Source organism: Pogona vitticeps, chromosome 3 (assembly GCF_051106095.1).
Source record: "Pogona vitticeps strain Pit_001003342236 chromosome 3, PviZW2.1, whole genome shotgun sequence".
Lineage (NCBI taxonomy): Eukaryota > Metazoa > Chordata > Lepidosauria > Squamata > Agamidae > Pogona > Pogona vitticeps.
Genome location: NC_135785.1, coordinates 179,945,591 through 180,522,306, shown reverse-complemented (window position 1 = coordinate 180,522,306; position 576,716 = coordinate 179,945,591). Strand labels below are relative to the sequence as shown.

The window sequence follows — 576,716 nt, the reverse complement described above, 5'->3', positions numbered from 1 at the left end:
CTGGAAAAAGATATATCTCAGTTCCAAAACTGATGTCTGTTTCTTCAAAAAGATCCTCTAAACAGGGTTTGCACCAGGGCAATTCTACTGATTTGGTCAGAATCTCTCCATCTTCTACTGCAAAATTGGCCAGATACTGGGATACTGCTGGGGACATGGTGGCGCTGTGGGCTAAACCACAGAAGCCTGTGCTGCAGGGTCAGAAGACCAGCAGTCGTAAGATCGAATCCACGCAACGGAGTGAGCGCCCGTCGCTTGTCCCAGCTCCCGCCAACCTAGCGGTTCGAAAGCATGCAAATGCAAGTAGATCAATAGGGACCACCTTGGTGGGAAGGTAACAGCGTTCCGTGTCTAAGTCGCACTGGCCATGTGACCACAGAAGATTGTATTCGGACAAAAACGCTGGCTCTATGGCTTGGAAACGGGGATGAGCACCGCCCCCCAGAGTCGGACACGACTGGACAAAAATTGTCAAGGGGAACCTTTACCTTTACCTTGAATAGGATTATTGTTAGAATTCCGAGGAGAAGATATTGCACTTCTGCTGTTGGTGGTGGTGGTGATGATGATAAATTTGCTGCTGCTGGTGGTGAAGGTGATGAAGCTAATAAATTTGGTGAGAAATATAATTTTTTTTTCTTTTAACTACATCAATTAATGGTGGTGCATAAATTATACAAGAAATGTTACCAATGCTGTTCATTGCTACTGGTTACATCCAGATAGTACTATCCAGTACATATTTTATACATGTTCTGATTCTGATTGGAAGGGTTTTTATATTTAATTTAGTACCAAATATATTGAATATTTCACATACTGAATGTTTTAAATTTATATTTTTAACTGAAATAAATGTTTTTAATAATAGCTCAACAATTCATCCCTTCCCATATTCATAGTCTTGTAATATGGTTCATCATTTAAAGTCTCAGATTTTGTTCATATGATTCCAACCATTTTTGTGCCTTCAAAATAGCTGCTTGGATTATTTTGCTGAATAACTTTTAAAAATAAATAACTTGCTAAACAGAAGAGGAAGATCCTTGAAGTCATCATCACCATTCTATGTTTTTAATATATTTTAAATATAATTTTTCTATGTATTGAAGATTCTTTTGATGTTCCAATCGCTCCAATCTTTGTTCTTTATTCTCACCAGACTTGTTAATAAAATGTGTTACAAAAGCATGTAATCTTTTTTACAAGCACTAAGAATAGACTGTAGAATGTATGTTCTCCTTTGTTTCAAGGCATTTAGCATTCCTAGGTGATCCTGTTTTTGTAAAAAAAAATGCATTAACAATTTTAAAAAATCTCACCATGTTATTTTAAAAATCTTTGCACAGCATAAAGTTGTATAGACTATTCTACATCTAGAAAACCCTGGAAGGGCCACCATAGGTCAGAATTGACTTGATGGCACATATTCATTATATATATTCACATTTTATGCCACACAAGTTTTGTAAAGGAGACTGTGTCCTGAATTACTAGCTTTTGTCAGTAGTTCACTGACATAGTCATCCTAGCCCAGTTGCTAATATGCAGCAAGAGGTTCCTTCATGTAAATTGCCTTCAACAGAACAATCAGGAGCTGAGCAGGTGGGAGGAAAAGAATCATAAAGGAAAACAAAACCCCACATTAAGCACCTATAAAATTACCCTTTTAAGAAGGAATCAAAGACGAATGTGCCCAATGCCCTTTTAAAGTTCCTAATTCACTCCCGTCCCAGCATGTGACTCAAGAAGCCAATCAAGACCTTTTTTTGGTGGTAGGGGGAAAAAAGAAAAAAAAAAGAATAAAACAGAGTCCCAAATCTGCCAGCTGCTGCTGGTGTCCTTCTGTCCCATCTGCACCTTCTTGTCTATTCCCTGGCCTTGCCATTTTCCTTTCTCCATTTGCAGGAATGGAGCCTTCACAGAAAACAAAGAAATTCAGTAGTACCAGCTTGGACCCAGACAAGATTCTGGTCACAGTGTCCTCAAAAGAGCACATGGCAGGTGTGCCTCAATCTTTGAGCCCTTCATTCAGGCACAAAGCAGACTCAGCACATCTCTAATTGACCACATCTGTGGAGAAGACTTACCAAATGTGCTCTACTAATTTTGATGAATCATATAATCTACTTATTTGGTTACCATCTGTATGCACATGCACACACAAATACACAGGGGTATGCATAGTACCTGAAAGTTGGCAAAGATAGGTCTTTGCTGCATGCAAATCTTAGCACCACCATTTCCCCAAAACTATTTTTTTAAAATTGCTACAGTAAGTCTCCTTGTGGTCAGGAGGGACCTGTGCCCTCAAGAATGTGTGTGTGTGTGGGAACCCTGTGCCCTTTTGGGAGGGGGAAATTGGCCACCAGAGGAAGGGAGTGAGTGAGCAACTTCAAAAAGGCAATGGGCATATTCATCTTAGATCCCTTCTTAAACAAGAAATGCACAAAGTCTAATTTTCTATACTTTTCATCCTTTCTCTTTCTCCCACCCCTCCTGTTCCTTGGACCTGAAATTAGTGATCTCAGTTCATAGGTCTTTCATGTTTGGTTGGTAAATTGCTGCCTGCTTAGTCAATAATTTGACTATAAGGATGTGGCCTGTGTGAAGAAACTACCAGATTTCGTTCAAGCATTTCTAGATAAGACAGTTGTTGTCAAGTAGAGACAATACCTATCAATGTCTTGGCTCAAGATGCCATCAAACATCTTTCAAATTGGATTGTTGTGCTCTGTTGCTTTTAAAAGTGTTTATAGTGTCAATTTTATTTACCATTTTAATATGATACTTGTTTAATTCTTTTTTAATATTTGTATACTTTTTCACTTTTGAATATTGTCCTTTTAATGTTGTAAGCTGGCTTGGGTCCTTTTAAGGAAAAAGGCAGGTAAAATATTTGAAATAAATAAATACATAATAATTGACACAGTGAGTCATACCCCGTGGAGAGTTACTGTGTTAGTACTAGAGGATAAGAAAAGTTAAAGTAGCCCTGTCCTTCGGTCCCAGATATTTGGGATTAAACTAGTGCTCATAGATTTTAGAGTGCTTTCTAACTGGATTACTCTGTGGTTTTGTATCTGCTCAGCCTCTGTGGTAATCTAAAACTGTAACTGAAACAAAAAACAGGCTAGATTTAATAATTAAAAGGATCAAACCTCATTCCCCTCAACACCAGAGAAAAAAAGCAAAGATTTTATCAAGGGGGAAACCACAATCTCGTGAGTTATTCATGAAAGAATATGTAAAATGAATGTCACACTATGGCCAAACAGCATTGATCTAGCTATCTCAGTGGTAGCAATGATTTTGCTCCTGGGAACTTTCAGAGCATTGCTTTGCTCAGAAATAACATCGTAATAAAAATCAGCAAAAATTCAGAAAGACTTGGGACATTATAGGGCCATAAAAATGCAGCAACGTTCTTGAGAGCAAACACAAACAGACTAATTCCATTAGCGGTTGTAAATTGTGTAATACTGCTGATATAAAATGTACTGCTATGGTAACAGTAGAAGACAAAAGACAGAGAACCAAAAATAATGTAGTAACATTACTGTGAATATATTTTATTACTCTGACTAAACCCAAACAAATGAAAGTAATGATTCTATTAGTTTTTTAAAATGGCAACAATATTGTTGACAACCCCATTTCTCACTGCTTCAGCATATCCTTGATGATATCTGCATCCCTGTCTGTGCACCCTGATCTAATCCAAGCCGCTGAGGATGGAGGAAATCCATGATCACTGCTAGGGTTGCCAGGTCAGCTGCATCCTATTCCCTGCAATTTCGGGACCCTAAGATCCCAAGATCCCAGAACCTAAGACCAGGAGGTAGGTGGGCTCTTGTGATGTCCCAGGTGGCTCCCTGATGTTGTACTGCAGACAGTGCCAGGACAGGCAAGAGTTGGAGGTGAAAGCCACAATTTCCTCTGAAACAGCTGATTTTAGAAATTGGCATGTGGATGTAGCGAGTACCCCAGTCAGCACCTGCCTATCACCAGGGAACCTTGGCAGGAGAGCCAATGAGAAGGACAGAAGGCGGGAGCAGGAGAGAAGAGGGGGGTACAAAAGGAGGAGTCTGAATGGGAGAAAGCAGATTTGAGTTTTTGGTGGCATGTGAGATAGATAGGAGGAGTGTGAGAGAGTGGAGGAGTGTGAGACAGTGAGAGTAGAGTGAGAGGACAAATATAAAGACTGAGATCAGAGGTTCAAAGGGGATTGAGGTAGATTGAAATCAGAGATTGATAGACAAACTTAATGTGTTTGTTAAATGATGTGTCCTTAAATTGATTGATGTTTAAAAGAAAACATCTGGTGGCAGTGTGAGGAAGATAGATACAGCTTGCATCTTTGTGAGGAACCAGAACATAATAAAGGTCTCAGAGATGGAGTTGTGTCACAGTGGGGAATCTGGGTAAATGAGCTCAGATCTGAGGTAACCAGAGTACAAGGAAAGAAATCTGGGTTTGTTTTTTTGCCATCTGGCCTGGTGACAAAACATGTCCAGCAGCTGCAGCAGTTGCTGCATTATCCAGCAAGCTCTTGTATCCTATCCTGCTTTACCTGCTATGCATATGATATGTATGTGGTGGTGTTGTGGATGGTCATCACCATCCCATGGGGAGTTTTCTCCTGGGGCTCCACCATTGCTGTCAAGGTTTAGGCAACCTGAAGGCACCCCCATGGCGATGCTGGCATGCCCTTCTGTCTTGTTCCAGACAGGGAGGCATGTGCACCCAAGCTTGAAATGCCACTATGCCTGGACAGATCAATCTCCCTTCTTCTGTAGAAGTACCTGCTCTGATATTTGTCTCCCTGTCTGGAAATTCAGGGAGGCCCAGCAATTCTAGGAGACTCCAGGTGGCATTCAGAGAGCTAGCAACCAGAATTACTGCAGTTTTGGTGGAATCTTTAAAAAAAAAACCTATTGCTTAACTGGGGGCAAAAATTCTTGGAAACTATTCATTTATTTATTTAGAATATTTTTACCTGCCTTTCTCCTTTAAAAATACCAAAGGTGGCTTACATCATTAAAAGATTTTAGGCAGCTTACATCATTATATTAGAAACGGTAAATAAAAGCAATACTAAAAACACACTTAAAAGCAACAAGGCACGACAGTCCATTTAAAGACCCCTCTCAGACAATCAGTCATTAAGGGAAAGCCTGCCTGAAGAGAAAGATCTTTGAATAACCTGCTGCACTTTTGTATTGCAGGTTACATTTACATTGATCTTCCCCACAATCACAATAATGCAGAAAACTATGACTTTTAATCCAAACGTCCTGTGTAATGAGAACCCCAGAAAGGAGGTTCAGAGGCTGTGACTCTGTGATTGTACAGGGAATTAGCCAGGCTGTAACATCTTTTCCTATTTTGTTTCAAATGTCAATCAGGTAAGGTAGACCAAAAATTCCTATCCAGCCCTGAAGCAACCACATAAACCACACTGTACCCAAGGTGGATGGGTGGGTTGCTGCATTCGAAAGAGGACTGGCTGGGGGTGGGTGAGCCTTATAATATGGCTCAGCTAGTCTCACCCCCAACACAACAATGTGGAAGATGTCTGTGGGCATCCCTGCCTGCCCATCTCTGTCTGACAGGAGCGGGCAAATAGTCCTTGCCAGTGTATGGATTCACACCGGCAGAGGTAAGCTCTGCATTAAATGCATCCATGCATTAAAGTGTGTTTTAAAGGAAATATTAATAAAAATGCATATTGCATGGGGGAAATGCTTAAAAATCATGTGCTGCTTTATATATATAATTTTTATATACAGTGGTGCCTCGCTTAACGAGCGCACCGCATAACGACGAAATTGCATAGCGATCCGTTTTTTCGGATCGCTAATGCGATCGCTTAATGTTTTTTAAATAGGGCTAAATTCGCTTTGCGAAGACCGGTAAGCGTTTCGCTTACCAATCTTCGCAAAATGAAGCCCGATGATCAGCTGTTCGGCAGCCAAAATGGCTGCCGGAAGCCTGGAAATGGCCCAAAATGGCCGCGCACAGTGTTTTCGTGCCCTCGTTAAGTGAGGCGAGGGCGCGAAAATGGCTGCCGGCCATTAAGAAGCTTTGCTGAACGGTGAGTATTTGGCCCATTTGGAACGCATTAAACCATGTTTAATGTGTTCCAATGGAAATCCCTGCCCCGTTCAATGATGCTTCAGCATAGCGAAGGTTAATCCGGAACGGATTAACCTCGCTATGCGAGGCACCACTGTATATGCTAAATTGCAGCTTAATGTAAAAATGTAATAGAACAGATTTGTAAATAAATGCAAGGAACACAGAGATAGATGAGAAATACACTGATCCATCCATTTCTGTCAGTTTAAACACCTGAGTGATACATATAAGAGTGTATACAGTGGTGCCTCGCTTAACTATGTTAATTGGTTCCAAAAAACATCGCTATGGGAAAACATTGTTAAGCGAAACGCGTTTTCCCATAGAGATGCATTGAAAACCGGTTAATCCGTTCCAATAGGCACGGATTGCCGTCCTTAAGCGAAAAAACCCATAGGAAACATTGTTAAACGATACAATGTTTCCTCCATTGGAATGCATTGAAGCCTATTCAATGCATTTCAATGGTTTTGCAATGTCCATTTTTGCAAATTTAAGTGTGTCTTAAAAGGTTCAAAAACTGTTTTAAATGCTTGGAATTGTTAGTGCACCTTCTAAAACGGGTGCAAACTTAATTTGGCTTTGATCTGACTTTTCGTTAATTTTTGCTGATTTTCCCCCCCACCAAATGTTGACAGCTATCAAAATTTGACAGCTGCATGCTTTCCTATGGGGGAGAAATAAATTCACAAAAAATTAAGTTTGCACAGGTTTTGCAAGGTGCTCTAATGAATCCAAGCATTTAAAACAGTTTCTGGGTCTTCGTTAATTTATTATGAATTTTTTTCTCCCGCATAGGAAACAATGGAGCTGTCAAAAGTTGGGCTCCATTGTTTCCTATGGGCGAGGAAAAAATTCACAAAACATTAACGAAAAGTCAGCAACTGTTATAAATGCTTGGGTTCGTTAGAGCACCTTCTAAATCATGTGCAACCTTAGTTTGGCTTTGTTCTCAGTCTTCGTTAATTTCTTGTGAATTTTTTTCTCCCCCATAGGATACAATGGAGCCCAACTTTTGACAGCTCCATTGTTTCCTATGGGGGAGAAAAAAATTCACCAAAAATTAACGAAAAGTCAGATCAAAGCCAAATTAAGTTTGCACACGTTTTAGAAGGTGCACTAACGATTCCAAGCATTTAAAATATTTTTGAACATTTTAAGACACTTTTAAAATGGAAAAAACGTTAAGCGAAACAGGGGACCTAAAAAATGCATTTGCTATGCGAAGCATGGTCCCGAAATCGCTAAGCGAAAATCGCCCATAGGAAACATCGTTAAATGATGCATAGAATTCTTTTTAAAAAAACATCGTTAAGCGAAAACATCGCTAAATGAGGCAATCGTTAAGCGAGGCACCACTGTATATGAGTCTTCTGTGTTTTAAGGATACCTCAATGTTGCATACAAATGTCTCCTTTTAAGGAAGCTAATGTGTGTGTTCTATCTCTGCTCCTCAATGTGTTAATCTTTCTGATCCTGAACTGTTTCTTGATTGGCACTTGTTTTCCACCAACATTGCCAGCAAGGCTTCCATTTCCCTTGATTTGAAAAGTTTCGCCTCAGTGCTATCATCTGGTGCTTTAAAATCAGGTTCATATGCTGAGCATCTTCCACAGTCCCTTCAACCAATATTGCAAGTTGCTTAGCAAAAAGCCCACTCATTGTAAAGATTCTGCCAAGAGCCGGCAGTTTTGCAATCCCCGGGGTGGACTTGCAAAAGGAACCCTTCGAGCTGGAACTTGGATTGTGTGAACCTGCTTTCTTTTCCCTGGCTTTTCAGTGCTGTCAATCAGCACAGAGTTCATGTGGTGCCTGACTAGGTCAGAAAACTGTACACAGTAATTCAAGTGAAAAATACTCCCAAGATTACTTTAACAAATGGTGTCTTTTATCTTCAGAGTGCCACCTAACCCAAGGGCTCCATTCTAAACTTCCTGTTGGCTGGGTGGAAGTAATTTATTTCTCTTCAGGGGCTCTTGTTTAGAGAAATGTTCAGCTGGGGATGCTTTGGTTTCAGGGGTGGGTTTCCAGGGTTTGATCACTGTACTAAACGGATATGCTGTAATTTAAACCAAAGAGAGAGAGAGAGAGAAAACCCTGTTCCATCTGTTCGTTCCCAGTTGTTGTACCAGCATCAATTATGCATTGATTGATTGGAGAGGCTTCAATTGTTTTGTAGTCGGTTTCATCCTAACACATCCCTGAGGCTGCTTGATGCTTTACTGGAAGGAAAACAGCAGCCGCAGCAGCAGCATGTTATTATCTGTAATTGGACTGCAATAGTGTGACATTGTCAGACTATCTCAAGGAAATGTTTCCAGAAACGCATAACATCATAGAGCTCTGAGCCTGTCTGGTCTGTTTTAAAACAGAATGTCAATTCTGCAGCAAGGTCATCAGTAAAGTTTGCAAGTAACCGTTCTTAGCCACAGCAACAGAGATGTTTCACAAGAGATTGCATCCCCACCAGGAGTGGATCTTTTGAAAATTAGAGGGCCCTTAATTGTCAAGGCCAGACCAGGTCAAAATACTTGCCATTACAAAAGGGGATAACTCAAAGCAATATACTATTACTGGGAGAACTTATGATGAAGAGTGTGGCTAAGCTCAGAGGGTACAGGAAAGTTTACATGAAGTGGCAGAAGACGGTGCTAGTTTATCAAAAAGTCCTGGGACTTTACCTCCATGGCTTCTGGCGCCACTGTAGCCACCTTAAAAAACAACTACATCCAGAATATTCCTTCTTGTATATTATTTCTTGATTAATTATACTTATGAGTTGCCCATACTGGCTGGCAGATGCTTTTGGATCACAGCTTCAAAGATGTATTTCCTTTTTAAAAAGTGTTCCTCCGGAAGGAAGGAAGGAAGGAAGGAAGGAAGGAAGGAAGGAAGGAAGGAAGGAAGGAAGGAAGGAAGGAAGGAAGGAAGGAAGGAAGGAAACTAATTTCCAATTTCTGATATCATCATATTTTCAGCACCAAGACCAAAAAAATAAAAAAATCTTTATCACCATCAAGCTCATTAGGTTGATAATTTTGGCAACTGCCAATGTCAAATGCTGTATTGAAGACTCATGTAGTAAATCTTTTTAAAAATCTCTGTTTTATGAATGTGGTATTTATGTCTTCTGTATCTATGATGCAGAAAATGCCAGGAAATGGCCTGACATTGCTTCACAATATCCTGCCCACATTGCCAGCTGGAAAAGAGTGTCAGACTTTGCACAGCAATGGACAACCTGAATATTGACGATACAAATGTCAATGTTAAGAAATTTATTTTCAGTCATGCTTATGCCCAGCTATGCTTCATGTAAGTAGTACCATTTTGTATTAGCTCACCGTGTTAGACACTAAGAAAGGTATAAGTATCAAGCCCTGCTTTTACTAACATAAGGAAAGGAATCTATTGAATGTGTTGTTAAAAGAATTAAGGAAAACAAGAATGGCATGACACAGCAAAGGTTATAGATGAGACAACAACGAGAGAGAAACCTAAACATTAGAAAGAGGCCAGAAGTTAGCTATATCTTCTATACTAACCAGATGAGGAATGCAGATATGTGACTGGTAGGGTATATAAATGCTAGCACACATCTGTAAACTCTGAGATGTATGTGAACTTCTTCATTCTGCAGAGTAAATAAATACGTAAATCCTTTCAAAGTGAGTGTTCTCTTCCCCCTCCCCTTTGTAGGTAATTGGAAATTGGCCTACCAAGGTGTTTGAACTGTTAATTTTGCAAGCTCAACAGTCAGGATAGTCTACACACAGCCATTCTCAACATTGTTTTGGCCAGGACCATAAACACAACATGAAAGAAATATAAGCTGAATCAAGATTGTATAAGTTGTATAACAAACCTTAAAAAGTGGTGTGTGAAGAACTGCATACTCTGCATTTTAATTATGCACAAGACAGGAGTGGGGACCTCCATTTGGAGTGCAACCACAACATACAAGGGAGGAAGTTTAAACCTTCCTGCTATCTGCTTCCTTACCAGATGTCGCTCCCTTGATAAGGGGAATTTAAAAATGACTTCATTGGTGTCAAAAGCAGCCTTTCCCCCTCTTTAAAAATTGCTACGGGGTGGTGGAGAGAATGGCAGGAAGCTCATACATAATGATCCTTGTGTAGATCTGCGCACCACATTCTAACTTGTGAGCTGCCTGCTACACCTTTAACATCAAATATAATTTGGCCTTAACTAGCTGATTAAACATAGAAGCACCAGCATTGTGTGCACATGTAATAATTCTATTTCCATTGAAAAGTCTGAAAGCAAGATGTTTTATAGGGATGGCTGGATGGGGCAAAATTCTGAATGCTATACAGATTTTATTCAATTATGTTATGCTGTATTTCTTCAACTTCTTCCATTTCCTCATGGACATTAATTTGTGCTACCTCTGTGCTTAGCTGCCAGCCTGCAGCATACCAAGTTGATGTTTTCAATTGGCTTTTCACAGCAAGAATAAGGATGCATTCCCAAGTGGTTACAGCTCATTTAGGGCTGATAAAGCATCTGTACTTTTAGTTGTGTGTGTGTATGTCTGTATCAGTGTCTGCCTGTTAGTCGAATCGTGCCACAAAAGCATGAGGCCTAAAGGTAGAGAGTGCTTTGCGAGAGCTTGCAGTTCCCTAATATGATCACACATTTCAGTCCTGACCGAAGGGGCTGGGGGAACGGGGAATAAAACAAAACATTACCCTGAAAATCCTAATAGTGCTGGGATCACTCTTGCATCTGGGAACGGAAGTTCACATTATAGTAACAGAGGGTCTTCTTAAAATAGCATACCACTTTGGCTGACTAAAAAGGGAACTGTAGCTGAGGAAAACGATTCTGTGCAAAGCTGGAGGAGTATAGAGGCAAAGCTCCTCGAGAGGTTAAAAAAGGAATGAGAAACAAATGCTGCCCATTTTCAAACCCCCCAGGCTTCACCATCAACCTCTAACCTCTTCCTGATTCACAGATTTCAGGAGGATTCCATTAACTACCAATGACCTAATTTCAAATGATCTCATTTTGAGGAAACCACCAATTTTAACAAGCGTTCCACAAGAGCAATGAAATCAGACATTGGAATGGTTAGGTGCTGGCAATTGTGTGAAAATGTGCTTGGGCTCTGCTGTCTTGGTTTTAGTGTGGCTGGAATTATGAATGACATCGGCCCTATTCAGGCATTACAGCCTGAAAGTGGGCAGACATCTAACTGTGGTTGAGACATGGGGAAGTACATAAGACCTGCCCCAAAACTCTTCTCCACCCTGAAGTGAATCAGACCTTCACACATTCACTGAAGAGGTGCTTGTTGGTGTGTTCAGCTGAATGCAATTGCAGTTCAGCCATGATAAGGCAGGGTGCCCGATTATACATATGATATAAGCATTTACAACTGAACACACTTAACAGGCTTTCTGCAGGCATTTACACTGGGCAGAGGAAGGTTGGTCTGATTTCCAAATGAGGATGTGGCAGTGGATGTCCTGGTCCTGTCCCCCCCCCCCAGCCCATTACAGCCTGCCACTATTTCTGGCACAATTCCTGAATATGGCTATAGACACATTAAAAAGCAGAACCACATATGTAGTCCTGGGTGCATCAGAGATCACTATTGAACAGCTTGGAAGCCAGTCTATTGTATTGGTATAAGTGCAGTTTTCCACTTATTGTCATCACTCCATATTGTGATAATATATTCCACAGTCTGGTTGTGAGTTATTTGAGTAAGTGCTTCCTTCTCTCTGTCCAGAATATCCCAGAATCAGCTTTGGCACTGCTGATGAATGTGGCTCTAGTGCTAAAAATAGAAAGGAAAATACTTCATTTTCAACCTTCCCCATACCATACTGTGAGGGAGTGCAGGCGTACACCCCCAGCAAGCTGTCTGGCCCCAGCACACAGGTAGCAGGTGGCCAGAAGGAAGGTGAGTTGCTTCAGGATCTGGTCAGCTGGAGGGTGTCCCTGAAGCTATAAGAGAGAGCTAGAAGATCAAGATCAAGGAGAATAAAAGAGCAGAACGAGGAAGTCAAAAGTCACCGCCTATCTTAGAAGAAGAGGATGTGTGGGAGGATGCCAGAAGCTGTTTACCCTCAGCAGGTTTATTGACTGGCAACAGAACCAGGCACCAGAGAGAGCTCTGGAGAGGTAACTGAAGGGGAGAGATTAGCTGCAGAGACTGAGTTCTTGTGCTCGTTTATACAAACGTATAAAAGAGATGACTTCTGGACTATGTTGTTTCCTGTCGTCCAGAACCTGGTCTCTGGGAGAATTCAAATGAAACTAGCTGGGCCTGCAAAGCTGACAAGTTTAGAGACTGTAATTTGACCCTATGAGACTGTGTGGGAAAAGGCAGAGGGAACTGCTGCTGTAATTCCAATAAAAACTGTTTATGAGAGCCTGATTGTATAGTGGTGCATCGACTTACGAACATCCCAACATACGACCATTTCGAGTTACAACCAACTCCAGCCGCTAAATTTTGTTTCGACTTGTGGCCAGAGCTTCCAGTAACAAACAGAAAAAGGCGGGGAATTCAAATTGCTAACCGTTGGTAGGCGAAGAGGCTGCTTCTTTGTACCTCTTTCAGCCCAGCGGTTAGAAAGTGTGCAATCAGAGGAGGATTTGGACTGCCTGGTAAGGTGCTGCTTTCTACTTTTTAAAAATTGTTCTGGGTGGGTTTTGCAGTGTGGGTTTGGGCTGGGTGGTGGGATTATGTTTCTATGCTGTGATGGGTCTTGCAGGGTTTGTTTTTTTGGGTTCCCCCCCATTTCCAGTGGGTCTTGCGGGGTTTGTTTGCTTTTAGGTTACCCCCCCCCCATTTCTGATGGGTCTTGCATAGTTTATTTGCTTTCTGCTTTGCTTTTTTTTTCATTTCCGAAGGGTCTTGCACGATTTGTTTGCTTTTCTTCCCCCCCTTTAGTCGGAATGGATTAATCACATTTCTGATGGGTCTTGCAGTGCTTTTTTGTATGTGTGCCTTTTTTTTTCCAGCCAGAATGGATTAATTGCATTTCAATGCATTCCTATGGGAAATGGTGCTTCGACGTACGACCATTTCAAGTTATGACCGGAGTTCCTGAACCAATTAAGTTTGTAAGTCGTGGCACCACTGTACTAGGAAAAAGAACCATACTTAAATCGAGTTCAGCATGTTTTAAATCATTTTTTTAAAAGATGATTATATGATGCACAGGGAAATGTGGATTTTTTTTCAACAGGGAATCATGTTACTTTGAGTGGCAATGAGGGAAAATACTTTTCTGTGTGAGAATTGTTTACTTTAACTTGCATGCGAAATCGAGTTTTGAATTGCTTTGGCATATGTGAATACCTCTGTCTGTGTAAATTCTGTCATTCTCCACCCATCCCTGTGCACATCTGTGTGTGTACATGTCTCCTTCCTTTGCAAGCCAGCAGCCAGTGTGAGGGGGAATCACAAACCTCCCTTCCTTTGAAGCCTTCCCTTGAAGGAAGATGAGGAGGGGAAAAGAGAAAGTGTTGGCACAAAGTAAAAAGAAGAAGATGGAGAAGGGGAGGGAAAGGAGAAGGCTGTGGTTGCTCCTGCTGCTATGAGAGACAGAGGTGCAAGAAATGGTCCCCACTGCACGGCAGCTGCTGCTTATTCTGACAAGGAGGTGCAAGGTGTCCTGAGGAAGGAGCCCCATCATTGCCTTCCCTTCTCTGGCCAAGAGAATGAAAACAAGTGGGGCTGCAGCTGGATTTTTCCCATTCCACATGGGCTTCAAGTCGGAAACTGCTTTTCCTTCCCTCTCCTTCTCACAAAGTAAAGACTTCTCTGTGTCAAACATTTGTACTAGGAAGGCTCAAAGGATCATGTGTAGAGGGATCAATTTATTCCCCCCACCCACCCTGCATGGCTTTTATTGATTGAGTTACTGAGTGATGGCTGAGTTTTCTGGCTGACTTTTTTTCCCCTCTTGTGTCCTCACAAGCATGTTTCAACCTTCACCACCATCTCATCTCTGCCTGTTTGTTTTCATCGGCAGCCAGTGGGAGGGAGTCTGTCCCTCCCTTGCAAGTCTAAAAGGTGCTGGGCTTTGTGGAGTGTGGCAGGCAGACACAGGACAAAGACTCAATTGCAATGATTCTTTAAAAAGTTCATGTCTCCCCTCAACCAATATGCAACATAGCGTAAAAACGGATTTAGTTTTCCCAAGAGGATGCACACACCGGCCCAAATACCATGTGACTACTATGTGACTTCAACCCAATTTCATAAACCCGAATCTAGCTATCAATTCATTTTCAGTGTAACCTCTCTCTGAATCAAAAAGCTGAGCTGGAGCCCATGGAGTTATTAATAGGGAATCCCAGTTCTACTGGTGAGGGGGCTGGCAGCATGCACACATACATAACCCTATAGGGGTGAACATCATGTGACCCATAGGCCAGAAGACTCCATAAAGTTTTTTTAAGCCACAGAAAATCAACAATGTCATTTCCCAATGAAAATCAGCACCAGTGTAGTTGCTTTCTTGGCCTACCTGTGGCTATTTCAGATTTATCTCCCCTTGTTTTAACTTTTCCAGAGACAAATGTTTATAGCATTTATTCTTGTTTAATGCTGTATTTTTGTATCGTTAAGTGCCATAATTTAATAAGGATGTATTCACTCCACACTTCAGAGGTATTTACATCCTGGTTTCTGATCACTCCACCAACTTGGATGGAAGCCAGGAAGTACTTAATTCTCATGTACTTATTCCTCACACAGTTAAGGCAATTAAGCTCAGGAACCATAACTTTAAACACCCTAAGCAATGTTATACCCTTTGGGGCCCTTCACTGGAAGACATGTGGCACGGAAGTGAAATAAATAATAATCCAAACATATTAAAAGAGATTGACATGACAATGAAATAGCTTCAGAATACTGGTAAACTGCTTGGAAGCCATTCCACAGGTCTGTGGCAGCTTTTTGTATGTGCATGGAGTAGGGGGGGGGGGGTCCTGGGGCTCTGGGCAAATTGAATACTGGCTCTCATTCTAGCCAAGGTAACCCTACCTCTGCTTTACAGGAGGAGGTGTATTTCTAAATTAAAGCTCAGAACTTAAATGTGAGTGAAGTAAGCAAGCCCAGGGGCTCCAGCAAGACAAGACCAAGAATTCCCAAATAAGAGGTCGCTTTTCTGCTTTTCTGTGACTAAGACCAAAGTCCATGCCTACCTCCTCCTCACTCCCCGAATTATCAGTGGAACAAATTCCTGCTCTAGCATTACCTCTGTGACAACAGCATCTTATATGAAAAGGAAGGGCATGAGCCAATTGAGCTGCCGTTGTGGCGAATGGGTGTCTCTTCTCTCATTTAATGTTTTAGAGGACAGGTTTTGTCTGACATTTAAAGGTCCTCTCTTTTGCCACCCAAATCCTTGCCTCATTCTCTTGGGATTTTAATGTCGCAGGGGTACCACCAACTGTTATTTTCTGTTGTCGTTTTTCTCTTTAAAATGACAGTTTCTGTGGCCATGCCAGCCACAATACTCCATGATGTGACAGAACATTTTCTTCTTTGACTGTCAATGACAGGGGTGAAACAAGGAATGAAACTGCATTTAAAAGAAAACAAACAATGCCACTTCATGGGGTGGTTAGAAAAGAACCTAATTTAATATCAGCACACAAGAAGAGAGCAACAATAAAAAGTACTTGTATATTTTGGGGAAATAAACATTGAGGAATCTGTTTTTTTTAAAATGTGCCATCAGGTCAATTCTGACTTACAGTGACCCCTTTCAGGTTTTTACAGGTTGAGAGTACTCAGAAGTGGTTTACCCTTCCCTTCTTCTAGCGGTACCCTGGTGCAGCTTGCCCAAGGACACACATACTGGTTGTATTTACAGAAGGCACAGTGTGGAATTGAACACCCAGCCTCTGGCTCTGCACTGAGCTCTCCAACCAACTTGAGGAATCTATAGGTGCCATTATATCATTGCTTAGAATCATGACAATAAAGGAATGTGAGGGGGAGAAATTAGTTCAGTTCCCTGAGTGCAAAAAGAGCAGCCAGGCACACCGCAGAGACCTAATTTGCTCCAGGTGATGAAAACACCCAAGCTGGTCCAGACGCTAAAAAGAAACATCTGTCTTTGATAAAAGTATATTGAAGTTGTCTTCTGATAACAGTAGAGTTCTGTCCTCAAAGCACTAAGCCAGTGCACAGTTTCCCAAAAGACAACTCTCTCTGTGGCCAAGAAGAAATGGCACCATGCTTTGTTTTGGAGAGGAGGGGACCATGATAGAGGGTCAAATATTGTCATCTTCCCAGTGTTTTAGCCCACAACTATTTTGGTTCCTGGCAGCTGTGGGGAGAATTGGAGCTCATGTAGAGTTCTACACACATCAACCCATTGCAGCTTGGTGAAGCGTGTGCCATTCACCTTCAATTAAATCTAGCCGTTGACAAGCCAATGCTAAGTAACAGGCTGACTCTCTACATGAGGCGGCTTTTTCCAGCAACAACCAGTTCTCAAATGAGCTGATGAGCAAGCCATTCATTGACTTGAAAAGAAATGTTAAACCATGCTGTTTGGCATGCCTGCTTGCTGATAGAATCACTTCTAATAATTTCTTGCTTCAACCCAGGTGTCTCACATACCCATCCAACCATGCTCTTATGGACACATTGTGGCTCTTCAAATACCAAGGAAGCTTTTAGTCTGGTTATTGCTGACAGACACGGATGCATCATTCATACTGGGGGCTAGATCCAATGTGGCAGATTGTTATTTTGCAGAAGCCCTGAGAAGTGTTAAATAGACCTAAGGAAGACCGGCCAGACTTCCCAGATTTTTTCCTAAAGCAAAATCTCAGTAGACGCAAAGCTAAGGTGGCAGCTCGGGTCCTCAGGCAAAGACTGGAACACAACAGCCCTCTTATAAAGTCTGCAAAATAACCAATCCATGGATGTCTAGATGGGCACACAAAATCATCTGATACACATAGTGTGGCAGTGTGTGCACGCTGCCGCAGTAGACCTTATTCAACAAATGTATTCACTACTTATAGCTTTATGCTATTGGTTGCCTGGAGAGAAGTTATTTCAATTATCCGAAATGCATACTATGAAAAAATAGGAGTTGTCCTTTTTGCCAGAGCACCCATATGTTTGAACTGTGCTGTCACCAAACCAGGATTTGCAAGGCCAAAGTCCTGGGACTTTGATGGCAGACCCCACTTCCTTCTGAAAAGACCTGCAGTCTTCAACCATTGGCAAACTGGTTTTCCTAGTGACCATATACTGTTGAGATCAGGCCTGATATTATTCAATTAACCAGAGAGAAAAAGAGATTCACAGACAAACTGTTATTATGCAAAGCATTTTAGGCGGGGGTGGTGGTAAATAAAGACCCACTCACAAGAATGGCAGTAATTAATTCTTTTGTGTGTTTGCCCCTGCACTTCTGGAACGAAGACTCAAGATAGAAACTTGGAAGAAAATCACATCTTTATTTGCTAATTCACAGTACCGTTAACCAAGCTGTCTCCAAAACAGGGCAACACAAGCCTGACTCCCAGCACTGACTTGAAGGGTGTTCTAAGCCAACCCTCTTGTCACCTACTCAAGATACAAGTGAGATGGGATAGGGCCCTACCTGCCCCTCATGTCCCACTAGAAACAGGAGTGCCAAGAACTACAAAGAAGCCCTCTGGATCATCAAGTCCAGTCCCTCTCAAGAGGACCAAGTGGGGAATCCAATTCCCAACCTCTGGTTCTGCAGCCAGATACCTAACTGAGCTATTCAGCATTGGATAGCTTCACAAACAGTACAGGATACTAGATGGTTATACCAGTGTAAATTCCAGTGTAGTAAACCCCATCTTAGATTGGGCCTTAGAACTGACTAGCTGTTTCTGAATTCCTAAACACATGAAAGAGGATGTAAGAATTAAGCCAAGTTAATACTCAGTGAATGTTTCACAAAACTGAGCAGATGGAGATCTTTAAAAATGAGTTTATGGCACAGTCTAAAGCAGTCATAGTGAATGTTCCTCGACTTATTTACATTGTAGAAGAACTACACTTCTGCAAAACAGAACTCTTTTATAACATAGATACTATCTTCACTAATCTTTTTCTTTATGTGGGGATCGAAGGTTAAACCGAAAGTAGATAATAAAAATGCAAATTTCTCTTAAGGACAGTGATTCTAATTTTCCCAGTTTAAGAGTTTACCATCTCATATTTTTTTTATTAGCGGATGTTAAGCCCAGGACTTCAGGCAACTCTCCATTTTTTTTCTGGAAAGGTAAACTTGGAATTAAAAACCTTATTTTTGTTTTACAGATGGGAAGCATTAGCTTCCTGCCTCTTAAGCTACCCAAATAAGCATAACGCTACCATAAAAGCTCTAACGATGACTAACTTTGGTTGCCCTTCCTCCTTCATGTTGTAGCAAACTACAAGACATGGATTTGATTTTTATTGGTAATATGCAAATGTAATTGAAGCCAACTACCACAAAAGCAGTCCAAGCTCTTACACATTTTCATTGTGTCCAAAGCAAGTTTTATACATAAAGGAGACATGTCTCTGCTCTCTGCTTTTCTGTCAGCCAGAGCTGTAAAGAAGGGATGGGCAAAGTGTGGTACTCCAAGGGAGTAATCCAGCATGACCTCCACAGCTACATTCTTTACACTTCAAGGGGAGCACCTAGGTCCTCCACCTCTCTCTTGTTACTTTCCACATGAGGAGAGTGATGTGGTTGCAGAGAAGACACCTTTGCTGCTTGTTTAAGCTTTAGACATGAGCATGATCCCATGAACACTGGGGAGTTGCTTGCCTATAGAGCCTACACATGGGTAAGAACATCTCTGCTCCAGGTACATTGCTTTCCATGTACAGCTAATGAGGGGAGAAGCTAGGCCTTCCCCTTGAAGTGTGGATTCTGTATCCAGGAAAGTAACTCCTGAATACTCCTATTGATGGTCAGCAGCTCCCCTCAGTCCCGAGACAGCAAATGGGGAATATGATGGGAGCTGTGGTCTGACACCACTTGGAGGACCATACTTTGCCTACCCTTGGTGTAAAGGATCCACTCCCTGTCTTGAGGGTCCAAAACCCATCTGTGCTAGATGAATTGCCACAGTTAATCATCCTCAAGCATGCAGCTAAGGCTGTTGAGAATGAGACTCTGCATTTGTATTTTTTAAAAGAGAGGATTATGCAATTATTGCAACTGAGGGAGTCTGAAGAAATTGAAAACTCATATATTGTTGGAGGGACTGATCTGTCTTAGTGATTCCTGTAATCATAAATAACCTACCTTTTATTGGGTCTACCTATTATTGGAACTTGTTCCTTACCAAATGTTTTATATCATTCAGCAGAAAACCCATCCAAGTCTGGAGCTATTTCTGTTGTCATTAATTTTATTGCATTCCTTTTTTTTAGAAGCTGTAGGAAGTGAGGCATTGAAGATTTTTTCATTGCTACTGCGCACCTGGTCTTGGGAACCGAGTAGCATCCAAGAAGATGCCTATATCCTTTTCTTCGTATTCCCTTCTTTGCAGTATAGTTCTGAGTCTTTTCTTCCTCAATACTACATTGAACTGACTTGCGTTACTTGCAGTGATTTTGCAGCTTCTAAGATACCCTGCATGACATTTCTATGTCTTAGTCATCCCAAACTGAATTCAAAAAGTTCCCCTACCTTTCCCCTGAGGTCCAGAAGAATTGTTATAATTTTTTAGGGACAGGGTGATTTGACTTAAGATTCCAGGAACTACTTTAATTCATGTGCTACTTCAGTAACCTCATCCCCCCCCCCCAAAATGGATAAGCTTATGATTTTTGGGTTGTATCTTTCAGAACTTCTCAGCCAGCATAGCCATTGCTCACTCACAATGATTTTCCAGCTTCTCACCTCTTCACAATCTTTTCTTTATTTAATTTTTTCCCCTGCCTTTTTTCTTAAAAGGACCCAAAGTGGCTTACATCATTAAAAGACAATATTTAAAATTTAAAACAGTTAAGTATACAATTATTTTAAAAGGAATTAAACAAGTATTAAAACTGTAGATAAAATCAAAACTAAAATCACATTTAAAAACAGCAAGACACAACAATCCACTTCTAAAACAACAACAACAACTCTCTCAGGCCACCAGTCACTGAGGGAAAGCTTGCCTGAAGAGATATGTCTTTGTTTATGGAAGGACAGCAAAGCTGCGGCTAGCCTAGTTTCCTGTGGGAGGGAGTTCCACAGTCTGAGAGCAGCAACAGAGAAAGGCCTCTCCCATGTCTCCACCAAGCATAGCTGTGAAAAACCATGTGCTAGGCCAAGTTCATTTGTATATGCTTTCAAATTATCCCATATCTAGGCAAATTTCACATCTCCAGTGAAATTATATTTCAGGATGTTCCTTCTCTCATGGTTAGCAAGAAGATTGGCTCCTTTAACAGTGCTGTGTTTCAGTACCGGGTTGAGGAGGGTGAGAAGGTGAAAAAAGTGTTACTGGAACAGGGTATGACATAGGTTTGAAAACTGAAATAAATTCACAAAAAGTATTAAAGACATCTAAAGTATACATGAGTGTTCAGTGTGATTTCTATGCAAAGTTGAAGACCCCCTTCCATTTGTGAACTCTCAGTTTCCATATTCACATAGATGTTTATTTAATTATTCATCACATACTGTCTTGCATTCATGAATTCATAATTTCCTGCTTTGTATTCATGAATTGTGATTTGCCATTGCATCAGTTCCAACTTATGAAATGTGTTGATGTAGCTTGTGGTGAATTAACTGTGTGTCATGTCCAGTGCCTCACTGGTGGAAACTAAATGTTTCCTGTGATCTTAGTCAGAGTTTTCAAAGCAAATTAAATGAAGTGAAATTGTCACAGCAAATTAAAAGAAGTCAAACTTCTTTCAAGGTGCAAATATATGTAATGGAGTCACACTGAATATATGCATTCAGTGCTTATATTTGTGGAGGTTAGAAATTGGCCCTACTTGGAATGAAATAGGCACATGTCATTGGAACATTACGTGCATAGAATAAACTAGAGGTGTCAGGAAGCCATGTGAGTCACTTTGTATCTCAGTAAAGGTCATATAGGTCAGAGCGTCCTGTCCTATACCTTTTAGGAGAAATTAGATTTTGAGGGCACATGGGTAGTCACTGCCTTTACTCCCATCCCACCAGCATATGACTCTTTAAAATAGAACCTAGATGTGTAAAACTTTTAGATCCACTTACAGTACTACCAATCTTATGGGTGGTGTATATGCTGGGGCAGAGTGTGATACAACATGCCATTTGGGTAAGTAGATCTTTCTGTATGAAGAGCCAATGGGGCATGAGAGGGAATCTGGAATGGTGTGTTACTGGATCAGGTCAGACAGAAGCACTATGATAGATAAAGACATTTCCTGAAGAGAAAAAAATTCCCTCGTAGTTACATACTTACATTTTGACGAGTTTTCCAACTTTGTGAGTCATCAAAAGTTGATGACTCACAAAGCATGAAGTTGCCCCCACGAAGCAATGAATAATGAATATATTCGTTGATTTGTGCGGGGGTTATTTTTTTAAATAACCTGCCATCCCCTGCCACCTCAACAGCCCCACTGACCCCCCTTCCTATTAAAAAACAACAACACCATTCTGCCTACCAGCCGCCGATCAACTGATCAGTGGCAGAAAGGCAGCCGCCACCACCCTGCAGCCACCAGGCCCTACAGCCTAGCCCCACCCCTTCCTTTCCCTACCTTAGCCCTCCCCCACCCCCACCAACACCCCCTTACCTTAATCGCAGCTGCCAAGGTCTCCTTCTGGCCTCCCAGCCATGCATGTAAAAAGGGAGACTGGCTGCTCTTTACAGAGATGGTGGCTGCAGCTTCATTTAGGGTAGGGAAGCTGCAGCTACCATCTTTGCAAAGGACAGCCTGGTAGGCAGAATGGTGTTCTTTGGTTTTTTTAAAATAGGAAGGAGGTGTGGGGTGGGGGAGGGCTAAGGTAGGGAAAAGAAGGGGGTGAGGGGTAGGCTGTGGGGGGTCGGTGGCTGTGGGGGTGGTGGCTGCCTTTCTGCTGCCAATCAGCTGATCAGCGGCCGGTAGACAGAATGGTTGTTGTTATTTTAAATACAAAGGACGAATAAAAACTGGTCAATATTCATCCCTTCGTATTCGTGCAGGTCTCTGGAACCCACAAATATGAAGGGATGAATATTTAATGAATCGGCTATTTTTGCTGAAAAAGCTGATCTATTTTTATATTCGTCCTCATCTCTATTACATACTGTTGTGTATATACTATACATTCCTGTTGACATTCAGTTTGTACTTTGGAAAATTTAATTTAGAAGCATAAAAAAGAGTCACCACTTAATTTTTGGTGCGAAACTCTTTACACATTAACTCTATGTGTTTTGATGTCTCTCCTAATTTTGAATGTAATAAACTGTATGGATGAGTTAGTAAGATTCACTCTGTGTTCTGTTTTGCAACCCCCCCAGCCAGCCAACAGGGGCAATTCCTCCCTTAGAGGAGTCCCTTGGTTTATTTGTCACAAGCTTTCATGTACTGCTATGTGTGCCTTTTAATCCAGCTGTATTTGAACTGGACCAGTATAAACTGAAATTTTTAAAGGGTTGCAGTGGTTGAGTGATTCCACCCTCCCAAAAAAAGCAAACACCACACAGTCTGTTATGTATATGGATGCAATTTATAATCCCAGATTTTCTCATTCTCAATTAAAAACAGCATCTTAAGATGCTGAGACACTGCACTGAAAAACGATCAGCTGCTGCAAGGTTTTCAGTCTGCCCAAGACCAAAAAGACCAGCACATTTTTAACAGCAACAACAGCATTAAATACAATGATTGTGGGTGTGTGGATGTTTCTTTGCAAAAGAAAAAAAACTCTTTTCTATTAGAAAAGTAATATTCCACAGACGCATTGCCCAAAAAAGTGCTAAAATGAGGGAAATGCACAAAAACTCTCAGAAACCCACTCACCACACAGAAACATTTGCCATTTTTCATTCTCATCTGCAAGAATGAACTAAGCAAATCTGTGTTGTGTGTGCTTCCTATAAAGAAGCCCTTTGGCAAAGTTATTCACCTGTTTATTGTGTTTGGGTGCTGCAGACAGACACAATAGTACTCTCACGCAAGCTAAATGGAAACATGGCATGTAGCATTTACTGAACTGTACAAACGAATTACAATCAGTATCTCAATGAGACAGCAATTAAAGCAGTCTGAGACAATGAAAATAGGAATAGCAATTCTCCACTAAAGGAGGGTGCAAGGCATGTTGACTCTATGGTTATTGGGATAATGACTTCCCTCCCCCAGAACTGGCAATAAACTTCAAGTCAAATAATGGAAGAAACACATGAAGGAGTGGACTTCCTGATGGATTCCATCGGTCTAAATTTAGTCTCCCCCATGCACTGAAATTAATGGGGACGTGGTGGCACTGCGGATTAAACCGCAGAAGCCTCTGTGCTGCGAGGTCAGAAGACCAGCAGTCATAAGATCAAATCCACGTGACGGAGTGAGCTCCCCTCACTTGTCCCAGAGTTTGAAAGCATGTAAAAATGCGAGTAGATAAATAGGTACCACCTTGGTGGGAAGGTAACGGTGTTCCATGTCTAGTTGCGCTGGCCACGTGACCACGGAAACGGTCTTCAGACAAACGCTGGCTCTACAGCTTGGAAACAAGGATGAGTTCCACACCCTAGAGTTGGACCTGACTGGATTAAATGTCAAGGGGAACCTTTACCTTTACCTATGCACTGAAATTATCTATCCAATCCACTCGAGGAATAAAAATGTTTAACAGCAACTTCTATGCCAATTGGCAGAATTTTGACAGGGGTGTATGCTATGGCTCTTTTTGCCTTTGTCTGAAGAACTGTGTTTTATATAACAGCTCAGGTGACACACACACACCAAGAGAATTTGTCATGATTTTGCCAAGATGGCTGGCAAAACTGGAGATATGGAAGATCAGGATTCGAGCCAGCATCATATAGAATCATAGAATAATGAAGTTGGAAGGTGCCTATAAGGCCATCAAGTCAAACCCCATGCTCACTTCAGGAATCCAGATCAAAATATATCTGACAAATGGTTTCTGTTGAATGTCTCCAGCACTGGAGTGCTAATCTTCTCCTGAGGTAACTGGTTCCATTGCTGTACTGTCTCTTTTCCATAGTGCTTCCTCCACTAAGTTTGTTATCTCCTCAGAATTCTCCTCCTCTGCTTTGTCTTGCTGTTCTTCTATCTCTACTTGCCTCCCTTGGTGGAAGATGGTCAAGAGTTCTGTCTCTTTGTCTTCTCTTACAGCCTTAATTGTTGTCACTCACTGCTCCAGTTCTTTCATTTTTTTTCTTCCAACAATGCTTCCAGTCTGCACTTGCTGCATGTGTATGCTATGTTGTTCTTAGGCACAGAGACAAATACAGTGGACCCTTGACTTACAGAATTAATCCGTATTGGAACAGTGGCTGCAGGTCAAAAAGTCTGTAGGTCAAGTCTCCATTGACCTACAATGCATTGAAAACCGATTAATCCCGTAACAGGCCGTTTTGGGTTTTTTTTGGTCTGTAAGTCAATTCTCAGGCTGCAAGTCAAACCTAAATTTTGCGGCCAGAGAAGTCTGTAACTCAAAAAGTCTGTAAGTCAAGCTGTCTGTAAGTCAAGGGTCCACTGTACTGTATTGCACTTTGCAGGTCATCACCATAGAAATATCTTCCCCCTCCATAATCCCAGTTACCTTTTTAAATTTCATCTGTTTCTCTATGAGTGCCCTTTCCTTTGTCTTGTCTGTCTTGAAGGATGCTCTCTGCCTTTATTTTCTTGATCTTCCCTTTTCTTTTGTCTCTTCCTGCACTAGACCCTTTCCTTACTACTTTTCCTTACTACCTCTCCCTTGTCAAACTCCTTGTTAGCTCTCTCTGTTTGCTCGCTGCGTGAAATCTGTTTCAGTTTTAATCCTCTGCTGTGCTCTGCTAGGAGTCAGCAAAGAGAAAGGTGATCAGAGTGTAACACCAGAATTTTAGGAATACAGGATCTAACTTCCGAATAGTGTGTTGGTGAAATGTTTCAACAGTTTAGTGTAGGGTAAAAGTGGCGACCATTTTCCCCTCCAGAAATGTAGAACCTAAACTTCCAGACATCCTGATGGACATGGTTATGGGAGTAGCCCAAAACATTTGGAAGATCAGAACTTACCCACCTGGTAGAGGCTTTCATGGAACTCATGACTACAACTAAATGACTACCACAGAGTTCAAGGATCAGTGTTACTTGTATTATGAATACATGAAGTGAAAAATATGATCAACAAGAAAGCGGTTTCTTAAAAGACTAGAACATGTTGGTACATTTCCATGTAGTTTTATTTTCCGGGTGAATTGAATGAAAGAATCTAACTTGAGCACCCATATGTTATGTAAAAATTTACACTGAAATATCCTGCTGGGAAAGGATGTGACATTTTTACAAAGAGTTACATCTTCAGTCGTTTAAACTAGTTTTACATAGTTTGATTTATAACTCTGAATTACTATAGCTCTGTGAGCTAAGAAAAGTATTAGATGTATCATGCAATTGCTTTTTATGTTCAGCCATTTGTAATGTCAGCTTTGATGGAAAGACTACAGAATGCTCGGGAAGAAAGGTATTACTGTGGCTTTCTTTATGCTCAGAGAGGAAAGATAAGTCAAGAATGCACTCTGATAGATGAAAATCTACAGAAGCTAACAGCTGGCATAAATGTCACTGGTTCATTTCGTGGAGCTAACCCAATTGCACAAATGGCTACATCTTGATTCTGTTTTGCCTTTTCACAATTGCTGACAATCACATGAATCAAACACAGAGCTCCAATGACAACAGGCTATCCTTCACCCTGTATTATTGGAGGATAAAGCTACTGTGCTACCATAATGCAATGTAACCCATCATTCTTGGCTGTTATAGGTAACTCTTGCCAAACTGTTGTTTAGCACAGAACTGTGAACAGGTTGTAGAAAGCAAGATCAAATTTCATAGCTGTGGATGCTGCAATGTGATAGCATATTTGAATGTTTATATCTGTTCATATTACACATCCCATGAAGAAACTGATTGGTGGAATAAGGCTGAATACCTAGCAAAAATACAGGTCTTGAGAAGTTTCGCCTTAGATATCACATTACATTTTCTGTCACATCTTTCCTTCTCTGTTCTTGAAAAGGGCCGAGATGCTCAAGCAGATGTTTCAACAGTAACTTCTATCCCAGTATATCTCAGTGCTGAAACGACATAATCAAATGACAGTATTTCACATTTTTTTCCTTTGGCCTCTTTGAAGATAGGTGTTGGGAGTCACCTGCTATTTTGACTCACGTGTCTATTCAGAAGCAAGTCAAGAAGAAATGCAGAAGTCCTTGGCTACAGGAAGCTCTGCCGACTTCAAGGACATCTACCACTTGATTTCTAACAGGAGAAATGCTGCAGGGGTAACGTGATGGAAGGATGGTCTACAGAATGCTTGTTTTGATAAAATGAAAGGAATGGTACTTTGCACATGGTCAAAGTCATTCTCTTCATAATACTTCCCACATTTCTAGGCTGAGCTCTATAAAAAGAGAAGGCAAAGACAGATTTATGTGATTGTACTTAAAAAAAAACACACCACTCTCTTCTTTCTGTGAGAATGCCTGTCAAAGAACTAAACAGGCAGTGAAAAGCACAATTGAACTAATTTGGTTGGTGAGCCATTTTGTCAATACATGTTGTTACATTTTACTTGCTGGCTAGATAGAAAGTGTAAATCCGTCTTCCTTACTCTGATGCCCAATGGTCATATGCAGGCTGGGGATAACAGTTCATGCTCAATGGCTGTGCTAGCTGAGGACCAGGAGAACGGTAGTCTGGCACTTCTGTAGATTGGAGAAAGTTTTTGTTAATCATTCCAAGTTCAATTACAGAAAGAAACTCGGAACAGCTAGGATGAAGGCTTGCCGAATCTTGGATCCAATCAAAATTTTAACTATGAACTGGGAACCTTCATCAGTGGCCGTGCTGGCCAGCACTGAGATGGAATCCAACTACACTGAGAGAGGCAAAGGTTCCTTGACCTTGTATTAAAAGGTCCCCATCAGTTTCTACTTGCAATAACTTCTGCAAGAAGAAGGCCGAACTCCTAATTCACAGCTCTGCTTGTGAATTTTATTTATTTATTTATTTATTTGATTTTTACCCCGCCTATCTGGACTACCAGTCCACTCTAGGTGGCTTCATTACTTATTACAAACAAATTGTTGCTGATTAAAGGTAGTTTCTGGGCACATGTAACTCACACACAACATGAAAAATCAGATGTATTCTGAAATCACCATGGGAAGCCTTTATTTTGCTTAATTTGCTGCTGCTGCTGACATCAGTACTGTTGCGGACATGAAGTCATGCAACAGGGTTTCAGCCAATGAATAGTTTCCTATAGTAGTTGGGAAATTATACTGTATTTATCCTTCTATTTATCCTTTATTATATGCTTAGTGAAGAGAAGGGGAACAGTGGTTATTGATTTTTCCTCCCCTTGTCACTTAGGAACTTTCTTTGGATGTACCTTAGAAACTGACCTTTACAATGCATGTAACATCTACTATCATGAAAGTTGTGAATGCTTTTCTTGACCTTCAGCTTCAAAGTATCTTCTGACAACCATCAGAAACAAAATTTCAGAGGGCCATGGAACACGGCCTGACATTTTCAAAAGACATGGCTTAACGCCGACAAACAAGAGATGGGCCTAGATGAAGAGTTAATTTATTTCAAGCTAATTACCCACAGTTAGCATTAAATCACTGTTCTTCCTCCTGTCTGAGGAAGGAATAGCTTGCCTTGCACATGTTACAAGAAGGAAATTCAAAAAAGTCGATAGAAGAGTAAATTAGAGTGTTGCCCTTAATTGCAATGTAAGCAAATCATGTTTTCAAGAGTTCTGAAACCTGGAATGAGGAAAACCCTGCTCTCAGTTTTGCATTGGGTGTTCTAAAGAATTCGGAAGTGCCACAGGCCTGGAGAGACCTGGCCTTACTCTTTAAAAGTAACTGTTCCATAAATAAGCTGTGAGGAATTTGAGAGTGAGAGAAAACTAAGTTTATAGCAGAAAAGTTAGAAGTTGGAAGATATCTTTCACTGGGAGATAGCATTCTTCTTGAGAAAGAAGGTTTGTTATTCTGAGCACCAGGGCCTGAAACAGGAATGTAGGAGGTACTGGCTGTTCATAGTACAAGAAGCAGCCAACTGATACTTCAGTACCAAGAAATTCCATTAAGATAGGACTGGTGAAGGTTTATCCTTCCAGTTTGTTGATGGACTTCTACTGTTGCTGATGTATCCACTGCAGTTGTTGATGGGCTACTACCATTCATAGATTACAACTCCCATTATATGTCATCACTGGCTAGGCTGGGCATGCATGATGGAACGTGGAGCTCAACAACATCTCAATGAAAATAAACTTCCCAGCTGAACTTGCAGAAAACGTTCAATGACCACTGTTGAATTCATTGATGTACTCAACAAACAAAAATAAAATCCAGCACATTTCCAGAGGACTTGTTTTAAAAATAATTGGTTCATAAAGGATCTGCAGGGATATGTGCATCATATTGACTATTAAATACTGGAGGAGAGCTTTGCCCCCCACCCTGGAATAAAGAGGCAAGACACAATAGCTGGATTAACTAGGGCCACACTTTATTAAACATGTAACATTAACTCCTGCTGTTCCCAAGCAGAGGGTGGCCTGCTGTAGTGCGGAATCAGGTTTGAGTCTGAAGGTCTCACAGGACCCTGTCCCCAACCACATTCGGGTGAGTCCTAGACCCCGTTGTTGTGTGGTCCCTTGGATAGCGCAACTCTGGACAGCACTTGATGCGGCCCCTCCTGGGCCTATAAACTCCCTCTTGTTGGTGACACTCAGCCTGGGAAGGGCCCCAGCATGTCCTCCCCCACTGGCACTGTAACCTCACGATCCACAGCGCCGTGAGGTCAGATGGGCTTTCACCTCCCTTGTACTCTTTGGGCACTCAGTGATTGATTGTTGTTCTTTCCACACTACCCACCAGTGTGAATGTATGGATAGCCCACTAACCTCAAAACTACAAACATACCAGTGTGGGATAGGCAAAAAAAACCCCTGCTAACCAAATACCAATCTAGGTAGCAAGGGGGAAAAAAATCCTATCCGGCCCCCAAAATGGCAACCCAAAATTCACACTGGATTTATGGGTGGGTGGAAAGAAAGTCTCGAAAGAGGCTGAGAAGGAGGGGGAGGACATCTATATCCTACCCTCTCCCAAACCCCACCCCATGGATGACGCAAGGTGAGATTCTTGTCTTTTCCCATGCCAGGGGAAGGAGGCAAAGAAACTCTGGGCGACGCTGCATGTGCCTGCGGAGCCACCATTGTGAATACTATGGACCACCAGAAACACAACTGAATTGGTGCTAGATTAAAACAAGACTGAACCTAAGCAAAAACGATGAACTCAACTACTTAGCTACTTTTACCTCTCTTATACATTGAGCATATCATGAGAAGACAAGATTTGATGAAAAACACAATAATGTCAAGAAAAGTTGAATGCAGCAGGAAAAGAGGAAGAACAAATGTGAGCTAGATTGACTCAATAAAGGAACCACAGTCTTCAGTTTGCAAGAGCTGAGAAGGGTTGTTAATGATAGGACATTTTGGAGGTGACTGATTCATAGGGTTGCCATAAGTCGGCATGGACTTGATAACACATAGCAACAACTACAACTACTGGAACCCAACCAACAAAGTCAAGCCATGTTTCCCCCTCTGTTAAAAGGAAAAGAGTGGTGCCTTTCCTTGCAGGGAAAACAATATTCTACTCCTATAAAAACATTCCAGAAAATGTGTGCGGGCTAAAAGTAGGATATGGGTTGTACATGCTAGCCTTGATCCTGACATTTCTTAGAGTGGCAGTTCTTTCACCATTCTCCAACTTCTCTGCATTGATCAAAGAGATCTGAATGGAGGTTACACTCACATCAAATTGTGAAATGTTCTATTCATATTCAACGGACCATTCACAGCACACTGCAGGTTAAGAAAATAAAGGAGAGAGGCTGCCACACACAAATATATAAGGTGAGTGGGGCCTGCAGGCATGGACCCGTATGCACTCCTACATTGAGCCCTTATGCATTCTTTGGAATTCTTGTCCAGGATCAGCAACTTGTAAATGGTTACAGATTTCATTTGCCAACTCAGCATCCAAGCCTGTCTCAACACTTCAAAGAGCAGATTGGGTGGGTAGGTGGGTAGAAATGCGTAAAGGAAACATTCACATGGCAGGGACCCCAGCATTCCCACCTGCTAATGATTATTTGAACATCTGAGTGAGCAACCTCAGCAGAGTCAAGGGGTGTTTTTCAGTTTGTCTGGTTACTCAAGAAGCATGGCTGAAGTGGGAAAGGGCATGTTCAAAGTAGCTAATAAATACTTTCCTTTTTTGTTTTGTTTTTTGGTTCCTTAATTTAAATATATATATTTCAACACAATCTGTACACAGAACATATCGCACAGAAAGCCAGACTAGATTCAGATGAAGGAGGAGAGAGAATTGATGGAAGAAGCATCAATAATATATGCAGATAACATGGTCTTACTGGCAGAAAGCAGCAATGATTTGAAATTAGTGTTATTGAAAGTGAAAGAAGAAAGTACCAAAGAAGGAATTCAGTGGAACTTTACGAAGGCAAAAATTATGATTATAGAGGAACTGCACAACATTAATATTGGCAATGAAGAAACTGAAATTCTTAAAAAATTATGTATAACTTGGTTCAATCATCGACCCAACAGCCATTTGTCTCACTCTATGAAGGAGGTGAAGCATCTTCCCTTCATCCTCCACGTATCTTGAAAGATGAGGAATTTTGCATTTTGGAAGCATTTTTCACATCCCTACCCAGGGAGTTGTACTTCACACATATTTAACAACCAGTTGAACAGATCCACAGTAAACAAACAACTGACTCCAACAGATGAAAGAGGGAAAAGATACTCAGCAGAAAGGTAGGGCTCTGTTTTAAATCAAAGGCTGGAAGGAACAATTGATTCATGCTGGATAGACAGATAATCAGACCAGCCCAGAAAAGTTCCTCCCAGTCACACATTCTACAGAAAGCATGTGAAGTTCCAAAATAATATACATCACAGGTGGGTGGAGAGAATGTATGTACCTCATGTCAAGAATGGGAAAAACGCCAAATGGGAAAAATTGGGAAAAATGCCAGATCGATTTGTGGTTTGCTTTCCTGGTTCATGCCTGGCGGGAGGGGGAACCTAATGACTTGACCCCCTTTTTGTTTCCCCCCTTGGCTACCTTCTTTTGTCCTGCTCTTTCCTCCTCTTCTTTCGTCACCACCACCATCTTCATAGATAGCAGCCCAGCTTCCCTTCCAGGGACCAGGCCAATTTGTGCATGTGCACACAGATCCACAGCAATCAGCTGGTAGGTGCACGCATGTGCAGAGACGGCAGCTGGGCTCCCAGAAGGGAAGGCGGGCCTGCTGTCCCTAAAGATGGCTAAGGTATGTAAGAAGCGGTGGCAGCAGGACCAGGTAGGGGGGCGACGGGGCAATGGGAAGTGCTATCCATTTTGCCGAAATGAAGCTCAGGGGAAAAAATAATAATCAGCACTTCAGTTTGTTTCAGCAAAATGGAATGCACAAACTGAAGTACAAAGCAACCTGGTTCAGGTTTTTTGGCTCATATTTCGGTTCAGGCCCATCTCTACCCATGTGTTTTTTGACCCTTAGTCCTTGCTGGCTTATGTCACAATGTCAAGTTGCCTGAGCCCTCTTCTTAAAAGGGACTTTGCTCAGCTTGGGATATGCCACCCCTCCAGTTGCCCAAGCCTACAAAGTAGCCTGCCCCCAGCAATCTCTGTCTAAAGCCTTATCCCATTTCCAATCGCCTGTTTAATTGTCTTTGATCTGCTCATCTGCTCATCATAGTAGCTGCTCTAAACTGTCTAAAGGGAAAAGGTAATAGATACAGCAACAAAGATTGTTAATCCAAGCCCTCTAGCATCCTCACCCTGCTTCCTAAGCAATGTAGCACCGGCTTCTTTAGAATGAGTTCGATGGAAAGCCTGGTTTTTAATTTTTTTTCTTTTCTTTTCCTTTTGAAGCTACTGGTACACAGTGTCTATGGCAATGCCCATGTGATTTAAAGAGGCTGTGTATCCACCCTAAGGATATTTTTCTTAACCAGGGATTTCAAAGCACTTGATGAATTCTACATTACTCCAGAGGACTGGAAAAGATGGACATGATAAAGGACAAAAATGGTAGGGACCTAACAGAAGCAGAAGACATCAAGAAGAGGTGGCAAGAATACACAGAGGAATTATACCAGAAAGATTTGGATATCCCGGACAACCCAGATAATGTGGTTGCTGACCTTGAGCCAAACATCCTGGAGAGTGAAGTCAAGTGGGCCTTAGAAAGCTTGTCTAACAACAAGGCCAGTGGAGGTGATGGCATTCCAGTTGAACTATTTAAAATCTTAAAAGATGACGCTGTTAAGGTGCTACATTCAATATGCCAGCATGTTTGGAAAACTCAACAGTGGCCAGAGGACTGGAAAAGATCAGTCTACATCCCAATCCGTAAGAAGGGCAGTGCCAAAGAATGCTCCAACCACTGTACAATTGCATTCATTTCACACGCTAGCAAGGTTATGCTCAAAATCCTACAAGGTAGGCTTCAGCAGTATGTGGACCGAGAACTCCCAGAAGTACAAGCTGGATTCCAAAGGGGGAGAGGAACCAGAGACCAAATTGCTAACATGCACTGGATTATGGAGAAAGCCAGAGAGTTCCAGAAAAACATCGACTTTTGCTTCATTGACTATGCAAAAGCCTTTGCTGTGTGGACCACAGCAAACTATGGCAAGAAATGGGAGTGCCTCACCACCTTATATATCTCCTGAGAAACCTATATGTGGGACAAGAAGCAAGAGTTAGAACTGGATATGGAACAACTGATTGGTTCAAAATTGGGAAAGGAGTACGACAAGGCTGTATATTGTCTCCCTGCTTATTTAACTTATATGCGGAATAGATCATGCGAAAGGCTGGACTGGAGGAATCCCAAGGCGGAATTAAGATTGCCGGAAGAAATATCAACAACCTCCGATATGCAGATGATATCACTCTGATGGCAGAAATTGAGGAGGAATTAAGGAACCCTGTAATGAGGGTGAAAGAGGAGAGTGCAAAAAAGGATCTGAAGCTCAACATCAAAAAAACTAAGATCATGGCCACTGGCCCCATCACCTCCTGGGAAATACGTAGAAGGGGAAGATATGGAGGCAGTGACAAATTTTACTTTCTTGGGCTCCATGCTCACGGTAGATGGAGACAGCATCCTAAAAAGCAGAGACATCACCTTGCCAACAAAAGTACACATAGTCAAAGCTATTGTTTTTCCTGTAGTGACGTATGGAAGTGAGAGTTGGACCATAACAAAAGCAGACCGCCGAAGAATTGATGCTTTTGAAATGTGGTGCTGGAGGAGGATCTTGAGAGTCCCCTGGACTGCAAGGAGAACAAACCTATCAATTCTAAAGGAAATCAACCCTGAGTGCTCACTGGAAGGACAGATCCTGAAGCTGAGGCTCCAATACTTTAGCCATCTCATGAGAAGGGAAGAATCCTTGGAAAAGACCCTGATGTTGGGAAAGTGTGATGGCAAGAGGAGAAGGGGACAACAGAGGATGAGATGGTTGGACAGTGTCATCAAAGCAACCAATATGAATTTGACCCAACTCCGGGAGGCAGTGGAAAATAGGAGGTCCTGGCATGCTCTGGTCCATGGGGTCACGAAGAGTCGGACACGACTGAATGACTAAACGAACGATATTACTCCATATACCCCTCTACACACATGTAGTCACATGCAAACATACATGAGATCAAGGAAAAAGCAGGTACTTAACAATGAACAGAGAGTGACCCTTTGTGATGATATTTTAAAATACTTGTCTGAATGAAAATTGCAGGTGAGCTTGGAAATGTTTCACTGGAATACAGAGAAGGTTGTCATCTCAACTGTTGCAAACACTAGTGCATGAACTTCAATTGCTGGTATGTGTGTGTGTACCTCATCTCTATCAAGCTTGAAAGATTGAACATGAAAGATGAAACACGAAGGTGATTTCAACAAAGTCATAGTGGTACAGTCTGTGATTGTCTGGTCATTTTCCATTTATTTGATAAGTCTAGCGGCTATTCTTAAAAGCAGGACAGATCAGACATTCCTGGCAGCTCTGGCAAATTCTTTAAACAGAGACACTTTTGATTTAGAAAGTGGAAGTCTTCTCCAAAAGGTTCTTGACGGGCACCTGGCTCAGCAGCCTCAGATACAGACTGTCAATCCAACCATTCCTGTAACACAACATCCTGATCTTCTTGTTACAAGTCCTGTGCTGCTTAAGCATTTTATTCTGCTTTAAAAAAATAAATAAAACCAAAGCAAATATAAAGACATAAAAGAATTGTAAAGAGCTTTTTTCTTACAACTTGTCAGTGCAAATTCTTTGATATAGAATTCATTCAGTGGTTTTGTGTTTTTCATGGCTGTTTATGTTCTTTCGGGGGTGAGAGGTGAAAAAAAGGAAGAAAAGACTGAATAAATCTCATGGTGGTGGTGCTGAGATCAATAATTGTGAAACTTGGTTCCAGGAATAAGAACAAGATTAACGGTATAAAGTTTATGCTTGAGGGGAATTAACAAGTTGAATGAACCTTGTGTCAGGATTTGTTCCTTTAAGTGAACAAGGGGTTAAATTTAATATTGTAGTGAGAATGCAAAGTCATGCCTGTAAACGTCAAGCCAATGGATGACTGATAGCATACAGATGGGACAAGCTTAGGTAATCCTTGTCAACCACATCCAGCTGCTATGTTGGCAGTGATAGGCTGCTCTCACTATTTAAGCAAGAGTGTGAGAACAGCACTTCGCCACTCAGTTGTGAGTTTGGTGGTCATTACTTTACTTGAATATGAATGTTATGTCGGTCTGAGATATCTATGCCAATGTATATATTGCCATGTATTTATATATGTCTGACCAAGTCTAATATATTGTGCTATAAGTATTATTAGAATTCAGTGCCTTTTTTCTAAGTCTTTACTCTGTTTATTAAGGGGAGTATTTGAGGCTACCAGATAAGAGACTCTGTGTAGCTTGTTATCTTGGTCTCCAAGGTTTGTTTTTCCTAACAGAGTCCTCTTGAAAGCCTCACTGTCCAAATCTGACGCCAAGCTTCAGGAGAGGCAAACACCACATCAAGCCTTTAGAGTGGGCCCCACACCAACACCTTGTTCATGCCACAAAGAGGTAACACAAACCTACCTATTGGTCAGTCCATTCTGAAGGCGTAATGTACTCTTAAAGTGAGGGCCAAGGGAAATGTATCTTTCGCTATTTGAAATGTCTCTGACAAAAAATTCTCTCCTGGCTCTGCAGTTGCATAATCTCATGGTTGACTCCACTGACTCATTAAGGCAAATTCTTTCATAAGAAATGACAGCTGTCAGGGTATTATTATTATTTTTACAGCAGAAGAGATATTTATTGACCAGCAGAGATAAAGCAAATGACTACTCAAGACTGATAGCAATTGTAACAGGCTGTACTACCAGAGTGATTATCTTAACATCAGCTCTCAACCTTCCCTCCCTGACGTTCTGTCTTGCCTTCCTTTTGTTTCCTCAGGAGGTTGATTCTATCTTCTTTTCACAAAAGATATATCCTACTTGTAATTGGCGTTGGAGCTCTGGAAGACACAGTTCCCAGCTTTCTGATTTACTGTGAGGGCGACAATGGCAGCTCTGCTTTATTCCTTTAAAATGGCTACCTGTTGCTGCATGTATTAACTTTCTGCTCTTGATCCTTATATTTAAGACTCCTACTTCTCTACTTTATTTGACTTGCCAGCCAGCCAGCCAAAATAATGCAGCAGAAGTGTGGCTGTTTCTTAACTAACCGTCAAATCCAGTGACTTTTCCTCAAAGGAGCATTTATGTTTTAGACAATTACACTCGCCCAGCAGTCAAACTGCAATAAAGCCTTATTTGGAAAATGGGATCCTCTCTCAAGGCAGAAGAGCCTTTGGCTGTATCTACATGCTCTATGAATGTGTATATACCAGGGAGTTAGTTCAGAGATGGTAAGATACTTGACAGTATAAGAGAAAATGTGCCCTTTCACATTCTCTCCACCCACCCATGCACCAAGCTGGGTAAAAAGGTCATCAATACCACCAACATCCACTGATAAAATTACAATCTGTGTGGGTCATGTTTGCCTCCATTATTTTTTCGCCCATTTCTACCACTCCTTGTTGAGCCTACAGGATAGAATAGTGGTGGCCACATTATGGACATTACTTCAGCAACACCTCTTTCTGTCCACAATTTATGTCCACATGTAGTTGAACAGGTAATACCAGGTGTGAGAAGCTGTGTGCTGGCTTGGACCATTAGATATTTGCCCAGTTCGTTCCTTTAAAATGTTACAACATTGTTTTGCATATTAAATGTATATGTTCCGTTGCATCATATTGACCACCAGCTTCTCTGGGAAGAGGTACAAATGCAGACCAGAAGTAGAGCTGAGGCATTTTTGTTGGAAACAGAAAAGAAGGAAAGGGGGAAAAAGATATATGAGATATGATGATGTTGGTCATGATCACATCCAATTGCACTTCTCACTTGTTGTTGAATACTGAACAAGATGCAATGGGGGGGATCTAGACATCTGATTTCAAAAGTGGTAGCTAAACCACAGGCAGTCACAATACTTATGGCTAATAACAGACACATGGAGCTCAAAAAGGAAGGGAACTAACTCCCCAGAGAGAACAGGTATACAACCCCTGTGTGGTTGCCCTGACTGTTATTAGCACAGTCTTCCCTGGGTTGGCTTGTGGCAGTGTGCCAGGAGAAGTTGAACCTTGGTCAGTCATTTTGTGTTGAGTTATTTTTCTGCTCTGTAGTTCTCATGTTTTGCCTGATGAGATGTGCCTCTCCCCACAGAATGCACTCAGGATACAGTGGCCACAGCAGTGTATCTCTGGTCTTCATCTAATGTGAGCATATGTTTCCTCAGTGCAAGCTTCAAATATCCCATTTATTAGCATTTTCCAAAAAAAAAAAAAGTATATATTTAAATAGCCTTTCTTCAGAGGAAGATAGCATTTGAATACTAACATTGGGCCATTCAGGATGGTTGCTTTTATTTAAAAGCAACAAAGATTCTTGTAATGGTTGTTGTGGGTTTTTCGGGCTTCTTGGCCATGTTCTGAAGGTGGTTTTTCCTAACGTTTCATCAGTCTCTGTGGCCGGCATCTTCATCTCTGAAGATGCCGGCCACAGAGACTGGCGAAACGTTAGGAAAAACCACCTTCAGAACATGGCCAAGAAGCCCGAAAAACCCAAAACAACCATTAGATCCCGGCTGTGAAAGCCTTCACGAATACATTCTTGTAATGCCTGAAGTACATGTTTTATTTAGCACAGGCTTTTCTAGACTGCTGCCCAGCATCTGAAGAAATTGGCCACAATCAACAAAACCTGGTGCCAAACAAAACTCTCTGAAACTTCATAAGGTGTCACAGGTCTATTATGTTTTGCTAGAACAGAGTAACAGGGCTACCCTTTTACGACTTTTTTAAAAAATAAGTTAAAAGCTTACTTTGTAGAGCCTCTTAATCAATAGCAGATTGCTTTCAGCCTCACTCTCCTATCCTAAAATCCTTTAAAGTTTTCATTAAGGTTCATTATACTTGAGTTATAAATAAATTCCAGGAACCATCACAATTAAAATGCATTGCTTAATCAGTCTAGGTCTGTTTACCACTTTAAATTTAAAGTTTGTGTTCATGGTGGCTCGTCATGAAGCCTAAAAAGTATAAATTTAACTACAGCTGGCCTTAAGGCTTGTGGCTGATAGACAAATGATGAGAATACCTAGAATGCTATTTATTGCTCTACACTGAAGCCGAGGGTTCTAGAGTGCCACCAAGGTTTTTTAATGTATGCAATCCAACACACAGGCATATTCAGTTCTGTCTGCACACTACTTCCATGGTATAAGAAGAACCATGCAGTAACAGACTGAAGGTCCTATCTAGTCCAGCATTCTGTTTGCAGATTTGTCCATGGGAAACTTTCCAGCAAGACATGAAGGCAACTGCATCCTGTCCCTCCTATTCTGCTTCAACTATGTAAAGAGGCCTACTAAACTTCTGAATGTATGATTACTTCAGAATGTATTATTACTCAAACAAATTTATATTTTCCCATGTAAACAAATTTTGAACCAGGGTATTAAATCTATACAAGATATTGTTATTGATCTAACTTCTTACTCCTCTGCCTGACACTTGACTTGTCCATGATTTAATAGAGGCTATTCACTTGTTAGTGGGATGTGGTGGCGCTGTGGGCTAAACCACAGAAGCCTCTGCTGCAGGGTCAGAAGACTAGCAGTCGTAAGATCGAATCCATGTGACGGAGTGAGCTCCCGTCGCTTTGTCCCAGCTCCTCGCCAATCTAGCAGTTCGAAAGCATGCAAATGCGAGTAGATAAATAGGTACCACCTCGGTGGGAAGGAAAAATGGCGTTCCCTAGTCACGCTGGCCATGTGACAACGGAAACTGTCTTTGGACAAGCACTGACTCTACAGCTTGAAAATGGGATGAGCACCGCTCCCTAGAGTTGGACACGACTGGACTGAAAAATGTCAAGGGGAACCTTTACTTTTATTCACTTGTTACTCAGACATCCCAACCATACAGAACCCTTGCACATATGGAGGTGTCCTTTGAAAACAACTACATTCAATATGGAGAAGGTGATGTAATGCCAGGGATGGGTTTAAAAGAATGACTTAAAACACTGTTCAGTATGCACTGTTCAGTACAGTATGGCTCCCTTATGGGTTATGTGTGAATGGGATGATAGATAACAAGCTCTCTGATTCTGTTCCCTTCTATAAGGTATTAATTACACACTTCAATATTGGCAGCAGAGGTGAGAAACAGGCAACCCCCAGCTACAAGTCAGGCCATTCGTGTACCCCACTAAGACCCTTTTCTTCTGCCAAGAAATTTTTCCCTACTGAACAAATTCCAGTGATACAGCTGGGAAGCATGGCATGCCAGAACAGCACACCTTGTTCCCAAGCAAAATGGCACTCTGGAGGACTGTCTAGAATGTGGTTTCTGATGAGAAACAAAGCATCTTATCTTTGGGTGCCCTGTTTTCAAGTAGAATTGCCAGGATTTCTGTGGTGATGACAGGAGAAACTATTTCCCTCCAATAGGATCTGGGGTGGGCAATCCAGCCTTCACAACCACTAGAAATTACATATCCTTGATTTACAGGGTATGTAGAGTAGTAACCCACCCCAATTTACCTGTGCGGAACTACCAGGGGAAACAATAGTATTAATTGAATGATAGAGTGGAAAGAGGTTTGCACACTGGAAATCCCATGCTGCTAGTCATCTGTACTTCAGGGTTCCTTGAATAGTTACTTCTAAGGGACTAGTCTCCTAGAAACTCCAAGTACCCATGGCAAGCATGAGTGAGGATGCTATGGATGGTATTCTTCAGTGGGATTAGTTAAGCTGTCACTTTGCAGATCCTGCTGACTAGGCTGTTGACATAGCCATGCTTGAGACTTTTCTTGAACAAGCAGGCAGATGGCCTTTTACTTCAGCCTGTGACCAGGTACTTTAGCAGCTGTTGCCATTGCAATTATGGCCTTGAGAAGTGGTCATGTCCCCCTCATTAGGGCCAATAAAGCATTTATATCCATGTTAGTTCTTACCTATCAGTCAGAAGCTTATGGTAGCAAAGGCTTCAACTCTTCCTTCGCCAAAGTTTCTACTGGAACATGTTAATACTGAAGCAACAAAGGAAAATATATCAATGTAGACATTTGTTTAAATAGGATATGGGGGCATGTCTTTAGGCAACCTTTAAGAGGTTTGGCTGGGAGGGACCTTTCTGAACTGGGGTGACTGTCAGTCAATCCAGAAGTAACCCACTGTTCCCTCTCTACCACTGATTTTGAAGGGAACCATGCCTGTCTGCTTGAGAGTATTTTCCCTTCCTTTTTCAGCCTTCTGTTAGTCATGTAGTTACAAGTCAGTTAAGATTTGTTCCTGTAACAAGTCATTTTTGCTACACTACGCTCTTTTTAATTTTTTCCAGAACTGTGAGTAAATGAAACCTTTTTATTCTTTCTCTTACCAATGACTCAAAGTAAGTTATTGAGACTGTAAATGCTAGTTGATGAGAACCAAAAGGGCTGGTCTGCTCCGGGGAAACTGGAAGCTAATTCTGCTCTAAAGGTCCCTGCTCTATCTGCTGCAAAGTTAAGAGGTTTCTAGCCAAACGTTTTTACACCCTGTCAAGATTTTCTTCCCAGGGTTGATTCCATATGGAGTTGGAAACCATTCTCATGGCCTTCCTTACAGAAATGTGTATATAAGTCTACATGTATTTTCACAATGTATGAATTTTAATATACATAATTGTTGAAGTTTCCATTGATAAAAGCTTATGTGCATTGTATATACTGTCTTTTTACTTGTGTGACTTTTTCCCAATAAATTGCGGCAGCACAAGACTTTGTCCACCATTTCCCCCTTCCAACATGTACTGCATTCTTCACAAATGCCCAGCTATCCTAGATGGTTCATGTCCTATCCTGTTGCAAGTCTTTCTCAAGTGTTTGTCTACAGAAATGAACACTAACGAATAAAGAGTTGTACACATCCATGGAGTTCATGGCTGCCAACGGCTACTAGTCATGAGAGCTCTAAACCACCTCCCGTATCACATAAAGCATATCTCTGATGTCCATTTGCTTCAGAAAAGCAGCAAGGGAAGACTATTAACCGAATATCTTATTTATGGTCTGCCCCTAAGCATCTGATTGTCTCCAGTGGTAAAATGACGCAGAAGGTGATAGCCCTTTGGACTGATCCAGCAGAGATCTTCTTATGGTATTAATATATGAGAAAAAACAGGTATATCCCGAAGATAGCAAGCCTGTCTTGAAGTAAACAAATAAAATAAACAAATCTTCATGTCTACTATTCCCAGCCATCCAATAGAACTCACAGTACTGTACAATACCCATTCTCAAGGCCACTGTAACACAGTGAACTGAACAAACAGTAAATGGAGGTAATAGGGCTCTGTGGGAAGGAAGCAGAGAGAGAAACAGAAATTTGAAAGCTGAAGCTGAATTTGAAGAAAGGAGGAGCCAATTTAAAAAGAGGGCAGTGGAAAGATAAAAAGAAAATTATAACAGCTGCAATATTCAGTTGGTAGAATAAAGTACTGTACATGATATGAAAGGCAAGTGTGCTAGAGAGCACCCGAGAGCCAGTTTTATCAAACATCCAGCTACTTTGAAGTGAACAAAACAGACGATGTGCACATTTTAGAAATAAATATTTTTTTAATGTGGTTATGCTGCCTGGATAGCTCGGTGGTTTACGTCGGTATCAGACTGCAGAGCCAGATGCTGGAGGTTTGATTCCTCCCTGTGTCTCCTGTGAACAGAGTCAGCCTGTGGACAAGTTGCACGGTCACAGGGCACCTCCAGAAGAAATGAATGGTAAACCACTTCTGGGTATTCTGCACCTAGAAAACTCTGAAAAAGGGTCGCTACAAGTCAGAATTGACTTGATAGCACATTATTATTTGTTATTTTAATAATGCGGTCTTACTTGTTCAATGAGAGTGTTTCCATGGTTACCCCAAGCCTAATCTATGAAAAATGTTTTACTATGCTGTGGTAGGCTATCCTCAATACATATCCCATTTTTATTTAAGCACATCCACTGAAGACCTTTGAAGATATTTGGAAGAAATCACAAGTAGCATTTAGATGGCTGTTTCACAGAACTGACATGGAAAAAAAAGTCAGGTATCTCTGGGTCTGTTTTTATCAATTATTTGGAAGAGAGACATTGAAATCATTGCTTACAAAGTCTGCAGGTAAACATTTCAGTCCCTTCCAATTTATTTATTAAGCGTTCCCATCCCTTCCTTTCCCTTCCTTTTTTCCCCCTCCCCCTGGTCAAAAATGTGTCATACATCAATCTGTCCCCCCCCCCCCTTTTGCTGGTTCCCTCCACACACAGGTGTAGGATATCTGCTGAACTTTCTCTGTCACCATCATACGTACAGGGTGACTTCATGGTCAATTACAACAGGATTTGCTCTGCTTATAAAAAACGTGAAATCATTTCTTTTCTTACTATCTGCATGACATACAAGGCTATTTTGAATTGGTCCAGCCTATTTAAAGCCCAACCAACTTTTTTTTTCTCTGCCTCCAGAGGGCTAATATTTTTTTCTTGATGGGAGGATTTGATTGGGCTTTCCCCCCTGCAGACATTGTTGTAAAGATGGGGAGAGGGTGGTGTCTGTAGTGCCAGCATTCAGCTCTCTCCAAATATTAAAACAATAAATGAGAATTAATAACATTATATTAAAAGTGTTAGGTAAAATTATTACTAAAACCAGATTTAGAAGCAACAAAATACAAAGCATCCTATTTATTGTCTTCTACACAGTCAGTGACTAAGTAAAAGCCTGCCCGAAGAGAAGGGTCCTTGTCCATTTGAGGCAGAACAGCAATGATGAGGTCAAGCAGGCCTCCCATGGGAGGAAATTCCAAATTCTGGGTGCAATGACAGAGAAAGTTTAATTTCATGTCCCCACCAGGCACCTGTGAGGTATTAACACTCAGGCAGGCTTATAAAGAGAGATGTGGTCCTTGAGATATCTTGGGCCCAAGCTGTTTAGGCCTTTATAGTTAAAACCAGCATTTTTAATTGTGCCTGGAAATGGATCGGCAACCAGTAGAGGTGCAGTAACAGGGGAGTTGTATGTTCCGTGTAACCAGCCCTAGTTAATAATCCGACTGCAGTGCTTTGAACCTGTTGAAGTTTCTGAACACTTTCCAAAGGCAGGCCCACATAGAGCATATTATAGTAATCTGGCCTGGAAGTAACTAGGGCATGTGTCACAGCAGGCAGATTACATCTCTCAAAAAACGGCTGTAGCTGGCACACTAGTTTTAATTGTACAAAGGCACTCCTGGCCATCACTGAAACCTGGGCTTCCAGGCTCAGAGACGAATCCAGAAGCACCCCCAAACTGCACACCTGCTTTTTGGGGGAGTGTAACCCGTTCAACACCGACTGCATCCCTACTCCTTGATCTGCCTTTGAGCTGATAAGGAGCACCTCCGATTTGTTTGGATTCAGTTTATTTGCCCTCATCCAGTCCATTGTTGACACCAGACAAAGATCTAGAGCTGAAAGAAGCTTCCTTGGGTTTTGATGGAAATAAGAGACAGAGATGATTCCTGTGACTGGAGGTACAAATAACACAGAGAGCCCTATGTAAATGTTCAAAGAAAATGTGACTCTACAAAATGTGCAGTGCCTGTGGAAATGCATACGTGTTTCAACATTTTCAGTCCCTAAGACCTCAGACCTGGGACTGTGAAGGACTTTACACAGGGACATTCAACTAAACTCAATTAGGCCCCCCTTCAGACCTCTTTTTTCAAGATAGGAGTTGGATTGGAACCAGCATACTTAATATAGCTGGTGGTATTGGGGGGTGGCAGCCACACACCCACACCCATACACCATGTTTTATGCCCACACATTCTGTGATTACCTAACAAATGCTATAATTAAGTTTCTGCCCTGTGCAGGTTAACCTCCAAATCTCTTTCATCTCATCACATCTGATCACACTAGACTTCATTTCCGCATATAATAAAGATGTGAAATGCTGCCAGTCTGGTTTGTAATGGCGTTTCTCAAAATCTCACTAGCATTCCCATCTAGTAGCATATCAGCCTGCATTATTTTTATTCCTGTCCCCTGCTGAAATTTGTGCATCCTTTTCCAAAAGGTACAAAGTTGTCTATATATTTGTCTAACATACACTGTTTGTACCCCTTTTCCCTGTTGGCTAAATAATGGTTGTGGGCACGTTGAGAAGAGATACGTTTTTCCAAGTATATTCATAGTTTTCAGCATGTTGGTTCTTTGGAATTACATCACAGTCCTTGCATGTTTTCTCAACACAAGATGTATTTGGTCCTGTTGTTAGTCTCCGGAGGTGTGAAATGGGTACTTTTGTAGGGAAATGAGAACCAAACAAAGTATTTCCCATCCATATGCAGAAATCCCCTTGAGGAATAAAGATGTTATGGCAAATGTGTATTTTCTCACTTTAATACACTTTCCTTTCACTCACCAGTTTCATCAGAGTCATGTGCCTCAGTAATTAAGAACTGCAAGAGAAACTTCTGTTTAGTTTCTAGTCAAGGCTGGCCCTACTGTTTACTGCAGAAGGAGCCCAGCTCCATTCATACCATGAACCAGCAAAAACCAGCCTCTCAAGGTTGGCAATTTTAGTTCCAAAAATAGTTATTTACACTCCAAGGTACTAAGCCTTCAGGTAAAATATATATATTTTGTACCCCTTTTCCTGTAATACATTAGAGAGGAATCTGCAGGATGCTGGGATTAAAATATATTTTACAAGGCTATCAGCAGAAGGAAATCACCCTTAACATTTTCCCACATAATTATTAGCAGATTTGGCACCACATACTTTTTTTGTAATTCCTCTTGCTCTACATTATTTTCTTCCTTCTTCTTTTCCCTCTGCAGAGGAAAATGTATTAGTTTATTTCTCACAAGGCAGATTATAGTCACAATTACATTTTGGAGGCCAGATGTGCTAGCAGATTGGTCATCTGAGGGAACTGTGTATCTCAAAGATGCACACATGACTTCATGGGCAACAGAGAGAGAGAGAGAGAGAGAGAGAGAGAGAATCTTATCATTCATCCATTGCCAGGGTTCTTCACCACAATGTTCAAAAATTAGAACACATTCAACATTTCTCCCATCTACAAATGGGGGTACAATGGGAACATTTCTTGAATTCCATTCCCTTTCTGCACAGACTGAATCATTAGCATTTTTAACTTTATAAAATATGTCCATGAATCTCTTCATTTTAGAGGTAGTATCTTACCTCTTCAAAGCAGCCATTCTCAATCTTTTTTTGGCCACGACCAAGAAATCTAGGCTGAAGCAGGATTTTGTAAGTTGCATAACAAACCTTACAGGGTGGTGTGTGAAGAATTGTTTCCAGTCTATGCATAGCAAGCAATGAGAAATCTGAAGAGGGGGTGCTTCCTGCTCACAGGTAGACTCCACATGTGAAAATCTGAGTTCTTGCTCACGTATAGAGCACACATGTGAGGAGTTATCATCCTCTATGTGGCTGAGTTTTCTTTGGAAGATGAGGGCCAGGGGAACCTAGCACAGGAGTAGGTAACCCAAAGGACTAATGGGCCCAACTGGCAACCACATATCAAAGGCCTGGGAAGTTGAGGCATAGCCTAGGCCTCCTACAGAGGACCCAGTTCCTCTAGGACAGTGGTGCCTGACCTTGGGTCCCCAGGGGTACAAAATCCTGGCCAGCACAACTGGTAGTAGAGGAGGCTTCTGGTGTTCGTCCAAGAACACCTGGGGACCCAAGGTTGGGAAACACTGCTATAGGAGACAAATGATAGCTTGACAGATGACACCTCCTCTGATTGACAGAACTGCCAACTGAGGGAGAAGGGAATACTCTGGAAAGAAAATGGCAACCATCTGCAGTATATGTATTACCTGTCCTCCAGGGGGACAGGATTTCAGGGGATTCTGAGGTAACAACAAGCAAGCTCCAGGTTTACTTAGAAGAAGACTAGTTCATTGAGTAATTTACACAGGCACTCAATAGCTGGAATGGATGACAGTGTGGTTCACAAATCACAGCAAGAAGTCTAAATGCCCACTGAGTGAAAATAAAACAATCTTTATACATTTTTGCTGTTTGTACAAATAAGTTGCAGCTGGGTAATACAGTATGAGTTCACACACTTTGAAGAGTGCTACAGGCATGTGAACCACTTATTCTCTATTCAGTTTCCTACCATGATAAGCTCAGGTATGCATAAACAAGCTCATTAGGAGTGTTTGATAAGCACATCTGCTCTCACCGGCTCCCTTCATTTCCCCAAACATCATTAATGCAGCTTGACCATCTTCGTTCCATCTTGAAACGGTGGGAACACTGCTTAATCAGACAAAATGGAAGACAGGAGATTAAAATGGAAGGCAGACAGGTTTTCTAACTACAGGACCCAATAGTAGGTTATTAAGTGGAGCCAGTGAGAGAAGAGAGGGCTCCCACAATGAAGGACAATAAACACAATTAGGCCAGTGAGCAAAAACTGTCGGGGAAAATGAGCACATCTGGCTTTGATGCCTACTGCAGGATCCTTTGCCTTGAGTCTGCCAGAACCCCTTCTGAACAACTGAACTTGCTTATGGCCATGCCTCTGTCTACTCCCTGTTTGACCTGATGCCTTTGAATGAGAGTTATTTACAGGTTTACTGTTTGGCACTGGACTCTGACAGTTATTTCAGGCCTCATGAAACTTTGCTTATGACTGTTCTGTGCTTTGACATAGACTGACTTGCTTCCAAAATTCCTGCCTCCTGAGACTTGCTGTTTTAAGTCACAACAGCCGAAACAGACTTGGTGCTGCAAAAGCAATGGAAAGGGTGACACAAGATGCTCCTCTCTAAGTGTGTTCATGAACTCCAAGGTTATAACACCTCAGTAGAACTTCTGTGTTAAGAGAGAGAGACTGAGAAACTTCAATTAGAGTCTGAGAATGAGACAGTCTAAATGAGAGGAGAGAGAGAGAGAGACTGAGGATGAAAATCAGATGCTATATCTAGCGGGTCATTAAAAGGAAACATACCAGTGTTTCAGCTACGCAGTCCTCTCCCAGAACAGTGGCTAATACCCAGTTTCTTTTTATGGAGTGTGAGAGCTTTGTGAGCACAGCACACCAGTCAAGTTTCGGCTACTCCTACTTATATTCATACAAACTGCAAATCTCCCCACTGCTTTAGATGGGATTCTGCTCATGCAAAGGGTCTCTGGATTCCCCTGTGTGAGCAGCAGCAAAGAAGGAACTGTGCCCAGAAAAGACTGTTCTTCAGTACTTTTGCAGGCAACAGGATATTAGCCAATGGTTGACATCCTACTGCACAGCTCCTGCAGATCATAGAGATGATGTCATTATCAGTGACAAATCATTGCTGATGAAGGGCAAATCACTGCCAGTTAAAGATAACTTTGAAGTGGGCACAACCCATTCATCATACAATGAAGTTGCATGTACCCCCAAATCACCAAAGGAAGTCATGAATCAATGGTGATTTGCTACTGCTGCTGATATCTTAACCATTGGACAGATGAAAGAGTGTGACGGAATTTCAGTCTCTCTCTGACCAATCAGAATAAATGAAGAACTGTGTCAGAGTTTATCTCTTGATGACCAGTCATAAGGGAGATCCAAAAGCTTGCAGAATAAGAACCAGATGGCTTGTAACTCTGAAGATACTCCTGCTTCTTACAACTGAGAGAGTGTTCAGTTTGGGCTTTGCAAGCTAACACTACCCTGAGTTCTGGCTTTCTATTCCTGGAGATCTGCAACAAGAACAATAACTTCAAATTACTTCCGAAGCATTTAAGCACTATATCTCTCTACTTTTTCAAAGTCACAGGCAGCAGCACAAAAGGAAGCCAGGAGATACATGGGGGCTTGTGGAAGGATGCCGAGCACCTTCTGGCAATAGGTGAGAGGCAATAGTTGAGAGCAATATTGCTTCTCAGCAATAGTTGAGAGGTATCATTTCATATTTTCCCCTTCCCAGTTATGAACAAGCCAGAGAGGTTGTGACCTGACTGGGAAATGTAAAGATCTCTGCAGGGCATTGGCCATCTGTCAAGAATGCATTAGCAGTGGACGTCCTATGTTGAATGAGGGTTGCATGAAATGGATGCCTTAGAGTGCCTTCCAGCACTACGTTGTTCTCTTTCTGTGATTCTGATTTATCCATATCATGCTTCCCAAACATCCACAAGTCAGTGGTTACTGTTCATGTCACATTTTTAAAGTAATTCATTAGGTTACCTCTCGTTACTTACTTGCTTTCAAAAAATAGTTAATATTTCAAAAGAGTGTGGGACACTTTAAAATGACCCCACCAAAGCATTTTACTCCTCACCAAAGTAATGGGCGGAAAGTGTACATGTTACTCATTACACACACAAATGTGCATGCACCACACACAGAGAGAGTAAGGATACGACATGCAGGCAGGGCTCTTAAAAGGGATTGTTGCTGTGTCCTCTGTCCCCCCCCCCCAAAGCATTACTAGCAAAGTGTTGCTTCCAAGATTTGTGCTCAGCCCAGTTCATAAATAAACTGAAAGAATATAAAATACTGAAAGAAGATTGCAATTACCACCTTCCAAAGGAAACCAAACATGGCTAAGCAACAGACACACACTGTGACTTATCACCTTTCAGAGTAACTGGGCAAGCACAAGGCTTCTTTCTTCCAGATAACATGTCAGAGCCTGTGGGTTCCTTTTATTTAAGCCTCCCCTGGCTTTGATGATCTTCTGAGGCCAATCTCTGAGGATTCTGTGTGCCCAACAGTGCCTGATGCTGGATACCATATACATCTGAAATTCAAAGTCATCAAAACAGCAGAATACTGCAGCATCCTTCCTTATCCTGGGTTGCCCGTTATTGAACACCAGTTGTTTCAGATGAATGTTGTTGATATACAAAAATAAATAAATAAATAAAAATATAAAATAGCATGAAGTAAAGCTGTAAACCGGAGACACAAGTAGTACATAAATTAAACATAGCATAGACACAATTTCCTATGGTTGTCCATTCCCCAGAGCAATGGTGGAGAACCTATGGCCCTCCAGATGTTGGTGGACTCCAACTCCCATCAGCCTAGCATGCATGGCTCATAGTTAGAGATGATGGGATATAGCAAATTAACAACAGCCCATGTGACCTCTCTTCCTCCCTCTGACTGGTCAGAGAAGCAATGATTGAGTACACAGAAAAACGCATTCCATTGCTCTGAAAAAGCAGTGAATTAAAGCCATGTTCACTACAGGCCCCACATTATATTACTCTGAAAAGAAATACATTATCAAAGCAGTGCATTACCTGCAAGCCCTGGAAGGCTGCCGTAGTTGTCTATTTCTGATTTAAGAATCATGCCAGCACAGAACTCGACATGTTCAAATCCAACAGACTGCTTGGTTGTTATGGATTCTTGGTGCAGACAGCAATTGTACAGAAGACCACAACTTCACTCCTTTTGCTGCTGCCTGGCATACTACAGGAAAGCTCCCTTAGGACATAAATAAGATCAACCTCCATAAGTAGCTCCTGTTGAATATGTGATTCTACATCATCAAAACATGATCCAAAGTTCAATCATGAAAACACAACATCACTTACAGCTACACAAAATATAGTACAGTACAAGGTTTTGCTCAAATTACAGCTATAACTGTTTTCTTTATTGGTACTAAATATTAACCTCTATTGAAACTACTGACTTGATGAAATGTACTTTCAAATTACTAATCTTTGATACCTCAGTGAGCATTGATATTGTGAGCCTGCACATTTCTTGTTGAATGTACTAGGAATACGAGATAGTAGCACAAGAGTACAATTTCAGAAATACTTCATCAGTTTACTGCCCAATCAACCGCAGAACACATAGAGATTATACAGTTTTGTCACACACACACACATTCATTCACACACACACACACACACACACACACACACACACACACACACACACACACACACACACACACACACAGAGAGATCACATGGATCTTTAAGCAGTAGCAGGAGAGATTTGGGTTTATAGTGGTCAATGTAATTGACACTTGATGGTGCTGTAGCTCTATGTACTTTCCTTTTAGCCCTCTCTTCCCAGGTTACCATATTTAGAAACAGGTTGTAAATCTTCTCTGACAAAAATGGATCTTAAAAGCCCAGGCCAGTGCATCAAGAGTCTGTGCCCCTGGCATAGAATCAGCAACAGAGAGACAAATTTTTTAGATGCTGAAAGATCAATGAGCTGGTGGTTTTAGGAAGGCTCTTTTGGAACCCTTTGCTTTTTTCCCCTTAAGAGTTACTCATATAAAGCATGATATTTAGGAGATTCAGAAGACACTCAAGAAATCCAGGATTCACAGATATTATAAATATTTGGATAAGATATGGAAATTTGTAAGCTGGCAAAACTGGCAAAAAAACTACCACATACCCTCCCCCTCACATTATGGATCAGGTTATTGTATTTATTTTTTCTTAACTAGAACAGTCAACCCTCCTCTTGGAATCAGTGGGTAAATTTGAATATATAGATATTTGGGCTGGGTGGGAGGAACCCAGCATTTCATTTCATGTTATGTGCATGTTTCTTGTGGAATTTGTATCATAAATATTGCCTTCCCAATTTAAAGTGGAGCAAAGTTGGGTGCAGCTGCTGCCAGCTACCCATTCTTGCTTTAAATTCAGGGGTAGTTTATGGCTCAGGCAGGTGGGGTGCTCATCCAGACATTTCAGGGATGAGTTGCTCCCTCCCCTATTTGGGCCATGTATTTGCATAGGTCTCATCTACATTTATTCTAGCTCATTTAATTTTCTGAGATGATGCTTTAAAGCTCACTGTATGTTCTCCTCAGACATACAGACCTTCTGGCCCTCACAACCTTTCCCTCTAAAAAAAACACATTCCCCCAGTTAGCTACCATTGAGTATTATGTTTGAACTCTAAGCTTGCCTGGAAAAGAATCAGCTGTAAACAATTGATTTTGTGGGAAAGCTTTAGACAAGGGGAAGATTTAGCATGAGCTGTATTTTAAATTGCCCACAAGCTATGCTTTACTAGATAATGGTGACTACTATTGATATATTTTTCCCCTCTTAAATCAGATTCCTGGATATTCCTGCTGGGGACAAGCCTCCAGATATATCATATGTGATTTGCACAGTGTCATAAAAATGCTTGTGTTTAGATCATGTCAATTGGGTCAGACTGAGACTTAATCATACTTAGAACCCATCTATTGGAGTCTATGAGACGTGGCACCCCAAAGACTAACTGCTACATTTTATTGTGAGCTTTTCTGGACAAGTCCACTTCCTCAGACAAAAGAGGTTCACATTAGAATATAGCAGTTAGTCCTTAAGATGCCATATTCTTTCTTTCTTCTTTATTTTGGTTTTTTTCCTGATACTGTTAGTAGACCGACAGACATAATACATTTAACATGCTCAGAGGCTACCTAAATGTATTCCTGCATATCATGTAATGCTAAAGAATCCTCTGTATTGCCTTTTACTAATATGTATGTAATGCTAAAGAATCCTCTGTACTGCCTTTTACTGATATGTATGTAATGCCAACTTTTTGATGCATGTACCTTGTAAGCAATGTAATACTTTACTTCTGATCATTGCAACAGATATGTAATATTTTATTCTTGAAATGCATATCCTGAGGATTGGCCAGAGAAACGAACAGAATAGACAGGGAGAAGGGGATAGTTTACACTTCAACAGCTACAACATGCTTCACTTGTGAGATAAGCCAGACTACAAGAGGAAACAATATAAGAGTAATATAAGGAGATATCCTCAGCTATCTTCCTCCCCAAAAGAACAACAAAGGGGCCATCTGACTCAGGGGCAGAGTCATCAAGGACATTTATGAAGACAAATACCCTAGATAGTTGACCCTAATGTGCGAGGAGAAGAAAACAAAAACGCCACAAATCTAGCAACTTGGGTTATTTTACATATACAAAGAAAGTAACATCAACATGGGGAAGGGAGATAAAAGTAATTCAGATGCACTCCTTGCAGACATCCTGACTCCTCAAGAGAACATCTCAATCCTAGGTCAACTGGACACGAGGGCATAACATGGACATTGTAGTCCGACCAATTAGAATAACCTCTGGAACTTCTTTGGCCAATAATCAGGAAGATCCTATGTCAAAGACCCAAAGAACCAATCAGGTCAAAACCCCTATATCCCCAACGCTGTATCTCAAAACCTATATAATGTTTATGCTCCTATTGTTCAGGGTCCATCTCTGCCTTTAAGAGGTTGGGCCCTGGCTGTGTATTTTAATAAATTGGCATAATAGACAGTCGGTTTTTGCATCTTGGTCTGTGTTCTTCGCCGGAGATAAAGAACCCATTTTCAGGGGTAACAATACAGTAACATTGCTGCCTCTTCTAATACTACATCTACTGGATTTACATTACTCAGTGTACTCATTAACATAATGCTCATTGATTTCAATGGCTCATGACTGATACTGGATCAAATCTATTAAGTCTCAACTATGTAGATGCTTGCTGACTTATTTAAAATCAGGTTCTAAAAGATGCACTTAAATTAACTCCCAGTATGTGTATCTATGTACTCCTATACCCACTGACCTGGTAATTTAGTCTTACAGAACCTTTTCAGTCTTCAAAATATGTTGCATTTTGTCATAAGGTCTGAGGTTCTTCCCCATTTCTATATCTCTCAGAAAGTGGCAATATTAATGAGGCTGTATTAAAATAGACAGAGATACATTCATACACACACAGACACACAGAGACACACACAGACACACACACACACAGACACACACACACACACACACACACACACACACACACACACACACACACACACACATACATACATACATACATACATAACCTGGCGGAATAACTAAAAATTAAATTTCTAAAGAGGGAATATTGATAAATATATGTATATATAAGCACAAAGCTTTTTGTTGTTGTTGCTTAGCCGTTTAGTCGTGTCTGACTCTTCGTGACCCCCATGGACCAGAGCATGCCAGGCCCTCCTGTATTCCACTGCCTCCTGGGGTTTGGTCAAATTCATGTTGGTAGCTTCGATGACACTGTCCAACCATCTCGCCCTCTGTCCCCTTCTCCTCTTGCCTTCACACTTTCCTAACATCAGCGTCTTTTCCAGGGAGTCTTCTCATGAGATGGCCAAAGTATTAGAGCCTCAGCTCCAGGAATGTTTTATAGAGCTCCTAGAATATTGTCAGAAGCTTTCCTTGCCTTGGGGGATACATAAGTTATAGTTCTCAGAGTCCTGGTAATAATAATGTTAATTGGAATTATCTGTCCCATTGCTCCCAACAACCCTGTACCATGTGTGGAAACTCAGACAACCATCTGAAGCTGCATACGAACTTCATTTATTTATTGACTTGCTTTATATTCAGTCATTCTCCAACAGGCAGCTCACAAGATGATTAAGAAATAATACAAATGAAAACACAGAGAAGCTGTATTACTGAAACCCAGTTGAAGTTATCATCTTAAAATTCAAGTGAATAAAAAGCAACTTAAGGGAGACACTTGAATCATAAATTAGTCTCCTAATCACGAGCTATACAAAATCATTTGTTTGCTTGGCACTTGCAAGGTTTGGTGCCATTCTGATCAAGCAAAAACTGGGAATATAAGAAATGGGATGATTTAGGGAAAAGGCACACCTGAAAAAGCAGGTCAGTGCAGCTTGTTGGAATGCCTTACAGGTCAAAGAAGGTGAAGATTACATAATGGTATAGCTAGCAAGGTAGTTCCTCTTCCCCAGATATAAAGAAGTTTCATCTTAGGATAAATCGTACTCCTAACAGTACTCTGGAAGCCACTGCTGAACTCATAGGGAGAAATCCTCTTGAGTAGCCACCCAAATGGTGTAACTGGGAGATAAATTGTCCTGAGTTAAGAAATCGCTGTGGACCTTTTAAGTTGCATGCTGAGTAACACAGCTCAGTAGCAATGGTGTGGTGGTTTCTTAACTCAGAGGAATTCAATTCCAAAGTTATGCTGTTTGCTTTATCTCAGTATAACTAGGCAACAGGCCACAAATTCTAAATAATAATGTGTGCCATCAAGTCCATTCTGATTTATGATGACCTTTTCCAGGGTTTTCCAGGTAAAGAGTACTCAGAAGTGGTTTCCCATTCCATTATTCTGGGGGCACCTTGGGACTGTGCAGCTTGCCCAAGGCCACACAGGCTGGCTCTACTTGGAGGAGGCACAGTGGAGAACTGACCTCTCAACCTCTGGCTCCAGATACATATACCACTGAGGTATCCAGCCAGCTGACAGTTTCTAAAATGCTCTTTAAAAATTTAGGCTTTGGCTGCAGTCTGAAAAATTCAAACCAAGTGAAGCCAAGAAAACAGATAGCCACATCGTAACAGTATTTATGCCTAATCAATTCTATTGAACCATGGACAATATTTCATAAGACGGCTTTCTTCTATAACAATGAGGTGTTATCTCTGAGAAAATTGCATTGAGGAGCTGACATGTAAATTCCTAAACTCTCAAGTGAGAAGAAGATACTATGACAAATTCAAATGATTGTGTTGTAAGCCGCCTAGAGTGGTTGCAATGACCAGATAGGCGGGATATAAATAAATAAATAAATAAATAAATAAATAAATAAATAAATAAATAAATAAATAAATAAATAAATAAATAGAGGCATTATGGGATTGCTATTTGATTTACATAAGAAAATAATTAGAACCCTGCTGGATCAGGCCAAGGGCCCATCTAGTCCAGGTTCCTGTGTCTCACAGTGGCCCCACCAGATGCCTCTTGGAGCACACGAGACAACTCGATAACTGTCTCCTGATACTCTTCCCCTGCATCTGGCATTTTCAGGTACCTTCCTTTTAAACCTGGAGATTATACATCCCCATCATGGCTTGTAACCTGCAATGGACTTTTCCTCCAGAAATCAGTCCAATCCCCTTTTAAAGGCATCTAGGCCAGATGCCATCACCACATCCTGTGGCAAGGAGTTCCACAGATTAATATGCTGAGTAAAGAAATATTTTCTTTTGTCTGTTCTCACTCTCCCAACAATCAATTTTGAGTGAATGTCCCCTAGTTCTGGTATTAAATGAGAAGGGAGACTCCCTATATCCACTTTATCCACCCCCTGCATAATTTTATATGTCTCAATCATGTCCCCCCTCAGGTACGTTTTCTCTAGACTAAAGACCCCCAAATTCTGTAGGCTTTCCTCATAAGGGAGGTGCCCCAGCCCAGTCATCATTTTAGTCACTCTCTTCTGCACCTTTTCCAGTTCCACTTGTTATTCCCCATTCCTTTGACACATAGCACTCAGGTCCAAATGCTGATGATTATATAGACCCATGACAGCTAAAGGAACAGATAGACAGGATTGTCAGCAGATTCTAATTCCCTGAGATTTTAGGGTTTTGAAGACAAGGGATGGACACCTGTGATGGCAGAGTAGGCAGGCCCTCATGTAACAATGGCAAAATTCTGTATGTGTTCGTGTGTATGCACATATATGCATATGCAAGATAGAGTGAGATGGAAAATGTGGACTTTCTGCATCAGCACCAGCACAAATATTTTTTCTGCAACCCAGATGCAAAAACCTCTGTGCTGAGGTTGTGAGTGCTGGTGCCTGTTTAGAGTACAGAGGAGATGGGTGTGCAGACATTAAGGCTACTACATACAACATTTTTTGTCCTCCTCTAGCACCAGCCAGCCAGAGATTTATCTCTCTGCTCCAAAAAAGCAAAGCAGTCCCCTCCAACTTCTGTTGATGGTCTAAGAGCTGTCCATTGCATCCTTGATGGATTTCTTTTTACAGTAGGACCCCTGTATCAATGGGATCAGTATCCAGTTTCAGACTTATCCACAGTCTGAAAATATTTAAAATATTAAAAGAAAAATCATAGAAATATATATTTCCAAAAAATGAGAATTGGCCACTAGAAGGACATGGTAAAGGATTGTGGGAGTGATACATCAAAACATGTTCTCACATTCATCAAAAAAACAAAAAAAAAAATAGGGGTGAGGGAAAACTACCATATCTCAAACCTTTGGATAGGGTAGAGCTAGTCTTTGACAGCATTCTAAACTGACCCAGAACTTTACCAACCGGTTGCTACGGCACCCAGTTCGAACATTCATCGCCTCCTCTCTTTCAGACCAGGAGCATATCTGACGGAGAGTGGATGATCTTCAGGTCTTCTCTTCTTCATAAGCAAGAAGACATCTGAAAGAAACGTACATTATTGCTTGGTTGAAGGGTTATGCAACCCTTCATAAATATTTTTTTTTACTCACACTTTATTCGTTGTGTACAAACTGAAAAATTTCAACACATCTTCCCATTATTCAGTCAAGCTGGGGTATGAGGCCATTTCCACTGTTGGTTCAAACCATAGGGATCCTTATGCACTGGAAGGTATATGTGAGCATATTTCCATAAATACATGCTGCCTTGTCTTATTTCTTTTCAGAGAAACTGCGGTTGCTGAAATGGCCAGCTGTTTCCCAAAGATATCACTGTTACAGGATGAAAACTCCCTGTTGCTCTCAACATGGCTGGCTCGTTTCTCCTCTCAACTATATGGCATCTTATTTGCTGTTCTAGGATGGGTGCTTTCCATTATTTCAACTATGAGTGAACAGTGGAGGATCTGTGATGATGTCAACCTCCAAGGCATCATCTCAAGGAGAATGCATATTGGTATTTGGAGAGTGTGTTTTACACTACAGGAAACCAGTGGAGAGGGCTTGGACTGGGACTGCCACCATTATACGTATGACCACAGTTCTATCCCTATATCAATTTTAATAGCTCAGGACTTGATGGCATTAGCATGCCTATTACAATCTTGCGCTATTCTCTTAATGTATTTTCCTTTGCGGGTTATGTACAACAATGAAAAAATGAGTAAATTGTTTTTAGACTCTTTCAATACCGGAGTCATTCTAAATTTAAGCAGTGCCATCTGTGTCCTGATTTCCATATCATGGAACACCTATTCCATCCTACAAAAGGAGGAAATTCAGTTCCCTGAAAATCTTAAATTGCCCCAGCTTCTCAATACACAGCGGATTGGTTTCGCCATCTATGTAGGGTATGCTGCCGCTGTTTGTCAGCTCTTGAACTCACTAGTTCACCTTCACAACAAATTTAAAAGATGGAAAAAAACCGACCCCATTTATTTTCATGACTGTTGATCTCCCACCAACTTGCTTCCAAGTCTGTCCACAATGCTGCTCATGTACTGATCTTTCTTATCCAGATGTATGTAAGATGTGAACTATCTATATTTAAGGCATCTGGATGTATTATGTAGTTTAGTGGCTGTGTTTCAAAATAGGGGATTCGGCAGGTTCATAATGTCATAATGCAATCTATTATCTTTATGCTTTCCCTTTTAATTGCATTTTTTTTTCCATTAAAGATTATAATGGTGTCTTTGAATACATCTCTCTAGTTGCTCCTTCATTGTAGGGAAGGTGTGGCAAGCAACTTCATTCTATGCCTAGGAATACTTACTTGTGGCACACAGGTCATGAGTTATTCATTTGCTGGCAGCTTTTCTGTTGTATTGCTTGTGATGTCAGGGACCTTTGTGCCTTGACTAAATCACAGAGAATTGCAGAGAGCAGTGGCCATGATCTGGGATAAGGATCCAGAATTAGGTTACCCTTGTCATATTTAATGAGCTAAGAGGTTAGCCAAGGTCATTGTGCCTGATCTGCAGCTGCAATATACATCAAGATCCCCTGAAGTGTTCACCCTAAGTTATGTGTGGTGTTATGCATTATTCATGTTATATGTTCATGTGGTTAAAGAGGCGGGGCCTAAAGAGATGTTAAAAGGCGGAGCCTGAGAGGAGTGAGGGGGTTAGAGAGTCAGAGAGAGTCTGAGTCTGGAACCAGAGAGAGAAAAGTTTGGGGGCCTGAGGAGTGATTAGCTAGAGTGTAACTTGTGATAATTAATAGAGAAGGTTAATATTGATGATTGAGGAATCTGAAGAACGTGCTTATGAATTATTCCAGAAACCACCTGTAATGAATTAACCTGTTTTTGTTGAAAAGTCAGTACTGGATAGACCTTCGTCTTTGCTAAATAAAATAGGTTGATCAAAGAGATCAACTGGTGGCAGAGTATCAGAGGGTGTGCTGAGGTACCTTGTGAGCTCTGTGTTTGGGGAAACAAGCAGGGGCCACAAGGTCAAATGCCACACCCCCTTATTTGCAGGATCAGTATCTACAGATTCACTTATCCACAGTCTGAAAATATTGAAAATATTAAAGGATAAATCCTAGAAATGCATATTTCTAAAGATAGTTACATACTAGAACTAGCTACTAGAGGAAGCCATAGACCAGTACAGCGTTCAATATTAAAATAGTATTTGTTATAAGCCACCTTTTTCAGCATTCATGGGAGGCTTGGAAACAATCCCCCATGGATATAGGGGTCCTACTCTCTCTGTGTGTTTGTGTTTCTGTAAAACTTTGCTTACTATAGATTCTCCAATTGAAACAATGGTAAATTATATGGGCAAGTGGTCTTCAACAGCTTACCTAGCACCAGGGAGTACCAAATGAGGTAACAGTACTGGGAAATGGAGCTTCTAGTCATAGGGATGCACTGGAGGTCCAAATCTTTCATGAGGTTTTGGTAACCCTGATATTCTATTTCACACACTTTTCATTATGTTATTGGGCTGCTCTGGCCCACACACTGGGTGGGGAAAATATGTTGGTATTTTCTAACCCCACTCAGTAATCTGGCCGCCATGTTCTGGATCTGCTGCAGTCTCCATACCAGTCCCAAGGGCAGCCTCTTATAGAGGGCACTGTGGTAATCTAATCTTGAGACTACCAGCGCATGAACCAGTGTGGTGAGGGACATGGTGCTGAGGTAGGGACGCAGCTGGGCAATCTGCTTTAGGTGGAAATAAGTGGACTGGACCACAGGTGTTACCTGTGATGCCATTGATAGCACTGGGTCCAGAGGTATGTCCAAGCTTCACAACTCATCCTTTGTGGAAAGAGTGACACCCCTCAAAAGACAAAAGAAAAGGTGCAGGGGTGTACTATTATAATTAATGCCCACAGAAGCCAAAACCTATTCCAGAAGGTTTCCTACTTGGGAACTGCAAGATGGAGCAAGAACACTCATTTGGGTCAAAATAAGATGTTGAGGAGAAGTACACCCTGGAAGTACACATGTTTACCCAGTAATGAACACTTCTGAATGGACTTAAACCGCAGTTGCTGTTTTATAACGAAAGTGCTGTGAAATCTAGAATAGTGCTACTTGGGCATTTTTATGCATCCATGTGTTGAAGCAACTAGATCTAGCTGACACTACATAGGTCAGAACCCAGCTATTTTCTAATTTTCAATCTCCAAATGTTGTGAAGCAGTTCTTGGGTCAGGAGGCCTGCTAATGTGTTAAGGCAGGAAACTGTGTTTAGATTACGTGTGCCAACTTACATGGGATCTGATCAGATGAGTTCCCAAAATCTTGTTGCAAATTAAAATATGTTAGTGTTCAAGTCTTCAGGTGCCAAATCAGTTCATTTACTGAATAAATTTACTTTAAAGTTAGTTTATTGCACCTCGGAAGTGCAAGATCACAGTAGCCAGTTATCACCATAAGCAAAAAAAAAAAAAAAAAAGATATGTTCTCACAAGTTGCTGATACAGATTTTATAGACAGAAATATATATATTAAAATGAAAGACAGCACATCTCATAATTGCAGGAAAGCCTGCCTAGCTGACGTCATGCCATTTGTAGAGGATGCCAATAAGCAGAGAACTGTTTTTTGATGTTCCTGCTAAGAGGCCAGTTTGCCACTGGTGGATAATCTATTATAAGCGAATACAGCATACAGACAGCAAAGAAATGTGTGTGGTGCTGGTGGTGACAATATTGTGTTCAGGCAGCCTTGTGAGATCCGAAGCACACATGAGATACCTTTTTTTTTCAGTTGTGAAATGCTAGGGGGAAAAAATAGATTTCACACAATCTGAGACAGTCACAGAATTATATTTGGAGCCAAGCTTTAGAGATTTTTATTTGGACCAGTTCCACGAATACCCAGAATCTGCTCTATTTATTAGCAAATATTTATTTATTCGTTGTTGCTCTTCATATAATTAATTGAAGGTGGTTCACAAGCCATGCCAGATAACATTAGCAATCAATTGACATTAAAGATTGAATTAATACAGCTAAAAACTAGCAGGGTGAGCAATGTCCTGCTGAAGCACAGCAACCTTGAAAAATTAATAGGCACTTTTAGAAGAGAAAAGTCTTCATCATAAGGTGGAATGGTGGACATCATTAGAGAAGGTGCGAAACAGGCTTCTCATGGCGGAGAATTCCAGAGCCTCAGGATATAAAGATTACAACATCCAGAATGCATTGTGATTTGAGCAGTATAAAGATGCATTAAAACATTTCATGCTTTTAATTTATTTTTTATTTATATTTATTTATTTATTTAACTAAACAAACAGCACTAACAGCTGGCCTATGGAAGGTGAGTAGATTTTAAACAGAAAACTCAGGAAATACACATGACAGTAGAATAGAAAGAATATCTCTGTCTCTGTCTCTGTCATTCTCTCTCTCTCTCCCTCCCTCCCTCCCCTTCCCATCATTATTTGATTATTTGCTATGATCTCCCAAGAATCCATTCATGAAGCAACAGCACACCCTGGTTTGATGCTTTATCATGGATCCAGGTGGTCAAGCCAGAAGAGATGCTGAATTTGAACTGCAGATATAACTAGAAAAGCTTTTTTAAAAAGGAAAGAAAAGAAAAGAAAAAAGCACCATTTATGCCTACATTAAAGGATATATATACAGTATATCCTTTGATACATATAAAACGTAGAGCAACAGCTTTTCACAAGCTGTTCCTCTCTAGCTATTGTCAGTTTGATGAATCATGACATTTTTGTCATGCCTGATGACATTTGCTGAATGGCAGAATGTTTATGTATGTGTGCGTAAGGAAGCAGGTTAGCTTCTGTTATGTGGCTGCTCACTGGATTTTGGCAGCAGGACTCAAGCCCACCAAACATGTGCTGTCAAGAAAGGAATCTGCAGGAATTATCCAACTCAGCTACCAAATTGTTCCAAGGAATAAGAACATAAGGTCATTCTAATGTTGTGGGTATGACAAGTGCTTTTTAAAAACCTAAATAACAGCAGGAGGGAGGAACACACTGTACATTATATTTTTGTCTTCCTTTGAATCCTTCCTGTGCTTGATCATATTCTTGTCATCATTGCACAATTGGAATCCTTGGTCCGGGACTCTATAAAACATCGCACAAAACACTACAACTACAACAGCCCTATGTTTTTAAACATTTCCTCTCTTAATGGGAAATTATGTTCTCAATATATATTCTGTTATGTCTATATTCTTATCAAAGTGACAGACACCACTGACACTCAAAAACAGTTTTGTAAGTGGAATCTAGTGGATTCCTAATCTTCTAATATACAGTGAGCCACAATTTTGGTCCAAGAAAGAGTAGCATTTTCATTATGCCATGTCGGATATCTGCAATACCTTTATTGGACCACTGAAAATCACAAACAGATGCTAGTCCCCCCCCCCCGTAGTAGTCTTGGTTATGCGGGGCACAACATAACTAGATGGTGCAGAAAAAACATACAAGTCACTGAAATAATGGCCAGATGTGCACACCAGGTTCTTGTGTTAAAAGTGACTTTCAAAATGTGATATCATTTGGAATGTCTCTCACAGTCCTGTTAGACAAAGGGTTCCCAGTCATTCAGCATCATCCCCCTGAAACACAAGGTTCCAATAAGGCTGGGCCACTCACTGTCGTTAGATACAGTGATGGTGGAGGAGAAAATACACAGACTTGGTCCTCTGTGGTGAATCAAACTCTTCAACCTCTGGGTGCCCAGCCAGGACCCAATTCAGGGTGCAATTGGACAGCTGCAAATGTGTATGCCTGATCACACTGGAAAGGCTTGCTTTAAAACAACCCATCCATCTGCTGGGGAATCACTCCAGTTCAGTCCAGCCCAGCCCAGGGCCATCCTCAAAAGTAGAAGCACTACAGCTGTCCCCAAAAGCTCCAGCGTGGGTACAGATCTGGGTAGGGCTGGAGATCATGCACAGGGAAATAGATCACACCAGACTTCTCCACAAGCAGTCCAAATTGTGACATCCTGTATTTCCCTGGGCGATCATATCCTCACTGAGCTATCCCACCATAGTTTTAAAACTGACTGATAAATGTTGAGTAACTGATCATCAATGTCATGTGCCATCAAATAATTTTGACTCATGGCACCTCTTTTCAGGGTTTTCTAAATAAAGAATATTCAGAAGGGGTTTGCCATTCCCTTTTCCTAGGGGGGCACCCCGGGACTGTGCAGCTTGCCCAAGGCCACACAGGCTGGCTCTACTCACAGCAAGGACAGTGGGCAATCGAACTCCTAGCTTCTGGCTACGCATTCAGATATACCTAGACTAACTTATAAAGCTAAGGATATATTGAGCAAGGTATGAAGAATTGCAGATATATCCTCTGGCATTTTATGCGGATCATTTTTTTATCCTGTTACTTCAAAGAAAGTATTCATCAATTATTTGGAAGAAAAGGTATTCAGCCAGTGGTATCTGGAAAAATAGTGAGCCTGCTTAAATGTGTGTAGCCAGTGGGGCTGAATGGCACAATTAAGAATGGAAAGCCAATGATTTCACTATAACTTACTCCTGTTGCTCCCCCCTTCCCTTTTGTTCATAGCTTATAAATCAAGCATGCATATGAGACAAAGACTGGTTAAATGTTAAGGGTGGAAGAGTTTATCTTTGCTGTAGGAGAAACAAGATATATTCAGTATAGTATTCAGTACATTCTGAGTAATTTACCATATTTTTCTGCTTATAAGACAACCCAGTGTATAAGACGACCACCCCACTTTTCTAACCCCCAAATTAGAAAATTTGCACAGTCGCACTCCTTTGGTCCTGAAGCCCTTTCATGGCTGCTTCAGGATCAAAGGGGTGCGATCCTGCCGCCCTTTCATGGCTATGTTACCCTGTGGCTTTGCAAAAGGCAGGGAAAGTGGCTGCCTTCTGCGTATAAAACAACCCTCAATTTTTTGTCTACTTATTTAATTAAAAAGTGTCATTTTACATACAGAAAAATATGGTAACTTTTCTGTATTCTATTAATCAGCTTGCAGAATAGCTTAGTGCGTTGGAACAACTCATTGCAGAGCCTGGAGTTGGGAATTCAGTTCTCCACTGTGCCTCCCCAGGAGAAGAACCAGCTGTGTAACCTGGGGCAAGCTGCACGGTTAAAGAACACCACCAGAAGGGAAGCAGATGAAGCATGTCTGAGTAGTTTATACACAGAAAACCTGGGAAGGGTTGCCATAATTCAGAAGCAACTTGATACAGATTGATTAATCATACTTCTCAGTATGGTTATGAAACTATGACAACCGGCTCCACCATTAGGCCAATGAGGGTAGCTGCCTCTGGAAGCCAGATTCTGGGAGATCAGGAAAGGGAGAAACAAGGCCACGTGTTGGATTGACTGGGCTGTTTCTGCCATACAGATTGCCTTGCACTGTCTAAACTTGCCTGCTGCTTGCAAGGAGACACCCTTCCATTATCAGTGCTAAAGCAAGGTTCACCTGCCTTTTTGATCACCTCCTCTGTGTGATGGTGGGTCAGCACTGTCTTATTCTTTATGTCAGGAAAGAAAAAAGGTATCTTGGAGCAATCGTGATAATACTGCTAAGCACCAAAGTCCAATAAACAGATTATCAGCAAGTAAAAGCAACAGGGGGTAGTTCCCACCCCAACAGATTAGTTCCATACCAAAAAGTAGGAAACACATGCTGTGTTTCAAGTCTCTTTTTGAAGGCTTCCCCCTTTTCCTGCCCCCAAGTCCAGTCTGTGCTATTTGTGTTTGGAAATCACTCTCTCCCTCTCTCTCAGATGTACACATTTTAAGAAGTAGATATTTCGCTCCATAAAACGCACCTCTCCATAAGACGCACCAAATTTTTAGGAGAAGAAAACAGGAAAAATAATCTGTTTTCTTCGCTCCATAAGACGCACAGACTTTCCACCCCCGTTTTGTGGAAAAAAAGTGCGTCTTATAGTGCGAAAAATACGGTATCTTCTGTGCACTTTTTAAAATGGATGCACTAATGGCAACATGTCCCCAACAAATTATGGTTGTGTACATTTTAGAAATATACACAACTACTTTGTATATATGTACATTTTCCCAAAATATGTGTATCTTATTAAACACATTTCTTTTCTTCTCTCACTTTGCACAGCATGTCTATAGACTTCAGACCACCAATGGCACCAGTCTGAAAATTAATGTTTTTACACAAACACACACACACACACAGAGAGAGAGAGAGAGAGAGAGAGAGAACAACAAAAACTACAAGAACAATAACACCTTCCTTTAAAAAGTTTAGGAGACAGCAGTGACTTGCAGATAAGACTGTGGCAACAAAAAGATAGATGGGTAATAATTAGCTATGAAATGGGCATTGACATTCTATTTCTGATAACAGTCAGCACACTGTGATCCATAATGTGCCTAAGGTGGGGGAAATCAAAGATAACTTTATTAAGCCAAAGGTGACCCCCTTTTATGGGGCACAATGGATTCTTTTCTGAATCTCATTGTCCTAAAACACATCACAGCCTTTTAAAGTTGGAGAGAGAATCATAGACATTAGAAACCCAAATACATAAATACTTCCATTTTTCAGTGCAAACTCTTCATGTTATCACTATGAATGTTCTTCCTTCCTTCTTTTGAGGGTGCTTTCTTTCTTTCTTTCTTTCTTTCTTTCTTTCTTTCTTTCTTTCTTTCTTTCTTTCTTTCTTTCTTTCTTTCTTTCTTTCTTTCTTTCTTTCCTTCCTTCCTTCCTTCCTTCCTTCCTTCCTTCCTTCCTTCCTTCCTTCCTTCCTTCCTTCCTTCCTTCCTTCCTTCCTTCCTTCCTTCCTTCCTTCCTTCCTTCCTTCCTTCCTTCCTTCCTTCCTTCCTTCCTTCCTTCCTTCCTTCCTTCCTTCCTTCCTTCCTTCCTTCCTTCCTTCCTTCCTTCCTTCCTTCCTTCCTTCCTTCCTTCCTTCCTTCCTTCCTTCCTTCCTTCCTTCCTTCCTTCCTTCCTTCTTTTGAGAGTGCTCAGGAAACATCCACAATATGTACCGGAGTGGAGGAGAGTCTGACAATTCTCATCACACTAATGTGAGCCAGCCTAGTTCCTAAAGACATGCCTACCTGCTTTGTTCTCTTATATTCAGAGCCTGAAAAAATTACAGTGCAGGATATTTGGCATGTTGTCTGGAGGTTTCATGAAAATTGTAGTCCACTTCTGTGATATACTGTAAGAATTAGACATTTTATCTACTAATCGTAAGAGCCAGAGAGGAGAAAAGTGAGTCGGTGAAAAGAAAGGGAAGCCACATGTAGCTTACGGTAGATAAAGCTCCCTTGCCCTGAAATTAAGCACATTTGCCCTGCTGTTACTAGACCAGTTCAATAGGGTTCTCAGTACTGATGCAGCTGCTCTAAACACTCTTAAAAGAGCTTGTCCTGATAAAGATGACACCAGGAAATTTATCTCCCATGTTGCCACCATATTCCTTCTCTCTGTCTTTTCTTGCAAACAAACTTTTGAAGTAGGCAGGAGAAATATAATGAAATTCTTTCTTTTCATAAGTGCCCCAGCTTAACTGCATTTCAGGGCTTAATTAAAGGCTCATAAGTGGCGAAGCATATGTTAATTAAGAATATTTACTAATGGAATAAAGTAAGTTGAGCATGATCTTGTGATTAAGCACAACAGTGTTTTCCTTTAAAGGTAATTGCCTATGGAAGGTGGATGTGTATTTTGTAAGGATTGATGTTTTTCAGTTGCTGCTTTCCTTGGCTTTGATTTACTGCTCATTTTTGAAACCAGGCAACTCCATTTTGAGAGAAGGGCGCCTTGTGAACAATGATCAAAGTGTAAATGTATGCAAATGCAATGCTTCACCTTAATTACCTTGATAGCGCTTGTCAGCAGCCTTTTCCATGGTTTCTCTGATTAGCAAGCTATCACAAATAATTATTATTTCATCTGCAATTAAAATGATGCTGCAAGCTGGCTTGGTGCCTAGCCACTGCATGGCATCTTCACCCCTCTGCTGGATCCTCCGGAGTTCCAAGCGACACGGCACATCATAAATCAGCAATCTGACTCCATTCCATCATTCTCTGTAAATCCCTGAACTTGATTATCCTGTACACCAGGGTCCTCTTTCTCACTGTCTTGAGACAGGACTACGGCATAAAACATGTTCAATAGAGAGACCGATGGAGGACTACATGTTGTTTTTCTGCCCCTGGGTCCTCCTTGCTCCCAGAAGAAGACTTTTACTTCCACTTCTCTATGCGGTTTTATTCTGCAGCATGAACACATCCTTGACCAGCAGGTACAATAAATCTGTAATGCATGCAAATGTTAAATGTTAGGAACAAGAACAGGATTTTAAATGCCAATTCAGGAATAAATTTCATTTGAGGTGGAAATGCAAAAATGTTAGAGAAGGGATACAAAACAATCAGCTCTTCAAATTCTTTGACTACAATGCCTATGATCCTTTCATCGTTTAGTCGTTCAGTCGTGTCCGACTCTTCGTGACCCCATGGACCAGAGCATGCCAGGCCCTCCTATCTTCCACTGCCTCCCAGAGTTGGGTCAAATTCATGTTGGTTGCTTCGCAGACACTGTCCAGCCATCTCATCCTCCGTCGTCCCCTTCTCCTCTTGCCTTCACACTTTCCTAACATCAATGTCTTTTCCAAGGTGTCTTCTCTTCTCGTGAGATGGCCAAAGTATTGGAGCCTCAGCTTCAGGATCTGTCCTTCCAGTGAGCACTCAAGGTTGATTTCCTTTAGAATTGATAGGTTTGTTCTCCTTGCAGTCCAGGGGACTCTCAAGATCCTCCTCCAGCACCACAGTTCAAAAGCATCAATTCTTCAGCAGTCAACTTTCTTTATGGTCCAACTCTCACTTCCATACGTCACTACAGGAATCCTTTACTACGCGATCCTTTACTACATGCCAAGCTAGCTGGGGCTTCTAGGAGGTGCAGTCCAAAACATTCAGAATGACCAAGGTTCACTATTCTTCACAGAGACTTTTTGGCCATTAGAGAGGAAATCCTTCTGGCCTCCCCTGCTGCCGACTGCCAACTCATCATTAGTGAGTGCCCGTACCATTCTATATTGCATGTTTAAAATGCCAGCTTATGTGGAAGCACTTCCTGTTCTGGTCTCCTCCAGCTGCATTGGACTACAGTTCCCATCATTCTAGACATCCCATTCAATGGCATACTAATAAGACTGGTGAGACATCTAAAAAGCCCCCAGTTTGATGGAAGGCTACTTTCTACTGTAAGAAGTTGTGTGAAAGCTTCTTCTTCTTCTTCTTCTTCTTCTTCTTCTTCTTCTTCTTCTTCTTCTTCTTCTTCTTCTTCTTCTTCTTCTTCTTCTTCTTCTTCTTCTTATTATTATTATTATTATTATTATTATTATTATTCTTATTCTTATTCTTATTCTTATTCTTATTCTTATTATTCTTATTATTCTTATTATTCTTATTCTTATTCTTATTCTTATTCTTATTATTATTATTATTATTATTATTATTATTATTTCTTTTTCCTCTTAATCTTATTTAGAAAAAGAGGCTGGTCCAGACAAAGTTTTTGTCCCTCAGAATCTTGGGAGATGAGATTGTGATGTAATAATAATAATTACACACCATCAACTCAATTCGGACTGTTTCCAAGGCTTTCTAGGTATATATTACTCAGAAGTGGCTTACCATTCTCTTCCTCTGTGATTGTTATAGGTCTGTGGAGCCTGTACAAGTCTACACAGGCTGGATGTTCTGCTACAAGGCACTTGGTGGGGAATTGAACCCCAAGCCCTTGGCTCTACAACCAAGCATTCCATTTCACTTATCTATCCAGATAGCAGTTATTGCTTAAAAGAGGATTAGGCATAGTCTTGAAGGGGAAAAAATCTATCAATGGTCACCAGCTGTAATGGATATAAGCACAAGAACATAGGAAACTGTTTTACACTGAGTTAGATTGCTTGTGTATCTAGCCCAGTATTGTCAACTTTAACTGAAGGTAGCTCTTGAGGGCATCTTGAGGGCAAGATTCCTTCTAGCTCTACTTGATAATTCATTGTATTATCTGGGCTAGTATCTTATTACTAGTTCTAGCTAAGAACAGACCCACTGAATCAATTGCTGAACTGTATGTCATCACTGAAATGAATCCCAGTCAGTCAATTCATCTACTCTAGTTGGAATTAAAAGTAACATACTTGCCTCGCTCATCTCCCACCCAAATACAAACCAGGCCCAACTCTGTGTTGCTTCCAATATTATACATAATTAGACATGGGAGTATTCGTATATGAATATGAATATCCCCCACACAGGTGGCATTAATGAGGGTCCAACCTCATGGGACCAGGCGGTCCACTCACCAATCTGCCACAGATGTGGACTGCACGATTCTACCAATGGCTCTACAGTGAGCAATCCGCTCATCACTCCTGGCAGGAAGTAGGTGGACAAGCCTTGCTGCAAGGTCAAAGACTGGCGAGCAAATCACGCACAGCGGAGCCATTGGTAGAATTGCGCCATCTGCGTTTGCGGTGGATTGGTGAGTGGACCATCCAGCCCCATAGGCCTGGACCCTCATTAACGCCATCTGTGCAGGAAAATTCATATACAAATGCCCCCTATCTATACATAATCCGGATGTTCAGGGTGATATGGTGTCATAGTAAGCCATCTCTGGATTTCACAGGCTGTATGCCTCTCATTGATATGCAGTGTGGTGTAGTGGATAGAGTGATGGACTAGGATTCAAGAGATCTGTTCCAACTCCTGCTCACTCATGGAAACTCATTGATAACATGGGCAGGGGTGGCAGGTAGAACTGGTATTCCATAAATATCTGACCTTGAAATACCAATTAAGATTGCTATAAATTGGTTCTGACTTTCCAACACATAACACACAAACATCATCTTATGCCATCGTCTGGGGGGGGAGGGGACAGTGAGAGGGATCTGTGGTCTTCTTGGCTTTCTTGTGGGCATCCCAGATGTATCTGCTTCACAGACTTTGGGAAATACTTTGCCCTCTCGCTAATTTTATTTGTATCTCTTTCTCTCCATTGCCTCTTGTCATCCTTTTAAAGTTTTTGTTTGCAATTAGTTTTTCCTCAGTGCAACATCGTGTGGGTGATGATTTCCAGCTGCATTGCCAGAATAATTAATTTATCCCTATTTTTATGTCTCTCTATTGTCATATTTATTCATTAACTTAACAAGCTTTCTAACAACACTAGTCTTAGGCTACACATACAGTCTTATCCAATTATTATCCAAGAAAATGGCATCTGGACAGCTTGCTATGCTCCCCCAATGAGTTATTTGACAGTAAACACAAGAATAATGTAAGTGTACAATGAATGCATTAAGATTCAGCAACAGAAGATAGAATTTGAACTCAGATATTCAGAAACAGTGATCTGTTACAAGCAACACTTTGTAACAACTGTGAAGTTGGTTTGCCCTAAATTTCTTCCCAGAGAATTAATACTATGTTTGTGATAAATAAGTGTTCCCTCCAGTAATATGAATGAAATTAATGCAATCTGACCTACACATGTCTGAGGGTACTTTGAACCCTTGACATGGTGCATTTTAGCAGATTTGAACTGGTAGGCAAGTGTCTTGTCACCCTCATCAGATACAGTATCCTTTCACCAAGACACAGCCAAAACAAGATTAGGTAGTTAGATCTGGGTGTGAAAGGATTCTTAGATAGACCAGGCAAGGAAATGGGCAATTGTTGAGCTGGGATAAACAAGAAATGTGGATTTCTCCACTGAAATCAAGGGAAGATATTGTGTTCCTTTAGCGCTACCTGTACCAGCTTTGGGGAATCTTTGCCAGCTGTAGAGTGCCTTGGCAGTACAGCACTCTTTAGCTGTTCGGTGTCCTTGTTGGTAATCAAAGTGTTCTTGAACTGCAACTCCCAGAAATCCAGTATAGCACAGCTAGTGGCAAAGGTTTCTGGGAGCTGCAGTCCAAGAACACCTGGGAACCTCTTTACTACTTGGTCAGACCTATTGGCTGATTTACGGTCCGCCGGTATGTCTTCTGTTACCAGGAACTACTTTTTAATGCTCATTATATTAGAATTAGAGTTACATTTCAGGTCCCTCATTTTATGCTTTCTTAGCCTACAGGCTCTGATGCTCACTGCATATGAGGCTCATACCTGCTGTACTCGGTTTTCCTGAGCTCTTCTCTTTGCATATGGCAGTGCTACTAACAGCCTGTTGAAACTTGAGACTACACAAGCAAGCAAAGAAGCAACTGCTGTGAGGGCCAATCTGACTCACTCAAGCCCCACATGAGTTTTATGTTTTGAGATACCAAGTTGTTCAGTCGATACCGTTAGTGAGATTTTCATTATACATGATTAAGAAGTTAAAACCTATTTCTTAAGAGAAAATGTAGCTACTCACAATGTTCATAACCACATTTTTACATGGCTTAGACTGATGACACTTCTATAACAAGGATGTATAGTTACTATTCTTCGTAAATAGTTTGTCATGAACTTTAAAACAAAAACAAAAGCAGTACCTGGTGCACATGATGCATCACCCTTGTAAATTGAATCTGAATGTAGGTAGGTTAAAGTGTGCTTCCTGGACCATTTGGACCTTTTTCAAGCAAAGCTTGAAATCCACAAGCACCAGCAGAACTTCTACAAGAAAAGAGGAAAGTGTGAAGCTCAACAAAACTTGGCTCCCAGCTCTCAAAAATACAGCGTTCAAAAGGTCAACGAACTCTACCCAGCCACAAGGACAGGGGATCACTACACACAAAAGACCAGCTAATGACACCCATCAACCACAGGGACAGATAATCTCTTCTCCTTAACACAACAATACACCCACAACAAGACACACTAATCACCCATCTAGAGAAAAAAAGACAAAAGCCGATCTCACAGCCATAAATACTGCACTCCCAAGCCAACTACACCAGAGCACAGAGTGCTGTCCTCCGAAGATGCCGGCCACAAAGACTGGTGAAACGTTAGGAAGAACAACCTTCAGAACATGGCCAAAGAGCTCGAAAACCCACAACAACCATTAGATCCCGGCTGTGAAAGTCTACACGAATACAAATCTTGAGAAACTTACATTTTTGGACAATAGTTCTCCAAATCTCCCGGCCTCATGCTTCTGCAGTGATTATTTCACCTTTACAATTTTTTTAAAAGTTCCCAACTGAACCTAGTCTCAAGAGCATTTAGCAGGATATGGAAAGAAGAGAAGAAACCAGATTTTGTGCGGGTGTTCACTAACTTCAGTCTTTCTGACATCTACAATCACCAGCAGAGGGGAGAGATTAGACCTGCCTGCTGTCTTGTCTCTTGCTCTCATTAGCAGCAGTGAGGCTACACACAAGCAAGACTGAAATCTGGATTCTTGCTTGCATGTAGAACCTGCATGCAAGTAGGACCCTTCTTCTCTTCAGACCCATTGGTGCTCCCATTTGAAAAGGGAGCTGTGAGGCTAGCCTGTGCCCTATAGCACAATTATGATTGAGCGGGACTTTGGTTAGCTGTAAATGGACTATCCCACTTTCTCTACAATAACATCAAATAATCATTGGGAAGCAGCAGTATAATAACACTATTCAGAGTTATGGCACCCAAATGCAAAATAGTCATGATGATGTCCAATTTCCAAAGGAGAGAAGTGAGAAGAAAAACAAACACTTGTCAGTGGCTACAAGTCATTACAGTGATGACAAACCTAGACAGCATCTTAAAAATAAATAAATAAATAAATAAATAAATAAATAAATAAATAAATAAATAAATAAATAAATAAATAAATAAATAAATAAATAAATAAAAAGCAGAGACATCACCTTGCTGACAAAGGTCCGCATAGTCAAAACTATGATTTTTCCAGTAGCGATGTATGGAAGTGAGAGCTGGACCATAAAGAAGGCTGACTGCTGAAGAATTGATGCTTTAGAATTGTGGTGCTGGAGGAGACTCTTGAGAGTCCCCAGGACTGCAAAGAGAACAAACCTATCCATTTTGTAGGAAATCAACCCTGAGTGCTCACTGGAAGGACAGATACTGAAGCTGAGGCTCTAATACTTTGGCCATCTCACAAGAAGAGAAGACTGGAAAAGACCCTGATGTTAGGAAAATGTGAAGGCAAGAGGAGAAGGGGACGACAGAGAACAAGATGTTTGGACAGTGTCAACAAAGCTACCAATGTGAATTTGACCCAACTCCGGGAGGCAGTGGAAGACAGGAGGGCCTGGCGTGTTCTGGTCCATGGGGTCACGAAGAGTCGGACACAACTTAATGACTAAACAACAAGACATTATGACTCTGTGCTACAACAGTGGTTCCTAATCTTGGGTAACACGGGTGTTCACAGCTGGTGGTGAAGGCTTCTGGGAATTGCCCTCCCAACTCCAAAATAAAGACACAGGACAGTGATATGGGTTAAGTACGGGCCACACTTTATTAATATAAATTCAGGTTCAATATTTTGCCAACCTTTGGCAAAAGCTTGGGGGGCCTGCTGTAGTGCAGAAAAAGGTAAATGGCAGGGGTATCCAAATACCCCTTGATCAACAAATGAGCGAGTCCCTGGCCCCAGGTTCCAGTGGTCTTAAAGACAGCAGGAACCTGGCCGGCCACTAATAAATATAAGTAAATACAATTAAATAATTACAATACAATGAAATAATTAAATCACAAAAAAAACCCAGTAAAACAAATCAACGACAGAACAACTCAACCCTGGGAGGGAGCCAATGCTGCCCTCCCATCCTCACAATGCTCGCGCACCCAATGACGCAGCTAATAAAAGCAAAGCCACTCAGCGCACAAATTCCTTCTCTCTCAATTGCCCGAAAAAGAAAAGGGCAGTGTGAGGGGGGAAAGCCCCTTAAGTACCCTGGCTTTCCCTCCTTCTCCTTGCAAGTCTTGAGAGACTGAGGCAGTCTCGTTCTATCCCAAGTGGAGGGCAGAGAGCCAGTCACACTGCCCAAAGTCCGGGGACTTGGCAGCGACCGCAGCAATGCAATCCAAGAACACTTGGGTTACCCAAGGTTGGGAACCCCTGTGCTACATCCTACTTCAGAAGTTGCCTCTAAATTGCCAGATGCCATGGCAGTCAGCAAGAAAGAGCTATTGGTTTCCTTATCTCCCCAAAGCAGGGGGAGGTGATCCTTTGGTACTCCAGATGTTTTGCACTTGCACTCCCAGAATTCCCAGCCTGTATTGCCCATGATAAAGGACTGTGAGTGTTGTAGTCTTTGACATCTGGAATGCCAAAGGTCCCCCACCCCTGTCCTAATGGTATACTGGGATACTTGACTAGATAACCTTTTATTCAGAGCCAGTAGCTTGTAGCACCTGGAGTTCTCAGATGTTGAAAGGCAGTCATGGACCACTGGTTGCCTGGCTCCTATTTTTTCCTCTTGTTGACACAATTAAGCTTCACAAAATTATGTCATATGCAAGTTGGGGAAGTTGACAGAACTGAATTGATTTCATCCTGGTATTAAAAAATTTGAAAGTGAAATGTCAGGTCTTACAGTACAAGCCTTGTCATTAAATATACTTGTATATCAATTAGCTGCCTCAGCAAGGGAACTTGATTGTGCATAAATTTAGGGCTTGCCAACCATTACAGCCATCATTAAAATATAAGGCATCTGCAGAGAATGTTTGTCAATAGGAGAAACCATAAAAGGGCCGTCTCAACAGTTTAACATTTGTGAAGTGATAATGAACAGCACATTACAGACTAGTAAATTCTGAAGATGGAATGCAAAGCTAAGACATAAAAATATTGTTAATATCAGCAACTCTGAAATACGAGTATGCAAAATAGATTAAAAACTTCATTTAGAAAAATTATTGAATGTGTACATAAAGTTAAGGCAGAGACAAATGGTAAGTTTAGCTTGATTCATATTTAAGTGAGCTGGCCTTGCAGAAAATATTAATACGAGTATAAATAGCCTCTCCAATGTCTTGATCACAGTGGGCATTAAATTTATCCTGCTTTAATGTTGCTGCCAATTCTAAGGAGAGCATTAGGACTCATTTGTTCCATTTAGATTTGAAAAGGCTATTCCATTTAGAGTACTATTAAATCCTGTAAATCAATTCCTTCCTATAGGATCCAGGGGGAAATTGGGCATACTTTTCATTAATGTCAGGAACAAGCCAAAGTTGAACAAGTTTCATGTACCATATATTTCAGCAGGAGAGTTAAAGATGTTTCTACATGCTTTCTGCAGAGCTTGGAAAAGTTATTTCTTTCACTACACTGACAGGGGATTTGGGGAGTTATGGTCCAAAAAAGTAACCTTTTTCAACTATTTGGGGTTTTCACCTTGAAACCAACTGGATTGTAAAGTCCTTTATTTTGGCTTCACTGTCCTTCACATCCTCGCATATTAATTACAGTCCAAGGTAACCACCCAGAGGCTTTTGAACCCATGAAGTAGTCTCTGAACCACAGATTAAGATTTCCAACTGGATCCCCTTTCCTGTTAGAAGAATGGCTAGTTCAGGTACATGTAGCACCTGTCTTTCTTGGAGGAAAAAAAAAGATCCATCTAGCATTTGAATCTGGGCCCAGGGAGAATTTGGTGTTGTCAGCCTACAGTGCTGGATGTTCGCACCACTCTTATGTACATTGATGAGATCTTTTTAAACACCCACAAAAACTACAAGTGAGTGAAGCCAACCACCTCAAGTGGAAGAGCTGCATGCCCACTACAAAAGTCCAAAGACTACTACAGAATTGTGTCATGGAGTCGTCTTCTGATTTCAGGGAAGAAGTAGAATCAAATATATTGAGAGGAACACTAGCATGATATTAACTTATTCTTTTAATAATCAGCATAGTTTAGAGGGGTGTTGATTTAATGTTTCTGGACTCCTGTTTCCAGAATCTGTATCCCTCTAGACTGGCTTGTTATGGATGCGTTCCCAAGGGGAGATATTTATCTAGCTATAAAGGACATCAGTGTCCAGAGTGCTTTAAACAGAAATAGAAGCAGTGAGCTTGAAAACTTTTGTTTTGAACTGCTATTTCTAAAGCTTCTAAAGCACTAAATGGCTTGGGTCCAAGCTATCTCAAGGACCTCATCTCCCTTAATGAGCATGTGTGGCTGTTAAGATTATCCAGGGAGGGCTTCCTCTTGGTCCCAACGATTCACAGGCACATTTGGTGGGGACACAGGGCAGGGCCTTCTCTTTGGCTGCTCCCAGAATTTGAAATTCCTTCCCACAGAAGGCTGGGCCATCTTTGCTTTCTCTCAGTGACTAGCTGCCTGAGTTGGTTTTTCTAATGGATTATTGTTATGCTCATTCCTTTCAATGTGTTTTAGATGTTGCTTTTATTTGCTATCTTTTAGTGTGGTATATGTTCCATCCTTTTTAGTATTTCTCTGCTTACTGTTTTTAGCTTTTAATACTGTCTTTTAATGATGTAAACCACCTTGGGGCCTTCTTAACGAGAAAGGCATTATTATTTTTAAATAAATAAATAAATAAACACACACACACACACATACACACAAACATACACACACACACACACACACACACACACACACACACACACATACATACATACATACATACATACATACATACATACATACATACATACATACATACATACATATTTCCAGAATCACCCATCCTGCTCCCAGACCTATCCCCCAAATTCCTCAGAAGCATATAGATCCTTTTTTTGTTGTTGTTTTTTAAAAAGTGACTTAGGCCAATTGGCAGGAAACAGTTAATTCAAGATTAAAACTGCATAGATTATTTTTTTAAGATGCTGCTGTGAAAGTTAGCAGATAACACAACAATTGTTCACTCCAATCCACCCTGTAAAATTATCAGCTACAAGGTATGCTTAGAGACATGGACGAAGGTGATACTTCACTTTTTAAAGGATTGGAGATTTGTAAATAAAAGTTCTGGTTATTTAAAGCATAATTTAATATCAGTAGAAAATGGACTGTTTATGCCTTAGCAACCAGGAATGTCATGTACTAATAACAGGAAAAAAAAGTGTGAATGATCTCTCTTGACCCACTCCTGCAGTTTCAAATACAGTGAATGGACAGGCTCATCCAAACCCAAACATTCAAGAAACACTTCACATTTGTAAATTATTTTGTGCAAAATATAGCAAAGACTAAAGCATATGCTGATAGTTCAATCCTATATGTCACTACTTCAAAGTAAACTTTGTTTAGTTCATTGAAATGTAACACATGATTGCAACTTGAGAGACGGTCCAATATGTAAAAACTGCGGTAAAAAACAACAGCCTTGAGATCCTGAAGTACTGTGGAATATAAATATTTGTGTAATACTTAATGCTGATTGAGGGACTGCGTGTTTGCTCCCCAAGCCCCGAAATGAAGACGCAAGACAACCATCATTGGATTTAAATATGGGCCACACTTTATTAACCAACTTTGTTCAATCAATTAACCAATACCAAACTTGAGGGGGCCTGCGGTAGTGCGGGGAAATAACACCAAATCCTTCCTTATTAGTCAATGGGCGAGTCCCAGACCCCAGGTTCCCACTGTCTAATGACAGGAGGAACCTATAAGGCCTTCACTAACCCCCCGGACCTCCAGCCATCGCATTTGATAACCTTTTGGTCCGTAAGTGGTCAAGCGTCTCAGTCACCTTTGGCCCTGTGACCGCACGATCCTCAGTGCCGTCAGGACTGGAGCGCTGTTTATTTTATGCAAATTACCAAAGGGAGACACCGTGACAATCAGTTATTCCCGCACTACCAGCCCGTGTGACCGATTACAAAAGACATCATTAAACATCCCCATAAAAAACACTATTTCAGTGTGGGATAGGCGAAAAATCCCCCCGTCCAACAGCCAATCAGGATGAGGGTCAAAAATTCCTATCCGGCCCCAAAATAGGCAACCCAAAAGCACACTAGAAATCGGGCGGGCGGGTGGGTGCCAAAAGCGAAAGGGCACTGCTTGAGCTCGTCGCTCCCTTAAATCAACTGGGTTCTCGCCCCAAACATCGCGAGGCCCCAGGTTGCCCACGTCATCACGGGAGCTGAGGGAGCAAACAACACGCGGGGCTCAATGGCGCAAAAGCGCCCTTCGCGCGCGCTAACCATTTCCTTTATAACTTGGCACTTGAGGAAACTTTGGATGGGAGCTACACAATATGACTTTGAAGAACATAAAAAACATAAAATTGAGCTACAACCATGAATGGGATTCTCATTGTGGTGTAGTGAATAGAATGATGGACTAGGACTCTGGCAAACTGGGTTCGAATCCTCACTCAGCCGTGGAAACCCACTGGGGGAGTGGAACTGGTATAACCACTTAAATATGTCACCTTGAAAACCCTATTAGGGTCATTATAATGCCAACTTGATGGCACAGAACACACACACACACACACACACACACACATGAATGAAGTCAAATATTTTCTCTGTGCACAGGGATAAAAATATGTGAGATAAAAAAGTTTATTACATTACAGGCAATTTGTGCACATAAAGCAGGTTTCTAAGGGAAAAAAACTAGTCCCTTTTATCAGTGTTTTTGATTTTTTACAATGTGTATCAAAATCAATAGTGGTTTCAAGGTCACTTTTAATATTTGCTTTATAAAATGAATAAACATTTGTACAAGTTTAGTTGCACAAACCCAGAACTTAAACACATATTGATGGTGCTTGTTATTTCTCAGAAGGAAGGAAACACAAATATTAAGGGACAAGCTAGATGTCAAGCACTTGACCCTTCAGTTAACACTGAGTCAGTTTCCAAATCTATGTCGTGTGTTTTAAGAGTGAGGGATTAAGTTGAAGAAACAGAACTTAATTTTTTTCCCATTTACATCCCCTCCTTCAACATATCTGTTCCAGAGCTGTGTTTATCTCCTGGCAGAGTTCTCAGGTAGGGAGCAATCAACCACAAAGCAAGGAAAGTGTAGATGAGGTGAGCGAGCATCCCATCTCCATTCTGCCCAACAATGTTGTGTTTCAGTTTCTCAACTTCCTCTGGTTCATACGTTTCAGAAGAACTCAGCAGTGTCTTCATATTCTTGTGGAGCACTTATCCTGTAACTGCCACTTTGCTTCCAAGTAACATCAGCAATATTGGGGGAAATAGCATGAGTCATGGAAATGCAATTGATTTCAGGAGTTCTAATGGAGGGAGATGACGAAAATTCAGTGAGTCTGAATTTTGTACGCATTTACCAGAATCAGATCCAATGAACACATAACTGAAGCACAGCGCATTTGTACATCAAAATCCACACTTCCAGAATATAATAAGTCCAGTTGACAACTAAAAAATGGTCTAGAATGTGTATATATAAGGCATCAATAAAAATGCATCATATTAAGGAGAAAAATACACTGAAAAAGTGCACCAGAACTACACACAAAACTGTGTCTGGCAAAAGTGGAATTGTCTGAGAAAGCTCCCATTAATATATAGCAGCTAGTTTTTAAGGTGCCACAATGTTGTTGTTGTTGTTGTTATTGTTTTGGTTTTGTCTGACACACAAAAATATGTATGCTAGAAAGAAGTTTATAAAATGTGTGCAAATTGATGTGTTTTTGTAAAAATTTTTACAGAATTTGTGGCATCCACTAACTGGTATGAAACTTGTCAGAAATTATGTCTTTTATGGCTTTAAGGTAATGGCCAAAATCCTGTTGAATAATTTTGCTGTCAAAGGGGAGATGATGTCACCTGGTAAAAGGAGTTGTTGGTAATTAAAAATGGCCTGCTTTACTCCCATGACTCACATGTCTTGTGCACAATCAGCCCTAGTGGCAAGGTCCCAAGGCGAGTGTGAAATGTCGTACCTATGAAAATACAACATAATTAAGACCCAGGAAAGGCACAACAGTGCCACAGTGTTACATTAGATCATATTCCAACAATGCATGTCTCAAGAATGCTTAAGGTAGAATTCCAGTCCACAGGATTTTAGGAAGCATATTTCTACATTCTCCCCATTGTCATTTTTATGGCAGGAAGGAAACATAGTAGCAAGAAAGCCATCATCTTTTCCATTGTAAACCCAGATCCTGAGCATGATCTACAAAGCTAAAAAGACACTGAGTTATCCAGCATTACCTGTCTGAGGATACCAACGGCCAAAAAGATTTGACTTAAACCTTCAGATTCCCCCCGCCCCTGGATTTAGAGGAGCGGAATGCTCAAGAAAAGAGAAGGAGAGGACATCCAGCGGCAAAAGCCGATGTCTGCTTGCCTGGGTGTAATCCACTGCAACACTGCCATTACTAAAACCTCACCAAGAAAACAATGATCTCACAAGGAAATAACTGTGACAATATGATCTGCTCCATAATTAATAATAATCATGTGCTATCAAGTTGATTCTGACTTATGGTGACCTTTTTAAGGTTTTGCTGGGTAGAAATTACTCAGAAGTGGTTTACCCTTCCCTTCTTCTGGGGGTGCCCACAGATTGTGTAGCCTGCCCAAGGCCACATAAGCTTGCTCTACTCACAGGAGGCCCAAAGGGGAATCAAACTCCTGATCTCCTAAACAACTGAGCTATACAGCCAACAATAATTAGTCTCTGTATATCAGCCCCTGTAGGGACGGGTTGGCGCTGCGGGTTAAACCGCACAAGCCTCTGTGCTGCAAGGTCGGAAGACCAGCAGTCGTAAGATCGAATCAATGCGATAGAGTGAGCGCCCGTCGCTTGTCCCAGCTCCTGCCAACCTAATGGTTCGAAAGCATGCAAATGCAAATAGATAAATAGGGACCACCTCGGTGGGAAGGTAACGGTGTTCTGTGTCTAAGTCGCACTGGCCATGTGACCATGGAAGATTGTCTTCGGACAAAAACGCTGGCTCTATGGCTTGGAAACGGGGATGAGCACTAACCCCTAGAGTCGAACACGACTGGACAAAAATTGTCAAGGGGAACCTTTACTTTTACCTATACCAGCCCACAAGTAATGTATGTTTCAACTAACTAAGTAAGTAAGTTCAGCTCACCAGTCATGCATTGAGACCTTCCAAGGCTCCACAAACCATGTAGCTTTCCAGCATACATTTTTTTTTTTTACTTTTTCCATCTGCAACCCCTGAATCCCCATGGCCAGTTGTGGCTGGAGGATTTGGGGAATTGTAGTCTAAAAAGCAGACTTTCAGGTTGTCAGCCTATTCGGAACAGCACAAATACAGACTGCCAAGCTTCCTTCCAGAGAGCCACAATATATGGCTGATGGGTAATGCTCATCTCCTTGAGTCACAAGGGAAGTTAGCCTGCTGTAACTGCAGCTGAGTAGTAAAAAAAGAAAAAAAAAAGAAAAAAAGAAAAAAACGCAAAGCGAAATGCATCTGCCTCTATTGGCACACTGCATATCTTGCTTCTGATTAAGTCACTTCCTCTTCCTTACAAGGCATCCTGATTAGTGATCAGGGTTTCAGAACCCTGCACAGCATTGCTATAGTCTGCCATACTGTATAATTAGATAATTTTTTAGAAAAATATTCTAAGATGTTGATATGACATCTTTCTTGCCCAGTAAAATTCACAAGAAAAGATAAAAGAAAGAGAGCAAAGGAGGAAAGAGGAAGCTGTGAGCGATTTAGATCTCCATGAAAAAAAAAAAAAACCCTGCATGATGAGACATCTTTGAACATTACCAAGGACAATGGTTATGTTAATTTATCTGTGCCAGAAAGTGGAGTTATTTATGGCCTTGGGCTACTGGCTTATGTTCATGTAGTTGCTTTTGGAGATTGCTTGACTGAGACAATCAAACAACTTCATAGAGCTGATAACAAGAAGATTTACACTGCTGCAGTGAAAACGTGAAGGAAAAAAGAGATTCAGTTTTGCTACGGAAAACATAAGACAAAATAGTAAGAAGGGAAAGGGACCAATATTAGATCTTACAGAAAAGTAATTGAACTTGCTTAATTAAGAATGAGGTTATTATCAATCACATTGAATTAACGGATGAGCATGGGTTGACTGAAGAGGTATCAGTGTATCTGTTTTGGGTTCTCACTCATACTTTGCTTTGAGACATTTGTGTATGAAAAAGAAAGAAGCAAGGAGGTTTTAAAACTCAACCTTGACCTTGAGCAATGCAAATGGATGAAGAGGCCGATGCATTATGGATTAAGTTTTGGCAAGAAGGAGATGAGAAGAAAACTAGCTTCGGTCATAGCAATTTCCACTTTCCCTCAGCCTCATAAGGTATTTTGTCTTCTTCAGCAGCCGCACATTGTCCTCATTTTTAGTTCTAACTATTAACATAAAGGTAGTATCTTGTAGAAAATGTCAATAAAGTAAGAGCGTTTATGGTGGTAATTTATAAGTTCCTGGGTGATTAAAGAAATGGGAATATGGAAAATGAGACAAGCTGATCAGCAAGAGAGATAGAGGACAGTCCACAGCTTGGAAAGCTTACTTTGATCAATTTGAAATGATCCCAGCTTTATCAGGAAAAAGTAGACATTAGATCAGCCTTAGCAAATACATTAGACATTAGATCATTTCAGTGTAAAGCTTAGGCATCATCACTGAGTTAACTGATGATGGTTGGGTGTTGTTTTTGAAATGACAATACTTCCATATGTTTTAAATGGTTTATGTACATTAGCAATGAGTTCTAAGTTGTGTAGCGCTTTCACAGTTGTACAGGACACACATCAATAGATTGACTTTATTGGAGGAGGGGAATGAGATCAGGTTGATGCTGCCTAACATGCTGTTTGTCCTGTTCTGAGGCTGCAAGTGCTGGCAAGAAAGGAGATAAGCTCCAAGGAAGTCGAAAGACAGTCTAAATCAGTGAGCCAAGAAGAACGTCACAAGAGTTCTAAAAATCAGGCAAACCCAGACACAGTTCATAAATCATTCACATGCCCTGACAACAACATTGACAGGGAGCTGGCAGAAACAGGGTTGTAAAACAGCCCAGGTCAAGTCGGCAGGAGGTCAGGCAGGCAGGAGAGCAAGGAGTGCTGAAGATTGGGAACTGAAGAAGATGAGAAAAGAGCATTGGTTCCAGAACATTACTAGGATGTTCTGTTCTATATTTGTCTGGTTGCAGCTTTGGGAAGTCTACATCTTGGTGGTCCTTGGTGGAACTTCCTTCCACCTGAATGGGATGGGTCCTCTATGGAGCAGCCTAGCTCTACTCTGAGAAGCTGCCTGCTGGACCCTCAAGGCCCTCCTCTGTCCATTCACCTCCAGTCAAGATATGCCATCTTGGCCATCTTCCAAGCAAGACCCTGCCCAATAGGGCATGGCAGCCTTGGTCATATGTTGGCGAATGTGCAAGCTGATTATATGAGTAGAATTTCACAAGAATGTAAACCACTGTGCCAAATTGGCATTTTTCTTTCAGTTGTTGTAAGGCACCTTTTCAGAACTATTCACCTCCTTGAGGATCATAAAAGAGTTGCCTAGTGCTTTCAATATGAGCATTTTTCTGCCCCCCCCCAATAAAAAACACTGGTTTCTTTTTACGGAATCTAAGGAAGCCTTGATATAACTTTGATATATACAAGAATTACATGGTATCCAGAAGGCTGCTTCATACATTTTTAATTTTTACTATTCCACCAGGACAGCTTGCAAGCATATGCTACAACTGCTCATAAAAACGCAAGTTTCCCTTTCCAAGATTAATATTAATGAGAGGTCAATGGAATACATTCTAGTATATGTTCAAATGGGAAAGAAGTCAGCTACTTCTCAATCATGGTTTAAAAAAAAATAGCTCAGCAGATAACAAAAATCTGATCAGTCTTTTTGACCTTATAATGTTAAATCAGAAGAAACATATTGCTACAACTATAAAAATATAAATTTTCTTAAAACAAAACAAAAACTTTCCCAACTCACAGAAAACTAAAGTTGAATTTAACGTTCTCCCAGTTTGCTCTTCACCACAAGAGTAGCAATAATGGCAACACCCATGATCTTCTTAGGGTACAATCAGATGGACATTTATCCTGTTGTTTGGTCCACTGTGGGGATGGATTGGATAGCTCTTTTTTCCTGTGATCACATGATGTAATCACTGGAGAAAAACAGATCGTCCCCAGAGCATTCCTACCCATACCTTTCTGAGCATCTTCTAATTTTTTGGCATGCGTAGGATCACTCTGATTTGGTCCATTTCCAGGGCATGTGATCATTGGGAATGGACCAAAAGTTACTCTTCTTGTTGCAGGGCTCCTTTCAGTTTGAATTTCTGATATCGTGAAGTGGCTTAATAAATGAGCCACTTTAGGATATTGGCAAATTGAAAAATTCCTCTACTCCTTTGTGGAGGGGCAGAGAAAGGGAATGTTCTCAGATTGCAGTAGACAATTGCTGGTGCACTGCCTCAGTTATAATTTTTTTTTTTTAAAAAAACACCTCATCTAGCCAGTCAAGATACTGCCCACAGCTTTATCCACGCTTGCCCACATGCCCGCTTGCCCTTGAGTCTGGAAAGGTGATTGAAGCCATCTTTATTATCCACCTTAGCACCTCCCTGCTGCTGCTCTGACTGCTGTTCACCCCACCCCCACACATTTGCAGGAGGGAGTTGTCCTGTCTGCTCAGGTCATGCATAGTTCTACACTGCTCCCTGAGCACTGGCACCAGTGTGGTCCTGCTTCAAACTCTCAGCCCTGCCTCGCAGGATTGGTACACTTTTCTTCCACCATGAGCTCACCCATCAGAGCCAGCCTACAGTGAGTTTCTTGCTGATAATTAACCATCAGCCGCCATCTCCGTTTCCTCCTTCTATTCCTTGGCTACCTGTGCCCCCTGCCCCCCCAGGTGCTCCACGTCTTTCCACCAACCCCTGTGGTTGCCAGCTGGGCTGGGAGGTGGAGAATAATGTGCTGAACTATGGTAGAGGAGAGACAGACATCTTTGTCCTGCTGCTCAAGGCATGTTACTTTATTTTTTTCTACACCTCTTGTTTCTGATCAGCTTGGGAGAGAGAGAGAGAGAGAGAGAGAGAGAGAGAGAGAGAGAGAGAGAGAGAGAGAGTTGCTTAGTTCAGAAGAGCTTAGCAGCACCTCCCTCTGTTTGGAACTCACATCCCTCATTCGTCAGCCAAATAGGATTGCTTGAGATCCATGTGCCATTTGGATGCAAAGATTGCCCCAAAGGGCACTTTGCACCTCCACCCTATTTAACCCACACCAGACTGCTCCATAAGAGCCCATCTGATCGCACCCTTAATTATACTGTTTGTGGCCTGTATTTTGGTGAGAAGCTTTCTGAGAAGCAACACCTGAATGCCATAACTTTATTGAGTGCCAGATCTATCGGGCAGCTGAAGAGGCATTTTTTAACGTCAGAGGAGGTCAGCTAATAAACACCGCTCTCAAGGTTTTTGTTGCTAAAATATCAGCTCAAATGTTTTAAGTTACATTCCCAAAATACTGGAGCTTTATACCCTATAAAAGCAAAGAATATATATTAAAATTCTTAAGAAGAAAAGTGTATAGGGTTAAAAGTATTATAACTTTCAGTAAAAGGCATGGATATGCATCTGAGCTTTTAAAAAGTAAAAACACACAAAACAAAACGCATTTCTTAGCCTCTAAGTATGTTAAAAACACATGCAGAAAAATATTTCTAAAGGAAATGTTAACAAGCCATGTTAAATCCAGGACAAGTCCATTGCCAATTTTCTAATGCTGCTGATGCTCTGCCCCATGACATCAGCATTGCTGGTATTCAGCATGTGTGGTGTAAACACAAAGCTATCTTGTTTTGAATGCACAGCCTGCCCTGTGTTTTTGTGTGTCCTACCTCCACATATTTATAAGTCTTCTCAATTGTTTTCATTTCCTGTTATCATCTTTTACTAACTTAGGACATTCAGTTGTATGAAATTCCATATGTTTAGCCAAATACACATCTTCATTCATGCTGTTCCTTTTCAGCTTCCTTAATTTACTCACCTTTTGTTTAGAAAACATCTTTGTTATTGCTGACATTTCTGATAATGCAGAGAACCCTAAACTTGGAATTCCCATCTAAGATTTCTCTTATACAGCAATTTGTAACAAAGCCAGGAAAAATCTAAAGTTCATATGTTTACATTTTCTAAACATTGGCACTCTTGTATTACAAATACTATGTCATTCAAGCCACAACATGACTTCACTTTGTTTACATTACTCATGAATACTGTGATGATCGCCCCACGGCACTCATGCTATTCATATTCATGAGCTGATTTGCATGAACCTATGAAAGGACTGGAGAGGCAGAGTCAGCAGCTACATGAGGTTTGGTGGGAGAAGGAGGAGTCAGATAGAATTGGCTAGAGAGAGAGAGAGAGAGAGGGAACAGATACTGAGAGATAAAGCTGGTTAAGAAAATAGGTAGAGAAGGTGGTAATGATATAGCTGGAGAAAATAAGTATGTACTGAGAGAACTGTTGATGATTTGCTTATGTATAATGTTTATCTGAGAAACTTCTGACATTATTCTATCTGCTTCACCTCAATACATAAGTTCTGTTTCTGTTCACAAGTCTGAATGTTCAGACAAATGTCATTTATATTGTGGATTGAGGTAATCCACCGGTGGCAGTGAGAGAAAAACATGACATGAGCTTTTGTGAGGGAAAGACAAGCAGAGGCCACAAGGGCGAATGCCACAAATACTATCACACAATGAATGAAATACTTTGAAACATATTGTGACATTTACCCCTGCTTGTTTTTCCCAAACCAAGGGCTCACACTATGTCTTCTCACCAGCAGATAACAATAGGGACATTCTCCCCCTTTTCTCACTGCCACCAGTGGATTTCCTTTATCCACAATATATAAAGAATTTTATTCAGACACTTGTCAGTTTGCTGCCAACAGAGCTGATTTACTGAAAGGTATTAATTTCAATCAGAATCACAGATGTTATTTATTCAATGCATATAATCAAATCATTCAAATATCATATATCTTGCCACCTTCACCACTTGCTCTATCTGTTTAACTTGACCAGCTTATTACTATTATTTCTTCTCACTATCTTTCCTGACTATCTCTCTCTCTCCTTCTTTCTCTGCTTCCCTCTGCTTATTCTATTTCTCCCTGCCTCCTTCTTATATTCTCCTGACTCAGCCCCTCCATTCCTCTCATAGGCTCATGCAAATGAGGACCAGACTGTGAGTGACAGGAGTGACGTGGGGTCACACATATCAGTAACCAACCTTGGTCACAGGTAGGCTCAAAACAGTGTGCTTGTTTTGAAAACAACGTAATTCATGCTGCACTATGAAAAGGAGTTTCACGTTCAAAGGTACTTTTTCCGTAAAACACCATAATCATTCCAGCAGCCTATAATCTCAATTTTTCAAATGTTCACACAAGTTCTACTCATATTTCTACTTTTATGAGTATGGTGGGAATTGAACCTGGGATCTTCTGCTTGAAAGGCAGGTGTTCTGCCACAAAGCTATTCCCCCTTTGGTTTTTTGGGCTGTGGTGTCTCTGGAAGATTTGCATAAGATAACTTCCACTCTACTTAACCAGTAGATGTCCATCATAGAATTATACCTTAGATTGTTTACAGACCACATGCTTAAGGGGAAGAAGTGGGAGATGACATTTGGTTTCATGAAGCAGTAAACCTTTTCAATGTTCAATTGTTTGCCTGCAGGCCTTTCCCCTTCCTTACAAATGATAAAATGACATGCTTCCATTCAACCAGGTTTGACTTCTGCAACATAACCTTTCAATGTAGAGAAAATATTTTTCTAGCCCACACTTAAAGAAAAATGTGCACAACAATCCTCTTCCCCTTCACACTGAAGGATCAAAGGGAAAGCTTCTGCAACAGCCAGATTGCTGTGCCTCCATGTTGGCATCTGATATTGTTGGCCCCAGCTGGTGCCACAACATAACAGTGAGGTGGTGTGACTTTCCAAGAATCACCCCTAAACCCTATCACCTTCATAGCAGGAGCTGTTGTTGCTTTGAAGATTTTATGGTGGCATATAATTTACCAAGCTCTAATGGCTCATATGACCCTATTTATAGAAAATGCATCAGGAGAGGGAAAGACAGCTTTGCATACATGACTTGCTATGTTTCCCCCTCACAGAGATATCATGGATAGGAGGCAATTTGTACTGTAGGAAATTTGTAGGAAATTTGATCAAAAACCATTTTGCCCAGTTAATGAGAATTCTCTCCACTGGAACACAGATCAAAGCAAAGGGCAAGCATATCATTTAAGCATTATTTTCTTGGACAGCTCTGTAAGAGGAGCCACATGTCTTCTCGATGCAGGTAGCTAATTGGTAGTCAAATGCCTCCCCACCCCTGCAGATATTTGTACACATTTCACTGCATGTCATTCAAAACAAGCATTTTGGAGGGGAGGGGGGAATGCCCTTTTCAAATGTGTACCCTGTTGCATGTATTCTTCCACTAAACCATGATTGGGTGCATTTCTCACACCTACTTCCACACTCACAGATGTGTTTGTGTGCCCTTTTCATGCTTTCTTTCATGCTCACTTTTTAAATACGTACATTCTTTTGAAGTTTGCACATTGTTTGCACTGGAGGCTCCAGAATGCAATGATTTCCAAGTGCCACATGTGTTCAGACCTGAGCCATCAGAGCTTGGTGTGTTCAGTCCTGAGTTCAGTTCTAGGAGGTGAAAATTAGGAAGTCTCATATTAAAATATTGCTCACCCATCTCTAGTTCCCAGAAGCAGAAGCACTGGAGGGGTGAGTACCTCAAGGTTCCTAAAAGAAACAGGATACTATGTGGATTAATACATTACTGTCTTCAGAAGTAGCAGTCATGACTACATAGCAATCATATAAATTGTAACTTGATATAAAGTTATCATTATATATTAGCAACAGATTTAATCCTCTGAGTAGCACTCCATATCTTGCTAACAGGATATCATGTGCATATGAAAAGCAAGTTAAGGGTAGGTTGTGGAGGAACTCTAAAGTTTGCAGATTAACAGCAACAACATAGCCCAGTGGGGGCTGAGCATGCTCAAGGGGTATGGGATGCTATCAGCCAAACTGAAGGAGAATGGAATGGAGTATCCCAGCAGAAGCCAGGGCTTCATTCTACACTGTAACATTTTGTTGCAGGTCCTACATCTTACAAGCTAAAATGTGTACCTTGCCATCATTTCACTGCTGCTGGGAAAATAGAAACAGTACTATAGATAATAAGCTTTTATGGATAAGAGGGTAGTAAAAGGAACTATAAATATTAAATATTAGGCTAAAGGTATACCACCATAATAAGGTAACTTATCAAGTGAGTCTTTACAGAAACAAATTTCTGCCATCTCAACAGCAATTTTTCCTTTGCAATTTTATCCCTTGAAATCTGCCCAATAAATGGTTAGTCCTATTTACACATTCAGTCCTATGGCCTTTTCATGAGGGCAGCTTTGTAGGAATGAGTAGCCTCCTGTTCAGGAGGTCAGAAGGTATATCATTGTTCTCTGCCAAGGTACAGTTGAAAGGCAGCTCTAATTTAGGAGGCAGTGTTGCTGAAGTGTCCATTTCAAAGGCTTTCTGGTGTCCCATTGTATGATATTCTACTTTTATCAGAATGCTGACAATACGCACATTGTGATTGATCTCACATAGCTTTTTTATCACCTTCTGGGGGGTTAGGGGAAAGCCACATAAATGATATGAGGTACCACTGTCTTCACAAATTCATAGAAGCTAAAAGCTGTTTTCAGGATTGGAAAGAACTAAGAAACATCAAGAGTAATAGGACAATATGGCTGGTAATTTATATGGAATTTTCAAGGCCTTTTAATAGTCTTGTTTCTCTTCTGAAATAAGCTACCTGTCTGATATTGGTATCTATCTATAAAAACCATTTCCCTGTCATTGTACTGAGCTCTAACACAGACACTCAAATTTTCTAACTCTAGGACCCATTGGGAGATTTGAAAGTGACAGAGGCCAAAGAGTCACAAAATGCCAAAGCCAGTCACAACAAGACAACATATGGAGAGGTTAGGCAGAGTCAGCTGACATTTACTGACAATTACTGTTGCTATTGAATCCTGCTCTGGAAATTACAAAAAAATAAAAATAAAAAAAAATTCTGTGATGATTTTCTTGTGGCAGGGATTTCCACAGTCCAGCTTTCCTCAAGCAAAGTGCAGACATTCACCTTCAGGATGCTCCAGCTGGAACATTTTTGAAAAAAATTAATGATCCAGAGTCTTCACTAATGAAGAAGGCACTTCCTTTTGTGTTCCCCTTGCAATCCATAGAATATATTCTTCCCAATCCTTTTAAAAATTAACTTTAGGTAAAGGTAAAGGTTCCCCTTGACATTTAGACCAGTCGTTTCTGACTCTAGGGCGTGGTGCTCATCCCCGTTTCTAAGCCATACAGCCAGCGTTTTTCTATAGACAGTTTCTGTAGTCATGTGGCCAGCATTACTTAGACGCAGAATGGCATTACCTTCCCACCGTGATGATACCTATTTATCTAATCACATATTTACATGCTTTTGAACTGCTAGGTTGGCAGGAGCTGGGACAAGCGACGGGAGCTCACTCCGTCACATGGATTCGATCTTACGACTGCTGGTCTTCCAACCCTGCAGCACAGAGGCTTCTGTGGTTTAACCCGCAGTGCCACCACATCCCTAAAATTTACTTTTATCTCATCATTTTGTTACTCCCCCCTGCTCCGCTTACATTCACTTCTTCCTATAATGACATCCTTTTCTTATCCCCTTCCTCTTTGTTCTATGAAGTTGAGGATGATGTTGATTAAAATATCACTCCAACTTCTGTCCCCTTTGGCCCCTTCCCCTCAAAAAAGTAATCTTTCCTTTCCTCATTTCCACCCCTCTCTCCGAACCTCTCCATCATCTGGCCATTTTGCCAGCTCTCTTCCCATTCTTTTTCCTCTGCCTCTCATACTCAGCCTGCCATTTTGTTTTCCCATTGTCTATTTCCTTTCCTTTTCCTCCCTCTTCTCCCTTCTATCTCTTCATACTCTAACCTTGCTCTAAGTTTGTTCCGTAACAAGCACAAGTATTAGGCCTTTGCTGTGGCTGGCACTGGCATTAGAGGAAGTTGAAAGGCAAGTAAGTTAAGAGGTACTGGGGATGTGGGCTTACCCAGGCCTGCACTTCAAGACATGCTGTTCAAGTATGACAAAGATTATTTGTGCCAGATGTAGTTGAAAGGATGGCAAGCCAGACTCTTAATCACAGACTGTGGTCACGAAGGACAGGAAAAACAGATGTAGCACTCACTCTATGTCTATTCCTGAGTCTATAGTACCTCACATATAAATAAATTGTTACATTTTGGCTGGCTTTTTAGCCAGGGGGGTTGGGTGGGATTCCACCCCTGACCCTCCAAGCCTATTTCAACTGAGACACAGATTATTTGGAATTTGAGCTGGATTCAAAATGATATCCCTGACCACAAACCTTCATCACTGCCCCCACCTCCTTCTCAAGCTTCCTGGGCAGCAGTGATATAGGATCTATACTGTGTTATGAGCAGATACAAGAACATATGTATTTATCAAGGACTATGGGAAATCCAATTGTCATGATTTATGACACCTCTACCTATATATTCCAATGACCTAAAGAAATTACTCCCACTCATAGTCCACTCTTTAAATATATCACTAACCTTGAAAGCCCTATTAGGGTCTATATAAGTCGGTTCTGACTTGATAGCACATAACTAAAATAAATCGTTTACTCTCATGCTTCCTGACAGAAAGTGATGTAATGGCAAATTTTGAAGCACAGGTATACATTGTGACAGCTTCCACAGCCACCCTCTCCATGAAGGATAAAAAACATAGGTACAAGAAGGAGATACAGTAGTGCCTTGCTTAGCAATTGCCTCATTTAACGATGTATTCGCTTAGCGATGAGGTTTTTGGAGCGATCTTGCGCTCCGTTTAGCGATGTTTCCAATGGGGGAATTTCACATAGCGATGTTCAGGACCTTGCTTCGCTTAGCGATGACAGTTTAGGTCCCCCTGTTTCGCTTAGTGATGTTTCCTATGGCGATTTTCGCTTAAGGACGGTAATCAGTTCCCATTGGAACAGATTATCCGGTTTTCAATGCATCTCCAAGGGAAAACATGTTTCACTTAGGGATGTTTTCCCATAGCGATGAATTTTTTAGAACCAATTAAAATCATTAAGCGAGGCACCACTGTAATGAGTTAATTGTCCATTCAAGCCATCCCAACCTTACATCATTACAACAGAGACACAATAATACATTTCTGCTGGGAAAATCCAAAATCCCCAGCTACTGTGAAGACTGAGCTAAGCTCAGAGAATACAGGGTTGTCTTTGAAGGTAGGTGGCAGATGGTACAATTTTCCTTGCTAATTAGATAGTTCAAGCACTGTGATCTCACAAGTTCTAGCTGGTCTGGTAGGAGCTCAGAAACTCACAGTGATGGGGATTATGGAGACAGACTAGTATTCCAGGTCCTAGAGTACTCCGGGTAATTTTTTTCACTCCATGCTTTAGCCTTTCGAGTAATGATGGACATGACCAAAGAAAATGAGATCTTGCTGACTGATGTCATAATTTCCTCTTGCTCAGCTCACCCTGCTCCAAATGCAGTCATGTTGAGCTATGCTGTGCTCAACAAACCCATTTCTTTCTCCCTCATTGAAGTCCATACTTATCCCATACTTAATCACACATGCATAGTGCATGCATTTATCATTCCTGACAAATACAATCAAGTCTTGTGGATGAATTGCTGCTTTCAAATTTCTCCACAACATTTCACCAAAGTTCACTAGAGGGAGAAGATCTTTGACAGTTTCTCAGGATGAGGCTCACCCATGTAGTGCACCTTTAGGCTCTTGCCTGACCCTTGCATCTGTTTCTGCAATTGGCAGTAACAACAACTACATATATTGGTTCCCTGGCCTTTGTTTTCTCATCCCCCACAGACCTCCAGATTTAGCAGCCACCATGAATAAATTAATAAATAGATATTGAAGAAGATTAGAAAAGAAAAACAAACCAATCCAGAAATGTTCTCAGAGGCATGTCTTTGGAGAATTTTGGCTCAGGCAAAAAGATAATGGAATGCTAAAGAATTTGTCCAGAACCTCCATGTGAAGTGAAGCAAAACACCAATGTTAATAAATGTAAAGGGAGAAACCATTTTTAATTGGATGATATTGGTGTATTTCGTGATGCCTGTGCACTGTATGATGCTATGCACAAACTGTGGCCACTGCAGAAGACAAAGGCATCTTGAACCTTCAATAGTTGTTCCAGACACCTGCAGAAAAAGGACTTATAGCAAGTGTTAATCATTAAACCAGGCTCTGCTGAAACACCTTCTTTTACATGTTAAAGGTGCATTGGTCTGTGTCCTCGTTTGCAGCTGACCACCCTACATTGTGAATTCTAATTCAGCTCTTCATGTATTATGAATTCACAGTTTCACCTTGTTACCATTCTGCTCGGTTGGATAATAGCCATAGAGAAAAGACATGGCATTACCAAGGCAACAAAGTCTAGTGATAGTTGGAAATGATAGCAGTTACTCTTTTGTTTTGTTTCATTTTGAAGAAGCATAGTTACCAGCTGTGATGGATGACCCCCTAACAGTAGTGTGAAAGATTTAGCTGGTGTTTGTACACAGAAAGAAAGTGGGGGGGGGGGAACACTGTATAATAGGGCCATGGAGAAAGACAGAGAGGAAAACTACTGGACTGTTAAAGAAGCTAACCTTCCCATTCTAAACATGTTTACCTGCTGATAAAATTCATTTATTTCACTGAGACATACATACAAGGACATATGTTTTAAATTGAAGCTTATGAAAAAGAAAACCAAGTTCAGGCAAAATGTCATTCTAAGAAATCACTGGTTTCATATAAAAAGATAGAACCAATCACCAAGAAATCAAAACAGGTCAATATTTTAATAAAAGAAAGGCCTTGTGGGATATTAAAAAGCAGATACAATATTTTGATGATATCAGTAAGTCCTTTTAAGACGCCAGTATAAAGCTGCTGGGAGATTGTTAAACATAGTATATTTAAATATACTGTATATTCTTAGGAAAACACCTGCTGTGCTCCCAATGTGATTGTGTTTGAAATATAATTGCATTTCATGATGGCAATTAATTATGGTAGTGCTGGAATTCCCTACATGTCACAATTAAATTCTTGGCAGTAACTTCCCCTCCCCTTCTTTTCAAGAGTAGGAGGAGCAATGAGTCAAGGGGTTGGGCTCAATGGCCTTATAGGCCCCTTCCAACTTCATTGTTCTATGAATAATATGGGAATTTTCCCATCACTGTCATCGCTACCATCTTTAAACAATGCTAGGTGCCTTGTAGTGGCAAAGGGGCTTGAGTAACTCAGAGAAGTTATGGGCTATGCCATGCAGGGACATCCAAGACAGACAGGTCATAGTGGAGAGTTCTGACTAAATGCAATCCACCTGGAGTAGGAATTGGCAAGCCACTCCAGTATCTTTGCCAAGAACGCCCCATGAACAGAAACAAAAAGCTAAAAGATATGACACTGGAAGATGAGCCCCTCAGGTCAGAAGGCATCCAACATGCTACTCAGGAAGAGTGGAAGACATGGACAAGTAGCTCCAGAGCTAATGAACTGGTTGGGCCAAAGCCGAAAGGATGCTCAGCTGTGGACATGCCTGGAAGTGAAAGGAAAGTCTGATGCTGCAAAGAAAAATACTGCATAGGAACATGGAATGTAAGATCTATGAACCTTGGAAAGCTGGATGTGGTCCAACAAGAGATGGCAAGAATAAACATTGACATCCTGGGCGTCAGTGAACTAAAATGGACAGGAATGGGTGAATTAAATTCAGACGATTATTATATCTCCTATTGTGGGCAAGAATCCCGTAGAAGGAATGGAGTAGCCCTCCTAGTCAACAAAAGAGTGGGGAAAGCTGTAATGGGATATAATCTCAAAAAGGATAGAATGATTTCAATATGAATCCAAAGGAGACCTTTCAATATCACAGTAATCCAAGTTTATGCACCAACCACCAATGCTGAGGAGACAGAAACTGACCAATTTTATGAAGAATAACAACACCTTCTAGAACTGACACCAAAGAAAGATGTTCTTCTCATTCTAGGGGATTGGAATGCTAAAGTAGGCAGTCAAGAGATAAAGGGAACAACAAGTAAGTTTGGCCTTGGAGTTCAAAACAAAGCAGGGCAAAGGCTAATAGAGTTTTGTCAAGAGAACAAGCTGGTCATCACAAACACTCTTTTCCAACAACAGAAGAGGCGACTCTACACATGGAAATCACCAGATGGGCAATACCAAAATCAGACTGATTATGTTCTCTGCAGCCAAAGATGGAGAAGCTCTATACAGTCAGCAAAAAAAGACCTGAAGCTGATTGTGGCTTTGATCATCAGCTTCTCATAGTAAAATTCAAGCTTAAACTGAAGAGAGTAGTCAGGTATAGTCAGGTACTGTATAATCTAAACCAAATCCCTTATGAATACACAGTGGAAGTGAAGAACAGATTTAAGGAACTCGATTTGGTGGGCAGAGTGCCTGAAGAACTTTGGATAGAGGCTCATAACATTGTACAGGAGGCAGCAACAAAAACCATCCCAAAGAAAAGGAAATGTAAGAATGCAAAGTGGCTGTCCAATGAGGCCTTACAAATAGCAGAGAAGAGAAGGGAAACAAAATGCAAGGGAGATAGGGAAAGTTACAGAAAATTGGAAGTAGACTTCCAAAGAATAGCAAGGAGAGACAGGAGGGCCTTCTTAAATGAACGATGCAAAGTAATAGAGGAAAATAATAGAAAAGGAAAAACCAGAGATCTGTTCAGGAAAATTGGAGATATTAAAGGAACCCTTTGTGCAAAGATGGACATGGTAAAGGACAAAAATGGTAGGGACCTAACAGGAGCAGAAGACATCAAGAATAGGTGGCAAGAATACACAGAGGAATTATACCAGAAAGATATGGATATCCCAGACAACCCAGATACAGTGGTTGCTGACCTTGAGCCAGACATCCTGGAGAGTGAAGTCAAGTGGGACTTAGAAAGCTTGTCTAACAACAAGGCCAGTGGAGGTGATGACATCTTGAAAGATGATGCTGTTAAGGTGCTACATTCAATATGCCAGCAAGTTTGGAAAACTCAACAGTGGCCAGAGAACTGGAAAAGATCAGTCTACATCCCAATACCAAAGAAGGGCAGTGCCAAAGAATGCTCCAACTACCTTACAATTGCACTCACTCCATACACTAGCAAGGTTATGCTCAAAATTCTGCAAGGTAGGTTTCAGCAGTATGTGGACCGAGAACTCCCAGAAGTACAAGCTGGATTTCGAAGGGGCAGAGGAAGTAGAGACCAAATTGCTAACATTAGCTGGATTATGGAGAAAGCCAGAGAGTTCCAGAAAAGCATCTACTTCTGCTTCATTATGCAAAAGCCTTTGACTGTGTGGACCACAGCAAACTATGGCAAGTCCTTAAAGAAATGGGAGTGCCTTATCTATCTCCTGAGAAACCTATATGTGGGACAGGTAGCAACAGTTAGAAGTGGATATGGAACAACTGATGGGTTCAAAATTGGGAAAGGAGTACAACAAGGCTATTTTCCCCCGGCTTATTTAATTTATATGCAGAATACATCAAGCAAAAGGCTGGACTGGAGGAATCTGAAGCTGGAATTAAGATTGCCGGAAGAAATATCAACAACCTCCTATATGCAGATGATACCACTCTGATGGCAGAAAGTGCAGAGGAATTAAAGAACCTCATAATGAGGGTGAAAGAGGAGAGTGCAAAAAACGGTCTGAAGCTCAACATCAACTTCCTGGCAAACAGAAGGCAAAGATATGGAGGCAGTGACAGATTTTACTTTCTTGGCCTCCATGATCACTGTAGATGGGGACAGCAGCCACCAAAATAAAAGACACCTGCTTCTTGGGAGGAAAGCGATGACAAACCTCAATATCATCTTAAAAAGCAGAGACATCACCTTGCCAACAAAAGTCCACATAGTCAAAGCTATGGTTTTTCCTGTAGTGATGCATGGAAGCGAGAGCTGGACCATAAAGTAAGCTGACCACTAAAGAATTGATGCTTTAGAATTGTGGTGCTGGAGGAGGCTCTTGAGAGTCCCGTAGACTGCAAGGAGATCAAACCTATCTTTTCTAAAGGAAATCAACCCTGAGTGCTCACTGGAAGGACAGATGTTGAAGCTGAGGCTCCAATACTTTGGCCATCTCATGAGAAGAGAAGACTCCTTGGAAAAGGGCCTCATGTTGGGAAAGTGTGAAGGCAAGAGGAGAAGGGGATGACAGAGGATGAGATAGTTGGACAGTGTCATTGAAGCTACCAACATGAATTTGACCCAACTCTGGGAGGCAGTGGAAGACAGGAGGGCCTGGTGTGCTCTGGTCCATTGGGTCACAAAGAGCCGGACATAACTAAACAACTAAACAACAACAAGGTGGGGTGGTCTTTCTGATATTATACACCACCACATGTGAACAAACTGTAAATCTGTAGTTTAAAAAAAATACTTAGTAGCTCTCCAGAAGATTCAAGGAACTATTTTTCATACTTTTTATTTTAAGCTAGCCTGCTGCCATTGCACCGGGGTAAATACTGATTAAATATACTGATTAGATTGGTATACAAAAACTAATGCAAGCAAGATTAATGACAACATATGAAGTCACAAGCAGGCATGATAGTAAATTTTCAGTCTTTTAGTGTATTATTATTCATCTCTTCAAATGCTCAAGGACTAGATATGAGGGTGATAATTACCTTTCCAATTGCAGGGAGAAGCTGATTTACATGCCTATTGAGGTGAGACAGAACGGCTGTAAATGGGAAACTGACACCCTCCTGCACAGTTATTTCAGTATGGGCAAGAATATTTTCTCCAGATCAATGGCACTGTCATGGGTACCTGCATGACCCCACAAATGCTAACATCTCATCGGCTGCTGTGGAAAAACATCTTCTCAACTCCTGTTCCTCAAAGACCCTAGTCTTTGTGAGATTCACTGATGACACATGTATTATATAGAGTGGCTCATGTAAAATGAAGTGACAAAGCTCCATCACTGTTTCATTAAATTCCATCCCCAGATGATCATGGTTGAGCCTAGAACAACCCCTCACAACAGATTATCTTGCTAGACACCACTGTGCAACTACTTAAAAGATAAAGTATCACCTTACTCAGGAAATCTACAGGTGGCAGCATGTATCATTCACATGTTTCATTTGCTTATACTTTATTGACATGATTCCAACTCCATCCAGAAACTACCACCAGATCCATTGTCGACAGCCAAGTCCTATGATGGTTGCTTAGGACTCCTAAGCAGGCACAGATGTTGAACTGGAGGATTTTAATCAAGAATTTCTCAGACTGCACTAATTGCCCAAATAAAGTGAAGTGGAAGGGGGAAAGACCAAGAAAGCCAGATGTACTGAAATCTTTTAACACAGGACAGATATGAATTTTCCACAGGACAAATCCAGATTGTTGCTTTCTGTCACCTACAGTTCTCATCTAAAACCACTTTAACATATTGGCACTTTAGAGCCCATCTTGGTGGCTATGCCTGTTATAAATAGGGACCACCTCGGTGGGAAGGTAACAGCGTTCCGTGTCTAAGTCGCCCCGGCCATGTGACCACGGAAGATTGTCTTCGGACAAAAATGCTGGCTCTATGGCTTGGAAACGGGGATGAGCACCGCCCCCCTAGAGTCAAACACGACTGGACAAAAATTGTCAAGGGGAACCTTTACCTTTACCTTTACCTTTGCATAGCAGAGCTCTTATATAATAAAACTTAAGTAACACTTCTGATAAAATTAATGTTCATATTAAAAACAGATGCAGATTACTCACCTCAATTTAACCATGAGTCAGAAAAACTGTGGACTGAAACCAAAGATACAATCAGGGAGGACTGCAAAAAAGATTATTCCTATAGTCAATAGAAGGGAAAAACCCAGAGGGATGACTGAGGAACTCTTAAAATTGTTAATGACTGGGTCCGAGCTATCTCAAAGACTCATCTCCCTTTATGAGCTTGCCTGGGGTATGGCTTTATGAGCCAGACCTTTCTCTCAGTCCCACCACCCTCACAGGTAGGTTTTTGTGTGGACATAGGAGAGGGCCTTCTCTCTGGCTCCTTCAAGAGTCTGGAACTCTTGCCCACAGGTTGGCCTCATCTTTTCTGTCCTTCTACAAGCAGGCAAAACCTTTCTCTTCAGGCAGGCTTTTATATTTAGTGGCTGCCTACCTTAGACGGGTTTTTTAAAATGACTGTTGTGTTTTTCTTGTTTTTAATGTGTTCTTAGAACTGTTTTTATCTACAAGCTTTGAAGTTAGAGTTGTATGATTTTTTTTTAATACTCTAATAATTTATTGTTCTTAATTTCTGTACAGTTTTTTTTTGGGGGGGGTCCATTTCAGGCAAGAGGTAGGGTATAAATATTTTAATTTAAATAAACATCATAGGAAAGGAAAGGAAAGGAAAGGAAAGGAAAGGAAAGCAAAGCAAAGCAAAGCAAAGCAAAGCAAAGCAAAGCAAAGCAAAGCAAAAAGCAAAGCAAAGGAAAGGAAAGGAAAGGAAAGGAAAGGAAAGGAAAGGAAAGGAAAATAATATTATGTTCCTTGTACCACTCATTCATAGAGAAGCTTAGCTTGCATAGTGCCTCAGAAGAATGTTGCAGGTTTCATCCTACTTGTGGGGGAAAGAAAATAGTGTGGAGAACAGGCTCTGACAGTTTTCTTACAAATGTTACTGACTCGCAATAATGTGCGTATGTTCCAGGGACAGGAAGTTCAAGTCATCTCAGACCTCGCAAATCTGATTGTCAGCATGACCAAAATAAGGCCAATGGGCAGGTATGGATGTCTTGCCAAATCAACAGGGACGTTGACCAGACAAGGTACAGAATTGGCTTGGTCACCCTTTACATGAATAATGACATGACTAATGAAATTTTAATAGCGCGTCAGAATAAATTATTCTCATCCAAACCGAGTAGCACTTTCAGGATTGATATAATAAGAGCCGTGCTGGATCAGAGCATATCCTATCTAGGCCAAAGTACATTCTGTTCCTGCCGTGGCAAACAAGATGCCTTTGTGAGGCATCTCCTGCCATTGTTACTCAGCAACAAATGTTAAGAAGCATACTGTTTCTCATAAGGACATTAGAACATAAGAAGAGCCCAACTGGATCAGGTCAAGGGCCCATCTAGTCCAGCTTCCTGTATCTCACAGTGGCCCCACCAGATGCCTTTGGGAGCACACGAGACAACTCAATAGCTGTCTCCTGATACCACTCCCCTGCATCTGGCATTTTGAGGTACCTTCCTTTTAAGCCTGGAGATAACACATCCTCATCATGGCTTATAACCTGCAATTGACTTTTCCTCCAGAAATCTGTTCAATCTCCTTTTAAAGGCATTCAGGCCAGATGCCATCACCACATCCTGTGGCAAGGAGTTCCACAGACTGATAACACGCTGGGTCAAGAAATATTTTCTTTTATCTGTTCTCACTCTCCCAACACTCAGTTTGAGTAGATATCCTCTGGTTCTGCCATTGCTTGAGAGAGAAAAGAGCTTCCCTCTACCCATTTTATCAATCCCCTGCATAATTTTATATGTCTCAGTCATTTCCCCCCTCAGGCGCCTTTTCTATAGACTAAAGAGCCCCAAATGTTGTAGCCTTTTCTCATAAGGGAGGTGCTCCAGGCCAGTCATCAGTCATTTTAGTCATTCTCTTCTGCACCTTTTCCAGTTCCGCTATGTCTTTTTTGAGGTGCGGCGTATGCAATACTCCAGGTGTGGCCTTATCAGTGTTTGTACCATGGCATTATATGTTGGCTGTTTTATTTTAAATCACCTTTTTAATGACCCCTAGCATGGAATTGGCCTTCTTCACTGCTGCCGCACACTAGGTTGACACTTTCATCAAGTTGTCCACCAGCACACCAAGATCTCTTTCCTGATCCATCATGGACAGCTCAGAAACCATCAGCTAATAAATAAAATTTCAATTTTTTTTGCCCCAATGTGCATTACTTTGCATTTTCTTATACTGAAACACATTTGCCATTTTGCTGCCCATTCTCCTAGTTTGGAGAGATCCTTCTGGAGCTCTTCACAATTCCTTCTGGTCTTCACCACCCAGAAAAGTTTTGAGTCATCTGCAGATTTGGCCACCTCACTGTTTATCCCTGTCACCAGGTCATTTATGAACAGGTTGAAAAGCACTGGTCCCAGGACAGATCTGTGGGGCACACCTACTCTCTGTTTCCTGGTTCTCAACAAATTCTCAATCCATAAGAGGATCTGCTGTCTCATCCCCTGACTATGGAATTTTCTCAGCAGCCTTTGGTGAGAGACCGCTTCATACTGCAAGTCCTGAAAACAGAATGTATTAACCACCAAAGCTGGAAGCCACTGGTAGCTTTTCTTCCATGAATTTATCACTGCATGTGCCACATTAAGTTCAAAATGGAACACTGGAATGTGCAAAACATGTTTTGCTGCTAGGACTACTCTCACATATTAGGCCATGACCCATTTCTTTCAGTAGTTATTTAGCCCTTGATTCTTCTTCTTCTTCTTCTTCTTCTTCTTCTTCTTCTTCTTCTTCTTCTTCTTCTTCTTCTTCTTCTTCTTCTTCTTCTTCTTCTTCTTCTTCTTCTTCTTCTTCTTCTTCTTCTTCTTCTTCTTCTTCTTCTTGCTACATGAGCATTGAGAGCCAGTATGGTATAGTGGGTGGGGCACTGGACTAGGATTCAGGAGAACTGGGTTCAAATCATTGATCAGCCTCTGAAACTCATGGGAGAGGTGGTTATGGTAAAGAACATCTCACATACTTCAAAAACTGTACAAGATTCTCTATGGCTCAAATACAGTTGCTTAGCATAGTAAGTCACAACTAGAGTAGGAGCACTGAATCAGTGGAACTTATAGAGAAGTTGCCTTACCAATTCTCCATTTATCCAATGGGCATACTCCAGTTGTGACTTACTACACTAAGCAACAGGATTTCAATTTATAAGCCAAAAGTAATTCGACAGCACTTAACATCAATATTGTAACTATAACTTCTGGCTCCTAATATTCCAATGTTTTAATGCTATGACAATGATTCATGGCCAGTATAAAAGAAGCCACAGTGAATCAGGTGTACTCACATGGCATCTTAGAACTGATTGACAAAATAATACAAAATGCTTTGTTGACCTTCCAATATTCTTGGCCATGGATGTAATATAGGAGATATAGGCCACTAATGATTTTTTATAAGTCCCTCTCTTCTGCTTCCAGTTGTCTTATCTGTAAGTACACTAAAGCCTCCATCATTTTAATAGGAATACTCCTGTTTGTTTTAACTCAGGTGTTACTGTAAACACTGTATATTGATTTTGAACAGAATACCATTCTGGATTGTTTTTTTTTTTGCCTGTTAGAAATGCCTGAGGAAGTACATTAACATCAAGGACCCAACTGTTAGAGTACCAGATGTTTCCTTCCTTTTGGGAACACTCCAGAAATAATATCTGAGTGCCAACAAATGAAGATTGTTGCCTGAGGTGTGATACACACAATTGTTAGTTTATTTGACTAAATGTTTGCATTAAAATGGTTTTGCCTTTTAATTGCAGGCATTTTATAGATCTAGGATAAGATGAGAGCAAAAGAGTAATCTTATTTTCTGATGCATTCAGTGTGGGACATGAACAAATAATTTCATTCCTTACTTTACAAAAGGGCTCAGGACACCTGGGCTGGAATCCCATACTTGGTCATGGAAACTCATGGGACATAGGTGGGTACTGACAGAACAACTCCTTAAAAGCTGTTATAAGCTGTTTCTGATTTGACAGCAGATAACATAACAACATTCATCCTAATAGTACTTTTCACTTGCTTTAAAGGTTTGTAGCACTTCAGGACTGCCGAGGATATTTGCTTGCCACTGTGTTCTGCTTAAAGTTATACATCATTAATAATAATTGTGTACTGTCAATTTTAACTTATGACAAACCTTTCCAGGGTTTACACTCCCTTCTTCAGGGTCCACTTTGGGACTATGCAGCTTATCCATGGCTACACAGGCTGGCTCTTCTCACAAGAGGCCCACTGCTGAATTGAACTCCCAACTCACTGAGCTATCCAGCCAGTGACGCATTGTCAGCCATATCTAAATACCTTTAAAATGTGGCTGAATTTCCTCTATCTGAGGAATTTAAAAGGAAGTGATGAGCAACAGAGCACAGACAGAGTTCTGAGTCCTATCCTCTGAAGATGCCGGCCACAGAAACTGGTGAAACATTAGGAAGAAAAACCTTTAGAACATGGCAAAACAGCCCGGAAAACCCACAACAACTATCAGATGAGCATTTAGTTACAGCTACTGAAATGTTTCTGGGCAGAACTCCTGCACATCCTCTGCTATCCAGTTTCCCTAGAAGCAATGTTTCAAAATAAATTCAGGGGGAGCAGCTTGGGGAAAAAAGATGAGGAATTCTGTAGGAGGTAAAAAGAATTTAAATGAAACTTGTGGCATTATCGAGAGAATCCTCCCATCAGATAGAGTTGGGTTGGCACTTTGGCTTCAAATCTCTACTCAGGGAGAATGATCTTTGGATGAATGTGGTTGTGACCTTTACCCACGTGGCCCCGGCTTGTTTCACTAGTCTGAGGCCCACAACATGTTCTCTTTTTCTGCTGCCACCAGTTGACCTTTGTCAACATCCTTTAATTAGAAAGATTGAGGTCCAAGCTGAGTATAAAGTGGAATAACACAGGTTTATTGATTACAGATTGCTTAAACAGGTTCTTCACAGACTTTAATGTATTCATTGGATTATTAATAACTTTTCACTCTTAACTCTTTTAGCTCTCTATAGGTTCCACACTCTTAACTCCTAACTTGGCTACCCTCTCTAACTACCATAAACTAACTCCTGCTTCAGAACTCTCATCTCTGACTATCACTGAATGACTTCCTAAACTCCTCTTCTCTCTGACTCACCCCTCCCTTCTGGTTTCTCTGGCTCCACCTCCCAACAGCTCCCATTGGTGCAGGCTATTACCATTACATATACAGTCATGCCCCGCTTAATGATTACCCCGTATAACAATGAATCCGCTTCACGATGATGTTTTTGCGATCGCAATTGCGATCACAAAATGATGTTTTAATTGGGTTTTTTTGCTTTGCGACGATCGGTTCCCTGCTTCGGGAACCAATTCTTTGCATTACTACAATCAAATTAGCTGATCATCGGGTTTTCAAAATGGCCACCCGCTGCTCAAAATGGCTCCCTGCTGTTTTTAGGAGGCATTTTTCACAAGACAGGCACCCGAAAATGGCTGCTGTATGGAGGATCTTCGCTGGACGATTAGGTATTTCACCCATTGGAACACATTAACCAATTTTTAATGCGTTTCAATGGGTTTTTTTATTTCGTTTGATGACATTTTCACTCTACAGCAATTTCGATGGAACGAATTAACATTGTCAAGTGAGGCACCACTGTATGGGAAGGCAGTGTGTCCACTACAGTGGTGTTTTTTAAAAATCCTAATCTACCTCAAAAGGTTGGGATAAAGCTAAAATAAAAAACATAACCCTGAATAAAGGATGGCATGAAGGAATAAACAAATGTGACCAAGACCCAAAGAGGCATATTGATAGTCAGTGCAAGTGGAGCCATCTGTGTTCCCTTCATTGCAGTCCCATGTGGTACCAAAACCAGCTCCATCCACAGTAGATTTTGAGAGTGCATTTGGAGAAAGGAGACTGCTGATTGAGGTGGAAACCACCAGAAATACACCCTTGGATCCTGTTTCTAATACTTGAAACGGGTCATACAAAAGAGTGCCAAACAATTTGTTACTTTGTGATCCTTCAGTCCTGTCCATTGAGTATTCTCAGGGAGATGCTGCTGTCAAAATGAATAATCAAGAAAGCTGAAATGTTATTATATCTACCATTTCTATCATTTTGTTGCAAAGTGGTAAATGTGGCTTGCACCTTGAGTAAACCTGCAAAGAGACTGATAGCCATATTAGACTTTCTCTGTGTGGTACCTCATTTGTCTGTGTTCTGACAGCCACATTTATCCATTTCTTTAACTTCTCTTCTATGCCCCTGTGAAAATATAGTACATCTTAATTTGTTAAACTGAGAGAATTAATGGGAGCTCAGATAAAGTTATTCAGCAGCCATAAAGAGTTGATTGACTGTTTCTGTTTTCAGCATATATCACATAGTCAAGAAAACACAGTTGCTTATATTTTACTTTTCTTCAGGATATTTATTTATTAAGTTATTCTTTTACTCTAACTTTCATGTCATATACAGTTTGGGCTTCATTCCTGGACTGTATTAGCCTTTGGCATAAGGTATCCTTTGGAAACCTACCTTGTTCTTTAGATTATTTAACATCTACATGAAACTCCTGGGAGAAGACATTTTGAAAATCTGGAGTAAGGTGCTGATCACACCTAATAAGACAGGTAACAATTGTGAAAATGTGCCAGATTCAAGAAATACCGTCCCCCCCCCCCCCACAAGCAGGAAAACCTTTTCCCCACTCTCCGTTTTCTCTTTCTTGAACAGTACTTATGCCTGCAGGAGAGGCAACAAGAAAAATAATATTGGTTTATTACATTTGTGTGTAGGCATCTGTGGCATTCACCCTTGTGGCACCTGCGTGTTGTGCCCTCACAAAGGCTCCCATTGTGTTTTCCCCTCACTGCCACCAGTGGATTACCTCAATCGACAATATAAATGACGTTTGTCAAAACACTTGTCTTGTGAATACAAACAGAACTTATTTATTGAAGTGAAGCAAATTTAATAATCACAGAAGTTCTTCAGATAAACATTGTACACAGGCAAATCATTAAGAGTTCTCTCAGTACATACTTTTCTCTTGCAATATAAGTACCACCTTCTCTACCTATTTTCTTAACCAGTCTTATCCCTCAGTATCTGTTCTTTCTCTCTCTGACTAACCAGCCCTTATCTCTCTCCGGATCTCATCCCAATCTCTATCTGTATCTCTATCTGATTCCTCCTTCTCCGGCCAAACCTTATATAGCTGCTGACTCCACCTCTCTAATTCTCTCATAGGCTCATGCAAATTAGGTCATGACTATGAATGGCATGAGTGACGTGGGGCGATCGTCACAGCATCCTTCAATCTCAAGAGACTATAGTAACATGCTCTGTATGGAGGACTTGGAACAGTGTGTAGTGTGGCTGAGAAGGCCAATTTGAGAGTGACAATCCCTTCCACACTAAAGACAAATATAATCTGTCCCCTGTCCAGCTCCCAGATTTGGCTGCTTTCAGGACTGCCTCCTTGCCTCGGCCTGCTGGACAAGAGTCTCTTCAAATTGGGAGAGGCCGTGATGCACCGCCTGCCTCCAGGCTGAATGGTCAGATGTCAAGGTTTCCCATCTATTGAAGTCCATTCCTAAGGCCTTCAGATCCCACTTGCAGATATTCTTGTATTGCAGCTGTGGTCTCCCTCTGGGGCAATTTCCCTGCACTAATTCTCCATACAAATCTTTTGGATCTTACATTTAATCCAGTGATAAACACAGGTGTAAACAAGCAGTTGCATTCTTTCAGTCATAATTTTCAGGATTCAGGATATAGTAAACCAACAGTTAAATTTGACCAGCTGTTTGAACAATGAATAAGAATAATTATGTACAATCAAGTTTTTTAAAAATGCTTCCAGCTTATAATGACCTCTTCAGGTGACCTTTTCTAGGCAGAGAGTACTCAGAAGTGATTTATCCTTCCCTTCTTCTGGGGGCATCCCGGGGCTGTGCAGCTTGCCCAAGGCCACACAGGTTGACTTTTCCCCAGAGAGAAACAGTGGGGAATTGCACTCTCAGCTCCCTGTCACTGAGTTATCCAGCCAGCTTTTGCATGATTAGAAAGTTCTTATTAGCGCAAGAAACAAATATTGTGACTATCAATGCTGCTATATTACCTTCTACTCTGTGCTGTTACAGTCACACAGCAATATATTTTAAGTACAACCTTCTTAAAATGATAAGTGTAATAGCTTGTCAGATGTGTCTCCCAATAGAATCTTTCTGGAGACCACCAAAGAAGCACAAGGCTGAAATTCTGATATTCAGCCAGGTCATTCAGATTTGTATCTCACATTTGTACTCACCACTAGGGAGAACAGCCAGAGTCCTATGGGTTAACTACGCTGGCATATGTGCAATGGTGTAAATTGCACAGTTAACCAGCTGTCCCTCAGCATATGCCAAGTTACATGACTGGCACACAACAAGAGATTCATGCGATAATTTGTCAACTCGCAGTAATTTGCTGCTGCAGTTTATGGTGTTGCACTTGCATTGGCCTTGCTAATCTATAATATTCTGTCCTACCGTCCTCTCTTTCATTTTCTCAACAAGAGCAGTGGGGGGAGAGGAGACGACCGTGCTTGTGTTTCTCTGTTGACTTTTAGTCTTAGGGTGTTCCATTTCTCCACTAATCTTATGGGCTGCCATCCATGAATACCTACACCATATAAAACGTGTTAGTGTTTAAGGCCCCACCACACTCTTCGTGGTTGTTGCACCCAGACTCTGCAATTGCTCCAATGTCACAAAGGGAGGATCCAGCAAGTTGATAGACAGCTGAGGCACTAATATATTGCCTACACTGAAAGACAGCCCATATATCAATCCTGTTCAATTTTCTCCTCAGTTGGAGCAGCCGGTATGATTTTATTTGTGCAAAGGAAAGTTTACAGGAGAATGTGGTGTTTTTTTTTCTGATTTTGTGTTGCAATTTTTTTCATTTCTTTCCTCATTTAGCAATGCAGGTTGTTTTTAAAAGCATCAGATATGATTTTGCTCACAACAGCTATTTGGGCGAGTAATTACTTTATTCTATTTTTGCTTTCATTTTAAACTATCTGTTATCTCCTCCATTTTGTCGCAGTCATTTTGAGCATTCAGAGAATAAACACCCAGTACACCGTGGACATTGCTACAAATCCATACATTTAAATGCCATTTTTAGTTGTCTATTTAAATTTCTGCCACAAGCTCTCAGTATGATACATTTTCACATGTATGTCTCTGTGTGTTTGAAAAGGCCGGCTACAATTGTTACTCTTTTCCAACAGTAGGCATCTTCCCCCCACCCCATGATTTTTCTAGAAGTACCACCACCCTCACATAACTTCACACCCCACAGTTTTACACCTCAAATTTGCTACCCCTCAATTATCTGTTCTGTTCTGTTCTGTATAGGCCTGAAGCTTGCAGATTCAAGTCCCATTAGGTGTAGAACTAGACTAGACATCAACTTTTTTATTACAAATGGATAAAATGTTTTCTCTACAAAGATGCCATCGTTCAAAGCATCTGGTAACCGAGCAGCCAACTTGCAGACAAATCTGGGGCTTATCTCCCAGAGACCATTCATCTAACAAAAGCAAGCTAACTTGCAACTTCCAAAGCTAAGAAGCTTTGTGATAAATAAACAAATTTAGCCTCTCAAAGGAGCTACTCTTTAATATATAGGACTATAATTTTGTTTTAACCCACAGGAAGCATAATCATGGCATGCCATTTACAACAGAAGTCAAGATTTTCAAAAACCTTAGTAATTGAACTGTGGAGCAATACTGATTCAACAGGAAGCTAAAGCCATCAGAAGCCTTATAAAGGAAGATAGCAGTTATCCTGTATTAGACCCAATCAGTGGTTTTTGGTAAAGGGTTTTTCCAAATCCTTCGTCTTCTGCAATGAACAAGAAAGGGTTTGGGACATTTTTGGCCTCCTGGATGTTTTGACCAACTAATTTGATGAAATTCCATGCATGGTGTGGAATTGAGTGTGCTGCAGGTAAAAATATCAAAAAGGATAAAGGTTACCCATGCCTGATTGGGAGAATGGGAGCTATGGAAGAAGGAATAGGAGGAACATAGGCTAAACTGCATTCTTATTGAATTCATTTTTAAGTATTGTGGGAATCCAAAGTCAGAAGCCAAGACACAATTAAGCTGTAAAGGATCACTAGAAAACTGTCATCTCCATGCAAACAAAGTCCCAGGTATCTGTCTAACCACTGTAGCAACTCTCTTGTAGAATATTCATCCTACCTTGGCAAACCAAATTTTTTGAATGTCATTTTTTTAAGGAGCACTTCATATGTTTCCCCTGTTGGCTCTTTTCCCCGCATGGTATAAGAGCTGATGAACCTCCCCTTTTCTACAATGCAAATAATGACTAAAATCCTACTGCCAATTCATGCTTGTGTAAGATAAATCATGCGAAGTACTTATTAATAAGGTGCTGGGTGAGTGTCTGGATGCTCAATTGGCATCACACACCTAGGAGTACAACCAGCACCTTATTAATGACTGGCAATTTGCTAGAAATACCACCCCCCATGTATTATTTTCTTCACACAAACATAAATAATATTATCAATCTGGCCAATACTTGATATGGGCACGCTGTGCAAATACCTGCATGGTGAAGGTCTCTCCTCTATACTGTTCCCAATTTTTGAGACAGAAGCATCACATGCATTAAACCTTCCTATGTATAGGGCTCCTCATGCATCACTTGCCTCATGCACATTCCATTATGCACATGAGCACTCTCATGCAAGAGCAAATATGAATGTGTATATACTCAAAGGAAGCAGGAAAAGCTGCTCATCATTTTAAGAAGAAGGAAAACTGAAGAAACCTGCCCTTGAACAGGTCTCTGTCTCAAGTGCCTTTCTCAGATGTCTTTTACTTTTACTTATTTTTTCCCTCCCCCAAGTGGTTGTACCACATGTATGGCTGTTAGAACTATTTTTAGATAGAGATTGCCTGTAGCATTGAGTAAATGATTCTGTCACATTGAAAGCCAGCAATTGCAGACATATAAGGGAGTGAATTCTAGGGCATTTTAGGGTATGTCCTTGCTGACTTTTTTTGGTTTAAATGTTGAGAAGACTGTGAGAACCTAGAATGGTCTGCCCTTCATCTTGTTCCTTATTATTGATTGTCCCGCCAACATTCTAGGTTGTTTGCATGAAATGTTAGACCAATTTTGCTGGGATTAGCTCCGATGATTAGCTTGTGCTAAATCTTGCAGTAGTAATTTGTAATTATCACCATAGAGACTGCCAGGGAACCCAGCTCTCTTAGCGTCTCCCCTTTTGTAGCCAAAACAGAGCAGGCTATACACAAGAGGGATGGGCCGGCAGGCTGGGAGAAGGTTTGCAGAATTACAAAACATTTCTCTCTCTCTCTCTCTCTCTCTCTCTCTCTCTCTCTCTCTCTCTGTGTGTGTGTGTGTGTGAGAGAGAGAGAGAGACAGAGACAGAGAGAGAGAGACAGAGAGAGAGAGAGACAGAGAGCCAGAGAGAGCCAGAGAGAGAGAAACAGGGAGAAGGGGAAATGTAATAAGATGTTCAATATTTTGAACTGAAGCACTCTAGGCTGCAACATTTTACTGCCATCTTGCTTGTAGGCACCAATAGTAGTCTTGTTGTGCCAGCCTTTGTTTAGTGAAAATGGCAGCAATCAGGCACAAGAAATCAGAGCATAATAATAATTCCTGCCCCACATTAATACTCTGGATTTTTCTTGGAAAAGACCTCAGAGTGCGCAATTTAAGAATAATAGTGCACAATGGGTAATTATTTTTCCAAAATTTTAGTTCCCAAGTCAACTGTGTCCCAGAGCATGGGAAATTTACTGTTGGGAATGACATGTCCTACAATTTGCTTGGGAAATACTGGAAAGTATAATGCAAAAGGTAATTTTTCCAAGCCCTGCTGTGCCTCACCAACCTCATGACCCTTTTACACTGATCTGAGTCACTGTAAGTAAGTTTCCAAATAAAAACACATAGTAGAGAGGACACATTTGAGACTTTTGTAGCTATGAGGAAGGATGGCATTTATCTTATCCAGAATCCCATTGAGTGTCTAGTTTAACGATAAAAAGAATTAATGATTCAGTCCAAGTACATCTAATTAGCTCCTTACATTGCTGCAGAGGCTCTAAATCAAAGGTGAGCAACATCTAGTCCTTCAGACCTCAACTGTGAAGGGACTGTGACTCCCATTTTCCCTTGTCACTGGCTATGCTGTCTGGGGCTGGTGGAGGTTGCAGCCTAACATCTGGAAGACCAGAACAAGTTGTCCCCCCGCCCTGTATAAAGGAATTGCTGCCATCCGGGGATTCTGGATTCTGGATCCTTATAATTAAGAAGAACCACAAGGTTCTGCTGCTTAATCATAAGTACCAAGGCTGGTACTGAGCTTGGAGAAAAATATTTTTACAGTACCAGCCTTGGTGGCTTCATGAATGAGTTACTGAGACAACATCTTGATTGGAACTGTTACTGGAGTTGACTTGGATTTAATTATGATAGGTTCATTTGCAAGGGCGAGATGTGGGCTGTATGAACCCTGGCTCCTATGAGGGGAACAAATTATACATGAAAACAAAGGCCCATCCGTAGGCCCTCTCCTCAGGCATGTAATGTACCATATATTTACTATTATGTGTTTGTTTAATTTATAGACTCCCTTTCTCCCAATAAGGGGGCCCAGGTAGTTAGCATGTCCACCATAAATTCTCTGTCTATATCTCTAATCACACCTCCTAGTATACACTTTTAAGCTCTTTGTTGTGTAATGATATTTGTTTAACACCCAATAAATACCATATTCTTTGTAGATCACAAAGGTGCTGTTAAACATGAGGGGGGTCTACCATATTCCCAAAGGTTCCATGTTCTTTGCCCCCTCATAACTTTTACAGGTAGCCACTCTTTAAAGGAAGACATGTTCTGTTAAAGGTAGACATTTATTGCACCATGCAAACACTCTGTTTCCTCAGTAAGTACTGTTGTGTATATGGGACTAGGTGTATTGCATAGCAATTGGTCAGATGGGGGAGGGGTTGTAGTTTAATGCATATTTTAAACTACTGTGAAGTTCTGTGATAGTGATCAGAGGAGACAAAAGGGAGGGCCTTTATGCTCTCGCCTCATTGCATTTTGGATTTCACAGAAAGGCTTTATAGGCACTTGCCGGGACCCTAATATTTTATGTTTTGCTCCTGGTATTGTGGTGCCTTACTGCTTAAAGGCTTCCTGGTCCAAACAGTGAGCCAGCTAATCCAGTTATATTTGTAGGAGATCACCACGGCGATGTCACGGATGATCTATTAGTTTTATTTGGAGCTTTGCAAAGTGGTATATTTGGGATCTAGCAACATGAATATTTAATTTCTAATATTCCTATTTTATGACAAAGTTATTTGAGTTTTGATATAACTGTAATATAGCTCAGCACTGTAATGGGGATATTTTAATTCAAGCTATTTTTACACATTAAATTTAGAGAACTCTAATAGCATTATAATGAAGGGACAGAAAAGAGAGAATTCTTTCTTCATGTGATTGGCCTTTTAGTTTCACGCAAATGGACCAAAGGCAGTTCTGTTTCAGCTTGCACCTGAGGAAACATGCACGTATATACATATTTATATATATATATACATGCTCACTCTGGAGAACATCGGCCGTGTTTCTTTGATTTATTGAAATGGGATGTTTAACCTCCAACCACCAAATCAGCAACCTCAGTTTGCTACAGATTAGCAAATGTAGCCAAATTGTTTAACACATATAGGGAGCAAGAGAGTGATATTCTATATATATTTATTTAGGAGTAAGATGACAGTGGGGTTTACTTCAGAGGAAGCATGCCAAGAATTGCAGCAGATATGCAACTGTGGCTGTTTGTTCAGGAGAAAAAAACCTGTTTCCCCTCCCAAACAAACATATTTAAGGGGGGAGGTCTGTAGCGTTCTCCATTTATTAGATCTATGGTTCATGTTATATTATGTAATGGTTTATGAATATTCATGTTGCTGAGAGGCGGAGCCGAGAGAGATGCTATAAGAGGCGGAGTCAGAGAGTCAGAGGGAAGATTAAGTAAGAGAAATGTAAGAGTCAGTGTGTAGAGAGTAAGAGAGAGAGTAAGAGATTGTGTAGTTTGGGAAATTCTGAGGAGTGATTAGCTACTGAAGATATCAATGAATCAATCTCTGTAATCAATAAACCAAAGTTTTATTTTAATGAACTTGAAGTGTGGACCTGAATCTTTCTGAAGTAATGGTGATTTAGATATCACTTGGTGGCAGCAAGTGTAAAAGAAGAGAGTGTTTGCCTTTGTGTGCTTTGAGGCTTGAAGGTCAAGCAAAGGGGCATGAGGGTGGACGTCACAAGCTATAATGTCTGCTTAGAAATATAATGCATATTTACATAATGAAATAAACTATGTATATTTAATCATCTCCAGCTGCTGGCTTGGGGTATCAATGGGCCAGGTGGTGGGTCTGCTCTTCTCTCAATGGGCCCTGACAGGGTTATCTCATGGTAGGAACAGTGTTCTATGAAGCACTGCATGGCTGGGTCTAGCCACCTTCTAAACTGTGCCGCTGAGCAATACTAGTCTTGTGACATTGGAATGTCAGAAATTAAAAGGATGGCTAGATCCATTTGCCTGACTCTACTCAGAGTGCCAGGCCACACAAAAGTGGCAGACTGGGAGAATTATTAGCAGCAGGCCCTGTCTTGGAATAATTGATAGTTGGGGCAGCTTATTCAGACAAGCGAGTCAAGAATGCGATATATGGAAATGTTCTTTGCATCTTCAGTTCTTAAAAAGCAGGTTTGAATCCCTCCAAATCTAATCATCTTCACAGTGCTGAGTGAAGGTTGCCACAACACATTTCCCCCCTTATAACTGCCTCATCTTTAACAGCTGCGTAGGAGGTGGGTACAATGTGTCACTGAGACAAGAGAAGTTTTACCTATTGAACCTGCCCAGTGTAGGTGGGTAAGAATTACATCCAGTTCATTTGTTCATAATTATAATCACCTGCCATCAGGTCATTCCTGATTTATGGAGACGCTTTGCAGTTTAAACAGAAGTTATAGTGTGTTCCAAAGTAATTTATCTTTCCATTCTTCTGGGGGCACCTTGGGAATGTGCAGCTTGTCCAAGGCCGCACAGGCTGGCTCTTCTTCCTGAAGGCACAGTTGGGGACTGAGCTTCTAAACACTGGCTCTGCACCCAGATACCCAAATCATTGAGCTATGCAGCCAGAAGAAAATACACAAAGCTGATAATCAACAGGACAGAGAAAATGGGGAAATTAATCAAGAAAATACGTGGTGGGGGGCGAGAGGGAAAAGGCAAAACAAACAGATCCGTCCATCCTTAATCTCAATTACACACCATTGATCCTAAATCAGACCTTAACTGAGAGTGGGCTTTAGGTGAAGAAGCAGGTTGTATCATAACACATCCTGAAGGTCAATGCCAAAGTGAAATGTAGCTTTATATTATGGGCATGCTGACTCTGATGATCAGTCTTCTATTAAAATTGTTCTGAACAGTTAGGTCTTTTGTTCCCTAGAAATTACCAGTGCCATAATTTGCTTTATATATATTTTTAATTTATCCAGTTACAGTATTAAGGATGAACACTGGAACTGAAGGATAACAAAGATGCATTTACTCTAATTTGTATGAACTAATCATTTAAAGCCACTTTGGGAGAGAGAGAAAAAAATCATCAACTGAAACTTACAGTCCACTGCATATATTAGCACTGGCTAGTTATTAATCTCATAACCTTTTCTAATTAACAGAGTAAACTCTAAAACGAATACAGATTGAATGTATCCAAAGACAAAATAAATACAGCTATTTAATGCCACTTAAAGTTTCTCATTTTTTTTCACTTGTAAGTAGGTAATAGTAAAAAAAATCAGAAATAACCATGCTGTTTAGAATGCATAGTGCCGAAGGCTTCAATTCTGCTCACACCTACTTGGGCGTGAGACCTATTGAATATAATGTAACTAACCTTTCAGCAAATAAGCCTGGGATTTTGCTGGAGGAATTGTTTTAAGGACTGCTAGTAAAGTTTTAAATTATCATAGAGATGAGCAAAGACAATTTAAGAAGTTTCCTTGGGAGGGCAGGAATTGTAGAATCACAGAATAGTGAAGTTGGGAAGGGCCTGTAAGGCCATCAAGCCCAACCCCCTGGTCAATGTGGAAATAGAAATCAAAGCGTATCTGCCAGGTGGATGTCTAAATTTATCTTGAATGCCTCTAGTGTTGGAGCACTTGTCACCTCTTGAGGTAATTGGTTGGTTCCATCATACTGCTCTAACAGTTAGGAAGTTTTCCTGATATTCAATCAAAATCGGGCTTCCTGTAACTTGAGCCCATTTTTCTATGACCTGCATTCTGGGATGATCAAGAACAAATCCATCCCCTCCTCTGTGTGACAAAGGAAAAAAGAAGACGTTGTTAATGAAGAAATATAATATCCTACTGTTGACTAAAACAAGGAACAAAAGGATATCCAACATTGATTGTTAATTTTAACATTCTTTTCCATATTCATAAATGGGAAAAGCCATTTTGGATTTTAAAGTGCTTGCCCATCCACTTGCATTGCTTCAAATTGTACACAATTCTGAAAAAAGCAAGAATAAAACCAGTACAATATGAACAATAATAATAAGTCTTCTTCTGCCTTAAAAATTACTGTAATAGGTTTTATTTGGTATAGTCTTTCATGGATTGCAGACCACTTTAGCCAATGAAACTGGCTGCCATCCATGAATGCTTATCCCAAATAATGCTAGTTAATATTTAAGTGCCCGAAGATTCTTCATTGTTCTTTGCTGTAATAGTTTCATGTAATTCCACCCCAGGAAAATTTTGAATCCTGGGATTCTGAAAGTGATACATACACAAACAACAAACCTCACAGATAGGACCATTCCATTAGGCATCAATGTTGTGCTTACTCAACTGGAATAAGTACCATTGAATTTAGGCCCAAGATAAATGGGTGAGTAAAAATTCACTGGGTATGCCGTATATTTCATTAATCCATCCATTCAGATTGTACCCTCCATGTGCTTTTAGTTGGCATGAAGAGGAAGATTCGGGATCACACCTGTTGATTCTTAACTTAGCTTCTTCAACATGCTTGCTTTTAGTCTGATGTCATAAAGGTGGAGCACACAACTATACACGTAGGATTCCCTTTCCAGCTATCAAAACATGTCACAGGTGGGCTCTAGTCTATTCCCTGTGATGATTCCAGTGGCTCCCTAAAGGTATTGAACATAAAAACAGAACTCACTGTCTGAATAGCACAGCAAAACTTTGTGTGTATTGAGTTGCCATAGCGACTTCAAGCAGCAAAATGTCTTGGGCTAGCACCAAGTATGACGACCCCCATTTCATACACACCCACACCATCTCTAGGTTAAATGCATGGAGGTGACTATATGAATGAAGCTTCAGCTGTTACAAAAATCTATTAAAGGAGACAGTTTCCATGGTGGAAGTTAACCCACCTTCCATGAGCTGTTCCAAGCCTTGATACAGGAATATACACATATATTTCATTGGATTCAGTCCTTCCTAATACCTTCCAATAAGTGACCAGCACTGAGAGTACTGAGGCTTTTTAAAAAAGACATTATACATTATTGGAACCTAAAATTGCATAGATAGCTCAGTGCTTTAGGTGTCTGGCTGTGGAGCCAGAGATTTCCCACTGTGCCTCCTTGACAGGGGCTGGACCTGTTGATCTATAGGGTTCCTTCCAGCTCTGCACTTCTAAGATGATGATTAGCATTCTGGATATGTGATTAGAAGAAAGCTGCAAGTCTCAGCCATCCTATTTGCAAACGAAGCCCGTGTGTACCTCAAAATGACCAGTCACAAACCAGTTCCTTCATAATTCATAATGTAAAATTAGATCCTTGGCCTGCCTGAGGTTATGTGAACAATCTGTGAGCCAGCACCAGAAACTACACATGAAGCCTGTCCTTTTGGGTATGTTGATCCACTGTAATAAGAAGAACCCATGTAACTGCACACATGATTCCTGATCCAACTCTAGATATGCCTCTGCAAGTATGCTTCTGTATGTATACATATCACACTTGCTGGCACAGGACTTGTTGGTGCTTGACTAAAGACAGCAGCTTGCAGTACATAAATAGTTTCTCTGAGGCCAGTTTTACATGCAAAATATTATGTCAACTCTAATTGATTAAAGAAAAAATGTTGTCCACTGGGGAAGAGGGTCACAGCTAATTCAACAGTGCACGGCTTTGCAAAACACATGCTTTCAATATAATAAGTCTCAGCTTCGGCACAGGCAGTAGATTAAATATAATTAGCTGATTTATATACTTTCAGTTATAAAAGATGATAATGAAAACAACCAAATGGTCAGTTATGCTAATTTCCAACCTCGCATTAGAGAGAAAGGGAAAGCCACATTTCCCGCAGCACTGTAGCTTCATCTTAAGCTAACTTTAAAGAAATAGCTGTATTTTATTGGAAAAGCAACACAGAATCTTATCCCCACCCCTTAAAGGGAAATGAGTACTAATTCCACATGATAATTCCAGACCAGCATACGTAGCTCTAGTCCTCATACCAGTGGCTTTGGGAAGGTTTCAAGATAAAATTAATAGAGGATATTGGTGTGGAACTCCACAAAATCCTGCAGCATTATATGACACTGTGCAATGTTTACATAAGGAACCATGTACCTAACAGTCTTTTACATCCCAACATTTCTCAAGGCATCAGGCTGATGCCATCAGTAATCGTATTTCCCCAGTAGAGATGGGCATAAACTGAACTGCAAACCAGAAAAACCAATGTCTGGGCTGGTATGCATCTTGGTTCATGACTTTGTTCGGGGATCCCATTTTGCTGAAGCAAAATGAAGCACCACACTTCCCTCCCCCCCTAAGCACTTTGTTTTGCTTCAGTAAAATAAGATGCCTACCCTCTTCTCAGTCACTAACATGTGCTAGATTATGGAGAAAGCCAGAGAGTTCCAGAAAAACATCTACTTCTTCTTCATTGACTACGCAAAAGCCTTTGACTGTGTAGACCACAGCAAACTATGGCAAGTTCTCAAAGAAATGGGAGTGATTGACCACCTTATCTATCTCCTGAGAAATCTATATATGGGACTGGAAGTGACAGTTAGAACTAGATATGGAACAACTGATTGGTTCAAAATTGAAAAAAGAGTACGACAAGGCTGTAGATTGTCTCCCTGCTTATTTAATTTATGTGCAGAATACATCATGCGAAAGGCAGGACTGGATGAATCCCAAGGCGGAATTAGGATTGCCAAAAGAAATATCAACAACCTCAGATATGCAGATGATACCACTCTGATGGCAGAAAGTGAGGAGGAATTAAAGAACCTCTTAATGAGGGTGAAAGAGGAGAGCGTAAAAAATAGTCTGAAGCTCAACATTAAAAAAACTAAAATCATGGCCACTGGTTCCATCACCTCCTGGCAAATAGAAGGAGATGATATGGAGGCAGTGACAGATTTTACTTTCTTGGGCTCCATGATCACTGCAGATGGTGACAACAGCCACAAAATTAAAAGACACCTGCTTCTTGGGAGGAAAGTGATGACAAACCTAGACAGCATCTTAGAAAGCAGAGACACCACCTTGCTGACAAAGGTCCGCATAGTCAAAGCTATGGTTTTTCCTGTAGCAATGTATAGAAGTGAGAGCTGGACCATAAAGAAGGCTGACTGCTGAAGAACTGATGCTTTTGAATTGTGGTGCTGGAGGAGGATCTTCAGAGTCCCCTGGACTGTAAAAAGAACAAAGCTATCCATTTTTAAGGAAATCAACTCTGAGTGCTCACTGGAAGGACAGATCCTGAAGCTGAGGCTCCAGTACTTTGGTCATCTCATAAGAAAAGAAGACTCCCTCAGAAAGACCCTGATGATGGAAAAGTGTGGAGGCAAGAGAAGGGGATGGCAGAGAATGAGATGGTTGGACAGTGTCATCGAAGCTACCAACATGAATTTGACCCAACTCTGGAAAGCAGTGGAAGATAGAAGAGCCTGGTGTGCTCTGGTCCATAGGGCCATAAAGAGTCGGACATGACTTAACAACTAAAGAACAACAACAACAATATTTGTGGCCAAAACCATTGTTTCTTGTAGTTTCTAGGAATGGTAGTAACCTTTCTAAATTTTTGCTTAAAGACTCCAAATTCCTAGTTTTTTCAAACTAGGAATAGACTTGTCTGTACTTCCACTTCATGTGTGTTGTTGCATTTTTGGCAGTCTGTGTAGACCTCAGAGGGTCCTAGGAGCAGAAAACTGGCCACCAGATGCATCAAAGTTGCCCACTGCTAGTTTGCCTGGACAGAATCTATTACTGCTACATATTTCAATGGGGCAAAGCTTGAGAAAATCCCATCAGTGAGGGAAATGGTCATCCTCCCTCCTTCATATTAATGTTTCAAGATATTACTTTAATATCTTTATTAACCAGTTATGAGGTGTTGGAAAAGTTCTCTATTTTAATTACAACCCCTAGAATCCTGCAGCTAGCTGGGGGATTTTGTGAGCTATAGTTCAAAGAGATAACTTTCTCAAGGTCTGACACTCACTGCAGAGTAAATTCTCAGAAGTATCTTATGCAACAGCCTCTTAAGAACTGAGCCACTTTGCAGCTCAGGTGGCAAGCAGTGTGACTTGCTCATTTCTACTATGAAACATTCCTGTTTATAGAAACCATGTCAGGGATCATGATAATAGTTTCCCATGCAAAGACAATTTATATTTTGCAACATTGGGCATTTAAACATGCAATCCTACATCTGCATTATGAAGCTGTCTAGGCTAAGAAGGAGGTGGTATGTGTTATTTCTAACTGTGCTGTAGGGCTCTTGAAAAATGGCAGTAAGATAGGTGTGCTTTCAACTATGGGGATGAAGGAAGCTTCTCATTCTGCTTTGGTCCTTACATCCATATTTTGTCATATCCGTTGTCCTTTCGTTCTAGATTCTATTCCTCCTCTCACATGGGTGGTCATAGTATTTCTGCAAAACTTTAGAAGCACAATATCAAGCTGTGGTACCAGCTGATAACGAGTGTTTTCTTTCCAGGTGTCAGTTCCTGATGCACTATCAGTAGCCAAAAAGGAGGGTAGTAGAGCCACACAGAGACATAAACAAGCCGGGAGAAGTGTTCAAGAGACCAAGGAAGAAAGCTATAAATTAGTGAACATTTTTTTTCAAGATATACAAGACAAAGGGAAGGGCACTCATAAACCCTGTCCACATTGGCATATAGATTGGTATATGGATCACTGTTGGCACAGTAAGGATGGAGCCAAATGATAGTGTCCAAATGTGTTTCTACTTAGATCAACATATCCTGCCCCTTTAAGAGCTGTTGCGCACCTTTCTGGCACAGCGGCAGGGCATGTATTCTTTTTGCCATGATTCATTGCAATACTAATTAGCTCTTTAGCCTGTATGGACCATTAGGCACGAAAGGAAGCACCATGGAAAAGAGTTAGGTGCAAAACTGAATTGGAAGGAGGGAGATGCCTTTATCAGAGGTAAAGATAAATGAAAGTTTATGTACAATAAGGGGAACAAAGCAAACTCAAATGTGGCTCAATTAATAATCTTTTTTGCTATCTTTTTATAGCTGGTATTCTCTGCCAACTGTTCAATCAAGGAGAAGATGCAGAGGAAACCTTTGAAAAACAAATTGTAAACATTTCAAAGAGACATTATGTAGAAGTAATAGGAAATTTCAGTTATCCTGATATCTGTTAGGAGGCAAATTCTGCCAAACATGGCCCTTCCAAGAATTCCTGGCTTGTGTAGCTGATCATTTTCAGGGGTACTCTGGGGGAAAGTGATCATGTTCTACTTGAGTTCTTGATTTCAAAGGAAACATAAACAGAATATATGCTGGATTTTAGGAAGACCAATTTTAATAAACTTGGAACCATGATAAGTGAGGTTTCATGGCAGGAGATCCTAACAGAAGTAAGTCAAAGATGGGTGGGAGTTTCTTAAAAAGGAAATTTTAAAGGCATAACTACAAACAAATCCAACAAGGATGAAACAAGGTGGAAGAAAGCAAAAAAGATCACTATAGCTTTACATAAAGCTCAGAGATAACCTCTGTTGTTTAGCCACAATCAGATTTCAGTGGAGTCAAGGTGTACCTGGAATATGAGGAGTCAGGATTCAAGGTATTGAATTATTTGTAAAACCTCATGCTTCTACTGGCAGCACTTTTAGACAGCTATTGCCAGCTCCCCACCAATACCATGGCACAGTACTCGCAGATGAGAGCCTGCTCGAAGCAGGCTTCCATCAGTGAACTTCCATACTTTTGAGGAGCCTCCTGATGCAGCTTTGATCTCTTTCTAGGCAGGGCCATTCTGCCTTTCCATTATTAGGGACTTCAGGGCAACTCTTCTTCATGGTCTACCACCAAGTCCTCTTGTTCTGGAGAAGATGGGTCTTCAAATGTTAGGAGCCTGAGCTTCTACTGTACTACATCCCAGGTGCCTCCGGTGTGGCTATTGTTTCTGAGGGCTGGCAATCCTTATCTGGTGATGGCTCTCCTACTGATCACGATAGACAAGTTGCAAAACCTAGACCAAATATTTGAAGGAAGTCTTTGTGTAAACCTTTTGATAATAAAACTTAGAATGGGTAAAATCTTTTCCCCCCTTTTTTTCTGTATCTTTTTTAGTTTTTAAAAATAAAATAAAATGTAAATAGAATGGATAAAATTGAGCAACAAATACATAGCATCTTCTGTGTATATGCAATATGTTCATGTGAGCTTCATGCTCCATTGCAAAGATAATTTTGTACAAATCTTGTTTGAGAATATTAGCCCACTCTAGAAATGCCATAATTACTATGAAGATTTATTAAAAGCAAAGGTCTCTATAGGCTAGGTAGATAAATGATTATATGTACATTGTAAATGACAGTGATGCTTCTCTGCACCTTGGCAGAGACTGTTTAAGAACTGCTGTAGAAAATGAGAATGTAAAGATTTATAGATTAAAAGCTTACAAATATTGACGTAAAAAAGAGAGATAGTTTAGAAATCCAGCTTGTTTTGTTTTTGAAGAGTAACTGGGAGAACTTTACTGACATAGAAGTTTCTTGGAAAAAACCCTCACATCAATATGCCAGAAACAAAATACGCAGGCAGCCTGATGTCCTTGGAATATGTTAGTTGCTAGTTTGCCCCTGGGGAAATGTATGCAGACCATTTTTATCTGAGTGTCATGGCAACTAGAGGTACAGGATCAAATATAGATTCAGTTCAAAGGAACGGATTGTCATGCAACATCTTTAGCAACGCTGAGATGGCTTCTCAGATTTAGCCATAGATGTTAAATGGAGGCTTTCGTCTTCTCCTGTTGGTGTTTCTGTTGGATGATATTCCAAAGGCAATGTGAAAAGAGAATGAGTACACACAGGTCTAGGCACACTAAAGTCTCTTCCTTTTTGGTGGAAGGCACTTCCATGATCTAAAGAGAGACTATAAATCAGAAAGCCAGGGTCATGTAGTGAGTAGAGTTTTGAGCTAGGATGTGGAAGATCCAGCTTCTAGTTTCCATTGAACATGAAATTCAGGGTTGAACTTGACCAAACGCTCTTTCTCTCTCAACCTGACATCACCACATAGGGTTGTTATATGAAGGCACAACAGTGGGAGAAGAGCCAGTTATGCACTGAGCTCTTTGGAGGAAAGATGGAAGATAAATATAACAAATATGTAAGTCAGTGATAATGTGTAATTTCTCTTATTATTTGGGTGTTTCACATGGAAAAATGCCTTTTTCTCTCCTACTCTATTATTTTTAGGCAAGATCCTTTTGGTTCTTTACATGAGGATACTGTCCATTTAAATGATTTTTTGCTTAGGCATGGGAGAGTTTTCTTTCTAATTATAAATTGGAAGCAATTGTGTGATTTCTTCCATGCAGGGGACACCCAGCCTTATTCTCATGCATGCAAATGATGTAATCAGCTATGCATGATTACTTTATCCAAATCATCAAGTGGCATGGAAGGCAAGCCACCAAAAAAAAAAACAAAAAACCCTGCCTTTCATGTTGGGGAATCCGGGGGGGGGGGAATGGATCTCCCTGCTTTCAGTAGACAGCAACAACTTTAGAGTGTATCTTCACTGCATAGTTAAATCAGTTTGATATAGGGCTGGGTATCACATTGGGAAAGCAGTGTGTTGCAATGGATAGAATGTCAGACTATGACTCAGAAGACCTGGATTCAAATCCCTGTTTGACCAAGGAAACTCACTGAGGGGTAAAACCACTCTTTCAATGTTTCAAATCCTGAGAAGACCCTATCAGGGTCAAGATATGTTAGATCTGACTTGACAGCCTTTAAAATGCACAACATATTTTGCCAGATTCAGAAATGCTAACTGAATTGGCTGCACTCAGCCTGGACTGTATGACATCTAGTTTGAAGCAGAATCACATATTAGATATTGGAGAAAAGGAAGTGAATTTAAATATTCATCATCCCCCCCCCCCCAGTATACTGCTAGAATTGGATGGGGCACAGGTTACTTGATCAATTTTTGTTTGTTTGTTTGTTTGTTTGGGGGGGAAAGCAAATTTAAAGGTCTATAGTGCACAAATGCCTGATACCAGCTGTCTGAAGTTTGGCACTCTTCGCCCCAATTTAGTGTCTATCATACTGATAAATTGCTTGTACTTCCATGCAAAAACAAAAGAACTTCAAGCTATTTTTGTTTCCCAATGGCAGTCAATGGGAGGCTCACAGATCAATTTGGATCTGGGCCACAAATCAATTTAGACAGGATACAAATAATTCTACACTGAATCTGGATACATTTTTTTAAAAAAACAGAGTTGGCTGCTAAATAGGATCAAGGGACCTGTGCATAGCCCTAGTTTGATACCATTTTAATGGCCATGGCTTTGTCCTACAGTGTCCTGGGATTAGTAATTTGGTGAGGGTCTTTTCTGCTATTCTCTGCTACAGAGTCCCAGTGCATTCCTCTAGAACAGTGCATTCCTCTAGAACAGTTCCTCGGCTGCAATTATCAAAAACCCCGGTCAGCATAGCTCGTGGTGATAACTTCTAGGAGTTGCAATCCAAGAACATCAGGGGTATCCAAGGTTGGGAACCACCGTCCTAGACTACAGCAGAGAATTCTAAGCTCATAATTAGGGGGAGGCTTTCTATGACATTTCACATTTTCTTTGCAACCTACATTTGAACTGTAAGCAAGTTCAAACATGTTTATGAGTAATCTGGCCTTTCTCACCAGATTATTTTTAAACATGTAAAAACCCACCCAGAAGATCAAACATAGGCTGCAGGAAAAAAAGGCATGTCATAGAAATCATTCCCCTACTCATTATAAAACTACAAACCTCAGGATTCCATGGGATGGTGCCAGGGCAATGATATCAAAGTGGTATTACTGTATAAAGGAATTACACTTTTAGCTAATCAGTAGTCACATGCCTTTCCTGATTTTGGAGGGATTCACATTCCTCTTTTATTCATAGGCAATGATTATCCTTCCCTTCCCCTGGCAATCCCAACAACCCCGCAAAATTCCATACATGAAAAACTCTGCTGCATGGGTTGGACTGTGGCATAAAGGAATCCCTTTCATTTGTCTACTTCAGTAGAGGTCTGGGTGGAAGAGCTGCCATCATCTGAAATGCAGGGATCATCCCTATCTTTTTTGCTGAACTAAAACCTAAACCACTCAGTTCAGTGTCCCAAATCTCTATGGAACAATTTCCTGGGCTCTGGGACCCAAGGTGTGCAGAAATGCATGGGAAATCCACTTTTTAAAGCCCAGTTTATGCACCTAAAAGTAGGTTCAACAATTGGAATTAATTTCAGTTGCACCCATTTAGGAGCATTGGTGGCTACAGATTATTTTTGTTTGATTTTATTTTCATTTTCCAATTTCTGCTGCAAAGATGCCCAAAAGATTATAATTTCACAAGAGAACATTTCAAGGGATATCCTTTTACAAAAATATAGAATTGCTCATTCCAATTTCTCTTTTTTTGGAGGGGGGAGTTGTACTGTTACAAAAAGAAATGCAATGATAATAGAATAGCAAAATAATAATATATTTTTAGAAAATCCTGGACTTGTATAGCATGTGAAAGGAGAGGTCTATTTATGCTATGCTTACCAGCCATTTCTTTTGTGAGAAAGACCTGCTTTCAGATACATTAATTCTGCAACTTTCCTGGTCAATCAAACTGACAATGACAAAAAGAACCTCTCATCTCAACCATGCAAAGTCATATCAATCAACTTCATTTTTTTTCATGGTTCTTTAAGAATTTGAATCCTGCCGACATGAACACAAAAGCTATTTCTCGGGTATTCCGATTACTGAGAACTCAGTGTTTTTGACATGCTGAGCACAAAGTTGGAAGAATAAATCCTCTGCAAATACTTGCTGGATCTTTTCAATCCATATGCATTTAAACATATTGAACAATGTATTGATGGCTCCATCAGGGTCGACAGTTCCTGGCAATAGTTCCAAATGTGGAGCAGCAGCCTATTTGATAAGCCTCTGCAGAAGGAGGACAAATTGAACCAAAACACACATCACTGCACAGGTCTGTCTGGAACTTGCTAGGATGCTAGACTCTTTGAATTATTACAGTTGTGGCAGAAACTCTTGCTCTGCACCCCACTAAGAATTTCTGCTACGTTTTACGAAATGGAGGCTGCTTTGAGGAGCTGGCCGCCAAAGGTAATTTTGGTCAGGAAATGCATCCTGATGCTGATGAAGCGACTGAGAACATTAATGGGTCTTCCCAGGCTGTGAAGAGGTATCAAATGTGGAAATTTCTTGGAAATCATAGAGCATTGGCTCGCTGCAACAGCCATGTTCCCAGCAATACAGAGTTTTAGTCCCTTCCTTTTTACTCTACAGAAGATACATACATTGTGAATCTGCTTCCTGAAAGCCTGCTAAAAGCAACCTTTTCTGGGTCAAAAGGAGGCTTGGCAAAGAAAGGGCCTACAAGTATTCGACTCACCTCTCATACCTCTGCCTTTCCAGTTAATTAATATTTTTCCACATTTGGGCAGTTTAATTAGAAAATCTCCAGAGAGTGCATGTGGAATGTAATAATGTGTCAGTTTTATAGGCCTTTCTTTCTCGAGGATCCCAGGGGCATTCTCATCCTGTCTGGTTCCATGTCAGTTTTTTTATTCCCAGTGTTTGTGCTTATTTTGGTACAAATCTTTCCTGAGTTTGAGTTTTGTAAGTATTTCCCCCAATTACCTGAAATCTGTTTGTGTGAGCATTTTTCAATTATGTATAATTTTTCATCTTGCAGGTTCCCCTGCCCCCAGATGGTTTGGGGGTCCTTTTTTTCTTGCAATGAAATGTATCACAAGCTTCAGAAATGTATAAATTAATGTTGTATAGAAATTCCTCCCATGATAAATTTTGACCATTCTCTTGCAATTTGATAGAAAAGAAATATCCTTCAGAGAAAAATTTGAAGGAGAACTTTTGGAGAACTTTCCATAGGTAAGCGGGAAGGGGCTGGGAGTAATCTGTACATGTACCTTATTTTTAACTGGACTATCTTCTCTGTGGCATTTGATAATCTGCCCCCTCACTCCATACTTCAACTCCTCACACTCCCTCCATTTTAAAGGCTCCTGAAAATCAAGTAGATCAATTGAAGCTTCTTTCATGGGGGATAATACTTCAGTGATACTGGATGACAAATTACATCACAACATGAACTTCAGCTTCTTCCTGGAGCTGGACATAACACCTAATGAAGCTTACAGGAAAAGTGCAGTATTTTAGGCAAAATGAATACATCCAATTATCTGTCCAAACATAATATTTGGAAGAAATGAGAAAAGGTCGGAATTTTGAAGAATTGAGTCAAAATTTTTCAGAAGACCATGTTTCTGGACGTTATGAGATATTTCTTCTTACTCTACTAAGACAGGAAGCTGCTTTGAATAATTATTTCCAATTTCCCCCATTTTTTCTGGAACTACTGTATCTGCCTTCCCACCATCAATACCACATGCTTCAAAATGATCCTGAGTAGAGAGAATTGTGGGAAAAACAAATGGTGACCAGGCTGACAATTCAATTGTTGTTTTGATATAACCATTTCCAATGGTGATGGGAAACTACTGGGGAATTTCTCCTCTTGGAGGAATTAGGTCTCTGTCCACAAACATGGTGGACAGATATTTACAATAGGGATACTTCTGAGGGAAATGTAAAGCCAATGGTGGATATTTGCAAGAATGTTTACTTATTGCATGAGGAGGGAAACGGTTTAATTCTATCCCATCCAGCACCACTCTGCTTGCCTGAGAATAGATAGATCTAAACCAGGATTTCCCAACCTTTTCCAAGTCACAACACCCTTTTAACACAGCCAAATAAACTGTAACCTCCTCCACATTCCTGCAAACCTCCCCCCCCCCCGGTCTTCTCATGGGTTAAGTTTTACTGAACTCAATAGGACAGATGCACAGAATCAGACTACTAATTGGCAGGGCTATGAGACCATGCTTACTTGAGCATTACTAATTCCCCTCCAGCTCCTACAGGACTTGCTTCTGAGGGAAAGAGTTTGGAGAGAGCATTGAGATTCTGCCACCAAGTTGAAAAGAGAGGAGGGGTATGTCTGTGTCTTCCCTGTGTGCCAACTTTGACTACACATTGCTGCACAATTCAAGATCCACAGGTTTCCCTCTTCCACCGCCGCTAACAAGGAGTGTGAGAGAAAGACACATGTATTCACAAGCACAAATTACTTCTCTGTGCATTTCAGATTTTAAACAAACTTGGGCTGAGGCAGGTGTTAGGAAACCAGAAGTGGGCAGGATCAGGGAAGAGGATGAAGCAGCTTGCTCCAAAGGCAGCATTGGGATAGAATCAAGGCAAAATTTCCCTGATGGATGCTGGTTGGCACCACAGTGTTCTCTTAGCCAATACCAAAGCTAGACAGTAGCCCAGGGAGCATGATAAAAGTTTCTACCTCCATGAAAAGAAAAAGGAAGTATGAAGAAGGTTCATCCTCTGGCTGGGAATGAACAGCATTGTACTCAAGGGGCTGTCATTCTACGTGGACATGCATGGGAATCAGTTCAAAATACAGTCGTGCCCCGCTTAACATTTACCTCGCATTACGACGAATCCGCTTTACAACAATATTTTTGCAATCGCAATTGCTATTGCAAAATGATGTTTTAAGTGGTTTTTTTTTTCACTTTGCGAAGATCGATTCCCTGCTTTGGGAACCGATTCTTCACATTATGACAATCAAAACAGCTGATCGTCGGGTTTTCAAAATGGCTGCCGGGTGCTCAAAATGGCTCCCCGCTGTGCTTAGGGACAGATTCCTCGCTATACAGGCACCGAAAATGGCCGCCGTATGGAGGATCTTTGCTGGACTGCGAGTTTTTAGCCCATTGAAACACATTAACTGAGTTTTAATGCGTTTCAATGGGTTTCTTATTTTTGCTTTATGACGTTTTCGCTCAACAGCGATTTCACTGGAACGAATTAACGTTGTTAAGCGAGGCACCACTGTAATTGGAACTAAAAACAACCATGACGACTCCCCAGAAAACCCTTCATGAACCCATTGGGGGAGAAGAGCCACAAGCTGGGAATCAGTGGTCTAAACAGTAGAGAGGCCTCTACCTCTGCCAGCTCTCCATGTGAGCCAGAACATGAGAAAATGAGGAAGTCTGCTTTCTGTGTAGTAGTGAATTTATTATCTTCAGACTCCTCACTTTTTATGCTAGCAAAGCCATGTACCTCTGTATTGGGTAAACATTTTAAAGAATGCCTGAATGGGGTTTATACTTATATCAAGATCTCTTCCTTTCCGTTCAAACAAAAACAAAGCAAAACATGACCATTATATGCCAAATATGACCATTAACATAACTCCCTTTCTTAAGTCACTGAATCAGGACCCCTCACTCACTTGTTCTCACATGGAAGAAAGAATTATTATAAACCAATGTGTTTAGTTGCCCCATTGAAATAAGTTTGGAATTTTAGCAAGACAGTCCTCATTAACAATTTATTGATCTTATGCGCCTTGTATAGATTCTGCGTGACAAAAAAAAGGGGGGGGGGAGAAAAAAGAACAATAGTGCTTGGCAGCCCTTGTGTCTATCTATAGTGGCTTGGCCCATCTGCTGCAATCAGAGTGCTGACAGTTTAATAGTTTAACACATTTACTAAAATTAATTTCAATTAGGAACAACAAATGTAAATGAACATTGAAATACAGTCAACATGTCCATGTGTTACATCTCTCATCATTAGATCTGATTTTCATTCAAAGCAATTAGAAGAACTTGTAGACAGTGAATTATCTCTTCCAAACAATCAGGGACATTGGGTAAGCTTCATAGTGTAGCAATATTTAAATAAATTAGTATACTGCTAGGCATTTTAATGAATCCTGACATACACATGTTATTTTTGTTAATATGATTACTAATGCATAAAAATTAGAATAGTTTCTGCAAATTGTTTTGTCTATGTTTTCTCCTTCAGAGCTTGGAAACAAAGGAACATGTAGATACCTCAACATTTCTATTATATATGTTTTCCATTTGGAATTACTATGTTTAGGATTGATTAGTGAGGAAAGTAGCTGGTTGATGTGGTTAATTGGGGCTAAATGGGCCTTCCAGCAATATTTATCTGGGTCAGGTTGCAACCTCAAAACAGCACTGCTATTCCTTGTTAAATTCACTGTCCTCTAATGAAAATAAGGCAGCTAGGGTTAAAAAAAATGACACATGATATTTTTGATCCTTTATGCCAGCATTTGGAATTCTGCTTGTTTTAATTCTCTGTTTGCCATACTTTATAAACCAAAACATCAGCTTAAAATGCAGATGGACTATGGATGCAATGGATGCTAGTAAGTACAGATATAAACAAAATTTCTCTGTAGCTTTGGTGGTGGTGGTGAAGCAGATCTTAACTCCTTTTCTTCAAGTGAAATACATAGAGGAATTTTTCAACAATTATTCAAAGTAAGGCCTCTTTGTTTAGTTCTGATATTCCATTGAAAGTGAAGATATTGTCATCCATAGCAATTATAATATGTTATAATACATGATGTTGTTGGTGATGATACAACCAGAATACTGCTTATTTATTTGTTTGCGTCATGGTTTCTACCCTGCTTTTATAACCTGTGTTAAAGCCCTTCCAAAGGAGCTTACAACATTTCCCCCTACAAAATTAAAAACATGTTATCAATAAAGCACAGGATGAGACCGCAATGTATTTGAGCTTAGCTTTAGGTAACAAATCCCATCATTAGTCCTTGAAGAGAAACTTTATGTTGACCTACTGTTAGTTTTTCCGTATACCCATTCCTAGTGCATGTTTAGACCTAGGTCTCCTCATCTGTTGCAATTTCTGCCTATGAATGACCACATATTCTTATGATAAGAAATCCAGAAGATCATCTGTAGTCACAGATTTATATTAGACACAGTTTTCTTCAGTAATAGCTTGAGAGGCAGTATGTGAAACTTCATTTTTAATTTTTTAATTAGTTGAAAGAATGAATCTGAAATTTGAACCTATATACTTGAAGAACTTATGAAGCAGACAATAAGTTCTGCCTTTCCAAGGCTCATTTAACACATTTAGCAGCCCAGTATAGGATATAGAGTAGTTTCTGCCAGCTAGCAGAAATAGGGCTGTGCATAGAGGGGAAGTGTTCTTGATCCCGGCTGTTAAGGGCTTTAGATATTGGTCCCTCAGTTCTGCGTACAGAGAACATTCTGTTAGAAAGTGTACCATGTCCTCTATTTTGGAGCATCCTGCTGGGCAATGTCTGCCTTTGTCATGTTAGTTCATGTAATGTCCCTGGATCTCTTTCAACTGTAAGGAGTTCAGTCTGCACCTAGTTAGCAGTTGACGATGTGAGCACAGCTATATTCAGCTGCTCTGCTGCTCTCTTTTACCCTGCCGACCTGAAGGCTTTCTAGAGACGCTTCACTTGCCAACCACAGATAAATTACTTAATTGCATGATCAAGCGCTAGATCCAGCTCCCATTCCCCCGTAAAACCTGTCAGACAGCTATGGATTGATGCCCTAATCTCTCAAATGGACCTGGTGAGTGGTACTTCTGTTATTCCGTGCTCAAATAGATATGAGGCTCTTGGGTTAGAATCAGAAACCCAAGGTCCAGCGGATGAACCTATATAGCATCACTAGCATGCCAATTTTTTTATCTGTGGAAGTGACTTGGAGAAGGCTAAATGAGAACCATCTCCCCTTTGTTTTACTAGTCAAATGAAAAGGAGGAAAAATGTTGTCTGCCGATTGAAGGGAAATAGTTTGGATCTTACTCTCCTCTGTATAACTATGTGTATAACTTTTATACACTGGCAACTCCTTTAAGAAATTTTACAACTTAAATGAAAAGAACATGGGGGACACCATTCTTGTTGCAGATATGAAAAGCAAGAGATAGATATATTTCTCTTTAAAAGAGTTTTATTTCTCCAAGCGCATCCCCTTCAGGGTATAAGGACTATATTGGAGGGATTAGCAGAATTACTGAAAAAAATAGAAATGGTTGTTGTGGGTTTTTCAGGCTCTTTGGCCGTGTTCTGAAGGTTGTTTTTCTTAATGTTTCGCCAGTCTCTGTGGCCGGCATCTTCAGAGGACAGCACTCTGTGCTCTGTGCTGCCCTCTGAAGATGCCGGCCACAGAGACCGGCGAAACGTTAGGAAAAACAACCTTCAGGACACGGCCAAAGAGCCCGAAAAACCCACAACAACTATTAGATCCCGGCCGTGAAAGCCTTTGTGAAAATATAAATGGCTTGGGCCCAAGCTATTTGAAAGACCATCTCTCCCTTTGTGAGTCTGTTGAGGTTGTAAGGTAATCAGGGGAGGACCTTCCCTTAGTCCCAGCATCCTCACAGGTGTGTTTGGTAGGGGTACTGACACTGGTCCAAGACTCTGGAACTCCTTCCCATGAGAGGCCAGCCTGTCCTTCTACCAGCAGGCAAAGACCTTTCTCCTCAGACAGGCTTTCTTTTAATGACTGGTTGACTAAGGGTTGGTGGGGGGGGGTCCTAAACGAGCTGTTGTATTCCTGTTGTTTTAAATACTTTCTAATATTGCTTTTATTGACATGCTTTTAACATATATTTTTGTTTCTAGCTTTCAGTATTGTTTCTTTAAATATTATAAGCCACCTTGGATCATTTTTAAGAAAAAAGGCCGTGTACAAATGTTTTAATAAATAAATAAACGTTGATGCAGGAATAAACTCAGTTTCCATAATATACCTATCTTCCCTTAACTAGATAAAATACACTTGGTTTAGAAACCCTGTTTCTAGGTGAAGGAACAGCTAGTTTTGTACCCATCTAGCGTCCATCTAAATTTAGCCAAATGATCAATAGAACCTATGGTTGCAAAAGCTGGCTGGAAACCTCCTCGCTGTGGAGCCAGAGGTTGAGATCTTGACTGCCCACCGTGCCTCTTTGGAAAGAGCCTGCCTCTGTAGACTCAGGGAAGCCTTGGACAAAGTGACACCAGAAGACGGTAAAACATATCTGAATATTCTGTATCTAGAAAACTTTGGAAAGGGTCACGGTATGTTGGAGTTGACTAACAGCACAAAATGGTTGTTGATGCTGCTGCTGCTGCTGCAATGGCCTTTGTTTGACAGAAAATATTGTCCTTTATACTGCTTGTTGAAGCAGGAAAAACAACACAATTTCTCCTGCTGATTCTGTCAGTTCATCTTGTGTGCTCCCAAAGAAGGAGAGGATATTAGCTCAGGATCCTTTCCCACAAAAATCCCTTCTTCCCTGCCACAATGGCTCAGAGATGCCATTTCAAAGCTTCTGGATTTCGAAATATCTGGCCTGCTTTTGAGGCAAGAAACGTATTATAATTGCTATCCTTTCGAGAAAAACATTGAAGCCCACTTCCAGTGTTTAGCTCCCATTTCCCTTCCTGTTTTGATCTAAGGAGAGCACCAGCTGCCCAGCTCATTGGTGTCCCCCTGTGCACCTCAAGCATCAATCCTCTGCCTCATCCTTCTATGCTGTGTCCCAAAGAGGGAGGAACCAATTACCCCATTGCCTCCCTGTCCTCTCACAGAATTTTACTAGGTAAAAAAATGTTCTCGGTGTATGAGTGTGTGTGCATAATTCCTGCTTTCCTTTAAAATGCAGCATGAGAAATGTTCACATGTTCTTTCTCATGCAGAACAGTAACATCCTGTTGTCTTGCCCTGTATGCCGGGTAGGTGGGGCTCATCAGCCATGGAAGGCAGCCAATCTAGGAGAAGGAAAACTCCGATTTCAAACCTCCACTGCCTTGTGGCTATATCCACTCATGGAAAAGGCTTCAGGAGTTAACCTAGTGGCAAAATCCGGAGCTGGAGTCCCGAAGGCAGTTCGTGTCGTTCTGCCAACTCCTGCGACGTTGCTCCTGCTACCAGTTGTATTGACTCTTGCCATTCCATTGGCCCATTTCAGCAACATGGAGAGGGGGGATCTGCTGCTTGGGTAACAGCCTATCCTCCATATTACTTTACCCAGACTTCATGCTCTGGAGAGGACACTCCTCTATTCAGAGCATGTTACCATAGTCTCTCGAGACTGAAGGATGCCTATGCAATGCCCTGTATGATTCCCTTGGAATGCATGGAAACAAAAATCTTAATTCTTTGCAGTTCTTCTGCTGTTTCACCTCACCATTTTCAGTCATATAGACTGGTATTATGAAGCATAATGGCTGAAATCCTGTCACGTAGGGTAGTAAGTTACAACAAGAGCATACCCACTGGAACAGTGAGAACTTGTTGAGTCAGCTCCTCCATATGTTCCATTGATTCAGTGGGCCCCTGCTCCAGTTGGGGCTTGTTGTGGTATGCAACAGGATTTCAACCAATGAATAACAAGGAAGAATTGAGATTGAGGAGGTTGGGGTCCGGCACAAAAAATGATGAAGAATTGGACCTGGCAGGTCACAATAGATAGTGACAAGACATAGTAGCTGCTTCCTCCTCCTCCTCCTGACCCCACCCTGCATTGCTTTTTCTATAAATCTATATAATCTTCTCAAAAAGAAGCACATATGGTGTGGCGTGCGTTGTATTCTATCACTTCTCATTTGCTTCTCTGCATTTTTATAGATATATGTTTTCTTTCTTGTTAGTTCAGTTCTTTGGTCATTTTTCCCCCTGGAAGGATATTTTTTATCTTCCTGATGCTGATGTGAAAGTTGATGCTTTTATCTGTTCACTGTAGAGTCAGATGTGCTTTATTTCTACAGAACAATGATTTATTCTGATGGTGGCAAATGCTCATCTTAGCAGGTTTCTGTGGGTTTAGTTTTGTTTTGGTTTTTTTAAAGAGAGAAAGTGTCTTTTCATTTTTCATTTCACCCTTTGTTTCCCTTCAGTGATGATTTCTTTAGGGGAAGCAGTGTTTTTTTCTAATTCTAATTTTGAAAGTGTGGTGTTTATTTCTGAAGGGAGAATGGCTGACCGTTGCCGCGTCTTGCTGTGTTTAGATGTATTTGTTTTCTGGAGGCTAGGTTTGTTCATTTGGCTAGTTGTTTGTTTAACCTGGTCTGTTTAACATCACAACTAGAGATGGGGACAAATATAAAAACGGATCAGTTTTTCTGACTAATATAGCCGATTTGTCATATATTCATCAATCCGTAATTGTAAAATTTTAAATCAGGATGAATATGGCTTGATGTATATTTCCTCGGTTTTATTTGTTGATCCGTTCATATTCATGTATATTTGTTGCCCCTTTTGGGGGCCTCTCTGAGCTTGCTGGTGCCAATTTGAAGCTCTGGCCAATCAGGACAGAGATCCTGGATTGGCATGTCCAGCAACCAATAGTGCTGCTGAAAGGTGTATCTACTTTTACAGACACTTCATATAAGCTTTTCCCCTCCGGCCATTCCCCACTTGTGTTCATGAGAACAGTTGTTGCTTGCTGGTTTGCTGGTGCTCTTGCAGTTTCACTTTTGCGGCAGCAAAGCAAAGACTTATATTTTTCTTTTTCATCATCATTCATCAATCATCATCAACTTAATTGGGAATTTGGGGAGGGATTTCAGGTAGCTTAGGCTACTTCTTCAGAAGGGTTTAATTTTATTTCAAATTAAAATCAATGAAAGCTTTTTTCCCTAGAGGCTTGTGTGTGTGTGTGTGTGTGTGTGTGTGTGTGTTTGTGTGTGTGTGTGTGTGTGTGTGTGTGTGTGTGTGTGTGTGTGTGTGAGAGAGAGAGAGAGAGAGAGAGAGAGAGAGAGAGAGAGACGGTATGTGTGTGTGCGTGTGTGGGAGGATTATTCAGTTTTCAGAAGTTGCTAATCCACTTGCTAATCCCCAACCAGGCCTGTCCCTGCCCCACCTATAGCCTGTCCATGTGTCCCTGTGCCAAGGGGGCTGGCCTGTCTAACACCCCCCCCCCAACCTCCAAGGGTTATATTTATCATATCCGGGCGGATACCTCAGCAGCCAGGTTGCAATCCCCAGCTTTCTAGTTCTAAATGAGTATCTTTGTTTCTTTGAAGGTTGTCAACAAGTCTAGTTAGATGGTAGACAGGTGAGTCTCCTAGGCCAGGCTCTGCCCCACCCAAAACCTGTCCGGGCATCCCCCGTGCCAACGAGGGCCTGTCTCAGCTCCACCCAAAGCCTATTCAGATGCCATCCCATCACCCCATCACCCGGCTTCAGACAGCAGAGCTTGTCTGGTTTTCAACCATGCTTGTCTAAGCCCCCCCCCCCCCAAAACCTCCAAGGCTTTTTATCATATCCGGGTGGTCTCAACAGCCAAATTGCAATCCCCAGCTTTCTAGTTCTAAATGAGCATCTTTGTTGCCCCATTGCCCTATTGCCTGGCTTCAGATTGCAGAGCTGATCTGTTTCCGACAGCCCAGTGGCCCCGTGGATTAACTACTGTTAGTAGCACCGACCCTGTTCATCTGATGGTGCTGCTCGTGCTGTTGGAAGTTACCTCCTGGGGGCAAAAATCTTTCCTTTGCTGCTGAAGAAGACCAGAGTCTGTTCTGCTGCCTTTTGCCTCAGTGCCCTGATGGGGCAAGACATGCCACTTTGCTGCTGCCTTTTCCCTCAGTGCCAGATGGGGCCAAAAGAGCTTGTTTTCCTGCTGCCAACCTCCTCAGTGCCTGACGGAGCCAAAAAGCCTGCTATGCTGCCAAATACCTCCTTGCCTCCAGTCCTCCTGAGGGCAAACTCTACTTCACTGGCAAATATAATGTTGTGCTGAGTGGACCAGAGAAAAGTATAACAGAGGGACTAACATGAAAGATTTTTTTTTCCTTCTAGGGGCTTCTTTGTGCAACTGGTTGTGCACTGATTGCCAGTCCCATACAAGGGGCAACATATGGGAAAGGAAAAAAACACTATATGATTGCTCTTTATATACATAGATTTTCTTCAAGAGCGTTCTGGCCAGAGAATCTAAGGATCCTTGTCTAGTCCATATAAAGGTCTGCTTTACTTTTGAGTGGGGTGGGGTGATGATGTGGAGGTGGGGCTCACCTTTATTCTGATCCTTACCCCAATTACAGTCCTTCATACTTTGAGGATTGACCCCTGAACAGAGCTTTTATCTATTTCTCCCTTTCTCCTCTAGCTCTCACTATACCTTGCGGAAGATCCAAGTGACTGTGTGACAAAAGCTAGCAAAAAAAAACGGGGAGGGGTGGTATTCTGACTTCAGATTTTGACATCTGAACCTGCTTTCTCTGTAATAGTCAATTCAGAACTTTTAAATCACAAGCTGTTCACTGGATTTCATTTCATTTGGATGATCCATTTAAAAGTAACTGAGGGTGAAAGTGTGTTTTAATGAAAAATCTGCTAAGTATTAATATTATCACCATGGAAGTTGGACAAGATAAGAAATGAATGAGCATGAAATGGCCAAGTATGTGTGAGAAGTTTTACTTTATGGTGGAGGTTATGAATGATAAGAGGTCCACAATGACACGTGTGGTTAATCATTTATGTTTGTTCTCTTTGAATACATGGCAAATCTCACAGTTCTCTACATCCAGTAATGATAAAATGAATTTTCACCCATGATATTTTAATTCCATTTAAATATTACTATTAAGAGCACTTGCCTCTTTGGCTTAAAATGAAGCACAAGTTCTATATTTCTTTTTACAAAGCAAGTTTTTAAACCTTTATTCTATAAAGTGCATTCAACAAGCAAAAAAAAAAAAAACCAGAAGGGGGAAAAAAAACCACACAAAATAGTTGATTGATTAATGATTGTTGATATTCTGGAGTAAGATAAAGAAAAAGTAGATTTGCTGTAAGTCAAATATTTGCTTCTTTCCTTGACATATCATGAATTCAATGCTGCAGACTTAACGGAAATATATGAGCTCAATTTAGTGAGACTGGAAAAGGAAAAACAATGTTAAATGCTGCCAAAGAAATCTTGTTGTACCGTGTCATGTGAAAACAATAGCACATTTATGTAATTCTGGCTGCATTTATATAGGTACAATCCTATAGTCACTAATTTCCATTGAAGTTGATGGGAATGATTTTTGCACGGTGTAGGAATGTATTGTTAATTGCTTGTTAACCACCAGTGAGGTTGATCTCTTAACAGGCATCCATCCACCTAACTTGGCCTAATCAGGTCTTCAAGTGTGATGGAGAACAGAAAACCCTAATCCGTGTTTAAGAAAAATCCAGTTCTCAGTTTAGCTGGCTTTGTACATGGAAGGTATTTATTCCTTGTCTCAGGCAGCAACATAGCTTGGGCCAGCCATGAGTTTAAGGTGGTTCTTCAGTGAACACAGAATGTGTCATCTAGTTGGGATATAGCCCTCATAACTGAGAAAAGACAGACCTGCAGAGAAATGCTGCCTCCGTACTCCTGCTGCTATGCAGCTGGGAAGGAGGGCAGCCTTTCTCCTCTCCAGTAATGAGGAGGCAGAGCATTGCATGATGTGACACAAATTCATCACAGCATGGGTGGCATTGAAGGAGGGAGGAGAAGCCTTAAAGGCTTGCCTGGCACAATGTCAGCCCTCTTTGCCTGATGCTGCTGGAGAGTCCACCCGCCTGCCAGTAAGCCAGAGTGTAATTTCTGGTTGATTATGGGAGCCAGAATGGAATCTGAGGCTTGGGTTCCCTGACTGGCTTATTGAACAAAAGAGTCCTGGGTGAATTTTGCTTATTCTGTTCTGATACACACAGGGTGCAATGTGGACATATAAGGTCACAATTTGGCAGGTAGTGCTGGGAGAGGGGTGGTAGCAGGGAGTCCCATAGGGCACCATTGGGTTACTGAGACCCCTGTTTGGATCTTGTGAATTGTGGGATTCAGGGACACAGGTAGGGATGGTCCTCTAAGGCAGCCTCAAGCTATGGTTAGCCTCAAATCGTGGGACTGGGCTCCTCAGGTGAGCCAGACGGGGCAATGGCCAGTCTGGGCTGAAGAACAGCCTGGATAGTCTATTTGCTCCTGTTTCAGGGTTCCATACATTGCCTTAGGCTCCATTACTGCTTAGGGGAGTTAATAATAAAATTTTGGCCCAAGTTAAAAGCCATCTCTTTATTTACTGGTTGGGCGGCGGAGCGGGGGGGGGGGGAGAATGCCGACTACTTGTAATTAGTCTAGATTTTCCATCCGTAGATATATTTCTGCAGAGGTAAAAACCTGAACAATCAGACCTGCATGTTAAGCCCACATTAAGGCTTCCAATCACAAAACCCAACTCATTGTTATGGAAGATGCAGAACTGCATGAAAGCACATGGTATGACAGATATCTTTTAATGTTTAAGGAAGTACTGCTTTTAACATATAAACTGCAGTATGTGATTTAACTCTCAGTAATCATAATAACAATAGTGTAAGGTGATGTAAAGCTGGGGAACTTTGGCATATGCCTCAGAAGATACTGCCTCTGCAGATGGCTGGTTAGACATGTAGAATTCTAGTTTCCTATTTCCCCCCCCCCAAAAAAAACCCCACAAGAAATAGGGGGGGAAGTAGTGGCTGCCTCTCCCTGTGTTGATCCTGTCCTCACCCCCCCCCCCCCGCACACCCGGATTAGACTACCATGCATAGGCATCAACACAGTGTGACATCCAATAGGTGTCAGTATTTATTGTGCTCATATTGCAAACAGGAGCTGCTCCTCAAGTGGTCGCCCAATCCCTTCTCATGCACATATACTATGTTTTAATCAGCAGAGGCACACTGAGATGGACACACCTCTGCCCTTAGTCCTAATTACTGAATTAGAATAATTTTGCCCAGCTGAGGCTGAATCACCTTAAGAACAAGCTGTGCTGTAAAAGGAAAGCAGATATGGAGACAACCATTTAAAATGGGGTGGAGGGGAGGAAATACGAAGAAAGGAACTACACTTGGGCTCTAGTAGAAACCATGTTTCAGGGGAAGCTTATTAAATAATACCACATTGGTCAACAACTACTTTTTAAAAAAATCATAAGCTTTGTTACCTCAAATAGAAATCTGAAATGAGCTCTTGAGTTTTCTTACTGTGGATCCATCAGTGGCTAAAAACATCAATCTCTGTTTCTGTCATAAGAATGAAACATTAAGACTAGCTGAAAAAAGAACAGCACGTCTGCTTGCATGGATGAATGGCATCCTCTAAAGAAAAGAGAAGCCACAACTCATGTTTATAATTAATGCTAACAGCTAATGTAAATTTGAAAAGATCTTAATTTACTACCAGCCTAACTCTCTTCTGTTTGAAATAACTCATCTTAGTGCCCCAATTAAAATGTTGGCATATGGAATTACCAGAATGACCTTAAAAACAAATTGTTTGACCTATATAATTGGAACCCGTCTTTAAAATTCTGTCGATATCTTCTATAATGATTTCAAGGGCATATGAGCTATTATAATTTGGATGCTTTGCAGGCTGTGAACAACACATTTACTGTAGGCCAGTGCTATTGAAGTTAATGACACTCTTTTAGAATATGTGGTTTCTATTTTCCCTCCCAACTGGTTGTCCGTTCTTCCCCGACATTCAGTCCATGTTGCATAGCTACTGGATATGGCTATTTTACATCAGAGTTCCTTGCCCCCTATGGATTTTTTCCCCTTCACTTTGATTTAGCTCTGGATGTCATCACACTGTCAGATTTGCTGGTCTATGTGGTGAAGGTAAGAATTGCTGACATTATCATGTAGCCACTTCTGATAGGCTGCAAGATAATTGGCTGTCATCACCTTGCTTATGTAAGGGGGGGGGGGAATGGATCAAGAACAAAAGCATCACATCACCTTTAAGACTAACACATTTATTTCTGTGAGAGCTTATGTGGATGACACGCCATTTCTTCCGATGTATTGCAATGGACAAAAGTTCACACAGAAATAATTTTTCTCCTCTTAAAGGTTCCAGGGTATGTTCACTTTTGTTTTTCTGTGGCTGAAACAGACCCACATGAGTTCCTCCCTTGAAAATCACACTACCTGTGGGATCTCTGATTGGGTGGATTGGGTAGATTGCACTAGGGAAAAAAATCCTTTATTTATAAACGGCACTCAAACAACAGATTAGGGAACGAATCCACTGTAAACCATTCACAAAAAATGTGCAGGGGGAAATAGTGATGGAGGAGAGCTGACAGAATATTTGAGACTGAACCCCTAATTTTTTATATATATCTACCATTATTGTTCAAGAAAATGTAGCACAGTCATACTTTGACCCTGTGCTCTCTGATTTCATATGTCCAATCTTTCACCAGTGTTTGTTTGTGGGAGAATCTGGGTTGCCCTACTTTGACAGAGATCTGTGTCTCTTACTGACTGTAACCTAAATGGCAACGGTCTCATCTTCTATGAATATTATGGTGCGGTATATAAGTTCAATTAATTAATTCATTGTTTCTCGCATGGAAGGTCTAAAGGAACCAAAGCTAATATCTGGCCTTCTCAAATACTTACTGTCATAGAAATATATATAAACAAACAAGAGTCATCATGTCACCGTTTACACTTTACTGGAATCAGTAAAGTGCTAATGGTTCTAAAGACAAGTACAAATATAGATAATTTGTCCTATGGTAACTCACCCAATCAGGGATTCCATAAGCAATGTAATAACAGCAGATGATCATGCAGCTCATCAAAACTGGCTCCATGATTATACCATAGAAGTAAAGATTAGCCGTGTGGTCTAAACAAAATAAAATCCAAATGCAAAAATAGATAATACCTTTATAGACTATTTTTAAAAAATCATACAATACACAAGCTTTTGAGGACTGAAACACTATTTCATCAGATTTGTACCAGTGTAAAGTCCAAAAGTTCTTGGCAAGATGGATTTCACCAGGCATGTCTCTTCTTAGTCAGGAGTCAAATTGCTGTCTTATGCTTACAGCGTAGGCAGCTGTGGATTGAGTGTAACAAACCAGTTTGGAGTTTAAGATCTTCATACTGGTACAAACCTGATGAAGTGGTGTTTTAATCAACAAAAGTTTGTGTATTGCATGATAATGCCAATAATATTTACTCTCACTCCATCTTTTCCACAATACCAGTTCTTTAAATATTTGAATGGAAAATGAGTATCATCCACCAGCTATTTACTCTGGTCTGTTAGGTACTTTATAGACTTTTTAATTTAGTCCCCTCCCTCCCTCCCTCCCTCCCTCCCTTCCTTCCTTCCTTCCTTCCACAAGCCACATGAAGATGCCTGATGTCGAACAAGGAAGATCATGCTGACCACTTCCAGAGCAGAGAAAGTATTTTAAATTTGGCTCATTGCATTTCATCCAGAGAATCTGCTAGCAATGCTGCCCATTGTTTTTCACCAGCATTGTATACCATCCCATAATGACACATCTCAAGCTTAGTGAGCAGTTTTGGGCTAATATAACATTGCACAAGCCCTTATAACTTTATTCTTCTATTATTCTTTGAATAACACATCTCAGTCATAGTGAAACACGACTTCACAGTGTTACAGAAACGGCAGTTGAACTGACACTGCATTTTTCAACGCAATTCTGTCATTGTTCGGTTAACATTTGGTACCTGTACAGAAAGAGCTACCAAGGTTATGTAAGATGCATGCAAGGTATATATTCTCCTTTATGCCAGCAATATTTAAAATTTCAGTAGGGTGGAATGTAATCTGCAGCTTGCACACTTCTGAAGAATACAGTGGCTCAGGCTTGGGGAAAACACTTCAGTCATTGTCATGAATTTTCAGAGAGGGACGAATGCCATCTAGCTTCCAGGGACACCCGCCCATGACAGCATCTCATTGAAAGATAATCAAAGAGGGTTGCCGTTCAGCCGCATAAATCTCTGCACTTCAGGAAGGATCACCATTCATTTTTAGCAATCATCCGAATGAAGACGGCTGGAACACCGAGATGGTCCTTCAGCGAAGTAATGTGTCTCTTAAAAGCCTGGTGAATGATGAGGTGGCAATGAAATGCTGCACTTTTCATATGTAGCTGACAGAGAGGCACTAAGGCCTGGATTTCCTATGCCTAACCATCTCTCTGGAGCGTAAATGCTTACATGGACAAAGGCATTAATCAAATGTTCTTAATGTGTTATCTAAGATCGACTCTTCCAGAGTTATTGTTGAATGGCAAGAGATGGTGTGGTCGTTTTCTTTTCTATGGTTAAAATGAAGAAGAAGAAATAGCATCTGGAGAGATAAATAAATATGTATACCAAGGAAATGCTTTGAAAAATAGTTTGATTAGTGCCAAGCTGGAACAACACTCTTAAAAAATTAACCAAACTTGGTTTAATTCCATCTTCAAACAGGAAAGGCACTAATAGTTTCCAGAGAGTTCACCATCTGACTAATCAATACTTCATCATTTCCTAGTTCAACCTTTTTAGGATAAATACATCCTTATAGTTTATACCGTGTTTCCCCAAAAATAAGACAGGGTCTTGTATTAATTTTTGCTCCAAAAATGCATTAGGCCTTATTTTCAGGGGATGTTTTATTTTACAGTCATGTCATCTTCTGGTTCCTGCACAATGGTGGAGGGTGGGGTTTCACTTAACTGGGGCTTATTTTTGGGGTAGGACTTATACTATGAGCATGCTGAAAAATCATACTAGGGCTTATTTTCAGTTTAGGTCTTATTTTCAGGGAAACAGGGTATCACAGGATCTTAAAAAATATTGATTCTTGTTTTCTGATCTTATGCTTGCATTTGTTTTAATATCTGTATGTTTGCAGTGCTTGCACCAGATTGGGATGAGGGTAGGGGGGTATTATTATTATTATTATTATTATTATTATTATTATTATTATTATTATTATTATTATTATTATTATTATTATTATTATTATTATTATTATTATTATTATTATTATTATTATTATTATTATTATTATTATTATTATTATTATTATTATTATTATTATTATTATTATATCTTTATTTTTATTTATTTATTTATTTATTTATTTATTTATTTATTTATATTTATATTTATATTTTTATTTTTATTTTTATTTTTATTTTTATTTTTATTTATTTATTTAATTTATACCCCGCCTATCTGGCCCACCGGACCACTCTAGGCGGCTTCCAAATATAAAATCAAATAATAAAACATAGACAAATACATAATAATCAAACAAGGACAGCAGCAAAAATAAAAAGGAAAAGTAAGAAAAAATCAAGAGTTGGCTGGAGGGAAGGCCTGAATAAACAGCCATGTTTTTAATTGGGTTTTAAAGGTGCCCAGCGTGGGGGCCGCGCGAATCGCCGGAGGGAGATTGTTCCAGAGGCGAAGAGCCACCGCCGAGAATGGAAGGGTTGCATTATTTGTTATGAATGGAAGATGAATTGTTTCAGTACAACTGTAATTTAAAAAATTATAACCTAAGTGTGTTGTATAACAAAATGAAAAGTATTTAACAATAAAAAGTAGAAATTGAGAATTCCTCTGAGCACTGGATACCCAGTGTGGTGCAGCGGATAGAGTGACAGACTAGGACTCAGGAGGCCTGGGTTTGAATTCCTGCTGTGTCACTGGGGTGGGAGAGGATGACACTGATAAAGGTAAAAGGTAAAGGTTCCCCTTGACATTTAGTCCAGTCGTGTCAGGCTCTAGGGGGCAGTGCTCATCCCTGTCTCCGAGCTGTAGAACCAGCATTTGTCCATAGACAGTTTCCGTGGTAACATGGCCAGCACGACCAGACACAGAATGCCGTTACCTTCCCACCATGGTGCTACCTATTTATCTACTTGCATTTTTACATGCTTTCGAACTGCTAGGTTGGCAGGAGCTGGGACAAGCGACAGGAGCTCACTCCGTTACGTGGATTCAATCTTATGACTGCTGGTCTTCTGACCTTGAAGCACAGAGGCTTCTGTGGTTTAACCCACATCCCTGATAATCGACACTGATAAAACCACTCCTTAAATATCTTACTTACCTTGAAAGCCCTATTAGGGTTGCTATGAGTTGGTTCCAACTTGACAGCACATAGCATAAGAGCATTATTCATGAAGAGCATTAAACTGACACCAATCTCAGTTCTCCAAATACCAGTTCTTACACAAATAGCAAACTGGCATTGTCCACATGGAAAAAGGGACTAGCTCCAAGGTTAAACAGATGATCTTAATCCATAAGAAAAAAGAGCAGATCAACAGACCTTGCCCCAGTTCTCTCTTTGGCTAATGTAGTTGTGCAATCCATCCAAGACAGAATGATGGAGAGGTATTTGAAAACATAGAATGAAAATGATCTGTCTCGCTGTCTGTCTGTTTGTCTATCTATCTGACTATCAATCATACAAGAATGTGTATTAAATAAATAAGACCAAGGAAAGCCAAGCTCATACCATACCATTTTACTTTTCTCAAAATGCCTTCATGTTTTATCAAAACTGGTTGTACCCTATGGAGAATACCATGTAGACCAGCAGGAAACTGCCTTCTCATCAGTTTCATGACGTACACCCAAGGTCTCCAGAGAAATACTGCTTTGTTGTTTACTTTTGTTGGATATAAGCACAAGAAAGGAAGAAGGAACACAATACAGCTTTAAATGCCAACTTCATCTATTCATAAATAGCAGCAGGAAATCACAATTCTCACATCAAGAGCAAACGAATATCTTGGGCACATATTCACTGTACCCTGTGATTGAATAAAGCATATAGGAAACCAAGCTGAATGACCTCCTATTTTTCAGTGACAATATAAATAGACCATATCAACTATTGTGGAATTGCACTGTGATTTCAAAGAAATTGTGATTGCCTGATATGCATGTTGTAACATTTGGAAAAATAATAATAAAACAAGGGCACAATATATGGAATTAGCTATGTTGGAGGAAGGCAGAGTAATTCATGGGGATTTTGAGGAGGAAAATGGTTCCTGTCTAAGGTGTTTACTAAAGATGATTGCCAACAATTTGGCTTATTTAAAATAAATGCCTCACTTTCTTGACCTCTTAGCTACACACAGTTTTCCTCTTTGGTCATTCTGTCTCATGGGTTGTTTATTTGTTTGTTCCACCACTCAAGTTCCACTTTCTGAGAGCTGAACATCTGGTTTATATCGAGAGGTTATGCATGCATCCTTCTCCACGCAAACAGGCAGGGATTAGTCTCTTTCTGATCTGACTGCCTGGGGTCTCTGTGCATCTGCAGGCAAGATCTGGGCCAAGAAGACAGAGCTGTGGTTGTCAATTGTGTTTCTATTCCTCTCTCCAGGTTCTACATCCCTCTGTCTGATGGATTTGGGTATCTGTACCTGAAGGTGGGTGTCCAGAGTAGAATAGGACTTCTGATGATGCAGTGCCCACCCTGCTAAACAACAGTCTCCCTTCCTAAGCTCACCAACCTGGTGTCAAGGATGGCACTGGAGTCACCTTGATATGTTGCACACTAGGACTTTAACATCCACACCAAGACAGACTTATCAAGAGCAGCCCAAGACCTGGTATCTTCTATGACAGCTATGGACCTGTCCCAAGTGATAACTGCCTTGCTCTTGATTTAGGACATACACTGGAACTGTCTTCTGTGTTGGGTGGGATGCTGGTGATCTGGGTGTGGAGGAACTTTCTGTAGTGGTTGTTGTAGGTTTTTCGGGCTCTTTGGCCGTGTTCTGAACATGGCCAAAGAGCCCGAAAAACCCACAACAACCATTAGATCCCGGCCGTGAAAGGCTTCACAAAAACTTTCTGTAGCTTTGTTTCATGGACAGATCATTACCTGGCAGAATTTAGATTCACTGGAACTTAGAGCCTTTGCAGGGGTGGAGGACTGATTGAGATGGTCATCCCCAGGAGGCTGATGGGTTCAGATGCTTCCAGATGGTGCTTTGGGAATTTATTGTTGTCTCAGCGGGTAATCCTGTCAAAGCCCTCGTTGACCACTGGAATGGGGAAATGGCCAGGGGCTATAAATAATCACTCTTAAACATTTGTTCCCACGGATTGAGCCAAATTTGTCCATACTGTAGGATATAGTGATGAAATTACTGAAACAGAGAGAAATTACTGGAACAGAGAGTGCTGATGGTGGAAAACGTGGAGCAGGTCTGCCCAAACACAGGCTAGAATCCAAAGGAAGGCCTCCTCCTTGGCAGTGGTGGTTGTGAAGTTCTTTTCCATCACTACTGTGTCTCCAAAAAGTTCTCCAGCAGGGCTGTTTTGAGTGGCCAAAGGCCTATTGCACTGGGACCCATAAGAAGAGAATGTGGACCACTCATCAGCCCTCTGTGAATAATTTGCTTGACCCTTTGCAGATAAAATTACTGAGAACTGCTATGGCTTGGAGGCTTTGACACGAGTCCTGAAGATGTTTCAATGAGGCTATGGCATCCCCCAAGACTCCATCAATTAGGATGCCACTTCCTAATCATACACTGAAATTCCAGTCCATGGATCTGGCAGTTTTAAACTCAAGCAGACACCCAGCGTGCTCCTTCACATTCCTATCTAAACAACTCAGGATCTTGGGACTCTTTCTTCACCCTCTATTTCACTCTGTGGAAGGATTTTAATTCAGTCTTCTGTTCGGACCCTAAAGGTTTCCATTTATACACTTGAAACTGGTGTTCTAGCTACTCGCCTTTGGAACAGTCTGCCCCCAGAGATCTGTCTGGCTCTCTCGCTGGGTGTTTTTAAGAGTAAACTTAGGCAGGCTTTACCTCCTGTCACTACTTGAATATTTTTCCCATCTTGAAATATATTACTACTGTTGTTTTTTATTTTATTATATTGTTTTTATTCCATTTTTTATTGTTAGCCATCCAGAGTAGACTTCGGTCTAGATGGGTGGGGTATACATTTAATAAATAAACAAATAAAGCACCTGGCGAGGACATGATCCTGCCAGAGGTGTATAAGAACAACCCGGAATGGTGGGCCCCAGTCCTAGCACAGCTCTTCTCCCACATTAATGCTACAGGAATTCTTCCCGATGGGTGGAGGCAGAGCATAATTTTCCCAATTTACAAAAAAGGTGATAAATCCATCCCCCAGAATTACCGCCCAATCAGCTTACTGGATATCAGCTCCAAGCTTTATACCCGCTTTCTTTCCCAGAAGCTGACTACACGGATGGAGGAAAATAACATCCTACACCAGGAACAAGCAGGCTTTAGGAAGGAACATAGCACAGTAGATCAAATCTACATGCTACATCATCTTGTGTGCAAATATACCACCAGGCCATTCAAATGGCTGTTCACGGCTTTTATTGACTTCTCCTCTGCATTCGACACAATCACTAGAAACCGCCTGTGGGATAAGCTCACAGAGACCAACATTGATAAGAGACTCCTAACTCTAATTCAAGAACTATACTCCAACACAACTTTGAGGGTAAGATTAGTACAGATGGAAGGCTGACAGAGGAAATTTATGCTAATAAAGGGGTAAAACAAGGATGTTTACTTGCACCCCTACTTTTTAACTTTTACATTAACAACATTGTAACAGCTTTAAACCATCCAGACCATTTCCCCCCTCAATTGGGAACTATAAGATTGCATGTCTCATATATGCTGATGACATTGTTCTATTATCCATGAACAAAAGGGACTGAAACGAAGCCTAAATAAGCTGCAAGGGTTCAGCCACCTAAAGCAACTAAAAATAAATTACACAAAATCCAAAGTGATGATTTTTGGAAAGCATCCCCCCAAGTTTAGCTGGACTATCAAAATAGAACAAGTCCAGACCTTCAAATGCCTGGGAGTATCTGGAAATCCCAGATACAGAGCATGAAAATATCAGTTCAGAAATCTAGCCATGCTCTGGTCAAATTTTTTTCATTCTAAAGGTGGCAAACTAGTAACCCCAGCTTTAAAAGTGTTTTCAGGGAGGGTCATCTCCCAAATGCTTTATGGAATTGAAATCTGGGGTATGAATCAGAACAACCTACACCATCTTGAAGTAGGACAGAATAAATTCCTGAGACACATCCTCGCGGCACCCCGGGGGACTCCAGCAGCTTATCTTAGAACTGAGACAGGCATGGTATCCATCAAAGCCAGGGCAACTTTAGCTATACTCTCTTATTACAAGAGTGTGATGGACATGCCCGACCACCGCCTACCCAAACGCTGTATGTTAGAGCAATGGAAGAGTGGCGGCTGGGCAACTTTAGCTCAAAACCTACTAAAATCTAAATCCCTCTCTACAGACATTTTCATCTTTTCTGGAGTTAAAAGAATGCTGAGATTGGCTCTATAAACTGGATAACGACCAGGACCTGGCCTTAATCCACTCTTCAGGTTTCTCCCACTGGTACCATCTGTTGAAAACAAACCACTCAAGGGTGCAATACTTACAGACACTTACTTTTGCCCCCTTGAGAACTGCTTTCACAGAACTCTGCTTCCAAACCATGCCAACCGCTGTCTTAGATGGCAGATACATGAGTGTCCCTAAACATCTAAGGCTGTGCATCTGCGGAGCAGGTGAAATAGAGGATGTTCTCCATTATTTACTCTATTGTCAGCTATATCAGAACCCCCTGAGAAAAGCTCCTGGGTAACATTTTGGCTGTTCTACAGGAGGAAAGCCCTCAGATAGTCTGGTTACTCTTGGACTGTGACCCTTATGTTACACATAGAACAGCGCTGTTCGCAAAGGCGGCCAGAAATAACCGAGCTAATTTTCTGAAAGCCATTGCTATCAATTGTGTGGGAGATTCCCAGATATGAAGGGTCTCTTATTATTTTACATGCCTTTGATTTTATCATGATTATACTTGACCATTTCTGTATTTAAAACAATTGCGACGGTTTTTATCATGTTTTTATCTGGCCATTTCTGTATTCAATAATTGTGAGGGCTTTTAGCTAATACAATAAACTTGATCTGAAGAACAAATAATAATAATAATTACTCATATCCATTGAAAGGTCTGATCTGGCCACAGTGACATTTGTCTTAGTTACACCCCGTTTGCACTACTGTAATGTGTTCTACCTGTCTCTTGGGTGGGTCAGTGAGTTGGTGGCTAAAATATTCTGTGCTACAGTCTGTTGCACAAATACATTGATACAATGACATCTAGGCCATAGAAAGCCACTTCTAGACAGTGCAAAAATCCCAATCTAGCTAGACCAAGACAACATCTTCCTATGTTCCTATTTTCACTCCCCTGTACAAATCCCTCTATCAACTTCTGTTTCTTGGGTTTTCCTGATTTCATGTTCAATTGCTTTCTATAGGTCTTGGCCTCATCCTTTTCCTAAACCTTTCTTCACTGCCCTTACCATAAATCAGAGCAGGGCTGATCACCCTGTTCTTCTGTAAAGTGCTAGGAGAGCTTAGATGTTCACTGCCAGAGATTTCATTATCACCTTGCGGACCACAAAATCTCTCAGTGCATTATGATATAGCAGTGAACTTTGAGTAATTAACAGTTGCATGCATAGACTTCATTAAAACTTACTTATTACTTTTTTTTCTTTATGTAAGAGTGAACAATAATAGTAATTACAGTTCAGTATATTGTATGTTCAACTAACCCTTTAATATTCTAAACATTGATAGTGGGATTGACATCTAAATGAGCTCAGGATTTGCTGTGTCCCAAAAACTTAATTGTTTTCCCCAAAACATCAGGCCTTGAAGTAGGATCCAATTGTTTGACTAATTTGGTTGTCATAGATAAGTAGCGAGCAAAAAAGTATGAGTTTTGACACTACATTAAAACTTGCACTTATCAAAATGCATCATGTCTCATGCTACAACATAAAGTACATCAGTATTGTTGCACCATTGTTCAAAGATGCCATGAATAATTAATACTATCAGCTGCTTGTCAATGAATGCAGTCATCTCATGAGATGCTATGCATCATATCCATATGTTGATATTTTCCCTTAGTTTTCCAAACTGAGAAAAGAAATCTCTCTCAGGCAAGACAGAGGAGATGAGAGATGTTGGCAAGGTGCTGGAAGACATAGGTATGAAGTGGATCCTGATTTGGATGGACTTTCCATACCTTCCTCACCACAACAACCTCTCCAGCTTTCTAAAAATAAGACAAGGCAGGCTAGTAGACAGTATAGAATGGGGTAAACCACTGTGCAGGAGGAAGGAGATATCCAAATAATGCAGAGCCCCTTCTGCCGATGGAAGGCAGATACTGGATCCAACCTACCTGTGTGCAGCACTCCCTGAAGCTAACCTGCTGATCTCAGGTGTTGTGAAGGAACTCTTTGTCATGATTTAACTGCCAGAGGATTCAGTTTCTATCCATGCAACTGGGAGGAGAGACATTTTTCAGTCTTAAAATGTTTGGGGCAGCCCAATGTACAATATGAGATGCTCTTGTGTGGCACCAACTTGATGAAAAGGAGATGGTGTGGTTGTAAAGATGGAAATCTAGATGACTTGGTGTGAGAAGGTCACCTCAAGTGCCCCAGTTGGCTGTCTGACCCTGTCCTACAACCCAAGGGGAGCCTAGGATAAAGCAAATCTCCCATTCCCTTAGTTGTCAGGGATGCACTGCAGGAGGTGGAGGAAGGGCTGCTGCCTAATGCAGGACAGCTGGAAAAAGGTGTGATTATGGAAATAAGATGGTGGAAGTTGCAGGGCTCATGGTTGTTGTCAACCACATCAGATAAAGGGGAGATGTGGGAGGAGGCAGTGCAGCTCTGGAATTTTTGGTGGGAATTTCAGGAGGAGGGTCTGGCAGGACTCATGCTTGCCTTTTATGATTATTTTAATATGCATTGCAGTTGAAAGAGTGTAAACCAAGGATGGTCCTACAGATGTGGTAGAATGTCAGCTCACAGTTAGGGATGAAAATGTGCATTTGCCCTTTCTTGCAAGGGTGAGGAAAATTATTTTCCTAATCCTGTTGGACAGAGAGGTATTTTTTAATGTTCTTGACAAAAGAAGAGAGTGAAGATAGGAATTTTATGTCTTAGTTTTGGCAAATTCTGCGAAACAGCAACAAGAAAGCTTTAAGCCAGATAATGCTTATGACAACTCATGCAAGGAACTAATATGGTGATGGCTGCTGCTTTGTTGCCTGGACTTTGTAAGGATTAGAAGACTCAGAGGGAATATTTGCATCCCCCCCCTTTTAAATAGGCCACAAGTTGTCCAGGGCTTGCCATACACGTGTCTTGTTTTTCAACAGAAAAGGACAGTAGCTTGCACAGAGAGCATTTGCACAAATGATGGACATATTGACATGAAAATGTAGGACACCTGTTATGTTAGGATTCTCCTGGGATGTTAAAATTTCATGTTCTGTCTTGTCAAGATAGGTTAACTGGATGAAAACAAAGAATTCGTTTATATAGAGTAGATTGTATATTTTACGACACTCTACTCTCAGCGTGGCTCTCCATTGGCTATGCTGGTTAGGGCTGTTGGGAACTGCCAGCCAACAAAATCTGGTGGGCACCAGTTTACCCACCCTGGCTGTAAGGGATATCTTTTTCCAACCTATTAGTCAGATCATGTTGATGCAGAACACATGCCATAAAGCCTGGAGTTGGACCTTATTTTACTGTCTTCCAGCATTTCTCTTGCAGAAAACTCACGTAAGCAACAATGTTGTTGAACATTTCTATGTATATAGCTATTATCTGTGGGACAAGATCTGCCAAAAAAGGATGTGCTTCAAAGATTGCTTTCAAAAAGTGTGTTCAAGGTAATACTCACACCTCTGAGTTCATGAAACACTTTTTTCTTCACTGTATTTCAGCAAAATGGCTACCAATGTTTCAGAAAGGTCATTTCTCCATATGGCCTCTATGAAATGTTTCTCGTTAAATTTTGATACTTTATCCTGTGTTGTTCTGTCTATCTATCCATTTGTGTGTGATTATAGATTAGTGATGCCATGCTTCCAGCAAATATCTGTCCTCTTATGTCTCATAATCACATTGGCATAACTTGAGGAAGGAAGAGCAACATGGTTGAAGCCACGGTTTCCATATAATATTGCCCAGGGAAAGCTGGTTGGGAACAGCAGGCAGTGACTTGGTATGGTTGTTCACTGCTTGCTGAATGACTTGAAGGATTTCATAGAAGTGACTCTCTGTTTCTGGAGTTAGTGGATTTTTTTCTTCTGGGTCTTTGGAGAGATCGAAAAGTAACGGTGGGTCATGATGCACAACAAAGCCTCCGTGACAAAAGCAGACATGAGAGTGAAAGCAACCATTGGACTCTTCAGGACTGAACCTCGGAGTGAAGAAAAAAGCCTTCCAAATCGATTCACCTGTAAATATGGACAAAACCACAGTTGAGAACATATTCAGAATTGTAAAAAAAAAAAAAACCAAAAGTGTATGTGCACCCATATGTTACGTGACTGTTTAAGCAGTTTATTACACATCCGCCAGAATCCCACTGGTGTTTGTGAAAGATCTGTGTCAATTTGCTATGGCTAACTGCAGCTAAGGTACTGGAGCACATTTCAGCTGTGCTGTCACATGTGTGCCCAGAACACAGCCGAGTGACACATCAGTAAGCTGTCATTACCACAACAAGGTAAGCAGATTTTATGCAAAAACCAGTACATTAGATTAACTACATAATTTCTATAGTTCGGAACATGAAGCAATGAAATGTTATTCTGGCAAACATCTAATTCTTGATACTAATTCTTGAGGATCTTGTGCTTCAAAAGATTCAACAGATGTGGCTGTACAGCAGCCTCTTGGTTTCCAGATGTATTGTTTAAAACAGTCCTTCCCAACCTTGGGTCCCCAGATGTTCTTTGACTACAACTCCCAGAAATTCCAGCCAGCACAGCTTTTGGGAGTTTTAGCCCATCAACATTTGTGGACTCAAGGTTGGAAACCACTGGTTTAAAAAAATTGACTCTGATTCTGCAAGAACATCTACTGAGCCTCGCTCCCAAGTCTTTCTGAATTTGCGCTCCTGAATAACACAGTTGGGAAAGTACAGAAGCATCTTTAGGGAAGGCCTCTCTTGAGACTGTTGACTCATGACACCTTCCAAGTGTATGCCATATATATGTAGAAAGTTTTCGTTTTTACTTAGCACTTTGGAGTGCACTGGCATGAGTTGCCAGGTGGTTAAACAAAGTCCTGTTCTGTACTCCGCATGTAATGTGACTACATGGAGTGAACAGAGTTAAACTGATGGTGCCAGTACTCATAATGGGAAAGTCAAATACAAAGCAAATCAATGTGTAAACCAAAATGAAGTTATCCTTGACTGCCAGGCTCTTCAGAATTTTCTGATGGATTCTATTCTCCAATCAAAAATGCTTCCACTGTGGAAAAATGGCCATAATGGCTAGGGGAGCTGTAGTTAAAAAAAGTAACTTTTCCAAGCTCTACTAGTGTTATGTGAAAAATGCCTAGCTTTGCTGAGAAGAGAATGAGATAACCATGTCCAAAGCAAAACATATCAAAATGCAGCAAAATGCATGAGGCATCTTCTGACATACAGTACATCTCGACTCACAGAATGAGACCAGGGAAAGTTATTCAGTGACAAACTGACAGAGCTTGGACATTTTTAGTTGACTTTCACTGCACTTACACTCAATAATCAAGGTCCTGTGGGGGTGAAAGAGCTTTAGGAGAGGAGGGGAACAAAACCCCTCAGGATGTAGCTTGAATCTCCAAAATGCAAAGAAACTCCTTGGCTGAATTGCCTGGACAGCCAATAAATCACACTTCCACTGTCCTAAGGGGACACTAACCATAACCACAGCTATCGACATATTTACAGGGTGCCTTGCTGGAACAAATGTAACTAGCATTTTCAACTCCTCTCCTTTTCTGAAAGAGTATGTTTAGTGTCAGGACGTTTTTCAAGACTTTTTTTGGTAAAGTGCTTTCTTTGGGAGAGGAGTTGCTTATTAACTCTTGCTACCCCCTTGGAGTCACCTGTCTGATACACAGCATTTACATTTTCTTCAAATTATAACGGAAATTTCAGTGACAGCCCTGCTTGTATACTATTTGTTTGCATCAACTTTAAACCAGCACAATGTTTGGAGGACAAATAAAACAGATACAAGAAAAATCTATCCATATATACCTTAGTTTAAATATCTTTCTTTTCCTCCAAATATCCTGTTAAAGAAAGATAGGGAGCCTTTGAAATTAGGGATGTGCATTTGGTGAATATTTCCAAATCTTCAGAATTCATCAAACAGTTTATAAATCTGAATATGAATTTAATAGTTCTGAATATGGGCACGCCATGGTTTGGCACTGGAGACTTCCACTGGTGTGGCTGCTCCTCTGGGCATAGAAGAGTAGGACATTGTGATTCAACTGGTATATGTCTTCCAAAGCTTTGAGGTCCCTTAGCTATCCTTAACCAGGTAATCTCAATGTTCCAGGACTTGGTTGGCATGATGGAGGGCATAATGAATGGACAGTCTGGGTGGACGGGGGATTCTATAGAGGGAGAACAGTCTGAAGTGGTGAACCTGGTGAGTAAGCTAAGGGACCTGCTCCACTACTGGTTTGCCTCCTTGGGGGAAAAGGAGTATGTTCTAGCAATTCTCTTGGGCTCTTGAATTAAACAGCAGGCAATGGATCTTAAGCAGCAGCAAGTAGGTGTGGGCAATGCCAACCAACTTTCCAGTACATGCAGTGAAGATGGCCCAGCTAGCACTGAGGAGTCATACATAGCAGGAAGAAATTAGTAATCTCCATAGCACCCACACAGCAGTACCAGCAGTTGTATTCTACTTTAGGGCTAATTCCAAGTTCCTCAGCCCTAAAACATCCAGACAAGCTTTCTGGGACATTGTCTTGACAAACACGGCAGGGGCCTGTCCTCCAGAGAGACTGCCCCAGAGGAAGGACATGGCAGAGGCAGAGGTAGAGGCATACACACAAGAGCCCTGCAAGCCAAAAGAGACCAATTCCTTGCTTTATTGGTCTGAGAAACGGTCTGTTTGGGAAGGTGGCAGTGGGACCACTCTCTTCTCCACCAGCTATTGCTCCCAGTATGAGAGTATTCTTTCAGGCGGATGGGATTGTCAGTCCACAGTGCTCATGTCTGGAGCCTGGATCTGTCGAAAAAAATCTAACTTTCCTTAAAGTCAGTCTACCGTGGCTGGACTTCCCTGAAGTCTCCTTTAATTAAGAGAGCATGGCACGGTCTGCACACTGTATTATCTAATTTTTCAGTCTGCTGCCCCCTCTCCTGTCTCTTTCATTCTTCTAACTGCTGCTCTGAGATTGTCCTCAGTCACTCAACTGTGCTGTGCCCCATGCTGTTGGCACAGTTTCCACCCACCCCAGGCTACCTGCTGCTCCAATCTTCCTGCCAGTGCTGCCCAGAGTATATGCCCATTTCCCCACACAACCTATTCTCTTCTTCCCCAATGCTGCTGCCATTTCCTGCTGGCATTTTCACTGTTCAGGGTTCAATTACTATGCCCGTTACAACCATTGCTTAATACCATTGCTGGCTTCTTTTTACTTTTTAAATACCGCCTTTCTCCTTAAAAGGACCCAAGGAAGCTGGTGTACACTTTTATTTTGGTATGGCAGAATCATTTGGAAGGTGTCACAGGATAAAGGGAAATCCTTTAAAAATGCTTTGCCTGTTTGTGATTTTTGAAAGGGGAAAACAATGGCTATATAGTATTCATACTGACTGTAACAGAATTCTGGATACCTAGAAATTCGAAATTTTTAGAATTCTGAATTCTGAATCCGAAGGGCTGTAATTCCAAATTCTGAATCTGAATGTTAATATTAGTGCATATCCCTGCCAGCCTGTGGATGTATGATGCCTCATGCTTTTACATCCTGCACCTGGCATTACCAGAGGTGGCAATTTTCAGTAATTAAAGGCTTTCTCTTCCCATCCCAGAGCGCCCACAAGTTTAAAACAAAGAAAGGGATTATAGTGGAGCTGTGAGAGCCATGGGAGAAAAGTGGGGAAAGATTTATTTCTGAAAAAATTCCTCCTGTTGATGACCTCATGGCCTTAGATGTGCACAGCGCATGCATAGCTGCATGTCAGCCATCGTGTACCAACATGCACATATTTAGAAAAAGCAAAGAAAGACACAAATCTTAACCAATTAAAAATCCAGATCCTCACCAATGAAAACTGGATGGAACTATCCATTGACTGGATATGGAGGCCGCAAAGGAAGAAGTCTATGGAAACTGACTTTATAGATGTGCACAACCATAATACGTATGTAGGTGTTGCATAGCTCAATAAGTATGTAAATTCCCTTTCGGAAAGTAACTGAAAGGGAACCTCACTAGAAGATCAAGAGTCTGCATCATTTTGTTGCTTGAGAAAGGTATGAGAGAAGGTCTGATATTTAACCTCTGTTTGCTCTATGTCATTCCATGGAGTAGCAATATTTATGGCTTTCTGTGCAGTATAACATTCCTTACTTGGATTATCTCTTCCCATTTATGTCTGAAGCTTCAGCATTAAGGAATGTAATGAATGCTTTTGAAAACAGTTCAGTAAGTTACTCTATTTAATGCTCAAAATCAGAGCTGGTGCCAATGGGAAACAATAAATCTCAAAAGTTGTCCCATTCTTTCTACACGCCCATTTCCCTAGCTCTTTCTCCTTTATGCTATCTCAGCCTGCTTCCCCCCGCCCCCCACAAGAAGATAGGCTGCATATGGCGCAAGTGTCATCACACTCATCAACTGAGTTACAGAGTTACTTAGGAGTTTCTTGAGAGTCAGGACACAGCAGCACCTGCCACTTCTTACTTTGTTAGCTGGCACAGTGTTTTCTAAAACTGTCACAACCTTTATCAAGACAGCTAATAATGCCAATGTACTGGGAAGCACTGCCTCATCAGATGAGTAGCGAATACCACTTCTTCCACATTCCGAGTGTTCTCTTCTTTGGATGTGCAGGAATAAAATCTAGAGACCTGAAAAGTAGAGTCGCAATGAATGCCTTTCAGTGAAGTGAAAGAAAACAGCAGGGAACCTATGAGGTTTTGTAAGGAAGTCCAGGAAGAAGACAGGGAGCAGGCTAACGATCCAGAGAAAATGGTTTGGAGCGTTGCTGAGACTAGTACTGTACAAGGTGAAATTGCATGTGGCTCAGACACTGAGTTTGAGGTAAAAAAATAAACTCTAGTTCCTTAGCAATGTCATAATGCTTCATTGCATTATGTGATTGTGGGACACTGCTGTGATGGTTGACAACGGCAACCGAGCATAACAGTCTTTCTAATAATTGTAGAAAAGCAAAATGCATTAGTTAGATGCTGCATTAGTAGAATGACCGATATAATACGCTGTCAGACACAAAAAGCTGTCAGAGATGTAATCTGTAAATTTGATGAACTGCTATAAGGCTAGCCATTATAAAGAAGACTGCTCCCTGTATATCTCTGAGCTGGTATATAATCTCCTTCTGTCAGAGGATCACTGCAAAAACTGAATTAATCTTTCAGCAATTAGTAATTCCTTTGTTCTGGTAAAGTCTTGTCAAACTGAAGCTTCATTAGATACTGGAATTGTTAAATGCCATCTTTTTAATGAAACCAGAAATCATAAAGGAAGAATAAGGGGGTTTTAACACCTAGATCACCATGCTATGTTGCAGACTGATAAAAGGAATTTTTTCTTCTCTCACTCTCTCTCTTTCTGTAGTAAAAGGCATCAGATACTCACTTATCCTTTTCTTTCAGTGGGCTCTTCTATAAGTGTCTAAAGCCACAATGACATCTTCCTTCACTCAAGGCGAAACACTTTGCAGAGATATAGCTATATGACAGAGCAGTAAACAAAGCAGAAGGAGGAGAAACAGGTACTGTATTTTTCTGTTCATAAGATGACCCAATGTATAAGATGACCCCCCCTTTTCTAACCCCCAAATTAGAAAATTTGCATGATCACACCCCTTTGGTCCAGAAGCCCTTTCATGGCTGCTTTACCCTGTGGCTTCGCAAAAAGGCAGGGAAAGCAGCTGCCTTCAGTGTTAAAACAATATGTATACAAAGCCAGCCACCTCTGTTGGATCTCCAGAATATAGGTTCACAGGGGATGATGGGGCACATTATTCCTCTCTGTCTGTTATGCTCTCATACAACCCAGAGAGGGATACTGTACCCTATTAGCCCATCTAGATCAGACAATGGTCTGGAGATCAATGTCATTGATTTAGTTAGTCAGTTATTAAGCTACTGTTCTATTTAAAATATTTACACCCCATTTTTCCCTGAAGAGGACCCAAGGTGGCTTGCAATGTGAAAAACAATTTCTTATGTCAGGCTAATATTTCCTTGGAGGAGACCTTTGTGAATGGACTTGGACTGCCAGAAAGGCAAGCAATCGGGTCCAAGATCTAATCAACCTGAATTATCTCAACCTGAATTATTTCTGAAGGCAAAACTGCTGAGACTGACACGATCTTACTTTGGGCATATCATGAAAAGGCAGGACTTTCTGGAAAAGATAATAATGCCGGGAAAGGTTGAAGGTGGTGGAAAAAGAAGACAACTGAACAAGAGAAAGACTGACACCCTAAAGGAAGTCACAGTTGTGAGTCTAGCAGAGCAGGGTGGTTGAGGACAGCGCATTTTGGAGATTGCTTATTCATAGGGTTGCCATGAGTCAGACATTCATGCTGACTTGATGGCATGAAAGAAGAAGAAGAATAAAAGAAGCCCACTGGTTCAGAAAAGTAAGTACCTGAAATCTTATTGCTCAAGTCCCTAGATCTAGTTTCATTGCCCAATATGAAGACATCTCACTAGTTTCTCACTTCTCACTGAAACAAGCCACTTGAGAGCAGATGACATGCTTCCTAGAGTTATCTAGACTCCATGAGAATTCTTGTCTCTAGTATGTGACTGAGAAAACAAGCACCTTTTTGTTGTGGTTTTCCATATTTTGTGCAAACTACAGCAACAGGGTAGAGGTGTGGCAACACACATGCTGCTAAGCCGCTCTGCTCTTATCTTTATTTAATTTACCTGTTTTATCATAATGCACTATTTTAAAGTTTTTAAAAAACCTTTAAGATTTCAAGGCTGACTTTTAATTCAGATTGGCAGTGCTTGAGAAGATTTCATAGGCATCCTTCAGTCTCAAGAGACAATGGTAACGTGCTCTGTATGGAGGACTTGGAAAAGCGTCTAGTGTTTTGACGCTCTACGTGAAGCTGGAGTGTCCTCTCCAGGGCACGAACCCTGGGTAAAATAATATGGAGGATAGGTTTTTACCCAACCAGCAAATCCCCCCTCTCCACATCACTGAAATAGTCTAATGGAAAGGCAAGTGCCAATACAACTGGTTCTAGCAACGTCGCAGGAGTTGACAGAATGACACAAACTGCCTCCGGGACTCCGGCTCTTGATTTTGCCTCGAGGTTAACTCCTGAAGCCTCTTCCATCAGTGGATATAGCCAAAAGGCAGTGGAGGTTTGGAATCAGAGTTTTCCTTCTCCTAAATGGCCTGCCTTCCAGGAGTGAATGAGTCCCACCTACCTGGTGCTTGAGAAGAATCTGCTACCTTATTTGCTGGCTGGAGGCATGCTTTCAGCTTTGTCAAAAGCAAACACAGAGATATTTTTTTTTCTCTCTCTCACTTATAGATCCTGTGTTTGCTACCCGGAGTGCTGTTGTTTATTAACTCACAGGGCTTATTATTACATGAGAGACTAGCTCAGTGGTCCCCAACCTTGGGCCTCCAGATGATCTTGGACTACAACTCCCAGAAGCTTTCACCACCACCTCTGCTGGCCAGGATTTATGGGAGTTGAAGTCCAAGAACATCTGGAGGCCCAAGGTTGGGGACTACTGGACTAGCTGATTAAAACAGGGAGTTGTCACATAGTTACATAATCAGCAAGGAACTGCTGCTTATCCAAATTGTGAGAACAAGTAAAAGAAGAAGGAAAGATAGTTTCATGCTGAATTATGTTGTTTACCAGGAAAACATACAGAGACCTGGGGATTGTGCCAAGCCTACATAATAACCTTCCTTCAAAGAAAAAAGCAAAACAAAATTTATTCTTGAAGGTTTTCACGGCCGGGATCTGATGACTGTTGTAGGTTTTTCGGGCTGTTTGGCCATGTGCCGGAGGTTTTTCTTCCTAATGTTTCGTCAGTCTCTATGGCCGGCATCTTCAAAGGACAGGACTTAGAACACAAAGTTCTAACTCCTGTCCTCTGAAGATGCCGGCCACAGAGATTGAAATGTTAGGAAGAAAAACTTCCAGAACATGGCCAAATAGCTTGAAAAAGCTACAACAGTCATCAAAACAAAATTACTCAGTGCTTTAGGAAGGACAATTTTCAGCTCTTAGAACAAGACAAACAAGATGAAACAGCACCACCTGTGAGTTTGGATTGGTCGACGGATCTTAAAGGGTCTGGTAAAGAGCTGATCAGTCAAGAGTTTCAATCATTATATTCATCATTGGATTCAACTTCATAGTTGATACAAACAGAATCCACAACTTCCTGGAAAGACCTACAGTATGTTGATAAGGTCTAGTCTCCAATTAAAAATAAAGATGAGACAATACTCGACCTTATGGACAAACAACTTACTGAATTAGTAAAGAGTGGAATATCTAAAGAGCTAACCCTCAATCTGTAGTCTAATCTCTAGTCTAACCCTCAATCTGTTGGCACATAGACAGATGAACATGTAGATGCTACAACCCTGAATCTCCAGGGATGCATGCTTTCAATGTATGGGGAACTAATGCTTGTTAAGGATCTCCTCTCTGAAAGTAATAGGCTGCTCAGAATACAGGCAGAGAACAACAAAACATCAGAGAGATCTCCTGGGTCAACAGGAATTAGAGATGATTCTGCACAAGCTCAAAGGACAAACATGAAACTGCCAACGTCCCCTACGTCTTTGCCTGAATATATAGCTAAGAGAAAGACATCTAAAACTGGGGATGGCAGACCTCCAAAGAAAAGCAAAAATACCAAGAACTTTAAAAAGAAAGCAAAAAGCATCATCAAAAAACCAGAACCAGAACGAAGTTTAAAATTTTTGGAAAAATAGTCCCTAATAAGTTTGAACCTAAAACTTGTAAGGAGGAAAAGAAAAGAAATAAGAAGAAAAAGGAGGATATTCCAATTAAAACTGAGCTCCAGCAGAAGGTGGGAATGGATGAACAAACTTTAGATCAGGTCCTTGGTATAGGAGAGTCACAGGACCCCTGGGAAAAAGTTCTACAATGGGTATACAATGGAATATTGCTCAGTTGGGAAAGGATATGATCCCCAGTTAGGGTGTGGTTTAAGTAAAAATGTTATCAGCTCTGGTTGGAACCTAGTTAGGATCCCCCACAAGTTAATTTTTCTTGACTACCCCAAATCTCTAGGTTTTCCTTCAAAATTTTCTCAGATAGCCTACTTTTTTGATATCTCAAAATATGTACGACCAGGCTTACTGAATCTAAATGACATTGAGCATGTAGAATATCTTAAAACGGATGGTAATAGAGCTTGAGCAGTGGTAACATTTAGAAATAGAGACATTACAAATACTATTTATAGAGCCAATGAGGCCTTTCTAAAATACGGACTGGTGATAGTGAGGTATTCTGAAAATCAAGCCCTTACAACATCTTTACTTAGCTCATGAGCCAAAAATATTAATGGCAAAGCTCTTACAAATTCATGCCGCACTGAAATCCCGATCAATTTAGATTGCCCCCAAGAGATGGAACCTCCTAATTCACAGCCAATAAGAACAAATTTAAATCTGATTGACCTAGACTGGACCCAAGATACTAGATCTCCTGGTGTACAGCCAGTGTCTTTAAATCCAAACTTAAATGACATAGTCACCATAGGCATTAAGCAGGATAGACTGCAAAATCCTCTGAAGAACTCAGAGGTATTCAACCCAGAGGAGAAAGCTCTATTGAGCTTATTCTGGTCAGGGCCTTCAATTATTCAAAAAGACATTTTGGAAAGACTCGATTTATTGAAAAACTGACTAGAACAGAAATATTCTTGTGCCCAAGTGGGCTCAACAGATTTAAAAGGGGTGTCTGTAACTGCAAGTCAGTTATCAATAGCCAAATCAGAACCAGATAATAAACTCTATCAACTAAGTGAGGGTTATCTGAAACCAGAATCCAGCAAACCCTAGGTTTCCTCAGTTGAGATAAATCCCCTAGCTCTTGGTACATCCTCTAATGATGATGAGAGAAATTTTATTACCTCAGCAAAAAATACAACAAAAGATATGGCAGCAAATTCGAATTGGGTTAAAATGAGGTTCCTGGAAGAAGAGGAACTGGGCTGTGCTCTATGTTAAACAACCCTAAAACATATTTAGACATTATTTTCTCTCTAAGGTCTAACATCTGCAAATTGAGCCCTATTAAGGATGAATTGGTTAGCCTGGAATCAGAATCAGAAGGCGAACAACACTGAATACAAATGGATAATATAATCAAAATAGATTAACAGAATGAAAGTAACTCGATACAAAATGAAGCACTACTAACACTTAAGATTCCTTTATAGCCTTCTGAACCTAGTAAACATCCATCAGTAATACTGAATTGCAATCTGCAACAACATATAACTCCAGTTAAATTAGTATTGTGGAATATAGCCAAGTGGAACACTTGTCCCCATTTTGGGTTGGGGGGGATTCTTATCAACCTTTGATTTGATTGCATTACAAGAAACTTGGCTATCAGACAAAGATAGGAATCTTTTACCTTGCTTTGGCCCAGCTCAAAAATTTTAAAATAAAGGGAGAGCAACAGGAAGAATGCTAATTGTAGTTAAGGGAGATCTGGAATGGGAAGGAGATAAAGGTTCCCCTTGATATTTAGTCCAGTCATGTCTGACTGGCAGTGCTCATCCCCGTTTCCAAGCCATAGAGCCAGCATTTGTCCGAAGACAGTTTCCATGGCCACTAGACAAGGAATGCCACTACCTTCTCACCATGGTGGTACCTATTTATCTACTAGCATTTACATGCTTTCAAACTGCTAGATTGGCAGGAGCTGGGACAAACGATGGGAGTTCACTCCATCGCATGGATGCAATATTATGACTGCTGGTTTTCTGACTGTGCAGCACAGAGGCTTCTGCAGTTTAACGTTCCCATTGGGACGTGGTGGCAGAACCACCACTCCCAATAGGAAGGAGAGTTGGTGACCAATAATAATATTCCTCCAAATTGCTCAGTGGGTAAACTATTTACACCAAACTCAAGTTTCATTTTTGGTTAACGTCTATATCCTGCCAGTAAATTCACAGTATTATTCCAAAGAGGTTTGGATATTTCTTGAACAACTACTTGAAGAGCTAAGTTTAACAACCCCAAATGTCCTAATTATGCAGATGGGTGATTTTAATGTATTCTCAAAACCTTAAGAACATAGCCAAACAGCCTGAAAATCCTACAACGGCCAGGTGATTTTAATGCTCGTTCGGAATCATCCCCTCAAAAATTTGTAGAGCTATGGGGCTTACAAGAGGAACTGCCTGAGGTGTTTTGCTGGTTTTCCATGGATAAGAAAATAAACAAAGCTGGAAAAAACTGCTGAAAATATTGTTAACGTTTGATTTACAGATTCTTGGCCCTTCTGATTGACAATTGCCTTATCCTTATACATATCTCAAGCAGTACACCGGTAGTGTTATTGACTATATTTGTGTATCTAGACAAAGTAGTCAGCTTTTTTCTGGCATTTCAGTACCTGTAAGAGAAGACAGTGACCACCAACCCATATCGTCATCCTTAACTCTTGAATTGGATTTAAGAAACAGGTTTCTTAACTGACAAACAGGTTACTCAACATCTGGGCAGAGTACAAGGGAAAAGACTAAGATGGCAGCAGGTAGATGTGAATTTCGTTGTATGGGTATACTGTGTATATACTTACAATGACAATAAATTATTATTATTATTAACTTATTTCCAAATTCAGAAATGGTTAATATGCTAGGAAGTAAGGTATGCTCCCCTTTGTCAAACATGAACCACATTCTGGATGCATTTCAAACTATTTGCTCTAGGGTTAAATATTTACTGACATCACAGGCTACATCAAACAACCATAAGAATAGAAAGGCCCCCTGGTTTGATGCTGAATGCCATAGACAGAGAAAACACTTGAGAAAATAAATGAGAGTAGTGCATACCCTTTCTGAAATTAAAGCCTGTTCATCTATGCTTAATGCCAGGAGAGAATATGAAAAATTAATTTCAGTTAAAAAAAAGTTATGCCATGAAAAGTTGGGCAGATTTAAAATCACAAGCAGGAAATAAGAACTAGATAGAGTTTTGGCAACTAGTATCTAGAAAGCTGGGAGAGTCCCGATATAATTTTGAGATTCCAATAGCTGAGCATGGGAAGTCTTCTATACTGACCTATTTAGGGAAAAGATAAAAAATAGATTTAAACATAAATTTAAAATTTGGGAATATTAATGTTCTCCCCAAATGGCAGCCAGTCATGAGTCAAGAAGTTTTATATATTATACAATCTTTAAAAAATAATAAAGTGCCAGGAGAAGATTTTATCCGAGCTGAACTTTTCAAGGATAGAATATCTGGTGGGCTACCTTACTGGTGGGTTTGTTCACCCATATTAACAACACAGGATGTATCCATGAAGGCTGGAAGTGTAGTATAGTGGTCCCATTGTTTTAAAAATGTGACCGAAAGGACCCCAGAAATTACAGACCAATAACTTTGATATTGTGGCAAAAATATATGCTAAATTCTTGTTACAGAAATTGGAGGATTGGACTGAGCAAAATTCTGTAATAGCATAAGATCAGGCAGGCTTTAAACAAGGAAAATCTACCATTGACAATTGTTTCACACTCTTGCATCTGACGATCAAATACACAACAAGAGGTGGATGACTATATACTGCATTCATTGATCTAAATTCAGCCTTTGATTCCATCAAGAGAAATTTATTATGGGGAAAATTTCGGATATAGACAAGAAAGTTCTTCTTATAAAAGCCTTGTATACAGACACAAGTCTTCAAGTGAGTAAATCATACCCTACCTCATGAGATCCCCATAGCTAAAGGAGTGTGACAGGGCTGTATTTTGGCCCCTTTCATTTCCAATTATTATATTAATGATATAGTCCCAACCATGCACAATCCTGATTTTCACATGGCCAAAATTTTGGACAGGCCGGTCAATACACTACTTATGCAGATGATGTGGTTTTACTTTCAACAACACAAGTGAGCATGTGGAGATTGCTTGAAAAGTTCCGTGCTTATTGCCAAGAAAACAACTTTGGTAATCAATTCCAGTAAATCAAAAATGGTATTGTTTGGTAAAAGAAGGGAATGACACAAGTGGTTTTTGAATTCAAAAGAAATAGAACAGGTAGGATTATATAACTACTTGGGCATAGCCTTTACGCCTACTGGATCATGCATCCCTCAGTTAAAGAAGACTGATATGAAAACAACAGCTTATGTGCAAATTTTGCATAAGTTACTGAATTATAGATATCCGGGTTTTTTACAGCAGATTATTTATTTATTTATTTATTTATTTATTTATTTATTTATTTATTTATTTATTTATTTGTTTGTTTGTTTGTTTGTTTGTTTGTTTGTTTATTATTTATTTATTTATTTATTTATTTATTTATTTATTTATTTATTTATTTATTTATTTATTTGATTTTTACCCCGCCCCTCTAGACAGCGTCTACCTATTAAGGTTTATAAGGAAAAGGTATTGCCCATGCTAACTTTTGGTCCTGAAATGTGGGGATTTGTTAAAAATAAGAAAATCAAAACAAAACAGAATACATTTTTACGTTTGATCCTGGGTGTGACAAGAACTTCTCCAGACCAAGAAGTTAGAGATGAATTTGGAATTTCATCAGTAACAGACATATGCCACCTTAGGATATTTAATTATTGGATTAAGTTAGCTCAAATGAATGACTCTAGGCACCCTAAGGCATTCCTTCTCAAAAATCCTAGTTCTCAAACTTTTCGAAATTACTCACTAACTATGTTTATAGTACTGAAGCTGTAAATGTTCTTAATTGGAATACAGCAGCAGAAAACAAGTGCTTATTCCCAAAGCAAACATGCACAAAAGGAAAAGCTGACCGATCAGAAAGATACGAGCTTTCCATCCAATGCTAACACAATTGCTAGTACATATAAAGATATAACATTCATGCAGATTTTTCAGAAATTAGCAAAAATAAGTCTTGCAAATGCCAAGATCTCAGGCTAACAAAATATATATATATTTTTGCAATCTTGTGGTAAGGAGACAAAAATACCACATTTTCTCATTTGCTGAGCAAAGGTGAGTCAGGATTTACACCTGTTTTAAGATGTTTTAAGAGCTGTGTGTCCCAATTCCCTGCATTCGTTCGTTCGTTCGTTCGTTCGTTCGTTCGTTCGTTCGTTCGTTCGTTCGTTCGTTCGTTCGTTCGTTCCTTCCTACCTACCTACCTACCTACCTACCTACCTACCTACCTACCTACCTACCTACCTACCTACCTACCTACCTACCTACCTACCTACCTACCTACCTACCTACCTACCTACCTACCTACCTACTAAAAGACAGCACTCAAGGTGGCTTACAAACTTTATTAAAGTGTAAAAATATACCACTCTAAGCTAAAAAATGATATAATAATAATAAACAATTATGTGCCATTGAGTCAGTTCTGACTCGTGGTGACCCCTTCCAGGGTTTTCTAGGTATAGAAGTGTTTTACCTTCTTTTGGGGGACATCCTGTAACTGTGCAGCTTTGCCCATGGTTACATAGGCTGCTGGTTCTTCCCCAGGAAGCACAGTGAGGAATCGAACTGCCAGCCTAAACCACTGAACTATCAAAGCTGATATAAATTCATCTCACTGTAAAGCAATTAAAATTAAGCAAACAACCTTAAAAATAAAAAAAGAGATATAGATTAAAAACAGGGCTTGTTAAGTATCATATGCCAGTCTACAAGACGGGCTTTTATTTCCTTCTTAAAATCAGTCTTTCAGTTTCATGACATTCTTCAGCACAAATGGTCAGAATGTACCATGATTCTTCTATGATGGGGTTGGGGAGCCTGTAGTCTTCCCAGCACTGGTGAATTTCACTTCCTATCAACATCAGCCAACATGACTACTAATTGGCATGACTGAAGTTGCTAAAGTCCAACAATATCCAGAGAGCCATAGGAGGATCTACCATGACTTCATTAGAAATAGCAGTCACGAATTCCTTCTGGAAAGTGCCAAGGAGGGTGTTGACTCATTTGCTTAGCTGATAATTTGTGGCTTCCTTGCTAACAGAGAAAGGCAACCAGCATTAGTGTGGAGAAAAATACATCTATTTGAGACCTATTACACAGATATCATTTTTAATGCAACTGGTATCCACATAATTAAAAGTACAATTTAATTATTTTCAGATGGACTGCATGGAAGATGTCCAGCAGTCAAATAAGGCCAAAATGCATCGAGATATTTGCATCAGGATTTATTTATAACTCTTGCTCAAGGCTCAACAATTGCAATGCCTCTGATAGCACAGACTGTAGCCAATAAACTATCATAAGATCATTCTTCATGCTTGTCAAGAGAAACACATTTTCATGGGGAAATAGTATGAGAAAGAAGTGTGGATCACTTGATTAAGGCAAAATTTTCTTGGACGCCATCTCAATGGCTTGACAATCTCTGCTTAAACTAGCAGCGTTCTGCTCCTCCTTGACAGTTATGCAATTTCACACTTATCGAGGAAAATGCTGAAAGTGGGTCACGCAAATGTGTCCACGGTTGCTTGACAATGGCTAGTAAAATGGTAAGATAAAAAGCATAATGAGCGAGTGGAGCTGAGCTGAACATAGCTACGCTGCTGTCTGCTATGCCTCCTCCAGCTGTGCTGGCAATGCATGTTGAAGGGACCAAGCTAAGACTGTCTCCTACTTGTGCTGCCTGTTGAGAAAATAAAACCGAGCTCGTACGGGAAGTCAAACAACTTACACTTTAAGGTAATTTTAAAAAGAGGATGGAATGTGATTGTAAGGAAAAGGAGTGAACAAACATGTTCATGGGAGTGGAACAAAATCACAGTGGAACTCGTTTATCTCGAACTAGCCTAGGGCACGCAGAGAACAAGAGACATCTATTTCCATAAAGCTGCATTTCTTCACAGGACATAATAACAAAGTCATCAAAAAAGGAAGAGGCTAATAGGGCCTCCAAGCCCAATGCCATCCTTCAGTCTCTAATTCTACAGCCCCTGCAAAGGGCTAGCTCCAGATGACTCAAGCGCTTGGACTCAGCAGTGCTACAAAGGGCAACGCAATGCCCCTTCACGCATGAGCAAAGCTTTTGTTTGAGAACATAAAGGAAGTAGTGGGCTAGCTACAGACCCCTCGGTAGTTTCCTTGCTCCTACAGAAAGCAACATGTCTGAAGTACAGATCCTTCTCTTCCCATGAGCAGGAACCCCGATTCTTCATGTGAGGACCCTTCATGGTAAGAGAAATTGTCCTCTCCAGGCACATGGCTTCTGGGTGAGCAAAGAAAACATGGGGAGAGTGGGGCTAGCCTGGATTGGGGGGGGGGAAGGGGAGGGCATGTTTAAACAGGATATTTTGCTCGTGGCTGGATAAGGCTACTCCTACCCCTTTTCACCCCTATACACTCAGTGCCAGGTTCAGAAACTGTTTCCAGTTTGATGCACACCATATGACAGCTTTGGTCACAAACCTTGTCCTGTTCAGCTAAACATCTACTCAAACAATCCATCATTTTGGTATAAGCCGAAGATTATAGTGTCATTTACATACTGCAACTATTAATGCTGTATTCAATAATTTCATATGAACACTATTTTTAATAGCCCTAAACTATCAGGATTATACTTTACAGTACAGTATGTGATTATCTGAAGCTTCCCTGTACAGAGCTGTATCTTTAGCCATCTAGCTGCGTGTTATGAGACCTGTGCCCCAAAAGTTGTTGGATTACAGTCCTAGCTATGCCTGACTTCTGCCCATGCTGACTGAGACTGCTGGCATTAGAGGTTTAAAGGTTCCCCGGTCATGCTCCAGCCTAATAATGTCTGTTTTGACTGACAGTTGCTCTCTACAACACCATGCAAATAATTTTTCATTCGGCCCTTACACTATCCTTTCCGTTGGAGAAGATCTTGGCACGGCATACTTACTTTAAGCACTAGAGCAGAGGAGTTACAAACTTGCACATACCCCCACTCCAGTTGGGCCTGTGTTTGTGTTGCTCTCTTCCTCCAAAGAGCTGCTGTAGCCTTGAAGCCAAGGCACAATGGGAACACTAACTAGAAAAATCACCCATGTTGCGATTCCTGTGGATTCTCCCATCATCCTTTGAATCTGAGAACTCTTTCCATTGTGCCTTGAACATCTTCTACATGCATCCACCAGGCCAACAAGACCACCACAGTCTTCTACTCATCATCTGCCACTATTCCCTTCAGATCTAGTTGCAAAGGATGGAGGAAATTGCTGCCTCTTCCTGCTCCTTGTGGGATGAGGTCACTGGATATTCTCATACTACCATATATGAAGCAAGTTCTATGATAAAGCAACACTCCCCCCCCCCGCTACAATGTCTGGCAGTGTCACTCCTTGATTCAAGTGGCGGAAGGGCTTTGTCACCTCTGAACGTGAGATAAAGGTAAAGGTAAAGGTTCCCCTTGACAATTTTTGTCCAGTCATGTTCGACTCTAGGGGGCGGTGCTCATCCCTGTTTCCAAGCCATAGAGCCAGCGTTTTGTCCAAAGACAATCTTCCGATGTCACATGGCCAGTGCGACTTACACATGGAACACTGTTACCTTCCCACCGAAGTGGTCCCTATTTATCTACTCGCATTTACATGCTTTCGAACCGCTAGGTTGGCGGGAGCTGGGACAAGCGACGGGAGCTCACTCCGTCGCGTGGATTCGATCTTACGATTGCTTGGTCTTCTGACCCTGCAGCACAGGCTTCTGCGGTTTAGCCTGCAGCGCCACCAGGTCCCTGAGATACTAAATAGTAAACGTGAGATACTAAATAGTAAACTCAGGACCTTTAAAAGGAAAAGGAAATGCTCCCTTTTACTGTTTTCTGATATTCAAATACTCTAACAGGGTGTAAGAATTGCCTGCTGTTAGTTTTTCCTCTGTTCCTTTTGCAGCACTTGCCTTGACTAGCAATTACTGTCTCCCTGCCATCTCCCTCCTACTGCCTGAAAACTTAAAATTTTGCATGACTCCAGCTTTTGGAAAGCCTTTCATTTTTATACTGTTATATTCTACTGGTTTATTAGACTATGCATGCACAAGAAGTAAGCTATGCATTAAAACATGACTACAGAAGTGGAATGAAATATTATTTCCTTGGTTAATCCACCTGCACCTCTTCCAGTGCATTGTCTAGCACTCAGCCTTGATGGATGGAGCCTTCTAATAAAGCTTTCAAGTTACTATATTTCATTTCCTTTTATTGTAGAAGACAGTGGTGCTTGCATTTTATTGGCAGAGTTCTTTCATTTCACTTTAATCTCATAAATGCTTGAAATGGCCTTCTTTGCCTCCCTGAATCCCTGCAGCCCATTTAGGAAAATGCACCCGGCTAGCTAATATGTTGGCTACAGGCCATATGGTTCATTTAGCATGTTGCATGTCCAGAGCTGCTTGAGTGGAACAATTGAGATCAAAACTATGCACTTTGGTTAAAAAAACATAAAATGTGTTATGGGCAGGCAGTAAATAAAGCCTAAACAGTTCTTGATGTGGATCAAATTTCCCATCTACTCCTTCTATGTAATAAATGCATTTTAAACTTTTCTTTTTCTCTGTTATTGCTTATGAGTCTGTGTTCAATTCAACAGAATTATGGAAGACCTGATGATTGTATCACCTCGTCAGAATTATCGAAGAAATATAACATGAATGATCCTCAATAAGAACACAAAACAGGGCATGTGTATATTCACAGCTCAACGTGAGATTGTGTAACTTTAACTAATGAAACATATATAGTAGAGAAATTAAGCAAAAATCATGAACTTTGTGTTAAAAATAAGAAGCTTGGCCACAAAGTCCTACCAAACAGTTCTGGTATGGATCTCAATAAGCAACTTTTGCCTGGGTAGGGAAGAGGAAAGTGAAAAATATATACTTCACTCTTAACTGTTTAAGCTTATTCCAAAATAGATATCTTAACTGCAATCTTATGCATGTCTGGTCTAAAGTAAGTTCCACTGAATTTAATGGGATTTACCCTTAGGTAAGCATGTATGCACTGCAGCTTGGAGAGGCACCCTTTCATAAGTGCAAGGCTAACTATCCAGTTCTCATTAATACTCCCCAAACACATTGCAGCTCCTTTTATGTCGTTCCCCTCCTAAAATTGCTTCTGAGGCTTGAGGCCTCATAGGCATCCTTCAGTTTCGAGAGACTATGGTAAAGTGCTCTGTATGGAGGACTTGGAACAGCGTCCAGTGTTTCAACGCTGTATGTGAAGCTGGAGTGTCCTCTCCAGGGCACAAAGCCTGGGTAAAATAATATGTATGGAGGACTTGGAACAGTGTCCAGTGTTTCGACGCTGTACGCAAACTCTCTAGAATACTATGAGATACAACAGGGAGGGAAAGATGGGGAAAATCACATATTCCATTTTGCACAAGCCAACATGAGATACAACTTTAAGGTGCAAGGTATAAAATGACCTCTGGATAAAAACCCCTTTGAGAAGAACCATAATTCAGTGGCAAATCAGATGTACTGTATGAAGGAAGACTTAGATTCAGGTAAACCTCAGAAATAATTCCGGAATAGATCAGAAAGCACAAAGAGCCGCTGACCAATCTCCTGATACCATGTAAAATGGTTTCCTTTTCCCTATGGGATGTTTAGTTTTCAAGTCTTTTGACCCCGGCTTTTATGGAAAAGCAATGGGCAGAGCTTCCAGTGAGGTTGACTTGTGTCATTCAGAGCCTGTCTTGGCTCATACTCACTGGGAGGGAGACAGAGAACAAAAGTTGGTCTGTGTTTCCTTTCTTCTTGCTCTTCTTCTTGGTTTCCTTTCTTCTTTGAATGATTTCTTTTCATTGCTTCTAGCGCGAAAGAAAGGATATATGACTGTTATCTATTCTACATGAGGGTGGAACTGGGATCCCATGGATTCCAATCATCTCCCAATCAACACCTCTCTCCCCCATTTTGCTTTTTCTAACACCGGAGATCAAATCTTGGAGAATCACGAGACTTACAGGTTTTCATATGGCTATGAGGGGGCACCCGAGTCTAGAGCTCTACCTCTTTCTTCCATTGCTTTCTAAGGATATGATTTGATCTATCCTATGATGAATGGGATGCTGTCCCATGCATCACAGGACTGCAACCAGCCATATCAATCTGCTGCATCAGGGATCAGGTCATTAATTACCCCTGTGCTTACTAATTTCTCAGTTAGTTTATAACGAACCTTTATGTTATTTTGCATTATATTCCCAAGAGGCTAATCTTCACTTCATAAGGCTGGATTTCCCCCCCTCTCCTTTTTTGAAAAACTGTCACAAGTGTATTTTACACTGTGACAGCCATGCTGATGTTTAAATAAAAATGAATTAGCCTCTTTAAAACATCTGTGTTGATATATGATAATTCAGACCTGTCAACATTTCTCTCCTCCCAGACATTACTAATTTAGCTCAGGATGGTTTTAATTCAAACAGATGCTGGGAGCAGTCTTTCCTGATGAAGAAAAGAGGGGAAAAACATCCCCCAACTCTGTTAAACTTTTAATCAATTGACTATGCTGTTTTAATCCAGAATGGATTTGGTTTAAAAAAGAAGAAGAAGAACTCAGTAATAAAGTGCATGGGGGAAGGGACCCACAGCTGAATGGTTCTCCATTCTTTGCTGAAGATTCTCATCATAACTTTGGGATATGAAGCACCACTGTTATTTCTGTATTTTCCTTTTTGAAACAGAATGGCATAATTTGAATGTTGATGTTGTTTAGTCGTTAAGTTGTGTCCGACTCTTTGTGACCCCATGGACCAGAGCATGCCAGGCTCTCCTGTCTTCCACTGCCTCCCGGAGTTGGGTCAAATTCATGTTGGTAGCTTTGGTGACACTGTCCAACCATCTCATCCTCTGTCATCCCCTTCTCCTCTTGCCTTCACACTTTTCCAGCATCAGGGTCTTTTCCAGGGAGTCTTCTCTTCTCATGAGATGGCCAAAGTATTGGAGCCTCAACCTCAAGTTCTGTCCTCCCCTGTAACGAGAAGAAAATCTTTCTTTGGTGTCAGTTCTAGAAGGTGTTGTAAGTCTTCATAGAATTGTTCAGTTTCAGTCTTTTCAGCATCTGTGGTTGGTGCATAAACTTGGATTACTGTGATGTTGAAAGGTCTGCCTTGGATTCGTATTGAAATCATTCTATCATTTTTGAGATTGTATCCCAGTACAGCTTTTCCCACTCTTTTGTTGACTATGAGGGCTACTCCGTTTCTTCTACAGGATTCTTGCCCACAATAGTAGATATGATAAATATTTGCTTGTACTTGTCCTCCGCTCTTCCTCAGTAGCATGTTGGATGCCTTCCGACCGGAGGGGCTCATCTTCCAGTGTCATATCTTTTAGCCTTTTGTTTCTGTCCATGGAGTTTTCCTGGCAAAGATACTGGAGTGGCTTGCCATTTTCTGTTCTGGTGGATCACGTTTAGTTAGAAGTCTCTGGTATGACCTGTCCATCTTGAGTGTCCCTGCACAGTATAGCCCATAGCTTATCTGAATTACTCAAGCCCCTTCGCCATGACAAGGCAGAAATCCATGAAGGGGATAATTTGAATGCCCTATGCCAATTACCATCCTGGCCATAATTCTAATAACTATGTGCTTCTGTCTTGGCTTATATCATTCTGAACAGTGATTGATAAGATGCTGGTTGGGTTGCTCAGGGACAGCTGTACTATCTGTTCAGGAAACCACTGTCATCTAGGAGCTCCTTCACACCCATCAGGATGGGTAGTTTTGAAGTGTGGCAGATGCAACAAAGCTCTCTATGGACCCTATTGGAAGTTTGGGACGACTTAGAGTGGCCCATACAGGCTGAAGTATCATAATAGAACCATCTGCATATCAGAGGGCTCCAATTTGTTGACTGCTTGTGTCTCCATAAAAAGGACAGTTACCTATTACTTCCATATGTTCTAATAAAGCTAGCCATCAGGAGTTACAGCCCAATTCATGTGTGCACACGCACATACATACATATGAATGAGCACACACAGATACCACTATAGACATTTACCACAATGACAATTAAAATACAAGGGATTTGCTATCCTATTAGGATATCCAGAGGTTAGTTTGGAAATCATTCATACTTGTTTTCTGCTGTTCAGTAAAGTCTGGCATCTGCTCAGGCCACATGTATTGCTGCCTTCTCATACATATAACAAATCCACTCACATTTAGAGATTCCTGTGTCTGCCATTCTGAGACAACACTTTGAGGGCCACCAGTTGCTCAGCCCTGGATTAGATTGTCATATGTAACTGGGCTAACGAAAAATTGTCTTCCCTCAAAGAGAACAGTTAAAGCTGAGGAGAAGGCAACATTCCCCCACAAGAGACCTTTTTTGCTGTTCACTTGCGTTGTGTAGTAATGTAAGCATAACAAATACATTTGACATTTCGCATATGAAGCTACTGTAGCATTAACATGTCAGATGACAGTGAGTACAATTGACAACTCTTAGACAAATCACAATTCCTTTTCACTCTTTCTGTCCGAAAAACACAAATCATACAAGCTGCTTTCATTATTTCTTGCCCTACCATTTGAAGGGTCAAATATTTTATGCAAAGTTGAGATTGGGTAAGATGTACTCTTGCCTCTTTCAAAAAGCCACTTTTTGAAGGACCAAATTGGTTGAGGCAGAATGGAAGAACGCAATTTTATGTGGGCAAAAAGGTAGACCTGAGGAGGCAGTCTTTGACACACATATCCAAACAGTTTGGGCCACGGCTTCCCTCAGTCCTATCCACTAGAGTCCAATGATAAAAAAGATAAAATGTGTTTCAGGCCAAAACATGCAGATAGCCAAAGACTCCCTGCCTGTGTCTAGATGTGTATGATGCCTTTCAGTAGATGGATGCTCAGTATCAGATCTTCCAACCAGTTTCACTTCTTGCTCACAGTGTCCTCAGATAAATTAGAGGTTAACTGTCAGTAGCTCACTGTCATGTAAAAATTTAACAGCCAGTATCTTGCTCTATAGCTCTGTTGGCATAGCAGGAATGATGCTACCAGCGACACAGATTACCACTAATTAATGGTTTCCTGCTTCTACTTCAGGTTGCATGCAGATTATGCACACTGAGGCAAAGTCACGCACAAACTAAAATGGAAGCTTGAACATTTGAATCAGTGGCACTATGTCACTGCACTGATGTCTCTCCTGCTTTCCTGGCAGAGCTACAGAACAGGAGGCTGGTCAGCATAGCTAGCTGTGTTCTAGGGATTCAATACATCTGGACCAAACAGAAAGGCACATAATTTTATTTGTAAAAACCACAAGGGTAAAGATCTTTTCTTCAACTCAAGAAACTGAGAAATCTGAAATAAAGACTGCTGGGTTGATGGATACATACCATAGGGACATGTCCTCTGACCCCAGGTTCAACCTAACCACCACCTCTGGACAGCTAAAGCCTTGTTCTGTTACTGTGTACCACTGTCTGCTACCAATAATCTAAGGCAGGGTGACTTCTGGACTGGAGGTGGAAAGAATACTTACAAAATTCCTCATTCTTGTTGATTTAAGTTGGAACAATTTGAAAGATAATTTGAAATACATTTGGAATTTCTTGCTTCAATCTGAGAGTGTGAGAAAGGGCTGTTTTTCCACCCTGAGGTGTCTATGTAATTCAGTGTGTTGTTTTTTAGAAGAAAGGTGCAGATACACACACACATCCACTCAGATGCTCACAGTGAGCACAGAAGGGCAGGTTGATTACTGAGACGGATGCAATCCACCTATCTCATGCTTCAGATTCTTCCATAAAACAGTTTTAGGCAATTTGCAAAATTTACACAATTGCATGAAATATGAAATTCCTTTTTCCCCCCAAAGCATTTTGCTCACTTACATGAGAACTCTATTTAAAGTATCAGGAAATTCTTTGCTGTCCTTAATGCTGATGAGGAGATTGCTGCAACTTTTGAACCTTGCACACAAGGACAAGATAAGGTATGATTTATATCCCTAGTTTGAATGCATGTGTAGCCCAGCCAGTTTTGATGAGAGAGGCTTTCAAAAGTTCAAGGGACTGATCTAAAAAAATCCACGATTTTTGTGAACAGCCTAACATGCATGACAATGTGCTGGGCTGTCTAACAAATATAATATTCAAGATACTGCCAACTATTTGAGTCCCTTGTATGTAAATCTGTAAGGTAAAAGGGTGCTCTGTTGAAGCTAATTGTTGGCAAGCAAGGTCATCAATATGTTAATACATGTACTCCAATGTAAAAACAAAATAAAAAAGAAAGCCAGGCTTCAAAAATTCATACAGCTTCAGTTACTATTGTTGATCAATCTATTGGGCAGAGGTATATCAAAAGTGTGGTGACAGCAGCTATAGTAACTGACTGTTGCTGCAGAAGATGAGCAGCAAAGCCCAGTTCATTTAAGGAGGAGGAAGGGACTGTGAGGGGGCTTCCTGCTTTGTAGACCCTGGACCTTGTAAGGCAGGTCACCTGCCACCTACGTTGGCTGCTGCCGCCAGCTATTCAAATAAACGGTTTAGGACCTCGATATTTGGCAGAACGCCTGCTTCCACCAAGGTCTACCTGGATCACCCGTGCGAGTCAGGAGGTAAGGCTGAGGAGCCTGATGCCGAGAGAGGCCCAGAAGGAGAAGACATGAAACCGGGCCTTCTCGGTGGTGGCTTCTCGACTCTGGAACAGTCTCCCTCCAGAGATTCGTGTGGCCCCTATGCTGGGCATCTTTAAAACCCAATTAAAAACATGATTGTTCATTCAGGCCTTCCCTCCAGCCAACTCTTATTTTTTTTCTTTTCTTTCTCTTCCTTTCCTATTTTTTATTATTATTTTATTGTAGCTGTTACTGAACCAGCATGCATTTATCTGTGTTTTATTGTCTGTTTTTGTATGGAAGCCACCTAGAGTGGACTGGTAGCCCAGATAGGCGGGGTATAAATAAATAAATAAATAAATAAATAAATAAATAAATAAATAAATAAATAAATAAATGGATGGATGGATGGATGGATGGATGGATGGATGGATGGATGGATGGATGGATGGATGGATGGATGGATGGATGGATGGATGATTGAATGATTGATTGATTGAATGATTGATTGATTGAATGAATGAATAATAGAAAGAAGGTGACTTGAATTCACTTGAAGAGGTAAAGAAGTACTTTACAAGAGCCAAGGTGAGTAGTGATCTACACTTTGGTTCTCCTGCTTGACACTGAACCTGCACCCTGGTTAGATGGCCTTACAGGCCCTTTCCAACTCAACTATTCTATGACTCTAGATTGGCCCTATTTCAACCTGCTACCATTTTGTCTGAGTTAACTGGTGACAGCGTGACAAGTTGAGAGGGAAGGTAGCTTCCATGGAGAGGACATTTGTTTGCATTTTGGACCGTGCAAAGGACACAACTGCTAAAGGAGGAGGAGGAGAACTGTGGCTCTCCTGGCTCAGGAACTCCTTCCCAGAACTTTGGGGAGGCTTGTTTTGCTGCTTGTATAATATTGGGGCACTTTTTTTGTGATAGAATCATAGAATAATGAAGTTGGAAGGGGCCTATAAGGCCATCAGGTCCAACCTCCTACTCAATGTAGGAATGCACCGATAGGGAATAGTACTGGATTTGGATGATTGTTCCTTGTTTCCTTTGTTTAATCAAACAGCAGATATTAGATTATATTTGAATTTGCAGTGCATGTGAGCCTTTCACCCTTTGAATCATAGAATCATAGAATCACAAATTTGGAAGGGACCTCAGGGGCCATCTAGTCCAATCCCCTGCCATGCAGGAACTCCATCAAAGCACTCCTGACAGATTGCCATCCAGCCTCTGCTTAAAAACTTCCAAAGAAGGAGACTCCACCACATTCTGAGGCAGCATATTCCACTGCCGACCAGCCCTTGAATTTTAATCCTGTCCTCTGGGGAATTAGCAGCCCCTCCCAATTTGATATCATCTGCAAATTTAATCAGTGTACTCTCTATTCCTTCATCCAAGTCATTGATAAAAAGGTAAAGGTTCCCCTTGACAATTTTTGTGCAGTCGTGTTCGACTCTAGGGGGCGGTGCTCATCCCCGTTTCCAAGCCATAGAGCCAGCGTTTGTCCAAAGACAATCTTCCGTGGTCACATGGCCAGTGAGACTTAGACACGGAACGCTGTTACCTTCCCACCGAGGTGGTCCCTATTTATCTACTTACATTTGCATGCTTTCAAACCGCTAGGTTGGCGGGAGCTGGGACAAGCGACGGGAGCTCACTCCATCGCGTGGATTTGATCTTACAACTGCTTGGTCTTCTGACCCTGCAGCACAGGCTTCTGTGGTTTAGCCCGCAGCGCCACCACGTCCCTAAGTCATTGATAAAGATATTGAATAGCACAGGGCCCAGAACAGAACCCTTAGGCACCCCACTAGTTACCTCTCTCCAGGATAAAGAGAAGTCATTGGTAAGCACCTTTTGGGTTCAGTCAGTCAACCAATTACAAATCCACCAAACAGTGGCACTGTCTAGCCCACATTTTACTAGCTTCCTTGCAAGAATATCATGGGGAATTTTGTCAAAGGCTTTAAGGAAATCAAGATATGCTACATCCACAGCGTTCCCTTCATTTATCAGTCCTGTAACTCTATCAAAAAAAGAGATCAAGAGATCAGATTAGTCTGGCATGACTTGTTTTTGAGAACCCCATGTTGACTTTTAGTGATGACAGCATTGCTTTCTAAGTAATAACAGTCTGCTTAATGATCTTCTCTAGAATTTTTCCAGGAATTGATGTCAGGCTGACTGGATGATAAGTATTTGGGTCTTCTCCCCCCCCCTTTTTTTAAAGATATGGACAACATTTGCCCTCCTCCAGTCTGTGGGGACGTCTCCTGTTTTCCAAGAATTCTCAAATATTATTGCCAATGGTTCTGAAATTACTTCTGCCAGTTCTTTTAATATCCTTGGATGTAATTCATTTGGCCCTGGAGACTTGAATTCATTTAGAGTAGCCAGGTGTTCCTGAACTACTTCTCTACCTATTCTGCGCTGCATTTCCCCCACTACATCACCTGCTCTTCACCCCTCAGGTTGAGCACTATTTTCCTTTTTGGAGAAAACTGAGGCAAAGAAGGTGCTGAGAAGTTCAGCCTTTTCCCTGTCCTCCAATAGCAGTTGGCCATCTTCCCCATGTAGCAACCCTATCATTTCCTTGTTTTTCCTTTTACTACGGGCATAACTTAAAAAACCCTTTTTATTGTTTTTAATCTGTCTGGCAAGTCTGAGTTCATTCTGCACTTTAGCTTTTCTTACCTTCCCCTTACATATACTCACTGTTTGCTTGTATTCCTCTTTGGTGTTTTGCTCATTTTTCCATTTCTTGTACAGTGGTGCCCCGCATAGCGACGATAATCCGTTCCGGAAAAATCGTCGCTATGTGGATTAATCGCTATGCGGAAGAAAAAAGTCCATAGGAATGCATTAAAATACATTTAATGTGTTCCTATGGGCAAAAAACTCACCGTTATGCAAAAATCCTCCATATGGCCGCCATTTGCACTGCCCGGTGAGGAATGGGCGCGAAAACACTGCAGGTGGCCATTTTTTTTACCTAGTGGCCATTTTGGAACCGCCGATCAGCTGTTCTAAAAACATCGCTATGTGAAAATCAGTAAGCGAAACAGCTTACTGATCATCGCAAAGCGATGTTTTACCATTTAAAACATTGCAATGTGATTGCAAAAACGATCGCAAAAAAATCATCGCTATGCAGATTCATCGTTAAACGGGGTGCCCGTTATGCGGGGCACCACTGTATATTTTTTTAACACTTAGCTCAGCTGAAAGTTCTTTAGTCAACCATTCTGGTTTCTTTAGACATCTTCCATTTTTCCTTTTTATTGGAACATACAAGGGTTACATGAGTTTTCATGAAAGACATCAACTTTACCAGGACATGTAAGGCTTTCTATCGAGAAATGTGAGAAAGGGGGAATTTATGTGTAGAAAATCATCAAAAGCAGCGTGATGGGTATTTTGAGTATTCATAGAATCTGTGAGGATGATTTTAATGTAATTGCCCTTAATCAAAGAACATTTGAAATGCAAACACTTTCTCCTTTCTTGGGAACCTCCTGACATTGCTGTGCTGCAGAAAGGTGGCACAGAGATGTTTTTAAATCACTTTGATCTATATAGTAGGACTATGGGTTTCTCCAGAAAAGATTTTTACAATGTCAGACTAGTGCTTTTGTTGGCTTCACACATGGGACACCACAAAGTTATTTTCCTAACCCCATACGAAGGTGAGATATTTTGTGACATTCTCAGTAAGTCATTTGTGTGTGTGCAGATGATGCAGGAACTGCATAAGTAAAGTAAATTGTGCAAATGGAAAATTTCCTCTGTTTTGTTGCATGCATTTTTAAGAAGTAGAAGCACTATAGGGGTTCTTTTTCTCTGGTTTTAGACAATGGTCCAGACATCCTTGGTTGTTCTGTGGCTTTGCTTCTCAAGAGGATGGGACACTTGCTTTGCTTCTCAAAAGGATAGGACAGTTTGCATAAATTATTAAGTCTTTGGTGAGAGAAAAATAGTGAACCATATCCCTGTCTTGCCTAGAAGCCAAGAATCTCATGGGGCTTGAAAATTTCCTGTTATGGTGTCAAGGGAGCCTAAAGCAATGAGAGTGAAGAATTTAGCAAGCATTTGTTACATGCTGTTTAACATCTATATGAGGCCGATGAGAGGGGACATCAGGTGGTGTGGGGCTTCATGCCATCAGTACACTGATGACACACAGCTTTACATCTCCTTTTCACCTGCCTCAGTGTATGCCGTTCTGTCCCTTCAATGCTGTCTGGAGGCTGTGCTGCAATGGATGCAGCTGAATGGGTTGAGATTGAACCCGGACAAGACGGAGGTCTTGAGGGTGGGCGGCCCCTCCATGGGTGGTTTGGGAAACTCCCTCTTTTTGGGGTGTGTGTGACTCTCACCGCAAAGAGTGTGGTGCGCAGCTTGGGGATACATCTGGACCCGGCGCTTACCATGGAAACCCAGGTGGCGTCTGTGGCCCGCTCCGCCTATTTCCTTCTGTGGTGGATTGCCCAGCTGCGACCCTATCTAGATGGGGGGGGGGTTTGCTTACCACTCTCGTCCATGCGCTTGTAATCTTGAGATTAGACTACTGTAATGCACTCTACATGGGGCTGCCTTTGAGATTGATGCAGAATCTTCAAATGGTGCAGAATGCAGCGGCCAGACTCCTTAGTTGGGTGAGTACACTGGCTGCCCATTCACTTCTGGATTGACTTCAAAGTGTTGTTGATGATGTATAAAGCCCTTAAACGGTTTAGGAACTCGATACCTGGCAGATCGCCTTCTCCCACCTAGATCTACCCAAATCACTTGCCATAGCCAGGCGGGACGGTTGAGAGGCCCAACACCGAGAGAGGCCCGGAAAGAAAGAACAAGAAACCGGGCCTTCTCAACAGTGGCCCCTTGGCTCTGGAATAACCTCCCATCAGTGATCCGTCTGGCTCCCTCGTTGGGTGTTTTAAAGACCCAATTAAAAACTTGGCTCTTTTGGTAGGCCTTCCCTCCTGTCAATACTCGACTTTATTTTTACTATAATTTTCTGTTTTCCCATCTTGAGCACTACTAAGCATTACTAATTACTATTGTTTAGAATTTTTTTTAATTGTTTTTAACTGTTTTAGCTTGTAATGTTTGATGGAACCCGCCCGGAGTAGACTTTGTCTAAAAGGCTGGGATAGAAATCAAATAAATAAATAAACATGTTTGAACTTGCTTATGGGTTCAAATGTAGGTTTCAAAAGAAAATGTGAAATGGAACAGAACTCCTCCCCCTAGAGAACACGAACTGCAAGAAATTACATCTATGGACAGAGCAACAGCTATACTAAGGCGACTTGGCTGCCAAGAAGCAATGAAAATACAACAAGTTCCTTTTACCATATAATTTATCAGGCTCTGCCACTGTCTCCTTTAGTGCTCTGCTGAAAGAAAACAACATTTTTCTGGGACTCCAACATAGATTTGAACCCACCATTACATAGTGTAAGGCAATCACTTTGGGAAACAGATGGTGGAGGGTTGGGGGTGGGATTTATTTATTATTTCAGTTTTATACCGCCCATCTGGCCAAAAACACTCTGGGCAGTTTACAATATATATGGGATGGGATGGTGGCTTCCTGGTTCTTCTTCCTATCTTGAATGACAGAGCTGGGAATACTCCACAATTAGTCTTGGGCCTTCCAAGCCTGTCTGCTGACTCAGACCTGGTGGGAAACCTGTCCTGTTCCCGTGGTTACAGGTAGAGTCAAGAACCAAACTAGTTCACTTCTATATGTGGTCTGGGGAGGGTGGCTATCTTGTTTGTTATGTAAGGCAGGAAAAAAATGTCTTGGGCGACTCCTGCACCAGCAGTAATCTTCAGGAGCTAAATTTGTTTCCGTTTCCATTCTGCTGGCATTTCTGTTGGCACCTGTGCCCTGGGGCATCGTGCTCCTGGTGAGCAATCATTTCTCCATTTCATTTATAGCCTGGTCCTCCTCATAGAAACTCATGGCAGTGCAAGTTCTCCCACATCCTTCTCTAACTCTTCCAGCATTTGTGAGAGCTAGGTTATGCTGAGAGATAAGGGATGCTCAAGACTAACCCGCTGAGAGGTATTAATGAGGCTGTATGGGTGAAACCTTTCTCTGCCGGACCCATGCACCATCTCCCCCGCTCCTCCTGATGAAGATAGATTTCATGCAGACACAGAGCTTGATCGGGCAGATTTCTATCCAGGTATGCAGGGATCCATGATTGTGAACCACAGTGGGTGTGCATGACAGCTAGCCCGTGCAGCCCTACAACCCTTTGCATGGTCACAGAACACAAAGAGTTGATTTGAACAGCCCTCTGCGACTGGCTGAAGGTCATACAAGGAGTGGAAGTTTGACCCCTGGACTCCACAACTACTCTAACCACTGTATGACACTGGCTCGTTCAACAGTTGCGTTCTTGGTGGTGTTTTTAGAAAACTAACCATCCACTATAAATGACAAGAAAAGAGATTTGGATTCTGGAAGATCTGTAATACAAAATCAGATACACTATTAATAGGTAAAAATCAATTGTCTTGCCATTTATCAGTAGTGTGATGATATTTTTATTAAGAGTGTTAAACTAATGTTAGACATATGGGATCTTCAAGTTATCACTGCTATTTCAAAGAACGTTTACAAGACACAAAGGAACTCATTATACAGGGTTATTTCGTATTCTTGTTTATTTATATTAACTTTATCTGCAACGAGAAGACAACAGATCTTAGAAGATGTGATTCGGCAACCATATACATTAGGACATAGACTATAGGCTCATTTGCTCCAATATGACTACAGCTCTATAAGTGGCCATTAAACGACCCCCTGAGCTTGACTGATGCAGACATCCCACGTAACCACAGATCTGCTCCTTATCGGATGACTGCTCTCCTTGTAATGAAGTTGTCAAAGCAATACATTTTTAATAACTCTGATTCATAGGCCAATAAAATCCCAGAGCCGTTGCTCACAGTATTTTAAAGCATTACTCCTTTATTTTAATATTTTCAGCCATAACTGAAAATGTGAATCTCAGAGCATGGAGATGCTGCACTAAACACAGACCCTCAAAAGATTCAGGGACAGGAAAAGGCCAAAAAGTTATGATACAGAACTTCACACATGCAGCTTCTCCTATCACTGTAGCCCTAGAATGTAAAAAAATATATATAGCCATATCTAGGCATAAGACTTTTGAGAAACGCCAGCACAGAGATATACTGCTCTGTCACCCAAGGGGCACTGTTCTATCACCAGATGGAGGACCCAAGGAGGAACCTCCCATTCCTCCATTATCTGTTGCCTGAGGTAATCTGATCAGTATAGCTGCTGAATGGGAGAATCAGTTCTGTTGGCAATTTCTAGATGCTCTGGTTGCAGTTGTAAAGCAAGCATGGTCAACTGTGGCCCTTTGGATATTTTCAGACAGAAGCATGCAACATCTTGCTGTGCAACTCAGATCGGGTACTGGAAATGTTTAACTGAAACTAATCAAGTGGAACAGTAAAGAAAACTGAAAGGGGAAAACATTGATTTGTTTGAAATGTGGCGCTGGAGGAGAACTTTGTTGGACTTCTTCCTGGACTGCCAGAAAGAAGAACAAGTGGGTCCTAGATCAAATCAAGCCTGAAGCATCTCTGGAGGCAAAAATGTTGACACTGAGGCTGTCCTACTTTGGGCTCATCATGAGAAGGCAGGATTCACCGGAAATGGCAATAATGCTAGAGAAGATGGACGGCATCAGGAAAAGAGGAAGACCAAATACAACACTGACTCCCTAAAGGAGTCAGACACAATCTTGAGTTTCGAAGAGCAGGGCAGTTGAGGACAGGACATTTTGGAGATAGTTTATTCATAGCGTCACCGTGAGTCAGAGGAGGAAGCACATAGTAACGACAATCAAAGACTTACTATTCCATTTTAGGTTCTGAGACTTCCTTGGGCTCTTTTTTGCCCTAGGGAAGTTTTTTGGAGCCTCTTTTTGGCACCTCTGTATGGAGTGGAAAGAGCCTTTAAATAGTTTTAAAAAATCATTGCCAGATTGTCCACTGACAGGACTGGGACTACTGTGGCCTGTCTGGCAGTGATTTTTGACTTTTAAAGGCCCCACTCTCAGTATTTCAAGGCTCCCAAAGGCCTCCCAAGGGCAGAAGGGAGGACAAGGGAGTGATGGAACCTAACAAGCAGGGGGATAGATTGTTGTTATACGTTGATTTGTGGTGAACCTACAGTATAACTGAGAGCCCTCTAAAATGTTCTGTCTTCAATAACCTTGTTCAGCTTTTGCTAACTCAGGTCTGTGGCTTCATTTATAAAGTCAATCCGTTTCATATTTAGACTTTCTCTTTTCCTAATCCCAAACCAAACCATTATTCTCCTAATGGAAATCCCAAATTCAGAGATAGATACCATTGAATAGCAGCTGCTGGGTAAACTGAAGGATTAGTTGTTTTGTTTTTTGTTTTTCATCATCTGGCCTAGCTACTCTTTTAGGCAGGTGGTGTCATGCAGGTCATGAAGGCTTAGGTGTTTTCGTCAAAATCCAAATGGCCCTTTCTTTTTGTTTGTTTAATTCACATCAATTCCATTCACTTTTAACGAGTTGGCTAACTGCGAATCACAAATCTCTTGACACTGAAGCCTAAGGGAAAAGGTAGCTCACCCGAAAAGTTCTGTATATCTTATACAGCAATTGTTAGTTACATTCTAAACATTAAGTCCATTCCATTCTAAACACACCTACCTGGAAGTAAATTTGCTGATCCCTGTGAAGAGAGATTTGATGTAAATCCTTTTAAGACTGAGAAGGTCAGACTAGATGTGACATTAAATGACTGAATACTAACAAAATAAACCAAAGTGCAACTGAATGGCCAATAACCTCTCCCTTTCAATATACCTAACGGAACATACTTGGGTTCTGAGAGATGGTGACAGAATTCAAAATTACTGGAATTGTGGTGCGGCAACATATATTTGATATACTGTATATGTTTAAAGTGTAAACCGCCCAGAGTGGCCTTGGCAGCCAGATAGACAGTATAAAAGTCAAACAAATAAATAAATGAACAAACATGGCTCAGTTAGAAAAGTGAGGGAGGAGCAAAATACATGCCTGCCTTTTTTTACAGTGGCTATAAGTCTGGCATCGCATCAACTACAGCTCTGAGGTATATATCTGTTTATATTCCATGTCTTTGCAAAAAAACAAAAAACAAAACCCTTACATGCAAGGAACTAGCTCTAGTTTTGTTCTGTAATTTTCCTATCACTTCCCAACAGCATGACTTACACAGCAGCTGAAAAACTGGAAAGGCAGATGACAATGAAACCGGCAGACAGTTCTTTCAGGGCCTGTAACCATTGCTGATAAAATCTACCGCACGTCAAAGTGAGAGAACTGGAGAAGAGCAGAGATATTTTCTTTGTATAACTGGAGCATGCAGGAAGAAGATAAGCCATATGAAGGACCTTCTGGTGCCTCAAGAATATTGTTTATGGCCGTTCTGCTATTGTGTCCAGAGAGAAAAGGTATTTGTCAAGATTAGTACTCGACAAGAGGCTAGTCAATCAAAGTCTCTCCCGAGGGTAGAATGGTATGAACAAAGTTTGCCTGTGCTCCCCATATAAAAGCAACACAGAAACTATCAGGACAAAGATCTGGCCAGCATCTGTCAGCTACAGAAAGTGAAACAGTCTAAGAGGAGCACACAACTACAATAAAGGATAGTGAACTCTACTTTTGGGAGCAAACTAAGGGAGATCTTCATTCTTCCAAAAGAAGTAGGAGGAAGCCAAGAAAAGGCTCTTTCCTCACCAATTCCCCAAGAACAAAGTGCAGTTCACTCTTCCATTTTTAAAGGCATATTGCTGAACTCAGAGAAATGGCTGAAAAATTATCTTCTCTCTCTGTGATATGTTACAACTGATCAAGTGTGAGAACATATGGGGAAATTGATTACAATTTGGACTACTTGTAGAGTGCTCTATGCAATATTTTTCCTAGGAATGATGTACAGTGGTGCCTCGCTTGACGATATTAATTTGTTCCAGCGAAATCGCTGCAGAGCGAAAACATCGTTAAATGAAATAAAAAAACCCCATTGAAACACATTGAAAACCGTTCAATGCGTTCCAATGGGCTGAATACCTGCTCGTCCAGCGAAGATCCTCCATACGGCGGCCATTTTTGGTGCCTGTAAAGCGAGGAATCTGTCCTAGAAAACAGCGGGGGGGGGCATTTTCTTCAGCCAGTGGCCATTTAGAAACCCGAATGATCAGCTGTTTGCTGATCATCGTAAAGCGAAAATCGGTTTCCGAAGCAGGGAACCGATCATCGTTAAATGAAAAAAAACCCATTTAAACCACCGTTTTGTGATCGCAAAAGTGATCGCAAAAACCTAATCGTACAATGATTTCCTCGTTAAGCGAGGCAATCGTTAAGCAAGACACCACTGTATGGGGAAATGCATTCAGGGTGACGCTCAATCAATGCCCAAGCTGGACCTTTTTTGGTCCAGTTATAGGGCCTCCAATTTTGGGGACCAAGTTGGAGTCTTCACAACCATTTGATCACAACCCTGAAACAGTGAAAACATTCAGAGGAGTCAAAAGAGGGAATGTGGAAAGCCTGAAGTCTGGTTTTTTGTTTTCATCTTTGTTGCATTTTCTAGGGGATGTCAAGAATACTTGCTAAATTCTTACTTCTTGTTGATTTAGTCCACCTGAATGTGGCATGGCTCAGTCAACAAGGAGGGGGCATTTAGCTAATATTCTTCACATCTCGATAGCAAACACAACAGATATGAAAACAAAAATCCAAACTTCAGGCATTTCCCTCCACTCTCCTTTCTGATTCTTCTCAGTGTTTTCATTGTGTAAGGCTGCCTTAACATGACAAGGGCTGGATAACTCTGTGATTTGGAGCACTGGACTGCGGAGTCAGGGGTCAGATGTTTGATTCCCTACTGTGCCTTCCAGAGAAAAGCCAGCCTGTGTAGCCTGGGGTGAGATACAAAGTCCCAGAGCACCAACAGAAGAAAGGAATGGGAAATCACTTCTGATGAAACCCTGGCAAGGGTCACTGTAAATCAGAAGTGATTTGACAAAGTAAAGCAAAAGTATGGTTGTAGTGGGTTTTCCGGGCTGTTTGGCCATGTTCTTAAGGTTTTTCTTCCTAACGTTTTGCCTGTCTCTGTGGCTGGCATCTTTAGAGGACAGGAGTCAGAACGCTGTCTGTACTCTGGTGCAGTTTGTTTGGATAGTTGAGTATTTATAGCTGTGGGACCACAACAACCATCAGATCCCAGCCGTGAAAGCCTTCGAGAATACAAAAGTGTATGCTTATATACTGTCCCATAGTGCTTAAATTTCTCTCTGGGCAGTTTACAATTTTAATTATGCAGGCTACACATCATCTGATTCTCAGATGAAAGGGACACACAACAGTTTCAAGTTCTTTTGTGTTTTCCTCTCTTAGTTGCTCTTTCCTTCATCCTTCATCTGTTAAATCACTTAGGAAATTGCCCAGGAAATTTTTCATCCAATGCATCGTAAGGGCTGCTGTCAGCAGCCAATCAGAACATTCATGTTACGAACTTGTTAAAGAGTCTGGGTTGATTGGATCCGAGTGAGGGAAATGCTTTGCCTCAGTGGTTCTTGTGGGAATCAATGTGCTAGCTCCTTCTTGTATTGTGCTACCAGTGCCTCCCTCTCTGCCTTGTCCCTCTGTTGCCATGTCCCTCTCTTTTTTGGAGTAGTCTTTTGTTTCTATAGCACTAATTGTTTTTAGTGTTCTTATTGCTTTTAGAAGGGTCTTCTTCCTTTATGCCTCCTGTTTTTTTCTTTGCTGTGGTGTTTTTAACTCATTGCAATTTAATGTTTTTAATTATGATGAGTTTTACCTATTTTTCTTTTCTTTTTCTTTTTTTTCCTGCTTACTTTTACTTTTGGGGGGCTTTAAACTTGAAGGGTAGTTAGCATCCAATATGATTGTTTTCCCTTGCCTTAATCTGTTTTATTGTTCAAAATTGGTTCAGATTATTTATCTTGCATATTTCATACTGCATTGGGAGTTCTCCTTCAGGGCTGAAAACTGTCTATAAATACCAAATGTATTTGCAGAAGAATGAGGGTTAAACTAGACAGTACAACTAATGTGTCAGGAGAAGAGCAAAACTGTCAAGTGCTGGGATGTCAATTATTACACATGAGGACCAGGAACTACAAAATTATTCTCCTTATGGAGGGAGGACACTTGTGGTGCTTTCAAGAAACAGGAGAAGATGAGAATGATAGAATTCTCTGGTTTTGGACACAAATAATCCTTCAGCACAAGTAATGGAAACTGCACACTTGAAAGGATGACTGCTGCTTTGTTGTGGGAAGTTTTGTAGATTAGATATGTAGGAAGATTGTTTTCATCTTTTTAAACAATCAGCCAGTCTTCTGTGTTTGCTGTGTGTGTCTATGGGCATGCATGTGCTCTTTGCTTCTCAAAATTAAAGGGCACTAGCTTGCTACAGAGATAGTTTGCACAAATGATGGCCATACTATAAGGGGGGAAAGCACTCTTTGAGAATGGTTACAATATGAAAATGAATTGGCAGCTGGATTCGTGGTTTTGAAATCAGGTTAAAGTCATGTGGTAATCACATGGTATTTGAGTCAGTGTGTGAGGTCTCTTTTTGAAAACTTTTAATCCATTGTATTTGTGAAGGCTTTCACGGCCAAGATCAAAGGGTTGTTGTGGGTTTTGCGGGCTCTTTGGCTGTGTTCTGAAGGTTGTTCTTCCTAACGTTTCGCCAGTCTCTGTGGCCGGCATCTTCAGAGGACAGCACTCTGTGCTCTGGTGTAGTTGGTTCTTGCCGCCCAGTAAAATACTTCGCTTTCTGACCAAGAACCATGCTTCCCGTGTAGTCATCTCTTAAAAACAATGTTTAAAACATGCTCAACCCAATTCAAATACTTTTTTTCCTCCACAGTGCATCCATGCTCTTTGTCTCAATTTCAACTAGAGGTGAAAATATCTCAAGGAGATTAAAAATTCTTCATTAAGGTACTATGTAAAGAATCAACAAGATTGAAGAATTTAGTGAGTATGCTTTACTTTCTTATGTGAAAGACACTTGATTGTTAACACAGGCACTTTTCACAGTTTCCATAGCTTGTGAATTACCTTACTTTGATCTATGATTGTTCACCATCATGCAAGTAAGTTTCCTCAGACATGAAAACTTACTGGAATCACTCCACTGGAACACCAACACTATTTCAGTTTCTAATGATATAGAATTTGTAACCCTGTTTCCCTGACAATAAAACCTAACCAGGAAATAAGCTCTAGTATGATTTTTCAGGATCCTGATAATATAAACCCTACCCCCAAAATAAGCCCCAATTAAGTAACCCCGCCCTCCACCATTGTGCAGTAACCAGAAGAAGATGACACGACTGTATTTGAATACGTGTAGATTGTTGTACATGAAAAAAATAAAACAGCCCCTGAAAATAAGCCCTAATGTGCTTTTTGGAGCAAAAATTAATATAAGACCCTGTCTTATTTTCGGGAAAACATGGTATATAGTAAGATAACTGGATGCTGAACTAATATGCTGCACTACCAACCATTCTCTTGTGGCAGCTGAGGGAAATCAACATTTTTAATGTTATGTGTGTGCCAAAAGTGCTATTGTGTGATAGACAAAAGTGCTATTTTCACCATTGTGCAGAGACAATAACAGCATGGAGAATTCAAAAGTAGTTCTATCCATTAAGTAACTGGAAGTAGTACAAATAAATTCCAGCATCTTGGCATTCCAATCCAGCATCTTGGCATTCCAATCCTCCTCACAACTACATCCTGACATGAGTTGAGACTAGAGATTTGGGTATTTGTATACGAATATGAATATCCCTGCACAGGTGGAAATAACGAGGGTCCACTCACGATTTCGCCACTGCCGCCGGCTCCGCAGATGCTTCCTATCATGCTGTTGACCACAATCGATTACCTAGTCCTGGTAGGAGGCGGATGACAAGCCTCTCTGCTAGGTCAGAGAGCGGCTAATCCATTGCAGAAAACAGCATTATAGGAAGCCTGCACAGAGCTGGCAGCAGCGGCAAAATCATGAGTGGACAGTCCAGCCCCACTGGGCTGGCCCCTCATTATTTCCACCTGTACAGGGGTATTTGTATTAATGTACAAATACCCCCATCTCTAGTTGAGACATGTAGTGCAATGATATATACAGTGGTGCCTCGCTTAACGATTGCCTCGCTAAACAATGAAACCACTTCATGGCTATGTTTTTGCAATCGCTTTTGCAATCGCAAAATGATGGTTTAAATAGGATTTTTTTTTTGCTTTGCAATGATCGGTTCCCTGCTTCAGGAACCAATTCTTTCCAAAACGATGTTTTTCTAACAGCCGATCAGCGGTTTCAAAATGGCCACCAGGTAATTAAAATGGCTCTCCGCTGTGTTTAGGGATGGATTCCCCACTTTACAGGCAGCAAAAATGGCCACACCTATGGAGGATCTTCGCTGCACTGTGAGTTTTCAGCCCGTTGGAACGCATTGAACTGGTTTCAATGCATTTCAATGGGCTTTTTCGTTTTGCAAGACAATGTTTTCGTAAGACAGCGATTTTTGCGGAACAAATTAACATTGTCTTGCGAGGCACCACTGTATATGTTTACTTGGAAGAACATCTGAGCGAACTCTTGTGAAACTGAATTCTCTAGTTTTAAAATTACAATCTTAATGGACTGTTCTGAAATTAAAGTCCCTTTCCCCTGAGTTTGTCAACAACCATCTCTACAGAGAAAAATAACAAGGAACCATGTGGCACCACAAAGACTAACACTTTTTTGTAGCCCACCTTGCCAGGTGCATGGAGGGCCACCTGAGTAGTTCTTCCAACTTTTCAATTAATACTATTTGTAGCTGGTCTAAAAATATGAGAGACAACCAACAAATTTCACCATAACCATCAACATATATATATCATTGTTGTTTATAACATCATCACTCATTTGCACTGGCCGACTTATGACTTGAGATTAGAAAAGGCAACTCTGCTTTGAGCAGATTGCTAGATAGACAACTATTCATCTCCTTTGTCATGCCATCAGGAAATGTGTCTCTTATCATTATAATAGCTAGTCCTTGGGGATCTTGAAATTGTTCCTGCACTTGGTTCCTTGAATACTTTAGCCCTGTTCAGATATGCCAGGCAAGATTAACCTTCTTCCCTCCTTCTCCCTCTCCATTTGTGGAACATGGTACTTGAAAAGTGCCTTCTGTGTGTGCAGCCTCTCCATGCCATGGAGAATCCTTGATGTTCAGGATTCCTGAGGATCTGAGGAGCCTCCATATAGCATAGCCTCTTCTCATTTTCCTCATAAGGAGAGGGTGGAATTCCATCTCCTCACATGGTTAACCCTGCCTTGAAGGTCTATATGGGCTTTTGTGTTTCTTAGCTTTGTACCTTTACTAGTACAAAAAAAAAAAAAACATAATGTAAGCTACAAACAACAAAGATTCTTGGACTGGATGAAGCAGTAGATCCACACCAGTACAAAATTAGCTTCATATGTCCTATTAGGCAACAACATTATAAAACTGCTGAAATCTGGCCTTGACACAAACACAGTGTGACTTCACAGACTCATCTGAAAGTTTTAAAATGTGTTCTGATACCAGAGACTTTAGCAGAGAGAAGATGTGGAACTTCATTCTGCAGCACCAAGTTAACTGTGTAATACTAAATTGTTTCTTTGATATTAACTGGCTTTTTTATGCTAAGATAAAAGAATAACAGAGATAAAAGGGGGGGAAATAAAAAGGGTTAGTTACTTCAAGCAATTTATTTGTAACGATAGCCCAAGGCCTCCCCCTCCCCTGATACTTTCAAGTTACAATAAAAATTACATAAAATATTTAAATTTGAACAGGCAATTTTACTTACTGTTTCTTGGATGCCAGCGCACTGCATTTAAATATGCATTACAGTAATGGAAGAGAAATTCATGCTTGGATTGAAGAGTTGTGCCTTGAAGCAAGGGCATCAGATCACGGCCATCAATAATTCTGAATAAGAAATCATTCCAGCATCAGAGAAAAGAACTGTATGTTGCAAGCAAGCCTGAAAAATCTCTCTTATTATGCATTGCTTTTTTAAAAATAAATGCCACAAAAACCATTGCTTCAGAAATACCAAGTTACTGAGGTCACTCTATGCATTGTATGGCAGCAAACTTTCACTGTTTCCTAAGCAGAGACATCAGCTGAGACTTCTATAATCAGATGTTAAAGTTGATGCCTTTTGGGTAGCAAACAACCATCTATCATACCATTCTTAAACAGTAGTTATAGCGATTTCTCTGCCCAGATATAAGCTCCAGTGAGTCCAAAACTGCAACACTATACCCACTTACTTGAGAGTATGCTCTTATTAAATTCACTAGGATTTGCTGGTCCAAATCTTGTTGCGGAGCCCAAGAGTGGGCCCATTGAATCAATGGGAATTTGATAAGTCAACTCCTCCATTAGTCAGATAGGCTTACTCTAATTTACTGTAGCCTAATAAGCTGCACTTAGAGTATGCCCATTTGAATCAGTAGAACCTATGCAGTAGTTGACTCACAAAATCTCCATTGTTGTTTTTTTTTAAATTTATTTTTTATTTTTAAAAACTAGGGATAAAGTAAGGAATACAAAAGGTAGAGGGGGATGTAGGGGAAAAAAGAGAGAGGAGGAAGGAGAACATAAAATGTACTGTCATCCAATGTTTGTTCACGTTGCAATATCCACTTTTTACCTTTTTACAACTTGATTACCCTCCAAGTTTCAACTTATAGTTACATCTTAGTTTAATTCTATGTTATTCAAGCTCTGTCTGGTGACTCAAGCCATTTATATAATAAATCCCATCGTTCAGTTGCCTTTTGTATTGGACAGTCTTTCAACACTTCTGATAGTATATCCATTTCTGCCGCTTCCCATATCTTCTCGATGTGTTCCTCTTGAACTCCCCATTGATTCAACAGGCCTACCTAAGTATGCTTTATTAAACTAAACAACAAGATTTTGGCCATTGTGCACAAAGAACAACAAACATAGCATTGTTTTGACCTTTTAAAATAGATGCTTTCAAAAAAATTGATATTTCCATTTAGTAAGAGAGAAGGTGGGAGTTGTTGTGATAAGCAAAACAGGTGTATTCCCATTAATTAAACCAGCAAATACCTCATATTTACTTATGGGGGTGGGAAATGAAGGTATGGTTTTGTCGTGGTGTGAATCACAACATCTACAAGTGTTTATAGAATATTAATTTGATCTAGTGCATATTTTGATTGACACTTATTTTATGTTAAGTCGGAAACAATGTTAAATCACTTTGGATGCAATCTTTCACACAGGGTTTCTCATTTATTGAAGCCAGAACCCAGTGAACATTTAATGCATTTTACATCAGTCCTAAATAGTACACATCCAATTAAGTCACTCTTTTTTGAGCAAGTTCAGCAGTACCTCGACTTGAGAACGTCCCTGCATAAGAATGGTTCAAGTTAAGAACGGCTCCATTCGCAAAAAGTTGCTTTGACTTGAGAACAGAGCCTCGACTTAAGAACCAAAAGAAGAAGAAAAAGAAACCCTTTCCTGCCCTTTTTTTGACCTAAGTTCACTTTAAGTCAAAAGAAGAAAAACTTTAAAAATCGCCCCCTAGTGGTAGATACAGATTAACCGGCTTTGCATTATTTCCTGTGGGAACTAATGCTTCGACTTAAGAACAGTGCTTCGACTTAAGAACGAAAACCAGCAGATACGGATTAAATTGTTTTCAATGCATTCCTATGGGAAATGGTGCTTCAGTTTAAGAACGCAGTCCCAATATGGATTAAGTTCTTAAGTCGAGGTACCACTGTATATAAAAAAATCAGTGATACGGGAAAAAGGTCAGACTTTGTGGATTGCATGCACCATTCAAATGCAACATATGTTGGTATCCATATAAGACCAAAACCATACTGAAGTGAAAAACAGAAGCCCTGTTCAGGCATCATTCAATCTGGTGCCATGATCCCACTTACAGAAAAGTATTTAGCCCCTCCACCTCCATTGTTGCATTCTTCACAGTCTCCTCCTTGAGAGAAGTGGTTCTTGCTCAGGTCTAGACTATGAGTTCAAGTAAAAATCCTAGAAAATCTGGGTTCTTGCTCATATGTAGAGCCTATAGATGAGCAGGACTGCACTTCTTTTGAGATCCAGTGCTGTAACTGTGAAGAACACAACAATGGGGTGAGTGGCTAACACACATTCCCATCTACACATATTCACAGTGTAGGTTGAAGAAGTTCTAAATAGTGCTAGAGTCTCCTTTAACTATAATAATTATTATATGCTGACTTATGGTGGCCCTTTTTAGGATTTTCCAGGTTGAGAGTGCTCAGAAATGTTTCTACAATTCCCTTCTTCTGGGGGCAACTCTGGGGCTGTGCAACTCACCAGAGGCACAGTGGGAAATAGAACATCCAACCTCTGGCTCTGTGGCCAGATACCTAAACCACTGAGCTATGCAGCACTCACTATTCTCCTGTAAACCCAGAAAGTAAATTTCCCTTAGAAAAGGCACACATGCCTTGTTTCTGACCTTGCTATCTCATCAGCATTTACAAAACAGTTCTCATCTATGTATATGCAAGTTTACAGAGATGCACATGAATTGTAACTCTAGCTGATCACAGCCTACATATTCCAGGAATGTTTTCCAGTATCATATAACCCTCCTGAATTCATGAAAAATGCAGGGAGACAAATTATGTCTCAACCTTGAAGCCAAACAAAAAGATGATGTGAAGTATTCTTCAGCTTTCCCCCCCCCCCAATTATCACTGTCATCAGTGCTACTCAAAGGGACACAAAGCAATACATTTCATTCTTGGCACAGGCATCATTGCTCAAGGGAAAGACAGAAATAACACAAAAGAAGTAACACTCTCTGGGAAGACATCAAGCAGACCTAAACAGGAACAGTAGGTTTAAAGATTCCTTTATCAATGAAAACTCAGAAGTGATGAACAATGAAAACCTCCCTTGACTACTTCTGTTTGAGCAAGACCCCATTTCATGCAAGCTGTCACAGTTCCCCAGTCAGGCCCTCCTCCTTACAGCTACTCACCCACACTGCTGTTGCTCATAGTGGAGTGGGAACATCAAGAAAGAGTCATATGTGATGACGCCTGATGGAGTTTGACTAGTCACCCCCCCCAACACCTGCCTAGTCTCCCAGACTTAGAGGTGTTCCAGGAAGTTGAGCACACAAACAACGAAAGAGATTCCCAAAGCTAGGCACTGAGAAAAAGCACACCAGCCTGGCCAGGCAGCTGCCACCAGCACCACACACAAACCCTGCCCCTCCCTCCAAAAAATTCCAGCAACTGGATGAGACTAGGGCTGCTCGTAAATCCTGACTATACCAGGGTCCTGGCCGAGCTCTACTCCGGAGAGGGCGTTTGGGTGCAATCGTGTCAACAGCCCTAGTGGCGGCGGAGAACCAACCATCAACCAGGACTTCAACAGGAGCGCCAGACAGTGCCGCTGGAATCCCTCTCATGGTATCCTGGAATCTCATGGGATCCAGTAACCTTTGAGGGCGGACCATCAAAATAGGTCCCTGCTCCCTGCGGGGGGGAAGCGCCATTGTGAGGTTACATTTTATCAGGTAATGGTCTGACCATGGCAAGGGGACTGACACAAGGTCAGTCACCATCAGTCCACGCTCACTACACTCGGTAGAAAAGACCAAATCAAGCATATGGCCACCCATGTGTGGGGGGCCATTGACATGTTGGGACAAGTTCAAGAAAGCCATGGTTTCCAAGAACTCAAGAGCTGGCCCGGATACCTCCGCCTCCGCATGGATGTTGAAGTCACCCAGGACCAAAAGTCTTGGGAACTCCAACAGTGCCGCGGAGACGAAGTCCGCCAGCTCCGGTAGGGAGGTGGCTGGGTTGCTGGGAGCGTGGTAACCCAGCAAGATCCCAATACCATCCCTGGCCCCAATCCACACATGGAGAGCCTCCAGACCCGGCCTCACAAGCGAGGAGCGCCTGGTAACTTCTAATGATTTTCTATAAACAATGGCAACTCCCCCCCGCCCCTCCAGTCTGCCCTGGTGCTGCACTGCATAACCCGGAGGGCAGGAAAGGGTCAAAGGGACCCCTCCTTCCCTACCCATCCAGGTCTCAGTTATGCATGCCAGGTCTGCATCCTCATCCAGAATAAGGTCTTGTATAAGCTGGGATTTATTGGATACAGACCTGGCGTTCAGAAACACCAACTTCAGAGTGGAGGCCCAGCTGGGCTGCCTACCTCAATTTTGGCAGTTGGTCACAGTGTCAGAACAGTGAACAGCCTTCAGACATCTGTTCACTGTTCTTCTGACACGAGTAGGCACTGTGCCAACACCTTTATACCTCCCTCTACCTGTTATCACACCAATATTAGACATCTCGCTGGGGAAACAGGCCCTCCTGTCCATGTCAAGAAGAGGGGGGGCGGAGAAGGAGGGGGATAGAGAAAAAGAAGAAAAAAGAACAAAGAAAAAGAATAATACAATAATTCAATAAACAATAATAACAAATTAACATATAATATCTAATAGTAACCTTAAAACATGAAATAAAAATATAATGTTAAATTAGACATAGATTAAACCACCCCACATTACTTCTCCAAATTATATCCAAATTAGAAGATTTAGTAAATTAGAAGATTCAATAAAATTCAAATTATACAATTTAAATAATTATAATATTGAAATTTAAAATATGCATTTGTTTTAAATGGATTAAACAATAAATAGAATGGGGCAAGCTAATGACAACAAACGGAATAATACAGAATACAGTAAAACAGAAAACAACAAAAATTAATATATTGAATAAGCAGAGAAAATAAACCCAAGCTTCTCCCTCCATATAATTAGTCCTGTCCTGCAGCACCCTAGGAGAAGGTCTTATTTTCCTCACAGTGGTCGTTGGATATGAGTTCAAGTTCATGGGGGCAAGAGCCCCCACCCAGACAGTCAGAGGCAAAGCCCGATAAAGCATTGAAAGGAGGAGAGCCACGGAGGACATGATACCTATGCTGGTTCTCTCGGCGTTAGAGAGTTGAAAGTGGAATTCCCCATTCAACCTTTCAGGGTCCACTGCTAAAAGCTGGGCTTCTCTAGCCATAAATAATAGCAAAGAGACACAGTTCCAATCTGGCCCTCCAAGAAGTTCTGAGAGAGAACACAGCCAGCCGGTATCAGATTTCACTCTCAGTCTCTCAGTTTCCTAAGCACAGGCTCACTCGACTTGTGGACTAATGTCCTTGTGGAGCTGTTTTGATATGTCCTCTGATAAGGGCAAGCATGGAAGCATCTGTTCCCTTGCACAGTCCTTCCTTTAAAGCATTCAATAGTAGGAGACGAGTTGAAGGTGTGAACTATGTTACCATACTGACCTCTACCTGTGAGGTCAGCTTCCTAGGTTTACAGAGGCATAGAAGAATCCGGTAACTGAATTTCATATTTCATACACCAAAATTCTCAGTCTTTTCACATAAACATAAACAAATTTTTATTGAGGAGTAGTAGTAGTAACTTTATTATGGTCAAAGACCAGTAAGATCAGAACAATATAAAATAAATACATACAACTGTAGTTTTGTAAAATAAGGCAGAATTATAAATTATCCATTAAAAACCTGATTTATTGGGTGTCTAGTCTTCATAATGCACTGTTTGTACAAAATATTAACCTAAATCAAAAAGAAAAATGAGGGTCAGGGAATCCTGAAAGGGTTGAGTATTCCACACTGATAACCCTCACCATGACAGGGAGACCATATTAAAGAGACTGGGGGATTGTGCAAATATTCTTCATGACCCGGGGGGGGGGAATTACTTGGCTATTTTTGGATGAGATGCAAAATTACTCCTACACTAGATAGAAACAACAAATCCTAGAGACTTCTGTGTATATGCCTTTTCCTAGAGGCCTCTGCTTCCTCTTTAGTGTCTGCAAGGAAACGCTTTAAGTTTGGAGATGGCTCTGTAATCAACATGCCATCAAATAGGCAAATACATAACAGGTGTCTCTCCGTTACCCCTTTCCAACCCATGGAAGTGTTAAGATCTCTGTGTGTTTTGGAGAGAAATTTTCAGAGTATTTTATACTGACTGACTTCAATAGGCCTATACTAGTAGCATAGCATTACAGTTCAAAGTGTGAGGTACTCAACTTTCACTTGCATCATGCTGAACCGTCATATTTAATCAGCTTAAGGCTAATTTGCTTTACTTCTAAACGCCATCAAATTCCCACAGTTTAACTATATACAGTAAGGATGGTAAATATGTTTGAAATATGCACCCTCATGTAGTAAAAGCTAATATTAATCATATCAGGGCAAGCCATTGACAACTTTTATTTGTTCTAACCCATCACACATTTTATCCTGGTGTTACGATTTGCACAGGAGATTGTTGACTAACGCAATCAACACATTGTGGTGACACAAATGTCTGTGCAAAAGAATTCCTCCATGTGGAATGAAAACTTTCTGAAATGTCTACATTTCACTAGTATTGGCATCTGGGACGCAATTCGTGATTTGGTTCATGTTTATGAGCTATCTGCAAAAATGTTTCTGATGGTGAATTTTTTTATTGTTGGTCCCAAATAGAATACTTAGCTTTCTGAGACTGACTTTTGTGTTTGCATAATAAACAGAATTTAAAAGCATGATGGTGGTTGCATTGGTTGCTGTTGTAGAGACTTTGAAATAAAAGTCGCAGCAGTAGGTAGATTGTTTGGATGAAGTGAGCAAGCATCCTTTCCTGTGGTGCTTGCTGTGTATCTACATACTCAGCTCCAGAAATGGAAAAAGGACACAGGGGGTGTTTTGGGCAAACTACAAGGGAGAAATTATTCATTCATTCATTCATTCATTCATTCATTCATTCATTCATTCATTCATTCATTCATTCCAATTGTATACCACCCATCTGACTACCAAGGCCACTCTTTGGCCTCTTAGACGAATGCTGGAAGTGAAATTTCTCATGAAGGCTTGTGAATTCTCAGCAGAGGGTCTCACTACATCAAGACAACTTGCTCTGGCCACAAATTAGACATTGTTCATATCCTTAATCTTCCAATGTTGACATAATTGGATCAATGAAGGCATGGCAAAGTTACTACTAGCTCTGGATACCCCAAGGCAAGGATGAATCTAATTTACATCATTTCCTCTCTTTGTTCTGCCTGTCCCTGCAACTACTTGATAGATCATCAGCAATACAGCAGTGTCTCTTGGCGGCAGTTCCACTGTAATTCTAGCTTGATCTATCACCTGGCCCCCTCCACCTCTTCTCCCATTTCTGCTATGTAACATTAAACATGACCATGCTTAAGGTGGGGCATGTGCAATAGCTTGTATCCTAGCAAAAAGTGATAGACCAAATCTTCTGCAAGCTAACTAGACTCAGGGGGGAAAAAACCCATATCTTATGAATGGTCACATAGACATTTTGTGACAGCTTTGGGAACATATATTCCTAGGGGCAAGGAGAATTCAACTTTGAGCATGGGAAGACTATGAAGAATGGGGTTTGAGAAACTGGGTTAAAGAAAAATTAATGCTGAAGATGGTAAACAATTGCACATCAGCACAGTCTTGTGCTGTATGGCATGCAGGTGCTTAAGCAGCAGCCAGAACTCCCTTTACGGCTCTACATGGTCTACATTAAGATTGTTAGTTGATTCAGTAAAGAGGCTGTTTTGAGAGAAGCAGCTGTGGGAAACAGTGGGCTCAGGTGGGAGGAAATGGAAAGGAAATTTGCTTAAAGACATCACCATCAGCAGGTGAGCAGGCACAGTCACCAACCCATTACATGTTTAGTCAGAAACAAAAAAAGATGAAAATTATGGATCTGCAAAAGGGATGGAGAATACAGATGGGAAGAATACATCCTAAATTCACAAAACAAAAAAAAGGTGATCCTTGAGCACAATCTGAAGGGTGGGTGATACCGTTATTAGACCACTAAAGAACCACAAACATAAGCTGCCTTTTGGCGCCAAAGGAATCTCCTTCAGGCAAAGCACTGCAGAGATAAAACTGTACAGAAGAAAACATAAAAGCTGCAAAAAATCATGGTCACATCTGTGTGCTTCTATTCAGAAGCCAGAAAGGAAATCTGCATTTTTTTATATAAAGTGATGGGAGGGGGGAGAGGATGCTGAATGACTCTTTCTGTAACAAGATGGGGGGGAAACACTCTAATCCACACTGCCAGAGATGAACTCCGACACCTGCACCTCAGACCTAAGCCTGAAAACCCCCTTTTTGAAACTTGCTTTTGATGAAAGAGGCTGACCTGCTCCTTTGGCCATGATTTTTAGAGCTGTATTTTCTGCACCACCCCAGGTCTGTGGTGCCTAACCTGATGAAGACCTGTATGGGTTGAAAGATAGTTTAGGATTGTGATTTTTTTTAATGGTCTCATAAAGGTATCACCCACCTTTGTCTTCCTAAATTCCTTGTTCTTGTTTCTATAGGCTGTTTTGACATGCTGAAAAACCTTTGAGGGGAATTTTAAAGCCCTGCAAGATCACTGATCTCTAGCCAAGACTGGGACAAAGAGGTTCTCTGTGCCATCTGTGTAGTTTGTGCAAAATGTCTCTTGCGTCTTCTCCTACTGTGAAGCCAAGCAAACAAAAACACATGCACACAAACACAGGGCAAGCAAAGAAGGACTGACTGAAACTTCAGAAGGGCCTCCCCGTGAGGTGCAGAGCTGCTGAGGCAGGGCTTCTTTGCCCACCCAGCTGGATTGAGATGATGCAGCATTACTTCTTCAATATGGGGTGAGGAAGCTGGGCTCAGGCAAGCCTTGAAGACGGCTGCCCAGGGCCTCCTTGTCCTCCCTTTCTGATCAGAACATCGGAGAGTCGGGTTACGCTGCTGTGGGTCCTGGTGGTTTTGCTTTTGGCCGCATGGACTGCGCAGTTTTTTTTTTTTTACTTCAGGATTGGGGCTGTGCATTGGCACAGCCCCCTGGTTAGGAGTTGTTGAGGGTGTGGGGTGAGAGCCTTTGCAGTTTCCATCTGTGTTGTATAATGTTGTATAATGTTTTTTTGAAAAAGCATATCAATTAATCTTAATAATATTATAATTTACTTTAGGGTAAAGGTGAAGGATTTAGTTGGGCTGGGGGCCCCCAGGGCTTGCCCCAGCCTAATAATTAGGGGGACCTATCTACAGCTTTCTATTCTATTCTATTCTATTCTATTCTTCTATTCTATTCTATTCTATTCTATATATAATTCAGAGAAGTAATTCAGAGAAGCTGATTTGAGGTGTGCTTTTTTAGACAGTTATTGCATTTTTTGGGGCACTCCAGATCAGTGAATTGGTGGCCTCATCCAAACATGACACCTCACTATCCTCTCTGCAGAGGAAGGATGTGGTGGTCGCAGAACATCAGATTGCCATTCACTTAAGGAAGTGAAAAACAGACCAGTTAGGGAAGGGACAGGTATTATTGTTAGGGCGATGCTCTGAAGTCGAGATCTGTCCAGTAAGGACTACACAGGAGTATCTGCGACTTAGAGGCGAGGAAGGAGGACATTTTTTGCAACATGAGGATAAGTGCCCCCTGACATTCCATTGGTTCATCTGGGAGGCAACAACTAAGCCCAAGGATCGGGCAAGTCACTGATCCTCATTGCGGACCTCAGAGCTTTTGTGGCATGGTGCCCCGAAACATACATTGTCTGGACAGCAATTATTCCACAGCTGGTGTGTAAAGGAGCTCATGACCCAAGATGACTGGATACAGTCCAGAAGGGAGTTGACAGAGAGGTTGGCAGGGCTGTTGGGCAAGGCCTGGGGTCTGTCGTGGCACATCCTCAGGTGACAGTTTCTTAGCAGGAACTGTATAGAGAGGATGGCATACACCTGTCAGATCTGGGGTTAGATATACTTCTAAAGGATTTACAAAGGGGTCTTAGGGCTTAAATTTTCAGCATGGTGGGGGGCATGAGACATAGCAATAGTCCCTATGCCGTGGTCGGTAGTGCTAAAGGTAAGGGTTAGTTCCAAATAAGGCACCCCCTCCTCTCAGAACGGCAGTAACAGAAAATTTAGCTGAGATGAGGGAAGCTGGGCATCCCGGGGGATGCCGAGCATTTAGAGTTTGGAGGTCATGATGGGCTGGATCTGGGGTACCACAGCTAGTGGAAACATGGAGGCATGCTGTATGGTGGACAGCACACCTTCGCTATAGGAACTTGATGGGCGGTCTGGACTGGAAGGTTAAGGTTGACACCCGTTACAGACCAGTTTGAGGCACTACTGTAGGCCCACTTGTAAAAGGGAAGGTCTAAGTTATAAACAAGTTAATAAAGTTGTGGCCCTAGTTATCCCATATACCTGTGTCTTGTTATTCTGGTCTGGGCGGGCAAAGACACACCCATCCACATCACCCCATCCCATTCAGTGCTTTAAATTCTTAAATAAAGGAAGAGTTATCCCATTTTGCTCCACTGCATCAGTGGTGTGATTCAAACAAAGATCTACACACCTTGCTGGAAATCTGTGGCCCTCCAGATGGAATGAGATTTCAACCTCCATCAGCCTCATGGCCTGTACCAGTGAATATGTGACATAAGAACACGTAAGAAGAACCATGCGGGACAAACAAAAGTCCTATCTAGTCTATCATTCTGCTTTTCAATGTCAACCAGTTCGCCGTTGGATGGCCACAAACAACATACAACTACAACAGCTTCCAGTTGTGCTATATCAACGTACCAGTGCATTCTATCTCAGGTACTAGAGGGCACATAAATATATCATGAGTAGCAACCACTAAGAGCCCTATCTTCTATGAATTTGTCCTGTCCCCTTTTAAAGCTGTCCAGGCTGGCACTCATCACTGAATCATGTGGTAGTGAATTCCATAGTTTAACTATGCAATCAGTGAAAACACTGGAGTCTAATAACATCTGAAGATCATCAGATTCCTTACCCCTGATCTAAAGAATGTCAGAGGAATTTACAGAACACCACTTTCTTATTCTTTCTTTTCTTCAAGTTGCTCCCAAGTGTCTCACTTATTTTAATAGAAGTGTATTGGAGCTAACTAGCTAAAGGAAAACATAGCACATGTCACACCTCTCTGGGGGAAAAATGCAACCTTTCTAGCAATACCCAATTTGTTCTACTAGAAACAAAGGTGTACAAGAACAAGAGAGAGAAAGAGAGTGGCGATTCTAAGGAATGTTCCTAGGGACAATAACATGTTGATAACCTTGACAGCATCATGCATCTTTCATTACCATGGGCTGTGATCTGGCATTCCTGAGAGGATTATGTTGCTAACTAACTCTGAAATATATCATGAGGGTATATGAGAGAGATGTTACAGTTATGTAAACATATACACTATATGAGCCAAAATTTAAGTAAAATTATTTTATAATCATAATTCACAACAAAAGTATGCTATATATTAGAAATGCAAGGGTCATCTTGTTCTTATTGGCTAATGGCAACATCCAGATTTCAGGTTGTTCCCATCAGCTGGAGGCAGAGGGATGCAGAGATTGGCTGATCATTAAAATGTTCAAAATGAAACAGCCTACACTGTATAACATCTAGAATGAGGATAGATGGAGGCCAAAATTGTTGTCTGAATGTGGAAGCATGATTTCATCCCCCCATCCTTACCAAGGCAGACAGGACATTTTATAATAATCCATATCACATTTTAGAAATAAAGGGATGCACAACCTGATTTTACACTTTTTTGTTGGGTGTTAGTCACTAAAATAAGTAATACTAAATAAGTCACTAAAATTATTTGCTTTTCTATTTCAGATATCAGCATGTCTTGAGCCAGACCTGCTTTCTGCCCAGAACCAGGAGTCTACAATTCCCCATAAAAGGAAGTCAGTCAGTCAGTTAGTTTGGACTGTCAGAATTCTATTGTGAGCTCAGACCCCTTGTCAAATGTTGCCTTGCTATGCGTCAGTAACTGAAGAAGTGACTAACTAGAAAATCTGTCTAGAGTAGCATATGGCAAGTCTATTCTGAAAAAGCTTGTTAGGTGGAGCAAGGAGTGGGAAGGATATCCTGAATTTAAATGGGGAAATCACTTTTAAATTTGCATGATATAAATGAACACGCCTCATCAGGATAGTATTACTTTAGATCTACAGGGAAAAAGTTCACAGCTGTTGATTTATTGACTGTATATGAGAAAGAACAGAATGAGGCGGGCGTCATGCCCACACATCTACAGCTTAATCAAAAGGAACATGGGAGGTATGTATAGGGCCATCTTCTTAAACCAAGGAGGAAAAAAGACAATTAAAACATGTCTATTGATATTATTATAGATTTGAAAGATCAAAGTCACTGAAGGATTTATTGGAAAGACCTAGAAGTCCTTCTACTTAGTGTGTTGTGGAATTGGCAAAGCCAAGAACATTATTGAAATAAATATATTTTGGTAATGACATATGGCTAAGTGATGGGCAAATATTAAACAGCATAGTTTCATTCCGCCATGCCGGAATACCTCAGCCAGCATAGCTACTGCTCACTATGATTGAGGAGTTCTGGGAGTTTTAGTTTCATTATTATTATTATTATTATTATTATTATTATTATTATTATTATTATTATTATTATTATTATTATTATTATTATTATTATTATTATTATTATTATTATTATTATTATCATCATCATCATCATCATCATCATCATCATCATCATCATCATCATCATCATATTTATTTATTTATTTATTTATTTATTTATTTATTTATTTATTTTCCTTATAAAGATAGGGTAGGGTTGGCGACAGCTGGGATAGGGATACCTTCGGAGGGAGTATATTTGAATGGACACATTACAAATCTATATTTTCCATTGTAATTGTATACATTCTCTTGTACTAACAGTTCCTCATTAAAAAATATAGACAGTGAGCAAGAAGGGGAAAAAAAATCTAATTCAGAAAAATATGCTGTTAATTTAATTATTGATTATGTAGCTGATAGTCTTTAACTATCATTTACTCGGTCTCTTCTGCAGCCATACACATTACTATGGATCAGTCAGCTATTGTATCTATTTTGTAACCATGTACAGTATATAGTTGTGACCAAATTTTCCGATGATCTTTTTTCTTTTTTGCATCTAGCCAATCTGATAATATGTCCATTTCTGCGATTTTGAGGATTTTGCCTATCACTTTATCTATTTGCGATATTCTAGGTTCCTTCCAATGTTTCACAAAAACTATTCTTGCTGCTGTTATAGTGCAAATAGTTAAATATGAGTTTTCAGAGTCTAGTATATCTGGCAAGATATTTAATAAAAATAGTTCTGGTGTCATCAGAATTGAAGTTCCTAATATCTCTTGTAGCATCTGATTCACTTTATTCCAATATCTTTGGGCATCTTTGCACATCCACCACATGTGAGAAAATGTTCCTTCCATCTGTTTACAAATTCCAACAAATATTTGAAGTCTGAGTGCTTATTTTAGCCAGTGTTCTGGGTGTCACGTACCATCTGTAGAACATTTTGTATATATTCCCTTTAAATACAACAGATTTAGTTAATTTTATGTTTGTTTTCCAAATTCATTCTCATCTGTGCCCATTTAATCATACCTGCTTTTACCACTTCATCTTGTTTTTCAAAATCTAACAGAAAATTATATACTTAATACATTTTCCCTCTGATTCTAGAAGGATTCTGTCAAAGGGGGTATTTTCTAAATAGAAACCCTATTGATTATCTTTAGCAAACCTTGATATTAACTGTGATCACACCCACCAATCCATTTTGAAGCCTTGATCTAGTAAGTCTTGTTGAGTTTTAATAAAACCATCAAGATTTAAAACCTCATTATATTTTACTGCTTTCCTATTTTCTCTCTATGGTAGAGCAAATGCTTCAATTGGTGTCACTCAATGTGGTATTTTAATATACCTTTGGTTTTTCACTTTATTCCACATCGACCGAATGGTTGTTAAATTGTTTGAAATCCTCAGTCCTGTTATACCATAAGAATGCACGCCAGTCCCATTTCAAATCATATCCTTCTAATTTCATGACCCTCATATTTTCCAATGTTATCCACTCCTTGATCCATACCAATGCAGATGCCCTATTGTACAAAATTCGGAAGCCCCATTCCTCCTCTTATTTTTATAATCAAGAGGTGCTTGATTTTAGTTCTGGTTTTTCCCCCTGCCAGATGAATTTAGAAATGCCTTTTTCAAGCTCCTTAAATATTATTTGTTTGAAAACAATTGGAATTGTTTCAAAAAGGAATATGAGTTTTGGTAGGATATTCATTTTGATTGTAGCAATTCTGCCCATAGTTGACAATTGTGGATTTGTCCAGCTAGAAATGTCTTTCTTAATTTCCTCTATCAGTTTCAAATAATTATCTTTCAGGAGAGTACTTGTTTTCTTTGTAAAAAAAAATATACCCAAGTATTTTACTTTCCTTCCTTCATGGAAGTTTGTAATTTGTAATAGTTCATCAGTCTCCTGTTTTTGAATGTTTTTAGCCATCATTTTTGTTTTCTTGTGATTTATTTTTAACGCTGTCATTTCACCAAACTCTTTTAATATCACCATTAGGTCTTCACACTTTTTAAAATTGCAGTTTGTATATTTTAACCACATAATATATTTTATGAACTGGTTGTACATTTTTAAACTGCATTTTGTATATTTTAAATGAATGCCATAAATGTTTTATGAGTTGGTCATCTGACCATAATAAATAAATTCTGATGCTGTTCACCATTAGTACTTCTATTGATTCCTTGGGGTTTTCAACTACTATAAGCAAATCATCTGCAAAGGCCTGAACTTTAAATGTTTCTCCTAATTTTATCTGATATTCATATTTGCTGCATTAGTACTTCAATTACAGTTAAAAAAAGTAGTGGTGATAATGGGCAGCCTTGTTGTGTTTCTTTTTGTATTTCTACTTCTTGTGTATATTCTCCATTGATTCTTATCTTTGCTGTCTGTTTGGAATAATCTTTATTATTTCAGTGAAATTCTGACCTGTCCCCATTTCTTCTAATTGTGATATCACAACGTTCCAGGGGTTGTAGTTTCTGAGGTCTGTTATGACAGTGGTCCCCAACCTTGGGCCTCCAAATGTTCTTGGACTACAGCTCCCAGCAGCCTTCACCACCACTTCTGCTGGGCAGGATTTCTGGGAGTTGAAGTCCAAGAATATCTGGAGGCCCAAGGTTGGGGACCACTGTGTTATGGTATATAAAGCCTTTTCCCGTTTTACTCCCTGTCCTCGTGATGTAAAGAACAGCTGTTTCTCAATGGAATACTGTACATTGCTTCAGTGTCTGAAAGGCTACTGCTTGACATAATGAGTCCCAACTAGACTAAGGCCCATTGAATTGAATACATACTGTAGCCGACTGAATTATTTGGGACTTAGTGAGTCAACTCCTCCATCATTTCTGTTGATTCTAGTTGCAACTTTTTACATTAAGCAAAGGATGGTAGACTCTTCTTTGTTAGAGATTTTTAAACACAGACTGGGTGGCTATACTTTTATTTTGAGTCTCCGGATTAATCATGCAGTTAGAGTGAGGCAGAGGATGTCCCCTTCCTCTTTTGCTATTTGCCACTGCCCTTGAATTCCAGGTCAAAAAGCTTCATAATGATGCTACAAAACAGAGGCTAGCTAGTGGAAGCAGGAAGAATAAAATAGGAATGTACAAATGGTGCTGCCTTGCTCCAGACCAATCCCATCCTTGGAACAGCAGAAGCATTTAGGGAAGTAGATCAATAATGGAACTGGAGCCAGCCTTAAAATAAACAACAGTAATTCAGAAATTGGGTTCTTCAATAGAGACAAAGCCTCCTGGGATGCAACTAAAGAACATACAAAACAGGGACTTGAAACACAAAGAAGTTCTCTTGTTTCCAACTAGTAAACTATAGACCAGTTCTGAAATACATTCAACAAGATCTCAGAAGGCAGTTTAAGGCTAATCTATCTTGTCTGGACAGCTGTTACAATCTCAATTATTCAAAAATTTCTTATTTTTAGTCTAGACACTTCTGATACATTTGTCAACATCACATCCTGTAACAAGTAATTGGGAGTGATCTGTTCATGGAGAAGAGAAATCAAGGTTGAGTGATACACTGCTACTGTATATGGAGATTCCTGAAAAAGAGGATTGGGAATGCCACACTTTTTTATTGCGAAACATTCCAGGTGAGCCATATCTCAGCAATGAGCAGGGAAATTATGGGTATCTGTGAAGTTATAGTTATAGTGCATTTCTCCCAGGGAAACTAAGAACATACCTAACCTTTTGCCCTAGCCCCCCTTTTCAATTTGGAAAGTTTAAATAAAAAATGTTGCACCTCCAATATCTCATTTAATTCCGTATTTTAGATCACTCATTCAGTGATAGGGAATAAAAACACTGTATGGATTCAAATACTTATGTTCAAAAGGCAAGTCATTTAGAGACATTCAATCAAAGGAGAAGCTGGGACACCATAACGTTAACTATCCCAACATAAACTAAGTTCGGCATTTCAATGTACAGTACATCCAGAAATCTATAAACAAGACCAACCACAATCTTTTGAGCTTGTCATAGTGAACTACAGTGGGACTGTGGGGTATCTACACAGGATTGGTTCAAAGCCCAACCCCCATGCTAAAAAAACACAATTTAAATCAATTCCTGTTCTACCATTTTTAATATCAGGTTCAAGTCAGGTTGTATATAAAGTGGCAACCACATTCACTTTTGACTGAAATTAAATCAATTTATTTCTGGTAATCAAAATCAGTTTGAGAGGCTACACTGAAATTGACTCATTTCCTTTCTGTTTTAAGAAAATGCTGTTCTTAAAGGTTTTTATTTTTTAAAGAGTAAATGATACATCGCTAAATAGAGTGTTTACGAGGGGCACCACCTGTTGTCATAATAGTCTCTAGAAATACCAGAGAGCTGACCCCATGTCATGAGTGCAGCTGAAGACCTGGAACCAGAAGGGTTAACTGAGGCTGAGGAGAATGCTGAGCAATCAGAAACACCTGAATGGCCTCCAGATTCTCCTTCCCCAGCAGACAAGCTTCGAGGAAGACTTACGGCAAAAAGGTCAGAGGAACGCTCAAAGGCTGTCCACAGAAACATCCGTTCAACTAGTCCTGAGTATTGACAGGATGGAAAGGTTTCCAGCAGCTCAAGGGGCTGTTTTACTATAAAAACAGCTCCTAGTCAGCTAGAATTTTGTGGAAGCAACAAGTCAAAACCTCTGACTTGCATCCACGCTCCTACAACCTTGAACCGTGTTTCCTGACTCTGGACTCGGACTTTGGACTATGTTGTGTGTTTGACTCTGGACTCTGACCTTGGACTACGTTCTGTGAGTTGGTTTGGTAATTGGATTTCGGCTTTTCATTCCTAGTATTCCTGACTTTGGACTGGCTTATCGGACCTTGGCTGTTGTAACCCCCGGGAACGTGACACCCCAGCTGAATAATGTTTTTTTAAAAAAAGGGAATTGGAGAGGAAAGGCTTCCAGTGGGTTCAACAAATAGGGTGCTGACACCGGAGTCAACAATGTCAGCTCACTTCCTGCTGAACCCACTGGAAGCCTTTCCATCATTATTTGGCTGGCATCAACTCTCTGGTGTTTCTAGTGACTCAGGATTTCTATAAGGTGGCACCTTGTAGAAACTCTATTTAGCAATGGAGCCTCAACCTCTGCGCTGCTGTCCTCATATTTTAAAAAGTACCTGTTGGCCAGGTTGGAAAAAAACTCACTTTGCAGCCCATATAAATTGATTTCACCTGAGCGTAATGTGCCCAGGAATTTATTCATTGCTTAAATCAATTTAAATGTGGTTCTTATTGCCAGTGGGACCACACAATCAGTGGGGATTTGGTGAATGAATCAACTCCTCTATATGTTCATTGATTTCAATGGGCCTCTTCTAGTCACAACTAGATATCCGCACTGATTCACTGAGCCTATCCTACTTGAATTTATGCACTACACTAAGCAACAGGGTTTTAGTCATTATTTAGCAGGCATTCCTCTCTCTCCACCATGAAATTTACTCAGCCTGTATAAGTTTCACTTGAACAAAAAATCAATGTGTTTCCTTCCTCAACACACAGTACTTTCTTCTCTTTCCTTCTGTTCTCTCTCATTTTCCTTACACCCCATTTCCACTACCCCATGTTTATCACGAACCAGGTTCCTCTTTCTCTAGGGCTGCAATACTGTATATTAGTTCCTCAAAATCCAGACATCCACTTTGAACTATTACACAAAATACTGGAATATTATGAGAACAACGGGTGAAAGGTGTGTGTGTAAAAGACAGCCTTGTTAGAATTGCTGCCTCGATGGTAAAGAGAAGGTTGGGGTTTCCTAAAAGTTTCTCATATAATGTAGGAGCACATAAATCGGAGCCTAAGGTGATTTGTGCACTTTCCATGACCTCATTTTCTTTGGCTACTTTCCACTTCAGAGATTTGAGCCTGTAGGAACTATAGATGCTGTTGATATTCAACAGATGCAGTTTTTCCAGGAATACCCACAGTTTGGATTCTGCCTGAGGTTTGTAAAATATCTACACATAATGCAAAATATCTATACATATGCTCGGCAGGGTTGCTTTGGGAATTACCAGAGATATTGGCAAGCCTTTGAGTCCAAGTCCCAAGTCCAAGTCTTTGGTACCCATCCCCAAGTCTGAATCTGAGTCTTTGGTCCCAAGTCCCAAGTCTGAGTCCCTATTAAAAACATGCTTTCCCCTCCCCCATGCCGCAGAAAAAAGAGAGGTATGGGTGGGTTTTGAGTCACAAATTGCGTCTGAGTCACTCAAAAAAAAACCCCGTCAAGTCTGACTTGAGTCACTAGTGCGACTTAAGTCCAACTTGAGTCTCATGACTCAAGTCCCCATCTCTGAGAATTACCAAGATAATAAAAGAAATATTTTGAGCTGGGACAAATCACTTTTTAGCCATAACTTCTAGATTCCCAGTGCCGGCATGGCTATGTATTTGAATGTGCAAGTACAATTTTGCTATTACTTGAAGAAAAGTAAAACATACTGCAGTTGTTGAAGATATAATAAATAGCATTAAGTACAAATCAGCCTTCCGAGGCTTGAAAGCGCCTTCAGAGCTACCAAAGATAGATTTTTTTTAAAAAAAAAGTTAGATTCTTTTACAGCAAAAGAAACCTTACCTGTCATTAGGCAGCTGTGCTCCAGCCAGTTTAACTACTGTGCTGAATATATCCATATTACTGGTTGGCTCATGGATTTGTACATCAGGCTGAACCACTCCAGGCCAATGGAAAAGACCAGGAACTCGAATCCCACCTTCCCAATTTGTAGCTTTTCCACCTGGAGGAGGGAAAACATTTAGAGAAACATATTCAAATTACCTTTTATTTAAATAGATCAAGACATCTGCTAAATAATAAAGCTGCAACATTTCATAGGCTAGATCTGTTAACTAATTGATCAATTAAAATATAGATCATATAAGTCATCTCTGAATTAACTGGCTAGACAGCTCAACTGACTGGGCTGAAGCAGGCTAAGCAGGGTCACTTAAAGTCACGTAAAGGTTCGGTATGCCATTTGGGGCTATCTCTGCAGTCACATGGCATACAGATCCCAAGCTGTCCCTATTTAGGACTCCTACATTTAAAGGGATGAAAAAGAAAGAAAACAAACAAACAAACAAAAAATTGGTTGTTGTGGGTTTTTCGGGCCCTTTGGCTGTGTTCTGAAGGTTGCTCTTCCTAACGTTTCACCAGTGCTGTCCTCTGAAGATGCCGGCCACAGAGACTGGCGAAATGTTAGGAAGAAACCTTCAGAACACAGCCAAAGAGCCCGAAAAACCCACAACAACCATTAGATCCTGGCCATGAAAGCCTTTGAAAATAAACAAAAAATTATCTTCAGCTATGCCTCTTCCTTTCTTCTCCAACTTCCAGGATGAAGCTTTCATTTTCCCCCCACCGAAAAGGTACACCAAATCAGTGACACCCTAATAGGCTTTTTTTAAAAAAAGAAAACTTTGCTTCCTTCCTCTTCTGCAAGCTCCAATATTAGAATCTGTAAGTCATAGCTTAACTATACCATCAAATTCAGTTTTAGTATTCATTTCTTTATTTGTTTTGTATCATTTGTAAGCTGCCTTTATCCCCACGAGGGGACCCACAGCAGCTCACAGTGTTGAAACAAGTAATATCAAAACTGCCATAAATTACAGATTTAAAAGCTATTAAATTACAATGGTAATTAAAACTCCATTAAGTAATGCAAACAATGAAAAATTTAAAAGTAAACAAGTCCTTGGAAACCTGTCTACAGCAAGCACGGTTTCAAAACCATGTTTCAGTATTTCTGGTATGTAAAATTGTCTTTATACGTATATTTTTTGTATTATCTTTTAATGTTGTTAGCCGCCTAGAGTGGTCCTGACATGACCAGATAGGTGGGATATAAAATAAATAAATAAATAAATAAATAAATAAATAAATAAATAAATAAATAAATAAATAAATAAATAAATAAATAAATAAATAAAAGAAGTACCTCTCCCCCACTGTTTTCCTATATGGAAAGCAATATGTGGCAGGGACTTTCAGAATTGTTACTTTTATTCATAAACAGTCGCAACCAATAGGTTAATCAACTAAGACTCATGTGATTTTGTCAATGTATAGACTAGAGCAATCCTCTGTTACCTAGAAGAGTGAATATAACACCATATGAGGCTGTGGTTTGCAGTAGAAAGTTCAACATCTGTTGTTATTCCAGGAATACGGTAATCCCAAAATATGATCAGGAGGCCATGGATGTTTAGTTGCTTATACCCTCTCCTAAGATTAGGCATCCTTCAGTCTCAAGTGACTATGGTAATGTGTTCTGAATAGAGGATTTGGAACAGCGTCTAGTGTGGCTGAGAAGGCCAATTCGAGAGTAACAATCCCTTCCACACTGAAGACAAATACGGTCTGTCCCCTGTCCAGCTCCCTGATTTTGCTGGTTTTGGGACTGCCTCTTTGTCTTGGCCTGCTGAACAAGGGTCTCTTCAAAATGGGAGAGGCCAAGATGCACCACCTGCCTCCAGGCTGAACGCTCAGATGTCAAGGTTTTCCATCTGTTGAGGTCCATTCCTAAGGCCTCTCTGGGGCGATTTCCTAGCACTAATTCTCCATACAGGAGATCTCCATAGAGGATATCTTTTTGAAACCGACCATCAGCCATTCTTATGACATGCCTGAGCCAATGTAGATGTCACTGTTTCAGTAATGTATACATGCTAAAAATTCCAGCTCATTCTAGGACTACTCTGTTTGGAACTTTGTCCTGTCAAGTGATACCAAAAATGCATTGGAGACAATGCATATGGAACGTGTTCAGCTTCCTCTCCTGCCATGCACAAAGGCTCCAGGACTCACTGCAGTACAGGAGTGTAGTCAGGACACAGGCTCTATAGACCTGGACCTTGGTATTTGCCCTCAGCTTCTTATTAAGCCATACTCTCTTTGTGAATCTGGAAAACATGGTAGATGCTTTTTCAATGCATTTATCCAGTTTGACATCTAGGGAGAGTGTGTCAGAGATCATTGAGCCAAAGTCATGAACAACCTCCAATTCTTGTGTGGAGATGGTAATAGCGGGAGGTGAGTCCACACCCTGGCCCATGACTTGTGTTTTCTTCAGACTTACAGTTAATCCAAAGTCTTGGCAGGCCTTGCTAAAACAATTCATGAGTTTAGTATTCATGAGTTTCACCCTCTCCTAAATACCCCAAATAAAGACTAGGAGCTACATTAGTGCTGGGTCTGGTATGGTTAATTGCCCTTCATGAATGCCAATGTAATGGAAACACTGAAAAAAGACCAGTCAAAGACCAAAAAGAACCAAAAACAAAATGAAACATAACATAAACCAACTTATATTCTGCTCCAGCATAAACTAGGAACTGATTCCTTTACACTGGACTATCTCACTCACTGCATTAGGATATCGTCTCCTGATTTTTAAAATCAGACCACAATTCTATTACAGTGGGACCTCAACTTACGAATGACTCCATTTGCAAAATTTGGCATCGACTTGCGAACGGAGCCTCGACCTATAAATGAAAAAAAGCAGGGGAAAAGGGTGGGAAATTTCCCACCCTTTCCCCCTGCCTTTTTGCCTTCGGAGGTCAAGGCTCCATTCACAAGTCAATGCCAATTTTTGCGAATTGAGTGAACGGTGCCTTTGGAGGTCTCCAAGGGCTTTCCCCCCCCACATCGGAGGAAGCCCTTTGAGACCTCTGAAGGCAAAAAGGCAGGGGGAAAGGGCTGGTATTTCAAATTTCCAGCAGTTTTCCCCTGCCTTTTTGCCTTTGGAGGTCTCAAAGGGCTTCCTCCGAAGTCGGGGGGAAAGCCCTTGAAGACCTCCAAAGGAACTGATCACGGTGGCGGGGACCCCTGGGGAGGACTCCCATGGTAGCAGGCAAGCCCTGGGGGTCCCTGCCATGGCAATCGGTGCCTTCGAAGGTTTCCAGGGCTTTGTCCCGACATTGGAGGAAGTCCTTTGAGACCTCCGAAGGCAAAAAGGCAGGGGGAAAGGGCGGGAAATTCAAATTTCCCACCCTCTTCCCCTGCCTTTTTGCCTTTGGAGACCTCAAAGGGCTTCCTCCGATGTCGGGGGGAAAGCCCTTGGAGACCTCCAGAGGCAAAAAGGCAGGGGAAAGGAGCAGGAAATTCAAATTTCCAGCCCCTTTTCCCTGCCTTTTTGACTTTTCCCGCGGAACACATTGATTGGTTTTCAATGCATTCCTATGGGAACATTTCGACTTAAAAACGCATTCCCAATATGGATTAAGTTCTTAAGTAGAGGTATCACTGTATATGTGCACTTCCTCTGAACGTAAACCATGTAAGTTTCACAATTTGCAATTGGATAAATGGAACACATACTACTCAGGGAAGCTTTGTTATCGCTGCACGAGAGTACAGTAAAATAGAGGAAAATCAACATTCTACAACACAATTCTGAAAATCGGGTCAGTCCAAATAAAAAATTATAACTTTACAACTGGACATCTCCTCTTACTCTGTGCCAAAGGTGGGGAGGTTTGGCCAAAGAGTTTTCAAATTATGGTTTTTTTTAAATACAACCCAAACCCCCTGGGGAGAAACAATGAACTTAAATGACCTTAACCAATGGCAGAAGTCAAGATGGTCTACAGGATACCCTCTTGTGTTTGCTGACATTCACACTTGTGGAAAAACAGCCATAAAAATTGCTTTGAGTTTGGGAGAGAAGTGGTTAACTGATGAAAAAAAGGAGGCAGATCCTGGGATTTTCCCTTGCTTGGTGTCACTTTGTAAACAGTAGTAGACACAAGAGGGTTTCCTGTAGATCATCTTGACTGCTGCCATTGGTGTTAACATTCAGCCTGCCCTTTGCTATCTAAACCTTGGCATCATTTTTCCTGGTGGCAACATGGGCATGATATTGTGCAGCACCACTGGATCATTTCCTTGTGTTTTGAATTGTGGATACAGAAGCACAATATTCCACAATACAAAATCAGAGGTTGTTTGAAGCATTAAAACCCTTTTCAGGGTGTTCCAGGTAGAAAATACTTAGAAGTACTGTATACCATTCCTTTCTTCTGGCAATACTGAAAGGAGGATCTAGGCACCTATGCAGAATATAATATTGCATGGCAGGCAGCATGTGCTTCTTATATGTACTTTACTGTCCCCCACCATCCTTTAAATCTATGTGCTTTTAGTCTTAGCAGTTTAATAAAGCTAGGGTTTCACACACATAAACAATAAGTCCCATGTCCTCAGTACTGGAAACAGAGGTGGTGAAGGGGGAAATTGCATATTTTATAATTGCCTTATATAAATCTATGGTTCAGCATTGTTTGGGATGCTATGTACAGTATTGGTTATTCTATGTTAAAATGACATCACAGACTGGGGAAATAACTAGGGGTAATAGAAACTTAAATGGAAGATTAAAGCAGTTATGTTTTTTGAGAAAGAAAATGATTGCGGGCAAGCCATTATTACAATATTATGAACAATGTGGAGATGATTACCCTCTCCTAAGCAAGCTTAAATATTTGTAAAGGAGTCTGAAAATATTATGGAGAATTATTTGTTTATGAGAAACTAATGCAATCTCTGTGTGCAGAAGCAGTGTACATCAGAACATTGTGTTGCTGATATTTTCCTATTTATAAATTTCTCAGAGACTTCTTGATACAATAAACAAAACAGTGGACTTTCTGAACTGTCCCAAGAAGGCACACCTTACAACTTCAGCTCTTGAATTAATATTTGACTCTCATTTGCCATGATGGAACATGGTATTCTCCTCAAGTCCTGTTTTTGGGAGTTGCGAAAGTATAAGATATATGAATTAATATCTTACTCTAACTGCAACAACCGCTGCAACTTTAAACCCTACTATGAACCTTCAATAAACTGGGATTGTCATGGAGTCAGAAAATACCCCACCTTTTATCCAATATAAGTTTGTCTAACAGAAAAGAAGAGAGTGCCAGCCCTTCCAGACAGGAAGGTGAAGGGAAAGGCGAAAGGGAGAAGAGAGAAAGAAAAGTAAAAAAACACTGCTTTATGAAAGAGAAAGAATAGCAACTAGAGATGGAGGTATTTGTAGATGAATATGAATATCCCCCCACAGGTGGTGTTAATAAGGGTCCAGCCTCATGGGGTCCACTCCCCAATCCACTGTGGATGTGGACGCCACGATTCTACAAATGGCTCTGCAGCACGCGATCTGCTCACCACACCTGGCGGGAGGCGGGAGGACAAGCCTCACGGCAAGGTTGAAGAGTGGTGAGTGAATCGTGCGCTGCGGAGCCATTGGTAGAATTGTGCCATCCAATCCCCATCCATGGTGGATCGGTGAGTGGACCATCTGGCCCCATGGGGCTGGGCCCTCTTTAACGCCACCTGTGTGAGGATATTCATATACGTACGAATACCCCCAATTCTAACAGGAAGTGTTCAGTTCTAAAGAAGACAACAAGCCCCCATGACAATGCAGTATGAACCTGGAATACACAATATTTTAAGAGCAGAAAACATTTGGTCTGTTTGGAAGGCATTAGCCATTGAAATCCCAACTGAATTTAGTGGAGGACAACTAAAGAAATGAATGAAACATCTATTATTTTTCAGAGCTGAAGATTATACATGACATATTTTTCTGGAAGCGATGACAGTAAGAACAGTTGTATCCTCTTGAAAGTACAATAGACTTTTTACACTTTGAATCAGTGGGGTAGTAGAGTTTTGTTTTGTTGCACCAGCAATACAATAAACTCCAATGACTGCAAATGTTAGATCAAGGACAGTCTTTTATTTCATAACATTGCAGCACTTATCATGGGCAGAAAAGCTGAAAACCTTAAGGGCTTAAATTACCTTTAAAAAAAAAAAAGGCAAAACAGTGCAAAAGGATCCTAGCACATACATGATGAAGGGATATTTAAAAGAATCATTTCTTGGCCAGCAACAGCCATAATTATTTGAACTGTGTTGACTTATTACTCTTTGGTCAAGGAGAAAAGGAAAACTTAAAAGCCTGTTTTGGCTTAGCTCTAGTGATCTGAAAGGACTCAATAAGCCTTTCACTGGGCCAATTCAAACAGAAATAACAACTTCAGTATAACCAGGATATTGTTTCTACTCAGCTAGGAAATCTCTAGATAATGACTAAAAGTCCTAATGTTGAGTGACCGGAGATACTGAAATCTTAGAGGAAAGCAGCTAAACGACCAAGAAGAAGATTAATGGTGAAGAATCATTGTCATCGTTATGATAATTATCAGCAGTGTACCTCATGTGTCTGTAAGTGCAGCTAGTATCCAATTATGTAGGAATGAGGTCCAATTGAATGCAATGGGGCTAACTTTTAAGTACAGCATAAACGTGAGACAAGAACCAAGGAACACACAGATTGATTGTCAGTCTATCTAGCACTAACCATTAGTTCTCAAAGAGAGCTCAGCCTCTGTGCTCTGTACTCTCCCTACTTAAGTCTGTTAAGGTGTGTTGCTGAAAGCAGTCACACATGTCAGTTTGCTGTGTTATCCGTTCACAACTATAAATAAAGAAGATTGTTTTTAATTTTTTTACTGCTAATGTCTCAGATTCAGTTACTGAGACTGTAAGTGCCAGTTAGTGAAAAAATGGGTGGCCTATTCTGGGGAACTTGAAGCTATTCTGTTCTGTGAATCCCTGCAACTCTGCAGTGCAAACAGAGGAATTTAACCAGAAATTCAAAATTTTGCGACATCAACACCACATAGAATAGAAATTCACTATGAAATTTTAAGCTATCCTGGTTTGGAAAGATTGCATTGATAAAAATGAAAATTCTACCAAAAATTAATTTTTATTTAGAATGCTACCAATGCAGTTAACAGAGGATGATTTGAAATTTTAGCAAGGAATAGTTAACAAGTATTGTAATGAAGGGAAGAAATCTAGAATAAATAAAAATATTGGTATAAAATAACAAAAAAGGTGGTATATGTTTACCAAATATAAGAAATTATTATTTGGCTAACCAATTGAGGTTTATCGGAGAAATTATATATAATCCAGAAAGGTTAATTTGGTGGCAAATGGAATCATCAGAATTACAAGGAGATATAGAAAAATATCTATTTGGTATAGTTAAGAAAGATAAAATAAGTGAAATTAATAACCCATTCTTAAAGACATTGTTAAACATATGGTATAAGTGTAAAAAGAATTTATGTTCATCATACTCTCCACTCGTATTAGTGACAGAAACAGAAAATTTTCCTACCAATATGAAAGTGTATGCAGATTTATTTAAAGAAAAAAAAGTGATTAGATTGAAAGATTGGTTGTATAAAATGAGCTTGATAGATCAAATGAAACAAATATTTCAGAATAAGAGTATTTCATGGTTGAATTATGTACAACTAGAAAGATGGACTAAGGAATGGGTAAATAAATACAATAAAGGTAGAGAATATACAAAGTATGAACAATTTCTATTGTCATATGAGGACATTCAGATGACTGACTCAGTAAAAGGTACAGTGAGTAAAATTTACTTACTTCTTAATTTAGAGGAAGAAGAAAGTGAGACAGAGGGATTGAAAATAGTGGGGGAACAAGACATTGGAAAAAGAATGAATGAAGAAGAATGGAGGAAGATATGGAAAATGAGGGTTTTAAGATTTATGTCGGTAAGAATAAGGGAAAAAAATTTAAAACTCAGTTTAAGATGGTATTTAACACCGTTAAAATTAAACAACATTAATGCCAATCATCCAAATGTCTGTTGGAAATGCGAGAAAGAAGTTGGTACATACTTTCATATGTGGTGGGAATGTGAAAAAGTGCAAAGATTTTGGAAAAAAAATTTCAAGGAATTAAGCTATGTGTGTGGAAAAGATATAGAATGTAATGCCGAGATTGCTTTGTTATCAATATATGAGAATGTGGAATATGACAAAATGACTAAAGAACTGATAACTAATTTATTAACAGCAGCTAGATTGATTATTGCTAGGCAATGGAAATTAAAAACTGAATTGCAAATTGAAGAATGGTACAAAGAAATATGGAATATAGCAACAAATGATAAATTAACTTGTAATTTAAAGATTAAGAAAGGAGAGTTGAAAACAAATAATTTTTACGAAATAAGGGGCAAATTTTTGGAATATGTGCTAATAAGGGGAAAAGGGAAAGCTCCAAATCAAGAATCTATGCAGTTTTGGAGAAGAAGAAGAAGAAGAAGAAGAAGAAGAAGAAGAAGAAGAAGAAGAAGAAGAAGAAGAAGAAGAAGAAGAAGATGGCAACATGGTGGTGGGGAACACAGTCATTGTATTTGAGTTTATATGTTATATGTATATGTTTTTGTTTATGTTATACTGTAGTTATAGTAAATAAAAATAGTTTTTTAAAAAAAGAAATTCACTATGAAAAACATGTAAGAAGTACCATAGGAACTTACATGTACCATAGGAATACACTCTAAAGTTTTTGGATTGCCAGGCAGTGGGCCTGAGTTAAATGTTTCTGCTGAGTACTGATTTTGGATTCAGAGTACTGGCTGCTATGTGTAATGCTTCAATTAATAGGGCATGCAACCTCTAGTTGCTTTGGACTGTGACTCAAACAAGCCTTAGCCAGTATGACCAGCAACTTCCGATTATGGAAGCTGTTGTACAAAACTTCTAGAGAGCACCTGATTGTTTTTGTTCTGCATTCTTAGATTTCACTGCATTATATTTTAATTGAGATTTTAACTGTAAGCTTGCTTGGAGCCCTTGTTCCAGGTGAAACGTAGTGCATAAATCATTTTGTAAATAAGCAAATTTAAGTGAAACCAAATTTACATAAACACTTGTTCCCTGCCCCTTCAAGTTCCAGGGTTTAATTTCTTAATTCCTTCCCTCCCATCTTTTATTAAGATTACCCCCACAATCCCCTGTCTACATTAGGGAAGCAGAACATATTCACAAAAATGTGTCATTCTCACCAATCTAGACTGTCTCAACAGAACATTCAATGACCAATTTCCAATCCCCATTAAATTCCTTGACTACAGCCAGGACTGGAGTCTATCTTTGCTTGTCAAGGTACCCAAAAGGTCTGCAGACTAGCTCTACACAAAAAATCAGTATCTTTTCCCTTTGAGAATCAAAACAGACACATGGAGACAGCACAACAGGACTGAATGATTGCTAAAAGAGATGCAAGCAATCCCTCCAATGCTTCTGTTCCTTAGAAATCCATGGCAGGAATTTTGTTTAAAATGCTCATGCAACAATTGTAATGCAAATAGCAACCTGCATGCACAAATTGGCTATTTTAAACATGGATCTCTGCTACCATAAGAGCAGCACTTGTGTAAACAGGACAGCCTGGGTATTTTACAATCATTCTACATTTCACTTCATACAGTGAATCAGCAGCCACCGTCAAGCAACACAGTTGGTGTTACAGTGTTATTTGCACAATTCTGCTTAATTTGTACAAAAAGATGTGCTTGTTCTCTTGCTGAGAGTGCTTTAAAATACTTTGCCTTCTAAAGAGACGAAAAGAATAATTTTGCAGTTCCTTGTTGTCCCCTGAGAATTTACACCCTTTAATGATACAAGCCGCCTTAGGGTCCCTTTTGGGAAGAAGGCGGGATGCAAGCAAGCGAGCGAGCAAGAGAGCAAACAAGCAAGCAAACACAACTGTTTTTCTTTCCCCAAAATACTGCAATTAAGATAGCTTCCAATAATCACTTTAGCTCAGAACCTCTCATGCATCTTTATGGGTTCCGATCTGGCAGTAAATGACTGCATTCCAATTGTGAAGATAGGTTGAGGGCTTCTGTATTAGGCTAGTGGCAATTACTGCTGAGGAGACTGCAGCATTTCAAATGAGAGGGTTAATTGGTTGGATTCATGTTCCCGTGTTCAAATACAGAAAATCCATTATTGAGAACCCTTATGAAAAACTACTTGAAAATCACACTATAATTTCTATTAATTTAAATAAATATATCTTCTCTGTGATGATATGCATACACATGGAAATGTAACACTTGATTATTTTGGTTTTTTGTTAGCCCTGAACAGAGATGGTTGATATTTAGCACTTTATGATCCCACTAAGGCTAATTTTGGAAGCATATTTATTTAGAAAAATGAGTAAACATGGGATAAGCATGTTTGATTAAACATTTAGCATACACATCTTTTTGAAATCAGTCTTGTAAACTAAACCTTCTAACTAAGAATCATATTGTACTTTGTTTTGTTTTCAACCAAATTGTAAAGAAAAGCACAGTCTCCCTATTTAAGCAGATATATATGGAGAGCAATCATTTTCAGCATCGCGGAATATTCTTCAAAGCAACTGAAGAATTTCCCAGTGTTTCCCAGCATGTAGTCATATTCTAGATATAGAAAGATAATGCGTAATGGGCCACTGCACTGGAAATCATGGGATTATACAGGTTCAATTTTTAATGCTTGGAGACATTTAAGTGTCACACAACTAAACCACAAAATTCTGCTGTCGCAGGCAGAGTGGAAAATACCACGTTTGTCTCCTCTTCTCTGGTAGTAAAATGACAATAATGACAAAACAAATAAATAACAGTGTGCTGCCCTTTCATCATACTGCAAAGCAGCCAAGGAGATTATTTTTTTCCCCACCCTGTGATTCTCCCCTACACCTGCCAAGGGTCAGGGGCGGGTGGGTGGGCAAAACCTCTTCAGACATTGTCTCCAGGGGCTCCAGACTGGGAAGGTGAGATAAAGTTGCTTTTATTAACTTGTGAGTGGTTAATATATCTTTGGAAACAGCAACCACCACCATCACTACCACTGCCCATCTCTCCATGGAGAGGCTGTATTCCAGTCAGCCTTCCCCTAGACAGTCTTTTGGCCTTGGGTCCACAAGGATGGCATGTATACAAAGTGAGGGGCTGCCAAGGGTCCCAGTAGTTCTCACTGCCAGCTTACACCCCTTAGGGAAGGCCTATACAGATGAGCCACCACTACCCCATGGAATTTGCCAACCCCCTCCGGGGCCTTGCTGATGCTCCTGCTGGAGCTGACACATCCCAGGCTTCTTTTGGTATGGGGTTGGTGGTCAAGTCACAGCAGCCTGTGGTGGTGGCAGTCATGAGGCCCAGTCAAAGCTCTGGCCATGATCCCTTCTTTGGGACAAGCAGAATTGCACACCACATAGGGTCTTGCACATAGGTGTACCTGTACACCTCCTCAGCAAAGAGGGTTGACTGTGTTGCCCCACATCCTTTCTTCCTCCAATTCTCTGGCATTTATACTTGGATCTTCCTTCTCTTTCACTACCCCTTCCTCCTAAACTGCTGCCTTCAACTCACCAAGGTTTATCTACCCTAAATGTTGGCAGATACCTGCACCACCTTCTCTCATCAATGAACTTCTCTTCTTCCATATTCTGGGCTGGCTCATGGCCTTAGCACCCTGAGGTTTGGCAGATGTCAGCTCCAATGGACTTCCCAGGGGGCATGGAATGAGAAAAGATGGCCTGCCACAGGCACTCCCCTCTCACACAGAGGTGCTCCCCAAGTAGGAAAACCATCCGATTGGCATAAGTGATTTTTCTCACTTCTGTCTCTTACATTTAGTATGGTTTGTTTTGTAATGGGCCACCGGCTACTAAACACAGGCAAATCTGATTGCTAAAGTGTAAATCTCTGAGGGAATCCCCATTTGGAAGGAAAAATTGGTTCATCGTGGGAAATACATATTTCCCTTAAGTCAAGTTTCAAGAGTGTGCAATCTTCAGTCTTCAAATTTCCATGTTCCTATATATTGTTTCAATTCTGGTCTCTGTTACTGATTTGTGAGGTACCTTGAGTTCTATCACTAGGGGGAAGGTGGCATAAAAGTTCAACAAATAATATAATATAATATAAATCTTTAGATTCTCCCAGGGAACCATTCTTATGTGAAACAGAAAGTGGGAAGTAAAGCCAGCTGTGGTCTATGGTCGGAGTGTACCCTGCACTAGTAGGGTAAGTTGGCTGCCCATCTTCAAACCTTGGGCTGCCCAGGAGGTAGCATTGGGTATAAAACATGCTTGCCATCTGTTACACAGAGTAGCCCACTTGCAATGTACACTCCAACCATAGGTCTGCAAACTACAAAATGCACAGAAACCCGCTGCTTCCTGCTGCAAGCCATACAATGTGCACATCTTCTTTCTGTTCACACCCTGATTCCCATAATGGGTGGATGGGTGGGGGATATTTCTGATGATTACGAAAGGCCCCTTCCCACAAATACTAGCTCTTTGTCTTTCTTCAGTAGGCTAACAGTGAGAGCCAACATCACAATATAAGACATAAGACATAAGAAATTTATTTGTCATTGCGCTCACAAGTGGGTGCAACGAAATGAGGTGCTCTTCCCCAAGGTAAAACTGGACAACACTACAAAAAAAAAGTTAAAATATACACAACTTTCACCATCCAAATATAGATAACCCGTTTTCTCTCAGCAATTAAAAAGTCCACCAAAAACTTATGGCCCCGCATTTAAACTCAATACTGCACTTGGGTAAAAACTGTTCTTGAATCTGCTTGTCCTTGCTTTCAATACCCTGAATCTCCTTCCTGATAGTAATAGTTTAAAGAGCTGATATCCCGGATGAGAGGAGTCTTTCAGTATGTTAGATATCTTCCTCTTACATCTGTTCTTATACAATTCTTCCAAAGAGGGGAGTGAACAGCCAATGATGTTTTGGGCCGTCTTGATCACCCCTTGAATTGCCTTTTTCTCTGCCACTGTGCAGCTCGTGAACCATACACAGAGACAGTAGGATAATATGCTCTCAATCGAACTCCGATAGAAGGTGATTAACAAACTCTCAGTCAATTGTTGCTTTCTAAGAATCCTTAGAAAATACAACCGTTGTTGTGCCTTCCTGATTAACGCAGCGGTGTTTGCACTCCAAGTCAGGTCATTTGTTATGATAGTCCCAAGAAACTTAAAGAGGGGAGGTGTTACATACAGCACTGATGTTACCTGTCTGTCATGGGTTTGGAGGGAAAGTTCCATCCTATGGGGAGTGGAAGGCGGGACATCAGGAGGAGGGGCTGTACTGTATATATATGGGGATCCTGTGTGGAGAAGTTGAGAAGAAGGAGCAGCTGAGAGAAGAAGCTGGTGTGGGAGTCTGTGTGTCAGACAGGGTACTACTGTGTGTCAGTCAGTACCTACCTGATAGGTTCAGGTGTCTGTATTGGTTAGCCAGAACTGATAGGTTCAGGGTCTGTGCTTTATTTAAAGGTGTTCTGTGTGAACCAAACTGGTGTATGTATGATTGAGACTAAGCCATGTTACTGCATCTTATTCACTTGATCATTTTATTTTCCCTGTGTGTTATTTAAATAAACCTTGTTCTTTTATTTGTTAAAAATCCATCCCTGGTCTGTGTGACTTCTTATAGGGAATGGTTGGTGGCAGCTTAGTGAAACTGTGGCATATCCCAGTAGGTCTGGGGTTGTCACATTGATATCTAACATTCTGTACCATTTTCTTTTGGCTGCTAGAAGAAGAAAGGTAACATAGAAAATAATCACATATTTCATGTGCTTCTGTAGAGATGTTATGGGAATATTGTGGGATTACATGCAGCTGTAGAGATAGAGAGAGCATGTCACTATGGCGACATACCAATCAGCACTCGGAGATGGGACCCTTTAGTTTTGTTTTGCTTTTTTCTTTCTAGTAGCAATTAGTTCTTTCATTTAAGAGTCTGGATTACATTTTCAGCATTTCCCTTTTAACAGCCTAATCATACAAACTTTAGACGATATCATAATATTCAGCCAGTCATTTGCTTAACCCCTCCACTTGACATTACTTTCCAAAAATACTCTATAAACAGACACAACCAGAATTTTGACATGACTGTCTAGTCTCTCTTGAACCCGGGAAGCTCATTAAACTAATCAGGTACTCAATTTCAGAAGATATAGTTCTTCTTCTTTGGATACAAAAACTCAAGGGTTACATTCATTTTGGAATTTAAAAGTATGAGATGCTACCATTAAATATGTAAGAAATCAAAATTACAGAAGCAGATGCACGTTCATGAATCGCTGTGATTTTGTGTATTTAAAAAAATATACTTGGGATCTGAAAGAAAGCAAAGTGGCTGGGGCCCTTTGGAACAGCAGCAAACAAAAGAGCTACCGTATTTTCCTGTGTATAAAATGACACTTTTCCCTAAAATAATTAGAGGGGAAATTGAGGGTTGTTTTATACATGGAAGGGGGCAGAAGCAAAGCAGCAGTTGCACACACTTGGGCACCTCTTGCTGCTGTTGCTGCTGCCACCCATTGCCTCCTCCAGTTCGACTGCCAGGGCTCACCTCCAGCTCACATCGCTGCCTTGTCCCTTCCGGTGATGTACGCAGCAGCAGGAGGCGGAGGTGGAGGCAAAGCTTCTCCTTTTTTCAAGTTGGAGAGATTTGAATCATGTTCTCCCTGTGTGGTCAGTAGTTGTATTTGTAGCGAACAGCCCTGCCCTCACCTGTCCGTCACAGCTGAGCAGTGGAGATGGAGCCAATGAGTGGATGGAAGGCGGTGCCAAGGGGGGGAGGGGGCTGGATATAAAAGGCTGGTGTATGGAGTAGGAGAGAGATTCTGTGAGATTCCGTGAGTGAGAGGGATTCTGTGAGTGAGAGAGATTCTGGTAGTGAGAGACCGTGTGAAACTTAAGAGTGAACTGAGAGTGAGATAGAGATCTGTGAGGACGCTGAATGGAACAGAGAGTTGATAAAGCTTTAAAGTTAAAGTAAAACTGATTCAGAATCAAGTGATTAGCAACCTGTGATTTACCTACTGTATATTAATCAGATGTTAACCTCCCTGATCAAATAAATAAGTTAAGTTTCAAAAGTACACATGTCTCCTTGAGTGAATGGTATTGAGGCAGCAATACCTGGTGGCAGCGAAGAAGGAAGAAGAGCGAGAACCTTGTGAAGGCCTGGGAGAATAGGGGCTTCAGAGGAGATCGCCACAGTATTCTCCAAAAGGATGGGAGGAGGGGGTATGACTTTGGGCAGTATTCTGCAGGGACGTTGGCAAGTCTTTGGTTCTCAGTCCCAAGTTCCAAATCCAAGTCCCTAATAAAAACACACTTTTTCCTCAGGTAAAAAGGAGTGGGGGGTGGTTTCCGAGTTGTGTTGAGTTTGAGTCATTGAAAAAAACAAACCTGAGCAAGTCAAGTTACTGGTATGACTTAAGTCTGACTCGATAGCAAGTCCTGCATCTTGAGCTCCCATTTCTGGTATTCTGGTGAAGTACCAAGTTGGCCATGATTTTTGGACAGCAGAAGCACCTACCCCTGTGTTCGTTCTCCCTTGTTGCCCCAAAGAACTTTGTTTTAAACAAACTACTGAATTTAGCAATAGACTCCTCCACTGATATATTAGTTCACCTCTGTATGGACAAAACAAAGAGATAAAGCTCAATATGAAATAGAAACAACTCCAACAAACTAAAACAATTACTTTGTTTCCATAGTATGCCTGTATGTGCTTACATGTGATGGAGAACACCAGAAAACTGTCCCTTTCCTCTAATGCTATACAATACTTTGAACAGCCTACCATCTTTACAATGAACTGTGAAACAAGAGCCAGCGATTGACTGAGAGTAGGATCAAAGAAGGTGTGGGTGGGATGTGGCATGGATCAAACCACATCGGATTGAGGGGCCAGGGTGGAGACTGACAATGAAACAATCCGTGGTCTCCATGTGTTCACCTCATCTCAAAAGAAGCATAAAACAGGCTGCAAATCAGGATGCAGCAAAGCTGAATCGGAGTGATACAGCTTGCAAGTGTAGTTGCAGATTGACTCAACTATTGTAGATGGGAACTCTAGAATGTCTTCCAAGGCTACTGATTAATCAGCTACACAGCTCCCTAAAATAACACTTTTGCCTGTGAAGGAAAACTCTTTTGTTTTTTCCCCCTCCTTCCTAGTAAAAAGTTAATTAGATTATATATTGAGTACATTTTTAGAAGAGGTGATCCATTAAGCTGAAATAGATGTTAGTCATACCATACGATTTGTATTATCAAACCATCTTATATTTAGTGTGCTTACATTGTATGATTAGAGTCGTTGGAAAGGAAACACAGTTTTAATTGACAAGTATGATTGCTGAGTGCTGGTTCCATTGTAAGGGGAAACAGGTTAATTGCAGGGAATACCCTTTCCTCTTAATAGGCAGCTCGACTCAAAGAGGCTAGCTGTCAAGGATGCTTTAGCTATGGATTTCCTGTTTTCGTAGGGATTGGATTCAATGATCCTTCCAGCTCTAAAGTTCTACAATTCAATGGACCTCAAATACATATGTCAGGGACAGGAAGTCCCAGCTGTGGGCTTCATCCTTCTCTCCACCAGGGATGCTTTGGGCAATTATTCTTAGGACTTTGGTTAAGTGTCCCTTAAACATCCATGTTCATTTTATTTTAAAAATAAAGGATTACTTCAAAACTCCTCTCTGGTCTCTGTTTTAATAAACTCATTAAAGTAGAAAAATGAATTTATCAGTTTTCCTTCCTAGCTCTAAGTTGGCTTCATCTATGCACTAAGACAGCTTGGTAGAAAACAGTAAAGGAATTTTCAAAGACCTCCGACAAAGAATCTTATTGTCTAGAAACATAACAGCTTCCATTGTTGTGTATCTAGGATACAGGAGATTATTATTGTGGTGTTGTCGTTTCTATGAAACAGACACAGCATATATTGCAGCTTTTTCAGACTTGCAAGGTTGGGAAAGAGAAGACGCCGTGCTGGGCCAGCATTTCTGGAAAGCTGTAGTCCAGAAGAATTACTTTTGAAAGCTCTGGCTGGGATTGCAGATATACTGGTGTACTACAGCATTTCCCATATATCTATTTTTATGCAATACAGAGCAAACTCCTGCGTGACCTTTCTCCTGTCTGAGATCTTCTGAACATCCAACACAGGAGGATGCTTTCATACTTAAGGGTGCAACTAGACAACCAAATTGGAGCAGGCTGGAGCAAGATAAATAGTGTTGCTTAAGGTCATCTACAGGTCATCTGGTGCAATCCTGGCACCCACATATAAGGACTGGGTAGTTTTTGGGTCCAGAAACCACACCACAAGTGACCCTATTTGGCTCATCTTCCTCTAAAAGCAAAATAAAAAAAGAGGAAAGAAAAAAATAACAATTAAAAAATATCAATGTTGCTCTACAAAGATTTTTTTTTAAAAAATGCTTTCTCTCTCAAGCTTTCAGTTTTCCAATAATTATTAAGTAGCTTAAAGCAGGCAATTTGAGCCATTTGCTTTGTTTTGATCCTAGTTCTGCCTTCTTTTGCTAAAACACACATACATCATACAACATACTCTAAATATGTGTTCTAAATATGTGCCCTAAATGCTTTGGAACTATTAGTAAAATGCAGGCTTAGCCCAATGCTCTTCTCCCCCTGGTATAAAGAACAAAATGATGCTCCTCCTTCCATGTGTCAAAACTAAGCATACTAGTAACTAAATCTTTCTGGAAAATTGACAATGAAAGAGCATAATCTATCATCTAGTAGTGCAGCTTTAGTTGGATAGCATATACAATGAAGTTCTTGGTCCCTTCACTGATTATGATCCACCAGCATCTGTCTATTATCCATCAGAATCTACTGCTTGAGCAACCACCTCATGTTGCCTAACGAAAGGGCCAACCCTGCTGATGGAACTCCTCACCACCATCATTCAGCCTAGAATGCATATTCACTTTTTTAAAAAATGAAACCTTCCATCAAAAATACCATTCTACAAATTTGTTTGTTTGTTTTCTTGTTTAATAATTTGCTACATGACACATACCTTTATATATTCCATTATAGCCACCGTTGACTTCTCCACTGCTTGACACTTCTTCAACATGGGCCCCTTGATCAGAAGTGAAATACACAAGAGTCTTTGCACTTAAGTTCCATTGATCTAGTGCCTGGAGAATTTGTCCTTAAAAATATAAAGAGATTTTTCAAAATGACTATAAAAATATATTCGGTATACAGTATACATCAATAAATTGTCCCAATTAAAAATTATTAGACTATACACTAACTTACTCTTTGCTGAGCTACTTTCATATAAAATGTGGCCCAAAGGATATCATAGATTTGTTTCCTGGTTTCTTTCTCAAGTAGAAAACAAAATATATGTATCATGAAAAAGGATTTCTGGATGGAGGAATTGTCTTTTTTAAGGATTATTTGTGATTGCTCATGATCCATTAATCAGCTGGCATGGATTTTCAAACAGGGCAATGAAAGATTTGTGAGAACTAAATCTGTTTTGATTGTAAAACGACACAGTGAACTGTGTGTCCAGGAGTGCTCTGTTGTTTAGAGATTATGCAAAATGTTAATCAAAAGTCATAAATGGGTGTCACTGGTAAATGATCCTTGATATCTCATGGCTGGAACCAAAAGCTCAAGGTGAGCCCTCACAACTTGCTGATTAGTTGCTATTAGCCATAGCAAGTTATGTACATCTTATGGAAAGACCAGTAGCATTCTGAGCACTGGATCCTATTGGAATAAAAAACTTTGAAGTTAAAGTTAGCATGGCAGATGTTAGGAAGATGTGAATGTAATTGTCAACTAAAAAAAAGAATGGCCAAAGACTGCAATTTATTTGAGGTAAACATGTGACTTCTACAGCTGAATAACGTATTAAATCTGGGTCCAAATCCACTTGATAGACTGCGCCACGAAGCTGGAAAAGGACATCATCAAGTTACATGAAACATTGTTACAGCCTTTTTACATGTATGCTAACACCAGTTTGTAATAGAACAGCCTTATGCACAGGGAGCAGGGTCAAAATGGTTTAACTTCTGAGATTCTCCTCTAAGCAAGCTTTAACAATGTTTTCTTTCCTTGTTTTTTTTTAAATCCACCCCCTTGCTCAACACCCAAATGTATATGAAAACAGGGTACTTCCCGTTTTGCTGCATTTGCTGTCCTGTTCCCAGCTTCCTTAAGCATCTCATTTAAAATAAAGAGCTTCCTCAGACTTGCCAGCATTCATCATGATGTTTTTCATTTGTACTGCATAACAAGCCAGTTCCCATTCATCTTCAGAGCCACCATTCATATTCACAGAAAGGTGCAGGCATGATAACTACTTTGCTTTTCCTTCTGATGGGCATTTCCTTATTACATAACCTTAGTACCTCTCCTTCTTTTTCTCCCTCTCTATAGAACATGGCATCTGTCCTAGAAGCTACTTTCTTTTATTGAGATATTATATGTAATATAACTTTCCTAGAATCCCTGGCTAAACTGACTCATCATTTCTAGGAGTTGTAATCCAAAACAAACAAACAAACAAACAAACAAACAAACAAACAAAACCCACAACCTTTCTAAGCTTTGGTCTTAATCCTACCACTGATTTTAAACTAAAAACAGACACCTCTGGATACTAAAGGAAATTTTTCACATTAAGACATTTTCATTTAGCAGACAAATCAGAAAAGTACCCAAAACATTAATGTTAAATATACCATAGCTGATTAGGACCCAAAGAAGAGAAAGGCAGGTCACAGAGATTCCCTAAGAAGAAGTGGGCTGCAGTCCATCAAAGCTTACATCAAATAAAATTTGTTAGCTTTTCCAGGGGCACAAGATGCTTTGCTTGTTTTGTTGCAACAGATGATACGATAACTTTGCTACTCCTCTGAAAATGCCACTAAAAATATTTTTCACTAACTTTAGCAGTAGAAAAATATGAAATGTTGGACAGCCTGCCTGCCAAAGAAAGGAAGAGAGCAGAGGACTGATTTAGAGAAAAGAGTGCCAGAAGTTTACAGTACAATCTTTGTATCCATGGGGGGAGGGTGGGTGGTTCCAGGCCCCCTGCGGATGTCAAAAATTGCAGATTTTGGTGAACGTTATTTTTATGCAGCATGGTTTCTGGCGCCTTCTAGTGGCCAGTTCTCATCATCATAGGCATCCTTCAGTCTCGAGAGACTATGGTAACGTACTCTGAATGGAGGACTTGGAACAGCGTCTAGTGTTTTGACGCTGTACACGAAGCTGGAGTTTCCTCTACTTCATATTTAGAAATATATATTTCTAGGATTTTTTCTATTAATATTTTATTATTTTCTAACCATGAATAAGTGAATCAGCAGATATTGATGCTGTGGATAAGGGGGTCATACTGCACTTCCTTGGTGGAAATATTCATCTGAGTAACATCCACCAATGTAGGCATAAGAAAAAGGTGAGGTTTCAGTGTGCTATAGATTGTTGTTACGTACTTTCAAATCACCTCCAACTTATAACTTTATGAAAGAGTGATTTTTAGAATTACCTATATCTGATATCCAGTATCTTGGAGTTTCTTTTCTCACTCCTTAACAGGACTGAATGCCTAACGCTCTTTTCTGTGATACATCTTATGCACTTGGCTGTGCTATCTTGCCTTTACATTATAGATAATTCTTGCTTGGTTTGCTCTAGGACCCATTTGTTTATCTTTCTGGCAGTCTAGGGTATCTGCAAACCTTGCCTCCAGTCCCACCTTTCAAACGAATCTATCTTTTGCTATGGATACGCAGAAGCCTAACATCAAAGTGGTCATAAGAAATAGTCACAATATTATTCTCTATGGATACGCAGAGGTATTGGAAATGCCATTCGAGATGCACATTGGCTATGCTACTAGGACCACAGCTCTATCACACTGGGGCCAGAGTGACATAGGATGAGAAGTGAATCTTGCCCTACTGACACCTGGTGATACAATGACAACACCGTAGACTGGAGTCCCGAAGGCAGCATGTGTCATTCTGCCAACTCCTGCGACATTGCTGGAACCAGTTGTATTGGCTCTTGCCTTTCCATTGGACCATTTCAGCAATGTGGAGAGGGGGGATCTGCTGCTTGGGTAACAGCCTATCCTCCATATTACCTTACCCGGGCTTCATGCTCTGGAGAGGACACTCCTCGATTCAGAGCATGTTACCATAGTCTCTCGAGACTGAAGGATGCCTATACATGGTTGCACATTTAATATGGCATTCAGCAGCCACTCTCCTGGTGGCACCCTTAAGGACCCAGCCAAGTCCTCCCTCCCTCTCCATTTGGCTGTGGCTACGGCAGCTTTACTTGGGTCTCTTTTACTCCAGAGCCAACAGAATCAGTGAATTCCTCCCTCTACCTTGAGGGACAGTGGCACCATTGGCAGGAAAGAAGCTGGATTAGCATTGCTGGTGGCACCTACCACTTTTTTTCTCCACAATGCCTCATGGAGAACTATTTCAATGGGGATTTTTGAGCCTCAGGGATGTGTGTGTGTGTGTGTGTGTGTGTGTGTGTGTGTGTGTGTGTGTGTGTGTGTGTGTGTGTGTGTGTGTGAGTGAGAGAGAGAGAGAGAGAGAGAGAGAGAGAGACAGAGACAGAGACAGAGACAGAGACAGAGACAGAGACAGAGACAGAGAGAGAAAGATTGGCTGGATTATGGTTCTGAACCGTGGTTTTAGACATGCATGAAACGAGATGTACAGATTTGCCTGAGGAATTTGTTTAACCAATCCATACTTACAATATGCAGGAGGCAAAGGTAGAACGCAGGAGGGTTAATAGAGGACAACAATACCTATGTTTCCAGAAAAATTCTATGGACTAAATCTGAATTATTAGACCCAAAGAGGATAGTCCTATCAAATCAAAGGCACTGGCCTTTCAATGTCCCTTTTATTTAGTGAGTCTACTCTATTTGGTACTAATAATTGGATCTAGCTTTATGAGTGAGGTGGGTCTAGGGGTTAGACAATAAAATCCTTGTCCAGAGACATCCCAGCTAAAGATTATTAAAATGGGCAGAGACAGAATGACAGTTTTGGTGTCATTCGGCTCAATCTGACCCTCAGCATAGTTTTACCACAAGCTGTAAAATGTCTTGTTCATGGGGAGAAAACACAAAACAATAGAAGAGACTATTTTTATTTCAGACTTTCTTTTCCTCCCTGTCAGTGGCAACACAGGAAAGAATAAAATAAAATGATTATGATGTAGCAGAGTGAAGAATAAAAAATAGTTAAAATAACGAGTTAAATTTAGAAGCAATCATTTCTCATCGGTATTTGACATGTGGCAACATTCAAAACTTCACATTTTTCTGCTCCTCGGAAATAGGTGTCACAAAAATAAGACATCTCCATTTCCTTCTTGCACATAGATGCTTGGATGGTTGAGTGATGTACAAATAAGTGAGGTGACATGTGCTCCTTTTGAGATAAAGTACATCTAATGGGTTTTATGATCCTACTACAGAATAAGGTTAGAAGTATTGGCTGATGGGTAGAATGAGCAAAACTCTAGAATATATATATTATGAAAGGTTCTGAAACAAAGGCATTCTTTAAATGTGCATGCTTGAAATCCTCATGTCCTTTAAGTCCTTTACAGTTGCTGTTAAAGTGCTTGTAGTAGTGATTTTCCTCTTGGAAGGAAAAAAATAGGACACAATGAAGAGCGTGAACTAGGCCCACAAGTTTATTAAACATTTGTAATAATCCTGTAATGGGGCTTCCTCTACTGTGGGAGCTATAATGGACCTCTTCATCTCCTCCTTTCTGTCTCAAGGGCACATTTCCCTGCTCTGGTGTATTCTCCATCCTGACACAAATGGGCACTTCACATGGAGAACCCTTCCTGGAACTATTGAGATAAAAATGGGGAGCCGTGTGACCATTACAAAATATAAATGTAGGAATAGGTGAGATCTTTATAGGCCACTAATAAAAAATAAAACATCATAACAATATGCACGCTTTTACGGGTACTTTTGATAGAGTGGTGCCTCGCTTAACAACGATAATCTGTTCCAGGAAAATCGCCGTTAAGCAAAAACATGGTAAAACGAAATTAAAAACCCCATTGAAACGCATTGAAACCCGTTCAATGTGTTCCAATGGGGTAAAAACTCACCGTCCAGCGAAGATCCTCCATACAGTGGCCATTTTCGCTGCCTGTATAGCGAGGAAATCGTCCCTAAACACAGCGGAGAGCCATTTTAAGCACCCGGTGGCCATTTTGAAAACCCGACAATCAGCTGTTTTTGATCGTCGTAAAGCGAAAATTGGTTCCCGAAGCAGGGAACTGATCAATGCTAAGTGAAATTCCCCCATTTAGACCATTGTTTTGCGATCACAATTGCGATCGCAAAAAGATCGTCGTAAAGTGGATTCGTTGTAATGCAGGGCAATCGTTAAGGGAGGCACCACTGTACTTGCTTTAAAGAAATGGGATTTACCCACGAAAGCTTGCATGCTGTATGCTTTTCTATTTTTTTTATTAGTGGCCTATAAAGGTATCACATCTTCACCATGTGCCTGGTGAAATTCATCTTGTCACGAACTTTACATCTACGACTAACCACCTGGCAAACCCCATCTTGCCACAAACACTTGGCCTTTTGGTACTTGCTTTGAAGAAGTGGGATTTACCTACAAAAGCTTCCTGGAGCTATTTCTTCTCCAAGTCTCATAGCTTTAAGAAGCTCATCTTCAGGGTCAAAAGCTGTCCCACAGCTACTCCTGAATTGCATGATCTGAGTTGCCAGACGTTGGGGGCCCGACATTGGGGGCCCAAGAACTCACCAACCCTACCTAGTTTTCTGCACTATGTGCCATCAGAGAGACCAACCTGCTTCACAAGTCTTTGATCTGCTCCGAAAACCATGAGGAAAATCAGTGCAGAACAAGGGGGGGAAATCACCAATTCTCTCTCTGATTTCTAGGGTTCTAAACTGTGTGCATTGATAAAGCTCTAGCAAGACCTTATCACACTTCTTGTGGAGGAGAAAGAGAATGGTGAAGGAGAGGACTGAGCTGCTCAACCTGTCTCCATCCCAACTCCTTGGATGAGGAGATCTCAAACACTCAGAAAACCTGAAGAGGGCTCCAGGGATGAACAGAGATTTCCAAGTGTGAAATGCCACATTGATTCATACAGTCTTCTGCTTGTGTCAACTGACAAAGTAGACTTGATCCACAAAAGATCACATTAAAATAGAGTAGTTAGTCTTTAAAGTACCACTTTTTTCATTTCTTCTGTGTGTGTGTGTTTTTTTTTTTTTTTTTTGCTTTTTTTTTTCGTCTGGTAGAAATCAACCTGTTTCTGGTCCTTTTCAGTTCCATGGATATCCATGCACAAATCCGCAAAAATATTTACCACAGTTTTCACAAGCAATTTCTCTCACTGGAAGACAATCATGCTGCTCAAAGTTGACTCTGTGTCTATTAATGGCAAAAGAGAGACAAGCAATTAAGGTTCCTTTGTATTTCCTCTTTATTTGGTCTGTTGCTGCTTCATATGAAGACTGATATTCTCAGGTTTGAGATCATTTCTTCCAACAAACCTCTTCCACTCCATTATGTAAATCAGTAGCCGTGGACCTCATAGTTCCTTTCTCCCAAGCATGTAGTTCACTACACTTCTAATATATACAGTTTGTACAGCAATCCCCAGAACTTGGCAAAATAACTTTTAAACGTCTCCACCTATTTTTTTTGGCCAGCAACAAAAAATAGGGAGGAAATTACATACTGGAATTGCAGTTCTAAAAAAGGTAACTTTTCAAAATCCATCTTCCCTGGCATAAATGTTTTTTTTTTTTCCTATGTAGCTTTCCTTTATATACACTTTTTCATATAAATTGACATTTCTATGAATTTTTTTGAGAGAACTTCATCAAAACAATTCAGAGAAATGCATAGACAGAATGATAACTATAGTCTGGTTGGCATTTTGGCCTGAAAAAGTGAAAAATGGATTAGTTTGCAGACAAATACAGATTGACAGAAAAAGGCTCACATCAAGCAGACTATGTGCTGACAGCTTGTGGTCAAAACAAGGACAGGGGCAGAAGGAAAATTGTGACATCTCATTTTTCTGCCAGCTGGGAAAAGAGAGTAAGAACCAAAGCCTGAAGTCCTTGCGTTCCATTAACGTAGAAGGCAGCACAAGCAGTGAGGTATCAGCAGACATTTCTCTGAGATTTTAACAATCTTTACATGAGAGAAAATGAAACGCACAGATTCAGCTATCCACACTTAGGGCATTGAGTGTTGAACTCTTAAAAAATCTGGAGATCAATCCATGTGTACTCAATCCTGTTGATGTTGAAATAGGATCCTTATTTCCTCCCTGGCAGAAAGGTTTCTCAGCAGGGACATCCTATGCATTGTCAGAGTTAGGGTTGTCAGTCTAGAGGCTCCAGCATGCTACAGGGCTTTCTACTTTTGTTTGTTTCTACTTTCTTCCCAGTGAGCAAAATGCCTTCCCGTTTCTTCCTGTGAAATCCTACGTGTAACTTCTTGCAATTCTGTGCAAAAATCCTCTCTGTGACTCCTTACCACCACTGCTTGTCAATTTCATCCTCTAATATTGACTAACATTGTGAAACTGACCGGGCTAAGAGGCTATAATTTAGGAGGTACACAAATCCTGGGAAGGATAATAGTAGTTCAGGACCAAGCAGGGCAAGACGGGTGGATTTAGTCTTAGTAGTAAACTGGAAGGTTGTCTGTGAGGTAGAGAAAACATTGCTTAATATTTCTCCCAGTTGCTGCTCCATGACATTTATCAGTCTCCATAAGGGGTCCTGGAGGGATTCCCCCATTGTGGCAAAATGTCATAGATTTCAGGGATCAAAAAAAATGTCAAGTACATTTTACATCCCTGTCAAGAACAGCTGCACCTTCTGAATTTAGACAGTGCAAGAGAGGATTTGATTTCAGTTTGTTCAGAAAGTCACATGTTAAGGATAGAAAAATGCAAAGTTTTTTTTTAAACTTAGCAATGGGGAAAGACAAAACTGACTTTCTCATTCTTATCAGCAACACAGCAGCAATGAAAAGTCCTTCACAGCTCTTTCCCAGATCATCTGCTTTCTCTGGACTCCTAGAATGACCACATAGCTAAATACAGTGCAATAATCTTGATAATTGTCACACTTCTTTCTGGAATATTTGTATTTGTATATGCCAGTGAGAGCTCTTTTCATTTGGTCTGTCCAATTATACTTAAGTTATTGCCTCTTCCCGTTAAAGGGCTTTTCATCATTTTTGAAATATGATATTCATACAACACAAGTCACTTCACACTTGGCAGTTGTGGTGCCTGGTGCACAAACTCTTTGGATTATGACTGAAATTAAATGTAAGCAAGCAGAATCTAGGCAAACATCACAGAGGATGGTGAGGAACTGCCTGTGTGAACACCTTTATCAAAGCCTGCAATTCTCTTTGAAAGCAAAGGAGGACAAGAGTTGAGATCCATAAACACACACAGGGGGAAAAAAGTGAAAAGGTTTATTTGATTTTGAGGGCCCTTCCTGGACTTCTCAAAGAGACACACTGGTGCTGATGATCAACAGACCAGCAGCCTGATCAAGTCATTGAGTTTCACAAGAGGTTAGGGAAGGGGCTTTCATTCCTACCTTGGACTTTAGATGGAGTGGCTGTAGTTCTGTTCTCTTAATTCAATACTAAATAGGACCCACATGGATATCATAGTGAAAAAAAGGGATGCAGATTAAAAACTGATATGAATAGTCTTCCACATTATGATCCTTCTTTCACCTGTATTGTTTCAAGTAAGAAACCAGACATCCTATGTAGTGAATTCATTCACAAACAGTGGATTGTTACGTAACCAAACCGAACACATCACTCATGCATAAGAAGATGTGAGCAGGCTGGGTAAGACAAATGAAAGAAAAAAGAAAGAGAGAGGGAAAATGAGGTGAGGGAGAGCAATGGAATGCAATGTCCTTAAAAAAATAACTTTGTTAGCTAACCCCACACAGCAAGAAGGTACCACTTGTCAACATCTATCTGTAAAAGTTGCTTTCACAGAAGTTACTCAAAGCTGTAAGATTAATGTTGCCTCAGAATCAGAAGGTTCCTAAACCATAGGAAAGGAAGTAATGATCTAACAGAATCTGACATTATTGCAGAACATCATCTCTGTGGTGGAGCTATCAAGAATAAACCTGATTTTTTTTTCCTGTTTGACCCTGATTGATATAGTTTTAAAAGAATACTTGAGTCTATAGAGTAAATTAACATATGTGCTTGCATCTATCTCCCTTCATCAAAACTTTGGTTTTATCTCTTTTTTTTCATTCAAATTAGTGTTTAAATGAACTGCAAACATAAATTAATAAATCCTAGATATGGCAGCTATGTTATTCCATTTATATCTACCATTTATCTTTCAAAAATCATTCTGAAAAGGAACAGGGAAATATATTTATTCCATACTTTCTCTCTGTGAACAAAAAAGTATATTCCTTGAATTCACTAAGTAAGCCACACATCATGAAATCGTTTTGATTGCTGTTGCCCTGGATCTAAATATCTTGGGGCCTATTCTATCCCAGAATGTCTCCTTAAGCCTCCCTCTTCTAATTAGGAGACATTGCTTAGATATTAGAAAGTTCCTTGACTTTGACGTCCCTGGTAGGACAAGGCGTTAGACTCCACCTATAACCCCTCCCAAAATCCTAAGGAAAAAATATAATTTCAACAGCCTCTTTAAATCCAACTTTATATGGGTTTAAAATATGACAAGTTGACAGATGCTATTTCATGAGAAGTCTTTTTTTTCACCTGGATGGCATTAATTTCTGAAAACACACTGGAATCTAGTTGTGTCATACATAACATATGCTGAAGTCATGGTACGGATGGGTGAATAGATGTAAAAATCCAGCTGTAGGTGGGGTAATCGATGATAGCAGAGTTTAATATCCTGCTATAAAGCTGCAGGAACCATCTCTATCAACTCCTCACAGATCAATCAATATGCAGTCTGAATTAGAGTTTGCTAGAACAGGAGAGCAGATGTAATGTTCAGAGTTGTCTGTGTATGTGTTTATGGTATGGTCTCTTTTTAATGTAAGATCGGTTTTGCTACTGCATGATCCATTATGTGAACTGCATGAACTGCATTCATGAACAAGGAAAAAAAACAATCACAGCAATGAGAATCTCAAACATGCAACAATAATCACCATCATCAAAATCCCTAAGACTCGTTTTCCATAAAGGAAATAAAGGAATAACATTTCAAGGAAAGTGGAGCCGTAAATTAGGGCACAGCATTAGTTTCACCTTTTTACTGGAAATGGATACAACACTGCCCTCCCTCTTACCCACTACAGACTTTATTGGAAAGAAGCTGCATTAGAGTAATTGGGGTAGAGTCCAAATGTTTCTACAATGGCCTCTCAGAAATGAAACATTTAGAAGCTGTGGGGAAGGTGCTGAAAATGACAACGCATCTGAGACAAACTGTCCCCAGATCTATTTTTCTGAGAAACATTTTGTAACATTTCTAGAAATAGAAAGCTAAATTGCAAAATTATTTCCAAAATTCTGCACTTTCCTTTCTTTTCACTCATGGCACAGTGGTTAAACTGTGGCACTGCAGTCAAAACTCATGACCTGAGTTCTATTCCAATGAAGTAGCCAGCTCGAGGTTGACTCATCCTTCCATCCTTCTTGGGTTGGTAAACCAAGTACCCAGCAGACTGGTGGTGGTGGTGGTGGTGGTGGTCAGTGTGTAGCCTGCATAAACTGTCCATAGAGTGCTTTAAGTGCTATGGGGTGGTATATAGGCAGCGCACTTTGCTTTTTTCATTTCATTTCTTTTGTTTTTCTTTTTCCTTTCACTATCTGGCTCCTTGGCAAAAATTCTTACAATGCCCTAGAATGACAGGAGGTGGAGAGGTGGGTTTGGGTGAATAAAACTGTACAATCATGAGTTCTAGGGACTAAGTCTGCCTCTTTAGATCATTCTGGGGAAAACCTGGAAAAGGTGAATATCTTGGCCTGAAAAAAGCATAGCATTCAATCTTTGCTGGCCAACAATTAACAAATCTCTTTTGAGTGTGTGTGCTTGAGAATCCCAGTGGGGACTCATTAACTGCCAGCTAGGAGCAAATGAATTTTATACCTTTTGCAGAAGGCAACAGGATTTCAGCCCCAAATTCCATTTGAGGGGGTAAAATACAGTATATGCCGAAAAACATATTTTACTAGATGGAAAACTGACCAGCTATTAACTGAAAAAAATAAACAACTATAACAGCAAATGTTCTGGGTTACTGAAAGTAATCCAGGTTCTTTCACTATTCTGTCAGGGCTTGGCTGTGTCACTGACAGGTCACTTTCTTAGGCATTCAAAGGACTGGGAGTCCAAAAATGCACCTTTTTCAAGATCTTTTTTCCTAACTATCTCTAGAAGGCAACCTGCATCTGGGAAATATTAATATGCATTAGTACAATTGTCATCGTCAAGTAACTGTAGTAAATGGAAGAAGTACAACCTGCATCTCCGTACAGCTTGATTTCTATGAGCATATTTTGCTATGATGGGGATAGACACATAACTGACAATGATCCATGTTTCTTCATGTGGAACACAAAATGTATTCATTTATTTAATTTATTTAATCAGTCTTTGCCTTGTTTTCCTCCCAAAAGAGGTACACAGTGGTGCCTCGCAAGACGAGCGTCCCGTTTAACAACAAAATCGCATCACGACGAACTTTTTGCGATCGCAAAAGCAATTTGCTTTACGATGTTTTAAATAGGGTTTTTTCGCTTTGCGATGATCGGTTCCCTGCTTCGGGAAACGATTCTCGCAAAACGACAATTTTCAGCCAGCTGATCTGCGGTTTCAAAATGGCCACCGCGAATCTGGGACAGATTCCTCGCTGCACGGGCAGTGAAAATGGCCACGCTATGGAGGATCTTCGCTGGACAGTGAATTTCAAGCCCATAGGAACACATTAATTGGGTTTTAATGCATTTCTATGGGCTTTTTTATTTCGCATTACAATGTTTTCGTTCTACAGCGATTTCAGTGGAATGAATTAACGTCATAATGCGAGGCACCACTGTACTCAACAAAACATCTATACAGTAGCTTCTAGCCCAGACACAAGTGTTCAGATAAAATTTAAGATGGTGTCACATTGTTTTCCAATTTGGACAAAGCAGCAGTAAAGCATCATGGAAGCATATTAGCTTCTTTGTATATATTTATTTCAACATTCATATATTCTGGTCCCCTGTGTAAAAGCCAGGACCATGGACTGGCCGTCTCTCCATAGATTTGCTTCCATGAACTAATGCACAGTAGGACCAAAGAAGACAGCTGATTAACACAATAGAAGACACCCACAAAGGAATAGCTCCAGATGGCTGAGGCTGGCCCCAGATGAATTGTAATATGGAGCTAGGGAAGCAGGCAGACTATTTCCTATGGGAATGGCTTTGTAGTCATTTAATGGTTCAGCATATGTGGAAATAAACTCTTGCTTTGCATAGGCAAACCAAGTATGTAATATATGCAAAATCTTATTGTTAATTTTCCCTCGCTCTGTCTTCCCCTTACACTGTAATTTATACATCTGGTTCACTCTTCCTTGAAAATCTGGGCTATTTTAAAAAACTTTTAAATGTGTCCTTTTTTTTTTCAAAGGTGCTGGGATTCTTATATCTCTGACCTGTCTTGCAGGATCCACGTTTGTTGACACTAATGTTAGGCATTTAAAATGTATTCTTTGCTTCTCTTTTGCAGAGGAGGTGAGCCGTGAATCTCCTTGCTGAATTTAAAAAAAAATAGATCCTAATTATGAATGGCCCTCTGGAGAGTCACAGAGAGCTGAAGGCACACTTTGTTCTTTGTTTCTGGTGGACACTGGAGCTTAGAAAGATGCAATGGTGAAATGAAATTTAGGTGCATGCAGTGTCTGAGCTACCACTTTTTTATTTGTTTAATAAGGGATTTTGCTGTAGTGGACATGATGACACTTCCAGAAACTATTGGCTGAGCGTCTCTAGTGTCACAGAAGGGCTGCAAAAGTTATCTAGGGAAGAAGCAGTAAGAAAAACAAAGGCTTGAGAAAACAGAAAACTAAAGTGTAGGCCATGCCTGTAACTTATTTATACATTGAAGGTCAACTTTCACACTGCATCTGTTTCACTGTTACTCATTGCTGAAGACCATTATCCACCTGTTGTATTCTGTATTGCTCTGCAGCAGTGCTTGTCTCCTGCATCTTTAGAAACAAATGCAATTTGGGTAAAAAATGCTGGACTTTTTTTACATGCTGACTGGTTTGAGTGACTGGGAAGGATTTTTCTGGGCTAGGTGATGGTCAATCTATCCAACACCAACCAGTCATTCCCCTCATTTTGTAATTGGTTTCAGGGAGGACTTTTGGAGGAGCACTGGCAGAATAGATTAATTAAAGGCAGATGATACCACATCCTCATCTAGAGACACACCAAGCACTCCCAGGACCCACTCATATACCCCCCCCCCAAAAAAGGCAAACTTCAACAATCCAGGATAGATAAGGGTCGAGAGGGTTGGCCATTCTTCAATCACATCATTAATCTACATCACTTGAAACTGCTTGCAAGAAAGCAGACAGGAGAGTCCACTGGACACCTCATCAAGACTTATTTCAATGCTGGTATTAAAATACCTGCTAAGACAAACAATTGTTCTTAAAATGCCTAGAAAATTCAACAAACTGGGACTCTGGAGGTATCATGAATTAGTCTGTAGATTGGCTGTGATAGATCTAAATGTGCCAACAAGTTGGAACCAGCTTACAGCAATCCTAATAGAGCTTTCAAGGAAATTAGGCATTTAAGGCACGGATTTACCAGTTCCACTCCTCCAGTCATTTTTCATGGCCAAGTAGGGATTTGAACCCTCTTCTCCAGAGGCCTAGTCTATCACTTGATCCACATTGGGAATCCAGACCAGACCTGAATAGCCCTCTACAATTTCTCACTGAAGCATGCTGTTCTTTAATTTCACTTTCCCTTTTTTCTTCTAATGATGGGGTGAATATCTAGGATAACTCGCATAAATCTTTGAAGAATGCCAGATCAAATATAATCACTGTTACATGATTGCAGACAGAAATACACATGTTACAGCAAGAGTTTTCAGAAACCTGCTGCAGACTTCAAAGCAACTACAAGAAAGGTTGAATGAGTGAGGTGGGGTGAGGTTGAAAGCCAGCAAAAGGGTCACTTGGTTTATGTCACTTCAAAGAGACAGGCAACATTGTCTTACACTATGTCTTCTTGTGAGTTACAGTGCATGACATTCACTATACAGTGGTGCCTCACATTACGAAGTTAATTCATTCCAGCGAAATAGCTGCAGAATGAAAATATCGTAATGTGAAAATAAAAAGCCCGTTGAAACACATTGCAACCCCTTCAATGCGTTCCAATGGGCTGGAAACTCACCATCCAGCGAAGATCCTCCATAGGGCGGCCATTTTCGGTGCCTGTGCAGCGAGGAATCCGTCCCAGAAAACAGAGGGGAGCCATTTTATTTACCCGGCAGCCATTCTGAAACTGCCGATCAGCTGTCCGAAAATTGTCGTTTCACGAAGAATCGGTTCCCGAAGCAGGGAACCGATCATCACAAAGCGAAAAACTCCTATTCTGACCATCGTAATGCGGTTTCGTCATAATGCAAGGCAATCATAAAGTGGGGCACGACTGTACAACTTGCTGGCTGGGCTATAACTTTTGCTTTTGTTGTACTTTAAACACAACTTTAGACAGTGCCTCCTCTGTCAAAATAGTATGAGACTAAGAGATACCATATCCACCAAAAGAGGATGAGGAGAATATCTTACTAAATGAGAGCAAAGTAAAATATTCAGCAGCAAGCAATTGGCTATTCCATCATTCAGCTCAATAGAACAGAATAGAATAGAATAGAATAGAATAGAATAGAATAGAATAGAATAGAATAGAATATCAAGATTTGTTTATACCTCCCCTGAATTTGCAGGGAAGGGAAGTAGGAGACATTTTGGTTGCTAGGCTTGCTGGGTGAACATAGATGCAAGTTTTTATTCCCTGTTAAATTTACAAGGCTTTTAAAGTCATGATACTGTGCCTTTCCCTCTGTGCAATTTAAATGCATTGCTTATTAAAGAACTGAAGATTTTGACGCAGATGGATGTAAAGCATGTGAGCTCCAAATATATCCGAACTGCACTGTAATTTCAGGAGCACGTGGATTTTAAGTGTGTGAAGTCAAGGCTGTTTCTCACTTTCTGGAAGAAGCATAACTACTCTGGCTGCATCTCACAGTTCACAGCATCTATTAAGATTCAGCGAGAAGTCAGTGACGGAACAAATAGGGAACATTGGATATATATTGCCCCTTAATGCTGTGTGTCTTGCTAACAGCTTAATACCACTAGCTTAGAACCAGGCAACCTAAAGTACCTCTTTCCACATGAACTTTACAATCTTTAAGGAATCTTTTTCCTGAATGATGTTGGGAGCCTCATCTTCATCAGAAATCAGATGAATGGTGATAGGAAAAACAGCAGTGACGTCCTTCAGCCATTGTGGCAACACTAGCCAGAAAGACTAGGAGGAGTCTGCATGGGGCTGCAAAGCTGAAGAAGAGTGCAAAGCACGCTTGGATTCCATGTCCTTGGCAACAGACTAAAGTCTACTGGGTAGTATTAGCCAGCCAGGGGATAATTTCATAGAATGATAGAATATTAACTCTCTCTCTCTCTCTCTCTCTCTCTCTCTCTCTCTGTGTGTGTGTATACATACATACATACATACGTATGTATGTGTATGTGTATGTATGTACAGTATATGTATGTATATGTATGTGTGTGTATATAGAGAGAGTTAATATTCTATCATTCTATGAAATTATGACATAATTGAGTTAATGAATGTCTTATAGTGTGCGTGTGTGTGTACTCTCTCTCTCTCTCCCTCTGTGTGTGTGTGTGTATATATACATATAGATAGAGAGAGAGAGAGAGAGAGAGAGAGAGAGAGTACACACACACGCACACTATAAGACATTCATTAACTCAATTATGTCACTCTTGCTCTTTTTTTGGAAAACTGCAACGGTGAGCAACTTCCAGAGGCCTGAAGGACACATAAACACACATAATCCTCTGGACTTCAAAAGATTGAACTCCCCATTGCATGGCTGCATCATTTTGTTCTTAAAAGGCCTCTCACATCCTATGAGGACAATCTGGTCTTGTTCGAACCCTCCATCCTGCTCTGTTTCGGGCCTGGGGGAGGCTATTATTTACAAAGTGACCAGAAGTAACTTCCAATTTTTTAAATAGGTTCCCTCTGTGCCTCAAACACCTCAGCACCTAAGAAAACATGCCAAAAAGTGCCACCTGCACTGCTACAGGGATGCAAGGGGGCTTTTGTATATGAAGTCGGGAACATCAAGAAGAGACTGGTGGTTGAGGACCTTGAGAGTTCCATGAAGGTCAGGGGATTATGCTATGCCCACCTCTGGATTACTGTCTGAATGGGCTTCCTATGCCAAATGTGGAACAATTAGCAGTCAGTAATATTAGGAATAAGAAATTCACAGTAAATGACATGTACTGAAGGAAGCACAACAGTCAAGTGGCGGAATTAAGAAATTTTCCAGAAAACCTGAAGAGGAAGTTAAATAAAGTGTTGATCAAACAGCGTGTTACAAAAATGAAAGACGGGATAAAGAAGATGTATAATGGAGAACAAATAAAAGGAATTTTAGGACAAGAAAGAATTGTATGGTTGAATATAATGCAGTTAGAAAGAATGGACAAAGAAATGGGGGAAATAAGGAGAATGTAGAAGGATGACTAAATTTGAAGAAGTTATTGAAAAAAGGGAGAAGATGGAAGGTAATAAAAATAGAAAAGGGATAATGTGTAATATATAAGAAGTTAATTGAGGATGAGTACAAAATAGCAGCTCTTAAAGAGGTATGGCAAGGAGATATAAACAAAGAAATTAGTGGAGCTTAATGGAAGAAGACGTGAAATAAAAGAATAATGAAGAATATCTCTGTATGGATAACAGATAATTGTTACAAAGTAATATGGAGATTCCCCTTCATGGATTGCTGCCTTGTCGTGGCGAAAGGGCTTGAGTAACTCAGTGACGATATGGGCTATGCCGTGCAGGGACACCCAAGATGGACAGGTCATAGTGTAGAGTTCCAACTAAACGCGATCCACCTGGAGCAGGCAGTGGCAGGCCACTCCAGTATCTTTGCCAAGAAAGCCCCATGACCAGAAAAAAAAGGCTAAAACATATGACGCTGGAAGATGGGACCCTCAGGTTGGAAGGCGTCCAACATTCTACTGAGGAAGAGCAGAGGACAAGGACAAGTAGCTCCAGAGCTAATGAAGTGGTTGGGCCAAAGCCGAAAGGACGCTCAGCTGTGGATGTGCCTGGAAGTAAAAGGAAAGTCCAATGCTGCAAAGAAAAATACTGCATAGAAACCTGGAATGTAAGATCTGTGAACCTTGGGAAGCTGGATGTGGTCAAACAGGAGATGGCAAGAATAAACATTGACATCCTGGGCATCAGTGAACTAAAATGGACGGGAATGGGCAAATTCAATTCAGATGAGTATCATATCTACTATTGTGGGCAAGAAGCCCATAGAAGGAATGGAGTAGCCCTCATAGTCAACAAAAGAGTGGGAAAAGCTGTAATGGGATATAATCTCAAAAATGATAGAATGATGTCAATACGAGTCCAAGGCAGACCTTTCAACATCACAATAATCCAAGTTTATGCACCAATCACCAGTGCTGAGGAGACTGAAATTGACTAGTGGTTACTGGGGAAGGATGTGAGTTAGGATGAACTCCTATATCCAGTTATATGCATGAAAGCCAATGGAGCTTACCTCTGAGCAGGGCTCAGAATATCTCAATATATGCTGAAATACACAATAAGGTATAATTTTCTTCACCTTCTGGTTGTGTGTGTTTTAATCCTGTGAAAAAGGTATCCAGCTGCCAGCATCACCCCAGGTAAAATAACAGCATTCTGAATCTTTTTTCTCTTCAGCAAAATATCAGTTGATATGACTGAGGCACTAGGAAAGTTTAAATTTATCCATCTATTTCTGTTTTGCCACTCTTGAAAGGATGGGAAATCATGGGCAGGGTTCCTTGTGACCCCCACTTCCTCACACCAACACATTTGTGGTCATAGGTGCTATCTTCTCCCACTAGTTGTTCATAACCAGCTGACCTGAGCTCCTACTCCAGCCCCGAAGCTTAAGGAACACAAAAAGTTATGTGGGGCTGATGCAACAGGGAGAGTAGAAATCAGTCTTAAATCTCACTCCCACCTCCAAAAATAAAGAGAAAGGGGAAAGAAATGTGGTTAATGTGTGACAGCAATAACACTTAGCATCTGTACATGCACATTAGAAGGAGCAAGGAGGGCTTAGTTTGACTCTTCCTAACTTAAGGCAAACCCTGATGTTGGGAAAATGTGAAGGCAAGAGGAGAAGGGGATGACAGAGAGCGAGACAGTTGGACAATGTCATCAAAGCTACCAGCATGAGTTTGACCAAACTCCAGGAGGCAGTGGAAGACAGGAAGGCCTGGCATGCTCTGGTCCATGGGCTCATGAAGAGTCGGACAACTAAACAACAACAACTTAAGGCAGAGGTGCTCACATGGCCATATTACAGTGTCCAGAATGATCAGATGAACTGTAGATTTTCACTAGTGTGGGACATGTGACATGTTGTAAGTACTGATTTTGGATTGTGATTGTAATAATGACATCTTAGAATGGGATATGGTGACAATGCCTTTTTCTTTTTTCTTTTTTTGGTGTGACCAGAACGTATATAAAAGGCATCTCAAACACCATCTCCATGACTAGTCAACACTGGAGTCCCTCTTTTTCTCACTCACAAACAGAACGTAGCTGTTAAGCTCTTTCTAGTCCTGTATGGTCAACTCCCAGCAACAGCATTCTCCTTCTAAAGGTCTCCCAGAGCCCTTATCCTTCATGTTGTTGTATATTTTTTTTTAGATTGACCTGAACTTGTGACCTGCTGCATACAAAGCACAGGCTGTTCTATTCTGTATAATATCGCCCACTTCCATCCTCGGGGAACAGGGCATTTGGCAGCAGTCTGTGTGCTGTTCATTGCGGTCCAGTCACAAAAGCAGCTGAGGCTTTTTAATTCCTTGCCAACCTCTGAAAGAAATGGATCTTGCACATTCTCAGGCATATTTCCAAGGGGAAGGGCACATTACTTGGTTGTCACACTGGTGCGTTGACTGCTGTACCTTGGAGCCAAATATGTACCTGTTTGTCTCTCCTGCATTTTAAGGTTCTGCAGGCAACCAAAATGCTAAACAAACCAGTGGGATTATGTTGGTTTGATGTGATGATTTCACACACATGCAATTGCATGTATAACAAACCATACGCAACTTGTTCTTTGATAAATCTTGTGGTATAAAGGTAGGGTGTAAATATGTTAAACACATCCCTTTTTCTTTGGATTATTTTTACTGCTGCCTACCTGGCCTGCCTCAAGGAAGATAAGATATCAAGTGGTAAAGCGAAGGAAAATCTCCCTATCTTCTAGAAGTTTTGGTTGGGATGGAGTTGATTGTGTATTTGTGTTTATGTTTGGCTTCTAGCTTTTTTGGAGGGGAGAGGGCTATATGCCTGGGGTTTTTTTATTTTTGCGGTTCTCTCTCTGTGCACATGCGCGAGCATGCATGTGTTGCTTTCCCTGTTTGACTGATTTTTAAAAAACTATTAAAGATTTATATTTTGGTGCAGGTTTTGGAGACAGGTTTGTGTGTTTCTGTGGGGATGCATGGGCCACGGAGGTGGACTTTGTGACTGTACTGATGTGCCGTTGGTCTAGTATTGGTGGTTTTGTTTAAGCATAGTTTGAGACAATTCTCTCTTGTTGTGGTTAGTTGTTATGGGTCAAGCAGCCAACTAGCACCTGTCTTGCTGGCTGCTCCCTTACCTCTTCTTTTTTACCCCCCAGGCATGGAGGGTCTGCTGTTCTTCGTGGCACCGAACTCATACTGTTTCCCGCTTTTATAACTTTTTGGTGTTTTCCTCCTTTTTTTATCCTGACAATTTTTCTTTGTCAGCTGTATTGTTGCCAGCTTTGGGAGAAGACTGATTTTCCATTGCCTTGTCTCTGCTTTTCAAACACAGTTTTAAGGATCCTTTGGGGCTTCTGAAGTGCCAGGAACATGAATGGGGAAACAGAAAATGAACTACACAAACGGGGTTTCCCCTTTCACATAAAACCAAATGACCAGTACACAAGAGAATCCAAAAAGAGAAAGAAAAACAATTTGCCACACGCATCCCTGGCTTCCTACTGTTCAGCAATAACTGAACAAAAAATCAAGTGAATGTTTGGTGTTAATAATCTAGCCCCAGCCATGTTCCCAATGTCTGATCAAAACAACATAAGCAAAGACATTCAAGAGGATTCTCTGCTGTTTATAGAACTATTTGCTGTCTTTGCCTTCCATGAGTTTCACTGGAGTTTCTCATCTTGTGGATTCTTGGTTATACATCAAACATACCTCTATTTGGCTTGAACTACATGAAATTCCAAAGCTTTGCGAGACTCATCAGTGTCCCCTTCTCTGAGAAGTTCACACAAAGCATTTTTGAAGAGGGAAATATAGTAGCTGCCAAATGCCACTCCATGAACATATATGCTTTATTTTGGATTCAAAACTTTGCTTCTGCATATGTTCCTTTCCAAGGAATTCAATTTGTACAGGAACACATTTTAAAAAATTTTGCTTCTCTGTTGGCACTTGTCTGCACTTTCGTGAATTGCTTCATAATGAAGAAAACTTGCTAAGGTAATCATTAACTAATATCAAATATAATTATCACAGCATTATAATCATACATTTGCACTGTTCAAGACCAAATAAAAGGAGGGAAATCATGCAAATCGCCACGCTTAAAGTCTTCCAGCCCGATTATGGAACACACACAAAACTCTAGGATGATTTTGCCTATGGGAAAACATGCACAGAAAACTGACAAATTAAAAAGAAGGCTTCTCAGCTACATGAATCAATCTTTCCCAGAAAGTTCCTGGGTTATCTGCAATGGCCAATTGAGTCAAGATAGCTTCAAAGTCACAGGGATGTGGTGGCGCTGCGGGTTAAACCGCTGAAGCCTCTGTGCTGCAAGGTCAGAAGACCTGCAGTCATAAGATTGAATCCACATGACGGAGTGAGCCCCCGTCGCTTGTACCAGCTCCTGCCAACCTAGCGGTTCGAAAGCAGGCAAAATGCCAAAATGCAAGTAAATAAATAGGTACCACCTCCGGTAGAGTGGGTGGCATATAAATAAATAAATAAACAAAAAACAAACAAACAAATGCCGTTCCGTGTCTAGTCACACTGGCCACATGACCATGGAGGATTGCCTGCAGACAAGACGCTAGCTCTATGGGTTGGAAATGAAGATGAGCACCTCCGCCTAGAGTCAGACACGACTGGACAAATTGTCAAGGGGAACCTTCACTGTTACCTTAGCTTCCTGGTTGCCTTCTCTTTTTTTAAAATATTTTATTTTCCCAACATAAAACTTACAAATATACAAACACACACACACACACACATACACACACGTGTGTGTGTGTGTGTGTATATGTATATAAATGTGTGTGTATGTATGTATGTACATACAAGGTTTATTTGATTTTACATCTGATAACTGCAGCACGAATTTTGTACGCTAGCAATAAGAAAACCACAAAGTTACCAACAAAGCAGGAATTTCTTGAGAAGATTCTAGAACTGGCAGAAATGGATATCTTGACAGACACACTAAACGACAGAATAACAAGACTGGAGAAAAACAAATGGGAACTGCTTTACACATGGATTGAATCTACATTGACCTAAATAGATTATATTAGTATTATGTTAGTTAGAATAGGATGAGATAAAATGAATTGTATATACTGTAATAAACCTCTGATTGCAACAACACATAGAGAAGTAGGGAAAAAACAATAAAAATATATATATTTTTAAAAATGGGTAATTTAGAGGAATGGTATAGAGAACTATGGGATATAGCAATCAATGATAAACTAACATGTGATGTGAAAATAAGAAGAGGCCTATCAAAAAAATAATGATTTCAAAAAATATGGAGTGTATTCTTGGAATATGTATTTTGGAGAGGAAAGGGGTATACACCGAGGGAAGAGACAATGATTCAGTTTTGGAGAGAAAATCTACTGTATAGGAATATTGCGGGTTGGAAAGGCAAAAGTAATGATAATGTTCTTCTGAATTACCTTAAATGCTTTGATATTGTACTTGTACAGGATACCTGGGTTTCTGATCAAGTTTGATTGGGAGGGTATAAGTCCTATTGTGCATCAGCAATTAAGGCCACTAAAGTTGTCACCCCTGACAAGGTTTTGATTTTAATTAACATATATATTCCCACAGGCCTCAACAGACCACAGCGCCTCCAGCACTGGGGCGCCTTGGAAAAATGTATAGTGGATCTTGAGATCAGGTTCCCCCTGGCTGAATTTACCATCGTGGGTGATCTTAATTCCAGAGTGGGGAAGGATGACCAGATATTTCTGAAAGCCCTTGAAGTGGAGAGTGATGTCTTGCTCCTGCTTTGCTTCACCTTTAGTAGACAGTCCAAGGATTGCTCCTATAATACAGCTGGACTTGTTCTAGCTAAATTGTGTATTCAATTTAACCTAATCTGGTTTAATGGCCTAACAGAATTTCCTGAGGCAGGGGAGTTCACACATACCACCAACCAAGGACCCAGTGTAATAGATTACTTCCTGCTCTCAATGTCCCTGAAACCATGGGTAGTGAAATTTGCTGTGGGTGATTTTACGGCCAGTGATTGGCTCCCATTAACTATGGAGATGATTTTGGAACCCAGCAGAAGGAATGTATCCTCAGACTCGAATAATGCTTCAGCCACCTCAATTAAAATAGCTTGGAACAATCTAGTACTTCATAGGTTCAAAAATCTGCTATTAAGGGACAAGTGTAAGGACCTTCCTATTTCCATCACAAAATCCATCAAACCACTTGATAAAATTAAAGCATTTGACAGATTAATGGAACATCTTCACTGTGAATTAGGACAAGCTCCTTCAGTCCAAAGGTGCAGCAATCCCTCAAAACAAAGAACTTGGCTTGATCCTGACTATAGGGATATGAAAGTACAAATCCACTATTCAAATAGGGAATATAGGAAGAGTGACTCTGCTCAAGATTGGCACAAATATCTCTCCCTAAAAACTTTATTAAGGAATAAAAGAAAAAAAGACAGAAATTTATTCTGGAGCAATGGAACAAGCTCCAATAGACCGAGAAAAATAATAAACTATTTTGGGCCATTGGGGCTGGCTCCTCCAGGCTGGAAGTGCAAGACCCTGCCATAATATCTCCACAAAGATGGGTCCAATACTTCTCAGACCTTCTTTTTGACAAAGATATAGCTGTTGGGTCCTCTTCGCTCTTTGCTCTTTCTGATCTTCCTGTTTGGCCACCAGCAACCATTGAAGAGACCAAAGATCTAATTACTCAGTTAAAAGCCGGAAAAGCAGCCGGCCCTGATGCCATCCTACCGGACTTATTGAAATGAGATCCAGACTGGTGGGCTTCACTTTTTGCTTCCCTTTTCACAGCTATAGATAATACTGGGATATTGCCAAAATTCTGGACAATGCAATTCTTGCCCCCATTTTTAAAAAAGGGGACCCTCACCTCCCAGAAAACTTTAGACCAGTTTATTATCAGTAATTGGGAAACTCTATGCAAAACATCTACTAATTATTTTTAATTCCTGGATCAATAATCAGGCATTGCTTGGCCCTGAGCAAGCTGGTTTCAGGAAAGGTAAGGCCACAGTAGATAACTGCTTAATACTTTTGCATCTTATTAAGAAAACACTTAAGCATAAAAATTCTAAATTGTATGTGGCTTGTAAAGGCAGATTTTGATTCAGTTGATAGAGAGTTTCTCTGGGAAAAACTTGAAAATATGGGTATAGGTAAAAGACTCCTTTCCCTCATAAGAATTTTATACTCAGGCATAACATGTCAAGTTTGTGCCTCTTGGAAAGGTACAAACCCACAAGGGAGTGAAGCAAGGCTGCATTCTTTCTCCCTCCCTATTTAACCTATTTATGAATGACCTAGCCCCCTTTCTAGACAATGTGGAGTCTAGAAAGGGGACAATATCCACCAAAATTGGAGATGCATCGTGTCCTGTTATTGCTTTATGCAGATGATGCTGTTATCTCGCACCAGGTTTGAAATATTTAATTAACAGAACTGTGGAATACCTGGACAAAAACAAAATGCAACTGAATTATAATAAATCCAAAATTTTGGTTTTCTCAAAGCTGTGGAAGCAACTTCAATGGAATCTGAATGGACACAAAATCAAACAGGTTCAGGAATATAAATATCTAGGCATCTTGTTCCATTATAAACATTCCTTGTCTCCCCACAGTAAAATGGTTATAAATGTAGCTTGGTTCACTGGTCAGGCAATGCTCCGTTTCTGCTATAATTCTGGCAATTGTTATGTTCCGGCGGCTTTACAGGTTTTTAAATCCAAAAATTTCCCGCATATTTTATATGGCATCCCAATCTGGTTAAATGCCATGGATAGGTCAATTGAATGGATACAATCTCAATTCTTACCTAAAGTGCTAGGGCTATCAAGTTGTGTCCCCTACTCGGTGCTTTGTCTAGAGACCAGATTTTCCTTTTTGGAAACAATGGCTTGGCTAAGATCATTTCAATTCTGGCTAAAACGTTTTTACAACTCTGACCCAGATAGTTTATTATATCAACTATTACTGGACTCTAAACCTCCCTTTGGGTCTACTGCCCTTTAAAAAATACTGAAATGGATTGGCTTAGATAGTGATTCCTTGGGCTCACTAAATCAAGGGCAAGTCTTCCAAATGATCAAAAGAAGAATTTTGGACATTGAATTCCAGGAACTATGGAACGCAGCCAATAAGACCTGCTCACCACTATTTCCTCCATTCTCTTTAAGATTGGATAACCAGCTGCCTTCCTTTCTCTGCTCAAGTGTCCACAAAAACACAGGCCATTCTCCCTAGCCAGATGCAATATCATGACTGCAGCCTTACTATATGGTAGGTTCAAAGGAATCCTGTACCTCGAAAGATATTGTTCATGTGAGCAAGGTGCATTGGAAACTCTTGCCCACATGTTTCTGCACTGTCCACTCCACCAGAGTGATCGCTCCAAATTTGTGGCACAGGTCCTGTTAAAATTGGAGGGAAAAATCTGATGTGGGCAAAGTCCATTTTATGTTATCTGTGGAGGTGCCTGACATTCTGGAAAGAATTGCAGGTTTCATCAACTCAATTGTGAGAAAGCGAAGCCTTGTTTTCAATTAAATGTCGTTGAAGTGTTTGGTCTTCTGCTTTCCTACCTCCTGGATTTTGTACGTGTGGGGCACTTAATGAACCAGTTTGGTTATGTTTTATTCTCTTTATGCCAATAAAGGTTTTGTCTTGTCTTGAGTAAGTGGCTGTAAGTAGCCGAAGGGTGATGTAATTTTCCTGAACATTCTTTGGAGCCAGCATTTGGATTGGATAATAATCTCATCCTGGATAATAAGGGGGAGAGTAGCTTTTTATTTTGGGATTGACCATCCGATTACAGGTAATCTGTGAGCTGCTTCTGCTGTTCTTATCTAGGTCCCAAGAACAAGGTGAGACATAGGGCTACTTAGAGTAGAAAGTTGATTATATTTTTGAGTGGTGTTGTTTTGTAAGTCTTATCTCTTATAATGCGTTGTTATATCTGTTTCTAAATTGTTGAACTGCTTTTCATCTATACCTGTTGCTTTCTTTCAATTACATGTAACCAAATATTTATTTTTTAACAAATGTATTATATTTATATAGACCAGTATTGGTCTTAAGTGATAAAGAATGTGATACCAGTTAACTCCAGTCCTAGCTGCTCAGCCAAGCTACCAGGTAACTAACCCAGATCATGGATCCTTGGGTTCATGTAGTTATAAGGAGGTTCAGCATTGGCATAGGTTGGGGAGTAGTCTGGAGGCCTCAGTTTCCTTGGGACTGAGGACTGGCTTCAACCAAGGTGGTGGCAGTTCTATTGGTGTAAAAGTTTTGAATTTTACAAGTTGGGGTAGGGAAAGCTGCAAGCCAACTCAGGCCTAATAGGCTAAGTGCATACCAATTCACAAGAAAGGGTCAGCACCAATGTTCCCTCTAATTTTCCGCCCTGCTGGGTGGGGCTCCACTCCTCCCCTCCATGTGCAATACCCCCTCCACAGCAGGGTTCCACTGTGACTCGAAAGAAAGGGGCCAGAAACAATCACTGTGAGTGTGCTGAGGAGGAGGGAAACTGCAGAGTGGGTGGGGTCCCTTAGAGGGAACCTTGGTCAGCACAGAGGTATAGGGTAATTTAGGCTCACTGTTTATTCATTACTTATCTGGATCTATAGTAGAGGCTTCCCAAAAATATTGGGCAAAGATGAGCATGGGGACCCCTAGACTTACTCCCTCATCTTTATCATCATGACCTCAGTGTAAAGCCACCTTTAATGGCTCAGGCCTGGACGGCCATCCTGGTCGAAGTACCCTCAACCTTGGGTCCTAGAATGAGATACAGTTTCAAATATTGTTCTCTTGCCCCAGACTCATGGATCCAAATGAAAAGCCTTTTTCACCTTAAAGGTGCTGTCGGTTGTTAACTGGTAGTCCCCTATGGAACAGTCCCTATTCTCTCCACACTAGTCTGCCACAATGGCATATGGTTGAAAGATACCACCAAAACCTATTGTCCCAAAATTCACTATATTATGAAATGCAGGCTAGATGGTTGGAATGAAGGGCAAGAGTTCCTACTTGTTCCCAGAGCACTAGTTGAAGCTTGTGCTGCCCACTAGAGAGAATGAGCAAGCCTAGTCAAATGTGAATAAAGATGGGACAAAGATGGCGCCATAATATTTCTCTCTGCTTCTCTTCAAGTGAGTGAGTGGCAGTACCACTTTGTAGTCACCCAACAGGCTCCATATTCATAGCATGTATTTAGTGTACGTGCATAAAGAGATTGACAATTATTATTCCTATACTTCAATGAACACTACACTGTCATTTTTGGAAGTTAAGGTTCATCTTCATGGGAAACAGGAGAGACCTTCAACAATCTCTTTAGCCTGTCTCTACACCTTAATTCATAGTCTAAATTTTGAGGCTAAATTTGCCTAGAAATCTGAATGGGGTTCAACCCTGTGTGGGCAATCAAGGCATGTTGTTTCAAAACACATTACTAAGCATGCATCTAGCACAGAGGTGAAAGTCAGTTTGAAATAATTGAATACATATGGCATTGTTTACTAAAAGTAATTTTGCATTTTGCTACATTGGAACTAGGAATAGTTGGGAGGTGAATGGGTCGGAGGAATGGAAGTTGAATATTCATTTTTAGCACTGCTGTGCTTCAGCTTGATTGTTTCAAGTACCAGCTTGTTTTCATGGATAATTACTTCTAGAAATGAAGAGTCATTCCAGTCTGCCCACAAATAAAACAGGCTCATTGTAGAGTCTGATAAATTAGCACTCCCCTGAAGGCTGCGCCTTGTGAGGGCTCTGTGCCCTATGCAGTTTCTTACAAACTCTTTGTGTGTGTGATGCTATCCTCTGTAAAAATAATCAGCATTAACTAAGGGGAACAATATGAGAAAGAAAATGAAACATGCTCAGCTCCCATTGATTTCAAAAATTGAACCCAGGTTGCCAGTGGGTTTGGGAGCTCCGAGCACCAGAATAAAATTGGTGCAAACTCTTCCACAGTCCGTTGAAAGCGATTTATTTGTAACATGTGAAAAACAGGACATACGCCAGTTTTCCTTTTGTGGTTTTTTTTTCCAGCACACACACAAAAGCAGACACACATATACACACACACATCCACTCACATGACCCCTTTTGGAGAACCAGTAAACTGGAAAATTAATTCACATCCTGGAGGGGTCTCCTTTGCACTGGTACACAGAGAATGAGAACTTGTTGGGGCTTTTGAAACACACTTATTTCATGTAAAGGACCCACCATGGATAGCTTGTAGTTTGAGCAGGTGTTAGGATGCCTTGCCTGAAAATCTGAAGGTGAAACCCTCAGTTCAACCTTATGGGTTGAATCATTCTGTAGTTTACACTTCACCCCAGGTATCTGAGAGTCAGCTCAACCCTATGCAATTAAGGACTAAGTGTGAATCCACATTTAGTTCAAAACCTTCCTATGATTTTGTTCAGAACTGGTCCATCTCAGAAGCACCACTTATCTAGATGATCCATCTCATAATCATCACTAAATAAATAAATAAATAAATAAATAAATAAATAAATAAATAAATAAATAAATAAATAAATAAATAAAATGTTTCATCACACGGAGAAAAGGAAGCTTCCGAGACATAGCTCTTACAGAAGTGACCTAAGTTCAACCATATATTAGTTTCTGTTTCTTGAACAAGGCAATCAACAGTATAAAGAACAGTGCTTTCCATCTTGTACAAGAAGTCCTGAATAGATGTTGAAAATAACAAGAACATGGAGTTGCCCTTGATCCATGATGTTTCCATCATTCTTCTTCATATCATCTCCTTTCATGACAAACTATAATTATGCCAACCATAACAAGATATGACCGTATGAAGAGGAACGAAGAAGGATCCAGACTGAGGCAAATCCATATATATATATCTGAGTATGTTTACAGATTTTGTCATCCTCTTATTATGAATCAAGATTTGGAAAAGTTACTTTTTTGGACCACCTCCCCCAGAATCCTCCAACCATAATGGAACAGGGCATTCTGGGGTTTTGTTTTGTTTTGTTTTTGAGCTTTAGCCCCGAAACATAACTTTTTCAAGCTCTGTGCAAATCCTTGAGAGTAGCAGTCTAAAACAAATGTAGCCCATTTTGACAGATGAGAATGGGGGGAAAACACCCACAGATTTTATCCCTTGATCATGCCTTGAAGATAAATAATTTGGCATTAGCTGCTCAGATGGAGTTTCTGAAATCATTTGGGCACTCTTGTCGAGGAAAATGATTTGTTGGATTTGCACTGCTGACTGGAAACACACATTTTGTACCACTTGGGACACCTAACAGAATAGAACATATTTTGCCTCATAAATCTGTACACCTGCCAGGCTTGCCCTGGGATTTACAGATGGAAAGGGCTCGGATCCATGTATATATTTGCAAAATGCACACAAATGTGATTTTGTCAATGCAAAATTAGGAGGGAACAAATATTCACAAATCTTCTCACTCTCATCTGCGATAATGGGTGTCTCGATGTATCAAGACACTCCCTCAGAAAATCTAACAATTGCTGGGAGATTTGTCACTCTTGCTGTAAAGTGAAAAGGCCCAAGAGTCAACAGAAATACCAGTAGCAACAAGAACAACAAACAATTCTGTGGGTTTTTTGAAAAAGAAAAACAAATACCACCCTTATATTTTATAGGAAGAAAAATTCCTTTTATGGAGGGAAAACTATGATGTGCAAAATATAAGGTTTTTGTACAAAAAAACCATTCAGTAACATTCTTGCAGAAATGTGCAAAACATAAAACCTCTCATAATCTTACTCATTTTCCCCTCAGCTATGAGAATGAAATAAGCAACTATTTACAAGTGTAATGAAAACAAAACTCTACATATAAAATGCATATAATGTATACATTAAAATGCATATACCATGTTTTCCCCAAAATAAGACAGGGTCTTATATTATTTTTTCCTCCAAAAAAACACAATAGGGTTTATTTTCAGGGTTTTTTTCCCCCCATGTACAACAATCTACATTTACTCAAATATAGTCATGCCATCATTTTCTGGTTGCTGCACAATGGTGGAGGGCGGGTGTGACGTTTACCATGTCACTCCTGTCACTCATAGTCAATATCTCATTTGCATGAGCCTATGAGAGGATTGGAGGGGTGGAGTCAACAGATATATAAAGGTTTGGCAGGAAGAGATAAGATAAGAGATACGATAAGAGAAAGATAAGAGAGAGATAGAATTTGCAGAGAGATAGATAGTCAGAGAGATAGTGAGAGACGAGAGAGAAGGAACAGATACTAATAGAGATAAATAGATAGGGCAGTTGGTGATTATGTGGCATGATATATGGTATTTTAATGATTGATTGTGTACAATGAATATCTGAAGAACATCTGTGATTATGATTAAATTTGATACACTTCAATAAATAAGTTACCAGACAAGTGCTTGACTAAAGTCTTTTATATTGTGGATAAAGGAAATCCACTGGTGGCAGTGAGGAAAAAAGAAGACTGAACCCTTTGTAAAGACATAACAACACATAGGTGCGTCAAAGGAGTGAACGTCACAATTGGTGTCAGCTCGTAGGATGATACAGCGTGAGCTCTTTGGTGAAACAACCAGGGGCCATGTGGTAAATGGCACAGTGGCGTTTCACTCAACTAGAACTTATTTTTGGGGTAGGGCTTATATTACGAGCATCATAAAAAAATCATACTAGGGCTTATTTTCGGGTTAGGTCTTATTTTCAGGGAAACAGGGTAGTTAAAAGGGCACATAAAATCATACATTTAAAAATGTACACGTTCTGTGATTAAACAAACACCTATCTAGCAATCCATTATGGAAACAGAGTAGAACAAACATAGTGGTGCGAAATGGACAAACTTGGTGAGAACAAGACTGACAAATTTTCACATCATTACTCCTGTGTAACATTTTGGGAGAAAATCACTTCATATACGGCAACTGGCCAGAAGTGGGATGGTGTACCTAACATGAAAAATTTGGGGGCAAACCTGCCAAGCTTGAATAACAAGCCACCTTTTTTTCCTTGCTGAAACGTATTTTTTAACATGGCTGCTCTCATTTTAAAAAGGCACAACTTAGGAAATGTAAAATTTATGAATAACCATAAAGCATACCTATACTCCAGTCCATTTCTTCCACAGCGTCCCCATATAATCCATGTTTGCTCTTTCCTCTGAATGTCTGGGATGCAAAAAGTGCTGTATGTACCTGAGGATAAGCCACGAAAAGAAGAAATGGCGCATCCGTGTTCCTGAAACAAAAATGCAACACAATAAAATCCAAGGAATATGTAAGGAGCCTCGTGGCACAATGGTTAAACTGCTGTACTGCAGCCAAAACTGTGCTCACGACCTGGGGTTCAATCCCAGGTAGCCGGCTCAAGGTTGACTCAGCCTTCTATCCTTCCGAGGTCGGTAAAATGAGTACCCAGCTTGCTGGGGGGGCAATGTGTAGCCTGCATAATTAACTTGTAAAACCGCTCAGAGAGTGCTTGACGCACTATGGGGCGGTATATAAGCAGCACACATCTTTTTTTTAGCTGTATACTACCAATCCCAGTGGGGTGTAGTGGACAGAGTGAAAGACTAGGATTCTAAAGATCAAGGTTTGAATCCCCACTCAACCATGAAAAATGACTAGGGGAGTTAAACTGGTGAAATTACCCCTCAAATATCTTACATACCTTGACAAACCTATTAAGGTCACTATACGTTAGTTTCAACTTGATGGCACATAACAACAACAACCACACCCATACAAATAAAACCTAATCGTTGCAGTTTTTCCCTTGGTCACATTCCAGAAAGGCCAAGTAATGGAAGCTAAAGCAAAGAAATTCTGATAATTCCCAGTTCTGTTTTCTTGACTCACATTTAACTGAGTGCAACACTGCTTGCTACAACCTGATGCTCTAGATGTTTTGGACTGCACCTCAACTGAATGTATTGGACATGAGCTGTACTTCAAAACACCCGAAAGAGCAAGGTAGGGCAAGAATATGTAGACAATATTCTTTAAAAACTTATATCTCAGCAATTTTGGCTGTCTGAACTTCACAAGACACCTCTACAAGCAATTTTCAACCACCTTCAGATTTCTTGCCTCACTATGACAGCAAGCACTGCAGTTTGTTAGTTTTTTTAACAGAGTCTCCACAATGTTTGTAAACTATCTGTACAAATATGTCCTTTCCCTCTGAGAAGCAAAGTGCACACACAGAGCAAGCACAGAACCACGTCTGATGGTTAAAAGAGACACAAACACACTGTTTGATGCTTATAATCAGAGGCCAATCAACAAAAGAGCATGCATTTTTCATTTGGTGCCAGTTGTGTTATTTGCATTAGAGCATTATTTTGCATTTTTATATATTTGTATAAAAATCAAAACTGCTCAGCCTATCACAGGGAAATAAGAGTGATTTTGCAGCTCCTTATCCTCACACACAACTAGGAGACAAGCTAGGATTTTTCACCTCTAGAAAAGACTTCTCTGTTTCAAGGGAAACAATGACTTACACAACACATCTCCCACATTAGAAGAATCAGTATCTCAGTCACACAGACTGAGAGGAGGAATATTTCTTCCCCAACTGTGCCTGGTGTTTTTGACTACTACTACTACTACTACTACTACTACTACTACTACTACTACTACTACTACTACTACTACTAATAATAATAATAATAATAATAATAATAATAATAATAATAATAATAATACTAATACTACTACTACTACTACTACTACTACTACTACTACTAATAATAATAATAATAATAATAATAATAATAATAATAATAATAATAATAATAATAATAATAATAATAATAATAATTTTATTTATTTATTTTATATGCCGCCCACACTACCTGAAGGTCTCTGGGTGGCTTACAACATTTAAAATACAATAAAAAGGCAAAATAATTAAAATGCAATTAAAATATATACTCTAAAAATTGCCATTGGACCCACAGCTGATATTATTTCAATTAAAAGCCTTCTGGAACAGGAAGGTATTGACCTGGCGCCGAAATGTCATCAGCGTCGGCGCCATCATAATGATGATGATGATGATGCACTTCACACGTATGATCCAGACAAGAATATTTCTGTCAGCTTAGTTTGGGGACCAGAGGAAATGACTGGGTCTGGAAATGCTTAACTCTGTCACCTACCACACAATAATGAATCAAACACAGAGACTGAACTGAAAGTTCAGACCTAAAATTGCAAGAGAGCAATCCCATTTTCCACACAGGAGTACAAAATAGCTAAGGGAGATTGATTAGAAACAGTACCAATGGGAGAACTTACATATCTTGCAACAGCACCTAATGGGAAACTTGGATTACAACAATAAATATAGGACAAGTGTAAGTCACCACTTCTATTACAAATGCCTATTTTCAGGAGACAGCAACCACTGAAGTGATGCCAAATGCCCCTACAACACAGAGTCTTTACTCCAAGAAAAGATATCTAATCAAGGGTTCATACAGATGGTCTAAAATCACTCACTTGTTGGCTTAAGTCTACCCGCAGTGACTGACAGCCGGTTCCTGGTGAAGAATCTCACCTATCAATATCCTTATGATTAAAAAGGATTTTTTCTCATAGCAAACCTCTTGCCCGCGGGAGAGGGAAGAAGGGATCATGACTGACTACCTCCCTCGGTGACCTTGAAAATGGAATGGCAAGGCAGCTTACAAGTGGGAGGGAGATTTGACAATAACAGTTAAAGTTCTGTTTTATTAAGTGAAGCACTTCAGGACCCTGCTCCATTTAAAATTTACTGCCCTTGCCTTCTACACAATTTACCAAGACAGACCTTCCTTTCTCAACACATCTGAGTTTTATTTCTTGAAAAGACAATAAAGCAAACTCTGTGCTTGCACAAAGCAGACCCCTGTATTTGGCAGTGAATCCATAGAAACCAATGTGACACTTTAAACTTGCACATAATTCTTCGCAATGATTGTTAAATATTTCTGCTTCTCCCTTCAATAAATGCTAGCTTCTTCTTCTAATTATTCAGGAGCAGAATCATTTTATCTGTACCATGAGCACTTAATGGTAAAGAAAAACACATGAGTGGCTGAAATCCTGTTGTGCAGTGAAGCAAACCGTGTAACTTTTAGGGGCAATTTGCATTTAAAAAATATCCCCACAGACCTTATACAGTATGTTACATGCTAACTTATGGGACGCCATATGCAACAGATGTCTAAGAAGATTTCTTAACGTACAGCATTTCACCTCTAAAAGTTACAGCATTTATTTCACTGCGTAACAGGACTTCAGCCATTTCCCTTCAGAAGTTATGCAGTTTTCATAATTGCGTGACCGGATTTCAACCAATAAGTCTTAAACAGAAGTCTTTGTTAGGAACTGGCAGCAAGAAAAGTTCACCGTTGCTGCAGCTATGGAAGCTCAGCTCCTTCAAACTGAGCTTCCACAGCTGCAGGAAGGCCTTGTTTCCTCTAAACTAAAATTAAGGTGCTCATTAAACTAGATCTTTCCAGTCACAGGCCTTGGACATTCCCCAACCCTCTTTTCCTTAACAGCGAGGGGTAAAAGAAATAACAAGAAATCCTCTGACTGGTTTATTTGCCAGAATTTATGAAGCCTGTTTATTTATGAACTAAACCACTTGTTAGAACAGTTTCAGTGAACAACAACTCAAAATGTTGGTTATGATATATAAATCCATGCGCAACTTGGGACCTGCCCATTTGAAAGACTGTATTCTCCCACATGAGTCTGTTTAGCTTTTATGTTCCCTTGGAGAGACCTTTAAGATATTTTATAAAATCATCCTCACTCTGCTGACATACACTAGATGTTGTGTAATATACTCTTCCATGAGGCTGCCTTTATGCACCAGGAAAAAAAAATCCTAATTCTCCAGAATCCTGGTTTGTGTTACACTCAAAATAAACTAAACTAAACTAAACTAAAATAATGGTTTTCTATCATTTTATCAGCAGACTGGCAATAAAATCCTCAATGGGAGAAATGTACATTATACGTCAACAACAAAGCAGCTATTGTTAGTTAATTCTTTCTCCAGATAGGGATGGCAATTGTGAATAAGTCAAAACTCAAAATGCATTTGTAATAACTAGGACCACCACATATTTATACAGACAGCCACAATGACACTGAATCAAAGAGAACTCTATCCCCCAACAGCCCTATACTTGGTCCTTCAAGGTGACTCTTGTAACCGAATCCAGTCTCATACCTCCATCTAGATTTGTATGTTCTCCAATTGGTTTCTCTCTTGTTTGGAATAAGCATCACCTTCTTCCCATCAACCACCAGCCAAAATTAATTCTTGGCACTCAAAGTAAAGCAGCACGTCCTCTACATATTGATACTGATGATTATTAAGTCCAAACTTCTAGATTACTTCTCACATTGGCTGCATGTAGATCTGTAGTTCCCAAACTGACAGCCCCAGATGTTCTTGGACTACATCTAGAAATCCTGTCCACTTATTATGGTGACTACAGCTTCTAGATCTGTAGTCCAATAATTTGGGGACTGTTGGTACAGATGCAAAAAAGCAAACAAACATCATGCATATGAATGTGCATTTAATCATGCCCTCTCACACACATTTCACACTCATAACTGTTGGATTCATCATGTCCTATTGGCAAAATGTTCTGTTGCTTACATGGGAAATCACATTAGAGTAGGCCTATTAAATCAATGGTGAATCACCTCCTCCATAAGTTCAATGGATTCAAATGAGCCTACTTGAATTGTGACCTATGCCAAACTAAGTCACAATTAATATAGGACAATTTGAATCAGTAAAATCTGTGGAGGAGGTAACCCACCAAAACATCACTGGCTCAATGGTCCTTCTCTAGTGCAATTTACTATGTTAATCAATAGGATTTTGGCCATTATTTCATACTTCAGGAAAAGGTGCCTGTGTGTCTCCTCATTAATAAACTACAGTGGTGCCTCAACTTACGAACTTAATTTGTTCCGGAAAATGGTCGCAACTTGAAATGGTCATAAGTCAAAGCACCGCTTCCCATAGGAATGCATTGAAACGCAATTAATCCATTCCAGCTGAAGGAAAAAAATCACCCCCTCCCCAAAAAAATGCAAGACCCATCGGAAATGCGATTAATCCATTTCAGCTGGGGGGGGGGGGAACCAGAAATACAAACAAAACCTGCAAGACCCATCAAAAATGTAAAAAGAAAAAACCACCAAAAAGCAAACAAACACTGCAAGACCCATTGGAAATGGGGAAAAAAAAGAAAACCAAAAAGCAAACAGAGACTGCAAGACCCATTGAAAATGCAAAAAGAAAAACCCAAAAATCAAAGAGAGACTGCAAGACCCATAGGAAATGCAAAAAAAAAAATCACCAAAAAGCAAACAGAGACTGCAAGACCCATTGGAAATGCAAAAAGAAAAACCCCAAAAGCAAACAGAGACCGCAAGACCCATTGGAAATGCAAAAAAACCCCAAACAAAACCAAACAAAAAAGCAAACAAAACCTGCAAGACCCATTGGAAATGGGTGTCATGAATTTGATTATGGAAATTGTAAAAGTAGAATAGAGATGGATTTTGTTTCATTACAGCAACGAAACAACTAGAAGCTAACTGATGTCCAGGTGTTAATTAGGAAGAAAAAATTGTACAAAGTCAGTTCTTTTTCCAGCTGAAGAAAAAAAAGTAAAGAAGAACAAGTTGACCCTTATCTTATCAAAACTCCAACGAACAAGGACACAAGGCTTAATTTAAGAAAGATGGGTGAAGAGAGACGAGGAGAGCGACAGAGAAGAGATGGAAGGGAGAGAGACGACACACCGAGAGATATGCAGCCGACAGGACTTTATTTTGAGATTGCGTAAGAATGCTTATTTAAGATATAGTTAGACAGTTCATTATTTTCACTTTATAGAGGAAATGACTGGTGGCTAAGGCTGGGGGTTATTTTGGAAATAATTTGGAAATACTGAATGACGTTAAAATGAGCTTGTTGAAATGATATCTTTTGTAATAAAATATAAAAAGACAAATTGTCTGTAAGCTGTCTCCTTGTTTAGACTAAGCTACTGTAGTAAATTGGATATTTTGGAACTAGGATTGTTTTGATCTGGCCACATTACGCTACCAAATTAGGGTCCTAAATTAATGAAAGGAAGATTAGATCTTCCAGAGCTCCTAGACATTGTTTATTTAAAATCGGGACAGACTTGGGTGAAAGGGTGAGAAGTCGCCTAGAGCAAAGTTACAGGACCCGATTTTGCTGGAGATAGGGACGGATCATTCCTGGATCCCTCTCTGTCCCGTGTAAGGGCCGTTCTAAGGAACGCTTTTACCACAATGGGAAAAAAACCCAAAAAACAAACCAACCCTGCAAGACCCATCACAGCATAGAAATGTAACCCCAACACCCAGGCCAAGCCTATGCTAAAAAAACCATCCAGAACAGCCAGTTTTTAAAAAGTAGAAAGCAGCACCTTACCAGGCAGTTTGAAGCATCCTCCGAATGCACACTCTCTAACTGCTGGTGAAAGAGCTACAAAGAAGCAGCCTCTTTGCCACCAACAGTTAACAATTTGAATTCCCCACCTTTTTCCCTGCCTTTTTCTGGTTGTAACTGGAAGCTCCAGTCGCAAGTTGAAGCAAAATTTTGCGGCCAGAGCTGGCCGTAATTCAAAATGGTCATAATTCGGGACGGTCATAAGTCGAGGCACCACGGTACATGAGACTGCACATATTTTTCAATATTGTTTCAGTAAAAAAATGCAAGGTGATCTGATGCTGAAAGCTGGTATAACTCACATTTTATAGATTTAGGTAAATTGTATAAAAATGTCATTTGAAGTATGCCTAAATTTAAATGAAAGTAACAAGAAAAATTAAGTGTCAAGAAAAAAACCCCCAAAGGATAGGTTTTATTGTTTTCTTAAAATATATAGCAAAAAAAATGAGAAGAACCTTGCTTTCATTCAAAGGTGAGTGTTTTTGAGTTATTTATTCCTATATACAGAATTATTTTTCTATGCTTTTAAACAGCTACATATATTTGACCTTTACTTTTTCATTCCCATTTCACAGTCATACATCTTCAGCAGGAAATGATATACGTTTTACTTTGCATGAGATTATGAAAAGCCTTTTTATAATAAAAAGGCTTTTTATAATCCTCAAAAATAAAATCCAAACTTAAAAAAACTTTAAAAAAAAAGAACACAAACACTTCTCCCAATTGATTCAAAGAAAGAGAAAGAAAACATAGTTTTGACACAAAATGTGACCCATCAGCACGCTAATATAAATCCAACAGCCCTATTCAGGATTTTATTCTCTGGTTCCCAACCCCTCTGGCACATCAATAATGCCCTCTCTATGATTCAGAAAGAAATCTTGAAGTGCTGAATCCTTTATATCCATGCATGCTCTCAGCATGGTATAAAGTAACTGGGCTGATGATCTGGCATTCTGGGTAAATGGAACAAACGCCATGGGAAGCTTCTCAAGATAGGCAGGTTGGGAGGGAGGAAGAGCATGGGATGATGCTGAATACCAAAGGAGATGTCTGTGGGCATATCGATGCCACAAGCACCGTACTGAGGGCCATAGCTTTTAAATATTTATATATCTATGTAGTACATTTTATAAAGTGAACATTCATGGTAAATCACAGAATTTTTTTTGTTATTTTGGAAAAAATAACTGAAATCAATTGCTTCCTGTAACCATGAATGAGTTTCTTACATCTCTCTACTGGAATTTTGGACCACTCTTCTTTTGCAAACTGCTCCAGGGCCTTCAGATTTGAAGGATGCCTTCTCCCAACTGCTGTTTTGAGATCTCTCCACAGGTGTTCTATGGGATTCAGATCTGGACTCATTGCTGGCCATTTCAGAACTCTCCAGCACTTTGTTTGTAACCATTTCTGAGTGCTTTATGAAGGATGTTTTGGGTCATTGTCCTGCTGGAAGACCCATGACTAGAGATGGAGGTATTCGTATTCGAAGATGAGTATCTCCCCTCAGGTGGAAATAACCCATGGAGCCAGACTGTCCACTCACCGTTCAGTCGCTGCTGTGGGCGCAGTTGTGTCTTCCCATTACACTGTGCTCCGCAGTGGATTAGCCACTGTGCGACCTGGCAGAGAGGCTTGTCATCCCACCTCCAGCCAGAAGTCGCTAATCCATTGCAGAGGACAGCACGATAAGAAGATGCTGCTGTGCCCACGGCAGTGGCTGAATGGTGGGTGTATGGTCCAGCTCCATGTGGCTGGACCCTCGTTATTTCCACCTACAGGGAGATATTTGTATTCATCTACGAATATGAATACCCCCATCTCTACCCATGATCTCTGGCGGAGACACAGTTTTCTGACAATGGCCACTACGTTGCGCCCCAAAATTCTTTGGTAATCATCAGATTTCGCGATACCATTCACACAGTCAAGGCATCCAGTGCCAGAAGCAGTAAAACAACCTCAAAACATCTTTGAACCTCCACCATGTCTGACTGTAGGGACTGTGTCTTTTCTTTGAAAGCATCATTTCTTTTTCTGTAAACAGTGCCATGATGTCCTTGACCAAAAAGCTCTACTTTTGTCTCATCTGTCCACAGTACGTTCTCCCAGAAGGATTGTGGTCTTGTCACCTAAGTTTTGGCATACTCCAGTCTTGGTTTTTTATGCTTTTGTGTCAGCAATCCTCCTGGTCTCCTACCATAGTGTCCCTTTTCATTCAGATGGTGACGGATAGTGCGAGCTGACACTGTTGTACCCTGTGTCTGCAGATCAGCTTGAATTTGTTGGGAAGTTAATCTGGGGTCTGTATCCACCATTCAAACACCCCATCGTTTTCATTTTTCAGTAATTTTGCTCTTCTGTCCACGTCCAGGAAGGTTAGCTACAGTGCCATGGGCTGTAAACCTCTTGATTATATTGCACACAGTGGGCACAGGAATATTAAGATCTCTGGAGATGGATTTGTAGCCTTGAGATTGTCAATGTTTTTCCACAATTTTTTTCTCAAATCCACAGACAACTCTTTACAATTCATTCTTTTCTCAATGCTCAGTGTCACACACAACACAAAGGCTGAGTCGACTTTTCTCCATCTTAACTGGTTGCAAGTGTGATTACTATACTGCCCACACCTCTTACATGTGATAGGTGTGTCTAAATACAAATTAAATGAGCATCACATGCTTGACAAGCAATTATTTCTTACAATTTAGACAGGGTGCCAATAATTTTGGCCAGTGCGTTTTTGAGTTTCTGTGTGGGATTGTATCAGATTTGACTTTTCTTCTCTGGTGTGTGTGTGTGTGTGTGTGTGTGTGTGTGTGTGTGTGTGTGTGTGTTGTTCCAATGCAAACCAAAGAAATGAACATGTGAGTATGAAAATATTTGCAACTGCAACAATTTTCTGAGAGAAGGGTTGCGTTTTCTGACAGAATTGCAAGGGTGTCAATATTATTGGCCATGACTGTATAAGCAAATTTTTCAAAAGCTTGTTTTATATTTGATGCTGCAAGTTATCTGCGGTTTCCTGCCTTGATAGGCTGAATCTGATCTGAACACTTGCAGAAGATTATCTGAAAGGGTTACAGTACAACAGAGCTTTGCGTTTGTGTCTCCGATAATTAAAGTGTGCTTTAAGTTGGAGACACTGTTAGCTAAAAGAGATTATCTGACCTATGGAATATCAATAGGACTGAAATCAATGGAGTTTAAAAGTGCTAACTTCTGGCAGCATTACGCTCATTGTAAAATATCCTGAATGCCTTGCAGACCTCTCCTAATCAAAAGGCACAGTTTCCACAATAGACTACTGAAACTGAGCCTCTAACCTCTATCCTGCTAAGGTAGAGGCTGCTAGGAAAGCCTGCTTCGCTGTCTGGATAAACAAAGCATCCAGTCAGCAGGTGGAACTTGTATAGTACGCAACCTACCCAAAATTGGCCACGATGATCGGCCTCCATCTAGCATTTCTTGTGTCCAATTTGCAGCATTTTAAAAATCAAAAGTGGAGGCCGTCTGCCGGGATTTTGCACCCTATCTGAAAACAGTGGATCGAGCTGAGATGTCCAGCGCAGCACCTTGTTCACTGAGAATTACTCAGTTTCAACCTGGGACGTCCACAGAGGTACGTAGCTGCCAAGCCACCACCTCCTCCTTTGACTCTTGACCCTTGCCCAGCCTGGCTAATCAGCTGCCAGGCCGGTGCTAACTGAATGGGCCACTGAAATAATAAATGGGTCTCTTAGGGAACACTCATTTGATCCATTAGAAAGAAACCGAGCTTGACGGCGGACAACATGGGCAATTATAGGCCTGTCGCCAATGTTTCTTTTCTCAGAAAGGTAGTTGAGAGGGTGGTGGTCAACTAGCTTCGGGTTCTCTTGGATGAAACCAATGCCCTGGATCCATTTCAGTCGGGCTTCAGGCCGCGCCATGGCACGGAAATGGCATTGGTTGCCCTGCTGGATGACCTACTTAGGGAGGCCGACAGGGACAAAATGTCCTTGGTTGTCTTCCTTGATATCTCAGCTGCCTTTGATACCATCAACCATGGTATCCTCCTGGGGAGGCCGTCTGAGTTGGGGATTGGTGGCCTTGCTCTCACTTGACTCCTGTCCTTCTTGGAGGGTCATCCTCAGAGAGTGCAGCTTGGGGGAGAATATATCAGCCCCGTGATCCCTCAATTGTGGGGTTCTGCAGGGTTCAATAATTTCCCCAATGCTGTTTAACATCTATATGAGGCCGTTGGAGGGGGTGGTCATCCGGGGATGTGGAGCTTCCTGTTACCAATATGCTGATGACACCCAGCTCTACATCTCCTTTTTTTCTCACTCATCTGCAGTGGATATCATTCTGTCCCTTGGGCTGAGACTGATGCGGAAGCTTCAGATGGTCCACAACACAGTGGCCAGGGTATTAACAGGGGTGAAAAGATTTCACCATATTTCCCTTGGCCGCTTTACACTGGCTACCTATCCGCTTTTGCATTGATTTCAAGGTGCTAACTATTACATATAAAGCCCTTAACAGTTTAGGACCTCGATACCTGGCAGAGCGCCTTCTTCCACCCTGTTCTACCCATATCACCAGCTCCAGTCAGGCTGGGCGGCTGAGGGGCCTGATGCTAAGAGAGGCCCGGTGGGAAAAACCAGAAATCGGGCCTTCTCAATAGTGGGCCCTTGCCTTTGGAACAACTTACCTGCAGAGATCCGCCTGGCTCCCTCACTGAGGGCCTTCAAGACTAACTTGAAGACATGGCTATACAGGCAGGCCTTCCCTACAGCCATTACCTAGCCTATCTCCCCTTTTCTTCTTTTTCTTTTCTCTCCTTCTCCTTCTTCCTATTCTTTTCTCCCCTCTTTCTTTTTTCCTTTCCCATCTTGGATTAATCTGGATTTTATCTTAGTTTATTTTTTATATTTTATGTAAACCACCCAGAGTAGGCCTGTTCTAGATGGGCGGTATATAAATCTAATAAATAAGTAAGTAACCTGTAAAACATACATTTTCTTGGGAGTAAGTTGCATCGAATGAAGTTAGTTCTGAGCAGACATGCATTCATATGCAGTATTGATTACAGTGGGGTCTCGACTTACGAACGGCTCGACATACGAACGTTTCGACTTACGAACCACTCTCATAGGAATATATGGACTCGACTTAGGAACTTAGATTCGAGTTACGAACTCTTTTTTTCCCTTTTATTTAAAGCTAAGTCATCTTAGGTTAAAAGAAAAAAAGAAAAATGTATCCCCCTCTAGTGGCAGAAGGTGGAATAGCAGCTTCCCATTAGTTTCTATGGATGAAAAGAGCAGATACGGATTAAATGGTTTTCAATGCATTCCTATGGGAAATGCAGATTCGACTTAAGAACTTTTCGACCTGAGAACTGCCTTCCAATACGGATTAAGTTCTTAAGTCGAGACCCCACTGTATTTGGAAACATCAGGAAAATATCTGATTTCAGACACAGAACAGCAACTATAACAGAATGAAAGCTCAGCTGAATACATTCAATATTTGGTGACTGGTGCAAAATAGTAGAAAATAAGAGCTGGTTTCATGCTACAAAGCTTCAGAGAATTTTGAAGGCTTCACAAACCTTTGAAAGGAATGAGCTCATTAAAGATTTTCAGAGACTCCCAGTGCCTTTTCTTTATTTTTCATAGGTTATGTTTATGAGATGCCATTCAAGTATGATTTTGTATGCTCCACCCCATTAATTATCAATTGCCCTCACTTAATAATGCTGAACTGAAGGAACAAGAGCTTTCATTGTAATTCCAAATCAGCAAATTCTCTTTAAAGAGGGGACTCTTTACTAAAGAACATTCTAGGAAGGCATGACTGTCAAATGAACTAATTAAAATGATTGGCACATGGGGAACTGATGTTTTTTCACCATGAGCCATTTGTAAATTAAAATAAACATGGTATACTTTTATAAATGTGGTATAAAAGGTCACCCCACACCTGTGGAACAATCTGCCCATGGAGATATGTCGGGCACCCTCATTTAAATGAGCATTGAAAACTGGGTTCTTCCATTAAATTGCTGATATCACTGCTTCCCCTTTATCATCCTTTTGCCATCCTTTCATTATCCTTTCTACCCTCATTATAGCCATCTGTTTTAATTTATCCTACTAGTTATTGTATCTGTTGAATGTTCGTATTTTTAAATTCTTACTGTGTTTAAAATATTGTGTTGTTCGTCTTGTTGTTGTTAGCTGCCCAGAGTGGCCTGGCTGTCAGATAGTGCAGGGTATAAATAAATAAATAAATAAATAAATAAATAAATAAATAAATAAATAAATAAATAAATAAATAAATAAATAAATAAATAAATAAATAAATAAATTTTCTATAGTGTATATTCAATACAACAATATAATTGGAGTGCACATATATCTGTCTTGTCTTCCTTCTGAGATAGCTGCTGACTTCAGTACCAGAAATTGCCATTATACAGCAGCTATTTTAGAGAGATACTATAGCACTGTGGTAGGGGGAAAAGTCTTGTATTCATTGCCTTGCATTGCCAATGAAAATGTTCAAGAGGCAAGCCAAAACATCTCTGTTTGAGACCTTGAAGAGCTTCTACCAGTTCGATTTGGTGATTCTTGATTGCAACAGAAGACTACCACCACTTTGAAATGTTGGTGTAAGACATCTATCTATCCGCAAACCATATTAAAAGTGAGGGGAACTAAATGGAAAAGATTCTGAAGTGATATAAGGAAATTCTGTCCTCCAAGATGAAATGACCTATCAAGACTAACCCACCAGCCATGTGCGAAGGCCTCCTGGACAATCCTTTTGACTCAGACGTTCTAAGCTAACTGCAAAAATAGGACATACATACCTTTGTATAAACCTTTTGGCTTCTTCTGTAAATCTTTGAGTCATGTTCTCATACTTCCAGGGTTGCTGGATGATACTGTAATTTCTCATCAAAAAACAGTTGAGATGCCGGAAAGTATATAAGAAGAAGAACCAGATTCCGATTAAAACTGCAGCGATTAAGAAAAAACAGCCCAGTGCTCTGTGAGGAACCCTGAGGAGACCTATATAGTGCAGAACAGCCAAAGAGACGAGAGCAATCCCAGCGCTCTGGAGCACTGCAGGAATGTACATTTCACAGCCCTTTTTAAACACGCTTCCTTGCCCAAGTTTACAGTCTCTTAAATTGTTCACAGGAATCCCATAGAAATAATCAAATCCATGGCTTAAGGGATGGTGACAGAAATCATCACTGCTGTTGCAATTGATCCCAAGATGCCATTTGCCTAAGTGAAGGTAGAGAGAGAGAGAGAGAGAGAGAGAGAGATTCAGGTATATTCTTGTGGCCTTCCCACATCATAAAAATAAAAATTAAAGATGGACACGCCCTTTCCTCTTTCCTTTTAACAATGTAAGCCTTGCATGGCCTTACCAGTCTTACCATTTCCATCAAGGCTGTGGTTGAAAAAATGGCACCCACCTACTCATTCACTATATGAAGAGAGGTCTAGTAAGGAACCAAAATGGCATCTCAGAAGTCTATGACAATATCATCATGACAATAAGTCACAGAAAATGGGGCTGATATAACTGTGTGGCGTCAAAACTGAAATTTATTTTAGTTACCCTCTACTGAAGAAAACAGAGATGGGTGACAGGATTTTTGTTTCTCTTATTCATTTATCAAAATAATGCTCCAGATTCTTTTGTTGTGATGACTACCCTTCCTTTTAAGTCCCCCCCCCCGACTTCAGAGATTTTTGTAATGGTTAAGATCAATTTGAAATTTCATTGGGATTCTATCAAAGCAAAGCAAGTTGTTTAATGAAATGATAGCACTAGATACTTACGATGACTTCTTTCGTGTTGTGAAAGTAAATTTAAAGCTAACTAGATGGAAAGGTGACTTCAATGTTATTTCTCTAAATAAATAAATCAGAGTAAATGTAATCAGAGGTGTTAATAAAGTTAGCAAAAGGTTAAAAATCTGTCATGTAGTATCACCTCAACATATACATAATCCAGTCGCTCAAAAGATACCTAAGGTATTAACAAACTTTTCAGCTTCCAGTGAGTTATGCCTTTTTTTGTAACTTGGTATAAATAATGAAGATATTTCAAAGCTTTAATTGGTGACAAATATTTCAATCTGATGCTTATCATTCTTTGCATCTTCTGTTCTTTATAAAATGACCTATAGCTACCTTACTGTCATTCTGCTGTTTTAAACATATACTAATTTGAAGAATACAAAGTTTAAAAGTATGTTAAGCTGAAGGATACCAGACTGTCTGGAGAAGAATTTATAGAATCTTAAAATATAAGTCAATTATAAGTCACAGTAAGTGGGACTGCATTAAAATTAGGGCTAGGAACATTTGAATGTTGTCTCTATATTTTCAGATTTTTTTTTTCCTTCCATGTCCTTGGATATCCATTGGGATTCATCAGAGTGTCTCCTGTACTCCATTTTTACATAGTCTCTATCTAGCTGTGTATCGAAACATATACTCTAAAATATACACATGTAAATATGCATTCTCATTTTGAAATCAGTGAGGCCATGGAGCCAGGGCTTGCAGGATCAATCAGTGCAAATATTTCAATTAACAGGCACCATGACATTGTATGCCAATCCCTTTGATCCCTCTGAGCTCAGCTGAAATCCTCACAGTAGGTGGGAATGAAGTCTGATTTTCCCAGCAACAACATACAGTTGTGCGCCATCCCTGTTGTAACACACAGTATTTTAGAGTATTCTGCATCTTATATAGTCAATTAAGACATTTCAGTTGCATAAAAGATCTGTTCCTGGTAGAAGTGAAAACTGATAGAGCACATATATGAAACATACAGATACATGGGTCGATGTGGATGCCTCTGTTTTTGGACTCTCTGTTTTTGGAGGGTTAGTTATGGGGGAGGCTATCATGAGGAGCATCTGAACCTCAAGATCTGTAGCCAAACCACTGCTGGAAATTTCTGCCTAGCTTGCTTACAATCTTGGATAGCCAGCTGTTGATATATTTTAGTTTCTCCTGAGAGAGAGTAGCTTGAATCAGTCACAGAGTCAGAAAGTATTGTTTGTGGATAATGTATTTCTGCAGTAGCTACTGGTTTCTATTTTATTTCTCCTGAGGGCTCAGTTTCTCTTTGAAAGCTCAGCTATTGCTACTGGACAGCACTCAAGAGTGGAGTAGGTTCGGCTGGATGGGGTTCACTTCTTTTTCAGCATTTCGTTTCTTGGTGGGTGTAACTGATTCTAGCTCAGGTATCTCACTTTCTTTTCTTTTTTCCCTCTTTCTTTCGTTCTTTTTGTCCCACGGTGAAACAAATCCTTATCCCTTTCCCCCCATATTAGCCACTGCTGTTGGATCTAGACTAGTAATTCCTAACCTGGAGTCCCAACATGTTCCTGGACTACGACTCCCCAAAATTCTGGCCAATACAGCTAGTGGTGAAGGCTTCTGGGAGTTTTAGTCCAAGAGCATCTGGGGTCCGAAGGTTGGGAACCATTGGTCTAGAGGTACCAGCTGTGCCCAGGAGTGCTTTTCACCAACTGAACCGCATTCTCTGGCAGTGTCCATTCCTAGAAAAGACCTTGCCAACTTTACAGCTGCTCTAGAGTTACATCTGCACACCACTATACGAGATTAGTGTGCTGATTAATTCTAGGGACTGTTTTTGAAAAGCATACATGCTGTGCAGAGTGTCCAGAATCCAGTGCTTCACTTTAAGAACAACAAACTCATGAAACTTATTTGCCTGATCTTCTATTTCAGTAGTTTTGTGGAACGGAGGTACATGCACCCCAAGGTTTGGTTCACTCCCTGATTCAATAATTTGGAAACGTCCCTGATTTAGTTCATATGGTAACATTTTACTTCATTGATCTTCCCTCTTTTTTTTAATACGTAAACTGCTTTAGAGAACAATTGTGGGTTAAAAATCAGGAGAAAGTTTTCTGAAATAAACAGAGAATGAAAACCAACATTTACAAATCTATTCCTCTTACCAATAAGAGCAGTGGCATAACCCTTTTGCTGCAGAAGTTTTGCAAATGTTATTTCTTCTGTAGGCAGTCCACCAGAAGAGGCAGAAAACAGGAACACTCCTGTTCGATGCAAGCTAGTCATTCCTAAAGGAATCCAATATTATTTTGAAAGATGAGGCCCACGGGTTTTCATTAACAGAATATATACAATTTAAAATGAAACAACATCAGAACACTTTATAAGATTATCCATGGACTACGGGTAGTAGATTGATTCAAGATTCCATATCAGTATGCCAGATCATTGTTTGGCTTATGGAAAGCTGATAATAAGTAGAACAACACTAGAGAAAATTCTTATAATTGTTCTCCCTAGAGATTTACAATATGTAAAACCACAAGTATGTAAAAACTACACTTCCTTGAATTGTATTCACAAAGGCTTTCACAGCCGGGATCTAAGGGTTGTTGTGGGTTTTTCAGGCTCTTTGGCCGTGTTCTGTTGTTCTTCCTGACGTTTCAGAGTTCCTACTCCAGTCCTCTGAAAATGCCGGCCACAGAGACTGGCGAAACATCAGGAAGAACAACCTTCAGAACATGGCCAAAGAGCCCGAAAAACCCACAACCACCACTGCCTTGAATTATTGGATCAGCAGGAGTTCCGCCATTTCCCTCCTCCTGCCCTAGGGATCGCCGTGCGCCACCTTCCACAATCTCATCCTTTCCCACCTTTTCTGATTGGATAATTCCTTATTCCTTCATTTCCATTTCTGTATCCTGCCATCTTCCACTGCCACCATTGCTGCCAATTAACAGGTTTTTAAAATCTTTCCTAACCATGGATGCACAGATGCTTAGCAGGTCTAAAGAAGACTCTCCACCTGAGTAAAAATATCCATATATAATATGGAGTAAGTGACAACATTAGTAAGGCTGCCACTCGACAAACATGCCTGTCCTAGCACCACAACCCAAACTGAATGCAGCCTCAGTGTAGATTCTTGGATAGGTCAGCCCACTTGTAATTCTCACACTATCTCCTTGAGAAAACATGCAGCTACCATGAAGTGTATGTTTAGTATTGCTACTATGAAACCAGCACAAATAGTTAGAATCACATACAGAATTACACAGAGCATAGATCTGGCTGAAATCTCTCGGCTTTCTTAGTTGGCCTCTTTTCAGCTCAAGTGGAATGGCCGACACAATGACAGGGTTTACCTTTCAGAAAAGGTATCCTGCTTATAGAACTCATTATCAACCCATTACTATGGGCCTGCTTGATGAAAAATGTTTTAATGTATTACTAGTTTTAATACACTCACCTTTATTAGTTATTGATTTGGGTTTTAATAGTGCATTCCTGGTGCATTGTGAATTTTGTAAGCCACCATGATACACCTGTTTTGTTCTATATAAAAATACAATTAACTCAATGAAACCTCACATGTGCTAGGAATTCATAGGGTGTTTTTTTTTTTTTTTTTTTTTTTTTTTTTAGGGAAGTCTCTCTTAGCATCAGTTTGCACCACATTTTCAGAATGGAGTTGGCATGACCTGTCTTACAACACTGCAACAAAGATGACTGCATTATACTTATAAGCCGCTTTCAGCACTCAAAACTCCAGTACAAATGATGGTGGTGATAGCTACTATTGGGGCTTTGAACCAAAATAAAGGGACTGGCCTCCTTTCTCCTCATACTTTCAATTCCTCCTACATTTAAGCACTCTCTCTGATTCAGGGTAACAAGGAAATTCCACTTTGAGCTTCTGTTCTTAGTTGAAAATGTGAACAGTAAGTGGAGAGATTTTCAGTGGGTGAGGCTTTTGAGAAGGAGAAATATGTAAGGAAGGATAGGACATTCACTGAATCTTTTTCAGGCTAGATAGGAATAGCAGATTAGTTCATGGGCCAGAGGTTACCTGTACAACAGTATTCCCTCTATAATCAGCTATAAAAGCAAAAATCATGGTCATCGTTTTCTTCCATGTTACATTAATAAGTACAAGATATGCATGCAATTTGTCCCTTTCTCCTTAACGGGATAGTGGATCAAAAATATGGACAGAATTAGATTTATTGCAAGAGTGATGTGGAGGAGAGACAACAGTTACCATTCCAGTTTGATATATATATAAAGTAAAAGGATGGAACTTAAGTTGTCCACATGCATGAAGAGAGCTTAACTGATAAGTCCCCCCTACAAACAGATTCACTCGCAAGTTCAGTATAAACTCATTTAGTCTACAACAGCATTGCTTTTTATTTTATTTTATTGTTTGTTTTTCACTAAACATCTGGAAAATCTATGGAACATACAGAATTGTCTGGAGAGAAAGTGGGAAGCACCAGTAGAAACAATGGTTAAATCTGTGTCTCCGTTCGAAGATTATTGGTGAAATCATACAGATATACAGTCCTATCTGTGTCTACTGAGGAGTAGGGATGGAACTAATGCTTGTTAAATTCTTCTTTCTTTTTGATTGCACAACACATCCCAGTGAAAAATTTTAAGATCTTGAGAGATTACTCACCTCCAGCTAAGATCAAGAGAAACATCTCCCTCTTCCACCAAAAGATAAGTAATAATCTCAGAACTCTGAAACTGGAGGGGACCCTATGGATCATTGAATCCAGCCTTTGTCAAGGAAGCACAGTGGGGTATCAAATTCCTAACCTCTGGCTCCACAGCCAGAGACCAGAGCTATCCAAATACATGCAAAAAATTCTTTATTCTTCCCATTTGAGAAGCAAAGGACCTACACATATCCGGCGTTCACCTTCGTGCCCCTTGCTTAACTGTCAAGACTCAGAGCACACAAAGGCAAACAATCCCCTCTTTTACACTGCTGCCACCAGGTGATCACTACATCACCATTACTTCAGGAAGATGAAGATTCAGGTCACACTTCAAAGTCATTTAAATATAACTTTTGTTTATTGATTACAGAAATTGATAGTGATTCATGAATATCTTCTTTAGGTAAATTTATTATTAACAACAATCTTCTATTTGATAATACACTCCTAACTCTAAATCACACCTCAGATTTCTCCACACTTCACACTCTATCCCCTTCTCCATTCTCTCACTCTACTCATACTCTGACTCTGACTGACTCTTTCTTAGGCTCCGCCTCTTATCACATCTCTCTCGGCTCCACCTCTCAGCAACATGAATATGCATGAATAATTAACAAACATGAACCACTGACATAATAAAGGGGAACGCTAGAACATACTGCAAGTACAGAAGGAAGAAAGAAGCAATGACCTCATATTGCACTTCAAATTCTTAATAAAATATTGTTCTAATTTCGGCCAATCCGTGTGACTTGAAAAATTTAATTGTTTTATATAAGAATGAGCAATTTTGTGCATGGGGGAGAAATCCAGGTATTTTAGTGAAAGATTTTTTTTCTTAAGTGAAACATCCTTCTCTCCACTGTGACAATGCAATGAAAAGCCCCAGGAAATTCCTCACCATCTACTCCAGTGAATTCCTATTCTTTCCATAATTCTCATTATTTTCCATACCTGAATTCCCAGCATGTTAATTGGTGGTCTGTATCACTAAAGATTTTAATCAATTGCTCAGGCTAAAATCTGCCCCAACTTTGATGGACTAAAGCAGATGACTGTAAGATACTGAAACTATCCTCTGTTTGCAATAACCAATTTCTTTGCTTCATTCATTCATCCACTAAAATGGCAAAACATGACACCTTCCATTTGGGAACTGAGAAACCACAGGGTGCTGAAACTAATGCATTAGGAAAAAAAAAAGATTGGCTGAAGGAGAAGGATTAATTGTATTTAAAATTAAAATCTGTTATGAGACTGACAATGACAATCAGATTACCTGCTCCGTTCAAGAACGCACGAGGGCATAGCGTACTTTGGCATCAGGATGTGTTTCAATATAATTGAGAGTGTCCATAAATACTGAAAAATTATTTTAATTACAGATCACAATAACAATATATATATGTAAACAGACTTTACCTGATCTGACAGCATACCGGCCTGTCAAAAATGCAGCTCTGCTGGGGGTGCACAGAGGTGAGGCTGCAATGTGTTGTGTCAGCTTTACACCTCCTTTAGCTAATTTGTCAATATTGGGAGTTCTGGTGGAGGAGAAAAGCAACAGAATTTTAATGGCATTTGCGTTCTGAATAAGTAAAAAGGAGCAAGCTGAAACCATTCAGCATTATGTATACACTTAGTATGCATTACAGAACACAGGCATTGTATGGTACAGAACTTCAATGTAGAGGCCAGGTCTAGGCTGATTAAATGACATCAGTAGGACTGGGTGCACCTAAGCTTTTTCACATTTTAAATACAAACATAGTAATCCTATAGTACTAATCATGTATAGTCAAGTCAATTCTGACTTATGGCGACTCTTTTCAGGGTTTTCCAGATAGAGAGTACTCAGAGGAGGTTTGCCATTCCCTTCTTCTCAGGGTGCCCTGGGAATGTGTAGCTTGCCCAAGGCCACAAAGGCTGACTCTGCCTCTCAGGAGATACAAGGGGCAACTGAATTCCCAGTCTCTGGTTCGGCAGCCAAATACCTAAATCACCAAGCCATCCAGTCATCCAATCCTATAGCCAAAGCCAATATATACAGATCAAGGTGTTAACTTATGTGTCCATATGTGCACATTATGATAACATTTAGCAAATATATCAAACTAAAGGAAAATCTAGCCTTATGCCAGAGCTCTCCCCAAAATATGAAGGGTAGCAGCTGCATATACTAGCTCTATCCTCTACACATCTACACAGACACCAGCCTCTGTCCCATGAGTTCCTATCGCTGCCAAACCGAATGCCAAAAAGGTGAAGAAACCTTTCAACACATGATCACTTGACTAAAAGAGAACTTTTCACATGCTCATATACCTGCCTTTTTAAAATCATCAAACTGCCTTGAAGACTGTTTAAATATTGCAGTTAGCTCAAAATTCATGCTACACTGATTTTAACCTGCTATGTGACCCAATATATTTTGCCCATGGTTAAACAAATGAACAAGTTCATTTCTCAAGATAATTCCAAGTCTCTATGGGAGGTGCAGTTCTTTTCTTTTTTTACAGGAAGTAGATCCTGAGACAGCTTGAAAGACAGGCCTTGTTCCAAGTGAATGAAACATAGGTGTGTGTCTATGGGTACGATCTCCCAGAAATCTTCCTGGGGAAGTCTTGGAGAATTCTGGGAGTTGGAGTCCAAAAAAACACAAAAATAAACAAAAAAGGATGACACATCTTATTCCCTGCTCTGATACTTCACAGATATATTATAATACTACATTCCAGGTGGGGCTACTCTCAAGAGAGTTTTGGTATTCAGCACCTTCATGCAGAAGTTTGTAATATTATGAGAAAAGCTCATAATAGTTTCATAATATCTTCACACAATATGGACACCATAAATATCAATAAATTAATGTTTCTCTCTCCCTCTTAGCTTTACCTAGCTGCATGCTTTCTGGCACTTAGGCAAATTTAGGAAACCTTTTCAGAGCTCTGAACTGCTGAGTCTTTGGGCCTACTTTTGAGTCATGCTACAAAGTAGCTTCTCCTGCCAACCTAGCGGTTCGAAAGCATGCAAATGTAAGTAGATAAATAGGGACCACCTCGGTGGGAAGGTAGCAGCGTTCCAAGTCTAAGTCGCACTGGCCATGTGACCACAGAAGATTGTCTTCGGACAAAACGCTGGCTCTATGGCTTGGAAACGGGGATGAGCACCGCCCCCTAGAGTTGAACACGACTGGACAAAAATTGTCAAGGGGAACCTTTACCTTTACCTTTTTACAAAGTAGCTTGGACTAGTTTTTAGCTTTGCTGTGATTTTATGACATTAATATTAATGTAATAATTTATTATTATTTTAAATATTATTCTAAGCCACAATAATTAAAGGTTTTTGAGTGTGGTGAGGATGGCAGAGTTGAATACATAAAATAAAATAAATATGAAAAAAATGGATTATTTCCTTCTCTGTAAACCTAATGAATCTACTTCTAATCAATTTGGTTGAAAGACTTGTGTGTGTGTGTGTGTGTGTGTGTGTGTGTGTGTGTGTGTGTGGAGAGAGAGAGAGAGAGAGAGAGAGAGAGAGAGAGAGAGAGAGAGAGAGAGAGAAATTAGTACTTTTCTACCTTCTTCAGGTTCTCAAAGTCAAAGTATATTGCAGCCAAGATGTTCTAGAACTGCCACTTTGGCTATAGCTTATTTTGATTCAGAGCACTGAAAAAAGCTGAAACCAACATGATTTTTCTACAAAACTTTAATATTTCCATTCTGTTCATCTCTAGATAGTTAAACAGACAAAGAGATGATACGTGAGGATCAAATTGTGGTTGTACTCTTAGAATGTTGCTCTTTGATCTCTCTCAGTAAACTTTTATCTACATAGAGGTATGTGTCAGATTTTATTTGGGATGAGGAGGGAATCACTGAAGCCCAAGTATGTTCTATCACATTTTTAAATAAATCCAGCACATTTATCACCAAGAAGTGTTAGCAAACCTTAGAGTTGTGTTTCCATAGCATCCCAAGTCTCCGATGCCAAGGTCATCAGCCATGAATAGGATGACATTTGGCTCTGAAATCTTTTCATTTATAGCATTGCTCGTTGGACACAGATAAAGCATCGAAAGTAGAAGAAACATCATTCCACTCTTTTAAGTGAGATTATTTCAAAGATACCTGTTTTATAAATAAATGACATGTTATTAATCCTTTGACACACAAATCAGCATAATTTTTTTCTGTGCAGTTACAGCAATAACAATGCAATTGGAGCAGGGAGGAGTTAATTTGTGATTCCAGCAATTATTCAAATTATCACTGTTTACAAACAGAATGTTGAATTTGACCTTTCCTATTTTTAAATGCTTTCAAAAAATATCCAACCTTGTACAGTAGATAAGCAGAAACAGCTAACTAAATTTTAGCAAAGGGAGTATACTTTTCAGTTATTTTATTATCATTCAAGGATTGCATCAGAATATGATTTGGGGCATAACACAGGCAGATAGAAGCAAACAAATTGCAGTCTAAAACAAAAGTCTACAAAAATATATTTTGCGTTTTCATCTTGGCTCAGATAAAAGTGTGTAAAGAAAGAACAATAGCATTCATATATGACATATCTACAAAGAATTTTTTGTTAGTTTTTAATCCCAAAATTGGTTGTAGATCTTCCACAGAGGAAGCCTGTCAGACAAGTACAGTGAAGGTTAGTCTTAACCTCACAACTTTTCGTTCAATTTGCCCTTTCCAGGCTCCACTTCAGAGACTGGGCAGAAGAAATGATCTTATTCTCTTGCTCAAAATCTATGGACTGGAACAGGGACATAACACTAAGCCCAAGGCAGAACGCTTATAAGAAGGGCAGTCTGTGCTGTGGCAGAGGTCATTGAAAGTTTCAGCAGCCATTGCTTCAACCAAACTCCATGGAGAAAAGAACACAGCGAGCATGTTGCAACCTACAAAAGTTGTCCCTGCAGGGAGGGCAGTCTAAGCAACATTTCATAGAGAAGGTGTCACAGTTGACAAAACTCAGGTTGAAGACACCTCCTTCTGATTCTTAGAACACTTGCTGGTTTTGATTACAGCAGTTATTTATAAACCATGATGGTTGGCAACACACACACATACTGGTCTGCAATCTTTCTCAGCTCAGAGACACTTCCAGCATCTGTGGGTGAGGGTTCAGGTTCTTGCGTAGCACAAGTCAAAAATGAAAAAGATAGCCACCTTTTGGTACCATTCATTTATATTAAAAGGAGGCTATAGTTCTTCCTGTTCTTCTTCTACCCGATGAGATGTTCTAGTGTAGATAATGTGGAGCTTATTATTTATGTACCCCACCTTTCTCCTTCAAAAGACCCAAGGTAGCTCTTCCCAACAGGTTCCCTGGTGCTCACCACAGTAGCATTATGTCTTAGAGGCAAGGGTATATGCTGAAACCTGAAAGCAAAACTAGGTTGAAGCCAAAATGGCTCTTGTGAGTTATCCCAGAACGATGGAATGGTACAAATGAGGGACATGGAGGCCACTTGAAAAATTTCTTGTTCTTGGGCGTTTTCCCAAGTCTCACTATAGTGAGTTTCCTTGCTGAGACATTGCGTCCCAGGAATGACATCTCACCAGGAACCCTGGTTTTATATTTCCTGTTTATTTCATTTGTTTGTTTTTTTCATCTGTTCAAGAACCTTGTTAAAGAGGCAGCATCTTGTCCAGGAACTGGAACAAGACTTGGAATAATTTGTATGACTTCTGGTAAAAGAGTAGACACGTTCTAGATGGGCAATAAATAAATAAATAAATAAATAAATAAATAAATAAATAAATAAATAAATAAATAAATAAATAAACAAATAAACAAATAAACAAACAAACAAACAAATAAATAAATAAATAAATAAATAAATAAAACAACTTACAATGAAACATCCAAGAATTCTGATGACATTTCCCACAAGATTTCTCAAAAAAGCACCTTGCTTAGAAAAAGCTCACTGCGAGAGAACAAGAGATTTTTTTTGTCTCTCATTTTCTCATTGAGTGTATGAAGTTACCTCTGAGTCAGAGACAGTGGCTGAAATCCTGCTGTGCAATTATACAAAAGGTGTACCATTTTGAGGCAAATTGCCATAAGTTCAGAAATCTCTATACACATTATTGCATTGTGAATCATGCGACAGCAAAGATAGATTGCCTAAAATAGGAAGAGTGTATTCAGCCTAATCTGGTGAACAACAAGGAGTGGCTATTTGCGGCATACTCAATGCAAACCACAATCTAATTTTAAAAGAAGCATGGGGGGAGGGGGGCAGTATGGAAACTTAAACTCATTTAAAACTTTTTGAGAGGAAAGGTGGAGATTAACTGAGAGCAAAAAGCAAATCCCCTCTTAGAAATCCAATTTGTAATAAAAGGCGATCACTTGCTTTAGATCTGTGCTCCGATTTCTACCTTGGAATAGTGGTGTATGGGTGACTGCATATGTTTGGAAGATCACAGTAGTACGTAAGTCAGAATAGGCTCATTGAATTAGTGTGGATTTGGTGAGTCAACAGCTACACCCATTCCTTTGATTCAATGGACCTGAATTCTGACTCAATACTGGATGTCAGCCAGTATCTCTAAAGGAAGGCATGCATCACTATATATAAGGTAATAAAATTATCTAAGAGTAAGTTTATGGTTTTTAAAAGGGCATTTTATTAAAACTGAGTATTAAATGACAGTTCTAAATACACTGGAAAACCAACGTAAACAGCTCTGCGTGTTTGTTGAAATTAAGAAGGTGTGCTTATGCGGATGTGCATATGTGCATGTGTGTTGTTTTGTTAAAGGGAATCATAGATGTTACAACTTTACAGAGATGTACAAGACGTTTGACAAGAACAGAGTGCAAACACATCATATTCTGCTAGTATTGGGTGGGTGGCTGGCTTGGCCTTCTTTGGCCTTCTTAGTCTCTCTCTATGAAATTTAGTAAGAGATGGCAAATGTTCATTGTAAACAAACAAAACAAACAAAAAGCCCTCCCATGCCAAATAAATCACTGTCCTCTCCCCATAAGCCAAAAGCAGTTATCTCACAAATCACCGCAATCACACAATGACCCTCTGGACCTTCTGCAGTATTTGAAGGAAGCACCAATATTCATAACATCATGGTTGCTATTCAATGTGTTAAAACAGTTCCAGATACAAAAATTCAGGAGAGTCATTTGTTACAGTGAGGACAATGCTTTCATGGATATCTCTTACCTTCCTCTAATGAATGACCTGGCACATCTTTATTGCATAGATATAGCTGCATGAAGTGCCCTCATTCACATCATTCTCCACGTAATTTTCTTTGTTTCTTCATTGATTTGATGGCATTTCTAACCTGAAATGGCTCGTGCAATACCTGTTCGCTCCAATTGAGCATTGTTCAGTGTGCAGTACTGATATAATTAACAGGCTAAACTGAATTTTCATATCATAATTCATATCAAAATTCAATTTTCACATCATAATTTTCTCATGTCCTGTGGTCTATTTTTTTTCAAGAAGTGTAGGCAGAATTCAGCTTGCATTTACATGAATACACACATCTCACTACACCTCTTTTCTCAGTCCTAAACACAACCGTAAAGAATTAAAAACTAAAACATTAGAGCTTAACACTTCACTAAATCCTGGTGGAAAAAATAGTTTGGTCGGTTTGCACTCCTGTCTCTTCAAAAATGTTTTGACCCCTTCTTCTTTCCTCACCAATGAGCATGGTCTCCTCCACACTTTTATGCACAAGGTGGCAACACCTAGAAAGGGAGATCTAAGCTTGCTGTGTGCTTTTGGAAAATCCAAATAATTAAGCTGGCCATGTGCAATAATTTGCTCAAACACATGAGTTCTGCTCTGCAACCTCACTATGTTTATGCATTTTGTTTGCATACCTAAAAAGGAGAAGCTTCTCAGTACAGGCTTGGACACCATGTAGAACTGCCTCTGCAGAAGGTGCCAAAGCATCTGGAAGTTTACTTGCCTTTAGCTCTCTCCCAGCCACACCTACCCAAATAGGCTTTCCTTTGTGTGTGTGTGTGTCACAGAGATATCATGGTTTAGCCAGGAAGTCACAAAACACATGGACAATGTACAAAGGGGACCTTTGATAGTGCCTGAAGCAATGATACAATATAGCCACCCTCAGCTCCTATGAGCAGCTATAAATACTATTAATAAAACTTGCATGCATTAAGTATTATTATACAACTGTATTTTGCACTGTTTCATTAGTACTGCACTTCAGGAGACATAATAAAAATGAATGTTGATGTTGATTCAGAAATTAATCTAATCTACATGTCAGTCTCATGTGCTCTGCGGTAGAAATCGCCACATTGCACAATCCCCGTCAACATTTTTGAAGAGCACAAGTTGCACAGTAAAATGTGATGCTCTTTAAAAAGTAACCAAACTGCTTGGAATGTTTGCAACCTCACAGGCTGCCTCTAATAGGTGCGGCTCAGGTGATTGTCAATCTATCCAGCACTAACTAATCGTTCCTTCACTGCCTCTGAGTCCAGAGACACACCTCTCTGCTTTTTGTCTCTTTCCCCCTCGTTAGTGTGTTGAAAGCAATCAGTCTATTGAGGCATGTTGCTGAAAGTCAGTGAGCTATGTTTGTTCAGTTTGCTGTTGGTCTGTTCAACTGTAAGTAAATGAAACTTTTTATTCTTTCTCTTAATAATGTCTCAGAGTGAGTTATTGAGACTGCAAGTGCTAGTTGGTGAGAAGAAAAGGGGTGAACTAAATAGGGGAGTTTTAAGTTAATTCTGCTATGTGAATCCCAGCACTTCTGCTGCACAGCTAGAGGAGTTTAATACAAATATCTCTCTCTCTCTCTCTCTCTCTCTCTCTCTGTCTCTTTCTTTCTTTCTTTACTTATTTATTTACTTATTTATTTATTTACTTATTTATTTACGTATTTATTTATTTACTTATTTATTTATTTATTTATTTATTTATTTATTTATTTATTTATTTATTTATTTATTTATTTATTTCGATTTCTACCGCGCCCATCTAGACCAAAGGAGTTTCATTTAACTGTTGTTTGACATCTAATGTCATCTCCTTCATCTGATCTACTATTTGGATAAGACGTTCATTTACTTCCTGAAAATCTACTGATATTATATTTTGCATGGTAGGCTGCCATTCTTTGTCTGATTCCTGTGACACTAATCCTCCCAAACTTTGAGACTGGGCAAGAAATATCTCCAGCATTTACTGCTTTAGTTTTTTGGAGGCTATTTCAATCTTTTCAGTGAGTGGGGTTTGTGTAAATAATACTGTATCCTTCACTAAAGTGACCAACCCTCAAATATACCACCTACTCTTTCAGAAGTTTCCACTATTTTATCAACAAACCAAATCCACAATCAAAAACGTCCCCTAGGATCTTCCTCCATTCTTTACACAGATGTTATAGTATGTAAATCAACTTTTAGCCCAGCAGTTTAAAATACAACTGTGATAAAATATTCCTTCTTCTCCAGAAACCTAACAAAGTTTTATTATCAGAATCCCACACAGTCCTGCAAAAAAGTCCAAGCTAAACAGCAATCACAGGATTTCAGTCTCTCCAGTACATGTCCTTATAATCTGTCATATGTTCCTTCCATTAATCCAAAGATTCAATCAAGAACTCCAGTCCTGGTTTTCCTAGCTCCACAGTCCACCCTCAACAACGTTATCTCTCCCAGATCTATGCTATTGAGAAACCTGGTACCGCAATATTACATTTCTCAGTCTGGTTTCCTTGCTTTTAAAAGTTCATTCCTTCTTCTCCAGAAACCTAACAAAATTCTATTATCAGAGTCCCACACAGTCTAGGGAGAAAGTCCAAGCTAAACAACAATCACAGGATTTCAGTCTCTGTTTATCAATCTGATTTCCTTGTTTCTAAGAGCTTTAAGTCCCATCCACTGTTATTCACTCTGGGATTTTTTCCAGAAACAAAAGATTTTTTTTGTCTCACTCTCTCACTGTTGGCCTTGAACAGCCTGCTTTAATAGTCAGATTTGCTTTTGAGGAAGCAGACTGCTAAGCAAGCTTGCCGCTCCTTGCCTTCTTTCCACCAAATATGTTCACTCTGATTTGTTTTTCGGCTTAATGGGGATATTCATTAATCAAAGGCTTCAACTTTGTTGTTGCGTATTTTCAACGCCGTATTTGTTTGTTCTCCTCTCCCCCAGAGTGGGTGGGTTACTCACAGCTGAGTGCCCAAAATGGCTCCCGCCTGATCTGTGCTCAGGATGATCTCTTCAGAGGGAAGAAACACCAGGTTGCTGCCCAGCTTCCCTCACCTCTGCTGCTCACCATGCTCCAGGGAGACTTCTCCTAGTCTCCCCTTTGAGCCCTCATTTCTGAAGGACCCCCAGGCCGGGTGGTTCCAGCTTTTCCTGGGAGATGTTCAGGGAGCTGTCTGCAGCACGGCAACACGCCCCGCCTTCCTAATTATGTTCATTTTTGGCCACACAATTAATATTCTCACATACCAGTGGAATGTCATTATATTGGGAACAGTCTCAACAAACACAACTTTCCTCCATGGATCTACCACTTGCATGAAATGAAGGATTGAATAGGCCCCTTATGCAGTTAGAAAGGAGTTAGATTCCATATTGACCAAGGACAGTAGGGCAAAAGAAAACTTCAGAGAATATATTTACCATAAAGAACTATTGAATTAGAACACTGGTTCTTAACCTTGGGTTACTCAGGAGTTTTGGACTGCAACTCCCAGAAGCCTTCACCACCAGCTGTGATGGCTGGGGTTTCTGGGAGTTGCAGTTCAAAAACATCTGAGTAACAAAGGTTAAGAACCACTGAATTAGAGAACAGTGGAGTTGAAATGAGCCTATAAGACCACTGAGTCACACCCCCTGCTCAAACCAGGAATCCAAATCAAAATATAGCTGACAGATGATTGACTAATATTTTCATGGATGTCTCCAGTTCTGGAGTGCTCACCACCTCCCAAGGTAATTGGTTCCATTGTATTATTGCTCTAACAGTTAGGATGTTTTCCCTGATATTCAACTGAAATCTGGCTTCCTGTACCTTGAGCCTATTATTCTGTGCCTTGTATCTGGAAAGACTGAGAACAGATCTGTATGACAGTCTTTTAAGTATCTGTGGAGTGTTATCATATTCCCCCCCCCCCCGGTCATCTTTTCTCAAGACAAAAAATGCCCAGTTCTCTCAGCCTGTCCTCATAGGGCTTGGTTGCCAGTCTGTTGATCACCCTTGTAGTATTAATGAGCCAAGTATCCCCTATCTTGTAACAGTGCATTTGTGTGTTTTTTCCCCTAGGTGTAGTAAATTTCATTCCGTTGCTTTCATCCTAGTGCTCAAGCCTATCAAGACCTTTTTGATCTCTTTGTTCTTGTCTTCCAAGGTATTAGCTATTCCAGCCAAGTTTGTGTCATCTGCAAGTTTAGTAAGTATTCCCTGCACCCCCTCATGAAAAGTATCCGTCACAGCGACATTTAACGTGCTTCACCCCTTTTATAGATGCTATCTATAAAATTGCAATACCAGTTACCTGTGCCCTCTCTTTGGCTGCCTGTGCTGTATTCTAAAAGCTATGTCTGAAGTTACTGAAATGTTAGGAACTTGAAGAGTGAAAGAAAGTGTCATATGAGGGGGTACAGTAGAATGATTCCATTGGATCATACTCCCTCTACTTGTCCCCTTGTTGCTCCACTCCTGAAGACAGTAGACACAAGGACACAGCAACATGCATGAAAATTCTCATATTCTGTTTAACCCCAACCAGAGTCACAAACTGGGACAAAAAAAAAATCTGTTGTCATTTTTATCAAACCTCAAGGCCCAAAAGCAGAACTAGTCAGTAGACTAGTGCTATCTGAGAGAGGAAAATGGATTGACATGGGTTGAGGAAATACTCATCTTTGAACCAGCAAGTTAAGTCATGACCTTCATTACAGCCCTTAAGGTTCTTGTAAAGATCAATATTTGGAATTTCCAAAGGGTCTGAACATACTTCAGAACTTGCTCAGTGCAAGTTTTTTTAAATCCTTGTTCATGAATGTGCCTCCTAAACCTGACCCTACCAAACCTCACTTCAGCACAATCTCATTGTTTGATCACAATGTCCATTTATTCAGTGGTGGGATTCAGCAGGTTCGCACCAGTTCTACAGAACCGGTAGCTAATGTATTATTGGTTCTGCAGAACCGTTTGTTGGCCTGCTGAATCCCACCACTGATCCTGGCCAGTGGTGGGATTCAGCAGGTTCGCACCAGTTCTACAGAACCGGTAGCTAATGTATTATTGGTTCTGCAGAACCGTTTGTTGGCCTGCTGAATCCCAACACTGCATTTATTCCTTCAGAATGCCCCTATTGATAAAGCTTATAGTGCTGGAAATGAAATGCTGTAAACCTGTACATCAAAAGCCCATGAAAAACTTTTTCCATTGTGTAATAATGTCCAAATATAGGCTTTTATATCATATAACACTATCACAGTTTTTCCTTAAGAATAATCTAATATGTGTATCCTCCCACTCCTCTTATGTCTCCTACACAATAAACTGACACTTTGTGAGTAGTTGTAATCTTCTCCGCTCACTTACACAGGCAGAAATGTAGTAAACTCAGTCTTCTCACCTATTTCCTTCTTGTCATCACTTGATCATTCTAAAACACACAGCAGATGCAGCCTAGCTTCTTTCAAAGAACCTTCAAATCTATTTTCCCCTCCTAACACATTTTCAACGCAGGCATAACAGTCTGATCTTTATGATATTTCCTGAATTCAACTTTTCACAAAAATGCATCAGAAATGTTGCCTGTGCTTTCCTGTACGCAAAATGTTCTTACTAAAGTAAACACATTCTGAAGGGCTCTTCAACATGTAAGTGTAGAAGAAACATTGAAAAATTAAATAGTTCAAGGAGTTACCAGTGACATCTGTGAAAGGTAAATATTAATCCCATCAAATCTGGGCAGGAAACTCCCAGTGTCTTCCTTAGAAATATATCTGACTAAAATTATTTATTGCTTGGTTGATTTTAGACTTTTACCTGTTGTACATATTGAGGTGTACTTTTTGTTGATTACAGGTTTGTTTGTCCATTAACATGATTAAATATTACACTTCTGATATGCCACCACTGTGGTATAAGTAGCAATGGCAATCATGTAACTACCAAATCTGCTTTATCCATAGGGATTTATGTTCTATTGAACATAAAAATTGATTTATTTTTCAATGTATCCCTTCAGTTTTAGTTTTGAAAGAAGAATATTAAGAGGTGCTCCTCTTTTTACTGATGCCATTAGAACATCAACATGTTCTCTGTATCTTAAAAAAATTACATTGAAATTCCAATACTTTGCTGATCTCAGATTCTGCAATAGTTTGCTGATCTCAGATTTAATTCACCTTTCTGTGCATTTCTAAAGAACATAGTTGTAGGATCCTGAAACAAATTTGGTTCTTTGATACCACAGGGTCCTTTTTCATACCCCAAAAGCCCTAAATATTCACAACACTGCCAGCAATACACAGAGAACCTTCAGGCATTTGTCATAGTGACATACTCAAAAAGTGGGAAATAAACTATGCCATGCAGATCAATCTTACCTTCAGAAGGGCTTCCCCTTTATCCAGTTCATTATTCAGTTCACTATGAATAATAGGGGAATTTGTGGGAATTTCTCTAGGGAGGGCAGGATTTAATTTTTTGTTGTTGCCAGATTATGAAATGGGTCCCTACTATTCCCAAAGTTATTCTGCTGTATTTTCATGGCCTTTGCCTGGTCCCGGAATTATTAACCTTAGAGTATCCTATTCCCTCAGGTGTTACCTTGTTCCCTCTCATGCTGATCTTCATTGTTTACTTACTTTGGGAACTAGAGTTCCAGCTAATCCTGCCAGTTCTTATGAGAACTGGTTTGTCTGCTACTAGAGAGAATCTCATAAGAGATTTTCTTTGTAAAGTATTCTTCTTCCTATAAAGAAGGTTAAAAACTTAATGAGACAATTATGGATAGGCCAAATGAACTTCCATGAACCTACTTAGCTTCTAATCTTTATATAGTCTGATTCATAGTTTTGGCAGGAGTATTAGCCTTTCTGGTTCATTCAAGAACAACATCATAGCAGCATAAGAACCAACCGCAAATTTTATTACAAAGGAAACTGGCAAACGTCCACTTGAAGTGGACATATAGACTAAGTTACATGGACAGTTCAAAGGAAATGGCCTACTTCTTCAGACCACACTTAGACAAGCTAGCGTTACTAAGCATGGCCTGAAGACATAGACTTTCACCCATGAAAGCTCACACTAAAATAAACCTGTCAATCTTTAACATGCTACAATATTTTGTTTTCACCCTCCCAGTTTTCTTTTCACTATTTACATTTTCCAGCATGCTCTAAAAACTTTAACATCTTAAACACTCAGTACACAGGAGTACTGACAAAGAAATGACATTTGTTTGCTTGTAGAATTCTAGATGTTATCATGCCAGTTATAATAAGCTGTCTCCAATCCTCACAACATGGAGCATTCACTGTTTGTTTAAAAAAAAGATTATACAGTACTTCATTCACTCAGACACAAGGGTTCTGATATGTTTTGCTGATGCGCCACTTTGCCACAAAATAATTCCTTCTTTTCCAGAACGAATATTTTCATGCTGCGTATTTGTTGCAAATTCATCTACACAGCTAACAATCATCTCCATATGCTTATTTGCAGTGCGAATTAATGCTGGGTAGTGAAAAGAGAGAGAACAGAAACCGAGTAAGTGATTTGTCTCCTGCAAACATGGTCTGCATTTCTTGTGTTGTGTGCCAAAACAAACAGAAATTAGCATGGATTTGTTAATGTGCGATGGTTTAATTAACAGGCCTGTTAACACTCTTAATATTACAAACATGGTTTAAAAGTTTGCTTCAGTAGCCAATATAGACCCATATTTACAAGGACAGTATTAATTACCTGGAATTTCAGAAATTGGAACATGAGTATGCATCCATAAAAAGATTCAGGCTACATCACATTATGAAACGTATACAAGGAAGAAATAATTATGCCATATTTTACTGATCTTTCTCCAAGTAAATGAGAAACAACACAGCACTTTTCATATTACACATTGCACATTGTCATCAGAAAAGATTTAGGAAAATGTCTTGAATGTTTGCCACCCAAGAAGCATAACATATTATAGCAACATTGCTATAATAAGAACCTCCCCAGATCCTTTAGAATTGCATTTAGAGACACATATTATATGGATGCCATATTTCAAGAAGTGGGATGAAGAGATCAGTAGTTTAGGTATCTGGCTGTACAGCCAAATATTGGGAGTTTGATTCTCTGCTGTGCCTCCTGTGAGTACAGCCAGTCTGGGCAAGCTGCAGTCCTAGGGCACCCGCAGAAGAAGAGAAGGGAGAACCATTTCTGAGTACTCTTCACCTAGAAAACCATGAAAAGGGTAGCCATAAGTCAGAATTGACTTGATGGCACTATTATTATTATTATTATTATTATTATTATTATTATTATTATTATTATTATTATTATTATTATTATTATTATTTAAAAAGTCCAGGCACAGTAAAAATTATAAAAACATTGACTGGTATTATATAACAGATAAAAATTTTAACCAAAAACCTAAGTGTCTATTAAATATTAACACAATATATAAGCTGTTCCTAATATTGCCGTTTTTGTAGCTCTGATGGTGTGATTTCTGAGATCTGCAACTGCTTCTAGTACTGTGTGAAGTTTCTTCATATTGTTCCCAAAGCCTCAATGACTACGGGGATAACTTAAATGTGTTTCTTCTCGAGGCACGATGTGTCGATTGCCAGGTCTCTGTACTTTGTTAGTTTTTTCCAGTTTTTTATTTTCATTTCTGGCATCCCCTGGAATTGTAATGTCAATGATCCAGACATTTCTTTGTTCTTTTACTACTATGTCTGATGTGTTATGTTCAAGGTATCTGTCTGTTTGGATCTGGAAATCACACAAGATCTCGACTTCCTCATTTTCTGACAGCCTCTCTACCTGATATTCCCACGGGTTTTTGGAGGCTGGCAAGTTATATTTTTTGCTGAATGATAGTGCACTAAATTTGCCACTCTATCAAGTCTAACTTTGTAATCTGTTTGTGTAATCTTTGGACATTCATCTTCTTGGCAGAGTTGACATATGCTGTTAGCACTAATTTCGTGGATCTTAGATTTCATCACATTGGCTTGGAGTGCTTGTTCTTATGAGACCAGCCCCAGTTAGCAATTAAGGCTAAGTGTTTTGGACCTGCTGAAGTTTCCAAACCGTTTCCAAGGGCAGCCCCATGTAGAGCATGTTACAGTAATCCAGCCAGGAAGTTACTAAGGCATGTGTCACCATGGCCAGATTAGACCTCTCTAAAAACAGGTGCAGCTGGCACACTGGTTTCAATTGTGCAAACCCACTCCCAGCCACCACCAAAATCTGGGCATCCGGTCTCAGAGATAAAACTAGAAGCATTTGGAAGACGCGCACCTGTGTTTTCAGAGGGACTGAAACCCCATCCAGCACAGACTGTATCCCTATTCCTTGATCTGTCTTTTAACTGACCAGGAGCACATCTGTTTTGTCTGATTATGTTTTCATTTATTTACCCTCAACCAGACCATTACTAGTACTAGACACTACAGCTTCTGTGGATTTCGATGGAAAGGAGATAGAGTTTGGTGCCATCTGCATACTGGAGACACCGAATCCCAAAACTCCAGAAAACATCTCTCAGCAATTTCATGTAGATGTAAAAGAGTATAGGGGACAAAACAGAACCCTGAAGGACCTTACGGGTCAATGGCCAGGATGTCAATCAGGAGTCCCTCTTCTGAGGACCAGAGCCATGGTAAAACAATGCCTCCAAGTCCCATCCAAGCAAGAAAAATACCATGGCTGATGGTATCAAAAGACACAGAGAGGTCCAGCAGAACCAATAAGGACACATTCCCGCCGTAGGTCTCCATCAAGGAGACCGAAACAGTCCCATAATCAGGTTTGAAGCCAGACCAAAATGGATCTAGATCAGGGGTCTCAGACATGTGTCCCGGGGGCCATTTGCAGCCCTCCAGATGACAATTTGTGGACCCCGCCTTGCCTGCCCCCTGAAGCGCCCACGCATCCTCTGCTGTCAAAAAAGCCTCACCTCGCTCACCGGCTCTCTCCCAAGACAGAGCCTCTTGCACCCTCCATCCGGAACTGCAGCCTGCCTGCCAGCCCGCCTGTCTGCTGGCTGGCAGGCTGCAGTTCCAGATGAAAGGTGCAGGAGGCGCTGTCTTAGGGGAGAGCTGGTGAGTGAAGTGCACTGCTGGCTCTTTTCCCCGAGTGCTCGAGCCGCTGCTGAGCGATGCCCAAGAGTGGAGCTCGCTCCCAGCCGATCCTCGAAGAGCGCCTCCAAGCCACCAACAGCAGCTGCCGCTGCCGCCACCTCTTCCAGGGAAGCGGCTCTCTTTCTCTCTTGGCACCAGTCCAGCCAGCGGCCACCTCAGCACCCAGCGGTGCTTCCTCCTCCTCTTCATCCTGCTTCAGCCGCCTGGGCTCTGGAGGCTGCCTGGGCTCACCTCACAGTTTGCTCCTCTGTCATGGTGGGGGTAGCTGCTGCTGAGTGTGCTTTTTTTTGAGGAGGGCCGTCAGAGGAAGATTGCCGGACCTCGGTGTGTGTGTGTTTGTGTGCGTGCATGCGTGCACACCTGTGGGGGCCCCTGCCCCATTCTGTTTGATTTTGCGGGCACTGGTGGGGGCTTTTCTCCTTTGGCAAGGCAAATTCTGTGAGGTTTTTAAAAATTTTATGTCGTGCCCTCCTCCCCTGGCCAGGCAGTCGCCGGCGCTCCCTCCCTTCTCCGCTTCTTCATCCTGGTAGTGGTGGTAGTAGTGAAGAAGGAGCTGGAGGGGGTCATGGCCGTGGTTCGCGCACCCCTCCTCCTCCTCCTTGGAGCCCCAGCCGGGCTAAGGAAACTCCTGGGCAGGTTCCTCAAACTCTTGCTCCGCTTGGCGGAAAATCTGATGCAGCCCACCCTCACCCAGACTCTGCCTCCAGTGGCCCCCAGGTAAATTGAGTTTGAGGCCCCTGATCTAGATGTTCCTGACTTTATTCATCAGATCTACATAAAATATTCAGCAAAATCAGATACTGTAATCTCACTATGAAAACACCTATGAATTTAATTATGTTGTTTTCTATGCCAGAAAAACCTGATTTGGTAACACAGTCACCTAACCAGGAAAATGAAGCTGCAATTTTGGTTTCAGTTGTCCTTTAAGTCAATGCAAGGTACAACTACCTTTTCAAACTTTTTTTTCTTGATTGAGGTGAAAGGAAATTTGAAAGCATGTTCTTTATTGTTGAGATACAGAAACAGATTATGAAATAGCCTGTTTTGGTCTGTTTATATTTCTTTGTCACTTCTTGCCCATTAATCTGTTTTACTGTATCCATTAATAGGTAATCTTTCTGATATACCATTGCTTACCTTCCATTAACCTCGGCAGGAATCTTTGCAGGAGAGATTGTTCAAGGCACTCGCCAAAGCCCACCAGCTGTGCAGCTGAGGTAATGAGCTAAACGTCTACATCCTGTTCGAATACCTCAGCCAAGTCACACTCTACCCTTTGTAGGGTTGTGTAACATATATTTGCCCAAGGAACCTATTTTGAAACCCTAAGCTTGCTGCAGAGAATATTTCAGAACAGGTTGTTACAATCCACTAACTAGCTTGGTGGAAAAACAATCTCCAAGTAAAAACCGCACATTTTTTTGAAATCTAACTTTACCAAGCATGCAATGGTTTAAATAAAGATAGAAATTGGTGCCTCACAGCAGGGAAATACCATTCTTTGGAATCCCACTGTTTTCCCATAGATCTCTACAGCTAACAGACTCAGAGTTCTGAAAGGCTTTTATGCTTTCTGTAACAGATACTACACTAGAGGACTGATATGCTTTTACAGTATTAGGACCTTCTCCAATTACTTCCTTCAGATAACAACCAACATTGGACACATCCAGCTTTGCACAGCACGGAGCTTTCAGAACATTTCTTCACTGGAAAAGTGGTGAATATGTCTTCATTATGTTACTCATTATTGGAAAATTGCAGAGGTTGGGGAAAATAAATTTTTTGAACTAAAACTCCTAGAATTCATGCTGATGGAGACTCTGAAATTTGTAGTGTAAAAATAAATGTTCCCAGGAAAACTGAATTATATCTCTTTTGATACAATTTAGCTGCATTGTGGGAGGGGTAACAAGTGGTCTCCAGCACCCCAGTTTTTCTGTCCTTTCTAGGACATGTGGAGGAAATTTCTGTTATGTTTTAATGGTTTCTAAGATCACTGGTGTCTGGCCCACATCTACTAGATGTGGGCCCTCATTCCCCCTATTTGGAAATGTAAATTCATTGTGTCCTTCTCTCTCTCTCTTCTCTCTCTCTCTCTCTCTCTCTCTCTCTCTCCTTAATCCACTATTATAATTAGGAGGTTGTTATATTAAGCATTTTTCTCTTCTGTCAAATAGTTGTTGCAAATTTATGACAATTCTTGACAGTTTTCTCTGGCTAAATTCTTCTATTCTGCTGAAAGACAGCAATTAATTTGGGCCACACCTATGGAAAAATCTCTAATTAAAGAGATACACAGACACATTGAGATAGAGTATGGGACTTGATCCATACATTTAGGAAGTGACCCACTTCTGCAAGGATCAATCTCTATGTACCCAGTTTTTGTCTGATTCCCCCAATCCTGAGCTACTCAGAAATCTGAACATTTTCACTACCGTTACCATGGAAAATACTAAAGCAGCTATTTTTTTTGTTCACTTTGTCGAAACTGGATGAAATGTCAAGCTTAGCAGTTCTATGGTAGAAAATGGTACTACTAAACTGCATACAGAAGTAGGGATTTTCTCATACATCACTTTGAATTTTGTGGCATTTTTCATTTAAAATGGATCTTCCAATTAAAACGAGGATACAACTAGAAGAAATGTTCAGAAAGTTCCCTTTTCTGGAATCAAATGGTTTAGTGAGGGGATTTTTCTGGAATGGCATTTTCCCCATTTGGAGGCTATAAAAACCATGCTTCAAAGCTGTAGATTCCTCACAGATCTCTACTGAATTCACAGAGGTGGCTCTAAGTAATACATTTATTTTGTTCCATAAAGACACATATATTGGTTCATCTGGAAAGGGAATTTAAAATTGGGATCTAAATGAAGTCTCTGTATTGGCTCTAGACTAAACCTGATTTTCTAGGTACATCAGAAATATCTGTGTCAACTATGACAATGCTTGCACTGATTCAAATGGACCTACTTTAGTGCAGTTTGCTACGCTAAGTAACTAATGGCTACAGAGATTTCTAAACGACAGCAGTTCATTCCTGAAAGTTACGTCATTTGTGTAACTGTACAACAGGATTTCAGCCACTGCATTTTTCTGCATTCTGTGCAGCCACTCAGTGCAGGGAATGTTGCTGTTATTGCTACACATTGTGTGTTCTTCACTCTGGGGTTTTAGATGTCTCAACTAATTTACTTTTAGGAGTGTGTGTGTGTAGCATTTGATGGGTGTTTGTGTCTTGTACTCAGTTCAAGAGGTTATTGTTTTTCCCCATTGTGCCCACCAGTTTTGCATTCTAAAAAGGAGCTTTGTCCATCTCCATCAACATTGTCCCTTACCTAATGGCCTAAAGAAATTAAGAGGAAAATTCACAAGATGGTGCAACTACTTCATACAAGTACAGACAATGCAACCTCCTCTCACGTATCTCATCTGAAGCACCACTTTGACAAGGTCATGTTTCCCCAGTCTGACCCTCCTCTGCTTCTTGAGGGAAGTTTTTCACAAGGACATGATCCCAGTATGATCAAAATGAGGGATCAGACGGGAAAAAAAATCATCATGAACTAGTTTCTTTCTTTGCATATCCTGATAAATGTAACTGCTTGCTTTTCCTGACTCATCTAGCAAATTATTCTGGTGGCAAAGGCGTATGTAAGAGGGGCAAGTAGTCTCTGATGCACTTCAGCCTGCTCTCTTCGACCAGCTGAAGAAAGGCTTACCCCTTCTCAGACACTGAGCAAAGAACAGCAGGAGCTTAAGAAAGAGCAAGGAAAGTAAGGTGGGGGGTGAAGGGCAAAAATGAGCAGAATTTGAAGTTGACTGGGATACAAGCCTGAAAAACTGTGTCCACACAGGGAATTTCTTCTTTGATGCATATCATGGGAACAAATTCCACAGTGCTGTGTGAAACAACTGCAAGACATAGCCATTTGTGTGTTCCCACTGTGGCAAATGGGGTGTGTCCAGATGCTTGAAATACATGGGCATCACAGAAAATCTGAGCATAAGTTGAGTCAGAGAGAAGCCACGTAGTTCTCACAATGCACACACAAAGTGTACTGGGTGACCCATGCACAGCACAACTTGAAATCCAATTTCTGGTCAGAAAAACTGAACCAATTACTAAACAGTTAAGTCAATATTTATACAAATCCCATTAATTAAAAAAAGTTTACTCTAAGTGGAAATGAGCAAATAGATTCAAGCCATTGTGGAAACAAAAATTATTTTCCTTTTCTGACTCTCCACATTTCAGGGTACAATAGGTAGAAAAGTAGCAAAGATGATAGAGAGGTTTGCAGGTAAACAAAATGAAAAACTTCCAAAAGGCAGGTACAGAGGCTCTGCATTTGTGATGCTTGGAAACCAAATTAAAGCTTTTTTAAAAAAAACAATGAACTGCGGAGGCATTAGGAAGGAGGAACAGTCAAAGTCACAATCACTTCTCCAAAGCAGTTGGTGATGCCATTGTAAAAAGTGCCTTAGTATTAGAAGGTGGACTTGTTGATCATGCAACACCACTTCTTCCCATCTTTTTTTCACAGAAGAATACACTCTTTTGCGCGACAGAGTATATGCATTTCTAAAGACCAAAGCATAAACAAATATTCAACTGCATTTCAGTTTTCATCCTTCTACCAGGAACAACAAGAATATGCTAATCTCTCCCTGGCACCGAAGCCTGATTCTGCCCAGACTGAGTTTGGTTGAATCTAATCCATTTTTATTCCCCTACTAATCATAACACGGGGTTGTATCTTTGACATGCAAATACACATGTAGACAAGCACACATAATAAAACATGCAAAATATCTACACAGCTAACTAAAGCACACAGGCAGACTCGCACAGTGATTCCTCTATCTAGTCTCAAACCACTCAGGATTTGAAAGATAAGAAGCACCACTTGAAGCTTGCCTAGAAACACACTTAAAGCCAATTCCAAGATTCGAATCCTAGTGCAATACCATCAAAGCAGACAGTCCTGTCCATTAACATTCTTGCTGCCACATTCCGGACAAACACTAATTTCTGGCTGCTTTCTGGCCAGAAACCATCTGAATCAATTGCAGTGCTTTAACCTGGGATCGACTTTCACAGATATTACAAGGGTAATACCTCCTTCATTGGGAAGTAACCTAGGCTGGGTTCTCAACAGAAGTCCAGAAGCGCTTTCAAAATAGTGGCCTAAACCTTAAAGGAGAACTTAAAAAAAAACATCCAGACAGGGAATAATATCAAATCCAGAACTGCTAAACTACTTACCGTCAAAACTTTGTCTTAGATTAAGCTTCTTATTAAGCTTCTTCAGTTCATTACTTTTTCAGTTCATTACTAACTCCAAATACCTGCTTAGAATGTAAGGTGCTACACCTGGATTAGATGACAAAGATAAACATAGCAGGGTGTCATCAGCATACTAATGACACTTCAGAATTCCTCCAAGCAACATGCTGTATATTTTAGATTAAAGGTAAGCTGGAACATTGTGGCATTTTATTTAGCTGCTGCAATTTAAAAAAAAGATTTCACAGAAGATCATCTGCAGCGCAACCACTGAAACTTCTCCAACTTATGTCTGGAGACTGCTGCAGCAGTAGACAGGCACCACCTATATTCCCCTGACAGCAAAATAATCAAAATTCAGATTCAGCTGTGATGTAGACGGACTGACGTTTAATGTTGAGTGAAACGTGACCACACACCCTCACACTTCCAGCTCTATGCTCCACATGAAGGGTGTGACTATACTGGAAAGACAAATTGTTTTGATGACTTGACTCGCAATTCATATGACATTTGAAATTGCAGTCAGTGTTCACACAAGACAAAAATAGTTCAGATTCATCTGTTTAATAATAAACGGAGCAAACCCTGTGGTGTTTGACCATGTAGCCATACTCAAAGTGAGCAGCAACTGAGCTTGCAACATGTTGTACCTAAAAATATGCATGGAAACTTCAAATGTGAGTACATTGTTGCTATTTTGTGGATCCTGATAACTACAGATAAAGGAAACAATGCTTCCTATGGCGAGCTTGTTTGCCTATGGCTTGGAAATTTTGCATTAGCTTCATTGAGGATGTGACAGAAAGATTCTTCCACTTTAAACAGGATCTGTGCACTTATCACTATTCCGGTCAAATATTCAGAAAGTGTAGGCTTATTATTTTATTTAGCAACTATGCCTGTTGAAGTTCAGGTCGTGCTCAGAAATGAGAAACATTTTTAATTTCCACAATCAATTGGCCATGCTCGTAGGAGGTCCAGGATGGTTAGGGAGCTTTTGTTTGAAAAACACAAATGTTTCCCATCTCTGGTGATGCTCTGTTAGGAAGACAAGAAATCTTTTGCCAATGACTCAAGCTGAAAAGAATTTCACTAGATGCATTTCCTTCACACACTAGTGCTTTAATAACAAAACAAATCACGCCTAATGGAATATTACCTTTTATTCCTTCCTTTCTGGGAAATGTTTAACTTAAAAAGTATCATTTAAGGTGAAATATACTATTGATAGCAGTTAAATGGTGATAGGACAAAACTTAAGTAAGAAATATCCAAATTGTTAAATGCGCATAATGAAACAGACCACAAAATATAACTCATATCTTATATGTACAGGCCAGAAACACACCTTTCTGGGATGCATGACGCCAGGATAGAGAACCAAATGTTCCTGTAACACCTGATTTTCTAGGTAGCTGTATCTATGGCAATCACCCACTGTCAAAAAACATCACCTATTTGGTAGATGTAGAGTATGATGTAGAGTAAAGTCATTCCAATTATCACATCTGCAGGATGGATCTGTAGGGAACACAGGTGGGCAGGAATCATGTGTATGTAGAAAACTTCATATGATTTTTATCTGGACTGACTGACAATATTTGCACAAAGTCAGCTTGAAGTTTACTAAAGTAGTGCTTCTCAACCAGTGGTGTATATACTACTCATACGATACAGAAGTACTCTAGGAGGGACACAGAATATTCTTAGTCATTACTAAGAATTCACTCCACAACCCTCATGTCCTCCTTTAAGCATCATGCACCATCATCTATTTATCTGTTTATCTGCTTGCTTGTTTAAAGCATTTATCACCACTAAGGCTCTACAATTTTAATATTTGGATTTAATATTTGGGGAGGGGGACTCAGCCCCATGGAGCCTAAATTGTGGAGTTCCGCAGGGCTCGATCATCTGCCCAATGCTGTTTAATATCTATATGAGGCCACTGGGTGGGGTCATCAGGGGGTGTGGGGCATTATGCCATCAGTATGCTGATGACACTCAGCTCTACATCTCCTTTTCTCCACCACAGTGGATGCCTTTCTGTCCCTTCAGCGCTGCTTGGAGACTGTACTGCAATGGATGCAGGAAAATGGCCTGAGGCGGAACCTGGACAAGACGGAGATCCTGAGGGTGGGTGGCCCCACCATCAGTGGTATGGGAAACTCCCTCTCGTTTTTTGAGGGGTCACTTACTGCGAAGAGTGAGGTTCACAGCTTGGGGATACATCTGGACCCGGCGCTCACCATGGAAACTCAGGTGGCATCAGTGGTCCATTCCACCTATTTCCATCTTTGGCGAATTGCCCAGCTGCGTCCCTATCTTGATGTTGAGGCGCTCACCACTCTGGTGCACGTGTTCATAATCTCGAGATTAGACCACTATAATGTGCTTTATGTGAGGCTACCTTTGAGATTGATGCAGAAACTCCAAATGGTGCAGAATGCGGCAGGCAGACTTCTCAGTGGAGCGAGGAAACACCAACATATCACTTCCACTCTGGCCGCTTTGCATTGGTTGCCCGTACACTTCTGCGTTGATTTCAAAGTTTTAATGATTACATACAAAGCCCTAAACGGTTTAGGATCTCGATACTTAGCAGAACGCATCCTACCACCTAGATCTACCCGTACCACTCAATCCAGTCAGGAGAGGCGACTGAGGACCCTAACGCCGAGGGAGGTCCAGAAAGAAAGAACAAGACACCGGGGCTTCTCGGAAGTGGCTCCTTCCTTCTCTTTGGAACAAACTCCCCTCCCAGATCTGTTTGGCCCCCTCACTGGGCATTTTTAAAAACCAACTTAAGATCTGGTTATTCAGACAGGCCTTCCCTCCAAGCACTAGTTAATTTATTTTTCTTCCCATCTTGAACTATTGTTATCATTGTATATTGCTGTTAAACCTTTATTATATATTAACTGTTTTTATCTTGTCTGTTGTGAGCTGCCAAGAGTAGACATGTCTAGATGGATGGCATATAAGTGCAATCAATCAATCAATCAATCAATCAATCAATCAATCAATCAATCAATCAATCAATCAGTCAGTCAATCAGTCAGTCAGTCAATCAGTCAATCAGTCAATCAATCAATAAAGATAGATAGATAGATAGATAGATAGATAGATAGATAGATAGATAGATAGATAGATAGATAGATAGATAGATAGATAGATAGATAGATAGATAGATAGATAGACAGACAGACAGACAGACAGACAGATAGATAGATAAAAATTACAAAAAAATACAAAAAGATGAAAAACATCCACTAAAAGCAGACCAAAATTACAAACAACAACAACCCACCCAAACAAACAGATGAAAAACATCCACTAAAAGCTAATCAAAACAGTCTATAAAAAGCAATAAATACATAAATCTAATCCTAGAGAAGAAAGGATCTTTGGAAGAATATAGTTTTAGCTGTCTGGCAGAAGCTGAACAGAGATGCAGCTTAAATGATCTAGGAAGACTGTTCTACAGTCAAGGTATTGTTAGAAAGAAATTATTTTCTTGCATATTCACCAACCTAGCCTCTTAGAATGGTAAGACATGCAATGGGGCCTCTCATACTCTTGGCATGTACACATCATAAGAGGTTGTGTTTTAAACATCCTGGCCCCATGTCAGAATATCTCGCTTTGATGACCCTACCTGCCATGGATTACCCATCTAGCAGGCTGACAGTAATTAAGGACTCTGAAAATTTCCTCTTACCTACTTGTCCTCTTTACACACCAGCAACTGCACTATAATGTCATTTTTATTTTATTATCTTTGTACTTTTGTTTCCATAGAAGCAAAATTTAGGGTTAACCGTGTTATGGCCATTTTAAGGTGTCGGTGGAAATAACCATTTCTGTTTGCTTTTGTTTACAGTCACAATACTGCATTCTTCTTTTGTCCTTAGAACTTAGCATGAATGATAATAAAACAACTATATGTCTAGAGTATCATAAACATATAATCTTCCCAGAAAAAAAGAGAATCTGTTTTTACCATGTAGAATACAGTTGTTGCTTTTTAAGTGAAGATAAAGAATGAAGGGTGTTGTGGTTTAAGGAATGAAAAACCGACAATCACTGTACTGATGCCTATTCAGAGCACCTCTTCAACATAGTAAAAGCATAGGAGTCAAATGGATTACCACTACATGGTGAATACAAGACAGCATCTCATGTTGGGAAGGAACTCATCAAAATCTACTCTATGTACCAAGAGCATATTCCAAATATGAAACTAGCAGAAAGTACTAGTGTGAGCTAGAATGAGCTATGAATCAGAAGGTCCTTAGCCAAATTTTTGCCTTCATCACTTATTAGATGATCTTCTCAAGACACTTTCTGTGTCTCACTTCTGTTCTTCCATTCTCAGGGCGTAAGGCTATTTCTGACTAAAAATTTGTTGTAAGAATTGCAGTTACACAATGAATATCAAGTGCTTTCAAAGCCTGAAAGCCTACACTCAAGTTAAGTGGGGAGAAAGGCAGCACATAAACAAGCAAATAAACATTATTTTAATAGAGCTGTAACTCAAAACTAAAGTTGGACATACCGTATATTATTATAGCAACATGAAATGTATGGCTGTCATTAGTACATTCTGTAAAAAGGAATCCCTGTTGTTTACCTACAATCTCTGTCTGAACTTGAACAGACTGATTAATGCCTTCTGCCAATAAACAGAAGAAGCCACTATATGATTCAGCCCCCAAAACAAATTTCTGGGTTAGGTAATAGCATTACCGGACCACCAAAATATAGAAACAAGGTGAACTTTTGACTTTTTCAGAAAATTTTTATCAGGCCAAGATATAATAAATTTGGGGTTAAGGTTCAAAAATTGCAACCAATCTAAAGTTTATTGTTCTTGAAATCAGTCTCCCTGTAAGGGAAGGTGGAGTTTGCAAATTCCACATGTGACATACAAATCAAATTTATCAATTTCCAATCTTTCCTCTTTGCAGACAACAATCTTGGTTAGATTCTGTAGATCTAACTTTTTCTTTACGTAAGGCACATGTCTCTTAGTAGGCTTAGAGCTGAAAAAGGTAGGAAAAAAAGTAGTGGCTTCTATGTCAACAGAAGAGGGAAATCAAGTTTAGGTATCATATTGTCCTTAAAAAACAAACAGACATCCTAATTATCATACCTGGGGATTGGAGGATAGAAATACTGTTGGAATTACCAAGATCACCCACCAGGGGCAAACTCTACTGACACAAGAAGCAGCCTTTTCCATAAAACTGGATGTCAGTAAGGCCACCTTTGCCATTTTCAAGTGAATTTTTGTTTAGGGGAGGAGAGCAATGGGTAGAGTTTAGACGTGGACAGGGAGGCCTTCAGCCATGCCCCTCACTGATATGGTAAAGGTGTCCATCTAAAGGGAGCCTATATAAATAGTGATATGTATCTATAGGGTTCTCTCCAGAGGATAAAACCTCTGGTTGATGGCACATCAGCTGCAGAGCATGGCCAGTGTGCATGTAGACATTTAAAGGCAAATCTTCACATTTATACCCTTGTTTTCCCAAAAATAAGACCTAACCTGAAAATAAGCCCTACTATGATTTTTCAGGATGCTCGTAATATAAGCCCTACCCCAAAAATAAGCCCCAGTTAAATGAAACCCCACCCTCCACCATTGTGCAGCAACCAGAAGAAGTTGACATGACTGTATTTGAATAAATATAGATTGTTGTACATTAAAAAATTAAATCGTTCCCTGAAAATAAGCCCTAATTTGTTTTTTGGAGAAAAAAATTAATATAAAACCCTCTCTTATTTTCGGAGAAACACGGTATCAGATGTCAATACAGGATTAAAAGCAGTAGTCTTACAGCCAAACCTAATAAAATGCCTAAGCTTTTACTGATGATAGCAATAGCAAAGTGAGACAATGTTGTAAACAACTTATTGAAAACCTAATACCACAATTTATTTTTCTTGGCAAGACTCCAACATAACAGATGATTTGATGTATAAAACACTTTGCACCCTAAAAAAAAAATACAGCAACTGAACACACCTTATAGCACTTTTGATCATGCAGCTTTTAAAGGTTCAGGGTATATAAGCCAGAAAATACTTGGCAATTTTACTGTAAGTGCCTGCTCCTCTGTAGCATCTTTTCAAAAGATAATTTTCCTAACTCCTGAATATTTTCCAAAGTAAGAAATGATCATCACAGTATGGGAAGTTAGCCTCAGGATGGCTGTTCCTGCTTAATTAGAACATACATCAATATTAATACTGAAAATCTTACTATTTAATGTATCTTTGGAAAATTGCATTGACCTAATTTATTTCTATTCCAGACGAGGCCACCATTATTAGGCTGAAGTGTTTTGTTGAAAGCAGTTATAGTAGACTGTGGAGGAAAACTGTCAAACTTTGTTGTTAACACAACACTAATTTGTAAAAGCTTCTGGTAGGGACTTGTTCAAATGGCATGTCTAACATTTATGAAATAATTGTAACAACAAATTATTCTATAACAGCTCTCACTGTGTGTTGTAGTCAGCAACATCATGATATCAATGATGAATTCATTAATCATTTGATGCTCTAACAAATTCTTTTATATTTCATATTAAGTGCTTGGTTAACTGTGATCACTTTGAACAAGCAGTTAATATTTAATTAATAACGTTAATTACCCATGGTAGTTAGCCATAAAAGCATCAGCATCAGAAGGCACACTGACTTACAATGACAAATTGTAGAAGTGAGAATACCCAATATAGAAAATGTCTACCCCATGCTCTAAACACTGGCATTAATTCATCTTAATGCTCAAAGGACATTTAAGGGCATTGTGTATTCCCTAGGATTAACCTGTTTCAGCTGTCACAATGAGATTTCCTCTGAATTTCATTTCTCAGCAGTTTTGCAAGTGAAGTCGAAATTTAAATTTGAATGATGAATCCCAAAACAAATCACACTGAACACAAGATACAGAGATGAAAAAAACCACATGATACAGTTACAAATATTTGTCTTTCTAGGGGGCGGTGCTCATCCCCGTTTCCAAGCCGTAGAGCCAGCGTCTGTCAGTTTCTGTGGTCACGTGGCCAGCGCGACTAGACATGGAACACCGTTACCTTCCCACCCTGGTGGTACCTATTTATCTACTTGCATTTTCATGCTTTCAAACTGCTAGGTTGGCAGGAGCTGGGACAAGCGACGGGAGCTCACTCTGTCATGTGGATTCGATCTTACAACTGCTGGTCTTCTGACTTTGCAGGACAGAGGCTTCTGCGGTTTAACCCGCAGTTCCAGCGCGTCCCAGTGCCACTGGGAGGAATGGCTATATCTCTGTTTCCCTTTTTCTTGCTTCTTAACCTCAAGTTCTTTCCACCTACGTCTGAATGAAGTGGTGATATTTTGTGAAATCTTATAAAATACAAATGAAATAAAATTCTCAACTATATGTCCTGACCAATTTTTTTTTTAAATACTATTTCCCAGTATTCAGCAGATCACATTGTCTATCATGTAGCTATTAAAAGTGAGGTCCTTGTCAACAAATAAACAGAGATGAAAACAGGATTTTAAAGACATAAGCATTCAAAGCCTTTTTGGTTGGCCAAAACTCTCAGATTCACTTTTTCCTCATGTTCAGGGAAAACCGCTGTAACGTTCAGCCCTGCTCTCACCTGTCTGTCACAGCTGGGCAGTGGAACAGCAGCCAATGAGGGGACGGAAGGTGGTGCAGAAGTGGGAGGAGCTGGGATATATAAGGTGTGTTATGTGTGAAGAGAGTTCTGTGAGTCTGAGAGACAGTGCGCCAGAAAGTCAGTGAGAGTTAGAAGCTGTGTGTTAGTGAGTTCAGTGAGTGAGAGAAATTGATTATCAACTGGTGATTTACTTATTATATTTTACTGATCAAATAAACAAGTTTAAGTTTTAAAGTAACACTGGTCTCTCTGAGTAATTGATATTGAAATTGAAATAGTGGTGGCAGCTACTAGAGAAGAGGAGTGAGCACTCTTAGAGGCCTGAGACAATAGAGGCTCAAGCGTGCCCGTTACAACCGCTTCAATAATTTTTGTGTGGTTATGAAGATACCTATATAGTGTAAGAAACAAACCAAAGGAAATCATGACGAGTAGTCCAGATAGGCGGGGTATAAATCAATCAATCAATCAATCAATCAATCAATCAATCAATCAATCAATCAAATAAATAAATAAATAAATAAATAAATAAATAAATAAATAAATAAAGACCCATCCCTAGCTAATGGGCATGGCTGTGTGGAATTGTAAGGAAGCCTTGCCCTTTCTCCCCATCAGGCTGCAACTGGTGGTACTTAGGGTTGCAGGCCCAAACTTTGTTCAGATTTTTCAACTGGAAGGTCTTTTTGAATCTTTGAACTCCCACTGCTACTTGGAATTCAAAAACAGGGAATTTATTATTTGGAATTTGTTATTTGGAATTAAGAAGATTAATAAATCCCCAACACATATTACAATTAAAAAAAATTAAAACAGCAGATGCAGTTAAAATGGTGTGTGTGGTGTGCCATCAAGTATGAAATGACTTATATAGCAGTGCTCATATGGCTTTCAAGGCATTTGAGACATTTAAGGAATGTTTTTACCGATTCTACCCTCCCTGACCATGAGTCTCCACGATTCTGGGTGAGAAAAAATTTAAGACGAATTCTCTTTTTTCTAGAAAAGGCTTGTGACAACAGAGATCCATGGTACATAAATTTTAAATTAAAACGTGTTCTGCATGCTTTTTCTATGTAGGATGAATTTTAAAAGGTATGCCCTCCTGGGCTTTTGGGGTAAAGAGAGCTAGAAATTTTTTTCATCCAAATAGTAATGCTTGTGTATGCAGGGCTGCTTTTTGCATGATTTTGGGTGTGAGAAAAAAGAAAATTCTTCTTAAATTTCTCTCACCCAAATCATGCAAAAAGCAGCCTGCATACAACAGCATTAAGAGATATGTAATATTTTAAAATCAAAAGGTATTTTTCTCACCTGATCTATAGCTGGTTCATATGCGCTGCAGCTCCATGGGTGTGCATGTGATTCCACTGAGAAAGGAAGGCTTTATATTTTGTGCTTATTTGCATGATGGGTTATCTTATGACCAACACACAAAGGGTTTCACCTTTGTTCCATACCTTCAATCCTTGTTAGTTGATCAGTACTCCACAGCTGCCTTTTAATAAAAGCAATTTGATAGGGACATTTCAGTGCTATTTTGTGGAGAAAACCAGACCATTCGTTGATTACGTTTACTGTTCAATCTCTTGAACCCATTTATCCCTTTGTTTCCCCCAAAAGACTGTATGAACATTGTTAAATAGGGTGAAACAAAACTTCATTTTGACAACTTGTTTTAAGTTACTTTGAGATCTATGCCAAAGATTTTAGCATCATCATAACAAATTCCATGTTAGCTGCATTTGCATTATGAATATCAGAGCCTTTTTGTCAGAAATTACATCCTTCAAATTATATGCTTGCTGAGGACTTTCTAGGCTTAAGGCTTGTTTTCTGTAGAAATCTTAACCTTCTCAAACTTCAGAACTGCTTAATGATCACATTCCCTTCTCCCCCACCCTGTTCTGGGACATTATTACCACCCTCTTAACTGTCCTTTACCCAGTATTCAAACACCTTTGGTTTAAAAAAATGTTTTAAAAGAAATGCTCCTTCAGTGGTGGAGCAATAATAATATTTTTTATGCCACCACAATAGCTCAGCCAGTCGGGTCAGCATTTTCTCCACCATCATGAACACAACACAGTAGGATATACCTAAAAGAGGTTTGTTTGTTTGTTTGTTTGTTTGTTTGTTTGTTTGTTTGTTTGTTTTAGATATACAGAGCTTCTCCTTTATAATGCCAGGCCAGCAGCCAAATATTCTACTCACTATTTCTGTCCAATTTAACTGTAGTTCATGGGACTTTGAATGCTTCTTGTATTATTTAGCAGCTTTCTACTGTGGGGAGGGGACACCCAACAATCTTCTGTGCTGTATTAGTCAACTTCTGGCGTAATTTTCTCTGAACCACTGTACAACCCTTGTACCACATGCATATAGAGCATGACAAGAATCTCAACTCCAAGTCATGTTCACCTCACAGAAAGTACAATATCTATTGAGCCTTTTTCAGTACTTGTGAGGTATTTATGCTCCAAGTCATGTTCTCCTCAATATGGACACCCAAAAGCAAAACCCCCTCACCTTTTCTACCCAGTCTCCACTGATGAATAATGGTGGAATATCCATCCCCCCTTCCTATAATCTATTACAAGCTCCTTAGTTTTTGAAGTATTTAGAAGCAAGTTATTCTCAGTATACCATTTAATCAATTTTTCCACCTCGTCCCTATAAGCAGACTCATTCTCCTCTGAGAATGATACCCCACTACTGTGGTATCATCTGTGAACTTAACAATGGTATGGCTGTTATAAGCAGAAATACAATGATATGTATAGAGGCTATAGAGCAGGGGACTCAGCACACCAATACAAAGGCTGAGAACCGTAGATGTATATTGACCTACTCTAACCCTCTGACTGCATTCAGACAAAAAACTGTATCCATATACAAGTGGAAGACCCAAATTCCTTATTTTAATCACCAGCCTCTGAGGGAGGATGGTATCAAATGCTAAGCTGAAGTCCACAAAAAGCAGCTTTACATAGTTGCCCTATTGCTCCACATGTGGCAATGCAGTATGAAGGACTATAGCTACAGCACCCTCTGTTGATCTATTTGCTCTATATGCAAGCTGGTGGGTATCAAAACTCTGAGGTAGAGATGATGTAATATGATTCCGAACCAGTTTTTCAAAACATTTCATCACTACCTCACTATTGGCCCACAGAATTCATGAAGCTGCCAAAGCCTTAGACAAGAGGATGCTGGCTCTTACTTTTATGAGTGCCACTAGGTTAAAGCTAGCCTATGTAGCCTTTTGCTCTGCTTTACATGTGCAGTTTTTGATGTTTCACTTATACTAGATGTGAATCTGCAAAGAAATAAACCCTTCTTTTCATTCTCTGTTGCAGGAAAATGGACCTTTAACTGTGATGGACAGACAAGACATGACAAGAATCTCAACACTTTTGACTTTCTTTACACTTTTTCCAACAGTCTATATTGGAGGGGCATTTATTGATTTCAGAATTTCATACTATTTAATATTACTTTGGCAGCTGTTTAATCTCTTTACCCTTCATTATGAACATTTTCGAGAATTTTGGTTAGTCAAATATCAATAGGAATGTAAAATGCGGAGCTTTTGTGCTGTTCAACTTATTGTTCCTTTCTACTTCAAACCTACTTATCAAACCTAATATTGAAATTAGCTCAAGAAATTAGCAGGAAAATTAGCACAAGAATTGAGTTCAGAAATGAAACTGAGTACGCTTAGCTCTCCCCCACACTTCTCTCTGGAGCCCAATTTGGCGGTTTGGTTTTGGACCTATTTGGTCCTGAGCTGACCTGTTTGTAATTTGCAGAATGAGCCACAGAGGTTGAAAATTGGTTAAGGTGATGATGTAGAAATAGTACTTGGTAAATCTTCAAAAATCTTTGAGCACCCAACAGTGTGGAATTAAACATAATACCATGTTTCCACGAGAATAAGACAGGGTCATGTATTAATTTTTGCTCTAAAAAGACATTAGGGCTTATTTTCAGGGGATGTTTTATTTTACAGTCATGTCAACTTTTGGTTGCTGCACAATCGTGGAGGGTGGCGTTTCACTCAACTAGGGCTTATTTTGGGAGTAGGACTTATATTACGAGCATCCTGAAAAACCATACTAAGGCTTATTTTCAGGTTAGGTCTTATTTTCAGGGTACAAGGTGAAAATACAACTTAACACTCTCTAAAAGCATTGACGCTTTTGATAGCAACATATTGTCTTTAAGTTGCAACCTTTGTTACTGCACATTCTCAAGTGAAAGCCGAGTGGAATATTTGAGTTGCTGCAATGAGAAAGCCTAGTTTCTCTATATAACATAAGATTGAACTGAAAAGTGGAAGTCATGAGTAAGGTTTATACATCTATATTATAACAGAAGAGTTTTTTTAAAACTATTGCTTTAAAATTGTCTCCTATTTAGGTGGTTTAATTATTTACTTTATTGTTACAGTATACAACAGCGGCCACAAATGATGTTGGTGGAATATTCTCAAGCTCATCATCCTCATCTCCCCACAACAGGTGCAGGCTGGCTTTCTTGTGCTTTTTGGCTTCTGCTTTGGCTTTGCGGTAAATATGAATATGTCTTGCATTTTCTTCTTAGATTTTCTGGGTCTTCAGGCAGCATCCCCTTGAGACTTGCAGGGGGTCCTAAGGGGCACAGGGGCTTGGAAAAACCCACAGGCCCATAGTAGTAACCTTGGGGGCGCAAGTACCTTTTGGCTTTCTGCCTTTAGGGGCAACTGGGGGGAGGGGGGCTGGTTTTCCTTGTCCTCCTTCATCTCCAAGCCTCGCCAATCTCTGCAAAGAGCTGCAGGCATGCTCAGAAGTCCCCCCCAAACCACCGCTGTGGCATTTCAGCAACTGCTGTGGCATTTCAGCAACTGCTGTGGCATTTCAGCCCCAGGTGACCTAAGGGCATGCCAAGGCATGACCTACGGCTGCTCCTTTTCTAGCCGAACCCTTCAAACCTCTTCCTATTGGCCTGTAGGGCTGGAGGCGGCACCACATCGCTTCAGGGACCAATCCTGAGGGTACGCTTTGGTCACAGGGGACCCCTGTGTCTATCAAACCATCCTATAGGCCTACAGTGACCTCACCAGCCGCATATGTCATCCCTAAGCACCGCCCACCTGCGAGGAGGGCCCTGGGTCAATTCTTGGCCCTTTGTCCCACCTCAAAAGAGTAGGGTGCCTGTCAAAATTGATTTTGATGAACGCTAGGTATTCTAACTACTTTGAGGGACATCTACGTTCAGGAACTTAGACTTTGTAATGTTCATATAGCCTGTAATCCTATGCCCATACCTCCTGTTTGGAAGTGAGAGCTGGACCATAAAGAAAGCAGACCACCGAAGAATTGATGCCTTTGAATTGTGGTGCTGGAGGAGGCTCTTGAGAATCCCCTGGACTGCAAGGAGAACAAACCTATCAGTTCTAAAGGAAATCAACCCTGAGTGCTCACTCGAAGGACAGATCCTGAAGCTGAGGCTCCAGTACTTTGGCCATCTCATGAGAAGAAAAGACTCCTTGGAAAAAACCTTGATGTTAGGAAAGTGTGACAGCAAGAGGAGAAGGGGACGACCGAGGATGAGATGGCTGGACAGTGTCTGCGAAGTAACCAACATGAATTTGACACAACTCCGGGAGGCAGTGGAAGATAGGAGGGCCTGGCGTGCTCTGGTCCATGGGGTCACGAAGAGTCGGACATGACTAAATGACTAAACGAACGAAACCTATGCCCAGTTATGGAGTAGGCTTCACTTTGGAAAAAAAAAACATGGGTAAGAATATGCTGCAACATATTTTTTTTAAAGCCAAGTATTGAGGCTCATTAAATTCCTTTAACCAACTTAGGTTAGTCACCCAACTCTCCCCCTACATAGACAAGAGCTCCCTCGGGACCTTGGAGCAAGCACTGGTCGTTTCCCAGATTAATTACTGCAATTCTCTCTACATGGGGTTTCCCTTGAGGCTGATCTAGAGACTATTATGTGGCAGCCAAACTGGTGGTTGTTGTGAGCAAGTCTGACCATATCACCCCAGTTCTGGCTCACCCCCCACTGGTTACCTGTTGCATCCCAGATCATGTTCAAGGGTTTGACACTCATGTATACAGTTTTCTATAGTTTGGGACCATGCTTCTTGTTGGAGTGTCTTTCCCCTATGTCATCCGCCCGACCCATTACAGGCAAGGCTCCTTAGGGTGGCCACCCAGAGGGAGGCCCGCAAGTCATCTACTAGGAGTAGGGTCTTCTTCACGGTGGCCCCAAGCTTGTAGAACCAGCTTCTGGAGGAGCTTTGCCTGCTCCCCTCCCTGTGGACATTCAGAAAGCAACTGAAGACATAGCTTTTCATGGAGGCTTTCCACACCGCCCCTCCTAACTGCCTTGTGTCCACCATTCTGCTGTTCTATAGGCTTCTGGTTTATTGGTTAGTTATTTGGTTTTAAAGTTTTTGTTTTGTTTTGTTTATTACTGTATCCCACCCAGAGTAGTGCTCTGGCACTAATGGGGAAGGGTATACAAATGTAAGTATTAAATAAATTCCTAGGTTTTATTCTTGCTGTTGCTTCTCTTTTTTGATTTTCACTTTTGCTTTGATTATTTTGCATAGTGTAGTGCCTAGTTGTATTACTTATGGTTATGGACTTCAGTACTTATTTTGTTCTATATAAAAAAGGTGACAAACCTATAAATGCTGCATGTGAACTCTATTAGACATGCACAGAATCAATCTGAACATTTGGGTAACTTTAGTACATAGTGCAAGAGGGTTAAACTACATAACACGATTAAAGCATATTTTTAAAGTACTGCAAATATGGAACCAAACAACATGAATATCTGGATGTGACCTGCCAGTACTGAGTAACTACAGGAGTGTGTTGCTGTACTTCATGTCCATCTATTTGATGGAGCACACAACAGGTAAAAGGTTATGCCTCATTAGTTGTAGCTCATTAGGTGTTACTCTACTTCTCTGTCTATATGGAATGTTCCCACAACTGTTATTCAAACAGGTCATGCCTCATTATATATCAATGAAAGGTTCAGTGTATCAGTATTGCATTAGCTAGTTTCATCCATTGTTCCAGTAAAAATTAAGTGACAGTATTTTGTTTGGGCACAGAGGAGTAAAAAATATATCTATTGAAAAATCAATCTTCAAGGTTGGGGTTCCTTTGTTAGGCAGTTAGTTTCCACCACCTGAGAGTCACCTCTTTTAATTTAGCTGTCCTCTGGGAAAATAACTAGTACTAAACACACTGTGAAGTCCCATTAATTTAATTATCTAACCCCTTCTGTGAAAACAGTCTCACTCAGGCAACCTTGTCAGTTGGAACCAGGGGAGACCAATTTAATCTCATCTATTATTTGTGACAAGTAAAACCCTAGTCAAAGCAATGACTGGCAGGAGTTAAAAGAATTAGTTTTTAATGTGTAATTCTTTGAGAGGACAACAGAAACATTTGAAAACATTTCTTGCTGAAAGAAGCAAGCCATAAGAATAGAATGATTAAAGTTAATGACCACAATCCAATCTGACAGCCTCTCAAAGTTATTCTACACATTCTCTATTTATCCCAGTTATTTTCTGTTAAGAAGGGACAACAAAAGGACATACAGAACTGAGCTGTCATTTTTAATACAAAATAATGCAAACCACTGTTAAAAGGTTGGCCTGTATCTCTCAGATGCAGAGAATGCATATGCCATTGGTTTCTTATCTGTGCATTGCTAATTATATTTTATCTCTCACTTTCTTATTTAATAAGATAACTCATTTTAGCATATTATTAGCACCTTCCTTCCTCTCTCTCTCTCTCTCTCTCTCTCTCTCTCTCTCTCTGTGTGTGTGTGTGTGTGAGAGAGAGAGAGAGAGAGAGAGGGTAATTCTTTTCCTCTCTGACTTTAAACTAAAAGCACTTAACAAGATTACACCTATCAGTACCTCATAGTTAAAGGCTGCTACATTAAAACTCACTGGCATCCAATCCTATCTGCCAACAGCTACTTTTCAGGGTTTATTCTGAAGCCTTGGCCTCTTCTAGACTATGATGTTCATCTTTATTTATATTTGTAGTTGCCTATCCTTGTGACATGCAAAACCACCTAATCCAAAAGCTGCACTGCTATGAGCAGTTACGTGGGAGTCAGTCCCACTGAAATGAGTGGGATTTAGGTCTCATTAAACAGACTGGAGGCAATGTCTAGTCAGAAACAATTCCCACTAAATGTGGCATGCTGATAATTCCTTAGGATTGCTGTAGTTCCCCCCCCCAACACACAAACTGTGAATTTAAGTACCTCAATATGTTTACAGAACAAGTCAAGTTATAGCTTTATAATTGTTGCTTAGGAGGAAAGGGACGTGGTGGCGCTGTGGGCTAAACCGCAGAAGCCTGTGCTGCAGGGTCAGAAGACCAAGCAGTCGTAAGATCGAATCCACGCAACGGAGTGAGCGCCCGTTGCTTGTCCCAGCTCCCGCCAACCTAGCGGTTCGAAAGCTTGCAAATGCAAGTAGATAAATAGGGACCACCTCGGTGGGAAGGTAAACAGCGTTCCGTGTCTAAATCACACTGGCCATGTGACCACAGAAAGATTGTCTTCGGACAAACGCTGGCTCTATGGCTTGAAGAGCGGGATGAGCGCCGCCCCCTAGAGTCGGACACGACTGGACAAAAATTGTCAAGGGGAACCTTTACCTTTACCTAGGAGGAAATACTGGATACAAAAGTGGCCACTAGGAACAAACAAAGGCCAGGGCTGAGAAGCTGGTTGGAAAGGTATGAGGGAAAATAGAGGAAACAGGGGGTTTTCCGGGGTACAACCACATGCATGTTTACTCCACAGCAAATCCCACCGCATCCAGCCGTCCCTACTTTCTGGTGTTTCAGATTGTATCCTTAGAGGTCTTCTAGCCTTAGTTTGAGATACTCCACCGCTGGGGACCATGGGGCCCTCCTAAAGGTCTTCAGACTCCCCTCCAAGAACCAGGAAAATGTTGAGAGTCGGAACCAACATGACAGAGATCCTGTATTAATTAACCCCGGAGTAAGTCCTGCTTCAGTCCACGAACCTTCTTTCCAATTAGAGCAGTGGGGGTCTGCACCTAACAAGGGTGACCCCTCCCTTCCTGGGAAAGGCACACAAAAACCGCTGTTCAAATACTGCATACGTTCCGGCTGCATCTCCTAACAGATGTCTTCTCTCTCACGCTTTTCCCTCCCGAGTACTGTATGTTAAGACTGTACTGGATGCTCAGGTTGGAAGTACAGTAGTGTACAAAGTTTGGAGAAATAACTTAAAATGGCCCCTGGGAGCTGAATTTATCGGGGCCGCCGTTCAACTCGGTCCCAGGGTAGCTGCAGCTGCACCTTCTGAGGGTTCCAGCGTTTTGCTGCAAGACACGCGTCTTTGAAAGAGCCGTTCCTGTACTGAGACTCGGGAGACAGATCGGAGTCGACCTCGCCTACCCTTCTCCCTGCCTAGCCCTTAATATCTCCTAGCGGGATATCATCTCCTTATCATCAATATTCATCACTTTTCCCGGACGGACTTGGCATTCTTGAGCCCGTTTTCTAGGAAGGAAGAAAACAAGTACGTTGGAACGGCCCTTCGCATTCACACGTTCTCGGCCTGCCTTTTTTTTTTTTAAAGATATCTGCTGCAACTCCCTTTAGTTTCCACGCGGCACACCCTCTCCCCACAATCCAGCATTGAATGCACATTTCTTCAGCTGCACAGCAGCCACCCTCCCTTTTCCATCGAGTAAGAGCAGAATACTAACGTCTTTTCCGCACCTGCGCAAAGCCCCAGAATCTCTCCCCCCCCCCGCCCCAAATCTTAAAAGCGGTGGAATTGCCAAGACGAGAGACAAGCAGCCACGTTTCTTTTACTAGAAATAAGAAGTCCGGGTGCGCGTGCGCAACAAACAATACCCCCCCCTCGGCCCCGTCCTTTCATTATCCCTTTGCGGAATATGAACCGAGCCAGCTGGGGCGCATGCGTAGGGAAAGTTCCGAAAGAGCCAATCGGCCTTTTTGCGCCCACTCCCCTCCCGCATGCGCGGCGAAGGCGTTTTTGCTTTGGGAAGGGTTGCTCGGCTTTCGCCCGGGGGGTCGCTGTTGCCGCGCTATGGCCGCGTCCTCTGCTTCGCGTTCCCGCCCGACGTCGTTCCAACCCGTCACTCACCTCATCTTTGACATGGACGGCCTCCTTCTGGGTGTGTAGCCTGCCTTCTACGGCTCGTAGCAGGAGAAGCCATAGCTAAGCCTGTGTCGTCCTCGCCGCAGGGCTTGCAATGGACTCCGGTTCTCGTTTTTCAGCTGCCCGCTGTTGAGGGGGGGGGGCGGATGTCAGTCTGCCTGGGTGGTTCCTTGTCTTTCCTCTCCCCCCCCTCAACCCCGCACTTCCCGTATCAATAGCCCGAAGCTGAGGTTCTTCGTTTTTCGCAATGTAAGCACGCTTATCCACTCTCTTGTTCTTCCCGGTCTGGGACCAAGGCAGGCAAGAAGCAACTCACTACCTCTAGTCGTGCTTCGCTTCTGCATTTCCTTCCTCGGGTCCAGAAAACGGGCAATTCATTTGCCAGCTTTAAAGTGGAGCGAGCGTGGCTCTTCCTCCTTTCATGCTTCCCACGTTCACTTTCCGATCGTGTGCCCACGGAAGATTTTGGAGGAACCCTGCATGCCGTAGGAATGGCAAGAATGGGATTTCAAACCTGCATTTTTAATATCTGGGCCATAACCGGTACAAAAAGAAAGAAAGAAAGAAAGAAAGAAAGAAAGAAAGAAAGAAAGAAAGAAAGAAAGAAAGAAAGAAAGAAAGAAAGAAAGAAAGAAAAAGAAAGAAAGAAAGAAAGAAAAGCCAGTCTGCATGGCCTTAAGCAAGCTGCTAGTAAACCATTTCTGAGTACTCTCTACCTAGAAAACCCTGAAAATTCAGAATTGACTTGATGGCACATGATTATTGTCTCAAATCTTAGCTAAGCTTAATTATTCCCAAGTACATGTACACAGGATGACCTACAGTATATTTAATAAAATGTGTCAAGAGAAAAATAGCTTGTTGCCAGCATGATATTTTCTTATTGCAGGGCACCAAGGTATAGAAAGGTTCAGGTGATAATGATAAAACTTTATTACAAAAGACCAGCCACAAATAAAACATCAAATTGTATAAATATACAGAAGTATGTAAAAATATTGGTATTGAATGCAAAGCAATAATCGGTTCTGAGGTGAACAATACCAGCGTCAAAACATCTCCCCTAAAGCAATTCCAGAATGTCTAGCAAACCATGCTCTAACTACAGAGGCTCATCCACTTTTAGGGTCCTTTTTCTAATGCCCATTGCAGCAGTAAGAAATTTGGCAACCCTATGTGTAAGGATGGGATTGGAGTCAGACAGCAGTGCATGCTCTGTACAACCAGGAAATTGGCCGATCAAAGGGGAAACAAGTTCTTCACGTATATCCTTGTAATATGTACACCACAACAAGATGTGTTCAGTTGTTTCTATTCACTCCATTCCACATGGGAAAGGTGCTCTGCCCAAGGAATCTTTTTATACCGTCCCTCCTGCACTGCTGAAGGTAGTGTGTTAAGCTGGTCCAGAGTAAATGCCCTTTGCCTGGGCTGCTCCAACTGAGCAAAATAAGGTGCTGCTGTAACTTTGTATATGTTGTCCTCCCTAAGGCAGAATTCTGGGGCACTGCTTAAATCATTTTGTCTCTCGATGTCCTCAATACGCTGCTTAATGATTTTCTTTGCCTGTTCCATTCCCATGGTTAACAGAGTCAACCTGTTGAGAGACCCAAAAAGACTATTTTTTGCTCAATTAACTGAACCCATTTTGACTTAAAGGTGTCTTGCAGGATCAATGGTGCAAGACCAATAGGGAGATAAGACAGTCTGAGCCAGTATATGAGAAATGCAATCCATATCCTGGCTTCGATTTTAATTCGACCAGTTTCCAATCTTAGTTTTAGTGACGGCACATGATTATTGTTTCAAATCTTAGCTAAGCTTATTCAGTAAATATTATTCCCAGGTACATGTACACAGGATGACCTACGGTATGTTTAATAAAATGTGTCAAGAGAAAAATAGCTTGTTGCCAGCAGGATGTTTTCTTATTGCAGGGCACCAAGGTAAAGGTTCAGGTATGTGACAGCAGCTTTGTTTTCAAAGAGATGTAGTAGATTTTTATAAATGGGCTGTTCTATGAAGTCTGCATATGTGTCAGTAAAATGATATAGTATGGCTTTTGTAAAAGATATAGAGGAATCAAGAACTCTGCTTTTTAGCAAATGATATTGCTTCTTGGGATCTTGCTAGTGAAGAAACGTGTTTGAAAAGCAAAATAGTTGGCAGTGCTAGAGAACTTAAAATCATGACCTTCAGAACCAGAGGGGATGCAGTACTTATCATAAAGTATTGTACTACAGAGAATAGGAAGTGCATGATTTAGCATTTTTGAGGACAAGGTTTTCCCCTGAGAAGTTTCTTTATATTGTAAAAGCTGAAGTTTTTATAATGAGTAAATGTGATTTAAAGGTAAAGCACATGAAGAGTGTCTATCAGTGTTCAAAACCTGAAATAGAAGAAGTTCCGCAGTAATCATTGTGTTGCCATGCATTTGACAGAACAGTTGCAGATAAATAGATAGGTATCTAATGGTTGTTGTGGGTTTTTCGGGCTCTTTGGCTGAAGGTTGTTCTTCCTAACGTTTCACCAGTCTCTGTGGCTGGCATCTTCAGAGGACAGCAACCTGTGCTCTGGTGTAGTTGGCTTGGGAGTGCAGTATTTATGGCTGTGAGATAGGCTTTTGTCTTTTTCTGTAGATGGGTGATTAGTGTGTCTTGTTGTGGGTGTATTGTTGTGCTAGGGAGAAGAGATTATTTGTCCCTGTGGTTTATGGGTGTTATTAGCTGGTCTTTTGTGTGTAGTGATCCCCTGTCCTTGTGGCTGGGTAGAGTTCGTTGACCTTTTGCATGCTGTATTTTTGAGAGCTGGGAGCCAAGTTTTGTTGAGCTTCACACTTTCCTCTTTTTTGTTGAAGTTCTGCTGGTGCTTGTGGATTTCAGTGGCTTCCCTGTGTATCCTCACCTAATGATTACTGGTGTTGTCCAGTACTTCAGTATTTTGAAATAGAATTTCATGTCCAGTTTGTTTTAGGGCATGTTCAGCTACTGCAGATTTTTCTGGTTGTTTTAGTCTGCAGTGTCCCTCATGTTCTTTGATTTTGGTGTGGATGCTTCGTTTTGTGGTTCCAATATATACCTGGCCACAACTGCAAGGTATCCGGTATACTCCTGCAGTGGTGAGGGGGTCCCTTCTGTCCTTTGTTGACCGTAACATTTGTTGTATTTTTGTGGTGGGCTTGAATACTGTTTGTAGGTTGTGTTTTTTCAAAAGTTTCCTGGGCACGGATCCCAGCAAGACCACTTTCTGGAAATGTTTGGAGTTGCGAGAAAATGGCCTTCAGGACTGCAGTTTTTTTACCAGCATACAGTGATTGATCTGAAATGTGTGGAAACTAGGAAACTCTAGTAAGCTGAATCCTAGTCTCACATACACTTGGTATAAAGCAACAAGCAAAAAACATACAGTACTGCTTATATATCATCTCAAAGCACTCTCTGTGCAGTTTACAATTTAATTCTGCAAGTTACACATCTCCCCCGCCCCCCCCAGCAGTGAGCTGTGAACTCAATTTACCTACAGTAGTGCCTCGCTTTACGATTGCTCCGCATTACAACTAATCCGCTTTATGATGATCTTTTTGTGATCGCAATTGCAATCACAAAACGATGGTCTAAATGGGATTTTTTCACTTTGCGATGATCGGTTCCCTGCTTCGGAAACCGATTCTTCGCAAAACGATGATTTTTCAACAGCTAATCGGTGGTTTCAAAATGGCCACCAGGTAACTAAAATGGCTCCCCACTGTGTTTAGGGACGGATTCCTCATTATACAGGCAGCGAAAATGGCTGCCATATGGAGGATCTTCGCTGAACGGTGAATTTTTACCCCATTGGAACTCATTGAATGGGTTTCAGTGCGTTTTAATGGGGTTTTAAGTTTTCGCTTAACGGCGATTTTCCTGGAACAAATTATCGCTGTTAAGCAAGGCACCACTGTACCTTAGAAGGATGGAAGGCTGAGTAATGATATAAAGTGTATCGTTAAATGTATATATATATATATTGTTAAAATACATTGTTACTGAAGGTTGCTTCTCAGATTGGGTGCAACTGCAATGTTCTTACACTTGGCTTCTGTTATGAAGCCTGCAGTGTACAATTTTCTGATACAGCTTTGCATTTGGTGCAGGTCTCAAGTTTAAATCTGCCAACTGTGCAACTTTATTTTGTATATGGGCTATATACTTGGATAATATGTTGCATGAAAAGAAATGTTGGTTAAGCACATATTAGGGTGTATGATTATTACAGTAGTTCTCACATATGAAGTTTTTTATATATTCCAGGTGTGCATAATTTATGACTCCCCCACAGCCCTCCTTGGCTATATATGACAGCCCACTAGGATTTTATAAGCCCTCTTTGTTCTTGTTGCTTATCTGGGTGCATCCAAACAGAGTGGGTGTCGAGCACTCTGTGGACTAGTGGATTATATTTAGTTTGCCAGGTTAACACGTGATAAAGGCATGAAACATAAAGTGAATCTGATGATGTCAGAGTGTTTTACAGTTACTGTAGGCAGAGTTGTCTTTCTGGTTGTCTGGGAGTTTTTATTTCAGTAATGATTCTGTTCCCATCTCCTTTACAAAATAAAGCTATTGATCTACTGTTTTTATTCTTGAAGTTATTATGTTTTTTTTTCTATCTAAAAAGTGCAATTAATTTAAAATGATTTAACAAATCATATTGTTCTAATAATAATGACTTTTAAACATCAATCAGAAGAATTTCAGATTCCCATTAATTAAACCTGCAATATTTGTCACCATGACACATGGTCTCAAAAGGTAATTGTACTGTATCCAGTGGCATTTATTGTGTTCTTTAGGTTGCAGTGTAATAGCACAATCCTAGACTTGCCTATTGAGAAACAGGTCCCACTGTTCCTATAGACTGAACTCCTATATGGCTCTAAGTAGCTTTGTTCACATAGTCCTAACTGCATAATCACATCATTCTGTTTCTTCGTGGTTCTATAAAGTGCAGTAAAATAGTATGTTTTTCATCTTTCCTACAGTATGCTTCTGGGAATAATCTTCTAAGTCTATATTAATTTTCTTGTTTTTGGTTAATACAGAGATTTGTTTTCTTAAGAAGTCTTTTCTGAAATATTGGTTTCTCCTTTATATTTTGAAGAATCTAGAGACTAAATGTCATTTATTCATTCATTTGTGGCTTTTCTCCCAAGGACACCCAAGGTAGTGCACAACTGAAGGAAAGAAGTGTTCCTTCTGTCTTGAAGTTTCCACTTCATTGTCTATTCATTGTATAAATTATATTATGACTGGTTCAGATTGCAATAGTTCTTTATATTGTTTATATTGTAGTGTTTGTGGTGTCTGTGTTTGAAGCATGTATACATTGCCTTCTGTTTACAAAAACATATTTTATCAATAGCATTCAATCAATATGGACAAGAGTTCATAGAATTAAAATGTAAGATATGTCTGGAAGTGTCCAGGCACATTGGAATGTTGTGACAGTGACTTTCACATGCAAAACATGGTTGTTATGCCTTCATCTCAACCTATCTGTTGGTTATCTTTTTTGGTGTCCACTATTTGCACAAAGACGGTATCTAGGAAGTCTAAGCTACTGAAATGTTTTGAGATTTTGAGAAAGGGAATATGGTATTTTTCCGTGTATAAGATGACCCAATGTAAAAGACAACACCCACATTTCCAACCCCAAATAAGAAAATTTGATCGCTGCTTTCCCCCTCCCTAAGCCCCATGGGGCTTCTAAAGTGCAGGGGTAAAGCAGCCATGAAAGGGTTGTATGATCAAAGGGCTGCGATCCTGCAGTCCTTTCATTGCTGCTTTATCCCTCCACTTCCTAAGTGCCCTGGAGCTTATGAAGTGCAGGGGAAAAGCAGCCATAAAAGGGCTGCAGGATTGCAGTCCTTTGATCCTGCAGCCCTTTCATTGCTGCTTTATCCCTCCACTTCCTAAGCCCCGTGGGGCTTAGGAAGTGGTGGGGAAAAGAGCGATCAAAGGGCTGCGATCCTGCAGCACTTTGATCCCTTCCCCCTTACTTCTGTGTATAGGATGACCCTCATTTTTTAGTCTAAAGATTTTCAATAAAAAATATTGACTTATACATGGAAAAATATGTTATATTCTCATCAGGAACATTATTTTTCCATATGGAGAAGTAATTTGCTTACAGGTCTTGATTTTAATAATGATAGCCCTTTGCATTTTGAATTGAGTGAATGCTGATTGTACAAACACTGTTTAATTGAAAATGTATTTCTGATCTCGTGCACTCATAGTTAGCAACCTGTCTTTGTTGCTAGAATGAAAATGAAATACTTCGCTTTCTCAAGTCAAGAAAACATGACACATTTTTTTCCCCACTGGGAGCCTTAATTGTTCATTAAATGTATTACAAGTCTATCAGAATTTTAATGTGCTATACTTTTAAAAGATGGGTTTCTATAATGCATTGCAACAAGGTTTAGTTAGATAGTAGAGCATATTTCACTGTATCATATTTCCCACAAGAACAGGAATAGCTGAATTTAATTTTTTGATGTTCTGCTTGATAGTTTTTAAGATGAGGAGGTGATCTTTTATTTGTGGGGGAGACAAAAAAAAAGTTGAACATCTGATGCTTAATATAATGAATGGAGCATAGGCGGTAGGTTTGTTTTAAAAGCCTCTATGGGCTTTTAAAAATAAAATTCGAAGTAAATGCCAGAGCTTTCAAATTATTGCCTTGAACCACTGATTCCTAACCTGGGTGTTGAGACCTCCAAAGGGGTCACATAGTGTTTTCTGGGGTGTTGCCGCACTTGTTTTTAGTTGCAGCTATTTTAAAGAGATTCCCATATGTGTCCACATGGTGTAATATGTTATGTGTTATTGTTCATCTGAGGTATTTACCTCATTTTCAGGCCTGCTAAGGACCAAATGATTGCTTTGGTGTTCTGATATGTAAAACCATAGAATTCAAAGAACTCGTACTTTCTTTTTCACATGACTATAAGTCAATATTCTTATGTGCATGCTCCATTTAAATTATCCTTTTTCTTTTTGAAAAAAAGACTCCATAATTTTCATCCCTCTTGACTAAACCCTAATCAATTACATTGTTCCCTCTACCCTGTTGTAACTTTTACTGAAGAGTATTTTTTTAAAGGAAACTAAGAATCATTTTGTGTAATAGCTTCACATACATTTTTACATTTGTGAAAAGTTTGTTAGAGGAATCTGGAAGTTGAGTCATGGCAACTGGACTTCTTTCTTGTTAGGTTGAAATGTTTCACTACTCATCCAAGTATCTTTTTCAGTCTGGGGAGAGTTGGTAGGAGATCCCTGATATATCCTCCATGTTGGTTTCATTTCCTCCTGGTCTGAATAGGCTCCTTAGAAGGACAAAGCACTGGGGGTAAGTGAAGTTTCCACTTCTGCAGTCCTGCTCCACCCATTGTCATGATTAGTTAATGGTCATTAACAGTGGTCTTTCTGGGGTATGTGATCCTAATCTTTCTGGGGATGGATGAAAGCCAGCATGATAAATAGGAGACAGATTGTATCTAAGGCCTCCACCCCTTTTGAGTGAGTGAGGATTTTCTATATACACATGTGGGTAGAAGCCTTAGATACAATCTGTCTCCTGTTTATCATTCTGCCCTTTCATCAGTTCCCAGAAAGATTAGGACCACACACACACCAGAAAGACCACTGTTAATGACCATTAACTACTCATGACTATGGGTGGAGAAGGACTGCAGAAGTGGAATTATCCCTCACTTCCAGTCTTTTCCTTCTAACAAACCTATTCAGACCAGGGGGAAGTGAAACCTACATGGAAGATATATCAGGGATCTCCTACCAACTCTCCTCAGACTGAAGAAGCTATTTGGATGAGTAGTGTAACGTTTCAACCTAACAAGAAAGAAGTCCACTTGCCATGACTCAACTTCCAGATAACCACACGTGGATGACTGAGAATCTTGACAGGTATTTTGTTAGAGGAACTTTCTCCTGCATCACAGCAAACAACACTTATTCAATTTAAGCTTGCTTTTCTATGTACTTTCCTGTGGCTTGAACATATGAATCAATCTTGTTAGGTTATAAAATGGCAATCTTCACAAGTCGTTTCCCTTATAGATCCATTCAGGTATCTATAACATCATCATATCAGACAACTATGGCTCCTTCTCTGTTTAAATTCATCACTTGTTTCAGTTTTTAAACACATGTTCTGATGTATTAGTCCTAAATCTACCTACAAAGAAATAATTCCATTGGGACATAATTCTTCTTTTTCTTGTTATGCACTGTCAAGTCCCCTTTGACTTACAGCAGCGCTATGAGTGAATGACTTCCAAAATGTCCTGTCCTCAATAGCCTTGCTCAGCTCCTACAAACTCAAGCTGTGGCTTTCTTGATGGGTGTGCATCTATCTCATATTTGTCTTTCTGTTTTCCTGCTATTTTCCACTTTTCCTAGCATTATTGCCCTTTCTAGCAAATCTTGCCTTCTCATTACCCCAAAGCAGGAGAACCTCAGTTGAGATCATCCATGCCTCCAGAGATAGTTCAGGCTTGGTTTTATCTTGGACTCAGTTGTCTTGTTTTTCTGATAGGCCAGGATGTCTGAAAAGCACCATAGACCACATTTCAAAGAAATGGTTTTTTTTCTATCAGCTTTCTTCACTGTCTACGTTTCACACCCGTACGTAGTAGTCAGGAATGCAAGAGTGTGAATGATCTTGGCCTTGGTCTCCAGAGACACATCCTTAAACTTCATGATCTTTTAAATTCCTTTATTGCTGCCCTTCTGAGTCTCTCAGTCTTTGTCTAATTTCTTGGCTCAGTCTCCATTTGGATTGATATTTGAGCCAAGGTATACAAAATCTTGTATAATTTCTATTCTTAGTTCCATGGTTCAGGACTGCTCTGCATAGGAGAGCCCCTCCCAGATTCTTGTCGAAACACAGCCTTTAGTTAATGGAGTCATGTTTTAATTTAAGAATCCATAATGGTTATTAAGATACCGATTTATATTATGTTGCTTTCATCTTCTTAAAGTGTAGCCAGTAACAGTGTATACTCAGTTCTTATATTCTCCAGTAACAACATCAGAAGGAGTGACTTGATTGATCTGGCAGTCTATGTGATAATGCACTCAGAAACTGTGTTTTGCTAGAAAGTATCACATATATTAGCAGCTCATCCATCCTGCCAGCACTTTTTTAAAACCCTGGAACAATAGTCTTGGCAAGTTATTTGCTTTGATGATCACCCAGGGCAAAGCCTAGCTGGAATTGATACAGTGTTTAATGTTCTGGAGAAGCAAATGTTTGTTACTAATAGTAACAGGTAATGCACCCTTTGCAAAGCTTTGATGGCAGATGCCTGAGGTCTAAATCTGCTGTATAGGGTATAAAAAGTAAAGGTATGTCCAAAGCAGTCTGTAGTTCAACTCCGTTTAGTGTTAGCATTTGGCAGAAGTGAAATTACAACAGTGTAAGGACAGGGGTGTGAAATTCAGTTTGTGTTTATCTGTATACACGTTTCCCTTGAATTGCATGAGTCTGAACAGCACGGCTCTAGTTATACAGTAATATTTTTTTCAATAAATAAAGAAATATTCAACAAATAAATATCCAATAATTACTCTAGCCATCCACGGTTCCAGATTGAAGACATCAAAGTTGCCTACTTGCCCCCCCCCCCCAAACACAGCATCTCTAATTTGGCCTCTAGATCAGAGGGTCATTGGGACCTTTTAGGACCATTACACACGGTACTGTATGGAAAGGATTGTTAGTGCTGTGGAACGGAACTCTTATATAGGGAAGTGTGTTCTCTGTCTCTGTCTCCCCCCCCCCCCCAATCAATTGTTTGTGCTTTCTGGCTATGTTTTTGGGGGCATAAGAGTTAAACATGGATTTTAAATTAATAAGGGGGGTGGCAGTGTCCCTAACCCCAGTGTTGTTGAAGGGAGAAGTCTAGTTTGACTTTTAAAGAATGAAAAGCATGCTTAGCCTTTATAATTTGACAGATGCATGCAGAAAGTGTGTATATTCTTATATTTGCATTGTACTTAGTAGTGAAAAGGTGCTAATTTAATTGATTTCATCTCTTTTTGTTATTACTTTTTAATTTATTCTAAATAAATTTCTAAGAGCCCTTTTGTATATTACGTTTCCTGTGTGTGTGTTTCAGCTTGGATTTTTTAAATATATACGAGTAATTGCAACCATTAAAGCAAAATAAATATGTTGGTTTTTGTAGGTTTTTCGGGCTGTCTGGCTGTGTTCTTGATGTTTTTCTTCTTAACATGTCACCAGTCTCTCTGGCTGGCATTTTCAGAGGACAGGAGTCAGAACTCTGTCTGTGCTCTGGTGCAGTTTTGTGGAATAGTTGAGTACATATTTATAGCTGTGGGATCAGCTTTTTGTCTTTTTCAGGAGATTGGGTGATTATGGTGATCTGTGTGTTTTTTTGTTATGGTTGTATTGTGATAAGGGGGAGAGATGATCTGTCACTGTGATTGATAGGTGTCGTTAGCTGGTCTTTTGTGTGCAGTGATCACTCGTCCTTGTGACTGCGTAGAGTTTATTGATCTTTTGCAGGCTGTGTTTTTCAGTGCTGGGAGCCAGGCTTTGTTGAGTTTTACACTTTCTTCTTTTTTGTTGAAGCTGTGCTGGTGTTTGTGGGGCTTCCCTGTGCAGTCTAACATAATGATTGCTGGTGTTGTCCAGTACTTCAGTATTTGGGGCATGTTCAGCTACTGCAGATTTTTCTGGTTGTTTTAGTCTGCAGTGTCTCTCATGTTCTTTGATTCTGGTGTGGATGCTTCATTTTATGGTTCCAATATATACCTGGCCACAACTGCAAGGTATACTCCTGCAGTGGTGAGGGGGTCCCTTTTGTCCTTTGCTGACTGTAACATTTGTTGTATTTTTGTGGTGGGCCTGAATACTGTTTGTAGATTGTGGTGTTTTTGTTTTTGTTTGTTTGTTTGTTTGTTTTTGAGAATACAAAATAAATTCAGTGGAACCTCTACTTACGAATGTCCCTGGCTACTAAAGATCCAACTTATGAACAGTTCTGTTGGCAAAATATTGCTTTTACGTGCGAATGGAGCTTCAAGATACAAACAAAAAATGCAGGGGAGGTGGGGAAAACGCGAAATTTGAACTTTCAGTTGACCGTTGGCCAGCGAAGAGGCTGTTTGTCTCCAACATCACTCATCCAAGCGGTTAGAGAGTGGATAGGGAGAGAGTCTTCAGACTGTCTGGTACTGCCTGGTATTGCCTGGTACTGTACTGTACAGACTGTTTTGTTTTGTTTTTTTGCTTTTTTATTTTTGGATTTGTGACTTTTTTTTTCAACAGAGAGACTGCCAGTTCTGGGTGAGTACATACACAGTGGAGTATTTACTGTACTGTACATGGTTTTTTTGCAGCTTGATGGGGGGGTAGGGCTAGGTGGGGAGTTATGTTTCTGTGCCCTGATGGGTCTTGCAGTGTGAATTTAAAATGTGAAAAGTAGACTGTGATATTAAATTAAAATTAAATGTGAAAACTAGACTGTAATTTTAAAATATAAATTTTATTTATTTATTTTTGCATTCTGTGGTTTCTAGGGTTTGTGTACTGTGACCTCTCTGTTGTTTTAAAATGTATGGGTTTAAAATGTGACTCCAAAGCCTTTTTTTTTCTTTGGGAATCTGTTTGCTGTAATAATGGTTTCTGGTTGTTGATGCAGGCAGGCTGTAAAATGCTGTTTAGACTCTCTTTTTGTGATGAGGAGTTCTGTGCTGGAATAATGCGTGCTTGATTCTGTGGCTTCTAGGGTTTGTATATCGTGACCTGTCTTTTGTTTTAAAATGTGTGTTTAAAATGTGGCTCCAAGGTCTGATTCTTTTAAAATCAGAAAACTGTGGTGCTTGTTGATGCAGGCAGGCAGGCTTTAAAATGTAGTTTTAAATGGAGTTTTAAAATGGAGTCTACTGTAGACTCAAGGCTGCTCCCGCCCGTCTTCTCTCTCTCTCTCTCTCTCTCCCCTCTCTTTTTGTGCTTAACAGCAGAAACATTTGTCTGAGGGGTCTGTGTGCCCCAGTGATGACCTCCTTTCTTTCTTTCATCTTTTTCCCATTGTTCCTTCCTTCCTTCCCTCCCTCCCCCCTCCCGCCTTCCTTTCCTGCCCCTTTTTTAAGCTAAAAGGCGCTTGACTTGGCTTGATATTGTTTAGAAGCTGCTTATTTTTGAAGGTGTTCTGTTTTTAGAAGGTGTTCCCTCCCCCCTCCCTCTTTTCCTGCCCCTTTTTTCACCTAAGTTCATCTTAGGTCAAAAGAATAAAAATTCTCCGCCTAGTGGTAGAGGACAGATTAACCGGCTTTGCATTCGTTCCTATGGGAATTAATGCTTCTAATTGCGAACAGCGCCTCTAGATAACAACGAACAACGGCCGGAACGGATTAAATGGTTTTGAATGCATTCCTGTGGGAAAATTTGCTTCTACTTATGAACATTTCAACTAACGAACATTTTCTGGGATGGATTAAGTTTGTAAGCAGAGGTTCCACTGTACGCTGATCTAAATATATTATATTTAACTTCCCTTTAAAGGTTGATAGGCTGAGATTTTAAAAAATATATAGAATGTTATGCCATGATTTCATTGTAAGGCACTCTGAAGAACTATTTTGGAGGATTAAATTTTTTTTAAAAAAAGCTCAATTTTGTACATTGCTATCACATATTGGGTAAAATCATGTTGGCATAACTTTGTGCTTATGTTACCTGAATCAGGTCCTGGAAGCAATTCATTTAAAACAATTGAAGCCTCTCTATCTCCATCCTTTTAATGTCTGAGCTCCCTAGGTTCCCTTGTGACCTGGAGGAGCCTCGGGTGGGATGGGAAACCTTTAATTGGGGACACACTCAGAAAGGTCTGAGTAGCACCAACATGAATGCTAAATGGATTTTCCTTTTTCTGAGAATGGCAGGGCAGTGTGAATGAATGAATTTATTCTGGTCATGAGGACAGTTTGATTTTTGCTGGAAGGTTCTGATACCAAGTCTATCTGTGTGTACTTTATGACTTTCCTTCTTCTCAAATTAAATATTCCTGAGAATACACATTGTACAATTTATAACAAACATAACTGAACCTTTAAGAGGCCAGTCTACATAGGTTGAATTAAGTGGCAAGTTCCATCTTGTCTGAAGGTGTGACATCCTCTTTGGGCATTCCCATTTATCATCTATTGGTCAGTTAAGATGTGCATTTGCAGTTGTGTTCAAAATTATTCAACCCCCACTGAAATTGAATGTTTTGGCCATTTTGACATTGATTTTGATCATTCAGTCATCTTGCTTACATTTACATGAAAGAGGCACTTGTAGGCCAGAGAAATATAACCTTAAGTTTATAATGAAATAACCACAAATGTCTTTTCTGTGCTCACATCATTATTAGTTTTTATTCAACCCCCAAGTGACATTCAATCTTAGTACTTAGTACAACATCCTTTTACAGTTATAACAGCTTTTAAACGTGAAGCATAACTTGACACAAGTGTCTTGCAGCGATCTACGGGTATCTTCGCCCATTCTTCATGGGCAAAAGCCTCCAGTTCAGTCAAATTCTTAGGCTTGCGCACTGCAACTGCTTTCTTTAAGTCCCACCAGAGGTTCTCAATCGGATTTAAGTCTGGTGATTGCGATGGCCACTCCAAAATGTTCCAGCCTTTCCTCTGCAACCATGCTCTAGTGGACTTGGAGGTATGCTTGGGATCATTGTCCTGTTGAAAGGTCCAACGTCTCCCAAGCCTCAGGTGTGTGACGGACTGCATCACATTTTCATCCAATATCTCCTGGTAATGAAGAGAATTCATGGTACCTTGTACACGCTGAAGCTTCCCTGTACCTGCAGAAGCAAAACAGCTCCAAAGCATTATTGACCCTCCGCCATGCTTCACAGTAGGCAAGGTGTTCTTTTCGTCATATGCCTTGTTCTTCCTCCTCCAAACATAGCGTTGATCCATGGGCCCAAACAGTTCTAATTTTGTTTCATCAGTCCACAGAACACTATCCCACAACTTTCGTGGTTTGCCCACATGACTTTTGGCATACTGCAGTCGACTCTTCTTATTCTTGGGAGACAGCAAGGGGGTGCGCCTGGGGGTTCTGGCATGGAGACCTTCATTACGCAGTGTGCGCTTTATTGTCTGAGCTGAAACTTCTATACCCACATCTGACAAATCTTTTTTCAGTTCCTCAGCAGTCACACGGGGACTTTTCACCACTCTACGCTTCAGGTAGCGCACAGCAGTCGAAGTCAGCATCTTCTTTCTTCCACGACCAGGTAGCATTTCAACAGTGCCCTTTGCCTTGAATTTGCAAATGATGCTTCCTATGGTGTCTCTTGGTATGTTTAACTTCTTTGCAATCTTCTTATAGCCATTGCCCTTCCTGTGAAGACAAATCACCTCTTCTCTTGTCTTCCTGGACCATTCTCTTGACTTCACCATGTTTGTAACCACACCAGTAAATGTCTAGAAGGAGCTGAGTATCACAGTCCTTTTACAGCTGCCTAATTGGTGCTTATTATGCTTGATTGGTGCTCGGTGACATCCACAGGTGTTTTCAATACCTGTTCGAAAACACCCGAATGAACCTCTCTTCTTCAGAGTGGTAGTCTTTAAGGGGTTAAATAATTGTGGCAATGAAGAAACCACAAAAGAAACATTTACTACTGTATTACATAAACAATTGATGTTATTTTAGTTGCATTTGGTTCTTTAAAACGTCCTTGTAGGATTTCATTCTGAATACAATTCCAAATGTACACTATAGTCCCTAAACCCCTTTACAGCATTGGGGGTTGAATAATTTTGAACACAACTGTAGTTCGTAAGGGGGGAATTCCTGTATCTGATAAAGAGCAGTTAGCATTCAGAACTTTCCCAGAGAATTCAAAGGAATTATTTTTGGCTGGAGGAATTACAGCTGCAATATGACTTGCATAGGATAAATCAGGATGTGGCGATCCCTTCTGAAGCCCCTATATCCCCAGGTTTTCACGAGGTTCTTGCTCTTCTTCTTTCTTTGCTGCCACCCGGTATTGCTGTCTCAATACCATTTAATCAAGGAGACATGTGTTGTTTTAAAACTTATTTATTAGATCAGGGAAGTCCATATAAGATTACAGTGGGGCCTCGCTTAACGAGCGCACCATACAACGACAAAATCGCATAACGATCCCTTTTTTGGGATCGCTAATGCGATTGCTCAACGTTTTTTAGATAGGGCAAAATTCGCTTTGCAAAGATCGGTAAGCGTTTCGCTTACCGATCTTCGCAAAACGAAGCCCGACGATCAGCTGTTCAACGGCCAAAATGGCCGCCGGAAGCCCGGAAATGGCCCAAAATGGCCGCGCGCAGCATTTTCGTGCCCTCGTCAAGCGAGGGATGGGCGTGAAAATGGCTGCCGGCCATTAAGCATCGCTGAACGGTGAGTATTCGGCCCATTTGGAATTCCCTGCCCCGTTCAACGATGCTTCAGCATAGCGAAGGTTAATCTGGAATGGATTAACCTCGCTATGCGAGGCACCACTGTATTACTCAATAAGTAAATCACAGGTTGCTAATCACTTGCATCTAAGTCAATTCTACTTTAACTTTAAAACTCTATCAACTCTCTGTTCCATTCAGCGTTCTGACAGATCTCTAACTCACTTTAAGTTCACTTTTAAGTTTCATACTGTCTCTCACTCACAAAATCTCTCTTCATACTCCATACACCAACCTTTATATCCAGCCCCTTCCCCCCTTGGCTCCACCTTCCGTCCTCTCATTGGCTCCCACTCCACTGTTCAGCTGTGACGGACAGGTGAGGGCAGGGCTGTTCGCTACACAGGAAAAGGTCACATGTTCGTGGAAACAATACAAATACAGGAACAAATGATACCTTTGATCAAATTATCTTCTTCAAGGCTGTGGATCAAGTTCTTGTGGGTAGTTCTAACTTATATGCTGTCATTAATGTTGCAAATTCATGTGACTGGTGATGTTGAATCATAGGATAATCATCCTTCATTTCATCTGTGTGTATGTATGCGCATATGCCATGCACCCATATATGATTTCCACTATCATATATGGCTGACTTAGTTCTAAAATAAGATGACGAGGACTTTAAGAGGGAAAAACTGTCTGTGCTAGAAATATGTAAAAAATCTGTGACATTAAATAATATTACTGTCCCTACAATTTTTAAAATGTATTTTGAAAAGGTCTCTAATTTTACTTCCAAATGCCGTGCAAATTTGATTTCCATAACTGCATACTGGATGTTTCTGGGTTTGATCTGCCTTTCCATGGCATAGAATTTTATTTGTGAGGTCCTGTGAATGAGCAAGATTAGAAAGTACCGCTAACTCCAAATCCAGTAAATTCTACCATCCAATTTCAATGCAGTGTTTCTCTCAGTTTGAAACAGAAAATGGTTAGAAGAACAGACATCTCATAAATCAGTGCACTCCAGTATTAATTTAGAAGTGGAGGAAGAGACAAAATAGCAAATAGCAGGTGTCATATTGTTTCTGTGAAATGGGTAGGGTTAACTTTTTGGGGAAAATAAAAATTCTCTTATTATTTTATTCTATTTTATTTTTGCTATCTAGCCAGGTTTTGTTTCAATAAATACACGGTATACAATGTCTCATTTAAACAAATAGTGGTGTTCAGTAATTTTTGCTGTTTCAATGTAATTTTTTCATGTGGTACTTATTGAAACTATAAAACACTGTTTCGGTATTTGACAAGTGGTCTGTTTAGCAGTTATCATCGATGAGGAAATAAAAGCCTGGGACTAGGATTCACTGAGCTCCATTCTCTGTCAGAATTGCTACTCTCAGCATGCTCAAGGAGGGGCAGTATTTTCTTCCTTTGAGGGCTGGGAAATATTCCAGAGCTGGTATTCAGGTAATGCCAAAACCATGACAGATGAAACCTCTATCATGCTGGTGCTGAAGCACCAACACAGCATTGGCTTTAAGCTACAGTAAATGTTTTGACTGTAATGAAATTGTATGATGGCTGGTTGCTTACACTACAGCAAAATCTGAATAGTAGAACAATTCTCTATGATTTGCTGTTGACTAAACTTGAGCCAGTATTAAATTAAATGCACAGCAAGCTAACACATGCTGAACATTTTTAGCAAGAAAGAACAGTGGTTTTACTTGCTTTAGATAAAGTATTTCCTTTTGGAAAGTATAAAGGTAAAGGTTCCCCTTGACATTTAGTCCCATCGTGTCTGACTCTAGGGCACGATGCTCATCCCCGTTTCCAAGCCGGAAAGCATATAATAATATAAATATCAATAAAATAATAATATAAAAGTAATGTATCAAATTTTAATATACTGAAACTGTTGCACCAACAGTAGTGCATGTACTGCTATTGGACATTCAGATCAGTTACAAATGAGTTGGCACAAATGGTAAAAAAAGTAATTTGTTATTTGAAAATCTAGCCCATACTTTTCTAAAAGTGTGCAGTACATATTTGCAGCACAGTACATATTTGCAGCACAAAAAACATGAGAAACTGAAAATAGGAGCCAATTAGGTAGTAACGTTTTCTGTGTTAAAGCTGGTATTCCTCCAGGAAGACTTTATATGTTTAGGGGGGAAAACTATGCCTGTCAAAAACACAGCAGATTTGCTGAGAAACCCTTCAGATCATAACCACCATGGATTTCAGAGGGTTGAGAGGTACAAGATGTCTTTTCACTTTATATGTTTTTAACAAAGACAGATGTCTCCTTTGTCGTAAAGTATAAATAGACTCTAGCTTTACTTTTACCTTCTCCACTGCCTAATACATGAAAACTCTGGCTTCCTTATGAAGGTGTTGTGATGGAAGCCTCTCTCTAACTACTGAGATGTACTACCCTGTTGATACTGGAGTGAGTGAGCCCAGAAGAGTTAAATGTGGTGATGGCTAGGGAACCTGCTTGGTCCCATTAGCTCCCAACACCCCAGTATGATGTGACTACGCAGTGCTTTCAGGGAATTTTTAAAAAAAATCCACAAGATTAAATGTTTTCGACTCTCATGCGAAGCCTACAAGGTCAAACTGCCACAAAATCTACCAACTCTCAGTTGGTGGTCAAGTCATAACCTGATTTTAAGTACCAGAAACTCTTAGCCAAAAATACAGATAATTGAACTGAGAAAAATTTATATATATTTTTTTAAGATAGTGAAAAAGGCAAAAGTTTCAAAAGTTTTCAAAAGGCATCAGAAAGATTTTGGAGCAGTCAATCAGTCTAAAGCAGGAGCATTTTAAAGCAAATACACAAGATAATAAGAAAACTAACTGAACCTCCTAGTAATAGTATAGTCTCCAAGCATGCACAAAGCATCCCTCTAGTACTGAATAGCAAGACAGCCAACTGAGCAATAGTGTCTCTTAAGTGATAACTAAGCCAACTAAAGTAACTTCTGAAGTTCTTTTTATATCTTATTCATCACCTTTCAGACCCTTCAAGATGGCCTGCCAGGCTTCAAGTTCTCTCAAATGTTCACAAAGACAAGAGAAGTCCTCTCCTCCCTTTATACATCTGAAGTCATTTCCCAATTTGCACAGTACCAGGAAATAAGCTAACACAACTGAAATTTTCACCCAAAGATAAACCAGACTGGTTTATCTTTGGGTGAAAACTTAATCCTTCTCCCTTTGCACCCTTTTCCCAGCCAGTTGTTCCCAGGCACTGGGAAAAGTCTGAATTTTCCAAAAATTTTCCAGAAAATTTTTCCTCAATCCATGTTTTCCCAATTTCTCAGTTTCTTCACAGGTGTGACAGGTCTCACTATGTATACAACTGTAATATACAGCTCTTTGCTTATTCTGAAAACCACTTTGAATGAGCAGTTGTTTCAGAATGAAGGTAGGAAGGTAGCCAGACTAATGAACTTTGGCTGATTATTTTGAATTATACAAGGATGGTTTTGCTTTTTTCTAAAGGTGTCATTACTTATATAATAGAATTACTTACTTGCTTACTTGCTTGCTTGCTTGCTTACTTACTTACTTACTTACTTACTTAAAATATTTTTACCCTGCCTTTCTTTTTCAAAAGTACCCAAGGCAACTTACAACAATGAAATACAGTATTTAAAGTTGAAAACAATGAGTATACAGCAGTGTTTAACATCATTAAAAGACAGTATTGAAAACTACAATAATGAATAAAGAGCCATCTTGCATCATTAACAGGCAATATTAAGGCAAAGTTCAAGAAGTATGCAGAACTTTTTTAAAATTGCCACTCTGAGAAATGGAAAACACAAAAATGGAAAATACAAGTAATACTAAAAATCCAATCGAAGCAGTAACGTGTAGCAATATATCTAAAAATCACACACGGGTTCCTGAGGGAAGGTTTCCCTGAAGAGAAGGGTCTTTTCCTGCTTCATAGCATCATAGAATAATGGAGCTGGAAAGGGTCTATAAGGCCATCAAATTCAACCCTCCGCTCAATACAGGAGTCCAAATCAAAGTATATCTGCCAGCAGTATTTTTATTCTATTTTTTTTTCTTTTAAGGCCGCATCCACTCTAGCCTCTTCAACTTCATTTTGACTTTGTTAAGTATGAAAACCCCAGCTGGAGATTTGGACTTTTCTTCTTTCCCTTGTAAACTGAAGTGTAAAGTTCAACTGAGGATTGGCAATAAAAGTGGCTACCTGCCAAGTGCTGTTTGCTGTTGCCATTTCTAACTTCCTGCTACAGACTTCTACAACAAGAGCTCATAGTCTTCTGTTTTGCTATTCACATCTCTTTAACCCCAGCTAATTCTGCTAACTCCTTATTCATCTGTGGAGCATTGTTGTGTGTTACTCCCCACAAAATGACATTTTCAGTGTTTGTATTTTCTTGGTTTCCTTCCCTTTGGCACTCCCCAACGCATTCACCTTAAGATGAATTTAATAATGTTTTCCACAGGCTGAATTCTTTTCAGGCTTTTCCTTGGAGGAGGAGGAAGGGTAACTGTTATCTTATTTCCCCCAACCTGAGGCATCAGCATCATGGCATTTATCAGCCTTATGAGCAAATAGCACTGGCTCTTTTTGTACGTAATACTGGTTATCTTCCTTTTGCTGTGCATTAAAATTTTTTAATGTGGTGTTAAAATGTATGTGCCAGTGTAAACATGGAAAGGCAGTTTGTTATTATAATGAACATATGCTACGGAAAATCATAGCATATGTGAGTGCTTGAATTTAGGGTTTTTGAGTGGTCTAACATATAAATATTCTTACTGCATTGTAGACTTTTGTTCCAAGTGACCTTCGTGGGTCCATTTCACAATATTTATTCTTCTCTGTGCTGGATCACAAACTGAACAGTCCAGCACCTCTGTCATTTTATCTCTGTTTTTATTGTGGCTGGCTTTTACACATTGTAAGGAGCACTGGTAGAACAGTCCTGGCTGTATAAAAGAGGGATTGCTGTGAAAATTGCTATGGAGTAAATGTTTACGGAGGAAATGAAACCGCTCATCCTGATAAAATTGAGAGAGCAGGTTGTGTCCTGTTTGTCCACACTAGTAAATGTGAAAATGCATAATCCTTTCCCCTGCAGCTTTGCAAATAATTAGAATATTTTTATTTTTCTTTCTGATCTCTAATGGACGTGGTATAGTCACCAAAGTAAAAAAAAAGGTGGGTTTGTTTCAGTTCTGTGAAATTTGGAGCAGAGCAATGTTGTCTTAAGTATGTAGGTATAAATCTGTTTTAGTTTTACTTTTTTTAAATGATAGATGTAGTTTAATCTGTTTCCCCTTTTATACAAATCTTTTGTATTTAGGAAATATCCCAGGTTTAACACTTTAATTAAGTAACATGAACCTCTGGTGTTCCAGTGTAGGATAGGCAGTGTTTTGAAAAGTTTTGTATCTGGGGACAGCTGGAAATTGTGTTACATAAAAGAATTAGTCAACACATTATATGGCTGCTTGAGTTCTAAGATTTCTAAGTGTACTTGGCCATACTTAGTTATGCTTATAGTAAGCCTATTAAAATATGAATTTAGTCTAGTGAGGTTGTTCAAATATGACTAAGTCTAGATCCAACCTTTTGTTTTTAGTATGGCAAAATATGAGTTGACCTCATGTTTTTAAACTAGTGGTATACATCCTGTCAGAGTCATTACTCTGATGTTATGTGAGCAGGTAATACAGCATTTCATGGACAAGTAGCTCCTAACCTTGGGTCCCCAGATATTGTTGGATTGCAACTCCCAGAAATCCTGCCAGCACAGCTGAAGCACTGCACAGTGAAGGCTTCTGAGATTTTTAGTCCAAGGACATCTGGTGACCCAAGATTGGGAACCACTGCAGACCATTACTATTAGGAGAGGGTAGTCGAAATAAAAAAGTTCTAACTTTTGCATGAATTATCAAATGGAGATCTCGTTTGGCAGCATGGTTTTCAGTAGTACAGGCTTGCTGTGTGCCAAATATGGAGAAGTTCGGACAAGTACCTTTAAAATTCTAACTTACTGTTACAAAAAAGTTTCTCATTTTATTACCATTTTTGTGTCATCCAGGCAACTCTGGAGTTTTCAAATGCCTAGCAGTGCTTGCTGAAAAGAAAATGACACCCCCCAAAAAATTTTTTATTATCAATGTGATCTCTCCTGTTGCTTTGAAGATAATGTAACTTTAAAATGCTTGTCTGACATAGGAGGCTTTTCATCAATTCTGGCTGCACGTACTTATTGAAGTACTGTACTCTGAAGCAATTATCTGAATTTCTTTCCAACACTTAAAGAAACTTAGTACTTGAATCTCATTAAGTTGAATGGGGCTTGCTTCTGAACAGAAGGGTGTGTTAAGGCTGAGGAGTTACTATAGGAATAAGGGTCATTGAATGTGTGTGTGTGTGTGTGTATGCACAAACATTACAGAAAAAGACAGAGAAAGATGGACCATTGGGAAAAGAGGAGAAAAGGAGAGAGAAAAGTGTTACAGAAAGAGATAGCAAGCAAGAAGGAAGGGGAGGGAGAGAGAGGGAAAAGAATTTTAGAACCATAGAATAATGAAGGGCTTTATAAGGCCATTGCTCCAACCCCCTGCTCAATGAACAAATCTAAGTCAAACTATATCTGACAGTTGGCTGTCAATTTTCTCTTCAGTGCCTCCAAAGTTGGAGCATTCACCACCTCCTGAGGTAATTGTTCTATTGCTCTAAGAGTTAGGAATTCTTTTTCTGTTATTCAGCTGAAATCCGACTTCCTATAATTTGAGCCCATTATTACGTGTCCTGTAGTCTGGAGTGATCAAGAACAAATCCTGCCCTTCCTCTGTAATACCTTTCAAGTATTTGAAAAGTTCTATCATATCCCCTCTCAGTTTTCTTTTCTCAAGGCTAAATATTCCCAGTTCTTTCAGTCTTTCATCATAAGACTTGGTTTCCAGTTCCCTGTTCATCCTTATTGGCCTCCTCTGAACTTGTTCCAGTTTATAGGCATCCTTCTTAAAGTGTGATGTCCAGAACTGGACAGAGTACTCAAGATGAGGCCCAACCAGTGTCAAATAGAGGGAAACTAATAAGTTATGGGATTTGGAGACTATACTTCTGCTAATGCAGCCTAAAATACCATTGGCCTTTTTTTTGCAGCCACATCATATTGTTGGCTCATATTCAACTTGGGATCTACAAGAATTCCAAGATTTTCCTCTCTTGTAGTATTACTGAGCCAAGTATCCCCCACCATGTAACTCTGTGTGTGTGTGTGTGTGTGTGTGTGTGTGTGTGTGTGTGTGTGTGTGTGTGTGTGTGTGTGTGTGTGTTTGTTTGTTTGTTTGTTTGTTTTTTGCTCCTAGGTGTAGAACTTTTGCACTTTGGTCTTCAATTCCAGGTTCCTCCTTTCTTGCCGTTTTTGAAGATAGTGACAATATTAGCTGTCCTTCAGTCACTGTCCTCCATAATTTCCAGAAAATAATAGATTGTGGTTCTCAGAGTTCTTCAACTAGTTACCTCAATATTTTTGAATATAGTTAATGCAACCCTGATTACTTGAACTCATTCAAACTGATACAGTATTGCTTGAATATTTCTTTAGCATTCTCAAATACTTTCTAATCATGTATGTGTTTGGGGGCCCCCAAAATCTGATTAAGTGGCTCTTCTGCACATGCCATTACCTTGCCAGAGAACACCATGAAAGATGTCTGCCTGTGTGTTGTTCTGTGGAATTCTGTCTCTCAGGGAGGCTCACCTGATTTCCCTATTATAACCTTTTTAGCATCAGGCTAGGATTATTTTATTATCTTCATGATCTCTAATTCTGCTCTTAGGGTTTTGCTGCTGTTGGTTTTATCTTTGTTGGGTTTTGTAATATGCTTTGATTCAATCTTTAGGATTCTGGAGTAGTTCTTAAAAATATTAAGAGTTTTAAACTCCTATGGTTACCTCCTTAAAGAATGTTGCTGATTGAGCAGTACACAACAGATGTTCAACAATGGCATTATTAATAGATCTGTCTCGAGGTAAAAACACAGTCCATTAATTGCAACAACTTTTATGCCATTGGTGGGAGGAATTCTAACTAGATTTCCAGGAACAGAAGGACTCATTCTGTTTACAGATCAGAACAAGCCCCAATGGAGGATCCCAACAGTGGAAGGAAAAAATATTTTTACCCTTTCTACTGTTTCAGAGATGGAGAACAGATATGCTGTACCTTTGGGACAGATTTTCAAACTACTAACAGGGCAATGGAGAACCAGTAAAAGTCATTTTTTCCTCTACGTCTGTGATGTAAATGTGTCTGAGGGGATACTTCCATCAATGGGAGCAAACTCAACATCTGAGACAATCTCTCTTTGTCCATATTTTGGCACTAAAGAGTGTAAGAATGGGTAATCCCCTCCTTAAGTGATTCTTTTATGTGCAGACACTCAGACTGTAAGAAATAGGGCAGGATCCAGAGTAAGTATCTTAATCATTATGCTTCCAATTACTTTTCACATATGTTTACTAAAGAGCATCATGTGGAAATGCCAAGTTGACAGACATTATGCTTTTTTCCCCCTTTTTTTCTTATTCCATCTTCAGGCTATAAGTCTTGGCACCTTTCAGAGCTGAGTCTCTCATGCTGACTGAAAAGAACATTGTGATGTATAATTTGTATGGCTTTGAAGCATCTATGATTACAAGGGAAAGGTGTCTAACTCTTCTCTGAAGTATCCTGCCCATTATGCTGCTTCTCATATAAGGGGCATCCTGTCATTTTATAGTATAGATTGACATAAATTGTGTCTGACTCCAGGTCAGTGACACAGTTCCAGAACCTAAAAATTTAGAATAGAAACCACTTGGGAATCTGTCTAAAATGTTGAAATCTTCCCTGAGGTAAACAACTGTTGTTCATTTCTTTCAAAAATACATGGATGGAAAAACAGTTTTAACACATTTTACTATCTGTGAAGCAGTAGGCTAGATAACACAAATGTATTTTGTGATACAGTGGAATATATTCAGTCCTCAGCTTTATTCTCTGTGAGGGCCATTTGACATCAAGTCATTGAACTAGCTGTAAGTTTGTGTTCTAGTTTGCTTTTCTTTGGGAAGGAAGTGTATGATATCTATTGGTGGCATAGGCTCCTTAGGCCATAAACATTTGTAAAAGTGGCTGAAATCCTGTTGCTTACCAAAGTAAGTTGCAACAAGAGCAGGCCCATGGAATTAATTGACATTTGACTCAATTCTTCTGTCAATTTCACAGATTTAGTGGTCCTAATTTAGGTAGAATTTACTATGCTAAGCAACAGAATTTCAACCAATATTTCTTCTGCAAAGAAAAATCAAAGAGAAATATTTGTGGAAGATTAGTTGGGTACCAAAAGACATATGAAGAGTCTAGATAATCATAGCATGCACACAGCCATCATCTGCTTTTCACAGTTAAAGTCATTAATATACAATTGAATTCATGCAAGCTGTATTGAGACACATATATCCATTATCTATTCCACAGTGACATTGCTATTGAGCTATGGAAGATGCATCAGCTATTTAAAACAACAAGAAATTAATATGGAATGTATACTTCTTGGTTTCAGTCTTTGAGTTTTGTTATTTCACTTCAAACATGTCTGCAATCATTATGTCTGAAAAAGTGAACAACAGGGTCACACAAAAGTATTTTCATCCTGCATATATCTTTTTGGAAGAGAAATAATTTGGCAGTAGGTAAAATTAAGCTCCTTAACATTCTCATTATGGAATTAAAAGGTTTTGGCTATGTGTGCCATGATGATGCACACGTGGAAGTGAGTCTCAGCCATGTGAACAAGCTGTGATCGGAATGATTCACTATTTGTATGGGAGAGCTCTAATTCAAAAACAGGAGAATCAGTGTGATGTACGAGCCTCGTGGCACAGTGGTTAAAACGAGCCTCGTGGCACAGTGGTTAAAACGCTGTACTGCAGCTAAAACTGTGCTCACGACCTGGGGTTCAAATCCCAGGTAGCCGGCTTAAGGTTGACTCAGCCTTCCATCCTTCCGAGGTCGGTAAAATAAGTACCCAGCTTGCTGGGGGGGCAATGTGTAGCCTGTATAATTAAAAATTGTAAACCGCCCGGAGTGTGCTTGTAGCGCTATGGGGCGGTATATAAGTCCAATAAATAAATAAATAAAATAAATAAAGAAAGAAAGAAAGAAAGAAAGAAAGAAAGAAAGAAATGTAGTAATTAAGAGTATTGGACAGAGACAGGAGATATAAAGGACTGAGATGGGCGTACGTCCAAGCAATTATTGAGCAGGTAGGTCATTGAGTGAGGAGTGCCTGTATTTTTAATACAGCACAGTACAGTGTTTGCAGTTTGTGGATAAGTGAATCAGTGGATATTGATTCAGTGGATATGGGGGTCCTACTGTAATTAAGAAATATGAAATATGAAATATGATTGATTGTCATCTGAACCAATTATAGGGGGGCAGTAGAAATTCTTAGATTTTTTTTAAAATATACTTTAAAGAAAAGTGGTGGCGCTGTGGGCTAAACCGCAGAAGCCTGTGCTGCAGGGTCAGAAGACCAAGCAGTCGTAAGTTCAAATCGACGCGACGGAATGAGCACCCGTCGCCTGTCCCAGCTCCCGCCAACCTAGCAGTTCGAAAGCATGCAAATGCGAGTAGATAAATAGGGACCATCTCGGTGGGAAGGTAAACAGTGTTCCGTGTCTAAATCACACTGGCCATGTGACCACGGAAAGATTGTCTTCGGACAAACACTGGCTCTATGGCTTGAAGAGCGGGATGGGCGCCGCCCCCTAGAGTCGGACACGACTGGACAAAAATTGTCAAGGGGAACCTTTACCTTTATACTTTGTTGGATGATGTATCATTATGATTATATTTGCTTATTTTTAACAAAACTCAAGGAATTCAAGAAAAGCCTTGTTCCTTAGGCAGAAATGTTACATGTATGGATGTGGCCTAAAGAGATCTTACTTACTTTTCAACTCACTTGATTATAGGCTATAGGGCTGTAAGGGAAATATAGTGAGATGTAAATGTAGTGGTGCCACAGGCAACGCTATGGAAACTGTGGCATCTTTTGAAGAACTTTAAAACTCTGTTCAAAGGGAGGAAAAATAAATTACTTTATAGTTTAAATAGAATATATAATGACATCCCTTGAGTAATGGATTTCCTTGTTCATTTGTCATTTTCTGTTCTAAGTAAAGGCTTGACTCCCAATTAAGGCATTGCTTTGTATGCATAGTTATATGTGCATGATGGACTTAAACTTATAATTGAAAATTGCAGCCCCAAACAATGTATTCTTATAGTCTGATAGTCACAGCTTCTTCCAAAAATCCTCCCTAGGAACCACACTTTGTTGTGGTGTTGTGTTGTTCCAGTGCGTGTTGTGCCCAGAGTTAACAAAGGAACAGTATTTTGTGTTGAAGGCAGTCAAATCCTTGTTTTTCCTGTTTTTAAAAAAGAAAGGAGCCATTTGACTCAACTCCTCCACAAGCTTGCAACCCGGTTCTCGGTTTGCCCCTTGCCTGATTTTATTTTCTGGGAGATTCAGTTTTGCTCCCCCACTGAAATGCCAATAAAGATCTGGGCATGATACTGCTAAGTGTGTGAACAAAGGTAAATTCTTATTTGTGTAGGCAGCAGGATTACTCCTACCTATTACCTTGTGTACATTGTGGATTTACTGTAAAACAGTATCATCTGGGAGTTGTTTGGATAGCAAGCACTTATGCAGAGGCAATTCCTGTGAGAATGTAATCTTCAGATCTTCTTTGCAATTTGCTTGATTTGTTGGAACTTTTTGTGCTAGTTATTTTTTGTTTGTAGGAAAAATATTGTACAAGGCAAGCGCTTGAAATATAAGGGCACTGTTTATAGCTGTACACAGGTGACTATGGCACTGTAGCTCAAAATCTATTTACATTTTGCAAGCAAAAGCCACCTATAGCCCTAGAATAGACCACTCACTCAATACGTTACAGCCATTTTGGACAATAGTATTTCCCTGTCCCAGGCTGTGTGGTAGACCTGTGGTCACTTGCATTCAGACCCCCAAATGTAGACAACTAGTGGCACACAACAGGCCACGTTTCATGGATAAGGAGACAGGAATGAGACTATACTGCAAATTTGGATGCCAACTCTGTCCCCACATATACCGTATTTGCCGGTGTACAAGATGACTTTTTTGGCCCCAAAAACATGTCTCCAAGTGTGGGGGTCGTCTTGTACACTGGGTGCACTTCATTTGGGCCAGGAAGGAGCCGCCGCTGTTGAGTGAGTGACGCGGGGCCGCAGTGGCCGGGGAGGAAGGCAGGCAGGCAGTCGGTCCGGATGGAGGGAGGGAAACAGAGCCGGCCATGCCTCAGCGGCCAGAGCCCGCCGCCGGGCTGCCCACCATCCCGCCCCGCTGAGCCAGCTGCGCACTTGCTTGCCCGCCACCTGCCCGCTTCTCCTCCTCCTCCTCCTCCTCCTGCCCACCCAGCCGCTTCCCCTCTTCCTCGCCCTCTCACTGCTGAGCCAGCTGCTCGTTTGCCCGCCCGCCTGGCCGCTTCCCCTCTTCCTCCTCCTCCTCCTCCTGCCGCTGCCCACCCAGCCACTTCCCCTCTTCCTCGCCCTCCTCCCTGCCGGCCATGAACTTCCAGGGCAGGTCCGGGCAGAGCCCCAGGCAGCTGTCGCCGGCGCCGCAGCAGAGCCGTCCACTCTATATTTTGAGTGGAAATGTTGGGGGGGTCGTCTTATTCGCCCAGTTGTCTTGTACGGCGGCAAATACGGTACTCTGGAAGCACCAAACAATGTCATCCAGAACATCGGAGACATATCCTCTTATTCATCTGCAATGTGACCTATTTCATTTTCTTTGCCAGCCATGCTCCTTTGTATTCTACTTAGGGCAGTCCATATGCAAGAGAATAAATACATATGGCTAAATATTTCAATCAGTGTGTAAGAGGAAGTGGATTGTAAATGCTAAAGCTCACACTGAAATACATCTGTTAGTTTTTAAGGTGCCATGAACACCTTTGTTTTTGTTTTAGTTTTGTTATCCATGCAACACAAAAGTTTATCTGAGAAATTAAATTGTCTCATTGTAAACTATGTGGTATATGGCTAGCAGTGTGGTATGGTGGTGGTATGGGCCCATGTCCAATGTGTTGAAGTGAAAGTATTTCTGGTAAAATGCTTCTAAACTCAGTTTTCCTCCTTCACCAGATACTGAGCATCTTTATACTGTCGTGTATCAAGAAGTCTGTGGTCGTTTTGGAAAGACCTACACCTGGGACGTGAAATCTTTAGCAATGGGTAAAAAAGCATTGGAAGGAGCAGAGATCATTCGAGATGCCTTAGACCTTCCTATCACCAAAGAAGAATTACTGCAAGAATGTCAAATTAAACAAGAGAAATTATTTCCCACAGCTGAATTGATGCCAGGTTGTATTTTTTCTTAGCAAATTAATTGTCATTTAAATTCTACCAGCTCTTTTTTGCAGATTTAAAGCAAAATTGAGGGTGGGGGCTGGTTGCTTTCCGATTGCCTTAGAAGTCAGAAGAAAATTGACATTTAAACCATTATTAAGATATCTTCTGAGAACAGAATAATAAGTATGATCCACTTAACAGCAGTTCATTCTGTAGTCTTCTATTTTGGAAGAAAGAAGACATGCTCTCTTTGATAGCTCTGACTATGTCGATGGCTATTACAAAATGTATTAAGCTGTTCCTAGATATTTCATAATGACTTCTTTTTAAAATGTGCAAATTTATTTGTATATTTTATTTATTTTAGATATGTATTATCTCTTGTGAAACGCCATACATGTAAGGAAAGTTGTGTATTTGGTAACATAACTTTCTGGTCATCTCTTGTATACCCAGGCAGGCAACTGAGTGTGTGACCTGGGTATATCTGAGTGTGTGACAGGCAGCTGAACAATTGCACACATCAGTTAACGCAAATTTTGATCTTATACTGTGAAACCAAATAAGATTCTGGCTAGTGTGCTTACTATAATATTGCTAATCAGTTTATATAAACATGTACAGTATAAAAGGCAGTATAAAACATACATTGTGCAATATAAAAAAACAGGAAAAATACCTTTAAAGCAATTAAATGATTAAAAGCATCTGAGCAAGAGAGAAGACATTAAACTATGGAAGGCTTACATCAATAAACAGCTTTTTGAGAGGTCTGTTCTCTAATATGTTTTTGAGAGTACAGTTCTGCCTCTCCAGTTACCTGAGAGAGAGGTGCTATCACTTGAAAGTCCTGCCTCCCTGATCTTTGGCATCTTGCAGGCTACAAAACAACAAACAAACAAACAAAAGGACTCCAATGAGGATCTTTGTAGTTAACTAGGGAAAGAAATCTTCCAAGTATCCTGTTGAAACTGAACGTGGTGTTAGAGCTCAGAAATACTCTACATACTCAGTAGCAGCTTATGGGCAGCCAGTGCAATTCTTACCTCCATATTCCGCCGCTCGCGCTAGCTACTACATTCTGCACTAGCTGTGGCCCTTTGAAGCAGGTACAAGGGCAGCCCCACATAGAATATGTTACAGAACTCTTAATTATATGCCACCAAGTCAGCTCTGACTTGTGGCATACCTCGCAGGGTTTTCTGGGTGTATGTATGGTACTCAGAAGTGGTTTTCCAGTTTCTCCTGATGATGGCACACTGGGACTGAGCAGCTTGGCCAGGGAGGCACAGGCGTTGGGGTACTTGAGCCCACCAGTTGCACACACTCTGTATGATCTCTCCTGCAAGGCACAGTGAAAATTTGAACATCTGCGGCCACATGCTCATACCCAGTGAGCTATACCAGATATAACCGAACGTATTAGTGCCGGGGTCATAGACAGAAATCTGCCCTTATCTATCAATGGGTATAGTTCATGTCTGAATGAAAGCTGGTAATGGGAATACTAAGCTACCGAAACCATCAAGGTCTGCAAAAAACAGATCAAGAAACAGTTCCATATTGCATAGCTGCTCCTTCAGAAAGAGTGCTGGGTATGTGCTGGGGCATAAACGTTACGCTGAAATAGGATGGAACAAACCAAATGGTGGAAATTGATGAAGTAAAGTTGTCTAACCTCCCAAATTTTTGCTTTTTCAAGCCCACTGAATAACTGCTCTAAACTCATTTGTTACACCAGTAGTAGGAAATTAGAGATATAGTCCTTTCCCCGACTGGCCTCCTGTTACTTCTGAGGAAATACTGGATTTAATCAGCTCACTGAAGTCTGGTAAGGCCCCAGGCCCTGATCAAGTCCTCACTGAGATTCTGACCAGTAACCCCCACTGGTGGTCTCATTCCTTGGCTAACTTTTTCACCTTAGTTAACCACTCTGGCATCCTTCCTAACTCTTGGTTAATCTCCACTCTGATTCCAATATTCAAAAAAGGTGATCCCTCTCTCCCTAGCAACTACCGCCCAATTAGCCTTCTATCTTTTATTGGCAAACTTTACTCAAAATCTCTTCTAGCCAAACTTTCTGCCTGGGCTTCTTCCATTAATCTTCCGGGGAAAGAGCAAATTGGCTTCCGCTCTGGAGCCTCTACTCTTGATCACGCTTTACTTTTATCCCATTTAGTTGAAAAATATTCCATTCATCACAAATCTAGTTTGTTTGCTGCTTTTGTTGACCTTCAAGGTGCCTTCGACTCTGTTAACAGATCCCTCTTATGGGACAAACTATCTCAATGGGGCATTGATCCTCGACTACTCTTTCTGCTTAGGCGTCTCCACTCTTCAAACACATGTCAGATTCGCCTCCCAAACTCCAATACACTAACTGATAGATTTCAAGTTAACAGGGGTGTCCGTCAAGGGTGTATATTAGCCCCCTTACTGTTCAACTTATTCCTTGCAGATCTCCCTCCTTTCTTATGTAAAGCTACTAACTCTTCCCCCTCTCTTAACGGTGCCCCTCTCTCAGTTCTCCTCTATGCTGACGATGCAGTCCTGCTCTCCCTCTCCAAAGCCGGGCTGAGTCTTCTTCTAGCCAAATTTCAAGACTACTGCTCCATCAACGATCTTAGCATAAATTCTTCCAAAACTAAAATAGTTGTTTTTTCTAAATCTAGCCCTCTATCCACTTGGACAGTTGGTACACAATCCTACCAACAAGTACCAACCTTTAAATACCTCGGGCTCACTTTCCATTTCAAACTAAACTGGGCCTCACACAAAAAATCGGTCATTTCCACATCAACATCCCAACTCAATGCAATTTCTAAATTCCATTACTTCTCGGGCAACCAGTTTGTCCCAGCAGCCTTGCATATTTTCCAGTGCAAACTCCTATCCCACCTTTTTTATGGGGTCCCCATCTGGATAGAGGCTGTAAACCACGACATTGACTCCATTGCCGCTGTCTTCTTTAGAAAGATCTTAGGTGTTCCCAATATGATTCGCCTCTCCACCCTGGTACTTGAATTGGGAACCCACCTTCCTTCTACTCTTGCCTGGGTCTCCACTTTCAAATACTGGCTCCGTATCCATCTCCACTCTAATTCCATTTCTCTTCTCTTTGACCTTCTTAGTGACTCCTACACTTCGAATTGGTTTAAACTGATTGACTCCAAACTTCTATCCCTAGGACTGAACTTAGAATCCCTTTTCGACCTGGGATTACAACAGGCCCATTCCTTGATCAAACACAAACTTTGGCAGCTTGAGTTTGAGTCACTTTCAGCTGACTTACTGTAAACCCCACTTGTTCTCCCCTTTTTTTCAGTCTTCCTCCTTCCCTAGGACGCCCTTCTAACTATTTCTCTTCACTGACCAACCCTGGTCAGAGAAGAGCATTTATGTTAGCTCGCCTCAATATCTTCCCTTCGGCGGTTCATGCAGGCCGATTCGCTAAGATCCCCCGTGCAAATAGGCTCTGCTTTTTCTGTCATACCCTCCCAGATTCCCTGGACCATATTTTATTTCATTGCCCGGCGCATTCATCTCTGAGAAAGCTGTTTCTCGAACCGTGGCTTTCTTTTTTGCCCAACTCCCTATCCTTTTTCCTGAATGATTCTTGCCCACGGATTACATCTGCCGTTGCAAGATATCTTTTGGAAATTTCCAATTTAACCCATTACCTATGATACTATTTGTTGAGTGTATCTCCTATTTTACGTTTACTCTGATCATTGCTTGGCTTGTACCTATGTTTTGTTGTTGTCCGTTTATATGCCAATAAAGGTTTCGAAATCGAAATCAAATCATCCTTTCTGCTTCTTAATTCATTACTGTTTATATGATGTCAGTGTGCTCCATGTGCTCAAATCTGTATTTGAAGATCAGTGCCAGCATGCATTGAAATTATGCTTGTGCCTTTCGAAAGATGCAAACACGACCATATGTGCCCCTTTTTGACTTTTTGAGTTCAAAGTTGTGATCCTAAAAACCTGAGCAGACTTAACAGATTTCCTTCCATGATTTCTTAAAGGCCATTAAATGTACCAAGCAGTTTGAAATAGATTTTACGTTGTTGGCAAGAAAGCAATGCACAATTCAGCAGCAATTTATAATGACCATATATTGAGACTGATGGGAACCTGCTTTTTTTTCCCCAGCCTGAAAAAGAAGTAATTGCTCATAAACCAGTGGGTGGCTGAAATACTGTGCATTTGTGTGGGGCTGGAAGGGGAATATACACTAAACCTGTCATCAGTTATATGTTTTCTGTTTCTGCTTTTATTCTGTTTTGGTTGCTAAACTATTAAGTGTTAAAAGACAAGTACTGCTCAGTGGATTTGTCAAAAAGAGCGATGCTTTTTCCATACAGGTTGTTTTGCAACATAAAACAGTGTGATACTACAAATTTGTTGTTTTAATGACTTTCTGAAAGTGACTCCATGCCACTTTGTTGTACATGGAAAATTGTAATACTTTGTTTCCAATGTGTAGTTCTAGTTATTAGCACATACGCATGTATACACATTTTGAAGAAGCAGAAGTAGCTGATGTTCCTTGTTTGTTACATCTGTTGCGGGTTTGCTGTTTGTTTGAAAAATGGAACAGATTCAGTTTTTTTTAATTATCTGTCTAAATCCCTGGGAGCTATTGCATCCCTAAGATAATGGGTTCTGATCATCTGTTTTAACCATCAGAAGATGATTCAGAGGCACTTACACAATCTTCTCCAGATTGCTAATTTTAGCTAACACAGTGCTAGAAGTCCCTGTTTGATGGGAGCTTCTCGTATATGCTGCAATTGAGTTTGATTGGTCAAGACACAAGAACAAAATGGAAGCTCAGTGTCACCAAATTCCACATGGATTTAGTGGAACAATAAATGTATCATCCAGAGGAAGTGACTCACCACTGCACCTCCCCAAAAGCTAATAATTAAATTAACTGCTAAATTGAACATTTTAGAGTGATATTTCAGGTAGGAGCTCAGACAGAAGTGATTCCATGCCATTTTTTAAAAATTCCTGAACACAGACAGGTATTATGTTGTTTACAATAAGTATTTTAATTTACTGGTATCCTTGACATGCTTGTTGTAAATGCTTGGGGACTCTTATTGGTGTTCAGCAGAGGCATATTAAAGCATGTAACTTCTCTTATGGGATCAGAAGTGATGCTGCCACCTCCATGCAGAGAAACTTAAGCCTCAAAGGCCATGTTACTAGTTTACTTTTAAACCAAGAAAATTGGATGATCCACAGTATAGAGAAGAAAATATCATGCCTTGCTGGCTCTCAAGATGGAGAGTGCCCTCAGAACATTACTACCCAAATGGCCTGGTGGCTACAGTTGTGGTTGTCCTCCTAAGATTCCCTGAATGTTTTATTTTAATTCATTGCAAAAAAATACCATAGTACATTCTAGAAAGTGCTTCTTTTATAAAAGCTACAGTGTCACAAAACAGCAGCTGGGTAGCATTTCAGCTGCTGGGGGTACAGAGCAGACTTCTCAGTTCACTATCAGCAGTAAGTCCTTGGCATGCGCCTTAGGATGCCGTGGATTTGGTGCCAAGTGGCTTAAGATGCATCGTCGAAATGGCTTTATTTTTTAATAATTTATAGTTACGAGTGCTTTTCAAAGAGCATGGATGATCTTTAATTGCTTCGCCCAGTTGCATCATGAGGAGAAATGGAAAATGGAAAGTATTTAGTAGCAGCTGGAAGACTGTTAATTCAGAACATTTTCCTCGCTCCTGCCGCTGAAGAGAGAGCTATTGTCCAAAGTCAGTACAGTATTATATTCATAGCTCAGTCCATAGGCACTTTTTAAAGGTGGCTTTTTGACGTGTTTCACTGTAGAAAGGTATGGCTTGCCCCATGATCTTGTGTCAGAGTGCGGCTTTTCAGAGATTCAGTCAGCTGCATGCACCTGGCTAGTATGATATTTATGCTTAAATTTCCCCAGTAATTCAAAGATATATGCCTTTGGGGTTTTAAAGTGTACCAAGAGTCTGTATCAGGCTCCCATCATACCTAGCCATTACAGCAAATGGTGAGAAATGTTGGGAATTGCAATTCAACACCATTTGAGGCAGGTCACTATAATTTGGCCACCCTGATCTGCATAACTTTAATCATTTATCTGCTGTACAAGAACTGCTGGATAGTTCAGTGGTTTGGGTCTCTGGCTGCGCAGTTAGAGGTTGGGTGTTCAGTTCCCCTCTGTGCCTTCTTGACAAGGGCTGGACTCGATGATCCATAGGGTCCCCTCCAGCTCTGCAGTTTTATGATGATAATAATGATGAATATGTGGAGTGTGTCAGGATTCAGGATGAGTGGAACTAGTTAGAATTATGTGAATTTCTTCCCATGTGATTCTAATTGCATGAAAAAAAACAGAATGTCTACATAGGGCTTGAGGAGGATGTGAGTATCCATGGATAATCAAGAGTGTTGAAGTATAGAAATGAGCCTCTGTTTCAAAGCCGCTTTCATTCCTGCCTTGCTTAATCAGTTTGACTCAACTGTTCTTCAGACACATGTCAATCAGAATTGATTAACAGGTGGATTCCCCCCCCCAAAAAAATCAGTTTTTAAGCTTCTCTTTTTCTTAAAAGTAGCCCAGACTGTTTTACAGTGAAATATAGATAGATCGCATAAATATTAATAAACATTGAAGCCATGACAACTGTATCAGTCAAATACAGCGCTGCTTTTTAAGTTTGAAAAGGCAAGGGGAAGGGGGATTTGAACATTTAAAACAATATACAGTATTCCATTTATTGGTTGTTGTGGGTTTTTCGGGCTCTTTGGCCGTGTTCTGAAGGTTGTTCTTCCTGTGGCCGGCATCTTCAGAGGACAGCACTCTGTGCTGTGGTGTAGTTGGCAATACTGCACTCCCAAGCCAACTACACCAGAGCACAGAGTGCTGTCCTCTGAAGATGCCAGCCACAAAGACTGGCGAAATGTCAGGAAGAACAACCTTCAGAACATGGCCAAAGAGCCTGAAAAACCCACAACAACCATGAGATCTCGGCCGTGAAAGCCTTCACGAATACATTCCATTTATTATTTTGATTGTCTCTTTTGACTGAACAAACCATCAGATGGATTGGGCTTCAGGAAACACCAGTCTGTCTTTCACCGGGGGCATCTCCAGAGCACAACAAAATGGTCTTGTACTTTTATGCCATTCAACTAAATGAAGTCTGCAAAATAGTTTTGAATATTTATAATCCTCCAAACAAGACTGTTTATTGTTGACTTCATGTGCAGCTTGGTCACTGTGAGGCCTTTCTGGCAAGTCCTTGACGGGCACTTACTTGAAAACTAAGTGAAGTGGGTTGTGTTCCTGGAACTGGACAGAGAGAGAGCCAGACACAAAGCCGTTAATTTCACAATTTGCCACTCCTACCTTATCTTATGGAGATACAGACAATGTGTTGGCAGCATGATGAAAGCATTTGGATTATGCTCCTAGGTAGTATACATTCTTTATTTAGTTGCAAATCAATGTGTTCTAATTGCTGAAAGCAGCTTATTAGTATGTGAGCTTGGTCAGGAAATTATAAGGTAGGGCACTTGATTTAGCTCATTGATTTTAATAGGCATGATTTAAATCAATCCCTCCTGGTTTTAATCAGTTAACTTTTATCTCTAATGATTGAAACAACCAGGTATTTAGAAAGACTAATTTTTGGATTTCACTTCACAGATACTGATTTTATAAACAAATGGTTGTGGTGATATTTATATCATTTTGAGGAATGTACGGACAGCTTTATTTTGTGTTTATCAACCCAGAGGCTTCCTGAGTGATGCTGTTTTTCCTTTTACCCGAGTTTCCAAACTCACATTTGGAAATATGGATAAATTTACTAAGCAGCTGTTTATGTGAATAAAAGCATAATAATTTTTTCCAGTTAGCAGTGCAGGTATAGAAGAGATTGCTTTTAGGGAAAAAAAACACAGTATCTTAAGTATAGTGGCCAAACTCCTGTTGCTTAGTGAAATAAATCACACTAAAGTAGGTACATTTAATCAAGTTTTTTTTTTTGGTAAATCATCTCTGTAAGTTCCATTGATTCAAATGGGCCTACTCTAACTGCAATGTATAGTATTAAAGTAGGTCACAGTTAGAAAAGGCCCTTTTGAATCAATGGAACTTACAGAGAAATTGACTTGACAGATTTCCATTGATTAAGTGAGCTTACTCTAGTATGATTTATTACACTAAGCAACAGGATTTTAGTTACTGTATAGTAGTATGAGGCTGTACTGCAACAAAAAATGACATTTCTAGTGTGCAAGAAGGGGCTTTAAAGGTCACTGCTTATGTTTGAAGCCCCATATGAAGAGAGTTACTCAGAAGAGCAACTCTAACTATTAGAAAAATCTTTAAGAACATTTTAGTGTATACATTAATATCAGATAGTAGTTATTGAACACGTTATGGGGAAAATAAGTCATTAGCGTTTTTGTATACTTCAGTTTAGTCATCAATTCAAATGAAGATTGCAGCCAAAGGAATCAGAAAAAGACTAAAACTAGGAAGGGTAGCTGTAAAGAAACTAGAAAAGATCCTAAAATGTAAGAAAACCTCAATGGAGACTATGCTGTTTCTAACTGCCGTGTGTAGATGTCAGAATTTGAAAGTGGGGAAGGCTGAAATGAAAAGTGATTAATTTGAAACACGGTACTGAAGAAGAGCTTTATGCACATGATGGACTGCCAGAAAGAGTTGAGTGCCAATCAAATAAACTCTCCTTAGATAGAAGCAATTATGGCTAAATTGAGATTGTTGTACTTCAGGTATACCATGAGATTATGAGACCCACTGCAAAAGACACTAATGCTGGGAAACATTAAAGGTTACACAGGTGATGGGTTGACTCAATAAAGGAAGTCACAGCCTTCATTTCCAAGAGCTAAGCAGGACTGTTAACAACAGAACCTTTTGGACATCCCTAATTCATAGGGTCACCATAAGTCGGATGCAACCTGTGGCACATAATGGCAGTAACAACAAATTCATTTCATTTAGTGTAAATGTTGTGGATTTGTTTATCCTAACTTGTCTTTCATGAGTGGCAGAACTGCTGCCAAGTCAAATGACACAGGAAACAACTCCTAAACCATTGATTTAGTTATTAAGCTAAACTGAATTTATATCCTAGGTGGAAAGGTGTAAACCTCAGGTAACTTTCTGTAATCTTAACTGACTATATGTGCAGGTTGAAAGAGAGAAATAACTAATACTGACTCATATATGCATTTTATAAGTAAAGTGAGAAAGGACAAGAAAGCAGGCATATGCTAAGACAGGAAATAGATATATATGTTGTGAGTGAGGCGGGGTACGGAATCAGTAAATCTGCCACCTCTGTTTTTGCTCAACTGAGTGTATTTTAACATGTTCATATATTTTGGTGTCATAGGAGTTGAAAAACTAATCCGCCATCTACATCAACACAACATACCGATAGCTGTTGCCACTAGCTCGTCTCGAGTGACATTTGAAATGAAAACAAGTCGACACAAAGACTTCTTTAATTTATTTCATCATATTGTGTTGGGAGATGACCCTGAAGTGAAGAATGGCAAGCCAGAGCCTGATGTGTTTATAGTCTGTGCAAAGAGATTTAATCCTCCTCCACCTCCAGAAAAGGTAGGAATAATCGTAAGAATAGAAACAGCAGTGATCTATAATCCAGGGCATGTTCTGCTCTTCATTTGTTATTTAATAGAGCAAATTCTAGGAGAGCTTTGAAAGCAACTTTTTTAAAAAAAGCAGAAGGAGAATATTGGCAAAAATCTTTTTATTGTAAATGAAGGTTTGTAATGCAAATGCATATTGATTTGCTGCTTTGTACTGCAGAGAAACAAGAACTTCTTGCAAGGTCTTTATAACTCTGAATGCTAAAGTTTAGAAGCCAGTAGCTCCCCACCCCCTGCTGCATCTGAGATTTTCTGTACAAATGCAGGTGACCTCTTAAATGGAATATGGCCTTATCTAGCCTTTCATGACATTTTTGTTTTGTATACTGAATTTGAAGTAATTATATTTTGTATGGAGTTTCAGCTGTTTTATCTGAACAGAGTGAAGATGTTTGCCCCAGGTGCTTGCAACAAAGAAGCAAGACTCTATTTTTGGTTGTTGTTGAATGGACAGCAGATGAATTAACTCTAACTTTAACTGTAGAGGATGCTAGTCTCCCTCCTTATGGTTTGGATTGTTCTTGGTTGAAAGCATTGGAGCATTCCTCTTTCCACCTCCTTCCATTTCAAAGAGTGATTTTCTTTGCTCAGAGCCACTAAATAGGTGATGCTTTCTCAAGAGTATAGTTTCTGTCCACTTAGGTGGACTTTGATGGTTAGGCATGAGCATGTCTCCTTTCATCTTTATATGTCCTTCAAGCTTCACCAGACTCATATGTATCTGTCTAAGATGTCGTTTCTAGGTTTTCTTCTGACTTAAATGATGGTGATGGCTGGTGGAGCAGAAGGTACACCAGCCAAAGGTGGGAGGAAGCTGGGGTTATATTCCCAGACACATGGAGGCAGGCAAGCATTCACACATACACACAGAGGCAGGCTTTCACTCACCCCTTTTCTGTTAATTCACTCTACAACATGGTTGTCGTCATTTAGTCGTTTAGCTGTGTCTGACTCCTCGTGGACCCCATGGACCAGAGCACGCCAGGCCCTCCTGTCTTCCACTGCCTCCCAGAGTTGTGTCAAATTTATGTTGGTAGCTTCGATGACACTGTCCAATCATCTCATCCTCTGTCGTCCCCTTCTCCTCTTGCCTTCACACTTTCCCAACATCAAGGTCTTTTCCAAGGAGTCTTCTCTTCTCATGAGATAGCCAAAGTATTGGAGCCTCAGCTTCAGGATCTGTCCTTCCAGTGAGCACTCGGGTTGATTTCCTTTAGAATTGATAGGTTTGTTCTCCTTGCAGTCCAGGGGACTCTCAAGAGCCTCCTCCAGCACCACAATTAAAAGGCATCAATTCTTCGGTGGTCAGCTTTCTTTATGGTCCAGCTCTCACTTCCATACATCACAACAGGAAAAACCATAGCTTTGACTATTCGGACTTTTGTTGCCGCTGCTTTTTAAGATGCTGTCAAGATTTGTCATCACTTTCCTCCCAAGAAGCAGGAGTCTTTTAATTTCGTGGCTGCAACATGGTACCTTCCCCCAAATTGGAAGTGTTCCAATTACTGCTGCTTCCCTCCTGGTGTGAGGCAAGAAACATGGACAGAGGCCTGATCCTCTGACTCTAGGAAGTGGGCAAGCAGAAGTGGGTAGACTAGGATAATTGAACCTTGAAGTAAGGCTAGTTCCTGTTTTCCCTAATGTATCAGATTCTACTACTAACTGTCCTTTCCATGATACAGGCAGGAAAACATGCACACCCTTAATTCTGCCACCAATGCAAATGCAGATGGTTTCCACTGTAGTGCAGGGCACGCTGCATGGGTGATGAGGGAGTGGGTTTCAGCCAGCCACACCTTGCTTCTTTGTCAGAAGCAAAATTTCACCCTTGTCTCCACTCCTTCTCTGAAATCAAAAGGTCAGTGAACCTAAACAGATCTTTCTGTTGCAAAACGCCTTGCTGGTTCCACTTTCTTAGTAATTTGAAGTCATGATTTTTGATGATTTAAATGGTGTGAAAGTTTGTAGATTACATACTTCTTTATATAGCTTCTTGCATAGATTACACTGGATGACAAAGCTGGACTGTTGGGTGCAAGTTGCCATTAAAGGGTTTAGCAGTAAATACATGCGCTTATATACCAGGCAAGAGCTGCAATCTGTAGAGGTCTTTTATTTATATTTCTCTGAGTCTCTGGTTTACAAGCTGTGTGTAATTGGCTAATTTGTGCTGCCCTAATGTGGCACTCTTTAGTTGTATCCATTAAAACTTAGTGCCAATTATATAGGTCACTTTAAGCTTTCCCTGGAGTGCTTGAATTTTTATTTTCTTTTATTTTACTTTTTGTGTAGAATGCTTTCTCTTCAGATTTTTCACAGCAATATTACAATATCTCAAGAGGTATGAAAGACTGGATATTAAGTGTCAATACTTCACAATATTGCTTTATGGGATACCAGAAATGTGTCAGCATGGTATTAGAGCAGTTGGAACCGTCTTCCTAAAAAGGAAAGTCTTTGCCCAACAAGGGAAGGATAAGAGGGAACCTGGCTTCTCAGGGTGGCACATAAGTTGAGTAGAAGGATTTCTCAAAATTCCATGCTGTTTGTACATCTTATTGTTACTTGGCATTGACATGTTTCTGAAATTTGTGCTTTTGTTTTACAGTTTTTGTTTGTTTTATTCATAAAAGTGTTAGAGCAGAGGAAGGAAGGAAACTGGAAGATGAAATGTCTGTTGTTGAGTATCATAAGCTGATGGGACAGAGTCTGGTAGTGGCTAGTACATTTCCAGTCTAGGAGGCAGGTTTCTCAATTTCACATCTGCTCCATCATTTATTATTTTCTCTTCATTTTTTTAACACTGAACATAAAATGAGTCCAAAGGCATTTTCTATTATCTTAAATTATTTAATTACCAGGTCTCCCCTATTTTTAGCTGGGGTTTTTTTTTCTGTTCATTTTGGGTGCAGGAAAGATGTTGTCTCCATTGGAAATAATTTAGCTATTGGATGTACTGGTGCAACCCCTGCTTTCAAAATTTCATGTGTTGGATTGGCATATACATACATGGACAGACAGGCAGAGAAACAGAAAGACACACACACACACACACACACACACACACACACACACACACACACACACACACACACCCCTTTTCAAGGTTCTCCAGGTAGACATTACTCAGAGCTGATTTACCATTCCCTTCTTCAGGGGGTGCTGTGCAGCTTGTCGAAGGCTATACAAGCTGGCTCTTCTCCATGGAGCCACAATGAGGGGTTGAACTCCCAGCCTCTTGCTCTGCAATCAGATAGATAATCCACTGAGCTATCAAGCCAGATACATATAGAGAGAGCTGATTGGATAGCTACAGTATATCTAGCTATGCCAGCTGTATCTCTTGATAACTACTGAATATCTCTGGATAGCTATATCCAGCTATATCCCTTACCAGCTATATCCATAATAAATCAAATGTTATTAAGTGAGAGTCCCATTGGTATTTAATTCTCCAGGTTGTAGTGGTCGTATAAGAGAAAATAATGTATTTGCTTATATTCTTTGGGGTCCTCCATTTTTGTTTGTAGGGGGGATGGTAGGTGTCTTGATAATCTGTCAAACAGCTGGTAAGGGATTTGATGAAATATGAAGCAGAATAATTAATTATGTTTCCCTTCTTTTTCCCCCTTATAATAATATGAATGAGAAAACACATTGTAATTGATAAAAAGTGTTATATTCAGATTAGTAGATCACTAGGGATATGTTACAGATTGTTTTAAGGAGCTAGTTTATAGATATGGTTACATATTACAGATGGGAAGCAGGGATGGAAGTAAAAAAAAATTTCTTTTATGAAATACAACTTTCTGAGTTATAGCTTCTCTGTTGTTTTTTTAAAGACCTCTCCACACTTTGTCAACTAGAGCAATCACTGAATTCTAGTATAACATACTAGAATTATTTCATGAAAACTTTTTAAGATGCATTCTAGACCGTTCATGCAGGGAATATATTCTCTTTTAAAAAAAGATTAAGGGTATTGATCAGACTATCGTTGAAGCTGCTTCCTTAATTGTCCCAATGCTTGTCATAACTGTGGATCTTCATAGTCTTAGAACAAAGGATTACGAGAACAAGGAAATGCTCTGTTGGCATTATTTTTATTGTTCTGCAATTTATTTTTCTTGAGAGGCCTGCAGGGACCTTGGAGAGTCAAGTGTATTTTTGTTATTGTTGCTGCTATAGTTTTACTTCTAAGATTGTTTTTTTTGGGGGGGGTGTGTTTGTTTGTTTGTTTCATTACAAAAGCTTGCTTTTAAAGAGAGTCTGATGCTTGGGTTTCCATGTTTCTTTCTTGTGTCACTTACGTGCTGCTTATTCCATTATATGCCAGTGATATATTCATTATTATTAATGCGCTTCCATTGGCAATGTAACTCTAAAAGCAATATAGTTTATTAGTTCAAGCAAACTATTTACTGCTTAAAGAGGGCAAAGTGTCTTATGTTATATTAGTACAGTAGACAGCAGTCATGAATTTAGGGCAGTTATAAAATGATTTTAAACTTCAGTTTATAAACTCTTGTTTCAAAACTATTGATGTGTTAGACTTTACATTTGTGATACCTACTGGATAAGGGGAGTTTATTGAATATAGGACAAGCCTGTGTATGTCTCTATTTCTTTTTTTTTTTTTTTAAATTCATTTTCTTTGTTGGAATAATAATAGCCAGGAAAGTTAGGACCAGCATACTTTTTATTTTCATTCGTTTCTTTACAATTTCTGATTCATTAAGAACCTTCTCTTAATGATATCATCAGTGCATCAGATCCAGATGGGAATAACATAAGAAAAATGTCCTCACTATCCAGCTCCATTTTGTCAGGCATACCAAAATCCAAGCTTCAGCATCATCTGCAAGCATTTTAAACCAACATTTTGGTACAGACTAAGTCAGGAAAACAAAACATTATTGAACTTAAATTTTTATTAAACTTCATTCAGTTTTGCTGATGGCATGGCATTTTTTGTTATTTTATTTCCAGTTCTCGCTTGTTCAGATTGGTTGGATTTTAAATCTCGATAAATAAATCACCAGCATTTAATCTCGTTCAGCATCATAAATCTGTCCACAGATAATCAGTATTGGTATGGCTGTAGGTTGGTAGCTGTAGTACATAGATATGAAGGTGTGTGTTTCTTGTTTTGTTTTTGGGTGCCTTACATTTTATCTCACATATATTTTTGGTGGGCTATAGCTTACCTACTTAGACCATGAAAACTTATTCCAGATAGTACTGATTAGTCTTTAAAATGCTCCAAATTGCTGTGGTGTTTTTGCTGCAACAGGCTGGCCTATATATCTCCCTGGAAATAAATACCTACATTTTGATTCCAGTATGTATTTTTACAGATGGAGATACATGATTTGTCTAAAAGTATCCTCACAGTAGATAACAACATAAAATACAGTGGTGCCCCGCATAACAAGCGCCCCGTTTAACGACGAATCCGCATAGCGAAGATTTTGCGATCGCAAAAGTGATCACATTGCAATGTTTTAGATAGCGAAAAATTGCTTTGCGATCATCGGGAAGCTGTTTCGCTTACCAATTTTAGCATAGCAGTGTTTTTTCTAACAGCTGATCGGCGGTTCCAGAATGGCCACCGGGTAAAAAAAATGGCCACCCGTTGTGTTTTCGTGCTCTTTCCTCGCTTACTGGGCAGCGAAAATGGTGGCCGTATGAAGGATTTTCACTGAACAGTGAGTTTTTTGCCCATAGGAACGCATTAAACATGTTTTAATGCATTCCTATGGGCTTTTTTTTTCGTATAGCGACGATTCCACATAGCGACGATTTTTCCAGAACGGATTATCATCGCTATGTGGGGCACCACTGTACTAAGAGACTGTGCATCTTACAGTAAAGGCTTACAACATAATAAATTTTCAAGGTGCCACGGGGTGTTTTGTTCCTATATGCAACAGCAATCCACATTAAACTGAATTCATTTTAATGTAATTGATGATGGGCAATAGCTGGTAGACACGATTGCAGTGTGACAGAAAGCCCTTTTTAAATACCATTCACCCTGCTGCAAGCCACAGTATACTTCATATAATCAGAAGAAAAATGTTTCTCTTACACAGAAGGATTTTTTATGCAGACAACTTGTGTGTTATGCATTTCCGGCCTCCAGCTGTAAACTCCTAGTAGTGTTGATCTCATATTTCTTCTTCATGGCCTCTGTGAATGCACACTAATGGGTTAACTCTGCAACTACGCAGAGATCTCTGGAATATTCTAGAGCGTTATGCTAATCTGAGTAGGACCGCCCCCTTCCCATCCACGAAGCCCACCAGCCCTCCAGGCACCTCAGTTCTTTTTTTACCGCCACTGCATGCGGTCTCCTCCTAGAGCTGCTCCTCTTTCGCCATTGCAATTCCTATAAAAAGAACAAAAATTTCCTTTTTCCCTCTCTCTTAGGACAACTATCATCAATACAGTAAGAGACTTTATCCGCCCCCTCCCTCTACCCCTTTCCCCCCACCTTTCTCCCCTTCCCGCCATTTATGGCAAAGAAGCCTCCCCCGTTTAAGAGGTGCGTCAAGTGTGTCAATAAGATCTCTCTCTCAGACAGCCATAAATACTGCCTTTTCTGGCTCAGGGAAACTCATCAGACTTCCTCCTGCCAGTTTTGCAAAAACTTTACCAAGCAGGCTCTGAAACTAAGAGCAACGTTTACGATCCTATCTTTGGCAAAAATCCCTTCAGCCTCCAACCATGGACGCTCCGTCTACCACTGAGCCTCCTTCACACCCTTCCGCTCTGACTAGCACTTCTCCGACTCCCTCCAAGACTTTTCTTAGACCGAAGCATAAGTCTAAGGCACCTCCATCAGCTAAACAAGCCTCGCCACCGCCACCCATTTCTCCTTCTGATTCTACTAAACAGAAGAAGGAAAAAACATCTTCCCAGGCACGAGCCACCCCAGTACCGGAACCCCCGCTACAGGACCAAGCTACCATTCGCATTGACTCTTCGGAAGATGTGCTGATACCATCTGCTCAGCCTGAGTCTCCTCTGCTCGCTCAACTCCCAGTTTCACTGATCGAGGCGGATTTGACCATGGTACCATTGCCTCCGCATTCGAGCCCACCCTCGACACATCACTCCATCTCTGTGGGCGAGTCAGATTCGGCTTCTATGGTACTGCAGCGCTCTCTACCACATAAGAGGCTAAAGAAGGAAAGACAGATTGGGATAGACCCACTACACCTACTGAGTCCCCTCAATCCCGAGAACCATCCGGAAGGCATAAGCATTCAAAGAGGGCCAAACTCTACCAACCCAGAGAGTATTATGACCCTATCTACAAATGGTCCCAACTCCAGTCTCATCGGTACCATCCCTCCGAAACTGATTACCACCGGAACCGTCGTTACCGACATCGATGGTATTACAATATGGACACTTCATTCTCTTCCGCGGTTTCACGGTACCGGTATCATCGGTACCAAGATGACTACTTTTCTCAGTCCTCATCAGAGGCCGACTTGGTACCAGAATCACTGGCACCATCACATACCTCCAGAAAAAGACATGCGGACGCTCCCAAACCCCGCACCGTGCCACCAAAGAAACCTTGCACTTCGGTACTGATACCTCAAAAGTTGGTACAGTCTACAACGACTTACTCAGGACCTCAACCTCTGGCCATGGGCACCAAGCAACCACCCAGAGGACATCACAAGCAAATACCGGTACCGAGTCAGCGTTTACCACAGGCTCACCACACTCCCACAGCGCTGGTACCATCCTCTTCTAAATCTCTTCATACTGCGCTTGTCTCACCACTTCCCTTCTATGGACCATCCTCTCCTGCTCCCTCTTCACGCTCTATTTCATCGTGCTTTTCTCTTTTGGTACCGGACCAAGGGTCCATCCTGAACCTTCCAACACTGGACTCTGACAGTAACCACAACAAACTGTCCCCCTCAGATGATTTTTCATCCTACTCACAGCTCATACCACGAGTCGCCAAATCACTTAACTTGGACGTCAAAAACTCCCTTTATTTCAGACTGACAAAGTATACGATGATATCAATAATCAGCAATCCCTTCCTCCCAGCATGACGTTAATACCATCACTCCTCCAGCTTACCAAAGAGACATGGTCTAAACCATCTTCCATCTCGCAATGTTGCGCAAGGTGGAAAGCTTTTATAGGACTCACAAGGATGATGCCACGTTCCTCTACAAACACCCACCATCTAATTCACTCATCGTGGATGCTACTCAAAGTAGACTATGTAGCCGTTCCTCCACAACTCCCAACAACAAGGATGGGAGGAAGCTAGATGTGGGAGCGTGTCGTGTTTACTCCTTTGCCTCATTCAACCTTCGTGCTGCCAATTATGTTGCAGCAATGGGAGCATACCACCGCCACCTATGGTCTAAGGCCCTTCTGTCTCTCCAGTCGGCGTCGGGTGAATACAAAACACGGGGGCTGGCATTACCACTAAGAAGCCATGGCCCTTGCCCGACAGGAAAGGATAACAGCTAGAAACATTATTGATTCCTCAGCCAGACAATTGGTAGCAGCAGTAGCCTTCTGCAGGTACACCTGACTCAAATCTGCTCAAATACCAGATGATGTTAGAATGCGAATTGAAGACCTACCATTCAATGGCTCCGGCCTCTTCAACAACAAAACCGACAACATACTGGAAAATCTACAGAAATTTAAAAAGACAGTGTGATCATACAACATGCAGCAACAATATCGGCCATACAGAACACAATGGCGTCGTCCTTACCAATACCACCAATCAAGGCCATACTACGACAGAAACAGGCAGTCTACACATACTACCACTTCCTTCCAGCAACGGAATACTGTGCAACGCCAGAGACCCAAACAATCTTTCTGTCGTCCGGACAAGAAACAAAAACAGGGCTTTTGACTTTACCTTGACTCAGATCCACCCCACTCACCTTCCTCCTGTACACACCACCAGATTGTCTCCACCCCTGCCAGTCTGGACTTCCATCATATCAGACAACTGGATATTTACCATTGTAGCCATCGGCTATGCCATAGAATTCACACACTTACCACCTCACAATCTCGTCATAACGTCTCCATCCAATGTCCTTCATCAAGAGATCCGGTCTCTCTTCTCAAAGGATGCTATTTCCCTCATCATCATCATAAAAGACCACCCAAGTTTCTTCTCTCGGTACTTAACCGTCCCGAAAAAAGAAAGGGGATTGAGACCCATCCTCGATCTAAGGGATCTCAACTATTATATCTATTCCAGATGTTTCTGGATGGTCATGCTAGAACGAATACTGCCCATGCTTCAAGAGGGCAACTGGTTCGCTGTCATAGATCTCAGTGATGCGTATTTTCACATTTCCATACGCCACCAGCATCAAAAGTACCTGCGGTTCGCTGTAGGCAATCATGCCTTCGAATTCAAAGCCCTTCCCTTCGGTCTCTCCACAGCACCAAGAGTCTTCACCAAGTGCATGGCTCCCATGGCAGCGCACCTTCATACCCTGGGAGTCACAATTTTTCCCTATATAGACAACTGGCTAGTGGTCGCTCCATCCCGCTCATGAGCCTTAAAGGACATTCAGGTCACCCTCTCCCTCCTGGTGGATCTGGGTCTCAAAATCAACGAACAAAAGTCCACCCTTATGCCCACCCAGCACATTACTTACATCGGCACCAAGTTAGATTCCACACGGACAAAAGCTTTTCTTCCTCAAGAAAGACTCATAAAAATCCACACCATACTACGTCAATTCCATCCACAAACTCTCATCATGGCCCATACTGCCCAATGTCTTTTGGGCCTGATGGCCTCAACAACCTCTACCATTCCTCACGCCAGATTGAAACTTTGCTCCCTTCAATCCTGGTTCCTCACCCTCTTCGACCCCATGACAGACAACCAATTCAAATTTTTGTGAGTAACACCAGAACTCTCTTCCCAACTCCGATGATGGGACACACCATGCAGCCTCCTCATGGGTCACTCCTTCTCCGCTTTACAACCTACAACTCAAATAATGACAGACGCCAGCACCACAGGATGGTGTGCTCACTGCAATGATCTAAAAGTCCACGGTCGATGGTCATCCAAGGAACAATTGCTCCATATATACAACTTAGAGCTCCTCGCCAGTTTCAAAGCTCTCAAAGCCTTCGAACCACTCATCACAGGCACCGTCGTGCAAATCACTACAGACAACATAACAGATCTCTTTTACCTCAACAAACAGGGGGGCACCCGCTCCCTTCCCCTCCTTTATCTAACGGTCCAAATATGGGAATGGTGCTTGGAGCATCACGTCTTCTCCATAGCAGTCTATATAGCCATGCACGAAAACACAGTGGCGGACAAACTCAGTTGCCCGAGAACCCAAATGCATGAATGGTCGCTAGACCACACAATTTGCCTCAACTTGTGCAAACGCTGGTGGACTCCTGACATCAACATGTTTGCTACCCCCAGCAATACCAAATACAACATCTTCTACTCAAGAGGAGGAGTTGGTCGTGGATCCATGGGAGATGCTCTGATGGCAGACTGATCCACAGGCCTCATTTACATGTTCCCTTCCTTCCCACTCCTTCTGCGCTCCATAGCCAAAATCAGGCAGAGCCAAGCCAACGTGTTCCTGATTGCCCCTCGATTACCCAGACAGCCGTGGTTCACACTCCTCAAAACAGTGAGGAGCAGCAACCACTTCCAGCTACCACCGGTTCCGCACCTGCTCTTGCAACAGTACAGCCAAGCTCACCACCCAGACATACAAACCCTCAATATCACAGCCTGGAGGATCTCACCTCAATAAATGAGATCCTGATCCATGCACATTACCTGTCCACAACTAAATTGTACTCCTACAAGTGGCGTAGCTTCAAGAAATTTGCCACACTGCTAAATTTACCTACTTCGCCTACGAATCTTGACTCTGTTGTCTTTCTAACACATCTGTTTCCAACCACTTATCCCTTTCAACACTGAAGGCCTACCTCTCTGCAATCATCGCTCACCAACCTCAGACTCCTCCATGCTCTTTCATCAGCCAAGGCTCAAACAGTTCCTGTGCGGTGTTGCCAACATATGCCCTCCTGCTCCTTCACCACCTCCACAGTGGTCCCTTCCTTTAGTACTGCACTGCCTCTCTCGTCCCCCATTCAAGCCACTGGCAACTGCGTCGGAATACCTTCTCTCACTGAAGACACTATTCCTTGTCGCCATCACCTCTGCTCGCAGAGCTTCGAAGCTGGCTCCTTTGCACACCGACTCTCCCTTCCTCCAATTTCACCCTGAAAAGATCACCCTGTTCCACGACATGTCCCTTTTGCCTAAGGTAATGTCAATGTTCCACCTGTCACAGCCTATTATTCTTCCCACATTTTTTCCATCCCCATCATCAGAACTTGAACGATCATTGCATTCCCTAAACGTAAAGAGGACTTTATCTTTCTGTCTCTCCAGAACAGCCTCTTTCAGACAGTCTAAAAGACTCTTTATCTCTCCGTACCCTCCTCATAGAGGATCCCATGTGTCTCCACAGACCATTTCTAGGTGGCTGGTTTCCACTATTAAGCTGGTGTACCAAATTGCCAAGAGACCGTTACCAGATGGCATCAAGGCTAATTCGACTAGAGCCACTGCTACTTCTGCAGCTTTCCTTCGTGGAGTTCCCCTCTCAGACATTTGCAAAGCTACCACGTGGTCCACGCCATCTACATTCACCGCCCACTACAGAATGGACCCGAGAGCCAAGGCTGATGCCTCCTTTGGTTGGGCTGTGCTGTCTTTAAGCAATGTCTTGCAGTAATTTTTGCTTCCTAATATCACACTGCGAAGGGAGAGACTTGTAAATTTTACGTGTATGCTTGACAATTTGGAGAATGGTATTTTCTATATTGCAATGGAACACACAGTGTTCCATTGCAATATGACATGGCACAATCTGAACAACATCCCATAATTCACGTGTCTTGTAAGTCTGATCATTTCACCAAGCCAAAATAAGTGAGTTTTTGCTTATTCTTTCTTTATATTAAGAAGAGAAAATGATTCTGTGTGGTTATTTCTTCCCTAGGGGAGTTGTCAAACTATATCAAGGAAGAGGAAAGAATAAAATGGTTGAAATAACTTCTTTCTTATTAATGAAAAATCCAAGTGTAGTCCCCCCAACACAATCACACAGACACACAAACACACACACAAACACACACACACCAATCCTACCCATCCTTTCAGCCAGTTGTTAAAAGCAAAAGCAATTGGTATGACAGACCCTTAGATTCACCATGCAAGACTAGAATGTGATTTTTGGCTTTGTGTAAAGTGATTACTGGAAAAGTGCTTCAGGCTCAGTGTCATTCCAAGGATGAAGAAATTCATCTGTGAAAGTTTTATGTTTTAATAAAAAGATTTTGGTATCAGTACGAAGCAAAACCTTGGGCTACAGAACTTTACATGTACATCAGCTTCCGAGGATGAAACAACGTATATCTGAAAGTCAGTGCAATTCCTGAATGGATAGTAATCTGTGTCTAGTATTACAGCTGCGCAAGAGTGCATCAGTGATGTTGAGCAGCAGAGCAAACCAGTATTTTATAAGACAGTTCTAAAAATGGGGCAAATGCCAAATTTGGGGATGTTTGGACTAAGGATTTTTCAGTTAGAAATTCTTAAAAATAAAACAGTTTTACCTCCCCCATCAGAAATAGGCAACCCAAGCTATTCCAGATTTAAAATAACTTCACAGAAATTGAAAAGACCAATCTTGTTTATCTTTAAATAATTTTTTCTTGTCCCACTCATTTTTCTTTATTTGGAAAGAATCCAAGTAAAAGAAAAAATCCTTTCAAATGGGAGAAACAGTGGTTTCTTAAAACACTGAGCATGCATGGTACAGATTTGCAAGGAACAGTGGCTTTGGCGAAGGCTATGTTGAAACTTAGTGGGCTTGGGAGAACTGCAGGTCAACTAATATTCACAGAATCAGAAAAATGGTTTTGCTTACATAAAGTAATAGAGCAACAGGCATCCAGAACGGGGATATGAAACAAATGTGAAAGGCATATTCAAACTGTTTCCATCAAGTGTGCTGCTTTAAGATTGAAACCTTTAATAAAATTATAAAAATCATAACCATTGTGCTTTGCCCTAGTGCTTTCAGTAACCATTTTCTCAGGATTTTCTTATTTAGTATGCTTTGTATAGCTTAGTCTTAGCATGAAAATACACTCCTGTAAGCAACATGACATCTTAATTTTGTAACCATACCATGCATTCCTTCATCCCTTTATTTGGTCCCAAAATATAGTGATATATATCATTTTCGGTCATAAAGCCAGTCTCTTGTTTAAAGGAACAGGTTCCCTAATCGCACTTCAGGGGATTGAGCAGTGAGGCACAGATATCTTTTGGCTGATGTCCATTGTTTGGGATTATGTGTGCTACATTTGAACTTCCTTTTGTTTGATTCCACATGTACAAAGGTCAGTAGTATATTGGCAGCAGTATATATGTGGTATGGCTGTTAATGTCAAGGAGTTACTAGAGCCACATTATTTTTTTATGCCTAGTTGAAATGTAAAGTCATTGCTTAGGATTTCTGGGACACAGAGAATTGTTGAACCTCCCTGTCCAACACAAAAACTCTTGGTTCGGTATCTCCTTCAAAGAGGATTAAATATTGAATCTGTTGTGCCCTCTCTCATACATTTTTTTATAAATCACTAAACTTGTTCAGTTTACTTTTCTTATGAATAACTTATAGGATTTTGATAAACGTAAGATAAAAAGATTTCCTTAGCCTTTCTCAACAACCAGCAATTGGGAACAACTGTGACATATTTATCTTATTGTTGAAGATAATATAACAAAAAGACCCTTAGTTCTTTTGTCTACAGGACTATTCAGGATTACACTATTAAACTGTTGTGGAAATAGGCTTCTAAAATCATAGCAATTTTCTTTCTAAACATAATAAAAATACAGTTCTATGCACACTTTGTGAGCTGCATTGTTGTTTTTTGAGCTTGTCACTTTCTTCAGAATTTTCTTTTTACGAAATTTTTGTTTTTTTAAGGAGAGAAACAAGAAGTTAGTCCTCAAGTGAATGTTCTATTTAAAGAGCAATAAATATGCTCATTTGAACAGTAGTTTTGTGTGCTGTAAAATTCTTTTTTTTGTTTTGACAAGTTAATACATCTCTTTCAAAGCTTTGAATGACTAGTGATATTAAAAGCATGCTTCAATGTAGAGAACAACTCCCCTCTTTACTCTTTTATATTTCTTATATCACTCCAAAATGTGGAGTACTTTTGTTTTTAAAGATATTGTCTGACTGGACTTTTTATTGTAAGGAACAAATTACTTTAATTGATGATATTTCCTTAAAATGCTGCCTTGGGTTGCTTTGGGGAGAAAGGTGGAATAGATATATTTCAAATAAATAAATATTTTTAACAGCTATCTCATGTGAGAAGGGATGTGGTGGCACTACAGGTTAAACCACAGAAGTCTCTGTGCTGCAAGGTCAGAAGGCCAGCAGTCGTAAGATTGAATCCACACAACGGAGTGAGCTCCCGTCACTTGTCCCCTCTCCTGCCAACCTGGCAGTTTGAAAGCATGCAAAAATGCAAGTAGATAAATAGGTACCACCACGGTGGGAAGGTAACGGTGTTCCGTGTCTAGTCGTGCTGGCCATGTGACCACGGAAACTGTCTACGGACAAATGCTGGCTCTACGGCTTGGAGACAGGGATGAGCACCACGCCCTCGAGTCGGACATGGCTGGACTAAATGTCAAGGGGAATCTTTACCTTTACCTTATCTCATGTGTAGAGTGCTGTTATTCAAACATTCCATTGTCAAAGCTGTTTCCAGTTTATGAACTGGAAAAAAATCTACCAGTCATTCAGAACTTGACATTGCTTGCTCCAAAGAATTTCTTATTGGCAGTGCGTGCACATCTATATTGCAACGTATCATAAGAGGAAGGAAAAAAGTATACCAGGACTCTTTATTAGAGTCTAGAGTTTTACAATTTCTGCCATCATGCCGTCTGAAGAAATGTCTTAAAGCTACGTTAATATCTCTTATTTCATCACAAAATTTGTCAAGATGTAAACAAGGGTCCTTGAATAAGAAAGGTTATCTAAATGGCTTGTTGGGTTATAGTATTTAGAGGGCTGCTTACATAAATCAGTGCAATTAATCAATTGAAATTGCTTCAGTTTCAAAAATATTGTCACAATTAATTAAACTGTAGATTTTTTTAATATATCACAACCATGTTTTCAAAGCGATAGCCATGCCAGATCACTTCTTGGTAACACGTTTCCCATTCTTTATGCCTGTAAGTATAGCAATGTCAGTTTTGTCCACCAGTTTCACAATTACCCTTTCGGGCAGAGTACATGCCTAAATAAGAATGAATAAGATAGATAACACAATATACTCATGTGGTATATAGATACTGTGTATTATACATGATCTTTGCAGTTATGTTAGTAATTCTTTAGAGTTTAAACTAGGTACACATCGGTTATATATTAAAAAGCAGTAAAATTGTGGCAACACATTTTAAAATTGCAGGTCCAGATTCAAAGAAACTGTGGGAGCAGGGACAGGTTAAGAGGCATTTTAGAAAATACATTTCTGCAACTGCCTCTAATACATACAGAGGGGTGAGTTTGGTAGAGACATTCTTCCTCCTGTGAGCAAGGAATGAGCTGTGAAGTTCGTTTCTAAAGTAATCATTGAAATGAATAGATTTTTTGTGAATTTCAGATTTTTTTAAAATTCCTCTTTATTTCCTATTAGGAAATGTCTTCACATATCTTAGAAAACTGTTCATTCCAGTCCACTCCTACCCCATGCTCAATCAATCTTTTTCACCCAATCCAACTTCTTACCCCCCCACCTTTAAAAAAAATATTCTGGTTTCAGTGCTCACTCAGCTCAGCCATGTCCTAAGTTCTACTCATGCAGAAACTGAATTATTTTGAAATTTGGAGTTACCCAATTTCCAATTATAGTAATCCAGGAAAAAACAAAAAAGTATTTTCAACTTGTATCCTAGAATATTCGTTTGCAAATCTTCACATGTCATCACCCAAGCCAATTTTTCCCCCCAAATATTTATTATAAAATATATTGTTTCATAGTAAAACCAGAGAGACAGAAGACTGGTGGATAACAGGTGAACTACTTAGTTGGTAGCCAGAGGGAAAAGATCTCATACATCAGACTCTTTAACAGTACAGTCTACCACACACCAGTGATCAGAAGCCACTAAAAGCTAATGATCAGTGAGCCCAGTTAAGACTCTGCACGAACCAATTTTGAGATATAAGAAATTCCGTGTTTAATTTGGGAAGTCAGCAGTATCCGTGCAAATTTATGTCTTACTGTTTTAGAGATCTTTTGGGAGAAACACACATTCAGAAATATTTATAAGACTACTTAAGTTCATAATCAGAGCAAAAGGATCCCATAAGCAATCAGGTATTCTTTATAGAAGAGTGCAGGCAGAGTGGATGATCAGGCATTACTAATAACTAGCAATCAGTGGGCGTCATTGGGACTGTAGGGGAACTGATTTGGAAATATATCAACCTAGTTATTTCAATTGGGAAAGCAGCAGCATCCGTGCACACTTCTGCATTTTTTAGGTCCTACTGTTTCAGAGACCTTTTGGAATAGAAGAGTGATTAACATTTGGACATATAATAATTGAGGAGATATATATAATATGTGCAATATGTGGTACAGTACTTGGAGGTCAGAAATAGCTTATCTTCTTGCATTTTATTCATTTGTCATCAAGGCTTAAAGGATCCTAAGAATTTTGCCTGTGGTCCATCTATCCTATGCATATTAAAAGTTCTAAAAAGTTTTGAGCATATCATTGCTTTAAAGCAACACACATATTTTTAAAATATTATTCAGTGTGAAATTATACTGTCAGTCCCCCTCAGGAAATCTCTTTGTGAGATGACATTTCAGTGTGAAATATCAGAGCCCAGGGCATATTTCAAATTCACGTGATAGAAACAAAAATACTGGAAATGCAGATGTATTCAGAAATTGTGTTCTTGTGGTTATGTATGTGCCTGCCTGCATGGGGTACTTTTGTGATAATATATCGTTACAGGATAATGCCACCTTGTGGTTACCATATCCAGCAAAAAATTGTCTTTTAACATTCATTCCTAAATATTATAACATCTGGCTGTGGAAGATATCCTGATTGGATTCAAGAGTTTTTGTACCTTTCTTGAGCAATAATGTTGGTCTATTTTGCCATGTATAAATTGCAGAATAAAGGCAGATTGTCTGATTCTTGGGGACGAGAGATCAGAGAGAGGGAATTGCAGTCCATGTTGTTCTGCACAGACAAAAGCCTCTTTAATCCAAGAGGGGGTGGAAAAAGAAAAAGTAATTTGCACCAATTTCCTTTCTGCAACCTTCTGCATCATCTCCCATTCTAGCTAAAAAAGGTTCTCCGAGCTGTAGACTAGATCTAGGAGTCATAGGAGGTTGAAGACAGAAGGATGAACTGGTGAAAATTGCTTCCCTCCACTGTTTTTCACTCACAAAATGCACCGGCAAGATACAAAGAAGTATAACCCAGTGTGCGTACGCAGTTCTGGCAAGAGCTGAGCATGATGTTGCTCTGACCTTCCTGTGTGTAAATAGAGATTAGATGATCTACTTATGTGAAATGGATAAAGTAGTGGGTGGGTGCAACATACGCTGGTTTAATCTGTTTCACACTTGACTGCACAGAGTGTGTATCTACCAGGATTACAGATAGGGAGCTATATGTTAGGATAGGAGAGGGTAACATGGTCTGTAGGCCCATGGGCTTTATGAATTTTGCAGTTCTTGCTGCTAAACTGGCTGTGTAGGGATAAGCGAGAAAAGGATACACATATGTCTTGTTTTCAAGCTCAGTCATACTCATGAAACTATGGCTTAGTGTAAAACCAAAACGTATGCCATGTTTTATAGAGAAAGCATGGGTATCTTTTGTTACCCTCACAATGGCAAATTTGGCACCTTAATAGTAGCATTTGGTCCAGCCCCTGGTGGAATCAAGGGAGGGATTGGGGCCCCATCTCACCTATGAATGTTGTCCATCCTAGTCCCTGGAGTATGGACAGAAGCATTAATTTTTCAATAAGTTTTTAATAATAATAATAATAATAATAATAATAATAATAATAATAATAATAATAATAATAATAATAATGTGTCTCCTCTTCATTTTGCATTTTTTAAAATCAGAAATAAATGTAAAAACAAAAATGCTATGCATTCTGAAATGGCAAAAGTGGAATTAAAACTGGATGTAATTAGTCCAAAGGTAAAATGGATATAATAAAAATTGAATTAAACTTATTTTTAATATGTCACTTGCCTACAAGGTAGGACATGGTTTCAAACATTTTGGGAAGTACAATTAATTTTTGTTCTAATTGTAAGCTTTAGAAAAAAAACTGTACATTTGTCATGAAGAAAACTTTGGACTATCTTTCAGAAGCCAGTTAGCTGAAAAGCAAACTTTAAATGTTGATAATTAGATAAATTTAAAGAGGAAGATGCATTTAGTAGAATGGTAAAACTCAGCTTGAACAATTTGGATGTCACTTGTGCAAAGGGATGTGGTGGCACTGTGGGCTAAACTTCAGAAGCCTTGTGCTGCAGGGTCAGAAGACCAGCAGTCGTAAGATCAAATCCACACAATGCAGTGAGCCCCAGTCTCTCTGTCTCAGCTCCTCGCCAACCTAGCAATTCGAAAGCATGCAAATACAAGTAGATAAATAGGGATCACCTCGGTATACAAGTAGATAAATAGGGATCACCTCGATAGTAAGGTAAACAGCGTTCCGGGTCTAAGTCGTGCTGGCCACGTGACAATGGAAACTGTCTTCTGACAAATCCTGGCTCTACAGCTTGGAAACGGGGATGAGCACCGCCCCCTAGAGTCAGACTCGACTGACTAAATGTCAAGGGGAACCTTTCCCTTACCTCTTGTGCAAAGCAGACCTCAGGAGAGTCTTCTACAAAAGGCGTCTTTTGATTTCGTGGCTGCTGCCACCATCTGCAGTGATTGTGGAGCCCAAGAAGGTAAAATCTGTCACTGCCTCCATATCTTCCCCTTCTATTTGCCAGGAGGTGACGGGACCACTGGCCATGATCTTAGCTTTTTTTTTTTTTATGTTGAGTTTCAGACCATTTTTTGCACTCTCCTCTTTCACCCTGATTAAGAGGTTCTTTAATTCCTCCTCCCTTTCTGCCATCAGAGTGGTATCATCTGCATATAGGAGGTTGTTGATATTCCTTCTGGCAATCTTATTTCCAGTTTGGTATTCATCCAGTCCTGCCTTTCACATGATGTATTCTGCATATAAGTTAAATAAGCAAGGAGACAATAGACAGCCTTGTTGTACTCCTTTCTCAATTTTGAACCAATCAGTCGTTCCATATCCAGTTCTAACTGCTGCTTCCAGTCCCACATATAGATTTCTCAGGAGATAGATAAGGTGGCCAGGCACTCCCATTTCTTTAAGAACTTGTGGTCGACACAGTCAAAGGCTTTTGCCTAGTCAATGAAGCAGAAGTAGATGTTTTTCTGGAACTCTGGTTTTCTCCATAATCCAGCGCACGTGAGCAATTTGGTCTCTAGTTCCTCTGCCCCTTTGAAGTCCAGCTTGTACCTCTGGGAGTTCTCTGTCCACATACTGCTGAAGCCTACCTTTTAGGATTTTGAGCATAACCTTGCTAGCGTGTGAAATGAGTGCAATTCTATGGTAGTTGGAGCATTCTCTGGCACTGCCCTTCTTTGGCATTGGGATGTAGACTGATCTTTTCCAGTCCTCTGGCCACTATTTGTAAGGCCTGGTTGGACAGGCACTTTGCTTTCTTGCATTTCCTTTTCTTTGGGATGGTTTTTGCTGCTGCCTCCTGTACAGTGTTATGAGCCTCTTTCCATAGTTCTTCAGGCATTCTGTCCACCAAATCTAGTTCCTTAAATCTGTTCTTCACTTCCACTGTGTATTCATAAGGGATTTGGTTTAGATTATACCTGACTAGCCCAGTAGTTTTTCCTACTTTCTTCAGTTTAAACTTGAGTTTTGCTGTAAGAAGCTGATGATCAGAGTTACAATCAGCTCCAGGTCTTGTTTTGCTGACTGTATAGAGCTTCTCCATCTTTGGCTGCAGAAAACAATAAATTTGATTTCAGTATTGCCCATCTGGTGATGTCCCTGTGTAGAGTCACCTCTTGTGTTGTTGGAAAAGAGTGTTTGTGATGACCAGCTTGTTCTTTTGACAAAACTCATTTAGCTTTTGCTGTGTTTCTTTTTGAACTCCAAGGACAAACTTACCTGTTGTTTCTTTTATCTCTTGACTCCCAACTTTAGCATTCCAATCCCCTATAATGAGAAAAACATCTTTCTTTGGTGTCAGTCCTAGAAGGTTTCATGGAATTGGTCAATTTCAGCCTCTTCAGCATTGGTGGTTGGTGCATAAACTTGGATTACTGTGATGCTGAAAGGTCTGCCTTGGATTCATATTGAAATCATTCTATCATTTTTGAGATTGTATCCCAGTACAGCTTTTCCCGCTCTTTTGTTGACTACGAGGGCTACTCCATTTCTTCTATGGGATTCTTGCCCACAATAGTAGATATGATAATCATCTGAATTGAATTCGTCCATTCCTGTCCATTTTAATTCACTGATGCCCAGGATGTCAATATTTATTCTTGCCATCTCCTGTTTGACCACATCCAGCTTCCAGGGTTCATAGATCTTACATTCCAGGTTCCTATGCAGTGTTTTTCTTTGCAGCATTGGACTTTCCTTTCACTTCCAGGCACATCCGCAGCTGAGCATCTTTTCAGCTTTGGCCCAACCACTTCATTAGCTCTGGAGCTACTCGTACTTGTCCTCTGCACTTACTTCCTCAGTAGCATGTTGGACGCCTTCTGACCTGAGGGGCTCATCTTCCAGTGCCGTATCTTTTAGCCTTTTGTTTCTGTCCATGGAGTTTTCTTGGCAAAGATACTGGAGAGGCTTGCCGGTTCCTGCTCCAGGTGGATCACATTTAGTCAGAACTTTGCACTATGACTTGTCTTTTGGTGTCCCTGCACGGCATAGCCCATAGCTTCTCTGAATTACCCAAGCCCCCTTTGACAAGACAGCAATCCATGAAGGGGAGAATAGACCACAGCCTACAAAAGCTGATGTAGAAAAATAAAAGTTAGACTGGTGTTTTGCTTTGGTATGGTTTTTTAGTACAGAGAGGTATATTCTTTGTTCTGAACTTTAGTGTTGTTCTTCACCAAAATCTAATCACAGATTTTGACTTCTGCTTTTGTCATGGCATTTTTTTATTTTTCCTAAAAAGTTCTGACAATAGATTGTGTAGTCGGGAATACTTTGTCATCTTGACATCCTTGTAGTAGCTAAGTTTCCCCAGGGTGTCTTAGAAGCAGAAAGTAAGTTCAGTGTTCAAAGTTGCTTAAAATACCACTGACTTGCATGTCAATTACAGTATTTGTATGTTACACGAGGTCATAGTTCAGGCTTGTGGAGCTGAGGTGTAGATTTCTGGTCTCCTATCTTTTTGAGCATAACAGTACGGAAGGTTAATTCAGAATCTTTTGCTTCATGTTAATGCTAACTGCTTGTTGTGGTGTCCCAGACTTATAGCCCCTGCGGTTAGTCAAAGCAATCATAAGTGGAACTCTAAACTTTGGTTTGTGAAGCTGGCTTGTTTCCATGAGCCAGAGTCACAGTAGGACACAGTTCATGCTTTGGTCACAATACTAAATACTGGTTAATCTAAAAATGGAAGTGGAATCTTCTAGTGTCACCCTCTCAAGTTCTCTAAGGAAGAAAAGAGATGTAATATCTAATGTAGCCAGGACCAGTATGTCTGGGTTGTTGTTTATTCCTGTTATTTGTGCTGTTGAATCAAAATATTCCAATGGTTCTAGAAGCCATGTCTTCTGTTTGATTTACGTTGAGCATTTCTAGCACACAAAATACAAAATAACATACTTTTCTGAACTCATTGTAACCAGTACTTGTATTTCAGACATTTTCAGATTTAATTGAACTACAGTGGAACCTCGACCTATGGACTTAAGCCGTATTGGAACAGTGGCCGCAGGTCAAAATGTCCGTAGGTTGAGGGTGCATTTCCCATAGGATTGCATTGAAAACCTATTAATCCGTTCCAGCCCAAGAAAAAAAAAATACACCCCCCCAAATAAAAATAAAAATAAAACACTGCAAGCCCCTGGGGCTGCAAAAAACAAAACAAACACAAACATAACCCCACTAGCACAATCCCACCCTGCAAAAGACAAAAAAAAGTTTAAAAAAGCAAAAAGCAGCACCTTACCTCCACTGCCGCGACCACCACTGCCAGTAGGCCAGCAGGCCTCCTGCATTCTAACCCCCACCACTGGGCCAGGGCTATGGCCACCAGGGCTGGCTTCCACCGCTGCCTTTCTCCCCCGCTGCGCGGCTTCTCCACTGCCGAAACCACCATTGGGGCAGCCCTTTGGGAGAAGCCGGGCACTGGGGAAGAAAGGCCAGATTGGCTCCCGCCTTTCTTCCCCGCCTCCCGTCTTGTCCCGGAGGGCTACCCCGGTGGTGGTTTTCGCAGCAGAGAAGCCGGGCAGCAGGGGAGAAAGGCGGGAGCCAATCTGGCCTTTCTTCCCCATCGTGCAGCTTCTCCGCTGCCGAAACCACCATCGGGGTAGCCCTTCAGGAGAAGTTGCATGGTGGGGGAGAAAGGATGGATTGGGGTTTTTTTTCCTCTCTTTTCTTGCAATTGCTTGTTCCTTAAAAAAAACTTTTCCAAATAATGAATGGAAATGAAGCATATTGGGAAATGTACCTACAGTAAACTTATAAAGTATTCTGAAAAATTAGGACCTGGTACACTATTGTGCTTTTTAGTGTTAGTAAGTCCCTGCATTTTTAATTTTTTAGGAAGTCCCTACATTTTTAATTTTGTTGCTTTTTGAATGTTCATCACTGATTCTTCAGTGGCGCGCATCAGCTTGATTACTGGGGCATAACCTAATATATTATCTACTGTCATGTGACACATATTTGCCTTTTACTTTGAACTGGTGTTTTTGCAAACTCTTCTGGAAGTAGGACCATGCAATTTTGAGCTTACATGCAAGTGCAAAATGCAAGTGTAAAGCCCAAACAGGCTAATTTTGGATCCTGGCCAGGGAATCTTGTATATATATTGTTCTCTGTAGTTTATTCTTATAGCTATTGAAACTTTTGTGTTTAACTCTTGAAAAGAAAGACATTTTCCTGTCAACTGTGCTTTGAGGAAGTTTTGTTCTTTTTAATAATGTTTACTAATTCCATCATGGGTTGTTTCAGTAGTTTTTTTTTCATGAATTTATCAGTTCTCATTTTTAACTCTAAGTTGTTTGTTTGGAAAATAGTGTTAACAAAGAACTTATCTTGCATTTTGAAAATTATCTCTGGAGGTTTCTTGTCCAACAATCTTTGCAATTTAAAATTGTAAAGTTACATTTCAAAGGAAAAGCAGGGCTGCAAATACTGGAAGGAACAAGATACGTTTTGTTGTTGTTGTTGCTCAACTGCACATTAATTTCAAAGACATGGAAACTCCTTTAAAACCACTGCAAGCAGCCCAATGTTTGCACATCCTCTATTCATAGCAAGGAATATAAGTGGTTGGTAGCTATTTGATTTGAAGTGAAAGGGAAGTCCAATGCTGCAAAGAAAAATACTGCATAGGAACCTGGAATGTAAGATCTATGAACCTGGGACCACAGCAAACTATGGCAAGTCCTTAAAGAAATGGGAATGCCTGACCACCTTATATATCTCCTGAGAAATTTATATGTGAGATAGGAAGCAACAGTTAGAACTGGATATGGAATAACTGATTGGTTCAAAATTGGGAAAGGTTCAAAATTGGGAAAGGAGTATGACAAGGCTGTATATTGTCTCCCTGCTTATTTAACTTATATGCAGAATACATCAAAACAAAACTATTTTAACCCTCAGCATTTCTGGATGAAACAAGTATCCAATTCAAGATAGTTTTGAGAACAACACTCCTTTGAAGGGCACAAGCAAATTTACTAGGACAGTGATGATGGGCTTTTTTTTTCTTTTGGTGCTCCTACTGAATCTCTGAGTGTGTTTCAACCTTGGAGATCTCTGCTCGCTTCTTAACTATTTGTATGTCATGGGAATTGATGGCACCAAACTGCTTGGAGTATCTTCAGTGTGCAGATACCCACTTCTACTTCTTTTCACTTTATCTATGTGGTCCTTTATATTGGTAACTGGAATAAGATGAACTTGATCAGAGCTAAGAAGCTGAAGTTCAGTCTACAAAGGGCAGAAGTGTAATGCACTTGACCCTGAAGGTGGTATTTTGTACTTTCCTGGGTAGGGTAGCACTGTTGATAAAGATCAGGTTCTGGAAACATTTTTAGACCCAGTGTTGCTTTTACATTGAGTAGACATTCCTTTAACTGATTCCTTCTTCTGTGTAGCCCACATAAATGTTTAAAGAAACCTGGGTCCTTGATCCTGAAAGAAATACATTCTATCCCCCCCCCCCCGTTAATAGCTGCTGTTTTCAAACTGGCCATAAAGACAGCATAAAATAAATATATCTGTAAAAAAGAATAAGAATTTAGTAAAACCCTGCAAGGGAGCAAATTTGTTTTGGGACAAGGAGCATGGAAGGCCAATAAATAGACTTTGTACTAAGAAAACTAAAATCACTGAAAATTGAACATAATTGTCATCTAAATGCTAAAAGGGTGAATTAATGATATTACCCTGTCTTGTGCACTATGATATTGAAATTATCTCAGAATAAACATGACAATATTTGAAGGTGCCCTCAAAAATATCTCATGACTTTTCCACTTCAATTTCAAATCCAGACCTCAATGTTTCAAGGCCAACATCTTGCACAATAAAATTGTACATATATAAATGTATGTGGTAGTTACAGAAAGGCTTTTCAATACACCTGTTTCAATGATAAGAAGATAAAAATTGTAGATGGATATAACTTTCTGTATGCACATGAATTTATGTACTTCTTAAAAAATGGCTGAAATCCTGTTGAGAAGCTCTGTGTGCACAACAGTGATAATGACATCATCAGTTGTAAATCACCTCTGATTAAAAGTAATTTCAGAGTGCACATCACTTATACACAATTCAGCAAAGTTGTGTGCACTCAAAATGCTCAAAGGAATCCTCCATCAGTGGTGATTTGTAGTTGATGTTGATATTACTGTTGCACACATGTTTAACAGGATTTCAGCCACTATTTCTTTCCCTGTCAAAACACATGGCTTGGTGCATCCAGCATAATAACTGAGATGCGTAGCTGTCAGCATTTGCTGGTAAGCAACTTGTGGATGAAGTAGGGCAAACTTCATTTACAAATCTCACAAAAATGCTAGTACATATTTGTTCATTTCAACGAACAATGCAGATTCTTAAGAATGCAGTCTTATAGTTTCCACAGGAAGCCTTTGTAGCAATTTTCAGTATGCTAACATAGGGAAATTACTTTGTGTTCAATTTCACTTAAACCTGTGGAGCTGCTTCTATGCAGTTGTGTTCAACTACAGTGGTGCCTCACATAACGAGCGCACCGTTTAACGACGAATCCACATAGCGATCTAATTTTTTAGATCGCTAATGCGATAGCATTGCGATGTTTTAATGGGTAAAACATCGCATTGCGATGTTTTTTGAACAGCTGATTGCCGGTTCCAAAATGGCCGCCGAGTGCCCAAAATGGCCACCGCAACCGAGGGTGCGAAAATGGTGGCGCTATGGAGGAACTTTGCTGAACGGTGAGTTTGGGCCCCATAGGAACGCATTAAACGAAGTTTAATGCGTTCCTATGGCTTTTTCCGTTCCGTTTAGCGATGTTTCTTCATAGCGACGATTAATCCGGAACCACTGTATTCTGTGACAAATTTAAAGTGTGAATTGGGTCTTTAAGGTATTACATGGATGAAGCTCAGGCTCCTTCACTGTAACAAAGACAATTTCTAAACATAAATATGCACACAGCTTGCAATATTATTTTAAAAATCAATACTTCAGTGTTGCCTTTAAAAGAACTAACCTATTTCATTCTCTGAAACAAAGGAAAGAACAAGACTCTTTTCCCGGTTATATAGCATCTGTGGGATCAAATGTGGCCTTCATCTCCTCTCATATGGCCATGAGGAGATGTTTCAAAACTTTCATGCCTGTAATTGATTTAACCATATTAACATCTTTAACATTAATATGTACTCAGTGAAGTCATGGTTAATCCTAACTATGGTTGGGTTTATTATGTTACTTATTTACTTTATATACATTCTATCTTTCTTGCTATAGAGAACTCAAGGCAACAAGGTGGGTTATACAAGCCACCTTAAAATCATGGGTTAGGAAGCTGACTTACTTCAGTAAACCATAATTAATTATTCTAAGTTGTGATAAGACAGTACATTATGGCAAATGTGAAACAGTGGAAAAAGCTTGTAATTTCTCCATGGCTGCTGCAGAGGAGGAGAAACAAGAGGGAAATATGTGTGCCTGAGGACAAGCTTAGGCTTTTTCTGTCATAATAAACTCTGGTTTAGAATGAAGTCTGAATGAAGCCACTGGCAATTATGCCGGGAATCAGAATAACAGTTTAAAAAAGAAACAAGTAGAAAGGAGAGGTGGGGAAGAAGGGGGGAAAAAAAAGAGAAAAAGTCCATTTATATTTAGCAATTTTGGCTAGCTTTTAAGTCAGCATTGTCTGGAAGTATATATCATGGGAGACTGAAAGGACAAGTTGAAGCAATTGCTAAGCCGCTAGCAATTTTCTGTAGGAGGTCATAGAAGATAGATTAAGTCTCTAAAGATAGGAAACGGTAAAGTGGTATCTCAGTCAAAGTGAAATGTAACACTGGCCAGTTTGTTTGAGTGATGCACATAGGTAGCAGCTCCAGAAATTCAAGGCTTTGGGGAAGTGGGTAACTGATACAAAACTAAATGGGTTAAGGCCAATTCCTTCCAAATTTAACTTTCTGTTTTTTTTTTTTTGGATAGTCTATTTAACAAATGTATTACATTTGTGGTCAGTCTAGAAACTGATATAAAATCATTATCCTGTGATTCATTACGTGGTGTTTCATTTTCATATTATTTATACTAGAAAAAAAATTGTCACCCCAAAATGAAGCTAGTACTGAACCATAAAGAAGGCTGACTGCCAAAGAATTTATGTTTTTGAATTGTGGTGCTGGATGAGACTCTTGAAAGTCCCCTCGACTGCAAGGAGAACAAACCTATCTGTTCTGAAGGAAATCAACCCAGAGTGCTCACTGGAAGGACAGATCCTGAAGCTGAGGCTCCAATACTTTGGCCATCTCATGAGAAGAGAAGGAAAAGACCCTGATGTTGGGAAAATGTGAAGGCAAGAGGAGAAGAGGACGTCAGAGGATGAGATGGCTGGACAGTGTCATCAAAGCTACCAACATGAATTTGACCAAACTCCGGGAGGCAGTGGAAGATAGGATGGCCTGGCGTGCTCTGGTCCATGGGGTCACGAACAGTCGGACACAACTTAACGACAGTAGCATTCAACCTTATTATGAATATACGTATATAGTAGTTATGAATATACGTATTGTAGGCTAATGTTGCTGAGAGGCGGAACCGAGAGATGTAACAAAGAGGTGGAGTCAGAGAGTGAGGGGTCAGTCAGAGTCAATAAGAGTCAGTGAGAGTCAGAGTGAGAGAGTGGAGAAGGAGATAGAGTGTGGTATTTTGGGAGATCTGAGGTGTGATTAGAGTGAAAACTGAATAAGAACTGTAATAACAAATAGAAGATTGTAATTGATGATAATAGAAGTTACCTATGATTATTAATAACATCTGCAATCAATAAAAACATTTTATTTAAAAACAGTGAATTTTGGACCTGCATCTTCATCCTTCCATAATTAATGTTGATTTAGTGATCAACTGGTGGCAGCGAGGTAAAAAGGTGTAGTAGTTTGCCTTTGTGTTTTCTGTGTTTGGAGAGTCAGGCAGGGGGCACGAGGGCGAACACCACAATGACTAAACAACAACAGATGACACATGGAACAGGAATGCACTTCTAAAAGAGAGAGAGAGAGTTGGGAGTAGAATGAAAAAAAAATACAATGTAGCAGAAAGCAAACAAAAGGGAAATATTACAAATGCAGCAATTTCTCATAAATCTGAAAAACAGACCCCAGCAGAGGTACTGAGATTTGAAATTAGGATCCTACACATGCAGAACATGTGCTTTGCCAAAGATTTGCAGCTCCTTCCACTTTTCAAGTAACATGAGGCACAAGTCATTCTTACTGGGCTTCATTGTCTCTCCTCATGATTTGATTGTGAACAGTTTCCTGCTGATACACATTATGGAAGAACATCAGTATTGCTCACCAAAGCTAACTTTCAAGAGAGCCTGTGCACCCCAGAAACTTCTTAGAAACCCTCACCTACCTGAAAAAAACTTTTAAAAAGCCATTAGTGTAATTAAGCATGGGATGAGACATGCAGAGTAATTTTGTAGTAATTAGCAATATCTCACAAAATCCTTCAAGTGGTGTCCTAGAAGTGTACAATCCCTTATAAAAGAAGGTGGTAGCCATCTGGAAGAATCAGAGTAAGCAACCTCTCATGTAAATGCAGCTTACTCATTACTTCAGAACCACTTTGTTACTGTCCATTTGCCAATCACAGAAGTTCATTCTTCCATTAGAATGGATCCTTAGTAGATGGCAAGAAAATTACCATTCTCTTCCTTCTCCCTTTGTTCCCTAGGTGACTCTCTTCTGACCCCTTTAGCATTCTTTACTCTGAATACTTCTGCAGCAAAAGAACAAACAAAACAAGGGGAGGAAAACCTGCTGCTGGTTTTGGCTTAAAAAAGGGAGTTATCTGTTCAAGCGACAACTAGTATTGCTAAGTATTCTAATTAACAGCTATCTGGAGGGCATTTAAAACATGCAAACACAAGTGTTTCTTTTTCTGAGCTACAGAGTGATTTTCTTCAAATATAGTTTTATCTTGGCACCTGTTGTCTTTCCCATCATACACCACCAGTAACTTAATGTAAAGATCAAAAGATGTATGCATGCATTCATTTGCCTAGTTGTCAACTTTTCATAAATATTTCAATGTCAGAACCATATAATAGCTGTGGGATGGCAATGCAATACATTTGTTTACATTTTATGAGGATGCTACATGAAGGAGATTTTAGTTGGAAGTGTATGTGTTCTGATGGATTGAACCTAGATAACTGACTGACACAAATCCGTAGATTTGCCATTGTGCTTGGAAATGAGAGCCACACAGTCCCAAAGGGCAATGTAATACCTGGGGTCAAAACAGGACTGCCATTTAATCTGTGGTGTCTCAACTATACAGCAAAACCTCTGAGTCAGCCTGTCTTTTACACCTGTGGCAAGCTCTTCTCTTGACATGAGTGTGAACATGGTATAGGAAGAGCCTCAGGCACACAGATGTATTGGTCAATTATGTATAAAGGAACCTGGTTGAGCTTTTCTTGCAGCCAAATCAAGAGTTTGTCCAAGGTTACCATATTTTTTTTTACAAAGATGCTTCCTTTATCCTTTCCTTTTCAGTTAGCTGAAGAACTGTTCCGCTCCTTGGTAGGAAGAGAAAAGAAATTCTCATCAATGCATTCATCCAGTTTGTGGTCTGCATATTATTAAACAAAAACATGGAAGAAAATATGCACAAATAAAAATGTATTTGGGCAATGTCCACAAACATGACAAGGAGAGAAAAAAATATGAAGTTAGGGAAAATTGTTGAAAGTGTGAAGATTCATTAGGAAAAAAAATGCAAACTGGAGTATTGCCATTCAGAAACAAAAAGCAACATCTCATGACCTGATTGTGCAGGTGGGATTGAAAGAAACACTGAGAAATTGAAATGAAGAAGCTTTTTGTCCTTCGTCACCTGAAAAGGACAAAAAGCTGATCCCACAGCTACAAATACTCAACTATCCCACACACTACACCAGAACACAGACAGAGTTCTAACTCCTGGCCATAGAGACTGGCGAAATGTTAGGAAGAAAAACTTCCAGAACACAGCAAAACAGCCCAAAAAACCTACAACAACCATTTTAAGATATTATTTCTACATACTTGCCCCCATTGTGGTCATAATGACCATCACTCTTGGAAGCAGCATAAGGTTGGAGGAGCCCATACTGTAGGGCCATAGATACTGGACGAGCTGGAGAGCCTAGGATTGAAGCCCCTCCCAGTGAAGGGAACTGGGGAGTGGGGTGCAAAATATAAAGAACTCAGACTGTGGACTAGTGAATGTAACTAGGATTGGAGACTCTGGCCAAGATTTTTGTCCATAAGATTATTTCTCCATCCGTTAACAATAAATCCTATTACTTTTGATCATTTGGGTTATGCTTTTATAGATCAAAGAATGGAAGAGACACACCCTGTTGAAGTAGACAAGGCTGCTGGGGCTTGGAGTTGCTCTGTTGGGTTAGGTTAATGGCTCATTCAAGCTTCTCATGGATTCTCTCAGAGCCTGCCAGGCCTTTCAGCATTTATGTCACAAGCATATTCTCCACCTAAGGCTCTTCCCACAAAATCAGGGGTTTTGTGCAGCTGGTTATAAAGTTGATACAGTGGACCCTCTACTTAAGGAATTAATCCGTACTGGAATGGTGGCTGCAAGTCGAAAAGTCTGTAAGTCGAATCTCCATTGACCTACAATGCACTGAAAACCGATCAATCCTATAACCAGTGGTTTTTATTCTATTTTTATTCCATTTCGTTTTTTTTCTGGTCTGTAGGTCGATTCTCTGGCTGCAAGTCGAATCTAAATTTTGCAGCCAGAGAAGTCTGTAACTCGAAAAGTCTGTAAGTCAAGCTGTCTGTAAGTCGAGGGTCCACTGTATTTCGCCCTGTAGGGTTACATTTGTTCCATATCTTCCAGTATACTATCGCACTGTCAGAATGTCCAACAACACATTTCATTTCATAATGATTGAAACCTTGGAAATGGTTTTTGGATACTGAGTGACAATCACATCCCTTGGTAAACCAAAATAAGTAGCATTTCTTGAACATTAGTTCTTTAGATAGTTAACACAGCAGGAGCCGAAAAGTGCAAATATTGTAGCTATTTTAAATTCATTTATTCGTTAGTACTTCAGTAGGGCTGCTGTTAAGTGGGTCACTCAAACACATTTCCCCCTTTTTATTCCAGATAATCTGTACATCAAAAGCATAAAACTTAAAAAAAACCTTAATAATAAAAGAAACTTTATCATGACCCATTATTGAAATGTGTTTCTAATTTACATTTTATATCTTTCTAAAATAATATGCAAACTATTTTTAGCGTGTTTTATTGGCACAGAACTGTGCATTTTGGAATGCATATTTCAGTAAGTGTCACAATAAAGATAATGGCAATAATATTTCACATACTGTCCTTTGCCTCTTGTTTCATAAAAATACCCACCCCACCCCCATAATCCTGAATCATTTTGGTTTTACACCTTTCATGCTTCATTTTAATCAACTGTCGTTGCACCTATACAGTCCATTGGTGGTTTTTGAAAGACAAAAGATGCACATTTTGTATCTCAGGATAGTGAAAAAGAGCAAGCAAAAGTGTTCATAGTTTCCAGTTTGAAGAACAAGTGCATATTATGAAAATAGTTCAGTGCAGACAATATATTTTGGTTATCAAGGCTGTCAGATTTGTGACAAGACCTGCAGCTCCTAAAAGGGTGTACAAAGCATCATTGGCAAACCGTGTGTGTGTGTGTGTGTGTGTGAGAGAGAGAGAGAAATGTTTGAAATCTGTTTCCTAGAAAGCTGATTATGAGGATAGACACAGTTTAGAATCAGCATAGTCAACTGGTATCAGAGAGCTTCAGAAGCTGCTAGGAAGAGAGGTAGCTGGACATACATGGAGGGATCAGGAATAATAACATCACTTTGCCACCATTATTGATAAGGTTGTTTGGGGGCATCTGGGGGAGCATTGATCAGTCCTTAAATGTAAATAAAACCAGGCTTTATTTGTCTTTCCTTGGATATGCTGCATATAGCAATGGCATACATTGTTTTGGTAATCATCATAATTGAGCTGATTGTCATCAAACAACTTGCTGTTGTTCCCCTTGTTTGTTAAGTCATCACTGCAGCAAACTGGTCTTTCAAGTGGGGATGTGAGATATACTCACTAAATTACTCATTGATTTATGCTTTCTCAGCATGAGATACCACAATGAGGAATTTATCAGCCTCAGAAGTTTCTTCACCTCAAGCACAAAAAGGAGGAAATGATCATGTCTTTTCTCAGCAGTGTCTACATAAACTTGTGTAGACTTGATAAGTCAGTTCTTGCTGAGGATGAGAACCTGCAAAACTATTCTCATCCTGCAGGTCTTTATTTAAGCAGCAGACATTGGGTCTTGGCAACAGGGTCTTGCTAGCTAGTTTTCCTGCCTTGCACTGGAGTAACTGATGTTCTAGTGCTCTCTAGTTTCTGTTCAACACGAATCTGATGGAGTTCCAGGATATGATAACTGCTGAAACTTTAATCTGTATGTATGTAAGCTAGGGAAGGAAAGAAAGGAAAGAAATAATGCTAAATTCCTTATTCCAATTAATTTAAGGTGAGCCAACATGATGAGAGGCTTCAATGAAGAATTTTGACTTAAGATTCTTGAACTCCAGTGCCTCGACTTACAAACGTTCCTACTTACGACCATTTCGAGTTACGATCAGCTCGGGCCGCAAAATTTTGCTTTGACTTGCAGCCGGAGCTTCCAGTTACGAACAGAAAGAGGCAGGGGGAAAAGGTGGGAAATTCAATTGCCCCCCCCCCAGCCCTGGAATAAATACACGAGACAACAGCTTGGATTTAAACGGGCCGCACTTTATTTAATTAATTCAACCAAATTCAAATTCTTAAAACTGTTGGGGGGGGGCTGCTGTAGTGCGGAAACAGGAAACCAGGGGTATCAAAATACCCCATAAGATCGCCATTGGGCGAGCCCCCGGCCCCCATGCTCCCGCTGTCTTACTGACAGCAAGAACCTGGCCGGCCGCTAACAAGCACCCCTAGACCTCGAGCCATCTTTAATTGATGACTGTTGATCCAGGAGTGGCCCAATGCATCTTCCCACACCGGCCCTGTGATCGCACAATCCGCAGAGCCGAGAGGTCAGACACGCTGTTGGCTAGGTTGACTTACAAACGGGACTCACCGAGACCACCTGTTTTTCCGCACTACCCGCCACAGCATAAAGACTAGCGTAGCTATGTCTTATGCCCGCCACCAAGCTCCTCGAGCTCAAAAAGCAGGCCCCCCCTTAATGTCTTCAAGAAAAATGTCCAAACCCGCCTTGGACAGGTGGACCCCATCCTCGCGAAAAAGACTCTCATTACACACAGAGATCCTGTGGTGATCAACCACGGATCCGAGGCCGCCGCTGCAGACACCTCAACAAAGTTCTCTGTTAACGCCCCGCCGGGCCTTGTTAACCACATCCAAATTCCGGGCACCTCGCCAGGCTAGCCTCGGTATAATTGTCGACCACACAATTCGCATTGTCGTATATTTCTGTCTTAACGAAGTGAGATCTCTCAAAATATCTAATATTAGCCCTTTACCGGGTAATCCAGGCAAATCATTACCTCCTAAGTGAATAAGAATTGCTAACTGTAGATGGCAAAGAGGCTGCTTCTTTGTAGCAGTGGTTAGAGAGTGTGTAATCGGAGGAGGCTTGGGACTGCCTGGTAAGGTAAGGTGCTGCTTTTTGCTTTTTAAAAACTGTTCTGGGTAGGTTTTGCAGGAATTTTGGGCTGGGGGGGTTATGTTTCTGTGCTTTGTTGTTGTTTTCTTTTTTGGTGTGTGTTTTTTGGGTTTTTTGTTTTGTTTTTTGCAATCCCAGCGCCCTGTGACGGGGCTTACTCCTTTGTTTATTTTTGGTTTGTTTGTTTTTTAAAGCCCCAGCACCTTCGGGGCTTGCTTAGTTGTTTATTTTTGATTTTGTTTCTCCTTCACGTCCTCTGTGAATGCACACTAATGGGTTATTTTGCGGCTGAGCAGGAAAAGTCAGAGGCTTCTATAGCTTTAAGAGCTCTGTGCCGGGGGACCTCCCACGGAGATTACATCACCACCCCGGCACAGAGCACGCCAGTTCCGTTTCCTCCCGCCGCTGTGTGCAGCACGCTCGGAGCTTCTCCTTCACGTTTAAATAAAACAAACAAAAACTGTTGGGACTGACCTTCCGGTTTCGTTTTGCACAGAATTGACTACTCTTAAGGTATTGTGGATGGAAGAGGAGCCTCCTTTGAAGCGTTGCATTGACTGCAACACAATATTTTCAGCAAAAGATGGCCACTCCAGCTGCCTCTTTTGTCTGGGGGAGGGCCACAAACTAAACTCGTGCGCCCATTGCAAGGCCGTCACAAAGCCTGCACTAAAACGCAGGCAGGACAGGCTTACAGCATTGTTGTGGTCAAAGTCTTTGGACCCACCTGCTATGGACCCCCCCAAGAGCGCCACCATCTGAGGCACCTTTACTGTGCTTCCCTCTGAGGCACAAAAAGGCCGAGGTCGACAGTCTCTGCAGCCGCGTCGAGACCTCAAGCCTGACAGAAACCACGAAGAAGCGCCCAGCCAGTTCTCCACTCATTCTTCCAACGGTTGAGCTCATGGAATTGCCAGCCGAGCTTGTACCGCCGTCGAGCCCAACTAAACCAGCCTCTCCAGATCAAAGTCTTACAGCTTGACCCTCACAGATTTCTCCTCCGGCTCGTCTCCCGTGCCTGAACCGACTGAACCAGCCCGAAAGAAAAAGAAGAAAATGAAATATGTCGAGCCCGAGGCACCTCCCCCTCCACCGGCTCCAGCTCATCCGCCCTCAAGCTCGATTCCGGTCAGGCTTGGCACACCTTCTTTGCCTCCCTTTGACATCGCGACATTCCTGGCTTTTCAACAGTGGCAGACTTTTGTAAGCATTTCCAACAGCTTCCATCTTATTTTGCAGATACCTGTCAAGTATCATCTGCTGTCCCTCAATTTTCAGCAACATCTGCGGTCTCTGCCACGTCTGCCTCTGCTCATGTTGTATGACAACCCCCATCCGTGGCTCAGTTGGAACACCGTTCTGGTCTTGGTGAATTTATTGGCTTTGAATCAGATGGGGATGAAGACTCTCCTGGCCCATCTCCTAGCCCTCTCCTACCCTTCTCAGGAAACTCGGACAAAGAAGACAGTGCTGAACCTCCTCCACTGAGAACTCCTGCTGCAGTACCTACTGGACCTTCAATAGAGGATGTGTTGAACCAGGCTCGCTGGCCCTCTACTCTGGCTACCTACGCTCGGGAGTGGAAATCCTTCTGTGACTTTGCAGAGGAGCGCGGTGTCAACACACTCCTTCAATTTCTCCTCCTTCTCTTTCACCGTAGCTTATCTCATTCCACTTTGAAAATCTACATCTCTGCAATTGTCACCTATCAGCCTCCCCTCTCGGATGCAGCAAGGCTGTTTCAGCACCCCATACTAAAAAGATTCCTTAAGGGTCTTCGCAACATGCGCCCAGTTTACAAGCCGCCCACTCCCCAATGGTCCCTTCAGCTTGTCCTGCGTAAGCTGATGTCTCCACCCTTTGAACGGCTAGCTTCTGCGTCCCTGCGGCTATTCACCTTCAAAACGGCATTCCTTTTGGCAGTCACTTCGGCTAGAAGGGCGAGTGAGCTTACGGCGCTGCGGGCAGACGAGCCTTTCATACAATTTCATCTGGACAAGGTCACCCTTTTTCCAGATGTCTCCTTTCTTTCGAAGGTTGTGACCTCCTTCCACCTGAACCAGCCGATAGTCTTGCCCACATTCTTTCCAAATCCTACAACTAACATCGAGAAGGCCCTCCATTCTCTAGACGTCAAGTGGATTTTGGTGTATTACATTTCCTGCACTGCGTCCTTTTGTAACTCTCCATGATTGTTTGTATCATTTCTGGAGCATTCGATGGACACTCCAGTATCTGCTCAAACCTTCTCCAGATGGGTGGTGCCCACTATCGAGCTTGCTTATGAGATCGCTCACAAGTCCCTACCTCCTACTGTCGGAGCCCACTCTACCAGAGCCATGGCCTCGTCCATGGCATTTCTTCGTGGTGTTGACGTCGCTGATGTTTGCAAAGCTGCTACATGGTCTACACCTTTCACCTTTGCAGCCCACTATCGCCTTGACGTTTGCGCCAAAGCAGAGGCTGCTGTCGGTAGAGCTGTCCTGGCTTCTATCCTGTTGTGACGCCCTCCTCCGGGTAAGTCGTCTTGCTAGTCACCCATTAGTGTGTATTCACCGAGGACGTGAAGGAGAAAAGAAGTTACCTACGTGTAACTCTGGTTCTTCGAACAGTCCTCTGTGAATTCACATGACCCACCCAACTCCCCGCTGTACGTCCTGACTATCCATGGTTGGCACACACAGTGGCGTCAGTTCTTTGGTGGTGATGTAATCTCCAGGGGGAGGTCCCCTGGCACAGAGCTGTTAAAGCTATAGAAGCCTCCAACTTTTCCTGCTCAGCCACAGAATAGTGTGAATTCACAGAGGACTGTTCGAAGAACCAGAGCTACAGGTAGGTAACCTCTTTATTTTATTTTTGCAGCCCTAGTGCCTTGAGACAGAGCTTGCTCCGTTGTTTATTTTTGGGTTTGTTTGTTTTTTGTTTTGTTTTTTGCAGCCCCAGCACGTTCCTATGGGGCTTGCAGTGTTTTATTTTTATTTTATTTTTGGGGGTATTTTTTTCCTTCTTGAAAGGATTAATCACATTCCAATACATTCCTATGGGAAATGGTGCTTCGACTTACGACCATTTTGAGTTACGTCCATCTTCTGGAATGGATTATGGCCGTAAGTCAGGGCACCACTGTAGAGAGATAAAGAGCACATCCTTCACATACCTGCCTCAAGGTCTCTATAATTTTCACAGTAGGGTTGGTCATTTCCCATCGAAAAGCAAAGCACACAATACAGCAGGCCTCATCATGGTCTTATCAATTATATATCAATAAGAATGAAGAATTTAGTGATTCCTATCATGCGTAAATCTTTGCATGCCTAACTTGTGTGAATTTGATATGCTGGAACCAATCTGCTTTGACACACTGCTGCCAGTACTGAAAGAGCAAGCAGCACAGGTGTACTCTCAGACCATGTGTAAATTTAAATATGTATCTGAAGAGTCCAGCTGGTTACAGAATGCTCGCTTAAATTTAAATTCCTGATATTATTTTAGGTACAAATGATTTAAACTAACCCTTCATTAAAAAAAACAACCCAAATATTATCCATGTATGGCTGTTAGTTTAGGGTTTTAGCTGCTTGTTCCATAATCAGGGATTATGAACTACTGGGATTTTAAAATGAGAACTTCACGTTGAATATGAAACTGGAAATGGGATGCATACAGCTCTTATCTCAAAGAATGCAAGTGATCAATAGGAAGTATTATTCTACTGTGTGGTATTTTCCGAGTAAGATATGTCCCTGACATGGTACTGTCAGCCCTTGATACCACTAGAGCAAATTTATATTTATGGTGTGTGAAATGTTCCATTTGCTTATCCGTTTAATCCATGAGTTGCAAGGCAGATTTGGGGCTTTATCTGTGGGTGGTACTGGGTTAGGCAGCAGGCTTGATGCTAATTTAATTCTTTGTGCAGTGTTAACATTCATAAGGGATTACTTCTTTATTTAAAAAAATCATAGCAAAATTGGGCTCAGATTTAAGAAGTAATAAAAGCATATGAAAAGATGCAATTGCAACAAGAACAAATAGCATTGGAAAATAAACTGGTTTGGATTTAGAGTCTCCTCCCCCCCTTATCACAAATTGTAGGAAATTAGTGGAGGAGGTGCCTATCTTATTTTATTCAACATGTTTAAGCTATTTCAGCTAGTGGCTAGATATATTGTTTACTAAGTGTGATGGCTTATTTCATATTAAACTTCACAGGTCCCAGTCCATTTTTCAGGCACAGATCAGTAAGAATGGGTTCTCACCCACCCTGTGGCAAGTGGCTTTGATGCAAGAGATCATTCCAAAATATTGTCAAAGCTACATAAATCCACTCAGTGTGTCTGCATTCCTTTTAAAAGCTTAATGAAATGTTTGCTTATACATGCTCAGTGTTTGCAGGGCCATTCTTGAATGGCTTCATGCTGAAGGATTCAAAGCAGAACAATTTCACTTCCATAGTATTCTCGTTCTTAAATTATTTAAAGTTTTCTCGGTAATTGCTGTTCATATCCAGCAGCAAGAACAATCTTGGTTAACTTCATAGCCATTAAACTATGTTATTGAACCTAATATATAACATCAAGAACATAGTGGTATAGAAAGTAGTTACTGTGCTGACTGACAAACAAAGTCACTTTTTTCAGAGCCAAAGAGATTAGCTTGATTTCTGTAGACCTAGGGGTTGAATCCAGTATTATAGCTATACAGTAATGGATCTCTGCTATTGTTCAGCGGAGCAAATCAACATTCTACAAGGCAATTCTGAAAATGATGGCAGGCCAAACAAAAAAAATGTACAACTTTGGATTTCAGATCAGCACCAAATTTATCACAGTTGTAGCAAATAGCCTGCTGTTGCTGTGTGCCAGATATGGGGAGTTTGGGCAAAAGGTTTTCAAATTACGAGTTTTAAAAAGTAAAACTGTTCTCCCTTGTGCAGAAACAGAAATAAAGGCCAAGTTTTCTGGGACCCTGGATCACTAGAATATTTTAACTCCAAGGTATTGTAACTAAAAAATATGTAAGCTATAGGACCAGCAAACACTACCTCTGTATTTACACTCTGCAACATAAATAGTTTGGCTGTCAAGAATATTATGCAGAATGGCTGGCTAATTGTTTTCAGGTGAATATAGTAAACTATTGTTCAAGCCTCAATTTCAAAAGGACTTTCATCTCCTATACTGCCCTTAATTGTTTTAACACCTCTCTGTCTCTGTCTCTCTCTCTTTCTTTCTCTCTCTCTCTCTCTCTCTCTCTCTCTCTCTCTCTCTCACACACACACACACACACACACACACACACACACACACACACACACACACACACACACACACACACACACACACACACACACACACACACACACACAAATCACATCTTGACAGGGGGTTTGGCTAGGAGAAACTCTTCCTCTGTATTTGCCCAGTGAAAAGTACAAACCTGTTAAATAAAAAGTAAGAAACTCAGCATGTACAATAACTAAGGGATCCCATTGTTAAGAGAAATGTTTCCCATTTATCTCCTGTATGGACATACTTGAACTCTTAATCACAGTTAAGTGCAGGTGCTTTTTTTTTCCCTTCATAACTATGATTCAGCTACAAGACTTGAACATCCAAACCTTTTCAATAATAAGATGTATCATCATCATCATCAGTTGTTTTACTGTAATTGTTTTACAGGCTGCCCCACATTGCACTAAGTACTGTACTTATTCTGTTCTCTGTGTGTGGGTTGTTTGTTAATTGTGTGATTTCTTTGTTGATGCCTGCCTTCTTTTACATTTTTTTAAAACAGAGAATTCCATTTTATAGTATGTTGCTCTCTACCAATAGTTTCTGTTAACAGATGCTTTAGTCATTCTTCAATAACAAAAAATGTGGCATTTCCAAAGTAAATACTGCCTTGGGATTGGTGATGTCACATTTTGCTAGTACTGTAACTGAGTATGGCTGAAGAAAGTGTCTTAGTCAAAATAAGTACGATGGGTAGGGGGGGAATTCTTTTCAACAGCTGAGCAGTGATTATGATCATCTGGCAGACCTCTCACTACATCTAACCTACAATTTCTTTGTAACCTTTGCATCCCAGTCTTGATTTATGGAAATGTTCTAATGCATAACCAAAGCTACAGGATAACACTGACTATTTATGAATTGTGGTAGAGATACAGTTGCCCTTTATATTACATTGAGTGGGAAATCCATTGCCGGAATACTCTGGGTAGAGTTTGCTGGGAAGCTAACTCTGCATCATTACGAAACTTAGTTTCTAGAATGATGAAGTAAAGATTCACAACTGTCTTGTGGTCCTTCACTATACTTTAGGATTTGTAGTCCTCTAACTTGTAGTGCTGTTTATATAAAAGAGAACAGATCTACATAAGTATCAGTTATGTAGACGTTTTACTATCTTGACTCTTTGTATTGCTGATTTTCAAGAAGAAAAAATAGAAATTAAAGACATTTTTTTTCTAAGCATATCTGTCTGGCAGACTAAATGAACTTGCATTCCTTCTGTGTATTTGGATTGACTATATGATTGGATATGGCAAAAGAGCAGCAGGCATCAGTCAGGATCCAGCTTGCATTGCTTGGTCATTAATGGCCTCTTCAAGACTCACATTATTCAACTCAGCATATTGCTAGGATTTTGACAGTGCGTGTTAACCAGTGAAAACTGAAGGAAGATTGGGTGTGTCTATTTGTTGTATGGTTAAAGCCACTGTAATTATGGGTCATTTTCCCAGCTTCTTTGGTAATTAACTGTTTTAATTGCCTCCGATTCTGAGGAATTAGTTAAGCTCTTCCATTATGCATATTGCATTCCACAGTCATTGCCGTTGTTCATACAATGAGCTTAATGACATCATGGAAGTCAATTAGGTCTGGGAAGGAAACTACTTTTCTGAAGTACGTGTATTTGTCCAATGTGGATTAAAGAAAAAGTTCCTGAACAGCTTTGATAATGCTGTTTGTACAACACAGAAGCATCTAAAGGCTCTACATGTCAGGCTTGTTCTTTTGGTGCTTTCTGAAAGCGGTGGAAAATTAAAGGCAAGGATTTATGCCTCAACTAAATTGTTCACAAAACTCACAGATGGGAAAGCTGTTTCAGGATTTCACAGCAGTTGTTGAAAATATAACAATATTTGTTGGATTCTTATTTTCAGAAATAATAATGTTCAGTAGCCTGTAACTGAAGGGGAGTTAAGGCATTGTTATAAGTAGAGCTTCAATTATTGGTGGGGGAGTGATGGGGAGGGTTGGTGTTTGTAATTCAAATAAAATATCTGCATTAGCCAGTTTTGACTTTGTACACTACATTTAGAGTTTCCAGTGGCTCATTCAAAACTTTAAAATCATTCCCAGCTTTAGTTGTGACACTGTCTTCAACATTTAACTTGGAATTAAAACAAAATGAGGGAATTCATTAGCATGCAAATATGATTTATGAAAGACTTCAAAAGAATTCATCCTGAGTCATTGGAAGGTATTAAGTCCTGGTTTGTTATTGTTCCACTAAGGCATTATTGGGATGGGTAGATCATTGTTTATTATTACACTGATGGACACTCTGGTAATTAACAAAGCACATATGCTAATGTATTTTTTGTATAGGATTCCTAAGTTAATACATGTGGAACTGGTATTTATTTAATGAACAATGGAGACCATTGAAACAAATTGACTGAAGTTGTGACGCTTAATATAGTAAATTGCAGGGCAGAGTAAACCCACTGAATCAATGGGGATTTAGTGAGTTAACTCCTCCATAAGTCCCATTGATTTAAATGAGCATGTTCTAGTAGGCTTTAGCATTATAAGTCACAAACTGAGTTGAATCAGAGAAGTTAACTTACTAAATCCTCTTTGATTCAGTAGGCCTACTCTAGTGCAATTTACCATGATAAGTAACAAATTTTGGGCATTATGTATTAAGAAATCTATTTTTTGTATTGCATTTTAAATCTCTTATTTCACTAAAAATGTGCTAAAAGTAGCTAACAACGATAAAGGTATTCATAAAGGCTTTCACGGCCGGGATCTAATGTTTGTTGTGGGTTTTTCGGGCTCTCTGGCCATGTTCTGAAGGTTGTTCTTCCTAACGTTTCACCAGTCTCTGTGGCCGGCATCTTCAGAAAACAGCTGTGCTCTGGTGTAGTTTGCTTAGGAGTTGAGTATTTATGGCTGTGAGATAGGCTTTTGTCCTTTGCAGGAGATGGGTGATTAGTGTGTCTTGTTGTGGATGTATTGTTGTGATAAGAAGGAGAGATTATCTGTCACTGTGAGTGATGGGTGTCATTAGCTGGTCTTTTGTGTGTAGCAATCCCAGGTCCTTGTGGCTGGATAGAGGATGTTGACCTTTTGCACACTGTATTTTTCAGAGCTGGGAACCAAGTTTTGTTGAGTTTCAAACTTTCCTCTCGTTTGTTGAAATTCTGCTGGTGCTTGTGGATTTCACTGGCTTCTCTGTGCAGTCTGACGTAATGATTACTGGTGTTGTCCAGTATTTCAGTATTTTGAAACAGAATAGCAAATTTCTACATAGAACATTTTGAAAAACAGGCCCTGAAAAGGACAAACGCTGATCTCACAGCTCTAAATACTCAACTATCCAAACAAACTGCACCAGAGCACAGAAAGAGTTCTGACTCCTGTCCTCTGAAGATGCCGGCCACAGAGACTGGTGAAACGTTAGGAAGAAAAACCTTAAAGAACATGGCCAAACAGCCCAGAAAATCCACAACAACCATCGGATACTGGCCATAAAAGCCTTTGAGAATACAATTTGCATAATACTTTGCAGGATCAGCTCAGACTTGGATGCTGTAGTTGCTGCAGGTCCTGTGAATATAACTATAGCCCCTGCTTTTCCTGTGTTCAAATTTTGCAGCCTGAGGATTTGGACAGAACCCTTGAAGAAGTGACGGCTACCACATGTCTGTTGGACCCCTGCCTTTCCTGGCTTATATAAAAGCTGCCAGAAAGGGACCGGCTGAATGGACAGGAGTGGTGGTGAATGCCTCCTTGCAAGAGGGTAGTATTCCAACATGCCTAAAGGAGGCAACAATAAGACCATTGCCAAAAAAAACTCTGAAGCACTGGATTCCCTCTGAATCACTGTTTGAATGCACTCACCTTAGAGGAAATTGAGTTGAGCATTGTCTTGCTTTCATGTCAACGGCCCCACCCACATGGGTGGTCATATGTTGGACCTGGTCTTTTCCACTAATTGGAGTGAGTGTGGTCTGATGGTGACTGACCTTGTGTCGGTCCCCTTGTCATGGTCAGATCATCACATAATAAAATGTAACCTCTCAGTGGCTCTCCCCCCTTGCAAGGAGCAGGGACCTATTTCTATGGTCCGCCCTCGAAGACTAATGGATCCTGTTGGATTCCAGGACGCCATGAGAGGGGTTAAGGTGGACCTGGCTGGCCCTCCTGTCGAGGCTCTGGTTGACAGCTGGTCTACCGCTGCCACTAGGGCTATAGACATGATCGTGCCTAAACGCCCTCTCCTGTGTAGAGCTCGGCCAGCGCCCTGGTTTAACCAGGATCTTCGAGCGATGAAGCGATTTAGGAGAAGGCTAGAGCATAGGTGGAGGAAGAACCTGACCGATTGCAATTGGATAGCTGTTAGGGTAGCATCTAACCTTTACCTGACTAAGGTAAAGGCTGCTTGTCGAACATACTTTGCTAACCGGATAAGCAAAGCTTCAAATCAGCAGGCGGAATTATTCCGTATAGTGTGTGACCTATCCAGAATTGGTCCGGGCGATGGGCCTCCCCTTAGTTTTTCACCGCACCAATTTGCAGCATTTTAAAAATCTAAAGTGGAGGCCATCTTCCGGGAGCTCTCTCATTTTTTGAATACAGTGAGTCAAGCTGAGATGTCCAGCGCTCCGTCTTGCCCGGTAACTTTCAATTCCTTTCAGCCGGTGATGCCTGATGCTGCGGACAAGGTGCTTGATTGCTGTCGGGCCACCAACTCCTCCCTTGACCCTTGCCCAGCCTGGCTAATCAAAGCAGCCAGGCTGATAACAACAGAATGGGCCACAGCAATAATAATTGGGTCTTTCCCTCAAGGAGACACTCATTAGGCCCATAAGAAAGAAACCTAATATGGCGGTGGACGAAATTGGCAATTACAGGCCCGTTGCCAATGTTTCTTTCATGAGTAAAGTTGTCGAGAGGGTGGTGGCTGACCAGCTTCAGGCCGACTTGGATGAAACAGATGCCCTGGATCCATTTCAGTCGGGCTTCAGGCTGCACCACAGTACAGAGACGGCATTGGTCACCCTGTACGATGACTTGTTGAGGGAAGCTGACAGGGGTAAAATTTCTTTGTTGGTCCTCCTCGACATCTTGGCAGCCTTCTATACCGTTGACCATGGTATCCTCCTGGGGAGGCTCTTTGAGTTGGGAATTGGTGGCTCAGCGCTTGCCTGGCTCCGTTCCTTCTTGGAGGACCGCCCCCAGAGAGTGCAGCATATTTCTCCTACCCTGGCCATGCTGCACTGGATGCCCATTCATTTCCGCATCGACTTCAAAGTTTTAATGCTTACTTATAAGGCCCTAAACAGTTTAGGACCTCGATATTTGGTGGAACGCCTGCTCCCACCAAGATCTACCTGGATCACCCATGCGAGTCAGGAGGTGAGGCTGAGGAGCCTGATGCCGAGAGAGGCCCAGAAGGAAAAGACACGAAATCGGGCCTTCTCGGCGGTGGCTCCTCACCTCTGGAACAGCCTCCCTCCAGAGATTCATGCGGCCCCCATGCTGGGTAATTAAAAACATGGCTGTATATTCAGGCCTTCCCTCCAGCTAATACTTGATTTTTCTTTTTATTTTTCCTTTATTGAATTCTTATTCTGTCTTTGTATTGTATTTGTTATTGTATGATTTATGTAATATGTTGTGTTATTATATTGTTTTATTTTATGTTGGAAGCCGCCTAGAGTGGTCGTATAGACCAGATGGGCGGGGTACAAATCCAATCAATCAATCAATCAATCAATCAATCAATCAATCAATCAATCAATCAATCAATCAATCAATCAATCAATCAATCAATCAATCAATGTGTACTCCAAATAAGCAGATTGCACTATATCCATACAGTAGGCAATGTGTAATGCAGAGTCATAGGTACTATGCTTTTGCAGGGTTCGCCTATAATGCAGTGTTCCTTCCTAAAAGTGGAGGCTTTTTTATGCACTGACTGTGCAGGGGCAGGAGGAATCTTTAATGGTAGGTAGTGTGATTGTTTTTTTTAACAGGCATCTTATTAGTCTCTGATCTATGTCAGTCAGAAGTGTGGCTTTCCTATAGGGAGGACACGTGGCCTGAATGCCTTTGGGTTCTAATCAGCATCCCAAATGTCATTTTCCTTTTCTCTAAGAATTTTGTATGTTGATAATTAGCCACAATGGGCACAATTTGCAGTCTGCAAGGAAAACATTTTTTAAAAAAAGCATTCAAGAAAGAGTCAATTTAAAGTCTGAAAGGAAAATGTCATGTTTGTTAATTCTGATCTGGGACTCAGCTACTTTCATGTATCAATTTTCTGCATCCTTAAGGTATTGCTGACTATTGCATATGAGGTTGTGAAGCAGAAAATGGAAATAAAGTTATCAAAAACAGAATAGCTCTTTAGCATTGCAGAGGTACAAGCAAACATAGTGCCAAGCCAATGAGTATGCAAGATCAAACAGATCATGTGATACTAATTTTATAAAGGCATACCTACCCATCTATTAGTGACTACCATGAAGGGTTTTTTTTTAAAGTTTTTAGTTTAAATGATATACTGATTATATATTATTCCCTTGTGGACATAAAATATGTTTAGCATCTGACAGTAGTCTTTATTGTTTGTTTATTAAAATGCTGCTCTACAGCTTATAAACACAAAAGCAATAACTAATAATTAAAGCACAGTAACCTGCTAAATGCAGCAACCAAAATTCAGGAAATGAAAAAGAAATGGTCAATAAAGTTAAGCCATGAAGAATCAAATGTCCATTTAAAGAGAAATGTCTTTACTTGGAACAAAAAAGAAGAAGAAAGAAAGCCTAACATTTGGTCAGGGAGTTCCGTGTCTGGGCACTGCCACAAAACAGAATAGCCCTTTCATATGTTGCCAACACTTGTGCCAAATGGGCAAGGCAGCTGACCGTAAAGGACAGTGCAAATTTGTTTTGTTTGTAGGGCAGCATACATGTGGAAAAGTCTCAGAACCCCTCAGACCCTCTCATTTGCCTTTCCAGGGGTTTCTGGGCAGGGTACGTGGGCTTAACTCATTATCCTTGGAACAAGGCTGAAATGGACTTGTGGTAGTGCCAGCTAGTGTTTCCAGATACACGAAAGAGCCCACATACATACAGCCACTCTACACACAGACATGGGGAGCAAAGCCAGTAGGCACCTCTTTGTTGAGATATCTACGTCCCTGTTCCCTTTTTCAGGCATTATGTGAAAACAGAGAAAAAATATTCTCATGTGGACTTTTGACAAACATAACTTTCCACCAATGCTTTCATAAAGTTGTTGACCACACACATGTTCTGTTCAGGCATTTTCCAGGAAGTGACTTTGGAGGGGAAAAAAACATATTTTGAGTTGTTGACTGTCTTTAACTGAAGCTTTGTCTGTTCGTACAGGAATGTTCTGTTTCAGATTGCAGCATGTGCCAGAATCTAAATCTCTTACTGTAGAAGGCTGTAAGTGTGTGGTGTGCTTTAGCTGAAATACTTGCTTCATATTTTCATTTTATAAATGTAGAAGTAGCACTTACATTGTTTTATTCTGACCTTTATTTTCTATAGTACTAACACATCATTTCAGACAAACTGCAGACCAAGAGATTGTATTCTGTTATGTGAATATAAAACACTTCCATTAATAACTTAACTGGAGGAGGAGAACATAGGCAAGACAAAGAAATATATTTTATGAACAAAGTGAGCTCATTTAATTTCCAAAATATAGGTCTGATGAATATTTATTGCTTAATAAAGAATATGAATGGCTTAAATAAAATGTTTGTTTTGAAAATTTGCCTCAGACAGGAGATTGAGCAATATATAAGAAAAAGTGTAAAACTATTCTGCCTGTAATATACTTGGCTTTTAATGACAACAGTACTGCATAATTCTCACCATAGCATTGCAGTACTGTTGTAGAAAATAATTTTCTGTTCTTTGTACCAATGTAAATATTTCCAGAGTGACATCTATGCAAACAGTGTATGCTCAATTGCTGTTGTTAATTTTGCATGAGTGTGAAATTACGTTGCCTGGCCACAGTCCTTTGCTCTGTCACATTCATTCCTGCTGTCCCCTTTATTCTTATAAAATAATGAAACAACAGTGAAATAATATCAGGGCAACATATGATCCTGCCTTTTGTTTTTGCCAGTACTGTACTAGACTTTTCCCTTTTTTCTTAAAATCATCCAGAAGCAGTGACTTTCTTTGAAACAAATTTAGTTCCCCTTCTTAAGCACATCTATGATCTTTCTATTCAGCCTACTCCATTTACTGCTGTAGTCCTTGCATACTAAGCCAATAGCAATATCTGTATAATATTAGAATCTTTTGATAGCAGAGAAGTTGGAGCCATCCCAGCAGTTCAAATAGTTAGAACATCAGGGTTTCGTATAATCTGGGGTCTTCTGTTACTGGGAAGTTGGGAGTTAAAAGGCAACAACAAATAACCCCTTAACATACGTCCAGTCCTGGCAAACAAGTCACTAGGACAGTAAATTATTTGGTAAAAACATTAAGGTTGAATAGAATACATCAAACAAAGTGTCAAACTTACTTCCATTCATCTTTGTTGTTGAATTATGCTGTCCATATAATAGTTCTACAACAGTAAATATTGTGCAGTTCTTCACTGTTACTCTCCCCAGACAATGCCTTTGGAGATATTTATTATTTAAAGTCCAAGTGGCACCAACGGTATATTTTCTGCTCTTGACAAGAATTTGTAAATTAAGCATATGGTTAAACTACTTCCTAAGTAAAGCCCTGTTCCAAAGTCTGCCAATTATTTAAGAATTAAAACCAAATAAGGATAGTTATCTGGATACACACTCAGTGGAATTTACTTGTATGGTTTCATTTTATATTTCTTTCTAATCTACAGTGTCTTGTGTTTGAAGATGCTCCCAACGGTGTCACGGCATCCCTGACAGCTGGAATGCAAGTGGTCATGATTCCAGATGAAAACCTGAGCAAAGATCTGAGAAAAGAAGCCACACTGGTGCTTCAGTCCATGAATGATTTCAAACCAGAACTTTTTGGCCTACCACCCTTTGATTGAAAGTCTGCTCCTTTAAAAACCATTTTGATGTCATCACCCTAACTTTTGCCAACTGTTTTAATCACATCCTCAGTGTTCACAATAAAAAAAAATTGATAATAGATTTATTCAGATACGAAGACGCAAGCATCCTTCTCAACGACCTACTTTTTTTTGTGGGGAGAGCAACCCCATATGCTGCCAGACAATTTCACTGTGATCCTATGTTGCTTTCGAAGGAGTCTTTAGTGCCAGACAAATCTTTAGATTTGCATGTAAATACCTATATGTTTCCTGTCTGAAAGGGCTCCAAATTGTATGTGTTGCTCTTATTTGGTATCCCATCCACGTTTCTGCAGTCTTTAGCCTTTGACTTGAATGATCCAGTACAAAAGACTAGAAGATCTCAAGCCTTGTAAGACTGCAGGCAGAACCCTGTTAATTTTTATTTTTGTGCTGTGTCTTTAGGTGCTTTTAAGTAATTGACCTAGTCACATTACACAGGGAATCGCTACCAATCCAGCCATAGATTTCTCTCATTACTGCTCTTTCTTTTCCTAAAACTGATGATGTTCTTCTGCTAACAGGCAATGTGCAGTTGTTTTCACAGGGCTTTTGCCCTTTTGTCTTTCCTTTCATTGCCAGAGATAGAAAGAACATCTCTTGCAAGCTTCAGGGGAAGTCTTTGCTCTTGAGATTCTTCTAAGTGCGGCAGCAATCCTTCCTCCTCCTCCTCTCAGCTTACTGTCTTGCCTGATTAACCCTTCCTGATGAAGTCATGACAGCTTCCTTTGTTCAGATTCAACTCGCTGGATGCTGTTTCCTTTTGCTATTTTCTCTGAGGTTTCCATGTGAATTGTACCTTTTGAGTATGTTCACGGCATATCTAGTGGTGGTATCTTCAGAATTGCCTCTAGAAAACCAAGTTGACTGTACTGTACTGCGCGGCACTGATCCGTGTCCAGATTTGGAGGGGTGGAATTATCTGATGTGAATAAATTTGTTCATTGTAGAAGGTTGCATGTTTTGATTTTGTGTTCTGTAACTGCATAAATTAGTAGAAAACCACATAGAGCAGTGAAAGCCACCTGCTGACTGTTGTGCTTTGATTTCTTTCACATATAGTAGGCATTATACCCCTCTTTCATATACTGAAATCAAAACTCCCTTTCTGTTGTCACTTCTCTATTTATGTTGTGGTCTCTTAAAATTACTACAGAAATAAACATGTTTTCTTTAATAATGTTCACTTATTTCCCCTCTTCTTTTGCTGCTGCCACCAACCTTTACCTGATCCTCTCTCTCTCTCTCTCTCTCTCTCTCTCTCTCTCTCTCTCTCTCTCTGTGTGTGTGTGTGTGTGTGTGTGTGCGCGCGTGCACGTGTGCGTGTGCGTGCGCCTTTGCCCCTTTGTTCAGGCCTTTATAACACCTCCCATATAGCCAGCCCTCAGGTATTCAACTCAGCACCACTCAGCTTGAACAGAACTAGCAAGTATTTATTAAAATAGAGGTGACAAGTGAATGTTATCCAGCTCACGTCTTCATCCTTTCTATCACTTCTCCCTCTCTCAGACTCAAAGCTCTTTAAAAAACCTCACTCCATATAGGTCTCTCAGACTCCAGACTGATCTAATAGAGACTCTAGACTGATCTCTCTTTCCAGATTTACAGTCTCTCTCACACATACACTTCTCCTCCTTATCTAGTTTCTTTCCCAGACAATCAAAACTGCCTCCATGTTCTCAGATAATTTCTTAAGTCTGCAGAGGTATGTTATATAAAAGAAAGAGAGGAGTATAGATATTAAGAGATTGAAATCATGTGGTGTGCGTACTGTATTTAGGCCTTGGAAAAATTATTTTTTCAAATGCCCACTATAGATCATCCTGGCCAGGATTCTGGGAGTTTAAAAATGTACCTGCTTGTCATTCTGACATACAGACACACACCTTCTGACTGGAAGACAATACTTTCTCCTAACTCAGTATCAGTAAGTAAAAAAGAATTTTGATGACAACACCTCTTTGTGCTAAAAAGGACTGCACTCGGGAGGGTATGTATATCTGTATGTCTTCTTTAAAGCAGAAATGCAAAAAAAAAAAGTATGCACAGCCTATTTTGACTCAGGACTGCGTTCTAAGCAAAGTTGGTGAATTGTGTTTTACTTTGAGAGAAATATCTTGATCAGTCTTCTGCACTCATAGCCTTCTCTCCCAATCCTTTTCTGACATAAAGAAAAACCAGAATACTTGCCTGATTACTTGGGAGAGAAAGAAAAATAAAGGAGCAAGGCATTCATGAAATGGGTGCCAAGTGGATAATTCAAATGTAAACGTTCCCAGTGTAGAAGAGCATTCCTTTCTAACTATATGGATGACAAAATCTCAGCAAAAAAAGAGTTTCTTCTTTAAAAGGTGTATGTGTGGGGGGGGGGGAGGTACCAGCAAGAATAACTGCAGTTTTGGGGTGCAACGAAATATTCCTTGCATGTAAGGTTGTTTACACAAAACATAAATAAGCTTTAAAATGGCCTTAGCAGCTATATATCAATTAAGGGGAACAGACAAAACTCCAGATGTGTTTAGGAACAATTGAGATTCCTTTTATTGAATTTTGCAAGAGTAATTTGATGTGTTTTGGCACACACATTTCTTTTCAATTTATGAGTGTGCCATTTTTACCATGGGGTATACAATAGAATGATGGGCTATTTATTACCTGGGAGATCCAGACTGTAGTCCCCAATGAGCCATGAAACCTGTTGGTGACCTTGATGAGCAAGTCACTCTTTCACAGCCCCTTGGGGTTTCTGAGGTAATAAAGTGAGGGGGGGAAAGCAATATATGACACTTTAAGCTCTTTGGAGGGGAAATGGAATTTTTATAATAATCTTAATAATCATAACATTGACACATTAGTTATTATTAGTATTTTTTTAAAAAGTTTCACTCATGTGTCTTCAGGGCTGGGTTTTTTTGTTTTTTTTTGTATCATGTTTCTACTTTCTCCCTCTACTTTCTTCTGGTTGGTTAAGAACAGCCACTATTCTCATTTGGTGAAGGGGCAGCATGTGGGAAACTGGTTTTGTGTATAACTCCACTCATATAAATATTCTATATAAAACCTATGAGCTTTAATATTCTGTTTCTATTCACAAAAGTTAAATCACACTTTCTTCCATTGGCAAATGTCACTTCATCTGAGGAGAGCTTTCAAGTGTAAATCCCCTTTGGGATCTGTTTCAGTCATAATTGCTCGATTTCAACTGGGGAGTTTTTAGCTGGAACAAACCTTGACAAGTTGCAATTAGTAACTTTTTCAAAGTATATTTACTACCTAATTTGACTGGGAATGAAAGAACCCTATCACAGCACATTTGCAAACTTGTCCCAAAGGGAAGTTAACAGAATGCTAGAAATCTTAAGGTAGTGCATGCTTCCTTTGATAAGTATTAGGTAGATATAACAAGGTGTTTCACAACGTCAATGTGCTCTAAACCACTGGTTCTTAACCTTGGGTTACTCAGGAGTTTTGGACTGCAACTCTCAGAAGCCTTCACCACCAACTGTGCTGGCTGGGGTTTCTTGGAGTTGCAGTTCAAAAACATCCGAATAACAAAGGTTAAGAACCACTGCTCTAAACCCTTGAAACCAACTTATCTCTTTTAAAATTGGCATACGCAAGCCAGGTAGGAAGGAATCTCTTGCTCAGAACACCATCCGCTCTAGAGAACTGCTTTTCTTAGCCCTTTAATATTAATAAACAACCTTCTCTTGTTGATTGAAAGATCCCTATCTGATTCCTAATTAAAGAAAGACATTACTTGGATATTTGAGAATCTTGTTTTCCTGTACCAGAATTCTAGCCTGTAGCGCTGAGCCACCTGATTACATCACTATAGAAGCATGACAGCCTAGAAAAACAGAAGTGTAATGATGTAGCAGTATTTCTTGTGCTTTTGGTTGATTACATCAGCTAGAATGATAACTGAGAAGATGCTCCTCTCTATTTGACTTTAAACAAAACAAGAATTCCTCAAGCATATTGCAAGTTCTTATGGATGCTATACTTCTGTTCATAACAGAGTACATAATTAATAGTGTAATTAATCCCAGACAGATAAAAATAGGGTGTTATGTGTCCATGCTGTGTTGTTGTAAGCCTGCCCTTACTCACAAAGCAGGAGGTCTACTATCCATGGATCATGCATTAGTTCAATCAGAATAAATTAATTGCCTTCACAACTTGGAGCAGGCAAAGGGGAGATAGTTGACAGTCAATTCCTCAAAGGTTCTGGGAAGCTAGACAGATAGCAGGGAATAACAGGCAGGAGTTGAACTTACAGTTGCCTCCCACAAAGGCTCTTCTGGCAGCACATACAGTATTTATAGCTGCATATAATCTCCCCTGCATCCAGCAGCTTGTAATTGTTTTCACAGCCTGGACACACCGGCTGTACTTTAGTTTTGGACTTTTCAACCTACACCTGTTCCCAAGACAACTGGGCCTCATATCTGCTGCATTCTCTTCATCTTCTAGTATTCCCCTGTCTATTGTGCTGCTTCTGGAACAACACTTACCATTGGGGCATTGAAATCCCCTTTCATACTGGGTTCCTCCAGCTTGCATGAGATCTTCCCATTCTGTTGAAGCTAACTCAGGAAAATGATGCATGGCACTAGACTAGAGCTCTGGAATCAACAAGAGTTCACATAATTTAATGTCCCATTCAGTCAATTGGTCTAATCTAATGGTACTCATAACTTAATTTAGCCCAATATGATGTGTTCTAAATCAAAAGAGTAATGGTGTTGTAGGGTTCAAGGTACAAGGTATAAATGGGTGAAGATATTGCTGATATAAAATAACCCATGAGAACATGATCATGTGTTTGGATTGATCTACATTTCAATCTACTTATTGAATCAATAGAGCAATCCTTCTCTTTTAGAGTAGTGTTGAGAATCTTAGCCCTCTAGTTCTAGCTTTCTTTTGGTCTACAACTGACATCAGTCTTAGTCAGCATAATCATGTTGTGATCCCATAGATGTTGAAAGCCACAATGTCAGTTACCAATCAAGGAGGGAAGGCAGGAGTAAGGGAAGGAAGGAAGGAAATGTTTTTATTTCCCCATTTGTTTGATTTTGCCTAACAATTCTACCATTTTCCCATAAAGAATAGTTCAGAGAGTAATCTGTTATAGTCACCCTCCATAATGAAAGCTGATACTTCTTAAACTATCATAATCATCAGAAACATCACCACCATATATGCTTCATGTGATGCAAATTTAGGAAAACACCATGTTCCTTCAGATGGCATAAAATATTTCACTGAGAAAGCACAGCATCCAAAAACATTTAGTCCTTCTAAGTAATTTCAGTTTAGCCCTTTTGACCCTTGCCCTGCAGTGGTTTAAACTTAGAATCTTAGGCGTATGAGTGAACTGATGGTGTATAACACCAAATCTTCAGCTTCATGAAAGATCAAGAGCATCTAAGAGCAGCACAGTGTTTTATTTTTTTGTCTTTAAATAGCCTAACATAAATCTGTTTCTAGAGCCTGCCCTATCACAATAAGGCAAAGGAGCTATCTGTAATGTCTGTAGGGAGCTTGAATATTTCATTCTAAAGATCAGTAAACTTATCTGCCTAGATATTCACCAGGATTTCTTTCTTTTATTTGATCATGTGTCTATTCAGACTTTCCCCTTAGATTATTACTGCGTAACACCCACAAGTTCCCCCCCTTTCCCAGTGTATTTTCTTAACCACACAATGAGGTAGGCTAAACTGGGAAATAGCCACTTAATTAAAGAACACTCAGTGAATTGGATATCTCAGCCTTTCTCCCCCGCCTTGTCCAATATTCTTTGTTACAAGGCAACATTAGTTTTACTTGGTTTAAGGTCAATGAAATTATGGATAAATAAGATGAGAAGGTGCAATAAATATTTTCAAAAATCCGATCTCATATGTGCCCTGAACAAAAATGTACTTTGGATGTATATTAATAGAAATCCCCTTTTAATCCGAAATCATGGTTTTGTGTTTCAACAGATTTTCTTTTTCTTCTCTAGATCCAGGATATACAGTACACTTCATAAAGCTCACAAAATCCGGTGTTGCCGTCCTTAGCATCCATATCTTATAAGAAGTGCCATAAGCTCTTATTATTGTCCCTGAGCACATTCTGTAGCTGTCTCTGTTGTATATGATGTGCAAAAGGCCAGGTGGTGACATTATTATACTATGTCAACTTGAGACATTGCTATGGGGGAGCAGGGGGTGGGTAGATTGTTGAGGCTGCAACAGGGAAATCCAGGTTAAAATCTCTGCTCAGCTATGAAGGATAATGTAGGTGGCCTTGCTGGGTCAGTATCTTTTGACACAGATTGCTCTTAGAGAAAATACATCCTGTTCACACTGTTCATCATAACATCTCGGTGATGAAGCAGAATACAAACCTAATATATAAGCACAGTATGCCATCAAAAGGTCTCTAAATTTGGGATGGGGATACCCTTTTGTGGCTCTTCCACCCATTTGAGTACATGTGTGCCAATAAAAAAAAGGCAAAGTTGCCTGCCACTGTTCTTCACCAAGCTCATCTGTTCTAGGACAGAGTTCAATAGCTAGCCTCTGAATTTAATTTCACATTTCAAAAGAGACTGCAAAGAAGGAACCCTGGGGGAGATAAGAAAAGGTCAGAAACATATATATACTTTTACCAATGAACCATTAGTGATGAGGGTACAGACCGAAGATCTTCCTGTGCATTCTTAGAGATCGCACATTTGTAGAAACAACCTACAGGACCGTTGTTGATGTTCATCTGCTGCATCTCCAGGGCCCGTCTATGTCTATTACAAGATATTTCTGCCCACTGAGGAATTATATTTTTCAGTGCTTGATCCAGCAAGCATTATGAGTATCTGGCTGACTGACATTCTGCTGGGTTTTTTTCCCTTCAAAGGTGCACTTAAATTCCCTGCAAACAATATATGTTTGTATAATATGAAATGTATCTTTGTCACAATCAGAATTTTTTATCCTCAGAAATGACCTGGTGACAATTAACATGGCCTTTTTAAAATGGAGGACCAATTTAATTATATGGCGGAAATAGTTTCTCGCTCTATTGTTCTGTGTTCTTTCGAAAAGTTTGCTGAAAGTTTTATAAAATCAGATCCCCTGTGTATTACACAGACCTGGAAGTTTGGAACTGTTTCATAACTGTATATGATAGACAAGGACTTTCAAATCCAAAATGTGATTCAGCATATTGGAATATGCCGTGATTCCATATTTGCCCAACAGCTTTCTCCAGTCTAATCAAAAGACTATTTCTCTGAAGGAATTGGAAAATTTAGACAAGAATATATAATTGAAAATGCTCAGAGAAAAGTGTTTCATGTATAATAAAACTAGGAAGCAATATTAAAAGAGCTGATATTGAGTAGACTCATAATGACTAGGTGGGGGCTGTTAAAGATGTTCCCTCTTGTTATGTTTAATCTATTTATGGAAGATTAATGAAGTAAGTAAGTTAGTAAATGATGGTAACTACAGAAAAGGGGGAAAAGCATCAAGACTTTCTCCATGTAATTAATTTCATTTTCAGAACTATGGTCTAAAATAATATAATAAAAAAAAGATATTAGTGACAACTAGGTGGTACCATATATTAAGAAAGTAAGACCTTGGGGCATAAAAAATATGAAATTCAGTTGCTGGAAGTCTTCCATGCTTTTGTGAGCCTGGGAAGCTAACCTTGCAGGACTAGGTCAGGGTGGAAGTGGAGAGTTTATACCTTCGTCTCATCTCTTGCTATTGAACACTTCCAAGGAAGGGCTGGGGAACAGACACTTCCATGCTTATCTTTATCAAAGGATATATCAAAGCTGCCCCTGAAATGACACTAATGCCTTATCTGTAACTCAGACTTGAAAGTACTCAGTCTGCTTCCTTCTTTTGCAGGTATGCAGATTTGGGCAGTGGGGATGGTTTCAAGTCAGGAAGCCACTTTTTTGACCTGACTGAACATGAAAAGGATTGAAGATACTGTATTTGCCAGTGTAGAAGACAACTTTTTTGGCCCAAAAAACATGCCTCCAAATGGGTGGGTTGTCTTGTACACCGGGTGCACTTCATTTGGGCCAGGAAGGAGCTGCCGGCGCTGCAGCCACCATTGAGTGAGTGATTGTGCTGGCTGGAGAGGAAGGCAGGCAGGCAGGTGGTCAGTCCGGATGGAGGGAGGGAGGGAAGCAGAGCCGGCCATGCCTGAGCGGCCAGAGCCCGCCACCCCGCACCGCTGAGCCTGCTCACCCACGCGCCACCGGAGAACTGCTTCTCCTTCCCCTCTTCCTCCTCCTCCGCCCGCTTCCCTTCTTGCCCTCGCAGCTGAGCCAGCTCGCCCGCGCACCACTGGAGAGCTGCTTCTCCTTCCCCTCCACCTCCTTCGCCGCCCGCCCACCCGCTTGCTTCCCTTTCCTTCTCGCCCTCCTCGTTGCCGGTCGTGAACTCTATATTTTGAGTGGAAATGTTGGGGGGGTCGTCTAATACGCCCAGTCACCTTGTATGCTGGCAAATACTGTAACTCAGCAACAGGTGCTTAATGGCTCATTCACTTTTATAAAAAGAATTAGGGAAATTAGTTAGCCTAGCATATCTTTGAAGAAAACCAGGCTTCACTCCCTGGCTGGAGAACCTGAGTATGCTTGCTAGCCTATGAAGCTGTATATGCCCAAAAATACATTATCTCTCCACTCAGTGTGAATATAGATAGGGTAGATTATCTTTATTATTTTCCAGTGTGTTTTGTGTCTAAGTGCTTGAAAGCCTGCTTACACTATGCTCCTGTGTTTTGAAAGGCTGTGTTGTTGTGTGTTGTTGGGTTTTTTTTTTTGCCATTTTGAACTTTCAACCTTTAACCTTTTTAAATTTTCCTCCATTTTTTCTTTAAAAAAACAAAACAAAACTACAAAACATCCTTTCAAGTAAATGGTTTCTTTTTGACCTAGAGTATTGAAGGTACTAAAACTAGTCCTAGCTTCATCTAGCTATAGGGTTTTTTGTTTGTTTGTTTGTTTGTTTGTATTTATATATTTATTTATTTGCAGCATTTGTGTGTGGGAGTGATGGAAGCTAGGTTGGCTAGTTCTCTTGTTCTCAGTGTCTAGCCTTGGGAGTTTCCTTTTTTGTGTTAAACTCCACAGAACACCTCAGAGTCTGGGAGACTGAACAGGCCATGAGGGAATGAGACAGTTCCAGCCAAACATCCATGTTCTCCAGCAAATCTGATTCTTCCTCGGTGCCCCCACCGCAGGATGAGTGATAGTGGTGTGATTAGGTGATTATGAGAAAAGGAGCTTGATTTGGGAACCATGGCACCAGAGACACCTATACGGGGATCAAGTTAAATAAATAATAGCACTGAAATATGTGTAAAAGAATTTTTAAAAATGAAGGAACCTGGTGGCAGAAAGAGTACCTCTTTCTCAGGAGAAAAAAGAAAATGTACAAAAACGTGTATAAAGAGTACAACAACACATAGATGTGAATTATCACTAAAGACACCTCATGAAAGCAGAAAAATGGATAACATTTGAGGCATCATGAGAAGAATATGTCAAGTGTCTGGAAAAAAACAAAAAAAGAGATATTTTGGGCAGAATTAAATTGGGACTAGGACTCTGAAGAAGAGACCATCAGCCATGATTGGGCATATGTTTGAAGAGACTGAGCATTAGTCCAAGGTAAAGTTACATGGAAGAAACCAGACAACCAAACAAGACTGAGAGAAAAGCATAGATTAAATTAAATAAAACAAGTTAAAGAGAGGAGGTAAGATTAAGGCATCAGTGAAGCTTAAAAAAAATTGTGCTGGATGGACACAGGCATCAACATCTGAGCTACAGAAGTTAATTACTTTAGTCTTTGAAATTGAAAGCATGTATTCTTAGTGTGGGGGGATAGTTACTGCCTGGGAACCTTTTGTAAGTTGCTTTCAGCAACCTAGAGGAAGAAAAACACTTTGCACACATGAACAGTCCACTGATGTGCCCCCAACTCTTTAAGTAGAAATAGGCACGTGCTAATTTGTTCCGCTTTCTCTCTTGAATCCCCAACAACCTGTCCCTGCAATTCTCCCTATATTCAAGCTGAACATCTGCAGTTGGGATACTGATGTATTTGTGTATACTCCCTGTGTGATTTAGAATCCTAATAGCACAGGGCTAAATCACTCAGAATGTCTATGTGAGCATAGCAGGCTGCCTGCTCTAGACACTCAGCTCAGATGTGTGTGAAGAGCTGGAAAGATACATAATCAAAAATGGGAACATATCAGAGAGAGACGGAAGATAAAGTGGTATGTCTTCTCATTACGTAGTGGGGGGACAACTGAGGAGGAGTGAGTGGCCAGGGTTATCTTCTCCTTTTTGTCTTTCTACATGTAGACATTTATATAGAAACTTTAACAACTTGGCCATCTTATCTTGTTCCGCGGCTGCGCCAATGCACATGCGATTTTCTTGCAGGAAAAAAATGTGGTTTTTTTCAAGAGGTACCAAGCAAAGACTGGCAAGTACAATATCAAATTGCATATCTGAATGAACACATACTGTATGTACATTTTCGTGCACCCACCACAAACTGCCCTGCGGTATTCAGAGTTCCCAGCCAACAGTATGATGATGTCTTGTGAATTTGCTTATCTCTGGAGAGGACTGTGGGTTTTTTAGACTAATTGATGATTTATGGGATGTATGAAGCTTACTCTGTGCATTATATCTATGACAGATTAGGTTTTTCACACTTTGTCACGAGTATGAGAGAGAAAGAGAGAGAGAGAGAGAGAGAGAGATGCAGTGCAGAAAATGAAATATGGACAGAAGAGGAAGCTGAATCTATTTTCAATAGGAACAGGAGAGAGAGAGAGAGAAACCAGAAAACAAACCAAGAGCGCTTGGCAGAAAGCCATGTTGTTTTCAGTGGGATAATCTCTGGCGCGCAGAGCACATGTGAAGCAGGCCAGGTGTGAGCAGTTACACTTCACATTTGTGAACATGATTCTGTCATTATTCAACTGTGTTGAATCGTAATCATGGGGGAAAGTAACTACTTTGAAACAAGAATCAGAGAACAAGAATAAGTAGACAGTCCTTTCACCAAAAAGGTGTAAACAGTTAGTTCCCCCAAGTACCGGGGTAGAGAAAGTGGGAAATGCACCATTTTGATGCAGTGGTGCATTGCAAACTCTCATGACTTGAGTTTGATCCCCTTAGGCTCAGATAGGCTTGAACTTGACTCAGCCTTCCATCTTTCCAAAGGTGGTAAATTGAGTACTTTACTTTCTAGGCGGTGTGTGTGTGTGTGTGGGGGGGAGATAAATGTGTTGCCTGCATAATTAAAAATTGTGAACTGCCCAAAGAGTGCTTTAAGCGCTATAGGGCAGTATATAAGCAGCATATGTTACCATTTTGCCACCTCATAACACTACATCTGATTGTCATGCAAGCAACCTTGGAATACAATGAAAACTAAATACATCTGCTCACACAGGAAGTAACATTTATAGTTTTACTAGATACTGTTTAGACATGGGCACTTTGTATTCAAATCTATGGGTGTTAAATATGAACTGTGTTACTATACGTGCTGCGGCAGCCCAATTCCCACCCCCAGAACCAGCTGGCCCACTCATTGGGCTCCACAGGGCATTTGGGATTCTCATTTGGCAGCAGTGGACCACTCCTGGCAGGAGCCTGGCAAGCTCTTCCCCCATCTCCCTACGCAGTCAACCACTTTGGTGTGTAGGCAGGATGGGGAGTCTCGCTGCTCAACCAATGAGTGCTTGACTGCACGGAGAGGCAGGGAAGGGCTATTTGGGCCCCTGCTGGGATTGGTGCACCATCACTGAAAGAGGATCCCAATGCTGCATGGAGACCAGTGAGTGGGCCAGCTGGTTCTGGGGTTGGGAAGTGTATTTGGTATCCCTAGATATGAATACCAAGTGCCCGCATCTAGCTGTGTTAACTAGCATATTCGTCCTTTAGTGGCCAACCACATTTTCAATGAAAAGCCTCCACGCAGGTCACAAGTGCAAGGGAACCAATTTGCTCATGTTTCCCTGGAACTGGTATTTGAGAGGTGTAGTACTACCAATGTGACATCCAAGGCTTAACCATCAGGACTAGTAACTACTGATGATCATGATCCACTCTTTTTAAACCCATCCCAGTTGATATGCATATAAAACTTGGGCATCGGAAAATGGGGGCAGACCACAATATCTCCTCAAAGTCCTCAATGATTTTCTGTGATGGCAGTACACTCCAAGGTTTCATCGTGGAAAAGACCAATTAAATTTATCTTTAACTTTCAAACATAACCAGAATGATTTTGCCAGATGATTTTATTGATGGCAACGATTTTCAGAAATTGAAAACTCTCCCCTGTCCTGCGTTCACAACAGCTTCCCCACAGGAAGGGATAGGAGGAGAAGGGATAGGAAGTATTTTTTTTTAATAATATTTATTTAATAAATTACAGAATAATAATTTATTTAACAATTTACAAAATTACATAATAATACAGAATGCATACACACACACACACACACACACACAGAAAGAGAAAGCACATTTGATTGAAAGGGTGCGGAAAATAAAATAAATATTTTTAACCAAAAGTCTATTCCTGGATAGATAACAGCAATTCTTCTTCATGGCCTCTGTGAATCACATGCTGGGTAATCTGCGCGGAGTCTCGTCGGAAGGTTCCAGAGCTTCTGCGGTAGCAAAAAATAAAACAAAACACATTAGTGTAGACTGCTACCCCTCCATATATGTAACTTGGTGTCAGGACTCTCCCTTCAGTTTCTTTCAACTGCCGCGTTGAGAGCCTCATATTCGTTGCTTCTGTGAGTCTAAAAGCGAAAGAGAATTTAATCTTGATTCCTTTTAATTTCTTTAAACCTTATTGTTTTTTAAAGAAAGATTTCTTCTTTTCATTCCGCCAAAAGCGCCCCCCCCATTTTTCTTTATTTTATCCATATTTCCTGTCCCCCTTTGGCCCATTTAAACTTTGTGTGGTCTGTGTCAATAAGATCTCACTTTTGGACAGCCACGCTAAATGTTTGTTCTGTCTTAGTCAGGTTCACCAAATCTCCTTGGGCCCTCACTGTAAGAACTTTAAATGTGGACTTCTCTGCAGTCACCTTTCTAGGCTTAAGCTTCGGCTTTGGGAACACTCCCTTCAACCTGCAAAAGCTATGTCTCAGCCTGCTTGTAAAACCACCTCACAAGCTAAGGCCATGGAAAAAGCCATCTCAGACATGGCAAAACAGTGCACTTTCCCCACTGCAAATCCCTAAAGATACATGCTCAATAGTCAGAAAGGGAGAAATTGCTCCACATCAACGAACTAGAACTGTTAGCGTGATACCCTCCATCCAGGTAAGACCTCTGTGATTCACACATCTCAACCCAACCGCCCAATGCCACGCCATGCAGCTCTAATATTTGAGCTGACATAAGGGTTGGGATGTGTGAATGACAGAGGTCCACTTGAATAACTAAAATTACAGGTGAGTAACCTGTCCTTCTTCATGGCCTCTATGAATCACACTGTGGGTGACTAACAAGCTGTCTTATCCGGGTGGAAGGTTGACATAACTGGAGGGAGAGTCCTGGCGCCAAGGTGCATATATGGAGGGGGAGGGGTCTACACTAATGTGTTTTTTCCTACTGCAGAAGCTCTAGAATCTTCCAACGAAGCTCCATGCAGATGCAGATTACCCAAGGTGTGAATCACAGAAGTCCACTCAAAGAACTACAATTACAACTGAGTAACCTATCATTCCCTTGATTTGCTATTAATTTGTTTATACTTATTATTATAAAAATATTATGAAATAATTATTTTCATAATAGTTCACTCCGTTATCACCATAGTTCACACATCCTACATCTTTACATCTTAATTATGCAGGCTACACATTCCGCCGCCGCCCTCCACCCCGCAAGCTGTGTTTTCAGTTCACCAACTTCAGAAGGATGGAAGGTTGAGCCAACCTCGAGCCAGCTACTTGAGTCCAGGATTGAATTCAGGTTGTGAGCAAAGTCTTCATTGCAGTATTGCAGTTTAGCCACTGTGCCATGAGGCTCCATGTAAAAAAATGTGATCAGGTTTCTATACATTGGTCTTTCTTTTTTCAATCTTTCATTGTGTGCAACTGACCATACTTGATTCATCCAAGTATCTATTGACAAACCATCCATTTTCCCCACTTTTGAGAAATGTCCATTGTTGCAGCTGCTAATAACATACAATAAAGAACTTATATGTAAAACATGACAAAAGTAAAAGCTAAGCACAATAATCTGTTGTCTGACTAGATGTCTCATTTAAAACTGAGACAACAGTGTTCCAATACAGTAGTACAGGGGGGTAGTTCAGCCATAGATGAATAAATGAGTCATACTGACATCCCATCCAGCGTATTGCTGGCTGTGTACTGTCAGATTTACATAATTTAGTAAAGGTAAAGGTTCCCCTTGACATTTAGTCTAGTCGTGTCCGACTCTAGGGGGCGGTGCTCATCCCCGTTTCCAAGCCGTAGAGCCAGCGTTTTGTCCATAGACAGTTTCTGTGGTCACATGGCCAGTGTGACTAGACACGGAATGCCGTTACGATCCCAGCATGATGGTACCTATTTATCTACTTGCATTTGCATGCTTTCGAACTGCTAGGTTGGCAGGAGCTGGGACAAGTGATGGGAGCTCACTCTGTCATCTGGATTTGATCTTACAACTGCTGGTCTTCTGACCTTGCAGCACAGAGGCTTCTGTGGTTTAACCCGCAGTGCCACCACATCCCTACTTGCATAATTTACCAGAGGTTAAATATCACTGGTGTGATATCTTTAATGTATCTAATGAAACTGGGCAGAACTTGATTTAAAAGAGAACACTGACCAAATCTTTTCCAATCAGAATCCAGTACTGAAAAATGAGGATCTGTTCCCATGCCATTTTTAATCCCTTTATTTTTCCATACATGTTTTCCAGTAGCCATTCATAAAATTTTGATGCATGTCTCCTTGTTGTATCAGTAAATGAAATACAAAGTTCTTCATTCAGCTTTAGTGGTCTTGGTGGTCTCTGAGTATGCCTTATATGCTGAAGAAAACTGCACCTGGAACTGCTGATACAAAGTAGGATTGCTACCTTGTAGTGTTATCCGTGGGGCAGCTAATTGATGATTACTACTGATTGGTTATTCATTGTAGGAGAAATTGCATATTCTAAAGACACCACATTATCTCCAGGTTTTATATTGGTTGAGCTTTTCTTCAGAATAGAATTGTAAATAGTTCAGCAATGGACAAAGGGGAGATGGAGGTGGAGCCAATAGTCTGACCCAGTGCTTCCATACATTATATGTACCACCTAGGAAAGGATTTTCTAATTAAACAATATAAAATCTTTGAGACTGACTCTCCTCTACAATCATTCCAAGTTTGGTGAAGATTGGGTTTCAGACATCCATTATACACCCACAAAATATCCCCCCCCCTCCAGGAAAGTGCCTTTTAGAAGCTGGCTTGTGAAAACCCAATCTTGAGCAAAATTAGAGGGATTTGAGAGGAGAGTCAGTGGAAGCATCTCTGTGATTTTGGTGTCTCTAGGTTCCTGGGGAAAACTTTCCTGGGGGGTCCTTCTTTGTAGGTGTACAAGACATCTGCAACCCAATGTCCACCAAACTAGGAGGACATTGAGAAGAGTCAGAGGAAGCTTCCCTGCAATTTCAATGTCTCTAGGAGCCTTGGGGCTGTTTTACAGCCAAACAAATCGACAAATCAAAAATCACTAAAAATGCATTGATTTGTATTCATCAGGGGGATTGATTCATGCAAAAACAAATTGACAAATCAGCCATTTTTGAATGAATTTGGTGGTTCATTTTTTAATTTGTGCCCATCTCTAATTTTAATAATTCAAATATCCAACCTAATAATGACATGTGCCTATCTGGAACATCTCATAATGGACAGCACTAGATAAAAAGTGCTTTCATTAAATGTTTATGGGCTAGGATCCATAATTTAAAAGGTTTTGTGCAATGGAAGTGATCAAGCATCATGCCCCAGATATAATATCACTTCAAAAGATATACTGCTGTAGCCAGCCCCTAAAAGTTTTAAAACATCCAAATTTAGGAGAGCAGTATTGTGCAAATGGCTTCTCTAACGCTAGAGGAGTTGCAAGTATTCTTACTAAGAAATGCATTTTCAAAGCAGAAGTGTTTCATATAGTATAGGCATAGAAGGCAGATGTATACTTATAAAGGGTAATTTTTTTCATGAACCTCTTACACTAAGTACTTATTAAACCTCTAATAGAACATGGTTACACTTCATTCACGACTGGATTGATGCAGAAACTCAATCATTTTGCAGAAGGGGAGATTATAATAGGAGGAGATACTAATACTATCCTTCCACGCACTCATCTCTTATAAGAATATAATTGGCATCACAAAACTAATTGCTCATTCTGATTTGTTAGATACTTGGAGACCTAAGTTTCCCAAACACGGGGCTTATACTTTCTTTTCAGCACAACATACTTATGAATTGACAGGTTTTTTTGGTCTCAAGAGAGAAAACCTTATCAACCAGGTGATGGATGTCCATTGACCAGATCATAGTGAGAGATATTAGGGACTTCTATAATTGCAATGACACTTTGGAGATTTCAACTGCCCTACTGTGGGATATATTTAAAATTGTTCCTAGGGGTCTCTTTGTCCAAGAAAGATTACGTGGTTAAAAAGAAAGAGAAAAACTCCATAAGGCACTCATGAATGGTATAGCCTGCCTTTCAGAGAAACATAAGAAAACTGGTAGTAAGAAGGTTTTGAATTAAAAGCTTGGGACATGGATAAAATAAAAACATCGCTAATATATTTAAAACATCAGCACAATGAATTTGATAATAAAAATTCAAGGATGTTAGCCAGAGCTGCCAAACAGAGAATGAGTAAAAATGTCATAATGGAAATAAAATCTGAACAAGACAGACTGCTCGCAAACCCTCCAGATATCAATATAATATATTCTAAGATTTTGATAGGAAACTATATAAATCGACCTAAAGTCATGATAAAAATATGGACAATTTATTGAATCTTTTTAAAATTATGTCCACTTAATGATGTTCACAAAGACTTCCTTTACCAACCTGTTACAGCTGAAGAGATCAAGGAGGCAATTCAAATATAGGAAATTTCTTTAATTTCTGAAAAACGAGCATGGCAGATAATACCATCTGCCTTACACAGTATAAGTTATGTTGTTGGATTTCAGCCAATGTGTGGAAACTACAGCACAAAGGAGATTAGACTGTGTAGCAATGCTTTTACATCCACATACAACCAGTCATACATGTGCTGCTATTCCATATGTTTACTAAATGTTCCAGCTGAGCAACATAGGGCTATCAGAAAAAAATATTTAAGTCCATGTTACTATTGTAATTTAATAATTGATTAAAGCAGGTTTTTACTAGGTTTTTTAAAAGGAAAATTGCTCCCTGCTTTTGTTATGTGCTGCCAAATTGTTTCCAACTTATACTGACCTTATGAGGGTTTTTGCAATACATGAGATGTTCAAGGAGTAGTTAACTATTGTCATAGCCTTGGTGAGGTGCCATAGCCAAACCAGGCTCCTATCTATAGACATTAGAGCTGTTCTGTGTTCACACAATCATGGCTAAAATCCTGTTGCTCAATACTGTAAACTGCACTAGAGTAAGTGCATAGAATCAGTGGAGATTTACTGAGTAATATCCTCTGTAAATTCAAGTGGGCCTACACAAGTTGTGACTTAATACTCTAAAGTAAGTTGAAAGAAGAACAGGCCTGTTTGAATCAATGGAGCTTATAGCGAAGTTGACTCACCAAATCCCCACTGATGATCCCATGAGCCCACTGTAGTGGAACTTATTGTCACACAACTTACTATGCTAAGTAGCAGGATTTCAGCTAATGTATAGCAGCAGGTGTAGCACTGAATTTTTCTGAATAAATATTCACACATAGGTAGGACTTGAGTAAGAAACCTTTTTAAAGGATTCTTGATCATCTGTGTGAAGATGCTTGAATGGGCAGAGTTCGCAGCTACCTGTGCGTTTACCATGTGCATAAAGAAAAGCCTCAATGAGTGAAGAGGCTGTAGTAACATGTATATCTTAATTTTGTTCAGATTCATTGAGTGGTATACAGAAGCTCTATTCAGTCATTAATTGGACAGACATAATGGGTGAAGGGAAGTGTTCTGGCTCTGACCTCTGTTTCTAGTTTTGTTGCTCTCCTATGAGCTATGAGCCTCTGTTTTCTTTGAAGGCTCTCCACATGAGTCAGGACACTGATTTTCTAGAGTCCTCCCTCAAGTGGATATCATTCTCAGTAAGGAAAAGCTCTTCTCTTCAAACCTGCTGCTCTCCACCTGTTGGACAGTGATGAAACAGGAAGCAAGCAATGTGTTGTAAGTGTACTCTGAGTACACTTAGGATAGGCTTAAACTAAGGATAGGATAGGATTAAACTAAGGTTGTACATTTGAAGTTCTGTACTCTCCGCCCTTCATTGATAGATTTGTGTGGATGTTTTTAAAAAACAAACATACAGTAAGTAATTTAGCAGTAACGTCAATGAACAACAGTGGGACATAATCTTATATGGAGGCTCTGTCCAGTTTGCATAGGGAGCTGTTTTATACTGCCACGCCATTGGTCCAGCTACCTCCTCATTATCTACTCTGCTGGGCAACAGTTTTCCGGCATTCTAGACATGAGTTTTTCCTAGCTCTGCCTGGCAATGTTAGGGATGGAACTTGGAACCTTTGGCATACAACGTATATGCTCTGCCACTGATCTTTTACTGTGAAATACCATATTCTAGTAGTGAACTCCATGTCTATACCAGAACAGAGTACAAGGAAGACACAAAAAAGACCAGTGTACCTTTGCTTTGATGCAAGTTGCTTGAATCGTGTTGTGTCGAGTTTTGCCTGAATATATGATACTGCAGGCTGGCCGACTCCCAGGGTCCTTAATAATTTCAATTTATGAATTTGGAATCATTGCAGTCGCTATTTTTGTGTAATATACAATCTTTTCCTTTCAGTATCTTGGAACTTACCCTTTTTTCCCTTGAAATTCACCTTGTAGTAGGAACCTCCTCTCCTCCTTGTGGTTTTCCACAATTGGTAATGATAGTACCACCACATGTTCACATTTCAAGCAACCTCCTGCTCTGTCTTCCTTGTTATTTAAAAAGGTGGCAACTTAGTTAATTAGATGTTTACACCCTATGTTGGACATGTTAAATACAGTACCGAAGAAGAGCTAAATATTATTTTCTTTTCCTACCACATTTCCTAAGCATTGGATATACTGTTGTTTCATTTCTTTTTCCTCTGTGACTCTTCCTGCTTGTACCCATGCTAATAAATGCTGGAGAGAAGAGTTAGTGTGTGAACAGAAAAGTGACGGATTTCAGGACAGTATATAATTTTATACTCTGTTGTTAAGGAGCTAGGCATTTGTGTCTTATTGTGACAACTAAGATGCATTCAACTGCTATCCTACACATTCTGAATGTATCCTTGAAGGTTGTGTATCCTCTCTTGCCTGTAAACAATGTGGTAAAATTGGTGCCTTGCAATCCACCCCACTCCCCATAAAGTTTGCCAACCTAGAACTTTTTTAATTGTCTTTTTAATTTGTGACATGACAGGAAATTGTATCCTCCATTTAAAGAATGTCAATTTGTCTTCATAACAAAAGCAATTTAAGAATAAAACTCATATTGGGGAGCAATCTTTTATTTCTTTAGCCTCTATAGCTCTATGTATTTATTTTGTCGGAGCCACGACAAGCTTCTGAAAGGAACAGAAGAACCCAAAGGACAGGATTGTGCTTGTTCTCAGGTTTATTTATTTATTTATTTAAAATATTTTACCCCATCTTTCTCCTGAAAAGAACACAAGGTGGCTAACAACAATGAAAAGAATATTTAAAGGCTAAAATATACACATATTAAAAAGGAATTAATTATACAAGTGTTAGATTAAAATGGTAAATAAAATCAATACATAAAACGCATTTAAAAACAGCAGAGCACAACAGTCCATTTAAGCAAAGATGTCTGTACTCTAAGAGGATTTCAGAGACATCTAGAGAACTAGAAGAAATTACAGTGGGGTCTCTACTTAAGAACGTCTCTACTTAAGAACAATCCAACTTAAGAACAGCTCCATTTGCTAAATTTTGCTTCTACTTGAGAACAGAAATCCAAGATAAGAACAGGAAAAAAAACCTTTCCTGCTCTTTTTTTAACCTTAGGTCATCTTAGGTTAAAAAAAATTCTCCCCCTGGAGTACGTATTAACCAGCTTTGCATTAGTTCCTATGGGAACTAATGCTTCAATGTACGAACGCACCTCTACATAACAAAAAAACAGCCAGAACGGATTAATTGGTTTTCAGTCCATTCCTATGGGAAATTTTGCTTCAACTTAAGAACGTTTCAACTTAAGAACACCATTCCAAAACGGATTAAGTTCTTAAGCAGAGGTTCCACTGTAGTTTCTATGGACGGAAAAAAGCAGATACGGATTAAATGGTTTTCAATGCATTCCTATCGGAAATGCAGATTCAACATAAGAACTTTTCAACTTGAGAACCACCTTCCAATACGGATTAAGTTCTTAAGTAGAGACCCCACTGTACTTGAAAAATCAAGATTTCACAAACATATTACATCTCTCATCCATTTTTCTGTGTGGCACTAAAAAAGAAAAAAGGTAAATCCCATCTAACGTATTTGTATTAACTTTAAAGAATGCTGCAGTTCTTGAAAACAATGGATATGAATCATGTTTTTAAAAACTATTATTCAATTTTTTAATGTCTGCAGAGAGAACATATTACATAGGGTGGGGGAAGGAAAGTACAGCTTGTTCAGAAATTTTATGAACATTGTCTCAAAAAGATGAAAAACTGTCAGCAATTAACAGACTCCAGCATGTGCTAGTTATCAGTCACAAGAAATACAGAATGAACTTGAAAACAATAGTTGAAATCCTGTTGTACAGCTGCATGTATACAAAGGTGATGATAACAGTAAGGTAAAGGTAAAGGTTCCCCTTGACAATTTTTGTCCAGTCGTGTTCGACTCTAGGGGGCAGTGCTCATCCCCGTTTCCAAGCCATAGAGCCAGCGTTTTGTCCAAAGACAATTTTCCGTGGTCACATGGCCAGTGCGACTTAGACACAGAACGCTGTTACCTTCCCACCGAGGTGGTCCCTATTAATCTACTTGCATTTGTATGCTTTCGAACCGCTAGGTTGGCGGGAGCTGGGACAAGCGACAGGCGCTCACTCTGTCGCGTGGATTCGATCTTACGACTGCTTAGTCTTCTGACTCTGCAGCACAGGCTTCTGCAGTTTAGCCCGCAGCGCCACCACGTCCCACGATGATAACAGTAACAGCAGCAAATTGCCACTGATTAAAAGCAAAGTGGTGCTTGCTAAAGGTGATTTGAGGTGCACACAACTCCTACATGATGCAACTAAGTTCCATGCACCCAGAAATCATCAAAAATCAGAATAAATTGAATGATTCAAATAACTAGGTAAGTTGTGGCACTGACACTTAGGGGTATAATGCAAGGTCTAATCAAATAATATCCAACAGAATTCTGGGAAAGCCTATCAACATATCCATCATTCACATTTATGCTCCAACCACAGATACTGAACAAGATGAAATGGAAAGCTTTTGTGCAAACATTCAGGAGAAAACTGATCACACACCAAAACAAGATATGCTTATAATCATAGGTGACCAGAATGCAAAAATAGGAAACAAAGCAGAACCAAATGTTGAAAAATGTTCTAGAGATGATGATGATGATGATGATGATGATAATAATAATAATTATAATTATAATAATTATAATTATAATAATAATAAAGCCTAAACAAGCCCAGCAGCAGACTGTGTACTGATCATGAGCCATTACTATCAAACATTAAAGTAAAGCTGAAGAAGAGCACTAAAAGAATCCTAGTGCCACATTTTTAATTAATTTAAAATCCACATATAAAACAGATTTGCATTACTAAACTCAAATGACCAAGAACCAGAAGAACTATAGTTTGAAACCAGAGATATTATTAGGGAAGAATATGAAAAGACAATTCCTGTTGCAAAAAGGGAATAAAAACCTAGACAGAAGTAAGAAGATGAAGATTGATTTGATGCACAAAAGCTTTTTCAGAATGTAATTTGGCTGTAATCATGGAAAAGTCGAGAAAACATTTTAATGAAATTAAGGCAGCAAAAAGAGCCTACAATGTCAACCTGATTAATGAGGCTTCTAACCAACAGGTGGAATTCTTTTGAGTTGTTCGCTGCTTCATCAATGCTGGACAGATGCAAACACTACAACTAAACATGGAGAATTCTAACTGGTTAGCAGCCCATTTTAGATCTTTATATATTTTTATTTTTATTTAGTTTATTAGATTTATATCCCACCCATCTAGACCAAATCTATAGATCTGAGATTGAAGGCATCTGACAGGACTTTGATTCCTCATTTAGTGCAGTAGATCAGATTGTCCAGTGTACCATCTAGAAATGATTTATTGGATCAGTTTCAATTACAGTGGGGTCTTGACTTGAGAACTTAATCCGTATTGGAAGGCAGTTCTCAAGTCAAAAAGTTTGCAGGTCAAATCTGCATTTCCCATAGGAATGCATTGAAAACCATTTGATCCGTATCTGCTCTTTTCTGTCCATAGCAACTAATGGGAAGCTGCTATTCTGCCTTCGACCACTAGAGGGGGATATTTTGTTTCTTTTTTTCTTAGGTCAAGAAAGGTTCAGGGAAGGCAGGGAAAATACAGTCCAGGCAGTACAGTGGACCCTTGACTTACAGAATTAATCCGTATTGGAACGGTGGCTGCAGGTCAAAAAGTCTGTAGGTCAAGTCTCCATTGAGCTACAGTGCATTGAAAACCGATTAATCCCGTAACAGGCCGTTTTTGTTCCATTTTGATTTTTTTCTGGTCTGTAAGTCAAATCTCAGTCTGCAAGTCAAACCTAAATTTTGCGGCCAGAGAAGTCTGTAACTCAAAAAGTCTGTAAGTCAAGCCGTCTGTAAGTCAAGGGTCCACTGTAGTAAGGCCTGAGGAAGTAGAAAAAGTCACTTGCAAGCTGCAAAGTCACCATCTCTCTTGTAGATCTATGCTCATCTTGGCTATTAAGGTCTGCAAAGAATACAATAGTAGCCTGGAACACCCATGTTATTAATGTATAAAGAACTATGGATAGAATAGTTGATTTCATATGCCAGATATTTCACTTTTGGATAAACAACAAAGAAAAACACATCTTATAGAAGTTGAAGTCCTATCAACAAGGAACCTCAAAAGTACAGAAAGTCCAAAAATTTCAAAGTACCAATCATTAGGGAAAGAAATTAAAACAAGATCAGGTCGTCCTCCTGCCCATACTAAGTTAAGTAACTGCAGGTGTTCCAAGATATTTGATTAACCATTTAAAACAATTGCCAATACAATTGCCAATAGTTGCTTACTTACTCCCCGAATCACCAAAATCAGCGATTTTGCAAACATGTATGTTTCCTGGGAGTTTAAAATAGTAGTTCTTTATTGCTTTATTTTGATGTTGCTTACACAGATTTGCTGATTTTAGTACATCAGAGCACTTTCTGCAGATCACCCCCTTTTCTCACATTTCTTCCTTGACTGAAATTCAGTTATGTTATTCTCACCATATGTTTACACGATGTAGCCTGATCTGTCTGTATCTCTTTCTCAATTTGCTATAGAATCCAGCCCCCCTGTAGTTTTCATTCCATTTTCTAAAATAAGTATGCTCTCCAAATTATGTAAATCATTCCAAAGGTTCTCTGGTGTATATTTTTGTAAGTGCAGAAAGCTATGCTCAAAAGATGGCAGCAAAAAGCCTTTATACAATGTTGAAATTTCTACTGACTTTAGTTTATTTACACATAACCAAGACTCTTCCTAGTTCTACTCTTTATGGACAGATAGTGTGTGAAAATTACTATTTCTTTCACAAATTCAGAGTATGTTTATACTAATCACATATATGATTCTTCTGTGTAGTGTATTGTTTTTGAGAATGGCATAATTTTCTCCTTTTAGTTTCTCATTTTCCATTGAAGACAGAATTGCATCAAGATTCTAATTTACTCAGCTTTTTCCCCCCCATCAGTTTTGATCCATGATATCTTTTGTGTTCTTCTGGCTTTCCAAAGGCATTTCTTCTTCCATCTGTCTTACCAACATGTTATCATTCTATAACAAAAGGGATATTAAACAAAGAAAGCATTGTGAGGACGTGCTTCATTTTTCTCTTCAGAACCTCTTGCAGTTTTTAACACTGCGAACATCTCTTGTCTCACACTCAGAACACCCACATTTTTATTCTGATTTAGTAATACAATGGTGCCTCGCTAGACAGTTACCCCGCGTTACAGTTTTTTCACTAGATATTGACTTTTTGCAATCACTATAGTGATTTGCAAAACAGTGATTCCTATGGGGGAATTTCGCTGGACAATGTTTGGTCCCTGCTTCGCAAACCGATTTTTGCTAGACAACGATTTTGACAGCTCCCTCCGTGCTCGCAAAACAGGTGTTTTTGGGACCTAAGCTTCACAAGACAGCGATTTAAACAGCTGATCGGCGGTTCGCAAAGCGGCTTTCCTATGGCTGATCTTCACTAGACAACGATGAGTCTTCCCCATTGGAACGCATTAAACAGGTTTCAATGCATTCCAATGGGGAAATCCTTTTTGCTAGACAAAAACAAACAGTGATTTCAGTGGAACAGATTATCATCATCTATCGAGGCACCACTGTAATGGTTTTTCCTGCATTAACTCCTTAATCAAGCTGATGCTTACTCAAGACAGACTTACTAAATCCAAGATGGATCCTCTTCACATGTGATTCTCTCTCTCTCTCTCTCTCTCTCTCTCTCTTGATTTAGACTTGTGCCTTATTCTGTTAAAACCATACATCAATGAAAAACATATTCATGAAGAGCCATGCTTACAAACACAAACATTCTCATGCTTTCCAAGGCTGAAAATCCCCATCCAATGGAATCTGATAGACCTAAAATAGATAGTCTATAGCTTACCATTCAACTGGGACTATGTGCTGCTTTCTTCATTTGAGCCCATTTTCTACTTTGAATGCCATATATTTGGTCCTTCTGCCCTTTTAGCCTTATCCACTTAGGTGGACATTTCCAGGCCTTCATATTTTGTTGCCGAATTCAGGCAGACCAAAACCTATAAGGTAGACATGCTAAGGCATTGTTACATAAAGAATTATAAGCAATGTCCCCAAGTTCTAGCCCACTTCTACAAGACAGGTTTTTTTTTTTTAAGAGACAAAAATGGTTGGGACAAAAATTGTGTTTTTTTCCATTGGGGTACTTTTTTGTGCCAGCAAATGCAGTGTACTGTATAGGAACAAAAATCTCCCACATCATTTTTCCATCAAACATGATTCTGAAGAGCAGAACTTATGTTCTCTGACTGTCAGTAAGCTGGCCCCATTCAGGTGAGGAGCTGTATTAAAAATTCCCAGATTGATACAAGTTGATACAAGAAAAACAAAGTTGTATCAATCTGGTCCTAAATGGTTTAAATAGTTTGAATTGCTTAATTATTTAAAGATAGGTTAGCTAGTCAGTGGTTGGGTTGACTGATTTGTTTTTCATACACTGATTATTTGTGTATCTTGTTCTTTATTTATTTTTTCTTGTATGCTTTCCTTAAAGTGCCCAGGGAGTGTGTTGCATTGTGGTGGCAGTATATAAGTTTAAATAAATAAATAAATAAATAAATAAATAAATAAATAAATAAATAAATAAATAAATAAATAAATAAATAAATAAATAAATAAATAAATAAATAAATAAATAAATAAATATTCCTAGCCCTACTGCCAGTCATTGTTACATAGGAAATCTCATGGGATCAAAAAATACATGAGGACTCACTAAATGCAAGATTCCCCACTCCACCCCACTCCCAAGTCTGTTTTGACAGTAGTTTAAACCCTCCACCTGCACTCCTTCTTTGACTGCACTGGTTTCTCTTGCAGCTGAGTTATTCATCCATCTAACTCTTTTCCTTGTTAGGTCCCAGATCATTTACATCAAGGACTTGGCTTCTTTTTCTTGCTTCTCTGCATACGTGGACACCTTTGTTCTAAGTTCTGTCATTCTTCCTCCCTATCCTTTTAAAAAACCTGTCAAACCCTGCCTTCTAAAAGTCCTAGGACTTCTTAGAATCTTCTCATTCTGCAGTTTTGTCTCGTATTCCTCATTGGTTTCTTTTATATTAGAACCATATACAATATGCAGTTTACACAGTGTTTTCCGTACTCAGTTTAAATATAATATCAGTACCTTATTTTTGTCTTTTATTCTCTGTATTTTCCAGTTTCTTTATTTTGACAGTAGTTGGATTTTAAACTAGATCAGATGGAAAGCTCTTTAATCTCACTAGATTGAGAGCGAAGACCAAAGTCCAACTGAAATGCATGCGGAACTTCCTCTTTGCTGATGATGCAGCCATTGTTGCCCACTCTGCTGAAGACCTCCAACAACTCATAAATCATTTTAGCAAGACCTGCCAAGACTTTGGACTAACTATCAGCCTGAAGAAAACACAAGTCATGTGCCAGGGCGTGGACTCACCTCCCTCTATTACTATCTCCATGCAAGAACTGGAGGTTGTTCATGAATTTGTGTACCTTGGCTCAACAATCTCTGACACTCTCTCCCTAGATGTCGAGCTGGATAAACGCATTGGGAAAGCAGCTACCATGTTCTCTAGACTCACAAAGAGAGTATGGCTTAATAAGAAGTTGACGGCATACACCAAAATCCAGGTCTATAGAGCCTGTGTCCTGAGCACACTCCTATACTGCAGCGAGTCCTGGACCCTTTGTGCACGGCAGGAGAGGAAGCTGAACACCTTCCATATGCGTTGTCTCCGACGCATCTTCGGTATCACCTGGCAGGACAAAGTTCCAAATAGAGTAGTCCTAGAACGAGCTGGAATTTTCAGCATGTATACAATATTGAAACAGCGGCGTCTACGTTGGCTTGGGCATGTCGTGAGAATGGCTGATGGTCAGATTCCAAAAGATCTCCTGTATGGAGAATTAGTGCAGGGAAGCCGCCCCCGAGGGAGACCACAGCTGCGTTACAAGGACATCTGCAAGCGGGATCTGAAGGCCTTAGGAATGGACCTCAACAGATGGGAAACCTTGACATCTGAGCGTTCAGCCTGGAGGCAGGCGGTGCATCATGGCCTCTCCCAATTTGAAGAGACACTTGTACAGCAGACCGAGGCAAAGAGGCAGTCCCGAAACAAGCAAAACCAGGGAGCTGGACAGGGGACAGATTGGATTTGTCTCCAGTGTGGAAGGGATTGTCACTCTCGAATTGGCCTTCTCAGCCACACAAAACACTGTTCCAAGACCTCCATACAGAGCACGATACCATAGTCTCTTGAGACTGAAGGATGCCTACTCCAGGATTTTAAACTGATCTGAGATGACTCTGTTCAATTTACTAAAAATACATAATCTAGATAGATAACTGGTGTCCTACAGAGCTTTTGAACTCCAAACAGGTAACATGGCTAATGCCCAGAGTTATGTATGAGAACTGTACTTTAAAATACTTAAAGGTCATCAAATTGTTTAATATTCTTCCTATATCATCATCAACATCTTTCTGCTATAGAAAACAGCCTGCAGCCTGCATATGGACCTTTAGGGGCCCAGGTGTGGCCCTAATCCTGCCCTTGCACCCAGTTTTAAAAATTAGCTCAGAAATTTCTCTTGCGCCCTCCAGGGCAGTGGTCCCCAACCTTAGACCTCCAGATGTTCTTGAATTTCAACTCCCAGAAATCCTGACCAGCAGAGGTGGTGGTGAAAGCTTCTTGGGGTTGTAGTCCAAGAACTTCTGGAGGCCCAAAGTTGGGGACCACTGCTCTAGGGGATATAGGGGCTCTTTCGTCATAGGTTTGACCTATCATGAACTGTATTATGCCTAAGGGCTTAACCAGACATTATTTCAAAATAGGAGTGTCCCAGAGTTGATGTGTATATCCCAGGATCTATCTGTGTTCTCTTGAGTTTGGTCATGGACACTCCCAGTAGTCTGTAATGACTTGTATTCCAGGTCTCGGTGCATGTAGGCTTCCATAGTATCTCTGACATTCTCACTAGCAACTATGCAAGCCACCCATAGAAGGTGAGTACTAACCGAAACATCAAAAATGCTGATGTTTAGACATGGATTTGTATGCTCAGAAAGCAGTGCAAGAACAAGCATGGAGTGGACCCAAATCATGCAGCTTAAGCAATATTTTTGAAAAAGTTCTTAATTATGGTGGATTTCACTATGGTACTGTATTGGAATCAATGTCGTGATGAATAACTGTGTCAGCATGCATTATGTTAACAAGTAATGAAGTATACACATGGAAGTGTATGGTGTGAGAGTTAAAAGTGATCAGCATGGAAAACACAGATTCCAAATTTTGCTCCCTCAAAAGGCTTGGCAGAATTCCTAGTTCTTATCCATAATAAAAATATGTCTGCATGTTGGAAGATGTGTCTTAATTTTTTTCTATATATATTACTTAGCTATGTTTCACAAAGTGGCTGACAAAAGTTAGTATCACACAGGTAGGACTCAAGAGGTATCAGTACCAAGAAGGCCCTTGTCATCACCATAGCAAATGTCACCAAGAGAGGAGAAGAGCTGGCTTCCCTCCTGACAAAGCAAGTGAAGATGGGTGGGCACTGTTCCCCTTCATCTATTGTTACAACTAGCAAGGCTGTGTCTTTTGTTTTGGTATTCTCCTTCCAAGCAAACTTATAAAATGCAAAAGAAATTGCTGGAGCTATAATATGCTTTAAGGTCATGCTATTGCCTCTGGGTAGCATTTAAAGCAATTTCCTTCTGTGGGTCAACTTACATATAACTTTCAAGTGCTTTCTAGGACACCATTTCTCCAGGGTAAACATCTTTATAGTCGGTGTCTATGTTCCTGCTCTTCTCAGATGAAATCCTTCAGCAATTTAGTTTTGTGATGTTCATCATTCATCCAGTGGTAAAAAGCAGAGATAGGATGGTGAATGATATTCAGATGCATATAATTGCAGAAAAGCTATTCTTTTTACACTTACATTTTTGACAGAAATTCAGCCAATTAAAAAGAAGTGATTGTTCTATAAACTCTCGAGTTTGGCACCAAATATGATGACATGCAGACAGCAGGCACTAAGACAAGGGTGTTGCTTGGTTCCTCTCTGCTTGTGTAAAATCTGATGCGGAAATACTTTTGTGAACTACAACTGCCAGAATTCCCCAGCCAGATGTCCACAAAAGTTCCCCCACCCAGATTGTCATCTAGTACAAAACAGATTTGGTCAAATATCAGAAATCTCCTATCTGTCACCAGTGGTCAGTGCTGTAAAAACAACATCAACAATGATATGACATGGAAACACAGATAGGTTGTCCTAGACAAAGTGAGAAGGGTCATTTGAACCGGCTGCATGTAAAAGACACATCTACTTCAGTCTTCAAAATCCAAGCTGATTATACGTCGGAGTTGATATTTTGTCTTAGCATCTGCATGTCCTTTTTCTTTTCTTTTCTCCTTGCAAAGTAAACCTGGAGGACGGTTACGCAAATTCCCATAAAATGTGAATGTAAAAGCATACAATAGCCTTCATTTTCAAGATGTTAGGCTCAGCAAACATTCTATCATTCATAAACCACAATTAATTTTGGCTTTGCAAAGTTTGGATTTTTGAAGAACAGCACTGGGCACCAGATTGCAACAATTAAGTGTTTGTTGTTTGATCTACATATTGTATCAGGGTTGAGTTATGGGCAACTGAAAAACGTCTACGTTTTTGATCAAGGGAAGTCATCATATGGTACAGTAACTATCTGTTCAGCAGCCTGTCCTTCTGAGTCATTGTAGCAAGTGTGCAGTCACAGAGAACAATCATCAGCATTAACAGAGGTCACTGTGACACACTGAGACATTCTGCACAGCTTCCCATGTTAAGTGCAGTTCTTTAGAGAGCTGAATGTCCTCAGGTCCTGTCAGCTGCCGGGGAGGATGCTACTTTTTTCAAAGTCACTCGGTGTGTGTGTGTGTGTGTGTGTGCGTGTGTGTGTGTGTGTGTGTGTGTGTGTGTGTGTGTGTGTGTGTGTTTCAGCATGACTTGATTCAGAGGCAGATATTTATTCATGTACAAAAGGATGTGCAAAACACTACTTCAGAAAGTGAAAGGAAAACCACAAGGGCAGAACTTAAGAAGGAGCCCAAAGTCATCCATTATCCCCTCACACACCATTTAGGTACACTAAATGCAGCTTCATCACCAGAAGAGGAATTTTGCAGGAAGCATGCAAGTGAGGTGCAAGGTTTCTGTGCTGACTTCTCTTGTCAGTTACAGACAAGGAGTGATGATAAATATACAGTATACAATAGCCGCAAGCTAATGGTTTGCTGCACTTAAGCCTGTTGAGTCAACAGACACTTAACACTTTATATAAACCCCATTGATTCAATAGGTTCCCCCTAATAAGGAGAAATGATTGGATGGTGGTTTTTTAAATAAAAAATACTGTCTATGTTTTTAACCCTTTTTAAAAAATTGCTAGTTCTTTATTTTTCTTGGGAGATTCCAAAATTGCCTCTCTCACACTTGTTCCTTCTTTTGCAGGCAAAATGTGGATATTTTATTTGCTGGGTTTTTTATTATTTTTTTCTCTATCCATCGTCGTCATTTAGTCGTTTAGTCATGTCCGACTCTTCGTGACCCCATGGACCAGAGCACACCAGGCCCTCCTATCTTCCACTGCCTCCCGGAGTTGTGTCAAATTCATGCTGGTTGCTTCGCAGACACTGTCCAGCCATCTCATCCTCGGTCATCCCCTTCTCCTCTTGCCATCACACTTTCCCAACATCAGGGTCTTTTCCAAGGAGTCTTTTCTTCTCATTAGATGGCCAAAGTACTGGAGCCTCAGCTTCAAGATCTGTCCTTCTCTGTCCAGTGGCTGGCAACTATCAACAGCTATGACGACAGTTCCAGATTAAACATATATGTCATGATGAAATTCCTTTGGAACAAACAATATGAGTGAATCTGCTTTACATATGGGTAGAAGGAAGGGCTTAAAGTATAACTTCACTTCTTTCCCAATGTAATTCCACTTATAGGACTGTGACTTCACTGAATGGTGGAAGAGTCTTCATATGCTGGCTCCTGCTTGCCTGTGCTGCTGCCTCGTACTCTGTTGTGAGTGTTGAGATGAAATGAATTGGAAAAGAATTTATTGCATAGTGCATATTGGGAGTTTCACAGTCAACACTTTGCTACACAAGATAGATTTTCACAGCTCTGCAATGAGAACTGGCTGAAGGATTGCTTGTACAGCTTTCATACAAACACTTTCTATGTGGCTATACCTGTTGTAGAGTTTTGAATTTCTGCTCAAATTCTCTTTTACTGTGCAGGAGACATACAGAGATACACAGAGGAGAATACTTACAAATTCCCCCAGGTTCACCTCCTTTCCATGAACTGGAACTTAAAATCTCAATAACTCACTCAGATATTTGTAGGAGAAAGAATAGAGTAATTTATTTACTTACAATGCCTTGAAATTACAACCTTGTGTATGTATGCTGCTTTCTTTACTGTATACATACTTAGGAACCAACTGTACAGATCCCCTGTTTATTCTTCCACACAACCCAGGTTCACTTTCGGGTATGACATTTACTTTTCAACCCTTTTTGCTGCCACCAGAGGATTTATTCCTCACTATATCAAATATGACTCTTAAATCAGTTATCCAATACAGTATAACAATGTTTATTTATGTGTTTATAAGTAAATCATATAAAGTGAATCATGGATGGCCTTATTTTATTCATTCAATAAATTGTGCTTTGGTAACACTTATATTTGCTTAGATATAATCATTTTAATCAAGGTATTTATTCATTTCTTATAACTTCTAACTCTTTCCAGTCATAACCATAAACTATACAAGACTTGTACTTTCCTTGTCTTATTCTCTATCTCTCTACAAGGCTGGTCCTAACTGCCTAAACTGCTTCTCTCTAACTGATATCCTTAATTGGTCCCTGACTCTAACTCATATCCCTAACTCTAACTTCTGTCTTCCATTCTTCTTATATTTCTTTAGTTCCGCCTCTTCTGTTCAACCATTGGTTGTTAAATCAGGGTTCTATTTTGATGGACAGGAGTGGTTACTGACCTGTCCGTCACAGTCTTCAATAAACTAAAACAGTGGTTCTCAACCTTTTTTGAGTCACAAACCCTTTTATAATAGCCAAGTAACCTGTGACCGCCTCCATATTTGCATAAAAAGGCATTTTTAATAGGGCTGCCATCCCTTCTCAGAAAGTTGAGGCTTCTTTCTCCCCTAAAGGACCTGTTTCCTGTAGATACATTTTTAATATTCTGCTCTGAAAGGTAAAGGTAGAAAATATTTAACAAGGGCTACAGCACATATAAGGCAACCGGTGATCCCCCATAAAACACTTTGAGACCCCTTGGGGAGCATGACCCCCAAGTTGACAAATACTGAACTAAAGAGAGGGAAAGAGAATATACAGTAAAGAAGTTAGGCTCTCTTTGAAATCAAAGGCTGGAAGGAATGACTGGTTAGTGCTTAATAGACAGACAATCACCCTAGCTTAGAAAAGTCTCTCACAGTCACTCAAGCTATACACAGCATGCAAAGTTTCAAATGAAACTCCAACAATAACTGGGATACAGACAGCAAATCTTCAAAGTTTGCCAAAGATAAACAGTTTGCCTTCATTGGTTCTCAAGTGTACATCTTGTGGAAGGAGCAGGCTTGACAATTTTCAGGTCTCTTCTCAATCCCTACAAAACTATGATTTTGCTGAAATAAGTTGAAAAGCTAGGTAAAGCATGAAGTGTTTGCCATGGCCCTTTCCTGATCCTTTATAGCAGTGGTGTCGAACTATGGCCCTCCAGATGTTCTTGGCCTTCAACTCCCAGAAATCCTGGCCAGCAGAGGTGGTGGTGAAGGCTTCTGGGAGTTGAAGTCCAAGAACATCTGGAGGGCCACAGTTCGACACCACTGCTTTATAGTATGGATTCAATTCAACAGCCAGCATGACCTATAAGCAAAGCATGGTAACACCTTTCTTGTTAGAAAATGGATTTTTGTCCAGAGAAGACCCCTAAAACTTCTGCACTTAAAGAAAAAAGGTTTGTTATGTTTTTTTTTATTGCCTGTAAAAGGCCGAGAGAGAGTAGAACAAAAAGAGATAAATGTGGAAAGGGGCCCATTCTTCTTTTGACTTATCAAAACAGCCTATTAGCTTGCTCTATGCTTTGACAACTGAAAACGTGGGACAATTTTTATGGGTCAGGGAGGCATCTTTGTACCAGAACATGTACCTGCAGAAATGCTTATGCTACAAAAACAGAAGTTTCAAAAGATTCTGTATGTCAGCTGCTCATGCAGTGACTATTAACATCTGCCTTCAGTGAATGGAAACAGTAAAAAGCTTTCTTGAGAAATGTTACCTATGTTCCATAAAGTATGTCAAAAAGTGAGTAGCCATTTGCTTCTAAAAGAAAAACTAACATTTATTACACAGAGTAGAATGTGTAACACTTGAGGCTTTAAAGAGTTTCCATTAGATACGTAGTGAAACAAATCTAAGAAATTTACATATAACATTTCTCTGTTTTATTTTCTCTTTCTCCCCCTCCTCCTCCTTCACCTCTTCTTCTTTTAATATTCATTCGAGACAAGAAGTTGGAACTAACAGTGGTATTGCTAAACCACTGTATATTAGTAATGCTTTGTAGTAAGCCTGGGGATGTATTGCCTTCCAGATGTTGTGGGCTACATCTCCTATCAATTCAAGCCAAAACAATGGTGAGGATCATGGGAACGGAAGTCCAGGGACATTGAGAGGGCCAACTTTTCTTTTTTCTTTTTTTTCATTTTAGCCATTTTGTGCTTTTATGCATTTATCTGAGCTCCTATATTGCTTGGCAATGTAGCCTAATAACAGAGCATGCATAAAATGCAGATAATGGTTAATCTAAGTTTGATTGTTTCTCATCCAGGGGTTAAGTGGATGCTGAGAAACAGTGGCCAGAATCCAATGGAACATTTTCACCAGTGTAATGGCATACACTGGAGTGGCAAAAGAAACATTAATCAATGGCTCCCTGTATGAATTCCTAGTCATGCAATTGGGACACAATTGGAAATTCAACCAGGGACTCATTAATCAGTGCTCTTTCCCACTCCAAGTTACGTAACAACACATGCAAGTATAAATATTCTGTTGGATCCTGGTCAGTAGTTAACTGTGGTTAAATGTAACCCTCAAAACAAGAAACCATCCTTTGCTTGCTTGCATATTGTGCAACCTCCATAAAGTCACAAACATTTTTTGCATGACCAAAGTAGAATGAAGGCCAATATTAATTTTTTAAAAAAATACAAGATCATTAGTGCTTTTCCTTATGATGTGCTACCACGTAAGAAAGAAATAAAACACAAATAATTGGGGTTTGCATATATCACATGTAGAAACTGACACTTTTAAAATGAAAAAGCCTACAATACTAGCAAAGCCTACAATACTACCAAGATAATAGGCTGAGCACATTGATATTCTTGACAATATTTAGACCATAACATTGTTGCTATAGTAATAGAAACAGCAGTGTTCTTTTCTTCCAGTCTCTCTTTCCCTCTGTACTCCTGCAGATCTTCTGATTTGGCATGGCTTCCAGTCCCAGACTGCTTTCTTCTTGTTGGAGAAAAGGGTCTGACAATGGATACTGCAACATACAACAGTGAATATCCTAACTCCAAGTGTATCTACATTGCACAGTTACAACAATGTGATACCACTTTAATGACTGTGGCTCAGGGAGCTTGTAGATGGTGCAGGACAGAGAATTGTCTGCCAGAGAGTTCTAGTATTGTAGTTCAGGGGGTTGCACTAGAACTGTCTTGCACAGAACACTTTGGGAAGTTTGTGGTTCATGGACTTCAGTGAGTCCACACATGACTTCAAACATGCCCAACTCTATTCCTTTTATTTTAAAAATATTATTATTATTATTATTATTATTATTATTATTATTATTATTATTATTATTATTATTATTATTATTATTATTATTATTATTATTAGTAGTAGTAGTAGTAGTAGTAGTAGTAGTAGTAGTAGTAGTAGTAATAGTAGTAATAGTAGTAATAGTAATAGTAGTAATAGTAATATTAGTAATATTAGTAATATTAATATTAATATTAATATTAAATGAACTACAACATAAACATAAAATACGTAAACCAAAATACAAATCAACTGTGTTCCCCACCACCCCAATCAGGACTTCTTGCAGTAGTCTTCTTCTTCCTTTATCTTTTTTTTGTTCTTCCTTTATTGTCTTCTTCTCCAGAAAGCAAAGTGTGCTGCTTATATACCACCTCATAGTGCTTCAAGCACTCTCTGGACAGTTTACAAGTTAATTATGCAGGCTACACATTCCCTCCCAGCAAGCTGGGTACTCATTTTACTGACCTCGGAAGGATAGAAGGCTGAGTCAACCTTGAGCCGGCTACCTGGGATTGAACCCCAGGTCGTGAGCACAGTTTTGGCTGCAGTTAACCACTGCGCATTGATTCCTGATTTGGAGCTTTCCCTTTTCCTCTTGTTAGCACATATTCAATAAATCTGCCTCATATATCATAAAATTTATTATTTTTCATCTCTCCTTTCTTAACCTTTAAATTACAAGTTATCATTTATAGCAATGTTCCATATTTCATTATACCAATCTTCCATTGCCCAACTCTATTCCTAAGCCTTTCTGCTTTATATTCACTCAGAAAGGAGCAGATCCATGACCCGACTATTGCACCAATGCAGACTTGACCAGCATGCTAACACCTGAGGAAGGTACAGGTGTTTTCATCATTCTTAAACTTCCCACTCAATGTACTCTGGGTGGTTTACAGAAATCTAATATAACAAAAATTAAAACAAGAAGTTTGGAGTCCCCAACACAGTAAAAACAAATTTGATGAAACTAGTAACAAATAAATGATCTCAGAACACTGGTCATCTTAAAGAGTCTGACTATATTAGAATTACAAATAAGAAGTCTAGAAATGCCTTGGGAGAATAAGAAAGGGCTGCATTTGCTACCCAAAAGACTGCAAGGTAGGCACCAGGTAAGTCTTTCTGGGCATGGCATTCCAAAGTTTGTGTGCCACCATTGAAAAGCCCCTTTACTAGTAACAAGGTACTATAGCTTTCCTGGTGGAGCCATCCTCAGAAGGACACCAAAAGCTAATGTTGGCAGAAGACACAACATCATTTCAGATCTTCCAATGTTTTGTGATTTCCACTCCCTAATTTGGACATGCTAGAATTTCAAGAAGAGATGGTATTGAAGCCATAAAGCATTGCAGTAGCTCTGCTTGGTGCTTCACATTGTGTTGCCACCCTTGTTGCACCATAAATAAAGGGGATCATTAGGCAATGGAATATGTCAATGCAATAGAAGAATGGAAATCATTTTCTACTCTAAACAAGGAAAATGAGCTATTTGGAAGTACACAGACATATCTCTTTACAGCATTAATGGGCTATTTGGTCACTATGCTTTTTCAGGAGTGCTTAACTATGGATTTGTAAATAAAGTGACACCTCATTTATTTGGACTTCCCACAGTCATATTCCTTTATGTACCAGATGCGGCTTATGTATGTCAGTTCTATTTCATCTGTGCTTTTATGTCCTTTTGTACTACTAAGGTGAACCTGCTCTACTGCTTATATTGTCATATTATTTTGTAGATTAAATAGAGATTTTAAGAAATTGCCTCAAAACACATCCCTAGACATTTCTAATGCTAAGAAAGTAATCTGTTAGATTCACAGTTTTATAAAATCTTGGGAGAAATGTTTTGAAGATAAAGCATGCAGACCTTCCTTTGTGGTGGTGTGATTGTTGATACGGTTTTGCCTCTGCAGTAAAATATACCACAATGTTTTGTCTTGTACCACATGTAAATATTGTGTTGGATTCAAAGACAGACATTGTTTAGCTTAAAACAACAACTATTGCTGGTGTTGCCCATAGAAATACAACACCAGCAACAGGTGGAGCTGGCATCAGTGGCAGGCTGAGGCGAAACAAACAATGCAGAAGCAATTCTGGTTCTATCTCCCTTCTTCTCCCCACTTACAGTAACAATTACACATGGAGTTACTAAGTACCATTCAAGTTAAGTCAACGTACCTGTTTTTGTCTCTTCCCTAGTTGTGTAAACTAGACTGCAAAAAAAGGGCAAATGCTATTTTAGGTTGCATTAACAGGAGTAGTGTCTCCATAATCTGTGAGGTACCAGAGTGGTCTTAATCGACTAGATAGGCGGGATATAAATAAAATAAATAAATATAAATAAATAAATACCAGCCCCCTCTATTCAGCACTGGTTAAACTGGAATGCTGTGTCCAGTCCTGGACACTGCACTTTAAGAAGGATGGCAACAAAATGGAACAAGTTCAGAGGAGGGCAACAAGGATGACCAGGGGACTAGAAACCAAGCCCTATGAGGAAAGATCGGTGGAACCAGGCATGTTTAGCCTTGAGAAAAGAAGACTGGGGTGATGTGGTAGACTTCAAATACTTTGAAGGTCATCATACAGAGTAGGGGCAGGATCTGTTCTTGATCATCCCAGAGTGCAGGACACATAATAATAGTTTTAAGATACAGGAAGCCAAATTACATTTGACTATCAAGAAAAACTTCCTAACTATTAGAGCAGTACAACAATGGAACCAATAGCCTCAGGAGGGCGAGAGCTCCAGTGCTGGAGGCATTCAAGAGAAAATTGGACAACCTTCTGTGAGATCTGCTTTGATTTGTATTCCAGCACCGAGCAGGGGGTTGAACTCAGTAGCCTCCTAGGACCCTTCCAACGCAATTATTCTATGATTCTATAAGTCTGTGATTCAACAGTGTGCTAAATACACGTAAGCCTGTATAAAATAGTTCTGAACTTTTGTTTTTGTTCTGTGGTACTTTGAAGAGTTTCCCCCCCACACACACCCATAATGATAACCCAGCACAGAACCAGCTCCCAACTCATTCCTCTTGTTAAACAGTGCCAGACCTTTTCCTCTCTTTGTTCTCTAGTTCAGTCTTGCTGTTATTAAAATTACTAACAAAAAAGGCTAGGTTTATGTTTCCCTACTTTGTGTGTCTATATATATATAGCTGAAAATTGACAGGCTATTTCAAGAAGAGACACTGATTGTACCAATTACTCTTGAAGTATCACTCTCTTCTCCAGTTTTGAATTGTGCATAGCTAGGAAGATGTAGTTGTGCAGGCATTGTGTGACCTAGGTCCTTGTGGTATTTCCGGAACATTTACTCCACAAACCTGATCCATGGAATGACCATCCGCTTACCCCTACTGGTGCAGCAGAGCGGGAAAAACAAAGAAGATTCATTGTGGCCTGCAATGCTTCTTCTTTCTCTCCTTTCTCCTTTCCCATTAGCATGCCCTATATCATGTCATGATATGTTGCATGTTTCTCCCCATAGCTCCTCAAAAGGAATTTTAACAAGTTATTCTGTTAATGCAGGGGTGTGCAGAAAAGCACTGAACTTGATCCTCTTCCTATGCAGTGCTTAAATAAGAAAATGGAGGGGGGAGGTCTATAATGATGGGTTACAGAGACTGTCCCATTTCCTTATTATTTAGTGCCTGCATCAGTTCCCTTTGCACAATGTCAAGGAAGGTCCAAGCATTTCTTTTCTTGGCTGGGGGGGGGGGGAACAAACCCATGCACGTCACAATATTGATTAGGTGTTTTAGTACAAGATTTGCCTGGGAAAGCAGTAGGACTGGTTGTTTACCTGCATGGCTAAATGCTTTCATTAGCTCTAGGCTTGTTTCCCATTCATTTCTCGTCAGGTGTCTCCAAAAGTGCAAAAATGGGTAAGAGGCAAGAGAACAGTGCTACTCACAGAGCTCCTGATGTATCAGGCTACACTAGAGAAGGTAGTAATCAATACAACTAGGAATCTTTCTTTGCAAAGGGACAAGGCACCCAAGACATTTTCAGTATTGTGCTCTTTTGTTACATAATTATTGGTTGGAGCCAAATGAGATGTTTCTACAACAGTGGCTTTTTACATCTAGCTTTCAACTTTAACAGCATCCAGCTTCAGGAGAGGCATCACTGCTTTCTGTTCCAAAGAGAAAGAGGTTGGGAACAGTGCATCCATGGCTGAAAAATGCCCAGCCGTGTTATTTCCATGCTCTACTCTGGAATGGCATAGGTGTGAACCTCACAAAAGCTGCTTTTGACTGAAAGTGTGGCTGTTCACAGTGCAGTCTGAGAGGATGCTCAGTATGGAAATCCTCCAACTTCACATTTTCTTTTGTCTCCCTTTTAATTTCCCCTCATCATTTGCTACACCAGTGTTATATAACATGTTAGACACACCTTGCCCCTTAGCTCCTCAAGTGGTCTGACAGCTTGTTATCGTTTTTGCTTTCAGTGCTGAAGGACAAATATTTACTATCTCCACAGTTCAAGCAAAATACATCTCCTTCCTCTGTAGTTCCAAGTTGCTAGGGGCAAGAAACAGGCAGGGCATTTCTCATTAGAAGAGCCAGCTGTATGAATTTTGTGTGTTTGCACATTAGCTTTGCAATATCTTGGCCTCCTTTTTGAAGTCTGCTGGCAATGCTGTTTACCTTAGTCAGTCAATCAGTCAGTCAACAGAGTTCCATTGCTTGTTGCCCTAGGCTATAGCAGAACACTACAATATCACTTCTCAAACACCAACACAAAAATACAATAGCATATACTAATAATAAACTCTAAAAAGCCCCATAGAGCTTTTAGCATATAAACTTCTAACCTTTTAAATACATCTCTTTATTGTGAAATATAGTTTACAATGCATTATATTATAAAATATTTGCATGCAATGACTGCCTTTCATCTAAAAAACAAATTGTAACATTTACAGAACCAAGTATCTCCTAACAATAAGCATTGATTTAATTATGAGAATTGATCAAGCACTGAAGTTCAGAGAGGTTTTCACATCTTTCACAGAGTTCAAAAGGAGAAATGCTTTCTTGCATCTTACTTGCACAGAGTTCAAAAGGAGTGAGATACTGTGAGATACTCTACTCTCAGTGTCTCTCAACAAGCATAACAGAGTATTTTGCATAGGACTGTTGTTCAGTATTGACAGATACTGTGATAAATATCTGAGGGAGTCATAAAAATGGGCAGTATAGAAAATAGTGAGGGAGATTCTTTCTTTATCTGCCTCCACATACACATTCTTTCCGGCCTACAGGTATTCTCCAGTATCTGCTAGTCAGATCAGCTGATGCCATGGCCTGAAATTGCACTTCTGTGAATGCTTTCCCTATCTGCAAACTACGTTTACCTTAGTGATTTTACCAAATAATTTATAACATCCAAAATCTTATCACAGATCCTATCCCAGACTGTCACTGCAGTGGTCGTGTGCTATTATGGCTACATTATAGGCATTTTGCTCAATGCTCTCAATTACTGATGTGGTGTGAATTTATTTCCTTATTGTCTATCTTTTCTTCAAATACACAGATCACTATAACATGAGATCTGAATGAGCAATGCATGCAAAATCTCATTTTCCCCTTCTGTAGATCAGTTTTCCAGATATTAAAGCCAATGAAAGAAAAAGGTGGTTTCCTGGTTTTCTTTGTTTAGAGGAGAAAACTTGTCTCTGAAAACAAAATAGTTCACTTAAGGGTGTGTCCATTTCGTACAAATTTCAGATTACATCTTTTGGATTTTTGAGGGGTGGCAAGTAAGATTCATAGAACCTTCAGTACTCACACATGGTTGAGTTGCTAAGTATAGTTCAAGACTTCATAGTCATTGATTGTATCAGCTATACCTATCTCTCATAAGAACATCCCATGCTAGATCAGACCAAATGCTGATCTAATCTAGCATTCCATTCATACGTGGCCACCCAGACACCTGTGGGAAGGCCACCAAAGGATGTGATGGCAACAACACTTTCCCACTTGTGCTCTCCAGCAATTTATATTGAGAAATGTACTCCCTCTGATATCAAAGATTTCGTACAGTCACCATGTCGCCTAGACATAGCCGCCTAGAGTGGTCGAAATGACTAGATAGGCGGGGTATAAATACAATAAAATAAATAAATAAATAAATAAATAAATAAATAAATAAATAAATAAATAAATAAATAAATAAATAAATAAATAAATAAATAAATAAATGTCTAGTTATTCCCATCTTCAATATTTCTAGCCTCCTTGAACCTGTCCAATCCCATTTTAAAGACCTTTTAAATTCCTGGACTTCTCCAACTTTTATAGATCCATTTTTTACTTTTCGCCATGCAGCCATTCCTCCAATTTTGTCCGTGCAGAATCCAGCTTCTAGCTTGTTTGTAGCTGCACAAACACTGGCTGAGGTGTGATTTCCTAACATTCAGCATACCATCTGGTCACATTTGCTGGACATGCAGCTTTGGTGCCATGTGGTTGGAAACCCTGCCCTAATACCAGCTGGACAGTAAAGAAATCCAAAAGGAAAAAAAATAGATTTATTTGAAATATTATGCTTGAGAAGACCTTTCTGGACTGCCAGAAAGACATACAAATGAGTCCAAGAGCAAATCAAGTCTGAACTATCTCTGAAATAAAAAGTGATGAGACTGGGATTGTCATGTTTTGGGCACATCATGAGAAGGCAAGATTCTCTGGAAAAGACAATACTGTTGGGAAAGGTTGAAGGCAGCAGGAAAAGGGGAAGACCAAGTAGAAGATGGATTGACTTCCTAAAGGAAGCCATATGCTTGAGTTTCTAAGAGCAAAGCAGGGCTGTTGAGGACAGGACATTGCGGACACCACTCATTCATAGAGTTGCCATGGGTTGGAGGTGACTTGACAGCATACAAAAACAAACTACTTCCTTGACACACGTTGATGAATTTGATTTTTTTAAAAAAAAAAATGTTGGTAACTGGCCTATCCAAGTTTTTCCCCCCCATATGTAAAAATCAAGAAAAGAGAGCTGATATCTATTTAGTATTCTAATTCTGATATCTAATTGGTTATCAAAATGCAAGGTGAGATTTTGAGTTGAACAGAAGGTTTTTTTTTCAGTGTATTCAAACTTTTTTATTCAGCTAATGAATAATGTTAGGGAGAAGAAGCATGATGCTAACTCCAGTTTAACCCTCTGTGCTCTTCCATTGTTCAAAGTGAATGTGTTCACTACAAAAATAGCATCTTTTCATTCAGCCATCCATAAGTCTACTTGTGATTTAAGCATGCTACGTAGGCCTCCAGAGTCACATGAGTACACAGTACCCCAGCAGTGTATATAATAGTTAGAATTACACACTCTGCATAGGAGATCTGATTTTAAAAACTTGTTGCTGTTATTTCCTACTTTTCCTTCAAGGGGCTCAGGGCAGTGTGTATGTGGCTCTGCTCCCTACAACTTTACCTTCCCCAAAACAGATTGAAAGAGTATGACTGTCCCAAGCCACTAAATGAGTCTCATGACTGAGTGAGGATTTGATCCCATTATCTTTTGAATGCTCATCAAACACCCACCGTTGCACCACTCCACCTCTTGTGCAGATACATGAAAAACCTGGGATGCATTTTCACAGAAATATATGACATGCCTTATTATTTCGAACCATGCCCTGCCTGTTACCTCAGCAATGAATAAATGTCTTTCATCGCAACAAAAATGATGTGCCCTTCTTTTTTTGCTGTTTCAGAACAATGGCAGAAATGTGAGGTGCCTTATAGATAATATCTCAGGGGCTATTTGGGCTCACTGATTATTGCCACAAGAAAGTCTGTCAGGAGGCAATCCGTTGTCACGTCAACCCCCATGCATTTCATTCACAGCCTAGCAAAGTATAATAAGTCTGGTTAAAGTGTCTTCTACCTCCCTTCCCCCCCCCCATCACTGCCATTCAGACCAAATTTAATCTTGCCCTTTTTATGCAACTTTAATCACTTGCCACCAGATACTATGAACCACCTCCTATTAATAAAAATGAAACCTCTTTTAAGACACTGAGAGCCACCACTTGAAGATTAAACTGTTTGCTCCCCCTCTACAGTACTTGCATATATATTTTTTTGGTTAGGATGATACCTTTTATTGTTGTCCCCATAAAAGCATTTTAAAATTTTCAATAATTAATTCTTCCTTGAGCTGAACCTGATTCCAATTCAACTCTGCTATTCACTTTGACATTTTTCAGGGAGCTGTTACAAGGGTGGGGAGGGGAGGGGAATTGAGCAGAGAATACATTTAATTTTCTTTTTATCAGCATGAGAACAGACCTTCGTGCAATGCAAAACATGGGGATGGCACGTGATTTGATGGCTGTGGGTCCGAATATGGTTTTTTAAAAAGTGCATTATGCCAGACATGTGAAAGGAGAAGCAAGTACCGCTGTATATGCTGCCGTTTCAAAGGCCTCTGTGCCACAATGGACAAGAGGGAGGCCTTTGTTAATTGCTATCCATTATACGCTCATTGATTAAGCAGTTTATTTTTCATCCTATGGGGGCACATAGATTAACATTTGCATTTTAATGTCTACAGGAAATCATCATTGTGTATGTGACAAGTCACTCGGAGACATGCAGCTGTTTGGCGCCACCCTACTTTGCATACCTTAATTGGGGAGCCTTCAGAGGAGGAATATTCGTGCACCAAGTCCAAGGCCAGCGAATCTGAATAGTGCTGACTTGTGTCCCCGGTGGTGGGGGCAGTGACTGGCTCCACTTCTGCATTGTAATTAGACGTCCCTGGCACCGTTTACCAGAAATCTTAACACTGTCAAACTACATTCTTCAATACATTCATCCGCTTAAAAGAAAAAATGGTGGTGGTGGAAGAGGGATTGCATTTAAGTCATCTTGCTTGGCAGATAGGGATAAAAGAGATAATGTTACTATCTATCAAAAGTCTGATCACGGCAGAATCAGATTTTTGAATGGATTTCTCAAATTATTTTTGACATTCGATTGGACAGCCAGCCTTTATATAAAAAGTGTCACTTGGCTGTTTCGCATTATGAGCTGCTGGGAAAAGTAGGAGAAAAAGCCTAGCATGTGTGGGTGGGTGGGTGGGTGGGTGACTGGATGGATGGACTTCTCGCCTTTCTCCACAAACTGGGAAGGCAGTTCACAACAAAAATAGAAATGGGTCGAAGCAAAAACACAAAAAAATGTATTGAAATGTTAAATTATTGTAATGTTTAAAAAATAATTCAACACATTCACAACAACAAGATGGACTGCTCCAAAATGTCCCAGTCAGTTTAACATTCAAATGTGGATTTGGACCAAAGTCTCCCAACTCCTAGTCCAATATTCTGACAGTTACTAGGAGATGCGCATGGCAAACATTTCTGTATTTCTCTCATTTTGGGTTCTTTCAGGGTGGTACCTCTTTCCTTTTTGCATACTTATTTATTTATTTATTTATTTATTTATTTATTTATTTATTTATTTGATTTACATCCCGCCCATCTGGTATATTTATACCACTCTGAGCGGTTTTTTATTACCAAATACTTGGTAATAATGTGAAAAGGAAAGTCTCTTGTGGGTTTCCCATTTGTCTTTCCCCATTCATGTTTTTTAACACTCCAAAATCCCTAAAGAACTGTTAAAAACTATTCTAAAAAAACAGAGATAAGTCAAAAGAGAATAAATCTACCTAAAAGTAGATGCGAGAGCACATGACAAAGAAAAATCATTGTCAGGCCTATGTAGGCACTATTTTATATTCTCACAATCAAAAGAATAGTGTAAGTTCAGTGCTACTCATGCAACACAACAGAAACCCTCATTGCCTGGGTAGCACAACAACAACAACAAGAGAGAGAGAGAGAGAGAGAGAAGGTCCTACTCATCAAAGCAGCCAACAACAACACAACGCCAAGAACAAAAAGAAGGAAATGCCCCAACCTGTGCCCTGCTGTCATAAACAACTACCCACACAGCCCACTGGCATGCTGGTTCAGTTACAACGTCCACCTCAGTCACCCCATACCCTCAGCAGCGAATAAAGGAGTCCCAGAGTAACCTATCAAATATACACCTTTAACAAATAAACAAATCCAAGAAAGGAAAGGACTGAAACACACACACACACACACACACACACACACACACACACACACAGAGAGAGAGAGAGAGAGAGAGAGAGAGAGAGAGAGAGAGGAATACCCCCCAAAAATCAGGGGGTATCAGAAAAATAATCCCAGGGATGTACATTGGCACAAGCAGACTGAACAAATAACACAAAGAAATGGGAGGAGAGGGAATTCACCATTTTAAAAAAATGTAAAAGAAAGCAAGGAAGCAAGCAAAGAAGGAAGAATCTAAGATGGAGGTACAGTAATCAGGCAGGCACCAATCCAAGAAAAGGAGCATCAAGTCAGCACACAGAAACCCCACAAGGAATGACTGAAGCAATGAGCTATCCTCAATGGATTCCTGTCCATTTTACAGATTCAGAATCCCCACTCCCCCTGCATGTTTTGATTGGCTTACTGCTGACAGGCCTTGTGATGCTATTGGATAAAAAAGTTCTCATGTGATTTGGTAAAGGATGACAGGGCATCAAAAGGTTATATGAAAGAGGGAATAACCATGCCTCTGAGGGTTACAAGCCTGAGAAAAGAGACTCCCTTCAGGGACCCGAGAGCCCCATTTTTCCAGTAATTTAACTTTTATATGTATGTACCTGTACATACAAAACTTAGGAGTTCACAGTGACCTGATGAATAGAATGGGTGATTTATGTAAACACTGGGCAGGTATCCAGGCTCCTCATATAAGAGAGGAAAAGTGGTGAGGCGGTGTGCACACACACACACACATACACACAAGCCCTTCACTCGGGTCTCTGACCACTCTATTTATAACCTTCCAGCCCTGGGCAGGATCATCCGAAGAAGGTGTCAACTCAAGTGGGTGGAAGCTGATCAATACTGCCTGATTCCCAGCAGGGTGGTGATGAAGATGAAGAAAGGCATTCAATGTATTCACGAAGGCTTTCACTGCCAGGATCTAATGGTTGTTGTGGGTTTTTCGGGCTCTTTGGCCTTGTTCTGAAGGGTGTTCTTCCTAACGTTTCGCCAGTCTCTGTGGCCGGCATCTTCAGAGGACAGCACTCTCAGAAGATGCTGGCCACAGAGACTGGCAAAACGTTAGGAAGAACAACCTTCAGAACACGGCGAAAGAGCCCGAAAAACCCACAACAACCACAAGAAGAAAGGCCTTTGTAGTTTCTGCCCTTGCAGAGAGTCCAGTGTTGACAAATGCCAGCTGGAAGAGGATCCAGGAAAGGGTGAGAAAAGGAAATGGCCTTGGAAGCAGCTTTCCTGGCATGGCAGCAGTGGAATGGTGGGGAGTCAGGGAAAGAGTGCTAGCACCTGGAGAGTGGTAGATCTTTGCCTGTTCAGGATCTAGGGAGCAGAGGGAGCTAGGCAGTAAAGGTATTGCACATTCTTCCTTTTCTGATCCAAGTACAAACTTTACTTTGGTGATGGCTGGACTCCATGCCTGAGAAAGTTCATGTTTGCATTATCATGCTCGAAACTTAGCCTCTAAACATGGTTTAGCCATATGCCTGAAACTGATGGGACAGGCCTTGACTCAGGACATGCTGCAGAAATGGTTTTATCTCACTCCTTGAGAGGCAGAAACAAATAAATAATGTCACTGACCTGGACAAGACTTGTGTTGGAGTGTCATCAAAAGGGAAGTCCGATCCCACTCTCTGTGTCCTTATATTCTGGAGTGGGCTAAGTGGGTGGAGGGTTTATCCACATCCCTAGTCTGAAGCATGTTTATATGTATTTATAAAGCATTTATTGGAGAAAAAACTGTTCAGATCTTCCCATCTGGTGATTGAATATAAATGTATTTTTAAAATGTTTTGTTCTACTTGGTTGATTGCTTTGACTGAGGTAATTGATGTGACCTTCTTCAAGTCTAGGTTAGGCTGAATGAAAAATACTTCTGATTTTTTTTTCTGTTTTGTGACTCCTGAAATATAGCCTACAGCTTGAGGGAGCAGCAAATCTGACACAAATTTGGCACCTTTTGTAGGTAGCATTAGAAGGGACAAATAAATGACAGGAGAAAGTAGTCATTGTCATCTGCTACAAGGGGACAGATTTAATAAATTTATTAATTTATTAAACCTGTTCCCTTGTAGCAGATTTATTTTCCCTTCTCTCAGTCCCTCTGGTTCCCCCTTGCTGCCATGTCATTCCTTGTAACACGAGGAAGAATAAGTTATGGTTTCAAGATGCACCATTTAAGTTGAAAAGCTGAACAGGAAAAAAAAAGTTAAAACATGAATCACCCTTGATTAGAAAATATTTCCATTCATATTGGGTTGAGGATTTGACTATTCAGGGGTTAACCACTGTAGAAGAACTGAACTTACGTAGAAGCAACATTCTGTGTCTTTTGTTGTTACACAGATCAGACAGCTTCTTACGAGACTTAAGTGGTCCACACATGAGCAAGAAGGCTGGAAAATCTGGAGGTTTGCTTACTTGGAGATCCACCACCTGAAAAACTCTTCAGACTTGTTGGTAATTGTGTGATCTAAGCTCCTCATGTATTCAGTTTTACTGCATCAATGACACCTGCATAGGGCTAAATCTGGGGAGGGAATGGGTTCAAACCTTACCTGAAATGGAGTTCCTTCTTCAGGCTACAATCTCATAGATTTTATGGGAAACCACAAGTATCATAGTAAGAGTGGGTAAGTGTCTCAGAAGTGTTTTCCAGGGTGGTATCACTAAACTTTCTGAAATTAAGGGTGCAACTGGGCAGACATTTGTCCTACTGTTTATACTGCAATCCTCACTGTTCATTTTGTTATTTATTCTGTTGAATACATGGCATATACCTAATCACAAGTAGATGAGTAATCTTTTTTGGCAAGTATTAGGTGCATTTTGTTTGACCAACATAGCTTGATCGGGAGGGCGGTTAGCATTTCCACTTGCATTGTTTTGTCTGGTTTTTTAGCTTTTGTGATTACCCGTATCAGTCCTTTGAATCTGTGTGGGGTGTCTTGGCCACATTGAGGATTATGTCTTCCATGTGGGAGGAGATGATAATCCAGCATTACTTTACTTAGACTCAAACTCCTAGGATCAACACCTTTTATGTTTCATAAAAAGTTAAAAAAAAAGTTAGTTTCCTAGTTTAGCGCTATGTCAGATCACCGGCAAGGACTGTTAAAGGACATTCAGAGGCAAATCTTTTGAGTATGTAATTGCAAGAAGCACAAAAGCACATATTTGCTGTTTCACACATATGCACTCTCTAATCCAGCTTTAGTTCTGCCACAGCAACAGCCAGTTATATCAGAAAGCTTTTAAGGAGAGAAGAGAGCAAGAGGAAACCACACATATGAAAAGAGGAGAAGAGAAGGAGAAGAGAGGTCCCTCACTACCCCAATTGAACTGTTCCTCTCTAATTGGCAGCACTAAATAGTGTTTGGGCAGCAGTTGGAGAAGAGAGAAGAAAAGGGAGAAAGAGAAAGAGAAAGGAAAGAGAGTTATGGGTAGGCAAGTGACTATGGTAACTGAACTGGCTATGCTTGGTTCCCAGCTAAGCATATTTTAGATCAGTACTACTTCACTTGTTGAAGATTTTTTTAAAGGTAATTTGAATACCTTGTGATAGACTACAGGGGCAAGAATTTCATTGTGTGTCTTCCTAACACTTTTTTTCATTTTATTTTTCCCCCTATTTTCCTATGTTCCTAACACTTTTGTACGTAGTATGAAAAACTGGGATTAATTGCTGTGTCCATATCAGCTGTCTGCCAGGACAGCTGACGACAGGTGTTGTAAAGGGCCAGAAAAATGGGCAGGAAAGAGACAGTGACTATGGTAGAGCAGGGTGAGGGGGGGAAATAGCTTATGTTATTTAGGGAAGGACTGTAGCTGATTTGACCCTCTTTCATGGACACTTGAAACACACCTTCCAGGGAGAATTAAACTTTTCTGTGTGAACAGCTATTGCAAACTCAGCTAGGACAAAGAGCCAGGGTGTGGCATAAAAAAGTTTCCATCAACCCAGGACAACTTCCTGTGTGGCCATGCCTTAAGACTCTTAAAAAGTACTGTATGTGCTCTCATGCTTCTTCTGGAGGAATCCTTCCCAGATAAAGACTGTAGACCTACCAGATGAGATCAAACAGAAATAAGTAGACTTTAATGTCTGCTGCTAAGGCAGGGAATCCAGGACTGGAGTCCAAGGAAAAGAGGAGGTCTCCTCCCAGTCCAAGAGAGTGACACAAAACAAAATCAGACGTTAGACAGAACGCAATCCAGTGCAGTGCCCAGTTAAAAGGGACACCTGCTAGTGAGCAGATACTTTCTCTTGAGTAAGGGTTCTCCATGAGAAGAAGACTTTCTTCCTAGGGAGATCTGATAAAGGAAAGCTTGCACCTGAGTCATGGGTGGGGCAGATGTCCACTTAGCTATGAATGACTTAGCTGAAAGACTAAGTTGTGAATATCATCTGCTAGTGAATATCATCTGCTAGTACTGTACCTGGAATGCTGGGATTTGTGTGCAGCATCTTCAACCTACTGCCTACTTTGTCTCCTTGTAAACAAGCTGGTCTGTATTCTGTAGTCTTCTGTTCTCTTGTCTTGTTGGTTTCTTGCTTGCTTGATCTTATTGTCCTTGATGCTCCTTCCACTACTGGCTCAGCTACTCCCTGTTGGCATTTACCCACCAGTAGGACTGTGATTTATGGCATAACTCAGTTTGTGCTTTGAACCTTCTTTTGCCTCCACAATTTGTCTCCATTGTATACCAAATGGATCTGGCTGTTTGAATTTCTCCTGTTGGTTACCTTTGAAAGACTGCACCCCTGTTTGCTATGCTGTACAGCCAATTGGGTGCTGTAGCTGGAGAAGCTGGACTGTGTGTGTATTATTTCAAATGTTAGAAAGATTGTGCTCCAGTGATAAAACCAGAGCCAGTTGCAGGGAGCACTAAGCTAGAAAAAAAACTTTTACCGGGATTAACTCCGAAGTATCCGAGTTGTTTTGAAGAAAACTGGAAGCTGGCAGTATTACGACAACAACAACAAAAAAATACAAATTTGTGTACATTAGAGATAGGAATAAAATATGTGCACATTTCCATGCAAACATTAAGAAAAAGATCAGAAAATGAAGCAGAAATGGACCAGAATTGATGCAGCCTTAGAAAAACAAGAAGTTGTGAAACTGAATTTGACAGATTCATCCATGCCTTCTCCTGATTACATATAACCCTTAAAGACCCACATCTTAGTATTGATTTTTAGATAACCCCATTGACTCCACTTCCATTTTTACCCCTGTATATTTATTCCTTTATCCTACATAAAAGCAAACCACCAATGTCACCTTTAAAGCTTGTTTTTCATGATCCTTCAGGGAAAGATGGGGAGAGGGAACAAAGTAAATTATCTAATTTTCCACTTGTCTGCTAAAAGGTTCACAATGCTGACTTATCAGCCATTAGCAAACCAAGATGACAGTTTAACACAATGACCCCCATTCAAAGAGTGATTGACAAAAGTGATCCTTTTCCCCTACATTTTTCTAAGAATCAAAGAAAGCTGGGGGAGGAGGGGAGATTAATTCCATGTTAGTTTCCAGCTGATGTATTTCAAAAATAGCACTTTTGTATGATGAGAGAACAGTGGACCCATTTTTCATTAGATCTAGGATTTGGTTCATCTTTTTCATTGTCACAGTATTAAGGACTGGAAAAGGTCATCTTAAGCCACTGTAGGATTTCTTCTATTCTCTTCCTCTACTTATGTATTGAATAAAAAAAAGAAGCCAAAGGACAAATGTTTTACATGCACACAAACAATGTTTATGTTAACAAACAGAGCTAAATTCAATACGTTGCATGTGTGCTGAAATTTAACTTTGAATTAGATCACATACTTTATTTGGCTCAACTCTTTCAAAATAGTAGTGATGTCATCTACCCATTGACAGAATAGTTATTTCTAGGTATTTTATATGTTACAGCTTTATGTCAACATTTCCTATCAACACTGGACTAGAACCAGTGCTAGTCCCTGTAGACCCATTGAAATTAATGGGGTTTGCTAGTTACACTTATACAAATGCCACTGATTTCTGAGGATTTATTTTAGTACAGGTTAACATTGGCTTTAGCTCAGTATGTGTGAATGGCCACTAGAACACACCACAGACAACCAGGCCATCATTATGGTGGACCCCATCTGCTCAGGATCACTGTGACCAGGCAGCAGTTTAGTGGATAGCCAATTGCTCACCAACTGAGCCAAAAGGAAGGATGTGTTACAGTTTTATGAGACAGGACAGAGTCTTAAATGGCACCGGAAGAAGAGGAGGAAAGACAGGGAAAATGATAGAAAGAGAAAACACCACTGGAACGTGAAGATGGGAAATCCTGTACTTGGGAGAATAAAAAGAACAACCAAATGAGGCAATGCTGAGGGGAGTCCCTCCACTGAGAAACCAAAAATATCTACAAGCAACAGAGATGTCCAAGCCTTGGCAATTTGTTGACGGACTATTACTGCTGGATAATGCTTCCAACTCATGTTGCTCTTGCATTTCTTTGCTACACAAAGACCTTTTGGAGTGGTTCCTTATCTTCTTCACCTGCCATGGGACCTTACTTATCCTTGACCTGAGTTCATTAAAATCGGCTTTTTTATAATCCAGCATATGCATGTGGTTACATTCTGCTTTGCTTTCCTTTAAAATCAAGAATTCTAGTAGAACATGGTCACTCTCACCCAGAGTTCCCTTACTGCTACTTCCTCCACCAAGTTGTGTCTATTGGTTAGAATCAAGTGAGGGATAGCTAGTCCTTTAGTTTCTTTTCCTATTTTTTGTAGGAGAAAATTATCAGCCACACAAACCTGGAATTTCTTGGAAGGAACATACTTGGGAGAATTTGCCTCCCAACAGATACCAGGATTATTGAAAACTCCCATGCCTACTACATTGTGTCTCTCTGAAATGCTTGCAGTTTGTTTTTCAAAAGTTTCATCTGCTTCCTCCCCTGGATTGGGTGGCCAGTAGTAAATGCTAACAACCGTGTCCCTTTTGTTTTTTGCCCCAACTATATTGATCCAGATGCTATCAATGGGGCAACCGATCTTCTCCTCCTGTATTTCTGAGCAGGAATGTTGATTTTTTTTTTTTTTTTTTACATATACTGCATCTGCACCTCCCTTTCTATTCTTTCTGGATTTGGTTAAAAAATCATGTCCTTCAATTTCTGTATTCCAGTCTTGGGAGTCATCCCTCCAAGTTTCAGTTATTCCCTATCAAGTCATATTTATCCTCCTGAGCTAAGATTTCCAGTTCATAATTTTTTTTTCTCATATTCCTGGCACTTGCATATAGACATGGGGAATTGTGCATTTCTTTGTACATTTTTTAATTAATATGATTATTAATGTAAATGTTATTATTGACCTCCATTAGAAGTGATTTGTCCATTCCTCTTATTGTGCGTAAGGCTTCATCTATCTCTACCTCTGTGCTTGTGTCTCCCTCACCCTTCCAATTCAGTTTCAAGCACTTCAAGTTCTTCATGCTGTGGACAAACACATTCTTCCCAGTCCTTGTGAGGTGCAAGCCATCTCTTGCTTGTAGTCCTTCTTCCAGGAGTCTTAGCCTGTGGTCCCAAAAAACAAATCCTGCGCTTTGACACCATCTTCGTAGGCAGTCATTCACCTGAAGTATTTTCCTTTCCCTTGCTATTCCTCCTTCTAGTACTGGTAGGATGGACAAGAAGACTGTCTGTGCTCCAAAGTTCTTAAGTTTCCTTCCCAGAGCATCAAAGTTAATAACTGTCTAAAACTAAGAATACATTTTCAATAAAGCTTTAGTTTAATTATTGTACACCACCTGGATATGTTGTTGATGGAAATTATGCAGAAATCGTTTGTATTAATATTATTTATTTATATTTATATTATTTAAAGGAGAAAGGTGGCCTAAAAATAATAAAAAACTAAATATTGAATATATAAATATAAAGAAATCAAACCAAATAAACAAACAAGATCTAGTTATGTTCTGTATACAAATTAATGATACATTACAAAATGATATATACAAAATATATTTTGTATACAAATTAATTAATTTGTTTAAAAAACCAAAATCAGTAAATACCCTGATGAAATAGAAATGCAGTATACAACAGAGTATAGAATACAGAATAAATAACTATATATATAAAAATGGTAATAGCTACTTTAAAATCCAGAATCTGCATGGGGTGGCTCAGTGACACCAAGCAGTGTGCGTGACATGGAATGACCTATTTAATATCTCCTCACTTAGATAATTAGAAAATTGCCCTCAGAATATAAAATAGCTAATGTTCTACCATTACCACTTAGTCAAGAGTTAATCTAATCAGTTTGCCAGATTGATAGTTCTTTGGTTCAAATTAGAACATAGTGGTTGAAAAGAAAGGAAGAAAAAAATTCTCAGGTCCTACTCTTAAGGAGCTTTTCAAGTGTACCTTAAAATATGGCTTAAAAGGTTAGTCATGCTAAGGGGTGTGTAATGTCACAGTTGCCACATGACCAGTCAGGCTCTAAACCGACTTGTTAGCATACTGAGAGACCAATACAGACTTGCAGCAGCATTGGCAGAACTGTTGAGTCTTAGTTAAAAAGGGCCTTGAACAGTTTTTGAAATGTGAAAGCCTTTGCAAATACAGTTTTTGAAATGGTTAACAGTGATGGTTCTTCCACTGTATCTCAGTCTGTGCCACTGCATTGTGAAAATGTCTCAAATTAGTACACGGAACCATATAGCCCCATCCCTTTATACTGCTATGCTTGTGCCAAGCTGTGCAGTCCCTATATTTAGTTTCTCTTTGTAAATATGGGTTTGCTTCATGATTCCAGGTTACAATCATACCAACACACCATGGCAACACTATCCATGTTGACCGGGCAACAGTGGGTATATTCTTCTAATGTCCTCCATCTTGCAGCGACTGCTGCAGGCTTTCATTTGACAGTGTACGAGTGCCCTTGACAAAGATCTCAGCGCTGTTCACATATAATTGCACTCAGAAATTTAGAAACCTATCCCTGAAAGCTGCAGTCAATAGCTTTTGTTAAAACAAACAAAAACATGAAATATTTTTCCCAGTGGCAAAAATGGTTGTGTTCTTTTTATTCTTATGTTTGCTTGTTACCCAACACACAGAGAGGCCAAAATACTGTTGGAGAAAGCTATGTGCGTAACAGCAACCGTGCAGCAGTTTTTCACTTTTGGCTTGCTATCTGTCATGCAAGCATGTGTTGTTCAATCAGGTACACAATAGCTTCTCTGGAGTAAGGAAGCAGAAGGGAACAATGGCCAGCCAGTAGCACAGGTAAACTCATCTGACTGCTTACACTGTGTGAATCAAAAAAGGATTTTGGCTAGTATTTCCAGTACATTTCATTTCATATACCTCCCCCTTCAAACATCAGCGTACTAAAACCATACTCTATGCATCTGAAGCAGTGAGCAAGTCTACATAGGCTTATGCCGAATAAAATTTGTTAATCTTTATGGCTTCACAAGACTGTGTGTTGTCTTTGCTAGAACAAACATAAGAGTCACATAGCTGCCCCCTAGAAACATGCAAGGCCTTTCATCTTTAGGAATAGGCAAAGATCTGTGGGTGATGTACACACAATTTCCCAAATTATGTTTTGAATAAAATATGTACAGTATAACTCTGCTCTCCCCCCCCCCCCTTCTGTTGCTGTTATTTTTGATTCCACGTAAGAGTTATAGGATGAGGCACCAGCGACTTTGGTAGTTTTGACTATCTTGATCACGACATTCCAATTTTCTAAAATACAGTACCAAATTCTTTCTGTGCCGCATACAAAGAAAACTGCACATTTGAGCAAAGTCTTGTCATCACAAACAGGAAGGAAGGAAGGAAGGAATTCTAACCCATTTGCCAAATTCAGGTGTTACAGCTATTCTCAGCCTGGAGGAGCATGTTGTGCTTGCCTTTCATGAAGGTCTTCAAGTTGAGGAGACTTTCATTCAGGTGGCCCCAAGTATGAACAGAAGGAGGGCTTGTCACCTGCCATTGAGGAATGACTCGACACCAATTGTATCTCAGGAAAAAAAAAAAGGGGTGACAGCCATCATTCATTCAACCCTACAATGGCTGAATACATAAGAACTGGAAGCCAGACTCCATTATATACTCAAAGCCCTTTCTATGCCCTTGGCCTGGGTCGAAATTCATTTTGCTTTCTGCAATTTTAAAGGAATCTCAAGTTTTCCCCACACCCTAATATGAAGAAATAGGCAAAAATTGGTAAATTCTTAAATAAATAAAGATAAAGTGGAACAAAATATACCTGCCTACCTCTACAGAGGACATCTTTGTAGTTTCTGTTTCAGGCAGATATGAATATACTATGCAGTATGCACACATTATTGAATGTATATATGTGTGAGAGTGAAAGAATAGGATGCATGAGGTCTGATGCTAAAATTCTCATTAACTTCCTTGAGTGAAAAACAAGAGCACCTCATCGTATTTGAAAAGTGGATACCTCTTTAGATTCAAGCTGGGAAGCAGGTTCTCCTAAGCTCTATCATCCATCACAATCCATGTCTACCAGATGATAGATTGCTCTCACCAAAAGGGCTCCCACTCCTGATTAAATGTGTGATGTGCATGTTTCAACAGCATGTAATTGTTCAGGAAGGCTCGGGGTTTCTCCTGTCTTTAGTCTCTTTCTGCACAAAATATCACAAACAGACACTATGTTTGGGATTAGAACCACCATTTCCCATCATTAGGCATCTGATGGCATTCTTTTGAGTGTATTACAGTATATTACTCAGTTGAGGCAACTGTCACAGAATTATAATTACACAGAGGATGCATTCTGGTATGAGGAGACAAGCTATCTGTCAGAAGTTAAAGGTTACATGATTTGTTCTACCGTAAGGCATGCCCTCATTAAAAGCCACTTTGCTTTCCAGGTGCCTTTCTCCATCAGACTGAAATTCAGCAGCGCGGAGGTGAAAGTACGTTAAAAAGGAAGCTTTATGCAAATGCCACATTTTACTTGCAAATTTTAAAGGACAATTATCTATCATGTGCCAGAAAAAAGGTGATTACTTATGCATAAAAACAAATAATATATAATTACTATATCCACCAATCATGAGGAATGTGAAGAATTAATTCCTTTATGAGTGTATGGAACTTCTTCTGTTCTTCTTTGATAGCATTTGATATTTTTTTTTTTGACAGAAGACATTTCAGGTCTCTTCTGGAACATGTTTAGTCATTAAGTCATGTCTGACTCCTTGCAACCCTATGGACCAGAGCACACCAGGCCTTCCTGTTCTCTACTGCCTCCCGGAGTTTGGTCAAATTCATGTTGGTAGCTTTGATGACATTGTCCAACCATCTTGTCCTCTGTCGTACTTTCTCATCTTGCCTTCACATTTTCCCAACATCAGGGCTTTTTCCAGGGAGTCTTCTGGAACATACCCACTAATAGCTTGGATATTAAATATGCACAGAAGAATCAAGTTTACTTCCTCATAATTTCACCTACACACTCTAGGGTTTACATGAAAATGCACATACTAGGGCAGTGATGGCGAACCTATGGCACACATGCCACAGCTGGCACACAGAGCCCTCTCTGTGGGCACACGAGCCATAAGTCGTCATCGAGGAATACTTACCCGTCCTCTGATCCCAGATTTCGGCACTCCCCTCTGCTGGTTCAGTGGTCCAGTGGAAGGGAGCAATGGTGACCATTACCAGTCTAGCCCAATGGGGGATTGGAGGACCAGTAAGTATTTATTTGTTAATAGCACCCATAGGAAAAGAAAAAAGAAAAAAACCCCAAACATTTAACCCTTGCAGTGCAGGAGCAGTTGTTTTTTTAAACTAGCATTCTGGTTTTAATTGCAGTATTGGCACTTTGAAATAAATAAGTTGATGTGTTGCAGTTTGGGCACTCGGGCTCAAAAAGGTTCACCATCACTGGACTAGGTGCTCAAAGGCAGTCATTGCCCTCAAGCAGCAGATTTTGCAGTACCAGTGTATTTTTTGCCATCTATCCATGGCACAGATCCACATGAATTTTAATGCATGCTCATCTCCAAATCATTGCCCATCTCCATTTCCTTGGTTGTGGCACTGGTGTGAGAGGTTGGACTGGAAACTTCTTTGAAGTGACATATTTTCTCCCCACTTGTACTCTGCAAGGAGCTGTCCATGGAGTGCTCGTGGTGTTGATGATAAAGATGAGGCTTGCCAGGTCTCAGAGAATGAGCTGCTGAGACAGGAAATGGCTGAGCTCCCCTGAATCTTCAGGCCAGGCAAACAAATGTGAGCAGTGGTGGAAGGGAAGGAGTGAGTCTCGTTTATTGTTATGGGGTAGCCATAGTGTTTGGGTACCCAACTCCAATCCTCTCCGAATGGCACCAGGGCTCACTGGCTTCCTGTGTCTGTCCAACACGACACAATATATTTGCTAAGCAGCTCAGATAAGGAACCCACAATGCTTGGCTCACTCCCTCACACATGCATGGAGAAATATTGTGTGCCCAATTCCTGTGACATCAGAAGGCCCCACACCATGACTTCACAAAGACCCACCCCAGGCATTGGGCCCCAGGTATAATGAAGGGATGGGAAAGATAATCCCATGACAGCCCCTGACAAATAAGATAACACTTCAAAACCATTCTGGAAAAATTCTTTTATTGGTTTCGGAAAAGAGGCAAAACGGGTATCCTCAGCGGAGACAATGGCCTGGTTCAGCTGAAGCAGGACGCCTGCCTTCTGGTCCCTCACATCCCCCTGGGGAAGAGAAAGCTTCAGGCCCTGCAAGAGAGAGGAAAAAAAGCAACTAAGGGGTGAGCTCGTCCACTGTCATCAACCAGCTTCAACCCAGGCGTATCCACCAACCAATGTTCTAGCAACTTCATCCCGAAGTTCCGTGTGCCAACATTCACTGGCTTCCACCAGGAATATCCACCCGTTCATCTCTTCCACTCTGCTTCTAAAGCCAGCCTCCGCCAGCTCCCAAATACTTGGATCACACATACACCCCGGCGACATCCCCACAGAACACCAGCCAGCCCATTCACACACACACACACACACACACACACACACACACACACACACGCACACACACACACACACACACACCAGCCACCACTGCCCTGACACATACACACACCTTCACTCCACCAGCCATTCACACACACGCCCGGGCTTCCATCCACCGATGTCCACCAAGCTTCTGCCAGCTGGCTTCAGGAGGCTAACGTCCCCCGGCTTCATCCACCAACCTCTGCCGGCCTCCGCCTTGCGGCCTCCACCATCTTCCGCAGGGAGATTCCACCACTTCTGCCTGCCAACATCCACCGACTTCCCCCCGGTCCATCAGCCAGCTTCAAGTTATGGATGTCTGCAAGTCTTGAGCTGTTACCTCGCAAGCCCATTTAGCAAGTTCATCTGCTTTCGCGAGAGAACTTGCCTTGGGCAGAAAGGCTGGTTCCCCTCCAGCCACTGCCACTCTCTCTGCCAGACTGCCCTCTCGCCACTGGCCTCCCTTATGATCTCCTGCCCTGCCCAGCAAGCCCCTTTTATCTGTCAGCAGAGAGGTGGGGCCCCTGTGAGGTCACAAAGACCCAGCTGAGTGGGGTTGGGTTCCCAAGGCGGCAGCAGCACCCTCAGGATTGGCTGAGTCCTGAAGATGATGTCAACAGTCCCTCTGATCATGTGATTCACCCACAAAAGCTTGCATTTTGCATGATATTTTTTAAAAAACATTTTATTAGTGGGCTAATAAAAGGGAGCCTGAGACCATACTAGGTATTGTTATTGTTGAAGAATACATAGCATGGTGTCTGGCTCCCTTGATTGGCCAGTTCTGATGATATAGGTGAAAATACATACAGTATTCTTGGATTTTGCTCTTTTACCATGCTAGTTATTATAGTGTTCAATACTATCCACAGTTTTCCGCATCTGTGGGGGGGCTTGTAACCAATCCTCCGCAGATATGGGGTTCCGACTGTGTGGAGGGGTGCAATGGCACCCATAACCAGTCTAGCCCAATGAGGGATTGGAGGACCAGTAAGTATTTATTTGTTTATAGGAAAAAAAACCCTAAGCATTTAACCCTTGCAGTGCAGGAGCAGTTGTTTTTTCTAAACTAAAACCTCAGCATTCGGGGTTTTAATTGCAGTATTGGCACTTTGAAATAAATAAGCTGATTTTGTGTTGTAGTTTGGGCACTCGGGCTCAAAAAGTTTCACCATCACTGTACTAGGGTGTTTTCCAAGAGCCAGTGAAGTGCACTACATAGAATTTTGGACTAGAAGTCAAGAGACCTGGGTTCAAATTGCCACTTGGCTATGGAAACATACTTCTTTAAAGTACTTTTAAACGATTTAAACATTTTTTTGCACCTAGGAGACTCTGCTAAGGGCACAATGTTATAATTGACTTGATGGCACAGAAGGACAGCAGAAGGGGATTTAAAACCCAGAACACAGTTGCACTTGCTAGTAATTCTGTCTGGCAGGGTACCAGAAGCAATATGTTATGCTATATGCTTTAAGTATCCTCTGTTTTAGGAAGCCATCCAGAATAGTGCAGAGCACTAATGGGAGCAGTATATAAGTACATTAGATAGATAGGTAGACAGACAGACAGACAGACTGACTGACTGACTGACTGACTGACTTTGGAGAAAAGAACGGGGAGCTGCAATGGCAGGGAGTGATGGCTTGAGGTAACCCCATTACAAGCGTGGATCAAAATCCAGTAATCTCTTCAGTGTATTATAACAAGCATCCAGTTTTGAGCTTTGACACCATGACCATCTTAGTGTGTGTTAGAATTGTGTTGACTGGTAGTGGGTGGCAGGGGTTGTCACAGTTTTTCCACTACCAGGTCTTGCACACATCTGATTATGAGGAGACTTCCCCAATCCCTTGTATAGAAATTTCTGTGTGTATTTTCCTTAAAGGTACACATTATTTTGTGTGCATTTTGAAAATCTATACACGTTCCCTTCTTGGCTAAGGCATGTTTCTGAATTTTGAAAAACGCACACATTTTTTCCAGGCACAGTATTCAAAAATCCAGATTTACCTAATGTGTATCTTAGAATCAAATTGCAAACTCAGAAATATATAGCTGTCAAACTGAAAATTGAGTTTAGGTCTTGTACATTGGTGAGCGATGCAAAATTGAAAATATTATGTAAAAGAAAAAATAAAATATACCTAACAGAATATGATTATGATGGGATTCTGATATTTTAGTTTACAATATCCTTCTGTAAAATCCTCCTCTTCAACCCCATCTCTTATGCAGCCTATTCAAAACAAAAAATCACCCAAGTCAGGTGCTTGCTACAGTAACTCATGTGTCTATGCTATTTACCATTGGTAGTTGTGAATAATACCATAGCCAGGCTTATGTGAGACGTATACAGCTAGCACAGAGCAACTTAACCTGTAGTGTCAACATACTTAGTTCCTGTCTAGACTATGACGTCTCACCCAGCTTCTTGACCCTTTGGATCTGGTTTCGGAGCTACACCTTTGGCTCCAGTAGGAGGCTTAGTTTTAGCTTGTCCTTTGTTTGAAGGTGGATCATGCTATTAGGTATGGAGGATTACTGTCAGTAGGAGACAGCTGTACAAGGGGAGGAAGATTAGGTAGCAAACTGTTTATTTTGCTGTTGACATTCTCTGAGAGAGAAGCTGTGAATAAGTAGTGTGAGGTGATGTTAAACCAATGGCCCCCAACTTTTGGGGTGGATAACAGCCATTCACATGATATCACCCTGTTTTGCATAAGTTCCCATGTGTTCATGATTAACTATATTCTGGGTTTTATCGTTATCTACCTAGCTTCTCTGCCTTATTTCAAATCAATAATCCAGTGCGATCCTGCACATGCTTATACACTAGCAAGCCTCATTGACTTACGAGAGACTTACTTATTAATAAGTATGCATAATATTGCACTCCTCAAGTTTATTTATTTATTTATTTATTTATTTATTTGATTTGATTTGATTTGATTTGATTTGATTTGATTTGATTTGTATCCCGCCCATCTGGTCTATGCGAATGTTCTGTGTTACACGAATGTTATATTGCAGTATATGGTCTATGATCAAGATAATCATGAAGGGATACTTTTTAAGTTACAGATCCCACCTTGCCTTTTACATTATTCTTTCCAAACCACTCTTTTTTGATCTATTTATCCTGTGATAACTTTAAATAATATAGTTTAGGCATCTGGCTGCAGAGCCAGAGCCAGAGGTTGGGAGTTCAATTCTCCACTGTGCCTCCTTGATAGGAGCTGAACTTGATGATCCATAGGGTCCCTTCTAGATCTGCAGTTCTAAGATGATGATGATGATGATGATGATGAGCTGTTTAAGTTTGATTTCCTATGTCTGCATTTTACACTCATTGTGACATGTAAGAGCTAATAGTTATTGACATGTGTAAATGTTTCTGGCTGCCAGATAGTGAGTTCCTGGTTTGTTGAGTTTAGGACAGCAATTTCTCCTTTGCTAGGTATAAAGGGATGGAATTATACTAATAGATCTCAGTGACAAAGAAAGAAAGGAGAATCCATTTCAAATGATGTGCTCTGGATCTCCTACTGTGCTGTATTAGATAGGATTATTCAGTGACAAGCTCTGAAAATCCTATCAGCCTGCTTCCCTAGGAGCATGACAGAGCACTCTAATGTTCAATTGCCATTCACTCCACATGTGGCTAAGAAACCTGAGTATACACAGCAGCACAATTAAAAATGTCAGCCATAAAATATCTATCTGTGTCAATAGGTACAGAATGCATTTGCATATTTTTCTTGAATCACAGACATTATAATCAGGAAACTGGTGTCCTTTATTACTTTCAGGAAACCACACAGAGTCCTCTTCAGTGTCTAGGAGTAATATAAAACATGTTAGTTATTCATTTATTTATTTTGAAATATTTTTACCCCACCTTTATCCCTTTAAAGGACCCAAGGTGGTTACACCATGGAAAAACAAACTTTAAGAACAGTAAGCATATAAATACTAAAAAAGGATCAAACAAATACGAAACTAAAAAACAGTAAGCAAAAGCAACACCAAAAACAATTCAAAGCAGTAAGGCACAACAATTCATATAAAAAATCCCCGCTGAAGCAAGCAGTCACTGAGGGAAAGTTTGCCTCAGTTTTCCCTGTTTGTGGAAGGAGAACAAAGATGGGGCCAGCCTGGCCTCCTGTGGCAAGGACTTCCAAAATCTGGGAGCAGCAACGGAGAAGGTCCTCTCCCGTGTCCCCACCAAACACATCTGTGAAGGTGGTGTGACCAAGAGAAAGGCCTCTTCTGGTTATTATTTTATTTTTATTTATTTGATTTATACCCCGCCTATCTGGTCGGTTATCTTAATACCTGGGCAGGCTCGGTATTCTTATGATGAGTTTTAATATCAAAATAATTTATTACTCATAAAGGGAGTTGTGGTCCTTTAGATAGCTTGGATCCAAGCTGTTTAGGGCTTTATAGGTCAGAACCAGTACTTTGAATTGTGCCTGGAAATTGATCAGCAGCTAGTGGAACTGTTGTAGCAGGAGGGTTATGTGATCCCTATGAACCAGCCTCAGTTAACAATCTAGCTGCAGCATTTTGCACTGAAGTTTTTGGACAGTTTTCAGACACATCCCCACATAGAGTGCATTACAGTAATCCAGCTGGGATTGCTAAAGCATGTGTCACTATGGCCAGATCAGACCTCTTCAGGAACTAGACTATTATCTAGTCTTCTATTGCCTAAATATGAAGTAGAAAGCAATCGTATAAGCACTCCCAGTCCACATCCGATCACATGAGCAGTGACATACCCAATCTTACAACCAATGTGAAAACAGGCATACAATGGGAAGACTGCTAGAAGTGGGGGGGGGGGGAGAGGGGATGGTTCCACTCTGTATTTCAGGAAGCAGGCGCTGGTCATTATAAATGTGGGGGTTGGACTGGTGGTGGTACTTTTTTCTTTCTATGCAAATATACTGTTTTACACATATTTGCTGTTGCATTTCTTCCCTCTACTTCTGTAAAAGTTTTAATTTCATTTATAGAGAGCAGTGGAATACACTAAAGGTGCTTTATTTATAAGAATCAGGGTTATTTATAAGGATTATTTATAAGGGTGTGTGTGTGTGTGTGTGTGTGTGTGTGTGTTTGTGTGTGTGTGTGTGTGTGTGTGTGTGTGTGTGTGTGTGTGTGTGTGTGTGTGTGTGTGTGTGTGTAAGTTGTTGGAGGGTTTTGTTTTATTAAAAAAAACCTTTATTCCTTGTTCTCTGCACACCGGTGATCCTTCTTTAGGACAACTGAAATGGAAAGATATTTAATTGTTAATAAAATAAAATGAACATTTTTTTGGCCAGTTCCTATGACAATGCTCAGTGTGAAACGCTGGGAGGAGATAATCCTAAACTGCAGATCTTCTAGTCTGAAGGAGTCAAGAACACTGAGAACAGTAAGAGGGAGTTTGGGGCAGAATCCAGGGACTGCTCCAGCAAATCCTCCCCAGAGTCTTTCCTCAACCAGCACAAACTGACAGGCTGTGGAGGTGGTAGTCTATCCATCATACATGCCATTGTTCATCTCCAAATGATGTAAAACTGCTCCTTAAAAATTCAATTTCTTTCTATTTATTTATTTAAAATATTTGTATGCTGCCTTTCTCCTAAAAGATCCAAGGCAGCTTACAGTATTAAAAGAAACAAAATGTAAAGCTGAATAATAAATTATTTTGATATTTTAAAAATATTAGATATAGTAAAACTCGTAATAACAACAATGAGCCTACTTGGGTAATAAGATCATCAGGGAGACCTTTCTTTCAGTTCCACCACCTTCACAGGTGCATTTGGTGGGGAGACAGGAGAGAGCCATCTCTGTTGCTGCTCGCAGACTTTGGAACTCCCTCCCAAGGGAGGCCAGACTGGCCCCATCTTTGTCGTCCTTCTCCAGACAGGCAAAGACCTTTCTCTTCAGGCAAGCTTTTCCCCAAATAAAACACAGTAAAATGATCCCTTCGAAAAATCCCCTTAGTTAAGCAATCATGTAAAGGAAAGCCTGTGTTTGTGCCTCTTGCAACAGAGGAAACTCACACGAGGGCCCCAAGAGGTAAACATGAGAGGGCTCAGAGGAAGGACCACCACCTGGTGGAAGGATCTGCAAATAAGTGAAGCACAGAGGCCGAGGACATAAATTTTCCCAACAAAACTCTGCTTACTAATTGGGTTTAAAAAAAAAAGAATTAAAGGGATGTATAGGCAAATGACATCACTGGTGGAAACAAGGCGGCTTGCCAGAAAAAGTATCGGTACAGTCGTACACACAGAACACAACTGTAAAACTGTTGCATGATAAATCCCGCAACAAAAATGTCAAAGCCTGATGGCAGGTGGAATTTGATGCAGTGATAGCATGGAGGCTGACCAAAAGATTTGGAAATTGCATTGTCTGACCACCAAAAATTAAATCAAAATCAAAAGCAAAGAGCGAGAATTGGGAAACATTTCGCTGGTGTCACCGCGGCCTCACTTTCTCATATGCACATTGATAAATCTCTGTGTGTTCAGCATTAATTTACAGCCTTGTAAAAATCTGCACAGAAATTTGGCTTGAAAGCAGCACCCTTCCGTATCCTTGCATTTTGAAAGACTTGTTTTTGTGCTAGTTGGAAAACTCGCTTTATTTTTTCTTACTACTCAGATTGAATCACAAAATGTTCTCTTTCAATTCCCATCAAACCGACATGATATTATATCAATTCAAAGAACTAGGACTAATGACCATCAAACACTTCTGAGCACTCCCAACCCCACCGCATTACACACAAGTCTTGGGAAGATTCAATGTCATGTAACTAAGAAGTGTGTATCAACAGTATCTATCCCAGTGGTGCCAGTAATGTAATTCAGCTGTCTAGTAAGTATTGTGAGTTTTCATTTAACAGAAACATTATTGCATAGCAATCCCATTATCTATACTTGATCCTGAAACGCTGGACGGTTCTCCAGCTGCGAACTATTGGGATAGTTACTTGACGCTGTGTTAACTATGAATCCCAGCTCCCCAAAAAACATATGCCGAAGGTCTGTAGGAGTTTTGCATTGCTTTCCAATTCCAGCATTCATAGCTAAGGCCATTCTAGAGGTTTTATTACCACCTGCTAACAGGAATTTCCTTCAGTACTTTGCCATGCCCCTCAAGGAACTCCAGATCCTGACACAGATTGTGGGACTTTATCTTCCAGATCCTTTTGTTTTTCAGAGCTACCATGCTCAGCTGTGTAGGATCTTTCAGACAGTAGTGTGCAGCTACTGTTGCAGTCTGATTCAAAGTGTCTGAAGCTGAGCAGCACATTCTGCAGAATCAGTTGACTGTGCCTCTTTGGGTTGAAGGTGGGGGATTGCATTGTTCTAGTGTTCCCTAGTGTGGAACCTAACATTCTAGAACTCTGCTGGATTTCTCCATGTGGATTTTTTGAAAAATATGTATCAGAAAGCATAAAATAAAAGTATTTCATCAACAGCCTATTACTAAATGGACAGTTTTCCAAATCTTTTTTGTTGAATCTGACAATTGACCCGTATATGTAACGTAAGATGGCCCAAATCCGGGTGCTTAGTGAAGCAGATCAAGCTAGAGAAAGCCCATCAAATCAATAGGAATCAGTGAGTCAACTCCTCTGTAAGTTTTGTTTATTCAAAGGAGCCTACTCTAGCTGTAATTTACTATGCTAAAACAAGCTGCAGTTAGAGTAGGCCCATTTGAATCATTGGAACCTATGGAGAAGTTGATTAATCAAATCCCCTTTGATTCAATGGGCCTGCTCTAGTGTGATTTACAATGCTAAGCAACAGGATTTGGGCCAATTTATTCTTTGTGTTATTATTGTTTCTGTAATACTGCACTTGAACAGATTGTGTATTATTTCCTGGCTTTTGCCTTCAGGCTATGTTCTGTATGACTGCTAGATTGGGAGTAGGTTAAGCTTCAATTTGCTATTTATTTATTATATTCATTGATTAAATTCATTGATTAATTACCTCTACATTTTTCTGGCATATTCACCTCTTTCTTCCAAGAAGAAAAAGGATTGGTACAGATTAATATTGAGTTACTTATAATTAGCAGAAGCAGAACTCACCAGAATAAAGGAGCTTTAAAGTCCAGGTGACACCCTCACCCTGAAAGTACTGTGGTTGAATATGTGCAGGAAATGTTGGCTTTGGAAATTCCAGAACAACGGATAACAATATGTCTGTCGTGTTGCAGATCATAAATGTCAAATGATGTTTACAGTGACTTCTGGCAAATGAAATATTTGTGTATAGAAAATCTATTGCTGTGAGTTATGAATCTTGTGACCTCTACAGATCAACACACCCCAATTGCCATTGTTTCATGGTTCCTTGACCAGTGGGAGATCATGATGTAAATGAGAGAAAATCTAGGCAATTTTCCAGGCGATGTATTTTTTACAGATCTGCTTTGGTTTTTATGCAGCACAATGTGCAGCTCTTTGCATTCACTGGAGCTGTGGCAGCAGCTTACAAATCTGTATGTATCAGAATCGATTTTAAGTTAAAGAAAGTTGTATCAATATGATGTGTTTCACAATATATGTCAACTTGAACATGGGATATACAATCAGTGGAAAGTCACAGCTGACACTGTGTTAGCCTGAGACAGGAGGATGCATTTAAATTTTAAAAATCCACAATGGGCAGAACATGTAAATGAGAATTGCAGAACGTATTTTCCAACAAAATTTGCAAATTCATTTTTGCTGGCATTATAAAAGTTAAGGCGCTCACAATTGTGAATGAACATAACTGTCAGATAACAAAGGGTTTGGAAGATTTCCTTTGTTGTAAGGAGGACAGGCAAACGATAGGTGAAGTAAATGCTTTGTATTAGTATTGAATACACAGGATTCCTGGGAAGAGTTAGTAGAATGAAATAAAGATCCGAGAGACCCAAGAAAGTCTTTCCAGTGAGTTGCTGGAAGAGGCGAGGCTGGCAAAGCATAGCGGATGAAGTGTCTAGAAGATGGACCACCTCCTCTATGACTCAGGTTCGTACACTGGCTTTAGACCTCATCACAGATTAGGGGGTTTAAAGAGTTTAATAAAGTTGTGACTCATTTTTACCCAACTCTTGCGTGTCATCTGTTTATTTCCTCATGGGTGGACAATTTGGCTGCATGCTTTGGGAAATTCAGATTTGGTTAACCAGAAGGCACATCTAATGAATGTAATTCCTAGGTAACCACAGCTCCAATGTGCCACTGAATGCCACTTGCTAGGGAGCAAAAGCAGGAGATGATCATTCTCATACCCTATTTTGTGGGTATCCTGTGGAAAACAGGACACGTATATAGAATAATTCTTGTTTTTTATAGGATATTGATTTGTTGCCCACTGTGGGAAGCAGGAGACTGGTCTAAGTAGTTATTTCATCTGATGCAGTATGGCTGTTCTTGTATTTTTATGATAGGTACCCAGGTTCTTCAATTATTTTTGTCGTCCCTTCCTTCTCACTCCATTTGTATGTTTGGTGCTTATTCCTGAGAAACTGGTTACTTTGTCATCAGTGCAGTTACAAAAATGGTTCTCCACTCTTGGTTCCTGGACAGTCAATTCTCCTTCTTCCAGTTTTAGCACTGGAGGTGTCCCATATAAAGCCTAGAGATATTCCAGATGTCCAGATTTGGGTTTATCCTCAGAAAAGCCTCCCTTGATGCTATGGCCTATTTTCCTGCTCTTGATTCTCAGAAGTCAAACAGGTCTCTAGCCTCCCTCTGCTACGTCTTGTTGTAAGCTAAGTCTGCATAATAAGTTGTTGTCATGTCAAATGTGAGTTAATTTGACAACACTCTCATAACTATACTTCTTCAGGAAGCAAGATCACCACAAAATTCTGTGAAATAATTTCCATAGAAGAGGAAAATGGTACTTTGGTTTTAATTTTTATGAAGCAATGAAAGCTTAACATTTCATTAAAGCATTTAAGTCAGATGAATTCATTAGTTTTATTTGTGGTGTTAATTTCACTGACTGTGGCTATTATCAGTGCACAACTTCTAAACTAGTCTTATAAAAACACTTTTAATGAAAATAATTCAGGCTGATCAGTAAGAAAGGGGGCTTAGTGATGGGTACCCCCTTTCCCTGAGGAAATCCACAACCAAAAATTCTAAACCAGAGAAAAAGACTCTATACATGTATAATTAGGGAGAAGGAGGAAGGAAGAAAGCATTACCTTGATTTCAGTCCACTCTGAGACAATGAAGAAACTTACAGAAAGATTGATATGACCATCAGAAGCAGTACACATGGGAAGAAAATGACAGCTGTCTCAATCTCTGTCCATTAGACTTTCATATTTTTCAGCCCTCTATACTTAATTGAGACAATCACTCACTTCAATAAGCAAGGCACATGTCTCCATCTTGTTCCCTTAGCTGGTATCTGCAACCACTCATGCTCCAATAAATGATGCTGCAATTAGGATCCTGCTGAAGAATTTTGCTTAAGAACCCAATGGTGAGCATGGCTATTTGGGCAAGCAGAAAGTAGGCAGCAAGGCAGAAGAGCCCAGGAACAAGTGCTGGACCTTGTTCATGCTCTATAAAATAAAATTTTTAAAAAATGTTATTCGCAGATTGTGTTTTGGTGCTGTTTAGTGACCAGAGATAAATCAGCTGGTTTTATTGGTTGATGGCTGGACACGTGTGTGTGTGCACGCACACATGTGCATTGTTTACAGAAAAATGTATATTATTTTTAGTCTTCATTCTGCAGTGAAGTTTATATGAGGGTGGAATATCTTTCCTTTGCCTCCTCATTGTTTCTTATCTTGCAGAAGAGTCTGTGAGTTGTGAGAATGACTGTTTGGGAGGTAATCTTGGAAGGCAGGCAGGAAAAAAAAACCCATAGGACTACAGATAGTTCACCAAGCAGTCCTTTCATTTGCAGGTCAGTCCTTCACGTCTGATATATTCTACATGTAAATATAGATTATTAGTACTTGTTCCTTTGGAATAGCAGTGCCGCAAATAAGATAACAGTTGTGCTGTGAGCAGCCCTAACTTGAAAGATGTGCACTCCATTACTGTGCATGTAATTTCTTGGCAGTTATGGTGTTAACCAGTCACTTTTACAAAGTGAGTTGAGATTTGAGCTGAAAATACAATGAGTGATGGAGATAATCACTCATTTGCTGCTATAAATTTGAAGAGGATAGATCTCGGATTATTTGATGTTTGAATATAATTGATCTGATATTTTTTCATGGAGAGAGGCATGGGGAAAGTAATGAGTACTGTGCAGTCCCTTCTGTCCTTGGAAAGCCTCGAGTGGAGGGAAACATTAACTTCTATAAGAAGGAAGTGATTGGTCCCTAAATCTTGTTGTCTTCTGTGTTCCCTGGTTTCTTGCTTCCTCAGATGGCCAGCCCATTTGCAGGAGCATCTAGAACACCAGACTCTGTTGTAGTCTTCAGGCTGCCAATGAAACTTTTCCTTGCACTCAGCTTGGCCATGTAGGTATTGTCAGAAGAGAGTCAGGAAATGGACATGGATTTGCATAACATTTCCACCTGCTGATTGATATGTTTAGACTCTAAGCATGCACGTCAGATTTGGAAATTGTCCAGACAATGAAACAGCTGACTCATGTCCCTGTTTCGTCTGTTGTCTGGGTGCTGAGCACTGAGGTGTAGCATCAAGTCCCTTGCCTTCTGGTCTTGTGGTTCTTTCTATTTGAATCAGGCATATTCCAGACAGCTCTTCACACAGAAGGTGTTGTCAAACAGCTGAGACTACAACTGGCTGTGGAGCAGCTGTCTACACAACATGTGGCCTGGCGTGTTCTGTAAGTAACAAGAACAATTGTCATTGCTAGCACAAAGACTATTTTCATCTATTGATGCCTCTTTTCCTGGAGTGACCACAAAAATCACACAATCAAGAGGCAAACATCTGTTTTATGTGAGGAGGGGGGACTTATAAAAGGGGATGTGGAGAAACACACACTTTCTATTTGTCTTGGTGAACTTTATTTTCCCTTTGTGTTCCATGTTCATTGTCTCATGCCGTGCTAGTATTCTGTTCAAAGAAAATGACAGGGAAGATGAAGAATGCTGGTTTGCCTCAAAATGCTTATCAAGTCACACCTACTAATTTTCCTGTCATGAGCAGCAATTGCTTAAGAGCGGTAAAGCAGTTTTATCTGTTCAGACTTCCAAGTTCCACCAAGTGGAATGCGAGGGCAGGCCTGGGGTTCATTTGTTCCTATTCACCGGGGAGCAGCAGGTGTTTCTAATCCAGCCCTGTGACGGCAGGCAGTACACAGCTTAGACCTCCTGCATGATTGTGACACCAGCCGGCAGTGCTGACAGAAAACTTTTCAGTGTTATCCCATTTGGCACTCCATGTAGATGAATACAAAAGGTTGCCCTTGTCTGGCTTAAGCAGCGCAATGTATCATAGTGCGTTAGGAGACAAAATATACCGAGCACTCTGGTACATGATTTCCTTTCCCCTGTTCATCACAGTGAAAGCCTCAAAAATCCATTGTCTAATCAGCAGGATAGATATAATAGCTTTAAATGAGACAGAATCATCCCCTCGTATATCTAAGACTGTAGCCAGGGATGCATCAAAGTGGCAATTTTAGGATTTTTTTATCAGAAATCCCAATTTATGCTCCCTGGTGTTCCAAGCTCTCTGAATTGCTACTTCAGGCCAACCCTGTGGTTAGAAGGAGACTCTAGTTGACAAAGTTTTGGCTTCTGCTTCTAAATATTGACAAATGTTAGGAGTATCTAGGTTTGAAATACTGCTGTGGGATTACTTTCCGGCCTTGCAGGCCACTCCCATGAGAGAAGTGCTCAAGAAACTAGTAAAAATCTAGCAATGCTGAGCACTTGTTCATGGCAAGCTGTAAGGGGACTCGAGTGCTTACGTGGGGTGGCTTGACGTCAGAGACCTTTGTCTCCTCACTTGGATTCCTGGTGCAATTCATTTGTCCATGAGGGAGTGGAATGGAAATAATGGGGGTCTTCCTCTGGCCAGGCCATCTTTCTTTGCATTGCTACAACTCATGTTGAATGAGTTCTCTGTGTATTAAAATAATATTGTAATACAGTGGAACAGAAATCTAAAAATACAGACCACAATAAAAATGCAAGAGAAATAACAGAAAGACAATGTGATAAATATACAGTGGCTGAAATCAGGTTGCTTTGTCATGCAGGATGTGAAACTTTTGGAGAGGAATTGCTTCAAGTTGATGCACAACAATTAATGCTTACAGAGATTTGTTAACTTGAGGCAAATTCACTTCCAAAAGATATGTCTTTTGCATGACAGCACCACAAGATTTCAGCCAATACAAATCCAAACTGGTTCTTAAAAATGTGTTACATGTGAGGAGATAAATCTGGCCACCAAAGGGGGGGGGGCAAAGTTAGCCCAGAGACTCAATTAAGTAGCCTATTGGTTTAGAAGATGGATTTTGTTAGGTGGAACAAACAGTATTGAGAAATAGTGAATATTTGAGCTATGTTGGGGAAGTATTTATTATTTTTATTATTTATTTGGTTTAGGTATTTGGCTGTGGAGTCCAAGACTGGGAGTCTGATTTCTGCATCGATTTGATTTCCCTCCTTGGCACAAGCTGGACTCAATGATCTATAGGATTTTTTCCAGCTCTGTGGTTCTAAGATGATGATGACAACAATGATGATAGATATGCTGCCTTTCACACCATAAGAGATCCAAGGCAGTTCACAACAGCTAAAATTAAACAAGAATCAACCATTTAAAAATACCATATAAATACCATATGAATATAAATACCATATGAAAAATAAACATACCAAGGAAAAAAATCAAGATTAAAAACAATTTCAAAATGTTGTGTAAACAGTAAATGGAAGATTAATAGGATCTGGAGGATTTCGGGGGAAGTTAAAATATTGGAGTGAAGCAACTGAAGTTTTCCTATGCGTTCCCTTTTTGCCCTTCCAATATGATAGCTATCAAGTTTGGTTGTAAATACGCAGCTGAGATGCTAGATGCTAAGAGGAGACGCTCCAATGGAAAGAGGGTGTTGTTGACACAGACAGCTGAAATCGTTCTGCCTTCTGCCATTACTTCACTGTTCAGGACAGGAGAAACGGAATGAAAATCAAGAAATTCAAATGTGTTCTAAATGGCTTTTTTGCAGACCTATGGTCTACACACACACACACACACACAGAGAGAGAGAGAGAGAGACAGTGAGACAGAGAGAGAGAGAAGGTCTTGGGAAAACCAGCTTCTCAAAATAATTCCAATGAGTTAGTTATAAACCCTTGTTGCTTAGAAACAATATTTGAAAATGGTTCATTCCTTAAAAAATATGTAACAGAATTCAGGACCTTAGTGATGATATTCTCTGCTCTGTGTCTAGATCTGGGGTGCAGGGGAATTTGTCTGAATTTTTAGCTATTATCATGTGAGTTTTCATATTAATATTAATTAATCAAATGTATTACAATCCATATTGGAAGTGGGGAATTGCTTGGCAATATGCCAGAACAGACAAACAAACAGCTCTTGCCACAAATGCCCAACCCATAAAATATACTCATGCTGTTTGACAAAACTGAGTTCTCTATATTATATTAAATATATTAAATACACTTACAGTACTTATTTTTGAAATTCTTACCCTGTTTTTCTACCTGTGTATATACTGACTTACAAAGCATTATGACACAATAAGGAGACTAATGCCATCACACACAAAAAAAGGTTTATTTCCTCCTTTGTATTAATATTCATGTTTTTCCCCCTGTACATTTAATCCCAGGATGCCGGGTGGCAACTTGTTTTGAGCATCTGTTTGAAGATTGGAATTTTGTGGGCTGAGGTTGTGACTTACTGTGGATTAACAGTAGTCTCTACTCAAAGTCTCATCAAGACTAGAAAAGAGCAGGTTTATACAACACTGCTTCCTTAACTGGACAAAGCAGCAGCAGCAGCAACCACCTTGAAATTGCAGAGCTGGAAGAGACCCTATGGATCATTGAGTCCAGCGTCTCTCAAGGAGATACAGCGGGGAATTTAACTTCCAGTGTCTGGCTCTGCATGGATTTCTCATTCCCGTCTCTCTATTCTACTAGTCTCTGTACAGTATTATAACGCTTCTGTCTGATGAATTGGACATGTTCCTCAAAAGCTCACATTAAAATATAGGAGTCTGCCTTTAAGGTGCCACAACACCCTTTTTAATTGCTTTTGTTTTGTTTTGTGTTTCCGGTTGAAATACATAAACCAGTGAGTTTTCCAGCCCTTGGGCTTCTCAGACCTGCTACAAGCATTAGGAGCCTGAATTTCTGCTTTCATTTATTTAATAGACTAGTAATCGTCTGTTTCTACTTCTGGATAGAACTTTTCCAGATTCTGGGAAGCACTCAAATTCTGAAATATTAAAGGTTGCCTTTCTGCTCATCATAATCACAAGATCTTTGAGGGGTAGGAGGACATGCTGCTGTCTGAAGTTGTCAAATCAGGATAGATGCACTTCTTACAAGGGTGTCTTGCACAACAGATGGGGAAATCTGCATGTGTGAGAGAAATGTGGAGATGATAGAGCAGGAGTTATGCAACTGTGGGTGTATTGGGACCATCACAAGTTAGAACAGCAAACAAAGAGTGAATATCTGTACATTGCAACCTAAGAATTCAGGACTACTGTTTTCACTTTAATCATACACCTAGGTGTAGCCTGCAGAAACGGCACAAATAGCAGGAAATGTACTGATTCTAATGACACCAATGTGAAGAGTGTCACTGATATACATACCACATGACTATACATAGAAATGTATTGATGTTAAAAAAAAAGAAGGAAAAAGAAACTATTCAAATGGTTTGTGTGATCATGCCCCTTATTTGGGCATGAGTTTATTTTGACAAACTTGTCCCTAGTAATCTCTGCATTTTTTTTTCTCAGTGTTCACCAACTGTACCCCAAGTACCTGTTTTCCTTCCCTGGTGTCATGAGACCCGTTAGTGTCACAAGTCTCAGGTGTGAAGGGGGAGCAGGTGTTATCGCTCTCACTCTCTCAGACTGGTCACTGGACGCTCCACATGGCACCTCATGATAATGAACTATCTGAGGATCTGAACAAATGAATTGTTGCTCTACATAAAGATGGCTTAGGCTACACGAAGATTGTCAAAACCCTGAAATTGAGCTGCAGCACGATGGCCAAGAACATACTGTGGTTTAACAGGACAGGTTCCATTCAGAACAGGCCTCACCGTGGTCGACCAAAGAAGTTGAGGGCCTGTGCTCAGCATCATATCCAGAGGTTGGCTTTGGGAAATAGACGCCGGAGTGCTGCCAGCATTGCTGCAGAGATTGAAGGGGTGGGGGTCAGCCTGTCAGTGCTCAGTCCATACGTTGCACACTTTATCAAATTGGTCTCCAGGGCTGTCATCCCAGAAGGAAGCCTCTTCTAAAGATGATGCACAAGAAAGCCTACATACGATTTGCTGCAGACAAGCAGACTAAGGACATGGATTTCTGGAACCATGTCCTGTGGTCTGATGAAACCAAGATAAACTTATTTGGTTCAGATGGTGACAAGTGTGTGTGGCGGCAACCAGGTGAGGAGTATAAAGACAAGTGTGCACTACAGTCAAGCATGGTAGTGGGAGTGTCATGGTCATGGACTGCATGAATGCTGCTGGCACTGGGGAGCTACAGTTCATTGAGGGAACCACGAATGCCAACATGTACTGTGACATACTGAAGCAGAGCATGATCCTCTCCCTTTGGACAGTGGGCCGCAGGGCAGTATTCCAACATGATCACGACTCCAAACACACCTCCAAAACGACCACTGCCTTGCTAAAGAATCTGAGGGCAAAGGTGATGGACTGGCCAAGCATATGTCCAGACCTAAACCCTATTAAGCATCTGTGGGGCATCCTAAAATGGAAGGTAGAGGTATGCAAGGTCTCTAATATCCACCAGCTCTGTGATGTCATTATGGAGGAGTGGAAGAGGACTCCAGTGGCAACCTGTGAAGCTCTGGTGAACTCTATGTCCAAGAGGGTTAAGGCAGCGCTGGAAAATAATGGTGGCCACACAAAATACTGACACTCAGTGCCCAATTTGGACATTGTCACTTAGGGGTGTACTCACTTTTTATGCCAGCGGTTTAAGCATTAATGGCTGTGTGTTGCGTTATTTTTTTTGGGGGGGGGAACAGCACATTTACACTGTTATAAAAGCTGTGTACTCACTGCTTTACATTGTAGCCAAGTGTCATTTCTTCAGTATTGTCACATGAAAAGATACACTAAAATATTTATGAAATGTGAGGGGATGTACTCACTTCTGTGATATACTGTAGCTGTAGGGTTAAAAGCCTTAATATTAATAGATCATGTTAAATGGTTTTTGGAACCCCTGCAGTTTTACTTTTATATAGCATGTGTATGACCCTTGAATTATGCAAAGTTATTTCAATTGGGTAAACAGATAAACTATACATGTGAATCTATATGGTTAATTCTCAAACAGTCAATTCTTGCAGTAAAAGTAGAAGTACATTGGTAAAACAGAATTGCAGAGTGACAAAGTAATATTTTAGGAAAAGGGGATATGGGAACCATGCTGGTAAATGGAAGCCTTTCAATCTATTAATCAAGGTGTTTACAATTGTTAACTTCAAAGCAGATAAAAGAATAACAAACAGGCCCTCACCTGGTTCTGCAATCTTCCTCTCTACCAAATTGTGTTTTTCGAGTGACTTTATCAAGCAAGAGAGACAATGAAAAATGAAAACCTTATAGAATACTCAGGTTTCTCCCAATTTCAAATGCTATCACCCCCATCCTGACATGATCCACTGTGAGGTGGGAGTAACTTCTATCACTAATAAGAAGCAGAAACAGGTAAAAGCTGAGACAAATCTGAAGGTGAATCTGAAGATGGAACATGTTATCAAAACACAGCACATATTGAGGAAGATGGACAAGACAGCCTTCATGACGGCCAGAACAGTCTTCATTTGTGTGGTCAGTTGAGATGGTGGCATGTCAGGTCTCTAGCTACGGAAGATAAAATGAGACATCAGAAATTGCAAACATATAAAAATATTTGGCCTCTCCTACGAGAACAAGGAGAGATTGTCCATTTATGTCACTGGGCCACCTTTTTCTTGCCTACACATTTCACAGGTTAAGCAGCATGGATGAGGAAGGGGTTAGTAAGCTCTTTTTCCTATGTGTTAAATAAGCACAGGGAAAAATACCTAAAGAGGCTTTAAAACTGGACTGACACAGTGACAAATTATAATTACCACAGACAAGAAAGTAAAAGCGTGCGCTATGGAAAGGAAGAGACCAGCCCCTCACCTACCCCCTCATCCACTGAAATTGCCTCAACCTCAAACCATGGATTAGCCATGACATTGGAATTTGCTATAATCTTCTTAAGAAATGTGACTAAGTCTGGCCAACGTAATTGTGCTTACATTGATTAATTAGCTTAATTAGTTGAGTGGAGTCCTAAAGTACTAACCACCATGGGATAGCAACAGGGAGTGGAACTGGCAACGAATGCAGTATTGGTTGGAATGCATGTGTACAAGCCGAGGACACATTTTGAGTATGTCAACATAAGGCACCTTGCTTAAAGAATCAGCATTCCCCCCTCCTCCATTTTCATCATAGCTCTGTTTCCTACATTTTAGATATTTATTTGCATGTTCTGTAATAGTTCAGTTTATTAACCACCGTCGCCGCCAACACACTTACAGTACATGTGTTGTTACTGAATTTTGAAAGGCAGGTTGAAGCCTTATAGAAGTGCACAAAAACACAAACAAACAATCCTGCAACAGGTGGGGAAGAGGAGTTTGAAAGACAAGTATATCAGTGCTGAATAGTTAACAAATGTTGTTCTGTTTCTGTGTTCTCTTAAGGACACTGGGAGCCCTTTGCTGGTCTGGGCCTGCATTTGTCTGAAGTGTGCAATTTATGGAATGAATGTCAAATCTAATGACTATAAACCTAAGCAAACATGAAGGAGAAGGGCAACCAAGAGGTTATCTGAGAAATGAATGATCAAGGCTAAGTAGCACACTCTGCATTTTAATATATGAAGCTTATTTGTATTGTATACTTGCAGAATTTATTTTGCTGATAACAGGGGAGCAGATGATAATAGGTTAGTGACAGGTCACTGGGAGTTGATCCATATAATGTTAGTTATTGCGAGTTTTTTTTCTGGAGGGGAGGGTATTTTGTTTTCGCAAAACCTCCTGTGACACTACATATCTCAAAGGTGACTTTTGAATTGAGGAAGTGATATCAAGGAGTTTATGTTCTGAAAATGTATTCAAACACAATTTTGTGTTGCTTGCAAAATCAAAATGGCAATAATCAATGCATGGCTTTAATATTAGCTGTCATCCCCTTCCACCCCTTAGTTCACCATATTGTGATCTGTCTGTTGGCCTAGCAAAGGGATTGTGCTGTTGTGTGTTTTAATATTGATTTTGGAGGGAGTAGAGGGCCAATAGAGGGATGTGGTGGCGCTGTGGGCCTAAGCCTCAGAAGCCTGTGCTGCAGCATCAGAAGACCAGCAGTTGTAAGATCGAATCCATGTGACGGAGTGAGCGCCCGTCGCTTGTCCCAGCTCCCGCCAACCTAGCGGTTCGAAAGCATGCAAATGCGAGTAGATAAATAGGGACCTCCTTGGTGGGAAGGTAACAGCGTTCCGTGTCTAAGTCGCACTGGCCATGTGACCACGGAAGATTGTCTTCAGACAAAACGCGGGCTCTATGGCTTGGAAACGGGAATGAGCACTGCCCCCTAGGGTCAAACATGACTGGACAAAAAAAATTGTCAAGGGGAACCTTTACCTTTACCTTTAGGGGGCCAATATGTGTACCTTTGCTTTAAGGGTAGTATAATTTATTATGACAAAATCAGACCATCAGTAGTGGTGGTGAATCTTTGGCATGCCAGATATTTTGGAGGTCAGCTTCCAGAAACTCCAGCCTGGATTGCCAATGATATACTCTAGGTCAGTAGGTATTGTATTCAAAAACATCTGGAGTGCTTAAGGTTTGACACCCCTAAACATTCAGTATCCCATTGAGGAAAGGTCTGCTTTCTCTCAAATAAAATAAGATAAGCCAGAAATGTGAATGCAAAATCAGAATAGAAGCTGCCTTGCACCCCAAAGTGGTCACTTCCATCAGAATTTTTCGGATCCTGGGGCCCTTGTCTACTTGATGGAGTTCAACAGAGATTTCAGAAAGAAATCAAAATACAAAACAAGAGAGAGAAAACAAACCGTAGGCTAGATACCATCTATAATAAGTGTTTAGAAGGCAAAACCTTCTTTCCAAGGGAACATTATTAAAAATTGATTAAAGCATATATTGGAGGCTTTGCCACTCCTTAGAGAGAACAGCTAAAAGAGTTTTAGAAATGGTTTACTGCATAATTGAGAACTTACCTGCTGATCTCCAGGCTGCAATTTCTGAGCGCTTGTGCTGTAGACAGCTGAGTATTTAAAAGACTGCATAGTTTGCCCTGTTAGATTCTAGAGGTCTAGGTGTTACAGGTTGCATGGTCTGGGACAAGAGAAATAATGGGAAATGTTTGCCACAACTGAAGAAAACATGATTGTGTTGTTGTCATTGTCGTGGTGCTTTAAAACTTGATATTATTTATCTGCAATACTTATATCCCACTTTCTATTTGGATGATGATTATTGTAATTATTTTGATGGCTATGCTATTTAAATTATTTTACAGTGGTGTCTTGCTAGACAGTTACCCCGGATGACAGTTTTTTCGCTATTTATTTATTTATTTAATTTATATCCTATTGTTTACCTTAGTTTATAGTTTAGATTTTGTTTTGGTTAATAGTTAATTTTTATAGAAGGTGCTGAAACGTTATGCTGTTGCTTAGAAATGAAACTGCAGAGAAATGTTTTCTTTGTTCACTTAAATAAACTCATGTTGTTTAATAATTGGCCTTTCTAGTCCTTTGAACAGAACAGTTTCCCTATAGATAATAAATTTGGCTTACGTTACCAAAATTGAGTCATTGAACAGTAAAGATACGGTATTAAGTGGTTTCTTTTTAGTAAATCGAAACAGCCTTAAATGCAGGTTTGCCAAGAGTTCATGTCCCGGAAACTGTGTTGACTCAAGCAGTTAACTTAAGTCGGGAGTGAAGGAAGCCTGGATTTTCCTGTTTCGTGGTTTTTGATCTCATTTATGGGACCAATAACTCACAGAAGAAACCTTAGGAGAGGGAGGAAACAATAGGAAAGGGAGAGGAGAGGGCATCAGGAATTGTCTGGAGGGAAGGCCTGCCGAAACATCCATGTTTTTAGTTGATTTTTAAAGATACCCAGCGAGGGTGCCACGCGAATCTCAGGAGGTAGATTGTTCCAAAGGCGAGGAGCCACCGCCGAGAAGGCCCGATTTCTTGTCTTTACGATAGATATTGACTTTTGCAACCGCTATAGTGATTTACAAAACAGTGATTCCTATGGGGGAATTTCACTGGACAATGTTTGGACCCTGCTTCGCAAACTGGTTTTCGCTAGACAACGATTTTGACAGCTCCCTCAGCGCTCGCAAAACAGGTGTTTTCGGGACCTAAGCTTTGCAAGACAGCGATTTAAACAGGTGATCGGTGGTTCGCAAAGCGGTTTTCCTATGGCCGATCTTCGCTAGACAACGACAATTTTTCCCCATTGGAACGCATTAAACAGGTTTCAATGCATTCCAATAGGGAAATGCTTTTCGCTAGACAATGATTTCACTAAACAGCTATTTCAGTGGAACGGATTATCATCGTCTAGTGAGGCACCACTGTATTCATGTTTGTTGGCCATTTTGAGTGCTATGTTTTAAAGGAAATGTGGGGTGGAATGTAATAACAAATAAAAATATATACAAATATATTTAAAGTAGTTGACAGCAATCATGACATTTAATAAAAATATGATATGATATGAATGATATCCTAGTGGCCAAGGCGCAACATCATTCATCAGTGTTGGTGCTGTTTGACCTGTCAGCAATATTTGACACATTTGACCACCCGATTAGTCTCTTTGGATGTCTCTGGAAATGCTAGTTTTGGTTTCCTTCTTATTTGTTGAATCATTCTTTTTCTGTTTCTATGGGTACTAAAACCTCTCAGTTCTTTCCCCTTTCCTATTGGTGTTCCATAGGGCTGTTTTTTCCTCTTTACACGCTTCACTTGGATGCCTTAATTTCTAGTTTGGTTTCCATTGCCACCTTTATACTGATGATATCCAAGTATACCAGTCTTATCCTGAGTTTAGTAATCAGGTCTTTGATGGGCTGCCTGTTGGACATCTTGTCATCTGAAACTGAACATGGATAAAACTGAAGTCTTGGTATTTTGTCTGGATTGTCTTATTCACCCATTGGCTGTCCTTCCTCTCTCCCTCCAAGGTTGTTGGGTGATCCCTGTCTCGGAGGGCACAGGTCCCAGTGCTCTAGCAGATGACCAGCTGTTACTCCATTCATTTGTGAATGTGACAGCCAATATCCATAACTTCCTGTCTCCTGAGACTACAAAGCCCCTTGTCTATTCTCTGGTGGTTTGATGCCTGGATTACTGTAACAGCCTCCTTCTTTTTCACTTCATTTATTCAAACACAGTTTTGTGCTGCTTGCAAAATCAAAATGGCCATAATCAATGCATGGCTTTAATATTAGCACCCCATAATTCATCATAATGTCATTGTCTGTTGGATTGTCCTGTTCCTCACTAAAGAAATAATTCTTTTTTATTCACATCAGAGCATTACACAATTGAAAATCATGAACTCATACGAAACATGGGCACAACAACAACAAGAACAACAACAACAAAATATCAAGACAACCAGGTTATTTTTGACCAGAAGTGATCAGAGCTTGAGAGGTATACAGGACCTTTTCCTCAATTTCAGCCATCATCCAGGCATTCAGCATCCATGAAGTGAGTGGGATCAGTGCTATTCCAGTGCAATGCTTGTGGAAGTGAAGGATTTACTGGCTGCACATCATTGCCCAGGGGATACCCAATTGTAATCACAATGCTTTTTCACTTTGGGGAGGCTCCTTCTATGTCCCCCTTCCTTGCTAAAGAGATGATGAGTAGGATGTTTTGAAAAATTGCTCCAACCATTCTGCTTCTGGATCAGGACAGGGGTATCTGCTATTTTAAAAAAACAACTTAAGTAAAACATGATGTTTGTATAGATGATCTAAATTGAATTTTTGTGCTCTCAAATGTCCAACTCTGACCTTCTTTTTCAAAACACTCTTAGAACATCTTTGTGAATGCTGCTAAGTTATTTGCACAGCAATAGGGAAGAGGTGATCTTGACTAACCTTGAAAAAGACAATAAGCTCCTGTTTATAAATGACATTTACTTTTACACATTATTTTGCCCTTCTGCTTGGCTCTCGACATGGACTTAAGCACAAAAGGGACCGTGATCATGATACTGGAAATCGCTTGATAAATTTATTTAGTTTTCTTACTCTTCCTCTGCAAACCTTTTCTTAAAAGTTACTGTCTGTACAAATGACACATGACTGGCAATGTTAAAGCTCACTTACAAATTTAGTTTCCCCTACAACCATAGAGTTTCCTCCTACAGCCAGAGAGAGAGAGAGCAGTGATTAGAATCTAGTTGTATACATGTAAAAGGCACAGTGATTCCCCTGGGTAACAATGGGCATTGTGGCAACATTCCTAGCAGTTCACTTATCCAGCATCCATATGAAAGGTCATCATGATCCAAGCATCTGGCAGTAACCTGGATATGGACACTTTTACTTAGAGATGTCATGCAAAGAGAAGAGGCATCAGACCCAAGGACCCCCCCCCCAAGAGCTAGAGATCTCTGAGCCTGATATAACAGAGATCCATGAAACCGAAGCCTGAGAACCCCTCCCCCCCATGCCCAATATTCCTGAGCTGAATTAGAATGGCTGCATACAGTTGGTTCAGTGGTTTGTGCCAGTTTGTCCAGCAGCCGAAAATATATTTGGTGCTTCAAAGTCCTGCCTCCTACGGCAAGTGCCCTCTCAAAGACAGCAGCCTGCCCTGCCTCCTCTGTGCGCTGTTTCTGAGTGGGCGCCTGCTGTAAGAGATGGGGATTTGAAGCACCGAATATCTGTTTGGCTGCTAAGGAACTAACAGGAACTTTAAAAATGATGGTTTGTGCCCGTCTCTACAGCTGAAATTACATAATCTGCACAACTATTCAAGGTGGAAAGACCTGTCCCTTTTATCTGTCTGTCTGTCTGTCTGTCTGTCTGTCTGTCTGTCTGTCTGTCTCTCTCTCTCTCTCTCTCTCTCTCTCTCTCTCTCTCTCTCTCTCTCTATCTATCTATCTATCTATCTATCTATCTATCTATCTATCTATCTATCTATCTATCTATCTATCTATCTATCTCTATTTTGCAATGGGAGAAAAATGCTGATGGAAAAATACCAAGGAACAGTGAATTTTTTTACATTGTAAACACTATGCAAAATATTAGAGGCACACAAAACATTTAGTCAGATCATTTACTGTATACTATCTACATGTTAAACATGAAGAGGAAATCATAATACATGTACAAAGAGAAAATATTTATTAGCTTTGTTCCTAAAATTCCTTACAGGCTATCAATAAGCCAAATATTTTCTATCCATGTAAAATATTTGCTTCATAGACTCAATGAATGGAATCCAGAGATGCTGAAGGATTTCCATTTTTGTGGACATGGACATCGTATGTAAAACCCAGGCCTTATAAAGCCATTATTTTCCTGTTAGAAAAAAAATAGTTGATCACATTTTTTCAGCTATTAATTTTTTGGCAACTGTTGTTAAATTTCAGACTAGATTTATGTGCTGTACAATATCATGTTATTGCAATAGCTAAATAATGTACAAAGGGTATGCACTGACAGAGTATATTAAACAGTCTAATTTATGTGAGATAGATCAAGATCACACTATTCATTTTATGCAGGTGCAGCCTTGCCATTAGCCCTGGTGAGATGGTTGCCTCAGACACTGGATACATTGCCTCCACTGTGCACCCGTTGCTGTGGCCACCAGGAGGCTCTAATTCCTGGTTGCTACTTCTTCACGGATTGCTGCCTAATTCTTCTCCTGAGTAAGAGGAATGAGCCTCTTGTGACCTAAACCTTCTATTTACCAAACCCTAACACTATAATCCCCCTTCATGATTGCTGCCTTGTCATGGTGAAGGGGCTTGAGTAACTCAGAGAAGCTATGGGCTATGCCATGCAGTGACACCCAAGAAGGACAGGTCATAGTGGAGAGTTCAGACTAAACACGATCCACCTGGAGCAGGAACTGGTAAGCCACTCCAGTATCTTTGCCAAGAAAACTTCATGGACAGAAACAAAAGGCTAAAAGATACGACGCTGGAAGAAGGCACCCAACATGCTACTGAGGAAGAGCGGAGGACAAATGCAAGTAGCTCCAGAGCTAATGAAGTGGTTGGGCAAGAGCCAAAAGGACACTCAGCTGTGGATGTGCCTGGAAGTGAAAGGAAAATCCTATGCTGCAAAGAAAAATACTGCATAGGAACCTGGAATGTAAGATCTATGAACCTTGGTAAGCTGGTCAAACAGGAGATGGCAAGAATAAACATTGACATCCTGGGCGTCAGTGAACTAAAATGGATGGGAATGGGCGAATTCAATTCAGATGAATATCATATCTACTATTGTGGGCAAGAATCCTGTAGAAGAAATGGAGTAGCCCTCATAGTCCACAAAAGAGTGGGAAAAGTTGTACTGGGATACAATCTCAAAAATGATAGAATGATGTCAATACGAATCCAAGGCAGACCTTTCAACATCACAGTAATCCAAGTTTATGCACCAATCACCGATGCTGAAGAGTCAGAAATTGACCAATTCTATGAAGACTTACAACACCTTCTAGAACTGACACCAAAGAAAGATGTTCTTGTCATTATAGGGGACTGGAATGCTAAAGTAAATTTAAAGATGCTTGCTTCTTGGGAGGAAAGTGATGACAAACCTAGATAGCATCTTAAAAAGCAGAGACATCACCTTGCTGACAAAGGTCCACATAGGCAAAGCTATAGTTTTTCCAGTAGCGATGTATGGAAGTGAGAGCTGGATCATAAAGAAGGGTGGCTGTCGAAAAATTGATGCTTTTGAATTGTGCTGCTGGAGGAGACTCTTGAGAGTCCCCTGGACTGCAAGGAGGTCAAACTTATCCATTCTGAAGGAAATCAACCCTGAGTGTTCACTGGAAGGACAGATCCTGAAGCTGAGGCTCCAATACTTTGGCCATCTCATGAGAAGAGAAGACTCCCTGCAAAAGACCCTGATGATGGGAAAGAGTGAAGGCAAGAGGAGAAGGGGACGACAGAGGATGAGATGGTTGGACAGTATCATCAAAGCTACCAACATGAATTTGACCCGACTCTGGGAGGCAGTGGAGGAAAGGAGGACAAGAGGGCCTGGCGTGCTCTGGTCCATGGGGTCATGAAGAATCAGACATGACTTAATGACTAAACAACAACAACAAGCTTGTTGCTTCCAAAAGCTGGTACAGTGGTGCCTCGCATAGCGATCACTCCGTTCAGTGACGAAATTGCTTTGCGATGCATGCTTTGCGATCGCAAAAGCGATCGCTTTGCGATGTTCCCTATGGGAGTATTTCCCTTTGTGATGATCGGTTCCCTGCTTCGGGAACCGAGCATCACAAAGCGACAATTTTAAAACAGCTGTTCGGCGGTTTAAAAATGGCCACCGGGTAAACAAAATGGCCACCCGCTGTTTTCTGGGACGGATTCCTCGCTTAAGAGGCACCAGAAATGGCCGCGCTATGGAGGATCTTCGCTGAACTGTGAGTTTTAAGCCCATAGGAACGCATTAATCACGTTTTAATGCATTTCTATGGACTTTTTTATTTTGCATTGCGACGTTTTCATTCTTCAGTGATTTTTGCGGAACAAATTAATGTCGCAATGCGAGGCACCACTGTATTAAGTGGCCAGACAATGGAGAACAGAGCAGTGAGAGCAAGAACATGCTGCTTCCTCTAGAAGGAAATTCCTTGGTGCTCTATTTGCATGCTTGGCCACTTCTGAGCAGTGTAAGCCTTCCTGGCTTTGTCTCCTCCTCTTCATTGTCAGCTTCTGGGTGTGTCACAAGTGCAGTTGGCATCCTGCTGCTACAGTGCTGCTCTACTGCCACCCCTGCCTGTCAAACTCTCAAGGGCAGCAGCCGAGCACACAGTGTGGAGGATGCTAATTTGTTTCCCATCTCAGGGGGCAGGACAAAATGGGCCACAACTAATTTCATTATATATCCAACTGGATTTTTAAAAAAATCAAAGAAAAATTGTCATAGTTTTTATTGCATTTCTAACATTTGTCATTGAAATTAGAATGTGGTTTTGTAAATCTGTGTCAGACCTGCAAATCCTTGTTTATCTTGTGGGCAAGAATAACCAATTACAATATACTTCTCCTTGACAGGGAGGAATTTCTTTCTTGCCACACTGGCAAGAACAATGATATGTGGGGAAAATGCTGATTTTTTTTGTACATGCCCATCTTTTCTTGAGGAAAATTGCACAACTGTGCAAGCTGTCAAAATCAAGAATGACTGCTACATTATTTAAGAATATGAGGCACTAGATGGATTGTTTGTATCTTTCTTAACAATTATCCATTGCTTCTGTGCTTGCAGCATGTATGAGGCCTTAGCTTCTTAAAGGAAAAGAACATTGAAGACATGGGAATGGAGGTGAGAAGTGACAGAGTACTTTCAAACTCTTTGTTAAGGAATTTTGACCTGTCATGATGGCCTAACTTGACAAGAATCAGGAATATAGCTCTTATTCTTTTGCTTATGGATCTACCTATGGTTAAATAACAGAAATAAGATATTTTATAATGATATTCTTTCAAATTCATATGAAAGGACAAAGGAGACGTTTGGTGAAAAAAATTAGATCTGTTCCATAATTCTCAATCCCAATTTATTGTCTAACTTTATTTCCCCCTTTTCTTCCTTTTATCTCCATCTACAAAGCAACACTTTTAAGATTGTTCAGAATTGTATGTCTTGTGTATGTTTCTTGTATTGACATTTCCTTTGCATGACCAGTTAACTTTGCCCCATTCTTGTTCTGTGAAAGGCTAGGTTGTATTTCTAAAAGCTGACATTTTAGGTTATTGAAATGCTAGGAATTGGATAACCAGAAGAAAAGTTTGATAAGAGAGTTATATTTAAAGGACACACTACCCTAACATTTGCTCTTTTTTTAAATCACTAGATCCCTGGTTTTACTTGAGAATAGAAGAACCTATTTCAGGTTAGTGTTCTGTATTTATTTATTTTGTCGAAATATATATTACAGTCTGTGGCACTGAAGGCTGCTTATTTAGGATTCCCAGGCATCCCCCCCCCATCTATGCATTGACAAGACTCAGACTTGCTAAACTTTGACAGGTTAGCTGTCCACCCACCACATCAGAGAATACTTCATTCATTCTATCCTTCTGTTGGACCTCTGATGCCATAGGATGCAGAGCAGGGCTCTTCATTATGATCAGAGCTTTTGGACAAATTAAGGTAAGAAGTTGCATTTAAAGCATCGTCTTTATTTCTGTTCCATTGGGGCTTTGAAGATCAACACACACTACATTAAAGCAGGTCTGGAAATGAACTGATGTGCTTCCTTTTTCTATAGCAAATGAAAAAATTTAAATGTGCATAATTTGGAGCTGGACTGCAGTTCCCCGTTTTTATAATCCTGATCATCCAAATTACTGTGAATATTTTTAAATGGCTTTCTAAGCTAAACCATTTTACATGACTGTTCTGATGCACATGTTGTGGAAACTTCTCTCCCTTTTCCGTTTTCGGTGTGTTGTCCCCCTTGGAAATCAGGCTTCCTTCCTACTGGGGAAAGGCAAAAATTAGGGGTAAGGATGAGAGCAATTTTCTTGTTGACTGCGTCATACGGTATTTCAGCTCCCGGTTGTCACAATTCAGACAAACAAAAATGGACGAGAGCTGCAAAAAGCTGTCTCTATATAAAGTATGGTGACTAATCCAGAAGGAAGTGAGTGGAAAACAATTTTTATTATATGAAAGACTGACATCATTCCCCATCATATTCTGTCAAACATAAGACATTTTAAAATCTAAAAGAACTCAATTTGCTCAATAGCCCTGTTCAGATATTATTATTAGTGATTTGATTAACACCCAGTTTGGGGCAACACTATGGTGAGGAATTTTGGCCCTGTCATCACACATGCCACATAGTTCTCCCTCTGACATCCCCCAATACAAGGAAAACATCTGCAGGAAGGGAGTTTCTGGCTGTATGGTGTGTATGTGATAAGGGATATAGAGAATATTTGCTAGATTAACTGCTCTCATTGATTTAGGTCTTCTTGACATGAGAAGTGAGGAATTTTCAAACTCTGCAAGGTTTTTGCCTCCAGTGCGAGAACAAGACAAGGAGCACTAACTTTTTAAGGTCAAGGTCTCTGTAATTTGTGCACACCATCCCTGTACAAAGCTAGTGTTCTGACTTTTTCCTTTTTAGAACCACAACATTCACACAAAGCATGCACAATCAACTGGCTTACTGTTCAAAAAGATGGGAAAATCCATTCTGATATCTCTGATCAAAGTTGGAGCCACAACAATTCTGCACAGTTGCACAATCTGCATGGTTTGTGAACTGCCTTGGGTCCCATGACTGGGGGCAAGGTAGCATAGAAATTAAAATTAATCTCAGGGTGCCCCCAGAAGAAAGGGATGATATACCACTTCTATGTGCCTGGAAAACTATGAAGAAGGGTGTCACAATAAGTCAGAATTGTCTTAATGGCACAGAATTGTTATTATTAAGTGATGTACATATAAATGGAAACTTGACTAGTTATGGACTCCTTCTGATGCAGAGTGGCTCTAGATATATATTGGTAGGCATAGAAAGCCCCTTTCCAAATGCCTGAATATCTGTGATCTGGTTACATAGCATGTTTGTGCCATGGCCCTACCACTTCCTAATCTATTCTTTGAGAGGTTTCATTCCTTCCCTTGGGGGGTTTCATTCTCTCCCTCATCCTGTTGTGTGCTAGATATAGACTTAAAGAAACCACTGTACATAAAACAGAAACTGGTACTGTAACAGTTTTCATATGGCCACTTCCACACCATTCCCACAATTAAGTGTCTCTAACTGAGATAGTACAATTCTATTCAATTGTTTGTTGGTCAAAAATTAAATTTTGTACATGTTTAATTTTTGGACATCAACATATCTCCCCTACTCTGGCTGCCCTGCATTGGCTGCCCGTTCATTTCCACCTTGATTTCAAAGTACTAATGATGACATATAAAGCCCTAAACGGTTTAGGACCTGAATACCTGACAGAATGCCTCCTCCCACCTAGATCTACCTGAATCACTCATTTTAGTCAAGATGGGCGGCTGAGGGGGCCTAATGCCAAGGGAGGCCTGAAGAGAAAGAACAAGATATCGGGCCTTCTCAGCAATGGCCCGTCGCCTCTGGAACAATCTCCCCTCAGAAATTTGTCTAGCTCCCTCGCTGGGTGTTTTTAAGAGCCAGCTCAATACCTGGCTCTTTAGGCAGGCCTTCCCTCCTGTCGATATCTAATTTATTTGCTACTTTCAATTGTATTAATGTTGCTGTTTTATTTTTTTATTATTCTTGAGTGTTGTTAGCCACCCAAAGTAGACTTTGGCCTAGATGGGTGGGATATAAGACTTTGGCCGCCTAGAGTAGTCCACCACGACTAGATAGGTGGGATATAAATTAAATAAATAATAATAATAATAACAAACAAACAAACAAATGTTTGCAGCATTTTTTAATGTTATAATAAGAACTGCAGAGTGGGAAGGACTCTGTGGATCATCGAGGTCCAGCCCATGTCAAGGAGGCACAGCGGGCAGTTGAACTCCCAACAGCTGGCTCCTCAGTCAGAGATCTATGCCTTATTGTAAGAAAAGGAGCAGCAGAAACAGAACTTCTAGCATACCTTATTAGTTTTTGCAGTTGCACGTAATAACTGGCTGCATGATTATGCCAGGCTGCCTAGATTAGGGAAACATTCTTGTAAAGAAAGTTGTCTCTCTGTGTGCATATTATTCAGAACTACTAGTCAAACTGGAAACTCTAGCCCATCTGGTTTAGGTCAGAGAAAGGGTAAATCAGTAGTTGAAGGAAAATCTCTCTGATCCTCAAATAAGCCTATATGGGAAAATGGCATAAATAATATAAACCTAAATAATTATCCCTGTTTGATGTTGAATATTCTCAAGATGTAGATATGAATCTCTCAATGCAGAATGCCTAATCTCCCAGATGGATGTATTTAGTCAGTAGCCATATGGTGAACAGGCAGGGTGACTAACTCAGATATTTCCTTTTGTTAAGTTACGTGTGGCCATAATGTTTCTCAAAGGTACGGCAGAATGATCAGCTCAACATTATTCAATTTTCTTAAACCGGGTATCCTATAATTTCTCCCAGCAAGGCCTAGTGGCCCCGTTAATATGTTTTTTGGATGCTTCACTAACAAAATGTTGTTATCATACCCAGGAGCTATCTCATTAGGTACAAGAGGTGGGCACCATGTACATTTTCCCACTCTGAAATATTATAAAATACACCCCAGGTTTGAAGGTTGAGTGTTCAGTTACGGCCTGAAACTCTGGGAAAGGATTACTATAAACCAACCTGCTCCTCTAGCCAGAGAATGTCCTTAATCAATTATTCTCTCCTAAAGTTCTGGTTCTGGCCCAAAGGAGCTTGGTTATTTTTTACTTAATATTTCCTGTTCTTCTCACTAAAATGGCTATATAGCTCAGTGGCTTAGGTAGCCAGAAGTTAGCAGTTCCATTCCTCATTGTGCTTCCTGTGAAGTAGAGCCAGCCTGTGTGGCCTTGGGCAAGCTGCAAATAGCCCCAGGATGTGCCCAGAAGACAGGAATGGTAAACCACTTATGTATATCTGGAATCCTCTCCCCCCCCCCAAAAAAAGAAGGGTCACAATAAGTCAGAATTGACTTGATGGAACAAGATGAATTTTACACCTTTCACTCTCAGCAAGAAACCAAGACAATAATCCCTCTTTTCTCCTCAGAGAGAGATTTCTTTGTGCACTTTTATCCCATGAGAAATTCCATAGAATTTCTCAGATGTTTCATAGTCCCCCACAAAAAAAAGAGATAAACCTGTTATATGCAGAATTATTATCATTTCTTCACAAAATGACACATTTCCTGCCCAAGATTCCCTGGAAAGGGCATTGCATTGCACAGTGTTTGGAAGTTTCTTGCACTCAAGAGCAAGCAAACCTCCCCTCCCCCACAAATTGTTACATTAAATCAAACTGGACTGGAAATCTTGCTGGTGCAACAGAAAACCTTGGCATGTCCTGACATTGTCAGACTCAGAAATTTACCAAGAAAAATTTCATATACTTTCCACATGCCTATGAAGATCTGCTAAGCTAAATATACTCAGAGCACATATGAATTCAAACCATACCCAGTAACCATTTGGGTTGCCTTCTTCTGAGTTATTTCTCTTGGCATAATTTATTTTACCTCTAAATTTAACATCTCATTATTCTCATCCCTTCAGCATCTTACAATGAATTTATCCTAGAAACAAACACAAAATAAAATTTCATCAGTATTCTTCTCTCCAAGATGGATTATCCTGAAACCAACTGAACAGCAAGCTGAAGATCCAAATAGTCCTTGATATTCCTCATCATTATCCTTAGTCTGGGAGGTTTTTTGGAAACATATACAGTAGTTATTGTTTGTAGTCCATATTGTTATCCATGTACTTAACAAATATATGTTACATCCACTTTCCACATTGCTCTGACATTTCCTTTTTCTTTTTGAAAATCTACACAAAATTGCATTTAAATAAATGTTTCAAGTTGGATTTCCTTTCAAACTACAAATTATAGGTATTTTTAATTTGTTTTGATACTGATTTTTGATAAGAACGTTTGGAAAGTATGAAAACTAATGGATAATTTATGATTCACACATTAGGAACAGATCAGGTTGAGATTAGAATTCACAATGGGTGAATTCTTTATGCTTCGTTTTGCTTCCTTAATTACATGAGCACTGAAACTTGTAGTAAGTCTTCAAAACATGTTCTGAGAAGTATTAATTGCTGTGTCATATTGCAATTCCCCAAGGCTTTTTTTAAGTAGGGAAGTTGCTTTAGGCTAAACATTGGTCTAGACTTTGAGCATGGATATCTCATAGCTATCAAACCTGGTATTCTTTGTTTCCTTGCTTTTAAAAACATACTATTCTTTTCCAGTTAATTTTATTGAATTGACATATTAATTATCCTCTACTTATCTGGGAGTTGAAATAGAAGCCTATGTTCATGTGCAGACCATTTCCCTTAGATTATTGAGGAGAAAGAGTTCTCAGTACCTGACAGACTCAGTATACTTCCAACCAATACTGCCTGTCCTATTCCCATAACACAGATAGGATGGGTGAGGATGCTAAGCCTGAGGGAGGCCAGGAGGGAGGAACTGGCCCCGCTTGGCTGTCGCTCCTCAGCTCTGGAACAAATCACCATCTGAAATCCTCCTGGCCCTTCTCTGGCGATTTTCAAGTAAACATGAGAAAACTCTGCTATTCTGGCAGGCTTTCCAACATATTTTACCTGAGGAGCCCACTGTATCCACCAGCTATTAACTTGTTTTAACTGTCACCTACCTTTTAATGTATTTAATTGTAGTGCTGATTTTGTTTTAACTTTAATTTTTGGCATGTTGCCTTTGTGTGTTTCTGTAATTATGGTTGTGTTTATCATTGTAAACCTCAATAAAATGTCTGGCCAGATGGGCAGTATGGAAACCAAATCAATCAATCAATCAATCAATCGATCGATCGATCGATCGATCGATCGATTGATCGATCGATTAAATCTCTCTCTCTCTCTCTCTCTCTCTCTCTCTCTCTCATTTTGGCATCTGATATTTCATATATTTCATCAGATTGCACCAATAACCATCCCAGTAATAGGATTATCAAATTTGCAGATGATACTACACTAGTAGGACTTATCTCTGGGGATGATGAGTCTGCGTATCGGGACGAGGTATTACAGCTATCCCGCTGGTGCAAAAAAAATAATCTTTTATTTAACATCCAAAAAACCAAGGAATTCATAGTGGACTATAGGAAAAAAAGAGCAGACATTCAGCCACTGTATATAGATGGAGTTTGTGTGGAACAGGTGGTTGAATGTAAGTTTCTTGGGACTATCATAACAAATGACCTGACTTGGAGTGCAAACACCGCTGCGTTAATCAGGAAGGCACAACAACGGTTGTATTTTCTAAGGATTCTTAGAAAGCAACAATTGACTGAGAGTTTGTTAATCACCTTCTATCGGAGTTCAATTGAGAGTATATTATCCTACTGTCTCTGTGTATGGTTCACGAGCTGCACAGTGGCAGAGAAAAAGGCAATTCAAGGGGTGATCAAGACGGCCCAAAACATCATTGGCTGTTCACTCCCCTCTTTGGAAGAATTGTATAAGAACAGATGTAAGAGGAAGATATCTAACATACTGAAAGACTCCTCTCATCCGGGATATCAGCTCTTTAAACTATTACCATCAGGAAGGAGATTCAGGGTATTGAAAGCAAGGACAAGCAGATTCAAGAACAGTTTTTACCCAAGTGCAGTATTGAGTTTAAATGCGGGGCCATAAGTTTTTGGTGGACTTTTTAATTGCTGAGAGAAAACGGGGTATCTATATTTGGATGGTGAAAGTTGTGTATATTTTAACTTTTTTTTTGTAGTGTTGTCCAGTTTTACCTTGGGGAAGAGCACCTCATTTCGTTGCACCCACTTGTGAGCGCAATGACAAATAAATTTCTTATGTCTTATGTCTTATGTCTTATACTTGATATTGGTTCAATCAGCCACTCAATTACCTACTTTCTGTAATGTTGTCAGTCCCTAGTCCGTAGTTTAAACTGGATATAATTTCCTGATGATTATGAAAAACAAACAGTCCCAAAAGTTACTGTCTCATTTCCTGGTGCCAAAACATACACAACCACGTAATACTTCTCAGCTCTCTGTTTTACAGAACTGGATTATTTCTGAAGCCATAGGATTCAGAAATGCAACTGCAGGTTGCAGTTTTTAAAGCTTCTCCAGCATGTGGGAAGTTGTAAACAATGTTGCTCCTTTGTTTTTGTCTTAGTTTTCCTTATTTCATGTGGTGTGTTCATTGCTTGATTTGTTATAATTAAATATGTTGTGACGCAAGCCCTTCTACACACCTAGATGACTTTCCCACTTTTCAGATGTGCTGGAAGTAGTAACAGAGGTTCAGTGACAATAAATGGCAGTCTTCATAGATTCAAAGGTACTCTCTTTTATCCAGATATTTCTCTCTTTTATCCAGGTATTTTTATGAATAATGTCAGTACAGAATCAGACTGAATACAGTGGGATGGCCAGCAAGACTTAGGTGATCCAGGTTCATGTCCTCATTGTGTCATGGAACTCCCTAGGTGATCTTGGACCAGTCATTTTTTCTCAGCTTAACATCATTACTTTCAACATTTTAATGAGAACAAAGTGAATGCTAGGGTTGTTGTTTCTTTGGCCATGAAATTTATTTAACATTGCTTCAGAACATTACTTAGGAGTCACTTGAGGATTTATTTTCCTATCCAAATTTTTTTTTTAATTTTAAGAATTATTTTTAAATTTAAAGATCAATTAAATAGCAAAGAGTGTTGGGAATGAGTTCCTTGCAAAAATGCTGCTGGTTACTTGTACTAAGTAACAGCAAACCACCACCACCCATTTTAAATAAGCTACACTAACCCTAACACAAGATTTTCAGTAAAGGTTTCAAGACCTGCCTATGAGTTACAGCCACTTTCTAGTTTTGGGGAATCTCTTTAAATATATCTAATGGCAAACATATAGAGAAAAGTTGATGGAATTTTTAAAATATAGGAATCTTTCTTTATCTCCTTTATCTCTTATGTTTGATCTAGAGATGCTTCCCCTTCAGCAAGACTACGAATACCTTACATTTTTGTGTGCCAGAAATATTCCTGCTGTGTTGTCTCCTTTCTGGTGGCCTCTCTCGTATGTATATCTCCCATTCAAGATAAGTCTAAGAACTCTGGCAGAGTTCTTATTTTATATAATCACAGAAGGCAATACAGGTATTTTTTTTCAGTGGAGTTGATCAACCCTAAAAAATGAGGTAAATAGGGGAGGAGTAAGTGACAGGGCCATGAAATGGAACAAAATGTATAATGGAGAATATCACTATTTTCTTCAATCCAGGGATTTCTTTCTTTCTTTCTTTCTTTCTTTCTTTCTTTCTTTCTTTCTTTCTTTCTTTCTTTCTTTCTTTCTTTCTTTCTTTCTTTCTTTCTTTCTTTGGGAGCACTGTGCTTTTTCAGCTTGCTACTCCAGCTGTCAGAGTGATCACGTTACCACTTTAAGAATGATGAAGCTCCCACCTTTATGAAAATAAGATCAACGGTGGGGGAGGGCAAAGTATAGTTGGTGGGCTGCAAGGAGCTCCCAGCATGGCTGTAAAATCTCCCAATTTTCTTTCAACCTTCAGTGTCCCCTTCTCCCCCAAATTTTACCAAGCTCTGATACCATCTGCACCACTCCCACATCCCAATTTCAGTCGGGGAGTGCAGCTTGCCACCTAAGTTTTGTCCTTACTGATTTCTTACTAAACCCTCAGCCTGGAGTTGAGAATTACATTTCGACACCAGTCACACATCCCAGAGATTTCTAGGGGCAGAATGTGTTGTTTGGGAGATCAAATTAGCTCATACCAGCCACCAGTCTGGCACCATGTTCTGGACCTGCTGCAGTCTCTAGGTCAGCCTCAGGGGGAAGCATTGCAGTAGATCCAGGAGATGACCAATGTCCTGAGGGTTCCCTCATATACGTTGCTTAGGGTAGAGTTGGGCTATGAGCATCAGCTGGTTTAAGTCAGCTCTAGATATAACTGCAGTCTGGAAATCCCAGGTCCTGAAGCACACGCAGATTACTCACTTGATCCCTAAACAGGAGACAACCCCATCCAGTCTACGGGTAATCCCACCCAGCCTGTCTGAGAGAAACACACACACACATCCGTGCTGTCAATAGACCCAGCTAATACTGAATAATTTATACTTGGTCTCCATTTCTTCTAGACCTACTCCTCCAGTACTGAAAAAAAGCATACCACGTTACATGGAAGCTCTGCACTTCCAAAAGATGAATATGTGGTTGGTGGCAGAAAGAAGGTGTTGTTTATAGTGAGACCATCGTTGTTGTTTAGTTGTTTAGTCGTGTCCAACTCTTTGTGACCCCATGGACCAGAGCACGCCAGGCCCTCCTATCTTCCACTGCCTCCCAGAGTTGGGTCAAATTAGAAAACAAGTGCTTCAAAGTACAGTTTTCCCCAAGGAAAGTGAATGTTAAGAGATCTTTATATGTACACCACAAGCTATCTCTTGTGCTTGAATTGGGGCAATCCACACGTGGTAGCCTGCAATGAAAAAAAAAAGTCTGCCTTTCCACAAGTGGAGGTCTTCTTGCATATATGACCAAAGTAATAACACAACCCTGTAAATGAAAACTTAGTAAGCTAAATCTTAATACTCATCTCTGACTTTCATGAAGCTGAATTACAAAGCAGAGATCTATTTTATTTTGAATAGTAGGTGTTGTTTTGTCCCCTTTTTTGTTTAAAGTAATTACAGATACTTTCACTACAAGAATTATTCCAAAACATTTTTATTTTATTTTTATTTATCTTTTATTTTAATTTTATTTTTGTTCAAGTCCCTGTAGAAGACAAATGCAATTCTTTCCCTTGAATACACAATGCACAAATAACCAGAATGCTGGAAAGATTTATGATTAAGATATAAATTTTTCATAATGCTTGATAATATCTCCACAGAATTTCTTCTCCCAGGAGAGTAAGGTATCACTATGAGATAACAGATCACTTTTAGTTGTTTACTTCTGCAGTGTGTTATATAGCCAGTAGCTAACCCTTAGATTTCCCTCCAGCCCTTATGATCTTTAATGATAATAATAATCATCATTGTCAAGTTAATTCTGATTTCTGACGGGCTTTTTCAGGATTTTCTAGGCAGAAAGTGCTCAGAACTGGTTTACCATTCCCTTCTTCTGGAGGCGTCCTAGGACTGTGCAGCTTGCCCATGACTACACAGGCTGGCTCTTCTCTTGGGAGGCACGGTTGGGAACCGAACTCCCAACCTCTGACTCCACTGCCAGAGAGAATTACAGTATATTTATAATGGTAATTTAGAAACAGATGGGGAGAGAGAAACTTTCATTGGAGATAAGTACAAATGTCTTCTTAAGATACCCCAAATCAACAAAGACAAGGAATTTAGCAATTATTTTTCATATCCACAGCTGGAAGATGGCTATTTTAGAGGTCAGATGAATATTCAGATTAGACCCCCTTGGCTACATTTTCTTCAGAAGAAAATCTGAGCTTGGAAACATGTTTAATATTAACATGTAAGCATAAAATTAACTTTTTTGTTAAAGGGCCCAAATGTCACCAACATGTACAATGTTTTAGAAATAATATTTCAGAAGTAATATTAATATCATTTTAGTTATTAAATATTATGCATTGCAGAGAACGTATGTATGTGTATATTCTTCCCCCTAAAGAGAACAGCACCCATGCACCTCCCACAAAAGATTGCTTTGATTCTTATACTGAAATGTTTTTGGACTACAACTCCTGGAAGCTCTAGCCAATAAGAGGAAAGGTCATCCTTTCTTGGAGCTGTACCCCAAAATAGGTGAGACCCTAAACTCTGATGCAACTTGTTGTGCCATCAAATCACTTCTCTATGAATGAGTGACCTCCAAAAATCCCTGTTCTCCAAAAAGCTCTGTTCAGCAAACTCAAGACTGTGGTTTCCTTTACTAAGCCAATCTATCTCTTATTTAGTCTTCCTTTCCCCCACCCCCACCCCATTGCCTTTCATTTTTCCCAGCATTATTGTTTGTTTTTCTCTGAAAGAGTCTTGTCTTCTCCTGATGTACCCAAAGCACAATATTCTCAATGGGAACCATTGCTCTACAGAGATCAAATAACTGTTTAATTGCATCCACATAGACTTTTCCAGCACAACACTACAAGTTATTGGAGAAAATACAGTGAATGCATATTAAGGAGACTTCCCGAAATGCTCACAGTGACCAATTTCCCACCACGTCCTCCGCCTCCACAAAGCAGTCATGTAACTGAAAACAACTGGGTGCTGCAACTAATGGTGTCTACTGTACAGGAGCTGTCTCATACTATAACCAGCTCAAGCTTCTTTCTATGGCAGTGGTAACACACAGGGAAAGATATAGTAGTCCCTCTCCCTCAATGCATGTTGTCTTGTGCTGGGCCCTTTCCTCTCTTGGGCTCTCGTGAGTAGGTAAATTCAGGAAACCTGGGATCTGAATTTATGCTCCTTGACCTTTTGAGGACAGAAAAATACCTTTTATGGGCCAATTATTCTAGAGGGGAATAAACAGGAAGCACCTAGATGTGCCCCTTCTGGTTTGTTTGTGTTTGTGCTTAATTTGTTGCATGTGTGGGGTTTAAGGGCTCTCCAAGTCATGATGTGAAAACTGCCACTTCCGAAAGCCTCCTGAAACAGAAATGGATGAGTTTGGGGGGGGGGGCAGGGCATGTTTTTGTTTGTTTATTTATTTATTTATTTTTGTCTTTCTTGCCTACCCTGCTTTCAAGGCATTTCTAGTCTATGCATTAGACTGCTTGTCCAACTTCACCTTTCCAGTGTGACATTTCTTTTCACCTCTGAGATTTGGTGCAACTTCAATGCTAAATTCAGAAAAAACATACCAGGCTGAACCAATGTTACTATGATTGGACAATGTTGTGGTCTCCATTTCATACTGTGGAAAAGTATGACAAAGACGTTCATAGATGATTAAATACAGTTATGGGTTAGAAGTATACTGTGTTTCAGACAACAACACTGACTTCATTTTTACCTTTCTATGTTTCCCATTGTTGAAGAAGTCTCAGTTCCTCTAGTACAATGCTTCCTAACCTTGAGTCCCCAGATGTTCTTGGACTACAGCTCCCAGAAATACTGGTGAGCACATCTGGTGGTGAAAGCTTCTGAGAGTTTTAGTCCAAGAACATCTAGGGACTCAATTTTGGAAACTCCTACTCTAATACTTTGTGATAAATAAAAAATTTAGTCTATTTTGCTAATCACTAACTGCCAGAATAATGTACCATCTTGTCTTTTGTATTTCATTGATATTTCATTTCAATTTCCCTGACCTTATGTTTTAATTCTGTACTTCATGATATACAGTATATGGGGTGGGGGGAGGCAGGGCCTATGATTTGGAATATATTTTATATTGCTTTAGGCACAATTTCCACAAAATATTTGCAAAGTCTTCTTCTTTCAAACCCCTTCTCTGCCATTTTGATATATAAGCAAAGACACTAATAAAGAGAAGACTCAGTCAGCAACTCCCCGGAAGGTTTCCCCCCCCCTCCAAAAATTGAAAATTAAAACAAGGACTGTATCTTTTCAAGCTTCACCAAACTTGGAGGGATTGTAGAGGAGAGTCAGGGATTTTGGTGTCTTTAGATGCCTGGGGGGATTTTATAGCACAAAGAATTTATTAATAAAATTTGCTGAAATTCATTGATTCATATTCATCAGGGAGATTGATTTGAACAAATACGAGTCAACAAATTTTTGATTTTTGACCATTTTTTTTTCAATTCATTTGTAAAATTTGTGCCTATGTCTGTATAGCAGCTTCATATGTTCTTATGTACCTATGACATAAGGAGTAGATAATCATTCCTGTCCTGGATAGGCTTTCCATGCTTAGAGGGCAGCAGCTATTCCTCACCTCCCCAAATATTCATTTTCTTGACATGAAAGTGAAATGTTTGCACAGGAGACACTCCTGCTTGCATATAGGTTCTACCTGCAAAAAAGAACCCATTTTGCTGGGTTCGTTCTTGCATGTACCTCTGGCATGCAAGCAGAAACATCTCCCCTGCAGATGTGTTAGTTTCCATGTGTAGAAAATTACAAAAGTGTGGGGGGAGGCCTAGGTTTTCACCTTGAAGCATGGTGGGCATATTCAGGTAGGAAATGGCTGAATATTTCTGCAGTCAGTTCTTCCACTACAGTGGAAGTCTTTTCAGCTTTTGTATTTTTCCTGAGCACTGCCAGCTGGTCCACCCACAAACTTGTTTAAAAAGTAGACTTCCATGACATTTCTCATCTCTGAGCTTCCCCCTTTTCTACACTGCTTGTGTGTGGAGTGGGGTCATGTAAAGACACTAATTAATAGGGACATTTAAAGAAACGCCCAGTATTGATGGCAAGTAGTGAGAGTATTAAAAACTTAAACAGCATTAAATAGCAGGAGGATTAAAATCCTAAATAGCAGATAATACTAATTAATTTTATTAATGTTTTTATCATTCATCACAAAGATGGTGGAAAGATATTAAGATTTGTGTTTTCACACCTTAATGACAGTGGATTTCAAAGATAGCAGAATGTTAGAAGAGTGAAAACGATATGGTATTATAGATCATTTATAATGTAAGCTTAATCACACTTCCTTTTTTTTCCAAAAGCAGCACTGCAATATTCCTGCAATATGTATGTTTTGTGCTACCTGAGCTAGACAAAGTCACCTTTACAAAGGCAGAAGACCTATTAGGATCGTCTGCCTGGGTAGGTATAATACATGAACTGCAGTCTTTGCTGCTGTATGCAGATCTATTACAAAATATTTAGCGTGAATATCTGTTACAGTATAGGAGGCAACTGCGTATTTTCCGAGCATATTGAAGCAGCTGATACCACAAATATCTTCTTAAATATGTGCAAGGTTGAGATAAAACATAGACATCTTATTAGCAACTTGTGAAATATAGCACTAATGCTGGCAGGGCAGCAATGGTTGTCACAGTGAAGAGTAGTAGTAGTAGTAGTAGTAGTAGTAGTAGTAGTAGTAGTAGTAGTAGTAGTAGTAGTAGTAGTATGAAGAAGAAGAAGAAGAAGAAGAAGAAGAAGAAGAAGAATTCACATAGTACTATAAGCAGTTGCAGATCTCAGAAATCACATCGTCTGAGCTACAAAAAAATGGCAATATTAGGAATAGCATACATCCTGTGCCAATATTTAACAGATACTTAGGTTTTTGGTAAAAACATGCATCTGTTATATAATACCAGTGACCGTACCTGGTGTTTTTGGATGACGACGACGACGACGACGACGACAACAACAACAACAACAACAACAACAACAACAACAACAACAACAACACAATCACAACTGTTAACTGAGCAGAGGTAGGAATGATAATATTATTAACTTCAAAAATGAATTTATTAATCAATGGAAGAGATTTGGTAGTGAAATCTCAAAGAATAGGATGATGCTGACCAGGCAAGCCTAACTGAGTTTCAGTGTGTGCATCTGTGCGTGTGTGCCATTCTCATAGTTTCATGACAGCTTGTCTTTTTTCTTTTTTACATACTTCAGAGCTACTGCTGCTGAAACTCATAAGTGGACACCTTTGTTCTTCCTTGTTTTGCTTCTGCTGCAAGCATCGTGGATGAATTATCCCCATGTAACATTCATTTAGTGCTTGTATCTGAAGAAGAACAACTACTTATAAGCCATCTTTTAAAACAGAAATCATGTTCTGCAAGTGTATATCCTTCTCAGCAGCTTCTGGAGAACTCCTTCTTTTGTCTCATGTCTGATTTAAAGCCCTCCTTTTCTTTTTAGCAATTCACTTGGTTCCTGCTGTGTTTTGTAGCCTTCAGTCCTAAAAGACTCTGGGAAGGAGACTCTTGATCTCACTGGACTGCCCTTTACACTAATCAGTCTGTATTGATTTTGTAGTTGTTGCCAAAGCCTACACCCCCATAATACCACAGAGACACACCCTCTCCAACATCCCTCCCTAGGCTTCAGATTTGGACCTTAGTATCTCAGTGAATGGAATATTACTGAGCTGGTCAACTTAATGAATGCTGATCAGAAGATCTTGTGCAGACCCAAAAGGTTGGCTGATAGCAGTTCAGAATGGTTCAGAGGTCACCTGATATCCAAGTGTTTTTGTCTTCCTTGACATCCTATTGGAATCTAATGTCACATTTTGCTACCTGTAAGAAGGACAAATTGAAGATGACAGCAAAAATAACATTTGAGGAAGAACAGTTCGTCTTTTAAGGGTTACGTAAGAACATAATTAGAACCCTGCTGGATCAAGTCAAGGGTCCACCTAGACCAGGTTCCTGTATCTCACAGTAACCCCACCAGATGCCTCTGGGAGCACACGAGGCAACTCAATAGTTGTCACCTGATATTCTTCCCCTGCATCTGGCATTTTGAGGTACCTTCCTTTTAAGCCTGGAGATTATACATCCCCATCATGGCTTGTAACCTGCAATGGACTTTTCCTCCATATATCTGTCCAATTCCCTTTTAAAAGCATCTAGGCCAGATGCCATCACCACATCCTGTGGCAAGAAGTTCCACAGACTAACAACATGCTGGGTCAAGAAAGCTTTTGTCTGTTCTCTCTCTTCAAACACTCATTTTAAGTGGATGTCCTCTGCTTCTGGTATTGCATGAGAGGGAAAAGAGCTTCCCTCTATCCACTTTATCTACCCTCTGCATAATTATATACATCTCAATCATGTCCTCCACTCTGGTGCCATTTCTCTAGACTAAAGAGACCCAAACGCTGTAGCCTTTCCTCACAAGGGAGGTGTCCCAGCCCAGCAATCATTTGTCACTCTCTTCTGCACCTTTTTCAGTTCCATTATGGGTTTTTTAGAGGTGCAGCAACCAGAACTGTACACAATACTCCAGGTGCGGCTTCACCAGCGTTTTGTACAATGGCATTATAATGTTGGCTGTTTAATTTTCAATCGCCTTTTTAATGATACCTAGCATGGAATTGACCTTCTTCACTGCTGCCTTACACTGGGTTGACACTTTCATCGAGCTGTCCACCAGCACACCAAGATCTCTTTCCTGATCCTGTCATGGACAGCTCAGAACCCATCAGCTGATAAATAAAGTTTTGATTTTTTTGCCTCAACGTGCATTACTTTTCTTAGACTTCAACAAATTTGCCATTTTGCTGCCCATTCTCCCAGTTTGGAGAGATCCTTCTGGAGCTCTTCACAATCCCTTCTGGTCTTCACCACCCAGAAAAGTTTTGTGTCATCTGCAGACTTGGCCACCTCACTGTTTATCCAGGTCATTTATGAACAGGTTGAAAAGCAGCAGTCCCAAGACAGATCTCTGGGGCACACCGCTTTTCACCTCCCTCTATTGTGAAAATTGTGCATTGACACCTACTCACTGTTTCTTCATTCTCGACCAATTCTCAGACCATAAGAGGACATGCCCTCTGATCCCATGACTGTGGAGATTTCTCAGCAACCTTTGGTGAAGGACCACATCAAACGTGTTCTGAAAATCCTGATAGACAATATCCACTGGTTCACTCACATCCATATGCCTTTTGACCTTTTCAAAGAATTCTAAAAGATTTGTGAAGGAAGACTTACCCTTACAGAAGCCATGCTGATTTTCCCTCAGCAAGGCTTGTTCTTCTATGTGTTTCAAGATTTTATCTTGGATGAGGCTTTCCACCATCTTACCTGGAACGGGCATTAGGATAACCAGCCTGTAGATTCCCGGGTCCCCCCTCCTTCCCTTTTAAAAGATTGGCATGACATGTGTTATCCTCCAGTCATCTAGCACTGTGGCCATTTTAAGGGACAAGTTGTATATTTTAGTTAAGAGATCAACAACCTCATCCTTCAGTTCTTTAATAATGCTTGAGTAGATGCCATCTGGGCCTGGTATAAACATTCTCTCATTTAACCTGTATCTGATTTAATTCATTAGTCAGAATGAGCCATTCGGGCAGCAGAATCTGCCCAAGGTCCTCTGTCATGAAGACAGATGCGAAGAACTCATTAAATTTCTCTGCAATCTTCAAGAACCCCTTTCCCTCCCCTTTCCCTCCCTCACCATCCAGAGGACCAGCTGCTTCGCTGGCAGGTTTCATGCTTCTAACACATTTAAAGAAGATTTTATTATACCCCTTTATATTGCTGGTCATACATTCCTCAAAGTCCTTCTTTGTCTTCTGTATCTTCTTATATTTCTTTTGCCAGAATTTGTGTTCCTTTTTATTTTCCTCATTTTGGAAGCATCTCCATTTACAGACCCCTCCTTGCCCTTTAAAGCCTCTCTAACTTTGTTCATTAACCATGCTGGCACCCTCTTGGACTTAGGTGAGCCTTTTTTTCTTTGTGGTAGACACTTCTGCTGGGCCTCTACTACCATTGTTTTAACCAGGCTCCATGCACTCTGGACAGATTGGATTCTTTTTACCTTCCCTTTCAACTTCTCTCTAAATAGTTTCCTCATCTGAGAGAAGTTGTTCCTTTGGAAATCAAGTTTTTGTGTGTGTCAGATTTGCTTGACACTCTTCCCCCAACATGCATGGTGAAAGAGATCACAGCATGGTCACTATTTCCTAGTGGCTGAGTGACATTCACATCCCTAACCAGGTCCTGAGTACCACACAAGATTAAATCCAGAGTCATCTGTCCCATGGTGGACTCCATGCCAAGTTGCTCCAAGGCATTCAGCATGTCAAGAAACCTGGTCTCTTTCTTGACCACAGTACTCATTGACCAATTCAATGTGATGATAATTGAAATCCCCCACGATTACAATGCTGAGAAAAGCCGCTTCACGGATTGCTACCTTGTTGTGGCAAAGGGGCTTGAGTAATTCAGAGAAGCTATGGGCTATGCCATGCAGGGACACCCAAGATGGACAGGTCATAGTGGAGAGTTCAGAAAAAAAACGATCCACCTGGATCAGAAACTGGCAAGCCAGTCCAGTATCTTTGCCAAGAAAACTCCATGGACAGAAACAAAAGGCTAAAAGATATGATGCTGGAAGAAGTCGGAAGGCATTCAACATGCTACTGAGGAAGAGTGGAGGACAAGCACAAGTACTGTAACTCCAGAGCTAATGAAGTGGTTGGGCAAAAGGCAAAAGGACGCTCAGCTGCGGACACGCCTGGAATTGAAAGGAAAATCTGATGCTGCAAAGAAAAATACTGCACAGGAACCTGGAATGTGAGATCTATGAACCTTGGGAAGCTGAGTGTGGTCAAACAGAAGATGGCAAGAATAAACATTGACATCCTGGGCATCAGTGAACTAAACTAGATGGGAATATGTGAATTCAATTCAGACGATTACCATATCTACTATTGGGGGCAAACATCCCGAAGAAGAAATGGAGTAGCCCTCATAGTCAACAAAAGAGTGGGAAAGGCTGTACTGGGATACAATCTCAAAAATGATAGAATGATTTCAATAAGAATCCAAGGCAAACCTTTAAACAGCACAGTAATTCAAGTTTATGCACCAACCACCAATGCTGAAGAGGCTGAAATGGACCAGTTCTATGAAGACTTACAACACCTTCTAGAACTGACACCAAAGAAAGATGTTCTTCTCATTCTAGGGGATTAGAATGCTAAAATGGGGAGTCAAGAGATAAAAGGAACAACAGGGAAGTTTGGCTTTGGAGTTCAAAACGAAGCAGGGCAAAGGCTAATAGAGTTTTGTCAAGAGAACAAGATGGTCATCACAAAATACTCTTTCCCAACAACACAAGAAGTGACTCTACACATGGACAAGAAAAAGAAATGCAAGAAAGAAAAGTGGTTGTCCAATGAGGCCTTACAAATAACAGAGAAGGGAAGGGAAACAAAATGCAAGGGAGATAGGGAAAGTTACAGAAAATGGAATTCCAAAGAATAGCAAGGAGAGACAAGAGGGCCTTCTTAAATGAACAGTGCAAAGATATAGAGGAAAATAATAGAAAGGGAAAAAACCAGAAATCTGTTCAAGAAAATTGAAGATATTAAAGGAACATTTTGTGCAAAGATGTACATGATAAATGACAAAAATGGGAGGGACCTAACAGAAGCAGAAGACATCAAGAAGAGGTGGCAAGAATACACATAGGAATTATACCAGAACGATCTGGATGTCCCAGACAACCCAGATAGTGTGGTTGCTGAACTTGAGCCAAACATCTTGGAGAGCAAAGTCAAGTGGGCCTGAGAAAGCATGGCTAACAACAAGGCCAGTGGAGGTGATGACATTCCAGTCGAACTATTTAAAATCTTAAAAGATGATGCTGTTAAGGTGCTGCACTCAAGATGCCAGCAAGTTTGGAAAACTCAGCAGTGGCCAGAGGACAGGAAAAGATCAGTCTACATCCCAATCTCAAAGAAGGGCAGTGCCAAAGAATGCTGCAACTACTACTGAGTCAGGATGGAGAAAGTGCTGGCAGGGAGTCTTCTCCTGTCTTCTACTGAATCAAACCATTGGCTACCTAGATCAGTTTTGTCAACTCTGATTAGCACAGCCCTACAGAGTTATGGGGAAGACTGGGTCCTGGTTAGAGATGGGCACGAATCAAAAAACAAACCAGGAAGTTCATGGGAAATTGTTGATTCGTTGATTTGGCTTGGTTTGGGTTTGCCCAAACCAGAGAACCCAAACCATGAATTTTTTAAAGCATTCCCCCAAATGTCCTGGTTCTTGCCCCTGCTCAACTGATAGGTGGGCAGATGGGCAGAGACAACCAGCCCAGCCCCCAGAAGGGAAGCCAGGCCATTGCCTCTCAAGGTGATGGTGGTGGCAGTGGCAGGACAACATAGGGAGGCAACGGGGGCAGTGGGATGTGGGAAGGGGGTTAGTTTTCTTTTTAAAAGGCCCAGACTATTGGTGTTTTTTCCAATGAACTGGTGTTTTTTTTTAAAAAATGTTCAGATAGTTTATGGTTTGTGGGTAGCCACGAATCACCATTTTTGGTGCTTCATCCCCATCTCTAGTCTTGGCCCTACCTGATGTCCCTGCTATTACCTGGTGGTCTCTCATTCAGATAGTAAAGTGACTCTGCTCAACACCCAAAATTAGATGAGATGGGGGTGGCTTGCATGGTAATTCCTGGGTAGGTCTGCTCAGTGTAGTACAGAGTAGCACAATTTATTAATACTTATTGTATCACCATTTCTCCCTCAAGAAATGTGTGCCCTTCATTTATGCCAGTTAATATGCTGTCCTGTTTCTGCCTAATCTGATGGAGGTGATAAGGAACTCTAAACTTCCTTGCTTTCCCTTTTCTTTCTCGTCCCTCCCAGCGAATTCACTTCTCTATCTATCCAGTCTAAAGAAAAGAGAATGTCAAAGATAGCCATAGGACCCAGAGGGGCTGAGACTTGTTCTGAGTACCCAGGACTACTTAGATGCCTTGCATGAATAGCAAAGGGAACATTTGTTGAGGCAATACCGCAGAAAGTATTTATACATTTGTGTAGCCCTTTGATAGCTTCTTTGAAAAGGTGGTGCAGAAAAGCACCTTACAATGCTCTGTTTTTGATGCTGGAAAGCAAGGATGCTGCGATGAAAAGGAACTGTAAATGAGGTCAGCTTTCTCTGATAATGTTTTCAGGACCTTTCGTGGTTCTTTCAGCCTTATTTAGAATTTGCTCGCTGTGTGCATCTTGAACTGCTGAGTTTAACGAAAATACTAAGTAACACGGTGGACGCTCCGCAGTAGGAATCCATACAACTATGCTGTCGGTTTGGGTTTTTTTTGTTTTGTTTTTGCGTCAGTAGTATTTGAGTGCAAAGGGCTGTGCTTCAGAGAGGTGATTTAAAAAGAAAACGGCAACTTAAAAGAAATCTCCAAAAAGAAAACTGGCTAAAATGGAAATCAAAGAGGAAATATTAATGCATTATTAATGCAAATAACACACAGGAATGTATTATTGAGCAGCGCTTTCCCTCGAGCCCCATTACAATAAATATTCCAAAATGCATATGCAAAAATATTATTGTATACAGCTTCCTACTCATTCTGATTTGGAACATTAACACTGGTGAATTAGTGTGTGTGCATGTGTGTGTGTGTGTGTGTGTGTGTGTGTGTGTGTGCACGCGTGCATACGTGTGCATGTGTATAAATAAATTCCTGGTATTATATCATTCACATATAATTATTAACCTTATCTTTTACCATTTATTTCAAATATATGTTGACTGGATCCTATCAGAGAAATAACTGCAGTTTCAAGTCACATTCAAACAGTGAGAAAAGAAACACAGGTTTAACATGTGCACATGCAAATCTGGTGCCGGTCCCTTGGTGACATAGCTTCTGAACTGTACAAAATCATGTTTGGATTCTAATTTAACAATATGCATTACAAACACTGACAAGGAGGGGGAAAAACCCAAACTGCATGATTTTAATTGTACTTTGAATTAGCTGGGGAGCTGCAAATAATGGATAGTGCCTCAAATAGTTATTATTGGTGGTACATAGCTGGTATTAATTGCATGACCTTAGCTGCCATTAGCATGTCCTGCTCTTTCTGTATCATGCCAGCTAGGTGCATGAGGAATACAGTGAAAATGGCATCTATGCTCCTTTTCTATCACAGCAATTTTTTCCCTTCCATTCATTGCCTTCATTTCCCTGCCTTCACGGTGCAAATTAATGATGTAAAGGGTAACAGTTAGAAACACAAGGGCTCCTTTCTGATATCTGAGCATGGGGAAGGGGAGTGGGGCTGTAGGCGGTATCTCCATCCTCAAGTCCCTGTCTTTTTGCAAGTAAGTTTGGAATCTTTGCAAAGATTTGAAGGGAGCTAGTCATGTTTAGAAACATTCCCATGGCCAAGACCTCAACTTACCTGGAGAACTAGGAAAAGTTACTTATTCAAGTGCTGTACAATTACCTGCATCACCCTAACAACATGGTCACAGTTTCAGTTTGGAAAAATAAAATTTCCTAGCTTTGGTTGGAATCAAGTGATTTGCACAAAGTGATTTACACTTGCATAAAGGAAATCATTTTATTGCTGCTCATTAGCAAGGTGTTGCTGGCATTCCTGGGCTTGTGCAATCCCATATACATAAGTGATAGGACTGTGGCCTCTTTTTATCAGAATTCTTGATAATATAGTACAGGGGATTCTTAAGAGACTTGTACTTAAGAAAGTCATAGAAAACTTTTGTGGTGAACATAGGAGCAACAAAAGTAATGTCAATGCATGTGAGGACAGTAGGCTTGTAGGCATACGACACCTCCTTCACAGTTTAAACCCACATGCACTTCAAAGAAAGTCTGAATAGGACTAGTGGTGTTAAAGCAGAGCAGAGTACATGATATTGGAAGAAGAAGAAATGGTCACACATATGTAACACAATGGCTGAAATCCTGTTGCTTAGCTTAGTGAGACACACTAGAGTAGACACACTGAATCATCAGGATTTGGGGAGTCAATTTTTCTGTAAGTTTCATTGATGGGTTTACTCTAGTTGTGACTTATTACACTAAAGTCAGTCAAATGGAGTAGGTCCATTTGAATCACTGTACAGAGGAGTTGACCTATCAAATCCTCATTGATTCAGTGGGCCTACTTTAGTGCAACTTACTACACTAAGCAACAGGTTTTAGCCAACAGAGAAATTAGAGAGAGAGAGAGAGAGAGAGAGAGAGAGAGAGAGAGTTAAAGTTAGTCCTGGATTAAAGTTAGTCCTATAGAGATGTTTCTTATTTACATCTCTTTTGTTCCCAAATTGGACATAAAGCAGTTTAAATCACATGTAAACAGAAACAGATGGAACAAGAATCTGCTATGACCTCTGAGCAGAATCCAACACACCAGCAAAACAATGGAAGCAATATACTTTTCTTGCAAGCTGTGTTTGCAACTACAAACTATGCTACACATTTGGATCTTTTCATTCCATAACAACGGTCTCCCAGCTGACAACCTTTTTTCTCTGATGACAAACTGTTTCAGCTGGATTGCCAACCAATAATATAATGATGTAATTCCTTCACAGAAATAATAAAGCCAAAATATGTGCTTGCAATTTTCTCTCTTCTTCTCGGAAGAGAAAAGCAGAGAGACTGATTTGGTTAGCAAAGTGAGGCAAGAATATGCAATGGCTGAACACATGCAGAACTGATCCAGCAAAGAAACAGTGGCCAGTATCCAATTGCTAGTCTCAACCAGAGAGTAGACCCATAGTAAGACAAGATTTACATAAATCCATTGAGTCAGGTTGTGCTTTGCACACCCTAAATTAATGCACTCAAATATAGTAGGCATCAATGTGCCATGTAACCTCAATTTAGTCTACCTCATTTCATTAACGGGCTTTCATCTTGGCTTCAGCCTCAAGCTGAAAATGTCTTTGGCCAACCATAATATTGATCACCCATTCCAAATAGAGGGTGTGTGTAGAAAGGATTAATTTCACTCCATCCTTTACTACATTGCAGGGGGAAATGTGTTTTTAAGAGGATTAATGAAGTGATGAAGGAACAGATCTTCATCTGTTCATACAGAAGCCTCTTCTGATATATGTGTACCTCAGCTGATCAGGAAGGTTCTTCAAATACCACAAAGCAGCCTCCTCTTAATGGTGAGAGTTACAAAAGATCTTCCTATAGGGCCTGTCCACACTGGCATATAGACATGGTATATGGCTTCTGATGGCACTGTTTGGATTGAAAAAAGACCTTGTCTGCTAGTATTTTTACTTACAATGATCTATCTTTTCCCTTTACAAGCTGTTGCACACCTTTCTGGCCCAGTGATAGGGCATGCATTCTTTTTGGCATGCTTCTTGTTTAACTGTGAGATAGCAGTCCCCAGCAGCCACAAATTCTGAGGGAGAGTTTGAAAGAGAAAAGTGGGGGAGAATGAGGGAAGGGAAACAAGGAGGGGGGGAGAGAAAACAAAAAGGCCCTCATACAAGAGTAGACCTTTGGTCTAGATGGGAGGGGTAGAAATATAAATAAATAAATAAATAAATAAATAAATAAATAAATAAATAAATAAATAAATAAATAAATAAATAAATAAATAAATAAATAAATAAATGCATACATACATACATACATACATACATACATACATACATACATACATACATACATACATACATACATACAGTCAGGGAAAACTGTTAATTGACAATTGATCAGGCTGCAAAATGTCAAATGGCAAATCGCTTCTTCCCAACTCTTCAACAGACTATTTGCATCCCAATCCACCCCACACTCAATGACAGCCAATCTCATTAGGCCTCTTCATTAAATTTAGAGTTACTTGCCATATTAACTTTGGTCTCAAAATGATAATGAAGTTCATGGCAAGTAACTCTACATTTCATACAAGCTGAAAAGTGGGAATCCAAATTACTCCAGATTCTCTGCTTTTCTCCATGAATTTCAATGTTTTGAAAGTGGGCAAGATAAATTAGAATTTATTTTACTCTTGTGCAGGATTGTTCACAGAAGTAGAACATCTGCAGAAGAATGCAGAGGATCACATCATTGCTTCCTGAGACATAATTTTCCCTTTACCTGCTTATTGAAATCTGAAATAGGGGAATATGTTTGGAATATTGCCTTAGTTAAAGTAAAATGACATAGGAATCTACTGTTGCCCAGAGAATGGCAGTAATATATTGGAAGCAAGTAAGTTATCAATTAAGTTAAAATATTCACTAAAGTATGTGGCAATATCTTTAAAACCAAAAGTGATTATATTAAGATTTGTTTTATGCAATACAGTTTCTTCATCACTATGTTAGGTTAGTGTTATCCAGTGAAGATAGGGTACAGAAAAGACAGCCAAAAATTGAAGCAGTTAAATTGAGCAGTTAGCTGTGTGAGTAAAGAAACATCTTCCTGTTCCTCTGAGCAAATCCTATGTGGGAAAAAAATAAGATGTTGCCAAGTTTGTGCAGCCTTTGGAACTGCACACACCTGGAAGGAAGGGGATGTAATTATCTCTCTGGTATAAATTAAGAAGATCTGTGTCTGGTGGAGAAGCTGCAGGTAGACACAAGGGACAGAAACAAACATAGGCTGTGGGAGAAAATAATATAAAAAGAATTGAGAACAAATTGTAAAACAAAACAAAAAACTGAAGGTGAAAAAGATAAAATGAGTGATCTTTATAAAATTGAAATGCAGTAACACACTTTAAAATTTTATTTTACATTATATATTGATTATAGTGTTCATTGTCATTTTGTCGTGTCCAACTCTTCGTGACCTCATGGACCAGACAACGCCAGGCCCTCCTATCTTCCACTGCCTCCTGGAGTTGTGTCAAATTCATGTTGGTGGTTTCGATGACGCTGCCCAACCATCTCATCCTCGGTCGTCCCCTTCTCCTCTTGCCTTCACACTTTCCCAACATCAAGATCTTATCCAAGGAGTCTTCTCTTCTCATGAGATGGCCAAAGTATTGGAGCCTCAGCTTCAGGATCTGTCCTTCCAGTGAGCACTCAGGCTTGACTTCCTACAGAATTGATAGATTTGTTCTCCTTGCAGTCCAGGGGACTCTCAAGAGCCTCCTCCAGCACCACAATTCAAAGGCATCAATTCTTCGGCGGTCAGCTTTCATAATGGTCCAGCTCTCACTTCCATACATCACGACAGGAAAAACCATAGGTTTGACTATTGGGACTTTTGTTGGCAAGGTGATGTCTCTGCTTTTTAAGATGCTGTCAAGGTTTGTAAAGAGATGTGGTGGCGCTGCGGGCTAATTCACAGAAGCCTTTGTGTGCTGCAGGGTCAGAAGACCAGCAGTCGTAAGATCGAATCTATGCGACGGAGTGAGCTCCTGTCGCTTTGTCCCATCTCCTCGCCAACCTAGCAGTTTGAAAGCATGTAAATGCGAGTAGATAAATAGGTACCATCTCGATGGGAAGGTAAACAGCGTTCCGAATCTAAGTCGCGCTGGCCACATGACAACAGAAACTGTCTTCGGACAAACGCTTTCACAGCTTGAAAACGTGGATGAGCACCGCCCCCTAGAGTCGAACATAACTGACTAAAATGTCATGGGGAACCTTTACCTTTACCTTTTACCAAGGTTTGTCATTGCTTTCCTCCCAAGAAGCAGGAGTGTTTTAATTTTGTGGCTGCTGGCTTCATCTGCAGTAACATTGGAGCCTAAGAAAGTAAAATCTGTCACCGCCTCCATATCTTCCCCTTCTATTTTCCAGGAGGTGATGGGACCAGTGGCCATGATCTTTGGTGTTTTTTTTATGTTGAGCTTCAGACCATTTTTGGCACTCCTCTCTTTCACCCTCATAACAAGGTTCTTTAATTCCTCCTATATACCGTATTTTTTGCTCCATAAGACGCACCTCTCCATAAAACGCACCAAATTTTTAGGAGAAGAAAACAGGAAAAAAAATCTGTTTTCTTCTCCTAAAAATTGGTGAGCCTTATGGAGAGGTCCGTCTTATGGAACACAACCTAGGACCATTTGGAGGCTCACCCAGCCCCCCCAAAGGCCATAGGGGGCAAAATCACCACCTTCTGGGGCTCTTTTGAGGCTTGGAAAGCTTCAGAAGAGCCCCAGAAGGTGGCTTTTTCGCCCCCTCTAGCCTGGTGGGGGGGGCAGGGTGAGCCTCCAAGGGTCCTAGAGTGTGTTCCAGGACGCTTTACAGACTCACCCTGCCACCCCCCAGGGTCAGAGGGGCCAAAATTGCCACCTTCTGGGGCTCTTTTGAGGCTTGGAAACCTTCAAAAGAGCCCCAGAAGGTGGCGATTTTGGCACCCCTGGACCCGTGGGGGGGAAGCATGGCAAGGGTCCAAGGGAGCCTTCCAGACCCTTGCCACACTCCCCCCACCCACCCCCACGGGGCCAGCGCGGGCAAAATAACGACCTTCCAGGACCTTTTGAGAAGCTTTCAAGCCTCTCAAAAGGTCCTGGGAGCTGGCGATTTTGCCCCCCCTGGACCCATGGGGGGTGGAGGAAGCATGGCAAGGGTCCAAGGGAGCCTTCCAGACCCTTGCCACACTCCCCCCACCCACCCCCCACGGGGCCAGCGCGGGCAAAATAGCGACCTTCCAGGACCTTTTGAGAAGCTTTCAAGCCTCTCAAAAGGTCCTGGAAGGTCGCTATTTCGCCCGCGCTGGCCCCGTGGGGGGGTGGGGGAGCATCACAAGGGTGTTGGAAGGCTCCCTCGGACCCTTGCGACGCTCCCCCCCACGGGGCCAGTGAGGGCGAAATCACCACCTTCACACCATAAGACGCACGGACTTTCTACCCCCCCCTTTGGAGAGAAAAAAAGTGCGTCTTATGGTGCAAAAAATACGGTATATTTGCTTATTAATGCTTAATGGAATGTGTGGTCATTTTGCTTGATCCTGCCAATCTCTGCTCTTTTTCTTTTGTCTCCTAAACTTTGTGTGTGTGTGTGTGTGTGTGTGTGTGTGTGTGTGTGTGTGTGTGTGTGTGTATGTGTGTTTTCCAGAAAGGAAAATACTGCTTCTTTCTGTTTTTTTTTCCCTCTGAGGAGGGTGTTTTAGAGATCACTCAGACTGAGGTTATTTTCTATGTGTCACAGAGGCACTATATTTAGCCAGCAATGCCCCTGCCCATCTTTTTCTTTTTCTTTTTTTCTTTTTTCTTTTTTTGGTCAAATAAACATTGCAGACATGAAAGCTCAGAAAAGTGGGCAGAATCTTGTTAACATATCTACCAAGCTGGCAGTGAAGGTGGAGGTTAGGCCTAGCCAGACCACTTGTTTATACACAAAAACCCTAAATACCTGTAAAAGAAAAAGACTTCCCTATTTTGTCAGCCCCTCCCTTCACCTATCACTCACTGAAGAATTGGAGGGCAGCATTACATTAAATTAGCTTCCTTGTATATATCCTGTAGGGGCCTAATCAAGCCGAGCTCATGTCTCTAGGATCAAACAACCAGCTTTGTCAGACGGCTGGCTCCCCCATCAATCACACTCCAGACTTTCGGGAAGTGTGAGATACTGCTGAATAGCACTCTTTTTCTGGACTGCAATGAATTTCTTTGACTAGCAGATTTTACAATAGGAACCCCAGGCAGAGAAAATGTTTTCTCCCTGCCACTGGACAAACTTGACAGGGCTAAAAAACGGGTGGGAAGAAGAGGGGGGGGTCGAGTGGTTTTGGAAACCATAGAAATTGCCAACAAGAACGGCTCCCGTTTTATTCCTTCTGTGAAACAAAAGTAATTGACTGCTGGAACTGCTTGTGTTGCTGAGTATTGATCAGTGACAGTTTGAGGCATTCTTCACTATGGCTCGTCCTGTGAGGCCTAATTAACAAAGGCTGGCTTGCTGAATTAGATAAAGCTCAGTGTCCACTGAAATTAATGTGATGCTGTCTGAGCATCCTTCACCTAAAAAGGGAAAACCAAGTTTAAGTGGAAGGAAAGAGGAAAGTCCTGTTAGGAGGTAAAACAATTGTGACTAGAACAGAAGTGGATTAATACAAAGGCTTTGCAAGGGCAAACTTTTTATTTTTTATTTTTTAAGAAGAGGGATGCTCTGTTTGGTTTCTTGATACTTCTAATGATGCCTTTATTACTAAGGTATCCTTTTCTACCTTGGTAACCTGGCTTCATCTATGTTATGTCTTTTTCAGGGGGGTTTATACAGGTGGTAAAAAAAGGTCTAGAAGAGAGACTTTATGTTGTCTTGAGGGGAGCCCAGAGCTAATTAAGAACATTCTAATTAACAACATTGTCAGATCTGTTTGATCTGACAAGCTGGTTGCAAGTAGCCAGTGTGCTGGTGATGTACTGAGGTCTACTTTACTGGTGAAACATGAAGAAAAGGGAACATTGACATTAATTAAGGATTGGTATTGCCTCAGACCAATCTCTATTTAGTCTATTTCACTTTTGTACATATTTACAGATAAATCAGTTGTGCCCCCTTTGCTGTGTTAATCTTTTTTTAAAATCTGCACAAATGACTTCTGTTCAAGCACACATTTAAAATGCATTTTGTCACATTTGACCAAAAGCTGCTACAGAATATTTAGCTTAGGCATCCTTCAGTCCTGATAGTCTATGGTAGCGTGCTCTGTATGGAGGACTTGGAACACCATTTAGTGTGGCTAAGAAGGCCAATTTGAGAGTGATAATCCCTTCCATGCTGAAGACAAATACAATCTGTCCCCTGTCCAGTTCCCTGATTTTCTGCTTCTGGGACTGCATCTTTGCCTTGGCCTGCTGGACAAGGGTCTTTTCAAATTGGGAGAGGCCGTGATGTACCGCCTGCCTCCAGGCTGAATGCTCCAATGTCAGATTTTCCCATCTGTTGAGGTCCATTCCTAAGGCCTTCAGATCCCGCTTGCAGATATCCTTGTATTGCAGCTGTGGCCTCCCTCTGGGTCGATTTCCCTGCACTAATTCTCCATACAGGAGACCTTTTGGGATCTGACCATCAGCCATTCTCATGACATGCCCAAGCCAACATATACGTCGCTGTTTCAGTAATGTATACATGCTAAAAATTCTAGCTCGTTCTAGGACTACTCTATTGGGAACTTTGTTCTGTCAGGTGATACCAAAAGTGTGTCGGAGACAACGCATATGGAATGTGTTCAACTTCCTCTCCTGCCATGCACAAAGAGTCCAGGACTCACTGCAGTACAGGAGTGTGCTCAGGACACTGGCTCTATAGACCTGGATCTTGGTATATGCCGTCAACTTCTTATTCAGCTATACTCTCTTTGTGAGTCTTGAGAACATGGTAGCTGCTTTGCCAATGCGTTTACCCAGCTCAACATCTAGGGATAGAGAGTCAGAGATTGTTGAGCCGAGGTACGCAAAGTCGTGAACAACCTCCAATTCTTGCATGGAGATGGTAATAGAGGGAGGTGAGTCCACACCCTGGCCCATGACATGTGTTTTCTTCAGGCTGATTGTTAGTCCAAAGTCTTGACAGGCCTTGCTAAAATGATTCATGAGTTGTTGGAGATCTTCAGCAGAGCGGGTAACAACAGCTGCATCGTCGACGAAGAGGAAGTCCCGCATGCATTTCAGTTGGACTTTGGTCTTTGCTCTCAATCTAGAGAGATTAAAGAGCTTTCCGTCTGATCTAGTCTGGAGATAGACACCTTCTGTTGCAGTTCCAAAGGCATGCTTCAGCATGACAGCAAAAAATATCCCAAACAGGGTTGGCGTGAGGACACAGCCCTGTTTCACTCCGCTTCGGATGTCAAAGGGGTCTGATGTTGAGCCATCAAAAACTACAGTGCCCTTCATTCCCTCATGAAAGGACCTGATGATGCTAAGGAGTCGAGGTGGACATCCAATCCTGGGAAGTATTTTAAAAAGGCCATCCCTGCTAACCAACTCAAAGGCCTTTGTGAGATCTATGAAGACCACAAAGAGTGGCTGTTGGGCAAATTCTTCCACTTTTCTTTGATCACGAGTTTTGCTGATGTCAATACATGGTCTTCCTTCCTTTTTCACTTGATACAATCTCTTTGTTCACAGTTTTACTCTACTACACACCAGGGAGTGATCAGTATCGCAATCAGCATTCTGAAGCTATATACAGAATATACAGGAAATACAAATGCTGGTAAACTTTGACTAGGTGAGTTGAGTACTATTGACCTGCAATCCAGGTGAGAGACAGTTAACTTCTGCCCTCCCTCTTTAGAGTTTCTTTAAAATCTTAAAGCAAGACAGCCTAAATAGCCAACCAAAGGTCTGAATATTAAAATGTTCTTCCTTCTTTAATCATCACATTAATCATCGTTTGTTTATGTAAAAAGCTCACATTAAAATATAATAGTCTTTAAGGTGCCACATGTTTTTGTTTTGTTTCTTTGGATTTTGCCTGATAGATTTTTTGTGTTCATCAATTCTTTTCAGTTTTTCTTTTTCACTGTCCAGATCTGTTTTTCAGAAGTCCTTTTCACTATGGTTATACTTTTTAAAAAAGGGGGTCAAACTCTGTCATTGGCCACCACAGAAACTGATGAGGAATAGATCAAATTACAAAGGTAATTTTGACACATTCATGGAGGATAAATATGTGTATCAATTCCCTCTAGTCTCTGATAGCTGCATGGTAGAGACCGATGAATCTGAATGTGTCAGAAAGAAACAGAAAAAATCATTGATCATCTACTCTAGACAAATTCAATAGATGTCACTATTGCCATTTAGGGAGAAGGGCATTTGTGCCTGATTAATAATGAAAAGGATGAGTACATCCTCAGAGCTGTTAGGCAAGACGAGACTATGGTCCAAGGATTATAAAATTATAAAAATTATAGTGATCTTGGGACCACAGGCTGTTGCCTAACAGTTGTGCCTGCTAGATGTTAAAGATGAGGAAACTTAAAATAATAAGATTTGCATACTATCAAGTTGATTCTGACTTACAGCAACCCTTTCCAGGGTTTTCTAGGTAGAGAATATTCAGAAGTGGTTTACTATCCCCTCCTTCTAAAGGTGCCCTGGGACTGTGCAGCTTACCCATGGCTACACAGACTGGCTCCTCTCCCAGGAGGCACAGTGGGAAATTGAACTCCCAACCTCTGGCTCTACAGCAAGATGTCAAACTCACTAAGCCAGCTCTTGAGGAACCATACAGAGGAGGAAAAAAAGTGGTACTGTATCATTAATTTACAACCAACAAATATGAATGGATTTACATAGGCATTCAATTCCAGATGTTTGAGGTCTAACATTCAAAGCTCTCTGCTTGTATGGCTGAATATGTCAGTTTTAATTTCTCTCACATTATATTTTTAAAATCTCAGTTTGTTTCCATTATGTTCATGAATTTATATTTGTGAATAAAGTTCTCACCAAAACCCAAATAAACCTAGGTCCCACACATCCATACTGTGTATCTTACAGGTTCAGTCGGAGCTGGCTGCTGTATACCAGTTACTAGAGATTAAGAGTGAGAGAATTGTATTGCTCATATCCTCTTTGTGAATCTCCCACCTGGCACCTATGGACAAAAGGATCCTGGACTACAGTGGGGTCTTGACTTAAGAACGGCTTGAGTTAAGAACATTTTGACTTAAGAACCACTCTCATAGGAAAATATTGACTTGACTTACATACTTAGATTGGAGTTAAGAACTGAAAAAAACCCACGTGGGAGGCAGGGAAAGTGCAAAAAGTGAACTTTCAGTTAACTGTTGGCCAGTGAAAAGGGTGCCTGTCTGCTTCCTCACTCCTCCCAGCGTTTAGAGAGTGGATTGGGAGACAGTCTTCGGACTGCCTGGTACTGTCCTGCCTGGACTGTATTTTCCCTGCCTTCCCTGAACCTTTCTTGACCTAAGGAAAAAAAGAAACAGAATATCCCCCTCTAGTGGTCGAAGGCGGAATAGCAGCTTCCCATTAGTTTCTATGGACGGAAAAGAGCAGATACGGATCAAATGGTTCTCAATCCATTCCTATGGGAAATGCAGATTTGTCCTGAGAACTTTTTGACTTGAGAACCACCTTCCAATACGGATTAAGTTCTCAAGTCAAGACCCCACTGTACATCAAACTTCAGAGTGACCCAGCAGGGTTCTTCTTTTATACTTATTCATACAGTAAATTATCAGATTGTAGAATATTACTTGATTGGAAGTTTATTTAAGGAATAATAGGATCCAAGAAAACATTTAAAAAGGGGGGGAAAAGAGGAAAACAACAAAAATGCTTCATTTCAAGTTTTGCAAGCAAATGGACAGGCAAGAGCTTGGAAAAGTTACTTTTTTCATTGGGAATTCCCAGAATGAGTACTTAGCATGCTAACAGGTTTCACTGAAAAATGTTGTTCAAAAGGTCTTTTCCCTAAGCTCTAGACAAGCTTTTGTAGACATTATGTGCACAAGTGACATTGGGAAATGGGATTGTGCAACTGGAACAGGATCACCACACTAGATGTTATTATATTCTTCCCCCCAACAAAATTCTTTTCTCATTCTGGAATTTTTTTTTCAGCTACGAGATGGCTAAAGAGGATGCTGGTTGCCCCAAGACAACAGGCAGCAGATAATAAAAATGGTAGCTTATAAAACATTTGTTTGAGTAAACCTGGAAATGACACACGATCCATCAATGTTTAATGTCATTGGTATCATTCAGTGGCTGAAATCCTGTTTGCATGTCTGGTTTCCATATGATGCAAAGTGGGTTTGGATCAATAGAAAGAAATCAGCTTGCTTTGCATTGATTGATTAAACCAAGCATTATGATGATGATAAGAAGTTATATCTGACACTGATCTCTCTGTAACTGCTGGATAGAGTTAAGATCTCTCAATTATTGCTACTAACATCTGACAGCATGTAATGTATAGGTTCTGTCATCACTAGATGGCATTTGTTTCTAAAGACATACAAGAAATGAATCTAGCAGACACGCACAAGAAAAATGCAAAATGAGGAGAAGGTACATTTTCATCCCTTTGTGTGTGCAAGTAAAACCAAAAAAGTGTGCTAATAATACATTGATAAGTCTCCCAGCTGACAATATAAAAAACTCTTGGTGGTGGTTGTTCTTTTAAAGTTTATTTTGTTATACCTTGTACAGTTTAAACATAGTACTGCCTTCTATGAAATAAGTATGTACTATGGTTCAAGGGGAAAAAAGCTCGGATCTTTGAAAAACGGTTATGTGATCAGTCATACCATAATTTACAAAGCAGACCTCCAAAGGCTTCTGAAATGATCATATTGAATCAGGGACCTTCATAGTTCAATACATTAGAAAAATGCCGTAGCTTTCAAGGAACATATGATACTGTGTTATATGGTCTTTAACCCAAGCAAATTGTCCAAGTCCAACAGAATGCATAGTGTTGGAGATGACTCATGGAATGAGCAAGGTTTCTATTCTCAGAATTTCAGAGAAAAGTATCTGTGCTCTGGTCATGACTGCCTGTGATAAGCAATATATATAGGAAGGAAATGACAGCAGCAGATCCCCCCTCTCCACGTTGCTCAAATGGTCCAATGGAAAGGCAAGAGCCAATACAACTGGTTCCAGCAACGTCGCAGGAGTTGGCAGAATGACATGAACTGCCTCCGGGACTCTCGCTCCGGATTTTGCTTCTAAGTTAACTCCTGAAGCCTTTTCCACGCAAGGCAGTGGAGGATTGAAATCGGAGTTTTCCTTCTCCTAGATGGGCTGCCTTCCATGGCTCATTTGTCTTTCTCCCTGCCACTGCCACCATTCTTCCCAACTTTTTAATCCTTTTATGATATATATACACACACGTGTGTGTGTGTATATGTATATATATGTGTATATATGTATATATGTATATGTGTGTGTGTGTGTATACACACGCACACATACATACACACACACACACATATATATATACATATGTATGCGTATATATGTATATATGTATATATGTGTGTGTATATATATGTGTGTGTGTGTGTGTGTGTGTGTGTATGTATGTATGTATGTGTATATATATATGTATATATGTATATATGTATATATATACACATATATATGCATATACATACATATATATATGTATGTATATATATGAAACTGCTGCTTTCATTTGGTGGTGTTTTAAGGAAACTGTCATGTGTGTGTGTGTGCGCGCGCGCAGTTCCAGGGTGACTATAGAATGGTGCAAAGGGCCCCAGGAGCAAAGCATTGCTACAATAGATCCTTGAGTTCCAATTGACATTTCAAGAGATGGTCAATGATTTGAACTGAAGAATGGGGGAATATCAAAAGAAATAGACTGAGCTGCTGGCACCGAAGGAGAAGGTAGACTGCTGGACAGTTCAGTGATTGAGCTATCTGGCTGCACAGCCAGAGTTTGGGAACTCAATTCTCCTCTGTGTCTCCTTGACAGGGTCTAAACTAGATGATCCCTAGGGTCCTTTCCAGCTCTGCAGTTCTAAGATGAAGATGACAGTGACAATGATGATAAATGTCATATCAATCCCCCCCCCCCCATCCTGATTGCCCAAGAAAGCCCAATATCTTCCTTGGGTGCACCAACTACTGAGAGTGCTAGAGAGACAACTGAGACTGCAGCCACTATGTGGGATATATTTCCCCTTTTACCTGTCATTTCCATAGAGAGCAAATAGAAAAATGTGTATCGCTGCTGTTAAATGTCATTTGGGCTTTCTGTAATATCTTTCTTTGCTTTTTCTCTCCACTTAGTTTACTGTAATATTATTACAATATTAGGATTGAGTGTGTATGTGATTGTGAAATGGTGATTATTCTATTGGCTAAAAACAAATAGCTCACACATGTAGAACATTCTCATTTGTCTTTCTCCCTGCCACTACCACCCTTCTTCCCAACTTTTTAATCCTTTTATGATGTGCATAACAATAGCTGACTGCTAGCCTTAGCGGCATAGGGTGCCTAGAGAAGCTAATCTCCATTTACCAGTCCTATTATTTGGTTGGTGTTTCTGACCCCCTATAATTTGTAATGTCAACCATGCCAGCAAAATTGGTGCTGCCGTGTAGACACCACACATCACAATGAATTGCAATATCTCCTGCCCCACCTCCCATCCCCCACCCCGCAAATTCACAGAATTCTCTCTTTTAAATGGAGAGCCAGAATTGGACACTTTACATTACGTACCTGAAGACAAACCTGGCTGGACTGCCTTCTAAAGCTGAGGTAATCCTAATCTGTATGCCTTGCATTTGGTACAGAGCAGACTAAGGGGGCTTTCACATAAATCCCTACTTCAAAATTATTACCTAATCTGCTATTATAATAGATAAAAATTAATCTTACTCCCTTTTAGGGAAACATCAGAGAACTCAACCTTCACTTGTACTGAATGATCCATGCTTCACCCTAGTTTGCATGCTCCTGGGACCTCTTTCCCTTTAGAAAGTTTTCACCCACTATGACATTGTTTACAGTAATGTTTTTCTCTCATGCGGAATCCTTGGACTTTAGTCATTGACTTCTATGATGAAAAGTTTGCCCCCTTTTTCATGAAAGCAGTTCTCCATTTATAGTAAGTTTGGTAGTTCAAGGTGAGGCCATTGTGCTTATTTTGTCAAGTATAAGCATGCAACTTTCAAAGGAGAATTTGACATTGCCTTTGATTTTTTTTTTTTTAAATGCCCGTTGCCTTTCATCTTCTTGAGCTAAGGCTGTTTTAAAACAAAGTTATGGTTCATAGTGGAATATTTTTGCTTCAGACCAGCAACTCTGATAGTCCTGTGGAATATCCTCACATAGTAGGAGCAATTCATCTCATTAACACCCAGGATGCATCGGAGACATTGAAATAACTGAGGCAGAGTGAAGGATGGCAATCCTGCCCCAAATTCAAGATGCATAAGACCAAGTTTGTTCAAATTATTTCACTATCTGACACAGATGAGTCTATAAACTCCTATCTTCCCACCTAGAAACGCAATAGTAATAAACTCAATTACTATCATGTTGGTATAAAAACAAAGGTAGCTGTGTTTGGAGGGCCGTTGTTGCTCTGCAACATTTTACACCTCTCAGCAATTCTGAGGCCTGGGCCCTCCCCTTCTTATAAACCTTAGAATAATCGCAGCCATCACATAGTGTGTCTCAAAAATAGTCTTATGTTTGAAACATTTAAGATTTCTGGGGTCATGACTCTGCATTTTGAGGCAAACCCTCCCTGTGCTGCCATTGGTACTGAAGACAGCACCTGGAGCCACATAGCCCTACAAGTGCCATCTGTGTTCTCTGAAAACAAAACAATGTCCCCAATCCATAGGTAGGTAGCCCTTTTGCTTGGGCTAGCTAAAATTCCGCAGGAGTGTGCAAGCTTTCCTGTTCTTCACACTACAGCTCAATAATATGAGGAGCGAAAAGGTGTGACAAAGAACTTGGAGAAGTATTCTAGCCATGAGAGCTGCAGTTAAATTCAGGCCTAAAAATGAAGATTGCACAGTCACTAGCAGATCTGCAAATATCAAGCCACAGCTAGCAGTGCATGCTGTAGTAGAGGAGAAAGCTAAGTCACCATCTCTGAATACACAACTGCAACTCTTCCTCACAAGATGGTGGAATTCCCCCCCCCCCACTGGTAGCAAATTCTACCCCAAATGTTGGAAAAAAGTCTTTTTCAGAGCAAACATTTTTTAAAAAGTTAGCTGTGTTGTTTCATAAGAACAAAACAAATGTGCTTTAACAACACTCGATTAGCTGCCTGGGATGGCTGTTTTACTCTCCATGATAGAGCCAGCCCTACAAAGACTAGGCATGGATGGATGACTCTGATTGTGGCCCTTATCAGTTTCACATGGGATCATTTATACTGTTTCTCTGGCAGTTGATAGATTCTTGCTTTTTGTCTTCTTCTTCTTTTTTTTAAGTGCATGGAAGTTCTCATCATTTTCCATGCGCTTCCCCACAAATTAATCCCTCGTGTAGAAATCTAGCAAAATACCTCAGACTCATTATGTATATATGTTATATTTAAAAACCAATGAGTCAACATACTAATGTTGACAACAAACCAATGAGCTATTAACCAAAAAGGAGAATCACAAAATTCTGAGAAGTGTGAAAACCAAAGGATAATTGAATTTCTGTCAGTTTGTTTATTTGAGAAATATGAATGTGGAGAATGTAAATCAGTTAATTCACTTAATAATGCAGCCCAGATGGAATTCACAAGTGTATCTGAAGAAAGTGGATTGTAATTCTTGGAGGCTTACACTGAAAAAAATGTTAATTTTTAAGGTGTTGTGATTGAAACAGACTACCACAGCTACTTACAAAGGGAAATAGCTGAGATAAAATTTATACACATGATGGACACCCATATAAATGGATTGAATAAAAGCCTAGGTTTCTTAAGTCATTACCAAATGTAATACTTCTGCTGTTATCTACTGCCACTGTTATTTTCTTAACAACTACCAAGCCCATCTCTCATCACAAGACTCAAAGGTAAAAATTGTTAATATTCCCTATGTTTAGCACATGGGATTCCTCTGCCATCTTCTTTCAAATTTATATTTAATATTCTCTTTTTCTCTCCCTCTTGAACTTTAAGTAAATGCACAGTCTTAAAAACAAAACAAAACAAACGTAAAACCACACACCCCTCCTCTCTTTTCTTTCCAGAAGTGGTGTATGTTTTCTGTCTCCTGAGGAATTTTTACAACAGAGCCCTAAAATATCATAAGCCAAATTATTGCACGTAAATGTACCATACATCCAAGAGCCAATGGATATTTAGTATGTAACTGATATTTCCTTCAAAATTTCATTCTGTTTCTGTATGTCTGACAAAGTGCACGTGTCCACAAAAGTTCACATTAAAATGTAATAATTAGTCTTTAAGGTGTCACAGAATTTTATCTTTTGTTTTGTTTTGTTTTGTTTCTTTGGATTTTGCCTGATATGTATGTAAACAATTATCTGAGGCAAAATGAGGAGGGCTCCTTTGTGCCACATCAGGCCTTCTTTTGACCTTCCACTGTATTCTCAGGGCAGTATCTTATTTGCGAGCCCCAACTAGTGTTGTAGATGCATTGACTCAATGGGATTTACAAAAGTAATGACATACCATTTAGCACGTAATTCAATGGGTCTGCTCTCTTTCAGAGATTAGTTATAGGATACCAGCCTCAGTTTATTTGGTAAGATATCAAAATAGGCCTAATACAGAGGCAACTCCTTTAACAAGCAAACAAACGGGCCTTCAAAAGTGTTTGGCAGCTTCCGTTCAGGAATGCATGATTTCTGAGGATCAAGCTAGAATTCTTCAGATATAAACAGGAACCCTTCTTGTGAACATGTGAGAATGGAAGTTGGAGCCTTCCGTTGGGAAAGAAGAGAAGGAGACTAGAGTATATCAGCACAAATATTCCAGCCTTTTCGTAACCCTTTATGATGGTGTCTGTGTTTTAATTCAACTAAAGTTCACTGATGTGCGTGGTGGGGAGCTCAAGCTACCAGTAGCAACCTAGCCTAGCATTTGCAAGAGGACTGTGCCAATACAATGACACAGTGATATCCAAAGCAGTAGGAAAGTGCTCCGAGTGACAGGTGGCATTCTCTTTGTTACCCTGCCATTGCACATATCTCTGATAAATCTTCACAGACACGGCAGGGCTGTGACTCCTTGGTGTTTTGGGTTCATGTTCTTTCCACAGGGCACTGCCACCGATTTATAGAATGCTTGGAATTGCAGAAATCCAAAGCATTCAGCTACAAGGGGAGATGATAAACTGTTGATTAAAAAATGAATGTGGTCAGGCATGGAAAACAATAGAGCTCTCTCTTGGGTTCTGGGAAGCAGGCAGAAAAGTCTCATGGGAACATCAAATGCTTGTGTTGTTTTCGGACCATTCCAGAGAGCTTCCCCTGCTCTTAAGAGGAGTCCTGAAAAAATAGATTATACCAAGCAGAGAGGTCAACAAACATATCCTTTCTTCAGCTGAATGGTATTGTTTAATACCATGAGTGTCATTGCACCACACTCGAGTTCTGGAGGGGGTTTTAGTATTCAGAGCGCTATGTCATTTTGTTGCTGGCAGCGCTGCATTAATGATCAAGCTACGACAATGAACACTGTCTGCATAACAAATGTGCCTTTCTCAAGCTGCAGTAAATATAAAGTGATTAACACAGAATCGCTGCTCATGCAAACTGCCTCTCACTGCCTTTTAAGAAGATACCAGTATTTTTTTATTTAAAAACCCTTGCAAATTGTCACATTTTTAAAAAAAGAGTATGTGTACGTTGCTGCTGCCTCCAGTGCTGCCGCCACTGCCACGACTGTTTTTAACTAACAAAAATGTATCATTATTTTAGCCGCGTTACCTTCAGGTCTTGTTCCATGCTCCGGTATGCTCTCTTTTGGAGAGCCGCTGCTACTATGCTGGATGCAAATGATTATTAATACTCTGTTCCCAGCTTCTGACATTTACCAAGGCAGAATCATCAAACAGAACTAAATCATGTCATGCTCTTCTATTTGAGCTAATGGGGAGGAGGGGCTGGGAAAGATGGGAGCAGGTTCCCACTGCCATTTCCCGAACCCTTTACATTTAAAGAGCACCAGGTGGTGGTAGCGGTGGCGGTTTGCCTTCAGCATCCATGAGGCAAGCGTCGATTGGGTTGTTTGGACCTGTGGAAAGCACAGAGAGAAAGGGGGGAGGAGAGAGAGAGAAAGAGCCCAGTGTCTCCCCCTCTTTCCTCTTAATCATGGCATTGAAGTTCTGGGCAATGTCAGTGTATTATGAAAAGATGGGATTATGCTATTCTTAGAGGCAGGGACACAGAGATGGTTCACTTGTCAGGCGTTTTTCTCTTCCACATCATTTGTAGTGAACGCTTATTGAGGGAGCCCCTTTCTGAAACGTAAAATGGGCTACGGGGGGGGGATGGTAACCTTCTATTAAGCAGTTGGATATGGCTGTCTCTCATCCACTCTATACTCTGAAGCGATGCTGTTCACATCCTTATTGCCATCTCATCTCATTATAATGTGCCAAGAGCTTAGTCTCTCTGCTCCAGAGCAGCCTTTTAAAGATAGAGCTTTATTGGAAGAAGCATCATTCAAAAGAGCTCAAGTATTTTCCCCCCTTTTTATTTTACTAAGGCAGTGCTGTAGGGATTTATTACTCATATGTGCCTTTCAAAGTCTGGAATCTTTCCTCATTTAGTCTTAAATATAAGATACTTTTATAAATCTCCACTCTAGCTAGAACAGTTGCATTGATAATAGGACTCTGTTCCCTCAAGGGGGGGGGGGCCTCCACACGTGAATGAAATTTCATTTAAAGGTACATCAGATCCTGAACTGTGGGTCTAAATACAGAAATTCTACATACAATGATTTCCTCTCATTTTCTCTCTTCCCAGGTCCACTATGGAGGACTTTCGAAGCAAGACTGAGGATTTTTAGGAAGCATGGGATTTTTACACATACAGTTTTCATCAGGTAGATTGAGGATGTATTGTTGTATTCTGTGGTAGATTTAGGAACTGAAGTTTATATTGCTTACTGTTTTGTCCTGTTGTCTCTCTCTAGAAACAAATGCCCCCCTGCCCCCCTTTCTGGTTATGGCTATTATTCAGTGATGTACCAGTCTGCTCCTCAAATCTGTAACATTCTGATTTACTCAAATTTATAACGTATAGTGACAATTAGGGGATGGAAATTTCTAAACCACCCCCTTCATTGGTTGGGCTTATCTTTCAATGGAACACATCTGATCCTGGAATGTGTTTCCCGCAGATACCTTTTGAACAGCACACTGACTGTTTAGGATGCAGGTCCTGCCTCTTTTAAAGGAAAAGCTTAAATAGCATCTTCTTCTTCTTTACCTGTGGGTGTGGTTTCCTTAGAGATATAGACAGAACTGGCTTGGAGAAATTAATGTGCATACCTTATACTTTTCAATGGAGATATTTTTTTTCCACAACTTTCTAGATTTCTGGAAACTCCCAGAGAGATTTTAATAATTATCCTTAAGCAAAAACAAAAAATAAATGGTTGAAGCTGCATCCTACCACCCCACCCCCAGTAAAGAAATGCAGGCTGCAGATCAACCTTCTTGTTCAAAACATGGTTACATCGATGTACTCATTTAAACTCTAATGTCTCAAGTACTGTAAACAAGAGGATACTTCCTTTTCCTAAATATGGACCAGTTGGACAAGACAAATATTGTGTAACTGTGGATAGGATTGTGCTGTAAATCTTCTTCCAATTGTTGACATATACTATGTTTCATTTTAGTTCTTCCACACCACCAGAGGTGTGCTACATAAAGATTGAGGCAAGTGGCATTATACTGTTCTACATGTGTCTTAAGTCGAGGTACAAAAAAGGTTCAACTTGGTGTATAACAAGAAATACTTGTGCAGAATTCTTGACTTGTGGCAGTTTGCTGCCAAAATGTATGCCAGTTGTGTTACACTGGTGTAAATACTCCATGGTCAGAATCTTATTTGTATTTGTGCAAATTTGCCTAACTTGCTATAACCCGTTGCAGCTAATTGACAAGATGTCAGGGCACAGCTAATAATTGAACAACTAATATGCACCCCAATACGTTGTTAAATAGCCACAATTAGCCATAGCAAGTTACAAAAACCTTATGCAAACACAAATAGAATTCTAATCAATATTTTCAAGCTTCAGCATCAGAAATGGCCACTAGGATGTGCCAGAGAGATTTTTCCTGTTATTTTTTTTAATTTTTTTTAAAAAATTAAAATCACAAACATGTTAATAACACCCAGTTCAGTTAATTACTTGTGTGATCAGTGCAGCATTATGATAATGGAAATCTGGCAGCACAGAAGCAAAGATTAATACAAATTATTTTACAAATGTAATGTTTTGAGTTCTGGATGATGCATTAATTGATGGCGCGGAATACAGAGTCTGCTCCAAACAAGATCATGGCTTCAGAGTGGTCTGGGTCCAATTTTTAATTGGCATGGACAAAGAGGATACACAAAACTTATTCCAATCTGCCCATTTCCAAAGCTCACTTTACATTGCTTTTAGTAGAGTTAGTTTGTATATTTAATTGCATTCCATCAATTGATATGATATTAAATAATTTATGTATATGTGTAAATGCATTTTTGAGTTGTTCCCGACCCAAGCACCCAGTGGCCCATTGTTCTTTGTGCAGGCTTGTTCTGACTGATGGCAATGTTTGGGTACACAATACATAGAACTCTTTCCTGATAGCACTTAGCTTTGTTTGCCTTGCTTTGGCCAATTGGCTCAGCTAGAGTTGTTTACAGTAAAAACGAGATGTACTGGTTGCTCAGTCAGTGTCCCTGCAATTTCTTCCAAATCCAGATCTTAGCAAATCTTAACAACTCAGACTTGAATTATTCTACTCCAGAACAGTTCCATGTTCCACTGAGATCTATCCAAATGAACCCATTGCTTGTCTGAATTCAGGAGTTCTCTCTTTTCCAGTCTGTCTCTGTCACCCTCCCTTCCCTCTCTCTAACATCCATGTGCACCTGCATGCATGCACGGGTGTGCAAGCATGCACACACATACATGGTCCATGACAGTATACTCCTGCACAAAACTTCAATGGCACTGTAGTTAAATTAACATGAAGACCAATATGATATTGGCTAAACATGGAATGAAGGGCAATCCCATAATCAATTCCCACATCACCATATTCCCCATTACATGCCTGTTCTCACACTAGTGGCAAGATTTGTTGCACAATGGCCATACTATAGGAAGCCTTCTGTAGCGTTAGAAGAATGCTTACTGATTCATCTTCTACTTCATGTTTAGGGAAGGACAGATCCTGAAGCTGAGGCGCCAATACTTTGGCCAGCTCATGAGAAGAGAAGACTCCCTGGAAAAACCCTGATGTTGGGAAAATGTGAAGGCAAGAGGAGAAGGGGATGACAGAGGACAAGATGGATGGACAATGTCATCGAAGCAACCAACATGAATTTGACCAAACCCCAGAAGGCAGTGGAAGACAGGAGGGCCTAGCGTGCTCTGGTCCATGGGGTCACAAAGAGTCGGACACGACTTAATGACTAAACAACAAAAATACTGGCCAGAGTAAGTGTACACTTAGCTATTAATTAAGAAAATCATAGAAAGAGATTTCACAAGAACAGAGAAACAATTCAAGCTTACAAAATACAGGAAGGATTTGTCCATTTGTTTCACTCTGGCAAAACTTATTTTGCTGAAAATAAGGTTTATGTGACCTTGTGAAGGAGAGTGGCATTCAAGATTTCCATTAGCAAAATGATATAGTGGTATGATGTCCTTTGGGATTGTCATAGCCTTTGGGATTTTGAAAAATGTTTCACATTTTTGTTAAAAGTCTCACTGGTCTGTGAGGTCATAGATAATGCTTTTGGACACAAAATGGCTCAATAGCTCACTAGCCCATTCAGTGACCTTGAATGCAGAATGTTTTGAAGCAGCTGGTGACACGGCTTGCTGAAGGTTACCAGAAACATCCTCTGCATTGGGAAAATGACTTAGCTACATTTTTTTGGGGAGGGGGGACATCACTTTATGGCAAGACAAACATGAGGTATCTAAGAACAGCACTGCCCAATAAGGATTTAAATTTTTTACTTCTTACATTCTTTCCTCAACTACAACATTGTCATAGTATTCTGATAGCACCCTTGCACTGGAAGGAATGAAAAACATTTTGCTTTAAATGCCTGGATTCTGCACAAAATCTAAAGAATGTGGACAATAACCTTAAAGGATGAATATGAATGTACTGTAGACAGGATTCTTGAAGAGGTGAGGCCTACCACATGTATCCAGGATCCTGGCTCATAGAAAGGCCAGGGGGGCCTAGCTGAATGTGTAAAGGGAGTGATGAACACCCTTCTAAATCAAGGCACAATTCCAGTTTACCTAAAAGAAGAGTGGTAAGACCTCTGATTTAAAACAGCCTTCCTTAAACCTTGCAATTTTGTGTAATTATCAATCAGTCTCTAATGTTCCACAGAAGGGCACAGTACTAGAGTGCCTAGTGAGTGGCACCACAGCTCCAGAAATTCAGTCCTAGTCATTGAACAGAGACAGTTTTATTCACTTTGGTGAATGATCTACACCAGGAACACCATGACGAAATGTGGCCCCATTGCTTCTGATGGACTTCTCAGTGGTTTTCAGTGATCTTCTCTGTGACCTCCCTCTTGGCTGCTTCTCTAGGATAGGATTTGGAAGCGTAGGATTTTCCTAGAAGTATGAGTTCAGAAAGTGATGGTAGACTATTCCCATTTTAAGCCTTAACCCCTGGTCTTTGGGGCCTCAGGGTTCTGTCAACTCTATTTTTCTTTTCAGTCTAAATCTGAGGCAGTTGTTTTGGTTCTAAACCAATGCTTGTGTCACTGCCAGGTAGAAATTTGAAAGCAAACAAACAATACACAGATGCTCCTGGTCAATCAAAAGGTCTTTAAAAAAAAAGATGCACCCTTACTGAATCTAATGGCCAGAGAGATTCCTAGTCCCTTAAACCCTTGCAGTTCTCATGAAGTTTAGTCTCTCCCATCCATGTCCTTTGTCTTCCTCACAGGGACAAAATGGCTGAAAGAACTTTCATTTATGCGCTGTAAATAACTGAAAATTCCTGTGAGGACTTTAATTTCTTGGCTAAAGCCTTCAGAATTCTGGCTGGAGGAATTCCTGGAGGAATCCTGGGGCTCAGGTCCAAAAAAATCCAGAAGTCCCATGTCTACTGACTACCACATTCAATGGCATACTGATCATCTTATATTTTTGCAAAACAGTAGCATGATTGAAGATTTGTGAAGAGAGAGTTTTGTTTAAACACACCTATACACCACTGAGAAAATAATTGCTTGTATCACAATGAAACAATGAGAGTTTTATGACACCTTAAAGTCTACCAAGTTTTCTCTCTGGTAAGCTTTCGTGGATGCATTTGATTAAGTGGATTGTCAATCGGCAACGCTTTGGTCAAACTGGATTTGTTGATCTTTAATGTGCTAGAAGCTGGCTGGATACATCAGTTGGTCCACGTAACTGTAGAGCTGGGGTCATGAGTTCAAATCCCTGCTATGTCTCTAGGAACAAGCTCATGTACTTGACAAGTACAAAGAGCACCAGGGAATGGTAAACCACTTCTGAGTACTTTATACCCAGAAAATAGTATGCCATTAAGTCAGAACGGATGATGACACGTGATTATTATAATTGTTAAACGGACACAGGACTGTTTGGTTTTTGTGCTGCAATGGAATAATACAGCTGACCCCACAGGAAATTTGTTAAAATGAAGCCGGAACTCAACCAATTACTAAAAATGCCGTTCAGTCCCCAGAAGAAATGAAGGGAAGAGGCTCCTCTAGGTTGTCTTTAAAAATTCAGCACCATTTCTCCACTAACTTGTTGTTAAGTATAGGTCAGGTTCGTGAGACCTTGACTCAAAGGAAACAAAAGTCTTTCTACTGAGGCAAAGCTCCAGGGTGGATTCATTATGCCTTCCTTATATATACTAAAGAACAAAACAAAAACAAACCGCCCTCAGAAGTCCTCCACAGCTTGGAAGGTCTCTGAAGAGCTGAAACAATGTGTAGTGTTATGAAGAGGAGACAGAAATATTGCATGCTGGGATAATCTCCTGCTACAAACAGGATGTGTGTTGCACAGGGTAAAGCAGAAGCTGTCCCAGAGCATTGTGGGATAAATATGTGGAAGAATGAGCCATAAAACTCAGGCTCTCTGGCAGATATAATCTCCCAAAACCTTTTGTGATATTTCATTGAGTAAATGCTTGATGAGGAGCCACTGAGGGGGAGCAGGGCATAAAACAAAAGTTTTCTTGATTGCAATTTGTTAACAAATATTTGAGCACAGACATGTTTCATGTTAAGCATAGCGGGACCAGCGAGGATCCCCCTGCTCATGAGAATGGGCTCATCATCTACCTGAGAATAGAGGCAAGACTCCCAACCCGCAGTGCACCTGTGAACTGGGCCATCAGTGAGGGAGAGGTGGATGATGCCCTCAAGGCTATGGGTGTAGCCAGGACAGGACTGGGGTTTAAGGAGGAGAGTGACCCAGGAGAGGAGGACTGTTTGTTCACACGCGATAGACTGGGAGGCATACAAGACCTAGGAAGTACTGGTGCTGTCAGAGAAGTTGACAGCTGTGTGGGAGACAGTCTGCTGCCATGATCCTGAGACTGGGCACTGGATCAAGTTGCTAGAACCACCCGACGAAGATGCCCAGGTCTTTCAGGACAAGGACAAGTGTCAAGAGGCTCAGAGACTCAAGAAGCAGTGTCAAGCATGTTGGCAGCAGAGGAAATGGCAAGGGCAAGTGGTCCCATCACAGAGACCTTCCAGTCAGCCTGCCTACAGGTATCCAGAGGGACAGTCCCTGACTCCTCCCTGCTCTGAGCTATGTTACACAAGAGAGGCCAGCCAGGTCTGGGTAGAGTTTGGCCGTGCCTCTCAGGAGGATCATCACACCCACAGGATGGTGGCTGCTGGAGGAGACTGTGGAGGCATAGCAGGGGAAGAGGACATTGCCAACTCCAGGGACAGTTGGCTGCCTGCATACAGAAGCCTTGTTATGGCACCCCATGCCTGGCACACCTGCGAGGTGTCCAAGAACTGGTAGAGGAAGCAGGGCTCTCCTTCTCCCAGTGAAAGTCATTTGAGGAGCACATCCCCAAAGACTATGGGAGTGAAGGTAGCTCCCTGGCACCCTAAGTGAATTTTATGGGGTTGGCCCATTCGACCCTTTAAAAGTTCTGTTGCTCCACTAAAAAGCCTGTTCGTGGAGGGGTGTGTGTGGGATGCTCACAAGCACTTAAGCTCAAATCCTGTTTTCTTACTCAATTGCATAAGGACAATCAAAACAGTGTTTCCCGCCTTCTGAACGCTCTCCTTGGTGCAACTGGGCATGTGATCATTTCGAACTACATCAGAAACTGGGGAGTACACTACCATGTTTCCCCGAATATAAGACAGGGTCATATATTAACTTTTGCTTCAAAAAACGCATTAGGGCTTATTTTCAGGGGATATTTTTTTCAAGTACAACAATTTACATTTATTCAAATATTGTCATGGTCATCTTCTGCTTGCTGCACAATGGTGGAGGGTGGGGTTTCAATTAACTGAGGCTTTTTGGGTGGGTAGGGCTTATTTTAGGGGAAACAGGGTAGAGGGGAAAGTATGCTACACAGTTATCCTTTATGCATGTGTTCAAAGTGAATAAGATTTTGGCTCATAATCAATATAACACCATAATTACAGGGACAAAATTGAGCCTTCTTCTGCTGTTCTGATGCCAAATAGATTTATCATTCTACTGTTCAACTATAGAAAAGAATAATAGAGGTAGAAATAATGAAATGTGCATCTTTAATGAGCTTTATAAGCCATTAGTCTTGATTATAAGTGATATTTTTAAAGAGGGGATCCTATAGTGATCACCATTAGCCTTAATGGGTTCCAGCATGCTCATGCTAGCCCAGACATTGATCGTAGGAATGTGTATGGCTGCCACTCTTTGATGGTCACCTCAGACCCCCTTGGCTGTGAAAACCTGGACATCAGCCGTAACTGCACTATGGTTGCTGAGTATTCTGAAAGAATATTATTTTCAGCTGAGGACAGGCCTGTTTGACCTCTTCTTTGAATAACACAGTGGTTTACCAACAGTTGGTCTTCCAGATATTTTGGATTTCAGCTCCTTGAGGCTCTTGACAATGCTATTAATGATTCTGGGAGCTGATATCTCAAATCCCTGGTGAGGCAAAGATTGAGAACCTCTGATCTAGAAAACTCTCTCTGCTGGGTTTGTTTGTTTGCTTGTTTGGGGAGGGAATGAGGAAAGGAGGGGCAGGAGAGAATCATGTTTTGAGAGGGGCCCTGCTCTTGACCCTACTCAAAATGGTGAAAAGCCTTTTGAAAAGGGATTTTTATTTTATTTTATTTTATGCAGGTCCTATTCAGATGTCTGTCCAAACCCATAAAGAGGACCGTATTTGTTGTGTAGACATGGGGATCTGCAGGAGCTCCTCCCCAATGTTATCTCCCCCAGAAACACAGATAATGTACAGTTCTTGATCCTTGATGGTCTGTAAATGCAATCTGTTGAACAAACATACAGTCACCTCTTTGGATCATTAATCTCAACATGCAAATGTTTACTTCATTTGCTGGTGCAAGAGATATCTGGGAGCATCTCAGCCACCCATTGTTACATACAGCACTGATGTTACCTGTCTGTCATGGGTTTGGAGGGAAAGTTCCATCCTATGGGGAGTGGAAGGCGGGACATCAGGAGGAGGGGCTGTACTGTATATATAGGTGATGCGTGTGTGGAGAAAGCAGACGCTAGGATGTGACGAAGCAGCAGCTGGGAAGAAGAAGCTGGTGTGGGAGTCTGTGTGTCAGACAGGGTACTACTGTGTGTCAGTCAGTACCAACCTGATAGGTTCAGGTGTCTGTATGGGAAGCCAGAACTGATAGGTTCAGGGTCTGTGCTTTATTTAAAGGTGTTCTGTGTGAACCAAACTGTATGCATGAATGAATGAGACTAAGCCACGTTACTATATCTTATTCACCTGATCTTTTTATTTTCCCTGTGTGTTGTATTTAAATAAACCTTATTCTTTATTTGTTTAAAAATCCATCCCTGGTCTGTGTGACTTCTTATAGGGAATGGTTGGTGGCAGCTTAGTTAACGTGTGGCATATCCCAGTAGGTCTGGGTTTGTCACATTGATTGGTGTCCAGCGTGTGGGATACGACTGGTCCAAGTGTCCAGCGGTCCAGCAAAGCCTTGGCAAGTGTGCCCAGAGCAAGGGGGGTCTAGTCAGGGACAATCTGAGGCGCGTAGGTAATCTTCTAGGTGTACCTCACGGGGAGGTGCGCTAGTGGAAGAACGTGCCAACTGGGGAGACTAGATTAGGGTGCTCTGAGGCAGCCTGTTTTTGGCGGGAAAAAAGCTGAGGCAAAACTGTGTAGTAGCAGTGATCTAGCCTGCCTGCTGAGAGGCCCAGCAGAGGGGGGTAGACTCAAACTCGCTACTGTTGCAAGTTAAGTGCTGAAGAACAGCAGCAAGCTCTAGAGGGCTGGTTCTGAGGCAAAAGAAAAAAAAAAGTGGTCGTTTTATTTTGAGGCTTGACTTTTTAAAGCAGCCTGTTCTGAGGGGGGATTATGCCCTTGACTCGAAGCCAGATGGCAGAAATGGGTGAAGTGAAAGACCCCCAGGTTGACCAAGGTTCTGAGGATGAATTTGGCTCAGTGCAAGGTGACAGCACAGGAGAGCAGAACCCAGAGCTCAGAAAAATACTCCTAGCCCAACAGCATGAACTGAGGGTGAGGGAAATGGAAGAAAGATTGGAGAGAGAGAAAATGGCGTTTGAAAGGGAGAGGGAGAGAGAGAAAATTGCTCTGGAAAAAGAAAGGATGGCGTTTGAATTAAGAAAACTGGAACTGATGAACCAGAACAATAATAACAATAGGGATTCTGAGGGAGGCCAATTGTCTAAAGCTGACCTGAAGAAATTCCCTGTGTACCACAAGGGAGATTGTCCTGAGGTGTTCTTTTCCCTAGTGGAAAGAGCGTTTGTGGACTTCTCAGTGAGGGAAACTGAGAAGATGACCATCATGCGATCTTTAATCAGTGGTAGCCTGGCTGAGGTCTATGCCGAGATGCCTGAGGAACTGATGAAAGATTTTGCAGAGTTTAAAAAACTGGTGTTTGCAAGACATGGGATAAATGCGGAACAGCTGAGGCAAAGATTTAGGTCAATCACCAAGAAGCCAGAGCAGACTTTTACCCAAGTGGGGGCCCAATTGGTGACGCTGCTTGAGAAATGGCTATCTCAGGAGGGGACAGAGACCTTTCAGCAGCTTAAAGATTTGATAGCACTGGAACAGTTCTATTCAGTCCTGCATGGGGAATTGAAATTCCAGGTGAGGGAAAGGAAACCAAAATCTGTGGCAGAAGCCGCCGAGATTGCAGATTTTATTCACCAGATAAGAAAGCCCTTAGGTGAGGAGAAATCTGTAGGAAAACCCAAAGAAACCTACAGCAAGTACTCTCAGGGACCAGGGAGAAGCCAGCAAGGGGGAGGGGCCCATGGTGAAGGGAAGCCCTCAGACATGAAACCAAGACCTCAGATTTTGGAGGGAAAACCAAAACAAGATGAGAGAGACTCAAAATACACCAGAAAATGTTATTTCTGTCAGGGAAAGGGCCATCTAATCTCAGAGTGTGAGAAATTAAAGCAGCTAAAAGGAATGGTGCCTCAGGATTCGAGTGGAACCAAGCCAAAAGCTGTGTTCTGTGTCCAGAAAGAGCAAGGCTCATTGTCACTGAGGGAGCCTGTTGCCATGGCTGCTCAATCTGGAACAGCTACATCTGCTGATCAGGCTGAGGAAAATGGTCCTCTTGTAGAAGTCAGGCGCTGCCTGCTGGTGAGAACAGATTCTCAGTTGTTTGAGACAGCAGGGGTGGACGTAGGAATACTTGACCGTCAGTATAGGGGGCTGCGGGACACTTGTTCCCAGGTGACCCTGTGCCATCCAGATATTATTCCTAGGGAGTATGTAATCCCAAATGAGAGCATGAAGGTGGCAGGGATTGAGGGGCAGGTAATCTCACTGCCAGTAGCGGAGGTACCTGTCAACTTTCAAGGCTGGAGGGGAGTTTGGCGGCTAGCGATTTCATCGACTCTGCCAGCAGCCGTGCTCGTGGGAAATGACCTGGCTGAACATGTGAAACGGGTGCTAGTGATTACACACTCACAAGCCACCACGGGGACAGTTCAGGGGGGTAATGATGAGCCAGAGACGGAAGCAGAGGGGAGTTCAGAAGCTGTGGTGGAAACCTTAACCACAGACAGCAGATTTGGACAAGAGCAAAAGGCAGACGCCACTCTCCAGAAGTGTTTTGAACAGGTGACTGACGCCCAGCTAACACCTGAAACCCCAGTGAGATTTCTGGAGAAAAAGGGGATTTTGTATAGAGAGACCCTGAGGAATATCTCAAAAGGGGGAGATGGGATCAGAAGTCAGCTAGTGGTGCCTGAAAAGTATCGCCCCATGATCTTACAAAGGGGGCACTCTGACATGTTTGCTGTGCACTTAGGGGTGAACAAAACACAGCAGAGAATCACACAGAATTTCTACTGGCCTGACATAGGGAAGCAGATCAGGGAGTTCTGTAAACAATGTGATGTGTGTCAAAGGCAGGGGAATAGCCGCGACAGGACCAAAGCAAAGTTGTGCCCTTTGCCTGTGATTGACACTCCGTTCAAATGCATAGGGGTGGATATTGTGGGACCTTTGCCCAAGGCCACAAAGAGGGGGAATAGGTTCATTCTCACCATTGTGGACCATGCCACGAGGTACCCTGAAGCCATACCCTTGACTAACATTGAAACTAACACATTGGCAGATGCCTTGGTGGGGTATATGTCCAGGATGGGATTTGCCTCAGAAATAATCACAGATTTGGGAGCATCATTTACATCGAAGCTCATGAAACGGTTATGGCAAATCTGTGGAATTAAGCACAAGGAAACCACTGCCTATCATCCTGAAAGTAATGGGTTAACTGAGAAGTTCAATGGGACTCTAATGCGCATGATTAGGGCTTACTTGGCAGAGAATCCAAACAATTGGGACCAGAAGCTACAATCCCTTTTGTTTGCTTATCGATCAGTGCCACAAGCCAGTACCGGGTTCAGTCCATTTGAACTTTTATTTGGGAGAAGGGTGAAAGGGCCCCTTGATTTGATCAAACAAAATTGGGAGCAGATCACCCAGGATGACCCACAAGACGTTGTGACATATATAGACTCTTTAAGGAAGGACCTAAAGAGAAACCTAGAGCTAGCAGCAGAGACCCTGCAAGCTCAAAAGGTCAGAAAGAAAGTTTGGGATGACCAGAAAGCCGGGGAGAGGCACTTTAACCCAGGGGAGGGAGTGCTTTGGCCTAGGCTCTGCAAAGAAAACAAACTGCAGCTGGGTAGCCCAGAAGTAAAATACTTGGGTCACATGGTAGGGGGAGGAGTGATAAAACCCCTAGAGGCCAAAATAGAAGCAGTTCGTGATTGGCCCAGACCCAACACCAAGAAAAAAGTCAAATCATTTCTTGGGTTGGTGGGCTACTACAGAAAGTTTATCTCGAGGTTTAGCGAGATTGCAGCTCCGCTGACTGATCTGACGAGGAAGAAGGCTGATGACCGCATCCCGTGGACCAGCAACTGTGAGGAGGTGTTCCAGAGGTTGAAGCAGGCGCTACTCAACTATCCAGTGTTGCGTGCTCCAGACTTCGACCGGGAGTTCATCATCTACACCGATGCGTCTAACAGCGGGGTAGGAGCAGTTCTGTGCCAGGAGGATGAGAATGGTGACCAGCATCCAGTGTCCTACCTGAGTAGGAAACTCCAGAAAGGTGAGAGACATTTGGCAACCGTGGAGAAGGAGTGTTTGGCCATAGTCTACGCGATCCAGAAGGCCAAGCCTTACATCTGGGGAAGACATTTTATTCTGTGCACTGACCATTCACCACTGCAATGGTTAAAGACAATGAAAACCCACAATAGCAAACTTATGAGGTGGGCTTTAAACCTACAGGACTATGACTTTGAAGTGAAGGTGGTCAGAGGGTCAGTGAACTGTGTTGCTGACGCCTTGTCAAGAAGACCTGAAGAATGAAGACGGCGAAAGAAACATGGACTATGTATATATATTGATGACAAAAGGTTAAATGTACCTGTTTTTTTTGAATTTGGGTTTGTATGAATAAAGGTAAATTGATGTAATGTATATGGTAAATGTTTAAATGCCTAATTGCTATGGTTAACTTAGAATGTAAGTATAAGTAAGTATGATATTGAATGTATAACTGTTTTTGTGTGTTTTATCCAGGTTGTTTTTTGGGAAAAAGCACCTTAGCTTTCCCCCTACAAAACAACTTATAAAGAGGGGAGGAATCAATGTGACAAACCCAGACCTACTGGGATATGCCACACGTTAACTAAGCTGCCACCAACCATTCCCTATAAGAAGTCACACAGACCAGGGATGGATTTTTAAACAAATAAAGAATAAGGTTTATTTAAATACAACACACAGGGAAAATAAAAAGATCAGGTGAATAAGATATAGTAACGTGGCTTAGTCTCATTCATTCATGCATACAGTTTGGTTCACACAGAACACCTTTAAATAAAGCACAGACCCTGAACCTATCAGTTCTGGCTTCCCATACAGACACCTGAACCTATCAGGTTGGTACTGACTGACACACAGTAGTACCCTGTCTGACACACAGACTCCCACACCAGCTTCTTCTTCCCAGTTGCTGCTTCGTCACATCCCAGCGTCTGCTTTCTCCACACACGCATCACCTATATATACAGTACAGCCCCTCCTCCTGATGTCCCGCCTTCCACTCCCCATAGGATGGAACTTTCCCTCCAAACCCATGACAGACAGGTAACATCAGTGCTGTATGTAACACCCATATTCATTTTTTTTTCAGGCGAAAGCCTTAATAGGGCTGCTGTCTGTTTCCCTCTCTCTCCATCACACTCTCACCCACCCTAATACAATACATTGATATTATCTTGAGATGCAGTCATTTATTGGAAGAAAAATAACTCCTTGCCGCTGTTTCTGCAGGATTTTACCCTGCCAAACCCATACAGAGAGTACACAATGAGAAAGACAGCACTAATACAGAAAATAGTAGCCTCGTGCCAATTTTACCTGCTTCCATTTACAAGGCATTAAAATTTACCTGCTGCTGTGATGTCTTTACATGGCGTCTCCTCCTGTATCAGTTTGCCAGATGTAGTCATGTGAGAAAGAGACAATCATGGAGCAGATATTTAAGTCTCACTTCTTTGGACAGAACTATCCTTTGGTGAAATACATGAAATGGGCAGGAATTGTAAGACTGAAGTTTCAATGGCAACTCCCTCACGTTTGTGAGTGAGTATAGTCTCTTGGGAGATCCAAGTAGCACTGTTTGGAAGACATCAGTCTGCTTTGTGAAGTGAGTCTAAAATGTTATGTTGCCACTGACTATTTGCTTTGTATATATGGGAGCTTTTGATATTCCCCCCCTCCTCTTATAGTGTTCAGTAAAGACAGATTTCTTTTCCTGTAACACTGATGTCTATACGTTCATCCATTTCAAAGAGGATGAGAAGTTCTCCCAAAAGATACGGTTGAATCTGAATCTCCCAAAGCAAGGAAGTTCAGATAATTCCTACCCACCCACCCACCTTCACTCAAAGCACACTGAGTGGGCACACTGACACTCCTCTCTTGTACCTGAACTGTCACCCCACATAAATGCTACAGCATAATCTCATAAATCATCCCATTTTCACTAGTAGTGGTGAGAAAGTGCTGAATGAAACACAGGCTTTGGTAGGAGCAACATCTACAAATAGGAGATTTTCAATACAGCCTTATGCACAATTATAGAATACTATTAATTCAGCCTTTGTCTGTTGGGGGGGGAGTTGCTGTTTTCTCCCTCATCACATGGGCCAAGAGGGAGGGCCTGCTTTTTTTAACTGGGAAGTGGCTGGACCGCGCGCCTAACGGCGCGCGATATTCTCAAATACTCTAACTATGTCCGATCCTAATTTGGTAAATAGAAATCACCTGAGCAAAGGCAGAGCCTCAGCTCTAAAGGAGGATGTGCAGGATAGTGTGTCTAATGGCATGTGAAACTCTCTAATCCTACTTTTTATCCAAATTTTGTAAGTAGGAAAACCAACTAACATCTCGTACACCTGGGGGAGTATACTTTTAAAGGTCAGATCATACTTCCACACCATTAGAGATCAGGCCGGGTAGGTGGGGCTCGTCAGCCCTGGAAGGCAGCCCATCTAGGAGAAGGAAAACTCCAAATTTAAACCTCCACTGCCTTGTGGCTATATCCACTTATGGAAAGGGCTTCAGGAGATAACCTCGAGGCAAAATCCGGAGCCGGAGTCCCGGAGGCACTTTGTGTCACTCTGCCAACTCCTGCGACGTTGCTGGAACCAGTTGTATTGGCTCTTGCCTCTCCACTGGACCATTTCAGTGACGTGGAGAGGGGGGATTTGCTGCTTGGGTAACAGCCTATCCTCCATATTATTTTACCCAGGCTTCGTGCTCTGGAGAGGACACTCCAGCTTCGCATACAGCGTCGAAACAACACGGGAAGTAGCAGTTACCGGTTATAAGTCTTTGCTCAATTGGCGTGGAGCAGGACGCCAGGGGCTACTTCTGACGGTGGGAGAGGTCATTGCACCTCACTAGGTAGATACCGCCCGCCTTAAGCTGGGCAGCCCCCAGCCAGTAAGGTGCTACCTCGCCACGGTCTGCTAACTTCACGGGGTGCGTGGGGTTTAGGGTCAAACCCGACAAGCAGATCGATAACCGTGCACCATGCAACAATCGTAAGAAAATTTCTGCCCTTAAGCTGGGCACCTGGAATGTACGGACAATGACCCCTGGCTTTCCTGACTACGGCTTTCCTAACGACCTGCAAGAAATAGACGATGTGCGCAAGACAGCTGTCATTGACATGGAACTGAGTAGACTGCAGATGGACATTGTTGCCTTACAAGAGACAAGACTGCCAGACTCAGGATCTGTCAAAGAAAAAAACTTCTCATTCTTCTGGCAGGGAAAACCATCGAATGAGACCAGGGAATATGGTGTTGGCTTTGCAGTCAGAAATACTCTCCTGAGATGCATTGTTCCACCTACTGTGGGGAGTGAAAGAATCCTGTCTCTGCAGCTCCACTCATCAGCAGGACCAGTAACCCTCATTAGCGCATATGCACCAACACTGTCATCCACTCCAGAAGTGAAAGACAAATTCTATGACGATCTGGCAGCTACTATCCAAAAAGTCCCTGAAAGAGAGGCACTGTTCATTCTTGGAGACTTTAACGCTAGAGTGGGTGCTGATCATAATTCTTGGCCCACTTGTCTAGGCCGTTTTGGCATTGGAAAGATGAATGAAAATGGCCAACGCTTGCTGGAGTTTTGCTGCTATTATGGTCTCTGTGTCAGCAACACATTCTTTAACACGAAGCTGCAACACAGAGTTTCCTGGAGGCATCCAAGATCCAAGCATTGGCATCAGCTCGATCTAATCCTCACTAGACGTTCCAGCCTTCCTAGTATTACGATCACACGCAGTTACCAGAGTGCTGATTGTGATACTGATCACTCCCTGGTGTGTAGTAGAGTAAAACTACGAACAAAGAGAGTATATCACACGAAAAAGGAAGGAAGACCACGCATTGACATCATCAAGACTTGCGATCAAAGAAAAGTGAAGGAATTTGCCCAAGCACTTGAGGAAGTCCTTCCAGGTCCGGCTAATGCAAATGCACCTGAACGATGGGAACACTTCAAGAACACTGTCTATAACACCGCCTTGTCCACCTTTGGCAAGAAGACCAAAAAGATGGCTGACTGGTTCGAAGCCCATTCAGAGGAGTTAATGCCAGCCATCGAGGATAAGAGAAGAGCTCTAGCAGCATACAAAGCCTGTCCTAGTGAGTACAACTTGCAAGCTCTTCGAGCTGCTCGCAGTCAAATCCAACAGGCTGCCAGGAGATGCTCCAACAATTATTGGCTCCAGCTCTGCTCTCAGATACAGTTAGCAGCGGACACAGGTAACATCAAAGGAATGTATGACGGCATCAAGCAGGCCTTAGGTCCAGTACAGAAGAAATCTGCTCCCCTGAAGTCTGCTACAGGTGTGCTCATCCAGGACCGAGCACAGCAGATGGAACGCTGGGTACAGCACTACTCTGAGCTGTATTCCAGAGAGAATGTAGTAACCGAAGAAGCATTAAATAACATTGAGTGCCTGCCTATCTTGGAAGAGCTGGACAGTGAACCAACCCTAGCAGAAATAAAAGCAGTCTTGGACTCCCTCACCTCCGGCAAGGCACCTGGAAAGGATAACATCCCCGCTGAAGTGCTGAAATGCTGTAAGGAGATCATCACCTCCGAACTGTACGAGGTCTTCTGTCTCTGCTGGAGGGAAGGTGGAGTCCCACAGGACATGAAGGATGCAAACATTATCACATTGTACAAGAACAAAGGAGACAGGGGTGACTGCAATAACTACCGGGGCATCTCTCTTCTTAGTGTGGTAGGGAAGCTGCTTGCCCGTGTTGTGCTGAAGAGGCTCCAGGTGCTTGCAGATAGAGTCTATCCAGAATCACAGTGCGGTTTTCGAGCTAACAGATCCACCACTGACATGGTATTCTCCCTCCGACAGCTGCAGGAGAAATGTAGGGAACAACAACAGCCACTCTTAGTGGCCTTCATAGACCTTACAAAAGCATTTGATCTGGTTAGCAGGGATGGCCTTTTTAAAATACTTCCCAAGATTGGATGTCCACCTCGTCTCCTTAACATCATCAGATCCTTCCATGAGGGAATGAAAGGCACTGTAATTTTTGACGGCTCAACATCAGACCCCTTTGACATCCAAAGCGGAGTGAAACAGGGCTGTGTCCTCGCACCAACACTTTTTGGGATCTTTTTTGCTGTCATGCTGAAGCATGCCTTTGGATCCGCAACCGAGGGTGTCTATCTCCGGACTAGATCAGACGGAAAGCTCTTTAATCTCTCTAGATTGAGAGCGAAGACCAAAGTCCAACTGAAATGCATGCGGGACTTCCTCTTCGCAGATGATGCAGCCATTGTTGCCCACTCTGCTGAAGACCTCCAACAACTCATGAATCGTTTCAGCAAGGCCTGCCAAGACTTTGGACTAACAATCAGCCTGAAGAAAACACAAGTCATGGGCCAGGGCGTGGACTCACCTCCCTCTATTACCATCTCCACACAAGAATTGGAGGTTGTTCATGACTTTGTGTACCTCGGCTCAACCATCTCTGACACCCTCTCTCTAGATGTCGAGCTGGATAAACGCATTGGCAAAGCAGCCACCATGTTCTCTAGACTCACAAAGAGAGTATGGCTCAATAAGAAGCTGACGACACATACGAAGATCCAGGTTTATAGAGCCTGTGTTCTAAGCACACTCCTGTACTGCAGTGAGTCATGGACTCTTTGTGCACGGCAGGAGAGGAAGCTGAACACCTTCCATATGCATTGCCTCCGACGGATTTTTGGCATCACCTGGCAGGACAAAGTTCCAAACAGAGCAGTCCTAGAACGAGCTGGAATTTTCAGCATGAACACATTACTGAAACAGCGACGTCTACGTTGGCTCGGGCACGTCGTGAGAATGGCTGATGGTCGGATTCCAAAGGATCTCCTCTATGGAGAATTAGTGCAGGGAAAGCGCCCCAGAGGGAGACCACAACTGCGATACAAGGACATCTGCAAGCGAGATCTGAAGGCCTTAGGAATAGATCTCAACAGATGGGAAAACCTGACATCTGACCGTTCAGCCTGGAGGCAGGCGGTGCATCACGGCCTCTCCCAATTTGAAGAGACCCTTGCCCAGCAGGCCAAGGCAAAGAGGAAGTCACAAAAGCAGCAAAACCAGGGAGCCGGACAGGGGACAGACTGGATTTGTCTTCAGTGTGGAAGGGACTGGCACTCTCGAATTGGCCTTCTCAGCCACACTAGGCGCTGTTCCAAGCCCTCCATACAGAGCACGCTACCATAGTCTTTCGAGACTGAAGGATGCCTAACATTAATTCAGCCTTATTGATCCAAGAGGGGAATCAATAAACTCATTTATTTTTATTTATTTATTTAATTTATATGCCACCCACACTACCCAAAGGTCTCTGGGCGACTTACAACTTAGTCCTACGTAAGGATAACCTTTCTCTGTAGGGAATCAAATAGTGGACCTAACCTCTTATATCTTCTTGGGACACAGGTTAAGGTGGAAGAAGGATGCATCAATGTACTCATGTTCTGAATTTTCTTATTGTGGAGATCAAAGCATAATGTCTCTCTGTGTGTGTGTGTGTACATGCATATGTGTATATGTGTCTGTACACACACACACACACACACACACACACACACACAGAGAGAGAGAGAGAGAGAGAGAGAGAGAGAGAGAGAGAGAGAGAGAGAGAGAGAGAGAGAGAGAGCCTTAAATGGGCTCCCTTTCCCTTTTTGAAAATTTAACTTAATGTAGTTATAAATTGTCTGGCTTCTGGCAATTTATGCTTTTTTCAAGCATTCTAGTACATACTTTGGAGAGACTGCTAAACTGCTGGGAAAAACTTCACAAATGAAGAACTGCAATGAATGCACTGCATTATTAAGAAAGCAAATGCTTTGGGCTGTCATTAATGATGTGTTGTTTGTGCCTCAGGCACCCCTCAGAGTGGTCAGCAAAATCTATGCAATTAATACTACATTGATATTTTCAGTGTGTTTCTTATACTAATTAAAGAGAGCTGTGTGATAACCTTACTTATAAGAATTGGTGGAATGTTACAGATAGGAGACAGCATTTGGTAAACTTGAGCTCCACTCCAGCTCAGCTTTTGACTCTTTTCAATTTAAAAACTATAAACTAAGTAGAATGAGGTAAAATTGCATTGTGGCATGACCCTACTCTTTGTCATTGCTATGGAAGCAGAAGCCATTTGAATTTTGTAGAGTCACTTCTCAATTCTCCATGCTTTAGTGGCTTAGATAGTTCTGTAGCATTTCTGCTGATGCCATGTTGCTGCTGAGACACGATCAAGAGGCTCGGTATAATGCCTTTTCATACTTTTCTCTTTTGCCCATCTGCCAAATGCTTCTGCTACAATGGAGAAAACAAATATTAGTAATTGTCTTAAGTCAGCAGCTAGCGATGGGTGCGAGCCACCGGTTCATTGCTTTGGCCAATGGCCCCACAGATGTTCGTTCCATGGTTTGGTGCCCTACCCCCTTCAATAGATGCCCTCTCAGATGTACTCAATTATGCCTCTGGAGGAGGAGGGGCAGGTAAGCCGGGGCACCACCTCTCAGTGGGTGCCTGCTGGAGGGGTCAGGGTGCTTAACCATTGAACACCTGTGGGGCCAGTAAACAGACATGTGCGCCAAACCAGCGACACATGTCAATCTCTATTAAAAACTCTATTTGAGAAACCACTGTACCCAATCCTAATTAGCATAGCTTTGTTACTCCTTTTGCATCGCCGGCATTTCTTTCTCTTGCTGGATGTGATCTATACACAAGGCTCTTAAACTAAGATACACAAATCCATTAACATCATACTTGTACCTTGTGAACCTGTGTCAAAAAGCTAAGGCAGTTTCACATGGAAAACAGGGTAAGCACTGCTGGAGGAGGCAGAATTTGATTTTATTGTATTGTGTGTAGTGTTATTAATGCCTGAGTACCAACCACTCTGAACTGGCTCACTAGAGGTGTCTAAATAGATCTTGCGTACCTGGTGACCTGTATTCACATTGGCATAAAGTGTAAGTGTGTGTGTAAATTGTGGCAGCATACGGCCATTAATTAACCAGTTGCTGTGCACATTCCTGTCTATGCACCAAATCACACAACTGACCAGGAACGCAAGCATCAACTTGTTAAATTACTTGACAATTCACTGCTAGGACATACTCAGTTACCATTATACCAGCATAAAATTCCAATAGATTCTGGCCCATAATTATTTTGTAAGTAGTGCAGGTAATTTACCTAGTTTCTCTTATCCACACCTTTTTAAAAAAAACATTGCCCCATGATGCTGTGGTTAAACTGCATTATTGCAGTGAAGTCTCTGCCCATGACCTGAATTCAATCAGCCTTACATCCTTCAAAGTTGGTAAACTGAGTACCCATCTCTTAAGGTGGGAGTGATGTGTAGCCTGCATGATTAAATTGTAAACCACCCAGGGAGTACTCTAATTACTGTGGGTTGGTATATACGTTTTATACAAAGGCCCTCTTGCTATGACATAACAAGGGCGTACATTCTACTTTCAAGTATTGGTGCTGAAACTGCAGAAACTGGAAGCTGGGCATACGTAATGCTTAGTAAGTCTAGCACATTCCCCCCTCTTTCCAATTTAAAACAGAGTGACAGCTTTTTGGGAGGAGAAAAGAACCACATAGCCAGTTTTAAATCTCAATTCTATTTTAGCCAAAGACCAAATCTGGGTGGTTTCTTTAAGTGAGAATCTTCTAAGGTGAAATTATCTTTCCATGCCATTTTTTTTCCTTACAGAAAAGGAAGAATTAGAGGTCTCCAACAAAATTGTTACAATATGTGTGAAATATATATATATATATTTGTACAAACTTGTAAGAGTTTTATATATGTATTTCATGGTAACAATGATCAGAAAACAGGGGAAAACAGAGAGAGGGTCAGGGAGAGCAGACGCTCACCCTGATTGCTTTCTGACTCACATGGAATTTCAAGTGAGCTCTTAGCAGTCTTTTTTTGATATTGCCTTCTATAGATGTGATGAAGAGCTACCAGATTCCTGCTAGTTACCCCTGTGGTTTAATGAAGAGGAAAGGCAGAAATTGCATACTGCCATGCAGAATGACCTGACTTGATAAGACGGTTGTTTCGTCTCTGCCATGGGTGACAAAGGCAGGCAAAATGCTGCTGCCTGTTTCTCCTGAACCTTAATAAGAAAAAATGTGCCTGGTTTTGGCTACCAGTTCTTTCAAACACGCATCTGGAGAATCCTTGTTCTGTTCATGCTGGGAATCAAGCAAAATCCCCTGAAAAGTAGCTTGTGGCTAGCAGTGTATTTGTGTTCTGCCCAAGTGGCAGGGAAGCAGCTTAATATGACAGAAGTTATCAATACAGTAGGAGCCCTTTATCTTTGAAGAATTGGTTCTAAGCCCACCCCATCCTCTCAGATGCTGAAAAACGTGGATTATAGTACTGCACATGCTATTTTTATAGCAAACACTTGCATAGCATGATCTCTGGCTCCCTGTAGTGGCCAGTTCTGGTAATGGCATGGTAGAAATGTAGTTCACCAGCAAATGCTGTACAAAGCATGGTCTCTGGCTCCCTTTAGTGGCTGGTTCTGGTAACTTCATCTTTAGAAGTTACATTTCTGGGATTTTTCTTTTAATATTGTTAATATTTTCAGACTGTGGATAAGTGAACCAGTGGGATACTCATCCCATGGATAAGTGTGTGTGTGTGTGTGTGTGTGTGTGTGTGTGTGTGTGTGTGTGTGTGTGTGTGTGTGTCCTACTGAACATATCCTGCTGGATGCCTGCCAGTTCTGCGGCCATAAGAGTAGCAGGGCTGGACAACAGTTCCTCTTGATATATCTCAAAAATGTGAAGTCACAAAAGAGGTACTTGGGTCGAATCTGTGTAAGACTCCAGGGACTAAAACAAACAGAAATAGGCAAATGAATGAGACACTCACAGAGGGATATTTGGGCAATCCATCCAAGGAAGATGAGCTGTTAAGACCTAAGAGGAGCAGATTCTGCATAGTGAAGCAGGCCTTGCAGCTTTCTCAGTCACTGCTCCTAGAGTCTGGAACTCCTGCTGGAGGACGTCAAGTTCGCTCACTCTGGTTTTCTTCTTCTAGCAAGGAAAATTCTTTCATCCAGGCATAACTTTGTCATGGAAGCTGGTGTGTGGTTAAAGGGGATTTTACTGCTTTAGTGAAGATTAGAGAAAGACTGCGCTGCAGCTTGTTCCACCTCATAAGACTGGAAGTGCAGACACACTGGTTTACCACAGCATGGGTATAAATTGCTTTGGTGCTGGGTCTTTTCTGCCTGTCATTCTTGCAGTTTTAGCTTTGAGTATGAGGTGTTTTTCTTCCCCGAAATAGTTCAGCTTTTACATCTTGGTTTTTGGGGTATTTGAAAGAACTGTCACTCATGCCAAACATGCTTTTGGAGAAAAATCAAGTTATTGATTAATTAAGTAAATGCTTTTGTGGATCTCAGTCCTCTTCAAGGGTTTGCGTGTTCACATGTTAGGTTGCAGAGGGTAAAAATCTAGATAAGCTCCATTCCTGAACTTTGTATAGGGCTCTGCAATACTGAAACACTGATGCCACCGGTCATGGGACTTCTGTAATAAAACACCAAACATGTTTAGACATTAAGATATTCTGCCCCCTCAGGCTATTGGATCCTGTAGGATTCCAAGATGCAATGCAGGGGATACTGGCTGATCTTGTTGGTGCTGCTGTTGAAGCTCTAGTTGATGCATGGTATGTGGCTGCCACCAGGGTGGTTGGCAGAATTGCTCCTAAACGCCCCCTCCACTCTTGACCCTGGCCAGCTGCCTGATATAACCAACAGCTGTGGGGGAGGAAGCATAATAGGAGGAGGCCAGAGGGCAGTTAGAGACAGGCCTTGATAATAGGTAACTTTAATGCTGCTGAAATAGTGTCAAATACAGTGGTGCCTCGCATAACGAGCGCACCGTATAATGACGAATCCGCATAGCGATCCCTTTTCTGGGATTGCTAATGCAGAGGCATAGCGTCGGTCCCTATGGAAAAAACTTGTTTATCTAAGACGGGTGCCAGGAAGGAGCCGCCGCCGCCGCGAGAGTGATGCGGGGCCGCGCTGGCCGGGAGGAACGTAGACGGGCAGGCAGGCAGATGGAGGGAGGGAAACGGCACTCGCTCGCTCGCCCGCCACCCCCGCTTTCCCTCTTCCTCCTCGTCCTTGTCCTTTTCCACTTTCCCTCCTCCTCCTCCTCCCTCTCCTGCCGCTGGCGGGGAGAAACGCAGGCGGGCAGGGAGGCAGATGGAGGGAGGGAAACGGCGCTCGCTCACTCGCCTGCCACCCCCCACTTTCCCTCTTCCTCCTCGTCCTTCTCCTGATGCCCCCGGGGAGGAAGGCAGGCGGCGAGGCAGGCAGATGGAGGGAGGGAAACGGCGCTTGCTCGCCTGCCACCCCCCGCTTTCCCTCTTCCTCCTCATCCTTCTCCTGACGCCCCCGGGGAGGAAGGCAGGCGGCGAGGCAGGCAAGCGAAGGGAGGGAAGACACGCGCTCGCGCGTCCTCCCCCCACTTTCCCTCTTCTCCTCCTCTTGCCGATGTCCCCCCAAGCCTCCCACAGAGTCGGGCGATCAGCTGTTCGGCGGTTCCAAAATGGCCACCAGACGCCCGAAATGGCTTACCGAGGGCACGAAAATGGCTGCCGCTATGGAGGAAACTTCACTGAACGGTAAGTTTAGTGCCCATTGGAACGCATTAAACAATGTTTAATGCGTTCCAATGGGCTTTTACGTTCCGTTTAGCGATGATTTCACATAATGAGGGTTAATCCGGAATGGATTAACCTCGCTATGCGGGGCACCACTGTATTTATGTAGCCAAAGTGAAGGCTATAAGAAAAGCCTACTTCACTCACTGGATAAGGGAAGTTCAGGACCACCAAGTGGAACTGTTCTGCATTGTACGTGATTCATCTGGAACTGGTCATAGTGACAGGCCTCCCGGTAGCATCTCCTGCAACCAATTTGTGGTCTTCTTTCAACAACAAGTGGAGGCCATCCACCGGGACCGAGATATCTCCTCCTTATCAGTGGATCAAGCTGAGACATCCAGCAAATCGCCCTGCCTGGGAATTTTAACACAATTACAGCCCATGATGTCAGTTGAGGTTGACAGGATCCTTAGGCCAATATGGGAAAAAAAAAAAACAATTTGGTGGCTGATGATATTAACAACTATCATGCAGTCACCAATATCCCCTTTATTGGCAAGCTGATGGAGAGAGTGGTGGCCAACCAGCTTCAGGCTCTTCTGGAAGAGACTGATGCCCTTGATCCATTCCAGTCTGGGTTCAGGCCATGTCATGGCATGGAGACAGCATTGGGTGCCCTGCAAGATGACCTCTTGAGGGAGGCCTACCGGGGCAAAATGGCCTTGCTGGTCCTCCTCGACCTCTCAGTGGCCTTTGATACTGTCGACCACGGTATCCTTCTGGGGAGACTCTTGGGGTTGGGGGTCGGTGGTCAGGATTTGGCCTGGCTCCAATCCTTCTTGGACGACCATCCTCAGAGAGTTGCTATTGAATGAAGAAGAGCCAAGGTGAGTGTGTTTTTCTGTTAATTCAGAAGACTATGGAAATATTCAGAGGACTCTAGCCGCCTAGAGTGGTCCTGAGTTGACTAGATAGGCGGGATATAAATAAAATAAATAAATAAATAAATAAATCTATAAGCTATTATTGAACAGGAATTCCTTACTAAGAAGCATTTTTTTCTTATCATCTTCAAAGTTCTAATGCAGCTTCACAATATTGTAATCCTTTTCTTCCAAACTCTCCCTCATAATCAAATCAGATTTCACTTGTAGATGCCAAGCCCCTTTTTAGCTGCCTCAAACATTTATTCTAGTCCTGTTCTAGACTGAAGAACAGAAGGTATCACATTGTTGTGGTCCATGTAAATGTGGGACTATACCTACCATCTATGAATTACTTACCACAAGATATTCCAGTATTGTTAGAAATAATTTTTCCCAGAAAAAAATATATGTGAGTTGCTCTTACTGAATGTAGGACTGACATAAGCATATTACAGAATTTTTATTTTCTTTTTAATTTATGTTTTCTCATTTGATTATAAGTACAAGTATGCAGTTATACATATTTGTTATGGTTTCATTTTTGTTTTCTGTGCAGAAACAGTTGTATCGCTTTACAATTTTTCTTTCTTTATAAAGTAGGCCTGCCTTATCCATGGGATCAGTGCATGGTTTCATTTATCTGCCACCTGATAAATCAATCAATCAATCCCAGAAACAGGTATTCCCAAGGTGTATTACTAGAACTAGCCACTAGATGGAACCAGAGACTGTGACATACACATGGTAACACACTTATGGCCTAATACCTCTGAGGGCAGCAGTTTCTGGTGAAATGGAGAAGCTGCATTTGGGGGCATGGGCAGTTTCTGGTTTCAGGGAAGGCTCCCTTGCAGACAGGAGGGCAGGAACCCCAGTCCATTGGCAAGACTAGGCCAGGGCTCCCTCAATCATGCACAGACACCAAAGAAAATAGAAGTAAGTGCTTCATTTATCCGTTATTTCCGGGGTCAGGGGGATATGGAATTAATCCTACAGTACCTGTATCTTCAAAGCAGCCACTAAAATAGCCAACAGATAAGTTAATGTGGCTTTTGCATTTTTAAGGTCTTCTTAAAATGGGTATGACTTATTTTATATGTTTTTTAAAACTCTGACATCATAAGGTACAGCGGAGGGGAGAGTAGCAAGAAATTATTGCTAACATAATTTTTGAGGGTAGAAATCAGTATGAATTGGGGCCAATGAAGTATCTGTAATATTGCTGATTATGAGGATTAGGGATAGGAAATTATCCTCTTGTTGCTACTTATTTAAAATAAATGTCAATGTTGTTTAAAGTTTTTTTTCTAATTTGTACGAGAAATTAACTACACAGTGTTCAATATGGGGTTGTGCTTCATTATTAAAAGGGCTTTATGCAAATTAAAAATTTCCATAAAATCTTTCTGGTATTCTAAGGTAAACTCACATTGAAGGGTGTTGAGTGTGAATTTGCATATTGCAGATTATCACAAAATGAGAACAGCGCAATCAACGGTTATATTAAAACTCTGCTAGGCCTGCAGATTTGATATTGTCCTGTGGCTTCATTAAAGAGAAGGTAGCATATATTTAAAGAAAGATGTTACACTTTCCATCTGGCCTCGTATACTGCCATATTAGTCTTTCTAATGGAGGAAATATAAGAAAAACAAAATCAGGCCAGCAATTTACTTCATTCACTAATATGAAAATGTCTCATTAAACAAATGGCTACCAAGTACAAGTGTTTCATGACCTCTAGCAAATTAACGCTAAAATGAAAATGCACATATAACTGTTTCAAATCTCACACCGCCATTAGCATGTCCTGTTAATAGAAGTGCTGGAAATATTAGTTTTGCCATTAAAAATTAAGGACTTGCTTCCAATAAACAATACAGGGCTCATTGCTAACTTCGTATCTTGTCAGCAACATTAGGTGTGGGCAGTTCATTTCCCACTGAATTCTGCCGAAGAATTACAGCGGAAGCAAAAGAACAGCATACAATGTCCTTATTGTGCCATGTTCTTATTTACCTGCCCTTGTCAAAACACATAGGAGTATGGCAGGCATGGACCCCAGGCTATGCTTGGCAGGAATCCTTTCACTGCTATTCCAGCCCTATTCAGTCATTTTGGAAGTGTGTGGAGAGCACACACAATGAGCAGAGTGTGCCATTCCTGCCCTGTCATTGCCTTCACCACATGAAAGCAAGAGAGCGAAGAGAGGGAGGCTGTAAATGTGCAGGCTTTTTCTGTGAGCCAAAGGATATAAAGGTCAGGATTTTGGCTTATTTGCAGAGTTTCCATGAATGCAACATCCACCCTCTCTTCACATTGTCGCTTTTGTGCAGGGGTGGGCAACAGGCACCCTCTAAGGCATTTTGTGCCCCCAAATCCCATCCCAGAGGCCCCCCAATTTAAATAGTAAACATTTTTCTAAAATTTTTATTTTTATTTTACTTTAAGAACCAAGCCCTGTTTCTGTTCCTGGAAGCCACCAGGAGTAACAGTTTTTTCTGTCATAGCCCTCAGAGGCCTATCCCTCAGCCATCCAAATAATCATAAGAAAAAGAAATGGTAATTCCTACTGAAGCGGTTCTGGTTTACATTTCTTTAATGATTGAAAAGAAGGATTTCCATGCCCGGTGGAGCTCAAGGTAGGGGATAGGAGGGCTATTTGCACAGCCCTACTCTAATCTGACAACGTGAGGTGCACCTCACATGCTCAGAATGATTGAATAGTGGTTCTCTCTAACAGCCTGTCCGCACTGACATATAGATCGTTTTATGGAATACTGTTGGCACTGTTTGGGTCAGGGGGAAAAAAAAACCACATTCACAGATATGTCTACATAAAGTGACCCACCCTTCCCCTTTAACAGCTGTCATACATCTTTCTGGCACATGGCAAGGGCATGCTTTTTTTTTTTTTTATGAATCAGTGTGATCCAAAATAGGCCTTTGTTTAGCCTGTGCAGATGGGTACCTTTCATCAAAATGGTATTGGGAGTGATGTTAACTGTGGCAACAATATTGTGATGTGTTAGGTCGGTTGTGACATTGAAAGGGAGGGCAGAAAACCCTCCTCCACTATTTTTATCTTCTTTCTTTTTTACATTTTGCTAACTGATAAAGTGAAATTCTAGTACCATGCTAGGTTGATGCATTGTCAGTTTGATACGCTGCTTAATTAGGTATTTTACAAGGAAAAAGGAAAATCATCCTAGCTCCCTGAATGATGGCTGAGAGAAAAGACAGAGAAGGGGATATGTTGATTCCATTGGCTTTACCCCACAAGCCCCAGCAGAGTCCTGGCTGAGGAGAAAGGTGGAAAAACTGAGTTACCTCCCTTCCATTTCCCATCCAAGCTTCACCCAAATGTTTTCCTCTCATCCTGTAACTGTCCTTGGTTGCTGTCTCTTTATTCATAAGTAAACTGGGTGAACCTTGCTCTGTGTAGACCTGTAATATTGGAGAAGAGGACCCCATATCACAATCAAAAGTGTTGATGGAAGGATTGTTCAAGTGAGAGTTAAAACAGATTGCACTTAAGATAAGAACCTTCTAAGCATGGACTGGATTGCACCAAATTTCCCAGGATGGAAAGCCCTGTTTACATGGAATCTGCATAACTTGTTTGCATTATGTTCCAAAACTTGTTAAATCAGAAGCACATCTGGGTGGAGGAGAATTTCGATTCAATTCTTTCTTTTCTTTCTTTTCCTTCCTTCCTTCCTTCCTTCCTTCCTTCCTTCCTTCCTTCCTTCCTTCCTTCCTTCCTTCCTTCCTTCCTTCCTTCCTTCCTTCCTTTGGCAAACATTCTACCCAATCTGTATATCCCTTCATATATGGAATGGAAATAAACTGAGAGTTATAAAAGGGGAAGGAATATGAGAGTTTATTTGTTTTTAAAGGAGTGTGGAAAAAACCAAAACTGAGAGATAAATCCATCTATGCCCAAAACTTGGTGCTATATATTGTCTTATCCATGACGGAAATAGCTGTACTTATTGAATTTGACCTGTGCAGATTGCTGATTTTGTTGTTGTTGAAGACTTTGTCAAGAATCAGCCATTTACATACAATATGACCCTGTATGTACAGGATCAGGATCCGTGGCTTCACTTATCCACGATCTGAAAATATTAGAAATATTAAAAGAAAGAAAAAACCCTAAAAATATGTATTTTCAAGATGTATTTACCAGAACGGGCCACTAGAAGGAGCAAGATATCATCCTATGTATTCTTATTGTTAAAGAATACATAGCATGGCCTCTGTCTCCCTCTAGTGTCCAGTTCTGGTAATACATGGTGAAAATGCTTTTTTCTGGATTTTTTAATTTTAACATGCTACGTATAATGTTTGCTATTATCCGCAGTTTCCAGCATCTATGGGGCAGGGCTTGGAACCAACCCCCCCATGGATATGGGATCCTATTGGATTTAATATTCATAACCATAATCATCTCCGAACTGGAGAGCTAGAAGGGATTCTGTGGATCATCTAGTCTGGTTGCTTTCAATGAGGCATAGTGGAAAAATGGAACCACTGAGCTGTCTAGGATAAAAAGAACTTTAGCTTTAAAGAATTTAAATGTGGGAGAAAGTAGAAATTGAGCAATGTCACCATCCTTACTTAGTAGACTTTCTTGGTTTATAGTCCTAAATAAATGACCAATGAAAACATTCTTAATGCTTGGAAGCTAGTTTTTCACTATATGTTTCACTGAAATCAATGCAATAGGCTAGGCCCAGTGCTCTTTAGGCTACCATCCTAGATAGTTTGTTATGTGCTGTCAAGTTGAAACCCAATTTATAGCAACTCTAATAGGGTTTTCAAAGTACATAAGGTATTTAAAGAGTGGTTTTACCCGTCCCACTGCCCCCAGTGAATTTGCATGACTGAGTGGAATTTCAAACCCTGGTATACTGAGTCTTAATCCATTACTCTATCCCCCATGCCACATTGAGTTCAATATGATTTATTACCAGGTATCATATTGGGTACCTAGTAATAAATCACATTGAACTCAATGGAAATTGTTGCTCAAGGAGGCACATATAGAATTACACATTAAGTTCCGTTGGCTCTATTAGAACATATTGTGTATTTGTTTTCGCTGTTTAGCTACAGAGGAGGGAGGAGAAAGAGGAGGAAAAAGAAAGATTTTCCCACAGAGTCACATTCCTTTTGGGAATAGAATAAAGGAGCAGCACACAGAAAGCAAATACAGTAATTCTGTTATAAATACGTGATAGATGTGAAGGGAAAATGCACACACAAATCCTAGGCGCATTGGACTAGCTATAAATGACACAATGCTTGAAACGCATTGTGCTAGGAATCTAATGCACCAATTTACAAACAGCCTGATAGAGACAATGCGAAAGCAAATATATGCAAAAATCAGCATAGCAGAGCAAATGGTACACCAGTCGATCCTGCAGAAAAAGTAATTCCAGGTTCATAAATGAAAGAACAAATCTTATCAATTTCATCTAACAAAAATGTTGCTGTTCATTTGTGGGCCGGTTTGTTTTGTACACACTTAACAACAGAAGTGGAACATCCTCAGTTCAAAGGGCACAGGAGTGTTAAATGCAGTCACATGTCAGTGCCTTCCACTGAGTTAGAGGAATGAAGGATACTTCCTAAACTTGATGATGACAACCATCATTTTATGATGTCACTTAATGAACGTCATCTTGAAGAATTTTAAGAGTTTTTGTCACCTGTGGAAGAATGAGACAAGTGTTTTTTCTGCTTTGGGTCTCTGCTTTTCCCCCAAAATGTCTCTGCACAAAATTAGTGTTGTTTTTGTTTTTGTTGTGCTAGGCACAGACACAGCAACTGAAAAAGGCTGATGTATCAAAAAGATGCAAACTCCAGGGGACAAGGCACTGGCTCCCATTGACAAAAATTATGTTGCTTAGTGTAGTAATTTGCACTACAGTAGGCCCACTGAATCAATGGGGAGTTGAGGAGTCAACTCCTCCATAAGTTCCTTTGATTCACATGGACCTACTCTAATTGAGACTAAAAAGTATCTAGGTACAGTATTAGGGACTCATGTTTCCAAGTAACTATCTGTCATCCGAACATAATTCCTAAAGAAAACTTGAAAGAACAGGAGAGAATCACCCTCAAAGGGATACGTTCTCATTCTGTGGTATTGCCAATGCTAGAGTAGCATTGAATTACCATGGGTGGTCTGGTATATAGAAAGTAGCTGTGCCAGATCAAATCTCCTTGTCTGATTGGTTTGGATCTCTCAGAGCATGTGCAGAGTGTTTGCACGGTAACCTGCTCTCAGGGGAGGCAGATTGTAGCCACTGATGAAACCATGGGAATCCCAACCACTGAAACTTTCATTGAAAGATCCGGTTTAGGGGAACATCTTGAAATAAGGGAGACTGCTGATTTGGTGCAGATGAAAAATCCTAATAGTTCCTCCTTTGTTAAGGAGCAAAAGGAAGATAGCACCTTAAATGACTGCTTTGAAAAAGTTAAGGAGAATCCCATTGCACTGTCCCCTGAACATCCAGAGAGTTATTGTGTGGATGAAGACCTACTGTATAGGAAGGTTTTAATGGCACCTTGTATGGGTGGAGAAGGCTCCACAAACAGCTCATTGCCCCTGTTAGATACTGAGAAAAGATTCTGGAAAAAGCACCCAAAGATGTTGTGGCATTTGCCACTCATGGCCCCTGTTTGTCTCCCTAAACCAAAATACCTCTTGACATGCTGCCACCAGTTGATCTCCTCATCAACATACTTTACTTAGAAAATGTGAAGGTCCATTAAGTACTGACTTTTTAATAGAACAGGCTTATTGATTGCAGATGGTTTTCTATGATAATTCATAAGCATATTCTTTCAGTTTCACCAAGCATCAATATTAATCTTCTATATTAAATTTCACAGGTTACTAATCACTCCTCAGACTAATCACTCCTTAGATCCCCAAACTATCTCTCTCCAAACCCTGACTCAGACTCTCTGACTGACTGACTCCTCTCTCAGGCTCCGCCTTTTTAACATCTCTCTTGGCTCTGCCTCTCAACCACATAGGGGTTGGTGGGGCGGAGTGAAGAGGGGGTGGAGATTAGAAGAAAGGAAGACAGTTTGAGTTGAGAGATAATGACATTGACTGGACTTTTTTCACTTGTAACAATAAACAATTTCTACTTGGTTTTCAACTGATACGTCGCCCGGACCTCTGTCATTAATCGTGATCAAAATTGACATAATCAACTGGTGGCAGCTGAACGACACAAGGCATGTGTCTTTGCTTGGTGAAACAACCAAGGGCCATTTCCATTTTCCACATTCAGGTGACACCACTGAAGAAAAAAAAAATCTCAGCTTCTCATAGGCAATATGAAAAAAATTGTAGTTTCTTGTTAGGAGTTGTGTGGTGCAGTTGAGCTCTTACTGGGGGAACTTATCAGCAAATTCCTACTCAGCAATGAACCTGAGTAACCATATAGTTTCTCAGTCAAACCTGGGGGACAATATGTGGCCCATGGGCCATATAGCTCTCTCGCCACACCCTGACCCCCCCCCCAAATGCATTAAATAGAAACAAAATTGGAGTCATACACCCTGGAACCTCTAAGGGCAGGGGTGGTGATGTTGGAAGCTCCCAAAACATGGGAGCTCCCCAGCAGCTTTGCCTCCCACCAACTCTCCAGAAATGTTTCAGTTGTTTAAAAATGAGTCACCAGATGGCACAATGGGGCTTTTCACTTTTTCTGTAATTTCTGAAGAATTTTGGTGGGGATAAATCTTAGGAGGAGGTATGGAACACCAATGCCCCCCCTCCCCAGATCTCTGGAACTCATTCATCCCTGAGCTATTCTATCTCACAGAGTTGTGACAAAATAAGGACAGAAGAATCATGATCTTGCAGGAAAGACAAGATGTAAAATGGACAAATACAATGTATTTCATATAAATGCTCTGAAGGTGAAAAGCCAGGGAAACAATTCTTGAATTCATATTTGCAACATTGATGAAATGAAACATAACATTAATAATTCCCCCCTGAGCAATCCCGAAGCACTAATTCTGTGTCAGCCTGGCATGAGGAATCTGTGACCCTCCAACTGTTGATGGATGACCAGTGGCCATTCTGGCTGGGTCTAAGAGAAGCTGGCATCCCATAGTTTATGGAGGTCCATAGCTTCCCCATAGACCACAACAGACCAGAGTATTTGCAGCAAAATGGAGGGAAAGGCCCTTTAAAAATTGCCCTGAAAGCTTCTCCCTTCCTCTTAGGAATGTCTGCAGAATGCTAGAAAGACACTGTACTTTTTTTTGTGACTGAAGTATTGTTGAGCAGGCTGTTTTCTAAATAAATTCATCTGAAATGGAAGACAGAGCTTGAAGAAGTAATTACAAAATCATGACAAGGGAAAAGGATCTGCCTGGTTCTCCTGCTGCTATTTTTTCTTTCTTACTACTGCCTCCTTTAATCACACAAGGATGCTAGCCTGTTGCAAGGAGGCATTCACCACTCCTCTCACCCACTCAACCAGTCTCTTTTTGTCAGCTTTCATAAGCCAGGAAGGGCAACGGTCCAGCCGACAGGTAGTAGCCTTCACCTCTCCAAGGTCCTGTCCACATCCACAGGCTGCAGAACCTGGAACATAGCCATTAACACAGGAGAAGCAGGGGCCAAAGCTACCTACATTCATAGGATCTGCATCAACTATGGCATCCAAGTCAGAGTGGATCCAAGTGATTTCGCTTGTGAAATGTCATGGAAACTCTTCAAAGTGAGCTACGGTGTAGTCTGTATTCTCTTCCTCTGGGCCAGAAATAGCTCCCCCAAACAACTCTGTGCAGATGCAATGGCTGCCACCAAAGAGGGCTCCAGCCTCTGTTCACTTGGATTCCCTTTGAGGTTTCTGCTGTCATCATTGTAGTCTCCATCCCACTCATTTCATTATCAGCAGCTCCTTGGTAACCTGGGGTGGCGGGGTGGGGTAGAGCTTGACTCTAGTTTGTGGGAGGAGAGGCTTAGAAGCAATTGTGTTAATGGCCCTGACCATTTCTCCATTTCATAGGGCCACCAAGGTTTCAACAAAGTTGCCTACAAAGACAACAGGAAGCTCCCCAAGAGCCACCAGGAAACCATTTTGATCCATCAGCCTCCTGGGGGGGGGACCATATTAACTGGTCTCCCACATCTGCACAGGCTTTGCATTCCAGTATGTCTAAACCCCAGAGGATAATGATCTGTCTATGACAACAGGACTGGAGAGAATTCGACACCGAGGTCACCACCATCTACCCCAGTCAGAAAACGAGTTCTAAAGTGCACCCTGGAGCATGGATTGAGGCATTTAGGACAGACTCCTGGTCATCATAGAAGGCATGAAGTCTCGAATCGCTCCTGGCAAAGCTATCCCAGCATGGATGTTGAAGTCCCCCAGCACAACAAGCTGAAGGCCACTCCAAGAGCACCCCTGAGCCAGCTCAGCTAGCTCAGGAAAGGAGACTATGGAGCAGTGGGGTGGGCAGAATCCCTCTGCTGTCCCAGGTTCCCACTTTCAAAAACATACATTCAAACATCACCCCACCCCAGATCTTGCCTGCTGTCACACAGAAAATTCTGATGAACAAAGCTGAGTGAGATTAACACTCATACCCAACCAAGTCCCTGTAATTCAGTCTTCATGCTCATGCAAGATCAAGTCCTGGATGACTGTTGTTTTCCCATTTACTGGTCTGGCATTTAGCAGAAGCACTTTCAACTCAGGAGACCTGATGTGCTATTTGAATTTGGGACAGCTTAGGGGCCCTTCCCTCTTACATCGTGCTGTAACTAGTGTCCTCTACCATATCTCCCCCTGCCCTGAACAATTCTAATAGCTGTTTCCTCACTACCCTCCACTCTTCTTCCTCCCATAAAAACACATCCCTCCACAAGCAGACAAAGACCTAAGTTAACAACTTCTCCTTCGGTACATGAATTTCTTTATTGGAAACTGAAGGGTTGCATAGGCTGTTCCCCACCACCTTCACTTTCAACAAATGAATCATATAGAAAAAGAGCAAATATTGAAAATGACAAGGCAAGACAAAGGGAAGTGGGGAAAACTCTCAGCAAGGATTTCTTATTTAGGAGAACATATCTTGCTCCTATTATTGACAGTATCTTTGGGGAGGTTTTGTATTTTTCCTATAATTTCTTTGGATATGTAAAAATCCTTTGTCTTTACACAGCTTATACTTGAGACTCCAGGGATGTGCATCTGAAGCGTGAACTGTAGTTTACACCAAAATGGCAGAAGCGTCTGCGCTTGTATCCATAAAGCTGTAAAATCCTCTAACAGTTCAGAATCTTGCCCTCGGGCAGAGCTTGAACAGTAAACATTTAACAAATGCAACTCCCATCTTGCCTTTTGTCTCCCAGTGTGTCATCTGTTTCATTTTATTGTTTGTTTCAGTTGATTTTTATGCTCCCAGCTCCCTTCACACCACACTAGTCAGGAAACGGTGTGCTAATCAAAATACCAGACTTCTGGGCATAAGCTTGATCATTACAGGAATCCATAAGGAATGTATCTTGCTTTGTACCTCCATGAATTGTGAAGATGTTCTTGGTGCTTTGGGAGTGTTTTGTTTTGGCCACAGACCCTTTTGTTATATATATATCTACATATGGGAATAGCAGCAGCTGTCAGGATGCAGCAGCTGGCATGGTTGATACTCAACGATCAAAAAGAACCCTCCTCCAGTCTGAAGCATCAAAGATGGCCACAACTTGGAAAAAAGAAAGAAGATAGTTTTGATTTTTAAAAAAAGTGGGGGCAGGGAGGTGAGAAGCGCATTTACTTCCTGAGTTCTTTGGCGTACAGATGTGGGCTGTACAACTTTTGGATTGTTTGCAAGGTCTGGTTTCTGTCACCATTTTCACTTTGGACGAAACTTGGGAACAGGCCTGAATTGGTCCTTGCTTATAGATGCCCCAAAGCATTTCCAGTTTGCATCTGCTCAGAGAAGTTCCTTTTAAAAAACTGATAGTTCCCACAATCACCCAACCAGCGTATCATTGGCCATGCTTAACTGGGAGTGTCTTATAATTGTCCTTCAACAAGAGCAGTAACAACAACAGCTCTCCTCCACGTATGGTCACCTTACTGGTGCTCTTTGGCATCTAGTGCATCATAGCTACCAGTCTAATTGTACTGTCAGTTTTATGTAATGGAATTATATAATTTGGGCCTCATATGATGCAGAAACCCTCCTGATTAACCCATACTGACGGAAGGAGGCAGTAGAATCAAAACAACCATGAGGGAGTTACTTGTGCAATCGGAGATTTCTGTGTGGTACAGAATGAATCAAGCTTGTTTGCTGATTTACTTACTTATTTACTTACTTATTAATATCCAGGATCTTAAGGCAGGTCACAAAGCTGCACAAAACAATTTTAAAACCAAATATAAAATCAAACGGTAGAAATCAAAACATTCAAACATGAGAAATCATTAAAATCCACTACAACATATGCAGGCCATGATCCTCAACTCCCAAATAAGTGCAACTTGGCTTGCCTTCGAAATGATGCCAAGACTTGGCATGAATCAAGCCTCCAAGGAGCCTTCTAGTTTCCACAGTTGGCTTGCTACAGCAGGAAAAGTCCTCATGTAGCTCCACATAACAAACTGTTCTTAATGGTGGGACACAGAGAAGAGCCAGCCCATCTTACTGATCAGGCAAATTTATATAGAGAGAAGGCTCCTTCAAATATTCAGGTCCCTAGTCTGCTTAGAGCTTTGTAAAGCTTATTTCTGAGTTGCTGTTGAGGTAGGTTTTTAAAAGGGGATTAGACAACTTCATACCAACTAGCTCTATCTGTGGTATTTGAGTTAATTAGCCATGGTGGGTATGTTGTTGTTCTGTGCCATCAAGTTGTTTTCAATTTACGACAATCCTATGAATTAATGATCTCCAGAAGTCCCATCATTAACAGTCATGCTCAGGTTTTGCCAATGAGAAGCTTTGTTGTTTAGTCGTTAAGTCGTGTCCGACTCTTCGTGACCCCATGGAACAGAACACACCAGGCCCTCCTGTCTTCCATTGCTTCCCGGAGTTCGGTCAAATTCATGCTGGTCGCTTCAATGACACTTGCCAACCATCTTGTCCTCTGAAAGTGTGAGGGCAAACTCCTCTTGCCCTCACACTTTCCCAACATCAGGGTCTTTTTCAAGTTGTAGCTTTCCTATGGGGATAGTTATGGCTTTCTTTTTTGATTTAATTTCAGGGGCTGTATGATCAGATAATAATCACAGAAGCTGGGAAATCCTATTTAAAATAAGATACAATATATATAGTATATAGGTATAATGACTGTATTTCTATAGGGTTTTTTTAATATATGTTGCACTCAGATTTTAAACTGGAACAATATTTATCATGTTGCGCCCTACATTGAAATTTCCATAATTCAAAGTAGTTTGTGTATAATAAATGAAATGAAAACCAGATGGACTTTTTCAGCCAGAAAAAGAGATATTGGCTGCAGTTCTTCCTGTAGTGCAACTTTTGAAAGGGATTTGGGCATGATTTGGGCGGGGTGGTGGTGGAATGGTGGGCAATCTTAATTAAAAGAGGGTTATGTGACTTTTTTGGATGCAAAATGACTCTAGATGATTTCAAATGGTCCATAATCTGAGTCCCGCTCTAAAGCACAAGAGTCTGTACTGCAAATCTCTGATGCTGTACAACACAGCCCCTGCATCACTTGGTTAAACTGGCATTGTTGTTTTGGTCCAATTTTCATTTAAAGGCCAGCAGAGGTCTTTCGACCCACTGTTTTTGTGTTGCAATTTTCTTTTTCAGCTGTGAGGCTAATGAATTTTTCTGCACTCAAGTCAAGTTTCCCAGGGCCCTCTATTATTCATTTACATTAAGCTGCATGAACTTGCACTTTAATTGTAGAGCATTAAATTACAGGTTGTTGTAAGTACTTTCTGTTTCCCTTTTTCTGGCTTTATTGTTGATGCTCCTCATGTAAATGACTTCATTTGCAGCAGTACAAACAAATGCTGAGCATGAGTGGTTCCTCCTCTCTGTTGTTCCTGCCTATCGCCTTGGCTGACTGTTGGAACTTCAGTCAGGGTGTGTGTGCATAAGTGCCCTGACTTCATCAGAAGCATTATCAAGTTACCATATTTTTATAAAAAATCTTGCATGAGCCTCAAGTTGAAATCCTTCCTGCTCAAAAAGTAGCAAATCTGCAACCTGCTAGTCTATGTTGATATTATGGTGCCTGGCAACATGGGACTATGTTGAATCAGGTAATCCTCATTTCCACTATCATCTCAGACATCCACTCACCAGGGTTGCAGGTTTCTAGCCACTTATCTTGGACTAAGTCCCACTTAAACCAGTGAGACTTATTTCTGAGTGGACATTATGTGAGGTAACATCTTAGCCCCCTCAACTGTGCTTCAGCAGTGTGGAAATAAGATCACTTACCTGTTGTATGAGTAGTTGTAAAGATGACGGAGATCATGCTGTGAAGTACATAAATTATTCTTTACATCTATGTTTTCTTTCTCTGCGATGGTAGTCATGATCATTAACAATTGTTTGGAAGTTTAAGTGAGTTGTAGCTTTCCTATGGGGATAGTAAGTTCTCCTTCACTTGAGGGACGTCTCTTTCTGTAATAAAACAGAAGAGTGACACAACGTGTGCATGTGTGTGTGATTAGTCTCCTCATGGGAAAGCAGCCAACAGCAAAAGCAGTTCAATGTGATCAAGAAAATAGTGAAGGTGGAGATTTTATAGGACAACGCTCTTACTGTTCTATTCCATCTGATAACAAATTTTTAAAAAATAAGATTATCACCCCTAAAATTGGCCCTTAAAAGATTCAGAATTTACCTTTTTGCTGCATGTTCATCTCCCTCTGCCTTTGTTAATGTTCTGAAATAGTTCGCATGATAACAATGTTCAGGGGAGCCTTAAAATAACTCTGAACTCTTTTGAAAAATCTTAAGAGCTAGATTTGTGCTTCCATATTTTAAATTTATTTTTAGGTTTATATCTGCAAATAGATGGAAGATTCTGGAGAGAGAGAGAGAGAGAGAGAGAGAGGTTATCTGCACCACACACTTATAACGATCTGATCCCATTTTAATTTTTATGGCTCAATCCTATAACATTCTGGGATCTGTAGTTTGGTGATATACAAAGAATTCTCCTCTTGAGTCTTCTCCGGTTCACTCCCCTGGACTACGGCGCAGAATTCTAACCACCTCAGCCAAACTACTAATCCTTAAATGTATTAGGATGGAGCTATGATAAAATGATATCAAACTGCTGTAACTGTGTAATGCAGATACACTCTAAGGGAAAGGGATAGGTCAGGAAAACAAATTCCTCACCTGCCTTGCTGAGAACTTCATCTTTCAGAATCATAAAATCACATGGAGTTGAAAGGGACCTAAAAGATGATAAAGTTCGACCCCCTGCTCAATGCAGGAATCCAAATCAAAGTAGGTCTGACAGATGGTTGCCTAGTTTTATCTTTAATGCCTCCAGTGTTGGAGCACTCCCCACCTCCTGAGGTAATTGGTTCTATTGTCATACTGCTCTAACAGTTAAGTTTTTTCCTGGTATTCATCTGAAATCTGGCTTCCAGTAACCTGAGCCCATTATTACATGTCTTGCACTGTGGGATGATCAAGAACAGATCCTGCCCCTTCTCTGTATTTGAAAAGTGCTATCATATTTTCTCTCAGTCTTCTTTTCTCAGGGCTAAATATGTCCCATTCTTTCAGCCTTTCCTCATAGGGCTTGGTTTCCAATCTCCTGATCATCCTTGTTGCCCTCCTCTGAACTTGCTCCAGTTTGTTGGCATCCTTCTCAAAGAGTGGTGTCGAGAACTGGACACAGTACTCTAGATGAGTCCTAAGCAGTGCTGAACAGAGGGGGACTAGCTCCTCATGGGATTTGGAGACTTCATATACAAAGCACATTACCATAGTCTTTCGAGACTGAAGGATGCCTAACCTAACCTAACCTAACCTAACCTAACCTAACCTAACCTAACCTAACCTAACCTAACCTAACCTAACCTAACTTCTGTTAATGCATCCTAAAACATTTGACTTTGTTTTGCAGCCACATATCACTGTTGTTTATATTCAGCTTGTTATCTACAGAAATCCCAAGATCCTACTTGCTTGTAGCTTTGCTGAGCCAAGTATCCCCCATCTTGTAACTGTGTATTTGGTTTTCTTCTGGGTGTAGAACTTTGCACTAATCCCTGTTAAATTCCATTCTGCTGTTTTCAGCCCAGTGCTCAAACCTATCAAGATCTTTTTGAATTTTGTTTTTGTTTTCCTGGGTATTAGCTATTCTACCCAATTTTGTGTTATATGCAGATTTGATAAGCATTCCTTACACCCCCCCCACCTCCATCCAAGCTATTAATAATAATCTTGAAGAGCACTGGGCCCAGGACTGAGCCTTCTGCTATGCCACTTGTTGCCTCCTCTTAGTTTGAGAAGAATCCATTGATAAGCACTCTGAGTTATTCTATCCAGCACACGCCTAGCTAGCTTGCCAATCAGAATATCATGGGACACTTTGTAAAAGTTGTTGGTGAAATCAAGATATATTATGCCTACAGCATTCCCACCATTTGCCAGGGAGGTTACCTGGGGGGTTGGGAAGGGATAAGATTAGTTCAGCAGAATTTGTTCTTGATATTGGCTTTTAGTTATTGCTGCATTGTTTTCTAGGTGCTTGCAGAGTGACTGCTTTATAATCTGCTCCAGAATTTTCCCTGGGATTGATGTCAGGCTGACTGGTCTGTAATTCCCAGGTTCCTCCCTTTTGTCCTTTTTGAAGATAAGGACAACATTATCCTTATAGAGGAAAGACTGGCAGAAGTATCAGCTGATGTCGATCTGGTCCTAAATAGCAAAGAACTACTTGTCAATGAGATTTAAATGATGGGAACTGTGTGAGGAAGTGACCATAGCCTCTTGTGATTTGTTAGAATGAGAAAAGGGAAAGCTGAGAATCATACAATTAACACTAAGTACTTTAGCACATCTGATTCAAACAAGGAAATATTGAGTTATATCTTGTGGTCAGAAATGCTCAAAGATAAGGGAGTTCAGGATGGATGGATTTTTCTTAAAGGTGAGATACCAAGATCAGAATAATAAGCCATTCCGAGGCTGCATAAGGAGCTTTCAGATGAGCTAAGATTTAAAAGAGGGATGCATAAGAATCATAAGGAGGAATAAATCACCAAGGAAGAATAGAAACAAGTACAAATAATTGCAGAGAGAAGGTTAGGAAGGCTACAAGTGCTCCATTCATTGCAAGTAGAATAAAGGAGGAAGTGAAGAGGCAACTGGGCAGGAGAGGTGAAGGTGGGACGGGACTATTTAGCCACTTTAAAGGAATTCAAATTTCCTGGATCAGATTTATTTATTTTATTTATTTAACTTGTATAACGCCCACACTACCCAAAGGTCTCTGGCAGCTTACAACAATTAAAATACAATAAAAAAGATAAAACAATTAAAATACAATTAAAATACATACTCTAAAAATTGCCATCAGGACCCACAGTTGATATTATTTCAATTAAAAGCCTTCTGGAACAGGAAGGTTTTGACCTGGT

General features: G+C 40.5%; 2 protein-coding genes and 3 long non-coding RNA genes across 6 annotated transcripts; 4 read left to right on the top strand and 1 right to left on the bottom strand.

Annotated features, from left to right (window-relative positions):
* Window positions 1-6,364: 6,364 nt before the first annotated feature.
* Window positions 6,365-21,751, top strand: LOC144588160 (uncharacterized). The gene is made up of 2 exons (XR_013543534.1): window positions 6,365-12,294; window positions 12,400-21,751. It is a non-coding gene; the product is annotated as an uncharacterized LOC144588160 (long non-coding RNA).
* A 395-nt stretch (window positions 21,752-22,146) lies between these two features.
* Window positions 22,147-52,411, top strand: LOC144588159 (uncharacterized). The gene is made up of 2 exons (XR_013543533.1): window positions 22,147-35,560; window positions 35,939-52,411. It is a non-coding gene; the product is annotated as an uncharacterized LOC144588159 (long non-coding RNA).
* A 97,001-nt stretch (window positions 52,412-149,412) lies between these two features.
* On the bottom strand, window positions 149,413-321,522 carry STS (steroid sulfatase). Of its 2 annotated transcripts, none has more exons than XM_078390363.1 (10): window positions 320,944-321,522; window positions 284,343-284,522; window positions 281,812-281,933; window positions 277,825-277,947; window positions 274,672-275,095; window positions 261,388-261,524; window positions 230,306-230,443; window positions 212,084-212,243; window positions 192,696-192,817; window positions 149,413-152,143 (listed from the first exon to the last, which is right to left on the bottom strand). In XM_078390363.1, exons 2-10 carry the CDS (start codon window positions 284,486-284,488, stop codon window positions 151,791-151,793), a joined length of 1,725 nt encoding a protein of 574 aa, XP_078246489.1. In that variant the 5' UTR covers window positions 284,489-284,522; window positions 320,944-321,522; the 3' UTR covers window positions 149,413-151,790. The 2 variants fall into 2 exon arrangements, with proteins under 2 accessions (XP_078246489.1, XP_072850494.2); XM_072994393.2 differs by lacking the exon at window positions 320,944-321,522 and adding an exon at window positions 298,903-299,019.
* Window positions 320,781-409,099, top strand: PUDP (pseudouridine 5'-phosphatase). Its single transcript, XM_020786967.3, has 4 exons — window positions 320,781-320,974; window positions 349,709-349,927; window positions 359,349-359,578; window positions 407,697-409,099. The coding sequence occupies exons 1-4, from the start codon at window positions 320,887-320,889 to the stop codon at window positions 407,871-407,873; spliced, it is 714 nt and encodes a 237-aa protein (XP_020642626.2). The 5' UTR covers window positions 320,781-320,886; the 3' UTR covers window positions 407,874-409,099.
* Window positions 409,100-537,823: 128,724 nt separating this feature from the next.
* Window positions 537,824-556,726, top strand: LOC144588158 (uncharacterized). Its single transcript, XR_013543532.1, has 2 exons — window positions 537,824-538,102; window positions 556,449-556,726. It is a non-coding gene; the product is annotated as an uncharacterized LOC144588158 (long non-coding RNA).
* The last annotated feature ends 19,990 nt before the right edge of the window (window positions 556,727-576,716 follow it).

Excerpts from the sequence above, each read along its gene's own strand:
- STS (XM_078390363.1), bottom strand. The coding sequence starts at position 284,488 with ATGATGTTTCTTCTACTTTCGATGCTTTATCTGTGTCCAACGAGCAAT. Across the intron at positions 277,948-281,811 it reads CCGGTATGCTGTCAGATCAG|GAATGACTAGCTTGCATCGA; the intron begins GTAAAGTCTGTT and ends GGATTCCTTTAG. Across the intron at positions 230,444-261,387 it reads AGAAATGGACTGGAGTATAG|GACAAATTCTCCAGGCACTA; the intron begins GTATGCTTTATG and ends TATATTTTTAAG.
- PUDP (XM_020786967.3), top strand. The coding sequence starts at position 320,887 with ATGGCCGCGTCCTCTGCTTCGCGTTCCCGCCCGACGTCGTTCCAACCC. Across the intron at positions 320,975-349,708 it reads CATGGACGGCCTCCTTCTGG|ATACTGAGCATCTTTATACT; the intron begins GTGTGTAGCCTG and ends CTCCTTCACCAG. Across the intron at positions 349,928-359,348 it reads CACAGCTGAATTGATGCCAG|GAGTTGAAAAACTAATCCGC; the intron begins GTTGTATTTTTT and ends TTGGTGTCATAG.